This window comes from Scyliorhinus canicula, chromosome 22 (assembly GCF_902713615.1).
Source record: "Scyliorhinus canicula chromosome 22, sScyCan1.1, whole genome shotgun sequence".
NCBI classification, from domain to species: domain Eukaryota; kingdom Metazoa; phylum Chordata; class Chondrichthyes; order Carcharhiniformes; family Scyliorhinidae; genus Scyliorhinus; species Scyliorhinus canicula.
Window position 1 is genome coordinate 11172066 of NC_052167.1, and position 576716 is coordinate 11748781.

Genomic DNA, 576716 nt, shown 5'->3' on the forward strand with positions numbered 1-576716 from the left:
TTGGATTGTCACCTTGCCGGGGTGGAGAGGCTTGAACGTTCCATTGATCCCCAGAGCAATGCCGTCGAGAGTCTTAAACTCCTGACAGGGTCACCCATGATGGTGCGGTCGGAGGTGGAACTAGGCAAACCATGATCTAAAACAAGTCTTCAGCAGCGGATCAGGGGGATAATCCACATATGGTATCAACGGCTGCGATGACGGATGAAGGCTGTAGCAGTCAGGAGATCCCCAGTCATCGAGGTTCCCTTGCCATTGGAACTGGTCCTACCCTCTGTCAAGGATCTTGGGTCTGCTGATGAGCAACGGCAAACCCACATTAAAATATGTCCCCCACCCACCAGGTATCTACCCAGGGGAAACCAGCACGCCCTCCCAAAACCAACTCCGCTGGGCCGGCAATGTGATCAGTCAGAGCACCGACTGCCAAAGCAAATCTTTGCCCAGCTCAAGGAAGGTCTCCAAACAAGAGGAAGACATCAAAGACACCTTGATGGTTTACCACAAGAAATGCACCATAGATGCCAATACCTAGACTAGAACAGTACAGCACAGAACAGGCCCTTCGGCCCTCGATGTTGTGCCGAGCAATGATCACCCTACTCAAACCCACATATCCACCCTATACCCGTAACCCAACAACCCCCCCCCCCCCTTAACCTTATTTTTTAGGACACTACGGGCAATTTATCCTGGCCAATCCACCTAACCCGCACATCTTTGGACTGTGGGAGGAAACCGGAGCACCCGGAGGAAACCCGCGCACACACGGGGAGGACGTGCAGACTCCGCACAGACAGTGACCCAGCTGGGAATCGAACCTGGGACCCTGGAGCTGTGAAGCATTTATGCTAACCACCATGCTACCGTGCTGCCCAGCTGGGAGCCTCCCACCTGGGAGACCCTTGCTCAGAAGAGACCTACTCGGAGGAACCTCCTGATAGAGGAGGACACCTGATGGCGAGAGTGGCCCGAAAAATGAGCCTGTGAAAGGAATCCCAGCGATCTACAGTCCAAGGACCGATCCCACCTCCCGGAAACACCTGCCAAGTGTGCAGTTGAAGATGTGGTTCTAGGATCGGGCTCATCAGCCATGTGAGGAGCCACAGAATCCATGACCAGTAACAGTTTCAAAGGTGGACAATCAGATTTGTTTGCGAGTGATCATTAAAGAAGAAGAAGAGTGGTAGTTTGGCTTTTAATTTTTTCTGCAGGTTTCCCACACGCAGTGCAATTTGTCCACGCAAGGCTACTGTACACATAAACCAGCAGAGGGAGTCTAGAAGGAGAATGAAGGAATCCATGTTTAATATCACACACAGTTCAGATTTAGAATGCTTTTTCCTCCCCAGAATTTCACAATTGCTGGAAAGGCACAAAATCCTCTCTCGCATCTTTTCACCTGCTGGGTTTCCAAGACATTTCCGCTGAGCAATTGCACGTTTCATTTTCCACCCACGGAATCCCGGATGTGCTCGGAACAGATAACGGGGCCTCTTTCAAGAGTGAAGAGTTGGCCGCCTTCATGAAAGGTAATGGGGTTCAGCGTGTCCGCACTGCCCCATACCATCTGGCATCAAATGGTTTGGCAGAAAGGGCAGTTGCAGACCGTTAAATGGGGGCTAAAGAAGCAACTTTGGGCTCAATGGACACCAGGCTGGCATGTTTTTTTATTCTTGTAGGACCACAGTGCATGCAGTAACTGGGGTGGCCTCTGCTGAGATGCGAATGCGTTGCAGGCTTTGTACCCGACTCAGTTTTATTCTGCCAGACATCGATGCAAAGGTGCGCTCTAACCAGGAGTTGCAAGGACCTGGCCCAATTTGATGTTGACGTCGCCCTCTCCAATGCTTTGCACCTGTCGAGCGATGTTCATTCGTAACTTCAACGACGGTGCTCGCTGGCCCTCTGGTATTTTTGTCCGTCAAACGGGACCAGTCACTTACTAAGTTTGGTTCTGTAGGCAACTAATGAGGTGGCTTTTGGATCATATTTTCTCATGAACGTGGTCCCTTGTGAGGTTCCTTGGGAGAAATCTGTCCTGGATCCTAGGACTCTATTACCAAACCAGCCCGCTGAGACGCCTCTGGTCTATGTCGACGTCCACATGCCCAAAGATGTACCTTTGGATTCGGAAACTGAGACGCAGATATCTGAGTTCTCCGATGCCGATTTGACACTTCAGCTGCCTCCTGCCAATCACCCACCGCGGCATTCCTGCCACAGACGGCGTTCCCCTGCGAGGTATACACCGACCGAACCGGCGCATCAGGTGCACGACAATTTACCGGAAGCGACGAGTCCAACGTCCTTCACCTGCTCCTACTCATCGGCCGTTGAGGGGGTCTTCAGACTTTGGAGGGACGAAGGGAATATCCCACATGGGATTTACGGGGTGGGAATGATTATCTTAATGTGGTGCTCACGAAGTTAAGAACTCCCCCCCTGAGGGACATTGTATAAAATGTCAGCCAGCAAGGCACCAAGCAGAAAGAGGAATCTACCGGGATGTGCATAATCTGTTATTGTAAATAAATCTAATTCTTTCTTTTACTCGGTGTGGACTCCCCGTGTCCTTATTAAACACGTGACCACTACCATCTAGAAGGACAAGGGCAGCAGATGCCTGGGAATCCCTCCGAGTCACTCGACACCCTGACTCCGAAATATATCGGCCGTTCCTTCACTTTTGCTGGGGCGAAATCCAGCAACTCCCTCCCTAACAGCACGGTGGGTGCGCCTACACCTCAGGGACTGCAGCGGTTCAAGAAGGCAGCCCATCGTCACCTTCTCAAGGGCAATTAGGGATGGTCAACAGATGCAGGCCAACCCAGCGAAGGCCACGTCCCGTAAAAACGGATTTTATAAAAACCTTGTGCTCGGGAAGCAAGTGCTGAATCTGGGCTCCCTCTCAGAGAATTCTAATGGCCATTCCCGAGTTATCCGGGAATCCGCAGTTTATGAAGTGCCCAAATTCCTACTTCGTGACGGAATTCCACTGGAGCGACTTCAAAGCAAAAAGGCTACAGAAACAAAATGGCTGTTCTCCCCTGACTGACTTACACCATTGACCCACGGCAGAGGATAGACAAAATGAAAGCAGGTTTAGCAGGGTTGGGAGACACAACAATCAGTACAGACTGTCACTTAGGCCAAAGGGAGAGGAGAAAGTTAAAAAAACAAAGTCGTGAAAAAAGTAGGAATAAATCAACAGCTAAGTGTTGAATTCCAGCACCCACTGCAGTCAGCTTTTGGACTTCAGTGTAGGTTATTTGATTTTAACTTCAACTTGATCTGAATGAGCAGAAGCTGGTCATGCAGACAATAAATTGAATTTCTGGCTCGTTTTCCCACTGACTGGACAGCTTCAACTGTTAACTCCCTTTGAAAGTAAAGTCGTGATAGTCCCAGTCGGCCATAGTCTGCTTTCCCCCTTTGAGGGGGGTGAGTTGACTGGTGGTGATTTAGCCTGAGGGTCACCACACCTCAGGCGAGGGGCAAGTTTGAGAGGACGGGGCCTTCCTGGATAACCTCAGCCGGTACGGGAATTGAACCCGCGCTGTGGGCCTTGCTCCGCATCACAAATCAGCTGTCCGGCCAACTGAACTCGACCTATTACTTAATCACCAACCACTAGTTTTTGGGAATTCTGGTCGCTATTCTCGTCGAATCTGACAGCCCCACAGAGCTGCCATTGGGTACTTGGTGCTATGCAACACTGCGGAGTGTATCTTGCCCCTGTTATTGAGAAAGGAAGGACGTGCATTTAACCAGAACCTTTTTACCACCTGATACCTTTGCCGCCAGGAGACAGTGTCTGGGTGCCATGGCTGTGCCAGGGCACAGGCCTGCCTACACCCAATCACCCAGGGAGCTCCATGGCCTCTGAGGCCCCCGGTGTGGCCATCATGCCTGGTCTTTGTTTATGCAGTATAATTTGGATAAACGTGAGGTTATCCAGTTTGGTAGCAGAAACGGGAAAGCAGGTTATTATCTGAATGACCATAAGTTAAGAGAGAGGAATGTGCAACGAGACCGGGGTATCCTCGTACACCAGTCGCTGAAGGTAAGCATGCAGGTACAGCAGGGGGTGAAGGTAAGCATGCAGGTACAGCAGTCGCTAAAGGTAAGCATACAGGTACAGCAGGGGGTGAAGGTAAGCATGCAGGTACAGCAAGAGGTGAAGGTAAGCATGCAGGTACAGGAGTCGCTGAAGGTAAGCATGCAGGTACAGCAGGAGGTGAAGGTAAGCATGCAGGTACAGCAGTCACTGAAGGTAAGCATGCAGGTACTGCAGTCGCTGAAGGTAAGCATGCAGGTACAGCAGGCGGTGAAGGTAAGCATGCAGGTACAGCAAGAGGTGAAGGTAAGCATGCAGGTACAGCAGGAGGTGAAGGTAAGCATGCAGGTACAGCAGGAGGTGAAGGTAAGCATGCAGGTACAGCAGGAGGTGAAGGTAAGCATGCAGGTACAGCAGGAGGTGAAGGTAAGCATGCAGGTACAGCAGGAGGTGAAGGTAAGCATGCAGGTACAGCAGTCACTGAAGGTAAGCATGCAGGTACAGCAGGAGGTGAAGGTAAGCATGCAGGTACAGCAGGAGGTGAAGGTAAGCACGCAGGTACAGCAGGAGGTGAAGGTAAGCACGCAGGTACAGCAGGAGGTGAAGGTAAGCATGCAGGTACAGCAGGAGGTGAAGGTAAGCATGCAGGTACAGCAGGAGGTGAAGGTAAGCATGCAGGTACAGCAGGAGGTGAAGGTAAGCATGCAGGTACAGCAGTCACTGAAGGTAAGCATGCAGGTACAGCAGGAGGTGAAGGTAAGCATGCAGGTACAGCAGGAGGTGAAGGTAAGCATGCAGGTACAGCAGGAGGTGAAGGTAAGCATGCAGGTACAGCAGGAGGTGAAGGTAAGCATGCAGGTACAGCAGGAGGTGAAGGTAAGCATGCAGGTACAGCAGGAGGCAAAGGTAAATATGCAGGTACAGCAGTCGCTGAAGGTAAGCATGCAGGTACAGCAGGAGGTGAAGGTAAGCATGCAGGTACAGCAGGAGGTGAAGGTAAATATGCAGGTACAGCAGTCGCTGAAGGTATGCAGCAGGTACAGCAGGAGGTGAAGGTAAGCATGCAGGTACAGCAGGAGGTGAAGGTAAGCATGCAGGTACAGCAGGGGGTGAAGGTAAGCATGCAGGTACAGCAGGGGGTGAAGGTAAGCATGCAGGTACAGCAGGGGGTGAAGGTAAGCATGCAGGTACAGCAGGAGGTGAAGGTAAGCATGCAGGTACAGCAGGAGGTGAAGGTAAGCATGCAGGTACAGCAGGAGGTGAAGGTAAGCATGCAGGTACAGCAGGAGGTGAAGGTAAGCATGCAGGTACAGCAGTCGCTAAAGGTAAGCATGCAGGTACAGCAGGGGGTGAAGGTAAGCATGCAGGTACAGCAGGAGGTGAAGGTAAGCATGCAGGTACAGCAGGAGGTGAAGGTAAGCATGCAGGTACAGCAGGAGGTGAAGGTAAGCATGCAGGTACAGCAGTCACTGAAGGTAAGCATGCAGGTACAGCAGGAGGTGAAGGTAAGCACGCAGGTACAGCAGGAGGTGAAGGTAAGCATGCAGGTACAGCAGTCGCTGAAGGTAAGCATGCAGGTGCAGCAGTCGCTGAAGGTAAGCATGCAGGTACAGCAGTCGCTGAAGGTAAGCATGCAGGTACTGCAGGAGGTTAAGGTAAGCATACAGGTACAGCAGTCGCTGAAGGTAAGCATGCAGGTGCAGCAGTCGCTGAAGGTAAGCATGCAGGTACAGCAGTCGCTGAAGGTAAGCATGCAGGTGCAGCAGTCGCTGAAGGTAAGCATGCAGGTACAGCAGGAGGTGAAGGTAAGCATGCAGGTACTGCAGGAGGTTAAGGTAAGCATACAGGTACAGCAGGAGGTGAAGGTAAGCATGCAGGTACAGCAGGAGGTGAAGGTAAGCATGCAGGGGCAGCAAGAGGTGAAGGTAAGCATGCAGGTACAGGAGTCGCTGAAGGTAAGCATGCAGGTACAGCAGGAGGTGAAGGTAAGCATGCAGGTACAGCAGTCACTGAAGGTAAGCATGCAGGTACAGAGTCACTGAAGGTAAGCATGCAGGTACAGCAGGAGGTGAAGGTAAGCATGCAGGTACAGCAGTCACTGAAGGTAAGCATGCAGGTACAGCAGTCGCTGAAGGTAAGCATGCAGGTACAGCAGGAGGTGAAGGTAAGCATGCAGGTACAGCAGGAGGTGAAGGTAAGCATGCAGGTACAGCAGGAGGTGAAGGTAAGCATGCAGGTACAGCAGGAGGTGAAGGTAAGCATGCAGGTACAGCAGGAGGTGAAGGTAAGCATGCAGGTACAGCAGGAGGTGAAGGTAAGCATGCAGGTACAGCAGGAGGTGAAGGTAAGCACGCAGGTACAGCAGGAGGTGAAGGTAAGCATGCAGGTACAGCAGGAGGTGAAGGTAAGCATGCAGGTACAGCAGTCACTGAAGGTAAGCATGCAGGTACAGCAGGAGGTGAAGGTAAGCATGCAGGTACAGCAGGAGGTGAAGGTAAGCATGCAGGTACAGCAGGAGGTGAAGGTAAGCATGCAGGTACAGCAGGAGGTGAAGGTAAGCATGCAGGTACAGCAGGAGGTGAAGGTAAGCATGCAGGTACAGCAGGAGGTGAAGGTAAGCATGCAGGTACAGCAGGAGGTGAAGGTAAGCATGCAGGTACAGCAGGAGGTGAAGGTAAGCATGCAGGTACAGCAGGGGGTGAAGGTAAGCATGCAGGTACAGCAGGAGGTGAAGGTAAGCATGCAGGTACAGCAGTCGCTGAAGGTAAGCATGCAGGTACAGCAGGAGGTGAAGGTAAGCATGCAGGTACAGCAGGAGGTGAAGGTAAGCATGGAGGTACAGCAGGAGGTGAGGGTAAGCATGCAGGTACAGCAGGAGGTGAAGGTAAGCATGCAGGTACAGCAGGTGAAGATGGCAATTGGCATATTTGCCTTCATAGCGAGAGGATTCGAGTAAAGAGCAGAGATGTCTTTTTTTTATAAATTTAGAATACCCAATTCATTTATTCCAATTAAGGGGCAATTTAGCGTGGCCAATCCACCTGCCCTGCACATCTTTGGGCTGTGGGGGCGAAACCCACACAGACACGGGGAGAATGTGCAAACTCCACATGAACAGTGACCCAGGGCCGGGATCAAACCTGTGACCTCTGTGCCGTGAGGCAGTAGTGCTACTGTGCTACTGTGCTGCCCGGGGATCAAAGATGTTTTGCTGCAATTATACTAGGCCCTGGTGAGGTCACACCTAGAATATTGTGCGTAGTTTTGGGGCCCAATCTAACCAAATGGGAAAGAGTCCCATAGTGGGCGCATTTAGCCGTGTATTTCTCTGATCCCCTGGGAGACCCCCACGAGCGTCGTTGCATCTGGTCCCCGTGTGTGGAGACCAGCACTGGACAGCGCTTGCCAGAGGTCTCCAAGGTAAAGGGACCCCAACGCCTTGGTTATTTCAGGGAACTGAAATGAAAATGAAAAATGAAAATCGTTATTGTCACAAGTAGGCTTCAAATGAAGTTACTGTGAAGAGCCCCTAGTCGCCACATTCCGGCGCCTGTTCGGGGTGGCTGTTAGTCGAATCGAACCGTGCTGCTGGCCTGCTTGGTCTGCTTTCAAAGCCAGCGATTTAGCCCTGTGCTAAGCAGCCCCATGCATATAAGAGTGGGACTAGCTGTCGGGGATCAGGTCTGGGGTTGCCCTGCACGGGTGCGGTGAGGGGCAGGGAGCCTGAATGTCCCCTTAAAGGTGAGTTGGGGCTTGGGGGGGGGGGGGGGGGGGGGGGGGGTTGGGTGTTGTGTCGGTGGGGTAGGGGGGGTTCCTGATCTCCTCCTGCACTGAGGGGTTCCGGCAAGCAGAGCTCCTCAATGCAGGAAATGGGGCCTCAGCGGTACGTTCCCCCCTCAGGCCCCGAATAGAACCAGAGTCCCAGTAAACGGGTCACTGTTCCCACGCGGTTCGATCACGCCCAGAAGCATTTCCGTTAGGCCGTGCCCCAAGTGTGGGATTTTTCAGAGATTCCCCAAAATCCAAAAGTGCGGGCTAATCCAGATCAGGATCTTCTCCAGACACCGACGGGAATCACCCCGCGAAACCCGCCCAAATTGACACTTCTTTGGGAGGAGTGGCTACAGTTACCCTCAGTCTTCTTGTGAGGGTAAGAGGAAATAACTCAAGGTTCCCATTCCTTATTTTTTTAATTTAGAGTACCCGAAGGGCAGCACGGTAGCATTGTGGATAGCGCAATTGCTTCACAGCTCCAGGGTCCCAGGTTCGATTCCGGCTTGGGTCACTGTCTGTGCGGAGTCTGCACATCCTCCCCGTGTGTGCGTGGGTTTCCTCCGGGTACTCCGGTTTCCTCCCACAGTCCAAAGATGTACAGGTTAGGTGGATTGGCCATGCTAAATTGCCCTTAGTGTCCAAAATTGCCCTTAGTGTTGGGTGGGGTTACTGGGTTATGGGGATAGGGTGGAGGTGTTGACCTTGGGTAGGGTGCTCTTTCGAAGAGCCGGTGCAGACTCGATGGGCTGAATGGCCTCCTTCTGCACTGTACATTCTATGAAAAGTTCATTTTCTCCAATTAAGGGGCAATGTAGCCGTGGCCAATCCACCAAGCCTGCACACCTTTGGGATGTGGGGGCAAAACCCACACAAACACGGGGAGAATGTGCAAACTCCACACGGACAGTGACCCAGAGCCGGGATCGAACCTGGGACCTCAGCGCCGTGAGGCTGCTGTGCTAACCACTAGGCCACCGTGCTGTCCCAAGATTCCCATTCCTGACTGTCTACAAGTCACCCATTCAGAGCACCACACGGAATGAAATACTTACAGCACGGAGGGAGATCCCTACCCCCCTCGAGCCTATCCGTGCTAAATCTCTGAAAACACAGGCCACTGCCGTGTCTTTTTCCCATACCATTCCCATTTTACACTTCAATTGGTTCATCTCTTCTCTCTTAAGTCACATTGTAATCTGCTTTCAACCCAGTTTCGAATCGGGCATTCCACGTCTTAATAACTGGGCAGAAAATAACATTGCTCAGAACCTCCCCCCTTGCTTCGTTTTCTGACCCTTATTTTCTACATTTGTTCTTGGGACGAGTCTGTGACAGGCAAAGCCAGTATTTAGTGCCCATTCTTCATTGCCCCTGATGGCGAGGAGTCAGCCTCTTGGGCATCGGCCTGTCCCTGTGGTGTAGGTGCATCGACAGTGCAGTGGTGTGATACACCGAGGTGCCCTGTCGCTTCATTTCACAGGGCAGTTAATGCTCAACCGCGTTGCTGTGGATCTGGAGCCTCGTGTAGGTCAGGCTGGGTCAGGGCACCTTCCCCGCCCCCGAAAGGCATTAATGAATCAGATGGGCTTTTAACAATAATCATAACAATAATTCATTATTAATGAAGCAAGCAATTTTATTGCAGCTTTATTAATTGATTGAATTTAAATTCCCTCCAGCTCCTGTGAGATTTGAACTTTTGTCTCCAAAGCATTAGTCTCGGCCTCTGGAATATGTGTCTAGCAATATTCCCGTGCTGCGTTACCCCTCCTTTACATTTCCCATGCTACCCCTCCTTTACATTTCCCATGCTGCGTTACCCCTCCTTTACATTTCCCATGCTGCGTTACCCCTCCTTTACATTTCCCATGCTGCGTTACCCCTCCTTTACATTTCCCATGCTGCGTTACCCCTCCTTTACATTTCCCATGCTGCGTTACCCCTCCTTTACATTTCCCATGCTGCGTTACCCCTCCTTTACATTTATGCCTTCTAGTTATCGACCAGAGGATTTAGTATAATTTATTAAATTCTCTCCTCATTTCTGGTAGGCCGGCACGGTGGCACAGTGGTTAGCACTACTGCCTCACAACGCCAGGGACCCGGGTTGCATTCCGCCCTTCGGTGGTTGTCTGTGTGGGGTTTGCACGTTCTCCTCGTGTCTGCGTGGGTTTCCTCCGGGTGCTCCGGTTACCTCCCCCAGACCAAAGATATGCAGGTTAGGTGGATTGGCCGTGCTAAATTGCCCGTGGTACTAAATTGCCCCTTAATGCCCAATACTTGATGCCTATACTTCCTCAGGAAACTAAGGAAATTCAGCATGTCCACATTTACTCTTACCAATTTTTACAAAATCACCTTAGAAAGCATCCTATCCGGCTGTATCACAGCCTGTTATGGCAACTGCTCGGCCCAAGACCGTAAGAAACTTCAGAGAGTTGTGAACACCGCCCAGTCCATCACACAAACTTGCCTCCTGTCTATTGCCTCTGGATGCAATCCAACAGCCATACTGCGGTTGAAAAGCAGCTCGCTACAGCTGATAGAAGCCGGGAGACCCCGCTCCTAAGGTCTACCTGGTGCGCAACGCCTCGCAAGATCGCGCGTGACCTCGCAAGATGTTGCGATGTGAATCCCACCCACTGTGGGCGGAATCACTTTTTTTTCTCGCAAATCTGCATATTAAAGCGAGGCAGCTAGTCTCACTTTACTGTGCAGATCCTGAGTTACCCGAGGTATGGGGGATCAATCTTGTTCACTTTGGAGACCTCGGGCATGCTGTTCAGTGCTAGTTGCCACAAACAGGGACCAGGCGGAACGGCATTCGTGGGGTCTCCCAGGGGATCGGAGGCCCCCAGCTTCATGCCTTTTGGGCAGGATGGTACACTGCCACCTGACAAGTTGGCACTGCCAAGCTGGCATTTGGTGGTGGTCAGGCCAGAGGTGCCCTACCTAGGTGAGGGCAGAGACCCTCCCATAGTGTGTTGGGTTTGGTGAGGGTTAGGGGTTGAATCAGGGATGTCAGTGAGTGGAGTCCTTCAATGCACGAACCGGGGCTCTGTGTGGCTTCGACCGTGCACCCCCTACTTAGGCTCTTATCTAACACGGGCACCGTTTTATAGCGTTGTGTTCCTCAATGCTGCGAGCACTGGAAATACACGGCTAAACGCACTCGCTGTGGAACTTTGTTCTCTTTTAGTTGAATTGTGCCCTCTGTGTACACTTCCCGCTGCCTGTGTCGATGTATTTACATTCTGGATTTATCCTATGCCCTCTGTTTTTCATGTGCGGAATGATCTGTCTGGACTACGCAGAACAATACTTTTCACTGTACCTCGGTACACATGACAATAAATCTAAAGCAAATCAAATCAAAGGTTAGGTGGGGTTACAGGGATAGGGCGGGGGAGTGGACCAAGGTAGGGTGCTCTTTCAGAGGGTCGGTGCAGACCCGATGGGCCAAATGGCCTCCTTCTGTACTGTCGGGATTCTACGGACAGCTCCAGTAGTTTCCCTGCTGAACTTCAATGTTTCGAGAAAGGAGCCCCCAGTGTTTCTTTCACCATCGCCTGCCCTCACACTTGTGCGGAGCTGAGGAGAAGCTGGGGTTGTGAATTCCCTCCATCTTACCACCCTTCTTATAATCACTGTTGAAGCTCACACGTAACATGGAGCCCACTGGGAGGAGACAGTAAATGTTGGTTAGTGCCTGCACACATGTACCCCAGCATGAGTCAGAGGAGGAGGCGAGTGTACTGAATTGAAGAAATACTGGAGAGGGAGTTCGACTGGTTACAAAATTAGACATGGCAGCTTACAACTTCCCTTATTAAACATTCATCAGTGAAATTTTGAAGTTACTCCTTTCCTCTTTGATACATTGAACCATCCCCGAGTAAGACAACATTTCAGCTTTGCAATGCTCAACGTGACGGGGTAACATCAAAGAGGGTTGAGAGCTCTGTGCAGTTATAGCAGCTGATGTGTTCATCGTGTAGCTTCGTCACATGGGAGCTGAGAGAAACACTTGAGCTCGGTCTCGATCATGTAACCGTTCCCAGGGGGCTCCAACGCCCACAGAAGCTAGGCTGTCAGCTGCAAGATGTGTTCTTCCTTTCACCCACCCCTTTGCTGTTTACACCACCAGCACAAGTTGGAACATTCTGTGAGCCAGGCTCGCTGTGGGCTCGCGGGAGCATGAGTTCCGAGACCGCTAACTTCGTAAAGCGCTGTGATAACGCCATTATCCTGGACAACTGATAAAGGTAGCTGGCAAGATCATTCATAGAGGGTAGGAACATCAGATCAAATAGCCCAGGTTAGCAGCTTTCACAACCTGTTTACACACTTGTCCAAATCAGGAAGTTATCAATGAGAATGTCAGGGCAGAATACTCAGGTAGGGAGGGAAGGCAAAGAATTTTCATCTCAAAATATTATTTATGTCGAAGTATGGCACAGCAGTTGCAGGTTGCTTATTAGTATTTTTTGCTTCACAAGGAGCGAGCAAAGTTTAACAGCTACTCGAAGATAAGTTGTGTTCCCGCTCTTTTACCATTTAATACAGTGTTTTTCAAACATTATTTTTCCCCGGGACCCACTTTTGCCAACTGGCCGACCTTCGGGACCCACGTCGACCGACCTTGGCGCCACGCGCCACGTTTGCTTACCTTTAATGCGAAAGGTGAGCCTGCTTGGTCCTCATGATCTCACTCCAATCAGGTTCACAGGAGGAGAGGGCAATGCTCGTATCAGGTTCAGAGTTCAGCCAGTTCCTTTGTGCTGTCTTCATCGCCGTGAGAACAGAAAATCCAACCTCGTACGTGTAGGTCGTCGTGAAGGGCGATAGCAACAAAATGCTTGCTTTACTCAGCACTGGAAACTCCTGGGAGATGTTACCCCAGAATTCTGACAGCCTCATGGGATTTTGGAGTGTTTTTAATGTGCTACCACAAGTCAGCCAGAGAAGTTTGTCTTTTCATTTGGAGTCAGCTGTAAGTTAATAACTGAGTCTTGGGTCTCAACCTCAAAAGGAACTTTTCACCCATTACTTCTCTTTCAAAATCTGAAACTTGTCCTCTCATTTGCCAGTGCTTCCCTGCATATAACACACATGGGCTTTGCATCCTTATTTGCATTAGCACAATTGACAAAACCATATCTCAAGGAATCATCTTTATGCTGCTTTGTTCCTGAGTTAAGTTTTTTCTTTGTAGACTGTTAACCAGAGACCCTGGAGCTCTACAGAGCTAACACTAGCACAGCTCTGTCCTGCCCTGGACTCTCCTGTGCAGCTCTCTCCAGCAGTATCTGTTATGAGATCCTGTCCAGTAGGTACACTGCCTATTTTATCTCAGACCGTCACCCTCTTGTAACCAAATTATTCATCTTCACCTTCCTCCTACCTTGCTTGCCAGGAGCTAGAAAATGGAAAAAGCTCTCTTCTGTGATTTGGCACCGAAAGCATGTGGATAGCTTGATGTCAAGTGAACGCATGACCTGCTCACTGCTGCCACTTCTGGCCGGATGACTGCCCACAGCCTAATTTATTTTCATTTAAAAGATGGCAGAGGCCACCATTCCCAATTTAAAAGCCCACAGCAACTATTGGGTGCTTCTCCCACGATTGGGACCACCGTGGGAAAGGTGGGACTGATCATTCTGATACCCGCCCGCGACCCACACCACACTTTGGAAAACCCTGACTTAATACATTTGCTTGCCCATTGAAGATAAGGCGTATGAGCGCGGGATTTCCCAGCACTTCCTGCCAGAGGAAACATTCCTGCCTGCGCTGCCGAAGGTGACCCCCCTCCCCCCTGCGGCAAGTTCTGCCTTTGGAAAATACGCCACGTAGCAGTGGGGGTGGGGTCCAAACATCAGCACCTCTGACAGTGCGGCACTCCCTCAGTACTGACCCTCTGACAGTGCGGCACTCCCTCAGTACTGACCCTCTGACAGTGCAGCACTCTCTCAGTACTGACCCTCTGACAGTGCGGCACTCCCTCAGTACTGACCCTCTGACAGTGCAGCACTCTCTCAGTACTGACCCTCTGACAGTGCGGTGCTCCCTCAGTACTGACCCTCTGACAGTGCGGTGCTCCCTCAGTACTGACCCTCTGACAGTGCGGCACTCCCTCAGTACTGACCCTCTGACAGTGCAGCACTCTCTCAGTACTGACCCTCTGACAGTGCAGCACTCCCTCAGTACTGACCCTCTGACAGTGCGGCACTCCCTCAGTACTGACCCTCTGACAGTGCGGCACTCCCTCAGTACTGACCCTCTGACAGTGCAGCACTCTCTCAGTACTGACCCTCTGACAGTGCAGCGCTCCCTCAGTACTGACCCTCTGACAGTGCAGCACTCCCTCAGTACTGACCCTCTGACAGTGCAGCACTCCCTCAGTACTGACCCTCTGACAGTGCAGCATTCCCTCAGCACTGACCCTCTGACAGTGCAGCACTCCCTCTGTACTGACCCTCTGACAGTGCAGCACTCCCTCAGTACTGACCCTCTGACAGTGCGGCACTCCCTCAGTACTGACCCTCTGACAGTGCGGCACTCCCTCAGTACTGACCCTCTGACAGTGCAGCACTCTCTCAGTACTGACCCTCTGACAGTGCAGCACTCTCTCAGTACTGACCCGCTGACAGCGCTGCACTCCCTCAGTACTGACCCTCTGACAGTGCAGCACTCTCTCAGTACTGACCCTCTGACAGTGCAGCACTCCCTCAGTAAAGACCCTCTGACAGTGCAGCGCTCCCTCAGTACTGACCCTCTGACAGCGCTGCACTCCCTCAGTACTGACCCTCTGACAGTGCGGCACTCCCTCAGTACTGACCCTCTGACAGTGCAGCACTCCCTCAGTACTGACCCTCTGACAGTGCGGCACTCCCTCTATACTGACCCTCTGACAGTGCGGCACTCCCTCAGCACTGACCCTCTGACAATGCAGCACTCTCTCAGTACTGACCCTCTGACAGTGCAGCACTCCCTCAGTACTGATCCTCTGACAGTGCAGCACTCCCTCAGTACTGACCCTCTGACAGTGCGGCACTCCCTCAGTACTGACCCTCTGACAGTGCGGCACTCCCTCAGTACTGACCCTCTGACGGTGCGGCGCTCCCTCAGTACTGACCCCCTGACAGTGCAGCACTCCCTCAGTACTGACCCTCTGACAGTGCGGCACTCTCTCAGTACTGACCCTCTGACAGTGCAGCACTCCCTCAGTACTGACCCTCTGACAGTGCAGCACTCCCTCAGTACTGACCCTCTGACAGTGCAGCACTCCCTCAGTACTGACCCTCTGACAGTGCGGCGCTCTCTCAGTACTGACCCTCTGACAGTGCAGCACTCTCTCAGTACTGACCCTCTGACAGTGCAGCACTCTCTCAGTACTGACCCTCTGACAGTGCAGCACTCCCTCAGTACTGACCCTCTGTCAGTGCAGCGCTCCCTCAGTACTGACCCTCTGACAGTGCAGCACTCCCTCAGTACTGACCCTCTGACAGTGCGGCACTCCCTCAGTACTGACCCTCTGACAGTGCGGCACTCCCTCAGTACTGACCCTCTGACAGTGCAGCACTCCCTCAGTACTGACCCTCTGACAGTGCGGCACTCCCTCAGTACTGACCCTCTGACAGTGCAGCACTCCCTCAGTACTGACCCTCTGACAGTGCGGCACTCCCTCAGTACTGACCCTCTGACAGTGCAGCACTCCCTCAGTACTGACCCTCTGACAGTGCAGCACTCCCTCAGTACTGACCCCCTGACAGTGCGGCACTCCCTCAGTACTGACCCTCTGACAGTGCAGCACTCCCTCAGTACTGACCCTCTGACAGTGCAGCACTCCCTCAGTACTGACCCTCTGACAGTGCAGCACTCTCTCAGTACTGACCCTCTGACAGTGCGGCATTCCCTCAGTACTGACCCTCTGACAGTGCAGCACTCCCTCAGTACTGACCCTCTGACAGTGCGGCACTCTCTCAGTACTGACCCTCTGTCAGTGCGGCACTCCCTCAGTACTGACCCTCTGACAGTGCAGCACTCCCTCAGTACTGACCCTTTGACAGTGCAGCACTCCCTCAGTACTGACCCTCTGTCAGTGCAGCACTCCCTCAGTACTGACCCTCTGACAGTGCAGCACTCCCTCAGTACTGACCCTTTGACAGTGCAGCACTCCCTCAGTACTGACCCTCTGACAGTGCGGCATTCCCTCAGTACTGACCCTCTGACAGTGCAGCACTCCCTCAGTACTGACCCTCTGACAGTGCGGCATTCCCTCAGTACTGACCCTCTGACAGTGCAGCACTCCCTCAGTACTGACCCTCTGACAGTGCAGCACCCTCTCAGTACTGACCCTCTGACAGTGCGGCACTCCCTCAGTACTGACCCTCTGACAGTGCGGCACTCCCTCAGTACTGACCCTCTGACAGTGCAGCTCTCCCTCAGTACTGACCCTCTGACAGTGCGGCACTCCCTCAGTACTGACCCTCTGACAGTGCAGCACTCTCTCAGTACTGACCCTCTGACAGTGCAGCACTCTCTCAGTACTGACCCTCTGACAGTGCAGCACTCTCTCAGTACTGACCCTCTGACAGTGCAGCACTCCCTCAGTACTGACCCTCTGACAGTGCGGCGCTCCCTCAGTACTGACCCTCTGACAGTGCAGCGCTGTCTCAGTACTGACCCTCTGACAGTGCAGCACTCTCTCAGTACTGACCCTCTGACAGGGCGGCACTCCCTGAGTACTGACCCTCTGACAGTGCAGCACTCCCTCAGTACTGACTCTCTGACAGTGCAGCACTCCCTCAGTACTGACCCTCTGACAGTGCAGCACTCCCTCAGTACTGACCCTCTGACAGTGCAGCACTCTCTCAGTACTGACCCTCTGACAGTGCAGCACTCCCTCAGTACTGACCCTCTGACAGTGCAGCACTCCCTCAGTACTGACCCTCTGACAGTGCGGCACTCCCTCAGTACTGACCCTCTGACAGTGCAGCACTCTCTCAGTACTGACCCTCTGACAGTGCGGCACTCTCTCAGTACTGACCCTCTGTCAGTGCAGCACTCCCTCAGTACTGACCTCTGGCAGTGCAGCACTCCCTCAGTACTGACCCTCTGACAGTGCAGCACTCCCTCAGTACTGACCCTCTGACAGTGCAGCACTCCCTCAGTACTGACCCTCTGACAGTGCAGCACTCCCTCAGTACTGACCCTCTGACAGTGCAGCACTCTCTCAGTACTGCACTGAAGGATTAGTCTGGGCTTCTGGGTTCGCTCCTTGACATCCAATGCCATTGCCATCGCTGAATTACCCCACAATCAACACCTTGGGGGTTACCATTGATCAGAAACTGAAATGGACTGGCCATATTAATACTGTAGCTACTAGAGCAGGTCAAAGGCTGGGAATCCTACAGCGAGTAACTCACCTCCTGACCCCCCAAAACCTGTCCACCATCTACAAGGCACAAATCAGGAGTGTAATGGAATACTCACTTGCCTGGGTGAGGGCAGCTCCAACAACACTCAAGAGGCTCAACACCATCCAGGACAAAGCAGCCACTTGATTGTTCCCCCTTCCACAGACATTCAAACCCTCCACCACCGATGAACAGTAGCAGCCGTGTGTACCATCTACAGGATGCACCGCAGTAACTCACCAAGGCTCCTTAGACAGCACGTTCCAAACCCACGACCACTGCCATCTAGAAGGACAAGAGCAGCAGATACCTGGGAACCCCACCACCTGGTGGTTCCCCTCCAGGTCACTCACCACCCTGACTTGGAAATATATCAGCCGTTCCTTCACCGTCACCGGGGATCATCCTGGAACTCCCTCCCTAACAGCACAGTGGATGTACCTAGACCTGAAGGACTACAGAGGTTCAAGAAGGCAACTCCGCACCACCTTCTTAAGGGCAACTAAGGATGGGCTTATAAATGCTGGCCTAACCAGCAATGCCCACATCCTGTAAATTAATTTTTTTAATGTTTTGGAGCTTGAACCCACAATTATTCTGAGTCAGGCTCTTGCATTGAAGCATAGCAGACACCATCCCTTCAACATCCTTTGGTGTTGGAGGTTGGGAACAGAACACTGTTCACGGTGAGTGCTGCGTAGATTCAAGTAATTGTGCGCAACAGGCCAGTGGATTGGACTGTCCCTCTCCTGGTGGGTGAGGCTCTTCTCTCGGGGAATTGCAAGATTTGCGCAGTCTTGATTGTTGGAAAGATCCACTCGGGCTCACAGAATGAGAACCAATTGCAGCCAGAACATTGCTGCCTCCCATCACACCTTTATGGATTGTCAGTCCGTGTCGTGGCTTTGTCTTGCCATGGGAATCCATTGAACATAATGCTTCCAGGAACAATAAATCATAGAATAATACAGCGCAGAAGGAGGCCATTCAGTCCATGGGGCCTGTGTTGCCTCTTTCGAAGAGTAATCCAGCTAATCCCATCCCCTACAATCTCTCCACCCTCGGGTATTTATCGAATTCCCTTTTGACGATGGAACCTTTTTCCACCACCTCACCTTAGCCAGCTGTTCATTCAAACCTTGACCACTCATTGTGTAAATCATGTCACATCTGATTGATTTTCCAGTCACCTTCAACCTGTGAGCCTGCGGCTAGCGACCGTTCAGACAATTCATTGACATTTTGAAACAGGCTCGTGATTCAGCAAGATAACCGATCCTCCATGACGGTGTTAACTTGAGGTTAAACTTGGGGGGGGGAACGGGATCATTTCGAAAGTCCAGGTGTCTACAGAGGCATACCATTCCGCACCCCCCACAATCTTGGGGAATGACAGAAGAGGAGACTCTCAAGGCTACCGGAGCATTCCCACCCCTGCATTCCGATAGAGTGGCTTCAAATTGGGATGCAAACAGGGAAGAGTGCGAGAAGAAGCAGCAGTGGTTTTTTAAAAATCAAATGGCAACTGCTTAAGGAATAAATCACTTTCCTCTGTTACCGATTAGCTTTGCCAGTAAACGTTATCTTTGAGTCCTGGGTAAGGCCCAGTATTGGAAGTAAGCTTTATTATTGTCACAAGTAGGCTTACATTAACACTGCAATGAAGTTACTGTGAAAAGCCCCTAGTCGTCACACTCCGGCGCCTGTTCGGGGTACACAGAGGGAGAATTCAGAATGTCCAATTCACGTAACCTGCACGTCTTTCGGGACTTGTGGGAGGAAACCGGAGCATCCGGAGGAAACCCGCGCAGACACGGGAAGAACATGCAGACTCCGCATAGACAGTGACCCAAGTTGGGAATCGAACCTGGGACCCTGGGGCGCTGTGGAGCAACTGTGCTAATCACTGTGCTACCGTGCTGCCCTCAGCTTTCAGGTGGTGTAGGTGCTGCTGGGAACGCCCTTAACCACGTCCCAAAAGCAACATGGGGAGAAGGTAACTCCCCTGTGTGCCCCCCTATCTGAAATGTGGGCTGGTTTTTACATGGAGCAGAACCTCAAATTGGTATTCGACGAACTCCAGTCGTGTCATTTTGGGACCGTTGGTTTTTAGGCATGCCCGCTCCCTCTAGCACATTGGAAAGATACTGGACTGACAATCCCAGTCAACATTGGGAGTTATGTCCTTCAAGTAAGGCATCAAACCAAGACCCATCTACTTGCTCATGTGTGCGATGTAAGGAAATACTCCATTGATGTGTGTAGCATTGTGGATAGCACAATTGTTTCACAGCTCCAGGGTCCCAGGTTCGATTCCCGGCTTGGGTCACTGTCTGTGCGGAGTCTGCACATTCTCCCCGTGTGTGCATGGATTTCCTCCGGGTGCTCCGGTTTCCTCCCACAGTCCAAAGATGTGCAGGTTAGGTGGATTGGCCATGATAAAATTGCCCTTAGTGTCCACAATTGCCTTTAGTGTTGGGTGGGGTTGCTGGGTTATGGGATAGGGTGGAGGTGTGGACCTTGGGTAGGGTGCTCTTTCCAAGAGCTGGTGCAGACTCGAAGGGCCGAATGGCCTCTTTCTGCACTGTAAATTTTATGATTCTATGTGTTCTGGCCAATGGTTTTCCATCCACCAATACCACCAAAGAGATTAACTGGTCTTTCCAGCATTGCTGTTTATGGGATCTTGCTGTGTAATCTTTAGGTGTTGCATTGAATCAGGGAGCAGTGCAAGAAAGCAGCAGGGGACCATTCAGCTCATTCATTCTGTGCTGGCTGTTTCTAAGAACAATCCAGTTAATCCCACTTGCTCCACTTTTTCTCCTCGTCCGCCCAATATTTTCTCATGTTTTTAATCCAATTCCCTTTTCCAATATTAGAGCAGTCATTTCAAAATATTTAGATATGAAGTGCTTTGAGATGTTTGAGAGGTGTGATATAACAACACATAATTAAAAGCCTTTCTTTTAATTGAGATAGTTTACGTAGAAACTTAACGTGTGAAAGCAAGCACGTGTACATCCGTAACACACACAGTCACACACGCACAACACCGACACATACATGCATACACACACACAAACACCGACACACACACAGACACACATACACGCACACACACTCTCACACACACATACATACCCACACTCAGTCACACACACAAACACCGACACACAGACACACACAGATTCTCTTACACACACACACACACACACATTATATACACACACACAGACTCTTGCACAGATACACACACAGACAAACGCACAGTCACATAGATACAACACCGACACAGATACACACACACACCCTCACACAAACAGTCACACACAGTCACACAGACACAAACACTGACACACACATGCACAGACACAGTTACACAGAGTCTCACACACACGCATTCACACACACATACTCACACGCATTCACATACACATTCATACATGTATAAACACATACAAACACACATTCTCAAACACACATATATACTCACGGCCACAGTCACACACTCACAAACACCGACTCACACACACAGATACATATACACAGACTCTCACACACAGGCACAGACTCACACACATATTTGGGTGGCGGGTGGCTCAGTGGTTAGCATTGCTGCCGAGGGCGCTGAGGACAAGGGTCGATCCCGGACTGGGGTCCCTGTCCGTGTGGAGTTTGTACATTCTCCCCTGCGTCGGTTTCACCCCCAAACCCAAAGATGTATAGGATAGGTGGATTGGCCACTCTAAATTGCTCCTTAATTGGAAAAAAAACAATTGGGTACTCGAAATGAAATATTTTTTTTTTAAAGGCTCACACAGACACGTAGACACACAGATTCACAAACATACAGTCACATGCTCAGATACACGCAGACCAACACATTCCCACACATACTCATAGACTCACATACCCAGACTCTGAACATATGCAGACACAAACCCAATGCTGCACAGGCACACACAGGCACAGACTAACTCACACAGATTAACACCCAGGCAAACAGATACAGACACTCACACACAAAGACACATACACACACGCTCTGAGCCCCACACACACACCGCCCTCCCCTGAGTTGAGTTTGCTGATGGGTGGGGCGGGGGGGCATTTAATCAGGTGGGAAGGTGGCTGGTGGGGACCCCGCAGCCCTCCTGCCTCTACCCTGATTAAGTCTGCGGTGGGAGAACCCAATGGACAGCCTTCGTACCCCTGGCCAATTGAGGCCTTGAGTGGGCTATTGAGGCTCACTTAAACGTCTCGGCCTGCTGCTATAGGTATTCACCCAATGACAGGAAGCCCAGGAAGAAAATCCTGTCAGAGTGGTGGGGGTGAGGGGCTGATTCAAACCCCAGGGTCCTTGATCCCAGGGAAGGCCTGATACTGCCTAATTCAACAGGCCCATTCAATCCCAAATGGAGCTGATGCAAGGTTCTCAACGGCCTTCAACAGGCTGGAGACACTTCCACCATCTCCATTAGACACACACACACAATCACACTTTCATTATCTGGTGCAATTTGAAGTTGACAGGAACACAACCAAAACCCAGTTTCACTGTCTCCCTTTCACCTCTGGCGCGTTCTCTGTCTGAACAGCCTCGAGCCTGTGGGATACTTTGTTCTCTTCCCTGCGATGGGTTGGGACATGTGTTCATTCCAGTTTCCCCCAAAACACTCCCACTTCTCTGAAAATTGCACTGCATCAATAAATCAACAGGGACTGATTTCTCGCAGATCTTAGGACGTAATCTATCTGAAGAACACGGCATAAAATCGACACGTAAGATAATAGGTAGGCGTTGAAGAAGTCTCCAGAGCGGGCTGTCAGAGCGGGTGACAGATGAACATCTTTCCTGAGACCCCGATGGTCCCATGTCAGAGGCATTGCTGTAAAATCAAGAGAATTTCAGGCTGGAACAGAAAATAATTTCTAAGCAGATAAGCAGGTTACCCCAAATCTTTCGAAACTCTCCAATCTCAGATGCGCTTAGACTTTACCCCAACTCTCACTGGTCATCTCGGGTCACTGACTATACCACACGAACACACAATTTCTATTTAGTAAAATGGAAAGGCAATAGCTTTGATTTTGTGGTATTTGTACAAATCGTTGCGTTTCCAGGCCTTTTCGAGTTCCTACCCAAATCTCAAAGTTCCTGCAAACCATCCCTCTAACTAAACCTTCTTCTGTAAGTGTTGTGACATGGTGGCCAACAATCATATATCATGCTGCATGTACACCAAGGAAACCGACCATTTAACCCAACAGGTCAAAATTGATGTAGTGCCCTACACTAACGCCCTCCCATACTCTTCCTTGTCTAACCCCCCATCTTCTACTTCTTTCTAGAAAACAAAAATACTGTGGATGTTCTGTAGATCGTACAGACTCGAAACGTTAACTCTGCTCTCTCCACAGGCTCTTCCAGACCTGCCGCATTTCTCCAACACTTCCTGTTTTTATTTCTATTCCTTCCTCCTTGACAATGTTTATTGAGGTTCCCTTTGCAGTGCACCTACTCGCCTGTGGCAGTGAGTTCCACATTCTAATCACTCTCTGGGGATTGAAGCTGCTCTTCCATTTCCCGCTTGGTTTCCTCCTCCTCCTCCTCCACTCCTCCTCATGACTCGCGTAGGGATTATCATTCCGGAGGTGGCATCGACCTTCTGGGACCTTTCCTAAACCAGTGTTGTTGACTCACAAGATTGGATGGTGGAGTGTAGGCAAACCCATTCTGCCACCACAAGGGCATTTCCTGTTAAGTTCACCGCGGATATTCAATAAGACACAAGGCCTACACTTGTCCCTCTTTTGTCCCACGGGTGCTGTGTTTTTTGGGGGAGGGGTTTGCTGCGTGTGGGACGCATTACAGAGGCCCACCACCCAGCCACAGGCAGCTTACAGCACATGTTAGCTGTCACCTGCAGTAGATGGTGAGGATGTAGAGCTCACTACCACAGGGAATGATTGAAGCAAACCGTCTCGATGCACTTAAGTGGAAGCTAAACAAGCAAATGATGGAGAAAGAGAAGAGAGGGTTATGATCATAGAGTCATAGAATCATAGAATCCCTACAGTGCAGAAGGAGGCCATTCAGCCCATCGAGTCTGCATTGACCCTCTGAAAGAGCCCCACCCTATCCCATAACCCAGTAACCCGACCTAAACTTTTGGATTCTTAGGGGCAATTTGGTGCGGCCAATCCACCTAACCTGCACATCTTTGGACTGTGGGAGGAAACCGGAGCACCCGGTGGAAACCCACGCAGACACGGGGAGAAAGTGCAAACTCCACACAGACAGTCACCCAAGGCCAGAATTGAACCGGGGTCTCTGGCGCTGTGAGGCAGCAGTGCTAACCACTGTGCCACCATGCCGCCCCCAATAGAATCTCTACAGTGCAGACGGAGGCCATTCGGCCCAACAACTCTGCACCGATCCACTGTGCCCTATACCCGTGATCCCGTAACCTAACCTGCACATCCCTGGACACTAAGGGACAATATTAGCATGGCCAATCCACCTAACCCGCACATCTTTGGACTGTGGGAGGAAACCGGAGCACCCGGAGGAAACCCACGCACACAAGGGGAGAAGGTGCAAACTGCACTCAGCCACCCAAGGCCGGAATGGAACCTGGGTCCCTGGCACTAAGAGGCAGCAGTGCTAAACACGGTGCCGCCCCTGATAAATGGTAAATTTAGATGAGGAAAAACAGCGGGATGTGTGAGTGGAGCATAAATAATAGCATAGACTGGTTGGGCTGAATGGCTGGTTGCTGTACTGCCCATCCTGTGTAATCCTGCACTAGCCTAGAAAGTACAGCATTCAGCAAAGGGTTAACCAGCAGACCCTTGTTGTACCTCTGCCTTGTTGGAGAATGAAATGCGTGCATCAAAGGCTAATTGCCGGAATCTATTGATTCAAGTGTCTTTTTAAAGAATCTATTAACATTCTTTACAAATATTTATCAAATTACATACAGTATCCATTTACCACATTAATCAACTTCACGATCAACAGCATCTTCTGTGTTCCTTTCCCACTAAAGGTTACAGATGAGAGAATTTCATTAAAGAACTCATCTGCTTATCTGCTGTATTGTAATTACAGCAAATCAAGTAAGCTGAAGAAAAGAAATAAATTGCCAGCCTTGCCAGGATTTTAAAAAAAACCCACTGATGAACACTAACAATTGCAAGGCTGCTTTATTGTTTCAAGCGCTTGTTAACAATTTCATTAGACTGTCGGGAGAGTCTGAATATAAGACGCAGCTTTGTGGGGCATGAGCAGAGGGGGACAAGGGGGAGGCGGAAGGGATTGTGCATGTTTTTATTCAGGTTGCACATCACAAGTCAAACAGCAATGCAACCTCAGCAGAAACACTGTCCCTCACAGAAGCCAGGGCAGCACCGGGGTGGGGGTGGGTGGGAACAGAGGCGGGCGGAAGAGTCTGGTTTGGTCACTCGAGAGTTCAGTTCTCAGCTTGGTCACATCGCGGCCAAGCCGCTTGGAAAGCCGGGACAGGCGAGGGTTCGAATCCCACTATTGCAGATCGTAATGTTGTGTGGCGCAGGAGGAGCAGAGCAAACAAGTACCAGACGCCGGAATGTGGCGACGAGGGGCTTTTCGCAGTAATTTCATTTGAAGCCTACTTGTGACAAACGATTTTCATTTCAAGTATCCTTTTGGCCGTCAACACTGCCCCATCTACTTGATCTGATCTCTATGTGACTCCAGTCCCGAGTTATGTGGCCAACTCTTAACACTCCTGGCAAGTTACCTGGTTGCCAGGGCAACTAGGCATGAACAAGAACTGAGGCCTTGCCTGCAACACCGTATCTTAAGGATTAAAAACAAAATGAAAGTTCATGCCCGTCACTCACAGTAGTTGATTTCAGTCAGCTCCAAGTTGAAATGCTCGGGCGAACATTATCTTGTCTCCTGGAGCCGAGGAGAAGCTATCGAGGGTGGATTCTCTGCCACCTTTGATCTGACCCTTGTCACTTTTATATTGGCCAGATCGAGGGGGTGGGGTTGGTTTGGTGGGGGGCCTGAAGCACTGGTGCCCATTGCTGCTGGACGCCCTTCTGTGGGCCATGGAGTGCCCATGAAGAAGGACACCCCCACTGCAGCCTGTCTGGAGGCTGCCGGGTTCCACTGGGCTGTCTTCCCACACAGCAGCAGGTCCCCCCCAAAGTGGGCAAAATGCTTGCTGATTGAGTAATCAGCCACCCAGGTGGTTCAGTTGGCCTCCCGGCCGACGTCTGATCTTCCAGCCACTGGCAATAAGGCCTGGTGGAGGTGAGGTGTTGTCCTGATGATGTCCTCCATCGTTCTGCCAGCCCTCCTGGCCCTGCCCCAGTGGGCCCAGTAAATCCAGCCCATTCACTCTGTTTCTCTCTCCCTGGTGGTAACAGACCTGCTGGGTTCCTCCAGCACTCCCTGTCTTTATTGCAGATTGCCAACATTCGCAGTAATTGTTCAATGCCCCAATTCAGTGTGACGGTTAGTCAGGAAATCTGTCCAGCCAGTTATACATCCCTGTTGTTTTAAAAAGTCTTTGCTTTGTGGATAACATTAGATATTGTGCTCGCCCCGTGATTGTTACAATTACGGGACCACTATTAAACACTGAGAACAGAAAGGATGTATTGTTTTATAAAATCAGAGTACCCAATTATTTTTTTTTGCCAATTAAGGGGCAATTTAGCGTGGCCGATCCACCTGCCCTGCACCTCTTTGGGTTGTGGGGACGAAACCCAGGCAGACACGGGGAGAATGTGCAAACTCCACACGGACAGTGACCGAGGGCCGGGATTCGAACCCAGGTCCTCAGCGCTGTGAGGTAGCAATGCTAACCACTGTGCCACCGAGCCACCCTCGGATGCATTGTTTTTAAGTCCTTGCCACAGGTAAAACTTCGAGCTCAGGTTTCAGTTATTATCCGAAAGGGTAGAAAAGTAACTCGGACATGGATTCTGCATGCGTTTGACTGATAAAGGTGGACACAATTCAGATAGATAAACGTTCTGTACATACGTACCTATATCAATAGCAGGTACAATCCTGTATGTTCAAATGTATTGCACACAAAGTATATCTACAGAAACTGCTGTGATTTTATGCATACTTTCTTTAACACAAATTAATAATTGCTCAAAATGCAAAAAAATCTCGAGTGGCCCGAATTCCAATTTGCAGTCCAGCACAGAACCCAAGTATGTCCCATGCTGAATTTGGCTGTTTCTATACCACAGCTGTTTATTCAATGGAGATTGGATTAAGCATGACGTTAAGCCATCATTTTGGTAAATACCTGAGGGCAGCACGGTGGCGCAGTGGATAGCATTGCTGCCTCATGGTGCCGAGGTCCCAGGTTCGATCCCGGCTCTGGGTCACTGTCCGTGTGGAGTTTGCACATTCTCCCCGTGTCTGCGTGGGTTTCACCCCCACAACCCAAAGATGTGCAGGGTAGGCGGATTGGCCACGCTAAATTGCCCCTTAATTGGAAAAAATGATATGGACTCTCTAAATTTATAAAAAAAACAATATTTTGGTAAACACCGGACCCAGTTGTTGGGTTGTTTACGTGACTTGACACTGCTATCCCAATAGGCACAGGACTCATATCTTTAACTGTTTGCTTGCGTGTTGGGACAAATGTTTCAGAGCAGATATGCTTTTTAAAATTGGTAAAAAAATAAATTCAGAGTACCCAATTCATTTTTTGGCCAATTTAGCGTGGCTAATCCACCTACCCTGCACATCATTGGGTTGTGGGGGTGAGACCCACGCAGACACGGGGCAAATGTGCAAACTCCACACAGACAGTGACCTGGGGCCGGGATCGAACCCGGCTCCTCAGCGCCATGAGGCAGCAGTGCTAACCGCTGAGCCACCGTACCGCCCCGAGCAGATATGCTTGAGCATGACTATAACTAATTTAGCTTCATTTGCTCTCACACTTTCAACAAGAGTTCTTTGTCTGTGAGTTTCTGCATGACACTGCTCTGAAATCTTATTGTCTCATAACTGGAACATCTACCACATCAGAGGGCTGTGGTTGCTCGGCCATTGAGCATATTTACGATTGAGATCGAGAGATCTTTTGAGCACCATGGGAATTATGCAGTATTGGGTTGGGGGAGGGAAGTGGAGTTGGGGTTCTGGCCAGCCATGATTGCACTGAATGTCAGAGCAGGTTCAATGGTCCGATTGATCTATTCCTCCGCCTGTTCCTTATGCTCAAAAAGAAAACAATTAAGAAACTGTTGTCATGTGTGCAACCTGCTCCTCTTTTCCCCCAGTGTTGTTTAGGAACATGCCCACAGGTAAACTCACTTTGCAATTGATACAAAGAGCAGTCATCAGGGGTAAGTTACCTCTATTCAAAAGAAAAAATAATTTGAGACCCCCCTCCCCCCCCCCCGCTCAAAAATAAATGCCCCTTAACATTTTTAAGAGTATTTCCTTTCATTCCGAAATCTCTCAGGACAGAGAATTCCGAACAATTTGAGATACCCGTGAGTATTTGGTGCATGTTGCAGCTTGCAAATCGGTTCTGCAGCAGAACATCATTAGCTCTGTTTGCAATCAAGAGGAAGTTCAGAAGGAAAGATTTGGGCAATTCGCAATTGATAACGACACCAGTTAATCAGGATTAACCCTTACTCTGATGGCCAAACAGTATTTTTAAAAGGTGCGAACAAGTCTTTCATGGGGAGAAGCTTTATAGTTAAAAGCCACAAGAAATTTCCTTCATAGCGTACTGAGTAAATACATGTTGTCGTACTCAGCCAGTCAGATCAAAATGGTGCCAGGTTTGATTCTGGGTCCGTGCGCAGGTAACCCATTGTCAGGTGAGGCAGTTACTCCAACTGACCTCAACTTTGGCCTAGAAAGGGCAGCAGGGGAAACAAATCTGCCTTAGCTGGAGACAGCAAATCAGTTTGGTTTTTTGGAAAACCATCATGGTGACAGGCGTTGAACTATGAAGGTGACACAAATAAAGCAGGTAATCATCATTCATTATATCATGATCGACAGTCATTAAAATAAAGATAAAGCTTAAAATAATAAGGATGCGCAATTTTGAATATTTCAGTATACAAGTAATTACAATACGTTGCTAAATGTAGATCTCCTTATGTCACTGAATTAAAATGCAAGGCCTTCTGTGGTGATTAAGAAGGCAAGTCCACAATAAAACGTCTCAAGGACAATTAGGGATGGGCAATAAACGCTGGCCTAGCCAGCATTGCCTACATCCTGTCAACTAATAAAAAGAACATTTTGCATTTTGTATTAAAGTCCAAGGGCGGGATTCTCCGACCCACAGTCGGCTGCCGAATTCTCCGGCACCGGGGATTTGGCGGGGGCGGGAATCGCGCCGGTCGGCAGCCACTGGCAGCGGACCCCCCCCCCCGGCAATTCTCCGGCCCGCGATGTGCCGAGAGGCTGCCCGTTTTAGGCCGGTCCTGCCGGGTATGGTACAACAGGTACGTCCGGAAGGAACTGGCTCCGTGGGCGGCCTCCGGGGTCCTCGGGGGGGGACGCGGGGGGATCTGGCTCCAGCTGGTGCCCTCATGGTGGCCTGGCCCGCAATCGGAGCCCACTGATCCGTGGGCGGGTCTGTGCCGTGGAGCACTCTGTTTCTCCGCGCCAGCCGGTGTAACGACCCACGATGGCCGGCGTGGAGATGAACTCCCCCCCCACCCCGTGCATGCGCTGGGATGGCGTCAGCGCATGCTGGCGCTCCCGTGCATGCGTCATCTCGCGCAGGCCTTTCAGTGCGTCGTAAACCACTCCGGCGCCGGCCTAGCCCCTGAAGGTGTGGAGGACGGCCCGATGCCAGAGTGGTTCACGCCACTCCATCGCGCCTGAGTTGCCCGCCCTGCCGGTTTCCGAAGCATCCCGCCCCAAATATCATATGCTGTCAGATTGAGTTCATTCAATTCTCCGTCATTTACATACTACTTATGAGTTTTATAATGTAGCAGATTGGGCTGTTGTGTAGTCCATTCGTTCTATAGGCAGAGTTTAACTGAATGGGAACAAAGTACCATAACGAGTGCGTTTACCGTGTGTTCCCGGTGTTCATAGCGCTGAGAAACACAACGCGATAAACTATCACTCGCGTTAGAGAATGGGGGCCTCAGTGGGGAACGCGTACCCGAGGCTGCACACAGCCCCGTTTACTGCACTGATCTGCTCCATGTCCCAGAACTCCACAGTGTAGCGAGAGAAAATGGCATCCCGATCTCTGGAGCCCTCCAGGTGATCCCCGACCACCCCCAAGGCCTGCTGCACTCTTGGAGTGAAGGCCCCCCCATTCCCCCCTTCCCCCCCACGCCTCCTCCCTCGCAACACCCGCGCAGGACACCACTGGCCTGATCTCCACTCAGAATGGAACCCTGGCTCGATAGACCGTAACTTCTCATTTTTGTTTCGGGACCTGGATGAGCAGAGTCTCGGGACTACCAGTCAACTTTTTTTTTTTGGAAATTTAGCGTAACCAATTCACTTTTTCCAAATAAGGGGCAATTTAGCGTGGCCAATCCACCGAGCCTGCACACCTTTTATGTTGTGGGGGTGAGACCCACGCAGACACGGGAAGAACGTGCAAACTCCACATGGACAGTGACCCAGAGCCGGGATCGAACCTGGGACCTTGGCGCCGTGAGGCAGCAGGGCTAACCCACTGCGCCACCGTGCTGCCCTTACCAGTCAACTTTTAACAAAAAAAAACCATTTATTACACATGAAAAGAGTGACTACAATGCAATACTCCTTTGACTCGCCTACATCTTCACTGATGTAGACAGAAATTTAAGGATGACGCAAATTACAAAATATACCTTTTACTATAAAGTTCTCAGTAAATATGCAGTCCATGCAAATCAAATGTCTAACTGTGGTCACACACTCTGCAGCCAAGTGGCAGACTCTACCCAATACAACTTCCGTGGATTTCTCATCAAATCCTCCCAGATGTTTATCACACTGAGTGGCGGCTGGTCCCACCGGAACTCCGACTTCCACATCAATCTTTCCAAACTCCACTCTCAAAAAAAACCGCGCCTTAGAATCTTCTCCCCAAACAACTCTTTATCTCAGATACCTTCATCAAGGATCCACTTCCAGGGTTTTGATCTGTCCTTTCAATATTCCTCTGCCTTGGATTGCCACACAATCTCTCAGGTCGCTAGCCTTGCCAACAGACTTGCTGCTTCACCGGCTGTGTTAAGGCAATACTAAACTTTTGATTTACCTCAGGTGTCTAGCTTCTCCTCTTAAATCAGGCTATTGAAGCTGTCTCTTTAATTCAGAGCACTTTCTCTGCTTTCTACTTTAACTTCAGCCTTGTTCAACTGTAACTGTCTTCCTGAGACATGCTTCTTTGTCCCAACTCCCTGGTTTCTGGACTTTCCTTTGATCTTATGGGATGTCTGCTCCTAGCAGCTCCGTCTTCATATCCAGATTCCTCCAGGTCCAGCTTAAACCCAAACACAAAAGTTCCATTTGTCCAAGAGTGCTCCCTGGTTGCTAAGCAACAGCCTAGTCTCTCTTTAAACCTTGTTTGTTTTCAACCCGCAAACTCCCATCACCATGCAGGCATGTAAACCAAACTGAAGCCTTTGACCCTTTCAAATACAGAACCACAATATTGACATTTACTTAAAGCTCTGCTTTATTTCAAATACCCACAAATACAAATCTAGTTTATTTAAAACTGCCTTTGTTTCCTGACAATATATTTGAAAGAACGATTTACCAGCCGCGCCCTGCCGGAATCGGGGTGGGACATGGCTGATAGATCTCGGGAGGCCTCTCCTGGGATTCCCGTCGGTTGACACGCCTCATGAGATCTACCCAGATCTCGCGAGATATCAGAACTCCTTCCTTTACCGCAAACCGCTGTGAACTTGTAATGGACTAATATTGACGGGTGCTGTTAGTTTGCCAGCCCGCCTCGTATGTCCCGTTTTCATTTACGCGGGGAAAATGACCTCTATAAAACTCGGTTCTCGATGGAAACATCCTCTTCTTTGTTCCGTCGCCTACAGCAACTAATCTCGTCATTAGTGCATCGATTGCCGCTAACCCGTGCTTAGCTTTGTGCCAATTGCTGCAACCATTCCAATCCTGTTTCCCATATATGTAAACAGGAAATGTCACAATTACCCACCTTGTCAGAAGGCCTCTGCCCATTGAACTGATTGGGAGTTCCATATGCTGTTTATTGAGCTTAGCAGAGCAAATAAGGCAGCATGAAGCTTGGGAAAAATAAGAATATAAAGTTCAGACGCAGGATGACTATCTTGCTTCACTCCATGTCTGTGTATTTACACTGTTTGCCTACCGTATGTCCTATGTTTTTCATGTATGGAATGATCTGCCTCGACTGCATGCAGAACAATACTTTTTACCGTGCCTCGGTACATGTGACAATAAAGCAAGTCCAAATCTATGGACGGGACCTATCGGTCATGTTGTGCCTAAAAAGCAGCGCAGCGTGGGCAGTAGATGCCAGAGATCCCAATTGCGGGGTCTACCCGGCTCGCTACACCATGTGAGGTCTAACGCAATCTTGCAAGACGTCACAATGTGGATCCCGCCCACTGTGGGCGAGATAACCTTCTGGCAAAACTGCACATTGGAGTGAGGCAGCTAGTCTCACTCTAATGTGCCTTCCCGACATCTACCCAAGGCTTGGGATCTAACTCCCTCGCCTCATAGTGCTCGGGCGAGTGTCATTCAGTGCTGCTCCCCACAAATCAGGTGCCGATGGAACAGCACTCGTGGGAGTTTCCCAGGTGCATGCCCTCTGGGTAGGGTGGTAGCCTGGCACTGCTAATGGCACCCTGGCACTGTTGGCACAAACTGTGCACTGTCAGCCTAGCATCCTGGCACTGCCAAGCTGGTATTTTCCGTGTGGCAGGGATCGGGATGGTGTGTATCCTGCGCGGTGGGGATACGGAGGTGCAGGGAGGAGACGAGGACTCCCTCATACGTGAGCTGCAGCCTGGGGGGTTTTGGGCGTCATGTCGGGGGCTCGGAAGGTTGGGACATCATTTAAAAATGGCATCCGGATCTCTTCCTGCACTGAGGAATTCTGGCGAGTGGATGCAAGAAACATTGAAGTGCAGCCTCAGCCATGAATTCCCAGATTTTACCTGGATGGATGTTAGACGATGGGGTGTTTCTCTGTGCTCCAAGTGATGGGAAACACCTGGCTAATCGTGTGCTACGGGACTCTCTCCCCATTCAGGGTAGACCGCGCCTGATGAGTCTTTACGACTCGATAGCATTGTTAAAGCGACGAAAGGTTTTACTATTCACCCTCGAGATATGGGCATTCGTCTGGGAAACTTTAGCTGCAAACACTTTTTAAAAATGAGATTTGTACTGAGCAAAGAATGATGTCAAAGTCAGTTTTTGAAGTCTAATTTTTTAATTTAACCAACAGCTGTCGCGGAGAACCGTGAGCCCTCTTCAACTGCTCTCAGAAGTTAATTGTGACTGTTCAATTATCTGTTTTTGGAAAGCCTGGCTGAATTAAGACTGGATGAAACTTGGTTTAATTAACACAGGGGATTAGTGCTGGATAATTGGGAGGAAAGCACACACAGAGAGCAAATAACTGTAAAATACCCAGTGGACAAGAGCAACATCAGGGAGCAAGACTCCATGGTGACATTCAAAAAAAAAATAGATGTCCCAGGACTGAGTGAACCTTGGTTTAAATCTTTGCCTGCAAGTGGTTGCCAATGCAAATAAGCATTTCTTCCACTTTCCTCCCCTCTCATAAAGTCGGTGACTTGTGCTGGATCACATTTCTATAATGATTGGCAGTCCTCCAATTCAATGTCCAAACAACTATCGTTCACATGTTTTCACCTTGGAAATGCTTACGTGCTATTCGGCCATGCTGCGGGGGCATCCAAAGTTCTTGCATATACCGAGATCTCGGCATGTCCAGGGTTACGAGGGTTTATGTATCCACTGTCAATACAGAGGCTAATTCTTGCACCTTTACTGCCACACTGGCTGAGGTGGGGTAATACTCCCCAACTGGAAGCGAACCTACCACCTCTTTTGCCTCATACAGCCTTGTGGAACATTTGCCCATCATTTCCTCACCATCGCTTGTAAATTACATCTGAAAAGATTCATCAATCCCTTTCTCCATTTAATCGATCATTTCTTTTATTTTTAAGCGAAGGTGGGAGTCTGGGGAAATGAAATTATTTTCAACTTTCAGTATTTAGATCCCTCCTGGGTGAAGGCTCCACGCACTGAGAGGAAAGCGAGACTTCCTCTGCTGTAATACTTCCGCATGGCTTAACCCGACCTCAAAAACAAGCGCAACCGTGCAACAAGGGCAACTTTTCCGTGTTCTCCACTGGTCAATCTTGTGGCCTTTGTGACCATTTTGGTTGTGACAAAATTGTACCATTTTGGTTGTACCATAAGTGAGGAATGTTAAAAAAATTGACCTCAGTAATGTTGGCTTGGCTAAATTGGTTACGCCTACTTCAGCAATGCCACATCATCCTGGACTCAACGTTTTCATGCGCATGTATAGGTGTGTGATCATTGCAGCCCACATCATATACATGCTTGTGAACTTGTAGCGTTACGGACGTTGAATTTAAAAGATGGTCATGTTTCAAAATGTCTCCTTTAGCTTAAGGTGAAGCAATGGGCTGGATTCTCTGCCCGCCGCGCCACACTGACAGGATTCTCCGTTACACCATACGGTCAATGGGGTTTCCCATTGTGGGGCAGCCCCACGCCGTCGGGAAACGCCTGGGCGCCGGCAAAACGGAAAATCCCGCCGGCGCAAAATCCGGCCCAATGTTCGGGATAGGTGATGGTGGCCATACTAAGCCTTTCCTGGAGACAGGCCCATGTGCTCTGGTTACCATGGAGGTAGAAACCCAAACCAAAAGCTGATGAAAGTCCAGTGACACTTTTTGCACCTTGACTCTAAAAATGGGACAGCTGAGTTTTGGAGGCAGAGACACAGGGAGAGGAAGAGTGAGAGAGAGTGGAACAACCTAGCTTCTGCTGTGAATAGCAGGGTGAACTGTTTTTCTGTTAACAACTGAACAGAATGCCAGGAAAAGCTGGTTTTTCTGTTGAAAGATAGGAAGACAGAACAGATGAGACTTTTGGAGATTTAAGGAACAACAAGTTTCCAAGATGGGCCTTGCAGGTGAAAGTCAGTGCGAGAATACTCAGGCTGAATGGAACTATTTCTGAAGGACGCTGGAAGATTCCACCTTGTGTGGCAGGGGGAGGTGATCTTGCTTTGAAGCTGCAAAGTAACTTGGGATTTAATCTTGTGTTGCTGCACTTCTGTCAGAATTGTGATGCATAACAAAGAAAGTTGTCAGATGTATCTTGATCAAATTAATTAGTTAATGAAAAAGTAATTTTTTTTTGCAGTTTGGGATATTGGTTGCCTTTTAAGTAAAGCTTGACTTGTATCAATTTCTGTTTGTTTGTTGTAGTATAAGTCTGAAAACATGAAATCTTGTCCTTCAGTTATTTCTGGCAGTCACTGGGAAACCCATCTCTTTTAAAATGTTATTAGTCTCACTGGGAATTGCAACAGTACTTTGGGATAAAGTTGGCACAGCTCCTGGAGAGACTACAATCTGCTTAGGAACATTACGCATAACTACTGCCCATTGGTTGTCAATTTGAAAGGTTGAGTTGTGCATTGTTAACCGTTATAATGCTAAATTAGGACATGCTAAGTGCACGACATCCGTTGAACTTTGGGTGGCGTGTTGGCGCAGTGGTTAGCACTGCTGCCTCGCAGCGCCGGGGACCCGGATTCAAATCCGGCCTCGGGTGACTGTGTGGAGTTTGAACTTCCTTCCGTGTTTACATGGGTTTCCTCTGGGTGCTGTGCTTTCATCCCACAGTCCAAAGATGTGCAGGAGAATGGGGATGAGAAAAATATCAGCCATGGTTGAATGGCGGAGCAGACTCGATGGGCCGAGTAGCCTAATTCTGCTCCTATGTCTTATGGTTTTATGGTCTTATGGGTCCATGGAGAATCTGAATGGGTAGCAGTCAGGGCCACAGGGAGAATGTACAAGTCTCTACACCTGGGGTTGGCACAGAAAAATAATAAGCACGCTTAAAAAGCAAAATCTCAGAATTTTCAAACTGTGACACTGAGACAGTGTCCGGGGATTATAAACAGCTCAGGTAAGCCAACTTCCAGTCTATTGGCACAATTAGCTGAGTTGACACAACTGGCACGGCCACATTGTCGTGTCACGATAATCGTTCCAATTACTATACCACACTGCAAAGTGATCTAAAACATAATCTGAACATTTAAATGGAGCTTGGAATTTTGATGGCCAAAATTTAGCTTTGCAAGTACAGAAAAGATTTCTCAATGGTCTAGCTTGACTTCAAGAAGACTTATCCCGGTGCTCTGGCCAGATTCTCTCTTCAATTAATCAACCAAAAACTCATTCAGTAGCATACTTACCCCTATGTCAGACATTGAGTATTCAATGCTCACTCCAAGACTTGAGAGCATTTCAGTGTATTACTGGATGTGGGTGGCATGCTACCTCACAGAGCCAGGGTCCCGGATTCGATTCTGACCTTGGGTGACTGTCTGTGCGGAGTCTGCACGTTCTCCCCGTGTTTGCATGGGTTTCCTCCGGGTGCTCCGGTTTCCTCCCACAGTCCAAAGATGTGCAGGTTAGGTGGATTAGCCATACTAAAATTGCCCCTTAGTGCCAAAAGAGGTGGAGGTTAGATGGGGTTACGGGATAGGCCAGTGGATTGGGCCTACGTAGGGTTCTCTTTCGGAGGGCCGGTGCAGACCCAATGGGCCAAATGGCCTCCTTCTCCACTGTTGGGATTCTACGATTGATCATCTACGTCTACGCCATCTTCCGCCACCACCCCCATAATCACTTGATGTCACTAGTATCCAGGATCTATCGATTTCTGCCTTGAACATGCTCAATGATTGAGCTTCCATAGATCTTCGACAGCGCCAGGGACCCGGGTTCGATTCCGACTTCAGGTGACTGTCTGTGGAGTTTGCCCATTCTCCCCGTGGCTGCGTGGGTTTCCTCTGGGTGCTCCGGTTTCCTCCCACAGTCCAAAGACCTTCCACAGAGGCTGGTTTAGCACAGTGGGCTAAACAGCTGGCTTGTAAGGCAGAACAAGGCCAGCAGTGCGGGTTCAATTCCATTTCCAGCCTCCCCGAACAGATGCCAGAATGTGGTGACTGGGGGCTTTTCACAGTAATTTCATTGAAGCCTACTTGTGGCAATAAGTGATTATTATTATTATCTCTGAGATAGAGAATTCCAAAAATTCCCCATCCAAGTCTTAAAAGACCATCATATTTATTAAAGAACAGCATGGCCATTCTTCCATATTATTCTGTATTTAAAAAATGAATAATTCTATCACAACCTGCATTTTTCTAGTGTCGTTTTCTTTGGGCAGCTACGTAGATGGGCTTAGCATCCAGAACTGTAGAATTATAGAAGTCAAACCAGCCTCATGATTGACTCGGAGTGATCGGTGTTCATATGAAAGAATCCATACCCAGCAACATCCTCCCCCCCCCCCCCGTTTACCTTCTGCACTGCAGTCATAAAGAACCCAGTGGATCCGGGGTGGTATGATGGTGCAGTGGTTAGCACTGCTACCTCACGGCGCCGAGGACCCGGGTTCGGCCCCGGTCCTGGGTCACTGTCCGTGCAGAGTTTGCACATTCTCCCCCTGTCTGCGTGGGTCTCATCCCCTGCAACCCAAAAAAGATGTGTGCAGGGTGGGGGAATTGGCCAATGGACTCAAAAAGGATTCCGGCTTGGGCCGCTGTCTGTGCGGAGTCTGTGCGTCCTCCCTGTGTGTGCCTGGGTTTCCTCCGGGTGCTCCGGTTTCCTCCCACAGTCCAAAGATGTGCAGGTTAGGTGGATTGGCCGCGCTAAATTGCCCCTGAGTGTCCAAAATTGCCCTTAGTGTTGGGTGGGGTTACTGGGCTATGGGGATAGGGTGGAGGTGTTGACCTTGGGTAGTGCGCTCTTTCCAAGAGCTGGTGCAGACTCGATGGGCCGAATGGCCTCCTTCTGCCCTGTAAATTCTATGACAAGGCAGCAACTTTTTATAAACGCTGGACAAGCCCAGCAGGTCTGACAGCATCTGTGGAGAGAGAAGGGAGCTAACGTTTTGAGTCTGGATGGCTCATTTTGTCAATGCAATTTGTTATTTACTGACAATAGCTCGTAAATATTTTGGTATCCAAAATACATGTTACCTGCTTTAAGCTATCCCAGTGTAAACCGATTATATGTGGGGAATAAGGGTCGCTTAAAACTGGCACATTATCTTTCCAGAACGTACGGTGACTGGGATCCATTCCACAAAGATTATGTTGCTATTTCTGAAATCTCCAGAGTAAAAAAACGTCTTTATTTTGGCACCCTGTCTTGAGTCACCAAGTGATTACTGTGCAGTTAATTAAATATGAGCAGCTCACACGCATGTTCCTTTTATTGATGTCACGCATTTAATTAAATATTGGTAGAAAATATTTGCAGATTACCTCCGAACTTTTTCACGAAAAAAAATAATGACCCGTTAGCATTGCTCGCTGGCAAGCCTACCCTCTTGCTGTGCGAGTGGGAGCTAGTTCAGTTCCTTCAGGCTCACCACAATCCATGACCTCTTCCACTTGCTGGATATATACACAGTGGCTCGTGCATTAACAGCTTATAAAATCCCCCCAAAAGGTCATCTCCACAGCAACCCGCAGGTCTTGAACAACCCTGACTGTACAACGTGGTTTTTTTTTGTTTGTTGCTGTTTTGTTTTGAAAGTGAAGGAATAATGCATTTTTTTTTGGGGGGGGGGGGGGGGGGGGGAACTGATATACCATTCATTATTTGATTCTTGAAACACCCCTAGAGACAGAGACAAGGATACACATCAGCACAAAGAGGAGTGTGGAGACAGAACGTGCTCTGAATACAGCAGCAGCCCCCCCCCCCCCCCCTCTCCTTTTATCTCAAGCTCCAATTGATGGAGTAGTCCCCCCCCCCCCCCCCCCCCCCACACCTGTACTGGCTAATGTCGATCTCTGGGATAAATTGCAACAACAAAATAAAGCCACCCGCTCCGCCACGGTGAAGGATGGATGTGTGGAGATGCTGGGCCGGTTAAGGCTACGTTTGAATGACAAACACATTTATTAAGGGGCGGGGCGGGGGGGGGGGGGGGGGCGGTGTTTTGCAGACCCCCACACAGCAGCCATCTGCAAGTCAAAAAAAGGGCTTCAAAAACACAGAGACTTGCCGCAGTCTCTGCTCCTGGCAAGGCAGTCAATACAGTGCTCCCCTTCCAGTACAAAAGACACATTAGTGCAGCCTAATTCCGAGCATGTCTCCCCCCCCCCCCCCTCCAGCCACCAGCACCCCCTCCTCTGGGAAATGTGCACACACCAGTTTCCAGGCTGCATTCTGTTCACACACAGGCAAAGGGGTGGAGAGGGGGGGGGGGGGGGGGGCGAGGACTGAATGTGTCCCACACACACCAGCTGAACTCTGCAATCCAATAAATCACACCTTTAAAGCATCCAGCAGAGGTAATGGCAAATATTTATTTATTTTTCTGCACCTGACAATAGTGCAGCACAGTGCAGAGAATTGCATTGGCATTTGACACACACAAATCCCTCAGCTGCACCTTAAATAATTAGCCAATATCAAACGTTGAAAACAAGGCCATTTGGAGCGCCTGGTGGCACGTTCCTCTCATTTGTCAGCAGACTAATACGTCTAATACGGGTAAAGCAGATTGGGTTTATTTACTGACATAATTAACTGGGAGCAAAACTATCTCGGGTCGTGGCCACCAAAATGTTTTTGTCAACTGCTGGGCGGTATCAGGGAATGAGATTCAACAGTCACTTTCGAAAAAGGAACTGGGTGAATACTCGGAAGGGGAGGGGGACTAATTTGCAGGGGTTATCAGGAAATGGAAGGGGGGTAGGTTTGATCGGAGAGCTCCTTCAAAGAGCCAAGCAGTGGCCCGGATGGGCCTCCTTCTGTAATGTCGGTAAGTACTGAGCTGGGGGTTACACAGCCAGTGCCCGTCAGGGGAGGGAGAGGAAAGATTGCAGCTGGGATTGTCCAAAGGTTCTTTATAGACATTGTGTGAACTCGTGAGTGTCTCCTGGTCCTCTGCCAAAGGACTTTGGAGGTGCAAGGAGAATCTCTCAACGCTGAGAGTGGAAAGTGAGTCACAACACAGATATGGATGAGGAAAGTCTTTTGGCTCAATTTAGCTCACAAATTCAGAAGGACCCCGCAGTTCTCACATCCACCCTCCTCCCACAGGTACACAAGCAGATAACTCTTTATCCTGATTTTGACATTTGCTAATTTTGCACCTGGTCTCGCCATGTTCCCAGGTTCATATTTTCCAATTAAGGGGCAATTTAGCGTGGCCAATCCACCTACCCTGCACATCTTTGGGTTGTGGGGGCGAAACCCACGCAGACACGTGGAGAATGTGCAAACTCCACACAGACAGTGACCCAGAGCCGGGATCGAACCTGGGACCTCGGCGCCGTGAGGCAGCAGGGCTAACCCACTGCTCCATCGTGCTGCCCCTGGTTCAACTACTTTTAAGCACCATTGATGGCATCTTTATGGAGGTCCTGTGGTGCAGTGGGTAGTGACCCTGCCTCTGAGCCTGTATCTCCGGGTTCCAGTCCCACCACATGACCTGTTGGCCGAGAAAGGTACGTTCCTCGTACGGTCAAACAGATTGAGCATCGACCTGCAAAATCGTTCCCAACACGCCAATGGCTGGTGGTAAGAGCGGGAGAGACTCCTAACAAAGATTATTATAGTCGGCCATGTTTGATGCAGAGTGACGCCCCCTCAGGCTATAAGCCGCTAGTGACCAGTTTGAGGGAAAACGTCGCTGTGAAAACAGATTAAAGCCTGCCACTAGGTGCCGGAAGTGAAACAACGGCAGCACCTTTATGGTGATAAATCTTCATCACCCCCCTTTTTAAGGCTGTGACGCCCCACCTTCCCCAATCTTCATACAGGGCCCTTCTATCTGCTGTTTCAAATATAACGTCCTCATACTTCAAAGACCAGGACTGGGGCGTGGTCAAACTAACCACGGTTTCAGCAAGACTCTCTGGGTTATACTCTACTTGCTTTATTGACTGTCGCTGACTCCAGTTTGGACATGTTGGCCAAGAAATGCAGGTGCATCCATTTCTGAACATAGAGCGGGGTGGGGGGGGGGGGAGGAGGGGGGGGGCGAGGTGGGTGCAAGGCGTAATCTCTATACTGAATGGTGCGGGTCCGCAGGACCTCTGACGTTGAGCTTGTGGAGGATAGCACGCGGCTTGCTGGTGAAGCGTGATTGAAGATTGAGGATCTTTGCTATTTCGCAGGCCCACAGGAAGGGGTGGAGGAGGGGGAGGGGGAGCTTGGCAGGAAAGGATTGATAACGGTGGAGGGGGAGGGGGAAACTAGCTTGTAAACTGAGACCAGCCCTGCTAACTACACCTGAGATCGGTAGTCGTGCCAAGTGTATGCCAATGGCACGTCCGGCTTAGACCAACATCCAAGGTAATCTGCAGCTAATCTGCAAAAGGACAAATTAAATTGAAGATAGATTAAGTGCCATAGCCTGAAGTGACCACAATTGTGGCACAAGTAAAATTGATACTTTAGAGCCGTGTAACACCGCCACATTGCCACCTTCCTCGTAAACCCTCAAAACGCCAGGAGCAGACAGCATCATGTATAGTGCCCAGATGCCAGAAGCACAGACTTCAGAATGAGAAGTGACACACGGTGCAGCCAGCCTTCCGTTGCAGCTTAACGTCGCAGGAATTAGCGGTTAGCACTGCTGCCTCACGGCGCCGAGGACCCGGGTCGGATCCCAGCCCCGAGTCACTGTCCGTGTGGGGTTTGCACATTCTCCCCGCGTCTGTGTGGGTCTCACCCCCCCCCCCCCCCCCCCACACAAGCCAAAGATGCGCAGGGCAGGTGGATTGGCTGCGCGAAATTGCCCCCTTAACTGGAATTTCTTTTTAACAGCTTCGAAAGAATTGCATTTTTGCAGAATGCCGGTTTTAGCCAGCGAGTCAGCCTCGGGAGTTCCAACCGACACAATAATGGTATTCAGTCTCCAACTTTTAAATTAGTGTCAACTAGTTGTGAGCCCTGAGACTGTGAAATGCTTCACAGTGCGGGGGGTAATTTCCTGTTAGAAATTCTATGTAGCGAGGGAAAGGTGTCTTCATCAAATGCAAGATATACTATTTTAGACCATCTGCTGTTCATTCACCTGGATTATGGAAATAAACCATCTGTGGAGATCTGAGTCTTGCTCTGATCAGGGAGTATATTCAGTGGCGTGTCACAACTGCGGAGTCTGTGGACTCTGTCGCAATTCCTGGGCCCCAAAACTCTTTATCCAGATCCAGGGCAGGAAAAGGCACACATTATATTCATAGGATGCACACAGGCCTCTGGTGGGAGCAGCTCGTGAAGCTGAAACTGAGAAGGCCCTTAATTGCGTCGAGTGGCAGTACTTCAAATGTAATGACTAGCACTGAAATGCGGTCAAAGTCGCTTTGTAGATACAGAGATACCAATTAAGTAAAATGTTATGGATAGGACTGATGCGTTTAGGGAGGGCGAGGTAGACATATTGGGGCAAAGCGGTTCGCAGCGAGCGAGTTAGATAAGATCATAAGGCATAGGAACAGAAGTAGGCCATTTGGCCCATCGAGTGTGCTCCACCATTCAATGAGATCACGACTGCTCTGATGTGATGACCCTCAGCTTTACTTTCCCACCTTATCCCCATAACCCTCAATTCCCTTGATGGTTAAAAATCTGTCTGTCTCAGCCTTGAATATACTTAACGACGTCAGCCTCTCTGGCTCTCTGAGGTAAAGAATTCCACTACCCTCCTCATCTCTGTCTTAAATGGGCGAGTTCTTACTTTGAGATGATACCCTTTGGTCCACTAGATGAAACAGCCTCTCAGCATCCACCCTGTCGAACCCCCTGAGAATCCTGCATGTCTTCATAAGGTCGCCTCCCATCCTTCTAAACTCCAATGAGTCCAGGCCCAACCTACTCAACCTTGCCTCATAAGAAAATCCCTCCCTACCCAGGATCAACCCCGTGAACCTTCTCTGGACTGCCCCCAATGGTAGTATATCTTTATATCTTTCCTTAGAAGGTGAAGGCTGAATGTAGCAGCTGGGTAGAATGGCCAATGTCGACCACAGCCTGGCACGCTCACTTCATGTAGGATCCTTAAGGGGGAGGGGTTGTCACAGTACTAAATTTCCATATTTCACTTTGAGATGGATGTAAACCCGGATCCCGTGGGTAAAAGTCCAACACCTGCCTTGCCCAATCACCCAGCTGTCCCACGGGACGTCTCGAATCCCCATTCAATCAGAAGCAATAATTGGATTGGGAGCTACGGCATTGCATCTACTTGTGTTTGTTAAAGGCAAAATCCCTCAGACACAGAAAACAACGTGGATCTAAAAAGGTACAGGGGGCGTTGTTGAACTGAAACTCATTTCGCCATTTAGATAAACATCATAATCAGATAAACCGCAAAGTGACTCCTGCACAAGCACCACATATTCTTCCTGTCTATATACTTACAGTATTGATCCCTTCCATTCTTTCAATGAAACTGAAAATTCAATGTCCATGTAGAGAGCTATTGATCCCTCCCAGGCTCACACCACGCCTCACAATTCAATCCATATTTTGTTAAAACACAGACACCCAAACAAAAAGAGAAAGCAAAAAAGTACGGTTGCCCGTTAACCATGAAAGATTGCAAATTAAATTGGGAACTGCGCAGAAATCATTGTCCAACCTCTCGTGTGTCAAAACGAGAAAGATCCCGGATGCCAAACAGGGACAAAATATCGCTGAGCCTTTGGTAATACTCAACAGCTTCAACAAATGATTTAATATTTAGTGGAATTTGTAACAGATGGGTCAACATTTTAGCCCCCCCCCCCCCCCCCCCCCCCCCCAGGCCCTCAGGGTACCGACCGGGAGGAGGGAGCATTGCTGGACGAACGGGAGCCTCTCTACAGGGAGGCGACGATAGTCACCAGCTCCGGATCATGCACATCTCCCCCCCCCCCCACCACCACCCCCGCGGCCGAGGCATAGCACGTGCAGGTGATGGGTGTGAACGTGCAGTCAGCAGACAGACAGGAGTCAGACTATGGCATAGATTGGAGAGAATCAGAGCTCCGCTCACAGCGGGTTATCATCACCCCCCCCCCCCCCCCCCCCCCACCCTGCCCCCCCCAGCCTTGCTTATTGACCCATTGACAGAGCCGATAAGCCCATAGTCATAGTACACAAACCCTGGGATGGTGGAACAGGGCAACTGAGGAGGTGGGTGGGCGGATCACGTGGAGGGGGGTCGATGGGAAGGGAGGGAGATGACAGATGAAGCCACATGCTATGAGAAGCGGGCGAGGGCGAGGGCCTCTTTGGTCCTCTGGCATGCCAGACCCTCACTGCCACCTGTCATCCTAGGGTGTCCCTCAAAGACACCAGGGGATCTCCGATTGACCCAGGATGTATCTGTCATACACACTCCCTGGGAAGCGTGCAAGCATGTGCACGATCCGGGGGTGGTGGTAGCAGACAACCTGAATGTTCAGGGATGGAAGCCCTTCCTGTTAATGAAGGGTGTTCCCGGACCGCCCGGTGTGAGCAAGGCATGTCATCTACTACCCCCGGACCTGGGGCATCCCAGCGATTGCGGAGAATCCTGCTGCCTGGGCAACTTGGTGGGCCTGGTCCAGCTCAAAGTTTATATAGTCAGCTGCCCGGGCAAACAGGACATCTGCGACTTGGACCAGGAACAGGGCCCCCCTTTCCTCCTCCCCTTCCCCGATCCGCCGAGCTACCTGCTGGTCCCGGGGGTCTCTCCAGTGCTGGGGTCCAGCTCCTGGGTGTTTGATTGTTGGCTGCTGCCTCTGTGGTGTTGATGCCTTCAGTGTTCAGGCTGAGTGTCCAGGCCTCACAGTCTGATCGGGATGCCAGGCAGTAACCCTCGTCTGCAACATGGCACATCTACCCACGGGAATCCACATGGGAGTGGTGGAGTGCTCACATAACTAATATTACCAATTCCCTACTAGTGATAGCCTTCAGCTGTGCAGCCAGAGGGCAGAGGGCAGAGGGCAGAGGCCACCATGGTCAGAGGGAGTTAGTGACCTGCACCACATTAGCACAGATATGGCTCTACCCTGGGGTTGTTGGGTGGGACAGACAGGCAGCAGCTGAAGTTGCCCCCGGTATGGGTATACGCAATCTGGGGTGGCATGTTGGACCCGCGGGCACTCAGCTTATCACACACCCCCCCCCCCCAGCCCAGGGGCGAGCCCCCACCGATGGCGGCACGCCCGCCCCCACCATTTGATAGGTTGTTCTTCCCGTTAATGCGATGGAGATTGGCCTTAATTGGTGATAATTGGTTAAATCAATCGGTGCCCGGCCCGCTTCCGATTTTGGACTCTCCCACGATCTAACCGACTCGTTCGCTTTCGCGCCCGGCGCAACACAGCCGTTAGGTCGCGCCCACGATTTCAGACACGCAATCTGATAATGCAGAACCTGGTGTGCCTGTGGCAGCTTCAGGCCAGGAGGTGGGAAGGTAAATCTGGGTGTGCACATGTCGATGGTGACCTCGCGTCTGTGGATATCACAAGCTAAAGAGTTCAGCTGAGTTTTACATGCCGTAAGATCATGACTTACGCTGTAACATTTGCCTCACAGCTTTGCAACACATTCTGAACCAGCTGTTCTTTGTACATTTTTGACAGGGGGAGTCAAATGTGAATAGCAGATTCTTGGATTACACATGGTTGCAGCTGTAGCATTGATGCCATCTATTGAGCCTTAGCACCGACTATACCCATTCTGGGTTTGTAAAACATCCGGCCCATGCCAATTGCTCCTGCTTTACCAATGGACCCAATATGCCTGCCTTAATTCCCCACCCCACTACTTCTCCAATAGCTAGGAAAGGCTTCTGGGGCGAATACAGCTGGCCTACATTCACCTGAGGAAGGAGCAGCGCTCCGAAAGCTAGTGATTCCATACAAACCTGTTGGACTTTAACCTGGTGCTGTAAAACTTCTTACTGTGCCCACCCCAGTCCAACGCCGGCATCTCCACATCAAAGAAAAACAAAGAACAGCCCAGGAAGAGACCCTTCATCCCGCCAAGCCTGCGTTGATCCAGATTCCTTATTTAGACCGAGTACTGATTGCCCGAATGATCTATATCCCTCCATTCCCAGCCCCTATCGTGCCTGTCTCCGCCACCTCCACTGGCAATGCCTTCCAGTCACCCACCATCCCTGCATATCTTCCCTAAACGTTTCCCCCTCACCTTCAACCTGTGCCCCCTTGTAATTAAGTCTTCCACTCTGGGGAAAAAGCAGCTGACTATTCACCCTGTCGATATCTCTTGGAATTTTGTAGACCTCAGTCAGGTCCCCCATCTGGTAGATGGAGCGTGCGCATCTGGAGCAGGCGAGTACAACAGCTGATTGACAATAAGCAGTCAGGATGTCCTTGGTATTTATTCTGTTTACAAACTGGGTCAAGTGTAACAAAGAGAGTTCGGCATATCTCTCCCAAGCCCAGGCATCTCGTGTCAGTCAGTTTATGAACAAGCCGAGGCTGGTTTAGCTCACTCAGCTAAATCGCTGGCTTTTAAAACAGGCCAGCAGCACGGTTCGATTCCCGTACCAGCCTCCCCGGACAGGCGCCAGAATGTGGCGACTAGGGGCTTTTCACAGTAACTTCATTGAAGCCTACTTGTGACAATAAGCGATTTTCATTTCATTTCATTTCAAGTAGCCGAGAAACAAAAACAAGATACTGGATAAACTCAGCAGGCCCGGCAGTATCTGTCGAGAGGGAAACAGAGTTGATGTTTCAAATCCATGTGACTCTTCCTCTGAGCGGAAGAAGCTGGAGAAATGTAATGAATTATTATTTAAAATTAAAATAAATTTAGAGCACCTAATTATTTTTTTTTCCAATTCAGGGGCAATTTAGCGTGGCCAATCCTCCTACCCTGCACATGTTTGGTTGTGGGGGTGAGACCCACCCAGACACGGGGAGAATGTGCAAACTCCACACGGACAGTGACCCGGGGCCGGGGTTGAACCCAGGTCCTCAGCACTGTAGGCAGCAGTGCTAACCACTGCGCCACCGTGCTGCCCAAAACGTGGTGAATTATATCGTTGGAGGAGGAGGTGGGGCAGAATAGAAAGTCAGAAGTAGGTCGGAGCTAAGGGGAGGTTGACAAAGATATCATGGACAGAGGGCAATTGGGGTGTTAATGTTGGCAGTCGGACCAATAGTGCTATAAAGGTAAGATAGCCATCTTCCCCTTGTTTTCTAGTTTTTCCTTCATCGAGCATTGACCTTTGTTCTCCTCTTATCACACTCTGCCTTTATGCCACTATTATCACTTCTTCATTCCTTAACGCCACCATTAACACCCCCTTTGTCTTCAGTCCTTAACGCCAACATTAACACCCCCTTTGTCTTCAGTCCTTAACGCCACCATTAACACCCCCTTTGTCTTCATTCCTTAACGCCACCATTAACACCCCCTTTGTCTTCAGTCCTTAACGCCAGCATTAACACCCCCTTTGCCTTCAGTCCTTAACGCCACCATTAACACCCCCTTTGTCTTCAGTCCTTAACGCCACCATTAACACCCCCTTTGTCTTCAGTCCTTAACGCCAGCATTAACACCTCCTTTGTCTTCAGTCCTTAACGCCAACATTAACACCCCCTTTGTCTTCAGTCCTTAACGCCAACATTAACACCTCCTTTGCCTTCAGTCCTTAACGCCAACATTAACACCCCCTATGTCTTCAGTCCTTAGCGCCACCATTAACACCCCCTTTGTCTTCAGTCCTTAACGCCAACATTAACACCTCCTTTGTCTTCAGTCCTTAACACCAACATTAACACCCCCTTTGCCTTCAGTCCTTAACGCCACCATTAACACCCCCTTTGCCTTCAGTCCTTAACGCCAACATTAACACCCCCTTTGTCTTCAGTCCTTAACGCCAACATTAACACCCCCTTTGTCTTCAGTCCTTAACGCCAACATTAACACCTCCTTTGTCTTCAGTCCTTAACGCCACCATTAACACCCCCTTTGTCTTCAGTCCTTAACGCCACCATTAACACCCCTTTGTCTTCAGTCCTTAACGCCACCATTAACACCCCCTTTGTCTTCAGTCCTTAACGCCGCCATTAACACCCCCTTTGTCTTCAGTCCTTAACGCCGCCATTAACACCCCCTTTGTCTTCAGTCCTTAACGCCACCATTAACACCCCCTTTGTCTTCAGTCCTTAACGCCAACATTAACACCCCCTTTGTCTTCAGTCCTTAACGCCAACATTAACACCCCCTTTGTCTTCAGTCCTTAACGCCAACATTAACACCTCCTTTGTCTTCAGTCCTTAACGCAACATTAACACCCCCTTTGTCTTCAGTCCTTAACGCCAACATTAACACCCCCTTTGTCTTATGTCCATGGCATCTTTTTCCATCGCTTCTTAGCTCCTATCCCTGCCCTCCTATTCTGCCCCACCCCCCTCTCCAACTCTATCATTCATTGCATTTATATCCCTCTGCGGTTCTGCACAAGAGTCTTTTGGACTCCAAACGTTTGCCTCTCCACAGATGCTTGCAGACCCGCTGAGCATACCCAGCACTTTTTGTTTCATTTCAGATTTTCAGCACCCGCAATGTTTTGCTTTCGTTTCTGCATTTTATCCATTTAATGATAAAACGAGCCTTACCAGGGGCACTGTACCGCGATCAGTGTCAACTTCAAAGCGATGGTCACGTTGACGTAGCTGAGCAGTGGCTCCTCGTTCAGCTGGCCCACTGATCGCACAAGGGAGCGTGCGAAGGAGCATCGACAGGTTTGGGAAACATGCCTGCTCCAATTCTCTTTCTTGTGTCACGGAGACGGATGTGTGGTTTTATTAATACAGAGGCAAACAGCAAGCAACATGAATATCTGACATGACTGTTGCACAAACGCAGTTTAATGGGAAAAGTGTCAAACGTTTGAAGACAATACTGTCCTTCCTCGTAGCAGCTGCTATTGATCTTCAGCTTTGTGCTGTGGAGGATTTGGTAATGTGAAGCAAACTGCAAGACGCCTGGTACTTAAACAAAATAAAATACTTGTTGGGAGATTATTCAGACACAATCACTTAGCCAGTCGTTTACCCTACTGCCGACTGCTTACCTGATCTTTTCCTCAGTGAAGGCAACATATTTGTTACATTGTACAGGAAAAGATATTGATTATTCTATAATATCCCCAATGGTTTAAGTGAGAGTCGACCCAACTGGACCTCGTGTGAGGTTTTGGAGGTGGGTGGCGTGTAGTAAAGCATGGTCAAAGCTGCAGACGGGTCGGGAGGACTGAAGAGGGACAGTCATGGTCGCATACAATGTCATTGGTGACTTCTGTAAGAGTCGATTCAGTACTGAAATCTGATTGGAGGGATTCAAACACGGGGCCAGATAAACTACTTAGCGATGTTGTCCAGGTTAGGTGGATTGGCCATGCTAAAAAACAAAAAATGCCCCTTAGCGTCCACAGATGTGCAGATTAGATGGGGTTACGGAGATAGGGAGGGGGAGTGGACCTAGACAGGGTGCTCTTTCAGAGGGTCGGTGCAGACTCGATGGGCCGAATGGCCTCCCTCTGCACTGCAGGGATTCTATGGTTCTGATTTTTTGATTAAATCGCGGGAATAAGTCTGGAACCCACAACGGTCTGACTCCGAGGCAAGAGCGTTGCCGCTGAGCCATGGTTTACACCGAAGTGTGCGACACCAAAATTGGCGCCATTTTGCAAATCCCCCCCCTCCCCCAAAGTTTACAAAATGTCAAGTCGGCAAAACGTCAGGAATTTCTTCAAGAAAACCATGGGGGGTGGGGGGGGGGGGGGTGGATTTTCCGCACACTCCCCCTCACCTCCCATGGCGCGTTCCTCAGCAGCAGATGGTGACCTGTCGTTGGCCGGCGCCGTGATCTTCTGGACCTGTCGCTGTCAATGGGATTTGCCATTGAATCCACCCCGTGCCGCCGGGAAGCCCGGGGTGGGGGTTGGCCGTCGGCGGGGCTGGAAGACACCGTTGGCACGAACGGGCGGAAAATCCTCCTCAGTAGGTCTTCAAGCTGAAAGTAAGTGACATTTGAAAGATTAAATGTAGCCCAATGGATCACCTGCTAATTGGGCGAGCGCTGGAGTTATGCTGTGAGTGGAAATGCAAAAGGAAACAAGGCAGCTGAGAAATAAAATCCGCCCTGCAAAAAACAAATAATGGGATAGATGGCAAACTGTATGCTGTCACGGTACAAAACATTTTGGTCAATTATTTCCTGTTCCCTGACAATATGATGTCAACAAAGTTTGTTGAGAGCCGCTGTGCCTCATGAATGATTGGCTCAAATTCAAAAGGCAGGATTAATTTGGCCCTCTTGAAGGCGCAAAAAAACACAAGAAATCATTCCCACATTCCCTGTTCAGTCTTGTTGTTCATCAGCTGATCGCGGCCTGATTCAGGCACTCCTATGAATCATTTTGTTTCATATCATATTCTGTATGGGTGACACCCAACTGAGATTATAAAGAAGCTCACATGCCAATCCCCTGGAAAGACACATTCAATGAATTCTGCAATACTGCACACAAAACACAGTCAACATTACAATGGAGAAATCCATCTCTCACTCGGTTTCTTCTTCAAAGGAAGGCTTGCGTCTGTAAAGCTCCCTTCATTACTTCAAAACGGTGTCACAAAGCATTTCGCAACTGACAAAGTTATCTTTTTTTGAAGTGTAGTCACTGTTGTACAACTGCCATTTATCTCACACCGCTAATGTGATGGGATGTCCAAGACGGTATGGATGCACAGTGGCTAGCACCGCTGCCTCACAGCGCCAGGCAACATGCCTCAATGACTACCGCCCGGTGGCCCTGACGTCAGTTGTAATGAAGTTCTTTGAGAGGCTGATCATGAAGCGCATCACCTCCATACTCCCGGAACGCCTTGACCCACTTCAATTCGCACACCGTCGCAACCGGTCCACATCAGACGCCATTTCCCTGGCCCTACACTCATCCCTACAGCATCTTGAAAACAAGGACTCCTACATCAGACTCCTATTTATTGACTACAGCTCCGCCTTCAACACCATAATCCCAGCCAAGCTCATATCAAAGCTCCAAAACCTAGGACTTGGCTCCCCACTCTGCAACTGGATCCTTGACTTTCTGACCAACAGACCACAATCAGTAAGAATGAACACCAGCACCTCCTCCACAATAGTCCTCAATACCGGTGCCCCACAAGGCTGCATACTTAGCCCCCTACTCTACTCCCTGTACACACACGACTGTGTGGCAAAACTTGGTTCCAACTCCATCTACAAGTTTGCTGACGATACGACCATAGTGGGCCGGATCTCGAATAACGACGAGTCAGAATACAGGAGGGAGATAGATAACCTAGTGGAGTGGTGTAACGACAACAATCTCTCCCTCAATGCCAGCAAAACTAAAGAGCTGGTCATCGACTTCAGGAAGCAAAGTACTGTACACACCCCTGTCAGCATCAACGGGGCCGAGGTGGAGATGGTTAGCAGTTTCAAATTCCATGGGGTGCACATCACCAAAAATCTGTCCTGGTCCACTCACGTCGACGCTATCACCAAGAAAGCACAACAGCGCCTATACTTCCTCAGGAAACTAAGGAAATTCAGCATGTCCACATTAACCCTTGCCAACTTTTACAGATGCACTATAGAAAGAATCCTATCGGGCTGCATCACAGCCTGGTTTGGCAACTGCTCGGCCCAGGACCGCAAGGAACTTCAGAGAGTCGTGAATACCGCCCAGTCCATCACACGAACCTGCCTCCCATCCATGGACTCCATCTACACCTCCCGCTGCCTGGGGAAAGCGGGCAGCATAATCAAGGATCCCTCCCACCCGGCTTACTCACTCTTCCAACTTCTTCCATCGGGCAGGAGATACAGAAGTCTGAGAACACGGACGAACAGACTCAAAAACAGCTTCCCCACTGTCACCAGACTCCTAAATGACCCTCTTATTGACTGACCTCATTAACACTACACCCTGTATGCTTCATCCGATGCCAATGCTTATGTAGTTACATTGTATATCTTGTGTTGCCCTATTATGTATTCTCATGTATTTTCTTGTATTTTCTTGAATTTTGTTTAATTCCCTTTTCTCCCATGTACTGAATGATCTGTTGAGCTGCTTGCAGAAAAATACTTTATTTTTACTGTACCTCGGTACACGTGACAATAAACAAATCCAATCCAATCCAATCCAGGGACCCGGGTTCGATTCCAGCATCGGATGACCGTCTGTGTGGAGCCTGTACTTTCTCCCTGTGTCTGCGTGGGCTTCCTCCGGGTGCTCCACTTTCCTCCCACAGTCTAACGATTTGCGGGTCAGGTGGATTGGCCACGCTAAATTGTCCCTTAATGTCTAAAGATGTGAAGGTTAGGTGGGGTTATGAGAGGACCAAGGCACGGTGCTCTTTCAGAGGGTTGGTGCAGACTCGATGGGCTGAATGGCCTCCTTCTACACTGGAGGAATTCTATAGTTTTTTTATAGTTTTCAGGAACTTCACAGAAGTGTTAAGAAATGGAATTTCACACAGAACCAGGGAAGGATGTAGTAGGACATAAAGCGTGGCCACAGGGGTAGGTTTTAAGGAGCATTTTATGGAGCAAACATCAATCGAGTGATGTTGGAAGGAATTCTGTGAACTTAGGGTCTTGGCAACTGAAGTCGTAGCTACCCATGCTGGAGTCACTGAAGTGGAGATGCCGGCGTTGAACTGGGGTGAGCACAGTAAGAAGTCTTACAACACCAGGTTAAAGTCCAACAGGTTTGTTCCGAATCACTAACTTTCGGAGCACTGCTCCTTCCTCAGGTGAATCTGAGGAAGATTCACCTGAGGAAGGAGCAGTGCTCCGAAAGCTGGTGTTTGAAACAAACCTGTTGCACTTTAACCTGGTGTTGTAAGACTTCTTATGGAGCGATTGAAATCGGAAAGGCTCCAGTGCCCTGAATTAGAGGTCCGCAAATACCTTGAAGAGTTGTGGGGTTGGTGGACATTACTGAGATAGGCAGGGGCGAGGCCATGGAGGACAATTGAAAACAAGGACGAGGATTTTAAGGTCAAGACGTTGCTTGAGCAGGAGTCAATGTAGGTCAGTGAACACAGGGGTGAGAGGGGACAGCACTCTCCGACAAGCGGTGAATGAATAGTGATGTAAAACAGTGGCAGGGTCAGACAGAGTCAGCATGGATTACGAAGGGGAAATCATGCTTGACAAATCTATTGGAATTCTTCAAGGATGTACCTGGTCGAGTTGACAAGGAGGAGCCAGTGGATGTGGTTTGGTTTGGACTTTCAGAAGGCTTTCGACAAAAGTCCCACATAAAGAGATTAGTGTGTAAAATTAAAGTGCATGGGATAGGGATTGTGTATTGATTGAGGTGGCTGGAAAACTGGTTGGCAGACAGGAAACAAAGTGGTGGAATAAACGGCTATTTTTCCAGATAGCAGGCGTTGGCTAGTGGGGTGGCACAGGGATAGTCGCTGGGACCCCAGCTATCCCCGGAATGGATGGCAGGACTGACGTATAAGGAGATCGAGTCGGTGAGGGTTGTATTCGCTGGAGTTCAGAAGAATGAGGGGGGGGGGGGGGGGGGATCTCATTGAAACCTATAAAATTCTATTTTTAAAATAAATTTAGAGTGCCCAGTTATTTTTTTCCCCAATCAAGGGGCAATTTCGCGAAGCCTGCACATCTTTTTGGGTTGCGGGGGATGAGACCCGAGCAGACAAGGGGAGAATGTGCCAACTCCACACCGCACTCCACACCAGGGCTGCGATCGAACCCGGGTCCCTGGCGCCGTGAGGCAGCAGTGCTAACCACCGCACCACCTGAAACCTACAACATGAATGAAAATGAAAAAATGAAAATCGCTTATTGTCACGAGTAGGCTTCAATGAAGTTACTGTGAAAAGCCCCTAGTCGCCACATTCCGGCGCCTGTCCGGGGAGGCTGGTACGGGAATCGAACCGTGCTGCTGGCCTGCTTGGTCTGCTTTAAAAGCCAGCGATTTAGCTCAGTGAGCTAAACCAACCCCTGGGGCCCCTGGCCCCTGGGACATTCTAACAGGGCTAGACAGGACGGATGCAAGAAGGATCCCAATGGTGGGAGTGTCCAGAACTAGGGGTCACAGTCGTAGGATATGGGGTAGAACATTTAGGACAGAGATGGAGAGAAATTTCTTCACCCAAAGAGTGTGGGTCTGTGGAATCCGTTACTGCAGAAAGTAGTTGAGGCCAAAACACATGTTTTCAAGAAGCAGGTAGATATGGCACTTAGGGTGAAGGGGGTCAAAGGATATGGGGGGGAAGACGGTATCAGGCTATTGAGTTGGATGATCAGCCCTGATCATAAAGAATGGTGGAGCAGGCTCGAAGGGCCGAATGGCCTCCTCCTGCTCCTATTTTCTTAGTTTCTGTTTTTCTATGAATGGTGAGGACAGAAAGAGCTTTGTTTCCTTGTCGGAAGATCCGGAGATTTGAAACACTCCAAAAAGAACAGAAACACATCTGAAGAGTGAATGTGTTCGTGTTAAAAAGGGACTCGCAATGGAGGATCCTGGCCGAGGTGCCATGGTTGTGATGGGAATGCGGAGTTCCCTGTTGGGGGCGGGATGGCGGGAAAGCACTCCAAATCTTCCAGCGCCAACTCTATTAATTATGCATCCGGGTGTTTCACCCCAAATTCAGTGGCGGCACAAGCCCGGACGGCGTATTGTCTGCCATCTTATCCAGACGCCATGTTGGAAAGGTGCTCAACAGCATTATTGACCCACTATTGGAGAAAGAAGGTGGACAACCTGAAAATGAAGATGGATCTTCAGGAACACTCTGGAGCCGAAAGATGGACCTCCTGAGAACGAAGATGGGTCACACATGAGTCTGGAATGTGAACTCCCTCCAGGACACCTAATCTGCGCGGTCCCCCAATCCACCGCTGTGATGTTCCAGGGCCCAGGGTTATGAGCGACTTTCACCCTGAGCTCCGCAGGCAGCTCCAGGCACTGTTACATGAGTCTCGACATCTGCGGGCCACATTGTTCCAAACGTGTTGCATGCCGGCATCCAGGAGAATCTGGTATGTGCGGGGGCGGGGCAGGTTGAGGCCTTCGTCTCCGCATCCCTTTAACGGGTTACAAATGAGGTTCGCACCGACCTTTGGCCGATTTTCCGGCCTGCCTCGGCAGGCACCAGCGGACCATCTCACTGTCACTCAACGTCACGTGAAACCGATTTCTGGGCCCTTCTCCATAATCTCTCCCCCCCCCCCCCCCGACCCTCGACCCTCGACCCCCGACCCCCTGCCATCAAAGCCGCTGGGGACTTGGGATAATTCCCGCTCACTGTGTCTAATTGCCTGACTACATTGTTGCCCTGGCCACAGATGAATAGTTTCTTTTTTCTTAAAATAAATTTAGAGTATCCAATTCTCTTTTTTCCCAAATAGGGGGCAATTTAACGTGGATAATCCGCCTAACTAACACATCTTTGGGTTGTGGGTGTGAGACGCACACACACACACACACACACAGGGAGAATGTGCAAACTGTACACGGACAGTGACCCGGGGCCGGGATCGACCCCGGGTCCTCAGCGTCGCAGGCTAACCACTGTGCCATCGTGCCACCCCGCAGAGGAATATTTTCAACTGAATTCTGGGACAATAGTCTCTGTTTATGATTATCCTGTTAAATTAACCACTAATGACCTACAGAACACAGCAGAATATGAAAATGTGAGATCTTGGTGGAACACTTGAGGCAGGCATTGATGACTTTGCCACTGAGATACAAATAAGAGAGGCACTTGACAGTTTAAATACAGGTTACTTTTCTCGCAGTGTCATGTTCTGACATAGGGTGCTAAGAGAAAACGCACCGATGTCCCAGATCTGCCATCAAATTAGTATCAATATTGTGCAATATTGCAGCACTTGTGTTATCTCAGTAAGTGCCGCAGTCTGCATTATTCCATTGCAAAGGGACAACACACCTTGGCTGTGCGGAAGGTGAGAATGAGCAGCTGATGAATACTGACGTGCAGGATTGGAATAAACACAATGAGGTGTGACTAGCATGCAAGATGATTTGCTTTCCACAGGAGGTTGAGCGAAAGGGAGAGAAAGGGGGGGGGGAGAAAAAGATATGATGGAACGATGAAAAGATTAGCAAGGAAGCATCCACTTGTAAATTTTCCCTTACGCCCCAGACCATCCATTGATACGTCAGCATCCTACTTGCGCAAGGAATTCAAAGCATAATGTAATAACCCTAGGTTAGAAAAATGATCATCGACAATCTTCAATTTCAAAGCTCATTTGATTAGTTTCAAAATGTGCAAAATTCGCTATACCCCACAGGATTTTTGAATTGAAAACGTTGCTAAATATTTTACCAAGAATGAGTTGCGTACTCCATGGTTGCATGTTCGATTTTTGGATTGAGGGAGACACAGAAAATACAGCACTGATCGTTGGCATACTCACTTCTAACTCCAAGGTAAAAACAGTCCAGTTTAATCTTATTTTCCCTCACTCAGCAATTAATCTTTTACAATTAAGGGGCAATTTAGCGTGGCCAATCCACCGATCCTGCACATCTTTGGGGTGTGGGGGACCAAACCCACGCAAACACGGGGAGAATGTGCAAACTCCACACGGGCAGTGACCCCGGGCCGGGATCGAACCTGGGTCCTCGGCGCCGTGAGGCCGCAGTGCGAACCACTGCACCGCCGTGCTGCCCCATATTTTAATAATTAATGGAGAAAATGAGACAAAACAATTTCACACATTTCTCTTGAAAAAAACAACAATAGCATAATTTAAAGGACACTGTGAAAGGGCAAAGAAATTATGTCAGAGTAGGTGGAGCCAGTTGGAGACACAGGCCACCACTAGTGGGATGGTCCAAGCTTTGTAAAATTAGAATTTCCATTGTCATTTTGTTCCAAAATCTGTAACGACTGATAATGTTTCAAAAGAAATTTTAACTTCCAGTTATTTGCTGATAAAGATTTCACGTTTTAAAACTTTGACTGCAACAAATATCTAAAAGCACTATTGACAAAACACTGTTTTCTTTTTGTGGGTAACTTATACTTTGAACAACAGAAAGAACATTCCCCTTTTATACTTATCACCTGTCACATTTTTCACAGAATTACAGTCCGGATAGGAAACAGTACACAGTTGATTCCCATATCTAATTGGTTCCCGAATCCCAATTTCACTGAATACTAACTTTGAGTGACCGTCTCCAACTGCTTTCCTCAATTTTTGGAGAGTTCCTTAAATCAACCACCAACAGTAAAGCTTGTTCCAATTTCTTCCCTCGGTGATTTCAGGACAAATCTCCTTGGCTGTGGGATGCATCTCTTCAACTAGACACCTTCTGAACCGGCTGCGGTAGCGTGCAAAGGCAAGCAACCTCTTCTCTCAGCTGGATACACAGAGCACTGCTGTCTGTGACATTCATTGATCCGTAGAGAAGCCTGTCACCTGATCTCAAAAATAGCTTTCCTGCCCTCTTTGCCATTGCAATAGCAGCGTGAAACACATTGCCCTTACATCTAGACAAGAAATGGTATCTTGTAAGTAAATGGTCAGTTTACAGTGCAACTGTTTACAATCCAATAACCACAACACCTTTCTTGGACTTTGGGAGACTCGGTGGGATTCTCCTACACTCCCCCCCCCCCCCCCCCCGCCCCCCCCCCCCTCCCCGGCCGGGTCGGAGAATCCTTGGTGGGGCGGCGTGAATCTGGACCTGCTGCTCCGATGCCGGCTGCTGAATTCTGCGGAGCCGAGTTTAAGGTGGGGGCGGGGATCACGCCATGCCGGTCGGGGGCCGTTGGCAGCGGCCCCCCCCGGCAATTCTCCGGGCCCTGATAGGCCGAGCGCCCGTCGTTTCCTGGCCAGTCCCGCCGGAGTGAAATGGACATGGCCCATCACGGCGGGACCTGGCTTGTAGGCCGGCTAGATGAGTGGGTCCAATGTGCTTGGGAATGAACATTATCAAGTGTTCTGCTGGATGAACAATAAAAACTATTTGAAAACCTGAAGGAAAATGGCAGCACTCATTCTTCCTCACGATATGTTTTCTGAAAGTGTATCTGAGCCAAATACACTCTATCCTCATTCCTAAAAACGTCCTCGACCATCACATTCAATTAGTTTGATCACTATCAGGTACCATGGTAAGTATGGACCTTACCATGAGCATTGCTGAAGAAGCAGATACAGCAGTGCCTTGGGCCATTGTACTATGCCAGATGCGCTATGTCGATGCCAGTTGTTTCCCCCCCCACCCCCCCCCACCCCACCCCCGCCCCCCGCCCAGGTTATACCAATGTTTATTTTCCGCAAGAGACTGGAAGACCTGCAGTGGGGGCCATCGTCAAGGTTCAGCGCAACGCCTGAAGAATGCTTGCTGAAGAACGCGAAGGTTAATAGCCGATTCTCTGAGCACTTCATTCCACGGAATGTGTCACTTCCACCGGCTCTGTGATTTGTGTCCCACATCTAAAGCATTTTCTGTTGACCTTGCGGGGTCAAACATAAGCTGTGGAGTTCGATGGTAAATGCTGCCGCACTGAAAATGCCTAATATCCTGTGCAGCTAAGTCATTGACAGCGACAAAAGGAGGATGTCAGGCTGTTTAAGGAGCAGGCTGTGTTTAATGGAAGTCTCCCCTGTCCTCTGCCACCATTCATTATAAAGGAAAGGGATACTGCACAATCTTGGGCTGGTGTCAGATATTCATTTATAGTCCAGATTGGCACTGTTAATGGCTGTTTACTTTATTGTAGACCTGTCATGCTCCCAATAAATTGTATCCCGGTAGGAGGTGGGTGTGCGAGCTTCTTTTCTGTTATCACTCCCCCTGCCCTTGTCACTTCAACTCTCAACATGTTTCTGTCAATACAAGGCTCATGCATGGGGAAGGATGGGTGAAAACCTCACTAATGTAGCCTCTGTTGAACTATTCGATTTGATCTCACAGTAAACTAAGGCTGCGCCTAAGGTTATCAATTTTTTCCTTGCCGCAGCCTCGTAGATCAATTAATCAATAGGCAGATAAATCATTACAGCACTATCCTGTTCATATATATTTCAAAACACACTGCCCCTGTTGCCTGATTGCTTGTATTTCTCAAAGATTAGTTTTGAATCTTTACAGCAGATTTATGTTGCTGACTGTATCCCTTACAGCTTCATAACGGCCGAGATCAATGTATTCAATCTCACTGAGATTACCTGCACACCAATGCTTTGTTTGGAGAGAATATAAAGAGATATTCAGTCAGACAGATTCAACGCTTCAAATTTCCCAATGGTGGTTCCAGTACCAGCCTCACCGAACAGGTGCCGGAATGTGGCGACTAGCGGCTTTTCACAGTAACTTCATTGAAGCCTACTCGTGACAATAAACGATTATTACTATGTCATGGTTTCGAAATGTGACAACGCTATGTTGGGCAACGTATTTAGTGAATGCAGTTACCGACGAAATAATTTGGGCATTTGCAACATTTTTAAATGGTGGTCATTGCTCTTTGCTCAAGCTTTCAAAAACTGACATGTTTAAAAAAGAAAGAACTGAACGTGTGGCTCTGAAGAAGGAATCTGCCTTTCGTAGGCAGGGAAAATAAGACTGCACATTTATCTCCGCCGCCGGAAAGGTGTGACGACGCAGCAGAATGTTTAACCCGTTTTCAGTATTTATTTTTTTGGAAGGAGTCAGAGTTCAAAGTTAAAACTCACAAGGGGGAGACATCCTTCTCTTTGCCCTGTGACAAACTATCTGATGTTCCGCATAAGTGGGCGTTTTACTCCTTCCAGAGGAACGCTGTCATCGACAGCAACAAGGAAACATGCCTTCTGTTTAAACTGAAGCACGTTCTGGATTACAGGCCCACCTATGGTAGAGTACCCAATTATTATTTTTTTCCCAATTAAGGGGCAATTTAGTGTGGCCAATCCACTGTAGCCATCTCAGATGGCCACCTGCAAAGGATCATGGGAATTATGGCCAACCCAGGACTCAGACATACTCAGAGCTTGTGTGTGTATTTGCAACCCAGATAGCTAGACACGACCGAAACCCCCGCTCGTTTGCATTCTAATGGTCCATTTCCCCAGAACAAAAGAACTGTACTCAGGTAACCGATACAGATGCAGACTAACCGGCGCCACTCCCTTTGCCAAAAAAGCCCAAACAGCCACGGTCAATGACCGCTCAGGACACGCCCAGCCATCAAGGCACCTGCCCCTTTATTGGCCAAAATCGAAGGCAGTGATCGAAGCCTGTCAAATTATTGGGTCCAAAGTTAAGGACTGCCACAAAGAGCGTGAAATCCCAAAGGGATACAAAGAGACACGGCCATGTGTTCGGTCTCTCTTGGCCCCGGCCTACGCCTAAAACCAAGTGTAGCATTACGACCAGAAGACAAGTTCAAGACCAACGATCGCTACCAGACGGATGAGCCCAACAGAAACGAAGCCACTTCTTCTACCCAGCCACGCAAGATCTGAACAAAGGCTTTGTTCATCTGCAAAGAGCCGGTTGCCCTAAAGTTAAGTGTAGGTTATTGTAGTTGTTAGGTGCAGTTTAACTTGTAGTGTTTAATGTTGCATGTCGAAGTAATCCTAGTGTATAAATAAACTATCTTTGAACTTGAACTGACTAACTGGTTGTTTGGTCTTTGATCAATATCCGGTAAAGCCTTGTGGTGGTATCATTTGATACCTGGCGGGGCAGCACGGTGGCGCAGTGGTTAGCATTGCTGCCTATGGCGCTGAGGACCTGGGTTCGAATCCCGGCTCTGGGTCACTGTCCGTGAGGAGTTTGCACATTCTCCCCGTGTCTGCGTGGGTTTCACCCCCACAACCCAAAGATGTGCAGGATCGGTGGATTGGCCATGCTAAATTGCCCCTTAATTGGAAAAAATAATTGGGTACTCTAAATTTATAAAAAAAAAATTAAAAAAATTTGATACCTGGCGACTCTGAAAAGCAATGTTATCATTAATAACTGCCATATCTAGTTAATTTGGCAACATTATTGGTGACGCTGGTGGTATTCCACTCATTAAAAAGAGCAACACTACCTAACCTGCACATCTTTGGGTTGTGGGGGTGAAACCCAAGCAGACAAGGAGAGAATGTGCAAACTCCTCACGGACAGTGACCCAGGGTCGGGATTCGAACCCGGGTCCTCAGCGCCGTAGTCCCAGTGCTAACCAGTGCGCCACGTGCCGCCCTGGGCCCACTTATGGTAGCGTAAACATTGCATTGTGCCGGTCTGCAGACTTCGGCGGAGGCTGGGCTGCGACCTCGATTACAAGGCAAAGATTCCGTGGGCGACACGTTAGCACAGTGGTTAGCACTGTTGCTTAACAACGCCAGGGTCCCAGGTACGATTCTCGGCCTTGGGTCAATGTCTGTGCGGAGTCTGCACGTTCTCACCGTGTCTGCGTGGGTTTCCTCCGGGTGCTCCAGTTTCCTCCCCCAATTCCCGAAAGACGTGTTGTTAGGTGAATTGGACATTCTGAATTCTCCCTCCGTGTACCCGTGTGCCCGAATGTGGCGACTCGGGGCTTTTCACAGTAACTTCATTGCAGTGTTAATGTGAGCCTACTTGTGATAATAAAGATTATTATTATTGAGATTCAACATTAGGGTCAACAAAGAGAAACAAAAAAGTAAAGAGTATTTGCAGTGATCAAAAACCGTGAATGAATTCCTTTCATAAGATGTCCAAAGATGTGCGGGTTAGGTGGATTGGCCATGCTAAATTGCCCGTAGTGTCCTAAAAAAGTAAGGTTAAGGGCGGGGGGGGGGGGGTTGTTGGGTTACGGGTATGGGGTGGATACGTGGGTTTGAGTAGGGTGATCATTGCTCGGCACATCATCGAGGGCCGAAGGGCCTGTTCTGTGCTGCACTGTTCGATATGTTCTATAAATTCATGGAGAGGTACATAATATGACTTATTACATATATATTCATAGACAGTCCACAGCATTATGCAGGGTGAGTTCAAGATTTTACTGGTTAAACAGGTTGTCCGGAGTGATAAACTGAATTAATTTCGGACAAATAAATGTGTGACGTGCTGAGGGACAGTGACATTTTTTCAATGGCTGTTGGAAAATGGAGGAATGGTGTTTGGAAATTGTCCGCTTCATCATTCCTTTTACACAGAAAATAGAAGCAGGAGGAGGCCATTCGGCCCTTTGAGACTGCTCTGCCATATAGTGCGATAATGGCTGATCATCAAGTTCAATACCCTGATCCCACCTTCCCCCCATATCCCTTGATCCCTTTAGCATCAAGAGATATATCCAATTCCTTTAAATTACACAATGTTTTGGCCTCAACTACTTTCTGTGGTGGTGAATTCCACAGATTCACCACTCTCTCCGGGTGAAGACATTTCTCCTCACCTCAGTCCTAAAAGGTTTACCCCTTACCCTCAAACTATGACCTCCTGCTTCTGGACTCCCTCCCCATCGGGAACGTTCCTTCTGAATCTACCCAGTCTAATCCCGTTCAGTGGTGATGAGTTGTGCTTCATTTCATTTTGGTTTTACTAGAAATCAAAGTTTCCCTTGATTAGTAAGGGGTCAGGGGTTAGGGAGAGAAGGCAGGAGAATGGGGATGAGAAACATAGCAGCCATGATTGAATGGCGGAGCAGACTCAATGGGCCGAATGGCCTAATTCTGCTCCTATGTCTTATGGCCTGTAACTGGTGAGCAATCCGCTCTCTTAGTGCTGAATAGGAAGCATATGATTAAATTCTGGGCAAGTTTGAGTTTGATAAGTTTTTGGTTGTTTGAAGAAAGGCATAAAGAAAGATCTTGAATTTGTATAGCAACTTTCAGCTTCTCTGTCCATCCGAAATCACATGACAGCCAGATAAGTATTGTTGACTTGTGGTCAGTGTTGTGATGTAGGAAAGGGGACCTCGAAGGTTGTGCGTTATTTGGTTCAGTTTGATCGGGCAGCCAAGATCAGAGGCAAGGATGCAGAACGTTTGTCAACAGCCATACTTGATAGTTACAGTCTTACCACCTTATCGTGCCTCAGTTCTCTGCCCAAAGGCGGACCCTCTGCAATTATTCACTGAACCATGGCAACGTGCCATGATTTGTTTTTGAACGAAGGGTTAGGGTGCCGGAACAGTCCCTGAGTCCGCCTCGGCCAGAACGGGAGATCGAATCCCGTGATGTTGGCATTAATCTGAACAACACACTAGGTGCCTGGCCAACTGAACTAACCAGCCCTGCCTTGAGGAGATTGTCAACTTTTTTTAAAAATCCTCCAAGTGGAAATTGATTCCATTACATTAATTTCGCAAGACATCCACGGGAATTAGAAAACAAAGATATATCAACGAGAACAATCTCCTCGTTCATTTTTAAGGTCACTGTGGGTCCAAAAATAAACCATTTCCATTCCTTTAAGAGCTTTGAAAATGCTTCTTAACTATTTTGGCACTTTCTGGCATTCTGACCAGCACATTAATGTCTGTTCGCTATGCAACCAACTCTACCCAGATATGAAGTCTCTTTGCAACAGGAGGAGGTCAGGGTGCTCTAAAGCTGCATTTATGTTCCTCTCTGACCTTCAGAAAAAGCAGTTTCATTTTACCCCTGACTCCAAGAAGTTGTATTGTAAGCATCAGTCAGGACCTAGCCTCATTTAGATTGGTGAAGGCGGCATGTTCCCTTTGGTGCTTTGCCCTATGCTATACCTGCAGCGTTAAAGCCCACCTCGTCGAACATAGAGGGCATCAGTCATTCATGAGGTTGCTCCTGTCCTGTTTAAGTAGGATTGGCCACCCTGCTGGATTAGCCTGTAGTCCACAGGAATAGGATCGGATTTATACTGTTGTCGCTTATACTGGCTGTGAGGGCGGGGGGGATGGAGCAGTGGGGCTGGCTAGAGAGCCAGCGATAGGTGGAGGTTGACAAAGATGCTGTGGACAGAAAGACAAAGGGAAACGCAAATGGTGGTGATTAAGGATAAGAAGGGTGCTGATCGGGAACGCATTAAGAGATCAGAATGTATCGGGCAGCATGGTGGCCTAGTGGTTAGCACATCCGCCTCACGGCGCTGAGTTCCCAGGTTCGATCCCGGCTCTGGGTCACTGTCCGTGTGGAGTTTGCACATTCTCCCTGTGTCTGTGTGGGTTTCGCCCCCACAACCCAAAAATGTGCAGAGTAGGTGGATTGGCCATACTAAATTGCCCCTTAATTGGAAAAAATAATTGGGTAATCTAAATTTTTTTAAAAAAGAGATCAGAATGTATCAATGGCAGAACCAGCCCCGCTGTGCCATGCCCCTCCCACACTGTTATGGGTGGCACGGTAGCACAGTGGTTAGCACTGTTGCATCACGACGCCAGGGACCCTGATTCGATTCCCGGCCTGGGTCGATATCTGTGCGGCGTCTGCACGTTTTCCCTGTGTCTGCGTGGGTTTCCTCCGGGTGCTCCGGTTTCCTCCCACAAGTCCCGAAAGAAGTGTTGTTAGGTGAATTGGACATTCTGAATTCTCTCTCCGTGTACCCGAACAGGCGCCGGAATGTGGCGACTAGGGGCTTTTCACAGTAACTTCATTGTGGTGTTAATGTAAGCCTACTTGTGACAAGAAAGATTATTATTATTAGAAGTGGCAGCAGTGAGCAGGTCATGCTCCCTGTACGTAAACTTAAAAACAAAAGTCTGGATGCTAAAATGCAAACTATTTTGCTCTGCCTGTTTACTTAGGCCTGAGTAAACAGACAGAGTTTAATCCTGTGTGTAGTATAGGATTAATGCTGCCGGACTGATTTCACAACCTAGCATTTTCACAGTGGGACACCTGTCACTTCACAGTTTGATTGACAGCTCCAAGTTGCAGAAATGTATTTGATGTGAAGGTGTAACTAAAATTGCTTGTTGTTGTTAGGGATCAGGTTGTTGAAGGAATTTAGATGTGGTGAATGGGGTTTTAGCAATTAAATAGTGAATCCATCAACAGACACTTTGAACTTTATTTTATTTCCTTTCCGCAAAGGTCCTGAGATCTGCCCATGGTGGATACTGGGTGAGTTGGCATGAGGGGCAACGGGTGGCGCATGGGGGATATGCAGTGGCACAAGTTGGCTTATAGGCTATAAAGGGCCATGGGGAGGGGGGGGGCTGAGTGGAGAGGCATTGGGTGGCATGAATGGAATGAGGGGCCATCGTCGGGGGGGATGTGTGGTGATAGGAGGTGGCATGTGTTGGCATGCCGGGAGCATAGGGAGTGTGTGGGAGGTGAGTGGGTGTGAGCGGGCGAGGGGCGATATTTGCTTCATTGTCTTTGGTTTGCAGCTGGGACAAAACTTTGGATCAGTGGGGTAGGCCTTTCACCCGGCCCGTCTTCGCACAGCACCCCTCTCCCGTCTCCACACCGGGCCCATCTCCACACCCGGCCCATCTCCACACCGGGCCCATCTCCACACACGGCCCATCTCCACACCGGGCCCATCTCCACACCGGGCCCATCTCCACACCGGGCCCATCTCCACACCCGGCACGTCTCCACACCCGGCCCATCTCCACACCGGGCCCATCTCCACACCCGGCCCATCTCCACACCGGGCCCATCTCCACACCGGGCCCATCTCCACACCCGGCCCATCTCCACACCGGGCCCGTCTCCACACCCGGCCCGTCTCCACACCCAGCCCGTCTCCACACCCGGCCCATCTCCACACCCGGCCCGTCTCCACACCCGGCCCGTCTCCCATCTCCACACCCGGCCCATCTCCACACCGGGCCCGTCTCCACACCCGGCCCGTCTCCACACCCAGCCCGTCTCCACACCCGGTCCATCTCCACACCCGGCCCGTCTCCACACCCGGCCCGTCTCCCATCTCCACACCCGGCCCATCTCCACACCGGGCCCGTCCCCACACCCGGCCCATCTCCACACCCGGCCCATCTCCACACCGGGCCCGTCCCCACACCCGGCCCATCTCCACACCCGGCCCATCTCCACACCGGGCCCGTCCCCACACCCGGCCCGTCTCCACACCCAGCCCGTCTCCCATCTCCACACCCGGCCCATCTCCACACCCGGCCCATCTCCACACCCGGCCCATCTCCACACCCGGCCCATCTCCACACCCGGCCCATCTCCACACCCGGCCCATGTCCACACCCGGCCCGTCTCCCATCTCCACACCCAGCCCATCTCCACACCCGGCCCATCTCCACACCCGGCCCATCTCCACACCCGGCCCATGTCCACACCGGCCCGTCTCCACACCCGGCCCATCTCCACACCCGGCCCATCTCCACACCCGGCCCATCTCCACACCCGGCCCGTCTCCACACCCGGCCCATCTCCACACCCGGCCCGTCTCCCATCTCCACACCCGGCCCATCTCCACACCCGGCCCATGTCCACACCCGGCCCGTCTCCCATCTCCACACCCGGCCCATCTCCACACCGGGCCCATCTCCACACACGGCCCATCTCCACACCCGGCCCATCTCCACACCCGGCCCATCTCCACACCCGGCCCGTCTCCCATCTCCACACCCGGCCCATCTCCACACCCGGCCCATCTCCACACCCGGCCCATGTCCACACCGGCCCGTCTCCACACCCGGCCCGTCTCCCATCTCCACACCCGGCCCATCTCCACACCGGGCCCATCTCCACACCCGGCCCGTCTCCACACCCGGCCCGTCTCCCATCTCCACACCGGGCCCATGTCCACACCCGGCCCATGTCCACACCTGCCCGTCTCCACACCCGGCCCGTCTCCACACCGGGCCCGTCTCCACACCCGGCCCGTCTCCACACTCAGCCCGTCTCCACACCCGGCCCATCTCCGCACCCGGCCCATCTCCACACCCGACCCATCTCCACACCCGGCCCATGTCCACACCTGCCCGTCTCCACACCCGGCCCGTCTCCACTCCCCGCCCATCTCCACACCCGGCAGCCATTCTGCTGCCCTGGAGCTGTTCCCGGGGCAGTGGGAATGACCCCTGTTAATTCCCTCCCCCTCCACACAAGGATAATATGACCACCCAGGGCATTTTCTCCTGAGTCGCGTTTATGGAGTTGGGAATTTCCCGACTCGGGAATGGAAATTCAGGCCAAAGGCTTACTTTCCAACTAACTGTTGGTGTACTGTCAGGCTATTAAACTGTACAGACAGGGTAGAGAGACAGAGAGAGAGACAGGGAGAGAAAGAGAGACACAGCGAGACAGAGAGAGAGAGAGACAGAGAGAGAGAGAGACAGAAAGAGAGACACGGAGAGACAGAGGCAGAGAGAGACAGAGAGAGACAGAGAGAGAGACAGAGACAGAGAGAGACACAGAGAGAGACACAGAGAGAGAGAGAGAGAGAGAGAGAGAGAGAGATAAAGAGAGGGAGAGACAGAGAAAGAGAGACACAGAGAGACGGAGAGAGAGAGACGGAGAGAGAGACAGAGAGAGAGAGACAGAGAGACAGAGAGAGAGAGATGAGAGAGGGAGAGACAGAGAGAGAGAGACACAGGGACAGGGACAGAGAGAGACGGGGAGAGAGAGACAGAGAGAGAGAGAGAGAGACCGAGAGATGAGAGAGAGGCAGACAGAGATTCAGTGAGTGAGAGAGATAGAGACAGAGACAGCGAGAAAGAGACAGAGAGATAGAGAGACAGAGAGACAGAGACAGAGAAAGAGAGGCAGATAGAGGGGTAGTGAGTGAGAAGGACAGACAGAGACAGAGAGAGGAAGAGAGAAACAAGTTCGGCAGGTTGAGGGGTTTCGGGCTGGAGGACTTGTCTAAAAGTTAGAGCCACACCTGCTGGAAGTGAAATTTAAAAAAACACTTCAATATATAAAAGAAGTCTGAAACTCTCTTCCACTGGCAATTGATGCAAATCAATTGTTAATTTTAAACCAGTGGTTGATAAATTATTGCTAACCAAAGGTATTGAGGGATAGGGGCAAAGATAGGAGATGGAGTTTGATCGCAGATCAATCATGATCTCTTTGAAAGGCAGAACAAGCTCGAGGGGAAATGGCCAACTCCTGTTCCTCTGTTCCCAGGATGACCATGCCAGGTAACCAATGATGGGTCATGTGACAAAACCTCCAACAACCCCTATAACTGGAGTTGGCAACCCTGTGAATAAGATACCTCACCATAAATGTCCTTTTTCTTATAGCGAGTGTCTTGTTCCATCAGTGACAATGTATTTAATTTAACCGCCAACAAATAAGGATTATTATGATTATTATTATCGTGAGTAGAAATAATTTAAACCTCTTCCAACCACCTCTTCTTTGCCTCCAAGCCCCTGTGCAGGACTTGAGGCTGACACACTGGGGCAGGATTGAGAAAATACAGTTTTGTTGGAGGTGCCATCTTCAGGGTGACACGTGAAACTGAGATGATAATAATGATAATCTTTATTATTGTAACAAGTAGGCTTGCACCGCAACAAAGTTACTGTGAAAAGCCCCTAGTCGCCACACCTTGGCGCCTGTTCGGGTACACATGAGAATTCAGAATGTCCAAATCAACTAACAGCACGTCTTTCGGGATTTGAGGGAGGAAACCGGAGCACCCGGAGGAAGCTCACGCAGACACGGGGAGAATGTGCAGACTACGCACAGATAGTGATCCAAGCCGGGAATCAAAACCAGGTCCCTGGTGCTGTGAAGCAACAGTGCTAACCACTGTTTCCTGCCTGTTCCGATTGATGCTAAAATCCTATGGCATTGGTATTCCCCCAGCATCCTGGCCAACATCAATCCCACAATTAACACCACTTAAAGCAAATTAACTAATCAGTTATTTCATTGCTGTTTGTGGCACTTTGCTGTGTACAAATTAACTGTTATATTAGCTGACATAACAACAATGGCAACTCTTTGGAAGTAATCATTCATTGGCCATAAAGTGCTTTGCAATGTCTCGAGATAGAAATAAAGACTTGCATTTATGTGGAGCCTTTCACAGCCACAGGACATTCCAATACACCTTACAACCAATGAAGTGCTTTTGCAATGCAGGAAACGCATCAACCAATTTGCGCACAGCAAGCTCCCACAGATAGCAGTGTGACAATTGTTATATTACCACTACTGGTAATATATTATATTCTTTGCCTTTTCCTCGATATCCTCCTGGATAGCCAGATATGTAGTGTTGACAAAGAATATACAAATAAGAATATTGAATCAAAACTAATTTATTTAACACTAAACTAAATGGAGTTCGCACACTCTACAGAGTTACAGATAATAAACTAGTGATACTGAATGTGTAGTACAGTATTCAATATTCTATCAAACTAATAAACTCCACTATGACTAGATCACGCGCTATATTTCTCTATTCAACTTTCACTCTGATATCTTCATGTTCTCCTCAGCTTCACCCAGAATTCCTGGAGATGCTGCCTTATATATAGTGAATTAGTGACGCCCTCTAGTGTTTGATTTACACATAGATTCCATGTATAATATCTATCATTACAACAATGACTGGACAATCTGCTTTTGTGATGTTGATTGAAGGATAAATGTTGGCTGGGATGCCAGCGTAGAGCTCCTGTGCGCTTCTTCGATACAGTGCCATGGGAACTTCTACATCCAGCCAAGAGAGCAGTCGGGGGCCCCAGTTTAATATTCCATTGGAAAACTGGCACCTCTGGCAGTGCAGCACTCTTCCGGCGCTGCGCCTCATTGTCGGCCTTGATTTATGTGCTCAGGTCCTGGGTTTGGGACTTGAAGCCACAACCTTGCTGCTCAGAGTCGAAACTATTGCCAACTGAGTCCCAGCTGGCAACTGAGATTTGTGAAAAGTCCAATGCAAATTATTTATTTGCCTCTTCTATTTACAACAGCAATACACTTGCGTTTTCTCATTGCGTATTGTTATTCAGCATAGCCCTCAATTAATTGACTATGCCCTAGTGGGGACACTTGATGCAGGATAATTGTGATATTACTGTGATGTGGTTTTCCGGGAGCTTGTTGCTGCAGACTGGAGGCTTGTAAATTCCACCGTGGTGCCCAAATTGTTTTAAACGTATTTGTAACATCAGCTGAATATGATCAAAAGTTCAAGGCATGCAAAAGTGTTATATGTTTGACAGAAAAGAAGTATTAATCAGTAGGGGGTGGTGACAGCTCTGGCTTGATTGCTGGAAGTTGCATTGACTGTCAATGGGAAACGGTTGTTTTAAATGCAACACTTTTATTGTTCAGGCTCTACCTCAGGGAGAAGAGAGTGCTAATTATTAATTACATAGGTGGTTGGGTTATGATGTGTTAACTACCTATGAGTAGCGATTATTTTTATCATCACCGTAGGTAGTTGTCACTTAACTGGTGGGTATCATGTAGCATATTCCAGGAACCACCCACAGAGTGCTCCTGCTTTAGTGGATGCACAGAGGGACTGTAACAAATAAAAGGGCAATTTTCGATCTAACTCTTGAGCAGTAACACAAAAGACGATGTAATAAAGCAGGCATGGTGGGTGTACTCAGTTTTAATTCTATACCATGATAGGGCAAGCCTGAGGCAGTAATGCTTGCTGAGGTTGTGAATGTCTTTCATATTCATGAATGAAAAAAACACAGCAATGCCATTAGAGGTGCGATGTTATTATAAATATACATCGGTTGATGCAAGCAACAGTCTTTGGAGATTGGTAAGTTATTACAATAAGGATCCTGTTCCGTATTTTCCCTTGGCGAAGAAGTGAGTGTGAGCAACATAGCAAGGAATCTTAGTTATTCCCCATGTCTGAGCTTCAAGTAACTTCAAAGTGTTTTGAATGTTCTGCAGTATTTGAATGCTGGTTAAATCCGTTTCCTTAAGACACACCAGCCACTTTTAATTCAATCTCAGATCTGCAACGGGGTCACGTTGTGTGCCTGTTGATGACATGGACATGGGCACTGATAACGCATTGAAGACGAGTCGGATTTTTTACGTCACGCAAGGGACAGTCTTGCCTCTGTTTTTTCCCTCTGGTGGTTTAGTGCGTACCCATGGTTCAATCAACTTTCCCAGCAGTTTCGAGACAAATAGGGTGTGGTGGCTGGGAGGGGAGGTGGGCGGGGGAGGTCTGGGGATAGGGGGGGGGGGGGGTACACAGCCTCAGGACACCCCCCTCACTTCACCCAACTTGTCTCTTTCAGGGTCCTCGAACACTCCTCATCCCACCTATTATTAGCAAGCCCCCCACCCCCCCCCCCGCGCCGAGCCCAACAACCGGCACGGGCAACCTGGGCACAGGGTACCTGGCTGGCAGTGCGGCCCATTCACCCTGGCAGTGCCAGGCTGGCCGTGCCCAGGTGCCAGAGGGAATGCCAAGAGCAATGCCAGTTCCAGCCCACCCGGGGGTCACAACAGCTCAACGAGACACCCCCGAGAGGTATCGTCCGACTTTGTGAACCGATATCAATCGACACCCGTTGAGGGTGAGACCAGTGAATCCCAGGCCCGGGTGAATTGGGCGATTGCATATTTAAAGGAGCCTAATGTATCATTGAAATATGTGAGCCTGGATCCCACCCGGCGAGATTGAGATTGCGATGCAGATCCCATTGAATGGCGGAGAATACTCGATGGGCTGAATGGCCTACTTCTGCTCCTATACCTTATGATCCTTTTTCTCCAGCAGTTTACTCGGACAATTCGGCTTGATTCATCTAGGGCTTAGGAAGATAGTGTCAATATCTTGAGTTGGGGAGATATTGAGGGAGGTGAGGGGGGGGGGGGGGGTAAATGGGACTGGGACTGAAGTGCCGAGAGGGTGGATGAAGCGAGCTTAGAGTTGCCAACCCTTCCTGAATGGAGGGCAGTCCACTGAAATCGGCATCAATCTCCCGGTGTTTATTGGAAGCAATCTGGGCAATTTTAAAACGTGATTTTAGACAAATAAATTATAATTCATACACAGGAACTCAACATTCATAGTAAAACGGTGATCTGATTGGAGACTTGGCAGTGTGATGATGCAAACCATCAACTGGCACAGAGCATGTGTACTGCGCTCCTGAACGTCATTGCCGGTTCTGTTCTGCTGACTCAAGGTGAGGAGGTAAGCGGAAGCAGCACTGGGCTGTTGGCTAGAAAGATTACAAAGCTAAGCTTAAAGAGCTTTGTTCCCACTGAGACTCAAGGTAAAAGGGGCTTTGATTTTCATAGAATTCCTACACTGCAGAAGGAGGCCCATCGAGTCCTGCACTGGCCTCTGAAAGAGCACCCTACCTAGGCCTACTCGCCCGCCCTAGAGCCACTCACCCGCCCTAGACCCACTCGCCCGCCCTCGACTCATAATCCCACTTAATGTCTTTCGGGCACTAAGGGGCAATTCAGTCTGGCCAGACCACCTAGCTTGTACATCTTTGGACTTTGGGAGGAAACGGGAGCACCCGGAGGAAACACACGCAGACACGGGGAGAACGTGCAAACTCCACACAGTCACCCTAGGCCGGAATTGAACCCGGGTCCCTGGCGCTGTGAGGCAGCAGTGTGAGCCACTGTGCTGCCGTGCCAAGCTGATTTTTTTTCTCGTGAGAATATGCAGGAAATTTTAGCTGGTATAAAACTGGATTTTCATTGGATTTGCTAGAGGTCTCGTTATGTTTTCCTTTCTCATACTCCCTTAGAATCCACTAGAACCACGCCAGTGGCTTTCTGTGATGCCATCTGCGCCGATATCGCCTGGAAATTTGCCAGCCAGAACTGTAAATACCAAACGAGTTTAATGAGCCAAATTATCTTTTTTTTAAATCTTGATTTTCGCCCATTCACGAAGGTGATGTTCGTTGTCCCACAGCAACACAGGGTCAGCAACACTCCATAAGCTGGCAGAGGACAAGATTTCTATCATCACTGGGTACTCAGGAAAGGTGCCCGTGTTCCCTGTGGATCTGAGGGATGGCCCACTGTGTTTGCATAAGGGATGTCGGAAAAATCAAATATCCTTCAGGACCTTTGTGAACATGCAAATTTCAGGGTCTGAAATTGGTCCTCATGAAGATCTCTTGTGATTTACGGAAATGAACTGGGCTCTTTGAGGTCCTGCACAATTAATCCGATCGTTCTCTCGGTCAGTATGCAATTTGGCATTTAGCTGACTAAGCCTCAAGAGCTGGACTCCCCTCCCTGAACCCCTAATTCTCCTCCTTCATGATGCCCCCTAAAATCTTTTTCTCTAACCAAGCAGCTGCCCCGATCACTCTTGATGTGGATCAGTGTAAAACATTGTCCGCTAACACAACTGTGGAACAACTGGGGAGTTTTATTATGTTAATGACTCTAATATAAGCGCAAGTCTTTGACTTGGCATAATATGTGGTCAGCGCTGTAGCACGGTGGTTAGCACAATTGCTTCACAGCTACAGGGTCCCAGGTTCGATTCCCGGTTTGGGTCACCGTCTGTGTGGAATCTGCACGTTCTCCCCGTGTCTGCATGAGTTTCCTCAGGGTGCTCCGGTCTCCTCCCACAGTCCAAAGATGTGCAGGTTAGGTGGATTGGCCATGATAAATTGCCCATAGTGTCCTAAAAAGATTAGGTGAGGTTACTGGGTTACAGGGATAGGGTGGAGGTGTGGGCTTCAATAGGGTGCTCTTTCCAAGGGCAGGTGCAGACTCGATGGGCCGAATGGCTTCCTTACGCGCTGTAAATTCTAGGATTCTATGAAGTCGAGTTTTCAGAATGAGCTGAATTCTAATCTGCACCAGAACAAGATGGGGGTGGGGATTGAGTCTCACACTAGATTCACAGTACTGCCCCCTGAGGCAATGGTGTCAAGGCATCTTTCCTGGTGCATGTCATAATATATACCAATATATCATGGTGCAGACACACGCAGGGACCAATCAACATGTACAAACACTGCAGCCAATCACCAGTTAGAATACACACACTATAAAGGCAGAGGGCACCACGGTTCCCGCTCATTCTGGGTGCTGCCTCTGAGTGTAACAGGAACTTATTCAGCCCAGCACGGACTCACACCACGTGCTGAGAGAATCAACTGGTTCGGACAAGGCTCTACTAGTTCAAGTTAGCATCATTTAGACCCACAGTCATCGTGTGTTAGTTAGTTAGAAGTAGTTAATAAAATTGAGTTGAACCTTCATCTGTGTTGGAAGTGTCTGTTCATCTCTCAAGCCTACACAAGCCAACACAACAGTGCAGTGATCCAGAGACTCAGGGGAATGCTTTGGGGTCCATCTTTAAAGGTGGCGCTGGGCTTTGCCGGCCCTATCAGGCCCCGCCCGAGTGACAGCCTGAGGCCACTCATCCCCTTTCTCTCAGATAATCCAAACTAAAAACTCGGCTGTGCAGCTGGGGAGCTACAGGCCGGTTTTCAGCCAGAGCCTGACATTCCAAAGAAATATGGTAAAAATCCGGAATAACATGTGCTTGAGGAGGACAGAGAAGAGAGGATAAGAGAAATTGGTACCTGTAAAAGGTTCTTCCGGAAAGCAGTGAGGAAGGTCCTAACGATTAGGAACCATCATTTTACAATGAGCTCTGTGTGTTCAAAAAAATGTTAACAGCCCCTTTTAATGGATGCAATTAGTTCAAGATTTTTGTTTCATCAGATTGGTTTAATTACTTTGCAATTAAAATTGCCTACAGTGGAAGAATAGAATGAGCAGTTTGGAAGCAGATTTCCCAGGACAGTTCTCGTTAAGTTAGACTGCCCGGCTTACAGTACGAAGGCTGGTTCAGCTTTTCAGGATACATTCTGATCAAGCCAGTGATAACCTCAACCAACTTTAATCCTGAATGCTTCGCAGCAGGGTTTCCACCTAAGCTTTCTCTAATGCTTCCCACTCCAAACTTTAGCAAGCCCATTTTCCTAATTGTCTTAATTTTCTTACTGTTCAGAGCTTTTGACAGGGAGCGGCCACACCTTACTTCAGCTGAACGCTTTATTTGTGCTGTACGGAATATCCATTGCTGCATTTTGTTGGTTCTTAGATGTGGTTCTCTACCTGGGAATCTGTTTCAAATGTTGATCACCCTGCATGTGGTCAAGAACTTTGATATTCGTCTTCAATTACCCTCTGCTGTTTGAACCAGTTTACCCTTTAACAATGACAACACAGCGGTTAGCACTGCTACCTAACGGCGTCAGGGATCCGGGTTCAACTCCAGCCTCAGGTGTCTGTCTGTGTGGAGTTGCACGTTCTCTCCGTGTGTGCGTGGGTTTCCTCCGGGTGCTCCGGTTTCCTCCCACAAGTCCAAAGATGTGCAGGTTAGGTTTATTGGCCATGCTAAATTGCCCCTTAGTGTCTAAAGGTGTGCAGGTTAGGTGGATTGGGGTGGGATTATGATATTTAATAATATAGAATCCCTACAGTGCAGAAGGAGGCCATTTGGCCCATCTGCATGAACCCTCTGAAAGAGCACCTTTCCCAGGCCCATTACCCATCACCCCACCTAACTTGCACACCTTGGGACTGTGGGAGGAAATTGGAGCACCCGGAGGAATCCCAATACCCCTGGATAGTGATACGGAGAGTAAAGGCTCTCAACCCTGAGCAGGTTGTTTTTGTTTAAGGAGTGTCTGAGACCTCCGTCTACTCTTACTGTTTGCCTTCTCAAGTGTTCATGAGCTGTGTATGAGCAAATGCTCTTCTTGGAGAAATGAAATCGACACACGCCTGTAAGCCTCATTCACCTGAGGAAGGAGCAGTGCTCCGAAAGCTAGTGTTTGAAACAAACCTGTTGGACTTTAACCTGGTGTTGTAAGACTTCTTACTGTGCTCACCCCAGTCCAACGCTGGCATCTCCACAGCATGTAAGGGGAAAGGGGAACCTGATGATACTGTTGGATGGCAAACACAAACCAAGGCTCTTTCTCTCCACAGCACCTCCAAAACCTTTGGTCCTCTCCCCACCCACCCTCACCTCCAATGTCAAGTGCAAATAACCTGATGCATCTCGCTGTCTCCGAGTTTCAGTCTCCTACAGCACCTCCCAAACTGGCAACCTCAACCACCGAGAAGGACAATGTCAGTAGATGCATGGGAACACCACCAACTGCAAGATTCCCTCCAACTCACAGACCAGACTTGCGACTACATCCTCGTTCCGTCATTTGTCACTGGGCCAGAATCCTGGAATTTCTTCCCTCACAGCACTCCAGACGGTTCAAGAGAGCAGATCATCACCAGCTTCTTGCGGACGATTTGGGATGGGTAACAAACGCCGGCCTCGCCAGCGATGCCCCTATCCCAGGAATGAATTTTTAAAAACTTCCTCCAACCCCATGGCTTAAATGAAGTTCAAGGTCGAGGGCACCAGGTGAATGGGAACATCACCGCCTCATAAGTCCCTTCAAAGTCACACATTGTCCTGGCTTGGAAATATATCGCCGCTCCCTCACTGTCACAAGTCAAAAATGAGAACTCCCTCCCTAACATCAGTGTGGGAGTACCTACACCACACGGACTGCAGTAGTTCAAGGGTGTCCCACCGATGGACCTTTTTTATTGCTTCCCTGCCCCTCTGTTCAACCCACATTATTTCAGCTACTTCATTCTTTCCTTCACCTTTCTGCTTTCTTCCTCCTTTGAAAGCATCCTCTGAACCCACCCGTCAATCCAAAATATAGATCACCCCTTCCTGGTCTCGCTGTCTCTGGGGTAACATTCCTTTGTGAAAGAATAGAGCTGGAAATACAATGCGTTAAGAGAATTCAGACATAAATAGGGAGTTATCAGATTAAAAAGAGCGATTGTCCCGTGAAGTAAGGATTAAAAATTAAAAGCAGAGGCCATTTGTTGGCCAAAGGTTTCAAAGTTTACAACGATTTCTGGGCATAACTGTGTGCTCAAAGACAACGACATCCTCTGGCATATTCTCCAACACAAGGCCATTCTGAAAAAAACTCTTTACATCACCTCAACAAGGTGTTGATAAAATAATAATAATAATAACCTTTTATTGTCGCGAGTATGAAGTTACTGTGAAAAGCCCCCAGTTGCTACATTCCGGTGCCTGTTCGGGTAAGCTGGCACGGGAATTGAACCCACGCTCTTGGCCTTGTTCTGCATCACAAACCAGCTGTCTAGCCCACTGAGCTAAATCAGCCCTGCGTAGTATCATACTACAATCTAACAATGGACAACCTTAAGGAATGACCCTAAATAAAAGGCTCACATCACCAGGTTAAAGTCTAACATGTTTATTTGAAATCACAAGCTTTCGGAGCACTGCTCCTTCATCACGTGAAGTGGAGGCAGGTTCACAATCATAGCATATATAGGAGAGACACAATGGCAAGATCATTACAGATTGGAATGTAAAGAATGGTTAGAATGTGAGTCTTTACAGGTAAACAAGTCTTTACAGGAACACACAGTGTGAGTGGAGCGTTTGATAATCACATGTAATCGAGGTATGGATTGTCTCAAGACAGGACAGTTAGTAGGATTCTGCAATCCCGGACGGTATGGTGGGGATTACATGAAGCTGAGATCCCGGGATCACGCTGCTTGTTCCTGTTTACTTGTTTACTTGTAAAGACTTCTGCATCCTAACTTAAACACCCGGGTGGGATTTTCCCAGCCCTGGGCCGGGCCAGAGAATCCTCATGACCGGGCCACACTGCCCCAATGCCAACAGGCGATTCGTCGCAGAGCGGAGAATGGGCACCATTGGCACCAGCGTGGTTGGCGCGGCGCCGGTCGGTGCCGCTCTATGCGGCCGACCCGCCGATTCTCCGGCCCGGATGGGCCAAGCGGCCGTAAGAAAAAACCGAGTCCCGCTGGCGCCGTTCTAACCTGCTCTGAGCCGGTGGGACCTCGGTGTTGAAGGGTCGGGTGGCGGCCTGTGGGGGGGGGGGGGGGGGGGGGAGGGGAGGGGTGGTCCGACCCCGGGGGGAGGAGGGGGCTTCTGATGTGGCCTGGCCCGCGATCGGCGCCCACCAATCGGTGGGCCGGCCTCTCTGGCTGGGGGCCTCCTTTCCTACGCTCCGGCCCCTGTAGTCCTGCGCCATGTTGCATCGGAGCCGGCGTGTTGACGGAGGCCACTGCGCATGCGCGCATTCGCGCCGGGATCGGCAGCTGGAGCGGCGCGAACTGCTCCAGTGCTGTGCTGACCTACTGTAGGGGCCAGAATTAGTCCTGCCAATGGCCTGTTCACGCCGTCGTAAAACACGATAGCGTTTATGACGGCGTGGACACTCTGCCGCGGGATTAGAGAATCCCGCCCCCCCACCTCTGTACACTCTTCAGTGGAGCGGTACATTGTTGGGGAATATACGCAGACTCTTATAATATTGTTATAATCTGGCTAAAACCTGTTAGGCTTGTTGGACAGTGGTAATATTCCCTGGTGGTTCCTTTCCTTCAGGGAGAGTTAGATCGGTTCTTCAGACCCATTGAAGTGTCTATGACACCCGTCTTTCTCAACCTTCAGTGAGACTAATCATCCGAGATGTACATCTGATCTGGAATGGTCCCACAAAAGGAGGTAGGATTATAATCCACTTCATCTTTTCTTGTCTATTAATACCTGTGCACAGCTTTGGGAGTTTCTTTGAATGCACATTCTTGTTGTTCACTTGGCAATTGATTGACACCAATGATTATCAGGGCCCTCACACCAACCATCTCAGTTCTCACAGGATTTGTAGCCCGTTGGGTTAGAGGTGTAGCACTTGTGGAGCTGCACACAAATATAAATCAGAACCTGCAGGAGAGGGTGGTGAAAGCCTTCTCTTCACTTGGGGAATAGGCAGAGGACATGAAAGCTGGTTAGCTCTCTCAGAATGTTCACCTGAGAGCGATGGGCTGAATGGCCTCCTTCAGAGATGGAAATGCTTTGTTAATAGAAATGCGGCACGGTGGTGCAGCGGTTAGCACTGCTGCCTCATGGCGCCGAGGACCCGGGTTCGATCCCGGTCCTGGGTCACCGTCCGTGTGGAGTTTGCACGTTCTCCCCGTGTCTGCGTGGGTCTCACCCCCACAACCCAAAGATGTGCAGGGTAGATGGATTGGCCACGCTAAATTGCATGTTAATTAGAAAAAAATAATTGGGTACTCTAAATTTATTTTTTTAAATGGTCACCATAACAATGACCAATGCAATTGAATTAAGGGCAGGATTTTTTATTAGGGATCAGGATCCCATTGTCAGGAATAATTCTGGATCCTGACCTCGTAATAGTCAGCCGACATAGTTTTTAAAAAATAAATTTAGAGTACCCAATTATTTTATTTCCCAATTAAGGGGCAATTTAGCACGGCCAACCCACCTACCCTGCACATCTTTGGGCTGTGGGAGTGAAACCCACGCAGACACGGGGAGAATGTGCAAACTCCGCACGGACAGTGACCCAGGGCCGGGATTCGAACCCAGGTCCTCAGCGCCATAGGCAGCAATGCTAACCACTGTGCCACCGTGCTGCACCCGCCGACATAGTTTTGGCAGGACTGGTCAACTGGTGACCGAGGTGGTGGTGGAGGGGTGTGTGAATGAGTATCATTGCCAGACAATTAAACATGGCAGATCGGCTCTTGATGTTGTAGGGCCAATAAGGAGGGATTTCAGCATCAAAGAATTGCATCCTGACATTGCGGGTAAGGGAGAGGATGCCTCCATCTTGAGACCCCCCTCTCCGCAACCTTTTACAAAAAGTGAAGAAAATAGATGGCCACAGCTGCCAACATTGTGGGGGGTGGGGGAGGGGGGGGTGGGGGGGAGGGGGGGGGGGGGGTGCAACCAGCTCTGGCTACAGAAGCATAAATTACCCTCGAGGCCACCTCCAGGCATCAACTATAACATCCTCAATTGATTTTTATAAGTTAGCCACCACACGTAGGCCGGATGGCCATCCAGCTCCTGATCGGGACTCCTGAGACAGGGGTTTAAGCCCCTTCCCACTCGGCGACCTCCTACCAATGGGAAATTAAACAGCTGAGCACGTCCGCCGATGGGAGTCACAAGGTGGCAGGGCTGTGAAATCCTGGCCCAGGAAATGAGCCGTGGGTTGGGATGGTGGTGTGGGGCCTTCATGCTGGCTGGCGTCAAGAAATTTGACACATGCCCACCTCCTTTCCTGCTGTTGCCTTCTCTCCTTTTACTCTGTCCTTTCTCGGGCTCTGTTCCAATTATGGCAATCAGTGAATCTGCCCTTCTTTCTATGTTGTCTATGTCCTAATGCTTCGAGTCGCCAGTTATCAAACGATACCACCACAAGTTTCAACCGGTTATCGATCAAAGAGCCAAACACCAGTTAGTTAGTTCAAGGTCAAGGATACTTTATTTACACACAATTAGTTATGCGACATAAACACTAGTTAACTACACCTATCGACTAAGACAACCTGTACTTAACTTCGAGCACCTGGCTTAGGTCAGAGAAACAGTGGCTGCTGTTCGATTCTGGATCTATCGAGTCCGAAGGAGTAACTGCTGCTCAGCTGGGCTCATCCGTCTGGTAGCGAGCGTTGAACTTGGACTTGCTTCTGGTGTTGCTGCAATTGGAGATGGCCGTGACCGGGGTACAAGATCCAAGAGAGGGCGAATATGTGGCGAACTCTTCTTCTTATAATTTGGGGTTTTCGGACTCTTTTGGGGGTCCTTCGGTTTGGGCTTTACTAATTGGGTGATCCCTGATCACTCCGTTCGATTCCTAACCAGGAAGTGGGCGGGGATCTGGATGGCTACGGTCACTGACCCCGTTGTTTGCGTTTCCCTTGAGCAGGGAGTGGTGCCGAAATGTCTGGGACTGTATCGGTTTTTCGAGTACCAGTCCTTTGTTTTGGTGAAATGCTAATCGGCCCCATTAAAATGCTAATTGGTTGGAGTTTCGATACCGTCTGGACTTCTTGCTTGCAAATATACATTTCAGGCTCTGAGCCTGCCCAAGTCTTGGCTTGTCCATTTTACCCACTCGGCTTTGCGAGTTTCCCTGTACCTTATTGGACGTGACCATCCCAGACGGCTACACTGCCCCCCCCCCCCCCCCCCCCCATTGGCACCAAAGTCCTGCCCTAAGTTCTGCAATGCTTCCATCTCTGATTGTTCTCATGAACAAACATTCATTGCAAAAGAGAAACATGCACCCATTTTCAAAAATTAATTTGCTCCCAGTTGCTTACAGCAGTGCTCAGGAGATTAGTCTTTTAGTATACGATTGGAGATTCTAGGACAATCCTAGAGATTTGGCACTTTGAGGAATACAGTTACCGTGAAACGAATTAGGTTTTACCTCCCATTTCCGATGGGAGGTATTGAAGGTTCTTCACCATTTCCATATCTACAGCAGAGTAAAGGTAACTGGAAATCAGCCCCTGGATAATGAGCACAGATAATGAATAAATATGTGAACGAGCTGGGAGATGTCAGCTAATAAACTGAATGAAAATGCTCTCAATCCCAGACAAAAAAGTGCCAGATAAAAATAAATCCCGCAGAGACAGAAACTCACCAATCCCGAAAACACCAACTGACCCAGAGGACACCAGGATATAACTCGGAGCAGATTTTAAAGGCAAGGAATCAATTAACTGATCCAGTTGAGCACAGGTAGGAGCCGATCTGATCAATTATTTAAATAACAATCCAATTAAATTGAATTGAATAATTAATAACTCTGGCTACAGGACAAAGCAGATCAGTGAGAGACATTGCAGTTGGAAAGTAAATACTCCTAAGTGGAAATAGCTCAATTTTAGTAGGTATTTAGCGTTCTGTACATAGAAGCGGGGCAGGATTTGTTATAATGGTTCATGGAGCAAAACTTCTGACAGTAGAAACAGGCATTCACAGCTCTCACAGCAGCATGAATCATTCATTGGCTCCATACCATTGTTCCACTGCTCAATGCAAAGGGAAGCCATTCTCCCTCGCAGCATCTCTCTGCTACTGTGGTGAAGGGTAACACCAATAAAATGCTAACAAAATCATGGTTATTGGCTCTTTAGTGATAAGCATACTTACACCGCATATTTAACCTGGCATTAAGATAGATGTAACAAAGGCCATCACTCTCGCTCTGATTTTATTCCCCCCTTAAGTGTGTCAGCTTGCGGCTCAGTTGGTGGCCCACTCACGTCAGATTGGCAAGCCTTTTGGTTTCAGGTCTCGCCCCAGCGGCACAACGATCCAGTGAGATACTGGGGGAGTGCGGCACCACTGGAGGTGCCGTCTTTCAGGAAAAGATATCAAACTGAGGCCCCACCTTCCTGGTCAGGTGGATGCAAAAGAACACGGCACTTGAGGAGCAGGGGGGTTTATCCCTAGCATCCTGGCTAACATTTATCCCTCAATTTATCCCTGAAAAAGACATGACAGATGTTGAGATCAGGGATAGGTGTGTGAACTCTCTTGAGAACATCAATATATCAAAGGAGGAAGTGTCAAGTATCCTAAGTTGCTTTAAGGGTAGACAAGTCCTCGGGGCTGGCTGGGATCTATCCCAGGTTACTGCGAGAGGCAAGGGGAGAAATAGCTGGGGCCGTCACAGATATCTTCACATCCTCTTTGACCACAGGCGAGGTTCCAGAGGACTGCAGAATAGCCAACATCATTCCCTTGTTTAAGGAAGGAAGCAGGGACAACTCAGCAAATTGTAGGCCGGTGAGCCTGACATCAGTGGTGAGGAATCTTTTGGAAAATATACTGAGGGACAGGAAATATGCACATTTGGAGGAAAATGGACTCGTTAGTGACTGGCACCATGGTTTTGTAAAGGGAAGGTCATGTCTCACCAACTTGATTGAGTTTTTTGAAGAGGTAACAAAGAAAATTGATGAGGGAAGGGTTGTGGATGTAGTTTATATGGACTTTAGTAAAGTGTTTGACAAGATCCCACATGGCAGACTGGTACAAAAACTAAAATCACATGGGATTCGGGGTGGGCTGGCTAGATGGATACAGAACTGGCTTTGTTATAGAAGACAGAGAGTAGTGGTGGAAGGGTGTTTTTCTGAATGGAGATCTGTAGCTAGTGGTGTTCCGCGGGGATCAGTGCTGGGACCTGTGCTGTTTGTAGTTTATATAAATGATCTGGAGGAAAATGTGGGTGGTCTGATTAGTAAGTTTGCGGAGTTGCAGATAGTGACGAGGATTGTCAGAGGATACAACAGGATATAGATACTTTGTCAACTTGGGTATAGAAATGGCAGATGGAGTTTAATCTGGACACATGCAAGGTGATGCATTTTGGAGGACCAAATCTGGGTATTGATGTGTTGGGCAGGCTGGGTCTATGTCGACTGCGTTTGATGCAGTGTAGCGAGAGACAGACTTCCACCACTTGATGAGATGCAACACGATTATATTTAACATCTAAACTATTATACATGTTCAACTGTGGGTTGACACTATGCTGACTTGACTGGAGACCTGATACTAGCCTAACCAGACTTACTAGCTACCACATGGTGTTTGCACTTGCTAGCTCGTGGACTCTGACTGTCTCAGAGGCTGGGTCCCGAGAGAGCGAGAAACCTAGTGCCCTCTGGCTTTATAGTGGCCATGTCCTGTCTGGTGATTGGCTGCTGTGTTCTGTGTGCTTACTGGTCATCCTGTGTGTCAATCACTGCCTGTCTGCACTCCATTGTATACATAGGTATATATTATGACAGGTATGAATTATAATGTAAATGGCAGAACCCTTAGGAACATTAACATACAGAGGGATGTGGATGTGCAGGTCCACAGTTCCCTAAAAGTGGCAACATAGGTGGCCAAGGTGATTAAGAAGGCTTATACCATGCTTGCCTTCAACAACCGGGGCATTGAGTACAAGAGTTGGGCAATTATGTTGCAGCTATATAAAATAATTGGCCGCATTTGGAGTACTGCGTGCAGTTCTGGTCACCACATTATCAGAAGGATGTGGAAGCTTTGGAGAGATTGCAAAGAAGGTTCACCAGGACAATGCCTTGTTTCGAGGGTGTTGGCTATGGGGAGCGGTTGAATAAACTTGGATTGTTTTCACTGGAAAGCCGGAGGCTGAGGGGAGACCTGATAGAGGTCTACAAAATTATGAGAGGCACAGATAGGATGGATAGTCAGAGGCTTTTTCCAAGGGTGGAAGTGTCAATTACAACTGGACACAGGTTCAAGGTGAGAGGGGAATGTTTAAGGGAGATGTGCGGGGTAGGTTTTACGCACAGAGAGTGGTGGATGCCTGGAACGTGCTGCCAGAGGATGTGGTGGAAGCAGCACATTAGCAACATTTAAGAGGCATCTGGATGGATACATGAATAGGGAAGAAATAGAGGGATATGGACCGAGTAAGGAGAGAAGGTTTTTTTTAGTTAGGGCATCATGATTAGCACAGGCTTGGAGGGCCGAAGGGCCTGTTCCTGTGCTGTACTTATCTTTGTTCTTCTTTGTTCTCAATCAACATAACAAAAACAGATAATCTGGTCATTATTGATGCACAATCAATGGACATGAAACGTAGGTGAAGTCCGAAACAAAAGGCTTTAATTAGCAAGAAGTGAGCCCGGCAGCAGACGTACAGGAAATGGCCTGGCTGCAGGGGAACACGGTTCTTATACCCTGCCTCGTGGGCGGAGCTACCTTACTCTTAGCCAATAGGAATATGGAGAGCACGATACTTGGGCCAATGGGCAGCGAGCCCTCTGCACCAATGGCAGCTCACACTCCCACTCGCTCCAGACAACTAAAAACTAGCAGACCTCCCGTGGCATTGCTGGTGCCGAGACACAAGATGGGCTGAAGTGTGAGAGCTAAAGTGTGACAGGAAGTAAGTGTAGTGTTTACAGGAAGTGCACCATGTAGTACAGATTCTGTGCCTGTAATTTTTCAATCGTTACCGTTGAAGCTTTTCTTATCTGACTCCAGCTTCTGTTTTGCCATGTGGCTAAAGGTGGGATAGACAGAGTCAGTGGATGGGAGGTAGGTTCGCGTGATGGACCAGGCTGGGTTCACCACTCTCTAATTCTACTGCAGAGTACTCAAATGCTGCAGACTTCCACTCCGCCAATGAACGCTAGCCATGCGCATAAAATTGCCACGTCCATGCTCTTATTTGTGTTTTTTTTAAATTTAAGTACCCAATTATTTTTCTTCCAATTAAGGGGTAATTTAGCGTGGCCAATCCCCCTAATCCTGCACATCTTTGGGTTGTGGGGGTGAAACCCACGCAGACACGGGGAGAATGTGCAAACGCCACACGGACAGTGACCCAGGGCCGGGATTCGAACCCGGGTCCTCAGTGCCGCAGTCCCAGTGCTAACCACTGCGCCACATGCCGCCCCCTCCAGGCTCTTATTTGAGGCTCTTATTCCAGGCTGCAGTTGAGGCATGGAGCATAGCGCGATGGTAACCCCCGTGGTGAAGTAAAGGCACCCCTTGCATTTCTCCTTAGTGAATTTCAAGCAGTAATAGTGGTTAACACAAAGTGCTCCCTGAGTACCTGCTATAGGTATGGTCTCCAGTGCAGTTCACCCTCTTCTCCCAGCTGCTCACACTCTCTCCTGCTTTCTTCGTTGCTCCCACATGGACCACATTCCTGTAGGTGGATCCAGCAGCTGGGCACTGCAGAGAAAGTATTTTGATGTCAAAGTCACCCCAGCAGAACAATAACCTGCAGCAGAATACGCACATCAGTTGTAGCATGCAAGCCTCACACCAATCTAGTTTGGACAAGTACCACATTCATTCATAATTACTGGGCCAGAATCCTGGAACTCCTGACCAAAAAGCACTGCGCTGGACCTTCACCAGCAACCGTTCAAGGTGAGCTCTCACCACCACCTTCTCAAGGGCTGTGTTACAAAACATGCTTTTTAGAAAATGAACTCGTGTTTTAGTGAGTTGAAAACCACTGAGTGAAGCGTAAAGAGAGAGAGTAAGTCAACATTTCTGAAACTTCAAACCACAGATTCCAGATGGCTGAATATTTGCATCACTGCACATGACAAATTCCAAAACCATTAAGAGGAACAGAGGAGCCAACCAATATGGGCAGCACAGTGGCACAGTGAGGCATTGCTGCCTATGGCGCTGAGGTCCCAGGTTCGAACCCCGGCCCTGGGTCACCTGCCGTGAGGAGTTTGCACATTCTCCCCGTGTCTGAGTGGGTTTCACCCCCACAACCCAAAGATGTGCAGGATAGGTGGATTGGCCACGCTAAATTGCCCCTTAATTGGAAAAAATAATTGGATACTCTAAATTTAAAAAAAAAAGAGGAGCCAACCGCTCTAGAAAATCCTAGCAGAGACAATTACCTTGAAGGAAAGTGGATGGTGCCATCTCCTAACCCATTGACAGAATCCTCAGACAATTATCTGGGTGGTGACTACTCATTAGATGTTATTAGCTCAGACAATGAATTCATCCAGCCATAATTTAACTGCTTCAAAACCATTCAGCTGGAATGGACTCGCTGTGACCATATTCGGGAATATGGGCAGTTGATGAGAGAGAGAGAGAAAGAGATCATGTGGCAAGCGAGTCAACTCACTTTTTTGTCTTAAGAGACTGTGTTCTCCAAACCCGAGACAGAAAGCCGAAGTGGGAAGTCCCAAGCGTGGGCCTCCTTCGCTCCCCACTTAACTTTTAAGGTCGGACCCTGCATGTTGTTCGACTATTCACGGGGTGCAGGCAGCGATTTTTAAAGAACCCTACCCAGCAACTGCAGCCTCCAGAAGAACAGACAAATGGTTTGTCTTGATCAATAAATCACCCTATTGCTGAAATTATATGGAGCACCGAGTCAGCCTGGAACTATCCAAGTCATCAATCTACAGGACTCGGATACCTTGAAAGTTTATCGGACACAATGGACGCATCCTTTTAAAAGATCTGCTGTGGTCAACGAGGAGTGGGAAAAGAGGGGATTCAATCTACCACACACACCCTGTCCCCCACTCACCTAAACCAACAGCAGTGACTGTCGTTACTACGCACAATAAATGCTGACCTGGCCAATGATGCCCACACCCAGTGAATGACTAGGTAATAAAAATGCCAAGAAAGACCAGGAGTGAACCAGAAGCCGAAAGGGATTAAACCAGAAACAAAACTTTATAACGTGGATGAGTCCTTTACAAACTAACAGCGAAGGTTTCCTGCGTCTTGTTACCCCCACGAGTTACTTAGTGCATTTTACCCAACTGCGAGTCAGGCACTGGGGCAGATCAATTTGGCAGCAATGTCCTACAAACATGGGACTTTTTTATTTAAAAAGGATAACTGGTTTTTAAATGATTTCTGTGCGCCCTCTGCACATCCATGACAAATGTGGCTGGTGGCACACTCAAAGTGCGCGATGGGCAGTGCCCACCGTATCGCACTCTTAGTTGTCCATTATCTATCTTTAAAACAATGGAATGGGTCTTCTGGGAACCCTAACGCACTCTTAGAGGAAGAAAAAAGACCATCTGGTCGATTTTCATCCTGCCCACACCCTAATAATTGGTTTAATTGGTGTTTTAGTCAATGCGGACTAATTAATTAAAGTTGGGAGTGTGGGAAATGGAGATGTGCAGTCATTACCGCAAGTATTACATTACTGTCAGTTTAGCACAGTGCGCAGTAAAATCACCATTCACTGCGTCACCCGGGGAAAAGTAATAAGATCTAAATAAGTGTTGGCTGGCGCAATACTCCCGAGAGAATATAATCCAGTTTTCTTTATCCTCAGTAACATTGCCCCACTCTGAAAGCAGGAACTCTGTGAGATCCGAATAAGAAACAGTGGAGATCAATCATTGCTAAAGTATTTCCAACCCAGTCAGGTGCATTGCATGTAGTCGGGAAACGTTTACCCCCATGCTCGTGGAAGGTACAAGGTTTATTCAAGCAGGCACGATGTGCAGCTCTATCGCTGTCTGATTGGCAGCTTAATTGACTCTGATTGGAAGAAATATGCAGTACAACAAAGTGTGATGTCTTCAAAAGGACCTGTAATTGTCGACCACTGTCTCGTCTTTTCAAGCTGCAGATTCCTGAGGGTCTGGTTTCAAAATCACCGATCATCCATTTACTTTTATTAGCTCTTGGGATATGAGCGACACTGGTAAGGCCAGCATTTATTGCCCATTCTGGTAGATGGTGCGAGCAGTCTTCTTGAGCCATTGCAGTCCACGTGGTGTAGGTACACCCACAATGCTTTCTCCTGCCATGTTTTGATAAACAGAATGGCTTGCTCGGCCATTTCAGAAAACAGTTAACATTTAATCACATTGCTATGGGCCTTGTAGTGTTTTGATTGTCCAGCTGCTCTGAGTTTGATTATGATAGTCTGGCAACCAATCTATGCTCACTGTGCTAGACTGGTTAAGCCTAGGTGTGGAGAGGGCACCACGGTGTTGCAGTGGTTAGCACTGCTGCTTCACGGCACCGAGGTCCCAGGTTCGATCCCGGCTCTGGGTCACTGTCTGTGTGGAGTTTGCACATTCTCCCCGTGTTTGCGTGGGTTTCAGCCCCGCAACACAAAGATGTGCAGGGTAAGTGGATTGGACAGCTCCGTAGCATTGTGAATAGCACAATTGCTTCACAGCTCTAGGGTCCCAGGTTTGATTACCAGCTTGGGTCACTATCTGTGCGGAGTCTGCGCATCCTCCCCGTGTGTGCGTGGGTTTCCTCCGTGTGCTCCGGTTTCCTCCCACAGTCCAAAGATGTGCAGGTTAGGTGGATTGGCCATGATAAATTGCCCTTAGTGTCCAAAATTTCCCTTAGTGTTGGGTGGGGTTACTGGGTTATGGGGATAGGCTGAAGGTGTTAACCTTGGGTAGGGTGCTCTTTCCAAGAGCCGGTGCAGACTCGATGGGCCAAATGGCCTCCTTCTGCACTGTAGATTCTATGATCAACATTATCATTGCCCCTTGATTGGAAAAAATTAATTGGGCACTCTAAATTTCTTTTTTAAAAAGCCGAGGTGTGAAGTCAGAGCAAAGTAAACAGACAGCACAGAAAGGCATGGAAACTGAGCTGTCAGAATGAGCGCGGGTATTTTGTGATTGCAAAGATTTTTAAAAACACGGTAAATAAAACCTGTTGCACACTTCGAAGCTCGTGTCTTTGTTGTATTACTCTGAGATATGTAAAATATATAACAAACTGGCAAAATACAATTTGGCTGAAGTAACCTGTAGGTCAGACCAGGTAAGGATAGCACATTGCCCCCCCCCCCTCCACCGACCCCCCACCCAAAAAAGGTGACAATAAAAGGTTATTATTATTATTGAGAGAGGTGATTTTTTCCGATGGGAGAGTGCTGGACCAATCGGGGGTGATGTTGAGAAGCACTTCTTCACACCCAGACCAATTGGACATCTGGAAGGCTCTCTCTCAGATATCCTTTGAGGCCGGGACAAATTAAAAATTCAAAACTGAGACTGGCAGATTTTTATTGGGCAAGGGTATTTAAAAAAAATAAATTTAGAGTACGTGTGGTGAATGTATAACATAAATTCACACTGTATATCACTGTGTCCCTGTGGGCTCCATCTGTGAGCCGTTGCACGGCTCTGCCCACAGGGGGAGATGAGGAGCATGTACAGGGCTCCGCCCTTGGCTCCGCCCATGGCTCCACCCACAACCGGAAGTGTAAAGTTCAGCGGTCTTGCGAGCCTGCCTTCAGTTCAGCTAGTCGCAGGCAGGCTCAGTTGTAAGTCGATTAAAGCCACAGTTTACTTCAACCCATGTCTCTGAGTGAATTGATGGTCACATCAGTACCCAATTCATTTTTTTCAATTAAGGGGCAATTTAGCGTGGCCAATCCACCTAGCCTGCACATCCTTTAGGTTGTGGAGGCAAAACCCACGCAGACACGGGGAGAATGTGCAAACTCCACACGGACAGTGACCCAGAATTGATCCTGGGACCTCGGCGCCGTGAGGCAGCAGGGCTAACCCTCTGTGTCACCGTGCTGCCCAGGCAAGGGTACTACGAAATATGGAAGCAAGGCGGGTAAATGCAGTTACAGTAACCAAATCAGCGTGATCCAAATTTTTTTTATTCATTCATTGAATGTGGGCATCCCTGGCTGAGCCTTTATTTATTGCCCATCATTCCATTTATTTAAGATTAGGGTGGGTCTGGAGTAGGGTGGGTCTGGAGTAGGCCAGGCCGGGTAAGGACGGCAGATTTCATTCCCTGAAGGACATTAGAGAACCAGATGGGTTTTTTTTAATGACAATCAACAATGGTCATTATTGGACTTTTAATTCCAGATTGTTAAAAAATTTAATTCAAATTTAATTGTCTGCCCTGATTTGAACGCTGGTCCCCTGGATTGCTAGTCGAACAACTACACCACTGCCTCCCCTTGAATGGTAGTACAGGATTGAGAAGTGGCCTACTCCTGTTCCTGTCTCACAATGTTCTTAATTTCCGTTCCATTTTGCAGAGTTGATGTTCTGCTATCAAGTTCAATTTCTGTTTAGTAGGTACTCAGATAATGGAACTAAGATACACGCCTGAAGTACAAGGAGACTGAATAGTTACAACACATTTTCATCATATCAGCTCATGTCAATTCATGCTCTAACATGTTTTACACTGGAGTACAGGAGTTTGAACACAAAAGCAATTGATTGTGCCTGAGGCTTTGACCAGCTATCTCTCCTCTCTGTTACTTTAAAATGTAGAGACAATTCATTTATTAGCACAAGGAAGTGTGTCTCCCAGGGAAGGTATTACAAGTCAATGGAGCTGTTTCGTTAGTCTGCGTAATGGCTGAAGATGATGAGGAGACAGAATGATTGTTTAGCCCATCACTGTGACTCACTTATTAACTGTCCTGATGCAGCGATGTTGGTAATGTGGGAGAGAGGCGTTGATGTGCGTCACCCTACGATCAGTATGTAGCCTTCTCAGTCAGGTCGTTCTGGGTTCAAGCCCCACTCCAGTAGCATGCACGCATAATCTCGGCCGATAGTTATGGACCAGTCCTAATGGACTGCTGCATTGTCAGACGGTCAGCACTGAGGTAGTGTTTACACCGCTAAATCCAACTCGCAGTGTTTACACAGCCAAATTCAGCTCCCAATATTGATGTCGCCCTGGTGACAGCAGAGTGCAGCGAACAGTCAACGTGCCTCAAGCAGGTAAGATGTTGCAGTGGGAGGGGGCAGCTTCCTGCTCTCGCTGCATTGCCCCATTAGAGATTTGGGCAACAATAGCTTCTGCGAGGGCAGCACGGTGGCGCAGTGGGTTAGCCCTGCTGCCTCACGGCGCTGAGGTCCCAGGTTCAATCCCGGCTCTGGGTCACTGTCCGTGTGGAGTTTGCACGTTCTCCCCGTGTTTGCGTGGGTTTCGCCCCCCCACAACCTAAAAATGTGCAGGCTAGTTGGATTGGCCATGCTAAATTGCCCCTTAATTGGAAAAAATGAATTGGGTACTCTAAATTTATTTTTTAAAAGCAATAGCTTCTGCTGTCACCAGCCGTAATTGTGTCTGTGGAGTCCCTTCAGTGTATTGATTCTGGAGCCGAGCGCTGGGAAATGGCGGCATTGAAAAGGGGGAGAGCAGACGAGCTTTATGAGGAGCATCGGTCTTCTTCTGCACTGTGACATTGGTGTGATACCCTAAACCTGGTCAGAGGGTGTTAAATGGACTTTATATGTAAAGCCTGCAACTGTGCAATGAAGAAAGAACGAGGCAAGTATAGGTTTGCTCAAACTTTAGCTGGTAAAGAACAGTCCTGCTTCAAGCACTCAGGGACGAGGAAAGGAACATTGGTTGATATATCTGTACCTGAGAAGAGCATCAGACAGACAGAGGCATAGAATTTACAGCACAGAAACAGGACATTTGGCCCACCGTGTTTATGACTGGATGAGCAGAAATTCCGTCCAAATGGGAAGACCAGAGTATTTGCTTCTGATTAAGCGATGACTCCATTTTGAAATTCTCATCCTTGCTTTCAAATCCCTTTACCGTCTGGTCCCTTCTTATTTCTCAAATCTCCTCCAGCCCCATCACCCTCCCAGATACCTGTTGGATTGGATTGGGTTGGTTTATTGTCACATATACTGAGGTACAGTGCAAAGTATTTTTCTGCGAGCAGCTCAAACAGATCATTTAGTACATGAAAAGAAAATACATAATAGGGCAACACAAGGTACACAATGTAATTACATAGAAACAGGCATCGGGTGAAGCTTAGAGGAATGTAGTATTAATCAGGTCAGACCATAAGAAGGTCGTTAAGGCGTCTGGTAACAGCGGGGAAGAAACTGTTTTTGAAACTGTTCGTGCGTGTTCTCAGATTTTGTATCTCCTGCCCAATGGAAGAAGTTGGAAGAATGAGTAAGCCGGGTGGGAGGGATCTTTGATTATGCTGCCCACTTTCCCCAGGCAGCAGGACGTGTAGATGGAGTCAATGGATGGGAAGCGGGTTTGTGTGATGGACTGGGCAGTGTTCACGACTCTCTGAAGTTTCTTGCGGTCCTGGGCCGAGCAGTTGCCATACCAGGCTGTGATGCAGCCCGATAGGATGCTTTCTATGGTGCGCCTGTAAAAGTTGGTAAGGGTTAATGTGGAAGTATAGGCGCTGTTGTACTTTCTTGGTGGTAGCGTCGACGTGGGAGGACCAGGACAGATTTTTGGTGTTGTGCACACCTAGGAATTTGAAGGTGTCAACCATCTTCACCTCGGCCCCGTTGATGCTGAGAGGGGTGTGTACAGGGGTAGTGCCTCACTAATTGGGGTGTCGTCAGCATCTCCAATTTTAATTGCCCCAACATTGGCGATCATGCCCTCAGCTTCTTGGGCCGCCTGCTCTGGAATTCCCTCTCTGAATCTCCCGTCACCCGTGTTAAGATCTCCATGTGTAGTTCAGTCTAAAATGTGACTTGATAATGCCTCCTGTGATGGACCTTGGGACACCCTGCCATCTGCCTTGGGACATTTCATGATGTTAAAGCAATGTACACATACACGTTGTTGAATTCACCACCATGTCAGCATAACCTTCCATTCCTTTCTATCTCATAGAACAGAGAACATACAGTGCAGAAGGAGGCCATTCGGCCCATCGACCCACTTAAGCCCTCACTTCCACCCTATCCCCGTAACCCAACAACCCCTCCTAACCTTTTTGGTCACTAAGGGCAATTTATCACGGCCAATCCATCTAACCTGCACGTCTTTGGACTGTGGGAGGAAAGCGGAGCACTCGGAGGAAACCCACGCAGACACAGGGAGAACATGCAGACTCCGCGGGGAATCGAACCTGGGACCCTGGCGCTGTGAAGCCACAGTGCTATCCACTTGTGCTACCCTGCTGACCAATCTCATGTACTTATTTGTTAGGTGCAGTATGGAAAAGCATTTCTGGAAGCTCAAGGTCTCACAATGTGCTCCACAGCAATGAGGTATTTGGAAAGTACTGATGAAAGGTTGTCTGTCGTGTCAATACATTAACGAAATTCGTTAAGCCCGCGATGCCGGAGTTCACGGCCGCGGCATACTAGCCCCGACCGGGGACCAGAATCGGTTCCCAGTCGGGGAGGGGGAGGCTGGTGTCAAACCTGCCCGGTTTTGACGCCGGCCTTACGATTTCTCCCTGTCTGGGAGAATCACGCCCCAAATTTCACCACCTGCATGGTGGGATTTGAACCCGCCCACCAGATCTTGTCCTGATTCTCTGCATTCCAATCCAGTGACTCCACTACATCACCGCCTCCTCTATTATTCATTGAATCATAGAATTTACAGTGCAGAAGGAGGCTATTCTGCCCATCGAGTCTGCTTCAGCCCCGACAAAGAGCACCCTACTGAAGCCCACGTATCTACCCTATCCCCATAACCCAGTTCCCACTTCGCATTTTTTGGACACTAAGGGCAATTTATCACGGCCAATCCACCTAACCCGCACATCTTTGGACTGTGGGAGGAAACCAGAGCACCCGCAGGAAACCCATTCAGGCACGGGAGAACGTGCAGACGCCGCACAGACAGTGAAGCAGTCGGGAATCGAACCTGGGACCCTGGAGCTGTGAAGCAACTGTTCTAACCACTGTGCTACCGTGCCTTGATTCAATTTGGATATGATGGAATTTTAACCACTAATCATGGAAATGACTGTCAACGAATGGGTCTGACAGTGAAAATCTGCCGTCAAGTATAACCTAGGCCTGAAAAGGCCGCCTGAGCACAGAGCTCCCGCTTTGAGTGAAAGATCGGGCCACAGTAAAGATTGTGTTCGAAAGAGAGGATGAAGGGAAGAAGTAAGTGAAGAACGCTAATTGCCTGCCAAATCTTTTCTGGACATAGTCCTGTAGAATGTTTTGCTGTAAATAGCCGGCGGGGGGGGGGGGGTCAGCAAATCACCCAGCCCCCACTGTGGCCGTTGGTAATAGGAGGCCTCAAACATGCCGGTAGACACCACATCCTTCAACTCTAAGAAATTACAGCCACAAACATAGCCGCAGAAGAGGAGCAGATCGTCAGGCCTGGGGACTCCCTCAACTGCCCACTCCCTGGATCTATTATGAGCTAATTTTTCCAGGCCCAGGAGCAGGCCTCCAAAGATGTCCACCCCTATCCCCGCCCACAGCAAGTGAGCCCTGGAAATACTCTTTTACTTCAACCAAAGTGGCTCCTGCACATGTGGGAGCACAATTGAATCCCAATGAATAGTCATCAACAGAGCACAATTAAGCACTTAATTACTGTACAACTAACATTGTGAGAATCAGTTAATAGCCACCGTGTCTGTAGTTATGACCAGATTGGAATAAACATGGCTTAACACTGTTGCTCAGCACAGAGATCGTGGACGTTACACTTCAAGTTAAGTAGAACCATGAACCGCAACACGTGATGAATACTAACAGTATATCACAAATATTAACTTTACAGGAGGCATCACTTATTACCCGTAATAAACAATTCTCATGAAGTGAAAATCAATAATAATGTCCTCACTGGCTGAATAAAGTCACCATGCGGAAACATTTTGCAACTTTGTAATTTTGTGCTTGAAAGGCATAAGTGAGGAATTATGAGCTTAAATTCCCCATGTGATAAATAGTTTTCACCGCCCTAAATCTGACAGTTTTAAAATACATCACTCCCTATTTGCCTAAACCTCCGGGAAGGACACATTCGGCCCTTATCTCTGAAAGTAATTCAGCTGAAGGTGTGATTACGGCTGAAAAGCTGTTTCTGGATTTAAAAAAAAAAGAACAATGGTTTAAAAGCCATTTAAAAAGAAATGCATTTTCGTTCAAAGCGTACGTGACGATGCAAATCCCAATTTATGCCCAGGCATGCGACTGGACAGCGCAAAATGTGGTTTATTTCAAGAATGCAGTGCTTCGGCAGATCTTCACCTCGCTGAAAGAAAGCAGTTGCTTGGGAGATTGCAACAAGACAGTAATTCAATTGAATGGTTTATAGATGTCAGCTGTACCCCAAGAGTAAATGACTGCCTGTGACACAGCTATCTGTTATTCTTTATAATACAGTCTATGAAGGTTTGATTTTCTCCAAAGCTCATTTCTGACTTATGAGCAAATCCAGATGATAGCATAGAACAGCAGCCAGGTGGAAACGTCGGGCAAAATACATTGAACAGAATCCTGTCCCTTCAGCACCCTCCTTTGCAACGTGAATGAGGCGTGGGGGCTAGACGCGTCTTGCCGACATTATCATCCCCATGATTGCATCAAGTTCCTCCCGTGCTCTGTGTTAATAGGCTGTTCCACCAGCTGAAAATGTATAGGACTTGACCTTTTTTTAAAAGTGGCGACGAGGGGAATTGATAACACATGAGTTAGCCCTTCGTTATTACACATCTTGAATATATTGTGCCGGATCTATCGCGAGCAGCCCTGAATCTGTCTTGCTCATGAACATTTCTCAGATTTGAACTGAAAGGAGACGCAATTCAATAAAATCTTGTTGTTCATGTGGCAGACTGTTTGGAGATAAGAACGCAGGAGTGACTCATTCAAGCCTTTGAGCCAATTCCACCGTTCATTTTGATCACGGCTTAATCTGTACCTTGGCTCCATCTAGCCATCTGTAGCCATCTGGGATGGCCACTTACAATAAGGAACATGGACGGTCGCAAAGCATCATGGGAAAAATGCCCAATGCCAGGTTCAGGCAGGCTCAGAGCCTGAATGTATATTTATGAGCGAAGAATCCAGACGGTATCGAAACCCCCAACCGATTAGCATTTTGATGGCCCATCTCCGTCAGACAAAGGACTGATATTTGAGCCACCGATACAATCCCAGACATTTCGGCACCACTCCCTGTACTCAGGAAGCGTAAACAACAGGGTCAATGACCACTTAGGACACGCCCAGCCATCAAAGCACCCGCCCCTTTATTGGTTCAAATCAAATACAGTGATCAAGAATTACCCAATGAGTGGGGTCCAAACTTAAGGACCGCCCAAAAGAGCGCAAAAATCCCCAAGGATAAAGAGAGAGACCACCATGTGTTAGGCCTCTCTTGGACTTGGCACTCCGGCAACGTCTACTTCCAAGTGCAGCGCCACCAGAAGCAAGCTCAAGTTCAACGCCCGCTACCAGATGGATGAGCCCAGCTGAGCAGCAGTTACATCTCCAGGCCCGATAGATCCAGACTCAAACAGCGGCTACTGTTCCTCTGACCTAAGCCGGGTGCCTGAAGTTAAGTACAGGTTGTCATAGTTGATAGGTGTAGTTTAACTAGTAGTGTTTATGTTGCATGATTAATTGTGTGTGTAAATAAAGTATCCTTGAACTAACTAACTTTGTTTGATCGATATCTGGTTGAACCTTGCGGTGGTATCAGTTGATACCTGGTGACTCTGAGCAACATAATACTGTATTAATATCCAAAGAAAGAAGGGCGACCTCATTGATTGCCATATTTACAGTAGGTAAAAAAGGCAACACATCTTAGTTCCCTAACCCATACGCCCCTTGCCTAGCAAAGGCTCATTGTGGAAATTAGCAATTGATGCCCCCCCCATTAGCCTGAATAATATTTAACAGGGGAGAGCTCCAGACTTGGGCCATCCTTTGAGTGATGACATCTTCTCAGACATCACCCCTGAATGAACTTTCTCTAACTTTATGCCCCCATTAGGTATAACAAAGAGTTGTTGGCCTATTGTTTAATAATGTTGTGAGACATTTGAAACTGAATTTAAAGGTACTGCATTATATTTCTGTGTATTGACATCCACAAGTTTCATATACCGGGAATGGCATTGCTTCATAACACATGCTTCTCTTCCGTGGGGTTGGATCTGATATGTTTTCGGATCAATGAGGTTCAGGTACAAACGCTAAACAGGCTTTGGTAAAGTGAAAATATACCGTTCAATATACCACTCCAACAAAAAAGCAACTGCATTTTACACGTATGTCCTCTATACGAAACAAAGAACTTAAGGGGAAAATAGTTTTGCTTAAAATATATTTGAATTTGATTGTTGCCAAGATTGGGGTGGAACGGTGACACAGTGGTTAGAGCCGCTGCCTCACTGTGCCAGGGAATCGGGTTTAATTCCGGCTCGAGTGACTGTCTGTGTGGAGTTGGTCCTTTCTCCTCGTGTAGGTGTGGGTTTCCTCCGGGTGCTCCCATTTCCTCCCACGGTCCAAAGGTGTGCAGGTTAGGTAGACTGGTCAGGCAAAATTGCCCTTTAGTGTCCAAAAGGATCGGTGGGGTTACTAGGTTACGGGGATAGGGTCGGGCCGTGGGCCGAGGTAGGGTACCCTTTCCAAGGGTCGGTGCAGACTCGATGGGTCGAATAGCCTCCTTCTGCTTCAAAAGGCAAAGGAGCTGAGGAGACAGCAGTGGTCAATGCTGAGCAACATCAACATGATTTATGACTCCTGGGTTAAGTTTCCAACTCCAAGGGGCAGCACGGTGGCACAGTGGTTAGCATTGCTGCCTACGGCGCTGAGGACCCGGGTTCGAATCCCGGCCCTGGGTCACTGTCTGTATGGAGTTTGCACATTCTCCCCGTGTCTGCGAGGGTTTCACCCCCGCAACCCAAAAAGATGTGCCGGTTAGGTGGATTGGCCATGCTAAATTGCCCCTTAATTGGATAAAATAATTGGGTACTCTTAATTTATTTTAAAAAAAAGAAGTTTCCAACTCCATATTCTCACCATCGCAAACATTTCTTTTTTAATAAATCTCTTTGTGAAGTCAATCGTGCCTGTATACTATTCTGAGCCTCACAGTGCTGACACATTGCTATACCAGTATCAGAATGGATAATATTGAAAACCATACCATTGTGTCAATGGAATAGTGGAGGGTGGAGGTGCGTGGGTGCGTGGACGGGACGGGGGGGGGGGGGGGGGGGGTTTATGGTTGCAACTTCCCCTCAGTCCACAATGAGTTAACCCAATGCCGGGGAGGACACTTGCTAATCATACCCCACATGCCTGGTGTATCTGGAATGTTTGAAGATTGCTGAAGCCAAGTGCAGTCTCAGACAACCTGTTCCCACACAATGCAGACAGATTGATGTCTGCTGCGGAAATGGTGGAATGTGAAAGATCTCTGCCTCTTGCCATTAAAGGGACACCGTCACAGGGATGTTAAAGTCGAGGAGGTGCACCATGATGCAGACAGCACCCTGTGCAAAGTCTACTACAGATTTGCCGCCAGAGAACGCACCAAACTCACTCTGCGGCACCGATGTACCTGTTGCTTCAATTCAGATTTCAATTCATGCCCCTTGATGGGACTGCAAGCTGCACTCTGATCTAGATTATGTTTATGGGAGCATATTACTGTGGAATCCTTTTAATCTGCTGCTTAGCAAAAGCATTAACCTATTTATTGTAAATAGCTTAAGGCCAAGTATTAATGGTGGGCATAAGTGTGACGGACTCTTCAATGAAGTTTTCTCCCCAAAGTTGCCGTGAGTGTGTGTGTGTGTGTGTGTATGTGCGTGCACCTGTGTATGCATGTGTGTACATGTGTATGTGTGCGTACATATGTGCTGGTGCGTGTGTGTGCATGTATCTGCGTGTGTAATTTCTTACCCATGTGTGGAGAGCCATGTATGGCTGTTGTATATATTATTGTATTTACTCACTGTTACTGTTGTTGTGTTGATGTTGTTGGCTCCGCCCCTCTGAGAAGGTATATAACCATCGATCCGGAAGAGCCTCCCAGTGCGGGAGAAGCTACTGGTGGGAACATTCCAGCTGATTAAAACCACAGTTCTTGTCAGCTACCGTTTCGACTGGATTGATTGGTATCACCATGCAGTGAGAAATTCATTTTAAAATAACCCAGCAGAAAAACCATTTTACTTTAAAAAGAAAAAGGTTTGTTTATTCCCCTCTACCTCTCTGGATGTTGCACAAGAAACGTGTAACAGGGGGTGATTCTCTGGCCACATAGCGTCCAGGGCAAAGCCTGCTATGTGGAGAGAGGGGGGAGTCCATTAATCACCCATGGATCAAAAATGATAACGGCAAAATAAAAGAAAGAGGAAATAAAGGAACAAAGAGGAAGGACCCTGATAGATAATTGGGCACCATAACAAACGAAAGATCTGCAGTTACATAATGCCTTTCCAACCTCGGAAAGTCCCAAATGCGATGAATGTAGGAATTTCAGATATATTCAGTGCCGTATGGGTTGGAAGCCTGGGTTAGTGTATGTTTGACTAGGCGGCACGGTGGCGCAGTGGTTAGCACTGCTGCCTCATGGCGCCGAGGATCCGGGTTCAATCCCGGCCCCGATTCACTGTCCGTGTGGAGTTTGCACATTCTCCCCGTGTCTGCTTGTGTCTCACCCCCACAACTCAAAGATGTGCAGGGTAGGTGGATTGGCCACACTAAATTGCCCCTTAATTGGAAAAAAAAAATTAGGTACTTTAAATTAAAACAAATACTGTGGGCGAGATTCTCCGCAAATGCGGAGAATCGTAAAGGCTGCCGTGGGACAGGCCGTGACCCACGGCAGCCTTCACGCCCACTTCTGGGGCCGATTCTCCCCCCGGGCGGGGCTAGGAGCACGGCCCCGTGCGTCACGGCCTTGACAACGGTCGTCAAGGCCACACATCAAGCATCACGCCGGCTGATGCGGCCGATGACGTCGGCTGCGCACGCGCACTGTTGAACAACGCCAACCCGCGCATGCGCAGTTGGCGTCTTTTCCCTCAGCCGCCCCGCAAGACGTGGCGGCTTTATCTTGCGGGGCGACGGAGGGAAAAGAGTGCGTCCATTACGGACGCACGGCCCGCGATCGGTGGGCACTGATCGCGGGCCTATGCCCCCCTTGGCACGGCCGTGGTACTGCCGTGCCAATCGGGCCCCCAGATGCCCCAAATGGGCATCTGGCGCCCGTTTCACGACGGCAGCGAGCAGGTGTGTTTGCTGCCATGTTGAAACGGGCGTGAAGGCCCGGCTGCTCGGCCCATCGGTCTCGGAGAATCACCGCTCGCCATAAAATAGGGCGAGCGGCAATTCGTGGCGTGGGTCAGGCGTTGGGGGGGGGGGAGAATGGCGGGAGGGTGTGAAAAATGGCGGGTGGCCCTCCCGCTATTCTCCCACCTGGCGTGGGAGGCAGAGAATCGCGCCCTGTGTGTTTGACTGCTGCAGTAGTGTTTTTAAAAACTCTGGTTTAAAAGGCAACAATGCTTTTGGCAGCCAGACTTGCATATGAAGCATCATAAAAGTTTGGGCTGATCGATTTTTGTTTGGATTAAGACGGTTCCCTGTGGAGTAGTTAGTTAGAGACAGCGGCGCGTTTTAGCTTGGTAAGATGCTGTAACTAATGGGATCAGCTGGATTACCAGGCGTTTGGCAGAAAGGCAGGCAATTTGGCTTTAGATTGGGATGTGAGCAGAAATCAAGCATCTGCTCTCAATACAGTTTAAAGACATGTCTGCAGACAGATCAGCAGTTTCTTTCCAAGCGGTTCAGAGTTGGTTATTGAAAGTCAAACCTTGAAGACAGTTTCTGAAGACTTTAGCCAGAGATCCTGCATTGTTTTGGCAGAATTCAAGTCTATCTCTTAAAATAGTCTAAAAAAAATCTGTAAAGCCTGGGTCTGCTAATTGTATTTAAAAGTGGATTGAGAGCTGAGATGGTTTTGTTGTTTGAGTGGGAATAAAGATAGCAGTTAAGGGTTATTGTGTCACTATGTTAATTAGCATTGTTTAAGGGGTAATTGTAAGCTATTTTCCTGTGTGATGTTAAAGATATTTTAATACTGTGTTAGTAAGGAAGTTTGTTGTAATCTACCATATCCCTATTTTGTGTGAAATCCATGTTAGCACAGTTTACTCGCAGCTCCAGGCTTCCAGGTTCAATTCCCGGCTTGGGTCACTGTCTGTGCAGAGTCTGCACATTCTCCCGGTGTCTGCATGGGTTTCCTCCGGGTGCTCCGGTTTCCTCCCACAGCCCAAAGATGTACAGGTTAGGGTGACTGGCTATGCTAAATTGCCCTTAGTGTCCAAAAAGGTTAAGTTGGGTTGCTGGGTTACAGGGATTAGGGTAGCGGCGTGGGCATAAGCGGGGTGCTTTTTCCTAAGTGCCAGTGCAGACTCGATGGGCCAAATGGCCTCCTTCTGCACTGTACATTTTCTGATTCTACTCGTGACAATAAAGATTATTATTATTATTCAGATTATTATTAAATCCTTCCGGGAGCGAGGTGACCTTTCTTAACAGTCTTACAAAATTAAAATAATATATGGGGGATTCTGTCCAGTATCCTAGCTACTGTTGGGGTCTGGTCCGGGATTGTAACAAAGCACTTTGTAGCCAATTAAGTATTTATGTTGTATCAGCCTTTTTGTAACGTAGGAACAGCAGAAGCCAATTTGTGAACAGTAAGCTCCCATAAACAACGTGTGGTAATGTGCAGTCCCCACATGAACTTGCGTAAATGTCAACCCCATGATTCCTGACCTAACAAAACATCATTTTTCATAGACCCCGTGTAAAGGGTCAACAGATATCAACATGTTTCAGAACCAACATATTATCCTTGAGGTGTTAATAATTGGATTTCATCGTAAAGGTAGAATGGAAATGAGTTCCGGTAAAAAGATGAATAAATGTTAGGTCATTAATGGGGATGAAATGTATAGAATTTCCAATGTTATCAAATTATTGAATGTTAGGGAATTAATATGAATTATTTCAATTGGTTTTTACTTTATTGCACCAAGGGAGTTATTTTTGCATCTCACTGACGTCCAAATCAAACACGCAAGACACCCCTGGACAACATTGTCCGTGTAAACATTGGCCCCATAACCTGTGGCCCAAAATAATTGGTCTCAGAAATCTGACTTCTACACGGGTATATACAGTAATCTGTTTTTCAGTGATGTTGATCTTGAGGGATATTGGTCCAAGGGCACTAGAGGGATATTCCCTGCTCTCCTATAAGATAGTGTCATGGGATCATTTATATCCAGATGAGAGGGCAGGTGGCGGGCTGGCCTGGTTTGATGTCTAATCTGAAAGACTGCACCTCCAGCAGCGCAGCACTCCTTCAGTACTGCACCGGGAGCCTGGAGCATTACCTCTGGAGAGGGACCATTTGTCATCAAGATGGAAGGGGGGGGGGTGATATATGGGAAAGATGCATATTGGACAACAAACAGAATCAGTGTAATCCCTGTTGCTCGATCACCAAAAATCAAAATCACTGCCAATAGATGAATGGTTAAATGATTCGGTGCAAATGAATTGAAAGCTGCATGGACAGACACTGAGGATCAGTTACCAAGATTGGAGTTATTTGCTCATCTGGAGGGTGATGGAACCATCAATTCACCAGACACGTGTTTCCGATGTGAATCTAGGCTTTAATCGACTTACTTCAGAGCCAGCCTGTTACCTGTCGACGAACTCGTAGTGACCCAGGCTGACTCTGGACACGGATACTTATACAGCTGCACTAGGGGGAGGAGTCATGGGCGGAACCAAGGGTGGAGCCCAGTACAAGTTCCTAAGTGCTCCCAGCGCTACTCCCCCTAGTGGTAGGATGGCACTACTGCGCTTACAATAACAGTGTGAATTAGTATATATTACATTCATATATTACATTCACCACAGAGGGTTAATCCATGGTTGGGGTGAGTGGCCTATTTTCATTTTTGTGTTATTCTATGTATTAACCAAATCCATTCAGCAGTCACTGCCATTTTGGTTGGGACAATCTCAAGGGTGGGCCAGACATCTCCCTATGCCAGGGGGATCTTTCCATGTAATATGCCAATCAGGTCCCTACGATGTTTATAAGACCTTGCTGCAATTTTGAATGCTCCTCTTGGCCCCACAGAGGTTCTCCGATCCCCTGCTAGTCCACCCACATTCTGTCCCCCACGATCGCTTACCCCCTATCCATGTAGGCCTCCCCCTTCCAACTCAGCTTTCACATTTCCTGCCTCTCCCGCCCACTTCAGCTGGTTAGCCGGCTGAATGCTCGCAGGCAAACCCTTACGGAGTCTCAGCCATTGAAAGGACTCGGGGTTTTCACTGAGGACATTGGAGAGGGTGGCATAATCACACGGCCTACCACTGGGGCCAGAGTGGCGATCAGCCCCCGTAAGTCGCCTTTCCGAATGAAGGCCTATTTCCCTACTGGGTCACCTGCTCCTGTTAAGGGACTTAGTGAATCATAATCACACTGTGAAGTCACTGACAATTTTGGAAAAAGGCAGTATTTGTGATAATGCTATCAACAAAATGATGACAACACACCATCAGTCGTTGCTGTTTCAGCATAATGGTCAATTTTAAACGCCAATGAAACATTCACTTCTCGCCACACAAAAATCACACAGCAAAGATTTACCCTATTACAGGGATCCGGTTTATAGTGACAAAGTTTTGAAAGTAATTTTCACTGCTGATTCCATCTCACTGTGCTGTATTATCCCAGCAAGCATCTCACTGTGCTGTATTATCCCAGCAAGCATCTCACTGTGCTGTATTATCCCAGCAAGCATCTCACTGTGCTGTATTATCCCAGCAAGCAATGTCCACCAGTTACTTACAGCAGAGATCAGCTTGGAAAAATATCTGATACTTGTTTGTTGGGAGGCAGTCTAAGCTGCAATGATTGAACAGCGAGCTGGGTGTTGAAATGGACAACGTTACATTAATCAGCACTAAGCTTCGGAGAGTTTATTTTCTCTCATATAAATTGAAGTTATCTGATGATTTCAAGACATGAATCCATCAACCTTTATTCAGCCAAGTTGCAAAAAATCTTACTGACCAGACATATTGTGTGTAAGGTGCAGATGGTTACCTCATACCTTTCAGTTACAGTACATGATGCCATTGATCTTCTGAATTTATACCTCATCAATAACACATTTGTACTTTAATAGAGCTGGTTTGTTTTGCACAACAAACAACAGGGTTCAATTCTACATGGATTATGATCACACTGTGCTGAGGCTCCACCACTCCAACCAGATCGATGAGTGTGATGTGGTTGCAGGCAACAGCTCCGAACTGCGCACCTCCCCGGTTGGGCAGATCACTCTCCCGCCTGTCGGGGGTAGTGGGGGGGGGCACTGCTCATGAACCCTGCCTCAACTTGTGCAGAGCTCTGCTTCTGACTGGTAAATCAGTGGGAGCATTGGCATTCTCCAATCATGTGGAAGTCCCCAGGACCCTCGGCTGCTGTCCGCTTTTGACAGAGAGTGGACTGGTGGTGATTTAACCTGAGGCTCACCACACCTCACCACACAGGGTGGCAAGGCAGCACAGTGGTTTGCACTGTGTCTTCACAGCGATTGAGGGGGAGGGACTTTGCCAGCGATTGAGATAAGGGGTCCTTTCCAGCGATTGAGAAAGAGGGGCCTTGCCAGTGATTGGGGGAGGCGCCTTGCCAGTAATTGGGGAGGGGCCTTGTCAGTGATTGGGGGAGGGGCCTTTCCAGCAATTAGGGGAGGGGCCTTGCCAGCAATTGGGGGGAGGGGCCTTGCCAGCAATTGGGGGAGGGGCCTTGCCAGTAATTGGGGGAGGGGCCTTGCCAGTAATTGGGGGAGGGGCCTTGCCAGCAATTGGGGGAGGGGTCTTGCCAGCAATTGGGAGAGGGGCCTTGCCAACAATTGGGGGAGGGGGCTTGTCAGTGATTGAGGGGGAGGGGCCTTGCCAGTGATTGTGGGGGGGGGGGGGGCGGGGGGTGGGCCTTGCCAATAATTGTGGGAGGGGCCTTGCCAGCAATTGAGGGAGGGAGGCATTGCCAGCGATTGGGGGGGGGGGGCCTTGCCAGTGATTGGGGAGGGCGGGCTGCAGTGTTATTCTGAGAGGTGCTGTACCTGTCAGTGTTTACATCCCTCCCCTCTCCAGGCCAGTGCAAATGCTGCCACTCTGAGGGCCGGCGAATAGCAGGTGATTCACATTGCCAGGGCCAGCAGGTGATTGGTATTGCCAGGGCCAGCAGGTGATTGGTATTGCCAGGGCCAGCAGGTGATTGGCATTGCCAGGGCCAGCAGGTGATTCACATTGCCAGGGCCAGCAGGTGATTGGCATTGCCAGGGCCAGCAGGTGATTCACATTGCCAGGGCCAGCAGGTGATTGGCATTGCCAGGGCTAGCAGGTGATTCACATTGCCAGGGCCAGCAGGTGATTGGCATTGCCAAGGCCAGCAGGTGATTCACATTGCCAGGGCCAGCAGGTGATTGGCATTGCCAGGGCCAGCAGGTGATTCCCATTGCCAGGGCCAGCAGGTGATTCCCATTGCCAGGGCCAGCAGGTGATTCACATTGCCAGGGCCAGCAGGTGATTCCCATTGCCAGGGCCAGCAGGTGATTGGCATTGCCAGGGCCAGCAGGTGATTGGCATTGCCAGGGCCAGCAGGTGATTGGCATTGCCAGGGCCAGCAGGTGATTGGCATTGCCAGGGCCAGCAGGTGATTCACATTGCCAGGGCCAGCAGGTGATTCACATTGCCAGGGCCAGCAGGTGATTGGCATTGCCAGGGCCAGCAGGTGATTGGCATTGCCAGGGCCAGCAGGTGATTCACATTGCCAGGGCCAGCAGGTGATTGGCATTGCCAGGGCCAGCAGGTGATTGACATTGCCAGGGCCAGCAGGTGATTGGCATTGCCAGGGCCAGCAGGTGATTCACATTGCCAGGGCCAGCAGGTGATTGGCATTGCCAGGGCCAGCAGGTGATTGGCATTGCCAGGGCCAGCAGGTGATTCACATTGCCAGGGCCAGCAGGTGATTCCCATTGCCAGGGCCAGCAGGTGATTGGCATTGCCAGGGCCAGCAGGTGATTGGCATTGCCAGGGCCAGCAGGTGATTGGCATTGCCAGGGCCAGTAGGTGATTGGCATTGCCAGGGCCAGCAGGTGATTGGCATTGCCAGGGCCAGCAGGTGATTGGCATTGCCAGGGCCAGCAGGTGATTGGCATTGCCAGGGCCAGCAGGTGATTCACATTGCCAGGGCCAGCAGGTGATTCACATTGCCAGGGCCAGCAGGTGATTGGCATTGCCAGGGCCAGCAAGTGATTCACATTGCCAGGGCCAGCAGGTGATTCACATTGCCAGGGCCAGCAGGTGATTGGCATTGCCAGGGCCAGCAGGTGATTCACATTGCCAGGGCCAGCAGGTGATTCACATTGCCAGGGCCAGCAGGTGATTGGCATTGCCAGGGCCAGCAAGTGATTCACATTGCCAGGGCCAGCAGGTGATTCACATTGCCAGGGCCAGCAGGTGATTCACATTGCCAGGGCCAGCAGGTGATTCACATTGCCAGGGCCAGCAGGTGATTGGCATTGCCAGGGCCAGCAGGTGATTGGCATTGCCAGGGCCAGCAGGTGATTGGCATTGCCAGGGCCAGCAGGTGATTGGCATTGCCAGGGCCAGCAGGTGATTGGCATTGCCAGGGCCAGCAGGTGATTGGCATTGCCAGGGCCAGCAGGTGATTCACATTGCCAGGGCCAGCAGGTGATTCCCATTGCCAGGGCCAGCAGGTGATTGGCATTGCCAGGGCCAGCAGGTGATTCACATTGCCAGGGCCAGCAGGTGATTGGCATTGCCAGGGCCAGCAGGTGATTCCCATTGCCAGGGCCAGCAGGTGATTGGCATTGCCAGGGCCAGCAGGTGATTCACATTGCCAGGGCCAGCAGGTGATTGGCATTGCCAGGGCCAGCAGGTGATTCACATTGCCAGGGCCAGCAGGTGATTGGCATTGCCAGGGCCAGCAGGTGATTGGCATTGCCAGGGCCAGCAGGTGATTCACATTGCCAGGGCCAGCAGGTGATTGGCATTGCCAGGGCCAGCAGGTGATTCACATTGCCAGGGCCAGCAGGTGATTCCCATTGCCAGGGCCAGCAGGTGATTGGCATTGCCAGGGCCAGCAGGTGATTCACATTGCCAGGGCCAGCAGGTGATTCACATTGCCAGGGCCAGCAGGTGATTGGCATTGCCAGGGCCAGCAGGTGATTCCCATTGCCAGGGCCAGCAGGTGATTGGCATTGCCAGGGCCAGCAGGTGATTCCCATTGCCAGGGCCAGCAGGTGATTCACATTGCCAGGGCCAGCAGGTGATTCCCATTGCCAGGGCCAGCAGGTGATTCCCATTGCCAGGGCCAGCAGGTGATTCACATTGCCAGGGCCAGCAGGTGATTGGCATTGCCAGGGCCAGCAGGTGATTGGCATTGCCAGGGCCAGCAGGTGATTGGCATTGCCAGGGCCAGCAGGTGATTGGCATTGCCAGGGCCAGCAGGTGATTGGCATTGCCAGGGCCAGCAGGTGATTGGCATTGCCAGGGCCAGCAGGTGATTGGCATTGCCAGGGCCAGCAGGTGATTGGCATTGCCAGGGCCAGCAGGTGATTCACATTGCCAGGGCCAGCAGGTGATTGGCATTGCCAGGGCCAGCAGGTGATTGGCATTGCCAGGGCCAGCAGGTGATTCACATTGCCAGGGCCAGCAGGTGATTGGCATTGCCAAGGCCAGCAGGAACTGCACCAATTCCCCCATTGACGGCAGCACATTGGGGTCTGTTCAGAGAATCACAGCCATCAATTCATTTTTGAGTCATCATGTAATAATTGCTGTGAATAATCAAACTTTTAGAATTTTATAGTGTCAGAGAGTTATACAGCGCATAAAGAGGCCCTTCGGCCCATCGTGTCTGCACCTATCTATTCTAATCCTGTTTTCCAGCACTTGCTCCGTATCCTTGTCCGCTCTGGAGTTTCAAGCGCTCATCTAAATGCTTCGTAAACGTGAGAGTTCCCGCCTGTCCCACCCTTTCAGGCAGCGAGTTCCACATTCCCACCACCCTCTGGGTCAAAAGGATTTTCCTCAAACCCCCTTGAAATCTCCTGCCCTTGTCCTTAATGGAGAACCAATTACTGTGCTCTCCCTTCTATCTCACCACCCTTTACAATTCAGCTCCCAGCAATCTGCAGGTGGCGGATGGAGAAAAATCGTATGATTTGTTGCACAAATTAGGAAAACGTTACAGAAAAGGCACTATTGGCGCTGGATACCGGCTTTATTCGACGGAGGTTAGTCAAGTGTGTGTGCAGCGAATAGCATTCAGATCAAATTGAAATGTACGATACTTAGAAATGAAGTGCAGTTCTGTTTTCAGCTGTCGCTGAAAGCTGAGAAATTGCCGCTGGCTGAAGCTCAATGCTATCAACAGCAAGTGTTGGTATGATGGTGTGATGGCTGCAAATGCCTGGATGAATACCCCAGAAATTGGGAGTTCAAATCCTTCCTTTGCTGTTGAAGGATTTGCACTCTGTTTTAAAAATTTGGATCACGAATTAATCACCTTGTTGTGCCTCCTCTTCAATCGCTGGCACCAAATAGTCCACCCCACAGACCCCCCACAGACCCCTTCCCCATTCAGGGCCCTCCCCTCTCAGTGCCTCCCTTCAGGCCCCTATCCTTGGCAGTGCCAAACTGGCACCATGGACACTGAGGGGAACAAGGGAGTGAGCAGCCTCCCTACACTTACCTCTGGGATGGTGGGGGTCAGTGGTTGGGAGGCTTGGGTTGGGCTGGAGGAGCTCATGTCAGGTTCCCGGGATGTGGGTCATGTGGCAGATCTTCCCTCTGAAACTTTAAAAAGTATTAAACTCTCTTTCAGCATGTCAAGTTCAAAGGTCTGTCCGATGAAGGTCCTCCCTCATAGAAGGTCTGCTCTCTGTAGCCTTCCAACCCTCTGCTGTCTCTCTCAGCATGTCAGAATCAAGGATCTGTCATATGAAGTGTTGAAAAACTTTGAAGTGCTTTTTTCACATTTAATTTCATTCACCTTTAACTGGGCATGCGAAGGCACCTAAAAGCTTTGAACTGCATTGTTTACATTCAATTTCACAATCCAATTCCTTTTACAAGCCTTGTGATTGACAAGTACAAGCTATTTCAAAGGACGGTATGCTTATGTTTGTTTTTATAGCTCTTAATGGCCCATTCACTTTGAAGTGCTTCCTCTTTTGAGCAGGTGTTGTTTCGAACTGCAAAAGAGGCTGTTCCTTTATGAAGGGCTTCCTAAAAATACAGGTGCGGGGGAAGCCCTCTGACATGATATTGACATCCTGCGAGAGACATCAAAGGGTTTCAAGGCGACAGATGGAAGACTTTCACCTCCATCTGACAGATATTTGAACTTTACGTGCTGGAAGACACATTAAAAGTTTCCAACACGTCAGAAAGAAGACTTTTCACTACAACTTGGCATGCTGAAAGAGTTTGATGATTTTCAAAGCTATAGAGGGAGGACCTGCCACAAGACCCCCATCCCGGGAAAGACCCCCCTTACCTGAGCTAGGAGAATCACCCCTGATGTCTGTTTCTCACGTATGGTATAATAGAAAATTGGCAACACTTGTGGGTTACCTTCCAAGACAACTTTGAATGCAACATTTTGGCAGTTGATGGCATGATGCCCAACATCTCAAACTGGTTTAGTTCAGTGTAGTTACTTACACCATCCGTGCCAATCCCAAATAGTTTTATTTCGCTCAGAAAAGTTTTAAAAAATTAATTTCTAGGGGGTATGGTTTGCTAGCTGGGCCAGCGTTTGTTGTCCATCACTAATTGCCCTTGCTAGACCACTTCAGAGGGCATTTGAGTATCAACCGCATTGCTGTGAATCTGGAGTCACATGTAGGCCAGACCAGTTAAGGATGGCAGATTTCCTTACTTCGAGCACAGTTTAGTGAACCAGATGTTTTTTTTTAAATGATCGACGAGGGTTTCATGGTCATCATTAGACTTTTACTTCCAGGTTTTAAAAAAATTCAAATGCCATAGTAGGATTGGAGCCTGGGTTCCCAGGTATCTGGATTACGAGTTCAGTGATGGTACCACAATGTCACAGCCTCTCCTAAAGAGATTTCCCACTGTGATGTGAAGCATTTTTAGAAAGAACCTGAATTTATTCTCTTTTTTTTTCCTGGAGCTATAATTGGGTAAACTATGCCTGAGATTTTATTCTTACTCAGATTAAAGCGGGAACACCATAGGCTGGATTTAATGGAGGTGACGGGCGCCTCGCCCCACTGGCTGGAGAGCTGTCTAGTGCCCCACATCACCTCTCTACGGGAGGCCCGTTGGACCATGTGCCACTCAGGCACTTAGCTTGGCAGCGGTGGGCCTTTCACCAGGATGAAGGACCCTATTGGTGGAAGTCCTGGTCTTCGAGAGTTGCTGGCCAATTAGCTGTCACTGGCGTTTGCCCGTCGTGCTCCCTGCATGGTGACTGCCCCTCCCTCTGCTGGGCGAATACCAGCGATGGTGGGATGAGAGCCTTGGGTGGGCATTAATTATTAACTTACCTGGCGGCGGGTGGGACAGCCATCCATGAACTCCGTGTCACAGGATTTTAAGGGTGGAGGTATAAAGGCGGCAGTGACCTCATCTGACTTGACTAAAATGACCCCCCCCCCCCCCGCGGCCCCCACCACAACAGAGGAGGAAACTCTGCCTAATATGTGATGATCGAAGGGAAATATGTGGGGATGGGAATTGCTTCCAACTCACACAGGCAGAGTGCAGGCCCATTTAAATCTCCTGAATCTCGAAGCAAAGAGCGACCCCAATGGGAATTCGAATTACAGGCTATTCAGTTCCGGCAGGAACACTTAGGGCCTGATTCTCCGTTTCAGCGGCTAAGTGCCGGCTCGAATGGACAATTCGCGGGCGTTTTATGACGAACAAATCAGTCCCGACCTCTTGCTGAATACGGGACCGGTGAGCCGATAGGAGCTGCGCCGGGTGAAATTCCTGGTCCCTATGCCAAAATCGGCCAGAGAATGGCCGTGTGCCTGGCATCGCAGGAGGGCCTGCCAATCATACGTCAACGGCGTTGCAACGGCGCGGGTTGTGATGATGCCATTTCAGAGGGGGCGGAGCAGGGCTGACCAGCGTCAAATCGGCGCCAGCCCCGATTGGGGCGTCGGAGTCGATTCTCTGCCCGGTCGCTGATTATGATTTCAGCGTCGGGCAACGGAGAAACCCGCCCTTACCCTCCCAAATGGAGAATTCAGTCAATGATTGGGCGGTATTCCATAATAGTCGACGTAGGATCTGCTCTTCGTACCATATAAATAATCTGGAAAGAAAAACTGAGAAAATAACGTCAACATTTTCTCATCAAAATGTGGGTGTGAAAATGGTGAAATAATTTCATACCCACAAAAATAGGTCATAACGCCAAGGCTGAAAAATGCAAAGTGATACATTTTGGAAGAAAAAGTAGAGAAAGAGAAGACACCTAAGATGATAAAACGTTAAATCCAGTAGAGGTGCAGAGTGACCTTGGTGTGCAAATATACAAGCTGATAAGGCAATTGAAAGAAAATAAATTGAATTTTTGTTTGCATCTCGAGACATAGAATACAGAGAACTTGTTGTACTGTTCTTTGTTATTGCCACAAAGGGAAAGAATCAGAGGTGACACACATTGAGTTTGTATAATATAGAGCAAGGGGTTTATCCACAAGATGCTGCCCAACAGGAACCAATGGCGAACTCCACCAAAACATTCCAATGATATTATTGCGTAACACATGATATTACACCAGCCAATGGGGTTACTCTGATACATAGCGCACCTCCCTCTTTATTTCTTTAGTGCCCCCGGCATTTTTACTCAATCAAACATTTTAACACATTATGCCATAACTTGCGGTTACATATCTTCGTCAGTAAGACAGTCTCTTGGGTGGACGTCTGTCTCATTTTGGCAGAACACGACGTTCAGGAACTTGGCTGTTAGGGGTTCTGGGAGTGTCGTCCTGTACACTGGTCGGTGTTACATCTGTTGAAACCAACTCAGGAACTGCCTCTGGTTGTGTGGATGATTCTGTCAAAACACATTCTGTAATTTTGGCAATTGTAGTCCTCAAGTCTGCATGTCACTCTCCATACTCTGTGTGGTGAAAACATCTGGTACAGATTCAGTACTCTTCCTACATACTACATACAGACAATAATTGGTTAGCTTGCCATACAGTGTTGAATCAGACCCATTTTGGCTAATAGAATTGAATAAATTTTACGCCTGAGATGTACTTTCTCGCAAGAACACGCTCCCCATGGTCAAAGTCTCTGCTTTTGGAATGTTTTTCCCCTTCCAGCCACTTGCATCTGATATTGTTGCCTGACTATCTCTGAATCTGAAGGCGGAGTCAAAAGGTCAAACTGTGTGCGTAGTTTCCCATTGAACATTAGTAAAGCCGGTGTGTTGTAGAATGCGCAGTGTTTCAGTGTGTCATTAGAAAGCTATTGTCACGTTAAGGTAGAGAGCCTTTATCCCACAAAACCTTCGCTGAGAGATTGAGCAATTGTATGAAAGGTTCAGCCAGGCCATTGGTAGCTGGATGGTGGGGGCAGAATTGATATGGTGGATGCCACACCCCTTCAGATAGCACTCGAATTCGGCTGGTGTGAACTATGTAACATTATCGCCCACGAGTTGTTCAGGTCGTCCCAATCTTGCAAATTCCTCGTCAAGTCTTCCCATCATCTGTTCCGTAGTTGTCGATTTCATGATTGTAAAATCCAGCCACTTCGTATGTGCATCAACCATGACCAAAAACATGTCCTTCGAATGGTCTCATATAATCAATATGGATTCTTAGGGGCAGCACGGTGGCCTAGTGGTTAGCACAACCGCCTCACGGGGGAATGATTACCCTAATACTCCATTTTGTATTGTCAGCTCCAGATATTCAATGACATAATCATGTGCTGACAAAATTAATGCCCAACATTATAATCGACATAGCAGTGAGTGAGGGGATTCCCTTATGCAGTCCAAATATTGTTGTTAAGGGATGATGGCCGGCCAATAGAGCAAATGATGTCCAAATAAATAGTAGTGGAACCTTCAAATACCAAACATAATGCTGAGAGCTTCTTTCTCAAGTTGATCATAATTGGATTCAGCGCTGGTCAATGTCTTGGAAGCAAATGCTATTGGTCGCTCTTCGCCTGAAGACATTACAAGCGAGACAACTGGTCCAACCCCATAGGGTAATGCACCTCAAGCCAACTGCAGCTTCAGTTGAGAATGAAATGAAAATCGCATATTGTCACAAGTAGGCTTCATATGAAGTTACTGTGAAAAGTCCCTAGTCGCCACATTCCGGCGCCTGTTCAGGGAGGCTGGTATGGGAATTGAACCATGTTGCTGGCCTGTCTTGGTCTGCTTTCAAAGCCAGCTATTTAGTCCTGTGCTAAACCAGCCCCTGTTTATAACCAGTTTTGGGTTATAATGTGAAATGTTTTCCCTTTCTCCTGTGCATGATGGTGAAAGCAGAATCAGCTGTTAATACTGGACAGGGAGAGAAATGTTCTTGCAAGACAGTCATTAACTCGTCATATAACGTGTCTCCAAGTTTAGCTGGGTGTACAAAATTCTGTAGTAACATGAATCTTCTCCTCCCAGCTGAGCTGAGAAAGGTTTGCAGTTTACAGGTCTGCTGGTGTCTGATTGACTTCAAGGAACCACTGGGACCTTTCCTCGTAAGAGTTCCATGTCTCCTCCTTCTCCTCATCAAATGCGTCACTGTCATCTTTTCTTCCTGCCGTTTTTGGTTCACGTTTCTACGGTCCGTTTCAGTGCCTCGTGCGCGCCCTCCACAGCTCCACACACTACAACTGAAAACTTTGATCCTCCATTTGAAGTAAGCCCCCAGTAACTCGCACTTGTCCGATAGCCTTTTTTCATTTTGAAAACCCATTAACATGCATCAGCGGCTGTCGCGATCGACCCGATGATTCTCCAGCGCCCTACTACAAACTGTACAGTGTCCCACCCTCTACTTGAGAGTTATTTTACTTGCCACAATGATGATGTAACCTCGGAAGTCAACGATATTTCTCCCGACTTCACTCCCGATGGTGCATGGGCCCGGATCGCCGTCGATAATTCCTCCTTCTGGCTCACAAGCTCAAAGTTGTTTTTGTCCCGTTTTAATTTTACAGCCCAATCACCGATTCCTCTTTTGTTATGTTCTTTGTTTTGGCCGCAAAGAGAAAGAATGAGAGGTGGCACATGTTGAGTTGGTATAACATGGTGCAAGCGATTTGTGTACAAGTTGCTACTCAAACAGCGTACAATGGTGAACTCCACAAAAAACTGCGAAAGACTCCGATGACCTCATTGTGTAACATGTGGCGTTACACCAGCCAATGGTATTAGCCTGATACGCTACAATATGACCTACACGAGTATGAGGCTGCAGTTGGAGTATTGTGCAAAGCTTTCACCAATCAAAAGTTATCAAACATTTATAAAAGCAACTGGATAGCACAGCTGCCTCACGGCGCTGAGGTCCCAGGTTCGAATCCCGGCTCTGGGTCACTGTCCGTGTGGAGTTTGCACATTCTCCCCGTGTCTGCGTGGGTTTCGCCCCCACAACCCAAAAAATGTGCAGAGTAGGTGGATTGGCCACGCTAAATTGCCCCTTAATTGGAAAAAATAATTGGGTAATCTAAATTTAAAATAAATAAATAAATAAAAGCAACTGGAATAGTGTGGCCTAAGTCACGAACAGGATTGATAAAGGGGAGTCAGAAATCGTTTGATAAAGTCCCCCACAGGAGGGGGTTGTCAAGTTTGAAGCGCATGCATTAAGGGCAATATCCAGGCATGGATTAAGGATTAATTAACACACAGAATACAGAGAGTAGGAATAGTCGGCTCACTCGAGTAGCGGCAGGCTCTGACTAGTGGGGCATCGCAAGAAACAGTACTTGGGCCCCACCTGTTCGCAACATAGATCAATGATTTGGAGGTGGGTACCAAATGTCGTATTCCCATTTCTGTGGGTGGCACAAAGCTGGACAGGAATGGGAGTTGTGAGAAAGATGCAAAGTGGCATCAACGGGATTTGGACAGAATTAAGGAGTGGGTAGGAGCGTGGCAGATGGAATTTAATGTGGAAAAATGTGAGGTATTCCACTTTGGTACATGGAACAGATGGACAGAGCATTTCTTAAATGATAAGAGATTAGCAAGTGGAGAAGTGCAGAGGGACCTGGGTGTCCTTGTCAATAAGTCACTGAAGGCCAGGCTGCAGGTGCAGCAAACTATTAGGAAGGCTAACGGTACGTTAGGGTTGCAAATCTTTGGAAACCTCTGTCCCAGAGGGCTGAGGAAGATTTACAAAATTGTTGAAATCTTTTTTATTTTAAAACACATCACAACTCATTAGCATCCTTTGCCAAGACTCGAGGGCCAGGAATTGAAAAGTAAATAACAAAAATAAAAGGAAAACAAATGTGAAGTTTGAAGCCACAACTGATTGAGCCTTGCTGTGTTCTTGTGCAAGCATCATAATATCCTGATTCTAGAGGCAAATGTTTCTTCAATTCCTTACATTTCTCTTTTTATAAATTTAGGGTACCCAATTCATTTTTTCTAATTCAGGGACAATTTAGCGTGGCCACTCCACCTACCCTGCACATCATTTGGGTTGTGGGGGCGAAACCCACGCAGACACGGGGAGAATGTGCAAATTCCGCACGGACAGTGACCCAGAGCCGGGATCGAACCTGGGACCTTGGTGCCATGAGGCAGCAATGCTAACCACTGCGCCACCGTAGGGTTCCTTACTTTTTTAACGTGGGTGTATATATATATATATATACATATATATATATATGTGTCAAAATTTTCCAAAGATAGATTTCTCCTCTGGCAGGTGCACGGTGTACGAGTGGTTGCCATGTTTCCTTATAAATGACTGCACTTCCAAAAGAAATTCAAAACAATAGGAAGCACTTTGGGATGCCGGAGATAAGAAAAGGAGCCACCCCCAAATGCACACTCTGTCGCTGTCTGTTCAGACGAACACAGAAGCTCTGTTTTCTGTCACGTCCTGGGATGAATGCCGCTTCGCTCCCTGAATGTCAAACTTGGGTAGAATCACCTGAGGGTTGCTGCTTCCAAACAACAACAACAACTTGCATTTCTAAAGCGCCTTTAAGGTCGGCAAGTTTCCCAAGGCTCTACACAGGAAACAGCTCTGAAACAAAGCTTGACAGCCCGAGATACGATTATTTATGAATGAAATGCACGCTGACAGCATCAAAGAGGAGTGGCCATGTTGACTCATTTCCATTAGGCCTGTTTTTTGGCTTGGGTTAGATGGAACCCTCGCTTCATTCATCCCTGTTATGCACTTTTGCAAATGCCTCCTTGTAACGTCATCCTCCCCGTGCCACCGTGGTACTGATGGACTGTGGGAAACACAAGATAACCTTTGCAAACACAATGGTTTATCTTTGGGTCATAAAACACATCAGTGGCGCCATTAGCAATGATATATTTTTCATTGTAAGCCCTGGATTCCTGCCAGGGAGAAGAAATGTCAGGGATGCATATTGTGATGAATGTGGGAATTTCACCTAAATTGTGTTACAGCTATTCAGTGCAGTAAGGGTTGAAAGCCTGGGTTAGGATTTGGCAAGTTTAAAAAAAAATCCTAGTTTGAAAGACAACCAAGGTTTTGGGAGCTGGAGTGCAATTAACCGATGGTTAAAAAGCTTGGGTTAATGGCGTTTTGTTTGGATTAAGGGGATTCCCCGTGGAGTTAATTAGATTTCAGCTTGGTAAGGTGATGTCATCACTGGGTGGAGCTAAGGTATCAGGCAGTTTGCGGGTAAAGCAGGCCGGTGGAGTTTGAGGTGAAACAGTGAACAGAAATGAAAATCGCTTCTTGTCACAAGTTGGCTTCAAATGCAGTTACTGTGAAAAGCCCCTAGTCATCACATTCCAGTGCCTGTTCGGAAATTGAACCACGCTGCTGGCCTGCCTTGGTCTGCTTTAAAAGCCAGCTCTTTAGCCCCAGAAGTCAATCAGTTTGTTCTCTGCAGTTCAGGTAAAGATATGTCTGCAGGCAATCTTTCAAAGCAGCTCAGACTTGTCTGATCAGAAGGTGAGCAGAAGCAGCTTCTGAAGAAATAAAGCCAGAGTTTCTGCATGGTTCTGAGAGGAGTCAGAGCTTTTCTTTAAAGTAGGGGCACAATGTCTGTCTTAAAGAACATCTCTATACTGCACATATTCCTATGTGCAGTACTTTGTTTTATATATTTAGAGTACCCGATTACTTTTTTTCAATTAAGGGGCAATTTAGTGTGGCCAATCCACCTAGCCTGCACATCTTTGGGTTGTGGGCGCGAAACCCACGCAAACACGGGGAGAATGTGCAAACTCCACACGGGCAGTGACCCAGAGCCAGGATCGAACCTGGGACCTCGGCGCCGTGAGGCTGCAGGGCTAACCCACTGCGCCACCGTGCTGCCCAGTATGTGCAGTACTTAGAGGGTTTAAGAGGGTTGAGAGCTGCGATAGATTTGTTGTTTGAGTGGGAATAAAGATAGCAGTTAAGGATATTGTATTCACTGTATTGAGCAGCGTGATTTAAGGGGTAATTGTAAGCTATTTTCTCATGTGTTGTTAAAGATATTTCAATACTGTGTTCGCAATAAAGTTTGTTTAATACACCATATCCCTATTTTGTGTGAAATTACTCCGAGAGCGAGGTATCCTTTCCGAATAGTCTTACAAAATTAAACTAAACTATTGGGCCTTCTGTCCAGTATCCTATCCACTGTTGGTGTCTGGTCTGGGATTCTAATAAAATCAAAAGGAAAATCAGTGTCGAGAGTGTGTGTTACTTGTTATTCACACTCCAGTTAGGGGTTCATACTCTAAACAATTCACAAATAAAGACATTTGATCGAATATACAATTAGTCATCATGCATTCTTCACTGCATGGAGCAACGAGGCATACTCCTGCGGCGAGGGTCGATGGGGAAGCATTAAATGGAAATACACATTTTATTTTGCACAAGGTTGTCAAATTCCTTCACCACGAACACTTGCCCTGACACACGTGTAGCTTTGCGTTGTGAAGGAACGCAATGGCGTTCTATTTATTGCCTCCAGGGAGGGGGATATGTTGTTACTTCATCCTCCAGCAGCGTTGCCTTAGGATAGCCTAATCGCGATGGGTTTATGATCGGCAGCAAGTCCTCCATAACTTACAACAGAGTTCTGCTTCTTCCTCAGAAATAAAATCAATATCTATTATTATTTTATTTTGTCTGAGCTGGGACGGGTATTTTTCTTGTGAGCGAATTGTTCAATTTCTTTTTCCATTTAAAACAGGGTGGAGGTCCCACTTCAGTACAAAATGAAAACAAACGAGCCATGTTCCAGTAGATCTGAGCACTTTATCTTGCGTCCTTCACGGAATTCAGTGACAACCTGGTAACATTTCAAAGGAGCACACCTACCACTACAGAATGTGAGATCAATGATCCATGCATTGCAATATCCATGGCATGTTTATCGAGGTATGGGAAGCTTGATTTGGAGCCGATTATTTGCAAACCAATTCCAGCCTTCAATAAATAATTTCACTATTTCAAATGCATTACCTTCCGCTCTGCCGGTGCTCTTCGCTCAATCTTTACAGTGCCGAGAATCCTCAAAAATGCATTTGAGTGCTACAGCAGAAATACATCACCAGCAGTGTGGAGGGTTTAGTAATAGGTTATTACACAGCGCGTGGCTCTGGGATCACCGAGTCAAGGACACAGTTAAGTGACAGAGCTCAGCAGTGTGCCCAAAGCACAAAAAACAGGTATTGTGTTTAAAAGCACAGGTGCAAACGGAACTCAGCACCAAGCTTTTTTCTCGTTGAACCGTACATTTCATTATTAAATTATAGCAGTTAGGGCTTCAACTCTAGAATGCCATACAGATGTAATAGATTCACTGTCAGCCATGGTAATGCATTTCCCTCCAAATCACCTGGAAAGTGGAATGTATTACTTCAGCTCCCTTCAGTCCGTTCTGGCTGGGAAGATGTCACTTTGATAAACCTAAGGCTTGCCGCACTGCAGAACCTAACACAGCCTCTCTGCCCTGCAACAGAAGATCATTAGGAACTATATTTATCTTGCGACCTACAGAAAGGAACAATGGGCAACTGGTTCCCTGAATACCCAAGAGGTCCTAGGGGCCATCGCTAGCCTGACATTCAGCTATAGATATCAACAAGCTGCCAGATTTCATTCGCAATCCATGTCGAGGTAGTAGTCCTAAGCAAGGGAGCTCAAAGAGTCTGCATTTGGTACCTTGCACCTACGGCTAGGGCAGGAGGGTAACATAAATCCTAACAAGGGGCGGCACGGTGGCACAGTGGTTAGCACTGCTGCCCCACAGCGCCAGGAACCTGGGTTGCTTCCAACCTTGGGTGACTGTGCGGATATCTGCACTTTCTCCCGGTGACTACGTGGGTTTCCTCCGGGTGCTCCGGTTTCCTCCCACAGTCCAAAGATGTGCAGGTTAGGTGGATTGGCCATGCTAAATTGCTCTTTAGTGTCCAAACGTAATGTGGAGTTATAGGGTTACAGGGATAGGGCGGGGGGATTGGGCCTAGGTCGGGTGTGAACCCAATGGGCTGAATGGCCTCCTTCTGCACTGTAGGGATTCTACGTTTCCAAGGTTTTCTCTCTGTGTTAGCTGCCAGGGGCCCATGCGGCAAAGTAGATCTGTCATTATTGGGTGTGGGGTTAAGCAGTTAAACTCAGCATGCTGGCTGTCAGAGTGTACCAACATATTGCCAAGGTTAGTAGACATTGTGCTGGCACCCATGGAACTTCAAAACCAAGTAGCACTGACCTCAGGATAGGACGCAAGGTGCAAGGGAAATAATTAACCCTCATTTTAAAGTTATCATTTGGGTCAACCACAAGAATGACAGGGTGTGCTGTGTTTCCACAAGGCAAGCTAAACCAGTCACTGGAACACAACATAGAATGCTGTAAATAAAACAGCTTAATAACTAGAAGCGACCCACCCAACCTTTGCTAACAAGCGCTTGCCCTGTCAACAAACGAGAGAAAATGACTTGGCAAAGCCCTCCAAGGCATCCATCACATTTCAAGGACCAGAAGTTTTCACATTTTAGGAAATCAATTCAGCAAGAGGAAAAGAAACGAAGAATGATATCCTTGAGCCATTTAAGCCCACTTCACAGGCATCTAAGAACTTTAACAGTAAGAGACCCCAACAATTGCAAAGCTTTCGAGGTTGATGGAGCAGCCCACAGGATCTCCAAGGTACAAGAAAGATTAAAGTAGCACGTATTGGAGGAAGTGTAGGGAAGCTGGGCCGTTAGAATAAAATTAATATCTGCAAGGGAAACTGGTCAAGCTTTTCAACATCAAAGGGGAAACCTGTCTGATAAGTCTTCAGATAGGACATGTTCTGTAACATTGTAATGTAGCATTCACTGAACAAAACACATTCTGATGCAACGTAGGCTATCAGGGCAGACAAATAATACACTGTTGTATTAAAAACAATTTTCCACATCTAAAAATGCCACAGAAGAACCTTAAGCAAACAGCAGCTTTTAAAAAAAATTACAAATGTTTTTTCCCCAATTTGAGGGGCAATTTTGTGTGTCCAGTCCACCTGCCGTGCAGATCTTTGAGCTGGGGAGAGGGGGGTGTGGTGAAACCCACGCAGACACGGGGAGAACGTGCAAACTCCACACAGTCAGTGAGCCGGGGGCCGGGATCGAACCCGGGACCTCGGCGCCGTGAGGCAGCAGTGCTAACCACTGCGCCATCATGCCGCCCCAACGGTCGAGTTAATCGTTGCGATCAAGTGAGGATCGGTAGCATGGCTCCTCTCTTTTCTCGCTCTTTGACTGCAGCATGTTTTCAAACAGGTTGCGCTTGCCGATTCAGTGAGCGTTTAACTGTTTGAATGCTGTGGCTGGAAACGTCACAAGCAAACAGGTTCTCTTGAAAAGAAAAGTGAACAGTATTTCTTGTAATTAACCAGGTCCAAGTACGCGCACATAACTTCGAAGTTCATATGCACACGTAACAAGACGTTACAGGATGGGAAGATAGATTACATGACATTGTAAGTCCCAGCTATGATGAAAGTGATATGGTCCTTGTCAGTTGAGGAATTGGGTGGATCCAGGCTGAGCTCAGTTGGCCTTCCCGTTTTGGAGTCTACGTGATTTAAAGATTTCTGTGGATGATTTATCTGTTCTCCTGGAGATAACCGCTGCCGAGAATCATGGGAGGGTTATAAGATCTCCAGACCACCCGAACCTTTGAATTGAAGAATTTGAAGCGGGGAGATGGGGTAGTGATAAGGTGATAATGGCCATGTAAATGTGTAAGGGTAATAACAATGCAAGAGATAAGGTAAACTTTAATCACCAAAAATGCATTAAATGAAGTTGGGGAGGTGCAGTATCAGGCATGGAACGTATAATATTAATGTGGGACTCAGTACAGTACCGCCCACACAGTTATGCAAGAGAGCACATGACCCACACGCAAGGCCAGTTTAGCATTGGACAGAGCTGGGTATGTCAGCAAGCATGGAGACAGCTCCGCGCTTATACCCTTTGCTGCATATTCGTAAATAGTTCTAAAGAGTCAACAGTTCACCTACGTATGGCCATGAAGACCTTGTCAGACCTACCAAACTGTAACCAGCACACGGCAACAGTCGGCTCCACTTAATGGTCTGGATTCTCCGATTCTGCCGCAGGATCCGTCTGGTCAGAAAGTCGGCACGCCCCCCCCCACACCGATGCTCCGCCCGGTGGGGGACTAGCAGCCGCGTCATGTTAAGCCCACAGCTTTACCTGCGGATACGGCCGTAGAATGGCCAGGTCCGTGGCCACGCACACGCACGGTGGCAGCCTGCGGCAGCCGCGTCATACAACTTGGCATCGGCCGGGCATGGACCCGGCCCTGCCAAAAGCTGCCCCCCTGTGACTGTAACCCCCCCCTCGCCACCCCAGGACCACCCCCCACCCCCACCAGTTTCCCCAGCCTGCACCGAAGCCCCCCCCCCCCCCCCCCACCAGCGGAATGGCTCCCACCCCCCCGACTGTGGTGACGCTGGACACAGTCTGCAGCCACCATGCGAAGTCCCCGAAAAGTGAGAGGACACGCGCACCACGCCGTCGCGGGCTCGGCTCTTTGGGGGCAGAGCATCGAGGGAGGGCCTCAGGTGAAGTCCTGAGGCTGTCCCGACGGCGTGGGGAGCATCGGAGAAACGGCGCTGCTCCCGATTCCGCCGTAAAAATGGATTTTGCCGTCGCCGATCGGTGAATCCCACCCAAAGTCTCTGGAATTTGTCCTGCACAGTGAAGCAAATTTCCAGCCACCTTAGAAGCAGGGGTTTCACCTCACCCGCACATCTTTGGACTGTGGGAGGAAACCGGAGCGCCCGGAGGAAACCCACGCACACACGGGGAGAAAGTGCAGACTCCGCACAGTCAGTGACCCAGCCGGGAATCGAACCTGGGGCCCTGGAGCTGTGAAGCATTCATGCTAACCACCATGCTACCCTGCTGCTGTAATGTGGTTAAAACTGTTAAAAATCTGATTAGTGGTTTCCAGCCAGTAAATTTATAAAGTAATTTTTCATGAAGCACGGCTTTGTAAAATAACACAGAATCTGAAGTGCTGTGTAATATAGCCTATACAGCTACACCACAACATAACTTTAGGTTAAAAAGAATCTTCTGCCGATTTCAGAAACAGTAACAGAGATGTGGAGGAAAAGATTGCAATGCAGATTTTGGATAGGTGCGGTAGTCACCTGGTAGTTGTCATGGGTGACTTTAACTTTCCAAATATAAGGGCAGCACGGTGGCACAGTGGTTAGCATTGCTTCCTACGGCGCTGAGGACCCGTGTTCGAATCCCGGCCCTGGGTCACTGTCTGTGTGGAGTTTGCACATTCTCCCCGTGTCTGCGTGGGTTTCACCCCCACAACCCAAAATAGGTGGATTGGCCACGTTAAATTGCCCCGCAATTGGAAAAAATAATTGGGTACTCTAAATTTTAAAAAAAAACTTTCCAAATATTGATTGGAACCTCTGTAATTCGAATAGTTTGGATGGGCTTTCTTTTATCCAGTGTGTGCAGGAGGGTTTCCTCACACAATATGTGGATAGACCGACAAGAGGGGGGGCCACATTGGATTTGGTACTGGGTAATAAACCAGGCCAAGTGTGAGATTTGGTTGTAGGAGAGCACTTTGGAGATAGTGACCACAATTTGGTGACTTTCACTATCGAGATGGATAGGAATATACGGCAGGGCAGGGTTTATAACTGGGGGAAGGGTAATTACCATGAGATTAGGCAAGAATTCAGGAGCATAAGATGGAAACAGGAACTGTCAGGGATAGGCACAATTGAGATGTGGAGCTTGTTCAAGGAGCAAATACTGCGTGTCCTTGATTTGTATGTCCCTGTCAGGCAGGGAGGAAATGGTCGAGTGAGGGAATCATGGTTTACAAATGGCTTGTCAAGAGGAAGAAGGGGGCTTATGTAAGGGTGAGGAAACACGATTCAGTTAGAGCACTTGAGGGATACAAGGTAGCTAGGAAGGAGCTCAAGAAAGGGCTTAGGAGAGCTAGGAGGGGGCATGAGAAGTCCTTGGCGGGTAGGATCAAGGAAAACCCCAAGGCTTTTTATACTTCTGTGAGGAATAAAAGAATGACCAAGGTGAAGTTAGGGCCGATCAAGGACAGTAATGGGAACGTGTGCATGGAGTCTGAAGATATAGGGGAGGCCCTAAATGAATACTTTTCTTCAGTGTTCACAAAGGAGAGGGGCCATGTTGTTGAGGAGGATAGTGTGATACAGGCTGGTAGGCTGGAGGAGGTAGATATTCGGAAGGAAGATGTGTTAGAACTTTTGAGAAGCCTGAGGATAGATAAGTCCCCTGGGCCTGATGGGATATAACCTAGGATTCTTTGGGAGGCAAGGGATGAGATTGCAGAGCCTTTAGCTTTGATCTTTATGTCCTCACTGTCTACAGGAGTAGTGCCAGATGACTGGAGAGAGGTGAATGTTGTCCTCTTGTTCAAGAAAGGGAATAGGTATAACCCTGGGAATTATAGGCCGGTTAGTCTCACTTCAGTCATAGGTAAATTATTGGAAAGGGTCCTGAGGAATAGGATTTATGATCATTTGGAAAGATACAGCTTAATCCAGGATAGTCAGCACGGATTTGTGAGGGGTAAGTCTTGCCTCACAAGTTTGATTGTATTCTTTGAGGAGGTAACTAAGTACAGAGGTGAAGGTAGAGCAGTTGATGTTGTATACATGGATTTTAGTAAGGCATTTGATAAGGTGCCCCATGGCCGGCTCATGCAGAAAGTAAGGAGGCATGGCCTAGAGGGAAATTTGGCTGATTGGATCAGTAGCTGGCTATCACATAAAAGACAGAAGGTGGTGGGAGATGTAAATTTTCATCCTGGAGCCCAGTCACCAGCAGGGATCAGTACCACAGGGATCAGTGCTGGGTCCTCTACTATTTGTGATTTTTATCAATGGCTTGGATGATGGAGCTGAAGGTTGGTTTAGTAAATTTGCTCATGACACCAATATTGGTGGAGTAGTTGATAATGTGGAGGGCTGTTGTAGGCTGCAAAGAGACATTGATAGGATGCAGAACTGGGCTGAAAAGTGGCAGATGGAATTTAACCCTGATAAGTGTGAGGTGATTCAGTTTGGTAGGACAAATTTGAATGCGGATTACAGGGTTAACGGCAGGGTTCTGAAGAATGTGGAGGAACAGAGAGATCTCGGAGTTCATGTCCATAGATCTCTGAAAGTTGCCACCCAAGTGGCTAGAGCCGTGAAGAAGGCCTATAGTGTGCTAGCGTTTATTAACAGGGGCCTTGAGTTTAAGAGCCGTGAGGTTATGCTGCAACTGTACATGACCCTGGTTAGACCACATTTTGAGTATTGTGTGCAGTTCTGGTCACCTCATGATAGGAAGGATGTGGAAGCATTGGAAAGGATGCAAAGGAGATTTACCAGGATGCTGCCTGGATTGGAGGGTAGGGTTTATGAGGAAAGGTTGAGGGAGCTAGGGCTTTTCTAATTGGAGCGAAGAAGGATGAGAGGTGACTTAATTGAGGTGTATAAGATGATAAGGGGGATAGATAGAGTGGACATTCTGCGACTTTTTCCTCGGGTGGATGTAGCTGTTACAAGGGGACATAACTATAAAGTTCATGGTGGAAGATATAGGAGGGATGTCAGAGGTAGGTTCTTTACTCAGAGAGTGGTTGGGGCGTGGAATGCACTCCCAGCTATGGTAGCGGAGTCGGACACTTTAGGAACTTTCAAGCAGTTATTGGATAGGCATACGGAGTGCACTAGAATGATTGGGAGTAGATTGATTTGATCTTAGTTTCAGACTAGTTCGGCACAACATCGTGGGCCGAAGGGCCTGTACTGTGCTGTAAAGTTCTATGTTCTGCTGTTTTCCCATTACACACTCCAACCCTTTTTGAAATGAACCCAGTTCCTGACCTCAACCTATATTAAACTGCCCCATGTGTTGATCACCATTGCCAATTTGGGAATACACTAGCCTGTCTCCCCAATTTATTACTGTCACTGTTCAATTACTCTCTCAGTTTGCATATCAATGTCTCACAAATCTCAGTTGCTATTTCTTGAAGTGCGTTGGGTTTGGCTTATGCTCCCTGGCGATTTATTGATTTTGAATCGCAAGCTACTGCCTTATTCATGTCAAATAATAGGAACAGAGCCTGAACTTGATGTTGGTCAATGCATTGTCATATCCTCTCTGTTCAAAACAAATTCAGAAGGTATCTGTGTCGAATGTCTTCACTTTTCTTTGCATTGCATACATTCCAACATAGGAAGAGCTGAAGAGTTGATCAGCAGCTTCAGAAACACCGTCTCAGCTTGAGGTTACATCCAGTTCTGCTGCGCTTGACATCAGGGAGGGTGTGAAGGCAGGAGAGAGGACGCAGAAAGGATTCACGAGAATGGTTCCAGGGCTGAAGAGTTCCAGCAACATGGACAGATTGGAGAGGTCGGGATCGTTTGCCTTTACGAAGAGAAGGTTGAGAGGAGACTTGAGAGAGCTATTCAAAGCTATGACAGGTTTGGGCAGAGTATGTAGACGTGGCTACACAATGGGTCATATGAGATAAGCGTGGGCAGGGCACAAGCATGGAACAGCTGGTCAGCTAGTAAATAAAGTGCTGTTTGTGTTAAGAACCCGGCTGATGTTACCTGCGAGAGTGTCTTAAAACCCCGAAGGATAACTTGGAACACTGGTTGCTAGAGCTGAATATTTGTTTGGAATTATATGAGGAACCATGGACAGCCCAGTGAGGAACCAGTTCAGTCCTTGTGTAAACAATTACAAAGAATATTTAAAAAAAACACACGACAAAAGACTAACCTACACCATGACACTTCAATACATTAATAATTAAACACACCGTGCTATCTTAACAAACATAGAACATAGAACATACAGTGCAGAAGGAGGCCATTTAGCCCATTGAGTCTGCCTCGACCCACTTAAGCCCTCACTTGCACCCTATCCCCGTAACCCAATAACACCTCCTAAGCTTTATGGTCACTAAGGGCGATTTATCATGGCCAATCCACCTAACCTGCACGTCTTTGGACTGTGGGAGGAAACCGGAGCACCCGGAGGAAACCCACGCACACACGGGGAGAAAGTGCAGACTCCGCACAGAGAGTGACCCAGCGGGGAATCGAACCTGGGACTCTGGCGCTGTGAAGCAACGGTGCTATCCACTTGTGCTACCGTGCTGCCCCCCTCTTACTCCCAACATATATCCATGATCCCTGGACTCATTTGAGGCACTCTTTTTCCCAAGCATCACCAATGTTAATAACTCTATAGGTCAAATCCAGTTATTAGTTACCACACAATACCGCTTCGGTGATCACATCTGGGAAAACGTCCCTTCCTAGCTCAGAGAAGACACATATCTGCTTCTTTTAGAGGAGAATATTTATAATCTGCAGTGGCTCTGAATGTGAGATTGGACAGGCGCCCATGGCTCAGATCGTAGCTGGAGCTGGACTGTCTGGCTGCTGGATGGAGAATTAGCATGCTTCCCCAATGATGGTGATAGCTGCTTTACTGATCACTCTCTTTGATATTGCCCTCTTCTGGATTCTGACACCTTGCTCAAATTCCTTGTCCTTAGATGTTATCATTTGTATAACCCCACTGATCTGTTGTAAACAATGTTTCTAATATGGCCATTTGTACCTCAATGTCTCAAGGCATCCTCTAATCCTGTTACTTTGCTGTTATTTAATTTTCATCTGAAATTCATTAATCTCATTAACTTTCCACTTTCCTGACATCTGTCACAAGTCCTTGTTGCCAGTGTTTGGGAACCTTGCACGTCTACAGAGTACATAGGGAGAAAATGTTCCTACCTGTGGAAGGGTTGAGAAGAGGGCACAGACTTAAGGTGGCCAAAAGACGAAATGGCAAGATGAGCATTATGGGCCAGGGTTTAGAGAACCCCAAAGTGTAGCATGGAATTCACCTGACCCACAACTTTGAATAGATTGTGGTATGGGGAGCACACGGCTCACTCTACAGGTGTGGTACAGCAGAAATGGAAAACTATTTTTTAAAGCAAAACAATGTTTATTCTATGAACTCAAGTTAAACTTTTTGAAACATACAGTGAACATCTTAGCAACCATCAATTCAAATACAACCCCCAAAGAATACAACACTAAGTAATGCTTACGCTGTCCTTTTAATATCCAGAAGACTTACAAAAGAAACACGTTTTACCAGAAGCACATCAGGTTAAAGTCACTACTGAAAACATTTATAATTCTGAATTCACCAAATGATCAAGAGACAGTATTTTCATGGCAGAGATCAACAGTGCACCTGCTCTGTCTGGCTTCAGCTCCCACACTGAAAACAAAACTAAATCACACCCTGCAGCAAACAGCCTAAAACGAAAGTAAAAGGCTGACAGACAGCCCAGCTCCACCCACTCTCTGACGTCACTGCAGATATTTATATACACACCCATTTACAAACAAGCATTTCTTAAAGGTACTCTCACATGACATTGTTCTTCGAGTTATAGTATAACAGGGTACGATTTAATTTTTAAAAAACAGAGTCTGTTCTGGGCAGGATTAGCAAGGTTGTTCCCGGCGCTGCAACCCCACCAGCACCCAACTCATCTATAAGGGGGTCCTCATGGCCCCCTGCACCCCACCTCACATGGGCAGGGCAGCCCCCAAACCCAATCCTTGGTGTGGGAAAATGCCAGCCTGGCAGTGCCCAGGTTGCACTGTCAGGGTGTTAGGCTGGTAGTGCCAAGATGCCCAGGTTACACCACGACCACCAGGGTACCACCCTACCCAGAGAATGACCAACCAGGCCCCCGATCGTCTGGGAGACCCCCCATAAGTGTGGTTCCGCCTGATCCCTGTTTGTGGGGACCGGTGCTATACGGCGCCCAACTGGGGTCTCCTCGGCAATACCTTGGCAGGTGGCCCTTTGATCTGCCGTTAACATAGATAAATGAGTTTCTAAACTCACATAACTATGCGAGTCTGGGTCCTGCCCATTGAGGCCTCTCCCAGGATCTACATCCTACATATCCCATCCTGATTCCGGCAGGAAACCATCGTTAAACCGGGTGCATAGAGTTTTTACAGCACGGACAGAGGCCCTTTGGCCCATCGCGTCTGCGCGGGCCATCAAGTACCTATCTACTAATCCCATTTCCCAGCACTTGGCCCTCTAAATCTCCTGTCCCTTACTGTAAATCTATGCCCCCTGGTTATTGGCCCCTTTGCTATGGGGAAACATTCCCTCCTCCACCCTGTCTACGCCCCTCATAGTTTTATTCACCTCAACCAGGTCGCCCCTCTCAGCCTTCTCTGCTCCAGGGAAAACAACCCTTGCCTATCCGGCCTCTCTTAATAGCTGAAACACTCCAGCCCAGGCAACTTCCTGACCAATCTCCTCTGCATCCTCTCTAGTGCAATCACTTTGTACAGAAAATTAGAATTGTTTTCATACACCCTTGCAGAGTCACGGCTCAGACAAAACATGCTGAATGGAATCCATCTGGTGCTGTGACCATTATGTATTTCATCTTCCTCAGATGAGGCCTCTTAATTTCCTCAACCTGCTCCCTGCGGTAGTGAGTTTAGTTCTTACACTCTGTGGGTGTAGTGATAGCATGGTTGTGTTGTAATCCACTGACTGACCACTAGGAGTCTCATTAGACTCTAGGAGTATATAAGTGAATGTTAGAGTCAGGTGACTCAGACTGACTAGGGAGCTGGGAGAGAGAGATTGCTTATGCATGTTCATACTAATGTTCATCTGTTGTTTTGTATATATTTGACCCACAGTTAATGTTAATAAAACATTTATAGCTTTAGCTACAAGGGTTCTTGTAATATAAATCAGGCCATCCGACAAGAACATTACAGTGGGCTAAGACGTTTCTCCTGAATCCCTGATTGGACTGAATGGAAACAATTCCATGCATGTGACTACTGGTTCTAGGCCCCCTCAAAATTAATACCGATCAGACAATATAAAATGTAGATCTATCGCACTGATCACAGTAGCCCTCACCAGGATTGAATGAGCAGGAGTGCTCCATATGGCTTCTAATGAACTGGACTGAGAGTTTTCATGGATCTATTCACTGTAATCCTGAGTGATCAGCATGATGCTACCTCTGTCTCGTTAACACCTGCTCCCTCCTTGCTCTCTTGCTCCTTTTGTAAGGATTTTACATTGATCAGACTGAACCACATCTGCCACCCATTTGCTTGAGGTTATGTCCTTCTGAATGTGGTTGGACTTCCTCTCATGATTGTCACCCACTTTGGTGGCGTCCACAACCTGCGAGGTTTTGCTTATGATACCCATGTCCAAGCCATGCATCACAGTCAGAAATAAGGAGGTGGAAAAGGCGACTTCAGAATACCTGGTCTGTAACATCTTCAACTTGTTAACTTTCCATTCGTGTATTCCGTTTAACACTTTAAAGCAGGTTCTTGATGTTCCACAGCCGGGATCTCCTTCTCCCCTACCTGAATCCACTGGGGGTGAGGCGATTTGCATGCTTTTGATAGCTGCACAGAGTAACACATGTTTTCCCAGTCATTATGTACAGTTTTCTGTTTGGTCGTTGCATAATACGCTACGTGGAAAACCAAACTCCTTTTCTTTTCTATTCTGTAACCGTTACTTGAAACATCAATAAAAATGTTTTAAAAACATATTCCCAGTCAGAATGGAGATGATTGGATAACTCCCCCCTCAAGGGCAGCACGGTGGCGCAGTGGGTTAGCACTGCCGCCTCACGGCGCCGAGGTCCCAGGTTCGATACCGGCTCTGGGTCACTGTCCGTGTGGAGTTTGCACATTCTCCCCGTGTTTGCATGGGTTTCGCCCCCACAACCCAAAGATGTGCAGGGTGGGTGGATTGGCTACGCTAAATTGCCCCTTAATTGGAAAAATGAATTGAAATGAAAATGAAAATCGCTTATTGTCACGAGTAGGCTTCAATGAAGTTACTGTGAAAAGCCCCTAGTCACCACATTCCGGCGCCTGTCTGGGGAGGCTGGTACGGGAATTGAACCGTGCTGCTGGCCTGCTTGGTCTGCTTTAAAAGCCAGCGATTTAGCCCAGTGAGCTAAATCAGCCCCTTGGGTACTCTAAATTTAAAAAAAAAACTCCCCCCTCAATAATGGTCTGAGGTTGCACTGCTGTAAGTGACGGGGATTGATTTTTTTTTAACCGATAACTTGCATTATCTATCTATCCTCCACTCACTGCATTTTGCTGGCGTCATAATTAATTTGTTTTGTCTAACTGTCCTCCACTTACTGCATTTTTCTGGAGGAATCACACTGCTTTATCAGGAAACATTGTAGGATCGTCAGGTATGAGCTCGGTTTCCTGTAACTCTCATGAGACTCTTTTTAAATAGACTCTGTAGACTGTTTGCTATTGAGAGCTGTTTAAATAGACCCTGCTTCCTGAGTTAATGGAACTGATTGTAAAATAGATTATTTGTTGCGAGTCATCTTGTAATCCAGCAACATTACCAGCATGCTACTGTTCCCCGTGTGTTAACTCCGATCTTCTCAAGAATTGTACAAGAACACAGAAAAAAGACCAAGGTTTATCTAATGCACCTTCGACCATCCTGGTATTCTTATGCTACAACAATAGTTGAGTTATGTTTGTGGTACAAATGTGAGGCTTTATAAGATTGTTATTTTTTGGGACTGTGTCTTTAATTTCGGGTAAACTGAAGAGAGTCAAGTGACCTGTTCTGAATTCTCCCAACAGCAAGTCTGCATGGTTTAGTTATTAAAGATTAATGGGGGGGGGGGGGGGGGGGGGGTTCCAATGTTGTTTTACTGGGAAGAAGGTGCTAGGTACACCGCAACAAATAATATATTTTACTCAGGAAACAGGGTCTATTTAAACAGCTCTCAATAGCAAACAGTCTACAGAGTCTATTTAAAGAGTCTCATGAGATGTAATCAATGACCAAAACATCTGTGCTGACAGTCAATAAACTGTTTGTCTTCAAAGTTAGAGTCATACTCAGTAAAAAAGAAGATGCTTGCAGTTGTTGAAGGTCAACAATCCCAGCCCAGGACACTGATGCAGGAATTCCTCAGGGTAATGTCCTCGGCCCAACCATCATCAGCTGCTTCATCAATTACCTTCCCTTAATCATAAGGTCATAAGTGGGGATGTTTGCGATGACTGCACAATGTTCAGCACTATTCGCAACTCCTCAGATAATGAAGTAGTCCCTGTCCAAATGCAATAAGACTTGAACAATACCCAGGTTTGGGCTCACAAGCGGAAAGTTACATTTGCGCCACTCAAGTATCAGACCATCTCCAACAAGAATCATTTCCCCATGACATTCAATGACATAACCATCTAAATCCCCCACTATCAACATCCTGGGCTTTACCACTGACCACAAATGGAACTGGACCAGCCATATCATTATTGTGGCTGAGGGGCAGCATGGTGGCACAGTGGTTAGCACTGCTGCCTACGGCGCTGAGGATCCGGGTTCGAATCCCGGCCCTGGGTCACTGTCCGTGTGGAGTTTGCACATTCTCCCCGTGTCTGCGTGGGTTTCGCCCCCACAACCCAAAGATGTGCAGGGTAGGTAGATTGGCCACTCTAAATTGCCCCTTAATTGGAAAAAATAATTGGGTATTCTAAATTTTTTTTTTTTTTAAATTATTGTGGCTGCAAGAGCAGGTCAAAGGCTGGGAATCATGTGGTTAGAAACTCATCCCAGACTCTCCGAAGCTTGTCCACCATCTACAAGTGACAAGTCAGGAGTGTGATGGAATATAATACACTTGCCTGGATGAGCGCAGCTCCAACAACACACAAGAAGCTCCACACCATCTAGGACAAAGCAGCCCCGCTTGATTGGCACCCCATCCGCTATTCAACATCCATTCTCTCCATCACTGATACACAATGGCAGCAACGTGTACCACCTACAAGATGCACTGCAGGAACACACTAAGGATCCTTTAACAGCCCCTTCCAAATCAATGACCTCTACCATCTAGAAGAACAAGGGCAGCAGACACATGGGAGCACCACAACCTGCAAGCTCCCCTCCAAGTCACGCACCGTCCTGACTTAAAAACACATCGCCATTCCTTCACAGTCGCTGGGCCAAAATCTCCCAACTCCCTAACAGCACTGTGGGTGTACCTACACCACGCACACGTCAATGGTTTAAGCAGCCGGCTTTCCACCACTTTCTCAAGAGCATTTGGGGATTGGTAATAAATGCTGGCCTGGTCGGCGACACCCTCATCCCATGAACTATACATATGTTTGTAAATCTCAGGAATATTAGGTTGCGTAAACAGTTGTACTTTAAACTGGCTAGTTAATTTCAAGTTAGAATGGATTTGGGAGTCTAAAAGGTAGCTGATTAGCATTTTGACCGGGATGAAAGGCCCATTTGCTTTGCGTTGCCATGGAGATTGGCTTTGAGAGACGAAAGTTCCATCGGATCGGGTTACAGGTTTCCCTAAAAGCATTAATGAATCTCACAGACTGGGTCAGTTTGCAAGAATCTGAAAGAGAGAGAGAGAGAGAGAGAGACAGGGAGTAGTTATAAAGGCAGTAATTATCTATGGTTCGCCACACAGGAATGTACACAGGAATGTAGTTGGGAGCTTGTGCTCAGATTGAAGAGACAGTGGGCGAATCGTCGCCTCCCGGAGGGGTTCATGGTGGATGTCGGGCGGGGGGAGGGGGGGGGAGGGGGGGCAGACCATACAGGCAGGAGCTAAAGGAATCAGTTTCCCAATGGCGGCAAATGATGGCGGAAACATTTGGTCCCAACTGCCATGATGTGATAATGGCGCGCTGCCGTTCCCACTAGAGGTTATCAGGAAGCTGTTACTCATCTCATACCCAGGATTCAAATAAACCCCGACTGGAATCCCCCCCCCCCCCCCCCCCCCCCCGCCTCCAGCCCCCACCCCCCGCCGCCACTGTCACTGTCCACTCGACCGTCCTTCCTGCCAATCCGGAATATTTCAGATCAACAGGGCGTGCACAATTCAGGACTTAACTGGATGAAATTCTGGAGCCTCTAGCACAGCCCCCGACAGGTAATGGTGCACCACAAGGGCCTTTGTTGGGGGGGGGGGGGGGGGGGGGGGGGGAGAGGTGGGTGGGAAGAAGAGTGTCATAATATACACACAAGTATATGATCGTGCACAGACAGACATTGATTGACACACAGAATGGCCAATGAACACACAGATCACAGCAGCCAATCACCAGACAGGACACGGCCACGATAAAGCCAGAGGGCACTAGTTTTCCCGCTCTCTCGGGATGCAGCCTCTGAGACAGTCAGAGCCCGTGAGCAGCAACTGGAACATCCACCATGTGGTTGTCAGATAGTCTGGTCAGGTTAGCCTCAGGTCTCCAGTCAACTCAGCTTAGTGTCAACCCACAGTTAAAGTATGTATAATAGTTAAGAGTTCAACAAAATCGAGTTGCATTTCTTCAAGTGTTGGAAGCCTGTCTCTCTCACTGCTACAGTAAACGCAGTCCTCGCAGACCCAGCTTACCCAACACATCAAAGAGGAGAGGGACAAAGAGGTGGGGTGGGTTCGGATGCCAAAAATGGCGTGGGAGGGGGGGAAGATGGAAGTCTTGGTTGGGACTTTCATTTGACATACAGGGTGGCAGTCAGCAACGGAAGGTAACCACTTTACAGACAAACATTTTCTTTCCAGGGAGTGCAACTCAAGACAGAGGATAGAGGTCTACAAGATTATGAGTGGCGTGGACAGAGTGGATTGTCAGACGGTAGGCGAGTCAAGTACGACATAGGTTTAAAGTGTGCGGAGAAAGGTTTAGAACTGATGTGCGACGCAAGTTTTTTCACACAGAGGGTGGTAACTATATGGAACGTGCTGCTGGGGAGGTGGTGGAAGGGGGTACAACAGCGGCATTTAAGGGGCATCTAGACAAATTTATGAATAGGGTGGGAATGGAAGGATACGGTCTCCATAAGTGCACACGGTTTTAGTTTAGGCAGGTACCATGGTCGGCGCAGGCTTGGAGGGCCGAAGGGCCTGTTCCGGTGCTGTATTGTTCTTTGTTCTTTGTTTGATCAGGTTCATCGTCTTCGGAGGAACGAAAGATGGTTACTTACCTATAGCGTCATGGTCTGATGTCATCCATGGCCCTTCTCAAAGCACAGGTCGAAAGAAAAGTTTGATTATGATTTATTTTACAAAACTTGCTCCTCGTCAAACATCAAAGGATCTCATACCAGCTCATAGATTTTGCATCTTATCTCTGCGACTGTCCGTTTTGTTTCTTCTGATCACTTACTTCAGATATATATTTTTAACAGGGCATTTAGTTTCACACCTACGTTACATTCTCTCCGCATCCTGGTCAAGATGCGTGGTAATTTTGGACAAGCTGTGTTTATTGCCAAGAAAGCGAGTGCTGCATTAAAGTCCATTCTTCCAGACAAGTACCAAAAGTGAAATATTTTGTCGCAAGCCGTTTTGTGTTAAAATCTGCTCTTTTGGAATCTGTTACCCCTCCTTGATGCGCTTGTTAGCTTTGAATCTCAGTGACGTTACAATCACCTAATTCTTCCCTATGTAGCACCCTGAGGTTATTACCAAGGATTGGATACAAAATAGTGTTACCACAGGTCCCAATTGATGTTCCCCAACAGTTGTTGATCCGAGCGAGTCCAGAATGGTGTCCAATCGTAAGTAACCACGAATAAAATCAGGAACGTCTGTTGAGTTGCAAGGAGTAGGTGATGAAGTGTTGCGGCCATTAAAAGTCGATCCCAGTACAGTTGACCTCCGCAGGTCAATGGTTGACTCTTGAATTCGGATGTTCTATGGTTTGATAGAGGTGTTTCTTTATTCCAATCCATTTTTGCTGGCTGGTTGATTTGCACAGTTAGAGAGATTTGGTTGGCTGTACCTGTACCAGTAGCCTCTGTACCCTGGTATTTTAACCTCCTCGATTTGTTTTGTCTGCCCAGTGAAATTCCGACTCTGGTTTATGATTTTGCTGTGCTCGACGATTGGAGGGCACCATTATTTCACCATCTCCATTTACCTTTTTTAAACATTGACTTGTGAGTGCATTCTGCCCCTGTCGGGAAGTCAACCCCTCTCCTTAGTATTGCAGCAGCAAATTCAGGCTCCGAATTTCAAGGTAATGTGCGTTAATATTAAAAAGAAAGACAAGATGCTCTCAACATTGTGTGGAATTTGTGTCGCTAGAGTCAGCGACAAATCTTAGGGTGTGTTCCAATACGATCCCACATCCCTGTTACCCCCACAAAGGGGTGTCTGGGTTGGCCGCAGCCTATTTGAGGTTCTTCCAACAATTCCATTGGTGCTTGACTGAGACATATCAAATGGAAGTGGAATGCTGGCTAACGATCGCAAGCGTAAGGAGTGCCATTCTCCAGAACAAAAAGAGCATTGTGTGGTAGCACTTGCCTGGAATGTCACTCGAGAAAGCTGTGTTACAAAGGGCATCAATATCCAGCATTTATTGTGCAGCAATACCATTCTGCTGCTGTTCACATTTGTCATTCCTACCCCCAGTCAAGTCTGCAGGCACATCAACCCGTTGGTTAAGTCTCTGTTTGACCTCCAGGAATAAAGACAAACTCGTCACTGGTGTGGAACTAAGAGGGCAGATCAGTCTCTAGCCAGCTACAAAGGAATCCTTGAACTTACTCTGAACCTCAGGCAGGCACATCTTACAGCAAACAAACTGGACGCAATTGCTCCTTGAGTTGTTTAAAAGCCTCGCTGGGATGAAAGAAATACCGAATCTCTTTAGCTTCTGGACTTCATTAACTGCAAGACCTGTCATTTCCTGACTCTGCTGCATGTCAGCGTGTAAAGCTGACATGGATTTAATCCATTTTCCTGGCATTCATTTACAAATCCATCGCCTGGATCACATTCTCCATTTTAACAAGGCTCGCACTCAGGTCCAGAGCTTTGGGAAAGGTCTCCTGAAGGCACAGGCTATCGGTGATCTTCTCTGTATCAGCTAAAAAGAAAAGTCAAATGTAGTGCTCAAGCTCTTAATGTACAAGTGCAGGTTTGCTTGTGAGGTAAGAACATGTTTATCCCCTTTTCAAATAGTGCACGGTGAAGTCTCCACCAGTGCGCCCTGCAGATCATGCCTTTTCACCGCTGGATCAAAGTTACCTAGTCTCATGTGTGACCAGGTTAATGTGTGGGTTCAGTCGGCAGTTAGGAAGGCAAATGCAATGTTAGCCTTCATGTCGAGAGAGCTAGAATACAAGAGCAGGAATGTACTTCTGAGGCTGCATAAGGCTCTGGTCAGACCCCATTTTGAGAATTGTGAGCGGTTGTGGGTCCCGTATCTAAGGAAGGATGTGCTGGCCTTGGAAAGGGTCCAGAGGATGTTCTCAAGAACGATGCCTGGAATGAAGAGCTTGTCGTATGAGGAACAGTTGAGGACTCTGGGTCTGTACTCATTGGAGTTTTGAAGGATGAGGGAGGATTTTATTGAAACTTACAGGATACTGCGTGGCCTGGATAGAGTGGACGTGGAGAGGATGTTTCCACTTGTAGGAAAAACTAGAACCAGAGGACACCATCTCAGACTAAAGGGACGATCTTTAAATCAGAGATGAGGAGGAATTTCTTCAGCCTAAGTGTGGTGAATCTCTGGAACTCTTTGCCGCAGAAGGCTGTGGAGGCCAAATCACTGAGCGTCTTTAAGACAGAGATAGATAGGTTCTTGATCAATGAGGGGATCAGGGGTTATGGGGAGAAAGCAGATGAATGGGGATGAGAAAAAACATCAGCCATGATTGAATGGCGGAGCAGACTCGATGGGCCGAGTGGCCTAATTCTGCTCCTATGTCTTATGGTCTTTTTACCATAACTTTCAATGTTCGCACTCTTACCAACGACTCCTACTGAGGTAGTTATGGAGGATGGGTGAGAATAGGGTCAGGATTGTTGAATAGACTGCCTGTGTTTATCATCAGGCCCCCTGGAGGTGGTGCAGGGCAGCTGGGGAACATGAAACTCTCATCTTTGTGGAAGAGAGAACTTATTGAAATTAAAAAAACGATGGAACTATAAGAAATATCTTGGGCTGTTGCTGTGCAAGGTATCATTCCTGGATTACCACTATCATTGGCTATCTGCAAAATAAGGGGTGTTCAATCTAGAACCACATGCGTCATGCACATGCGAGGGGCAGCACGGTAGCATTGTGGATAGCACAATCGCTTCACAGCTCCAGGGTCCCAGGTTTGATTCCGGCTTGGGTCACTGTCTGTGTGGAGTCTGCACATCCTCCCCGTGTGTGCGTGGGTTTCCTCCGGGTGCTCCGGTTTCCTCCCACAGTCCAAAGATGTGCGAGTTAGGTGGATTGGCCATGATAAATTGCCCTTAGTATCCAAAATTGTCCTTAGTGTTGGGTGGGGTTACTGGGTAATGGGGATAGGGTGGAGATGTTGACCTTGGATAGGGGGTAGGGTGCTCTTTCCAAGAGCTGGTGCAGACTCGATGGGCCGAATGGCCTCCTTCTGCACTGTAAATTCTATGTAAAAAAAAAAAAAAATTCTATCTCATATCTATTTGAATTTACATCCATTTATGCCCCTTTATGAACCTGAAAGATTGGAAAGAATTGTTCTTAGTCGCATCATCTCATTTGGTGGGTTGATCCTATCACAGGACACCCAAGATCTGCCTTTATTTGTAGCTCAAGTAAATGTAAATTAAAAGGAACACTGAGTTGAAGTTTTTTTTTGAGGTTCTTCATTATGTGCACCCGTGGGTTCCAAGACAATATCGGAAATGCCGAAAGGGGAAGACCATTTGGATGTCCCACCTCTACCTTGGTGCCAATTGGATGATACAACGATAACAGAGCTGATAACTGATCAAAATCGTTCACTACAGACACAGGTGTGGAATGAGAAAAATGCATCAGCGGTGAAACATAGAATATAGAACAGACAGTGCAGAAGGAGGCAATTTGGCCCATCGAGTCTGCACCTACCCACTTAAGCCCTCATTTCCACCCTATCCCCGTAACCCAACAACCCCACCTAACCTTTTTGGTCACTAAGGGCAATTTATCATGGCCAATCCACCAAATCTGCACGTCTTTGGACTGTGGGAGGAAACTGGAGCACCCGGGGTAAACCCACGCAGACACGGGGAGAACGTGCAAACTCCGCACAGTCAGTGACCCAGCGGGGAATCGAACCTGAGACCCTGGTGCTGTGAAGCCACAGTGCTATCAACTTGGGCTATCGTGCTGCTTTAAACATTTGGGGAACAAGGGGTTCAACATCACTTCTTTCCTTAAAGCATGCTATCTCATACCTAACACAACTCCATCAATAAGCTTGGGCATATACAGCTCTACAGCAATAGTTACAGGAATTGGTCAGTTTTCTTGTTTTAGAGTTGAGGTTTTAATTTATTGTTCAAAGCATATGGTGACAGTAGTGCTGGCTATACCGAAGGTGCACAGAAACACCTAGGGTGAGATTCGGGTGAGCCAACGCCAAAATGGAGAAAGGTGATTGGACAGTCCGCAGTCACCACGCAAGGTTGACGATTATTCAGAGCACGCATGTCCCACGCCATTGGGAAGTCAGCCCATTGGGCACGGAGCATCGGGGGAGGGACTTCAGGTGACGTCCTGAGGCCGTCCCAACGGCGTGCGGCGCGCTCAGCGATGATGCGGAATTGGAGGGGGCGGAGCATCTGAAAACAGGCGCCACCCCCGATTTTGGCGTCAAAAGGGATTCTCCACCCGATCGGCGAATATGGGATGGGCCGAGCGGCCGTCGCAAAATGCCCGAGTCCTGCCGGCGCCGTTCTAACCTGCTCTCCGCCGGCAGGACCTCGGCGTGGAAGGGCCCGGGGGCGGCCTGTAGGGGGGGGATGGGGGATCGACCCCAGGGGGGGGGGGGGGGGGGGGGCCTCCGTTGTGGCCTGGCCTGCGATCGGGGCCCACCGATCAGCGGGCCGGCCTCTCGGGCTGGGGGCCTCCTTTCTTCCGCGCCGGCCCCGTTACCCGTACGCCCATGCTGCGTCGGCGCCGGCGCGGAGCAGGCAGCCACTGCGCATGCGAGGACCCCGCGGCGCCCAGTTGACGCTGGCATCGGCAGCTGGAGGGGCGTGAACCGCTCCAGTGCCGTGCTGGCCCCCTGTAGGGGCCAGATTGCTGATCCTGAGGCCAAGGCTGATGCTGTTGAGAAACGGGACGCCGTTTCCGGCGGCAACAACACTTAGCCTCAGGACCCGAGAATCCCACCCCCTATTTCGGCGTCAGCAAGCGAAGAATCCCGCCCTTATTCTGAGAAAAGGAGAAACCAATGGTGTTGCTTAAATTTATAATGCCTAAAAATCTTTCATTATGAACTTGATATAAATTATAGTTGTTTGATTCTCACTGCACTGGGTAAAGCAAATTAATGCAGGCCCATGTGAACCTCCATCCTGTTCAGACCTGGCAATTAAACCATCGTCCGTTCTTAATCTTGTCCTGGTCGGAATTTACCGACGTCGTGATTTTCCGACATCGTGATTCTCCGTTACTGCCGGCAGTGCACCCCCGCCCATGGCGAAGGTTCAATGGAAAATCCCATTGACAAGCGGTGGGAAGAGGGAATCCCGCCGCCAGGGAATGGCTCGCCTCCTAGTAACACAAGTCTGGGGAACCGGACAATCTCGCCCCTCAATTCAAAAAAAAAAGTACAACCAACTTCCCTCGCTGCGTAACTTGTGGGGAAACCTCCCAGCTGGTGGGCGGGATTCTCCGAAGCTGCGCCGGCTGGGAGAATCGGCTTCCCCGCCATTTTTCCGCGCGACGCTGGTCCAATGCTAGCGCGCGATTCTCCGAGGTGCAGAGAGACGGCGCCGGAGCGTTTGGCGCGGCGCCGGTCGCTGCCCGCTGACCGTGGCCGGGCCGCTGATTCTCCGGCCCAGATGGGCCGAGTGGCCGTGTGTAAATGGCCTAGTCCCACTGGCGCCGTCCATACCTGGTCGCTGCCGGCAGGTACTCGTCGCGAAGGCTTGGGGGCGGCCTGTGGCGGGGCTCCGTTTCCGGGGGGGGGGCCTCCGTTTCCGGGGGGGGGCCTCCGATGGGGTCTGGCCCGCGATCGGGGCTGGGCCGGCCTCTCCCCCCCCACCCCCGGGCCTACTTCCTTGCGCGACCGGCCCCAGGACCCCAGCGCCATGTTGGTGCGGGGCCGGAGCGCTCCGTGAGGTTACTGTGCATGTCATCGTTGGCGCCGCCACAGCGGAGCATGCGCGGATCCCGCGGCACCCAGTTCGCACCGGGATCTGCGGCTGGACTGTCGCAAACCACTCCAGCGCCGTGCTGGCCCCCTGTAGGGCCCAGAATTCGACGTGGGATTGGCCTGTTCACGCCGCCGTAAAACGCAATAAAGTTTGCGACGGAGTGGACACTCTGCCTCCATTTCGGAGAATCCCGCCCAGTTGTACAAAGCTCTGGTCCGGCCGCATTTGGAGTACTGCGTGCAGTTCTGGTCGCCGCATTATAGGAAGGATGTGGAAGCATTGGAAAGGGTGCAGAGGAGATTTACCAGGATGTTGCCTGGTATGGAGGGAAGATCTTATGAGGAAAGGCTGAGGGACTTGAGGCTGTTTTCGTTAGAGAGAAGAAGGTTAAGAGGTGACTTAATTGAGGCATACAAGATGATCAGAGGATTAGATAGGGTGGACAGTGAGAGCCTTTTTCCTCGGATGGTGATGTCCAGCACGAGGGGACATAGCTTTAAATTGAGGCGATATTGATCTAGGACAGATGTCAGAGGTAGGTTCTTTACTCAGAGAGTAGTAAGGGCGTGGAATGCCCTGCCTGCAACAGTAGTGGACTCGCCAACACTAAACGCATTCAAATGGTCTTTGGATAGGCATATGGACGATAAGGGAATAGTGTAGATGGGCTTCAGAGGGGTTTCACAGGATGGCACAACATCGAGGGCCGAAGGGCCTGTTCTGCGCTGTAATGTTCTATGTTCTATAATGTTTAAAACAGCCAGGTAGCACAGTAACAGGACTTTAAAGGAAGAGTGATGTGGCAGAAAGGTGTTTGGCCAACCTCATCCTGTTTGTTAATTAATACACAAGGCGCGGCACAAATCTTGTCAAAACAAATCAACAGGACACTCCAACACAAATGTCACATCGTAATGAGCCAGTGTCAGTCGCCAACTCCCCATTTCCCCAAAGCAAAATACCAGCTTTATGCAAAAGATGCCTCTTGCCTCTCCGGAAGGGTGTGCCCTTTTGAAGATCTCTGTTTGTTCGGACTTTGTTCTTTGTGCCCAGGGGAAAGGCAATGTGGTCTGAATCTCGGAAGCAGCCTGTTTCTTTTCATTCCTATCCACCACCATCTTTGATGTTCCCAATTAGCCACATGTAAACATAGAGCTGCTTCCTGTTGACAGAGGGGCTCGAACGGCTCGGGACTGCGTCTCATTAAAGCTCTCCCCATTGCTCCTCACTTTAGGCATTTCTTTGCCCTGAAACCGAAAATAAAACCTGCCCCCCCCCCCCCCCCCCCCACCCCGCCATGATAAAAGAAGAAATGGTTAAAGCAGCATTTGTTCACAAAACCCTCTGCTTTCCAGTATTGTGTGCACTTTCATTCATTGACAATCTATCCGAGGCTGAAGGTGCATTCCTTTATGCATCGTCTATCATTAATGTACTTAACCCCTTTTCTTAACAAAAACAGTTCAATGTCCATTTCCCCCACAATTCTTCTTGATGCCGCTTTTAAAAACAAAAGCCTTATCGATTGGATGCGTGCATCAAGGACTGCTGCTCCAGAGAGCAGTCAGGTTGAAATAATCAGCAAAAAACAAACCTCCGTGTTGAAAAAAATTACATAAATTCATATTTATTATACTTGGTAAACACGAGAGATTCAACTGCGCAATTGTCATCACTCAGAGTCTGTGGGGTTGTGTTTTGTTTTCGAAAGGCAATTGGAGTGAAAAATCTTTCGTGAAGGGCCCATGTTTATCCAGATTCAGGGCCGAAGGAAATCAAAGAGGCTGCGGCCTCCGGAACTTAGGCCGCAGGCTTTTCATGACAACGCATTCAGGAGTTTCAGTATTCCTTCCATGCTGGCCAGGGGGGTTGAAGATGTAGAGGAGCAGGTCATCTGCATAGAGTGAGACTCTGCGCTCTGTCTCCCCCTTTGGATACCTCTCAGCCCCTTCGCTGCTCTAAGGGTGATCGCCAGTGGCTCGATCGCCAGGGAAAACAGCAGCGGGGGCAACAGGCAACCCTGCCTTGTACCACTGTGCAGTCGGAAGTATCCAGAGCTGCTAGTGTTTGTCCATACTAGCCATGGAAGGACTGTAACAATAGTTCCTCCCAGCTGGTGAACCACCAGGAGCGAAGTATGCTTTGCTCACAGTCTTACAACATTAAATAAAATTTGGGGTTTCTGTCCAGTATCCGAGCCACTGTTGGGGTCTGGTCCGGGATGGTAATAAGAGGCTGGAATCCTGCAGCGAGAAACTCACCTCCTGACCCCCTCAATGCCTTCCCATCACCTACAAGGCACAAGTCAGGAGTGTGATGGAATAATCCCCACTTTCCTGGATGAGTGCAGCTCCAACAACACTCAAGAAGCTCAACACCATCCAGGAATAAGCAGCCCACTTGATTGGCACCCCTTCCAGAAGCATTCACTCCCTCCACCACCTATGCACAGTGGCAGCCGTGTGTACCATCTGTAAGACGCACAGTAGTAACTCGCCAAGACTCCTTCGGTAGTACCTTCCAAAACTCCCGACCACTACCATCTAGAAGGACAAGGACAGCAGATACCTGGGAACACCGTCACCTGGAGCATCCCCTCCAAGGTAGCACAATGGTTGGTACTGTTGCTTCACAGCACCTGGATCCAGGGTTTGATTCCCGGCTTGGGCTTGTGCGGAGTCTGCATGTTCTCCCTCTGTCTGCGTGGGTTTCCTCCGGGTGCTCCGGTTTCCTCCCACAAGTCCCGAAAGACGTGCTTGTTGGGTGAATTGGATATTTTGAATTCTCCCTCTGTGTACCCGAACAGGTGCCGGAGTGTGGCGACTAGGGGATTTTCACAGTAACTTCATTGCAGTGTTGATGTCAGCCTACTTGTGACAATAACAAAGATTATTATGATTATTGTTATTAAGTCTCTCACCACCCTGGCTTGGAAATATATTGCCGCTCCTTCACTGTCACTGGGGCAAAATCCTGGAACTTCCTCCCTAACAGCACTGTGGGTGTACCTACACCTCAGGGACTGCAGCGGTTCAAGAAGGCAGCTCATCACCACCTTCTGAAGAGAAATTAGGGATGGGCAACAAATGCTGGACTAGCCAGCGACACACACCTTCCTTGAATGAATTTTTAAAAAGTTAAGATGCTATATAAATGCAAGTTATTGCTGTTCAATTCACTGCTCCAATTATGATTCCAAATGAAGAACAGAGCGATGTGGTGTGCACCGATTGATGGATACCTGGGCATGTTTACAAGGCTGTCAATTTATAAACATCACAGATCACGAGTGCAGCAGTCAATAAGAGACAACTGATTGAATTTATTTACACTCGATCGTGAGTTGAGTTCACTTTTGGTCAGCTTCGACGCGGACTACCACTGTGCTTTGTAATTCTGATGTGTGCGAAGATTAATGATGATCATCATCATGACTACATCAGGAGATTCTGTATCCAACGCATCTGTCACTGGTTTGAATTGGACACGATCGATAATTTGAGTTTCTTAGAAGGATAACTGGCCTGAAGACAATCAATAATTTATAACAAGAGCTTAATAAACATTGCATCACTTCTCATAAACACCATACATTTGTGACAGCAAATAGTTGGAAAGCATAGGAACATATTTGTCCCTCCGCCCACGATGCGAAAACAGTCGCGGCGATCATATCACCTTTTTGGTTGTGGGAGCTTTCTGTGCAAAATGTTGTGTTTGGTGCATTACAACATTTAATTGCATGCCCTCCAGTAATGGACTCAAGTGCCGGCCTGGATTGCACACTTTAAACCTGGAATGAATCCCAAACTCACAATCGGTGCTGTATTGCCAAAGCTTTCCCGACAAACAGTCACAACAATTTATACTACAGGAGAAGAGGGCGCTGATTGGTTGGCAAGTTGGCTCTGATTGCCCGACGTGTTTCCATGGAGAAAGCTACAGGGAGCGAGGCTCCCCCATGCAACCCGGGTAATTCAAAAATGTTGCGAGGCTTGAGCATGTTCCTCTTGTTTGCCGAGAATGAGTCCTATGTATGAATTTCTGTAATTTCCAGCAAGCGTAAGTGAGGTGTGTTATGAGCTGAAGTGATTGTCTTAAATTGGTTGTTTGCGTAGCAATCAGCGCACTCGGGGTTGTTCCACAGGTGCTGACTAATCTCGGAATCACATGCAGATGGCTTGTTTTGCATTTTGCAAGTGTTGTTCAGTACGGTCAGTACTCTACCTATTATGAAGAATGGGAGGACCACGCCGCTGGATTCAGTCAGCCAATCGCTGGAACGTAGGGCTTACGTATGATGCGAACAACCGACCCAGCCTGGCACTGCATTACTGTGAATGTAAAATGAATTTGTCCTGCAAAGTGCCCTCTGGTTGGGCCGCCTCTTCAAACCTGGGAGGCGATATCGCGAAACCACGGCCACCCACATTCGGTCTTGCTTCCTCACTCTATTGGACAGCGTCATTGCAAAACAAAAATACGAAGTAAAAATAATGGTGACTTTTTTTGTGTTGGGACCAAACTACAGGGTTGATTTTAATGTCAGCAGGCCAGGAATGGCCCCCATGCTAGATCACAGTTGTTGCCATTGATGCAGCCGGTGCCATTTCAAAAGGGGTGGTATCCAAACAGCCAATTTCATTCATATAATAGGTCTCGTTTCCTCTGGAAATCAGTGTCTGAGGAAGTTAGTCGGACGCCAAACACTCCTGGTTGGATACCAAAATCTATTCTCTAATATCCACTAATACAGAGACACCGGTATATTCACATTGCAAAATTTAATTACAATCCCAGTCACAGCTCCAAAATAAACAATAAAGTATTTGTGCTCAGCTTAAAGGGGCAAGGTTGATGTGAACGAGAAATTCCCGCTGGCCTTACTTTTCACAAAGAGTGTTAATAAGGATTCTTATCCTTGTTTCCTTTCATTTTTAACAATCCTTATTCGATAAACTTTGCCATGAATGAGGCAGTGGCCATCCAAATAAGGAGGAACTAATTATTATCTTCTATTAGGAGGTTCCCAAGTGGATGTAAGGAACTAAAGATCCATTATCATCCCGAACACTAATGCCAGCTGTAGGATATGTCACTGGGTAATTGTTAGACGACCATTATCAATCAGATGTCTTTGCCTTATCCGACCCATGCAGAGTATTTATGTCTTGTTTATAGCAATGATAATATGGAGCCTTATTGCATTCGTACATGATCCTTACAATCAGAAGAAGTCAAAGACATGCGAGATTCACAAACAGCTGAGAAAAATAAACATTACTCCTCTAAAAAAAATGTACATAGATCAGATGTAGAGAATAATATGTGGCCCAAGATTAAACATTCATTCCATATGCCTCTGAAGCACAGTGGCAGCAGTGTGTACCATCTACAAGATGCAACCCCAGAAACTCGTCAAGCCTTCTTTGGCTGCGCCTGCCAAACCCGCGACCTCTACCACCTAGAAGGTCAAGGGATGCAGAAGGGTTGGAACGTCACCACGCGCAGGTTGTACTCCATGTCTCACACCATCCTGACCATGGAAATATATCCTTGTTTCTTCACTGCCGCTGGACCAAAATCCTGGAACTCCCTCGCTAGCAGCACTGTGGGTGCACCTTCACCACATAGGCTGTAGGGGGCTCACTACCACCTTCTCGAGGGCAATTAGGGATGGATGACAAATGATGGCTTTGCCAGGAACACCCACATCTTACCAATCAATCAAAAAAATTATCATTTGAAGGAATAATAAGCTCTTACCAAGGGGTGGTGAAGTATACAATAGCACACACACTTCCACCCTCGCCGTAGGGTCAGGGAACACGTCTGAGACCTTGGAATGGATGACCACCACCTCAACCTATGCAACCACCGAGGAGATGGGAGGTACTCAAAACAATCTCAGCTTAAATTGTATTTCTTTTCTTTCAACCCTGAGGCCACATTAACTGGCAGAAAGAATACATTTTCCCAATTGTTATTTCCTCTTTGCTGAAAGCGGAGAGACCTATTGGAATATTCCAGCAGCCGCCCTTCCCTAAGTGTCTCCTCCTCAGTTATCATCCCCGGTGATGACCTCAAGCAGGGATGTCAGTCACTCTGGGGCCCAGACGGGGGATGGGTTAGATACTAATCACTGCTCTGTCCTCGCCCACCTACTCTACAGCAGGACTCACCAGCTAATCACCCAGTTATTCTCCCTCTCACGGTGAAATTTAATGTCCAGTGTAGTCTCCACTTTGGCTCAAAGCCACTCACTCACCCATAGATCTTCTGTATTGGTCGGTTCCTCATCACATGGCTCATTTGCATGTCAAGCCCGCAGGGATCTGGAAACTAATGGCCACACCTCCTCCTGTCTTTGCAACCTTATCCAACCCTACAACCTCCCGAAACCTCTGCACTCCTCCAATTCTGGCCTCTTGTGCATTCCTATTTTAATCAAGCCATCATTCGCGGCTGTGTCTGACATAGAAGCATACATGGAAGCAGGAGGAGGCCATTTGGCCCTTCGAGCATGCTCTGCCGTTCATTATGATCAAGGCTGATCAATACCCTGATCCCGCCTCCCCCTCCCTCCCAATCCCTTAATCCCTTTATCCCCAAGATCCAAATCTAATTCCTTCTGGAAATCACACAACATTTTGGCCTCAACTACTCTCCATGGCAGTGAATTCCGCAGATTCACCGCTCTCTCTGGATAAAGACATTTCTCCTCACCTCAGTCCTAAAAGGTACTTGTCCCTTATCCTCAAGCTCTGGCCCCTATCTTTGGCAGCCTGGTGCCTTAGCTCTGGAATTCCCTCTCTAAACATCTCCACCTCTCTGTTCTCCTCCAACATCCTCCTTAATACCTACTAAGCTTTTACCACCTGTCCCAATATCTCCTCATGTGGCTCTGTGTTAAATTTTGTTTCATGGCAAAATGCTCCCATGAAGCACCTTGGGATGTTTCGCTATGCTCACGGTGCTAGAACTATGTAAGTTGTTCTTACTAATCTAATTTATTTTCTATTCCATCGCATCCAAATTTCGGTTGGGGCTCTCTGTGCCATCTACATCTGAAACACAAAACTTCAATTTGCAGATTGATCTCTTTCCAATTTCCATCGGTTGCAGCCTGTAACTCCACAGGCAGGTCTCTAACTAAAGTTCTCGTCTTACTAAAAACCGAGGTGGTTGAACGGGTGCAATGTTCTTTGCTGGTCTTCACAGCGGATCCCCCGCCCCCCCCCCCCCAAACCCCCCTTCCCTTCCCACTTTCCCAACCCCACCACCATTCCTAATTTCTCCTGAAATATTCAACATCGGTCTGTTCTGCTGGGCAAAGTGTGAGACTTCTCACTAATGTGAATTCGAACCAACACAGCCCTTAAGCAGGGGCAACTCGAAGCAAGACGCGCTAACTCCGACTTTTATGGGCAGCACGGTGGCCTAGTGGTTAGCACAACCGTCTCACGGCGCTGAGGTCCCAGGTTCGATCCCGGCTCTGGGTCACTGTCCGTGTGGAGGTTGCACATTCTCCCCGTGTCTGCGTGGGTTTCACCCCCACAACCCAAAAAATGTGCAGAGTAGGTGGATTGGCCGCGCTAAATTGCCCCTTAATTGGAAAAAATAATTGGGTAATCTAAATTTATAAAATAAAAAAAAAACTCCGACTTTTATTTGGCGTGAAGCAGTTTTCAGTGCTGTCAACGGAACCCTTTCTTCAAAGCACTCCTGCAAATTGGGCCCTGATGTGGTGGCTACGGCATTAATATGTCATGGAACCGAGGTTCATGGTTTTTAATAATAATAATGATAATCGCTTATTGTCACGTGTAGGCTTCAATGAAGTTACTGTGAAAAGCTCCTAGTCGCCACATTCCGGCGCCTGTTCGGGGAGGCCAGTACGGGAATCGAACCGTGCTGCTGGTATTGTTCTGCATTACAAGCCAGCTGTTTAGCCCACTGTGCTAAACTTTGACTCAGGCTGAGAAAATATGGCGCTATAAATAATTGTTCAAATGACAGCCTTTTCATTCGGCCTTTTGTCGAAGATCAATCATCGGGTGAGCCCGGGATCTGGAGCAAGGCCTGTTCTCGTCACCTTGAACCTCACATGCTTCTTTTGCGGAGGACATGAATCGGATTCGATTTGAATTGGGTTTTGGAGCCAGCAAGGAGATGGATGAAAGGCTTGCCCCATCCACTCTGCACATTGGCTTTGTAACTGTGAGAAAGGAATATCATTTTATTTTCTATTTCATTAAATGCCAGTGAGAGCGAGGGGCCTTCTTTACCTATATGAAAAGTGGAAACACACACTTGATCCCTTGCACCAGTGAAGAATTCTCTTTATATTTTCAACATACAGGTCATGACAAAAGATTCCAAGCCAGTTTTGCTGGAAGAGTAACAAGTTCAGACGCTATTGCTTCTCCTCTCGCACCTACTGGCGCACAAGGTAGACTTTCATTTGTTTCCACAGCTGTTTATCTGCTGGAACAGATCACCAGAGGTTGATAGCTCGAGGTACACTCCTCTGCATCAAGCGTGATTGACCAAGTTCTTTCCCACTCTGACCCCCCCCCCCCCCCCCCCCCCCCCCCCCCCAAAGCCATTGGCAAGCTTGGAAGGATTTGCAAGTTGACGCTCGACCTGTTTGAATGCACCTTCCTTGGCCGTCAGGTCCTGGGGTGGGACTTGAAACCAGAGCTCCTGGCGCAGAGACAGAGAGGCTAACCACCTCGCCACAAGACCTCTAAGTTGTACGACACTTTAAAATGAAATCATTAGAATACAACAACAGAAGTTTTTTTTCTTGATTTTCATTCAAACGAGCAAACAATTTGAATGGAGAAATATTGCACCAGGTGAGTTGGGCAATAGAGCAATTTCAAAACTTTTATCCCTGTTCTTTAATTTTCTCTCCCCTTCTCTGTAACTTCCCTTGGCCCCTATAACCCTGCACTCCTTTCATTCTGGCCTCTCGTGGCTGGTGGCTGTCCCTTTAAGCTGGGGAATTCCCTCCTGAAACCTTTCCATCTCTCTCCCTCCTTTGAAGTGCTCTACATCTTCGATCGAGCTTTTGGTCATCTGCCCGTATATCTCTGGACCTGGTTTGATGTTAAAATTTGGTTTGATAAAACTCCTGTAAAGTGCTGTTTGACATTTTGCTACATTGAAGCTGCTATAGAAATACACGTTGTCGCTGTCAGCGAGGAACACGGCTCAGCACTCAGACCTTTCAGACGAGGGCAAAAGAACTCAACGCGAGCAACCAGGTGATTGTGCCGCTGAAACGTGAAAATTATTGAAAGCTTACTTTTTGGAGCCAAGGGGAGCTGGTCGACTGAACTGTGTCAACCTGTATTGCCGAGTTGACAGGAATTAAATGCAGTGAGGCACCAGTTTCCTCCAGTGACCTTCATTGTCTCCTTGATTAACATTTTGCTCAATTAGTTTTCTGAATTTTACATTGTTGTCGCGGTTGACCATTTTATTCTCGAGCTATTTACAATGGCGAGCGTGCAGCCTGGTTGTGGAAAGAGTCCAGAAGAAGCCACCATGGGCACAGCAGCCATGCAGAGGGGTGACTTGGAGGTGTACATCGTTCTGAGTTGGTAGTAAACACTTAACGTTCAACCACCCAGCCTCCAGACCTCTCAAGTAGAACACCAAACAATCCTTACCACGATCTACATGTGCAACGGGCAAGAGAATAGGACCAAATGGATGACCAGGTCATTGTCGTATTTGTTTCAATACTTTCAACAGTTTTGAAACCAGGCCAAACAGGGAAGAAATACTTCATGAAAATGGACACAGGATCAGAAGGAGCAACAGTTTGAGAATAAAAATAATGCTAATGTGTTTTGGCTGGTGGTGTGATGAGAGGGAATACAGGGATATATAAGATGGCTTTGATGTTAGCGTAGAAGCAGCAGCCGTGCCCTCTGGCCTGTTGAAGAGTGGGTCTCTAACATTTCTGGTTGAAGTGTCCCTTTTAAAACATTTTTAGAGTATGCAATTATTTTTTTCCAATTAAGGAGCCAAATTGCCAAAACACCTAATCTGCACATCTTTGGGTTGTGGGGGTGAAACCCACGCAGACATGGTGAGAATGTGCAGAAGGATCCCTTTTCAAATAGATTCATAGAATTTACAGTGCAGAAGGAAGCCATTCGGCCCATCCAGTCTGCACTGGCCCAAGCTTGGAAAGAGCACCCTACCCAAGCCATACCTCCACCCTATTCCCATAACCCAGCAACCCCACCTAACCTTTTTGTACACTAAGGGACAATTTAGCGTGGCCAATCCACCTAACCAGCACATCTTTGGACTGTGGGAGGAAACCGGAGCACCCGGAGGAAACCCACACAGACACGGGGAGGACGTGCAGACTCCGCACAGACAGTGACCCGGCGGGGAATCGAACCCGGGACCCTGGAGCTGTGAAGTATCTGTGCTAACCACTGTGCTACCGTGTCGCCCAAACGCAGACTTCCCCATCTAAAGTATACCACATAATACGTGCAATCTGAAAGTGCTGGATGTAAGGGCTGTTTTAAGACTATTTTAAAGATAACTTGTCATTCAGAATCTGGTGTAATATTTATACAATATTAATCAAATTTAAATTTAGGTTATAATTTGGTATAATAGTCCGATTGATAATATATAAGATGAATGCCATCAGGGCCAGTTAATGCATAATTGTGTGTGTTTTGGAGGCGTTGCCACCTGACCAGACTCAAAGAACCCAAGGCCCGTTTGACAAATTTGTGATAGTCTTATTGGAGGGTCATTTATCATCTTTTTTTGTCACTTTCCCATTTACATCAAAAGCCCATTTCATTTGCATTCAGGTTCAATTCCCCAAGCCATTTGGTTGGATATAAAAGGTCGAAGGATTTGTGACCCGCAGGAAACTATCTGCGGAGACGCACTTGACGGATGTGGCCTCAACACATCAGTCAGTTTGACTGGTACAGCCGGGGAGCTGCGGGATAAGCAAGTCAGAGGCACTGGCACGTTTCGACGGCACAGAGCTGCAGCCTTAACACAAGCCTTCCGACCCGTGTACACTCAGTGATTTGGAGATGCTGAGGCTCTGTCCCCATCCCTTATTACCAGCAGCTACACAAAGCAAAAAGAAATAGTGAGCATGATTCAACCAGGCCACTGCTTGACGAGTCTGTGTGTCTGCTCTACTCATTTTGGCACTGTTGTTAGTGATGATACTAATGAATAGGGCCTTTCAGGGTATGTCTTTATCGTGTACCCTAGTCAATGCTTTATGCCTATTCTACTTTTCCATAAGTGATTTGATACAACTGAGTGGCTGGCTGGGCCATTTTAGAAAAGGGTCTATTGTAGACCAAACCATGTAGGTAAGGACGGTTTCCTTTCCTAAAGGACTTTAGAGAACCTGATGGGTTTTTACATGAATCTAGTCATTGTGTGGTCACTATTACAAAGAAAATTACTGCACAGGAACAGGCCCTTCGGCCCTCCCAGCCTGCGCCGATCCAGATCCTTTATCTAAACCTGTCTCCTATTTTCCAAGGTCTACTTCCCTCTGTTGCCGCCCGTTCATATATCTGTCTAGATGCCTCAAAGAACAATACGGACAATAGCTTTTTATCTTGGATTCATTTAATTAAGCAAATTTAAATTGCTCCAGTTACTGTGGTAGGGTTTGGGTCAGGAATTTCAGGATGGCGAGATTTCACTTCCCGCTATTTGAAAAGTCGGCAGAGAACATATCCCCACCATTACTCCTATTTTGGGGTGAAAACAGATAATAATTTTAACTAAATCAGATAAACTGAGGAACAAATTAAAGGGGCATGCTTCAACAAAAAACAAATCAAATTGTGATTGAGAGGGTCAATATTGCACCCCAGTGCCCGCGGTGCCCTCATCCCCGCCATTACTGCCCGCCCCACAGCCATTGGACGCTCCAATGCACAGTAATTGGCTGGAGACAGGACTTCTGCCCCTCATTCAGGAGGAAATCCCGCCTCAGAGACCTGACAGCCAATCAGGTTGGCCAGCAGTCCTCAGGTCCCTGCAGTGGCAGTCGCTGCAGTGGACAGGACTGGGACTGCAAGCAGTCCTCGGAGCCTAAGTCCTGGGAGTCCAGGACCAGATAACTGCGGGAGGGCCGAAGGGTGGGGAATGGGAGGTGAGGCCCAGGGGACTGGGCAGTGTTGGGTGGGGGTGCTGATAGAAAGACTGGATTGGGGGGAGGAGAGTCCACAGAGAAGTTAGATATTTGAGGGGTGCCCGATGTTAAAAGTGGCTGCTGAAGGATGTGCGCCCTCCCCAGCACTCCATTTCCTGCCAGGGACCTGAAAATGGTTCATTTTCAGCCTTTTCCTTGCTCCCGAACTCCTCATGCCAGCCTGAAAACTGATGGGGGTTGAGTAATGGCTCTAAAGTGGTCAATAATTGGTCACCTAAGGGCCTTAATTGATGCATGAGCGAACGGGTGGCCGAGGCTTTTCCCGTCCAAATGTAAAATTGTGGAGAGGTCAGCGCAGGCTGGAGCCCGGTGGGAGGGCTACCCGAGAAATTTTGCACTTGCACCCCGCCTACAAACCCAGGAATATAAACTTCTGCCCTTGAACTGATGTCTCCAAAGTGGAATTACCAACATTACCAGTCCAGCAACGCTGCCAGTACGCTACTGTCCTCAGTATTGAGGAAAGGCTTTGATTCACTTCCTTCACACCAACACCTCCAAGCATCCGCCAGCAGAGAGAAAACCCAAATGGATTTGTCTGGCCACATTGTTGTCACATTTTATAACACGACAGTTGCTGCTGCACAGAACTTGGTGAGAGGCACCGACTGTGCAGAGAATTACTGGGGCCAGGCTGACGCAGATACTGATCGGATCGGGGTGGAAGGAGATCTCAGCCAGGATGTCCCAAGGTTTGCTGTCCAATTGTTCCACTATCACATTCGGCCAATGCAGAAAGTGCCTTGGCTAACCTGGCTGTATTGATGGAACGATGGCACAAGCAAACCTTTCGGAAGTAAAGCAGGCCAAACCCACGCAGACGCGGGAAGAATGTGCAAACTCCACACGGAGAGAGACCCAGGGCCGGGATTGAACCCGAGACCTCAGCGCCATAGTCTCAGTGCTAACCATTGCACCATGTGCCGCCCCCAACTACTTAATTTTAAGATTAAAAATCGGCTGAACAATCTTCCGGAAACGTCAGATGTTCCCACCAGCTTGACGTAACGCCGGAGGAATCACTACCGGTCTCCAAACACGGAGACCAGGCCCAGTGACCACACCGGGGGCTCGGAGGCCAGTGTAGCCCCTGGCTGGTCAGGGACATGGCAGGGCAATGCCCTGGCACTTCTCCCTGGCAGTACCAACCTGGCAGTGCCGATCTCCAAAGACCAGGGGCGGGATTCTCCGACTCTCCGCCGTGTCGGAGAAACCCCGGTGAGGGGCAGCGTGAATCCCGCCACGCCACACCGACGCCGGCAGCCGAATGCTCCAGCGCCGGTTTTCGGGCGGGGGCGGGGTTCACGCCGCGCCAGTTGGGGGCCGTTGGCAGCGCCCCCCCCCCCCCCCCCAGCAATTTTCCAGGCCCCGATGGCCGAGCGGCCGCCCGCTTTCGGCAAGCCCGCCGGTGTGAGATGGACATGGTTCATCACAGCGGGACCTGGCTGGTAGGCCATCTACCGGAGTCCTCGGGGGGGCCCGGGAGGATCCAGTCCTGGAGGGGGGGGGGGGGGGGGGGGGGCGGTTGGCGCGGTTCCAACCCCTCCGGCGCAGGCCTAGCCCCCGGAAGTGCGGAGGATTCGTGCCGTTCTTGGCGCCAGCGTTGGGCCACCCCGCCGATTGCGGGAGAATCCCGCCCCAGAGATTGGGGGGAGTGGGGTGGCCGATTCCCCAAAGACCCGATGCCGGCGTTGATGGGGGAGGGGATGTCTTTAAGCAGGATTTGAGATCGGGGCGGCCTTTAAATATGCAGCCCTCAATCCCGGCTGGCCAGCGTCTTTACCGCCCCTCACAATAACGGCGCAAAATACACTGCCCCTTCGAAAACATACGCTGCAGGAAAGGATGTCCCGAAGCGTGGTACATTGGCGAGACCATGCAGACGCTGCGACAACGGATGAACGGACATCGTGCGACAATCGTGGATTAGCCATGATAAATTGCCCTGAGTATTCAGGGTAACAGGGATAGAGTGGGTGAATGGGCCTAGATTAGTTGCTCTTTCAAATGGTCGGAGCAGAGAGTAGATGGGCCGCACGGTTGGAATTTTATGAAAATGTGAGATACTTGCAAAAGAACTGCCTGACAGGAATAAGGACAAGGTCACCTTGCAAGATCCCACCTCGCGGATCACCTCAGCCGCCAAGCACACAATTCCCAAGTACCAACTCATTGCAAGCAGGGGTAATAAAACATACAGCCTGGCCACCGACATCAAGGAAAGCCTCATCAAACATACAGTGACCTAAAGTCAGACAAGCCCTACTCCATCTCCATCCCAGTAGGTAAACTGATCATCACAAATAATCTACAGGCCACCAAATGACTCCAACAGCCAACTTCAAATGTGTGGACACATCAACAACAACACTGTGGGAGAACAACTGCGTACGGTGCAAAACATCTTCGCACTCCATTCTGCCTGGTTGGATTACTCACTTTGCTTCAAGACCCACAACAGAAATGGCACCCTACTTATGTCCTCCAACAAGTGCTGCCCATCTTTGCCCACACCCAATACTGTCCAAGCCACACTCGCATCAGCTCAAATTACCATTCACAAACGCAAAACCAAGCTGGCATCTTGCCTGGTGAAGGCATTTCCTATTCATACCTTTAAAAGTAAATCATTCTCTGAAATGTCTTTTATTCACGAACCAGGTGGCTAAGATGGCTGCCAGGGGTCAGGTGACTTTTGTAATTCCTCCCCAGACCATGTCTGCGTGTGCCTCTAAAACAATCTCAATGTAAATGGACTTCTTGGTTGCAAAGGAACGGTCTTATCAGTTCAACGAACCTAACCAACGATGGTTATCGGAGCTGTGACGATTGAATAGCAAATAAGGATCTCCAATGAGCTAATTATAGCTGGTATGTTGATGGGTCATCATTCATTCCTTGTCCACCAATCCTTGAAGGCGACAGGACAGGTGATTAGGGCAGTTAAGGAGGTCGTTATCAGACGTGGCATAGTTTATAAGAGCAGGGAGGTTATGTTGGAGCTGCACAAAACTTTGCTGAGGCCACAGCTGGAGCACTGTGCGTAGTTCTGGTCACCTCACTATAGGAAAGATGTGACTGCACTGGAGGGGGTGCAGAGGAGAGAGGCTGGATAGGCTCAGGTTGTTTTCTTTGGAGCAGAGAAGGCTGAGAGGGGACTTGATTGAGGAGAATAAGATTATGACGGGCATGGACAGGGTGGCTAGGAAGCAGCTGTTATCCTCAGTTGAAGAGTCAATAACGAGGGGGCATAATTTTTAGGTGAGGGGTAGGAGGTTTAGAGAGGATTTGAGGAAAAATATTTTCACCCAGATGCTGGTGGGAGTCTGTGACTCTATTGGTTATCAATCACCCTGGCTCCAAATGATTTGGTGGAAAATCAAAGTTCGTCACGTGAATGAAACTATCTTCAGATAACAAATATATTATTCCAACAACCAGTGAGAAACAATAGTCGACACAAGAACAGCAGCTGCCGAGGACATCAGAAGCAGCGGCCTCAGGCAGTACGATCCGTGTCTTTATAAACCCTGGAGACTGTTACATTTAGAGTATCCAATTCTTGTTTTTCCCAATTAAGTGGCAATTTAGCGTGGCCAATCCACCTAACCTGCACATCTTTGGACTGTGGGAGGAAACCGGAGCACCCGGAGGAAGCCCACGCAGACACGGGGAGAACGTGCAGACTCCGCACAGGCAGTCACCCGAGGCCGGAATTGAACCGGGGGCCCTGGAATTGTGAGGCAGCAGTGCTAACCACTGTGCCATAGGAAATTATGCTGCGGGAGCTGGCAGCTAATAGCATTGCAGATATTGCGACCACAAAACCTGCGGGAAACTGGTCTTCTCGGTCAGAGTGAAGTAAGGTCATAGGTTTTGTTTTGAAAAGAGATAATCTTAGCCTGGATTTGCAACTGCAGTGCTGTCTTTTTCTCTATAGAATTGAAGATTGAGGCAGTGCTTGGCGATTACTGGATCTTCCCGCCTTGTAAAACCAACCTGGTCAGTGGGAGCTATAATCCTCTACAAAATTGACATAAGATTTCCAACGTGTGTTAGCCGCAGAGCCGGGCGGTGATACGCACTGCAGAGATTTCCAGAATCAGCAGCCCCTCAGAAACACAGGATAAACTTGGAGTTTTGTTCCATGTTGTACTCCATTTATTCAAAGGTTTTGATGTGCTTCTACAGGACCGTTCTGGTTGAAGCAGATCAAAGGAGTTCAAGGCAGTGAACTGGAATGCTTATTGATCGCTGTTGCTGACCTTATTCGTTGTATTCAATGGGTGCCGAGTGCACCCAAGGGCATGTCTTTGTGCTCGAATCCAGTCATGCCTCATCGTTTTAGCATCTCTTTTTTTCTCGAGTGCTGTAATCGGAAGTCTGGGATGAGACGTTACACCTGCAGTTATTCACTGAAGAATTTCCTTGTAAAAGAAAAATGACTATCTGTCAACATTGTTCAAGCACTGTCACTCTGCAACGGTCGGAGAAACATAGATCAATCAGTCCCTGTCCTTCACTGCCCAGGGGGCGAATCCAGCTCTCTTTGTACGGGAAGGTGAGGGTGTGGGGGTTGGGGGGGGGGGGGGGGGGGGGGGTGGGGGGATTTGTGGAGTGAGGGAGGGCGATCTCTCTCGCTGCTAAGAAGGTAGAGGTACCTTTTCAAACTATGTTTGTGTTCGTTCCCTGATAACTAGGTAGAGGTGGGGACGCTGGTGCAGTGGGAACGTCGCTGGTCTAGTAATTTGGAGGCCGGGTCTATTGCTCCGGGGTCGATGGGTTCAAATCTCACCACGGGGCTGGCGGAGCTTACATTCGATTGGCTAAAAAAAAAAAAAATCTGTCATTGAAAGTTAAGACTCCATAAATGGCAGCCTTGGACAGGAACGGAAATATCGTCGATTGCCATTAAAAAAAACCCACCCGGTTCATTCATGTTTGGGGAAGGAAATCTGCCGTCCTCACCCGGTCTGACCTACACGTGACTCCAAGCCCACAGCAATGTGGCTGTAGACGTGACTCCAAACCCACAGCAATGTGGCTGTACACGTGACTCCAAGCCCACAGCAATGTGGCTGTAGACGTGACTCCAAGCCCACAGCAATGTGGCTGTACACGTGACTCCAAACCCACAGCAATGTGGCTGTACACGTGACTCCAAGCCCACAGCAGTGTGGCTGTACACGTGACTCCAAGCCCACAGCAATGTGGCTGTCCACGTGACTCCAAGCCCACAGCAGTGTGGCTGTAGACGTGACTCCAAGCCCACAGCAATGTGGCTGTACACGTGACTCCAAGCCCACAGCAATGTGGCTGTACACGTGACTCCAAGCCCACAGCAATGTGGCTGTACATGTGACTCCAAGCCCACAGCAATGTGGCTGTACACGTGACTCCAAGCCCACAGCAATGTGGCTGTAGACGTGACTCCAAGCCCACAGCAATGTGGCTGTAGACGTGACTCCAAGCCCACAGCAATGTGGCTGTACACGTGACTCCAAGCCCACAGCAATGTGGCTGTACACGTGACTCCAAGCCCACAGCAATGTGGCTGTACACGTGACTCCAAGCCCACAGCAATGTGGCTGTACACGTGACTCCAAGCCCACAGCAATGTGGCTGTACACGTGACTCCAAGCCCACAGCAATGTGGTTGACTCTTAAATGTTTTCTCGCGATGAGCAACAAATGTTGGTCTTTCCATTTATGCCATCACCCACCTGCCCCCCCCCCCCCCCACCCCCCTCCCCCAGCCTCCAATCCCAGGAGAAAATCAAAAAAAGGTACCGCAGGTTAAAGAGGAGATAAATAAGGAGGATAGGTTGATCTGGACTATAAGCAGAGTAAAGGTGGGCCCAGCACAGGTTTGGTCAAAGCGCTGACCCCCTCCAGCATACACTTGCGCCAGACTGAGTAGGCTGTTGTACAGTCCGCCGTTACAGGTTATGATTCAGTGGGGTGAAGGACGGCTGGTTGTTCCCCACACTAACTGGGAAGGAAACTTGCTGAGGTAAATCATTCCCAAATAGTTTAGAACCTGGCATTTATGCAACCCCGTATCACCTCAGCTATGACTCCAAGCTCTTACATGGAGTGAATGACTATGAAAAGTTGTGACTGTTAGAGGTGGACGATTTTCCCATTCTCAATGCAGGTCCTGTCACCATTCCACATCCACCGGGCTGACGTCATTGACGTGCTGTCTGCAACACCAACAATCTGTATTTATATAGCAGCTAAAAACACCACAATGAGACATATAAGGCAATATTAGGACAGATGACCAAGCCTTGGTCAAGGAGATAGGTTTTGAGGAACATTCATAAGATATAGGAGCAGAATCAGGCCATTCGGCCCATTAGTCTGCTTTGCCATTCTATCATGGCTGATATGTTCCTCATCTGTTACCTGCAAGTTACAGACCAAGAGCTGGATTGCAAAATCAGCCAGAGCATCTCCTCGCTAGAACATATGACCTCACCTCCCGAGCCTAAACACGCTCAATGTGATCATGAATGATCCCATCCTGGCCTCAACTCCACCCTCCTGCCCATTCTATATAACCCTTCAAACCATTACCAATTAAAAATCTGCATAACTCCTCCTTAAATTTACTCACTGTCTGGGTATCCACTGCACTATGGGGTAGAGAATTCCACAGACCCTTTGGGAGAAGTAGTTTTAAATTTTCCACCTCGTATTCTAAGATTATGACCTCTCATTTTAGAATGCCCCGCAAGAGGAAGCATCTGCCCCACGTCTACTTTATCCACACCTTTTATCATCTTGTATACCTTAATTTGATCTCCACCCATTCTTCTAAACTCTTGAGAGTATAGGCCTAAACTGTTCAATCTCTCCTCATACGACAAACCCCTCAACCTAGTGAACCTCCTCTGAACTGCCTCAGAACTGTGTTCAGCTTTGGGCAACACGGTTTAGGAAGGATATATTGGCCTTGGAGAGAGTGCTGCCAGAATGATACCTCGTCTCCAATGGTTAAAACTTAAGAAGGGATTATGCAACCTGCAGTTGCTTTTCATGGAATTTGGATAGTTAAAGGGTAAAGTGCTCAAACCTTTGAAGAGTTTAAGGGGAACAGTTTGGGTAGGTAACGAGAAACAATTTCTGCTGTTTGGGGGGGGGGGGGGGGGGGGGGGTGGTGGTCTACGATGAGGGGGCATTGTGTATACATTGGAGCCGAACCTCTTGGGAATGAAAATGAGGACACACGTTCACATAAAGGGTGGCAAAAGTTTGGAACTCTCTTCCGCAAAGGACAATTTATGCTCAATAAATTGTTGATTCTAAATTCAAGTTGCTAAGTTTTATTCGCCAAAGGTTAAAAAGGTGATGGGACGAAGGTGAGCATATGGAGTTAGGCCACGTGATCCCACCGAATGGTGAAACAGCTTTAAGGGGCTAAATGATCTTCTGGGGTTTCGGTGTGAGAGATAATGAGAAATGGAGGCACTCCCAGACACACATTTTTAAGAGTGCAAACTAATTGATTTTCCAAGATCAAATCACCGTCTTCTAATGATGTGCATCAGCCCTCCTGCATCAATTTGAGGCAACTGCCCTTAATTGGAAGAAGCAAATCCACACACATTTAGAACTTTGAAACCTAACCTAGCAAAGCACATACCGGGCTTCTTCAAGAAATGGCACCTACACAGCTGGAATGTCCGAAATGCACTTAGTTTGAAATTAGAAAGAGGGATTGTGATCCAGGCAAATGCCACAAAGCTGGGTGGGAGGATGAGCTGTGAGGAGGATACAGAGGCCCTTCAATGTGATTTGGACAGGTTGAGTGAGTGGGCAAATGAATGGCTGATGCAGTATAATTTGGATGAATGCGATGCTATCCACTTTGGTAGCAACAACGAGAATGGCCATAAATTAGGCGAGGTGAATGTGCAAAGAGACCTGGGTGTCCTCACCCAGCACCGCTGAAGGTAAGCATGCAGGTGCAGCAGCCGGTAAAGAAGGGAAATGGTTTGTTGGCCTTCATTGCGAAAGGATTCCAGTATAGAAGCAGGGATGTCTTGCTGCAGTTACGAAGGGCCTTGGTGAGGCCACACCTGCAGTATTGTGTACAGTTTTGGTCTCCTTATCTGAGGAAGGATGTTCCTGTATTAGAGGGAGTCTAACAAAGATTTACCAGACTGATTCCTGGCACGGCGGGACTGACGTATGAGGAGAGATTGAATCGGTTAGGATTGTATTCGCTGGAGTTCAGAAGAATGAGAGGGGGATCTCGTAGAAACGTATACATTTCTAACAGAACTAGACAGGGTAGATGCAAGAAGGATGTTCCTGATGGTGTCCAGAACCAGTGGTCACAGTCTGAGGATGCGAGGGAAAATATTTAGGACTGAGATGAGGAGAAATCTTTTCATCCAGAGAGTGGTCGACTTGTGGAATTCGTTACCATAGAACGTAGTTGAGGCCAAAACTAAAAGCAATTAGATATAGCACTTGGGGCAAAGGGCATCAAAGGATATGGGGGGAGGGGGGAATCAGCCATGATCATAATGAATGGCGGAGCAGTCTCTAAGGGCCGAATGGCCCCCTTGCTCCTATTTTCTATGTTTCCATGTTTCAGAGTCTACTGGTGACGTGCTCTCTCTAAAACAAAATGGGGAGATGCGTCTTAAGTTTGCAAGGGAATTAATAATGCAAAACAGCACAGTTTAATCTTACAAAATCATTGTGACATATCACGACAAGTGTGGAAATGTGTATAAATGAAAGCTGCACTGCTCATTTTGCATAATACATGATCTGTTTTTAAAAGGTCACCAATAACCAGCCTGGACTATATTCCTGTAAGTGTTACTGGCAGGGGTCAATGCTGATTGGTCTTCAGGGAGCATGCTGGACATCTTCAGCGTTCCAATCATTGTACTGTTGATCTGGGCTGTACCCACAATGTAAATGTTACATTTCAGAAGTGTCCATTGACGGGAAACTGTAAGAAATGTCAGGGACAAAACAATAAGATCTTTTGATTCATCAAAGCTCAGCTCATAACACCCCCATGTTAGAACACGATCATATTATGACCATACCCAACATTTTTATCTCAATTATCTTGTTTAGCAGAATATTCTAAACATTTAACCTGACTTGAGTTATGTTCCTCCTCTTACTTATCTGAAGTTCCTCCATACTGACTTTGGAGCCCTAGATTTACTTTGGGTGTGATTATATTGGCCTAGTCGCTCCCATCTCACTGGATTTCTGAACCCTGGATAGTCAGGGGCAGGGTGGGTATCCTGTCACTTCCCTGGCACATGGGAACCATGGCTCTGCCAGGCTGGTGGGGGGCACTGCCAGGTTGCCTGGCTGGTGGTGCCCAGCTGCCAGATTGGCGGTACCAGGGGCCGGGCCTGGGAGGGGTGGGGGGGGGGGGGGGGGCTTGCCCAGGGGTGGTTAGCACTGCTGCCTCACCGCGGCAGGGAACCTGGTTCAATTCTGGCCTTGATTGACTATGTGCAGTTTGTACGTTCTCCCCGTGTCTGTGTAGGTTTTCTCCCGGTCCTCCCGTTTCCTCCCACAGTCCAAAGATGCACAGGTTAGGTGGATTGGTCATGCTACATTGCCTCCTGGTGTCCAAAGGTCAGATGGGGTTACAGGGTTAAGGGGATGGGAGGGGGGGGGGAGTGGGCCAAATTACTTCCTCTGTACTGTAGCGATTCTGAGATGCTATGAAACTCTGTTACATAGAACATACAGTACAGCACAGAACAGGCCCTTCGGCCCTCGATGTTGTGTCGAGCAATGATCACCCTACTTAAACCCACGTAACCCGTATACCCGTAACCCAACAATCCCCCCATTAACCTTACACTACGGGCAATTTAGCATGGCCAATCCACCTCACTTAGTTGTGTAACTGTCTTAATTTATTTGCCCCATTCTACTTTCCCCCAATCTTAGACTTGCCTGCAAAGTTGACAATTTACGATTGGTTTTGCTTTCCAGACCTTGGATGTGGATTAGAAGCATCAGCCATTCGAGTAAGGAGCTTCTCCTGCTCAACTTGACACTGTAATCCAAATTGATTGGGTAGGATTCACAGAGACGTCGGTCTCTTATTTTCCAACTAGCTTCTCTACCGGCTACCTTCTACTATGAATATGTACGTCAAAAGACTTCAAGTTATTTGTAAGATTGGTCAGATTGGAACATTGAAAACGAGAATACATCATTGAGCCCCTCAAGCCTCTTGCACCCAATCAGTGGCAGATCCCACTCCATATGCCCAACTTTGCCCAATAATCCCATAATTCCTTTCGTTAGAGAGACACCTATCAGCTCGTAAGTTCCAAAATTAACAACTGGTCTCCCACCAATGGCTGTAATCCCGAGGAAGAGAGTGCCAAACTTTGATGGTTCTTTGTGTTTCATAATTTAACTCTTGAAAGGTTTTGTTCTAATGAAACTCAGTCAGGCTAACTTCCCGTTTGGTTGTCTTCCTTATTTCACACATTATCCTGATTGCTTTCTGACCTCCACGGGGCGGCTTCCTGCTGGAGATCAAAAACAAAATACTCATACACTATTGCACCCATATCTCAAATTTAACAAATACGGAAGTTGATCACTAAAATACCGCTCGCCCTCCCCGTCATGTGAGAGTACCTTTAAAAAAATGGGTGTTTATTACTGCAGTGATGCCAGAGAGTGGATGGAGCTGGGCTGTCTGTCAGCTTTTTACTTTTGTATTAGGCTGTTTGCTGTAGGGTGTGTTTCAGTTTCGTTTTCAGAGCTGGATAGCTGCAGTCACAGCCAGAAGGTGTATGAATCTCTCTCTGTAATCTAAAGAATGTAAATCAATCCTTTGGTGATTAAAACTAATAACTGCTCGCAGTAGTGACTTCTGGATATTAAAAAGACACCTTACAGATTACTCAGTGTAGGGCAGCATGGTGGCCTAGTGGTTAGCACAACCGCCTCACGGCGCTGAGGTCCCAGGTTCGATCCCGGCTCTGTGTCACTGTCCGTGTGGAGTTTGCACATTCTCCCCGTGTCTGCGTGGGTTTCGCCCCCACAACCCAAAAATGTGCAGAGTAGGTGGATTGGCCACGCTAAATTGCCCCTTAATTGGAAAAAATAATTGGGTAATCTAAATTTAAAAAAAAAGGATTACTCAGTGTTGTATTCTTTGGGGATTGTATTTGAATTAATGGTTGCTAAGATGTTCACTGTTTATTTTAAATAGGTTAACTTGAATCCATAGAATAAACATTGTTTTGCTTTAAAAAAATACTTTTCCATTTCTGCTGTACCACACCTGTAGAGTGGGCCGTGTGCTCCCCATACCACAATCTATTAAAAGTTGTGGGTCAGGTGAACTCCATGATACACTTTGAGGTTCTCCAAACCCTGGCCCATAACATACCCCACTCTCCCTCCCACTTACATTTGGTGACAATTTGTTTAAAGCTATTGATATAATCAAAGGAAAAGGTCACTAAGCCCGGTAGCGGGCTTCTTTTGGGGTAGCCAAATAAACTAAATCAATAAATTGAGGGATAAGTTGAAAGGGTTACTGCATCAAAGTAAATAAGAATCTCAAAAGGAGCCTGCAAACATCAAAACAAAATGTAATTAAAGGTTGCCACAATACCCTGGGCGACTGCACGGTCAATTCCAGCTCCACTTGAGCCGGAGTCACAGCACAGGTGGAATTAGATTTTATTTAAAATACCCAAGGTCCTTGGCTGAGCCAATAAATTGCAGTAACCAGGTTTGTAACTTTAATACAAGTAACATTTTATCATGTACAGTGTTATAATTACATGGCAGGAAATGTAACTGACTATCTACTACCCCTTTCTCAACCTTCCCTTCCTAACTCATCCCATTCCACATACACACACACACATGAGCGCACACGAGAACGTGTGGCAGAAAGGGAAACAAAATATTAATAAAAGTAAAAGGATCCTTGATGCACTGGGATGACTTCCAGTCAATGTCTTTCTGAAGTTCAGGCTTCAGTTTTGATACTTCTTCCTTCTATGCTGGAGATGGTTTTCTCTGGCCAGGTTGTACCTTCTCTGCAGACTCAGCATCATTTCAGGTTCACAGCAGAGCAGTTCTTTCACTGCAGCAAGCAGGAGAGAGAGAGAGAGAAGGGAGAGGAGAAGGAGAGTAGAGGGAGAGGAGAGGAAGAGAACAGTGGAAGATAGCGAGATATAGGTGGGAGAGAGGGAGAGACACACAAGTTTCCTAATGTCGTTACCCAGATGCCCTTCCCAGAAGGTTGGTATATTAGAGTCAGCCTCACGTTTAATGCCCCTAAAGGTCACTTGCCCTGATAACAAACACTTGAATGGCTACTCGGGTGAGTATGCTGCAAGTCGCTCACCCCTCAGTTACTGTACTGACCGTCAACACTAATCTTCAGGAGCCAGAGATTTAAAAAAATTTTAGAGTATCCAATTCTTTTTTCCAATTAAGGGACAATGTAGCGTGGCCAATCCACCTACCCTACACATCTTTGTATTGTGGGGAAGAATGTGCAAACTCCACGCGGACAATGACCCAGGGCTGGGATCGAACCCGGGTCTGCGGCGCCATGAGGCAGCAGTGCTAACCGCTGCGCCGCTGTGCCGCCCTGGAGCTGAAGAGTTAAGAGAAAAAAGTCAAGAGGCGAAATGGAGGAGACAAAAAAAACAATCACATAGAATCATAGAAGAGTGAGAGCACAGAAGGAGACCATTCAGCCCATCAAGTCTGTGCCAGCTCTGTCAAAGAGCACTCCAGTTAACCCCGCTCCCTCAGCACATTCCGTGCATCACTGTGATTTCTTTTTCCGGCTCAGGTATTTATCCACTTCCTTTTTGTATCTGCATCCAGCACGATGCCTTTGAATTGTTTGTTTGCTGGGATGATAGAAGGTGGTTCAGTGATCCTGATTGGTGGGCAGGCAAATGGAGGACTGTGGACCTGGGTGTGTGGGGGAGGGGGTAGGATGGCGGGGGGAACGATGTTAAATTAGGGAATCATGAATACTTCTGTCAAACCAATAAAAACCAAGAGCTCGAATGTTGGCCTGATTCGTAGTTTTAATGATTGAGCATTAATTGTCAAAAACCCTTTTATGTGCCGTCACCAAAAGAAAATGGCAAATATTTCATATTTTGAGAAGGATCGAGACGAGGCTTAAGCACAAACAACAGGGCTGGTTTCAGCTCACGGGACCGAGTACTCGATCAGTTAGTGCACTCTACAATCTCTCATAGCCTCTCTTCCTCTCCCCAGATTGGGATTTGTGGTGATATACCTATGGACTATATCATAGATGGATGGTGTGCAACCTCCAACCAGCAGGTGGCAGTGCGGACACACCATACGGTCTCTAGACCACGGTCACGTGGTCTGCGACTTGGATATAAAGGGAGACGCATCCGCCAATCTACAGAAGACGATTGAGACGGTAATAAGACGCATATGCGAATGGTCGGTGCTCGGTGCAAGTTCCAGAGGAGTAGTTAGTAGACTCCATGATACCGTGCTCTGGATCAGATTGCTATCTTACCACACGAGACTCAATAAAAGATTCTGGTTTGGACAAGTCAAAGTGTTTGGTGAGTTCCTTTGTTATGTACAAAGGACCAAACACAAGAGGATTGTATTTGTCCATCTCCATACCTGTGGGGCTCAGCGATGATGACGCCGGTGAAGGAAAGCGTAGAAACCGTGCTAATTATTGGTGGCTACTGGATTGTTTTTCCACAGATGTAAGTGTTAGAATTCCACAGAGCACCGGAATAAGCTAGAGGCAATCGTGAATGTTCCCCGTCCATCTCAATGCGACTGGAAGACATCAATCACCCAAGGGAGCCGACATCTCCGTCTAATGAATATTTTTTAGTGCAGTAGCTCAGACTTTCATCAGAACATTTGACCTGCGGAAGGAAATTACTTTTCTTAAGCCACCCAAATTCTGCTTTCATCTGTCCTCAGCATAAAGCAGATGCCACCAGATTTAGTCAGGACATCAATGCTTCCTTGATAATGGTATTCAAAGACCTGAGTGCAGGTTCTATGGTTCATTAAAGCAAAAAAGCCTTGCATTTAAGGAGCATATTTTATACCCACCGGATACCCCAAAGCACTTTACAGCCAATGATGTACTTTCAAAGTGTAGTCACTGTTGTTATGTAGGAAATGAAGCAGATAATTTGCATTCAGCAAGCTCCCAGCGATGAGACAATGATCACCTGTTTTGGTGACGTTGAGTGAGTGTAAATACTGGCTGGGACATTGGGGAAAATATCTCTGCTGTTCCTCTCTGCAGGGGGATTTTCCTGCCCGTTAACTTTGTTCCTCCCTTGGGGAGGAGGGGGGGGAAGGCGGGTGGGGGGGTTTCTGCCCGTTAACTTAACACAGATGCTGCCAGACCCGCTGAGCATTATCCAGCACTTTCTGATTCCATCCTCGCTAACTCAAGTTATTATTTTCCACGAAAGAAAGTGAATCGGCCAATGACTTGAATTAAAATGCAAATTGGACAAGTTAGCAATATCGCGCCAAGTACATTTGAAGTGTGAGATCACTTAGATCAAACAGCGCTGAATTAGCTGTACGATACTGCCGGGCTGGAGGAATGGTTCCCACATGCTTGTGTGGGGGAAGCCCCTGTAAATGTTAACACACTTCTGGGAGCAGGCGTTTTAACTTGCTAAGGAATGCACTGTTAGAAACTGGATAGACAGGTGGTGGAAGATGGAACGGGAAACTGAGCGAAACACTCTCAAGCTTTTATTTACGGAGACAGACACTATGTAACATGCACCACTGATAAAACTGCAAAACCTTCCCCATGATCCTATGTATATGGACACAGGTGAGCTAATGCCCACGATCTGAAAAAAATTAACCCCCGCTGCGGTACGACTGACATATCATACAAAAACATTTTCCATTAGTGTACAGTGACAGAAATAACGTGCTATCAAGGTGAACAATCGCAGGAAAATTCTGTGTGGAATCCACAGTATAAAGTTCTTAAAACACAGTTCTGTCCCCACAAATACCAGGATGTCAAGTGTCCAAAGGCACCTGTAGGAAAATCCATGAATGAGATGGACAAATTGCAATATATTCTGTCATGTGAGAGTACCTTTAAGAAATAGGTGTTTATTGAATAGTGGATGTACCTTTCAGAAATGAGTGTTTATCAATGATGTCAGAGTGTGGGTGGAGCTGGGCTGCCTGTCAGCTTTTAGTCTCACTTTGAGAAAAGCTTTGGTATGTCTGTGTTTTTTGGTTTTGTTTTAGTGTTGGGAGCGGCAGCCAGCCAAAGAATGTGTAATATTGTTCTCTCTGCCATGTAAAGACTATCTCTTGATCATTTGGTGAATTCAGAGTAACAACGGTTCTCAATAGTGAATTTAAACCTGATGTGCTTCTGTTAAAAGTTTTTTTTAATGTATTATGGATTTTAAAAGGAAAGTTTAAGGATTAGAGCATAGAGCATAGAACAGTACAGCACAGAACAGGCCCTTCGGCCCTCGATGTTGTGCCGAGCAATGATCACCCTACTTAAACCCACATACCCGTAACCCAACAATCCCCCCATTAACCTTACACTACGGGCAACTTAGCATGGCCAATCCACCTAACCCGCACATCTTTGGACTGTGGGAGGAAACCGGAGCACCCGGAGGAAACCCACGCACACACAGGGAGGACGTGCAGACTCCACACAGACAGTGACCCAGCCGGGAATCGAACCTGGGACCCTGGAGCTGTGAAGCATTGATGCTAACCACCATGCTACCGTGAGGCCCAAAGTGTGTTACTTAGTGTTGTATTCTTTGGGGGTTGTATTTGAATTGATGGTTGCTGAGATGTTCACTGTTTGTTTTAAAAAGGTTAACTTGAGTTCTTAGAATAAACATTGTTTTGCTTTACAAATTACTTTTCTATTTCTGCTGTACCACACCTGTAGAGTGGACCGTGTGCTCCCCATACCACAATCTATTAAAAGTTGTGGGTCAGGTGAACTCCATGATACACTTTGGGGTTCTCTAAACCCTGGCCCATAACACTTCCTATTGTCTGTTTTCCCAAATACAATTATGTTAATCTGTGTGCTTTGACTAGAGGGATGAAATACTGAAGGAAGAGGGGAAGACATATTTTGCATATTTCCACAGTCTTCTGACCATTTTCTTCCCTATTTTACAAGTTTTACATCTTCAGCATTTTCCTCTTTTTACCCATACTCTCTGCTTTTGTATTGACACTTTTCATAAAACGTTCAATTCTCAAGTCGTTCTAAAACTGCTTAAAGTGTTTTCACAGTTAATTATTTCACTCGCAATTTCTCCTTTTCCTTAATCAAAATGTCCCCCCCGCCACATCCAATTTTCTGATCGACATGGAATAATCGTCAAGGCTCTGGAGAATGAGCAGGGAAATAGGGCTATTCGGTTAGGTCGTTCAAAAGGCCGGCACAGAAATGATGGGCCGTATGGCCTCTATGGCGCGTGAGGGGCTGGTTTAGCATTGGGCTAACTAGCTGGCTTTTAAAGCAGACCAAGGCAGGCCAGCAGCACCGTTCAATTCCCGTACCAGCCTCCCTGAACAGGTGCCGGAATGTGGTGACTAGGGGCTTTTCACAGTAACTTCATTTGAAGCCAACTTGTGACAATAAGCAATTTTCATTTCATTTTCATTCTTCAATAAACAGAGAGTCACAAATACAGAAGGAAAGCTTAACCTGGTCATATTTCTTCCTGCCAATCCTAGCCTACCTGCATGACCGCCCTCCACATGCACATTGGCCGTGTCTCATTTGTTCTACCCTACTACCTAAACAGGCTCCTTCCGCCTGTCTTCGTTCGATCAACAGCTTTCAAGGTTGACCTTGCACGACCTGAGAATTGGGGACAAGTTTCAGCATCCGCAAATGCACAGGCCTGAGTTGTGCGCCCGTTGGGCGCGTGCATTTGACGGGTGCAAAACCCGCTCCCGACCGCGATCGGCCCCACAATGCGACTTCACGCTGGCTGGCCAAAGGGCAGATGGTGAGATGCACACTGGGAAAGGCTGAGCTCTGCCCGGCAGAGCGGGAAGAGGGGCAGACTCCGAGAAAAGGGAGGGGGCGGGCTGCTGCTTCGAGGGGGCTCCCTCAGGGGGACAGCTGCTGCGGAGCTGCCTCGGGGAGCTGCAGATCTGTGAAAAGGTAAATAGATCCTGAAGTAAACAAGCTGCAAACGGTGCCCAAGTCGGCACATTCGAGCACAAATCTCAGTCCCCAGGAACCTTTTCAAATTTTACTTAGACCCGGGACATTTAATCGAGAGCGCAGCTAAGACCTAAAGGCCACCTGGCCAAACGTCCAGTCCACCAACCATAAAGGCAGAGTTTCAATTGGCCCCTTAATGGGCCTGCTCAATTATCGGTGCACGCGCCTCCGACTCTTGCACAATGACATCGGGGCATGTGCCCAACACCCTCTCACTTGATTTCATGTGCTTCCAGGGGCGCCTGCCCACCCGGACACCATAATATTCTGGCCAAGAAACAGTGGAACAATCTTTTTTTAAAAAAAAATTTAGAGTACCCAATTAATTTTTTCCAATGAAGGGACAATTTAGCGTGGCCAATCCACCTACCCTGCACATCCTTGGGTTGTGGGGGCGAAACTAATGTAAACACGGGGCAAACTCCACACAGACAGTGACCCAGAGCCGGGATCGAACCTGGGACCTCGGCATCGTGAGGCAGCAGTGCTAACCCACTGCCCCACCGTGCTGCCCATCAGTGGAACAATCTATGAAGAATCTCCCTCATGCATCGTGCTGGCAACACATTAATTTATTATTTGCTATTTATTTTAAGCACAGTAAATTAAGTTTGTGTTAAACGTTCCGCTGCTGATGACTGTTTCGGCTTTCTAACTTTTACACACACTTCTGCCGTAGATACCATAAGGATGAGAAATGTTTTAAGATGCTTCATGCATTGATATAGCGATACTTTGACAGGGAATAGTTGGAGGCAAAGTATCACACGCATCACTTGGCTTTAATGCTTAACTTCGACAACAAAACACTGTTGGTTTATTCCTCCCCAAAAATCCATTAATCACGAAAGAAGAGCATGGATTCAGTGGACCAAATCTTCTCCTTCTGTGCTATAAATACTTTCAAATTGACCAGCGCCAATTTAATTGTCTTCGGCACTTACAAGTAAAATGTGTCTGGCCCGTTCTGCCCTGCATAGTACGTTTGTTAAAATCTGATTAAATGAATTTGTGTTGCACATAATCTAAATGCAGCGGGTAAGATTTTAAGGATGGCAAGCGATCGGTGTCACCATCCTGAGAGTTGGCGCCTAACCCGTAGCCACCGACTCTCAAACTCCCACTGGCAGTGGATAGGACTTCCCTCCATCATTGGAGGGACAAATTGATTTATTAGTGATGGGCAGAATGGTTTCTTGAAGGGGAGGTCGTGCCTCACTAAATTGACCGAGTTTTTCGAGGAGGTGACAAAGATGATAGATGAGGGAAAGACAGTAGATGTTGCATACATGGACTTCAGTAAAGCCTTTGACAAGGTACCTCATGGTAGACTGGTACAAAAGGTGAAGTCACATGGAATCAGAGGAGAGCTGGCAAGTTGGATACAGAACTGGCTTGGCACAGAAGACAGAGGGTAGCAGTATGTGGTAGTCACCACTGATTGTATAATAGCTGTTATTAGAGGTAATACGGTAAGGCTCCTGTACTACAGGTACGGGGGTAGATCCCTGCCTGCTGGCTCTGCCCAGGATGTGGAGTATAAATGTGTGTGCATATCAAGCTGCTCCATTCCTGTCAAACTGCAGGTTTTATTTCACCCTCTCTGGTAATCCAGCCACTGAGCTGGGCAAACAAGGATTACTCCAGGGTGCGGCTGAAGGTTGACCAGCTCTCATAATACATTCACAAAACTTCAATAGCTGGAGCTGTCAGTGGGACAGGATTTCATCCCACAAGTTTCCAGCTCCGTTGCCCTGCAGGACAATGTTGCCCTGGCTGGAGAAGCATTGGGAAGCTTGCAATTCTGTGTTTTGTGCCGGGGAGATATGCAGAGATGATACAGTTTTATCCGTTCACGGGATGTAGGCGTTACTGGCTAGACCAGCGTTTGTTGCCCATTCCTAATTGCCCTTGAAAAGGTGGCGTGGTGAGCTGCCACCTTGAACTGCTGCAGTCCAAGTGGTGTAGGTACACCCACTGTGCTGTTAGGGAGGGTGTTCCCAGGATTTTGACCCAGCGACAATGAAGGAACGGTGATACATTCCCATGTCAGGATGGTGAGGGGCTTGGAGAGAACATTGCAGATGGCGACGCTCCCATGCATCTGCTGCCCTTGTCCTTCTAGATGGTAGTGGTCATGGGTTTGGAAGGTGCTGCCTAAGGTGCCTTGGTGAGTTTCTGTGGTGCATCTTGCAGATGGTACACTGTTCGTTGGGAAGGAAGTGATGGAGGGAGTGAATGTTTGTGGATGGGATGCCAAACAGGCAGGACTAAACACTGGTAGTTGGGCAGCACCGACGTTTAGGACATTATTGTCACTTCCTCGGGTTGGCAACTGCAGAGATAAAAATTCCACTTTGACTGGGCGTCTAACCAGGCAACGATATATATGAAGACTTACTCTTTCAGTCAACTTAAGTTACAAAGGCACATTTGGATGGAGGAGGCCATTTGGTCCATGCAGCTCTTCCTCGTAGTCATCACCAAACTTGGGGGCGGGATTCTCCACTCCCGCCACAGAGTGACCACGCCATTGTAAATGCCATCCCAGGAGTAATTCTGGCCCCTACAGGTAGCCAGCAAGGTGCTGGAGCGGTTCACGCCGCTCCAGCTGCCGATCCCGGCACGAACAGTGCGCCGCGGGATCCGTGCATGCACAGTGGCACCGGCGCCAACGAGGACCTGCGCAGTGGCACTGGCGGCAACGCGTGCATGCGCAATGGTCTCCTTCAACGCGCCGGCCCCGACGCAACATGGCGCAGGACTACAGGGGCCGGCACGTAGGAAAGGAGGGCCCCAGCCACAGAGACCGGCCCGCCGATCAGTGTGCCCCAATCGCAGGCCAGGCCACATCGGAGCCCCCCCCCCCCCCCCCCCCCCCCCCCCCCCGGGTCGGACCCCCTCCACCCCCACAGGCCGCCACCCGACCCATCCATGCCAAGGTCCCGCCGGCCCAGAGCAGGTTAGAACGGCGACGGCGGGACTCGGCTCTCTTCTTACGGCCGGAGAATCGGCGGGCCGGCCGCGTAGAGCGGCCCACGACTGGCGCCGTGCCAACCACGCTGGCGCCAATGGCGCCGATTCTCCGCTCTGCAGAGAATCGCGTGCCGGCGTCGGGGCCGCCGTGGCCCGTTCGCGGGGATTCTCCGGCCCGGCCCAGGGATGGGAGAATCCCGCTCTGGGTGTCAACTTGCAAGATAAAATAAGAAACCCTTCAATGTCTACCGAGCTTGTAATTGTCTTCATTAGAACTGTACACTGTAAAACATAAGTAACATTTTACGTCAAGCATCAATCCCCAAACAGGCCCCGAATTGTGGCGACTAGGGGCTTTTCACAGTAACTTCATTTAAAGCCTACTCGTGACAATAAGCGATTTTCATTTTCATTTCATTTCCATCATTAAATCCCCAAAACATTTGGATATATAACACAGGATGGGAGGGCAGTGAAATTTTTTATTCTGATTCATGGGCAGAACATAACACTCTCATGAAAATAAAAATCATGCGTCATCATCCTCCATTGAAAACCAGGGTTGAGTTCAGTATTTATAAAGTTCACATTTGCTTCAGACATCAGAATTACTTGCACCTTCCAATAGGATTACACACCAGCTATATTCTGTAATCAGAGGTGTTAATGAATACTTCCCTGGCACACTCTGTAATTTCCTTACACCTTCTTCGCAAGCACAGCTAGCAGCATGCCAAGAGAACTGGCAATTCAGCAAAGGGTTTTCCAGATAAGGTTTCGCTCGTTACCCTGGAGTGTTCTTCCCTTCCTCTTTCCGTCTGCTGCCTCGCTCCGAGTGTTCGTTCTTCCACATGTTAAGCCATAAACGGTGCGATTCATCAGTCCTTCCATCTGTGGAGGTTGGACCCAATTCTGTTCTCGTCCAAGTTCCACGCAGGGCGCTCTCTCCACCGCAGACCACTGACAGCAGTCAGGCGGGCGAGGCGCCAACCTTTAACCTGCTCCAAATCCAGGGACATCGAGGGTGTTTCGGTGTCTGTTTACACATCCAGTTGAGATCAGCAAAGTTCAGTGGAGAGGATCACACGAGGGGACATTCCAAGACAGAAGTAACAACACTTGATTAATTGGCTGTCGCTTGCCTGTGGTACTTCCTGTCGACAGGGAAGAAAGAATGTTTGTTCTTTCTCCGAGTAAACACCATTTTCTATTTGTGTTTCAGGTTGCCTTTTGTTTTATCACCAGCGTCATTTTTATAATTTTTATCTCCAGCGTCAAATATACACTGGGCCTAAAGTTTGAATTTGAGTCAAAACCCTGCACGCACGGTACAGACGTGGCGAGTGTCAGTTCGAATCAGAGGTTAATATAAATTTCATCACTCCTCATGTCGATAAACATTTAGATAAAACACAGATCAAAGAACAAGATGCTGAAAACGCTGCAAATGTGCCTCTGCCACTGCAGAGGGTTTAACCAAACTGTCATCATTGCAATTGACAGAGATGAATTTGCTGCTGCTATTTTTTGTCACAGAGGCTGATTTCCCCTGAAGAACTAGATGTTGCGGTTAATATTGAAGGCAGCAACAAAGCCAAAACACATTCCAGATGGTCCCTTGCTTTAATTTTAGACTCCGCAATTAGATTGGGCCCAGCTTCTCAGGCGTGCGCCATCTCCTTCAAGATGAAACGGAGAATGAAAGGGGCCAGATTTGTCAGCGACGGTGGGGCCAGAGATGACCTGGCAAGCAGAAATCAGCCATCAATCCAAGGGCGACGTTGAGCACGACACTTGGTATCTCTCCTCCTGGTACGTTTCAGGTTGTCATGGAGATTTGGGGGAGGACGCGGGACCTCCCCGGAAGCACCCAAATCATTTGCTATTGACCTCAGTTGGGCTACGAGGGAGTCGTGTGCAGACGGTTTATTTTTCCAAGGGGGGACGAGGGAATTCACGGTGAGCCATCTCGAACCATCACATGGTTCCTTAGAGATTGACAAAATAAGAGGAGCAGATGAAGGCCCCCAGTTTAAACATCCTTTGGCATGGATGGCTTGTTGTCACAAGGAGGGAAGCATGTGCCTTCAACAACGACTAGGAGCCAATGTCGTGTCAAACCTCAGCATGAAGATTGAAGCTCTTTTTTTCTTATTAGTCCTCCAGCAAAGACAGACAGCACTTTGGACCACCAAAATAGGCGAAGAATACTGAGAAGTTGCTGAATTACTGTACTCCTAGATTCTACACACCAATATAGAGTTCCTACAGTGCAGAAGGGGGCCATTCAGCCCATTGGCGCAGACCCTTTGAAAGAACATCCTACCTTGGCCCACTCCCCTGCCTTATCCCTGTAATCCCGCCGATTGATCATGACCTCCCCCACAACATGCGGTTCCTACTGGCTCGCCAACATAAGTCCAATGACAGAATTACTGGGCCCAGTATCAGCCTCTCCACTGTACAAGGGAGACTAACTGGTTAATCTCAAATAATGTAGAATCTGGAATTCCTAATTTGACAGTCAACAATGAATATCATAGAATTAAGGCCAAGTATATGTAAAGACATGGAGGCTGTAGTCCTTCCAAATACTGGCGTTTGGATGCAAGAGTGAACCTCCTTTCCGTTAACGACATGAACAACTGTACACACCATTTGTTAACGATCCAGGCACAGAACCTAAATTGATGAAAGTCCACATCGGCTATTAGGGTCTGGAAGTCAGAGTGACCAATCAATAGAAGAACTATCTTCCAAGTTACAAAATCTATCCAAACTGCTGCCATCAGCTCTCATCGCATGCTGTTGGGGTGAGATGAGGTATGGTCCGTGGTGGGGGGGGATTGTGTTGAGCATAAACACTGACACAGGGCGGGATCTTCCTGCCCTCTCTTCAGCGTCTTTTCTGGCGGTGGAGGTAGCTCACAGTAGGCTGTGGGCAGGATTTTCCGGTACCACCGGTGTTTTGTGGGGTTCGCCCGCCCCGCCGCGGTGGGGTGGGACTGCAAGATCCGGGCTGGCGGGAAGGGCCAGGAATCCCGACCCACAGACCAACTGGGCAGGGTTTCCCATTCCTGCACGGTACATCCTGTGCCATGTGAAATTCCACTGGAGAAGCCACATTAAAATATTGGGGATGATAGGAGGAAAGAGGTACAGGGTTTAGTGTGGCTGAACCTCTCCTCACTGATTCCCCGTGGGTCCCATTGGGGATCTTACATTGATGGATCAAATCCAGTTCAGGCACGATGCAGTTTGGGCCAGAAGAGAGACCATAGGTGATTGACAGAAGCAACACAAGGAATAGGTCTTAGTCACAAATAACAAACCTCCTGTTTTGTAAGTTCCCCTCATGAATCTGAATCTTCCCAGCACTCGTCACCTCTTGCTCGTAATTACACATGAATTATGGCAACTTTTCTGTTGCCTGACACAATCTTTCGAGAATGAAGAGAACTGGGTGATTTAAGTGGAGAAGATGTTAAAATGTGAAACTAGGAGCTACAACTTAAATCCATAAAAGAAATTGCTTCCAAAATCCTAGTTCCGCCCCGTATGTGCAGCAGCAGAGCTCCATGGTGCCGGGGTAAGCTAAGTTTAAAATAATTTACGGCAGCAAGTTTTAATACCGTTTAAGAGCACTTTTACCATCGAGGGAAAGAATTGGAATGTAAATGCACGGAGAAAGGATCTGACCTGAGAATACATTCCCGTAAAGCCTATCCGACTCATTAGCCATGTCTCCAGTCGTTAGTTAGAAGCTCAAATGAGACAGTGAAACCAAAGTCCCCTCTGTCATTTCGGGTGGAGGTTCCTATGTCACTGTTTCAAAGAAAGAGCAGTGGAAGTCTCCCGTGGAGACCTGGCCCACTATTTATCCCTCAATAAACAGATTACCTGGTTGTGATCACGTTACTGTTAGTGGGGACTTGCTGTGCAAGTACTTCCTATATTGCTACAGAGACTGTGTTGCAAGTATTTCTTTGCCTGTGAAGCGATTTGGATGGTCCCGAGAGGCTATACAAATACAATATTTAACATGGCAACAAGTGAAGCACACCTCGGCAGTGGAACAGTTTCATTTTGTAAGTAAACCAGTAAACGCCAATACATGATTTATCCCAGGCGTAAACTGTGGCTATGCAGGTGTAAAGAGTGTGGGATCCCTGCATGTGCAGGGACCGCAGGGTTTGTAGGCTCTTCTCTGTCACAGATAGGAAAATATCCAAAACCAGTAATTAATTTGATTGATTTATTGCCACGTGTACCGAGGTACAGTGACAACTATTGTTTTGCGGACAGTCCAGGCAGATCAATCCATACATGACAAACCATAGAACGTACATAAATACACAATGTAAATACATAAACATAGACATTAGGTGCAGCTTTCGGAGCGTAGTGCTACCATCGTAGAGACGATGTGTGGCGAGATCAGTTCAGTCCATAAGAGGGCCAATTGGGAGTCTGGTAACAGCATAGAACATAGAACAGTACAGCACAGAACAGGCCCTTCGGCCCTCAATGTTGTGCCGAGCCATGATCACCCTACTCACACCCACGTATCCACCCTATACCCGTAACCCAACAACCCCTCCCAACCTTACTTTTTTTTTATTAGGACACTACCGGCAATTTAGTATGGCCAATCCACCTAACCCGCACATCTTTGGACTGTGGGAGGAAACCGGAGCACCCGGAGGAAACCCACGCACACAGGGGGAGGACGTGCAGACTCCACACAGACAGTGACCCAGCCGGGAATCGAACCTGGGACCCTGGAGCTGTGAAGCATTTATGCTAACCACCATGCTACCCTGCTGCCCCAGGGAAGAAGTCAGGGAAGAAGTTGTTTTTAATCTATTGGTGCGTGCTCTCAAACTTTTGTATCTTCTGCCCGATGGAAGAGGTTGGAAGAGAGAATAGCCCGTGTGGCAGGGGTCTTTGATTATGCTGCCCGCTTTCCCCAGGCAGTGGGAGGTGTAGACAGAGTCAATGGATGGGAGGCAGGTTCGCGTGATGGACTGGGCGGTGTTAACGACTCGCTGAACTTTCATACGGTCTTGGGCCGAGCAGCTGCCATACCAGGCTATGATGCAGCCCGATAGGATGCTTTCTATGGTGCATCTTTAAAAATTGGTAAGAGTCAATGTGGACATGCCGAATTTTCTTAGTTTCCTGAGGAAGTATAGGCACTGTTGTGCTTTCTTGGTCTTAGCGTCGGTGTGGGTTGACCAGGACAGATTGTTGATGGTGTTTACACTTAGGAGCTTGAAGCTGTCGACCATTTCACCTCAGCACCATTGATACAGACAGGAGTGTGTACCATACTTCACTTCTTGAAGTCAATGACCAGTTCCTTCGCTTTGCTGATGTTGAGGGAGAGATTGTTGTCATTATACCACTGAGTTCTCTATCTCCCTCCTATACTCTGACTTGTCGTTGTTTGAGATCCGACCCATTACAGTCGTGACATCAGCAAATGTGTAGATGGCGTTGGAGCCGAATTTAGCCACAATTGTATATAGGGAGTAGAATAAGGGGCTAAGTACACCGCCTTGCGGGGCCCCGGTATTGAGGACTATGGTGGAGGAGGTGTTGTTGCTTATCCTTACTAATTATGGTCTATGGGTCAGGAAGTCGAGGATCCAGTTGCAGAGGGAGGAGCCAAGTCCGAGGTTTTGGAGTTTGGATATGAGCTTGGCTGGGATTATGGTGTTGAAGGCAGAGCTGTAGTCAACGAATAGGAGTCTGATGTAAGTGTCTTTGTTGTCGAGATTCCCCAGGGATGAGTGTAGTACCAGGGAGATGGCATCTGCTATGGACCAGTTGTGGTGGTATGCGATTTACAGTGGACCAAGGCAATCTGGAAAGATGAAGGTGATGTGTCTCTTGACTAACCTCTCGAAGCACTTCGTAATGATGGATAACAGGGCCACTGGATGGTAGTCGTTGAGGCACCTTGTCATTTAAATTGCTTAAATCGTTGATGAAATTGTACTGGGTATGAACAGATAGCACTGGAATTTCCATAACCTGTCCCATAACTTGTTTGAGGCTCCAGCTAAACATCTCCTCTGATATTAGCGGCAAATTTTAAATCATCTAAATATTAAAGTATTGACATCACTCTGTCAGCCAATGAGTTGTAGGCTGGGCAGGACGTAGCAGGATCTACACCAGTTTCTTTTACAGCACATTGAGTCTATTTTAATAGTCTCTACGAACTACAGCAACTAGAACTCATCAGCAAAACTAAAGCAACATCTCCCTTCACAAAGCAGTGCTCGTCCTCCAGCAACGTGCAGTGCGTGGCGGTTAGTTGCTGAATATGAATTAGGTGCACAAATCGTACCCAGTTACTTGCAACAGTTCCAGGTTTGAGAGGCAGGGAAATTACCCAACAATCTCCCATTCCGGCTGGGAATGGTGATGTCATTGTTTGTAGCCAATATAAAATGGAATGCTGGATGTCGCCTTCCACGAGCGAAGTCTGACTTTGGCTGTCTCACCAGCCAATCTGGCAAACTGGATGAAAACCAGACTTTGCCCTGCGATCTGCATTCTTAATGTAACGGAGCAAAAGTAATCAGGCTGCGGGAACCCGAGCAATTGTCAAAATGAAAAGCATTAACAGTGGAAAATGGGACTCTCGCCCCCAACGCGGAACAGAAGATCCCACTGCATTACCCCGGCCTGAGAAGGGCGCCCTGTACCTGCACCGTGTCATGTTAAGCACACTGAGATAACACGGGCTGCAACTGGATGCAGCTTTAACTGAAAGATACTCCAGGCCTTGAAGTTAGTTCAATCTGATTTATTGAACCTGTCATACAGTTAGCACAGTTCCCTGTAGTTCGACTCTCTGCTAACCTAAGTGTGATTACTCTGTCTGACTGAACCGGACTAGCTCTTCGCCTCGTGCTGGAGGTGTTATGTGATATATACACCCTGACTCACTCTGTAGATGTCCCCAGTGGAAAGAGGCGGAGTGTGAGTACCTCGTGCCTTTTATAGTGAGATACCACCCCCAAGTGTTCTGCCTGCTGATTGCTTATGTCCTGTTCTCTGTATTCATTAGCTGTCTGGCTGTATCTCATTATGTGCATGTCTGCATATCATGACACACCGGGGCCTCCTTTTCCGCATGGTCCATCTCAGTCACCTGCTCACTGGCAGAGGGATGCCGAATACAGAATCGTTTTGTCCTGCGAGCTGTAAACACGCAGTTGCATTTTCTGTGCCGCTATCTCTCTTTAAGCCAGGACAGGAGAACGCGATCAAGTGTGGATTTGGATTAAGGACTTTAGGTGAAAGGGCCATTTGTGTACTCAGAGCCTGCCTGTATTCAGAGAGTTTTTTTTTCTTTTAAATTTAGAGTACCTAATTCTTTCTTTGTTCCCCAATTAAGGGGCAATTTAACCTGGCCAATCCACCTATCCCCTGCATATCTTTGGGTGAGACCCACACAGATACGGGGAGAATGTGCAAACTCCATACGGATAGTGACCTGGGGCCAGGATTGAACCCTGGTGTTCGGCGCCGTGAGGCAGCAGTGCTAACCACTGCACCACCGTGCCACCCACTCACTTCAGAGAGTTGACACGTATCAGTCAAAAGATGGCATCTGACCAAGCGGCACGAAAATACGACTTTCAATAAAAAGAACAAATAACGCAGCCTTCATTTTGAGATAAGCTCTGTGCACAGTTTACACAGCAGATCACGCATTTGTCCGTTGTTCTCATTACAGCTGTTTTTTTTTTGTTTTTTTTTAATTTAGATTACCCAATTATTTTTTCTATTAAGGGGCAATTTAGCGTGGCCAATCCACCTACTCTGCACATTTTTGGGTTGTGGGGGCGAAACCCACGCAGACACGGGGAGAACGTGCAAACTCCACACGGGCAGTGACCCAGAGCCGGGATCAAACCTGGGACCTCAGCGCCGTGAGGCGGTTGTGCTAACCACTAGGCCACCGTGCTGCCCTTCATTACAGCTGTTTATTGCTACCTGCAAACATTGTCCTTAAAATGTAAGAGAAACACGGAATCTTTTCTGGAATGGGCAGTCAGAACCTGTTTGTACAGCAATCCCGAGTTACGGATCTTGCAACCAGTTCATGGTCAAACGTTCCGTTTGAATCCAGAAACAACAATAAACTTCATTGTCGGAATTGAATGGTTAAATGGTGCTCATGTAATTCACACCACCAAAATCAACAGGATAATGTCTTATACACTGCAGACATGAACAACTGCATTAAACCTTCAGGTTATAATTGAAACTGAATAAGGGCAAGTTTAAAGGAGGTCAATTAGATACAGTGTTAATCAATCTTACACCGGCAAAACTGCAGATCAGGCTATGCCATGATGTCGACCAGAACATCTTAAAAAGATGATGAATAATGTATTTTGCAGGCATTTTCAATCAGGGTCTGTAAATCATGTGGGGCTTGCTATAGCAAAGGGATTCTAGATTTGTTTCAAAACAGTTTGGCAATAAGGGAAGGTGCATGGTGTGGTCTAAAGCTAAAGAGAGAGAGTGGGACATGTGTGTGTCTGTACATACGCCTGTGTGTATCAGATGGCATGGTAGCACAATGGTTAGCACTGCTGCATCACAACGCCAGGGACCTAAGTTCAATTCTGGCCTTGTGTAGAGTTTCCTCCGGGTGCTCCGGTTTCCTCCCACAGTCCTAAAATGTGCAAGTTAGGTGGATTGGCCATGATAAATTGCCCTTAGTGTCCAAAGATATGCAGGTTAGGTAGGGTTCGGGGGATCGGGTGGGGTAGTGGCCTGGGTGCGGTGCTCTCTCAGAGAGTCGGTGCAGACTTGATGGGTTGAATGGCCTCCTTCTGCACTGCAGGGATACCATGGATTCTGTGTGCCCTTTTACATTCCCACAGACGTGACTATGTCAACTTAACCAATTCCATTGAATCTGTGGACAAACATCTCAAGTCAGTTCTTTCTCGTATTAGGCTTGTGTTACATGGAACAAAACAATAGAGAGAGAGGCTATTTGGCCCATTGTTTCTGTGGCGGCTCTTTCTAGAGATTTCCATTTAGTTCCCCCCCCCCCCGTTCAATCACAACATTCCAGAAAAATGTGTTTTCATTGTGGATTTATCAATCCTCTTTGGCATGTCATTATAAATCTACTTTCAAACTCCTTTCTGATGCACCATATCCTTACACACCTGGGTGAATGTTTCAGTTAGTAAAATATATTGCATGATAAGTATCATGATAGTTCACATTTTTCTACATCTACAGGACATGAGAACATGCTCCCACGGTGCCCAATTACAGTACGGAGCTTCTGGAGAGGCAAACTATTTCCTTGGGTCTGGTGTGTAGAAACACCGTAAGCACGTTCAATAAGGACGAGCTAATGATCTTGCTACATTTAGTAATCAGAGCACTTCACCCCCCCCCCCCCCCCCACGGAGGTGAAGGGGGTGAAGGTGAGGGACCTCGGTACACCTGCACATTAACATATTTGCACCAGTAGATGCGAACCATCCTGAGGAGGTGGGGCAGGGGGGAAAAGGCAATGACGAGGGGAGGGCTTCACCAATTGGCCAAGCGATTGTTATTTCCTGACAGCAATCGAACGAACCAATCTGGGAATATAAAAATACAAACATTAAACGCGTTTGTTACTAATCCACTCCTCCACTATCCTAGTGAAAACGCCCATCTATTTAAATGAACACTTTGAAATTATGCTGAAATAGGGGATCTTCCAATGGAAGCCCTCAGCCAATAACCTAAAATGTAACTTCACGGTCCCGTATAGAGAGTGGTGCGCCAATACGTTGTAGTTAAATATATCTATTTTGTTTACCGTATATACTTGTGTAAAAGTCGACGTTCCAAGAAAAAAACTTTTAGCCAAAAAGTAGGTGGTCGACTTATACACGAGTGATATTTTCAAGAGGTTGTAATTCACCCTCCCCCATCAGGTCGCTAGCTAATTGTTTCTAATAATAATCTTTATTAGTGTCACAAGTAGGCTCACATTAACACTGCAATGAAGTTACTGTGAAAATCCCCTAGTCGCCGCATTCCGGTGCCTGTTTGGGTACACGGAGAGAGAATTCAGAATGTCCAATTCACCTAACAAGCACGTCTTGCGGGACGTGTGGGATGAAACCGGAGCACCCGGAGGAAACCCACGCAGACACGAGGAGAACGTGCAGACTCCGCACAGACGGTGACCCAAGCTGGGAGTCGAACCCAGGACCCTGGCGCAGTGAAGCAACAGTGGTAACCACTGTGCTGCTATACCGTGTTTACAGGCTGAGTGAAGAGGCGTCTGGTCTGAGATTGCTCTCAGCAACGCTGCCCCTCCAAAACTAGTGCAAAAGGAGGCGAGAAGTATTTGAATTATTCTGTGTAGACACAAGGAGCTGAACAACTGTCTTCGGATGAGTAGGTTCGCATCAGGGAAAGTTTTACTTCAACGGCAGTCGTAAGTTGCGCGAGTTTGGATTTTGTTTGGCCAAAAGTCAGAGCTGTTACTCGACTGTATATGGTAGTTATGTTAGTCGCTTTCCTTCAGGAGACGAGCTACTTCTATTCAGTTTTAAAATTGCAAGGAAGCTTAAATCATGAATGCACAATAAGCTAAATCCTGGAGGTAAATGATGTTTAGAGTCTGACAATATTAAAATCCGTTGCCTTCAGATACAGCAGAATAAAGGCAAGGAGAGAATTATTCCATTATCGCCTTTTCATCGTGCCTCAGCACAATTTGATCATCAGCATATTAGTAAATCCTTTGGGTTAAAGAGTTATCTGGAATTGGAAGTAAAATGTCAACATATTTTGCTGACTGTTTGTGAATCTTCGAAGTTTGAAATCCATCAACGTGCACAGTCAGCAGTGCTGTGGACGCTGCCTGGCAACGGTTACTATGGGAGAGCTCCGACGGGATTGATGTTTCTGGCCTTGGATCTCTTCCCTCTGTCCACCGTGCAGTGGTTAGCACTGCTGCCTCACGGGGCCGAGGACCCGCCCCTGGGTCACCGCCCGTGTGGAGTTCGCACATTCTCCCCGTGTCTGCGGGGGTCTCACCCCCACAACCCAACAATTGGCCACGCTAAATTGCCCCTCGATTGAAAGAAAAAGAATTAGGTAGTTTAAATTTATATTTATAAAATATCTTATGATGTAACCTCACTCAGTGCATCACATTTTAAAAAGACCCCAATACCAAACAGTTAAATATGTCTGAAACTAAAAGAGGGAAGGTGGCAAAAGCTCAGCAGATCTGGCAGCATCTGCAGGGATAGAGAACAGACGTTTCAAATCCATTTGATTCTCCATCGGAACATTGAGTTAAATATATCCATTTTGCTGAGACAATGGGCGGATTCTCCGACCCCTGCCGGGTTACAGAATCAGCACGGCGCCGCGTAAACCGTGCCACGCTGCCCCGACGCCGGAGAATCGCCGCCATCTGCGGCGCAGAGCCAGGGTATGCACCAACTCTCCAGCCCAGTCCGGCACAGGCCGGCGTGCCGATTCTCCGGGGGCCATCATCAAAAATCCAAGTTCTGCCGGCGCCATTCTAACATCCTCTAAGCCGGCGGGACCTTGGCATTGAAGGGTCCGGGGGACGGCCTGTGGGGGGGGGTCAGTGTGGGTCCGACCCCGGGTGGGGGGGGGCCTCCGTAGTAGCCTGGCCCACGATTGGGGCCCACCGATCGGAGGGCCGGCCTCTCTGCCCCCCCCCCCCCGGCCTCCTTTTTTCCGCGCTGGCTCCTGTAGCCCTGCGCCATTTGCCGTCGGGTTCGGCACGGGGAAGTTCGGCGCTGGCCCAACTGCGCATGCGCGGACCCCGCGGCGCCGGGTTGAAGCCGGGATCGGCAGCTGGAGCGGCGTAGGTCTGAGCCCCCTGTGGGCTCAGAATGGTGTCCCGGAACGGGTGCCGACGCCGGAGTAAAACACTCCCGTTTTTACTCCGGCGTCGGCACTTAGCTGCCCGATGGGAGAATCCCGCCCCTCATTTCTGTTCTAAATGGCTGTGCTATGATGACGCCCATTAACAGCGGTGATGCTGCAGCGCCTCCACTGGGGAGGATGTTGAAACTGCAGCTTGACATGTTGACATGGGCGGTTCCCATTTTAAATGTGGACACAGGGATTTATATTTGGCAATGGTTACTGAGGCAAAGGTACGTGCAGGTGCGAGATTTTTTAACATTTCAGACTGGACTTTAAACCAAGTCCTTGTCTCTCCTCTCAGGTAGAAAAGGCCCCATGGCATTGTACAGGAAAATAGAGAATGGAGGGTTCACCCCATGCTCTGACCAATATTCATCCCTCAACCACCATCATGAAAACGAATGATCTGTTCACTTATTTTGTGGCTGTCTGTGCGGGTTTTGTGGTTGTGGACATTTGCTGCACTTCCGGTGACTTCAAAGTACTTCAAAGTCAAATAGATTCTGGTCCCAATGCTTGAATTCTGCGTAATCAGATGAGAAGATGCAACTAAACTGAAGGCTCAATTCAATGTCAGTTAATGACATTTAACAGGCAGGATCTACCGGCATTGTCGTGCATTTGCATATTGAAGTGAGTAGTTAGTCTTACTTGAACATGTCCATGCTGGAGTTACCCAAGGTGCGGGATTGAACAGCCTTGCCTGGGAGATCCTGCTGTGGACCCTGGTACTCCTGGTGCCATCCGAGCACCTTGGCATTGCCGGCCTGGCACCCTGGCAGGGCCACCATGACAGTGCCACTCTGGCCACTGCCAGCATGCCAGGCTGACAGTGTCAAAGTATATGTGTGCTAGGTTGCCCATGCCGGGGATCGGACCTGGGGGTGGCCTGCCCATTAAGAGGTGGGGTGCGGGGCGGGCGGGTGGGGGAGGGGGGATCTCAAGGACCCCCTAATTGGTAAGTTGGGGCATTGGGGGGAGGGGGCTCTTGAGGCTGCAGTGGGGGGGGGGGGGGGGGTCGTTAGATTGGGCCGTCATCTTCCTCCACAGACAAGCTGAGCTCGTCAGAGCAGGAAATTAGTCTAAGCGCGGCGGCCTTGATGGGGCGTTCGTCATCGAGCCTTGGAAAAGAAGCAGAGCCCCGTCTAACAGCGGGGACGTTCTGCAAGTGCCAGGAAACACCCCGCTACACGCGGCCAAAACGGGAACCTTTGTTCCCATGAAGTCGCGCTCAACAACGTTCCTGCAAGCTTCGCACAAGCAGACCAGTCCAATCACTTTCCAGAAAACTTTCACTGAAGAATGTGCAAAAAGGCACTGGTGCTCGAAGTGTTTTTGTTTTCACAAAATAGACCCGGATAACACAAAACACAGCAGCATCTTGTGTGCGAAAATCCTGTGTTAAAACAAAACTCTTGACACTCCTCGAAATAAAAGGGTTTGTTAAACACCTCATGCATATTAAATCATTCAAGGACATGCAAAATTGAATTATGCTAATTTATCACCTTAACCACCTTAATGAACCACTTGACCTTAGTCAATGAGTGTAACATGCAGCAAACAGGCTGTATAATGTGGAGACTCGCATCCTCCCCCTGAAGCTTCTGGAATAAACTGAGAAAGAACAGTACAGGAACTGATGGAATGGATAAGCCACATGATGTTTGGACAAGATAGAATGCGGGATCAATAAAATATCAATACATTGCCCAATAAAATACCCCCCAAACCGACCACTATAGCAGACGGTAGCAAAAGGTAACCCAACCATCCCTGTCATAAACGTTTGAATCAACTTTACTTAGACGGGCAGTACAGTTCGTGGGTCACAGCTGGAGAGCTGTAAAGGCACAAAAAAGGTTGTGATGTTGCCCTCAGAAGGGTGAGTTGGCTATTGCAGAAAAGGGAATGCTACCACGCTGCGGCACGTCGGTCGAGTCCACAGCGGCTGCTCAGGTCCCAGTTAAATCGATTCACCTCACACAGAGGTTGAGGTGAGTTGAAGCTAGATCACTGGATGAGGGAGAAAGGAACAGAGGAAGTGTCGGAGGGGATAAAGTAGGGTGGGAGGAACCTCACGCCGGGCGTAAACACTGGCGTGACGCTGTTGGGCCCAAATGACAGACTTCACCGTTCAAGCACTTTGAACTCCATACTAGCGGGCAGGATTCTCCCGTGTGGGGTGGCCATCAATGGGGATTCCCATGGACCGCGGCGTGGACACAGAATCCCGCCGCCAGCGAACGGCGAGCCACCTGCCGCCACCGAGAAACACGAAGCCCGGAGGCCAGAGAATCCCACACAACATTTCCCGTCTGCGTGACTCCTCTTTGGAATTTCTTCGGAACAGAAGACTCATTTTGGACCCAAACCATGAACTCTGTTTCTCTCTCCACCGATGCTGCCAGGCCTGCTGAGTATTTCCAGCACCTTGTTTTTTATTCCCAATAACTCGATGACGGGGCCAGATATATTCAAAGATTTGGCGAAAGGTCAAATCGTCACAAAGTGTGAGAGGGTTTATGACACAGTTTCTGCTTAAAAAGTGCATTTGTTCAATGGTCAGGTCAACTCCAAAATAAGTAATAAGCTGGACATTATGTGCTCCTTTCAACCACCATGTAAAACCTCTAGTGATAAGTCAAAAGAGGCTATCTTATTACTCAGCGAGTAGTAGGGGCGTGGAATGCCCTGCCTGCAACAGTAGTGGACTCGCCAACACTAAACGCATTCAAATAAATGGTCATTGGATAGACATATGGACGATAAGGGAATAGTGTAGATGGCCTTTAGAGGGGTTTCACAGGTCGGCAGAACATTGAGGGCCGAAGGGCCTGCACTGCGCTGTAATGTTCTATGTTCTACGTTCTATGTTCCGGAAACAATCAGTTTGATATAAATGACTTCAAACTCCCCCACATCTGAACGACACGGCATGTACTGGATGAGTGAGCGATGTGATTTCATGGGCCTTGTATAAAACAAGGGAGCTTGAAGCAAAGGCTAATACTGTTACGTGGCCATTTTTGGGCAAGCAGGGTCACTGGCCATGGCATGAGATTAGGTTGAAGGTCCCTCCTGAACCCTTGGCACACCGACGATTCTAGTGCCCATCTGGCCAATGTGAACCGACGTACAGTCCTGAAGGAGTGCAGTTTGTCACCCTCCTGCGTGGGCGTCGAGGAAAGGAGAATCATGTTGGATGAATTGTAATTAATATGGATGCAGCGCGGCATTCAGAGAGTGCTTTGAGCAATTAATGGGAGCTTGGAGCTCCAGTAATTTAATTCTCCACAGACTGGAAATTAGCTGATCAGCCAAGTTTACTTGATCACACAGCAGGGAAATACCTCCACTGGCTTCAGATAAAGTCAGCAGCCATCCCAAAATGGCTGCAATTGCTTCTATATTCTGGACAGTGCACCTCAGCAAAGCATCTGCAGAGGGCCACATTTTGTGCATGTGTGTGTGAGTGAGAGGAGCGAGGAAAGAATCCGTCGCAAGTTACTCAGCAAAGTCTGCCACTAACAATTCATCTTTAAACACATAACAATGGTGAGAAACATAAATTCAATTCAGTCAGCAGCACGGTGGCGCAGTGGTTAGCCCTGCTGCCTCACGGCGCCGAGGACCCGGGTTCGATCCCGGCCCTGGGTCACTGTCTGAGTGGAGTTTGCACATTCTCCCCCTGTCCGCGTGGGTCTCACCCCCACAACCCAAAGATGTGCAGGGTAGGTGGATTGGCCACGCTAAATTGCCCCTTAATCGGAATCGTTAAAAAATAAATGCAATTCAGTCAACACTTTAAATTCATTTATTCTGCCTTTATTTATTTTTCTTTGTAGGAAAATCGTACATTCACATGCATGAGGAAAACTGATTGTGTAAACTGGCTGTACTATAGCCACACTCCTTGGCAGTTGTGGTGCTGCAGCGCCTCCACTGGGTGGGAGGTACAATTACAGCATGCCAAGTTGACATGGGCAGTCCCCATTGTAAAATGGGGACGTAAAAATTTTTTTTGTTGGGAAAGTTAACAAGTAGTGCAGGTAGGTATAGGATTTTTAACACTTTGGATGGAACAAATGGAAGCCTTTTCTGTTCTCAGGAGATATAAATGACTCAAAGGTGTTGTCATGGCAATATTTCAGCTTCAACTGACATCAGTAAAAAAGACAGGCCTGTATTTCTGCAGTTAATGGTGAAGCAGTAGTGCTCACCCCTGACCTCAAGGACAACCCACAAAGATCTAGCGATCCATGGTTCAGACTTCCCCTGTCCCAGTGACACCAAGTCAAGAGAATCTCCTGGCCTGCTGCAGCAGTGATGGCAGCAAGCCAGTGTCAGCAGCCAATCATATTGAGCCACTCTCCCAGACAGCAAAGCAGGGAGTTAGGAAATACTGAAAATTCTTTGTTCTCATTTTAGTTTTCAGACAGGTAAACAAACGTTTATAATTGAATTCACTGGATTTCTTTTTAACCACAATGGAGATATTTGACATTCCGCAAATATAAATTTAGCTTTTGCAGGGTGATGTGTGGAGATGGTTATGACTTTAATACAATGTTTCAGCTGCCCATTTTTGCCCAAAACCCAAATTTGCTGTCAGGTTCACAGGAGTACAGGCAGAGCGCGCTAACCATTTCACGTATACCGCCACCACAAGGCCTGGGTCATTATCCACTCATCTTTCAATGCTGCATGTGGGAGCATGCCGTGTGCAGTTTGATTGTTGTGTTTCCTACATTCCCTCAGTGATTACACTTCAAAAGAAATTCCTTGGCCGTAAAGCGCTTTGGGCTGTCTCGGAGTTGTGAGAGGTGCCACAGTGCATAAATTGACGTTTTTCTTTTTCTTTACAGGTAATGTACCAGTAACTTTCCCTTGTTTAGTCAGTACTTGCTATCACCTTGGAAACAAAACCAAACAGTATTTGCCTTTAAAAGCAGAAGTGAGGAGGCTGCACAACACATCAAAGACCTTGCTGGCACGCTACATTGCCTGGACCATTTTGGAATTCTAACACTTCCAACACAAAGTTTTTTGACTTTCACAGCTGTGAGTCCTTAACTGCTTGGTGACCATAGGCACACTTAGAACATAGAACATAGAACAGTACAGCACAGAACAGGCCCTTCGGCCCTCGATGTTGTGCCGAGCAATGATCACCCGTAACCCAACAATCCCCCCATTAACCTTACACTACGGGCAATTTAGCATGGCCAATCCACCTAACCCGCACATCTTTGGACTGTGGGAGGAAACCGGAGCACCCGGAGGAAACCCACGCACACACAGGGAGGACGTGCAGACTCCACACAGACAGTGACCCAGCCGGGAATCGAACCTGGGACCCTGGAGCTGTGAAGCATTGATGCTAACCACCATGCTACTGTGAGGCCCTTCTGGGACCAAACTCATTGTAACACAATCCTAATTTAGTTGCATCATGGAAAATGGGCAGCTGAAACATGTTTCCGTGCCTTTCTGTATTTTCTCATTTTCTCCCGTTCAAAACATAATATTGGCCCATAACCCTCGTCGTAACAATCACCGGCGGTGCCCAGTGTGGGGTCTGATCAGGCTGGTGGGGTGAGGGGCAGGGGTTTCCCCAGGTGTACAGGTACGTGTATGCATGTGTGTGTGTGTGTGTGGGGTGGGGGGGTGTCCCATGTGAGGCTAGCTCTGACCGGTTAAATAGTTACTCTGGAGTTTGAAGTGATTTTTTTTTTTCCCCTTCTAACTCGTTCAGGGTAATTGTGAAAGCAAAGCTGACAGAACCATCCGAAGTTAGCAATTTAAATCTCTGCTGTCAGATGGTTCCGAGCGCAGGACAATTGTCCAGGGAAAGTTAGCCCTTACTTCCCAGAGGGATTCCCCAGTGCGTCCTTGGGGAACCCCAACAAATGCAACACTGGGGAGCCAGGAAGTTAGCCCATAATTTAATAAATTGAGAAAAATCTAGTGGAGGCTCGGAGAATTACAGCTTTCAAATGGAGACGTCTTAGATTTTTGTTAAGTAAGGATATCAGGAGCAAAGGTCAAGAAAATAGATATATATATATATATTATGAGGGGTATTAATAAAGTAGATGTTTCCCCTTGGTGAAGGGATCAATGACCAGGAGGCCTAGATTTAAGGTAAGGGCAGGATGTGAGCAAAAACGTTTTTACCCAGAGGGTGGTGGGAGTCTGGAACTCGTTGCCTATAACTCTGCTGGAGGCAGAGACCCTCATAACATTTAAGAAGTATTTAGATGTCACTTGCAATGCCAAGGCATACAAGGCTATAGGCCAAGTGCTTGAAAATGGGATTCATTTAAATTTTTCTAATTAAGGGGCAATTTAGCGAGGCCAATCCACCTACCCTGCACATCTTTGGGTTGTGGGGGTAAGACCCATGCAGACAATGTGAAAACTCCACACAGTCAGTGACTCAGAGCTGGGATCGACCCGGGTCCCCAGCGCCACGAGGCAGCATTGCTAACCAATGCGCCCCCGTGCTGTCCTAGGGATTAGTAGTTAGGTGATTGTTTTGACCAGTGCAGATGCGATGGGCCGAAGGCATCTATCTATTTATCTAATATCTATCTATCTATCTATCTATCTATCTATCTATCTATCTATCTATCTATCTATCTATCTATCTATCTATCTCAGGGGGAGGCTAAGCCTAGTAGATGGATGTGATGAGGTGGAGTTGCAAAGGTCTGTAGAGATTGATAGAGAGGAACACCTATGGAATTCCTCAATTTTCAGACATTGGGAAGAAAGAAGTCCAAGGAGGAGCAATGGTGTTTGGTTTTAATGGACTGAAGATGAGTAAAGGAGGAAGAGTTTGGTGGACAACTGGAAAGGAGAGAGGAAACTGAAATCAAGGGAAAATCCCGCAGAGAAGAAGGTGAGAGGATTTACAAGGATGAATACAGGAAGATGCAAACACACACAAAGCATCGTCAGGGGAACAGACAAAAATAAAAGCATTGTTACAGGTGTAAGATAGAAGGAGGAGTTATCTGAACAATCAATGGACAGGTGACCACCACAAAAGTAGCTGGAACAGAGAAGGAGCATAAAACAGTAAATACTTTACACGTTAAATTCTATCGAGTCACAAGAGAAGATATTCCCAAAGTAACAGTAACCCAACGTCGAATTAATGATAGATAAAAGGAGATGGAAATCACGGACAGCTAAATGGGTCAATTATCTAAAGATTGCTGAGAGAGACAAGGGAGAGAGTTGTGATGCATTGACATCCCCGACATTGCAATTGATTAACATAAAACCATTAGGTTTAAAAGATTCAAATGTGATGGCCATTCTCAAAAAAGAAGATAAACCAGCTGGAGCCAACAGTAGAACAACTGATCATAGTACATCGGTGTGAAAGTAATAAAGGGATGAATAGGAAGATTACTTTTACAATGCCAACTTGGTAAACAATGAGTAGTTTGGATGATTAGTTGGAGTAGAATGATCCTGCCTGATCTAGTTTCTTGAGTAAGTGGCAATCTAATGCGAATGATTTTTGTCTCCTCGGCCCTCGGCATTGTACAAAACCTGGGTAAACCTCAGCGAGGAAACTTGGGTTGGGGGGCACGGCAAGCTCAAAATGAAGCTGCCCCGATTTTCCTTCCGTTTAAATATGAAGCAGGGACGAGAGAGATGCCTGTCATTATCGTACGCAATCTTCGCCGAGCAAACTTCCTTCACTGCTCAGGATTGATCTATGGGTGGGGGGGGGGGTGGGGGGGTGGGGGGGGGGGGGGGGGGGGGGGGCTGGGTGGTCGGGCTCAGGCTTGGCACCTCCGATGGACACACTGGGGACCGTAGAACTGCCATCCTGGCACCCTGCCAGTGCCACGTGTGCTTCACACGGGACTCTGTTTCATTTCCGTTAAGTCGCGTCCAATGCCTATAATCCAGGAAATCAATAGCAAATTAAGTTGCATAAAATCAGTAAGTGGTTGGAAGAATGGCTAATGCAACTTAATACATACAGCAAATACAAATAATTGAATCCAAATAACTAAGGATGAAGTTCAGTCCAATGACGTGCAGGTTAGGTGGATTGGCCATGCTTATTTACCCCGTAGTGTTCAAGGATGTGCAGGTTCGGTGGGGTTACAGGGAGAGTAAAGAAACATAGAATGGCCAGCCTGGAACTGACACAACTGGATAACGTAATGGGGAGAGTGTAAGGCCATTCTGGATGTATAAATGAAGGTGAGCGGTAGGGCTTTCTTTGTCCATATTTACATTCTGATGTTTTGTGAATGTTGCCATTGTCACCCATTGGAACCATGGTGCACAGTGAGCCAATTGTGTGAGGGTGTTTAATAATGACTGGTGACTGTCAGTATCTCTGGCTAATCTCAGTTACCTTGCTGTTCCAAACCTCGATCAGTAGTGCAGGGCACATGACTTTCTAGCTCAGCATGTAGCTTGCCAAGTTCCCGATCTTACCCTGACCACCTCCAATTTCATCCTCATTGACATTCTGAGTTCCATATTACTGAAACTGCAGTTTATACAGTGCTCTGTTCCCTCATTCCACCCAGAATCAAATCCAAGGCTTTCCTTACATCTAACCTATGATTTATAATCATAGAATAGAATCACTACAGTGCAAAAAGAGGCCATTCAGCCCATCGTGTCTGCACGGACCCTCTGAAAGAGAAAACTACCTAAGCCCAATTCCTGCCCCTATCCCTGTAAGCTCATAACGCTACCTAACCTTTTTTGGACACAAAGGGGCAATTTAGCGTGGCCAATGCACCTAACCTACACATCTTTGGACTGTGGGAGGAAACCGGAGCACCCGGAGGAAACCCACGCAGACACGGGGAGTACGTGCCGACTCCACACAGACAGTGACCCAAGGCTAGAATTGAACCCGAGTCCCAGGCGCTGTGAGGCAGCAGTGCTAACCACTGCACCACCATGCCGCCCTTTTACAATTCCTTTTCTTTTACAATTTCTTCCAAAGTCTTTGTAGAATGCTGTGGACATGACCAGTCAGTCTACAGTCTTGACCCATCCTCACCCAAAGAATCTCTCCGCTCCCCTAACCCTGAATGACTTCCTATTCCCCCATCAGTCGGAGAACCTTCAGCATTCATGGCCCTGCTGTATACAAAACTCTTCCGCAATTCCTCTGTATCGCATCAGTGGATAGCACTGTTGCTTCACAGAGCCAGGGTCCCAGGTTCGATTCCCGGCTTGGGTCACTATCTGTGCGGAGTCTACACTTTCTCCCTGTGTCTGCGTGGGTTTCCTCCGGGTGCTCCGGTTTCCTCCCACAAGTCCCGAAAGACGTGCTTTCTAGGTGAATTGGGCATTCTGAATTCTCCCTCTGTGTACCCGAACAGGCGCCGGAGTGTGGCGACGAGGGGATTTTCACAGTAACTTCATTGCAGTGTAAATATAAGCCTACTTGTGACAATAATAAAGATTATTATTATTATCATCCCTTCCTGCTTTCCAAATCATCCCGTAAAGCCCATCCCACGCACCGCCCATTATTTCCACTAACTCTTCCCTCAATTCCTGCCCAATGTCCAAATTTCCTCCACTCTTGCGAAATGCACTGGAAAACTTTCCAATGTTTAAAAGTGCTCAAAATGTTGTTGCTGGAGTCTTGTGGTGTGGACACTGCATCACAGTGCACGGTGGTTGGATTAGAATGAACATCACGAGGAATGGCATATTTCACATTTGATCATTGAAATCAGTCGGTACGGATTGCTACACATCACCAGAGGAACTTGCAGTAGCAAGTTGCAAGAGGAATCCATTACAGCTTCACACTTGAATTGTATATCTACTCACTGTTTTGGATATTTGATTGGCAGTGATGGATGACTCTCTGAGTCCCTTCCAAGCTCCCTGTTTATCTAAGGACTATGTCCCTGTTTATGAGCATTTGGCTCAGTAATTGTTTTGACATCTCTGAAGATTTCCCCAGCACGGAAATTGGAATTTCTCCTCGAGTTCACATTGCAGCTCTGTCTGTACAAAAGGACATGATCAGCAAAGTGTTCCACCTCAAGTTAGTTCTTTGAACTTACAGCTCGGCAGCACCCTGTCCATCTAAATAGCAACATCTGCGTTATGGTTTTATTGACTATTCAAATGCCCTCCACTACAATACATAGTACATGAACAAATGGATGCTCCCAAGATTGTGTGGCAAGGGGCCCCAGAGTGAAAATACTCTGTCTTGCAAATGACAGGAGGAACCAGTGGGCAAACAATAAGAGAGAAACCGACAGAGAATAATCAAATGAAGCTATGAATTGGGAGGCTGCTCGATAAATGGTTTACCTTGGGTACCATGGGTGAATCAATGCCTTAATCCACTCAGGTCATTCACCATTATTTAGCTTTATTTAATCCCAGTTAATCTCCCAAGGCATTGCATACACGGAGTCAATTATTATTTTAACCGGGGCAGAAAGTGGCTCAAAATGGGGTTGGCAACATCTCCACCTTGTTACCACCAACAGAGAGGTTGGCAAATGTTATAACACATTAAGCGCCGCCTATCCAAGGTGATAAGCCCCTCTTCAATATGCAAACTGAGATTCTGAGACCCCGAATTGCCAGTGTGATGTGGAAGTGGTCAGAGTACAGGACACAGGGGCCGGGGGCAAAGAGGCCTAGTCAAGGTCAGCCTGGAATTATTTTTTGTGGGACCCTGTGACCTATTGGAAACTCTCTGGGGAAGTAACAAAGATGGAAGAAAGTTTATTTTTCAGGATAAAATGCAATGAAGGAAATTATTATTTTTTTTTTTTAAATAATTTTTATTGAAGAGATTTTTTACATGAAAGTATTTACCCCCCCCTAACCATAGACTATTACACAATATTCCCTCTTAACAGATATCCCCCCCCGCCCGACCCCCCGTGCGCGCTGTCCCTCCCCCCCCTCCCCCCCCCCCAAAAAAACAAACAAAGCAACAATTAACATCAAACATGAACTGCGAACAAATTTTACAATGAAGGAAATTATTGACGAACAAATTACTTGGACAGATTCTGTACTTTATAATATTGCCTTTCCATTGATGTCTCAGATCCATAGATCTTTCAGGTCTCTTTATTTGAGTTAATGCTGTGGTAAATTCACCTCTAAACCTGCTGCATCTTAATTCTAAATGTATTGTTTAGCACATCCTCCTTCTTGGATCCTTGAAAGCCAAGACTTTTTCCACATTTGTCACCACAACTTGTATTTATATAATCCCACAGAGAAACAGTCCAAGCCGTTTGGTAGGAACATTAGCAAATGACGTTTGATCCCAGAACTCAGAAGGAGATATTGGGTGAGTAGGAGGGCTATTGAAGAGTTTTTCAGAGGGGGAAGGATAGGGAGAGAGGCAGAGTGCTTTCGGAAGGCAAGCCCAGACGGTGGGGCCCTGGCAGCTCAAAGCGCAGCCACTCATGGTGGAGCAGTTAAAGTAGGGAACGTGAAAGAAGCCAGGTTGGAGGTGCACACACATCGCCAAGTGTCACAGTGCTGGAGGTGACGTCAGAGATAGGATTAGATAGGGTCATGGGAGGGGCTTGAAAACAAATCAAGGGGGGGGGGGGGGGGGCCGAGTGCCGATGTGGGTCAACAGGCACATGGTTGAACAGGACTTCGCAAAAAGCTCAGACCTGCAACAGTTTTGGATGGTCCCAAATTTACGCAGGGTGTGAAGTAGGAGGCCAGGCAGGGGAGCGTTTGGAAGAGTCAAAGTTTAAAGGTGACAAAGGCATGGATGTGCTTTCTAAACGTGTAGTTTGAAGCTCACCCTTCTGTAAAATATGGTACCAAGGTTGCCAGTGGTCTGGTTCAGACACTTGCCAGGGTGAGGATCACAGTTGGCAGCTCGGGGATAGGGTTTGTGGTGAGGCCTGGAGCCAAAAGCTTCACTCTTCCCAATCTTTAGCTGGGACAAATTCCTGCTCATCCAGTCCTGGATTCCAAGCAGGCAATCTGAGGTATTGATGAAGGAGAGTTGGGTGTCTTCAGAGTACCTGTGGGACCTAACGCTGTGCTAATGGATGATGTCACTGAGGGAATAGTGAGGAATAGGAAAGAGTCAAAGTTAGATCCTTGGGGAATTCCATAGGTAATGGTAGGAGAACGAGAAATTAAATCAATACGGGTTATTCTCAGGCTATGGCTGGATAGACAACAATGAAAGCAAGTGGGGACAGTCCCATCCAGCTGTTAGTTACAATTTGTCCTCGGACGTGTCAAGGCCAGTTTTTTTTTGCCCATCCCCTATAGGGTAGAGGTGTGGGCTTAGATAGGGTACTCTTTCCAAGGGCCGGTGCAGACCCGATGGGCCGAATGGCCTCCTTCTGCCCTGTAAATTCAATGAATCGATGAATTGCTCTCAAGAAGGTGGTGCTGAGCTACCTATTGAATCACTGCAGTCTGTGTGGTGTAGGTACACCCACAGCTGGATGAAGTTAGTACACCCACAGCTGGATGAAGTTAGGAAGCTTTTGGAGGAGAAGGATGGCGTGCTCAACTGTGCCATAAGTTGCAGACAGGCCAAGCGAAGAAGCATGGGTGGCCTACCACAGTCACCGTTTCATCAAAATGCCATTTAAAGGCTGGGAACCTGATTGGAGGGGTTCAAACGTGGAATTCCAGGAAAGTACGCCATGGATTTGGGAGGTGAGAGAACATTCAACGACTTCAGAGAGGAACAGGACAGGATTCTAACCCAGTGGAATTCAATAAGCTAAAGCTGCTTCATGATCTACAGTATTGAAAGCGAAATACTGAATACCATTGTTTAATGACGGACAAGGCTTTGAAGCAGATCTGTCAGATGTGCTGAGACCTGTGACTGAGTCAAGCTTCTTGATGCTGTTGACCATGCAAAGGCTGCACAATGAGAACATTGTGGGGCTAGAGGAACATTAAATAAATTCCTTCTCCTATCACCCACAGGTTAAACGTGACACCTTGGCTTACCTGGTCTGCTAATGAGTAATTAATTGATCCTAACCTGCACTGTGGGCATTGGCCGTTCAGACTAAAAAACTCAAAATGAACGGCACCACTGACCAGCTGGTCGCTGGCGATATTCTGGGCAGCTCGGAATCTGGGGCAGTTTGCAAATAAAGCGCCACATTGCCACTTCAGTCTAGTTGCCCAGGCAATACAGTGGAAAATCCACAGAAGAAAAAAGCAACCTTCTGATTTCCAACTGTGAGCAATGATTGGATTTGTGGAAAAGTATCAACATTCCAGTTTGCAGCTCTTCTTTCAGGAAACCGAACAGTTCACAAGGTGCAAGACGTGTTTTAACGAGTCCCTGTATTGTGATGACTTTTCGTTTTCGGTTGGTATCTTCAAGGGTAAGCACTCTCAGAAACACGTTCCCAACAGATCACCATTTAAGGCTGTTTATTGTATAAAAATCCTTGGCTTGATAATTGCATTATTGATTGGGAAAGCACATTAAAACGTGCATTTTGCTTAAACGGAACATGTTTGCGCACATTTGCAAAAACCATAGCTCCAATTCGCACTTGGCTTAATTCATGCGGCAACTCAGCGGGCTGCAAGAGAAATATAATTGGGTGGAAAATGCTTGCCAGTGTCTGTACAGAGCTCCACAGCATGGAATTGTCTCAAGGTGATTAAAATTTTTTGCAGGAGGGCATTTTAACAATGGGATAGGAGCTGGCTACAAAGAAAGTATAAGGTCACTATCGTGTCACGGTACCTGCCGCTAGTTATAAATCAAATGTGCTGAATTGCATCTCACAGGAACATTGATGTGTATCGACAGCATCATAAGTTATCTGCACACATTCATGGGTGTTTAAATTCTTACATTTCGACATGTATTGATATTCTCCTTATTCAGCACTAGATAGAACACATTCTCTAGTCTACTCGAATGTACTTGGTGCTGCAGACCACTGTGACAATACGGATATTGTATGGTAAATGAAGGTTAACAATTTTATGTAAATGCATCTAACCACCAGATGGTGATCAAGAGCAGTCACGTAGATCATGTGATTCTGGGAGTAGGTGATTAGGCGGGAAAGAGTGTAGTTGTGTGTTCAGGAGATCTGTAGATAGAATTATACTTTAGTTTATTTAGCAACTCTTGTATCTTAGACCTTCGAATCCAGTTGTAAGTTGTGTTAATAAATTAGCGTTGTTAATCAACATAGCTTGATGTTTTTCTTTGAACACTGCACATCAAAGCCATCCTTATCCAGAAAGCAAAGAACATCACACCCCCCCCCCCCAAAACAAGTATGAATATTAATAAATTATAAGAGTAACCAGTCTTTCTCCCAAAACGGAATTTGTCCCAGTTGAGCACAGGACTGACCTGTACCCTGGCCCTACACACATCCCTAGAACATCTCAACAACAAGGACTCCTACATCAGACTCCTATTTATTGACGACAGCTCCACTTTCAACACCATAATCCCAGCCAAGATCATATTAAAGCTCCAAAACCTAGCACTTGGCTCCCCACTCTGCAACTGGATCCTCGATTTTCTGACCAACAGACCACAATCAGTAAGAAGGAACAACAACACCTCCTCCACAATAGTCCTCAATACCGGGGCCCTGCAAGGCTGCGTACTTAGCCCTCTACTCTACTCCCTGTACACACACGACTGCGTGGCAAAATTTTGTTTCAACCCCATCTACAAGTTTGCTGACAATATGATCATAGTGGGCCGGATCTCGAATAACGACGAGTCAAAATACAGGAGGGGGATAGAGAACCTAGTGGAGTGGTGTAGCGACAACAATCTCTCCCTCAGTACCAGCAAAACTAAAGAGCTGGTCATTGACTTCAGGAAGCAAAGTACTGTACACACCCCTCTCAGCATCAACGGGTCCGAGGTGATGGTTAGCAGTTTCAAATTCCTAGGGGTGCACATCTCCAAAAATCTGTCCTGGTCCACCCACGTTGACGCTACCACCAAGAAAGCAAAACTGCGCCTATACTTCCTCAGGAAACTAAGGAAATTTGGCCTGTCCACATTAACTTTTACCAACTTTTACAGATGCACCATAGAAAGCATCTTATCTGGCAGCATCACAGCCTGGTATGGCAACTGCTCGGCGCAGGACCACAAGAAACTTCAGAGAATCGTGAACACAGCCCAGTCCATCGCACAAACCTGCCTCCCATCCATTGACTCCATCTACACCTCCTGCTGCCTGGGGAAAGCAGGCAGCATAATCAAAGATCCCTCCCACCCGGCTTACTCACTCTTCCAACTTCTTCCATCGGGCAGGAGATACAGAAGTCTGAGAACATGCATGAACAGACTCAAAAACAGATTCTTCCCCGCTGTTACCAGACTCCTAAATGACCCTCTTATGGACTGATCCCATTAACACTACACCCTGTATGCTTCAGCCGATGCCGGTGCTTATGTAGTTACATTGTATATCTTGTGTTGCCCTACTATGTATTTTCTTTTATTCCCTTTTCTCCCCATGTACTTAATGATCTGTTGAGCTGCTCGCAGAAAAATACTTTCCACTGTCCCTCGGTACACGTGACAATAAACAAATCCAATCCAATCCAATTAACAATGAAGGCAATGAGCAGGTAACGGGAATGAGCAGGAAGGAAGCACCACCCAGGGTTCCTGTTCCTGACTTCTGGCCCAAGGCCTCTGACAGAAACTGTACTCATTTGAATGTTGTGGGAGGGCAGGCTTGGATGCAGGCATGATATCATCCACGGTCAGGATTTGGGAACACGCATAATTCCATAGGCCATGACCATGTGAGAGAGGAACAGTAGTCAACAGGAACATAGGAATTAGGAGCTGAAGTCAGCAATACAGCCCTTCGAGCCTGTTCCATCATTCAATCAGATCATGCCTGCTCTCTTGTTGGTCTCAAATCCACCTCCCCACCAGTTCCCCAGATCCCTTTAACCCGTTTTTTTATTATCAATGCCTTTAGCAGAAGCATGGCCAGAGGTAATTAGAGTTTAAAAGGAAATGGTGGTTTGTATTCCTCTGACTCCACCTGGAGACCCCTCAGCTTCACAAAAACCAGAACCAGGTCAATTGAGCAATGAGGACAGCTCGACAATTCCGGAATCCAGGTTTTTCCAGACATGTATGAGGAGGTCTAAACGTGATGGATTTTTATGGATAGTCAGGGTACCCCTTTGGATTGGGTTCTGGGACACCTTTAAGGCAGGTAAGGAACTCGTTGGGAGAGTAAAAAGTGAACATGATTGTGCACTTTTTACACACAAAATGATCAAGCTGTAAAAGATGTGTCCAACTGTCCAGGAACAGCCTAGTTTTCCAAGAACTGCCCAGCTGTCAAATCTGTTAAAGCTGTCAAGGAACTGTCAATGCTGTCAAGGAACAGACCTTGGATACTAAGTAAGTTGGCATGGAGGGTGTAAGGACAAAGGTGGTGGGACATGGAATGGCACCAAGTTGGCATGGAGACAATGGGGTGTGGTTAGATGAGAACTAAGTTGGCATAGGGGTGTAAGGTATCATGGGTTGGCATGGATGATGCATAAGGAGTGTGTGGGGGTGGAGGGGTTAAAACCAAGTAAAAACCTTCTCGGGGCAATTAGGGATGGGCAACAAATGCTGTCCCAGCTAGCGACACCCATATCCTGTAAAAATTAATTCAAAAATATCTGACTGTTTCGGCCCCCGGCTCCTCCCATGAATGCATCATCTTATTAAACTGAACACCATGGACGCGAGCGAACCAAAAAAAACCAGGTGGGATTAGCGGGGACATTTCCAGTGCTTGTAGTGGCATGAACAACGACGCAATCTAATGGCACTCTTTTTTTTCAGATCTCAACGGGGAACGTCCTGCCAGGCCACATTTCCTCCGCTCGACAGAGCAGGAAGAGATTGGGACGCCATTTTTAAGTGGCACCCTGATCTCTTGACCCCCCCCCCCCCCCCCGACACGACCCCTGAACCTGCCAATGCCCAAATGCACCTGATGATTGTCCTCAAGCCCCCACACTCCACCTCATATGGGCAGGACAGCTTTGGGTCTGATCCCTGGTGTGGGAAAATGCCACCTGAGCACCTTGGCAGTGCCAGGCTGGCACCCAGGTGGCACTGTCAGGGTGCCCAGGTGGCACTGCCAGGATGCCCAGGTGGCACTGCCAGGGTGGCAGTACCAAGATTCCCAGATGGCATCAGTAGTGCCAGGGTGCCACCCGGGCCAGATACCAACAGCCCAGGGGCCTCTGATCACCTGGGGAAATCCCCCCACACCCAAGTTCCGTTCCGCTAGATCCCAGTTTGTGGGGGACCTGTGCTAAATGCCCCTGTTGGGGTCTCCTCGGTGAGGCAGGTCGATCCCGGGCACTGATTCGATCTGGTGTCGGCCGAGTTAAGTGAACTTTTGAGCTCACGTAACGATGCAAGTCTGGGTCCCGCCCATGGTGAGCGGGATCCAGATCATGACATTTCGCGAGATCTCGTTAGATCTTGTGAGGTGTAATGACCGTTGGGAATCCCTCTACCGGCTGTGTCCCGTCACGATTCCGGCAGGATGCGGCCGCTAAATCGCACCCTGCGACTCGAATCAACTACTCTGCAGGAAACCCACCTAATCAAAATAAACATCAATAATCCCAAACTTTTATGATGCTTTGATTGCACCTCTTGTAGCCACAAAGCCTGGCTTGTCTTGCAAAGCAGGATATTTAAAAACACAAGCGTGGGCTGCCGGCGGGACCAGACAACCCCCACCCCCCCCCCCCCCCATGACCGGCCAGGGAATTCCAGCCCTGATGTGTTGTTGTGCCTACTTGACATGCTGAGAACAAGTTGCCAATCAGTGGTGTGGCTTCGGTCACATCGATCAGTTTCCCGTGATGCTATTGTTCCCTATCGCCTTGTATGAAATGGGACAGTATAAGCAGCCGTGTCAGAAAGAGGGGATTTTATTCACGCCCACGTTGACAGCAACCTCTGCCCACCAAACAATTTTCACCTCGAATCTGCCATGGAACCAGAAATAATTTGGTTTTGGCCTGGAAACCCTTTGTATGATGTGGGGTAGCAGCTGAGATTTCAGCATGATCTGTCGGGTTACTAAAATGGATGTGTGACTTAGGGAGATGCATGGTTCACACATGGACTGGCGATCAATGGTTATAACAATGAGACGCTGATATCCCACAGGGATATCAGAAAACGGGGGCCTTATCTGAGCACTATAAACTGACAAGACGGGGGGAGTGGGTACCAGCGGAGGCGCAATGGCTGAATAGCTTCCTCCTGTGCTATAATATCTTACAATTCATTGACAAGCTGGAGAACCGATTTCTCTTACTGTGCCTCAGCTAACATACATTAAAACCAGGCCTCAATAGCCCTCTCAGAGGGATTTATGAGATTCCACAACATAGACTTTGATGATGGCACTAATGAATCCCCTGTGGAATTGCTCTTCATTGGAAGAAATCTTTCATCAGTACTTGGTGTAACAGACTTATGATGGTCATTGTGCCGCCTCAGAACGAGCAGGAATACCAGGCACTCTCAGGCTGATTATATTCAAAGATGATCCCCTTTGGAGCAAATAACAAAAACAGTCTTTACTCTTAGAACATTAGCCTTTGACTCGCTGGAGCGCGAGTGCCTTATCACCTTGAGGTTTAAAATGTTTACCATCAATCACAGAGTTTTACAAAATCATTTATCTATTTGCTGGAGGTGTAATTCTCTATCATATTAAAAAAAAACGCTCACAATCTGCATCACGCCACCTCTGGACGTTCGGCGTCTTCACTGTTTATTCAAGTCTTTCGCAGCTGCATTCTGGTGTGCAGCTGTGGTCATTAATAAAAGCAGAGCGGGACAAGAAGTGCGGTAAAAAGATGAAATATGCAGAGGATCGACTGCAGACAGGGCAATGTTAGCATGTTCTCCAGAGCCGAACGCCATGTTAGAATGCGAGAGGCATGCAATCATACATGAGGAGAGGTCAATTCATTATTCCACAGCACCGCTCTATAAGCCTATACGTAACTCAAACAGAATTGTGGGTTATTTTGATGAAATTAAAGTACCAGACCTTGGCTCAGGCATCAATCACACATTTATGATATTGTTCTTATGGCAAAATCGGTTCCACCTTACTACACTTCGACTTCAGACACGGTTTCCGGGACCTAATTATATCACACGTCCGAGGACTACCTGTATTCAAAGCTGAGAGAAATACAGTTTTGGCTCTAAGGACATCAAGAATAAAAAGGTAGTATAAAAAGGTAGAAGAGGAAAGTGTTGTGTTTTTTTGATGATATAAAAGTGTCAATCACTCAATGTAATGTAACGTAAACACATTATGGGTTCATGTATTAAGACGAGGCACATAAGAATATATATACATGGATATAAAGCTTGAAGACTCAGAGCTGTGTCCGTGGTGTTCTGCCCACTGGCCAAAGTGAAACTAAACTGGTTCACATGACTTCGGGTGATGATGTGCTGCTATCCCATAAAGACACATTATAACAGAAGGCGATATTGAGATCGATCAGACGTGGTGTTATGAAGTGATAGAGTAGCTTGAAGTAAAAAAAGGCAATATTACAATAATCATGGGGGACTTCAATATGCAGGTGGACTTGGAAAATCAGGTTGGTAGTGGATCCCAAGAAATGGAATTTGTGGAATGTCTAAGAGATGTTTGTTTTGGAGCAGCTTGTGACAGAGCGTACGAGGGAATGGGCAATTCCGGATTTGGTGATGTGTAATGAAGCAGGCTTGATTAGGGAACTTAAGATGAAGGAACCCTGAGGGAGCAGTGACCACAATATGATAGAATTTACCCTACAGTTTGAGAGGGAGAAGCTGCAATCAGATTTAACAGTATTACAATTAAATAAGGGTAAGTACAAAGACATGAGGGAGGAGCTGGCCAGAGTTGATTGGAAAAGGAGCCTAGCAGGGAAGACAGTGGAACAGCAATGGCAGGATTTTTTGGGGGTTATTAGGGAGGCACAACAGAAATTCATCCCAAGGAGGAAACATGCTAAGGGGAGGACAAGGCATCCATGGCTGACGAGGGATGTCAAGGACAGCATAAAGGCTAAAGAAAAAGCATTCAAAGTGGCGAGGATTAGTGGGAAACCAGAGGATTGGGAAGCCTTTAAAAGCGAGCAGAGGACAACTAAAAAAGCAAGAAGGGGGGAGAAGATGAAGTATGAGTGCAAGCCAGCTAATAATATAAAGGAAGATAGGAAGAGATTTTTTCAATATATAAAAGGTAAGAGAGAGGCAAAAATAGACATTGGACCACTAGAAAACGTGGCTGGAGAAGTAATAATAGGAAACAAAGAAATGGTAGACGAACTGAATAGTTACTTTGCATCAGTCATCACAGTGGAAGACACCAGTGGGATGCCAGAGCTCCAGGAGAACCAGGGGACAGAGGTGAGTGCAGTGAACATTACTAAGGAGAAGGTTCTGGGGATACTGAAAGGTCTGAAGGTGGATAAGTCACCTGGACCGGATGGACTACACCCCAGGGTCCTAAAAGAGATAGCTGAGGAAATTGTGGAGGCATTAGTGATGATCTTTCAGGATCACTGGAGGCAGGAAGGGTCCCAGAGGACTGGAAGGTGACTAATGTAACACCTCTGTTTAAGAAGGGAGCAAGGCAGAAGACGAGAAATTATAGGTCGGTTAGCCTGACTTCGGTCATTGGTAAGATTTTAGAGTCTGTTATTAAAGATGAGATCACAAAGCACTTGGAAGAGCATGGTAAAATAGGACTGAGTCAGTACGGCTTTGTCAAAGGGAGTTTGTGTCTGACAAATCTTTTAGAGTTCTTTGAGGAGGTAACAAGGAAGTTAGACAAAGGAGAACCAGTAGAAGTGATTTATTTAGATTTCCAGAAGGCCTTTGACAAGGTGCCGCATAGGAGACTGTTAAATAAGTTAAGGGCTCATGGTGTTCAGCGTAAGATCCTGGCATGGATAGAGGATTGGCTGACAGTCAGAAGGCAGAGAGCAGGGATAAAGGGGTCTTTTTCAGGATGGCAGCCGGTGACTAGTGGTGTGCCTCAGGGGTCTGTGCTGGGACCACAACTTTTTACAATATACATTAACGATCTGGAAGAAGGTACTGAAGGCACTGTTGCTAAGTTTGCAGATGATACAAAGATCTGTAGAGGGACAGGTAGTATTGAGGAAGCAAGGGGGCTGCAGAAGGACTTGGACAAGCTAGGAGAGTGGGCAATGAAGTGGCAAATGAAATACAATGTGGAAAAGTGCGAGGTTATGCACTTTGGAAGAAGGAATTTAGCCATAGACTATATTCCAAATTTGGAAATGCTTCGGAAAGCAGGAGCACAAAGGGACTTGGGAGTCCTTGTTCATGATTATCTTAAGGTGAATGTGCAGGTTCCGTTGGCAGTTAAAAATGCAAATGCAATGTTAGCCTTCACGTCAAGAGGGCTAGAATTCAAGACCAGGGATGTACTTCTGAGACTGTAAAAGGCTCTGGTCAGACCCCATTTGGAGTATTGTGAGTTGGGCCCTGTATCTAAGGAAGGATGTGTTGGCCTTGGAAAGGGTCCAGAGGAGGTTCACAAGAATGATCCCTGGAATGAAGAACTTGTCGTATGAGGAACATTTGAGGACTCTGGGTCTGTACGTGTTGGAGTTTAGAAGGATGAGAGGGGATCTTATTGAAACTTGAAGATGCTACGAAGCCTGGATAGAGTGGACGTGGAGAGGATGTTTCCACTTGTCGGAAAAACTAGAACCAGAGGACACAATCTCAGACTAAAGGGACAATCCTTTAAAACAGAGATGAGGAGGAATTTTTTCAGCCAGAGGGTGGTGAATCTGTGGAACTCTTTGCCGCAGAAGGCTATAGAGGCCAATTCATTGAGTGTCTTTAAGACAGAGATAGATAGGTTCTTGATCAATAAGGGAATCAGGGGTTATGGGGAGAAGGCAGGAGAACGGGGATGAGAAAATATCAGCCATGATTGAATGGCAGAGCAGACTCGATGGGCCAAGTGGCCTAATTCTGCTCCTATGTCTTATGGTCTTATGAAGGGCTGAGTGGCCTACTCATAATGGAGCCCTCCGGTTAGATCGGAAACCAATTGGCGCCTGGCGTGGATTCCAATTTCGGCCCCTCCCGTCATCTAACCGGCTTGCATGGATCCTCGTTGGGTGCAACCTGGCCGTTAGATCACGCCCAGAGTGTATTTGTGTGTGTGTGTGTGTATGAGACAGAGAGTGAGATCTTCTGGCTGTCAGATAATCAGGCCCTGCCGATGACGCACCCCCGCCATGGCCTGGGGTGGATTCAATGGGAGACATGTGGATGTGCGTGAGTGAGGCAGAGTGTGAGTGTGTGAGTGAGGTTTGCTCTGAAGAGAGATTGAGAATGTGTGCCCGAATGTGCGTGTGTTAAATTCAATATGGTGCTCTCTGTTTCTCTCTGACAGCTTTTATGGATTTTAATAATATATTATGAAAACTGATTTGCTTGGGTAAGCCTGTCTAATTGAAACTCATCCTCCTTTAACTCGAGGAATTATCCAGGGACCTGCCGCTGATTTATGAGTTTCAACTTTTCAATCCGATTGAGTTCGCCCTGGTACGTCCACCTCCCACTCCGAGGACAGGCCGGCGCTTCTACGCCAGTCAGAAAACAGTTTGAGCGGCGAGTATCGACAGCTCTCAGGGAATCAAATGTGTCATTGTGCAGACTTGAACCTTTCCTCATACTGCGGTCAATTATTGAAAGAAATACCACCCCAGGCACTGAGATGGAGGGAAATTCAGCCTAATCTTTAGGATCAGGGAATCGAGTTAACTGGAAAGGATGAGGGAACTGGGATTTCTGGTCTAGAAAGCGGACAAAAGGATAGGGAAAGCTCTGGGCGGTGAAGTTGCAAACCCTTGATTCAATCAAGCTTCGACCCAATGACATCGGGAGTTGGTTGTGCATTTTCGTACCATATGGCCCACGCAGACACGGAGAGAATGAGGGCGAACATGCACAGGCAGTGACCCAAGCCGGGAATCGAACCTGGGACCCTGGAGCTGTGAAGCAACAGTGCGAACCACTGTGCTGCCCTAAAATGGAAAACACTCGCCCAACGTGGGGCGATGAAATGAAGGTTCAGTTTGGTAATGGTTTTTAAATTGCGCACCAATATTTTTAGGTAAGATTTATTTCTAGTGTAAGCACACGAAAAGGTACATTTGTTTATTTTTGTCACAGTGGGGGAGCCACGACATTTCATCCCAACATTTGAGATTATCCTGTGCGACGTTTTCAAGAACGTCTCGACCTCACGTGCTGTTTACCAGTCCTGGAGGCAGAGTGCGCTCCATTATGTCGGAACAGCCTTAACACCAGTCCACAGCTGCCGCAGAAACGGACAATGAGACCAGTGCTTGTGGATGTTTGGTTCTCTCGAAGCACAGACCTTATGCAGCTGGCTGCAAGCCATAAGTCAGACTGCCAGGACTGCTGACAAGACCCATTTTCTTTTCTGGCATCTTCTAGAAAATAAAAACAAGAGTTGTTTTTTTTTTTGTTGCTCAGAGTCCCCACAGCTTCACATTTGGCTGGCAACCGGCTGCAGGGATTTGCATTGGGAGTGTTGTGGTACAAGTGCGACATAAACGTGCCTTTGGTTAACCTGTGCAGGAATATATACCCCATAATGTTGCAGCATTATGAGGTGAGGACAGCTGTATGAAAATTATCAGGCCATTATTCAGCGGGGGCAATGATTGGCCAGTTTCCGCACCGCACAGCTGGATAGGAGATGGACTCTTAAATAAATTAGCCATTAAAATAGCAGATGAAAGAATTTCCTATCAGCAGGAGAGTGTGTCAATTCACCAATTATCAAATGCATTGTTCACACATCAAACAGCAGTTACTAGAACAATAGAGGCGTCAGGGTGCAAGTGGTTATTCTCTAAAGGATAAGAACCTCAGCAAAGGAAAGCTTGGGGGGCGGGGGGGGGATAAAAGAGGTGGGACACCTATACTGTACCACCACTCCTGTCAATCCTAGGCTTATCCAATAGGTTTACTGTTGTTATGGGCCAGGGTTTAGAGAACCCCAAAGTGTATCATGGAGTTCACCTGACCCACAACTTTTAATAGACTGTGGTTATGGGGAGCACACGGCCCACTCTACAGATGTGGTACAGCAGAAATAGAAAAGTAATTTTTAAAGAAAAACAATGTTTATTCTACAAACCCAAGTTACACTTTTTGAAACAGTGAACATCTTAGCAACCATCAATTCAAATACAACCCCCAAAGAATACGACACTAAGTAATCCTTTCAGCTTTTCTTTCAACATCCCTGCGACTTAAAAACACCTTTTAACCGAAGTACATCAGGTTTACATTCACTACTGAGAACATTTATAATTCTGAATTCACCAAATGATCAAGAGATAGTCTTTTGATGGCAGAGAGAACAGCAGTACACCTGCTTGGTCTGGCTTCAGCTCCAACACTGAAAACAAAACTAAAACACACCCTGCCGCTTGCTCAAAAACAAAAATAAAAAGCTGACAGACAGCCCAGCTCCACCCACTCTCTGCCATCACTGCAGTAGTAAATACCCATTTCTTAAAGGTACTCTCACTACAGATATTTATAAACATACCGCTTTATAAACTCCAATTTCTTAAAGGTACTCTCACATGACACTGTATAAATTGGAATGACTAAATCATTCAGATGATTCCCAGTGTTAATATTCCCAAACTTACAGGCTTTATTACCCACAGCAAGTTAAACTAGTCAGATGATTCAGATTTTGTTGCTAGTTCTAACACTGGACTGGTCTATATATTTAATCCAGACATGATCCAATTCTCTCTTTATGCAACCTTCTGCTTGGAGATAGTTCATACTATCACCGACTAAGTGTCGCTTGAGGACTAATTATTTCCCATTCGGAGTAATGGACGTGACCTTGGTTCTGTCTTTCTGAAAAGAAATGGGCTGATTGCAGAAGCGGCAGGAACCAACATGATATGACCTCGACTTGGAGGCTGGAGAAAGAAATAACTGGCCTCAATAGGACATCAATAGTGGGGCAAAACTGAATGATCTTCCAACAGAAACCACAGACTTCTAAAGATTAACATTACTTCCATAAACCTGCGAGCCCGTTGGTGAGTTGGTAAATATTAAAAGAACTATTTGTTCTTCCAAGGGAGCTATCACACACACGGCTGTGATCACATACCATTTCCCTAGAAGCTGGATGCTTAAATCAGACACAGTCATTCTCTCTAGTTGGTAAATCGACTGCACCCATAACATGGGCATTAAGAAGGGCCATTTGGCTGTTGCAGGGTCATGAGTTATCCTTAAACTGATTTAGGCAATGAATATATACTGGATCGATTTACTAATAGTCTGGTTGCTCACCATAGTCTTATGGGAACCAGTGGTCTAGAGAGTGGACATCGTTACATACACTGGCACAAATAACATGCACTTGAAATAAGCCTGACAATCCTTACCAAATCAAGCAGAATTCACTTATTAAATCTAATCCCTGTAATTCACGCCAATCCATTAATCATCTGAACTTCCTAATGATATTGTCACAATAAGGAGGGGTGAATAAGGAGGGCAGCACGGTACCGTAGTGGTTAGCACAATTGCTTCACAGCTCCAGGATCCCAGGTTCAATTCCTGGCTTGAGTCACTGTCTGTGCGGAGTCTGCACGTTCTCCCCGTGTGTGCGTGGGTTTCCTCCGGGTGCTCCGGTTTCCTCCCACAGTCCAAAGATGTGCGGGTTAGGTGGATTGGCCACGCTACATTGCCCTTAGTCCAAAATTGCCCTTAGTGTTGGGTGGGGTTACGGGGTTATGGGGATAGGGTGGAGGTGTTGACCTTGGGTAGGATGCTCTTTCCAAGAGCCGGTGCAGACTCGATGGGCCGAATGGCCTCCTTCTGCACTGTAAATTCTATGAGATGTGCAATGGCTCTTATCGAATCAAGGGAGCATCTCAACTTATTATCAGGACTAAGGGTTGAAAAAGGACTGCTCTGAAACGGTTTCTATCTTGCGATACTAAATTGCATGATGTGGTTATTCACACCGAATCGGAGGTTGCCAGGGCGAGTGGTGCTTTGTGCTTTGTGAGTTAACCTCAGCTAAAATAAGTGAGGCCGCATAAAATGAGATTCGGTGTCCTTCGACAAAGGAAGGAATCATCATCCAAGGTCGCTGCTCCCGATTGTTGTCCAGTGACCTCGGCTGGCGTCCAAATCTGGGAATAAGGGTCCCATTAGGTGGTGCAAGTATTGACCATCATGCTCAGCCAGCAATGACTGACCGAAGGGACTTTCGTGGACACAATTTTCTTCTGGCAGCAAAAATCGCATGAGAATCAGCATCGACTCCCGAAGCTCCTCGAAACTCCATTACATATATTGTTATGGGAGAGGCGTTTTCAAAACCCCAAAATGTATCATGGAGTTCAACCAACCTCTCCCTTTAATGTATTGTTGCTTTTGAAGCACACGGCTTGTTCCCTAGGTGTGGTATTACAATTATGGACATGTGTGTTTTTAAACACAAAACAATGTTTATTCCATGAACTCAACTTAATATTTTAAAATAAACATTGGATCACTTAACAACCCTTACTTCAAAGATAACCCCGAAAATAATACAACACTAAATAATCCCTCAAAATGTTCATTCAAACCTCCAAAAGACTTCACCTATAAAAACAGAATCACGTCAGGTTAAAGGCATTACTATTATGAGTTAAATGATTCAGAGATTGTCTTTCACGGCAGAGATCACAGCAGATCCAGCTCACTGCAAATACAGACACACCTAAGCTCTTTTTCTCAAAACTGGCTTTCTCCTTTCAAACAGCTCACAGCAAACCAGCCAGGCACTTTTCAGCTACTCTCTCAAACTGAAACTAAAAGCAGAAGTGAGCTCAGCTCCCCCCACCCTCTGACATCACTTCAGTAATATGAGCTGCTCCATTTCTTAAAGATACATTGCTTAAACATCCATTTCTTAAAGGTACTCTCGCATGACAATATCAACGGAATAGCTCAGCCCCAGGATAAACCAAAATCTTTCACATTGTCAAGGGGTAGCTCAAGTTTAACCCCATGGTAGCGTCTCTTTAACTGACTTTATCATTTTCTCAAAACAAAAACACAATTCATGATCGATTTCCTGAGATGGATCACCACTTCAAACAAAACTTTAACCCAAATAGAGAGAGATTACTGGATGGTCAACTTGATATTTGCTAACAAGCAAAACACTTTTAGAAAAAAAAGTGGTACGTACGGAAGGTCCAGTATGTATCTCTTTCCACTAGAAGTGAAAATAAACCTTGGCAATAAAGGTGAGACATTTAAAATCATGTGCACAGGTAACGCAAAGCATATTGTAATTAACTGTGCAAATGCACCATATCGTTATTCACTCTATGACTACCACCACGGAACCATCAAGAAGGAAATACATTTCATTTCATTTAAATTATACCATTAAACTGTGCTAAAGGTCATTGCATAATGATTCTTGTAATGACTTTCGCTAAAGGATAACAGAGCAGCTTCTGAGGCGCATGCAAATAAGTCAAGACTTTGCCGTGAGATCATCAGTCTGCTTTGTAAATGTTATACCTGACTATTGCCCCTTTGCTCCTTTCCTGGCCTGGAGGCAGAGCTTTATACTGGGGTGCATCACCAGCACCAAGATGAGTATATTACATAGCGTCTACAACATAGCAAAATGTCCCAAGGCACTCCACGGAAGCATTATCAAACCGGTTTGCCATTAAGCCATATCAGGAGGTACTAGGCCAAAAGCCTGGAAAGGGAAGTCGGTTTTAATTAGTCGTAAAGGAAGAGACTGAGGTACAGAGGTGGAGCGGTTTAGGGGAAAGTTCCCAGAGCTCTACAGGCAATTGAAAGCAGAGCTGTCAATGGTGGAGCACTCAACAGCGGGAATGCTTAAGAGATCAGATTTGGAGGAGTTTCAGGAAGGCTGTAGTAGGAGGATAGAAGTTTGGGGAAGGGGGTAGGACCATGGAGAGATTTGAAAATTAAAGATAAAAGATCTGAAAATTGAGGCACTGTCAGACCAGGAGCCAATTTGCTCAGCCAACGCAGGGGTGATGGATGAACGGGTGGAGGTTAGGGTACAGGCGGCGGAATTGTGGATTAGTTCATGAAGAAGGTTGCCAGGAGTGTGCTGGAGCATCCATCTCCAGAGATCACCAAGACATGGATGAGGGTTTCAGCAATTGCTGGGTTGAGACAGGGGCAGATGTTACAGTGGTGAAAATTGGCAGTTATGCTCAAGGTGCAGGTACGTGATTCCATACTATCTGACATTTAGGCTTTCAATAGTATCACACTCATTTGATTGCAGTCATTAATGTGAACCCCAATCAATGCTTCTCCTACCCAGATCAGAGGTACCAGGACCAATAGATACATCTTCTGAGGTCAGGGATTCATTTGTCCTGGCTAATAATTATCCCTCAATCAGCATCATGATCAGCGTGTTGCTGTTTGTGCACGTTAGGTGTACACATTAGGCGTACATGGCATGTGTACATGGTAGGTGTACACGGGAGGTGTACATGTTACATGTACCCAAATTGGCTGCTACTTTACAACACTGATTGCATCTCAAATGTACTTAAGTGGCTCAAAGGCCCTCTGGAATGTTCTGTTGTGAATGGTGCCACAGAAGATACAAATACAATTACCGTTTTTAACTGTTTGTCTTTTTTAATGCCAGTTTGGTGTGTCCCAGTGAAGTGACTTGGCCATGGATTTGGGCCTGTGTTTGGTAAGCCCCCTTCTGGGGAGCAAATCTGACACATGTCTCGGGCACAGGACTGACTGTCTGCCATCTCCGTTGCTGAAGATCTCCTTTTCTTCAATTTTAAGGGAATGTTATGTCGATTCTAAATCCCCATCTGCTCGTTGTATGTCAAAAATGCACTCATGTTCTTTACATACATTATTAGCAAGGTGTTAATGACAGGAAATATGCCTTTTGACATTTACTGTTGCAATGCCTGATTTGAATATTTCCAATATTATTAAGGGTGGGAGTCTTTGGCTGATGGTGTTAAAATGTGCAATAGCAAAATCGACAGCCAGTTTTACAACTGTCCCAATTTTTACTTCCAATGGAATAAACATTGAGACAGCTGTAAACTGGGCCACCAATTTGTTGTCACTCTCTTGACACTAGCACACAATCACCAATGTCCATTGGTCATGGTCTTTGGTGGAATATTCTAGAAGTGCTGCTGAGGCACAGGGAGCTGACGGGACATTTCCCCACCTGATCATCCACCTTTCCCAGTGGGAGCGCTGCCGGGAATCCTGGGCGGTGGCCGAGGAAAACTTGTGTCGCTGGCCATGTTTTCAGCTGTTCTATCTCCAGCTGGGAACGCTGTTCAAAAACCTCTTTCCCGTTGAAAAGCAGGCCTGGCTACTCCAGGGACCAACTTGAGGACCAAGGGCCAATGTCAGCTCCTCCTCCGCAAATGGAGACTCACGGTAATAGAACATAGAACATAGAACAGTACAGCACAGAACAGGCCCTTCGGCCCCCGATGTTGTGCCGAGCAATGATCACCCCCACTCAAGCCTAACGTATCCACCCTATACCCGTAACCCAACAACCCCCCCTTAACCTTACTTTTTAGGACACTACGGGCAATTTATCATGGCCAATCCACCTAACCCGCACATCTTTGGACTGTGGGAGGAAACCGGAGCACCCGGAGGAAACCCACGCACACACGGGGAGGACGTGCAGAATCCTCACAGACAGTGACCCAGCCGGGAATCGAACCTGGGACCCTGGAGCTGTGAAGCATTTATGCTAACCACCATGCTACCGTGCTGCCCCCCTAATGACATGGAAACCTGAGCAAAAGAAATATCTTCATATCTTGGAAGCACCAACTCATTGTACTACACATACAATTAATTACGGACAATTATGTAGAGAAATAAGTAAAGGATTTACTGTTTGCTGGGTGGCATGTTTGCGCAGTGGTTAGCATTGCTGCCTCATGGAGCTGAGGACCCGGGGCCTGTCCGTGTGGAGTTTGCGCATTCTCCCCGTGTCTGCGCGGGTCTCACCCCCACAACCCAAAGATGTGCAGGGTAGGTGAATTGGCCACGCTAAATTGCTCCTTAATTGGAAAAAAATAATTGGGTACTCTAAATTAAAAATAACAGTTATGATAATTAGACAATGATGTGAACGATGATTTAAGCATGACATCAGGGTCAGATGACAAAGAAGCTCTGTGGGAAGAAGATAGAACAGTCTGTGTCCAGAGAACACTGCACTAACGACGAGGTGGTGGATTCAATTAGTTGTAAGAAAAGCTAAATGCTGACAACCTCATAGAGTGAGAGAAACCTCATCAAGCCAAAAGACCAAACAGGCAAAAGACAACTAGCACAAAACGTGCTCACAACTCAGAACAAAACGCTGCAGCTAGTTTTGCACCAGCAACTTAAAACTGCGACGAGGGAAGTGGCCGATGAATCAGTTTTTGACATTTTATTAGTCGGTTTTTCTGTCGATTTTCGAGCGGAATGTTGGTGGGGGCACCGGTGGAACTCCCTGCGCTGCCCTGGGATCCCGAACATGTTGCTGAACCATTCGGATGTGGCTCACTGGGAAGCGGGCAATCTGGGGACTGAGTTCAACACCTCCTCCTCTGAAGGAATGGCATTTTGGCAATGCCTTTCCTGTGCTGGAAAATCTAGCTCAGTTTATTTACTCAAGTCCTGGGATGGGGGGGGGGGGGTGGTTTTGACTCCACAGCCTGGGGACAGGAATTCCATTAATTGAACCAGGCTGCTGCTTCAACTCCTCTGATGAAGGAAGTTCGGGGATTGGTAAATATCTTCTCACAGGTGGGCAGGAGCAACAATCTAAGCTGGTTCCACAAACTGCAACGCCAATGAATATATAAACAGAATATTGGATGTGCTGCGTTAGGGACTACGCCTCAAAATGAATAATAATTTTATTCAGATTTTGTTCACTAACTTATTTGCATTAAATTCACTTTGTCAATACATTAGATATTCAATCTACCACTACAATAGCCGGGTGAAACACACCATTCTACAAGTTCAGGCACCTTACTCCCGCTTCATTCCTGTATATTGTTCTGAGGCAATAATTTGCTTGACTTTTATATCAACTCTCAACATTGAAACACTGCAGCACCTACAGTTAATGGCAATGGCTGAACATGGCAGAAGAGAACATTCCTTTACCGCAGACATCTCAGGAATCATTTGATTCCCCGTGCATTTTAATCAATACTAATATGGTTCTGTTACAGCGCATCCACAAGCTAATTTATTAATCACAATATTTTCATTTCGCAAATTAATAAATGGTTTATTAAAATTGCAATTGGCCTGTCTGCATGGCGGCATTCAGCGATAACAGCAGAATGGTTATTTTGGTCTTAACCCTGCTTAGGCGTAATTACCATTTTGTGTAGTTAATTAATCACAGATTCTTGCACAATTGCCAAGTTGGAAATTCTGAATGAAATCAAATATGGTGACTTCCACAGCTCCGTTGGTAAACGGACTTCACACTGAGGCAACCCAGCCCAGACTGACCTAGACGGTCTCGAGGTTTGTTCCTTAGCTTCGTTTACCAAGTAGAGGGGCAATGGGGGGACGCCTGGCCTGGTTGTTGGGGATGTTACTGGACAAGCCAAGTCATTTCCACTGGACAGGGGCACGTCAGTTTGAGGACAGGATTGTGTTCAGAACTGCTTCACGCTGTGTTACCATAAACTTGCTGCCTCTCACCATCTGACATTACATGGGTGAGGGCCCTTTCCTGACGTACAAGATGCCAGCAGCAAGCAAACAGGAAGCATTGAATTGGGGGGGAGGGGGGAAACAATTGTAATACATGAATGTTACAATCAGGAATCAGGTCAATTGGCCTAACCGCTTTAGCATTAATCCTCCACCTGAGGAAATTGTTTGACTAACATTTACCCACACTGACCCTATATTCAGTTGAATATTGTTCATCATCCACCCATCCACTCGAACCTTGAATGTTGATGTAGTTTCTCCCTCAACAGTAATCTTGGAAATGAGATCCTCTCCTCCCAACTCTGGACTCCTGCCTCCCGTTCAAAATGTCTTCCATTTAATCTGGTCATAAGAGCTTAAGAAATATGAAATTAAATGAAATGAAATGAAAATCGCTTATTGTCACAAGTAGGCTTCAAACGAAGTTACTGTGAAAAGCCTCTAGTCACCACATTCCAGCGCCTGTACGGGGAGGCTGGTACGGGAATTGAACCGTGCTGCTGGCCTGCCTTGATCTTCTTTAAAAGCCAGCTCTAGCCCTGTGCTAAACCAGCCCCTGCTGGTTTAGGAGCAGGAGTAGGCCCATTTGGCCCTTTTTGAGCCTGTTCCACCATTTAATAAGATAATGGCCTCAACTCCACCTTCCCACGCTTTCTGCAATTTGCCTCAATTCCCTTCGAATCCAAAGATCTATCTGCCTCTGACTCGAATGTACTCAATGACTGAGTACCCCCGGAGTGAACTGGGGTAGAAAATTCCAAAGCTCCGCAACCACCTCTCGGTGCTAATGGCCAAGCCCTTATTCTGAGACTACAAGCCTAGGTTCTAGATTCTCCAGCCAGGGGAAACATCCTCTCAGTACCTGCCCTGTCAAACCCATGGGGAATTGCATTTGTTCCAAGGAGATCACTGCTGATTCTTAATAAACACTGGGGATTATCGACCCAGGCTGCCCAATCAGTGGTCTTAATCCCTCAGCGACTGGATATGAGCATTTTCTAGCTAACCTAGTCATAGCCTTGCATGAGGTTTAATGTTCCCATTATCTCACCTCAGATACCACTGCTAAACAAAGTGACTCTGATCCAATTGTTGCTTACCTATCAAGCATGTGTGCAGTTTACTGAAAAGATACATTTTTCAAAGGAGTCTTCATATTTTCACCCATTCATTTGAGGCTACTACCTATTTAAATTTACCATCCCTTCACCTAATTCCTATGATGATCCCAGACCAGACACCAACAGTTGCTCGGCTACCAGACAGAAACCCCAATATTTTATTTAATTTGTAAGACTGTGAGGAAAGGACACTTCACTTCAGGAGTGATTCCACACACAATTAGGGATATGGTATATTAAAACAAACGTTATTACTAACATGTTATTACTAACTTTAACATCATAAAGAAAATAGCTTTCAATTACCGTTAACAATGCTTAAAAATGACAATGAAACACTAATTCCTAACTGCTATCTTTTATCTCCACTCGAGCAAAATCCATCTCGGGTCAAAATCCACTTTTAAATACAGTTAGCAGATCCAAGAATACTTGCTGTAAAGTGATGTCTTGGATAAACTGCTTTGGGAGAGAGAGATCCTTCAGGAAACTAGTTTGCAGATTCTTGCCTGTGTCAAACCACTGTTTAACCTGCCAGCCTTTTCAGAAATGGCTGTTCTGTTCACAGCCCAATCTTTTTAACTGAACTGCTTGGATAGAAACTGCTGGTCTGTTCACAGCCCAATCTTTAACTGAACTTAAACTCAACATCTGACTGCTTCAGCCCCTGGCTCCTCCCATTAACTACATCATCTTACTAAGGCTAAACACTGGCTACTCCCCACAGAACCGTTCCTCTATAAACAAAATTACATTATCCCTTACTTTTACAATGCTTTAATTATCCCTTGTAACTAAAGTCTGTCTTTTAAACCAGGACTTTAAAAAAAAGATTGCCGCAGCAGATATGCTAACGCAGCCTTTAAACCCTTACTGCACAAAAAAACATATAATACAATCTATCTAAAATTCCTCCATTCATCGCATTCTCTAAATCAGGTATAATGAAGGTTTTATGTAGGTTGATCATTATTTCTTGGCTTCTATATTCTATATCTCTTGGTTAAACACTAATATTCCATTAATTTATTTTACCCGATAACCAGACAGTCTCTAGTTAATGTCCTGTGAACCTATAGCCCCCAAACCATTATATAGACACAGGCCCACTTCTATCGAGGGTATGTGAAGTCCAGGTAATTGTTTTAATTATAATGCATCACCTCACACTCACTGACGTTGAGTACCCCCATCTTATGGATAGCACTTTGTAGGTTCCTTGGCCTTCGAGAGAATTAATACCATCTATTTGGGTATTTCTTTCAGATTTCAACACTGCCCCCTGTAGGCTTGTCTATAAATCACTGACATGCACAATGAACACAAGTGGCCTCCCAATTGAACCCGGTAGGATGTTACTTCCTAATTCCAACCATTTCGAAAAATTGCCTTTAACGCATTATTTCTGTTTTCTTCATTTTCACTCCAGTTTGTCACATGTCTGCTAATTCCACACTCCATCACCTTCTTTCGAAACCTCCTGTGTGATACCTTATCAAAGGCTTTCCTAACGTCCGTGTGCACAACATGCTGGTTTAGCACAGGGCTAAATCGCTGGCTTTGAGAGCAAACCAAGGCAGGCCAGCAGCGCGGGTTCAATTCCCGTACCAGCCTCCCCGAACAGGCGCCGGAATGTGGTGACTAGGGGCTTTTCACAGTAACTTCATTTGAAGCCTATTTGTGACAATAAGCGATTTTCATTTCATTTCATTCATGAATTGGACCTGACTGCAATAAGTTGACTAGTAATTCTGTGGGATTTTTTTTTTCTTCTTGATGTGCTGATAACATTACAAGGCACGTTTGAAGTGAGGTTTAACACCTCCCGGCTACAGTACGAACAAGTAGACACAAATCAGATAAACACCCAGGTATCAAAGTGATCCCGCTGACTCTGATGCAATGATCTTGAAGCAACACTGCGCAGTTTACTTAAAGATACAGTAAAAGGTAACAAGTGTAAACTGTACTTACTCTAGTTATTTCCAGTGGCACATTGGAAGCTTTTTTCTATCAGTTTATTTTAAATGTAACCTAGTCAGTGGATAAAAGTACAAAGTGACTGAAACACAAGATAAAGCTGAAGTCCACAGTGTAGGGCCACCCCGTGGCAATGTCTCAGTAATTCTCTTACTTTACTTCCAGGCAACCTTACCAAAGGTGCCATTTTTGTTCATTTACAAGCCACGAAGCCAAGGAGAATTGACTGATAATTAATTGATGGGGGGCAGGGGGGCAATAAGGGCGAGGATCCTTACCCTGCACTGGAGTGTCTCCTTTGGCTCAGTTGGTAACATTCTAGCCCCTGAATCAGAAGGTTGTAGCTTTACGGTCCCACTCCAGGACTCGAGCACAAGATTCAAGGCCGATGCTCCAGTCACTCACTAGTACCGAGTGAGTGCGACACGGCAGAAGGCGCTGCCCTCCATATGAGACATCAAACCAAGGCTCCATCTGCACTTGGATGTGAAAGATCCGTCTCAGGCCATCTCGCAGTGCAGGGATCCACTGACGCCATTTTGAAGAGGAGCATGGGAGTTCTGCCCAATGTCCTGGCCAATAATTATCCCTCATTCAGCATCATGAAAGCAGATAATCCGGTCAGTACCATCACATTGTGGATTGTGGGAGATTGCAGTGAGCAAATTGGTGACAGATTTTCCTACGTTAGTGGTTGCAAAGGCACATCATTGGCTGTAAAAGCAATGGGATGCCTGTGGTCATGAAAGGAGCTACCACAAGTGCAAGGCTGGGATATAAAGCTTGATGGAGAGCCTCTTTAGTCGTAGTAACAAAGGCAGAAGAATCTCGAACCTGGAAGTCCAACCCCCAAACACGGACCTACAGCGGCAGGAACAGGTCCTGGCTGGGGTTTGCCCATGGTAACTGAACTTTGCCCTGTGGCAACTTAGCCAGGATGGACTCGAACGGTCTCAGAGTTTGTTTCTTATCCTGGTTGGCGAAGTTGACCTTTCCCAGAGGGGCAGTGGGGGAACGATTGGCCAGGTTGTGGGGCAGGTTAGTGGATAAATCAAGTCACCTCTGCTGGAAGAGACAGCTGCCCTTAGAAGTCAGAAGCTTGTGATTTTGGTGGGAGAGACGGCAGGAGTTTGAGTTACAGAGATTAGACTTGGTAAGAGGAGGTCTCAACTTTGTCGCTTTGTTTGAATAGCCACGGTACCTTTCTCGAGATGATAAGTGCCCTGGAGGAAGTCGGATGCCCTTTGGGATTTCTAAAATTCAACATGAACGTGGGTAAAAAGTGCATAAACTGATTGGAACTGTCCAAAAAAAACTTTCAAAAAGTGTCAAACTAAACTGTGAAAGGAAGCTGTCAAGGTATTTAAAGCTCCTGCCTTTAACTCTTTGAAAAATATGTGTTGAGTGTCCAAAAAAAAGATTGCTTTCTATTTCCCTCTCTCTGTTGCCATTACTGTAATAGTATTTTTGTTAAGGGATGTGGGTGTCGCAGGCTAGGTCACCATTTGCTGACCACCCCTAATTGCCTTTGAGGAGGTAGTGGTGAACTGCCTTCTTGAATCGCTAGTCCATGTGTTGTAGGTGCACCCACTGTGCTATTAGGAAGGGTGTTCTAGGATTTTGATCCAGCGACAGTGAAGGAACGGAGATATGTTTCCAAGTCAGGGGGATGAGTGACGTGGAGGGGAACCTCCAGATGGTGGTGTTCTACATATCTGCTGCCCTTGTCCTTCTTTATGGTCTTGCTTATGGGTTTGGAAGGTGCTGCCTAAGGACCCCCTTGGTAAGTTCCTGCAGAGCATCTTGTAGATGGTACACATTGTTGCTAATGTGCGTTGGTGGTAGAGAGTGAATGTTTGTGGTGGGGTTGCCAATCAAGCGGGCTGCTTTGTCCTGGATGGTGCCGAGCTTCTCAAGTGCTATTGGAGCTGCGCTCATCCAGGCAAGTGGGGAGTATTCCACCACACTCCTGACTTGTGCCTTGTAGATGGTGGATAGGCTTTGGAGAGTCAGGTGGTGAGTTACCCTCTGCTGGATTCCTAGCCTCTGACCTTCTGCCACAGTATTTATATGGCTAGTCCAGTTCAGTTTTTGGTCAATGGTAACCCCAGGATGTTGACGACGGGGGATTCAGTTATAATAATGCCATTGAATGTCAAGGGGTGATGATTAAATGTGCTCTTGTAGGAGATAGCCATTGCCTGGCACTTGTGTGGAACATATGTAACTTGCCACTTGTCAGCCCAAGCCTGGATATTGTCCAGGTCTTGTGCATTTGCATGCGGACTGCTTCAGTGCCTGATAAATGGTGCTGAGCATTGTGAAATCATCAGTAAACACCCCCACATTTGACTTTATGTTGGCAGGAACATCATTGATGAAGCAGCTGAAGATGGTTCGGCCTAGGACATGATCCTGAGGAGCTCCGGCAGTGGCCTCTCACGACTACAAGCATCTTCCTTTGGGCTGGGTATGACTCCAACCAGTAGAGAGTTTTCCCCCTGATTCCCATTGACTCCAAGTTTAGCTAGGTCTCATCGATGCCGTTCTCGATCAAATACTGCATTGATGTCAGGGGCAGTCACTCATGTGACTGATTTCACAATGTCCCCTATCACAGCAAGGTGTCAGCGACTTCACAGTCTTATTGACAGCTCCAAGTAGTTATGGATTCTTTGAAGTGGGACTATGAATTCCAATACATAGTTTTAAAAGGAATGGCGCAACAGAATTCAATATTTGTTGTTGGAGGGGATAGTGCAGTTGAAGGAATGTAAATGTAGTACATGTTTTTTTATGAATGAGAGTATTTATTAAAATAAAGTCTATGAAAGTTACTTGGAACTTTATTTAATGTTAGCAGTGGTCCTGAGGTCTGCCCATGGTGGATACTGGGTGAGCTGGCATGGTAGGTTTAAAAGCAAAGGGTGGTGATTGAACATGGGTTGGCATTAAGTTTGCATGTGGCAATAAATGGCCTTGTAAGGCGGGCAGAGGGGCATAGGTTGGTATGAAGGGTACAAAGGCATGCATTGACATGGGTGAGATGTGGGGGATAGAGGGTTGTTTTTTGCTAGTCTTTTCTTTTTAACAGCATTGAACTCGGCTGGTGCAATAAGGTGGGCCTTCTCCCAGCCCATTTGCGCACCTAGCAAACCTCACACCCATTCAGGGTCGCCTGGCCCGACACACAAGGAACCCTGCCACCTACGAGTGGAAAGCAACCTTCTGGGCCACTTTCTCCTGGGCCAGTCTTGCAGAGGCGGGAAATGTCCCGACTCTGTGCTCCTGGCCCTAACACCCACGCTCGGCAACTACCAATGGAAGTGACAAGACCGTAAGCAGAAGTGGGGAGCTTTGCTAATTTTCCCGTCGGAGCTCATGGACCGAGCATCAAACCATTTACCGCACACGTCTGCTTATACCCCTCAAACTAAGAATTTAACCTTGACGTTCTTGGACCTGTTGAGCTCAGTATTTCACAAGGACATATCTCTACCACAAAGCTACTGAGTAAGCGTAATTCAAATGTTATTATTAAGTTTCTGTAACATGGTGCGGGGTGGTCAGCAGACGGAAAGATTGTAAACGGCTTCAGGAGGGCACAAGCAGAGTTGTTAATGTCCCAGACAAGCGATAGGTGCATTTACATAGATTTACATAGAATTTACAGTGTAGGAGGAAGCCATTCAGCCCATTGAGTCTGCACCAGCTCTTGGAAAGAGCACCCCACTTAAACCCACACCTCCACCCTATCCCCGTAACCCAGTAACCCCACCTAACCATTTTGGACATTAAGGGGAATTTAGATTGGCCGATTTACCCAACCTGCACATCTTTGGACAGTGGGAGGAAACCGGAGCACCCGGAGGAAATCCACGCAGACACGGGGGGGGGGGGGGGGGGGGGGGGGGGACGTGCAGACTCCGCACAGGCAGTGACTCAAGCCGGGAATCGAACCTGGGACCCTGGTGCTGTGAAGCAACAGTGCTAACCACTGTGTTACTGTGCCGCCCAAAGTATTTAGTATGGAGAAGGTTGGGAGCAGGCATTTGGGAAAACAGGAATGAAAGATGCAGTCAGTGGGAAGAAATGGAAGAAAGGGGATGAAGAGAGAAGCCAGGGATTCCGAAGGCCAACAAAAGAGAATTGGGACATTGCACACAGGAAATGAAAAAGTGATACATTTGTTCAAGACAATGGTTATTCCACAAAATATCATCCACATTTATGGACATATATTTATTGGATATATTTGAAAATACATTATCATAGAAGCAGCTGACATTCACCAGAGAATGGGGACTGACAAGATGCTGGAACTATTTGCACTGGTGCAGAAGATGATAAGATAATAAGAGTTTTGTTTTAAATTCTGACGTGCTTTGTAGGGAAATGCTATCTCCCTCTAGGCAGGGAGGCAATGTCAATAGGTCACCACGAAGGAGGTTAGAATGAATCTCTCTCACACAGAGGAGCATGGGATTATCTGTCAGGGAGGAAAATGTGGATAATCATTTGAAGCAGAGGGCTAGATTTTTTAAAAATTCCTTTTGCAAAGGCCCCATGGATTCCTTCGTGCTGTAGGTTTTGTGCAGTTCCTCGCTCACAATTTTCAATGGGTGGCCAAGGGATAAATCAGAGCCACATTCCAGAGGTTGCCCATTCGACACGTGACTTTGCTTCCACAAAGCTCTCCAATAAAGTTGAAATTTGATAGTTTGTTTACAGGGTTTTTGGAGATGTCTTCCTTTAGCAAGAGAAACATAAGCTGTCTTCGAGCCGGGTGCCAAATTAATCAGGATGATTTGCCGAGTTGGATTTCATTTTCGCTCAGATATCTGAATTTGGCAAGCAGCGTGCTGTACTAAAGTACATAACAAGTCAGCTCTTGTTTTTCCAAAGTCCCTCAGAAAGTCATGTTGCCAGTGGGACTCATAATTGTGAATTGGTTGTACTATCTGCTAAGTTTATGGTCGGGTTTTACCGCTCCTGCTTGCGCCGAGAGCAAAAACTATCGCAGGAAGGCCTTCGACGGGTTTCCCAGTGACGTAAACATAGGGCGCGATTGCCCCCTCCCCCGGTCACTGGCGGGTCGCTTTTCCCACTGCTTAACATCGGAAATGTCATTATCTTACATTAGCACAGTGGTTAGCACTGTTGCTTCATAGGGTCAGCGTCCTAGGATAGGTGGATTGGCGGCAGAAAATTGCCCCTTGGTTGGGGGAAAAAATGAGAATAGAGCACTAAAAAAAAGACTAAAAAAAAAAGAAATATTCACATTCTAGACATCCATGTTTATGTCTGCAGCGAAGAGCCTTGTCCACTGGTAGGTGTCTGTCTAGAAATCTCAGGTGCATTGCTTGTCATTTTTAATCCAATCCTCAGTTCAAAATGTTAAAACGATTGCATTAAGAGTCAGGATTGGAGGTGAAGAGATCAGAAATGTTAAAACAGGTCCGCCCGTGTGGAAGCAGGGGAGCTTTGACCAATGTAAAATTATACAGCTTTAAAGGTGTGACACTGCAAAGAAGGAATTACATAAGCACTTTGCAATGATACAAATCTACAGCTCAGCAAATGAAAGGGACCATTTTTAGAACAGTACAGCACAGAACAGGCCCTTCGGCCCTCGATGTTGTGCCGAGCCATGATCACCCTACTCAAACTCACGTATCCACCTAACCCAACAACTCCCCCTTAACCTTACTTTTATTTTAGGACACTACGGGCAATTTAGCATGGCCAATCCACCTAACCCGCACACCTTTGGACTGTGGGAGGAAACCGGAGCACCCGGAGGAAACCCACGCACACACGGGGAGGACGTGCAGACTCCGCACAGACAGTGACCCAAGCCGGAATCGAACCTGGGACCCTGGAGCTGTGAAGCATTTATACTAACCACTATGCTACCATGCTGTTTTACCATGTTTGTTTTACATAATTACTATACAGCACTGTTGATTCGCAGCGCCAGGGTCCCAGGTTCGATTCCCGGCTTGGGTCACTGTCTATACGGAGTCTGCAGGTTCTCCCCGTGTCTCCGTGGGTTTCCTCCGGGTGCTCCGGTTTCCTCCCACACATCCCGAAAGACGTGCTGTTAATTAATTTAGACATTCTGAATTCTCCCTCTGTGTACCCGAACAGGCGGCAGAATATGGCGACAAAGGGAATTTTAATAGTAACCTCATCGCAATGTGAGCCTACTTGTGACAATAAAGGTCATTGTTATTATATGCCTGAATTATACCCGCAGGGCAAATAAAGTGTGCACAGACCTTAAGGATGCTGCAGGTGAGATCCCGGACTGGTGGAGCCCTGCAACACAATCCACAAGGACCTCACACATTGGCATCGTCTGCTGTGCCCTACACGACCTGGCGCTGCAATGGGAGGGGCGAGCTGCCCGAAGAGGAGGTGGAGGAGTGGCCGACTCCTCCAATGAGGAGGAAGGACGTCAAAGGGGATGAGGTGGAGGAGTTCCTGAGGGTGAGGATGTCAGCCGTGAGGCCAAGAGGCTGTCCAGACAAGCTCGGGACACACAATCATTACTTCAAGATTCATGGAGAGCGATGAGGATATCCAATGAGGACAGCCTATTAATCTTCACGAAGCATCCATGAGCATTGCCCCAATGTCTGGCTGATCGCAGCGCACGGACCCTCTGTGATAATGCTGCTGTCATGGAGACACAGACGTTGTCCATAGTCCCTACATTCCAGATGGATGATGCCGATTTATGGTGGGGACATAGTACACAGAACATACAGTGCAGGAGGCGGCCATTCGGCCCATCGAGTCTGCACCGACCCACCTAAGCCCTCACTTCCACCCTATCCCCATAACCCAATAACCAGTAGATGCTCACTGAGCTTATGTGAATATCTGACACCTGATTGGGCGATGGCAGCTCGCTTGCTTTCAATGACCAGGGTCATATCATGTGACACAGCGGGGAACGTGTATCCTCTCCCGTTCCTACGGCATTTTTTGTGAGCTGAACCCTTGAGGGCCGCAGTGTCACCGGAGACGAAAGCTGATGGGATGGTGGGTGGGGTGGGGGGGGGGGGGGGGGGGGGGGGGGGGGTGAGAGTCCACCTCAAAAAGGTGCAGAAAGCACACGGTGGGAATGACGGGACTGTGAGATATTGTCCCCAAACATTCAGGCAGACAATTCAATCCCCAACGAGATACAGGCATGACGGATGAGTTCAGTCACTGTGAAGAAATGGCACCAATGTGCTGGGAAGGTTGAACAAAGCTCAGGGTGGAAGTCCTGGACTTAACACCCTGCATTTATCTTGCACAGGAATCAATTGTTCACTTCAGACTGACAGACCCACAGCTCACCCTTACAAGGAGCCATAAAAAGGGTGAAATTAGTGATATTTTATTTACATAGGTGAACGTTATGTCGACGTAGTTAAAATCCGTGTCCAGGCTGTGCGACTATAACTTAGCTTTCCTTCTCTTTCCGTTACGTCTTAGTGCATTCTCGGTTTACGGCAGACATCCCTTCCTGATTTTCCCTGCCTTGCTTGGAGTTCCAGCGACTGAGGTATGATGGAATCCAGAGGCCTGTCAACTGGCTCTGACTCAGCGTTCCGGCCTCCAGCAATCCTCCGAGCGCTCCTGCCAGCTGTGGATCACACACTGCGATGTGCTCACCAGATTGTGATCCCGAAGCAGCTGTAGAACGAGGCCCCCCCCACCGAGATGCGTGTGTCTGTGCGCGTGCAGGGTGTGGGTGGGCACGGTGGCAGTGCTGCTACTTTGGGGGTCTCTAGATTCATGGTTCACGTTGCTGTCGGGGCTGGAGTGGAGGACCTGGCCCGTGGACCCCCTCGGCTGCTTGTCACATGTGCCTGTGAAAGAAAAGAGATGTCATTAGTGCCGGGCAAGGGCCTGAGATGCAGGTAGTCTGATGCCGCAGTGCTGAATCCTCATTTGGTTGAGCGCTTCCGACCTCACCATCAACACAGGAACGGCCCACATCCTCGCCAGCTAGCTGAAGGTCTGGGAGCACCTTCAGCTCTGGCACCTCCTCCACCTGTTTGCAATCCTTTTGTCTTATGTGCCAGCCTGCCCTGCATGAAGAGAGTGTTGGCAGGACGGCTACCAGGGCAGACGATGAGGATGCCTGACATGTGTAGGTGGTGATTGGATCGAGGGAGGCGTTGAGGATGTGACCCACATGGGAGATGAAGGTGTGTGTGGGAGAGTTAGTGATGGTGTACCTTGAGCTGGCATTGAGTGAGATAATAATAATCGCTTATTGTCACACGTTGGCTTCAATGAAGTTACTGTGAAAGCCCCCAGTCGCCTGTTCAGGGAGGCTGGTGCGGAAATTAAACCCGCATCGCTGGCATTCTGCATTACAAGCCAGCTATTTAGCCCATTGTGCTAAACCTTGGAGATTCATGTAGATGTGCAATGGGTCTGTGAGTTGTGGATAATGAAAAGAGTGACTTACCCTGGCAGAACGGAGAAGATCATTCATCCTTTTGCAGCACTTGATAGCTGGCCTCTTCCTCAGTGCGTTGACACTGACCACTGCTGCCAGTGCCTCCCATGTTGTATTCGTCCTCGGCTGCAGCTCTTCACCCAGAGGGTGGTTACAATACATTGCAGGGGGCCTCCACTGTGTGCAGCAGGAGTCCGAGGGAGGTGTCGGTAAACTTGGGGACAGATTGTTTCTTGGATCTGGCATGATTCCCCAGTGGACTCATAAGTGTGCTTGGTGTGTGTAGGGGCGGCCTTTAAATATGGCCGGTGTATTGAAGCGCTGAGGTGATGGCGGGGTCTGTGAATCGGAGGCTGCCCGCCAGCACTGCAGCGTGGAACCTGTAAATTATTTTCAACACGTGCCGCACTATATGGCGGTAAAGCTGCCATTGTCGCCAGCGGGCTAATTGCCCTTTCACCGCCCGAAATCGGACTTTGCCGACTTGTGTGACCATTCCGCCCTATATGGTATAACGATTATCGTTGATGTCATGAGGAATGGTGCACATCAGCAACATTCTCATCATTCCCACCATTGACCACAGGAAAGGTTCTTGAGGCAGAAACATCCATAGACCTATCCCCACTCCACAATAACTAATTACTGAGTAAAAAACTGAATGGGGAGAAACAGGTTACCGATCATCCATACCTGGCCCGCTGAGTCATCAGGGTTTACGTTAACCAAGGCATCAATTCGACTCCACCTCTGCACACCTCCTAATGGACATGGAAATCCAATCTGAAGTCAGCTGAGCAGATGCAAATGAGGGTGTGGTGAATGTAACTTAGTAATTCACACTGTATTTACCAATACCATTGTAAGCGCAGTAGCGTTATCGAACCACTAGGGGGAGTAGCTCTGGGAATGCTCAGGAGTTTGTACAGGGCTCCACCCTTGGCTCCGCCCATGACTCCTCCCCCTGGACTACTGTATAAATACCCTTGTCCAAAGCCAGCCTGCAGTTCATCGAGAGTTCAACGGGTAACAGGCTGGCTCTGTAGTAAGTAGATTAAAACCGTTGTTCATATCTTAAAGCACATGTCTAGTGAATTGATGGTTCCATCAGAGGGTCTAACAAAAAGACTGGCACCTCTTGCATCGGATAATCGGTAAGAATTCTGGAGCAAACAATGCTTTATCTGCCCCCTGATGATTGTACATGAGCTGAATTAACATTGCTGTCCATTCTCTGGAGACCAAAACTGGGATTTTCCGAACCAGTGCAATTGTCGAGGTGCAGGTGACATAATGGGATTGCATGTCCGGGTCTCTCACGTGTGCTTCCAGTGGCTGGAAGTAGAAGGTCATACCTAATCCAATAAGAAGGTTAGCGGGTAACTGCAAAGGGTTAACAGTCTTACAATTCTGAAGGACAGATGATCAATAAAGGTCCAGCTCCCCATCACTTGAGCGCTGAATGCAACCATGGGAGCCTAAATTTACAACACACTTTAGCGTAGCAATTACCGTCGGATAAATCACTTCTACTTTCTAACTTTTTCGAATGGAGGCAGGTGTACAAGAATGAGAAACATATTTTCGTTCTTGCCGCATACAAATGTTATACATATTGACTAGGCAGGTGGCTTGAAGACATGAAATTACCTTGAATAGAGCAATAAATAGATAGCAATCTCTGTAATTATACTGTTCACTGTTACAGGAACACCAAGTGCCAGGAGCATTGCTATAAATAACTCATTACATGTACAACGATGTACATTAATACGTTGCCTTGAGTGCGCAATGATGTACCTCAATAACTATTTGCTTGCTGATAGGTTTCTATCACCATACTTGGAGTGATAGTATCTTCCATAATAAATACTTTTACACAATTGAACGTTTCTAATGACTATGATACTCCATCTCTCCAGTCAATGCCATGATATTTTCCTTTGAGAAATGGCAGTAAAATAGGACTTAGGTTTGACACGCTGAAGCAAATCTGATCAAATGGCCTAATTTTTAGTTAACGCTTTGCTTCTCCTTGACTAAACTATTGTGCTCAGCAATCACTCAAACAGATTTGTAGCTTCCAGCAAACAGGAAGAGTCACGGCCGGCGCTGAATCAGGGCCCCCCCTTTACTGTTTGTAAAACACACATTTCAAATAGTGAATGAGTACAGCTGGTTCCGTTTAACGCTGGTGTCTAACACTGAGCAAGAAGATCCGGTTAACATTGGAAGTGCAGCAGCAGGAGTTAAGAAACATTGCGCCAAGTTGAAGCTGGCAGGACGGAGGTCAACATGTGGCCAAGGTGAAGCGGTGAACAGAGCTGGCAACAAGAAAAACCTGGAGGAAAGAGTATCTCCACATTCAAATGTTGAGATGCAAAGGAACAGACGTCCCTGAATGAAGGGGGTGGGGGAGGGGGGAGAGTTGCTCTGGGAGGAAGCGGAAGAGTTTCGAAAAATAAATCCAGTGAGTCTTCGATCGCATCGAGTCAAGGGACGTTTTCATAGAGACAACGAAAATAGGAGCAGGATGGGCCACTGAACCCTCCGAGTCTGCTCCGCCATTCAATGCAAGCAAGACGGTTAGAAATGTTCACATTCAGGTGGCGCGGTGGCGCAGTGGTTAGCACTGCTGCCTCCCGGCCCCGGGTCACTATCCGTGTGGAGTTTGCACATTCTCCCCGTGTCTGCGTGGGTCTCACCCCACAACCCAAAGATGTGCAGGGTAGGTGGACTGGCCACGCTAAATTGGCCCTTGGTTGGGGAAAAAATAAGAATTGAGCACTAAAAAAAAGAAATATTCACATTCTAGACATCCATGTTTATGCCTTGTCCACTGGTAGGTGTCTGTCTAGAATTCTCAGGTGCATTGTTTGTCATTTTTCATCCAATCTTCAGTTGAAAATGTTAAAATGATTGCCTTAAGAGTCAGGATTGGAGGGGAAGAGATCAGAAATGTTAAAACAGGTCCGCCCGTGTGGAAGCAGGGGAGCTTTGACCAATGTAAAATTATACAGCTTTAAAGGTGCGACACTGCAAAGAAAGAATTACATAAGCAATTTGCAATGATACAAATCTATAGCTCAGCAAATGGAAGGGACCATTTGTTTTTACATAATTACTGTACAGCATTGTTGCTTCGCAGCGCCAGGGTCCCAGGTTCGATTCCCGGCTTGGGTCACTATCTGTGCGGAGTCTGCACGTTCTTCCTGTGTCTGCGTGGGTTTCCTCCGGGTGCTCCGGTTTCCACCCACAAGTCCCGAAAGACGTGCTTGTTAGGTGAATTGGACATTCTGAATTCTCCCTCTGTGTACCCGAACAGGCGCCGGAATGTGGCGACTTGGGGCTTTTCACAGTAACTTCATTGTAGTGTTAATGTAAGCCAACTTGTTATTGGACACAGAGTTTACAATGCAGAAGGAGGCTATTCGGCCCATTGAGTCCGCACCGACACTTGGAAAGAACATCCCACACCTCCACCCTATCCCTGTAACCTAGTAACTCCAGCTAAGCATTTTTGACCTCTCAGGGCAATCTAGCGTGGCTAATCCACCTAACCTGCACATCTCTGGACTGTAGGGGGAAACCGGAGCACCCGGAGGAAACCCACGCAGACACGGGGAGAACATGCAGACGCCGCACAGACAGTGACCCAAGCGGGAATCGAACCTGAGACCCTGGAGCTGTGAATCAACCGGGCTAACCACTGTGCTACCGTGCTGCATTTTGGAAATGGTTGCAATTAGGATGTTCTTGCCCCAAATTAGTTCAATACACTTAATATCAATGATAAGCAGTCACTGTCAACACAGGGCAGGTTGCGTGAATGCAGTCTCAACATGAATAACACCACACATCTGAAATTGACCAACCCCTGTTGCCCCACAATACGTGCTGAAGGGGCAGGAAAGAGGTGGCGAGTTTGTTTTAGAGGGTAAAGGAAGTGAATACTCATTCACGAGACTGAATTCCCCTTAGTGCTTGCACATGGTGCCAATTTAATGCGAGTTAAATGATCACGGGTGTTTAAAAACAAATGAAACAGTACCTGCCCAAGATTCTTGGAGGAAGATATTTTATGAAAATGTTCAGCCACACCAAAGTCAGCCCCCAATCACTAAATAAGGTGATTTGATTTCATGTGTAGAATTCCAGACTGCCAATCATAATTCTCATCCACTTTTACCATTAGAAACAGCAAACAGCACAATTCTGCTCCACCGACACATCGCTTCTCTGGCCATTTATATATTTGGAGTGCCTCGTAATTATCGTTAGACCTTTGTCCAATGACAATCAGATGGCAGCAGGATATCCATTTGTGGAACTCCGGTTTATGTTTTTTCAGTTTTCCTCATCCTTTTTTTGCTTCTTGTTGTGTTGCTCTCTCCGTAGAATCTATATAATCTCTACAGTGCAGAAGGAGGCCTTTCGGCCCATCGAGTCTGCACTGACCCTCCAAAAGAACACCCCGCCTCGGCCCAACCGATCTCTGTAATCCCAGCTAACCAGCAGATCTGTGGATACTAACGGGCAGTTTATCGTGGCCAATCCACCTAACACCACAGGTGGAATTCTCCGTTCCCAAGGCGACGTTCTGGCGCCAATGGAGAATCCGTGTGTGATTCCCGACGGGAAAATTGGCGCAAACCCCTCACCAATTTTAGTACCGGCAAGGGGCTAGCACCGGCGCCGGGTGGAACACCCACAGTTTGCGGGGAAAATGGGCGGAGAATCACTGGGTCCGGGTCTGCGTATGTGCGGGGCTGCCGGGCTGCACCGGAAAGCATGGCACCGACCGTGCTGGAACGCTAACCCGCCCACCCCCTGGCCAACCCCCCACCACTTCCCCCAGTCCTCGCAGCAGCTCCTCGGTCAGCGTCACGGATCCCGGACGAGCGTGGTGCCGCTGGACCCTGTACGCAACCGACACGCCAAGCACCTGACCACTGGGATCACACGTGGCCCATGCCGTCGGGAATTCAGCCCGTTGGGGTGGGCTGGTTGATGATACTCCAATGCCTTTGCGACTGCACGCGGCGCACGTCCCGATGTCACTGATTTGGAGGAGGCGGAGCATCGCAAACCAACACCAAACTGGCGCCTGCCCTGAATCCGGCGTTGGAATTCTTCTCCATTCTCGGCCATTCTACTCCTGATCGCCAATCCCGATTTCGCCGTCAGGCTACGGAGAACCCCTCCCCTCATCTTTGGACCATGGGAGGAAACCGGAGCACCCGGAGGAAACCCATGCAGACACGGGAAGAACGTTCAAACTTCACACAGACAGTGACCCGAGGCCCGGAATCGAACCCGGGTCCTTGGCAACGTGAGGCAGTAGCGCACTCTTGTCCCCTTCCCACCAAGCCCTGTACTTCTCAGACGAGAAGGTGGGCCATTGCACCAGTTTGTGCTGCAACCCGGCCCGAGTGAGTGTGTGAAAAAGAAGCCTGTAAAGATATCCGGTCTTTTAAAAAATAAAATTCCCCTCTGATCTGGAAATAATTACCTTGGCAATGTCATAAATGTGAATTAATCCATCATGTGACAGGTACAGAAATGTTAACTTGATTGTTGCCCTCATGTTCTGATTAATATAGAAACTCATTCAGCAAAAGTAATAATATTTTGTTGCAAATCTGAAGATGAAATACTGCTTCAAAAGGTGACGGTTCAATGTTTACGCTCTGAAGTTTCAGCATGACCCGAATTTTAGTCCCTCAGGTAAATTAAATTTAAACATTACTTCAGGTGCTGTCTTATTTAGACTCTGCTCGATTGAATTTGGGCAGCAGTAAATCTACTTAACTAGTGCCGTTGGGATAATATGACGCGGTAAAGATTTAACCACGTTAAAGGGTTATCAAGATGAGTTACAGTGCAGACCAATGATATAGTTTAGATGCACTAGGATTTTAAATTAGATACAGGAGAGGCTGACAGTTTTATTGAGGGGCCTACAATACTGTAAAGTTGGACCTCACCACCACATCATTAAAATAAATCACTCTCAGCTCCACACTGTATTCACACCCAAGCTGCCATCCTGCCTCGAGACTAGATTTTAACTCCTAGTGGGAGATTTTAACTCCTGGGCCTCCTTTGCATGGTGGCCATCAGAGCTGACTGGCGGGAGCAGGAGTTTGGGAGGTCAACCAGGATCTAATTGAATGGCAAGAGAAGACTCAAGGGGCTGAATGGCCTACTCCTGTTGCTATGTTCCTAAGAGGCCGTTGCCAGGGAGGCACGGTTGCTGCCAGTCAGGAATATGGTGGGTGGCAGGGAAGGAGCCCCCATCATTTTTGGGGGAAAATGAAGGAAGACAGGGCTGGAACAAGCCCAGGATTAACTTGGGGAACATTCCCACACCCGGTTAAAAAAATAATTGTTGGGCCCCAAATCTAACCTCATCTACATTTTTAAAATATTCGTTCATGGGATGTGGGCGCGCTGGCAGGGCCAGCATTTGTTGCCCATCCCTGAGGGCATTTAAGAATCAACCACATTGCTGTGGGTCTAGAGTCACATTAGGCGTAACCAGGTAAGGACGACAGATTTCCTTCCCTGAAGGACATTAGTGAACCAGATGGGTTTTTACGACAATCGACAATGGTCACCTTTAATTCCAGTTTTTTTATCGAATTCAAATTTCACCATCTGCCGTGGCGGGATTTGAACCCAGATTCCCAGATCATTACCCTGGATCTCTGGATTACTAGACCAGCGAGAAAACCACTACACCACTAACCCCCAAAAGTTGGATCTGCCTGCCTTCCTGTATGGATCCTTGTGTCCCTAAGACGACCAGTTCCAATTACAGAAGGTCGCAGGATTAAAGACATCGCCCTCCATTATAACTCCTCGTTCAGCTGGTTTGTGCCAAGTGGGCAAGGTTAAAATGGGGCCTTCAATGTTACCATTCCTTTCATAACAACGTGTGCCAACCAATTGTCTTCACCCTTTGCCCCTTGTGTTAGAAGCCCCAATTCCTCCCATTGTGTCCAATGGTCTAATCTCGCTGCCTGTTATGTCAATCCCCACCGGGCACCTTTGCACAGGCTTTATGGGTGTGTGGGCACATTGCTGTCACTTGGGAAGCAGCTGCTTTAATGGGGTATTGACAACTCTGGTGAATCGCCGAGTTCCCCCTCTGCATCTTTTGTTCAGTGGCATGAATAAAATTTCCTTCATTTCTGCCTGTCTGTATGTGGCTTCACGGGCTGGTTCTTATTAACTCGGTAGAATTCTAACAGATGTTCACAGTGACTGACTCTTATGGAGATGTAGCTGTTGGCACTGAGATTATCTGAACAGATTGCTATGATGTTACTTTTTCAAAAAAAAAAGATATACCATTTTTTTGTTTGACATACAGATGCTCCTTTGTTTGCGGTTTCCAGAAGGAAGAATTGTCATTCCCTCACCGTGCGCACGTTATCAATGAGAGAATCCATTCCTGTCAGCTCTTTTTAAGTCGCGGCTGAGTGCACAGAATTTGAAGAGAGCAGACAGCATGTGGGGAACAGAGACTGACAATGACGTTGTTCCTTAAACCTACAATCGTCCAGCTGAGCTCTTTCCTCTGCACAAGGCGGAGGGGGTGTGACCTGCGGAGGTCTTTGAAATCACAACAGCGTTTCAGAGGGTAGACAGCGAGAAAACATTTCCACTTACGAGGGAGGCCAGTCCGAGGGGCAACGGATGCAAGAGAGTCACTGATATATTCAGGAGGGAATTCAGGAGCAACATCTGTACCCAGAGAGTGGTGAGAATGTGGCACTTGCTACCGCAGGGAGTAACGGAGGTGAACAGCAGTTACAGTGATAAAACAGTTAGGGGGAAAGGAATAGAAGGATATGCTGATGGGAAAGGGGGAGTGCCGTGTATGGCATATAGGCCACTTGGGCTGAAAAGCCTGCTTTTTTTTTGTGCTCTAAATACTCTGGGACATTGTCCGTTTCCTAATTCATCTGGACATTTCCGTTTCAAGTGTATAGATATATCCCCGCTCCTTCAGATACCGTGCCTGAAGGGAGCATTGGCCACCATGGATTTCCACTGGATTGGCCGGGATTAGGCTCGGCAAAGTACAGCAGTGGTTTGCCGTTACCTTCCGAGGAACGGCTGACCAGGAAACTCCCCCACTCTTACCGCCTGCCCTTGGAAGGAGTCACAGACTGACAATCAGCCTGTTTGGCCACATTGTGAACACACCACGCTATTTAACTCCCATTCGGATAGATACAGGGCCGCAGCAGGGAACTCCTCAGTGCAGAAGGAGAAAGGGACGCCATTTTAAAATGGCGTCCCGATCACGCAACCCACTGATGCACCCACCAAACACCGTGCCCCACAAGCCTAACTCATATATAAGGGTCAAGACACCCCCCCCACAACTCCCCACACATGCATAGGGTACCCCGGGCGTGATCCGCAGCATGGGAAGAATTCCAACCTAGCACTCTGCCAGTGTCCTTGCCAGGCAGCAGTGCTGCCTGGACATATTGGCACTGCCAGACTGGCACCCATGTTGCACTGCCTGGGTGCCAGGTTGACACACAACCCAGAGGGCAAGTACCTGGGGGCCGCCGATCCTTCATGAGTGCCGTTCCATCTAGCCCCCGTTTGTGCCCCAGCACAGAACGGCGCTTGCCCAAAATCTCCAAGGCGAGAGGGCTTTAGATCCCACACCTTGGGTAGATCCTGGAAGAGGGATCTCATGGCATCTACATGCCTTGCCATGCCGCACTGCCTTTCTGTTTGCTTTCTCATTGTGTCTGCATCTATCCATTGATCACCTTAACCCTCCAGCTCTCCTTCTGGCCTCTGTCTTAAACATCCTTCCTGTTGATAGCTTCCAGGTTAAGGGTCGCCAGGTCACATGAACCAGCGTTTCTTACTATCCAAAAAAATTACAATTTATTCCTTCAAAATTGAAGCAAACTTTTAAAAGTCCCTTTCAAACAGTTAAAACAGATTCTGCGCGCATTTTTGAAGAAATTACAAGTTGTCCTTTCTTCACTGCTTCCAGGTCAAAGGTCATTGCAATAACCTAAACCAGCACTACCCAAATGCTTTCCTGGTAAGACCCTATATTAATGTCCCGGATGGTTCATAACCCCAGAATGAAAATCTGGGCGAGGTTGTGAGAGTATCTGAGTGGGGCGGGGGGGGGGGGTGAAGAGTGTGGTCTTCAGTTGCAAAGCGGGGTGAGGCTGACCGCGATAGGAACTGTTTAAACTGCAGGACTTTTAAAATAAGGAGCACGTGTCTTTTCTCAGACTTTTTTCTCAGCATTAAGTAGCCTCAAAGTCTGTCTATTAACACCGCTCACGTTAGAGAAAGGCGCAAGGCGGCCTCACATCGGTAGCGCTCAATCCAAACTCCACGGCAACCATCAATGCCTCAGAGCTCATGACTCAAAAAGTTTGCCTCACGGCCCCTCTGGTATGGGGTCACGATCAACCCACTTCCGTTCCCAAAGTTTCATTTGACCCCAGCACCTGTAGTCTTTTGCGGGAGAGAGTTTCAGATCTCCACTGCGCTTTCTGTGAAGAAATTCTTCTTCAGTTCGTCCCCGAATGGTCAGACTCCTATTGTTAGATTGAGGGGGGAAGGGAAGGGTGCAGGTCAGTACAACCTACAACCTACCTATGAATTGCTGCCATGTCCACACCCGAAACGGAAACAATGAGAAAGGGGAACGTACCATTAGTGCAAAACTGCATCTCGCTCTGATGCAAAGTTCAGAGTTCAGCTGAAGAGGCCTGCAGAGTGTGGATCATGTCTGGCTGCTAGGTTTTTAAAAAAATGAACAGTGACTTTACTATAGGACTGTCAGCATGGGTCCACAATGATTTTAGCCTCAAGACTTCTAGGAACTCTCCTTGTTACCATGCTTGCCGTCTCGACTGGCTGCAATATATTTCCTATTGTCTGTAATCAGGTATATCCCATGCTTACTCACAAGGGCAAACCCACAGGCCTCACACAAACACACTGGAATGGCAAGAAGTCTAATTCAGGGCAGTAATTAATTGGCAATGCGACTAAACTCCAAGCAATAGCTGTCAGGGCAATTACAGTGACTCTCATCGGAGTGACACCCCATAGAATCAAACTTGAAGCAATGTGTTTGTGTTGATTTTCAACAGCAACAATAATAATAATAATCCACATATATATAGGCCCTTCAAAGTCATGAAATGCTCGACACACCCAGGTGTGCCCTCAGACAAAGAGCGACACAGAACCACAGGGTGGGCCAGAGCTCCCAGGTCCCGAAGGGGAGGGCACCCAGTATCTTGAGATACCCGCCCGCCTCACCCCCAGCCCCCACATCCCAGCCCCAGCCTGGCCCTTCATTCCCGCCCAAGATGGAGATTCATTACTTTTTCAGTTTGGCACCCTGCTCCGACTAGCCAGTTAATTGGCCATTTAATTGCCTTCATGGGTGCAAGGGTGGGCTTCCCGTCTGGGGCCCTATCCACCTGACCTGCAATTTTACAGCCTTTCCCCCACTCTCCGGGCAGGATTCGGGATTCTCTCAGTCTGGGGGCGGGCCAGAGAATCCCCGCGACTGGTGCGAATCGCGCCACGCCACCCCGACGCCGGGACGCCATTCTCCTTGGAGCGGAGAATCGGCGCCATTGGCGCGGCGTGGTCGCTCTACGTGCCCCCCCCCCCCCCCACTGATTCTCGACCCGGGATGGGCTGAGTGGCCGCGACAAAAAAACCCGAGTTCCGCCGCCGCCGCCGTTTTAATCTGCTCTCAGCTGGCGGGACCTCAGCGTGGAAGGGTCCGTGGGGGGGGGGGGGGGGGGGGGGGGGGGGGGAATCGACCCCGGGGGGGGCCTCCGTTGTGGCCTGGCTCGCGATCGGGGCCCACTGATCGGCGAGCTGGCCTCTCGGACTGGGGGCCTCCTTTCTTCCGCGCCAGCCCCTTTAGCCCTACGCCATGCTGCGTCAGGGCTGGCGTGGAGAAGGGAGCCACCGCGCATGCGCACATTGGCGCCGGTCCCACTGCGCGTACGCGGACCCCGCGGCGCCCAGTTGACGCCGGGATCAGCAGCTGGTGCGGCGTGAACCGCTCCAGTGCCGTGCTGGCCCCCCCGTAGGGGCCAGAATTGCTGATCCTGAGGCTGTGTTGACGGCGACGGCATTTCCGACGGCGTCAACACTTAGCCTCAGGATCAGAGAATCCTGCCCCCTGTCTCAGAACCACGTCGGGGAGAAGGGGGTGGGGAGGGTAATTTTCTGAGAAATATATGGCAATAAAATGCCACTCGCGTTAAACACCCCCCCCCCCCCAAGAACCCAACACCCATGCAGGGCACCCCCAGCCTGATCGCCAGATGGGGACCCTCCCATAGTGCGTTCAGGCTAGGGGTGCGGGGATAGGGGATCGCCTTGGGGGCCTCGGAGATCAAAATGGGTGGAGAGAAGAGAGAGAGAGAGAGAGATTGAAAGGGCAACTATAGAGGAGGCAGGGATGGATGGAGAAGAAGCAGAGTTTGTGGTTGTGGATTAGGATCTGGTGTAGGGGACAGGAAACAACCATTATTACAATAGCTGGTCCCTTTGAAGGATGGAGCTTGTAAGGTACAAAGCCAGGCAGTTTTACATTTTATGCCTCCCCGTGAATACTAGACACTAAGTTAACATGGCCTTTACTGAGCAAAGGGGGTGTGTGAGCAGCTGAAATGTTGTCTCCTTCTACTTTCCAGTTGTGTTCTTGGCCGCCTCCCAGCTCTGTAGTGGGTTTGGTGGCTGCAGCCCCAGTTCCGTGTGCTGGGCTGCGTTTGGTCATGGCAGCTGTTTCTGACTGTTGATGAGTGTAGATCCTCTTCTTTGGTGGTCTTGTGGTGAGTTTGTGTGTGTGTGTGTGTGTTGTGGGCGCGCATCCGGTTCCCTGCTCCTTATCTGCTGCGTTTGCTCAGTTGCCAGGTGGTCTGGTCTCGGTGCCATGGAGTTCTTAGAAAGCTGGCGTTCCTGTGCGCGCGGGCACTGGGTACCCCAGAAGCCCTCCTCACCAACACACGTGGGAGTCGGAACTGGGTTCAAAACATCTGTTCCTGAGTTCATCACGGTTGATATAAATCACATAGAAGTGCCCCTCCTCACTGCTCCCTTCCCTTTACAAATGCCACCAGCGGTGCTTCAGAATTAGCCACCCTCACAATCCTCGCGTCACACATGTGTTCACATTGCCTGTTCCTCATTCTCATGGTGCGAGAGATTTACTTTGTATTTTCTGTATTTTTGCAGTGATCCCTGCTTTGGTTTGGGCCTGTGCATAACTTCCCTGTTCAATCATAGCTCTCTGTGGCTGAACTAGCAGCACAAGTCATCTGGATTAATTTAGTCTCATTACCCCGGCAGGAAAGTATTAGTCAGGCAAATCTGCTTCTGTTATGAGATAGCTTCAATTTCGGAGAGCTCACTGGCTTTACTTTATGCCTGTTCATTTGACTTGCTAACTGCATTTATGCACATTCTGTTGGCAGATTGATCACCATCGACCACAATTGTCCTTTTGGGAGAGAGCTGCTAAGCCTGGTCACCCGTTTTTGATTTACGTCATCGATTTTTTTTTTTGTTGCAAAAACTATTTCAGGGGTACAGTTGGCAGACATGCCTTCCCTGACGTGTTCTACCCCCCCCCCCCCCCCCCAACCCCCCCACCCCCCTACACACCATCAATCCAAAGAGGTTTTCAATCCTTTCTTTTTCAACTCAATAAAGGAAATGAGTCAGCTACAATAATCGATAAAATGAATCAGCTCAAGCTTCTAGGTCCCCCCCCCCCCCCCCCCCCCCAAGACTGTGTGTCTGGGGTCGCGAGAGTTTAGGGGCCTCGAGTTCTGAGTCAGCAATGGCTGCGGTGGAGCCTGGACTGAGTGACAACAGGCGTGAGGCCTTTCTTCAAAAAAAAACATCCTCGCATGTTTTCCTACCGGTGAGAGTTACTGACAGACAGATCTTTGACGCTTCATTAAAAAGTAAGTCCTACAGTTTAAACACTTCCTAACATGCTCAACCTCACCCACCACAACTCCTCATCCGCCTCACAACAACACCTCACAGCAACCACAGCCATGCTGAAAAAAGTCTTGTACCCCCGCCCCCCTCCCCAACCCCCGTCCCAGATTTTCGCTCTGGGGTCGCACGAAAGGCTGGGGCCTTTAATTGTCGTCATGCCGGTGAACGGTTTGGGAAGCTCTACAACAAGCACCACTCTAGATAGCTTCCCATGTGTTTGAAAGGGGATTGGCATTATTTTCTACTCTGTTCAAACTAAAGTTTGCAATAACCCTCACGAGACCCAGGGGGACGGCCAGATTAATCTCTCCGTGGGGTTGATGGAATATGAGCCCCCCTGTTGAGGGCTGGTTTAGTTCAGTGGATTGGACAGCTGGTTTGTGATGCTGAACAAGGCCAGCAGCCTTGTTCCTGTACGATTCCCGTACCAGCCTCCCCGAACAGGCGCCGGAGTGTGACGATGCTTTTCATTGCAGTGTTAATCATAGAATTTACAGTGCAGAAGGAGGCCATTCGGCCCATCGAGTCTGCACCGGCTCTTGGAAAGAGCTCCCTACCCAAGGTCAACACCTCCACCCTATCCCCATAACCCAACCCAACACTAAGCGCAATTTTGGACACTAAGGGCAATTTATCATGGCCAATCAACCTAACCTGCACATCTTTGGACTGTGGGAGGAAACCGGAGCACCCGAAGGAAACCCACGCACACACGGGGAGGATGTGCAGACTCCGCACAGACAGTGACCCAAGCCGGAATCGAACCTGGGACCCTGGAGCTGTGAAGCAATTGCGCTATTCACAATGCTACCATGCTGCCCTTAATGTAAGCCTACTTGTGACAATAAAAGGTTATTTAATGGGAGGAGGCCCATTGGCTGGGGCTGATGGAATCATCTCTCAAAAGCCGGCCCGGATTGGGACCGGCATGATCAATAGGCGCGGTTGGGACCTTTGCGCTGTATGTTGCGGTGCAGCCTTTTCTTGAAGCTGAAAATAAACCGCCATTTTGATTCAGCTTCTCGGGCCTCCTGAGCTTTTAGAAAGCACAACTACTTTTCACCCTATCCACCACGATTTGTCAATTGGATGTCATTTGGCCCATTAAAAGGCATTAAAGGAGCATCAATGTTTTTGGAAGTCACCATTTTGGGTTCAGAGGCAGCATTAGCAGATCTGTCACGGAGCGTCACTTCAGGTAAGGCCTAAGGTCTTTCCAAGGCCTCAAAGTGGCTCACACAATCTCTCTGGCAGTAAGAGTTGCCCTTTGGACCTGTTAACGCTGGGATTTCCAGGGCAAACTAGGAACCCCCCCCCCGGCATTCTCCCCTCACCCACGGCACAGAATGGCAGAGACCTGCCCTTGGAAAACCCGTGTGCAATTCTGCCCCGTTTTCCAGTCCTCAATGGGGCAATAAGCCTCAAAGAACAATATTTCTCTGAACGCTTGTCAGCCATTTGAGTCTCATGGGCTACACAAGACTGTTTAAAATGGCGAGTCTCTTGAACTGGCCATAAACTTTGGTAAAACGAATGTAATATCTGCCTGCAGACCCCTAAAGGACAGTGCGGAGTGAAGATGACAGGTGATTATTTTTCTGATGCAGTAAATATTTTATTATAACCAGAGGAGCTACAGAAACCGAAGTGTGCCTCTGAAATAGAAAGAAAAATGGGCAGAACAATTAAATATATTTTGAACTTCAATCCACGCTGCGCCGCCACTGAATTTATAATCTGTTACCCGGCTCCTTACGTTTTGCTGTAGTTACTTCTGTCATTGACCATCTTTCTTCCCACTTAATCGCTGCCCCAAGGCTGTGCAGGACTCAACCATCTGGGGAATATTGTGAAGTACGACCATTTGCTAAACTGGGGAGAAGGTGGCTGAGTGGTAATGTCACTGGGCTCATCACCCAGAGGCCCAGGCTAATGTGCTGAGGGACACAGGTTCAAATCCCACCACGGCAGCTGGTGGAATTTAAATTCAATTCATGAATCTGGAATTGGAAACCAGTCCCAGTAATGGCGGCCACGGCAACTCTCTGTTGATTGCTTTTTTTTTAAATGCATCTGGTTCACGAATGTCATTTCGGGTGGAAATCAGCCGTCCTTACCTGACCCAGCCTACATGTAATTCCAGACCCACAGCAGTGATGTTGCCATCTGAATGTGACCCCCCCTACCGTGACAGTATTTTTAAAAATTGAGACGAAGTTGACCTTGGCTTTCAGAACACTTTTAAGAAAATGGAGCTGAGGTCTTGGTGTTCAACCTGAGGTCAGAGTTCAGCGTGGCTGGTCTTTTCTGCCCAGATAAGACTTCAGCCAACCCAGAGCATCCAAATGCTGCCACCCCTTCCTCATGATCTGCTGCCACGGCTGCTGCCTGAGATGCTCCCATCAGGAGATCTGCAGTCAAGGGTATCTCACACTCCTCTGTCTTGCTCCGTCCTCACACATCCACTGTAGCCCGTCCACGACCGATCTGTGACGTCCGTCATCCAACTACATCCAGGTTGACCCCTCTTTCTGCTGCCTCCACTTTGCCCTCTGTGGCTTTTCAACTCTGACCCAATGGCCAATATCCTGACATTTTCTGTTCTTGGTGTCGCCTTTTGAGTTTTAATTTGCAATTTCAAGCACCCCTTCATTTGTCTTACGTTCTGCACGTGGAATATTTTACCACACGCCTCAGCATTCTCATTTCGAAGGCCCACAATTCCCTCCACAGACCTTTGGCCGGGATCTTGGACCAGAAATTCCTGCCCCAAGTCAGCGGGCCTTCGGCTGGTCCGTCAGGTTTTCTGTCCCCTGGCTGGAAAACCCTGGCTTTTATTCAGTGTCCAGGAGCAGGATTGTCCGCACAACCCCGCTGCATGTTTCACGAGGCCGTCCGCCCCATTGGCTGATCTTCCGGTCCCGCCATTGTAAACGGGGTTTCCCTTTGAGGGCGCCCCTCGCTGCTGAGAATCGCATGGTGGGAGGGGGGGGGGGGAGCACTGTAGGCGGGGACGGAGGTCCCGCTAACATGATCGGCCAAATTCCAGCCCAGGTTTCTGAGGCCTACAGGAAGGTGGACAGAACGTAGCGTATTAGGAGTTGTGTCCTTGCGACAAGCTTGAGGTTCCCTGATGTTAACAAGTCCTTCATCATATTAGATTATGCTTCCAGGGGCTGGTTTAGCTCACTGGGCTAAATCGCTGGCTTTTAAAGCAGACCAAGCAGGCCAGCAGCACGGTTCGATCCCCGGACAGGCGCCGGAATGTGGCGACTAGGGGCTTTTCACGGTAACTTCATTGAAGCCTACTCGTGACAATAAGCGATTTTCATTTTCTTTTAACTTCAGGCAAGGGTGAGAATCCTTTCAACAAACACATTGCAGAGCCTGGAGTCTCTCTGGCTTCAAAGAGCTGGCCTTGTAAACGGAGCAGTGGTGTAAAGCTCACAACCCCACACTCTGTCACCCAGTGCTCACGTGAATCCCAACTGAACACTTCATCGCATTCTTACAAATGTTTACAATCAATACTTGGTTAATAGGGGGGGAGCAAAATGGGCAGGCGGACCCGTCTGTTTAAACTATCAGCCAAAGTGGAGGACAAGGACATTTATACATGAAGGCATGAAGATTAAACTAATTTATATTCCATCTTCTTCGCCAAACGGCCTTGCAGCAGTTTGTGCTGATGAAACGTTTGAGCTTTTTTCCCTCAGATGGGGAACCATAAAAGAATTACTGGAACCTGAGATACAAATTAACAGCAATTTGAATATTCTAATGGGTAATGCCTGTATTTACACAGACAAATTGTGGGCTCGCTTAATCAACACCTTGAATACAGTGACACAAATAAAGGGCCTGATTTATTTACAACCATAAACCACACTAGGGGCAGGATTTGACAGCTCCGTCTCAACGGGGGTAGGGCTGGTAAATGCACGGACTTTTCAAAAGTCCATTGACTTTGGCGGATCATGGCGGTGGCCGTTCGGGGAACCGGTCCGCGAAATAGTCCTCCCCCTTTAGCCGGCTCGCACACCCCGGATCACCCCCCCCCCGCCCCCACAGTGCCCCCAGACCCTGATAATGTCCCCCCCCTGCCCGCGGATCAGCCCTCCCCCGACTGTGACGGTGCTGGACTGAGTCTGCAGCCACCACGCTGAGTTCCCGACAGAGACCACAGGCCACCGACGCCGTCAGGGACTTGGCCGGTCGGGGGCGGAGCATCTGGGGGCGGAGCATCTGGGGGCGGAGCATCTGGGGGCGGGCCTCAGGCAATGTCCTGAGGCCGTCGACACTCCAAAGCGGAGGGGGTGGAGCATCGCGAAAGCGGCGCCACGCCTGATTTAGTCGGGAACTGTGATTCTTCAGCCGATAGACGAAAGCGATTTTGTTTGTTTCTTTTGTTTGTTTACTGACTTACACGTTACCGGGTATCCTTCCCCTGCCTCTGCCCCCCCACTTTGATTCTGCACCATCATCCCTTTCATTAGTTAATCTCTCCTTCCCTCTCTCCTCTTCCAAACCTTCCCTCAGGATCTTTCCTCCCATCCTCCGAGCCCTCTCCCACTCCGTTCCCTGCATCTGTACCTGTTTAAAGCCTGTTGGATCTCTTAAATTTTCTTGGCCATTGAGCTGAAATGTCAGCTTTGTTTTGCTCTCTTCACAGATGCTGCCAGACACGCTGAGAATTTCCAGCACTGGACGAGGTGAATAACTAACTTTCCGTTTGTGGAAGATAACTTCAAAAGAGGTGCATCAGGATTGGGAGATCTATGAATTCTGAATTCTCCCTCTGTACCCGAACAGGTGCCGGAATGTGGCGACTAGGGGCTTTTCACAGTAACTTCATTGCAGTGTTAATGTAAGCGTACTTGTGACAATAAAGGTGATACAATGAGGGTCACAGTTGTGCTGAGTATTGCTCAGGCAAAAACAAAAGAGTTAAGTCAGCTTCTCCCGTCAGGGGACCTACAAAGTGAGGCGCTTACAGCTTGGTGTTTTCCTGAAGCATGTTGGTGGCTGGAAACTCTTTTTTTGTGTGAAACCACTGTGACTTTTTGAATGTGACGGTGAGTCGCAGCTGCAAAACAGCACCATGATATCACCTTGTCTCAGTCTTGGCTACAGAGGAGTGAGCAGAACCATTGCCCTAATTCTGGGTGCTGAAGTAAACCTTCACTTGGCTCCCAGTCGAATAACTTGCAGACTTTGGCAACCTTCCGTGAATATCTGATTTCAAATAGAAGCTTGAGCTCATTAAGGTGTGTTCCACAAAGTGAGAAACTCAGGGCGGTATTCTCCGCTAAGGCCAAAAATTGCGGAGGCCGTCGTGAACTCGGCCGTGGTTCACGACAGCCTCGGGGCCCGCTCCCCGCACCTAATTCACCCCCACCCGGGGGGCTAGGAGCGGGCCCCCGTCGTTCCCGGCCGCGACCTCGGCCGCCAGAAATGACACACGAACGGCGCTTTTCATGATGTCATCCGCGCATGCGCGGGTTGCCGGTTCCAATCCGCGCATGCACGGATGACATCATCGCGCAGACGGCACAAACCCGCGCATGCGCGGTGCCGTCTTTCTCCACCGCCGCCCGGCAAGACGTGGTGGCTTGATCTTGCCGGGCGGCGGAGGGGAAAGAGTGCGTCCGTTTTGGACGCTGGCCCGATGATCAGTGGGCACCGATCGCGGGCCTGTCCCCTCCCGAGCACAGTCGTGGTGCTCCCGTCCAAATCGGGCCCCTGGATGCCCCAAACGGGCATCTGGCGCCCGTTTCACGAATGCAGCGACCAGGTGTGGTTGCTGCCGTGGTGAAATGGGCATGAAGGGCCGGCCGCTCGGCCCATCGGGCTCGGAGAATCGCCGTTCGCCATGAAAAACGGCGAGCGGCGGGCGATGTTTCCGAGAGGGTGGGGGGGGAGAATCGCGGGGGGGCCGGGGGGGCGTAAAAAATGTCGGGAGGCCCTCCCGCGATTCTCCCTGGCCGCGTGGGGAGTGGAGAATTCCGCCCTAAGTGTGAAGTAAGATATTTGCTGCATTGCGAGTTAATTGCGTAGCCATTCCATTTCATATCTTTAGGCATCCAGCTGATCATTGCTTCTGCTCATTTTACATTTCTTAATAAACTTGTTTCATAATTTATCGCCTGAAAAATTATGGTCTTTAAATGTTTTTGTCCCCGAGACGAGTTGGAATTACCAATCATCGTGAGGCTATCAGTAAGAGATTTATTACTCACCTCAGACATGCTATCGCTCAGGTCGCTGTATGTAAAGCTCAGGTCATTGTTTTTAAAAAAATATTTTATTAGGGTATTTGCAAGTTTTTATAATAATAACAATAACAGCGACATAAACGTGGCACAATAAACATTTCCACTCCCATCCCAAACTTCACACACCCCAACCACAAAACAACAGACCAGCCCCCCCTCCCCCTTTGGAATTCCGCTTCTGCTGACATTTTAATTTTCCCCGAGAAAGTCGACGAACGGCTGCCACCTCCGGGAGAACCCTAACATTGACCCTCTTAAGGCGAACTTTATTTTCTTGAGACTGAGAAACCCAGCCATGTCACGAACCCAGGTCTCTACACCCGGGGGCTTCGAGTTTTTTTAAAAACAATGACCTGAGCTTTACATACAACGACCTGAGCGATAGCATGTCTGAGGTGAGTAATAAATCTCTTACTGATAGCCTCACGATGATTGGTAATTCCAACTCGTCTCGGGGACAAAAACATTTAAAGACCATAATTTTTCAGGCGATAAATTACGAAACAAGTTTATTAAGAAATGTACATTAATAAGATCAGTCTCCGGGCTACCAGGGAGGCAAAGGCCAAGACGTCGGCCTCTTTCGCCCCCTGAACTCCCGGCTCTTCCGACACGTCAAAGATCGCTACCTCTGGACTCAGCACCACCCGTGTATTTAGTACCGTGGATATTGCCTTAGCGACACCCTGCCAAAACCCCTCTAAACTTCGGCATGCCCAAAACACGTGGACATGATTTGCTGGGCTTCCCGTGCACCTCGCACACCTATCCTCTACTTTCTAATCATGGCTATATTAGCCACCCATAGTAATTGCAAAAGTTCGGCAGCCCCGACTGCGTTCCAGCAACACTTTCTTCACTCGCGGGGTTTTACCCGCCCACACAAAGCCCAAAATAATCTTATTCACCCGCTTGAAAAAGGCCTTAGGGATGAAGATGGGGAGGCACTGAAAGACAAACAGAAATCTGGGGAGGACCGTCATTTTCACGGTTTGTACCCTCCATGCCAGTGATAGCGGGAGCATGTCCCATCTCTTAAAGTCCCCTTCTATTTGTTCTACCAACCGGGATAGGTTTAACTTGTGTAGTACCTCCCATTTCCGAGCCACCTGGATTCCCAGATATCGAAAGTTCCTTCCTACCATTCTAGACGGCAGCTCTTCCAGTCTCATCTCCTGCCCTCTTGCCTGGATCGCGAACATCTCGCTTTACCCCATGTTCAATTGAAACCCCGAAAAATTACCAAATTCCCCGAGGATCCGCAAAACTTCCCCCACCTCCTCCAACGGGTCTGAAATATACAGGAGCAGGTCATCTGCGTAAAGCGAGATCCGGTGCTCCACCCTCCCCCAAACCAGACCTTATCAGTTCCTAGAGGCTCTTACTGCCATGGCCAATGCCTCTATGGCCAGAGCAAACAGTAGAGGGGAGAGGGGCCACCCTTGCCTTGTCCCTCGGTGTAGTTTAAAGTACCCCGACCTCAGTCGGTTTGTACGTACACTCGCTACTGGTGCCCGACAGAGCAACCACACCCAGTCAATGAAGACCTGACCAAACCCACACATTCCTAGCACCACCCGATCAAAAGCCTTCTCCGCATCCATCGCTACCACCACCACCATCTCCCCTCTTTCTGAGGGCATTATAATAACATTTAAAAGCCTTTGAACATTGGCCGTGAGTTGCCTGATCTTTACAAATCCCATCTGGTCTTCCCCTAGCACCCCCAGGACACAATTCTCTATCCTTGTGGCCAGTATTATAGCCAGCAGTTTGCCATCCACATTCAGTAGCGAAATTGGCCAGTATGACCCGCATTGCTCCGGGTCCTTCTCCCGTTTCAGGATCAATGAAATCGAGGCCTGCAACATTGTTGGGGGGAGGACTCCCTTCTCTCTTGCTTCATTAAATTTCCTCACCAGCAGTGGGCTCAATATCTCTGAAAACGTCTAATAGAATTCCACCAGGTAGCCGTCTGGCCCTGGGAACTTGCCCGACTGCATGCCCTCCAGCCCCTCAACAATTTCAATTGGGCCTCCCAGCCCTTCCACCAGATCCTCATCCACCCTCGGGAACCTCAACTGGCCCAAAAACTGCCTCATCCCCTCCACCCCAGCTGGGGGTTCCGACTCATAGAATTTGCTGTAAAAGTCCTTAAACACCTCATTCACTCCTACTGGGTCCAGGACCTTAATCCCATCGCCACTCTTCACTCTCCCTATCTCCCTGGCCGCCTCCCTATTTCTGAGCTGGTGTGCTAACATTCTCTAGCCTTTTTCCCCCTTGCCCTCCTCAGCTGTTCCACCACTTTCCCTGTAGTTAACAGCCCAAACTCTGCCTGTAAGCTCCGCCGCTCCCTCAGTCACCCCATGTCAGAGGCCTCCGAGTATCTCCTGTCCACCTGGAGTATCTCCTCCACTAATCTATCCCTCTCAGCCCGTTCCGCCTTTTCTCTGAGGGCCAGTATTGAGATTAATTCCCCTCTGACCACTGCCTTCAAAGCTTCTCAAACCGTCGCTGCAGAGACCTCCTCTGTATCATTTGTTTCCAGGTAGTTCTGGATGGACTTGTTCACCCGCCCACAGATTGCTTCGTCTGCTGACAACCCCACATCCAGCCTCCATAGGGGGCGTTGTCCTCTCTCCACACTACCCGTAGATCCACCCAATGTGGGGCATGATCTGACACTGCAATTGCCGAGTACTCAGTATTCACCACCTTTGGTATTAGCTCCCTGCTCAGAACAAAAAAGTCGATGCGAGAGTATACCTTGTGGACATGGGAGAAAAAGAAAACTCCTTCGCCCTTGGCTGTGCAAACCTCCATGGGTCTACTCCCCCCATCTGCTCCATAAACCCCTTCAATTCCTTTGCCGTGGCTGGCACCCTCCCTGTCTTGGATTTTGACCGGTCCAATTCCGGATCAATGACTGTATTAAAATCTCCCCCCATGATCAGGTAACGTGATTCTAAGTCTGGAATCTCATAAATTCCACATCGCCCCAATTAGGAGCATATACGTTCACGAGTACCCCCCACACCCCCTCCTGCTTCCCACTCACCATTATGTGTCTAATCCCCGTGTCTGACACGATTCTCCCTGCCTCGAATGCCACTCGTTTATTGTAAGAAGTCTTACAACACCAGGTTAAAGTCCAACAGGTTTGTTTCAAACACGAGCTTTCGGAGCACGGCTCCTTCTTCAGGTGAATAGGTAATTCACCTGAAGAAGGAGCCGTGCTCCGAAAGCTCGTGTTTGAAACAAACCTGTTGGACTTTAACCTGGTGTTGTAAGACTTCTTACTGTGCTCACCCCAGTCCAACGCCGGCATCTCCACATCATGACTCGTTTATTGATCAGGATTGCTACCCCCCTGGTCATTGAGTCCACTGTGCCACCGTGCTGCCCCAACATTATTGGCAAGCAGTCCCATTATCTGAGACCAGAGCCTCGGGCATCCCGATTTTCATGAATTTGAATTAATTTAAATGTACTTAAATGGCTTTACGCCATAGCGTCTGCCCACGCTGGATCACCCCCCCCCCCCCCCCCCCCCCCCACCCCCACCCCAGCCCCCCGGCAGCATCACACTACAGGAGCGAAAACCAGTCATGATGACCACACCAGGGGAGTGGAGGTGATTATAGCCCATGGGTGGTGAGGGACATAGCCGGGCAGTACCAGGTCGGCAATTCCAGGGGCTGGCCATCTGGGGTGCACCATTACTGGGTTCCATTTATGTCCATGGAGGGGGGGGGGGGGGCGATGGTTGTGGGGGAGGGGGTGTTGTGCGTGTTGTGAACGCATTATGGTGTGGGGGGGGGGCAGGCGGAGGCTGTGGAGAGGACTGGGGATGGTTCCAGGGAGGGGGGGGGGGCGATGCCAGTGAGGGGGTATGCCCCGATGCTGGTGGAGGGTTGGGTCACCCTCACACTTGTGTGATAATGGGAGGGGACGTGCCCTGCTTTTTGTGTGGTGTGGGGGGTGATTGTTCTTCCACGTGTGGGGGGTTTGGGGCTGGCACCCTTGCCCGCCAGGTGGTCCTGATCTGCATGGCAGAGTCCGATCTCTGTAGGGGTCGGTGGGGGGGGGGGGGGGGGGGGGGGGGGCAGATGGTCTTTGACATTGAACTTTAAAAATGGCACCACGATCTCAGAATCCTGGCTTTGTCGGCGTGTTTAAGCCCCACACCCCCAGCCGGCTCTGTGATCCTCGCCTGCACTTTGAAGTTACACAGAGCGCCGTTTATTCATGTGAGAGAATGTGTCTGTGAAGCCAGCAAGTTTCACAATTCACGCCTGGTACAGAACTCTGCAATTGTGGGAAATCTCCGCCCAAGATTTTAAAAAATGACTATGGTAGCATTTATAAAGTAACTGACAAACCCAAAAGAAACCCAATCTAGACCTCAAACCCAAACGTGAAGCACGATGGCGGCAGTGAGCTTGGCAGTTTGGGAATATCTGGGGCGTACTCTGGAATGAGGAAGGGTTTGGTGGGCTATCCAAACCATTGCAATGTTGTCTCTTCATCTAATGAGGAATGTAATTGCCCTGAAGGGAATGCTTGGGGCCCATGAGGAGTTCAGAAGAATGTTTCCCCTGGCTGGGAATCTGGAACACGGGGGTCACAGTGTGAGAATCGAAGGCCGGCCGTTAAGGACTGGGATGACGGGAAACATCTTCACTCTTGTGAGTCTCTGGGACTGTTGGGATTGAGGGCCCGTGGATGCTCACTCATTGTGAATATTCAAGAAGTGATCGATACAGTTTTGTGTACTAAAGGGGATTAATGGATATTGGGACCCTGTGAGAAGGTGGGGTTGAGATAGAAAGTTGGTCGTGACCTTGCTGAACGGCGTTGTTGGCTCCAGTGGCCAAATGGCAGAGTCCAACTTCTGTTTCTCAGGGAGGGATTTTCTGTGCAACTCTCCGAGGGTTTCATGGAGACAGCCCACCATTAACTCCTGGCGGGATCGTCTAGTCCCGTCGTTAACGCCATTTCCCGTTCTACGTACCCGTCGCCTCCGGGAAACCCATGACGGGGGTGCGTCAATGGCGGGAATGGAAGATCGCGCTGGTGTGAAAATCCATCTATAAGAAGGATTAAGAAGAACAACTTGAATTTATTTTGCACTTTTAAAATAAATAACATCCTGAGGCCCCTCCCGTATAGAAATATGGAAAATTAATGCTGTGCTGGCACGAGCAGGTTTGAGAGCGTTAGGGAGATGATTAGGGCGAGGACGGAATTAAACAAAAGAAATATAGCTGAGAGTGAGTGAGGAGAGTGGAATAGCCTTTCTGTTCTTCACACTTTTCTTCGCTCTAATCTTCGTCAGTAAAATGCACCATTTGCATTGATTTGATACTGTTAAGGCAACGTAAATTCTTGAACTTCACAGGCTTCCTTCAGCGCAGGAAGAGAAAGAACAGGTGAAGGAGGACAGCAGGTGGGATTCTCGACGAAGGGTGAGTCTCGCCGTCAATTGTAAAAAGCGATTCTGCTCACTCGGCAAGCTGTATGTGCAGTGGCTTTCATTAGATTGAGAAAGGGAAGGTCATTAACCCGCATTCTGCAGCCAAAAACCAGGCAGGGTGGATATTTCTGTGGTTGACTTGGAAAACACAGCATTCACAAAGCATTAAAGCGGCCAACAAAATTCTGTCCAATAACTCAAACTCGAAGCAAGCTCTGTCGAGCATCAGGGGCAGAATTAGACATCCAATCGACAGTACTCGTGTTTTCCTGGTGATCAATGTAATAGAAAATCAGGAGTGCAAGAAATGATTACACCTATCTCCGTGACGATTCGCTGGTGGGTATTTCTATCGACTGAGACTTTGTGGGGGAAACCTAACCGCTTCGAAACGTTTAGTTTTCCCTCACCGTAGGGTTACTAATGCTCATCACTTAGGAATGGTCAACATGCGCTGTAATCAGCCCAGTGATCTTTGCTTCACCACAGACCTTGCCAGACGATTTCGAAGAATCAAATGTCTGGAGGACATTTTTGTTTTATTACAGCATTGCGGCTTAACGTTTTACAGCAAAGGTACAGACGTTTATGGAGCAGCTATGTGTCATGACTCTGCCAAAATAAAGCAATCTTCCTCACAATGCAGTACTTGAAGAGGGAGGTCCATGATTACAGGCTACATTTACGGCAACAGAACTTTCAAGAGAAGGTATCGTCTGGAATTACCCAACATTTCTTATTTCAAATGGCGTCTGTCGCAAAAATCACTTTAATCCAAAGTTCTAGTTGTAGTGTGTCGTGGGCCAGTGCTGTTAGCTGCAAAACCAATGCTTTTTTTTCTAATCTTTGTTATTGTCACAAGTAGGCATAAATGCAATGAAGTTACTGTGAAAACACCTCGCCACCACATTCCGGTGCCTGTTCGGGTACGCTGAGGGAGAATTCAGAATGTCCAATTCACCTAACAAGCACATCTTTCGGGAGGAAACCGGAGCGCCTGGAGGAAACCCACGCAAACATGGGGAGAACGCGCAGACTGCGCGCAGACAGTGACCCAAGCCGGGAATCGAACCCAGGACCTGGAGCCATGAAGCAACAGTGCTATCCACTGTGCCACTGTACTTGGTGGGTGATACCCGATTTATACCCACTGCCTAGAGGGCATCACTCTTTCACAGCCGGTCTTCCATGTTTTTGAGAGTAGTGAGATTGTGCACTCATTTTTTTAAATTTAGAGTACCCAATTATTTTTTTCCAATTAAGGGGCAATTTAGCCTGGTCAATATACCTACTCTGCACATCTTTGGGTTGTGGGGGTGAGACCCACGCAGACACGGGGAGAATGCGCAAACTCCACACAGACTGTGACCTGGAGCGAACCCGGATCCTCAGCCCGTGAGGCAGCAGTGCTAACCACTGCGCCACGAGACCGTGCCGTCTCGAAGCACAAAAAAAGATATCTTCACCTCAGTAAGTGCTGTGGGCTCTCATCAGCTGCTCGAGTTGTCCTCTGCCTTATATCAAACCAGGCAGCATAAGGTGTTCTCCCTGTGACCAGCATGTAACCGTGGAGGTAACCAATGACCTTTACATTGCTCCGACAGGCATTTAACTCCAATTAAAGGAATTTACATTTTACTAAACCATCTCCCTTTTTGTAGTTTCTGAAATGATTGTTGACAAGATGATTTTAAGACACTTCCTAAAACCTACCTCTTTCAGTAAGTGCCTGTCGTAACATCTCATTGTGCAGTTCAATGTCTAATCTTGTTTGATGATGCTTCTGTGAAGTTTTTTTTTTTCTTTTTTTTTTAAATTTAGATTAGCCAATTATTTTTTCCAATTAAGGGGCAATTTAGCGTGGCCAATCCACCTACTCTGCACATTTTTGGGTTGTGGGGGCGAAACCCACGCAGACACGGGGAGAACGTGCAAACTCCACACGGACAGTGACCCAGAGCCGGGATCGAACCTGGGACCTCAGCGCCGTGAGGCGGTTGTGCTAACCACTAGGCCACCGTGCTGCCTGTGCTTCTGTGAAGTTAAGGGTGCTACATTAATGCAAGTCACCGTTGTTGGCGTGAGGAATTCCCCCAACATTTTCTCAATATAAATTTAGAGTACCCAATTATATTTTTCCAATTAAGGGGCAGTTTAGTGTGGTCAATCCACCCACCCTGCACATCTTTGAGTTGTGGGGGTGAAACTCACGCAGACACCTTGGGAATGTGCAAACTCCACACGGACAGTGACCCGGAGCCGGGATCGAACCCGGGTCCTGGGCGCCGTGAAGCATCAGTGCTAACCACTGTGCCACCGTGCTGCCCTGAATTCCCCCAACATAAATAGATCGCTTGTAAATAACTGAGTAACCCATCCACCCTCCTGTATTACTTCTGAGATAAGAGTTTTCCTTTCTGGTAACTTACCGGTATTTGACGAGCTGCATCACGTTTCATCGACCTTTTGAAAAATAAGAGAATCCCCTCGGTTGAATGTGCATCGAGGAAGTGTGAAAGTTACGGTTTCTCAGCCGATGCTCCGGACCACATTCCCCAACAGGCATTCTCACACTTACAAATGACAATCTGTTAACTGCACATCTCACAGGGGCAATTTAATTCTCTGTTATTTACTGACTGCCACAGTTCAATCAGAGTTGATTATCCTCCGTGTCAGCTGATGCTACTTGCTGATCAGTCCAGGTTATATACTGGCCCTGGCGAGCCTGCCGGCAATCTCAGGAGCTGCTCTGTATTTATAATCAACTGAACCACTTGCTCACTCGACTGCCCTCCCATGTCTTGGTCACTCGTTCAGCTGGCTCGCTTGGCTACACGGTGCTCAACCCAGACTGGGACCGCACCAGCATGGCCTCTCTGCTTATCACAGAATTTACAGTGCAGAAGGAGGCCATTCGGCCCATCGGGTCTGCACTGGCCCTTGGAAAGAGCACCCTACTTAAGCCCACACCTCCACCCTATCCCCGGAACCCAGTAACCCCACCTAACCTTTTTGGCACTAAGGACAATTTAGCACGGCCAATCCACCAAACCTGCACATTTTTGGAGTGTGAGAGGAAACCGGAGCACCCGGAGGAAACCCATGCAAACACGGGGAGAACGTGCAGATTAAGATCTGTATAAAGTCGGCCAGGTTTTGAACTGACAGAGAGGACCCGGCTGCGATCTAATGCATATTGTAAATATAATTGCTTTGCAATAAACTCAGTTTCCTTTTTTTAAATCTCGGTTCGGATTGTTTGTGGTCTTCAAAAATAGACAACATGGGCGTAAACACCTTAGTTTAATTTTCACACTACCGCATACGTGAGTTATCAAATGGAACAAGGAGCTGTTTGTGGTTAGAGTGCCAAAGGGTACTGTATAAATTTAACAATTAGCTATGAGGAGAGGCTGGATAAACTTGGTTTGTTCTCACTGGAACGACAGAGGTTGAGGGGCGAGCTGATAGAAGTCCACAAGGTTATGAGGGGCATGGACAGAGTAGATAGTCAGAAGCTTTTTCCCAGGGTGGAAGAGTCAATTACTAGGGGATATATGTTTGAGGTGCGAGGGGCAAGGTTTACAGGAGATGCGCGAGGGAGGATTTTTACACAGAGGGTAGTGGGTGCCTGGTACTCACTACGGAAGGAGGAGGTTGTGGAAGCAGGGACGATAGTGACATTTAAGGGCCGTCTTATAAATACATGAATAGATTGGGAATAGAGAGATACGGACCCTGGAAGTGCGGGTTTTAGGATAGATGTGCAGCATGGTCAGCGCAGGCTTGGAGGGCCGAAGGGCCTGATCCTGTGCTGTACTTTTCTTCGTTTTTTGCTCTAATGCCAGTGTCTCTGCCAATACTATGCACAGTGTCAGTAAAGCATAATGATAGATTCACATTATAATTACCTGCCATGACGCAGGACGATTAGAAAGCATCACTGTTGACTAACATCATTCTCATCCAAAGCAGGCAGATGTAAAATGTTCCCCATTTAAATCACCTCTTTCTCCATAACTGAAATTCTCCCTTGGAACTTTGGTGAACTGTTGGTTCACTCCAGAGGCAGAGTTTATTTAAATTGAATTTTGTTTCCAATTAAGGGGCAATTTAGCCAATCCACCTACCCTGCACGTCCTTGGGTTGTGGGGGTGAGGCACACACAGACACAGGGAAAATGTGCAAATTCAACACGGACAGTGACCCGGGGCCGGGATCGAACCCAGATCCTCGGCGCCCTGAGGCAGCAGGCAGAGATAATCACCAATACACAGCATTGAATCAGGTGGTGGTATTGTGCATTGGTTTAATTGCATTGCCAGCAAAGTTGAATCCTTTGTGCAACTATACGAGACCATCCTAGTAAACCTCTTCTGAACCCTCCCCAAAGCCTCCACATCCTTCGGGTAGTGTGGCGACTATAATTGAACACTATAGTCCAAGAATGGCCTAACTAAGGTTCTATACAGCTGCAGCATGACTTGCATTGGAGGCATTGCGATATGTCAATGGATAATCCAGCGGTCGAAACTAATGCTCGGGAGGGGAGGATTTTTACACAGAGGGTAGTGGGTGCCTGGTACTCACTGCGGGAGGAGGTTGTGGAAGCAGGGACGATAGTGACATTTAAGGGCCGGTCGAATTTAATTAATAAATCTGGAATTGAAAATTCAGTAAAACCCTTTAGTGAAGGAAATCTGCCGTCCTTGCTTGGCCTGGCCTACATGTGACTCCACAACCCCAGGAATGTGGATGACTCTGAACTGCCCTCTGAAATTGCCCAGCAAGCTGCTGAGAAAGAAGATCAATTAGGGATGGGTAACAAATGCTGACCTTACACTCGCATCACAGGAAACAACAAAGCAACATCTTCTAGGGTGGCACGGTGGCACAGTGGTTAGCACTGCTGCCTCACAGCTTCGGGGACCCGGGTTAAATTCCGGCCTTGGGTCACTGTCTGTGTGGAGTTTGCATGTTCTTCCCGTGTCTGCCTGGGTTTCCTCCCACAGTCCAAAGATGTGTGGCCATGATAAATTGCTCCTTAGTGTCCAGGGATATGCAATTTGGGTTACAGGGATAGGACGAGGTGGATGGGGGTGTGGACATGCGTAGAGTGCTCTTTCTTAGGGGTCGGTACAGGCACAATGGACCGAATGGCGCTGTAGGGATTCTAACTAATAGCAATCAATCCATCAAGATTGAGAGCATCTTAGAAATGGACCTTTGGTATCTAAATGTCATGTCCTGAAAAGGCAACGAATCATATGAGGCCATGAGGAGGTAAGGTTAATGAGGGCTGTCTACAGATTCCTGGCAATTGGTTCCCATAACAAAACAACTTGCACAGAATTATATATTCATGTGGACCTGCATGGTAAGAAATATACTGAATGTATCAATAATAATACTGTTATGGGAGCGGCGTTTTCAAAATGTATCACGGAGTTCAACCAAACTCTCCCTTTAACTGGCGGGTGACAGCAGAACTAGGGGACATAGCCTCAAAATAAGGGGAAGTAGATTTAGGACTGAGTTTAGGAGGAACTTCTTCACCCAAAGGGTTGTGAATCTATGGAATTCCTTGCCCAGTGAAGCAGCTGAGGCTCCTTCATTACATGTTTTTAAGGTAAAGATAGATAGTTTTTTGAAGAATAAAGGGATTAAGGGTTATGGTGTTCGGGCCGGAAAGTGGAGCTGAGTCCACAAAAGATCAGCCATGATCTAATTGAATGGCGGGGCAGGCTCGAGGGACCAGATGGGCTACTCCTGCTCCTAGTTCTTATGTTCTTATGTTTAATGTATTGTTGCTTTTGAAGCACACGGCTTGGTCTCCAGGTGTGGTATTACAATTACGGACACAGGGGTTTTTAAACACAAAACAATGTTTATTCCATGAATTCAACATAACCTTTTAAAATAAACATTGGATCCCTTAACACCCCTTATGTCAAAGATAACCCCGAAAATAATACAACATTAAATAATCCCTCAAAATGTTCCTTCAAACCTCCAAAAGACTTAACACCTTTAAACAGAAACACATCAGGTTAAAGACATTACTATTCTGAGTTTAAATCACCCAAATGATTCCGAGATAGTCTTTCCTGGCAGAGATCACAGCAGATCCAGCTCACTGCAAACACAGACACACCCAAGCTCTTTTCCTCAAAACTAAAACTAAAACTCCCAAAAAGCAGAAGTGATCTTAGCTCAGCTACCCCCCACCCTCTGACACCACTTCAGTAATATGAGCTGCTCCATTTCTTAAAGGTACATTGCTTAAACATTCATTTCTTAAAGGTACTCTCACATGACAATACAGCTGGAAAATCTTGGTAATATCTTACTGCACATCATCAGAGGTCACATACCTTATAATAATCTTTATTATTGTGACAAGTAGGATTACATTAACACTGCAATGAAGTTACTGTGAAAAGCCCCTAGTCACCACATTCCGGCGCCTGTTTGGGTACACAGAGGGAGAATTCAGAAGGTCCAATTCACCTAACAGCACATCTTTCGGGACTTGTGGGAGGAATCTGGAGCACCTAGAGGAAATCCACGCAGACACGGGGAGAACGTGCAGACTCCGCACGGACAGTGACTCAAGCGGGAATCGAACCTGGGACCCTGGAGTTGTAAAGCAACTGTGCTAACCACTGTGCTGCCCTTGATGCTAAATCATCTTTGTTACCCTTTCAGCTAACTTGTTCCATATCAGTCATACAATGGGGGTATATAATAGTCAACCAACATAGGAAAAATATGCCTTGGTATTGTAGGATAGCTCATGGCTCAATCCCACAGATGCAAAAATGCTCCTGTATGATCGATTCTTATTAATGTAGTGCTGCACTACACAGAGAAGATGTGTGGTGAGATCAGTTCAATCCATCAGAGGGTCATGCAGTAGCCTGGTAACTGCGGGGAAGAAGCTGTTTTTGAATCTGTTGGTGCGTTTTCACAGACTTTTGTATCTCCTGCCCGATGGCAGAGGTTGGAAGAGAGAATAACCTGGGTGGGAGGGGTATTTGATTCTGCTGCCTGCTTTCCCCAGGCAGCGGGACAGAATCAATGGATGGGAGGCGGGTTCGTGTGATGGACTGGGCTGTGTTCACGACTATCTGTCGCTTTTTACGGACTTAGGCCGAGCAGTTGCCATACCAGGCTGTGATGCAGCCAGATAGGATGCTCTCTATGGTGCAGCTGTAAAAAATAGCAAGGGTCAATGTGGACATGCCGAGTTTTCTTAATTTCCTGAGGAAGTATAGGTGCTGTTGTGCTTTCTTGGTCGTAGCGTCAACATGGGTGGACCAGGACAGATTGTTGGTGATTTGCACACCGGGGAACTTGAAGCTGGCGACTATCTCCACCTCAGCACCGTTGATGCAGACGAGGGTGTGTACCATACTTTGCTTCCTGAAGTCAATGACCAGCTCCTTCGTTTACTGATGTTGAGGGAGAGATTGTTGTTGTTACACCACTCCACTAGGTTCTCTACGTCCCTCCTGTACTCTGACTCATCGTTGTTCGAGATCCAACCCACTACGGTCATGTCATTAGCTCACTTGTGGGTGGAGTTGGCGCCGATTTTAATGATGTTTTCCGTTCTTTACTTCCTGGCTTGCAGTCTGCATATCTCAATGAGAAATTTTCAATCTGATTGGTCAAAGAGCCTCCCCTGTTGTTTTTCTTGCTCGTACACCCTCTGTGGAGGGGTCAAAATCCTGGAACTCCCTCCCTAACAGCACAGTGGGTGTACCTACCCCACATGGACTGCGGCGGTTCAAGAAGGCAGCTCATCGCCAACTTCTCGAGGGTAAGTAGCGATGGGCAATAAATGCGGGTCTAGCCAGCAACGCCCACATCCTGCGGAAGAGTAATTTTTTTAGAAAGGGGACACCAGGCAAATGCAAATTGACAAGCGCACAACAGACGGTTGTGCAACAGGATGTGGTGAATGGCCTTCTTTAGCACTGAGAGGAAAATCCAAGCCACCATTTTGTTTAAAATCGGGTTGGTAGCAGGACCAAAATTACATGGAGGGATCAGCTGCTGATTGTCTGCGTGCCCCAAGTTTTAGGCAGATTTTGAGTTGGGTGACCAGAGCCAAGAGGGGAGAGTTGATCATCTCTGAGAACAAGACCCCAATGTTATCCTCATCCCCGTGTGTTCACCTGCAGCCAGAATCTCAACCTACCCAGGAACAGGCTCTCTCCGAGCTTTTGCTATTGCTTTGCTGATTCGCCCTATCCTCCTCCATCTACCTTCATCTAGCTGACTGGCAACGTTCCCAGGAAGTGCACATGAATAGGATGGGAATAGAGGGATACGGACCCCGGAAGTGCAGAAGGTTTTAGTTTAGATGGGCAGCATGGTCAGCACGGGCTTGGAGGGCCGAAGGGCCTGTTCCTGTGCTGTACTTTTCTTTGTTCTTTGCGCGCTTCCGGGGGAATATCAGTAACCGTTGGCAACGCTACCACCGAGGGACGTTTCGGAAACCGGGCCTGCAGAAACAAACCCCACCTGCTTTCCGCAGATTAATGGTGTTCCCATGAAACGGGTCACTCCACTGAGACCTGGAACTCGATGGTAAATGCAGCCGTGGTGATATGATTTGCATAGCTGTCTGCCATTGGTGCAGAACACCGGCTTACCATTGGCCCTGGTCGGTCATGTGCCTCCCGACCGATTGGTTGAGACCAGTCATGTGACTGCTCTCCGATTGGTCGAGAGGCTGAGTTAACCACGCCTCCTTACCGAAGTATAAATAGTCGAAGCGCCCGGAGGTCGTCCATTGTATTGTAGACAACCGCAGGGCTAAGTTCTAGCTTATTAAAGCCTAACTTTTGTACAGCAACTTGTCTCTCGTGCAGTTGATGGCTCATCAAGCATCTTCCTTGTGGCCTTTTTTTTTTAAGGCCTTTTCGTTTTGCAAAGTGTTATGCAAGTTGGATCAGTTCGCTGCTGCCTCCCTCGCTTTGGTTTCAGCCTTGCGCATAGTTATCCTGTTTAATCATAGCTTTCAATGGCTGAGTGCGCAGAACAAGTCATCTGGATTGATTTAGCCTTGTTACCTTTGAAGGAAAGTATTAGTCAGGCAGATCTGCTTCTGTTATGAGCTTTGTTTCCCCCCCCCCCGCCCAAGAACTCGGCAGCTCTCTCTGAAAAAATGTTGTTTGTTTGATTTGCTTAAGAAATGAAGGCCTACCTTGTCACTAAAACGATGGGAATCAATTGGAAAATGTCTATGCCGGTGCAAGTGTCTGCGTCGGAACACAGCTCTCAAACAGCAAACAGAAAGTCATGACCTGTTTGTTAATAAGGAGTCGATAAAAGAGTTTGTGCTGTTCAAACAGAGAGCTAATTAGCAGAGGAACCAATTGTTTCAAACATTTTTCTGTCCATTGTTAAATTATATTAGAACATTTACATTCAGTCATAAAAGGTGGATAAACCATCTTTGACATTTATTTTGAGGAAAAATAATTGGTTGCTGGAGAGGGAGATGGAATTTATCCTTTGAATATTTACTCTTTTTTTCCATTGACCCTCAAATATTTGAGTTAATACTTCCACCCAACGATCTGCACCAGGAACTAGAGACCGTCTGCCACGCGTTCAATCAAAAACCTGACTTGAATCAACCCTTACATGCCTGTTTGTTTGATTACATATCCTCCAGGAATGTCTCTGTTTTCCTATTACCATTTATTCTCTCAGCCTTTTCAGCAACGAGGCAGTGTGTTGTTGCTTAACGATTTACAGCTTTTTTCCGTGCACCATCTCCGTTTCCTTTATAGGGAACACTGAATGGATGGAAAACCAGCTTACCCTTGTGTAGGTTTTAATCGGTCATGCCTGATTTTAAACATTCTGTCGTTAGTGGACCTGCCTTCAGCTGCTGAGGCATTAAACTCTGGAATTTGCTCGTTAAATCTCTCGGCCCCTCTCCCCTTCTTTAACTCGCTCCTTTATGGCCAAGCATTTTGGGCAACTGTGTTGCTGTTTCCTTCAGTGGTCCGGTGTCACATCATGCTTTGCACGACTCTCAGGAAGGCCTGTGGGATCTTTCGTTACACCTGTAAAGCAGGCTCGATGGGCCAAATGGCCTAATTCTGCTCCGATATCTTATTAGTAATAATCTTTGTTGTCACAAGTAGGATTACATTAACACTGCAATGAAGTTACTGTGAAAAGCCCCTAGTCGCCACACTCCGGCTCCTGTTCGGGTGCACAGAGGGGGAATTCAGAATGCCCAATTCACCTAACAGCACGTCTTTCGGGACTTGTGGAAGGAAACGGAGCACCCGGAGGAAACCCACGCAGACACGGGGAGAACGTGCAGACACCGCACAGAGTGACCCAAGCCGGGAATCGAACCTAGGACCCTGGGGCTGTGAAGCAACAGTTGTGACAATAATAAAGATTATTATTATTCATTTTGCACCTTGACGTTCTCGCTCAATATGTGAAATAGGAATAGGTGGTGTCTATCGGGCATCTCAAACCTGCTCCCCCATTTAAGAAAATCAGAGCTAACCCTTGACCAACACATTTTAGGAAGGATGTGGAAGCTTTGGAAAAAGTGCAAAGAAGATTTACCAGGATGTTGCCTGGAATGGAGAGTAGGTCTTACGAGGAAAGTTTTTTAAAAATAAATTTAGTGTACCCAATTAATCTTTTTCCAATTGAGGGGCAGTTTGGTGTGTTCGGTCCGCCTGCCTTGCACATCTTTGGGTTGTGGGGGCGGGGCCCGCGCAGGCACGGGTAGGCTGTGCGGGCTCCGCGCAGGCGTTGGCCCAGAGTCGGGATCGAGCCTGGGACCTCGGCGCCGTGAGGCAGCAAGGCTAACCCACTGCGCCACCGTGCTGCCCTCTTATGAAGAAAGGTTGAGGGTGCTAGGCCTTTTCTCATTAGAACGGAGAAGGATGAGGGGCGACTTGATAGAGGTTTATGAGATGATCAGGGGAATAGATAGAGTCGACAGTCAGAGACTTTTTCCCCGGGTGGAACAAACCATTACAAGGGGACATAAATTTAAGGTGAATGGTGGAAGATATAGAGGGGATGTTAGAGGTAGGTTCTTTACCCAGAGACTAGTGGGGGCATGGAATGCACGGCCAGTGGAAGTAGTTGAGTCGGAACCATTAGGGACCTTCAAGCGGCTATTGGATAGGTACACGGATTACGGTAGAATGATGGGGTATAGATTAATTTGTTCTTAATCTAGGACAAAAGTTCGGCACAACATCGTGGGCCGAAGGGCCTGTTCTGTGCTGTATTTCTATATCCATATTCCACTGTGCTCCAATGCCGCAACGATGCTATATAAGGACAAGCCATTGTTTGACATTACTGTTCTCTGTTTAACTGGCTGCTTTTCAGAAGATCCTCAATGTCGGAAGCTGAAACGTTCATCCCATTTGAAATGTGCAGGTGTCAAGAAGGGCAGAGGGAGCATGCCTGGACATCCCATCGAGGCCAACGTTATTATATGAGACACTGCTCGGAATTTGCATCCCAGTCTTCCACTGAAATGGCATCCAAGCCTGAAAATCCCTCCCAACTTCCACAGGAGAAACCCCCATGGTCATGTTGGACCTACTTTCCCGAGTGCTCCTGACAGTTATCCCAAAAGCATCCCTTTTGAAACATGGCGGGAATCACTGCAGCTATGGAGCCTGAAAACAAAACAGTCTTTCATTCTCGACATTTCACTTGGCCAGTGTGAAATATCAAGCAAATGAGTCAGAAATGATCCACGTACAGAAGCAGGTTTGAACAGGTTGCAGCAAATCATAGGAAACAAATACAGGAACATAACGCGTGGCATTAGAATGAATTTGATTTGTGAACAACATCCAGATAAAAATAAAATATGTCTTTTTTTCAAGCAGTTATTTTGCACATGCGGCGTGCTAAAAGTTAAATTTAAGCATTGGACCAATTGGAGCAGGAACATGAGTGGGCCATTCTGCCCCTCAAGCATGTGCAGCCATTCAATCATACCATGGCAAAACCATATCTTAACTCCATCTACCTGTGCTCTTAATTTAACCCTTTCTGGAGAATCTGCATCACACTCCTCCTGAGGTGTGGCACCCAGAACTGAGCTTATTGTTCCAGACGCAGTCTCGGGTGGGAAGGATAGTAAATATTGGCTCCTGGATTCCGATTCTGATAGGGGTGGGGGTTTGATCTGCTCTTCTTCCCCTGTCTTAGCCAGGTAAAAGATGTTTCGCTTATTGACGTCAGGAGGCGGAATGTTCCGGACGTTGGGATTCTGTGTTCCCACCGGAGTGGGGTGGCATCAATGGGAAATCCCATTGACCAGCGACGGGAGGACTGAGGTCCACAGGCAGAGAACGGCGCAGCGCCTGAGAAACATGCAGCCTGGTGATCGGAGAATCCAGACCCAGATCTACAATCTTACTCACAAATTCTCCTTAGCCTCTTGGGAACGTGAGGAGGTACTTGTGCAAAAAACTGTGTTAACCTCAATAATACTGTTACTCACAGCCCCGGTACATTTCGAAATGGAGGCACTTCACTAAAATCCTATGCCCCAGGGAAATTGGATAGAGCTTACTTGAATCGCTCGAACTAAACCTCACTGAGAAAATTATTTGTTACATTAAACCCTCTCTTCTTTGTTTGATCCCTGCAATGTTTTGTCAGCCAATCGTTCTCTCTTCAATTCAGAAACCCTATCAGCTTACACAATCCATCCTTTCCTGTTCCACCTTTGTTCATACTCAGGACATTATGTTCCTCTGTGTAACCCACTCCCTGTGACCGTGATTCCACTCCTCGGTTCTGACCGCCTTCACCGTACTCGTCCACATTCCCATCAGGAAGTCTCGTCCACTCAAAGGGGTAACAGTAGGGAACATCAAGGCCTGGAGCTTTGCGATGGCGGAGAACCTCCCCGTTGTTGCGAAAATCACGGACGAGTTTGAAATTTGGAAGTCCCGCCCCCAAACACGGCTTCGACCACTTTTGCAGGGGGTGGGAATTGGCGAGGATCGGGATTCGGGCATGGGTGTTTCACAGTGATATCTGCCCTATAAATCAGCAGTCACCTCAGTCATGTGGCATTTTGGTGCCTGAAACCCGGTGTGTGCATATTAGACCTGGTCCGAGCATCTCTGACCTTTGTGGATTCATCTTGTTTTGCCTTGGTGTTTGGGAGAGATGAGGCCTAGTCAGTACTGACACATCAGCCAATGAACAAAGAGAACAAAGAAAATTACAGCACGGGATCTGGCCCTTCGGCCCTCCCAGCCTTCGCCGATCCAGATCCTTTATCTAAACCTGTTGCCTATTTTCCAAGGATCTACTTCCCTCTGTTCCCCGCCTGTTCATATATCTGTCCAGATGCATCTTAAATGATGCTATCATGCCCGCCTCTACCACCTCCGCTGGCAAAGCGTTCCAGGCATCCACCACCCTCTGCGTAAAAAACTTTCCACGCACATCTCCCTTAAACTTAAACTCCCTTAAACTTTCCCACATCTCCCTTAAACTTTCCCACATCTCTCTTAAACCTTCCCACATCTCCCTTAAACTTTCCCACATCTCCCTTAAACTGTCATGTTCTATAGACTGGCTGAAGTCAATGATGAACATCTAGTTTAAATAATTTATTATGAAACAACTGTGTGATAAGATAATTAATATAAATAAAACAATAAACTACTAGCACTAATTAACTATTGTAGAGCTACTGCAAAATACGTCCATCCTCCAGTGCGACCTACTCCCAATGCCCCAACTACGGAGTCACATGGTAGGTTTACACTGCCACCTAGTGGTCAGAGGTCATGCATAACATTATGCACAAACTTGCTTTATGCATATCATCACAACAACTTCTTCCCTTCGTAGATCCTGCGAGGACTCAGGAGAAGTGCTTTCATAGCATTACAGACCTTGATTGTCCATCTCACAAAGGCTAATCCTTTCTATCTACCCTCAGTCAATGAGAACATCCAATGGGTTCCATCTCGAGTTGTGAGCTGTGCCTTTGCAGGTGTCTTCCGGAAAGCTAAGCAGCCATTCAGGAGTGATGGAACCATCAATTCACCAGACACGTGCTTTCCGATATGAACAGTGGTTTTAATCTACTTACTTCAGAGCCAGCCTGTTACCCGTTGAACTCTCGATGAACTCCGGCTGTCTCTGGACACGGTTATTTATACAGCAGTCTAGGGGGAGGAGTCGTGGGCGGAGCCAAGGGTGGAGCCCTGTACAAACTCCTGAGCATTCCAAGAGCTACTCCCCCTAGTGGTCGGATAACGCCACTGCGCTTACAAAGATACAGTGTGAATTACCAAGTTACATTCACCACAAGGAGCAAAGGAAGGAGATGGCTTCATCAGCATGAACGCACACCTCGGCCATCACACGCTCGCTCCACTCTAGCAGACATTTCTATTGTCACAGGATGGAACCTATTTCCATCGTTCAATGTCCTGTCTGGCGAGAGTGGGAACTAAGAAAGGGATAATGTTCAGCCTAAAACGTGGGGACAAAAACACGCAATTTATCGTGTCCAATGCACGCCTTTGGACTGTGGGAGGAAACCGGAGCACCCAGAGGAAACCCACACAGACAAAGGGAGAACGTGCAACCTCCAAACAGACAGTCACCTGAGGCCGGAATTGAACCCAGGTCCCTGGCGCTGTGAGGCAGCACTGCCAACCACTGTGCCACCGTGACGCCCAAGTGACTGAGTAAGAAGGCTTCTCTATTATAGATCACTCATAGTCATTGCCTACCTGTGGCCGATGGAATCTGGCTGGACCCTCACGGGTTTGCTAGGGCCCAACTTATCTTCCATACTGAAATTATTCCATTCCTCTCCAGTGAACTCTGTTTCTCCTGGGTGGAAAGTGTCATTAACCTGTTGGTCTCTCTCGCACCCTCCTCCTCGCCTCTGGTCTTGGCTCCCTCCCTTTTGTTGTGGGTGATCTAGTCCTGAAGCAAGACAATTGGATTGACTGTGGTCACTATGGATGGACAAGCAGTTCAGGAGCAGGCAGGCTTGTGTGCAGTTAAGGGGTTACGGCACTGTTGGTGCAAGAACATATATAAGATGGTGGGTTTGAAGTGGCTGACAGACATTTAGTGCTGATGTCCCAGCTGCTGGGGGTCTGGACTGTAATCATTAAACGACATGGTGCCCTTACGAGAGGGTGAGCTTGGAGTGAGTGGATGTTTCACTTACCCTGGCAGATCATTCATCCTTTTCCCGCACTCCAGGCTTGTCCTGTTTTGCTTAACCTGGGTGCTGACCTACCTGGTGACCTCTTCCCAGGCCGGCATGGTCAGACTAAAGGGACGATCCTTTAAAACAGAGATGAGGAGGAATTTCTTCAGCCAGAGGGTGGTGAATCTGTGGAACTCTTTGCTGCGGAAGGCTGTGGAGGCCAAATCACTGAGCGTCTTTAAGACAGAGATAGATAGGTTCTTGATTAATAAGGTGACCAGGGGTTCTGGGGAGAAGGCAGGAGACTGGGGATGAGAAAAATATCAGCCATGATTGAATGGCGGCGCAGACTCGATGGGCCGAGTGGCTCCTATGTGTTATGGTCTTATGGACCTCTGGCTCCCATCCCAAAGAAAGAGGACCCCCTGCCTTTCCCGGATAGCGAAGAATTCCCAGAGAGGCTTTGGCTGAATCATGGAGTGGAGAGTTTCATTCTTTTGGGTGCCATTGACAACCAGAATGAAACAACACACCTGGTCTGCATCGATTGAACATCTGTGCAGGTGACGTTCAAATATGGCGGCAGGGCCTAGGATCCCATGAGGTACAGGCAGGGTGGACGAATCCTTGCCTGTCCCACCACGATATTCAACAAGCTCGTCACTGGTGCACAATTAACGAGTTGAATAGCGAAAGATCGAGCAGATTCATCCAACCTGCCACCCAACGGGAATCAGGCCTACCTCCCTGCCTACCCGCCACCCCAGTTGGCGTCCTCCATTTCAAGAGGAAACTCGATGCATCTGGCTTTGCTGTATCGAGTACTGAAAGCAAAATATGAAAAAAAAATTAGTCTCAATCCTTCTTAAAAAGGTCCTTCAGTCTTCACCTCATGATGACAGGGTAAATGCGCTATCTAGCACAGCATTGAATCAAATAATAATGAAAGATTACTCGTGGGAGGATGCTGGATTGATTGATCTCAATCAGTGTAATAGCGAGATGTCAAAACTAAAATCACTATCATTAATCAAAGAATTTTGGCAATAATAAGAGCTGGAGAGCGTTTTTGCAGCTGATTTGGCCAGAAACCATGAAGGGGTCAGGTTTGAACTCGAAGCTGAGGTCACGTTTGAATGAACAAATTAATTAATTAATGCTTCATTGGCATTCGAAAGCTGAAGAGTGCCCACTTTCTAATGGGTGGCACGTTGGCACCGTGGTTAGCACTGCTGCCTCACAGCGCCAGGGACCCTGGTTCAATTCCAGCCTCAGGTGACTGTGCGGAGTCTGCACGTTCTCCCCGTGTCTGCGTGGGTTTCCTCCGGGTGCTCCAGTTTCCTCCCACAGTTCCAAAGATGTGCAGGTTAGGTGGATTGGCCTCAATCGATGCGCAGGGATAGGGAGGGGGGGTGGGTGTGGTCGTAGGTAGCGTGCTCTTTCAGAGGGTCAGAGCAGACCCGATGGGCCGAATGGTCCCCATCTGCACTGTAGGGATTCTAAGCTGCAATACCTCAAACCAAAACATACTGGAGTAAAAGAATAGAAAGGTAAAAAGTCAAAGGAGAGAAAGGGAACACATTTTCTTCCTTATGGTGCTGTCGAGGTACAAGTTGGGAATGAGATGATTGGAGCAAAAGTCGATTATGAATGACGGCATTGTTATAACCTGCCTGCTTTCCATTGGCTGGGGACTAATGACAATCCCACAATCCTGTGGGAGTATGAGCTTCCCCAATGAGGGGGGCGGAGAAATCATTAGAAAACTCCCTGCATAAATAGAGCTGGCCAGTTTGGAACCAGGGAGAGAGGAGTTTGGCAGCAAGAGAAGTTGTTGCTGCTGTTGTGTGTATATATATATATATATATATATATATATTATATATTTATTTATTTATTTATATTTGTAAATAAATGTTATTTCTTTGTATCCTGAAAACTCGTGCTGGATTCTTCACCCTCACAAAAGGCATCTTCAGGTGAAGTACAGGATTTGTCACTGTCTCGCTAACCCTAGGGGTCTGAACAAATGAAGAAACTTACTTTTGTTTCCAATTATCGCTGTAACTCGGGATTGTGTGAAGACAGTACAGATGTTAATCTGCATTATTCATTGATTGACAAACTGTTTTACTCACATGAAAGGTTTCACTTTGACAGCACATAATGAAACTGAACCCACCTTGTAGATGCTAAAGTAAATGCCAGGTTTATGCAGATCCCCCCCTTTCCCTGTGCGTTCCAGGCACAAATCTACCTTGCTCGAATCAGCAATGGAGATAACTAGTGCGCCGAGCATCGCCTGTCAATGTTGCTCAATGCGAGACGGTTTATTCACGAGGAAATGGAAATGTAGAACCTGGCCATTCAGCCCCTCCAAAGCCCTGATTGATTTGCGTCTCAACTTGATTTACCCTAACTGCTCCAAAGATGCTGAATACCCAATGAAATTTCTTTTTCCAATTAAGGGGCAATTTAGCGTGGCCAATCCACCTAACCTGCACACCTTTGGGTTGTGGGGGTGAAACCCACGCAGACACGGGGAGAATGTGCAATCTCCCCGCGGACAGTGACCCAGAGCCGGGATCGAACCTGGGACCTCGGCGCCGGAGGCAGCAGTGCTAACCACTGCGCCACCGTGCTGCCTGAAGATGCTGAATACCTAACAAAAAAAATCTGTCAATCCTAGTTGTGAAATGTATCCCGGGTCTCAGCGGGGAGGGAGTTACAGATGTTCAGATTTTCGCTACCTTTTGAGCAAAGAGGTGCTTCCTAAAATCACCCTTGTAATTTCCTCCGGGTGCTCCAGTTTCCTCCCACAAGTCCCGAAAAACATGCTGTTCGGTGAATTGGACATTCTGAATTCTCCCTCGGTGTACCCGAACAGGCGCCGGAATGTGGCGACGAGGGGCTTTTTGCAGTAACTTCATTGCAGTGTTAATGTGAGCCTACTTGTGACACTCATAAAGATGTGTTCAAAATTCAGCAATGCACAACCTTTTTCAACCTTCCAATCTCTGTTATTCTAGATTATTTGAGGTGATGGCTTATTAATTCTTTTTTGAACTTGTCCAAAAGATTTGAGTGATTAATATACATGTATTCCTGTATCTCACCATTGTTCCCAGCCTCTCCCCATTTACGAAATGCTTTGATCTATCATTTCTAGGTTTAAAGTGCACCTCCCCATGTTGCACTCAATCTGCCACCGTTTTGGCAACATAATTAACCACTGTTCCTTTGCCATTGTCTGCTGCCACCTATGGCACTTACTGGCTACTTACTGTCTTACCTAACCTGGACATAGAGTTTTCTACTCCTCCATCTCAATCGTTTATAAATATAATGAAATGCTGAGGCCCCAGTACAAATTCCTGGAGATACCACGAGTCACATCCTGCCAGCTGGAATATTACCCTACTCGATCTCCAAACCATGTCAAAAGGATACCTTGAATTCCATGCACTCCCATGTTTTTCATAACACATCCCTCAGTGTGATTTACCCACCATTTATTTTTATAAATTTAGAGTACCCAATTCATTTTTTCCAATTAGAGGGCAATTTAGCGTGCCCAATCCACCTACCCTGCACATCTTTGGGTTGTGAGGGCGAAACCCACGCCAACACGGGGAGAATGTGCCAACTCCACACAGACAGTGACCCAGAGCCGGGATCGAACCTGGGACCTCGGCGCCGTGAGAACCCACCATTTTAATTGGGTTGAATGTCAAAATAAGAGTATTACCTGCTTACAATGCATTTTAACTTTAAGAATCCACCTGAAATCCATCCTTTAACAGGAGAAACGGTTAAAATTAATTTCTCTATTGAACTTCGACAATGCGATTGAACTCCACTTACCATCCCAACTTCCTTCTTGCAGTATTTGTAAGTAAACTTTTTGTTTTGGTTCTTTTCTATGATCAGCTATCACAAGGAGTGGTAACTGCAGGGAATGAGTAAATGTGGGGCGTTCAGGAAAGAGAGAGAGAGGGCAGTATATCTACTCTAGCCACAAGTGGAAGCAGAAGCAGCCCAAATTTGGAGAACTGAGGGATAAATTGCAGCAATTCCACAACATCGAGTGAACATGCCCGTGTGATATCACAGGTAAGTGTTTGGTCAGCGAGTATTTCTCTCCCTATTCGGGCTTACTTTGAAATTGAAGGCTAAGACTAGTGTAGTCAGGGATAGTATTGATAGGGGAATGGACACTGTTCTCTGCGGCCAGGATCCAAAGTCCAGAAGGCTGTGCTGCCTGCCCAGTGCCAGGGTTCACAACATCTGCCCCAGGCTGGGGAGGAACTTGCAATGTGAGGGGAGGATTCCAATGCAATGGTCCATGTAGGCACCAACGCCATAGGTAGAATGAGAAAGAGGTTGTGCACAGAGAGTTTGAGGAGTTAGGCACTAAATCAAACAACTGAACCTCCAAGGTGATATTCTCTGAATTATTGCCCGAGCCACATGCCATTTGGCATAGGGTACGCACAATTACAGGGATGGGTACTTGGCTCAAAGATTGTGTGGGAGAAGTGAATTTCAGTTCATGGGGCATTGGCGTCAGTACTGGGGAAGGTGGGGCTGTACCATTGAGTCGGCCTTCATCTGAACCCAGCTGAGACCACGGTTCTTGCGAACCACAAAAGTAGGAAAGTAGAGAGGGCTTTGAACTCGATAGATGGGGGCGATTCTGTCGAGGGGGGATGCAGGCTTACATAGCAAAAGCATATATCAGCATTGCAAGGCAGCTATTTAGGTAATGATACCCAGAATGTGACAGGAAGGGGCTGAGTGCACAAACATTGAAAAAAAAAGCAATAAAAACAAAAAGGTAACAGGGAAAAATTAATGGTTCTTTACTTCAATGCACATAGCATACGTCACAAAATAAATGAATTAACGGCACAAACTGAGGTTAATGGGAATGATCATATAGCATTACAGGGACATGGTTACAGGGAGATCAAAATTGGGGACCAGATATTCAGGAGTATGTAACTTTCCATTAGGACAGACAGGAAGAGAAGGGTGGTGGGGTAGCTTTCTTAATACAAGATGGACTAAGTATAATAGCAAGAAATGCTCTTGGGTCGGAAGATGTAGAGTAATAATAACCTTTATTATTGTCACAAGTAGGCTTATATTAACATCGCAATGATGTTACTGTGAAAATCCCCTGGTCCCCACAACCCGGCGCCTGTTCGGATACACAGAAGGAGCATTCAGAATGTCCAATTCACCAACAAGTACGTCTTTCGGGACTTTCGGGAGAAAACTGGAGCACCCGGAGGAGAACCATGCAACCACACGGAGAAAATATTTCATGACTCACAACAAAAATATCCCAGTGAGGAAGAAGGATTCTAGGAAGGGTATAAATAAACCAGAGTTAACCAAGAGAGAGAAGGATGGTATTAAAGCGAAAGAGAAAACATAGAATGTGGCAAAGATTAGTGGTGAGAAAGTTTTAAAATCCAACAAAAGATGACCAAAAAAATAAAGGGGGAGAAGATAAACTAGGAAGGTAAAGTAGCAATTAATATAAAAATGGACAGCAAGAGTTCCTTTAAATATATAAAAAGAAAGATGAACGTGAACATTGCCCCCTTGGAGAGTGAGACTGGCGAAATAATAATGGGGAACCAGGAAATGGCAGAGGGGTTAACCAATACTTTGTACCAGTCTTCATGCAAATAACATTCCACAAATAAACAATGAAGCACAAAAGGGGGAGGAAATAAACACAATAACAATCTTGGGAAAAGTACTCGGGAAACTAATGAGGTGAACGGCCGATAAGTCCCCTGGACCTGATGGTTTGCATCCCAGGATATTAAAGGATGTAACTACAGACATAATGGATGCACTGGTAGTAAACTTCCAAGAATCCTTGGAAAACTGGCAATGTAACACCTTTCTTCGAAAAAGGAGGGAGACAATAAACAAAGAGCCAATTAGCTCAATTTCTGTGATTGGGAAAATATTGGAGCTCATTATAAAGGCTGTCATAGCAGAGCCCTTGGAAATGCATAATATAATCAAGCAGAGTCAGCTTCATGAAGGGGAAATCATGCTTGACAAATTTATTAGAAGTCTTTGAGGTGGTTACGAGCAGGATAGATGAAGGGAAACCAGTAGATGTAATATATTTGGATTTACAAGAAGAGTTTGACAAGGTACGACACAAAAGGCTAATGAAGAAAATAAGGGCCCATGGTGCTAGGGGTAGTATATTAACATGGATAGATGATTGGCTAACAGATAGAAGACAGAGAGTTGGGATAAGAGGAGCATTTTCAGGGTGGCAACCTGCAACTCGTGAAGTTCCGCAGGGATCAGCGCTCGAGCCACAATTATTTACAATATATGTTAATGACTTGGATGAGGGAGGTGAATGCACCACTGCCAATTTTTTTGGATGACACAAAATTAGGTGGGAAGACAAGGGGTGAGGATGACCCCTAGGGAGGGATGTGGGCAGGTTAGGCGGCTGGGCAAAAAACCTGGCAGGTGGAACATAATGTTGGAAAATGTGAAGTTCTGCACTTTGGTGGGAAGAATAAAGAAGCTGAATATTGATTAAATGGAGAAAGACTGCAGAAAGCTACAAGCACAGAGGGATTTGGGCTTCCTGTGCATCAATCACAAAATGCTAGCATGCAAGTTCATCAGGTAATTAGGAAGGTAAATGGAATGTTGTCATTATTTCAAAGGGAATGGTGTATAAAAAAGGGAAGTCTTGTTAAAACTATACAAGACACTAGTTAGATTACACCTGGAATACTGTGAACAGTTTGGACCCCATATCTAAGGAAAGATATACCGGCATTGGAGGCAGTCTAGAAAAGGTTCACTAGGTTGATTCCAGGTATGGAGGGGTTTTCTTATGAGGGAAGGTTGAGTAGGTTGGACCTGGACTCATTGGAGTTTAGAAGGATGGGAGGCGACCTTATCGAGACATATCGGACTCTCAGGGGGTTTGACAGGGTCGATGCTGAGATGCTTCTTGTGGGAGAGTCGAGGACCAGAGGGCAGAATCTCAGGGTGAGGGGGTCACCCATTTAAGACAGAGATGAGGGTGAATTTCTTTTCTCAGAGGATAGTGAATCTGTGGAATTCTTTACCGCAGAGAGGCTGTAGAGGCCGGGTCGTTAAGTATGTTCAAGGCTGAGATGGACAGATTTTTAATCAGTGAGGGAATCAAGGGTTATGGGGCTAAGGCGGGAAAGTAGAGTTGAGGATTATATCAGATCAGCCATGGTTTCATTGAATGACGGAGCAGACGCGATGGGCTGAGTGGCCTACATTTGCTCCTATGTCTTAAGGATGGAGAATCCTCGGCATTTATTTTGTTAACGTTTCCCCGTACTACATGAATCCTTGGATGAAGGCACCGGCGGGTAAGCAAGATGCTCCGACAGTCAGGTCAACAAAGGTAAAGATGTTGCTTCACACCAGTGTATGGGATGGTCCTGCTAACCCTCCGCCTTACAGTCTGTCATTTTCCACAGGGAAGCACACGGGACTTGGCTGGTGCTTCAGGCAAGAATGCACCCGGGGACGGGAACTCAATGGCTTAGGATCCTGTGCCTGTGAATTCATTATCGCGTGAGTGAAGCTTTGATGAGTATTATTGACTATTCTTGACGCCGGCTCTGATGGGCTGGGCTGGTGCTAATTCCTTTAGTAATTTCCGTTCGCAGCCAACCAAAGGCCAGGGAATCCCCAATCTACAGCACATCAATTCAGTAAATAGCGAAACAGCTCAGCATTATCTCCAGTTGGCACGTAAGTCAATGTTTGCATGCAAGTCTCATGAATACTCCAGGCAACCCGTTATTTTCACAGTAAGATCATATGAGGGCGGTTCATGGGGGAAGAGTTGAAAGTATTCCGATGGCTCACAAATCCGATTTGTCATGTAGCACTTACTGTGATTTGAAAGTAAATTAGATGGCAAGTCAATCTTAAAGGACAAAAGGAACATTCATTGCATCTCCTGTGTTGCAGGGCACACCATCACATTGCCTCAAGTTCAAGTTAACATAGACATTGAATAGTACAGCACAGAACAGGCCCTTCGGCCCTCGATGTTGTGCCGAGCAATGATCACCCTACTCAAACCCACGTATCCACCCTATACCCGTAACCCAACAACCCACCCCCCCTTAACCTTACTTTTTTTTTAGGACACTACGGGCAATTTAGCATGGCCAATCCACCTAACCCGCACATCTTTGGACTGTGGGAGGAAACCGGAGCACCCGGAGGAAACCCACGCAGACACGGGGAGGACGTGCAGACTCCGCACAGACAGTGACCCAGCCGGGAACCGAACCTGGGACCCTGGAGCTGTGAAGCATTTATGCTAACCACCATGCTACCGTGCTGCCCGAACACCAAGTTGTTCTGCTGAATCCAACAGAGCCGGAGCAGTCGTCACAAAAGGCGAGGGATTTTCAGGGCATGAGGAAATCGCCTGAATGAAGATTCAGATTCGAGTGGGTGATTTAGAGTGTTTCATTTTGAAAAGCGAAGGAGGAAAAGAGGGAAAAGTGAAGAGAAACGCAGGACAGAGCATGCTGTGCGCACCGGAGTGGGAATTGAATTCCAAGAATGTTCAGAATGCAGCCTGAGCCGATGCTCCTTAATTAATCAAATTCAATTAAATTTAGTTTCCTGAACAAGGCACCTTGAGTGAATACAGTGTGTTATTTGCAATATCTCACCCTGTAAAATAATAAGGCTGCATTTTCTGAAGGTTTGATTGGAGATTTATTTTGCGGAGACTATTTGTCCAGGCTTTGACATCTGCTTGTGGTTAACCAAACCAGCAATTCTTAATGTATGCCTTCTTGCCCACTTGAATTATGGATGTTGGAATAGGAAGAACGTCTTGATTTCAGCTGGCGTTTTATGAACACATTTAATGTGCTCTGAAGGATTCACTTTCGTTCACAGTGTTTCAAGGAAGAAAGAAATGAAATGAAAAATGAAAATCGCTTATTGTCACAAGTAGGCTTCAAATGAAGTTAGTGTGAAAAGCCCCTAGTCGCCACATTCCAGCGCCTGTTTGGGAAAGCTGGTACGGGAATTGAACCGTACTGCTGGCCTGCCTGGGTCTGCTTTCAAAGCCAGCGATTTAGCCCTGTGCTAAACCAGCCCCTGAGGAGCCATAGGTCAGCCAGGGTTCAGTTTCCAGCACTCTCCTTTTGGAGCTGGAGGTGGTGGGTTCAAGTAACATTCCAGAGACTTGGCCACGAGAATCCCGGGTGATGCTCCCAATGAAAGACTGAGGGAGCGCCGCACTGTCCGAGGCGCAGTCCCCTGTATGAGGCATTAAACCAGGGCCCTATCTACCCACTCAGCTGGACATAAAGAATCCCGAAGCTCTATTTCAAAACGGAGCAGGGGTGTTATCACAACATTCCTGGCCAGTTTTCATCCCTCCACCAATTCACAAAATTGTTCTTGTCTTTATCACAGTGCTGTTTTGTGGGACCTTGCTGTGTATCTTGTGGCTGTCAGGTTTCCCGTGACTGCACTTCAAACACATCCATTGGCTATAAAGTGCTTTAGGATGTCCTGAGGTCACGAAGGCACTATGGGCGCTATCCAATGGGCGCGGCGTAGCGTGGCCAATAAAACCGGGAGACCCCGCTCGCAACGCCTCGCAAGGTCCAACGTGATCTTGCGGAACGTTGCAATGTAAATCACTTTTTGGCAAATCTGCACACTTAAGTGAGACAGCTAGTCTCACTCTGATGTGCAGATTCCTGAGGTAACCGGGGCTTTGGGATTCATCTCTTTCACCTTGGAGACCTTGGGTGAAAGCTGTTCAGCACTCGCCCCCACGGAATGGCATTCGTGGGGGTCTGCCAGGGGATCGGAGCCCCCCAGCTACATACCCTTTGGGCAGGGTTGCACCCTGGCACTGCTGGTGTCACCTGGGCACCCTATTACTGCCATCCTGGCACATTGTACGTGCCAAGCTGGCATTTTGTTTGCGATTGTGTGATTGGGCTGGGGATGCCCTGTGTGGGTGTTCGGGGGGTGGGGGGTGGGATGGGGGGAGGACCCTCCCTCCCATAGTGCGTTCAGGCTGGGTGGAGGTCAGGGATCACTTTGAGGGCCTCGCAGATCAGGGGAGGACAACATTAAAAAATGGCGTCCTGATCTCTGGCTACGAATGGGGAGTTCTGGCGAGTTCTGGAATTCCCGATGTACAAACCAGGGCTATGTGAGGCCTCAGCCGCGCATTACCCATTGAGCCTCTTTATACAACGCTAGTCATGTTGAATAGCCATGTGTTTCTCGGCACTGTCAGCGACGGGAAACATGCGGCTAAACGCGCTCGCTGGGGGATTTGGCTGAATTTTCTGGAAGTCTGGGAATAGCATTTTATAGATGGACCTCATGGGATGCTGTTTTCCCAAAAGCGTGCCAAGAAAGAAAAGAAAGCTATTGTTTCACAACCACCAAATACCTCAGAGAGCTTTGGAGTCAATAAGTACTTCATTGAGAAAAGAAAAAGGGAGGGAGAAATGGGATGGATTATGTACTGTTCTCCTCAGCTCTGAAGAAGAAGCTGTTTTCTCTCCCAACAACACGGTGGGACAGCAGTTAGCACTGCTGCCTGATAGCATCAGTGACCCGGGTTCGATTCCAGCCTCGGGTGACTGTGTAGAGATTGCACGCTCTCCCCCCCGTGTGTGCGTGGGTCTCCTCCGGGTGCTCCGGTTTCCTCCCACAGTCCAAAGATGTGCACGTTAGGTGGATTGGCCATGCTAAATCGCCCCTCAGTGTGCAAAGATGTGTAGGTTAAGTGGGGTTATGGGGATAGTGTGGAGGGAGTGGGCCTGGGTAGGATGCTCTTTCAGAGGGTGGGAGGAGACTCAATGGACCAAATGGCCTCATTTCTGCGCTGTAGGAATTCTATGATTCTAGCTGCTGCCAGACCTGCTGAGATTTTCCAGAAACCTCTGTCTTTGCTGAAGTACTTTTTGAAACGTAGTCACGGTTGTAATATAGGAAACCTTGTAGACAGCCTGTACACAACAAACTCCCACAATGACCAGAAAATCTGCTTTTTTTGCGATGCTGACTGAGGGAAGAATGTTGGCTAGGATAGTAGAGATAGCCCCGTCTCTCCCCCCCCCCACCCCCTTTCTCTTCTTTGAAATAGTACCATCTTTTACGTAACCCCGAGAAGGAAGATGGGGCAGTGTCACATCCTAATCTCGGCACCTCTGACAATGAAGCACCGTCATGTGAGAGTATCGTTAAGAAATGAGTGTTTAAGAAATGTACCTTTACGAAATGAATGCTTATTAGTGATGTCAGAGTATGGGTGGAGCTGGGCTGTCTGTCAGCTTTTTACTTTTGTTTTAGGCTGTTTGCTGCAGGGTGTGTTTTAGTTTCGTTTTCAGTGTTGGAGCTGAAGCCAGACCAAGCAGGTGTACTGCTGTTCTCTCTGCCATCAAAAGACTCTTTCTTGATCATTTGGTCAATTCAGAATTATAAATGTTCTCATTACATTCACTACTTGTGAATGTAAACCTAATGTGCTTCTGTTTAAAGTTTTTTTTTTAAAAGTCGCCTGGATGTTAAAAGGACAGCTGAAAGGATTATTTGGTGTTGTAGTCTTTGGGGGTTGTATTTGAATTAATGGTTGCTAAGATATTCACCGTGTATTTTAAAAAGGTTAACTTGAGTTCATAGAATAAACATTATTTTGCTTTAAAAAATACTTTTCCATTTCTGCTGTACACCGGCAGAGTGGGCCGTGTGCTCCCCATACCACAATCTATTAAAAGTTGTGGGTCAGGTGAACTCCATGATACACTTTGGGGTTCTCTAAACCCTGGCCCACAACAGCGCTCAGTTGAGCAAAATGGCGACCGAGCCTGTATCTGTCTTCGACAAGGCTAAACTTTGAATTCACCCTTTGTCTTGTCCACCTCTTTGTGAAGTTGCCAAACCGCTATCATTCAGCTGGCCTATACCAGCCAGTCTATCCATAATGCGATAATTTACCATCGTGTTCAGCTGTGAATACAATGGCTGAGTTATGATCAACATTTTAAAAAAAAACGATATCCAGATAAATTAGTTTCCATTCAAGTTGTGTCCCTGCTGTCATCTTTATTCCGCCAGTCAAATTGGCCTGACCTAATCAGGCTCTAAGAGCTCAAACAGCCTTCTTTGCCCCACTCAACCACCTCTGCAATGCACTGCCTGGATGTGCCTGGTACACAGAATATATTCTCTATGCTGCATTAACACCAGGCCATTTGTCATTGTTCACATAACGATCCAGAGTACCCAATGGAGCCAGTTTCATCGGTAAGCCCAGTTTGACACGGCTTTGTGCGCTGTGCCCTTGCACAGGATTTAAGTACACATGCATTATCCCTCGAAGGTTTATTCTGTGCCAGTTCAAAACATGAAGTACAAACGTTTTGCAAGTAAATATTTTGGAAGAACACAGCAAAGGCAATGGCAATTATTGTGAGGTGCATCAATGAACTATTTCAAAAAAAATAAGATGTGTGGTTCTGTTTTTCATTTCAGCAGCAGCCTATGAGAAGGATTATCAGGTCTGGGGGAAACTAAATGGCGTTTGACTGAACGACAGATTTAGATGCTGGACTCATCTCTTTGTTGTTTCTGAGGAGGGTTGGATAGGGGCTCTTGGCCTTCTACAAGCATTGGGAAAGCCTCTAGTTTTGTGCCTGAAGAAAGGTGGCATTGGAGGGAGAGGATTACATTTACAGAGCGCCGGAGAATCTGTTATAGTGATGTTGGTTCAGGGATAAATGCAGGCAGGACATTTGGAGAGTTGGCAGCACAGTGGTTAGCACTGTGGCTTCACAGCGCCAGGGTCCCAGGTTTGATTTCCCCCGATGGGTCACTATCTGTGCGGAGTCTGCACGGTCTCCCCCGTGTCTGCGTGGGTTTCCTCCGGGTGCTCCGGTTTCCTCCCTCAGTCCAAAGACGTGCAGGTTAGGTGGATTGGCCATGATAAATTGGCACTTAGTGTCCAAAAAGATTAGGTGGGGTTATCGAATGATGGGGATAGGGTGGAGGTGTGAGTTTAAGTAGGGTGCAGACTCGATGGGCCGAATGGCACCCTTCTGCGCTGTAAATTGTATGGATCTATAATTGCCCAGCTTTCCTTAAAAACCTGGGGCTGAGTTCTCCGCTGGAGCGATTCTCCTTTGCGCCGGAAGTGCCCCCACGCCCAGGGATTTCCCGATGGCATGGGGCAGCCCACAATGGGACACCCCATTGGCCGGCTGGCAGGACGGAGAATACCGCCCCCATTTCTCGAACCACGCGATCATTCTATCCACCCGAGAGAGCAAACAATTTATTGTTCCATTCCAAAATTGGCATTTCTAGCAGCGCAGCACTCCCTCAGTCACGCACTGTGGACCCAGAACCCACGGCCTTCTGACTCAGAGACAGGAGCGCTGCCCACACAGCCACAGCTGGCATTTATTGGGGCCTGTGCCAGGTTGGGGTTGGTGAAAAGATTGAATGGCAGGAACAGCAGAGGGAGCTGAATAAATGACCACTACTTTGTGGATAAAGAAATCCATGAGCCTTCAGGATGGTATCATGACTTGGAGGGCCGAAGGGTCTGTTCCTGTGCTGTACTGTTCTTTGTTTTGCGCTTGTTGTTACAAATGGGGTTAAGAACACAGTTGATGGTGGAGAAAATAATCTGGGGATTAAGTTTGTTCTCCAGGATAATCCTAGAGTCGTGGACATTGTTGACAGAAACCAGCAGTGTCTGGTAGAGCTTGATGCTGAGTCTGCACCGACCCTCTGAAAGAGCACCCTACCTAGAGCCAATCCTCTGCCCTATCCCCGTAACCCCACGTTGTTGTACACTAAGTGGCAATTTATCATGGCCGAATCCACCTAACCTGCACATCTTTGGACCGCGGGAGGAAACTGCAGACATGGGGAGAGCGTGCAGACTCCACAGTCATCTGAGGCCGGAATTGAACCTGGGTCCCTGGCGCTATGAAGCAGCAGCGCTAACCACTGTGCCACCGTGCCGTCCCTATGTGGGCCATTTAGGAATGGAAATACATTTTCAACTTTCAGTGCAATGCACAGGCCACCTCTTGTTAAAACCTGCCCAAATCTCATCGCATTGAAACCAATGGCTGGGCAATCAGGTTTGCCATGTTACCCTCCAGGTGAAGATGTAATCTTCCCCCCAGATATCTGCACTGTCGTTGTTCCTGTTCCGTCAGGCTGGTGAGGCAAAACAGGAACTAAGACGGACAGACCTTGAGCTTGAGCAAGGAGAGGACATAATAATAATCCTTATTAGTGTCACAAGTAGGCTTACATTAACATGGCAATGGATTTACTGTGAAAAGCCCCTAGTCACCACACTCTGGCGCCTGTTCGGGTACACAGAGAGAGAATTCAGATTGTCCAATTCACTTAACAGTATGTCATTTGGGACTTGGGGGAGGAAACCAGAGCATCTGGAGGAAACCCACGCAGACACGGAGAGAACGTGCCGACTCCGCACAGACAGTGACCCAAGGCTGGAATAGAACCTAGAACCCTGGTGCTGTGAAGCAACAGTGCTGACCACTGTGCTCTGTGCCACTTGGATATAGCTGGCCAATGACTCCGTCACTTCCAAAAGGGACCCAGCCTCAGATGTGACAGCACAATGGCATTTATTTGCTGAACCTCGATTGTTACAAACTGGTGACATACAGAGTGCCATTTCAATGCCAATTACAGGCGGTTTTGCACTGTGAGCTCCTGCCTGTTGGGAGCTGGGTTAAGGCCGCTCAAGGATGGCCCTCAGGACACTGATCAGCTCCGCAGCGGGAAGAAAGTCGCAGCTGAACCTTCTGAGCTGAACCTGACCACCGTGCCACTCAAATCACTGCGAGATGTGAACATTTAATTTTGTTCTCAAGCAGTCAAAGCCTTACAGCCTAGTATAACTAGACTCCTATGTGTGACTGTGATGTAGCCATTAATTGGATGTAACACCCACCACAGGATGAGAGATTCCAATACAGTACAAAATTGAGCAAATATTGGGCATTTACATTTCAGAAACAAACCCTCCAGGATGTGACTGATAAAACCGGTGTTACTGTTTTATTCTCGTTCTCCTTCCCCGCCAACCTCCCCCCCCCCCCCCCCCCCCCCCCTCCCGCCCCCACTTGTGATTTGCTTTCGTAAACAATGGTTCAGGGTATGTTTTAGTCACCCAGTCATTCTTCACTATCAGTGGTCTTCAAACCACTTAACTTACAAGAAAAATATTGCATTATTAAGAGCAGTTTTCAGAGTAAGGTGACAGCACAAGTGATCATCAATGTCACTGGAAGAAGTAATTGTAATGCAAAAAAAAAAGATCACAGCTGCCTCTCAGGATCTTGCCTGAGGCATGTTCGTCAGCATTCCCAAATGAGGGAGACTGTGTGTGTGTGTGTGTGGGGGGGGGGGGGGGGGGGGGGGAGAACCGCAGGAAAGGGAAATGTAAAACCAACAGCTCTTCTGCAAAAGGTTTCCACGGCATTGAAAATCTGCTAATTGCGACGATAAACATGTGAACTAAATTTAGCTTGGGACCTGCGAAAAAAAAAAGGAAAGTGCCTCACGCAAGACAAGGCTGCACATTTATCAACTGCAATCGCCGTTTGGTGAATGCTTTAGGCATTCCCTGGCCTTTTTCAGCTTGCTCCCGTCTCACTGTCCCTCATTATAGGACCCATTTACGACAGGCCCACTCTACCCCTGGAGTGTAGCTCCTCTTGGGTAGCCATGAGGAGGGAGCTCATTAGATTTTCATCTGATTCACTGAACTCTGGCATGTTCCAGCAGTCTGACAAACATTGCTCTGCCACCTGGAGTGGGCTCTGCGGCTTCATTTGCTGAACACATGCTCCTCTGAAATCTTGCAAGGCTGATGTGATTGGAATGCGTCCAAGACAATACAAACAGTGAATATTTAGCAAGCTTGCTTGGAGGTTTGAAGAGGAGAATAGAGTTCTTTCTCTGTCCTTCAAACCCTCCCCCCTCACTTCCTCCTTCCCGCCCTTAATGTTACCTCCCCAGCATGGTAGCATGGTGGTTAGCATAAATGCTTCACAGCTCCAGGGTCCCAGGTTCGATTCCCGGCTGGGTCACTGTCTGTGCGGAGTCTGCACGTCCTCCCCGTGTGTGCGTGGGTTTCCTCCGGGTGCTCCGGTTTCCTCCCTCAGTCCAAAGATGTGCGGGTTAGGTGGATTGGCCAGGCTAAATTGCCCGTAGTGTCCTAAAAAGTAAGGTTAAGGGGGGGGGGGGGGGTTGTTGGGTTACGGGTATAGGGTGGATACGTGGGTTTGAGTAGGGTGATCATGGCTCGGCACAACATCGAGGGCCGAAGGCCCTGTTCTGTGCTGTACTGTTCTATGTTCTATAAAGGTAATGATTTTATCTGGGCTATGGACCCACAGATGTCAGAAACCCTGATTCACGTGTTCATGTGAAAATCATGACCATGAACTCTGATATCTTGGAGGTCAACACGCATGCACCAGATTGCAGCTTCGTCCAATGTCCATACGTTGTAACCTTCCCAATAAGAGCCACTAAATGGCGACCAGGAGCGGGCATGATGGCTGACTCTGATGTGTTCGGCAGGTTGGTTCGACGTTGGCTGCAACTGGATGCAGTGAAGCTAGAAACAGACGTCTGATGCAGGAGATGATCCAACACTGTTTTATTTAACTAGTGGACTGCTGTACATGTTCAGCTGTGGGTTGACACTCTACTAATCTAACTGATGACCTCTTACTGGCTTGACCAGACTTACTAGCTACCGCATGGTGATAGTGCTCACCACCTTGTGCACTCTGACTGTCTCAGTATCTGGGTCCTGAGAGAGAGTCTTAATGCCCTGTGGGCTTTATAGTGGTGGTGTCCTGTCTGGTGATTGGTTGTTCTGTGTTGAGTGTTCATTGGTCATCCTGTGTGTCAATCACTGCCTGTCTGCTTCTCATTATATACCTGAGTGGATATGACAGACTCCTCTCTCCTTTCTAGCCTATTGCATTGAGATCAATTGTGTATCCCGACTGATGTTGCAGCTTGAGATCAACCAAACCCACACACAGGTCAAGGATTGAACCTATTTCCTCCTGGCATCAGTGTGAAGTTTTGTCATTGTTTTAACGTGAGTAACACAACAGTCGATTTGTACACAGCAAGCTCCCACACACACAGCAATGAGCTAATAACGAGATAACCTGTTGTTAATGGTGTTAGAATCAATTAAATCCCTCCAGTTGCAAAAGGAGGCCATTCGGCCCATCTAGTCTGCACCAACTCTCTGAGAGAGCACCCTACCTAGGCCCACTCCCCCACCCTATCCCCATAACCCCACCTAACCTACACATCTCTGAACACTGAGGGACAATTTATCATGGCCAATCCACCTAACCTGCACGTCTTTGGACTGTGGGAGGAAACCGGAGCACCCGGAGGAAACCTGCCCTGACACAGGGAGAACGTGCAAACTCCACACAGCCACCCAATGCTGGATTGCTGGTGCTGTGAGGCAGCAGCGCTAACCACTGTGCCACCGTGCCGCCCATTGAATCCCATGTTCATTCAACGATAAATGTTGACTGGAAATTCCCTTGCTTACCTTCAAAACAGTATGCCCAGACCGTTGAATCAGGGCAGTTTCCAAAGCAGAAGAAAGCCAGGTTTACCCACTGTGTAGCCCTGATTTTAATTAACTGTTTAAAAAGAGAGACACGTTGCTGATGTTTTTCATCTTGCAACCATCAGGACAAATGTAAGAATGCCAAATTTCAAACAATCACAACAATTTATACCAGAGGAGAAAAGAGTGCTGATTGATTGGCAGGTCGAATCTGATTGGCCGTAGCATTTCCATAGCGAAAGCAATGGGCAACTATAGGCTCCCCAAGCTCCCGGGTAATTTTTAAAAAAGGTGCAAGGCTTGGACGGATTCCTTTTGTTTGCATAGAGCGTGTCCCTGTGAATGATGTATGTCACTTCTAGCAAGTGTACATGAGCCACGCTACCAACCTGAGTGATTATCTGCAATTGGTAGTTAGTGGAGCTATTAGAGCAATCACAGCTGTTCTGCAATATTCAAGTTCTGTACCGCCAAGCGGTTGTTTCATCCATCACTCCACATGTGTCAGACTCTCCAACATCTCTTATTTCCTAAGTGTTTAAATTTTCCTTTAATATTTGCTCATTTACACCCAAGGCCTCCTGCGTCATAAAATTCTGCTCCCAACTGGGACATGGTAATTCGCTGGTCATAGCTGTACTCCAAGGGCAGCACGGTGGCCTAGTGGTTAGCACAACCGCCTCATGGCGCCGAGGTCCCAGGTTCGATCCCGGCTCTGGGTCACTGTCCGTGTGGAGTTTGCACATTCTCCCCGTGTCTGCGTGGGTTTTGCCCCCACAACCCAAAAACGTGCAAGCTAGGTGGATTGGCCACGCTAAATTGCCCCTTAATTGGAAAAATGATTGGGTACACTAAATTTTTTTAAAAATAATAAATTTTTAAAAAAAATAAAAACAAATAGCTGTACTCCACCGGGTACTTCCCAGACCTGTCAAAACATTTCTTTTGGCTCAAGAATCTACCGACTCCATCCTCTTTCATTTTGGAATATGAACCACTTTGAATATGAGGTGGGTTCTCCATGTGCCTTGGATCAAAAATTCATAAACCCCTTTATTAAGACAAAAACAGTTCTTTCCGATCGTAGCAGAATGAAAATGTTAAAAATGGAGGATCTCTGACAGGGACTCTCTGATTCCACAGGCAGCAGGGTCCAGGACCAGGGGACAAAGATTTGAGATAATGAACAAAAAGGTCAGGGATAGATTGTGGGTTAAAGTTTCCACTGCCGCCGAAGTCAGTGGCCTTTTGGATACCTCGCTGCATTTTCCAGCCCGGCCCACTCTGTGACAGGCCATAAGATTCAGCCATATGCAAGTGTCATTCACTCAATGCATTTGGCGGGAGAGATAATCCTGTGGTTTTTAGGGAACTCCTATAGTTTTCAATTTAAAACCAGAAGTCTTGCCCCTACCGCCAACACTTTGGCTGGCACAATGGCACCGACATTCACTCTGCACTCGACATGGCGGAGAGGCTTCTGCGCTCTGACAGTCCCTTGAGCGATGCCATTGGGAGTTCCTTTCTCCTGGTCAGGTCACCCATGGTGGCAAGATCAGGGTCCAAAGATTCTTCAATGGCGAAACAGATGAAGGAAGACTCGTTGGCTGAAGGGAGTGGCAGAGAGGTCCCAGTCATTGCGGTTTAACACGTCACCGGAATCTGTTCATCAGGCTGTGATGGTTACACTGACAGTTACAGTGCACAATGTTCCCCCATGTTAAACCGCGTCCACGGCCAGATTCTGCGGTGGTGGAGAGGGTGGACCTCAGTTTGCCAATGAAGAGTTCACGGCATGATTTGGATTTGGCCTTACTACTAGTTCAGCAGAATACCCCCAAGCCATTTGTGAAGTTGAGAATGTTTATCTGGCTCTAAATATGGTCGCCTTCCTTAATCCTAATTATGTTTACACTTAGAGTCGCCAGGTATCTTTCGATTCCGCCACAGGGTTCAAACCCGAATACTGATCAAAGAACCAATGCACCAGTTAGTTAGTTCAAAGTCAATACTATTTATTTACACACAATAATCTCTACTCATGCCATAAACTAAACTATCTCTCACGCTAACGCCTATACTTAACTTCGGGTGCCCACTCAGTCAGAGGAACAATGGCCGCTGTTCGGGCCTGAGGCTGTTGGGTGCGAAGGTGTAACAGGAGAACAGCTAAGGTCATCCGTCTGATGGCGAGTGTTGACCTGGGACTTACTGCTTCTGGTGCAGCTGGTGGACGGGTCTCTCCGCTTCGAGAGCTGAGGCCAAGAGAGCGATTCTCTCTCGGGGGCTTCTTCTTATACCCAAAGGGGCTTCGTGCGCTTTTGGGCGGGCCTTGAACTTGGCCCCAATTAATTCGACCGCATCTTGATCATCGGTATCGATCTCGACCAATAAAGGGGTGGGTGCCCTGATGGCTGGGCGTGTCTTTGGTGGCCGTTGGCCTTGCTTTGTTTGTGTCTTGCTGGCGCTGGGATGTCTGCAATAGTATCGGTTACTTGAATGTCATTCCTTTGTTCCCGGAGATGGGCCATCAGTATGCTAATTGACCTACAGTTTCAGTCTCGTCTGGGAGTTGCCTTCTCAATACGCATCCAGGCTCTGTGCCTGCCGGCTTTCTTAGCATTGTCCATGTTTCCCTATAGTCTTTGCAAACATCCATTTTGTATTCTGGAAGTGGCCATCCCAGATGGCTACAAGAAGGTAGAGAGACAGCATCGCTGAAGAACGATGGCATCCAACCTGTACTTCGGAGTTCAACTTCACTCCAAAATGGCTGATCAGCGGGTGAACTCCTCATGGGAAGATGTCTGGGGACTCCATGTGTTGTGCACACATGTCACAAATACATGCTGGTGGCTTGGACAACATGATGGAGAAAATGGATGAGTATTGCTCCAGGCAGATGTGGAACTCTGACAATCATGACAAAGTGCACAATCCATCCGACCTCCGACCTGGAGAGCCAGGTTGGATCCAAGACCTAACTCATTGTGGACAAAATGGCCAAACAGACACCACAGCCATGGTCCTACCCCATTCAAACTGATAATGGTACGCTGAGGCTCAAAGGTTGCGACACAGCCTCAACCACCTACACAGTCAAAGCAGTCATTTACCAAATCGAGCGGAGCAGAGATAATGGGGGCAGTATTCATCCCACGCTCACCATGAGAGAAAATGGTGACGGAGGAAGAGAATCCAGAGAGATGTGGGAAAAGTGGTTCTCTCCTGAGAGGTCATGTTTTCCGACTTTCCCCACCCTTTGGAAATCAACCGGGAGAGGTCATGAAAGTTGCCAGGCAGAAGGCTTTGGAAATTGACAGAGTGGTTATGAAAGTTACCACCGAGGCAGGCGTTGGTCGTATTGAATGGTGGAGCAGGTTTACTGGACCATGTGATCTACTTCTGAGCCCACTTATTGTGTTCTTGTGTTCAGCACAACCCTTCAATTGCTTCACGATGATATGAATGCAATTGTCCCAGACCTAGAACTCCAACCTTGGGTCCAGTACAAAACATGTACATATGCTCTGGGCATGTCCGAGGCGGAGGGGATTTTGGCAGGGATTTTCAGATGTCATGTTGGGCAGCACGGTAGCACAGTGGGTAACACAATTGCTTCAGCTCCAGGGTCCCCGGTTCGATTCCCTGCTTGGGTCACTGTCTGTGCAGAGTCTGCACGTTCTCCCCGTGTATGCGTGGGTTTCCTCCGGGTGCTCCGGTTTCCTCCCACAGTCCAAAGATGTGCAGGTTAGGTGGATTAGCCATGCTAAATTGCCCTTAGTGTCCAAAATTGCCCTTAGTGTTGAATGGGGTTACTGGGTTATGGGGAATGGGTGGAGGTGTGGGCTTGGGCAGGGTGCTCTTTCCAAGAGCCGGTGCAGACTCGATGGGCCGAATGGCCTCCTTCTGCACTGTAAATTCTACGAAATCTATGTCAGAGGTCCTGGAAGGGAGGGTGACTCCGTGTCCAGCGATGACAATATTTGGAATGCCGGGAGCCCAGGGTGAGGAGAGAGAGGCCGATGTTTTGGCCTTTGACTCCCTGGTGGTCCGGAGACGGATTTTGCTGGGATGGAGGGACTCGGAGCCTCCAAGGTCGGGGGTTTGGGGTCAGTGACATGGCAGGGTTTCTGAAGCTGCAGAAAATTAAGCTCGCCTTAAGGGGTTTGTCACAGGGGTTCGCTTGGAGGTGGCATCCGTTCATCGACTTCTTCAAGGGAAATTGACCGTTTAGCCGGGGGGGTGGGGGGGAGGCATGGAAGGGATGGGAATCTAATGTATGGGTAGTTAAGGTTTAGGGATTGGGAGAGTTGAGTGTGTTGTTGCAGGGGTTCTTGCGTGTGTTGGATCTCTCTGTTTAAAATGTTAAATATGTTAAAATTATAAATGCCTCAATAAAATATTTTCTAACAAAAAACTGTCTTGCTTGAGAGATCTGAAACAGGTGCCTTCAAAATCCAGAGAGAAGCCAAGCAAGGCCCCCATCCTATTCACAATCTACCTGGCTGTTCACCTCAAAGATCAACTGTCCTCTAGTGTCAGAATTAATCACCGTCGAATGGAGAACTCTTTACTCTCAGCCGCCTCTGTGTCAATAACTAAACTGTCCGCCACAATATAAAATACGGACAAATACGGAATGCTTTCTCAGTGGTTCCACAGAAAGCAGGGGCATCATGGGAAATCCTGGCATCAGTGGCCCCCAGGAAAATGCTCTCTCCGTCTTTTGGGATGAGAGCAGGGATGTCACCAAGGCCAGAGCTCACGCAGCAACCCACAACTGGTCAAAATAAAATCCACCTCCCATATACGCTGATGGAGAGATTCCTGAATGTGTCGAGCACTCCCCGAACCTCGACAACCATCTTTCCCAAAAGGCCACGATTGACGAGGAGATGCAACCCTGGATCTATGCCAACTCAGCCTTCTGCAAACTACGGCAGTCACTTCACAACCAAGTGCTTCACGAGTCAACAAAAGCCGGAGTGGACAGAGCAGTTGTTGTCATCACGCTCCTGTACTTTTGAGCTGGAATTGTTGCTCCAATCACCAGCTGCGCTGCTGGCGTTGCTGCTGCTAGCAGTGCGCTACGCTGGTGCGGAGGCGTGGGTCGGGGAACCTCCAACACGCCTGCACCCCCCCCCCCTCCCGCAACACCCCCGACCCAGCCAATGCCACAGGGCCGGGACAATTCAGCCCAGACTTGCGGGGGGTGAGGCGGGGCGGGGGGGGGGGGGGGGGGGGGGGGGGGGATTCAGTCAATTGGTTTTCATCCATTTAAATGTGGGGGCAAACGGAACTCATTTTTCTCTTTCTTTCTCTTCCCCAGCCGCCAGTCAATGAAGCTGCTCCACCGCTCGAGCCTCGGCTACCTCGACGCTCACGAGGGGGGCTGCCTGGTGCCTTAACTGTGGGGAAATTGAATCTGTCAGCTTACTGAAAACCTCTGCTGTACATTCACCCCGGAGAATTGCACCTCATTGTGTTTGAAGCATGTGCATCTCTCTGATACCGTCTCTAATTACACTCTAATCCGACTGCTCCATTTCTTTAGCTGTCGTTCTGCCATTCAATTGCCATTTTCCTCCACTCTTTTGCACTCACTTTAGACTGAAAAATATCGCAGAAATAAAAGTAGAAGGAAATCTTCTAACCCTTAAACCGCAGCCAGATAACGCACTCGGACAGCTTAAAGCTTCCAGTCAGAGAAAGGTTCGAAATTCATTCGATTTAAAAAAAATGTAATTGGGCAATTTTGTGGTGCTACACTCTGACCCTTCACCTTGTGGTGCTACACTCTGACCTTTCACCTCTAGCATGTGACCTGCAGGAATTGAAATTTCTCTGCTGGCTCTCAGGAAACTACTTGAAATGACCTTGGCCAATATATTTTTCTATTTTCTTTTCCAATTAAGGGGTAATTTAGCGTGGCCAATCTACCTACCCTGCCCTGCACATCTTTGGGTTGTGGGGGTCGGACCCACACAGACATGGGGAGAATGCGCAAACTCCACGCGGACAGTGACCCGGGGCCGGGATCGAACCTGGGACCTCGGCGGCGTGAGGCAGCAGTGCTAACCACTGCGCCGCCGTGCCGCCCTGACTTTGGCCAATCTTAACACAATTCCTGGTGAGTCAGGGTCAGCACAGAACGAGGCGGAATTTGGCCAAGTTCACAGGTCAATCCTTCCAAAGGAATCTGCAAGTGTAAAATCGCCAGGCACAACTAGGTTTGAATTCCAGTCCCTAACCCACGGAGCCACAAAGTCCAAGAAACGCCTCATAAACCCGCTCAGAACAGAAACAAAATGAGTTTGTCATCTTAAAACAAAATTAGGGTTCAGCTGCTGAGAATACCAGGACCCATTTGTGAATATCTTTATGAACTGACTTCCGTGGCTGGATTGGGAAAGGGATTCCTTGCTGCCTGAGATAGTAAGTGTCTGTGGTAGGAAACAAGCAACATTAGATTCCACCCCCCACCCTCCCCACACCCTCGGAGCGTATATTCCAGCACTGGAGGAGGCTCATCCTTGCCTGCCAGAGGAACAAAGGAACAGGAATAGGCCATTCAGCCCCTCGAGCCTGTCCCAGCATTCAGTGAGATCATTGCTGATCTGTGGCCTATCTCCATACAACCTGCCTTTGGTCCATATGCCTTAATATCTTTGCCGATCCAGAATCTATCCATGGCGAAGTCTGGGGGGAGGGGGCGGGGGGTATGGATGACTCGTCTGACCTGCCACTGAGGAACCCGTTGTAAAGAGATGTTTTCCTGAGTGGTAGCGGAATATCCTACTGGCGGGAAGGGTCAGAAAAAGTCGCCCAGACCAATTCAAATTGTGCGACCGACTTAAAAACAAGAGTCAGTCCAAAGGTGTGCAGGACAGGGTGGGTCGGCTAAATTGCCCCTTAGCGTCGAAAAGTTAGGTGGGGCTATGAGGATAGGGGGCGGGGGCTTGGGACTGGGTGCGGTGCTCTTTCGGAGGGTTGGTGCAGACTCAATGGGCCGAATGGCCCCCTTCTGCACGGTAGGGATTCAATGAAAATTCTGTTCTATGAAAGATGTGCCGGGGTGCCATGAGGTAATGGCCCCTTAGTTCACAGACGCCCGTCGTAACAGGAAGGGCATCTGACACCCTACACGTGAGTCCAGCTGTTTACTGTGCGGTAGATGCTTCCTCGTCGAGAAAAGCAAGTGAGTTCAGCAACACGAAAAATAAAATTCATTCATCTGACAAAATGGAGGGCGCGGCACGGTGGCACAGCGGTTAGCACTGCCGCCTCACGGCGCCGAGGTTCCCGGATTTGATCCTGGCTCCAGGTCACTGTCCGCGTGGAGTTCGCACATTCTCCCCTGTGTCTGCCTGGGTCTCGCCCCCACAAACCAAAAAGATGTGCAGGGGAGGCGGATTGGCCACGCTAAAATTCCCCTTAATTGGAAAAAAATAATTGGGTACTCTAAATTAATGAAAGAAAATGACAAAGAAATCTTACAAAATGGCGCTCTTCATTCCGAGCCTGAACTGAGAAAGCACGCAGTCAGAATAATTCCCCTCCTTTTACCTCTCGGGCTTGAATCCAGGCAGTAGATTGACAATTCTCCGCAATTCTCCCTCCCATGAGAAGTAGTTTGCACTGCCTCAATGCAAAGCGCCTTTGCATAAAAACATAGAGCACTAATTAGCGCCAATTTAGTGATCGCGCTCAGCAGGACCATAAGGATAGTTTTTGCAAGAGATGGAAGAGGCAGACAGTTGCCATCATATCAGTGCCCCCACTGTTCTCCACAGTACGTTCCATGTTTAGAACTATGTTAAATATCAGATACATAATGAGTATAAATTTAAAAAGTATGTTTAATTATACATGAAGTGACAAGCTAGGCATCATCTTTTATTATTGTGTCACAAGGAGGTCATTATAACTCTGTTCAACTGCTGCTTCTTTGGTGCAGACGTATTAATGTTGCACAACAGATAAGGCTTCAAGCCTGTGCGTGACCTTTCGCACTTCGTTCCCGGGGGCTGTGCATCTTTGAAATTATGCGCTGCATTAAATAAATCTGCGCAGCACCTTCTGCAAACATCTGACCCAACTTAAAAGCTCGGTTAAGGCAGAGGCTCCGAATTAATACTGAACATGTTCACAGGGCACAGTTAGACTTCTCTTGGAGAGGCAACAACAACAAAAAAAACAACTGCCTGGACAGAGTGAAGCGACGTAAACATCTGGGATGGGATTCTCCGGCCGTCGGCATTCCCTGTTACCCTGCAGGCCGCGTACCCTCCGCCCGTGGGTTTCCCGGAGGCGTGGGGTGGCTTTAATGGGAAAACCCATTAACAAGCGGCAGAAAGAGAAAATCCCGCCACCAGCGAATGTGCGCCCCCCCGAGAAACAGGCGACCAGGGGACCGATCCAACAATCATTTGCGTCGAGGGTTACGTCATTGCAGTTGTACGAGTGGTGCGCTGGACTCAAGTACAGCTGTGGAAAGAAAAACTAAGAAAATGTAATGGCCGGGACCCATTCTTCCATCATCCGAGTAACCTTTGAGCATGTGAAACAAAGTTATCCGACCCCATTTAGGGGCAGAACACCAGCACAAGTGATTAGCACTGTGGCTTCACAGCGCCAGGGTCCCAGGTTCGATTCCCGGCTTGGGTCACTGTCTGTGCGAAGTCTGCACGTTCTCCCCGTGTCTGCGTGGGTTTCCTCCGGGTGCTCCGGTTTCCTCCCACAGTCCAAAGACGTGCAGGTTAGGTGGATTGGCCGTGCTAAATTGCCCTTAGTGACCAAAAAGGTTAGGAGGGGTTATTGGGTTGGGGGATAGGGTGGAAGTGAGGGCTTAAGTGGGTCGGTGCAGACTCGATGGGCCGAATGGCCTCCTTCTGCACTGTATGTTCTATGTTCTAATTCCACACCTTTCACTATCCAAATGTGGTTACATGTTCAATTGAAGGATACACGATTCTCAGGTCAATTTAAGAAATATCCTAACAGATTCCGTGACTGCGCCATCTCTGAAGGAGTTCTTGCAGTCAAGACTGAATCGGAGATGCACAAATGTGACAAGCTGCCATCGCGGACAAGATATTTTAACCGTCAATTAATTTCTCGACACAATGCCAACTTCGGATTGGCACCCAGATGCATATTTATTTTCAAAAAGTCCAAAGGAAAGAGCGCAATGAGCCAGAACCTTGCAAGTGGATTCTAGGTTAAGGCAAAGCACTTTATTTCTGCTACCTGAATGCAATCAATACCTGTGATTCCATTGCATGGCTGGATGGCTTTGCTCCCAGTAAACAATAACGTACAAAATGCAAATTGCTCCCATGTTCAGATTCACTCATCAACAATTCTGCAGCCCTCCAGTGAATTCCCATCAAAGGTATTTTGTTGCAGTTCATTTGTCAAGGTGTGCAACTCACTGAGACAGTTGGCCTGCCTTTGGAGCAAGCTTGCCTTGAAGCAATCCTTCTCTGCCCCTCGCGGCCGCCCTGTCCCCTCACCTCGCTCTTGTTGAACCTTCAGTTGTCTAGTTCCCACTCTTTGGAGTTTCTTCCTTAAGCCCTTCTGCTTTTTCACATCCCCTACCCGCCTCTTCAGATTTACCTACAAATCTGTTTCATTGACCAGGCCCGATGTCACCCCCCCCCACCCCCACCCGCCCCCCCCCCCCCCCCCCCACACCACCCCCGCACACACAGACACCCCCCCCCCCTCCCCACTTCTATTCTTTAGTTCTGTCTTTCCAAGTGTCTTTCTGAAGCACCATGGAGTGTTTCTCTGTTAGAGTACCACATCAGCCCTTTTGTTCATCTCCACCCTTGTGTGCCAAATAACATCCCAGCATATCTCGTTTTGGCCAGGTCAAATTTTGTTTTCAAAACAGTTTACTCCCGGTGAAAGATAGTACAAAACTGACCGACCAACGATGTTTCCCAAGGAATGGATTGATGGGCAGCACGGTGGCCTAGTGGTTAGCACAACCGCCTCACGGCGCTGAGGTCCCAGGTTCGATCCCGGCTCTGGGTCACTGTCCGTGTGGAGTTTGCACATTCTCCCCGTGTCTGCGTGGGTTTCGCCCCCACAACCCAAAAATGTGCAGAGTAGGTGGATTGGACACGCTAAATTGCCCCTTAATTGGAAAAAATAATTGGGTAATCTAGATTTATAAAAAAAAAGGAATGGATTGATGAGAATTTACAGCTTTGATGCAAATCTAAACTGCTGCACTTCACAGAGACGTGATTCATTTACAAAGAAAAAAACCTTAACTAATCTCCCCTTGACTTTTCTTCACCCTCCAATTTTCCTTGCTCTATCCTTGAAGACTGCGGTCCATTGCTGGACCGCAATGGACTGCAATTCCACTGCACCTCCAACCGAGCAGGTGTCGTTTTTGAGTGAGCTCAGGCGAGGGACGTTTGCAAAATAATCCAATTGCGGAGGGGATTGTGACCAATCCCGATCCCGGCTTGAAAATGGACACAGCGCAAAGGGGCAACCACCGGATGGTCATCAGGAATATGACGCTGACCCAGTGATGCCAAAACCAGTTACAGTCTGGAGAAATCTGCATGAAAACACAAGTAGCAGACGGCATGGGACACCTACTCATTCAGGCCACAAAGGAATCTCATTATATTCTGTTGGAATCAAAATATGAGTTATGCGGCGGCATGGCAACGGTATGTTAGCAATACTGCGATGCTTGGAGTCTAATTGTAAAAGGACAGATGTGCCAACAATAGGGAACAAGTAAATCAAAATTATTTTTGATGCAGAGCTACTGCAATTAAAAAGAATCGTAGTAAATTATCCAGGCAGGATTTGCGTATCAGGGGTGATATTGTTCTCTCCTGAAAAAAGGACAATTGTCCGTACTTCTTCAACGCTTTAACCCATTGGTGAAGAGCCGGGGCTGAATCGTTTTGAGATTTGCAACGCGAGTTGAAGGAACATAGAACATAGAACATAGAACAGTACAGCACAGAACAGGCCCTTCGGCCCTCGATGTTGTGCCGAGCAATGATCACCCTACTCAAACCCACGGATCCACCCTATACCCGTAACCCAACAACTCCCCCTTAACCTTACTTTTTAGGACACCGGGCAATTTAGCATGGCCAATCCACCTAACCCGCACATCTTTGGACTGTGGGAGGAAACCGGAGCACCCGGAGGAAACCCACGCCGACACGGGGAGGACGTGCAGACTCCACACAGACAGTGACCCAGCCGGGTACCGAACCTGGGACCCTGGAGCTGTGAAGCATTGATGCTAACCACTATGCTACCGTGCTGCCCACAATGAGCTACAAAATAGTGAATCATGATGCGTTTGCAGTAAAGATCCTTTAACAACCCTCCGCAAATCAAACAGGAAGAGATCCCCCTGAACACAGACCAAATGCCTAGCTCCAGTGGGCTAGATTCTTTGGCCGTGCCCGCCCGCAAGATCGGCAAGGACGGGACGCGGGACGCGTAATGGTCCATTGACCTGGGGCGGGAATTTCAGCTCAGCGGGTGGGCAAGGCCGGTGGATCCCGCTCAGGGTGTGCATTCCCTGTTTTTTTTTACATTTAGATTACCCAATTATTTTTTTCTCCAATCAAGGGGCAATTTAGCGTGGCCAAACCACCTAACCCGCACACCTTTGGGTTGTGGGGGTGAAACCCACACAGACACGGGGAGAATGTGCAAACTCCACACGGACAGTGGCCCAGAGCCGGGACTCGAACCCGGGTCCTCAGCGCCGCAGCCCCAGTGCTAACCACTGCGCCACATGCCGCCCCTGCAATCCCTGTTCACCAGGGGCCAGTGCCAAAGTGAAAATGCTCCTTGTGTGCGGCAGGTCCCAGAGACACATGTGTTAGCAGCACTGTCACAGAATCACAGAGAACAGCCGCACAGAATAGCAATTCGCTCCTTGGTCACGGCAATGGGAGATGTCCTGGAGTTTGCACTCTGAAGGAAGACTGGTTGCTTGTCGTTGAGCACAAGGAACCACCATTGAAATGGAGGCATCAGTGGTGGGTTTTGCACACAGTAACTGTATTCTTAACATCCCTCCACCACTTTTATGAGCATTTTGACAACTAGATTCAAACAGGCCGTGTCGTACGGTCAACATCGTATGGAAAGCGACTGTGGTCTGAGGTACCCATGGTTCTTACTCAGTCAGGTCTCTCTGAGTCACGGTGGGGGGGAGGCCCATGTGCACGGTGGCAAAGCCGAGCCCGACTGATAATCAGATGCTGATACTCAGGCTATAACCCGTCCTGCCGGAGCACACAGCGAAAGTGGGCGCTGACCCTAACAATAACGAACCAGCTGCCAGACTCCTGCCACTGCTCCGTATTCATCAGGTTGACTTTCAGTGACAAATAACAGCTCCCTGGACCCCGTGTTAACAGGGAACGCGTGGTTCCAGGGACTGCAGCAATCTAAACAAGTTCAGGGACCGCAGAGCTTCAAGAAGGTGGCCTACCATCATCTTCTCAAGGGCCATTCGGGATGGGCAAGAAATGCGGTTGCCTGCTGCCCAGGTACCATGAAAAAAATTCCAAATAAACAGAATGTGGAGGCAGGAGCCGTGGATCCAACTCAACCCGCAGTAACAGCAGAAACATGTGGAGCAGCAATAATGCACCGTGGACTATCAAGGCTGAGCCAAGAAGGACTTGCAAAGGCGAGACACACTGATTTTATATGTGGCGCCAAGTTGGCAGACAGCTGGCACGGATTTTGTAGTATGGCCTTAGCTCTCAGCTATCAGTGCCTGCTGACACGTTACCTTTGGGGTGCTTCCGGTAGCAATTCTTTTTTTTAAAATTTAGATTACCCAATTATTTTTTCCAATTAAGGGGCAATTTAGTGTGGCCAATCCACCTACTCTGCACATTTTTGGGTTGTGGGGGCGAAACCCACGCAGACACGGGGAGAATGTGCAAATTCCACACGGACAGTGACCCAGAGCCGGGATCGAACCTGGGACCTCAGCGCCGTGAGGTGGTTGTGCTAACCACTAGGCCACCGTGCTGCCCTCCAGGTAGCAATTCTACCCCTGGCCGTGCTCGGGTCAGCCAAGCTCCTGGCACTGTGTACCCACCCCCGTCACAAAAGTTACATCATTGATAGATGTCCACGCAGCCAACTGGTGAGTTGTATTGAAGGTAAGAAGTTCCTGATATCTGCAGCCTGATGCAACGTCAGCACTCGAAGGTGTTGCCTTCAGAAGACACGCTGTGAGTTACACAGTAACCATTCAACTGTACACCCGAACTATCATGAAATAGCTTTGCTTCTGAGAGGGACATTTGGGGGTCACATAATTGAACCATGCACTGGGAGCAGAGAATGTCCCTTGCAAGTGGAGGTTGATCAAATGCAGCAGGAGCTGTAACAATAGTGACCGTTCGTTGCAAAAGACGGGGTTCACCCGGGTAAAGCTGACTATGCAGCGCAGTTTAGGCGAAGGGTAACCATAGAGAGCACAGTGCCAGCCAATCCATGTCTATGGAACTAGGGCTTCTTACAGCAACTGTGATGTGGGGAGAGATGTAACTCTTACACTTGCTGCAGAATGACATGGAAAGGAATCCTCAACATTGCTGACCGAGCATCTAAGAAAAATGGAGGCCAGTCTCTCACTGGTTCCAGTCTGGACATTGTGGAGGAGGGCCTTTGTTTGAAGGGCTGGGTGGAGATTAGAGAGACAGAGAGAGAATCGACTTGGAATAGGCAAAGGGAGAAAGTATGTAAGCAGCCATTGAAGTCACGAAAAAAGCCACAGAGCGAAGGCTTTGGAAAAGGGGTCTGAACAAATGTCCCTCTCAGAAGAAAAATTGCTTCCTTAATGCAAGTGTTGCCTTTGCCTGTATGTGTAAGTGAAACAAGAGCTGTATTTTCATGAGAAGTGTTGTTTGATGGGAATTAGTGTTAGGGTTGAGAAACTACATGTAATCTGTTTGTGGTACAGTTGACATTTTACGGGTTTAAATATTATTTTCTTTACTTACGTTTTGATAAATTTTGGTTAGGAAAAGTCCGAGCCCTGTTTCTTATATTATTACTCCCGGAACAAATCCGGGAACAAAACCTGGGCAGCAGGGTAGCATGGTGGTTAGCATAAATGCTTCACAGCTCCAGGGTCCCAGGTTCGATTCCCGGCTGGGTCACTGTCTGTGTGGAGTCTGCACATCCTCCCCCTGTGTGCGTGGGTTTCATCCGGGTGCTCCGGTTTCCTCCCACAGTCCAAAGATGTGCGGGTTAGGTGGATTGGCCATGCTAAATTGCCCGTAGTGTCCTAATAAAAGTAAGGTTAAGGGGGGGAGTTGTTGGGTTACGGGTATAGGGTGGATACGTGGGTTTGAGTAGGGTGATCATGGCTCGGCACAACATTGAGGGCCGAAGGGCCTGTTCTGTGCTGTACTGTTCTATGTTCTATAAATCGATTTTTCTGTCTCGCCTTTAAAACTTTGTGAGGTTGCACGTCTGGTTCAATCTCTTGCCTGGAAAGAGAGAAAGAACAGTATCCCAATGCACGTCGTGGAGGAGCAAGGAGAAACCGGACGGCAAGCCTAAGGAGGAGATATTCGGAGGAGTGACCAAAAATATGGGAGAGGGCCAGAAATTCTAGCCCCCAAGTCGACGGAATTTTGGCCGCTCTCCAGATGTTGTGGTCCCGCCCGTGACAGTCCGCGCCAGGGGTGGCAGCAGAGAAACACGACCTTGGTCCAAACAGGTAGGTTTATAAGGAGGATCTCAATGGGAGAGATGAAGGTGGGCAGGACATTCCAAGACGTAGGTCAAAAACAGCTGGAGCGATATCTAGGACAGAAAAGGAAACTGCACCAGAGGCCAGAGTCAGCCTTCAGGAACGAGGGAACCTTCGGTTGTTGGGTTTACTGATAAAGGATACCCAGCCTGTACACTATAACAGCAACTACATTTCCAAAGTGCTTCATGGACTTTAGCTCTTTGGGGCACTTGGTGGCCAAGAAAGGCGCTATACAAATGCACATCTTTCTTTCACAATTAATATATCAGTTACTTACCTACTGAGGCATAATATGGGTTTCTGCAAGGAGGTATGTCTCATTAAAAGGCTTCACCTGGGGATGTATGACAAACGTATTTAGAATTGAACGTGCTGCATTGCCCTATTCTGAAGTAACGATGTTTTAACAGTTTGTTCCCACGCTGAGGTGGTGAGATGGCATCGAAGGGTTGACGGATGCCCTCTTCCAGGGTTTTTCAAACTGCGAGCTGTGACCCACAGGTGGATCACGGGCGGGTGTCGGGACGGTCGTGCAACGATCAGTGGCGGAGATCCCGATGGCGAGAGAAGCGCCCAATGGCCACGGCCGGCATTTAATTTGAGAACGTCAGCTGTGACGGACTTTTCAGTGGAATGATACAGTCTTCTGGCCAGAAGGGGCAGCAGAGAGCAGATCAAGCGCCTGGCACATGGATTGACGCCACGTGCCCTGTACGTCGATGCTTTTGCTGCAAAATCACAGAGGAGAGATTCCTCCATTTTTTAGCTGTGAGCCGGCAAGACAACTGGACTGTGAAGAACTGAAGATGGATCATTTTAAATAAAGAAAAAACTGTAATTGGGAACACAGCAGTATAAAGATGATTTCTTGAGGTATGGCTTTGTTAATTGTGCCAATGCAAATCAGGATGCAAAGCCCCATATGTGTTACATGCAGGAAAGTACTGGCAAATGCGAATTTAAAACTTTCAAAACTTCAAAGACATTTGAAGACTAACCATGGCGGGTTCGAGGATAAACCTCTTGATTTTTTTTCAAAGGCGCAGTGAGAACTTAAATCATCGTCTGAAGTCCTGAACAGAAATGGAACATTGAATGATGAAGCAAGTGAGATCGTGAGGTCCAAGCAGGCTCACCTGTCGCATTAAAGGTAAATGAAAATAGTGTGACTGAAAGTTGGCCGTGGGACCCGAAGGTCAGCCGCCGTGGGTCGTGAAGGGCGGCCATCATGGGGCACGAAGGTCAGCCAGCATGACTCCATAGAACCATAGAATCCTGACAGTGCTGAAGGAGGCCATTCAGCCCATCAGTTCTGCACCACCTTCTGAAATAGCACCCTGCTTAGGCCCACTCCCCCACCATATCCCCATAATCCCACCTAACATCCTTGGACACTGAACTGGGGGGGGGGGGGGGGGGTGGTTCATTGATGATACCTCTTAAAACTGAATAGTTAGCATGCCATTAGAGTAGTTTTACATAAGTTACTTTATTAAGGGTTGAGATGAATTATAGGACTGAGTAATCATTATTAACCATTAAACAGGTATTTTTAGGACATAGCAGTAATAAGTAATCAAATGGGATTTAGGATAGCTAACTTGACCAAAAGGACATTACTTCTCATATCTTTTCTTTGTGAAACAAATGCAGGATGCGGGTTTTGCTGTCCTGCTTATCACAGACAATGAATACACAGCAAATTACGAGTAAGCATAGCTGTCAGGGTGAGGATCAATCATGTGCTGCTTGGAATTCTATTGGGTGAAGTTTAAACATTGCTTGCAATTCTATTGGATAAGTTTAAACGTAGCAGCTTCAGGGATTGGATCACGTCCAACTGGGGTCGGCTATTGATTTTTGAATGTTATATAATTACTGTGTTCTGGTCTCTGTTCAGCACAACAGATCTTGGCAGATATCCAGGTCTGTTCTCTGTGTGCACGTAACAAGCTTGATTAAATAGCCATCTTGTCCAGGTTGTCAATGTGTTTTATTCCTCTCTGTACTGGGTTGAGCCACAGGGAATAACCCCATGTGGAAGCTGACTCAATACACAGGCCTTGAAACCGCTCCTACAGACACTAAGTGACCAATCCACTTAACCTGTACATCTTTGCACATGGGAGGAAACCGGAGCACCCGGAGGAAACCCACGCAGATACGGGAGAGCGTACAAACTCCGGACAGACAGTCACCGAAAGTGGGAATTGAACCCAAGGCAGCAATGCTAACCACTGTGCCAGTTGGTAAACATGTGTCGCGGGGGGGAAAAAGTTTGAAAACACTGTCCTATTCCACCCATCAAAATTAGAGGTAAAGGATTTTGAAAGGACTCACATGTAATAAACCTAAAAGCAGGCCAAAGAAAGTGAGGAGAAATAATTTGCATTAGCATTGTTCCCTTGTCGCGTCTATTGGGACGTTCATACATGACTATTCACTATTGTATCACTATGTATTTAATCTCAGTTTGTAGCTGTTGCCTGACATCACGCAGACTTAGCCAGCAATTACTGGGATGTTAGACCTGCTTTATGTGCATTACAATGTGTGGTGCAGAGTGACATATCATTACCAAATATATAACTATCTCAAAATCAAAAGCCAGCTTGTTACTGTGCAGCTAAAATTAAAAATAAACAAAAGGCCATATTGTTGGTTGCAGATAAGCACGGGTAGCTTAAACTAAGGATGAACCTGCACACTTGACCTGACTTGTCAAACAGTGTGTGACTCACTCGCTATTGTAGCCCCCATGCGAACACTCAAACTGTTAGACAAACTCTTCCCTTCAAATGGCTTCCAGTGAGCAAGGACACCCATCTGATTCATAAAGCATAGCTGGTCAATTTATTCCATACACAAAGATGCAATTCGCTTTCTAGTTCCATCTTCCGAAGACCTGTTGAAAACCATAATTCCTTAGGTATTTTGCCCACACATCACAGATAAGATCCCATGGTGTTTCTGTTCCTGAACCAGTCTATCCATGCAAACAATCATAGTTATTTATTTCAAAGATACATTTCTCGAACTGGTTTTCCACACTTCTCCAATCCTCTGAAGAGTAGTTTGATTTACAGTTATCTTTCTGTACCATAGTTTGTAGATTCCGCGACTTATGTCTGTATATGGCAGCTGCTAAAGAGATACCTTAATTACTCATGACTTTAGAACATACAACATGGAATCTGTACAGTACAGAAGGAGGCCATTCAGCCCATCGAGTCCGCACCAACCCTCTGTAGGGGTTCATTGTGTCACCATGGCAACCTGATGTATTTAGACATGGGCTGGTTGTCTACTTTGTATCTTCAAATTCCCCCCCCCCCCCCCCATGTCGGAGAGGGGCACAGCCTCATATGTCCCTTGTGGTTCAGTGACAGCACTCTCACCAACAGGTCGTAGGTTAAAAGCCCCACCCCAGGGGGCGGGGGTCCACCATCGACGGGACCGGAAAATCCCACCAGCGAGAAGGGCCGTCAAATTCAACCCCCGGGCTCCTGTACATGACGCAGCACCAAGGGAGCGCTGAACCATCTGTCCTTCCATTGAGACAACACATCAAAGATCAGGTGGACAAAAATGATCCCTTCTATCTGGCCTATTGCCGCCTGTCCTCCTGGCCAACATTCATCCCTCAACCAGCATCGTTTAAGCAGCTGATCTGGTCGTTTGCTGTCTGTGTGAGCTTGCTGTGTACAAAGTGGCTGCCGTGTTTCTCCGCATTTGCAACAGTGACTTCCGCCGATAATCTCTTGGTTTTAAGCACGTCTGTATTTTCCCAAGGATCTGGAAGACCCAAACGAGAATCCAACTCCTTGACATTCAGGAGCCATGGACTTTGGAATAAGTCAAGGCGCGAAACAAGAGAGAAATGGATTTTTTAAAAAAATAGCAATTGGTTTTTGGAGCGTAAATCTAACCAGCTTGTCGGCTAGCGCACAGGACAATAAAAGGGTTTGCTCGGATTTTTACAGTGACGTTCTGCAATATGAGAATAATACGCAGTCTGCCCCAGAAACAGCTCGTTAATAAATCCAGGCTTACATCATTACAGAGGGCACATAAGCCCACTATCTAGTCAGCGTGTAACAAAAGCAAACACAAAAACAGCCAGTGATAAGGTAGCGCAGGCTACAATATAAGGAAGTAATTCTATTATTTATTTTTGAAACAAGCTGGGAGTGAGTGCTTATAGGATATTAAATTACCTCAAAATGCTGCGAGGTATTCCGATTAGTGTTGAATGCTGTTTAGCCCATTGACCAAAGGGCTGTCAGTTGACAGAGCGCAACACAATGTTTAGCTGCTGATTGAAGATCAGCGGCCCACGTGTTGACGATGCTCCCAGTGCATCCATTTCCCACAATTGGATCTACAGCAAGCAGGCATTGAAGGTGGTTGCACTACTGCCAAGCTAGTTTGTGGAACATCTGTGTCTCTTTCACAGTACTTTTCACTGAGCCATGGGCTCGTTGGCACTCGTACCTTCAAGTCGTGGAATCATAGATTCCCTACAGCGCACGAGGTGGCCATTCGGCCCATCAAGTCCACACCCACCCTCTGAGGAGGACAAGAGCAAGTCAGTGTGTAACAAAAACAAACACTGTATGTAAATTATCATACACTTTATTTGCGCCCTTATTTGCGAGATGAACAACAGACAAACGTAGGTTCACGATTCAACCCAGATTTATTCACAAACACAATAAAACAGTCATTCTCACAAATCACCCCAAATACTATCTGCCCAAGATTCTCACACTACCCATGCGGACGAACTGGATCGAGCTGGGGGTCCAATCCTCTGAGACTCAGTCGTCTCAGGGCCCTCGCCTGCGAAGGTGGGTCTGGCTTGCCTCTTCTGTCCGTTCTCCGTGGCCCACCCACGAGCCCTCTCGCTGGGGAGGATCCCTGGGTGTCTCCTTCTCATCACCCTCTTTCTCCGGCCCTCAGCCAATCAGGTCACTGGGTCGCAACACCCAATGGAGTTGGCGATTGGAACTCTGCAGGACACCAGGTACACCCCCCCCCCCTCCTCCCCCACCCCCAGGGATCATCCCCAGGTGCATTGTCCGCATGCAGCCTTATCCCATATAACGTAACAGTGGGAAATCTAGGAGCCAGAATGCCTGGCTTAATCTAGGCAGCTCACAATAATCGATTCATTTGATTATCTCCTGATGCCTGTTTACAGGGCAGGCCCAGACTTGGCCCAGGCAGTCTGTCTCTGAACAGTATATTCAAACTTGCCTGTTTAAATTCCCATCAGGCCATCTGTGGCTCTGGCTGTGGTTTTAATTTAAAGTGTCCAATTCTGTATCAGGCCTAAGATTCAGGCCATTCTGCCACACTACCTCGGCACAACTGCCCCGCAAGTCCATAACCCCACCTAAACTTTGGACACTAAGGGACAATTTAGCGCAGACAATCTACCTAATGTTCACACCTTTGGACTGTGGGAGGAAACCGGAGCACCTGGACAAAACGCACAATGCCATGGGGGAGAATGTGCAAACTCCACACAGACGGTCACCCAAGGACGGAATCGAAGTCGGGTGGCTGGCGCTGTGAGGCAGCAGCGCTAACCACTGTGTCACCATGCGAGATCATGATTGCGTGGTCATGATCACATTGCTGTTTGTGGGAGTTCACTGGTCTCACATTGGCTGCAGGTTTCCTACAGTGACTGCATTTCACATGGACTTCGTCAGCCATCGAGCACTTTGGGAGGAGCAGAGATTGTGAAAGGCGTCATGAAGGCCGGAATTCTCCGGCCGCTGGGATTCCCCGTTCCCTGCCGGCAGTGCAGCCCCGCCCACGGGTTTCCCGGCGGCGTGGGGTGTCCTCAATGGGAAATCCCATTCACAAGCCTCACGGTAGCATGGTGGTTAGCATCAATGCTTCACAGCTCCAGGGTCCCAGGTTCGATTCCCGGCTGGGTCACTGTCTGTGTGGAGTCTGCACGTCCTCCCCGTGTGTGCGTGGGTTTCCTCCGGGTTCTCCGGTTTCCTCCCACAGTCCAAAGATGTGCGGGGTTAGGTGGATTGGCCGTGATAAATTGCCCGTAGTGTAAGGTTAATGGGGGGATTGTTGGGTTACGGGTATACGGGTTACGTGGGTTTAAGTAGGGTGATCATTGCTCGGCACAACATCGAGGGCCGAAGGGCCAGTTCTGTGCTGTACTGTTCTATGTTCTATGTTCTAAGCAGTGGAAAGAGAGAATCCCGCCTCCAGCGAACGACACGCGGCCGAGAAACACGTGGCGGAGGGAGCCGGAGAACTCAGCCCATAAACGCAAGGTTTTCCGAGCGATGATTAACTGGGCGCAAAATCACCATCGAGAAGCTAAAGGAACGGTTCCTGTCACCAAAACAAGTAGTCAGGAGGGTGAAAATCACATCTGGGTCCCTGGTGTTTATATTTTTATGGAGATGCGTTGCTTTTGGGGCGGGGGCGGACGGGAGTTTCTTCTGAACTGAGTGGAAGCTTTGCAGCTGCCAATTTAACTATCCAGCCAGTTAAGCCGGGTTAAAATCAGCCCTCGGGTCCTTGAAAGGCCTTTGTATAGAAACATACCGTTGAACAACACAGAAGGAGACCATTCGGCCCACTTCTCCCATCCCATTCCCACAATGTTGTCAATTTTTCTATTTCAGCATTTTGTATTATATGTATTTGGCACAGTAAGGGTTAAAAACCTGGGTTTAGTGTGTGTACGACTGCTGCAGTCACGTTTTTTAAAGATTCCTGGTTCACAAGACAAGGGATAATTAAAGAATCGTACAAGTTGGGCAAATAGAATTTAGTTCATATGAAGGCGGTTCCCTGTGGGATAGGTAACTGGAGACATTGGGCGGGATTCTCCGCCCCGCCACCACATTTCTGACCCGCCGGCGGGATTCTCCGTTATGCCGGCCGGTCAATGGGGCTTCCCATTGTGGGGCAGCCCCAAGCCTTCGTGAAACCTCTGGGTTCCGGCAAAATGGAGAATCCCGCCGACGGAGAATCACTGTGTTTAGCTTTGGAAAGGTGGTGGAGTTAGTAGGAGGAGCCAGAGGCTGAAGCAGTCAGGCATTGAGTTCAGTTTGGATCTGTCTGTTAACAGGCTAGCAGCTCCTGGAGAAACAGTCAGTCAAAGGTTTAACTGAAGACAGACCAGCCGCTTCTCTCAAAGCAGTTTAGTTAAAAAGATTGTGCCTGTGAACAGAAGAGCAATTTCTGAAAAGGCTGGCAGGTTAAACAATAGTCTGACACGGACAAGAATGTTTCCTGAAGGATTTCTCTTTTCACAACAGCTTGTCCAAGATATCCCTTAGTGTCCAAGAATGTGTAGGTTAGGTGGGGTTACAGGGAAAGGGAGGGGGTGTGAGCTTAGGTAGGGTGCTCTTTCAGAGGGTCAGCGCAGACTCGATGGACCAAACGGCCTCCTTTTCCACTGAAGGGATTCTATGTTTCTATGAGTTCCTGGAGTTGTCATGTAACCCGATCAGCCGATGGGGTGATTGCGAGCAATCCCTCGGGGCGTTTTCAAGTGAGTTTAGTCTTGGAACACGGTAGCTTTTATCTCCCTCTCTACATAGAGTTTCTTAATTTAGTAAACTTTCCTTTGTTAATCTACCTGGCGGTCGCCCTTCTGTTAAGGTATTACATTGGCAATGAGGGTCAACCGGTTGCTGTCACAGAACCAAGGATAGCAGAGCTTGTGGGGAAATCTGTCATTCAACAATCTGTGAGAGACAGAATGTCCCTTTTTGGCAAACCAGAACCATTCAACCCAAGAATGGAGCAATGGGCGGACATATGTCGAATGCCTCTGTTATTGTAGCATGGTGGTTAGCATAAATGCTTCACAGCTCCAGGGTCCCAGGTTCGATTCCCGGCTGGGTCACTGTCTGTGTGGAGTCTGCACGTCCTCCCCCTGTGTGCGTGGGTTTCCTCCGGGTGCTCCGGTTTCCTCCCACAGTCCAAAGATGTGCGGGTTAGGTGGATTGGCCATGCTAAATTGCCCGTAGTGTCCTAATAAAAGTAAGGTTAAAGGGGGGGGGGGGTTGTTGGGTTACATGTATAGGGTGGATACGTGGGTTTGAGTAGGGTGATCATGGCTCGGCACAACATTGAGGGCCGAAGGGCCTGTTCTGTGCTGTACTGTTCTATGTTCTATGTTCTATATGCTTCAATGCTAGTCAAATCGGGGGTAGGGGAGGAAAAGAAAAGGGTAATCTGACTAGCGGCCTCCGGGGCTCCCACTTACAACCTGATTAGAATACACCCTAATCTTGTTATAGATACTGCTTCCATCACTGATTGAGCGCAGTTAGAAGTCTTACAATACCAGGTTCAAGTCCAACAGCTTTATTTGGAATCACTATCTTTTGGAGGGTCATTGCTTCATCCTTCATCCTGCTTTGCTATGAGACAACAGTGCTAACCACGTTACTTTCATCCACTCACCTGATGAAGGAGCGACACTCCGAAAGCTAGTGATTCGAAACAAAGCTGTTGGACGTTAACCTGGCGTTGTAAGACTTCTTACTGTGCCCACCCCAGTCCAACGGCAGCATCTCCACATCACTGACCCAAACAGGGCATTCTATGTCCGAAGAATGTGAAATTGGAGTACAAGAAATAGGAACGTTTGCTGCAATTGGTTTTGCTGAGGCCAGATCTGGAGTATTGTGTAGATATACCTGTAGGAGGTGGTACAGCAAGGGTTCACTCGTTCCGTTCCTGGTTGAGAGGGTTGTCCTATGAGGACAGGGTGTATAAATTGGACCTGCATTCTCTGGAGTTTAGATTAATAAAAATGTTTTTTTTTTGGGGGGGGGGGGGGGGGGTTTGCATTGAAACACACAAGATTTTCTGAAGGGGCTGGACAGAGTGGACTCTGACATTGTTTCCCCTGGCTGAGGAATCAAGAACATCATTTGGGACTGAGGTGAGAAGCAATTGCTTCACTCAAAAGTTTGTGAATTTTTGGAATGCTCCAGCCCAGAGGGGGTTGCGGAAGCTCCATCGTCGAATATTTTCAAGGCGGGACAGACAGATTTTTAGTCACTCGTGGAATCAAGGAGTATGGGGAGCGAGCAGGAAAATGGTGTTTAGTTGGAAGGTCAGCCAAGTCCAGAGGATATGGCAAAGCAGCTCAAACAGGCCCGATGGCCCACTCCTCCTCCTGTTTCATATGTTCAATCACTTGTATCAACAGACTGTAAGTGGTCATTCTTCCTGCGACTGTTTGTTACTGAGCACCTGATTAGTGTCTTGACACTAGAGCTATTTACAACATCGCTCCCCACACTCATGCCCCTGTCTCCTTTATCCCTGTGAAGGCGAGCAGGAATTCCAGAGGGAATATTGCACGCTGCCTACCTTCAGCTCTGATCTGAAAGGAAGCCAGACGCTGAGAGCTATAGAATTACAGGAATCATTATGGTGGAAGTCCTTCAACTCGCTCGATGTTCCAAGTGAAGCTCGTTGGCTCCTGCTGATCCACCTCAGAGGTTCCAGAGCCCTCATCGGCTCCGTAGCGTCCATGAGGCAGCCGAAACCAAATGCCAATTTTTTGTAACTCCTCAGCAATTCAATGAAAGCAGACTTTGAAGAGAGCTTGAATCCTGTCAGGTTGCAACATCGTGGCTTCCAGGGAAACGCATGTCGATAAGCAACCCAAGATGATGCTTAAAGGCTTCTTCGAGGGGAACAGTACATGCTTCATTTGGTCCAGTCGCAAATAGGCATCCTCCTGACCGACAGCCCAGTAGGTGTCTTAAACTAGATATTAATTATTCATCACCTCTCTTAACTGCCAAGCAGAACGCCTGGTTAAATCAGAAATGACCAGGAGGGAAACAGCTCAAACATCTTGCTGACCACACACATGCTGCACAAGTTATTTCTGAACGCCTGCAGAATTCTGAAGAACATTTTGCAGCCAAGCATGGCCAGCAACTATTGCAAAATTGAAAATGTTTTGCTTGTTAGGTTCCTTAATATATAATATATCTCGAGCACCAGAAATCGCAAGTCCAAACCACCACAGTTCTATCATCGATAGCAAAATACTAATCTCCGGCGACAAAAAAAACAGTAGATGTATTTTAAACTCTACTCTATATGGACGTTTAATGATTCTATTGTAATTCTTATCATGCCGTTATCATACACGGCAGCAGGGTCGCACACTGGTTAGCACATCGGCAGGCTTCGATTCCAGCCTTGGGTGACCGTCTATGTGGAGTTTGCACCTTCTCCCCGTGCCTGCGTGGGTTTCCTCCGGTTGCTCCGGTTTCCTCCCACAGCCCAAAGATGTGTGGGTTAGGTGGAGTGGTCGCGCTAAATTGCCTCTTAGTGTCCAAAAGGGTGAGGTGGGGTTACTGGGTTACGGGGCTAGGGTGGAGGCGTGGGACATTAGGAGGCAAAGTTACACCAGGGAGATCCGAAAGCTGAGCGAAGCAGCTCATAAGGAATTGAGCAGACAGGGGAATTGTCCTTTCACTCTGAATGGTCCAATCTGTTGCAAAATTGTCGCTCTTCCTCAAGAATGCATTGTTACTGGACTATTCTGATTCACCGTGAAGTTCTTCACAATGTCGAGTGATTTGGGGCATTCCTTTTGCGTGCTGGAACACCCAATCCCTCACTCAGAGAATCTACATTCATCTCTTGGATTCAATCTTTCCGTTTCCGAGCAATCTGCTCGCACCCAGCACTGTGGTGAGTATAATAGCTATTTCGCCTTTCAGCATCTGGCACAAAACTGTGTTTGGGAGGTAAATATGCTGGAGTGGGAGCCAATTTATCATCATACACAACTTAACAGCCGTATTTACATATAATCAAACAGAATTTCCCCCCAGTCAACTGGTCACATAATTATGATCCATTTTGAATCGATCATGATCCATTTTGAATCGATCATGATCCATTTTGAATCGATCATGATCCATTTTGAATCAGTATTGCTCCAACACTCACTCCTAAACCAACCCACAAGCAATAGTTGTGTTTTTGATTTCTACTCTGCTACAATCAAGATTCCCGAAAACATCCATCCGAATCTTTTGCTTTTGCCAATGACGGCAAGACTCCTGGTGTCACGTGCAGGTTGTTTACACCTCAGGGCTCAACATATGGAGTTCCACAAGTTCCTAAGATATAGGAGCAGAATTAGGCCTTCGACCCATCGGGTCTGCTCCGCCATTCTATCATGGCTGATATGTTCCTCATCTGCTACCTACAGTGTTACAGACCATCGGCTGGATTGTGAAATCAGCCAGAGCACCTCCTCCCTAGAACACATGACCTCGGATCAGGAGTAGGCAATTTAGACAACTGAGCCTAAACGCCCTCAATGTGATCATGGCTGATCCCATCCTGGCCTCAACTCCACCCTCCTGCCCGTTCTCCATAACCCTTCAACCCATTACCAATTAAAAATCTGTCCAACCCTTCCTTAAATTTGCTCACTGTCCGGGTATCCATCGCACTCTGGGCTAGAGAATTCCACAGATTCACAACCCTTTGGGAGAAGTAGTTTCTTCTCAACTCTGTTCTAAATTTGCTACCTCTTGTTCTAAGATTATGACCCCTCGTTTTAGAATGCCCCACAAGAGAAAGCATCTGCTCCACGTCTATTTTATCCATGCCTTTTATCATCTTGTATAGCTCAATTTGATCTCCTCTCATTCTAAACTAGAGAGTATCGACCTAAACTGTGAACCTCCTCTGAACTGCCTCCAATGCCACTACATCATTCCTCAAATGAGGGGACCAAAACTGTGCAGAACGAAGGGCACACAGGGCATATATTTCTTGAACTCCATTCAACGAGAACTCATTCAGTCAGCCAGCACCCGCTGGTTTAGCTCACTTAGCTAAATCGCTGGCTTTTAAAGCAGACAAAGCAGGCCAGCAGCACGGTTTGATTCCCGTACCAGCCTCCCCGGACAGGCGCCGGAATGTGGCGACTAGGGGCTTTTCACAGTAACTTCATTGAAGCCTACTCGTGACAATAAGCGATTTTCATTTTCATTTTTCATTTCATTTCAACAAGCCCGACGTGAAGGAGCACAATTCTAGCTGTCTGAGGAAATGAAGCTGGGCAAGTGGGTGAAGTGGCATTAGGGGGCCAGTTTGGAGATAGAGACCATGATACAGCGAGGTTCAGCATCATTAAGGAGAAGGGTATCGGCAGAACAGCGGTGAAAGTTCTAAACTGGGGGAAGACCAATTTCACCTTGAAGGTTGACTGGATGCCTCTACCTGGTGGGAAAACAGTGTTAAATCGGTGGGAGGCATTCAAAAGTGTGATTCTACGGGAGCAAGGTTGAAACATCTCCAAAATGAAAAGGGTGGAACTGCCAAATCTGCAGCCCCTTGGTTATCCAGAAATATACAGGGTAAGACAAAGCAGAAAAAGAAAGTTTGTGACAGTCACAAAATACTGTAGAAAGCCGAGAGGAGTATAGAAAGTGCAGAGGGGAATTTAAAAAAAGGACATTAGGAAATCAAGGAGAGGATACAAAAAAAACATTGGTCGGTATAATCAAATAAAACCCAAAGATGTTTTGCCACCACATAAGCACGGCACGGTAGCACATTGGTTAGCACTGTTGCCTCACAGCACCAGCGCCAGGGTCTCAGGTTCGATTCCCGGCTTGGGTCACTGTCTGTGCGGAGCCTGCACGCTCTCCCCGTGTCTGCGTGGGTTTCCCCCGGGCGCTCCTGGTTAAACTGAAACAATGAACAAGGCCATTTGGCCCAGGACGTGCTTGACAGTATTTACTCTCCATGTTAAAAAGAACTCTTATCACATTTACCCATCCTGGTGTTAAACCTCCGACAGCCAGTTGCTAAAGAATCAAAAGTCAATCTTTCCTCAGTTTTAGTCGCAAAGTGAAGGTTACAAATGTACAGCTCTGTGGTAATATGACTAGGGGTATTACGGTACCTGGGAGTGTGAGCTGCCATTGGTGCAGAGGGTTCGCTGCCCATTGGCCCAAGTATCGTGCTCTCCATATTCCTATTGGCTAAGAGGAAGGTAGCTCCGCCTAAGAGGCAGGGTATAAGAACCCGTGTCCCCCTGCAGCCAGGCCATTTTCTGTACGTCTGCTGCCGGGCTCACTTCTTGCTGGTTAAAGCCTTTCATTTCGGACTTCACCTACGTTTTGTGTCCATTGATTGTGCATCAAGCTGTTAAATCAACAGCCCACCAGCAGTGGCAACAAGTGTCGCTATTTCATTTCTGGTTTCATAATATACTTTTAATAATTTTTATAGACTACATTTTTTGGTGTTAAATCCCGCCCCTCAGTGAGGGAGTGTGTATTTCTTTGGGAGTGCCAATCCCCCAATCTCACAAGTGTCCCATGACCTGCTTAACCCCAGGTAATAACAGTAGGTGCTGTCACTCCCACTCTCACACCCACCCAATACCTTTCCCCCCTCCACTCCACTTTTCGAAACAAAGACAAGTGTTTACTTGTTGGCTAATTTAAATATTAATACCGAACTCCTCTTTCAGATCTGAGGATAGTCGACAGGTTCGAACGACAGACAATAGACCCCATTGCTGTCGAAGTGTCCTGAATATTTTCACACACACAAACACTGCGCAGTTTTATTTTTGAAGTTTTGATCTAGGGTGCAGCGCGGCGATATCTATTCTTGTGATTTCCAGATATCCGCTGTGCATTGATTGTTACAATATTCTGTATATTTAGGCAGTAACATGGCTTCCATAGAGAACATCATGAAGCTGACGCTGATGACCTGACTAACCCCAGTCACCTAAATTTCTCTTTACAAGTGCCTAAGTAATTATCTAATGAGTGCCCCTACATGTACAGATCCCTTTTACATACACAATTAACATCGGTTTGCCTGACCCCTCAATCCCTTTGCTCTCCTCCATCCATCTGATCAAATTTTGAATGTTGATATAGTTTTAACACAAGCATAAATCCCGGAGGTGAACTCACAAATTAGTGTGTAAAGAAGTTTCTCCCGCCCTCTAATTTTGAATCTCTAACCTGTGACCTCTATCATCTAGAAGGACAAGGGCAGCAGGTGCATGGGAGCACCCCTACCTGCAAGTTCCCCTCCAAGGCAGCACGGTAGCATTGTGGATAGCACAATCGCTTCACAGCTCCAGGGTCCCAGGTTCGATTCCGGCTTGGGTCACTGTCTGTGCGGAGTCTGCACATCCTCCCCGTGTGTGCGTGGGTTTCCTCCGGGTGCTCTGGTTTCCTCCCACAGTCCAAAGATGTGCCGGTTAGGTGGATTGGCCATGCTAAATTGCCCTTAGTGTTGGGTGGGGTGACTGGGTTATGGGGATAGGGTGGAGGTGTTGACCTTGGGTAGGGTGCTCTTTCCAAGAGCCGGTGCAGACTCGATGGGCTGAATGGCCTCCTTCTGCACTGTAAATTCTATGTATCTATGTAAGTCATACACTGTCCCGACTTGGAAATATATCAGCGGTTCCTTCACTGCCGCTGGGTCAAAATCCTGGAACTCCCTCCCTAGCAGCGCAGTGGATGTACCTACACCTCCGGGACTGCAGCGGTTCAAAAAGGCGGCTCACCACCACCATCTCAAGGGCAATCGGAGATGGGCAATAAACGCTGGGCTAACTAGTGACGGCCACATCCCATAAAATAATGTTTATTATAAAGTCTCTCATTCTACAGTTCCCAACCACTGGAAAGAATCTGTTTCACCCACCCGAAGTATTCTATTTCTGGACCATTTTGTGCAACTAGCAGTGACGAGCAGGGAAAATGGCATTGAGTAAATCACCTTTCAATCCAATCCCGAGCAAACACCTTCATTTTATTTCCCACGTGCCTCACTCCACAGTATTTCATTCAGCTTTTCAGATTTCTCCAGATAGTTTTTAAAATAAAACAACGTTATTGTACCATGATGCAAACTGGTCGTCTTTCAAATAAGGGCAGGTAGTGTTCTTCCCAATGGCTGAGTCTTTGCCTAACCCCCAATCAAAATGGTGATTACAAATTTGTTGTTTTTGGAGCTTGCTGCTTTCTTTTCAACATCCGACGAGCGACCACACTTTACTGGTTCGAAGGCCCTTTAGAACATCCAGCGTCAGGAAATGAGATGTGGGTTCTTGGTGGCTATTGGTTCAAGTGAGTTCGTCCAACGGTTCAACAAGCGAAATGCAAATTGAGGGATTACTTGACCGATAAGTGACCAATTACTTCAAGAACCAATAAGTGCTTGTCAGTTCCAAACAGTCTGGTGGAAGTTCTTGGGAACGGTAGTCAGTATGTCCGGATGGGTTCTGCCACACCTCGTTATTTCATATCCATTAAAGCATCGTTTTCAGGAACGACTGGTGATTGCTAATTATTGCTCAAGCTGTGTTAATCCTGTAGCTCTGAAAGGAGGTGGATTGGAGGATGCCATATGCCAGGTGCTAAATGTGATTTAAGGAAGAGTGTGCAGGATTAACCTTTCAGGTTCTGACTGCAGGGCCAGGTGATGGGGTGAAAATGGGTAAAAGGCAAATTCAGGATTAAAATCAGGATGCATTTCTCCATGGACGGAGTAATTAATACCTGGGAAAGGTCCTAATAAATCCTGATGTGGAGATGCCGGCGTTGGACTGGGGTGAGCACAGTAAGAAGTCTTACAACACCAGGTTAAAGTCCAACCTGTTGGACTTTAACCTGGTGTTGTAAGACTTCTTACTGTACTAATAAATCCTGATGTAGTTCCGTGTAGTTTCGAGAGGTCATCCAAAGAACGATTTTCTGTAGGGATGCCGGAGGTGACGTACTTTTCAATAGAAGGATAAGTTATCTAGGTCAGATGCTCTCCATTGCCTATAGCTTCCTTATTCTTGTGACCAAAATGATCAATATACCAACCAATGTATCAGTAAACATTACCATGAACACAAGTATGAGCTCTGGGGCATAGAGATGGATAGTCGCCCCTGCTCCAAACGTCCAGACTGAGCAAGGCCATATCACTAGTGACTGTGACTTGTGAAATGTATAGTTGGCTCAGGAGATGGTTGAGCACCAAACAGTGAAAATTCCCTTTTCCACAACCTCATGCTTAACTGTTACATTCTGCTACACAGCTCGGTGACGTTATTATCCAGGATGGTCACCATTACGATTTGTTCACTAACAGGATGTGGGCGTTGCTGGCTAGGCCAGCAATTTTCTTACCCATCCCTAAGTGCCCTAGAGAAGGTAGCGGTCTTCTTGAGCCACAGCAGTCCACGTTGGTGTGGGGATGTTAGGGAGGAAGTTCCGGGATTTTGACCCAGCGACAGTGAAGGAGTGGCAATGTGTATTTCCAAATCAGGCTGGTGGTGTGTGGCTTGGCGGGGGATTTGCAAATGGTGGTGTCCCCATGCGTCTACTGCCCTCATCCTTCAAGGCGGTAGACGTCATGTGTTTGGAAGGTGATGTCGAAGGAGCCTTGATGAGTTGCTGCCGTGCATCTTGTAGATGGTGCACACCGGCTGCCTCTGTGGACCAGTGGTGAAAGTTGAAGGTGGTAGACGGGGAGCCAATCGGACACTGTGACAGTTCAAGTTTGGGGCAGCACGGTAGCACGGTGGTTAGCATAAATGCTTCACAGGTCCAGGGTCCCAGGTTCGATTCCCGGCTGGGTCACTGTCTGTGTGGAGTCTGCACGTCCTCCCCGTGTGTGCGTGGGTTTCCTCCGAGTGCTCCGGTTTCCTCCCACAGTCCAAAGATGTGCGGGTTAGGTGGATTGGCCACGCTAAATTGCCCGTAGTGTCCTAATAGTAAGGTTAAGGGGGGGGAGTTGTTGGGTTACGGGTATAGGGTGGATACATGGGTTTGAGTAGGGTGATCATTGCTCGGCACAACATCGAGGGCCGAAGGGCCTGTTCTGTGCTGTGCTGTTCTATGTTCTAAGTCACGTCCCTGCTGCATTGACTAGGAGACCCTTCCACATCACTTGGCTTACCCCGAAACACTACACCCTGCACAGGGTGCACCTCCAGCTCGACAGCAGGAACAGTTTGAACCCATGGCAAAAATGTCTTGACAGGACTTAGCCGACAAAAGCAAATCTAGACTCACCACACAAGCAGATTATACAAGAGAGTTAAACAACATTATACAAGAGAGTTGCACAGACTTTGTAGTCAAGTCAGGAAGTTGACCTATAAAACTCAGTCACAGATTCATAAAATAAACAAAATATTCAAGCTCTCCTGCAGCAACCTTTGAATACCCCGGGCTAAATGTAATCACAATTTCTTGTGGGAAAAGTGGCACAGAGGATGCCAACTCATGTGCCAGAGTCCCATATTTACCATTTTCTCTTCCAGTTATGGGCGTAGGTGATACCAAGGCATGAAAATGACAGCCATTGACAAGAATTCCTCAACCACACACACACACTAATGGTGGGGATCTGATATAAACTGTCGCCTCTACACCCTCAGAATATAATGCAGAAATGTCATAGTCCCATATTTCTGTCTGGGGCACATTCAGAATGGGATCTCACAAATGGAAATCGCAACGCTGATATTAAAAAAAGGCTCCATTTATGATTCAATCTTACTCCCATGATATTTCTCCTCATAGGAACATACAGGAAATAGCAGTGGGAATGGGCCATTCAGCCCCTCCAGCCTGTACTGGCAATCAATTAGATCATGGTTAATCTACCTCAATGCCATTTTCCCACATTACCCCCATTCCTTTACCATCTTGGAATCTGTCAGTTTCAATATACTCAACGACTGGGTCTCCACAACCCTCTGGGGTAGTGAATTCCAATGTTTCGCCACCCTCTGTGTGATGGAATTATTCCGCATCTCAGTCTTCCATGGCCTGCCCGTTATTCTGAGACTGTGTCCCCTATTCTAGACGCCCCCAGCCAGGGGGAATTGTGTATGTTTCCGTGAGACGGAAGCATTCCGTGAGCATGGTGGTTAGCATAAATGCTTCACAGCTCCAGGGTCCCAGGTTCGATTCCCGGCTGGGTCACTGTCTGTGTGGAGTCTGCACGTCCTCCCCGTGTGTGCGTGGGTTTCCTCCGGGTGCTCCGGTTTCCTCCCACAGTCCAAAGATGTGCGGGTTAGGTGGATTGGCCATACTAAATTGCCCGTAGTGTCCTAAAAAGTAAGGTTAAGGGGGGGTTGTTGGGTTACGGGTATAGGGTGGATATGTGGGTTTGAGTAGGGTGATCATTGCTCGGCACAACATCGAGGGGCGAAGGGCCTGTTCTGTGCTGTACTGTTCTATGTTCTATGTTCTATGTTCTATGTTCTATGTTCTATGAGACCACCTCTCATTCTTCTTCACGTATTGCCTCCTGGGCAAGCTCCCATTACGAAATTGAATTGAACCAAATTGTGACTTTATACACTAAGTAACCAGCAACAGACTGCTCCAGGAGAACAAGGAACCTTCCCTCTCTCAAACCATCCCATTTTCTGCAGAGAGGTGGGAGACACGATTAAGATTTCCTATAGTTACACTTTAATGAAAGGGCCAGTGAACTAATTGGTTTTTTTTATGGACATCTTTCTAGTGCGGGGTTCACTCGGAGAGTCCGGGTTGCTGTGGCAACCTGCACATTTACATGCATGTTGTGGACTGGAGCTACGGATAGCGATGGGAGACACTCCAATGTCTTTCCATCATTCCATGGCTGACCAGGATTCTCTCCCACTCTTATCACCTGCTATTGGGGTGCGTTGGAAGGACGTACAGGTTAATACTGGATGGAACCATCAATTCAGCGAACACGTGTAGTTGGATCTGAACAGAGGCTTTAATACACTTACAATAGAGCCAGTCTATTCGTCGTTGAACTTCAGGTGAACTGGCAGGCTGGCTCTAAGGCACTGATCTTTATACATCGGTCCCAGGGGGAGGAGTCCTGGGCGGAGCCAAGGGAGGAGCCCAGTACAAACTATCGAGTACTCCCAGAGCGACTCCCCCTGGTGGTCAGATAGTGCAACTGCACTTACAATGGGTAGACAACGAACATATATACATGGAGTGATATTGGCAACTATATATAGTGTGAATCACATTCACCACAATACTCACTTTCTGGTGCATTATGGATGCCATCAGGGGCTGGGGTGGGATTTCTGGCTCCCAAGCAGGGACACTGCCCACTGCATCACAGCACCTCCTTCAGCGTTTTTCTGGAATTGGGCCATAATCACCAAACCTGTTGAGTTCAGTTTCACAGCTTACTAGGATGAGATGCTAATTCAGTATAGTCACTGCAATACTCTCCAGCGAACCCTGCTGTTGCCAATAAGAACGTAACAATCCCCCGGTATTTCATGTGGTTATACTGTGAGGGAAAATGTGAATTGGCAACACGGTAAGATCCCAGAAGCAGCAAAAAGGTAAGTGATCAGTTAGTCTGTTTCTGGCCAGTGTTAGTTGAGACGGGACCCAGACCAGAATACCTGGAAAAACTCCTGGTCTTCTTCCAACAAAACATTGACATCAAACTGAACAGAGAGGCCAGGACCTCAGTGCCACCTCCTATCTGAAGTGACGCCATTGACAACGCTGCACTCCGTGAGATTCCTGAAGACATAGACGCACCCTTGTGCGGCACTTGGGTAATGATGGGGGAGGGGGGTTGGTGGTGGGAGGGTGCGCGAGGAAGAGAGACAGATATATATATGTGATAACCCTCATGAGGCCCACGGGGATACCCTAATCGAGAGAGCCGGAGAGTACGAGCTCCCTGCTAATGAGCGCAGGGCCTCCCAGCTGGGCTCACCCGGAATGAGACCGACACTGTGGTAGTCCCATAGCGGCCGTTTCTTTCATCTTAAATAAATTCCGGTTAATTTGCCATCTCGGGCCTCCTTGGTAAAATACATTCTAATCTTGGCACTGAACCACAAGTGAGAATAGGGAAGGCGGCACACTGCATCACACCCGTTTGCCCCTTCTCTCCATTTAGCTCATTGTTCAAACACATCTCAAAACTCAGTTTAGCCCCGTTAACAATCCCAAACTTCCTTTTCCTTTCGGGCAGCAGGGTGGCACAGTGGTCAGCACTGCTGCCTCACAGCACCAGGGACCCCGGTTCGATTCCGAACTCGGGCGACTGTCTGTGTGGAGTTTGCACTTTCTCGCCATGTCTGTGTGAGTTTCCTCCAGGTGCTCCGGTTTCCTCCCACGATCCAAAGATGTGCAGGTTAGGTGTATCGGCCATGCTAAGTTGGCCTTAGCTGGGGTTACAGGGATAGTGTGGGGTTTGGGCCTAAATAGGGTGCTGTTTCAGAGGGCTGACACAGACTCGATGGGCTGAATGGCCTCCATCTGCACTATAGGGATTCCATGATCCCTCCTTTAGATATTGGACTCTGATGTTAAAGTATCTCAGTCATTTTACATCACAGCAAATACAAACGTTCCGTTTCGCGAACATTTACAAAGTGCTTGGTGCTAATACGTCTCTCCTGTGCATCGCTTGTTAAAGTCGTGTCAGTACATTGCTCCCTGACTGAAGATCAGATTTACATGTTAGCTTCCTCTCTCATCAGAGCACACTGGGGAATTAACTTGGGAACTCCTGCAAGATGAAACGGGGGAGGGGAGGATCGATAAGTGAGTCAAGGTCTTTAAAAAGAAGGAAAGGGAATAACCTTTCACCATCTCCGGCTGTCCCAAAACATTTTACAGCTCACTGAAAAGACGTTTGAAGTGTAGTGGCTGAGTTGTAATGTCGGGAATATTACACCATCAGGGAAATACACCAACGTCTTGTAAGATATGGTATTCATGAAGAAATCTCCGGTGTGCATTATCATCATAGCAACAACGCTGTGTGTGCAGCAGAATTTCGAGGTTACATACAACACTTGTGTTGAAAGCAGATGGAACAACATTGTGTTCCAGTAGATTTTGCAAACCAGAGTTAGTCACTGGCCTCACAGATTGAACAAAGTGAGAAAGCTTTGCTCTCCTTTACGCCTCTTCCAGGACCTCCACCCACATGAGCTCTCCAAAGTAATCACGTTGTGTTCTTCAAAAAGACTAAACACTTGGAAGCTTTTGCTGAGCCATGAGTCATTTAGCTCCCCGGACAATGGCTCCTGTTCATCAGGCTCAACAGCATAAAAACCAGTAACTGCTGGAACTAGGGAGTGGTGCTCTTTTCAAGTTAGGGATAGAATCCGTCTCTCCCAGTGAATTGACCGCGTGAAAGCACAGTTGGGTGCGTCAATGGATTATTTATTGGCGGTTAGTTGGGTGCCTTCACACACACATTATCCAAACTGGAAAATGTTGACCTGAAATTATGCTCTGTGGGCAGAATTCTCCGATTTCTTTCCTGAGTGTTGGTTTTGGTGAGAAATCCAGGGGGAATCCTCGGCGAGAAAACGCGGCATAAATTCAACCTCTTTAAGGAATCGGGCAGACCTCCATTACCAAAGTGGCCAACCCCGCCAGGGAGGCCATGACCACGATGGTGAGTGTAAGCTCACTCCACAAGATGTCAGGGCTGCAGTGCCGGGAGAAGATGAATGGCCTTCTTTGTGCGACGAGGGTAAGTCTCCCTTCAACACAATCCGCACACCTCCGCGGTCACTCCCACCCACCTCGCGGGGTCGCAGCACTTGCCAGGCGCACTCTTCAGGACCCTAACCTCGTTTGAGGAATGTGCCTTTCAGATTGCCGGCGAGGGGCAGGACCACTCTGTGCAGAGGGCGTGGTGGGGGCGAAAGACACAACTGAGAACCCTCAACACAGCCAACCATGGCGCAAGCCTCACTAGTGACCTTCCTCCTATCAGTGTCCCACACTAATGCCATCTCCCTTCCATTACAGTCAATCAGTAGACCAGCCCGGACCATCCTTACAGTTCCTGGACACCACAAACCCGAGCAGCTCCAAGGCAGACATTGAAGAGGCGTCACACCTGTCAACCGCATCCTCCACCAGCGCAGATCCTCACAGCTCGGTGGGATTCAGTAATAGGCAGACTTCTGAGTAACTCACTGCTGAGCACCTCACAGCTGATGCCCCACAGCAGGGGGAGGCAGGGACGTCCCAGGGATCCGGCACTCGGAGGGATACCTCAGCTCAGGGCTTTGCTGAGCCCCTGGCCAATGACGTGGCCCTGGGTACAGTTGTCCTAGAGCTACTGGAACTGCAAAGGCAGAGTCGCGAGCATCAAGAAGGGATGACAGCATCCCTTCTCAGGCTGCAAGGCCAACTGGAGGAGTCCCATCGCCCTCTATCCGAGCTGGTGGTTCCATCACTCCGATGCAACAAAGCCAACACTGCGAAGGCGGCAACTGCAGTGGAGGCCTTGGTGCAGGACGTGCATTCCATGGCGGGGATGTCATGAGCTGAGGGCCTGGTGCAGGCATTGGGTGGAATCCACGAGTGAAAGTGCCACAGGATGTGGGGTGAGCTCTTGGAGCTGGAGTGAGACCCACGCAGACACGGGGAGAATGTGCAAACTCCACACAGACTGTGACCTGGGGCCTTGGGTACTGTAAAAAAATTTTCAAAGATGAGCATCGCTCTGACCCTCACTGCAAATCATTATCATTCTCCTGCAGCGTCCAGTCAGTTGTTTCTGCGCCTTGCCCAAGAAGGAAGACCTACCGCAATCCCCATAGTGAGAAGCTGTGAGACTCCATGTTGGGAGAGGTCTTGAAGCCCTCGTTCTGGTCGTCCCCAAACGGGAGGCAATGAGGACATCCCGAGCCCTGTGCCCCATGTGGGCCCTGACCATCGCCCGAGTTCCTTCCTCCACCTCCTCCCCGGGTTCCCCCTCACCACCCTCCTCGACATCCTCCTCGTCTGAAGAGTTGTGCCACTCCTCCATCTCCTCCTATTCCAGCTGGTCTCCCCGCTGCGTTGCCAGGGTGGGCAGAGTGCAGCAGAACACTGTGATGCCTGACCCCCTCTGGGGGCTGCACTGGACGCCTCCCCCCCGCCCTGTCCAGGCACCGGAACCTCACCTTCAGCAGTCCAATCGGCTGCTCGACCAGCGCTCACATTGATTCATGAGTCTCGCTGTAGCGAGTGCCAGCGGGTGTGTCTGACCTCCACACTGGTATCCGCCGCATTCTGAGAGGCTACCCCCTGTCCCTGAGGAGCCATCCCTCAAGCTGCTGCTGTCCCTCAAAAACAGCTGGGATGTGTGCCCAAGTTGTAGCTGTCATGGATGCTCCCTAGGAAATGGGCACCCACCTGCATTATCCGCGTGGAATGGTCACACACTACCTGAATAGTGAGGGAGTGGAATCCTTTGCGTTTCCCAAATGGTGCCCCGTGTCGCCATGGGAAACGCAGAACCACATGGGTGCAGGCGATGACACCCTGTATCTGCTGCAGTCCAGCGTTGCAGACGGAGTCCATGGTCCTGGCATTCTGGCTCGCATCGATATACAGACCGGCTCTCGGAAAGACCACATCTGTGACCTGCATCATGCACTTTGTGTGCGGCAATCCCCACGGGCTGTGGATTAACACAGCCTCCCGCCTTGATCAGCCTGACTTTATCCCCTGATGGCCTGGCCTCCAAAGCCAATGGCTTTTCCCTTCCAGAAACTCATGTCCTGAGGATGCACTTTGCAGCCAGAGGGCTGGGGGTCAATTTGACTGCGCCCCATCCCACCCTCCCCACCCCCCACTGTGTGAGCGTCGTCTGCCCTCATATAGCTACTCAACATCCCCAGATAGGGGGACCCGAGAAGCGAAACCATGCACACCATCCGCCAAACCCATTGAGACCTGAAGGATCAAATCGGTGAATTGTGGCTAAAGGCTGTGTAATGTGAGAGTACCTTTAAGAAATGAGTGTTTATAAATGGGTATGTATATAAATATCTGTAGTGAGAGTACCTTTAGGAAATAGGTGTTTACCACTGCAGTGATGTCAGAGAGTGGGTGGAGCTGGGCTGTCTGTCAGCTGTTTACTTTCATTTTAGGCTGTTTGCTGCAGGGTGTGTTTTAGTTTCGTTTTCAGAGCTGGATAGCTGCAGTCACAGCCAGAAGGTGTATGAATCTCTCTCTGTAATCTAAAGACTGTAAATCGATCCTGGTGACTTTAACCTGATGTGCTTCTGGTAAAAGGTGTTTTAAGTCTTATGGATGTTAAAAGGAAAGCTTAAAGGATTACTTACATAGAACATAGAACAGTACAGCACAGAACAGGCCCTTCGGCCCTCGATGTTGTGCCGAGCAATGATCACCCTACTTAAACCCACGTAACCCATATACCCGTAACCCAACAATCCCCCCATTAACCTTACACTACGGGCAATTTAGCATGGCCAATCCACCTAACCCGCACATCTTTGGACTGTGGGAGGAAACCGGAGCACCCGGAGGAAACCCACGCACACACGGGGAGGACGTGCAGACTCCACACAGACAGTGACCCAGCCGGGAATCGAACCTGGGACCCTGAAGCTGTGAAGCATTGATGCTAACCACCATGCTACCGTGAGGCCCTAATACTTGGTGTATACTAAATACTTGGTGTTGTATTCTTTGGGGCTGTATTTGAATTAATGGTTGCTAAGATGTTCACTGTATGTTTCAAAAAGGTCAACTTGAATTCATAGAATAAACATTATTTTGCTTTAAAAAATACTTTTCCATTTCTGCTGTACCACACCTGTAGAGTGGGCCGTGTGCTCCCCATACCACAATCTATTAAAAGTTGTGGTTCAGGTGAAGTCCATGATACACTCTGGGGTTCTCTAAACCCTGGCCCATAACAGCTACAAGCAGCAACTCAGAACTCCCCACCCCCGAACCATAAAAACATAATCCGCAAAGCAGCAGAGCAAATTACTATAATAATTGTTAGTGCTACAAAAGCAATGGGACTTGCATATCATGGAGCACCACAGTGACCTGAAATGATCTGACCATTAGGATTTCCTAACAGAAGGAATACTCATGGATGAGGCCAGTTAAAACCAAAGGAAGCAATTACTTTGAGTAGCACATTATAAATAAGTGGAAAGTCACAGAGGTTATGTGTTCGTAAGCCTCGCAAATTGCACCGTTGGGATCTAACTTACAAAAGTTACAAAGTAAATCAAACACTCCGGCCGGGATTCTCCATCCAATGACGCTGGAATCGGGAAACAGGATTGGGCGGAGAATCGTGGCCGGCGCCAGACGCCTGACGGAATCTCTTGCCTCCCGTTCTCCACAATTCCCCGGTGGAGGAATTACCGATGGCGAGGCTCGCTTCCTCGTTTAAAAATCGGGGAACAGGCACCGTGGCTGCAGCGGAAGCGAGGAGGTAGGTCAGGTTCCCAGAGGCATGACCGCGGGCTGCCAGTCTTGCTGGCAGGGCTGGCAACGGGGGAGGTGGGCGGAGGCCATCTTCCAAGGCCTGACGGAGTAACAGGGAGTATCAGCGGATGATCAGGGGGTGGGCCATGGAGTCGAGGTGACCCCCCTCGGGGCCGGGGTGTCCAGGGTTGTACAGGCACTGGCCGCCATTGCCTGACCTGCCGTCATGCTGCGCACCCCACAGGGCAAGGATGAGGCCTTGGTGAAGGTATCAGCCAGGGAATCCCGATATCAGGCTGCCATCTGGAGCGAGTGGCTCGATAACAAAGTCCCGCGGCGTCCCCCCCACACCCCCCGCTCCTCAGCACTACACAGTAGCCCCCCACCTCCAGATTGCCTGGTTGTCCTCCCTACCCAAGTGCAGGGGTGCCCACAACCTTCCCTGGACCCCTGTAACATTTCACCCTAAGTGGTGAAACCCCAATGTTTGTAAACATTGACCACATCAAAGCGACTTAAGCGCAGTGAAATCACACATGTGAGTGATTGGAATGTACTTTGTGCTTGGTGGGGGCTCTTAGTGTCCCCCTATGGGGGTAACTCCCTGTTACAGGGGTTCCTGAGGGTCCCTCTAATACAGGTATCCCTGGGGTGGGACCCCCTATTACAGGTGTCCCTGGGGTGGGACCCCCTATTACAGGGGTCCCTGGGGTGGGACCCCCTATTACAGGTGTCCCTGGGGTGGGACCCCCTATTACAGGGGTCCCTGGGGTGGGACCCCCTATTACAGGGGTCCCTGGGGTGGGACCCCCTATCACAGGGGTCCCTGGGGTGGGACCCCCTATTACAGGTGTCCCTGGGGTGGGACCCCCTATTACAGGGGTCCCTGGGGTGGGACCCCCTATTACAGGGGTCACTGGGGTGGGACCCCCTATTACAGGTGTCACTGGGGTGGGACCCCCTATTACAGGGGTCCCTGGGGTGGGACCCCCTATTACAGGGGTCCCTGGGGTGGGACCCCCTATTACAGGGGTCCCTGGGGTGGGACCCCCTATTACAGGGGTCCCTGGGGTGGGACCCCTATTACAGGTGTCACTGGGGTGGGACCCCCTATTACAGGGGTCCCTGGGGTGGGACCCCCTATTACAGGGGTCCCTGGGGTGGGACCCCCTATTACAGGTGTCCCTGGGGTGGGACCCCCTATCACAGGTGTCACTGGGGTGGGACCCCCTATTATAGGGGTCCCTGGGGTGGGACCCCTATTACAGGGGTCCCTGGGGTGGGACCCCCTATTACAGGTGTCCCTGGGGTGGGACCCCCTATTACAGGTGTCCCTGGGGTGGGACCCCCTATTACAGGTGTCCCTGGGGTGGGACCCCCTATTACAGGGGTCCCTGAGGGGGTCTTCCTATTACAGGGGTGGGGGGGGGAGAGGATTTATTCCTTTACAGAATGTAAACGTCACTGGTTAGGTCAGCATTTATTGCCCATCCCTAGTTGCCCTTCAGAAGGTGGTGGTGAGCTGCCTTCTTGAACCGCTGCAGCCCCTGAGGTGTAGGTCCACCCACTGTGCTGTTAGTGAGGGAATTCCAGGATGTTGCCCCAGCGACAGTAAAGGAACGCCAGTATATTTTCAAGTCAGGGCGGTGAGTGACTTGGAGGGGAACCACCAGGTGGTGGGGTCCACAGGTATCTGCTGCTCTTGTCCTTCTAGATGGTTGTGGTCATGGGTTTGGAAGGTGCTGTCTAAGGAACCTTGGTGAGATAGATAGATAGGTTGGGAGGCAGGTAGGTAGATAGATAGGTAGGTAGATAGGTAGGTAGATAGAATTTACAGTGCAGAAGGAGGTCATTCGGCCCATCGAGTCTGCACCAGCCCTTGGAAAGTGCATCCTACTCAGGCCCTATCCCCGTAACCCAGTAACCCCACCCAACCTTTTTTGGGCACTAAGGGCAATTTAGCATGGCCAATCCACCAAACCCGCACGTCTTTGGACTGTGGGAGGAAACCGGAGCACCCGGAGGAAACCCACGCAGACACGGGGAGAACATGCAGACTCCGCACAGACAGTGACCCAGCGGGGAATCGAACCTGGGGCCCTGGAGCTATGAAGCAACTGTGCTAACTACTGTGCCACATGCCGCCTTTGCTGCAGTGCATCTTGTAGATGGTACACAAGGCTGTCACTGTTAGATGGTGGTGGTGAAGGAAGTGAATGTTTGTGGACGGAGGAGCAATCAAGTGGGCTGCTTTGTCCTGGATGGTGTTGAGCTTCTTGAGTGTTGTTGGAGCTGCACTCATCCAGGCAAGTGGAGAGTATTCCATCACACTCCTGACTTGTTCCTTATAGATAGTGGACAGGCTTTGGGGGGGATCAGGAGGTGAGTTACCTGCGTAGAATTCCTAGCCTTTGACCTGCCCTGGTAGCCACAGTATTAATATGGCTTGTTCAGTTCAATTTCTGATCAATGGTAACCCCCATAAAAATCATGGAATCATAGAATTTACAGTGCAGAAGGTGGCCATTCAGCCCATCAAATGGATTTCGGAAAGACGACCCTACTTAAGCTCACACCTCCACCCTATCCTCGTAACCCACCTAACCTTTTTGGAAAGGGCAATTTAGCATGGCCAATCCACCTGGTTTAGCTGGTGCTGGTTTAGCACAGAGCTAAATCGCTGGCTTTGAAAGCAGACCAAGGCAGGCCAACAGCACGGTTCAATTCCCGTTCCAGCCTAAGTATCAGCCTTGACTTTTATTCTTAAGCAAGGATGTGGGACTTAAACTCTGAAATTTGCAATTCAGAAGTGAGTGCGGAACCAGCTAAGCCACCAGTCCTGGGACACTTGACCACAGCAGAGATGTTGCAATGTCGGGATTCTTACACATCTGTCTAATGTTCTATTGAGTAGTGATACGTCTTTACTGAATGTTCTAACATGCCACCATTCAGCTTTTTAATTACAAAGGCAATTACAACCTAAGTGGAAAGCAAGACAAATTATCAAGAACACTTAATGGACTAGTCTATCAGAAAAGTTCACACATACAGCAGTCAAACGCTATGGCGCTTCAAATGTCATCCACAGTAACATCACATCTACAACTCCTTGGAAACCAACCTACTTAAAACATAGGAGTCCACTTGTATTTTCATAATCTTCAGACACAAGACTAGTTTCTTAGTCAAATATTCATGTCATGATGAAGGTTGACACGTTTCAAATTGGTTCTTATAGCTTAAGTAGCATCATTTTCACTGACAAATCAGTCTTTATCATAGTTCACATTGCTACTGACATAGTCACATATGACAGTCATATGTTAACTGCTGACGTTCGAACAAACGGCATGCTGTCAGAAGATTGAAAAATTCCGTGAGACTATTTCAAAGTGGAGTAGGAAAGTTACCTCCAACTATTTTGATTGAACCATATAAACTAAATTAAATAAACTTAGGGACAAGGGATGACCCCCTCGGTCACCCGCTGCCTGGACCTGTTTATGGCAAGTTTGGCCATGCTTGGGAGCAGGTTCACGAGGAGGTCGTCATCCCTCCCCGCCCCTCTCTACACCAGGTGCCCCTAGACCAGGGGCGTGGGGCTGAAGTGCACACAAAACTGCAATAAATTATTTTTCAACAAACTGGAAAGGGGTTGCAATCTAACACAATACGCATGGTCCATGGACTCCGCAATACCGCTAAAAAGGCCGGCATCTTGGGAGTCCGTGAACCGCAGCAGTCCACGGTTGCATGGGGCTGCTGCATGCAACACCCTCCGCCCCATCTCCTCTCTGTCGGGGGGGGAGAACTCCTCCGCAGAGAACCCCCCAGTGGGGACCTCCACCGCCGGACGGCAACAAGGCGTGTCCGGGAGACGGGCGAGGGCAAGGAAGTGAAGGGGGTGCAGCAGTAGCCTATACAGAAAAGCCCTCTGTGCAGTGCTGTAAAGTACTTTAGCTTATCCTGAGGTGGTGAGATGCACGTTCATTCTTTGGAAAACAATGTCCCGATGCAGCAATGTCTTAATCTTCATTTCGAAAATATCTGGTGTAATATAAAGGGTTAACAGAGGGGATATGCTGATATATGACACAGATGATGATGTATCGTTGAGACCAGTCAATCATGTTTTCGACTCGGGTTGGGGCCTACCATGCTCAGGAACAACGTCCCTAATCTGTAACCTGTTTAGGCGTAGCACGAATAAATAAATGTGCAGCAAGTACCAGAGTCTGACCACAGTCTGTCCGGTGTTTAAAGCCCGAGTTAAGAAAGACCCTCTCAGAGCAGATTACAGCCTCCACTCAGGTATCGGAACCACAGTATTTACTGATTAATTTGGGGAAATACACGTTTGGGATGTGATGAGCCATCAATTGCACGAGAGACGAGTTGCTATACAAAAGTTAGGCTTTAATAAGCTAGAACTTAGCCCTGCGGTTGTCTACAGTAAAATGGACGACCGCCTGGCGTTCCGACTATTTATACCTCGGTAGGGAGGCGTGGTTAACTCAGCCTCTCGACCAGTCGGAGAGCTGTCACATGACTGGTCTCAACCAATCGGTCGAGAGGCACATGACCGACCAGGGCCAATGGTAAGCCGGTGTTCTGCACCAATGGCAGACAGCTATGCAAATCATATCACCACAGGATGGAATTCTTTGCCTCACCAGTGTGTGAATCATGACGGGAGTGAGAAACTAAATTCGACTTGGATGAAAATGTCAGCTGAGGCAGCACGGTGGCGCAGTGGGTTAGCCCTGCTGCCTCATGGCACCGAGGTCCCAAGTTTGATCCCGGCTCTGGGTCACTGTCCGTGTGGAGTTCTCCCCGTGTTTGCGTGGGTTTCGCCCCCACAACCCAAAGATGTGCAGGGTAGGTGGATTTGCCATGCTAAATTGCCCCTTAATTGGAAAAAATGAATTGGGTACTCTAAATTTTAAAAAAATTAAGAAAACGTCAGTTCCCCACCAGCTGAAAATTATTTTGGAACTTTGTTCTTCCAACTCGCCCTCTCGTTATGGAACCTCGAGGAGCGGGAACAGTTTCTCCCTGTTTTCAGTGTCCAACCCCTTCACGATTTTGAACAACTCCACTAAATCACCTCTTCATTTTCTCCTCTCCAAGGATTTTCAGCGATTTACAAATGAAGCAAATGTAAGTAAAGAAATGTTTGCACGGCGAGCAGTTAGGGTCAGGAACGCACGGCCTGGAGGTGTGGCGGAGGCAGGTCCGATCGGGGCGTTTACCAGGGAGTCAAATGATTACTTCAGCAGAAGCAATGTGCAGGGATATGGGGAATAGGGGGGGGGGGGGGGGGGGGGGGGGGGTGAATGCCACCGAGAAATAATACTGAAACAGATGGCCAGTGCGCACACGATGGGCCAAAATGCCTCCTTCTGTGTGGTAACAAATCTGTGATGTATAATGATGGGACCAAGGGCAACAGGGCAGGAGGATTGGAAATTAGGGGGCGATGAGTATGGAGGATAATGGGAGGAACTTGGTGGGTTACAGGGGGAGGTTGGAAGCTAGTCATATGAAAGCGATAAGTTCCATTTTCCCGCTCACTAATGAACGACGCAGATGGAAAAACAGGCCTGAAAAAGTGCGATTTGCGAGGGGTCTCAGTGCTCGTGGGAGGGGTCCTGCGCAAGTATTTTGGTCTGATTGCGGGGCCTTCCTGTAGGCTTCCTGTTCAAACCATGGAGAATATGGCTCAGCTGAGTACTGCACTCAAGGGTCCGATGCACAATGAATGAGCTTGTCCCGTTAGTGGGATGCAAATCATCTTCACACACCGATTCTCGATCTCCCATGGCAGGCATCAGTGAGCATGATTTGGTGCAAGTATTTAGAAGCGGGGTCCCGGCGCCATGGCCTGTGATGAGAGGCAAGGAGGTAAGAAAATATTTTACATTAAATCGGACTTGCTGGGGGCTCCAGTTCTGGGACTAGTGGGAACCGACTTGGTGGCAAGAGTGGGGACTCAGGCCCCCCCACCCTCGGGATCGGGATCCCCCCCCTCGGGATCAGGATCCCCGCCCTCAGGATCGGGATCCCCCCCCCTCGGGATCGGGATGCCCTGGCAGAACCTCCCATTGCCGCTCTAAAAGCATTGCAGCCTCATCCCTGAGGTGGAGCTTGCAGGCGCCTAACTGTTAAGGCTGTTGACTGCTGCCGGTCTCCAGGAAATGCTCTGATGTCTCCCGATCATGTCTCCTGAGGCCCATCCAGCCACCCATCTGAAGACCCTCAAGTCTCAGCAGTGTAATGGCCATGGCCATGAATAATCACCGGACTCCGTGTTGGCCTGGGTGCCAAGTATTGTCAGCCCCATCTCCTGTGCCTGAAGGCAGATGGACTCCTCCAGCTGTTCTGGCAGGTGCTGAAATGTCACTGACAGCCCCCCCCCCACCCTCCCCCTAATGTAACTTCTGGCTCTGAATCTGCAACAGTGATGGGATCATCTTTTCCAGAGGCACAGTGATGACCATCAATTCAGTCGAGACAGTTTGTACCAAAGAACAGTGGCTTTAATCAACTCGATGTGTGCCAACCTGTAGCTTCTCCCGCACTGAGAGCCTGTCTCAGATCGGCAGGTTATATACCTCCTCAGAGGGGCGGAGCCACAGGCGGAGCCAACAGCAGCATCAACACAACAATTCAACAGCAACAGTAACACCAACAACAGTAAGTATATACAATAGTGGGTGTTGGTGACAATAGTAATAATAGAACAACAGTGAGTATATACAATACAATATACACCACACACAGCACCTGTTTTGATGGCAGCTGTTCCCTGGGATGGGACAGCCCTCCGACTGTCCTCTCCCTCGGGAGTCCCTGCCTCCACCTGATGTGCTGCAGCGTGTGTGTGTGTGTGTGTGGTGCTCACCGGAGGGTGATCCAGGATCCTGATCAGTCACAGATCACCGAGGTGGTCGTTTCTGCGATGGCGGAGGGTGCAAGTGAAAGCAGCATTGCGGAGTTGGTCCTTCCCGGAATTGTGCTCCAATTTATCTTTGAGGACACATGAAGGACAGAGTGAGATGCTGGCATGCCAGATTTATTGGGGGGGTGGGGGTGGGTTTCAAGCTGGCGGCATTTGTGGGCAAGGCACCTGGGCAAAGAGGATAGGACATGTATTGGGGGGTCCTGAAGGGTACATTCTGAGGGATATGCTGGCAGATGGGGTGTCACTGGCATATAGGGGATCGGGGGCAGAAGTGATGGGTCAAGGACGGGAGTGATGCCAGGAGTGTAGAGGTGGTTTCTCACCCGAGCTGCGTGAAGGAGGTCATTCATCCTTTGCTGCATTGAATGCCAGCTCTCACTGCCCCTGCCACCTCCCCCCCCCCCCCCTCCCCCGCTTTGTTCATCATATCTGGCTGCTGGGGGTCCTGCCTCTCCTCCATGGCATCTCGCGCCCTGTTGATGTGGGCATGGGGAAATCTGGGCGTGTTTTTTTTTAGCTGCCATCTTGTTGGTTGCAATGAGGGTTGTGTGGAGCAGTGAAGGCTTTCTGATCCAGCGAATCAGATGGCTGGGGATTCGGGACTCGCGCAGGATGTACGTGGGCACTGTGCTGGCCCATCCGCACACTATGAACTGCTCCTTGCCGGCGCTCCTAGAACTTATCACGATTCTCCGCAGACGGGAGAACTTTAGTATCCGGAACGGTGAATCCACCCTTAATGTTGAAGTCAGGACCCTGGGTAATGTGAGAGATTGGTATGTGGTCTCCACCTAACCTGCACATCTTTGGGTGGTGGGAGGAAACCGGAGCACCCGGAGGAAACCCACGCAGGCACGGGGAGAACGTGCAAACTCCACGGAGACAGTCGCACAAGGTTGGATTTGACCCTGGGACCCTGGTGCTGTGAGGCAGCAGTTCTGGCCATCGCGCCACCGTGTCGCCCCTAACCACCATGCCGCTTTGCCGCAATTGTTCAAGTACAAAATGGCCACCATCTCCTGTCGGCAACCCGTGATGGGCAATAACTGTGTTGCCGGAACGACAAAGGTGCGAATAATGAGACTGAAGAATTGCAACGAATGCACAGGCAGTTACAAGTGTTGTTTGTTTTAAATCGATGGGACAGCTTGGAGTGGCTCGCACGTGCATTTTGGGGGCTTCTCCCACTGAGAGCGCGGAGGCTGAACATTGGGAACAAAAGAGGGTTGTTTGTAGAACAGAAAGAAGGAACAGCAGCGCGCCCGTCTCCAGCAGCGTTCCAGCACAATATGGCGACCGGCTGGCTGCTCGCATGTCAACCCCAAGGGTCGGCTTTCAGTCAGGACCTCGCCGACGAATGTGGCCCAGGCTGAAACCCTGTGAAATTGATGGCGTGTCTGCGGTGTGTCACGGGGAAGCAGGGGGTAATCGGCTACATCGAGAGTACAGCACCTCACTGAAGCGGATGGATGAGGCTTGTTTTAAATTCAGAATAACAATGTGTGCCAGAGGATGTTTCAGCAACAATCTGAGGAGATCTCTGCAAACGCTTGGCAGCAATTCTGCGGGGAACATCAAAACGATGCTGAAGCACTGGACCATAATCTCACTTGGGGCTTTTACATTGTGTGAATGTCTAGCAGAGAGAGGGAGTAGGGAGCAAGCCTCTGGATAAAATTGTCGCTGAAATATTTAAAAAGAAATCTGGGTTGATTTAAGCGCCACGGGGAAAGGGGGACTGCAAGAGGTTTGGATTATTTTAAGAGCAGCGAATCTCAATCAATGATTAAGATGCACAATAGAGATGGGGCTGGAGTCTGCCGTCTGACTCAGCTCGGGCGTGACGCGCACCATGTAAAGGCCCATTAACCTCGGGCGTGAATGCCCAGTCGCCGGGCAGACGCGGCCGGAGAATCCCGCCCAGAGGGCACGATTCACCCAAAAGATTTCAGAGTGGGGTTTCGGGTGTGTTTGCCGGGTGTTTCCTGACGGTTTCAGAATGCCACCGCTACTCAAAGGCAGTTTTTTGAGCCCCGGGGATGTTTCTCGCCGTCGCGGCGACACTTTGAGAGGTTTCCTGCACCCGGGAGCTGAGCTCGTTAGCAAGACCGGCTCCTCACAGATCGGGGCACCATTGGGAATGGCCACCTCGATCTCCACACCCCCCCTTTCAGGCCACCTCTGCCTTCAGGACCCCCCCCCCCCCCACCTCTTCACCCCCTAACAATTCTTTGGCCCCCCCCTCAGACCTCCCTCCCAACCCAGCACCCCACTCCCCCTTTCATGGGCATGGCTCCTTCGGGCCCCAACCCATGGCAGTGCCAAACCTGCACCCACGCACGTTAGCACTACCAGGTTGGCACTGCCAAGGTGTCTGGGTGCCAGGGGGAGTGCTGGGGTACTATCCTGCCCATTCCCTGACCACCCGGGGGCTGTAATGGCCTGTGGCATCCCGAGGTGTGGAAACCAGTGCTAAACGGCGCCCAGTTGAGGCCTTGCCGGGCACCAGGTCAATATGATGCCCAGATATTTAAATGAGGCTAATGGCTCATTAAAGTATCCTTATCTGGATCGCACCCACTAAAGAAATCTGGCAAGATGTTGCATCAGTTCCCACCACCTATCTGTGCCATCCCCCCTCACCCAACCCCAGCAACGTGCTCATACCCACTGTACCGCAATCCTATATCTATTCCTTACCAGTAGATGCAAAGTGCCTGCTTTGTTTTTAATGGGATACATAATGCAAACCACCATCGGCGGAATTCTCCATTCCCGAGGCTAAGTGTCGGCGCTGGGGCAAGAATGGCAAATTTCAAACAAGTGCAGCATTCATACTTTTAAAAAATTCATTCTGGCTAGGCCAGAATTTATTGCCCATCCCTAATTAATAATAATAATTTATTGTCACAAGTAGGCTTCAATGAAGTTACTGTGAAAAGCCCCTAGTCGCCACATTCTGGCGCCTGTTCGGGGAGGCCGGTACGGGAATTGAACCTGCGCTGCTGGAGTTGTTCTGCATTACAAGGCAGCTGTTTAGCCCACTGTGCTAAACCAGCTCTGCCCTTGAGAAAGTGGTGGTGAGCTGTCTTCTTCAACACCTGCAGTCCATGGGGTGTAGGTACACCCACTGTGCTGTTAGGGAGGGAGTTCCAGGATTTTGACCCAGGGATAGTGAAGGATACGGCGATATATTTCCAAATCAGGATGGTCAGTGACTCAGAGAGAAGGTGTTCCCGTATCTCTGCTACCCTTGTCCTTCAGGATGGTGGTGGCCATGCATTTGGAAAATGCTGCCAAAGGAGCCTTGGTGAGTTGCTTCAGTGCATCTTGTAGAAGTGGCGCCAACAAAGTGGGTTGCTTTGTCCTGGATGGTGTTGAACTTCTTGAGTGTTGTTAGAGCTGCACTCATCCAGGCAAGTGGGGAGTATTCCATTGCAAATTTTAAAGCATTGAAACCATCCAAGAAATTATAAATCTGTTACATGGGAGAGTGGAAATCGTAACCCAGAGAGTATTGTGAGCAGTTTTGGGCCCCATATTTAAGGAAGGATGTACTGGCCTTGGAGAGGGTCAAGAGGAGGTTCACAAGAATGATCCCTGGAATGAACAGCTTGTCGTATGAGGAACGGTTGAGAACTCTGGATCTGGACTTGTTGGTTTAGAAGGATGAGAGGGAATCTTATTGAAACGTACTATATACGGTGAGGCCTGGATAGAATGGACGTGGAGAGGATGTTTCCACTAGTAGAAAAACTAGAACCAGAGGGCACAATCTCAGACTAAAGGGACGATCCTTTAAAACAGAGATGAGGGGGAATTTCTTCAGCCAGAGGGTGGTGAATCTGTGGAACCCTTTGCTGCAGAAGGCTGTGGAGGCCAAATCACTGAGCGTCTTTAAGACAGAGATAGATAGGTTGTTGATTGATAAGGGGATCAGGGGTTATGGGGAGAAGGCAGGAGAATGGGGATGAGAAAAATAGCAGCCATGATTGAATGGCGGAGCAAGCTCGATGGGCTGAATGGTCTAATTCTGCTCCAATGTCTTATGATCTTATGGATTGGGCAGCATTTGTTCCCTTTCTTTACCATTCTGAAAGAAGGATTGGGGTCAATGCAGCAGGGAAGTCAGACAAAGCCCTTATTGCCTCTTGATTTCCACTTCCACTGACCGCCCTGACAGGAAGGCTGCCAACTGTTTCTTTGCCACCCACTGTGTGCCAATGCTGGTGGGAGAGGCTGGACCCTCCCCCAATTTCCCTCATTGCCACTGTCGTCCCCATTGACCACCCAGGAGGTAACAGCAGGAAGTCCCTCAGGTCACTGGACGGAGGGAGTGGGCATACTGGCGATGCCACCTGCAAATTCCCCTCCGTGGTCACACACCATCCTGACTTGGAAATTTATCTTTCACTGCTGCTGGGTCAAAATGCTGGATCGCCACCCACACCAATGGACTGCAATGGTTCAAGAAGGCGACTCACCATCACCTCAGGGGCAATTAGGGTCGGGGGGGGGGGCAATAAATGCTGGGCCAGCCAGCGCCACCCCCATCCCTTGAATGAATGAAAAAAAACAAGCCCATCTTGACTCGCTAATATTCCTTGACCCAGAAAACCGGTCAGATTCTGCGGCGGAGAATATAGGGGAGGAACCCTCCACTTTTTTCAAAGGTGTCCTTGGAATAGGCAGGGTAGGTGCTAACACATTTTATAAATTAAGTTTGCTTTGCACCCCCTCCTCCCCCAAACCTACCCCGCCCCAGATATCCAGCTTAAAAATGTTGCGTTCTTAACGAACTTTCCAGTTATTGCAACACAGAGATTTCTCCGCTGAACACGTTATTGATTGCAATGACTGAGCCTAAACACTATTTTCCAAAGTTTGCCACCTCTGTGTTACAAGCTACACTCATTTGTAAAGGTCAAGTGGCCTATTAACAGTTAAGAGCTTCAAATTTACATAATTTCAATTAACCTTCCACCAGCAATGAATTATCACACGGTTAGACGGGAAAATGACACTTTCACAGCTGGCTGAGGAACACCGGGGGAGTCGCTGAAAGAAAAACGGGAAGTGTTGGAAAGACTTGGCAGGTCAGGCAGCATCTGTGAGGGGAGAAACCTGAGTTTTCTTTTATAAATTTAGAGTACCCAATTCAGTTTTTCCAATTAAGGGGCAATTTAGAGTGTTCAATCTACCTATCCTGCACATCTTTGGGTTGTGGGGGTGAAACCCACGCAGACACTGGGAGAATGTGCAAACTCCACACGGACAGTGACCCAGGGCCGGGATTCGAACCCGGGTCCTGAGCGCCGTAGGCAGCAATGCTAACCACTGTGCCACCGTGCTGCCCTGAGAAACCTGAGTTAGCGTTTCGAGTCGAACGCGACTCTTCCTCAGAAACAGGAGCTGCTGCACGTCTCCTGCACTTTCATTGATGGCCAAGCCTACGGCGGATGGAGGAATAATAAAACTAGCGCAGGTTTCGCTTTCCGTTCGTTTTATCGGCTGGACTGACAGGAGTGGGGGGGGTCATGAAGATGTCCACATTTGCCCAGCCATCGTCACAGTTTCAGTTGAGCTGTCCCGAGGAGAGGGAGCAACAACATGTGAGGTTGACCCTCCTGTGCAGTATTGCGGGAATGCTGCACTGTCAGAGCTGCTGCAATACCTGCCGTGCGGGAGAAGGGAAAATCCCGGCCTCAGTTATTACTATTTAAATCCATTGAGGCACTGCGGATCCCACAGAGGAGAAAAAAAAAACGACACATTTTTCTCAATATCAGGTTAGGTTACAGGAATGGGGTGGTGTGGGCCTGGGTTGGTAGGAAGGGTTGGTGCAGACTCCCAAGGCAGAATAGCCTTCCTCTGCACTGCAGAGGTTCTATGATTAAATGCACACCTTGAGTAATTTCATTCCCTTTCTATTTGGGTGATTTGTCCCCATTTTTACTCTCAAGATATTGAGAGTATTCAGAAAATTAATCCTGGCCAAATTGGATCCTTTGGTAAAAAGGCCTGACCATTCCTTCATTATAAAAGGCACTGGCATGGTGGTATAGTGGTTAACACTGATGCTTCACAGCTCCACATCCCGAAGAGGCAATTTAGTATGACCAATCCACCTAACCCACACATCTTTCGACTGTGGTTCGCACTGCTGCCTCACAGCTCCAGGGACCCGGGTTCAATTCCAACCTCGGGTGACTGTCTGTGCGGAGTCTGCACGTTCTCCCCGTGTCTGCGTGGGTTTCCTCCGGGTGCTCCGGTTTCCTCCCACAGTCCAAAGATGTGCAGGTTAGGTGGATTGGCCATGCTAAATTGCCTCTCAGCATCCAGGGATGTGCAGGTTAGGTTACAGGAATGGGGTGGTGTGGGCCTGGGTTGGTAGGAAGGGTTGGTGCAGACTCCCAAGGCCGAATAGCCTTCCTCTGCACTGCAGAGGTTCTATGATTAAATGCACGCCTTGAGTAATTTCATTCCCTTTCTATTTGGGTGATTTGTCCCCATTTTTACTCTCAAGATATTGAGTGACAGGTTTAGTTGCCATTCATCATTCTTCATGGCTTGGAAACCAAACAGAAGCAACCGTGTTGGAAATAATCTTTTACACTTAGTTATTGTCCCTCAGGTTCGGCTTCTCATGCGTGTAACATGTCTATTTTACACATGATTAATTTTTACCATCTGAGGATGCTGCTTAATATTTACAACCTGCTAAACGTATTTCTTACCTTTTTCCTCGCAAAATTGCAAGTCTCGTACCTTCGTTTGCCTGCTGTTTGGACAACTGATGATATTCTGATGGAAATGTAACGTGTTGATGGACATGTGAGTGACCAGAAATCTGCCCCAAGGCCAACAGCTGGAAACCGGAAGCGGTTTTCACTAAATCTGCCCTTTGGCCAACCAATTAACACTTCGTAAATTTGTGATAAATGCGGGTCTTTTCATCGAGTCCATACAATCCTACAGTACAGAAGGGGGCCATTTGGCCTTTTGGGTCTGCATCGATCCTCTGAAAGAGCACCCTACACAGACCCACTTCGCCCTCCCTATCCCCGTAACCCTACCTAACCTGCACATCTTTGGGCACCAAGGGGCAATTTAGCGCAGCCAATTCACCGTAACCTGCACCTTTTGGACTGTGGGAGGAAACCGGAGCACCCGGAGGAAACCCACGCAGACACGGGGAGGACGTGCAGACGCCACACACACACACACACGCAGTCACCCGAGGCTGGAATTGAACCCGAGACCCTGACGCTGTGAAGCAACAGTGCTAACCACCGTGCCGTTGTAAAAGAAAAGCTGCCCATTGTGACTGACGGTAAACATTCACAGTGACCGTGTGGTCATTCCACCTGCGCTACAGTTTATTATGGGTCTTTGGAGGGGCAAATGCAACCCTCAGATTTGCCTCGTGGAAGATCAGTCTATTGAATGGTAGAGCATGCTCAAAGGGTGTTGTGAGCGACTCGTACTCTTATTTCTTAAGTCCTTGTGCGCTCCCCTCTGCTGTTGAACTGTGGTACGGTATGAGGGTCAATCAATAATCAGCTTTCACACATTCGGGGGGAAATCCTCTCCTGACCATTGCAGTTTTGCAATGGACAAATACACACTCGCCACAACTCCCCCACCCCCACCTCACCCCAAACAGAAGCATTTAGGGCGAGGCAAATTCCAAGCGTGATGTCTTACATGACAAAGATGCACCTCCGTCTCCGTTTTCCTCCATCATCAATCTCTTTCCTCTCCATCGGAACTCATATTTCTGTAGTCCTCTATTTCAATAATCTTCCTTGGCAGCTTGGGCCAGTTCCATAAATCTAACTCAGACAGCTGCCAGCTTTCAGGAATGTTTTTTTTTTTGTAAACTGGGAGGGCAAGTGAATTTTACAAGCAAAATGATTGCAGCAAATTGAAAAATGAATCCAAGAGATAATGTCGGAAATTGGAAGCTTAACAGGAACACAGACAGATCTCACTCCCCCATGTTTTGATATGCGAGGCTGTCTTGTCTTCAAATGCAAGGCTCTCTATATGTTTAATATTCATGCAAATCCCTTTTTAAAGTGGTTTGTCTTCCTTGGAAAAAGCAATGATTGCCAGAGCGGAGATGCTGTTTCTTTAAATTGCTTCAAGTTTTCTTTGTGATCAATCCATGTGTGCGTGAATCACTGGTCAACCAGAAGAACTGTCTGCTTTGTCAGTACAGAACACTCTCATTTTGTAATGATCCAGTGGTCAAATGCTAGTCCTACATCCAAACCGTGCCTTTGGTACTGATGTAAGGATGGGGTACTCTTTCTGGGAACTGGCACTTCGAGGTAAATGGACGTCACTGCTCTTTGTGGGGGGCAGGGCAAGGTGCGGGGTGAGTGGTCGAAGGTGTATTGACCCATAGAATCCCTATCATGCAGGAGACTGTTCAGCGCATCAAGTCAGCACCGACCCTCTGAAAGAGCACCCTACTTAGGCCCATTCCCCCACCCTATCACCGTAACCCCACCTAACCTGCACGTCTTTAGTCACTAAGGGCAATTTAGCACGGCTAATCCACCGACCCTGCCGTTCTTTGGACTGTGGGAGGGAACCGGAGCACCTGGAGGAAACCCACGCAGACACGGGGAGCAAGTGCAAACTCCTCACAGGCAGTCACCCGAGGCCGGAATTGAACTCAGGACCCTGGCACTGTGAGGCAGCAGTGCTAGCCCCTGTGCTGCCAGGAAGAGCTATGGCCAATTGCTTGCTCATGTGCGATTGGAATGGTTTTCTTGCCCTCTCCATTCAAAATGTGCAATGACAGCAGAAGATCTCTTTTGGAAGGTTCCCCTGCCGTAGCATGTCTGACCCCCCCTGTGAAGTCAGAATCCAGAAGCAGTCCCGAAGCCTGAAATCTTTCAGAGGGTGGGAGATGTCACCCAGAATAGTTGTTCAGCCTAAAACCCTGGCATTTTCCCCAGATGACTAACCAATGTCACAACAACGCCAGTGCAGAATTTGTCTTTGTTTTTAATAGTCCTGCCAATACGTCTGTGCACTCATTCTTTGTCCTGCTTTGTGAGTGTCAACGGTGAGGCCAGTGTTTATTGCCCATCCTTAATTACCCTTTGAGAAGTTTGAGGTGGGCTGCCTTCTTGAACCGCTGCAGTCCATGCTGTGCAAACATATCCACAGTGCTTGAGGGAGGGTCCAGGTTTTAGACCCAGTCACCCTCACCTTCAGTTTGCTTCATAACTGGCCATTCACAGCATGTTTGGAAATCCTGTTCCTGACCCATTGTCCTTTCCCTCTCCATGTACAGAAGGGAGATAGAGAACTTAGTGGCATGGTGCAATGACAATAATCTCTCCCCCAATGTCAGAAAGACTATTGAGCTGATCATTGACTTTAGGAAGCAAAGTATCAAACACACCCCTGTCTGTATCAATGGTGCCGAGGTGGAGATGGTTGACTGCTTCAAATTCCTAAGGTGTGCACATCACCAACAATCTGTTGCTCCGGGTGCTCCTGTTTCCTCCCACAGTCCTATACTTCCTCAGGAACCTAAGGAAATTCGACATGTCCACATTGACTCTTACCAATTTTTACAGATGCACCACAGAAAGCATCCTATCCGGCTGCATCACAGCCTGGCATGGCAACTGCTCAGCCCAAGACCGGAAGAAACTACAGAGAGTTGTGAACACAGCCCAGTCCATCAGACGAACCCATCTCCCATACATTGCCTCTGTCTACCCCTCCCACTGCATTGGAAAAGCGGGCAGCATGATCAAAGGCCCTTCCCACCCAGGTTATTCCCTCTTCCAAACTCTTCCGTCGGGCTGAAGATATAAATGTCTGAGAACACGCACCAACAGATTCACAAATGCTTCTCCCCCACTGTTACCAGACTCGGGCAGCACGGTAGCACAGTGGCTAGCACTGTGGCTTCACAGCGCTGGGTCCCAGGTTCGATTCTCCGCAGGGTCGCTGTCTGTGCGGAGTCTGCACGTTCTCCCGTGTCTGCATGGGTTTCCTCCGGGTGCTCCGGTTTCCTCCCACAGTCCGAAGACGTGCAGGTTAGGTGGATTGGCCATGATAAATTGCCCTTAGTGACCAAAACGGTTGGGAGGGGTTATTGGGTTACGGGGATAGGGTGGAAGTGGGTCGGTGCAGACTCGGTGGGCCAGGTAGCCTCCTTCTGCACTGTCTGTTCTATGTTCCTGAATGACCCTCTTACGGACTGAACTGATCTCTCCACACATCTTCTCTATGATGTAGCACTGCATTCCGTATGCTTCACCTGATGTCTGTGTCTATGTCTTTCCATTGTGCGTTTATCATATGTCCTATGATTTTTCATGTATGGAATTATCTGTCTGGACTGTATGCAGAACAATACTTTTCACGTGAAAATAAATCTGGCTTTGACAAAGGGTCACCTGGACTCGAAACGTTCGCTCTTTTTCTCTCCTTACAGATGCTGCCAGACCTGCTGAGATTTTCTCTTTTGGTAAGAATAAATCTAAATCTAAATCAAAATGGAAAGGTTTGCAACAGTAAAATCATGCCACCTATAATTAACAACAGCCTACTGAGAGGTATCTGAGGGATGCAAGGGATTATAGCTTTTGCAGGAGCACCTCCCCTACGTCAAGCATGACTTACCAGGAATCCCACCCCATCTCACTACCTGCCATGGGCACATTGGAAGGATTTACAGGCCAATCAGCAACGTGCGTGCCGACTGCTGTGGTCAACATCGTTATGCATTGAGCCACAAGACCACCTCAAGCTACTAATGCAGCCAATCGAGAAGTCAACTGAATTTGTCTTCATACGATGAAGTGAATTTTAAAATGTCATCTGAGCCAGCCTTGCCAGGAAATGAACTGGAAACGGACAGAAACAACTGGGGCTAAAAAGCCGAGCATTAGAAATCCGAAAGAAGTTTGGAAAATGATACAAATGGAGAACAGATTGGTCAGCATCTTGGCACGCCAGCACACGAAGCTCCCTTTCCTCAGTAAAGCTGCTGCAAGTAATTCATACAGGCAGTTAGTTATTCAACGTGTCAGATCCAGGCAGGCTGCAGTATTATCTGACTGTGGGAAGCGCAAGGGTAACTGAGCTGGAGATGTAATGCCTATTGATTCAAGCCGAGTCGGAGAATTGGCCCCGAAATTGATGGGGCAGTAACGGGGAGTTCATGCGGGGTGCCTGCCATTATTTATGGATAAAGATCCCCCGCAAATTTATGAGCATTCTGACTCGCCACCAGATTGCTGGATGATTTCCTTTGCTTCCCTGTTAGCCTTGCCAAATCCAAACACATTACCGCCTTGCCCCGAGCCTCTTCATCGTGCCGCAGGAGGATCTACGTTGCTAACACAAATTAATCTCAGTGCAGCCATTCGGGGTAATTTATGTTGCGAGGACTCCATTCACGGCGTGAGTTATGGTGCTGACCTGCTCCGCAAGGTCCAGTAATGGGACATGTGAAGCTCTCACTCCAGCAGATAGCCGATGATGCCAAGAGGCTTTTAAAAAAAGAAAAGGATTTGATTGAAAATAGGCTCTTCCTTTCCCCGACGATCACTTTCCTGTCTCTCCCCTAACCCGCTCACTTTCCTTCCCTCTATTTCACTTTCTCTATCTAGTTTGACACTAATTTCCTTCTCTGCCGCGGGCTCCGCTTATTTCTCAGTTTTCTTTCGATCGGCTGTTGAACCCGATGTTCAGGAATTCCCAGATCCCAGGCCCGGATAATAGGAACTGTAGGGCGAGATAAAATATCCAATGCACGTCGCTCACTACGGGGTGCCAGCAACTTTGGGCCACTCTGCTGGTTTCTCACAGAGCCACCTTGTTCATTTGAGCTGCTGAGTTTTGAGGATTTTGAGAGGGGCTGGACAGGGTAGACAGGGGGAAAAAGGATCGAGAACGACAGGGCGTGGATTTAAAGTGATTTGCAAAAGAAGCAAAAGCGACGTGAGAAATCTTTTCTCCACACAGCGAGTGGTGGGGGTCTGGAATACGCTGCCTGGAAGTGTGGTGGAGGCAAGTTCAATCGAGTCATTCAAGAGGGCGTTGATGGTTACTTGAATAGAAACAAGGTGCAGGGGGACGAGGAAAAGGCGTCAAGTCACGATGCTCATTTTGGGGTGCCAGTAGGAGGCGCAATGGGCCAAATGGCTTCCTCCTGCACTGTAGCAAATCTGGGCTCCTTTTAGAATTGCGTCAATCTCACACCACAGAAACAGCCTGTTCAACTCAACTGGTTGATGCTGGTGTTCATCTTCCAGAGAAGCCTCTCTCGATCCTAGCGCCATATCCTTCTGTCCCTGTCTCCCTCATGTAGCTTATGTAGCTTCCCCCTAAACACACAATGACCGTTGCTGTCGGAGGAGTGACATTGGCACCCAAGAGTTGATCTTTCCCGCTCATCTACACTCCCTAACCCTTGATTTCCCTCAGATTGAGAGTTGCGGGATCCAGGCCATCAGAGAATGGACTTGAACCCACAGTCTTCTGACTTAGCGGCACGAGGGTAACTCAATGAGCAACCGCTGAATTACCTTGGGGGTGAAACGGAGACCCCAACATTTCAGTATTCAGAGTGCAATAGCTACAAGAGTAAGATTATTTGATTGATTGAGCATTGTCAGAAGAAACAGGTTATTTACCTACCCTCAGATTGGTGATGTGGGGAAACACAAGGGTATAAAAGGCAATGGGAGTGATTCAGGCACCCTGCCTTGCCCATGAGATAGGGGATGAGGGGAGGGGGTTTAAGAGGACAAATAAAGGGTGGAGGGTTGAAGGGGGATCCTGAAAGTGGGGGGGGGGGGGGTTGGAGTCCTGAAAAGGAGGGGGGGTTGCAGAGATGAAGCCCGCAGTTCAGAATGATGCCCCGATCTGCGAGGAGCCAGTCCTGCTGTCGAGCTCTGCTCCGCAGTACAGGAAATCTCTCCGAGGGTGCAATCCAGCAAGCTCACTGCGCCTGGTGCCAATCCGGGTGTAATGGGTGAATCGCACGCTAACCTTCAAATCGGGCTCCATGCCGGGCGCGAAAACCTCGCTCAAGTCACCCGACTCGCTCCGCCCAGCACCCCCTGAAGCTCACCCTCGCTGGCCGAGATCCGCATCTGTATATTTAAATTAGCATAATTACTCATTTAAATACCCGGAGGCCAGATTCATCCGGCACCCGGGACTCGGGCTTGGGAGACAGTGAGTGGCGTTTAGCACAAGCGTGGACAAGATGGCGCCCGATCTGCGAGGAACCATTCCTGCTGGCGAGCTGAAACTGACCAGCCGGAAATCCCGGTCAGTGTGGCCTCGGCACGAAGGGACTCCCCGACGCCCAAAGAATCGGCAAAGTGCCATTGGATAGCGGGATGTTTCTGTGCATTGCAGCTGCCGAGAATCACCCCACTAAACCCGCCATTCAGCGGACTTTAATTGCAGTCCGCTGAATCGCGCTCCGAGTGTGGCCTCGATGGGGAGAAACACCCCCGTGGCCCAAATAAAACCGACAAATGCGATTGAATAGCGATGGCAATCCTGACGGCTGCCAAACGCGTCCGAAGCCGGACATAGAAAGGTATATATTTGATTAATTCTGTGTCGATCATCCCGGCCCTGGATCACTGTCTGTGAGGAGTTTGCACATTCTCCCCGTGTCTGCGTGGGTTTCACCCCCACAGCCCAAAAGATGTGCAGGCTAGGTGGATTGGCCACGCTAAATTGCCCCTTAATTGGAAAAAATAATTGGGTACTCTAAATTAAAAAAAAAAAAATTTTTTTAAATTCTGTGTCGATCCAGGTCTGTGACATCAGGGCTAGTAAATAGAGGATTTCCTTAATCCTTTCTGATACTTTGCACAGCTTAGATATTTTGCAAATGTTCTATTGTATGACTTTTGCCCCAACCCCATAAGAATACTTTCACTTTCCCCAGATCCAGCCAGGCAGCCTCTCTGAATATGACTGACAATACCCCCAATTAATTAATCATGAAATAGTGTCGAGTGAAGTAGATGTTGGTAATCTAGAAATATGTTTGATCTGCATTCGCTCCCAAGTTGATGCTTCACAGTGTTGTGCACACAATCGACAGTTACAGGACTTATGGCTTTGGCGTTTGAATCTGAAGTGGTTCCTGGTTAGCAATGTTTTAATGATGAAAATAAATTGTGTTATAATTATCACACCAGCCCCAGTGTAACATAAACGTACAACAGTATTTGAGCAACTATTTGATGCACCCATTCCTTGAGTTTCTAAAGTTTCAAACTTAAATTGTCCCAATTTCCAAGTGAGTGACTGACTGACAATAAAGACCCAAAGGTCCAAGGACATGTAAACTCCAGCTTGTAAAGCACATGAACAAAGAAAAGTACAGCACAGGAACAGGCCCTTCGGCCCTCCAAGCCTGCGCCAACCAAGCTGCCTGTCTAAACTAAAATCTTCTACACTTCCGGGATCTGTATCCCTCTATTCCCATCCGATTTGTCAAGACACCCCTTATTTTCATTTATTTCATTTTCAGCCTGGGGCTGTTTAGCACAGGGCTAAATCGCTGGCTTTGAAAGCAGACCAAGGCAGGCCAGCAGCACGGTTCAATTCCCATACCAGCCTCCTTGGACAGGCGCCGGAATGTGGCGACTAGGGGCTTTTCACAGTAACTTCATTTGAAGCCTACTTGTGACAATAAGTGATTTTCATTTAGTTTCATTTATTTAGCGACCAGTCCTTTATGGCCTCCAATTTAACACAAAGAAACATTTAGTCACACGTTGACCATTTGTTTACAGAAGGACAACCCCAAAACTCACACACAACCTGAAGGAAATGACTTGGATGACGGGATGGATGGGATGGTTGCCAAATTTGCTGATGGCAAAGATAGGTAGGGAAGTAAATTGTGAAGAGGACATAAGAAGACTACAAGGGGACATAGAATAAGTGAGTGGGAAAAGATCAGACCAATGGAGTTTGTTGTGGGAAAATGCTAAATTGTCTATTTTGGCAGGAAGAGTATAAAGGAAGAACATTATCTAAATGGTGAAAGATTGTAGACTTCTGAGGTGCAGAGGGATCTGGATGTCCTAGTGTATGGATCATGAAATGCGACTATGTAAGTACAGCAAGTAATTAGGAAAGCTAATAGAATGTTATCATTGACTGGGAGGGAAATTGATTAGATATATAGATATATAGAATTTACAGTGCAGAAGGAGGCCATTCGGCCCATCAAGTCTGCACTGGCTCTTGGAAAGAGCATCCTACCCAAGGTCAACACCTCCACCCTATCCCCATAACCCAGTAACCCCACCCAACACTAAGGGCAATTTTGGACACTAAGGGCAATTTATCATGGCCAATCCACCTAACCTGCACATCTTTGGACTGTGGGAGGAAACCGGAGCACCCGGAGGAAACCCACGTAGACACGGGGAGGATGTGCAGACTCCGCACAGACAGTGACCCAAGCTGGAATCGAACCTGGGACCCTGGAGCTGTGAAGCGATTGTGCTATCCACAATGCTACAATGCTACCGTTGTGCTTCAGTTATACAGAGCAATGGTCAGACCACATCTGGAGTACTGGGTACAGTATTGGTCACCTTATTTCAGGAAGGATGTAAATGCATTGGAAGCAGTTGAGCAGGCTTACCAGACCAATCCCGGGAATGGGCGGGATGTCTCATGAGGAAATGTTGGACAGTCTAGGCTTGTATTCGTTGGAGTGTAGAAGAGTAAGAGGCAACTTGATTGAAACATATAAGATCCTGAGGGGTATTGACAGGGTGGATGTGGAGAGGATGTAGTAGAATCTAGAACTAGGGGTCACTGTTTAAAACGGAGGGCAATGAATCTTTGGACCTCTCTTCCTGAAAAGGCAGCGAAAGCAGAGTCTTTGAATATTTTTAAGGCAGAGGTGGATAGATTCTTGATGAGCAAGGGGGTGATAGGTTACCAGGGATAGGCAGGATGCAGATTTGAGGTTACTATCAGATCTTATTAAATGGCAGAGCAGGCTCAAGGGGCCGAATGGCCTTCTGCTTCTTGTTTGTATGTCCATCCTCGTTTGGATCTCGAGGTACCAGAAACCTTCGAGTGTCACACTCAAGAGGCCCTGACAAGCTATTCTACCAGAATAGTCATCACCAACAAATGCACTCTTTCCAACGTGCACGCACTCATATTCATATTCAGGAGTAGGGGTGTGGCAGTGATCAGGGACAGCTCTCGCTTGTCTCATATTTTGTTCCTAAGTCTGGGGGGGACATTGAGATGAATGGAATGGCCTTGACTGAACACTGCCTGGCATCACCTATGCCAGAACTGAACAAAGGTTTGATTGTCTTTGTCACACATTTAAGCCGAATGATGCTGACTTGTGATCCCACACCCGCTGTGTACCTAAACCTAAAGAAACCTAACTTCAGCCAGAATAAACATGACACTCGCACATATGAACAGCCCAGAACTGTCCATCTATTGTAAATAGGATACAGGTTTCTAATATTTTGTCCCTTCCACTCACACCCCTACAGATATATTTATCTTCTTAAGTGGCAACCACAGCGCTGAAATGCGCAGTACTAATTGGATTCCAGTGTCAAAGCTGTGATTGCATTGGATGAATATTGTGGCCTGGACTTCAATGTGCAGGCTGTAGAAATCCTGATGTCAGCACAACTTTGATCAATGCACTCAATTCTTTGGCAAGCTACAAAAAGCGTTTTCGGAACCCTAACCGCCCTGCCAAAATTTAGCCTGTGATTAAAGCCCGTCACATGATTACAAAAAGAAAGCCAGAGTCAGACAGACCCCTCCACGTCTTAAGCAGCAGGGAATCAGGGTGAATATTAGCCCCCCCCCCCCACCCCCCCCAGCCTCCCACGCCTCCTCATGATTCCTGTTACATTCAGCAAGGTCGCAGTTAGTCCTTGACCTGTTCAGCTGCTAATGTGGCTGCATCAGTAATATTCACTGAACACTAGGACGTGAGCCAGTCCTGAGAGGAGACATTGAGTCGAATGAGAGGTTCTCCAGGTGTCACACCCTCAGACGTCAGCCATTTTGGACTGAGGTGAAGAGAGAGACGTGAGGATTGTGAATCGCTGAGGGTGCTCCAGCCCAGGGAGTGGTGGTGATACTCAGTTGTTAAGTACATTCTGGACTGAGGTTGGCAGATGTCTGAAAGCAAAGAGAATCGGGAGTTACGGGGTTAGGAGGACGGCGAAGGATGAGTTGATGCCAAAAATGAAAATCCTGGTGGGTGGACAGGCTAATCCCGGGAAGAATGTTCCTGATGTTGGGGACGTCCAGAACTAGGGGGGGTCACAGCGTAAGAATAAGTGGTAAGCCATTCAGGACTGAGATGAGGAAGAACTTCTCCCCTCAGAGAGTTGTGAACTTGTGGAATTCTGCACCACAGAAAGCTTTTGGGGCCGGTTCGTTGGAGATATCCAAGAGGGAGCTGGATGTGGCCCTTGCGGCTAAAGGGATCAAGAGGTTTGGAGACACAGCAGGAGTGGGATACTGAATTTGCATGATCAGCCATGATCACATTGAATGGTGGTGCAGGCTCGATGGGCCGAATGGCCTACTCCTGCATCTATTTTCTATGTATCTATGTTTCTATGAACCATGTTCGTACTGAATGACAGAGCAGGTTCGAGGGGTCGAATGGCTTACCCCTGCTCCTATTCTAAAAGGAAGTTTCCTTCCCAGAACCTTTCAAACTGTTCTCATTTGTTTTCACCATTCAGATTTATTTGTTAAGTTGTGATTTGACAGGGGTGGAATATATTTGTGTAGGGAAGGTGCCTGTACACAGTTTGCCAATCTTTCTGTATTCGGGTTCCGAGGTGCTGACATTTACAGGGCAGAAGGAGGCCATTCGGCCCATCGAGTCTGCAATGGCCCATGGAAAGAGCACTCTACTTAAGCCCACACCTCCGCCCTATCCACGTACCCCAGTAACGCCACCTCACATTTTTGGACATGAAGGGCAATTTATCACGGCCAAACCACCTGACCTGCACATCTTTGGACTGTGGGAGGAAACCGGAGCACCCCAAGGGAACGTGCAGACACGGGGAGACCGTGCAGACTCTGCACAGACAGTGACCCAAGCTGGGAATCGAACCTAGGACCCTGGAGCTGTGAAGCAACTGTACTACCGTGCTGCCCAATGAACCAGATGATTGTATTTTGTGATGTTGATGGAGGGATAAATATTGGCCGAGACACCAGAGATAAATCCCCTGCTCTTCCTCAAAATAGTGGCCAAATAACAAATCCACCCAAGCAAGCAGAAGGGGCCTTGGTTTAACATTCAATCTAAATGGTGCCAGCCCCCACCCTCCCTCCCCCTCCCCTGACAGTGGGGAACTCCCTTAGGACAGCACTGGCTGTTAAGCACGAAGGGGCTCGGGGGCCTCCGGTGCAGGGTGGTGCCCTGGCACTGCTGGTGTCAACTGGGTACCTTGGCAATGCCAACTTAGCAGCCCGGCAGCCCACCTGGGTGCCAGCCTGGCACTGCCAAGGTGCCCGGATGGCACTGCTAGCTGGCAGGGGCACTGCTAAGGTGCCAGGTTGGAGGTGCCAAGTTGACATTTTGCATGTGTGCGATTGGGTGGGATTAGCCTGCCAAGTTGTGTTCGGGCTGGGGGAGGTCGGGGATTTTTTTTTTGTGGGCCTCGGAGATCAGGACGCCATTTTCGATCTCTCGCTACAGCGGGGAGTTCTCCGCCGTGCATTCCTTGTTTAGGCCCCTTATTGAATGTGAGCAGCGTTGAATAGCCATGTGTTTCTCGGCATTGCGAGTGGCGGGCAACACGCGGCTAAATGCGCTCACGAAGGGACTTTGTTCCCTTTTGGGAGGATCGCGCCTTCTGTCTCCTAGTTCTTGTCTCCCCACAAGAGGAAACATCCTCCTGGTATCCACCCTAACCCGGGCCAGGAATCGGCGGGGCGGCCCGAATCGGCACCAAAGAGCGGAGTGAACCCCTCCAACGTCGGGCCGCCCGGAAGTTGCGGAATCCTCCTTGGCGCTGTGCCAACCAGCACCGAAGGCCCTTCACCAGCCAGCGTGAGTTGGCGCATGTGCAGGACCGCTGGTGTGTTTCCTGCGCATGCGCAGAACAGCTGGTGTGTTTCCTGCGCATGCGCAGAACAGCTGGTGTGTTTCCTGCACATTGGCAGAACCGGTGGTGTGTTTCCTTCTCATGCGCAGAACCGCTGGTGTGTTTCCTGTGCATGCGCAGAACGGCTGGTGTGTTTCCTGCACATTGGCAGAACCGGTGGTGTGTTTCCTTCTCATGCGCAGAACGGCTGGTGTGTTTCCTGTGCATGTGCAGAACCGCTGGTGTGTTTCCTGCTCATGTGCAGAATGGCTGGTGTGTTTCATGCGCATGCGCAGAATGGCTGGTGTGTTTCCTGCGCATGCGCAGAACGGCTGGTGTGTTTCCCGCGCATGCGTAGGGGGGTTTCTTCTCTGCGCCGGCCATGGTGGAGCTTTACACAGGCTGGCGCAGAGGGAAAGTGTGCCCCCATGGCACAGGCCTGCCCGCAGATTGGTGGGTCCCAATCGCGGGCCAGGCCACTGTGGGGGGCCCCCCCAGGGCCGGATCCCCCCGCGACACCCCCGGGGGCTCTGCTAACCACCCTCCAAGCCAGGTCCCGCTGGTATGGACCTTGTCTATTTCACGCCGGCGGGACTGGCCGAAAACGGGCGGCTGCTCGGCCCATTATGGCCCAGAGAATTGCCGGAGGGGCTGCTGCCAACGGCCCCCTAGACACGCGATCCCCGCCCTCACCCGAAAACCGGCACCGGAGAATTCGGCAGCCGGCGTCGGAGCAGCGGGGCGGGATTCACGCTGCCCCCCCCCGGCGATTCTCCAACCCGGGGGGAGGGGGGGGATGCTCGGAGAATCCCGCTACAGATCCCTCAGGATCTTATATGTTTTAATAAGATCACATCTCATTCTTCTCAACTCCAATGGGCAAAGGTGCAAACTGTTTAATCTCTCTGCATAAGATAAGCCCACCATCCCGGGATGGGTCAAGTCAACCCTCTCTGAACTGCATCTGACACAATTATATCCTTTTGTCAAACAAGACCAAAACTATACGCACTATTCCAGATGTGGTATCACCAAGGCCCTGTACAGCTGCAGTAAACATCACTGCTTTTATATTCCATTCCCCTTGCAATAAATGCCAATATTCTATTTGCCTTCCTAGTCACTTGCTGAATAGAAACACTCAAAAAAATCAACCAGAGTTACTTTAAAAACACCCCCTTATTAACCTTTGTCATGAAGGAGGACAAGATAAGAAATATCATGGGAACATCGTCGTCTCCAAGTTAAAACCATTTGTTGGGAGTCTATCCTGGTTAACTGTGATTTTGAGGGTAAATAGAATTTTTATAATCTCCAGACACATTTGATATTGATCAATGTTCTGCTCAGAGTCCCTGATTGATTATTCACAATAACAATCAGCTGATTTACCGCTATCTTTTCTTTGAAACCATTGTTCTTTTAAAACGTCCATAGAGGTGGTCATTGAGGTCAACTCTTGGGCTCGTCTCATTGTGATCCCCACCGCCCTGTGCCCAGGTTTCCTTCACTGATTGCTGAGGTGGCAATTGGCCCCCTGCCCACCGCTTGGCATGACCTTTTAAATTGCCCATGGCACGCTGATTCGTAATTTGGTGAAGGAAACTTCACTTCAACCTTTGAGGGAGTCTGCCAGAGCTTGGCCACGCTAAGAATAGTTTGATTCTGCAGGTTTGTGTACAATCTCAACCCGCGCAGCGAATGTTCAACGTCATTTCACTTTGAACCTTCAAAGCGTGTGGAGAATTTCCCCCCACCCTGTCAGTCTGGGCTCAAATATTCCAACACAATTTCGCCAACTTTGTTCGTTATTTTTTTTCGATTGGCAGCTTATTAGTGAGCCTATCACGAACATTAACTTGAAGCAGTTTACCCTTAACACCTTCAGCAACCTTGCACCTATTTGAGCTGATGGGACATGCCACCCAAACGCTAAACTGTTTGAAGTATCAAAAATAGAGATTGAACTTTGGGGACGCACCTCCCCCTCCCCTCCCCAAAAACCATCCATGAGGAGTCAAATTCGGAAAGGTCGCCTCTGAAACCTGGGACTTCTGCCACCTGGTGGGCCGAGGGCAGCAGTCCATTCACAATGGGGTGCATGCTATAATTGTACGAGTTGTCACTAACTGGGCAAAGGTTCGGGCATTGTTCTGAAGTTTCCACCATTGTGTGGGGGAGGAAAAGTGAGACTGTCTTGCTGGGTTAGGTGAATAAACCTAAAGGAGAGACTGGTTCCAGGTCCCTCCTTTACTCAAGGGAAGGAAGGGTGGCACGGTTGTGCAGTGGTTAGCACTACTGCCTACGGCATTGAGGATCCGGGTTCGATCCCAGCCCCGGGTCACTGTCCGTGTGGCGTTTTCACATTCTCCCCGTGTCTGCGTGGGTCTCACCCCCACAACCCAAAGCTGTGCAGGGTAGGTGGATTGGCCACGCTAAGTTGCCCCTTAATTGGAAAAACATAATTGGGTGCTCTAAATTTATATTTAAGAAAATACTCAAGCGAAGAAGCGGCGAGTTATAACGGCAGGTCCATGGGAACAGCGCCCTTTCAAGCCACACAACGTTCTGACTAGGAACAATATCGTCGTCCCTTCACCGTGGCTGGGTCCAAACCCTGGAACGTCCTGCCTAATTGCACCGTGGGCGTGCCTACATCCACGATTTCACGTCAAGAAATCACCTCAGCATTGGCTCCTCAGGGGCAGTTAGGGATGGGCAATAAATGCAGACATTGCCAGCCAGGCTCATGCTCCATGGCCCGAATGACTTGGTGCATGCACGTCTCAAAGCGAAAAGAGTATTTGAGCGAACCCAGCATGGGTAAGACAGCATCCCAGAAGCCACCAGCAGCCAGAGCAGTATCTCCCACAGGAATAGTGAACCCTGAACTGCTATTTACATGTGTTCATTGTACAATCAGTCTGTGCTGTGTTAACGGCAGCTTTGGAGCTGAAGCAAATTCTGCTCCAGGAACAAAGGCGGAAGAATGGATAGAGAATAGTGTTAATTATTATTTTATGAAAACATCTGCTCTTCACCCCCCTCCCACCCTGACCACCCTCCTCCCAAAGCCACAGGTTCTGTCACCCCCGGGGAGGGGGGTGGGGAGAATCACTGGAAGGTATTTTCTTTTCTTCAAATTCTTCCCTATCAAATCTTCAGGTTGTTTGATAAGCTCGCCATTTCCCCCTGACAGGGAGGTCGATTAAATCACATTTATATTGTAAACGTATGCATTGCTTTTTTCCCGAGGCAGGGGGGATGAAGTGATACACAGGTCTCTGGGGAAATGAAGCCAATCTAATTTCATATTACACATTTTCAGTGTTCTGAAAAAAAAATGAATGGCTGTGCAGAGAAAGACGAGGATTTTACTCCAAGGTACATGTTGGGCTTCAGATTTCCTTCGCGAGGTCCCCTCACACATTTGCTGCTGCCACTTAACCAATTTCTTGCAGGGGCATGGGAAGAGAGGGGGGGGGGGAAACAAAAAAAAACACACACACATAAAAAACATATATTTTATCAACTTCTTTTCCCAAGCAGCTTTCTGAACGTCAGCTATTAATCTGGGGGAGGAAATAAAATCAATAACTGTAATATGTCCCTGCTTGAAATAAAACCAGAATCATTCTCCTGGTAGATTATGAGTGATAATGGCCAGTCGAGTGTGTGGCCGCAGTGTCTCTGTGGTTTGGATAGGGTTACTTAATAGGGAGGCGAAAAAAAAACAAAGCTATTTTTGGGACATGTTACATTCAATATCATTATTGGCGGTAAACGCAAACAAAATATTGTGGACAATCCGTTGTGGCACAGGATATATCTGGGTGGGAATAGTGGTTTAAGAAGTGGCCCCTTTGTCGACTATATTGCAGTGTGAAAGAAGCGGCCTCAAAGGGCATTGTTCTGTTCCTGGGTGGCTGACTGGTATGTCAGTCGAATTGGTAAAACAGGCTCACTTGAACAAAGGAATGCACATCTCCACAGACAGCAGAGTGGACGAGAAGGCAAAGGGGTCGCTGTACTAAACCTGGTTCCAAATCATTAAAAAAAAACTCAAGTACAGTTTTAACAATGGCCCTTCAGAAAGAAGGGGCATTTGACTTCAGGAAAATGCATTCAGAAACCCAGAGGAAGCTGAACTGATCACACCTCAATCCTCCTCCAGGAAGCAGCGACTCTGGAAATGACCCATGCAGTCCTATCAACCAACAGTTAAACCAACAATAGATACCATTTGTATTAATGCTGTGCAATGATGAGTGTTAGCAAGAGCACCGTGCAGCGCAATAGAAAATAATATCTACCCTTAGATACTATGCTGTATTGGTTTTCTGACAGTGCACAGATGTTCATGGTTTAACAGTTAGTGATTCATCCATTTCTTGTGAAGGGTACATGCATTTTTAAAGTTGATGCAATCCTTTCCCGTTATGAATTCCATTAGACCGTCAGTAGCAATGTTGCAAAAGTCATTTATATTATGGTGTTAACTTCAGTAATTTTGCTCGGAGCCCCAGTGGAACTGTTTAGCCCCTTTTCCATTTTACCTGCGGAGTGAAAAGAAAGGTTTAGAAATTGTTTGGGCTGCGCAGTATTAAAGGGATTGCAGGCGCGGGCACATCAAAGCTGGGGGGGCGGGGGGAACTTGTGGTAAAATAGAAGCAAAGTGAGCTTGGAATAAAAGCAATGTATCAAAGTGACAGGATTTTCAATCTCCCCATGGTGAGATCTGTCTTCATCTATTGAAAGTCCCCAAGAAAAGAACTCAAGCAGAGGAGGAACAGAAATTAAACTTCATTTTCTATCCTGTGTGTCCTTAAACACCTCACAAGCATTACCTCTGAGGCGCACGCACTATTGGCGCGCACAATCCGACATACATTGAATGGTACAAATAGACTCATTTGGTTTTTTTTGATGGTGCTGATTTAAGGGAGGAACGCTGTCCAAAATAAAAATTTCCAACATTCTTTTTTTTAGGAATCATCTCCTTCCACCAGATGGAGCATTGATCGAACATCAAATTCTGAAACGACTTGCCAGATGACAAGTGGCCAAGGAGCTACTACCCAGACTAGACCAAGGGGTCATCATGGTCATGGGATGAGGGATCAGCCATTTGGGACAGGACCTGAGGAGAAATACATTCAGAGTGTTGCCAATCCTTGGAATCCTGCAACAGATTCTCAGTTGTTAAGCATATTCAAGGGAGAGATTGATAGAGTTTTGGGCACTAAAGGATTCGAGGAATCTGGGGACAGGGCCAGAAAGTAGTCGAGGGAGAAGATTAACCATCAGGTTAGAAGGGGTTGACTTTTTAAAAATTTGGTCTTGGGGACATGGGTGCCACAGGCTGGGCCAGCATTTGTTGGCTTGAACTGAGTGGCTTGCGAGGCCACTTCCGTGGGGGGCGGTTAAAGGTCAGCTGCATGGGTCTGGGGTCAAATTTAGGTGAAACCAGGTAAGGACAGCAGATTTCCATCCTGAAGAACATTAGTGAACCAGATGGGTTTTTATGACAATGGTTTTACAGTCATTGTTAGACTTTTCTGGATTTCTTTGTTAAATTGAATTCAAATTTCACCATCTGCCATGGCAGGATTCGAACTCAGGACCCCAAGGTAGCATTACCCTGGGTCTCTGGATTACTGGTCCACTGACAATACCACTACGCCACTGCCGCTTACACCTGCTGCTATTTTCTGAAATAAATACATTGAAAAAGATCAATGTTGAAGTTCAGATTCATTTAGATTGTGAGGTCTTCATCGCCACTGTTTTCAACTCTCCATGAACTATGTGTTAATTGTATTTCAATTGTGGTTAACTATATGCAGGTGGATGGCATTAACTGGGGTTTCACTTGAGCACATACGATGAGACACTGTGATATGGTTGAGTTAAATAACGCTTTTAACGTTTTGTTCTGTAAATAAATGCAAGACCGAGTCAAGATCTGTTCCAGTATCATCCTTCACCGATTCATTTTCCAGGGGAGAACACTATGCGTGGGATTTTCCGTTCCTGAAATTCCTGTGTCAACAAACCTTCTACTGGTCAGTTAAACTTTCCCGTCCCGTAGGCAACACTGAACAATACAAGTATATAAGCATTGATGCTAAGATTTGTGGGTGAGAGCAGCCCAGGAGTTAGCTAGAGACAGTCGGAAGTCTTATTAGTGTGAGTAAGAGCAGATCATAGTCTATGCCAGTATTAGGATGAGTTCTAGATGAGTGCAGTTTATATGTTAAGAATCAACTGCGTATTATTTAGAAGTTTGTGTTGAATCGAAATTAGTAATGTTAATAAATTTATAGCTTTGTTTAAGTTTAAGCTATTTTGAGGGCTTTGTGAACATTACGTCAACTATCCTGAATTAAGCAACATAAAGAACACCACAAGGCCCATTGTGTTCATTTTTGCCGAATAGGGGGATCTTGCATATCTGTCAAGAAAACTATTAACCAGGTGCCGACCTGGCTTCGGCACTTACAAGCAATGGAGAGGGTTAAAATATTGGGAAATAGTCAGACTTGGACATTCACTTCACTCGTTGGAACAATCCTCCAACAATGCCGAGGCAATAGTCACAGGTTTAAACAGCTGATGAGATAGGTCACTGAACCACTCGCTAACTTGTCATCTTGGCTGATGAAAGTTCTTGGCAATTTGTTGGGGCTCATAGCATAAACACAACTGCCCCGTGGCAAAAACATTTGCTTCTCTCTGTCTCATCTCTCGTCTCAAGGTGGAGATGGTTGACAGCTTCAAATTCCTAGGTGTACACATCACCATCGATCAGTCCTGGTCCACCCACGTCGATGCTACAGTCAGAAAAGCACAACAGCGCCTTTATTTCCTCAGGAAACTAAGGAAATTCGGCATATCCAAATTGCCTCTTACCAATGTTTACAGATGCACCATAGAAAACATCCTATCCGGCTGCATCACAGCCTGGTATGGCAACTGCTCAGCCCAAGACCGTAAGAGACTTCAGAGTCGTGAACACAGCCCAGTTCATCACACGACCCCGCCTCCCGTCCATTGACTCTGTCTACACCTCCCGCTGCCTTGGGAAAATAGGCAGCATAATCAAAGACTCCTCCCACCCAGGTTATTCGCTCTTCCGAACTCTTCCATCGGGCAAGAGATACACAAGTCTGAGAACACTAACAGATTCAAAAACAGCTTCTTCCCCGCTGTTACCAGTCTCCTGAATGACCCTCTTATGGACTGAACTGATCTCTCTACACATTTTCTCTATGATGCAGCACCACACTCCGTATGCTTCACCCGATGTCTATGTCTATGTATTTACATTGTGTATTTATCGTATGTCCTATGTTTCGCATGTGTGGAACGATCTGCCTGGACTGTACGCAGAACAATACTTTTCACTGTACCTTGGTGCACGAGACAATAAACTAAATCTAGTCTAATCAAGGTGAACACAGGGGATTGGTGACAATACCAAGGTTCAGAATTGTTTAGATTCTCTTCCTCGCCTCCTGTCACATTCCCAGATCAGAGTCAACAGGAATCTTGTATTCCCTTTAGATTTTCAGAGTAATAGACCCCAGTTTATTTTTTTCTCCATTCCAAGGTGAGCATTGACACGTACAATAACTGTTTGTCACACGAGTGATCAATTACCCCCCACCGGCCCTTGTGTGATCTTCAATTTCTCACACTCTTCCTAATGCACAAGAAATCATTTTTGCACAACATTCAAATGAAGCGCAAGTGACTAAGATAACCTCCCCTCCAAGTCTCCCACCTTCACACAACCTTAATCCCCCCCCCCCCGCAAATAAACAACATGCTTCATTGTTTCCCACTGCCCAGCAAATACATTAAAGTAATGTGTGGTTGGCTTATGGCATCAACAAACATTTGCAGCCAGGACTAAATTAGACTGCTTGCTGCACAACCAGGGCACGATTTCCATTTTCCACACCGGGTAGTCTGTGGCCTCCGACCATGCCTTGCCAATTATTTCTGAATTATGGTCACTTGCACTGTGGACTCAAGCCCACTGGGAAATGGATCAAAGTTGCCCCAAGGCGTCTCTCGTCTGGAATTTGTCAGGGTTGACAGGGAGGAGAAAGGGGGTGGGTGGGGTGGGGGGGGATCCTACAGCTCATCAATCACAGGAGACACAACAACAAAGCATGATGTGAATTGGATACTTTCTCGGTTCCAGTTTCAGCCACATCCCATCACTTTTAGTGGAATTATTCGCTATGTGAATTGTACGCATGTCTTATTTTTGCCCCTTGATTACTGAGTAAATGCTTTGCCCTTTACTGACCCAAATGTCAGCCCGTGAAAAACATCGAGGAACCAGGAAACGTTCCTCACACTCGACAAATAGTTTAGTTTTCCTCGAACATGGGAAGTAAGGATCAGTTTTATTTTCAGTGTTCCCGCCCAACATTCTCCATTTACACTGGCATACAATTCCAAAACTGACATGTGACCCCCCCAGGTAGCGATTGTTGGAAACATATTTATTCCCAAAAGGCATCAGGGTCTAAGCTTGAGGCTTTGCGGTCAATGGGAGGTGTTACTGTCCCCGGGATGATTATAGAGAGGGGGGGACCCCTCCCCCGGCCACCCCAATCAGAAACCATATCCGCATATAGTCCACATGCTCAACACCAACTCCCGCACCCATAAAGCACTACAGGGGGTCTAACAAGGGTCATGCCTGAGATGTTCGTATCACTTTTTAGGCATCAATCCATTTCAGCTCACTCGTACCATTGCTTCCGAATGAACTCCCGCCATTTTATATTCCACCTAGCTGCCAAACAGAAAACTGAACTTCGTATAGTAGCATTGCTGGCTTTTCCTCACACACGAATCCTATGTTCCTCTTCCTGTCTCTGCTGATTTCTCTTTGTATCCGTATCTGAACGCTGATGAACTTCACCCTCCAGCTCTCCTGCTTGTAGCTCTCCTTTGCGTTTGGCCCCCGTTTAAACTTCCTTCCAGATATTGCTTTCAGAACAATGGTCATCAGGTCACATGGACAAGTGTTTCCTATTAACTTGCAAAATCCGTTTCCTCCTGCTCCTGTTCAGTTTACCATGAATAGACAGCGCAGTTTAAAATAAGGGATCTCCCATTTATGATAGCAATGCGGAACAACGTCTCTCAGAAGGTTGTTAGTTTACCGAAAGCCCTTCCCCAGAGCCCAGTGGAGTTTGGGTTCAGTGAATATATTTAAGACTGAGTTGGACAGATTTTCAATATACAGGAGAGTCAAGAGTTAATGGTGGGGGGGGGGGGGGGGGGGAGGCAAGAAAGTGGGGTGAAGGCCACAATCAACTTCTGGGGTCTATAAGGCCTGTTGGGGTCTGTACCCGAACCATCATTGTATTTACTCAGCAGTTCACCAAGGGAGCTCGGTTCACATCTTACTGATGCTAAAGACTTAAAGATAACTAATAATCTTTATTATTGACACAAGTAGGCTTACATTAACACTGCAATGACGGTAATGTGAAAATCCCCTGTAGTGATCTGTATATCTGATGGTATATGAAGGGTTAACAACTGCATCACAGTGTTAGACAACCACTAGATGGCAGTACTAGATTCAGGTACATAAACTGATTGAGGAGAACCAGGAGTGACTAGATAACAGAGTGTTAGAGAAATGTAGCTTAATTGGCACACGCAGTTAAACAAACTTCTTCTGATTTATTTTATCATCAGTATAGTTCTGTCGAGTAAACAAAGATTGGTAGTTTCATTGAAATCTCACCATCAGATTATTCTGGGAGTAAAGCAAAGGGTAACAGCGATGACATAATATAACATCCCCTAGTCGCCTCACTCTAGGGCCTGTTCGGGTACACCGAGGGAGAAGTCAGAATGTCAAATTCACCTAACAGCACGTCTTTCGGGACTTGTGGGAGGAAACCGGAGCACCCGGAGGAAACCCACGCAGACATGAGGGGAAGTGCAGAGTAAACACTGACAGTGACCCAAGCCGGGAATTGAACCCGGGACCCTGGCACTGTGAAGCAACAACGCTAACCACTGTGCTACCATGTGACAGTGGTTAGCACAGTTGCTTCACAGCTCCGGGGTCCCAGGTTCAATTCTCAAGTTGGGTTACTGACTGTGCGGAGTCTGCACGTTCTCCCCGTGTCTGCGTGGGTTTCCTCCGGGTGCTCCAGTTTCCTCCCACAGTCCAAAGATGTGCAGGTTAGGTGGATTGGCCACGCTAAATTGCTTTTAGTGTCCAAAATGTTTAGGTGGGGTTACTGTGTTCCGGGGATAGGGTGCAGGCGTGGGCTTAGGTACGGTGCTCTTTCCAAGAGCCGGTGCGGACTCGATGGGCCGAATGGCCTCCTTCTGCACTGTAAATTCTATGATTCTATGTTGCCCATACGAGTTAAAAACAAACTGATAACCTACATTGCTGGCAAAAACACAACTAAACAAAGAGGACGGACATGAACCTTCGCCCTCCTACGTCACACAGGCAGAATGTAATGTAGAATTTTAAAAATCGACAGCGAAAAGCCATTGATGTCTTGTAATTAACCTCACGGCTACCACTGACCTCCAGTTACCATCAAAGTGACTCAGCGTCACTAGGAACTGCGGATTTTTGATCAGCCGGAAAGATGATAAATTGTTTAAAACACAGGGATTCTATTGAGAGGGTGGGACGGAGCTAGCTGATTGACTTTTCAGGAAAGGGAAAAATAATGATTCCCTCCACTTACTCACGAGTCTTGCTGGCCAGAGACAGATGTCCAAGTTTATATTAAAATGAATCCAATTGCAATCTGTTCATACGAAATACTCCCCTTGGATTGTCAGTGCAGTGTCTAATGCGCCACAGTGCCTTCGGTCTTTGGCAATCTCAGATGCCAGATGCCACCCACTTAGCTGCCAAGGCAATCTTTGGACCTCAATACTTGTCAATACAGTTTGTGGCACTTAGTAGACGCTCAGTAGACACTGGAACATTTGTTTAAAAGGAAACATTTACTCAAACCCCAGCTCATTTCCCGCATATTCAAATCAAAAAATCTGTCAGTTCAGTGAAACCAACTGGGTTTTATCGCCTCAGCACCAGTTTTGCTATTAGTCAACCAAGAGATTAGTGATGGAAGTGCAAATCACTTAGAATTCATTTACATGTCGTTAACTAAATATCCTGGCTCTTTGCAGAACAGCAACATTTTATTAACAAATGAAACATATTTGTTTGTGTTTCAGGCTGACAGACCTACTGCCAAGGATATAGTTAGACACACTCATCCAACACCTACTGAATCATAGTTCCTTTAAAGATTAGACTCTCAATGGAACAGTATGGTGAAAAGGATTATTGATACATCATTGATGGAACATAGTTAATCAGGGTGAAATCATTCAGATGAAAACATCCCAAAATACTACATGGCTAAAGGGTATTCGTGTCTCTGGGTTTTACGAATAGGTGCATTTCAGAGGAAGGATCAGTAGGCTATAGGTTTATGGAACATTGGCTGGGCTGTGGCTGGGGTTAATTCTGGGCACCACTATTGCGAAGGATGTCACGGTCTCAGAGAGTTTGTAGAGGAGATTACTGGAGGGATGTGGTAGTATGACTAGAGGTACTATGGTACTTGGGAATGTGAGCTACCATTGGTGGAGAAAGCTTGCTGCTCATTGGCCCAAGTGTTTGCCTTTTCATTGGTCAAGACGTAAGGTAGCTCCGCCCAATGAGGCGGGGTATAAGAACCCGTGTTTCCCAGCAGCCATCCTTCTTTCTGTACTCGAGCTGCTGGGGGAACATCTTGTAGATTAAAGCCTTCAATTCGGACTACTCCTTCGTTTCAGTAGTTATTGATCGCGCATCAAGGGACACCAGAGATGAAAGTTGAGTTGCAGAGAGAAATTGTGGTTATTCTATTTGGAGCAGAGAAGATTAAGGGCAGATTCAATTGAGGTGATCTTTCGATAAGATGCACAGTAAGAAGTCTGACAACACCAGGTTAAAGTCCAACGGGTTTATTTGGATTCACGAGCTTTCGGAGCGCAGATCCTTCGTCAGGTGAGTGAAGAGGTAGGTTACACAAACACAGCATATATACACAAAGCCAATGATGCAAGATGATACCATGAATGCGAGTCTTTGCAGATAATTGGCAGCGAGATTTCTTTGTCAGCACTTCCAAAGTCCACAATACTTCATCACCTAGAAGTCAAGGGCGGCAGGTGCTTGGGAACAAGATCACCTCAAAGTTTCTCTCCAACTCATTCACCATCCTGACTTGGAACCATTCCGTAATTGTCCCTGTCTCAGAATCCAGTAACTCCCAACCTTAACAGCACCTTGGGTATACCTTACCCACGGGATAGCTCAGATCCAAGAATGTGGTTCAGCATCTTATCTTGGGAAATTTGGGATGGACAATAGATGCAGGCCTTGCTAATGATGCCGACCTGCCAAGAATGAATGTAGTATAAATGTGAATGTTAGAATCCCTACAGTGCCGAAGGAGGCCATTCAGCCCATTGAGTCTGTGCTGACCCACTAAAAGATAATCCTCCCTAGGTCCAATTCCCCACCCTATCCCCATAATCCCGCTAAGGGGCCATTTAGCATGGCACGTCTTCAGACTGAGGGAGGAAACCGGAGGACCCGGACGAAACCCACGCAGACACGGGAAGAACATGCAAACTCCACACAGACAGTCACCCAAGGCCGGAATTGAACCCGGATCCCTGGCACGGTGAGGTGGCAGTGCTAACCACTGTGCCACCGCCGTGATGGAAGTAGGAGAATGAAAGCTGGGAAGAAACACGTCAGCCATAATGTGGTGGGGAGAGAGAATCTAAGTCTGTCATCACTTTTTCCTGGCATTCAATCGAGTGAGCATCAGCGTCATACCTGTTCCAAAGATCAATCGTGTTTATACTAAAATCTGCTCAGAATTCACAGTCACGATTTGTAATTTTTGGGCTATATAACATAGACCAGCTGCTGACAGATGTGTTGTAGTTTTTGTTGCCAAGCACTTTTAGTATCTAAGGTAACACTGCCTACATTAAGATGATTAATACACATTGAAGCTTCTGATTCTACAGTCACATTTCTGCAGTTGGAGTATTCTCATTTCTCCACATGCAGTAAAAGTCCCAGGTGATCATAGGCTGCCTTCCCCTTTGAGGGGACAGAGCTGACTGGTGGTGATTTAACCTGAGCGTCATCACACTTCAAGCGAGGGTCAAGGTTGAGAAGGCGGGGCCTTCATGAACAACCTCAGCCGGTACGGGAATCAAACCCACGCTGCTGGCCTCGCGCTGCATCACGAGCCAGCTGTCTAGCCCACTGAGCTAAATCTGCCCCTATCACTCCACTGGTACCCTGGATGCAATCATCAATGGGTCACATGGACATAGCAGAAAGTACACCAACAAGAGATCCCACCTTCAGTTATTGAGACTCCCACGGGACAGGAGGCAACACAAGGTCCAAAATAAATTCAAGATTTTATCTTTGAAAGTTTGTAAACTCCATTTGTAAGAAAGCCTATTTCTTGTAATATTAGAACGTTTGCATTAATAATTCAGCTTGGAGATTGACTTTAATAGTTACAGAACCGGTTATTAACTATTGGGATCACTGCACACACTTTTCAATGGAGATCTGTTCAGAAGAATAATTGGATTAAAAAAAGGTTTCTCACCCTTGTCGATTGCTCTTATTAAGAGACTTTCACTGTGTAATTTTTACCAGCGTCTGATTTTTTTTTTGGTTTCCATTAACCTTGCCTCAAAGCTAGATCATGCACACATAATAGAACCAGTGAGGTTGAGTGCTGAATGAGGCCTTTCAGCCCATCAAGTCTGTGCTTTTTTTGCGAGAGCGGTAAATTCAGTTTTGGACCAGTTACACCCGAACTATACCGCAACAAACCATTTTCCCATCCGCATCAAGTTCCAGCTATCAGAATAAAGGGGTGTCAAATTGTGCGTTGTTTTACTGTGATGCTGATGTAGCACTTTGCCCAGTTGAGAAACATCCTGGCACACTATCAATGCCCACCTCTGCCCGACTAACATGATAGACAGAGCTGTCTTGCAGCTGATAAAACGAAAAAGAAACAGAATTATCTTCACAATCAGTCCTAACACTATTTAATTGGAGTAATGAAACCCAACCCAACTGGGTTGAAGCTGGTAGAACATAGCAAAACCTTTTAAGGATATAACATATCATGGAATCCCTACAGTGCAGAAGGAGACCATTCGGCCCATCGTATCGGCACCGACCCTCTGAAAGAGCACCCTACCTAAGCGCCCCCCCCCCCCCCCCCCCCCATCCCCATAACCTAGTAGTCCCACCTAACCTTTGGGCACTCAGGGGCAATTTAGCCTGGCCAATCCACCTAACCTGCACATCTTTGGAGTGTGGGAGAAAACCGGAGCACCCGGAGGAAACCCACGCACATAAGGGGAGAAAGTACAAACTCCACACAGACAGTCGCCCAAGCCACGCTAACCACTGTGCCACTGTGCTGCCGTTGTTTCCAGTTATTGTGAAGTCCCAAAATGAATTGAATTTGAAAGAGTATTGAACCTGGTACATCAGAATTATCGGGGTCCCAGCGGCGATGAATGAAGTTCTGGCTGAGTGTCAAATTACCCGTCCTTGCTGGCAGCGGTAGTGGGCGAATTCGGAACAGAGACTCCTGGCCTGCCGTTGGCCAGCAGACGGTAGGTAGACACAGAAAGCATTTCAGGAACACTGGGAAAGAGGCAAAGGGGAGGGAGGCTCTGAAAACAATCACAACCATGAGAGAAAAAGAACTAAGAAAACCAGTGGGACTTAAGGCTGACAAGTCACCTGGAGCTGATGTCCTGAAACCTAGGATCTTAAAAGATGTGCCTGAAGCGATGGCAGATGCAATGGTTGTAATCGTCCAAAATTCCCCAGATTATGGAAAGATCCGACAGCGTTGGAAAAACCATAAATATAACACCACTTTTCAAAAAAAGGAGGGAGACAGAATGCAGGAAACAATAATTCTATCATCTCTCATTGAGAAACTGCTGGAACCTATTTTGAAAGAAATTGTAGCAAGACATTTAGAAAAGCAAAATACTGGTTAGTCCTCATCTGGAGTGCTGCGTCCATGTGCCATGCTTGAGGATAGTTTTTTTTATATAAATTTAGAATACCCAATTATTTTTTCCAATTAAGGGGCAATTTAGCCTGGCCAATTCACCTAACCTGCACATCTTTGGGTTGTGGGGGCGAAACCCACGCAGACACGGGGAGAATGTGCAAACTCCACACAGACAGTGACCCAGAGCCGGGATCCGAACCCGGGTCCTCAGCGCCGTAGGCAGCAATGCTAACCACTGTGCCACCGTGCTGCCCTGCTTGAGGATAAATTATCGGAAAACGTACAGAGAAGATTCACAAGAATGATCCCACGGATAAACAACTGTAGCTCTGAGAATAGTATGGAGAGGTTAGATCTGTTTTTCTTGGAGAAAAGAAGGCTGAGAGGAGTTTTGATTCATGATCCTGAGAGGTATGGACAGGGAAGAGTGAGAAACTCTTTCCACTCAAGAGAGCATCAAGAACTAGCGGACACAGAGTCAAATATAACGGGCAAAAGGAGTTGAAGTGCTACGTCAAAGTGCTAGGGACCCGGGTTCAATTCCGACCTTGGGTGACTGTGTGGAGTTTGTATTCCAAAGATGTGAAGGTTAGGTGGATTGACCTAAGATTAGACAGGGGTTACTGGGTTACAGGGATAGGGCTGGGGATTGGGCCTAGTCAAGGTAGCACGGTTGGGTGGCACAGTAGCATAGTGGTTAGCACAGTTGCTTCACAGCTCCAGGGTCCTAGGTTCGATTCTCGGCTGGGTCACTATCTGCGTGGTTACTGGGTTACGGGGATAGGGTAGATATGTGGGCTTGAGTAGGGTGCTCTTTGTAAGGGCCGGTGCAAACTCGATGGGCCGAATTGCCTCCTTCTACACTGTAAATTCTATGATCTAAGGTGCACTTTACGAGGGTCGGTGCAGACTCGATTGGCCAAATGGCCCCCTTCTGCACTGTAGCGATTCTATGATTCAATGAAGTTGGCGGTTGGAGTCTGGAATAAACTTCCTGAGAGTGGAGGCAGATTTGATCAATGTATTTAAAAGGGAATTGGATTGCTATCTGAAAAGAAAGAATGTGCAAGGTTACGGGGATAAGGCAGGGGAGTGGGACTAGGTAGAATGCTCTTTCAGAGAACCAGTCCACACTTGATGGGCCGAATGGTCTTTTTTCTGCACTTTAAAGATTCTGTGATTTTGTGATGATCAGGCAGAGTCAACATGGTTTTGGGAAAGGTAAATCATGTTTGACAAATTTATTGGAGGATGTCACAAACAGGATGGATAAAGGGGAACCTGTAGATGTAGTGTATTTGGATATGCAAAAGACATTTGACTGAAAAGATTGAAATCACAATGTAATTGATTAATTTATGGCCACATATTATGACTATAGTTAAGGCCATTATATTGTGAGAATGTACCTAAGACACAAGCATATTACGTCAAATCGGACAGTACTGAACTAGCGAGTTTGATCTATGTGGGGACACAAGGGTGAAGGGGTGAGAAAATACCAAATGTCAGTTACTAGTGGTGTACCGCAAGGATCTGTTTTGGGGCCACTGCTGTTTGTCATTTTTATAAATGACCTGGAAGAGGCTGTAGAAAGATGGGTTAGTAAATTTGCAGATGACACGAAGGTCGGTGGAGTTGTGGATAGTGCTGAAGGATGTTATAGGATACAGAGGGACATAGATAAGCTGCAGAGCTGGGCTGAGAGGTGGCAGATGGAGTTTAATGCGGAAAAGTGTGAGGTGGTTCACTTTGGAAGGAGTAACAGGAATGCAGAGTACTGGGCTAATGGCAAGATTCTTGGTAGTGTAGATGAACAGAGAGATCTCGGCATCCAGGTACATAAATCCCTGAAAGTTGCCACCCAGGTTAATAGGGCTGTTAAGAAGGCATATGGTGTGCTAGCCTTTATAAGCAGGGGGATTGAGTTTCGGAACCACAAGGTCATGCTGCAGCTGTACATAACTCTGGTGCGGCCGCATCTGGAGTACTGCGTGCAGTTCTGGTCACCACATTATAGGAAGGATGTGGAAGCTTTGGAAAGGGTTCAGAGGAGATTTACTAGGATGTTGCCTGGTATGGAGGGAAGGTCTTACGAGGAAAGGCTCAGGGAATTGAGGCTGTTTTCGTTAGAGAGGAGAAGGCTGAGAGGTGACTTAATAGAGACATATAAGATAGTCAGAGGGTTAGATAGGGTGGACAGTGAGAGTCTCTTTCCTCGGATGGTGATGACCAACACAAGGGGACATAGCTTTAAATTGAGGGGTGATAGATATAGGACAGATATCAGAGGCAGTTTCTTTACTCAGAGAGTAGTAGGGGTATGGAACGCCCTGCCTGCAAAAGTAGTAGACTCGCCAACTTTAAGGGCATTTAAGTGGTCACTGGATAGACATATGGATGAAAATGGAATAGTGTAGGTCAGATAGGCTTCAAATGGTTTCACAGGTCGGCGCAACATCGAGGGCCGAAGGGCCCGTACTGCGCTGTAGTGTTCTATGTTCTATGTTCTATGTCAATACACCTGTGAAGCAAGCACTTCAAAAGAAATGCATTTTTAGGGCATGGAACATGGAGTCAGCTAACATTCCAAGGGTGCCAATACCTGTGCTCCTCAAGACACTCAACAGGACGAATCTCATTAAGGAAACTTCGAGAATCTCTTCTGATTTCATGGGGTCTTCATTGTGTTCAAGGGAGCAAGAGGCCTCGGAAACTGTGTGAAGATGTACCTGCGTGATGCACATCAAACATGTGTGGGGAGGTCTTGTAACAGTCAAAAAGAGCATTTTGAAACAGTCCATGAGGGGTGACATTGTCTATGACCACTCACAAAGTTGACCGTGCAAGGAACAACTGATCCTTAATTGCCACGGTTTTTGAATTCATGTACAGAGGGGGATGAGGAAGGTGTACCTTTACTTTGTCCCTTGCTGAACAACAGGACGTAGACCAACAAGTGATGCTTTTCCTCTCGGATATTTGATCAGTGCTCCAGATGTGGACAGTGACTAGGGTGTTGTGAGCATTGTTCAGGGAATGTGTAACCTTTAGTCTCCTGGTTGAGTTAAAGACAGAAGGTTTGGGTAAAAAGAGATCAGTAGCTTCTATGCGGGTCAAAGGAAAGAGATAGAGAGAGTGAAGGGCAAGGCTGGGGATTGTGTGGAAGAACCGACATTGAGGGTATCATCCAGATAATAGCACTGTAAACCATTGATTTCATAACTTAAAGAAAGCCAGGGAGTTGGCAGTAAAAGGTTAGTTGTCCTGTAATTTCAAAGGTAAAACCAACTCGATTGGGGTGGAGTCAGCTTCTACGGGGTTTTTATAAGATGAGGAGACTGCGAGACCTGGATAGAGTGGACTTGGAGAGGATGTTTCCTCTTGTAAGAAAAACTAGAAGCAGAGGACACAATCTCAGACTAAAGGGACAAACAATCCTTTAAAACAGAGATGAGGAGGAATTTCTTCAGCCAGAGGGTGGGTGAATCTGTGGAACACTTTGCCGCAGAAGGCTGTGGAGGCCAAATCACTGGGTGTCTTTAAGACAGAGATAGATAGATTCTTGATTAATAAGGGGATCAGGGGTTATGGGGAGAAGGCAGGAGAATGGGGATGAGGAAATGATCAGCCATGATTGAATGGTGGAGCAGATTCGATGAGCCGTGGCCTAATTCTGCTCCTCTGTCTTATGGAATTGAAAGAGGTCTGTTTATCCCCAGGCCCGACTCCTGACTCTGCCTCCCCAGGCCCGACTCATCCCCTCCTCCTCCCAAGCAGGCATGGCACCCCAACACTCCCGACCCCACCCCCACCCCCACCCCCCACTGGCGCAAATAAACACCCACATTGCCAAAGCCTGACCCCACCCTACCCAATCTTACCTACTTACCTGATACACATGCCTTCTCGCTGTCTTGTCAAAGTGGCTGGGCCTTTAAACTTCCCTGGTATACCACAGTTGGTGGCATTAAAAAAAAGGGAGCCTCTTGTGAGGAAATCCTGAATTGGGGGGAGGGGGGAGGGGCAGAGTGTAAACAAGAGATCTCCTATTTAAAACAGAGATTAAGAGGAAATTTATTCCCTGAGGGTTTTTAATCTTTGGAATTTTCTTCCATGGAGACGAGAGGAGGCTGAGTCATTGAAGACATCTGAGGCTGAGTTAGATCTTTGATCATCAAATGAGTCAAGGGTTATGGGGGAAAGTGGAGTTCACGCCACGATCAAATCAACCATAGTCTTGTTGCTGAATAGCGGGGCAGGCCTGATAGGCCACGTCCACTCCTACTTCCGTTTCTCATGATCCTATAAGCCACTCCCAGGCTTGGGTTTGAACAAGGAGATGCGCCATAGTTTGGCCATCTCGTGCAGAGTAACCATAAGGAAGAAAGACCAGTGTATAATTTGGGAAAACTGATATTACGATAGCGGGATTTGCAATTGCCAGACTGGCACTAAGATGGAGTTTGATAGGGGACAGTGACAAGCGCTTTACCATAGGTCTGACTGCACTGCCTCCGTCATGGTGATGTCATCTTTGGGACCAAACACGAGAGTCTTTCACCTTCAAGACTTGTTTTTTGAAAAGAAAGGACAATCCATCTCACGTGAAAGTTCAGCATTCAAGCAGATTGAAGGCAGCCAATCTGATTGCCGGCAACTAAATGGCAATTTAAGCACATCAGCAGCAGAAGCAATTGGTCTGCTGCCAAGCAGTGATTTTTGATAGCTGGACAGATCCAGGGGAAAAACCGTCTCGTTTTTAAAGAGTGATTGAAAAGTAATAACAATTCCCATCTGCGCTACACTAAGGCATTAAAGGCAGCCAGCTGGCTGATGTATGGGATTCTGGTGTTGAGATAGAGGGTGTGATTCACCCAAAACATTTCCAAGTGTCATTTTGGGCGTGTTTGGTAGGGTGTTTCCTGCTGGTTTTTTGGGTGTGATCCACACACGGTGTTCGCCCACATTGTTTTTATGCACTGGGCAGTTTCTGGCCAATCCAGCCCACAGGAGTCAGACCAGCTCCTCAGACATGGGGGCACCATTTTGAAAGGGTGCCCCAATCTCAAAGTGAACTTGAGGGTCTCGCACACCCCGGACAATGCCACCCACTGCAGACATGGAAATTCCCCCCCCCTCCAAGTGAGGACAACCTCGCTGAGTGCTCCACCCTTTTCAGGCCACCCCCCCTTCACTCCCAGGCAGTGCCTCTGACATCACGGCAGTGCCAACCAGGGTGCCCAGGTGCCAGGGTACCTCCCTGCCCTGTCCCCAAGCACCCGGGGGTGCCCTGATGGCCCCTGGGGTACCCCAGAGTGGACAATCACACGGATTCCACTTGTGGAGGCTGGTACTAATCGGTGTCTGGGTGGAGCCGGTGACTCTTGGGCGTCTGGAGAATGCGGCCTCACGTAAGCCTAATGGATCATTTAAATATGATTGTCTGGATCACGGCTAACGAGGGCATGAGTCGCAACAAAGTCCGATATGGGCCTCTCCTCAATGCACCCAGCGCGCCCAGATCGTAGCCGGGCACAATGAGGTGGTAGAATCACGCCCAGAGCATCAGCCAGGAGGATGCTGAATGGCAGAGTGGATTCGATGGGCCGAATAGCCTACCCCTGCTCCTATTTTCCATGTTCATCAGGTTACTGAACTTCATCTCCATTTACCCAATTCCCACCTCATACATTTCAAAGGCTGCCACCGTCCCTGTATACCCCATTTGTCCCCTGATGTTTAAATATTTTGGAAAAACATGCTAAAAAGAATACAGGCCCATTCCTCGTTGATTGTTCTTATTAATGACAGGACATGTTCTAATTTTCCTTGGCACAGAGCTGTGTGAGTTTAGGTGGCAAGCACATAGCCGCCAACCCGCACCAGGAAGTTCTGTTCTTGAGAGCCAACGTAGGCTCGATGGGCCGAATGGTCTCCTTTCTGAGCTATAGCTATTCTCTGATCTGACAGGACCAGGTGCAATGGTTTCAGGGCATCTGAAGCTTCCTAATCCAACCTAAGCGGTGAAAAGAAAAACTCACTTCCAGAGAAACTTCCCCCCTTTTTTTTTGCAGCTCCAATTTACAACCCAATGTGGGTTTGTTTTGCCTTCGAATCCATGATCGTTCAGTAATGAGTGACCCAACATCAGTCTGTTGCACCATCGATATTGTATATTTACTGTCAGTCCGTCCTTGGAATTTGAATCAAGTTCCTTCTCAGATTCTTTTTTTTGTTAATACCTGGATACTTTTTCCTTGATTCGGTTTGCCATTTGTTTTATTCAGCTCTTGCGTTCTCCAATGTTTGCCTGAAGCTTGTTTCTTTTTACAACAAGCATCATGCAACGTGGCCCTTTCTGCCACAATTTCTGCACTTGATGCCTTTGCACCAACATTCTGCCGCTGGGTGTCCGGGCTTTGCACAGCTAAGGCAAGTGCGAGTTTGTGTTGGCATTTGAGTTTCAGCTGCCATCTTGTGAATTCTTGAGCTTGAACTCAAACTGCTGAGCGTCTTTGGCTGCTTATTCCATCAATGCAGCAAATTGCAAAGCTTTCTTTAAGGTCAGGTTGCTTTCGGTTAACAGCTGCTTTTGAATAGCTTCGGTCCTTAAACCACAGACTAATCTATCTCTGATAGTATCATTTAACACAGCTCTGAATTCGCAGTGTCCAGTCAGGAAAATTACAAACTGTGTAATCGATTCGCTTTCTTCTAGGTTGTGCTTATGAAAGATAAACTTTTCCGCGATGACTGATGATTTTGATGAGTAGTGGCCCTGCAGAATTCCCACAATTTCTTCGTATGTGTTTGTGTCTGGCTTTTCCCGTTATACCAGACTCCTAAACAGGTTATATGTCCTGCCCCTCCCCCCCCTCATGCTCAGGAATATTGGGACTTGTGTATCTGTTGCCACCTTGTTAGCTTGAACAAAATAGACAAAGCATTTTGTATACGAGCTCCATTGCTCTGTATTCTCATCAAATGGTACCACGGCGCCCAAAAACCCAGCCATTTTTCTCTCTGGAAGGAGCCACCTGTGCACAATGTGCCACAAAATGTGTTTTCTACCATGCCTCCTTTCTCCCCAAAACAAGGTGCAACCCAAACTCAACCTGTTTCACTTTGTGTTTTCCAACACCCCCAACTGAAAACCTGTTGTTGCACGGTACTTGCTACTTGCAAATACACTGGTAGGATAGGCGTACCAATGTGAGTGTCCTCCGCCAGGCCAATATCCTCAGTATTGAGGCACTGGTCACGCTCGGCCAGCTGCGATGGGCGGGGCACATTGCCTGACACAAGACTCCTAAAATAGGTGCTCTACTCCGAGCTCTGCAATGGCAAGTGACCATGAGGAGGTCAGTGGAAACGCTACAGGGACACTCTAGAAACCTCCCGAAATAAATTCAACATCCCCATCAACACGTGGGAATCGCTCGCCTTAGAATGCACAAACCGGAGATGAAGCATCCTCAAAGGCACCAAACATCTCGAGCATCGGAGGGTGGAGCACGCGGAGGCCAAGCGTAAACTGCGGAAAGAGAGCGTAGAATCCAGATCGGCCCACCCATCCACCTCATCCAACCTGCCGAACCTGTGGCAGAGTCTGCGGATCCAGTGTCAGGCTGTCCACAGAACCCACCTCCCTGGAGTGGAAGCAAAGTCACCCTCCATCCTGAGGGACTGTCCAATATGATGAAGACTTGCTACTCGCGGCTATCGTTTCGAGCAGAGCCCATGGCGGGCTTCTCTCCAAGGTCGTTTCCGTCGGATATTTTGTTGATTTTCTTCCAGTTCTTCCAGCGGCTGAACCGTTGTTCGGCTCCCCGATCATCAGCTTTCATGTAGCGGCGATTTCCGTGAGACATTGATCCTCCGTGTGCCTACGAACGCGGTTCGCCCACCTCGTCGCCAGTTTTAATAGATTCAAGGTTGAGTTTGCAGGCCTTTGGAGGTTCAACACAAAATGTAGAGCTTTATTTAGAAGATGTCAGCATTACAGACTGTGATGTTTGCCCAAACGGCCGATGATATCGTCTCCAATGACGTCAAGCAATCATTCCCTCAAAGTGCCCCTGTTCACCTCTGGTGAAACACTAAAAACACCATGAATACACAATGTTAAACGTCCACTATTCTACATTTAAAAACTGCTCAAATTGCTCTGATTTTGACCTCCTCAACTCGGAAGCCAAGTTCGATATGATGAGTGGGAGTTGTTGCATTTAAGTTGTGTACATCATCATAAGTATTCACTTAAGAGCCACGCTCCAGCAGATACAAGCAACCGCGGACCCCTAAGATAGGAAAAACAAGAATATACAAAACAGGATTTACTTTTAATTGCACTTCAAAGAACACTTGGATCTTTTCATCTTGTCGCACATGAAATATTTAGTCAGCTGCTTCGGAGCACTGACTGAGAAGAAAAGTCAGCACACACGCACACACACACAAAGCATGTCAGTGCAAAAACAGCAGATGAATAATCTCAATGTGTTACTTTTCAACTATGAACTTTGGACTATAGCGTGTCGCTCTGCTGCCATATGAAAGGAAAGTTTTATTGAATCTAATTAAGCTGGTAGCCTCTGCTCCAGTTTGACTACAAACAAACAAGACCCACTCTGCTCACGGGATCAGTCATAAGGGGTCATGTCGTCAACGCAAGTGGAACGTCATCTGCTGCTGGGCAAGTACAACGATCATTTGACACCAATTGTCACTTAACTCCACCAAGGTCCAGCGGGGTTGCTGTGACAGATAAAAAGAAAAGATCAACTCAGACTCAACACACCACAAATGAAGAGGCCCATTTCAATCGAAGGTGGGAAAGTGGTAGGGAAAGGCGATAAAAACAAGGGAAAATTATTGGAAAACTCAGCAGGCTTGGCAACAGAGAGAAACCCAGCTATCGCTTCAAGTCCATTACAGGTAGAGTGCTATTTTGGAGGGTCGGTGCAGACTCGATGGGCCGAATGGCCTCCTTAGCACTGCAGGGACTCTATGGATTCCTTGGATTCTAAGTGCCCGACTGGAAGACGAGGTTCTGGTTCGAGTACAAGTGAAATGCTGCTTCACCTGTTGGAGTGTTGGGGGCCTTGAATGGTGAGGAGGGCAGAGGTAAAGGGGCAGGTGTTACCTCTCCTGTGATTACATCGAAACATTCATAGAAAATAGAAGCCGGATGAGGCCATTCAGCCCTTCGTGTCTGCTCCACCATTCATTATGACCATGGCTGATCATCAAGTTCAACACCCTGATCCTGCCTCCCCCCCCCCCCCCCATTTCCCTTGATCCCTTTAACTCCAAGATCTATATCCAATTCCTTCTTGAAATTATACAACATGTTGGCCTCAACTACATTCTGGGGTAGTGAAATCCACAGATGCACCAGTCTCTGGGTGAAGAAATTTCTCCTCACCTCAAAGGTTCACTCCTTATCCTCAAACTGTGACCCCCGAGTTCTGAACTCCCCCACCATCGGGAACATTCTTTCTGAATCTACCCTGTCTAATGCTGTTGGGATTTTATACGTTTCTATGCGATCCCTTCGCATTCTTCTCGACTCCTCACATGACAGCGCACATGACAGCGTGTGATTACATGGGAAGGTGCCATGGGAAGGAATGAGGTGTTGTGCGTGATAGAGGGGTGGACCAGGGCGTCATGGAGGGATCAGTCCCTTTGGAATGCTGGCAGGGAAGGGAGATAAGAGAAAGATGTATTTGATGGTGGAGATGTATTTGATGGTGCATTTGAAGATGATCATGCTGGAGTTGGCAGATATGGTGGAAGATAATCTCGCGAAGGTGGAAGCTGTTGGGATGGAAAGTGAGGACAAGGGTACCTTATCAAGGCCCTGGGGGGAGGGGAAGAGGATGAGAGCAGAAATATGTGAGCAGGGGTTGGACACGGTTATGGACCCTGTCAACCATTGTGGGACGCGAGGGTTGGGGTGCTTGATATCCTCATTTGACACAAAAAGAAGACATGTCCAGTGCCATTGTGGAAGGTAGATCATCAGAAAAGATACAATGAAAATGAAGAAACAGGAAGCAAAGTGTGAGGAAATGTAGTCGAGGTAGCTGTGGGAGTCAGTGGGCTTGTCATAGAATTGCAGAATGTACAGTGCAGAAGGAGGCCATTCAGACCATCGAGTCTGCACCGGCTATTGAAAATAGCACCCTACCTAAGCCCACACCTCCACCCTACCCCGTCTTGTAGTAAGCGTCTGAAGCCACACCTGGTACCATGTGTTGTTCCTTGTGTCTTAATAAAGCTCGTAGTCTCAAAGTAGGAGAAGATACTTTATTGTGAATTTGTTCTGTCTTCAAAGCTCAACTTACGGTTACCTCAAATGCTGCCTGCCTGTCCTGTGTCCTGCTCCCAGTTCTCCCTTCCGTGAAGTGTGTCCTCACTTCCTGTCCCTGTGTATTTATAGCTCTCCCGTGCTCCCTCTAGTGCTTGCTCAGTTGTATTGCATCTACACTGATACACAATCACCACACCCACCTAAACTTTTTGGACACTAAGGGCACTTCTGCATGGCCAATCCAGCTAACCTGCACATTTTTGGACTTCGGGAGGAAACCGGAGCACCCAGAGGAAACGCACACAGACACGAGGAGAACGTGCAGACTCCGCACAGGCAGTGCCCCAAGCTGGGAATCAAACCTGGGACCCTGGAGCTGTGAAGCAGTGCTACCGTGTAATGAATATTAATCAACAGTCTATCACCAGAAGTGGAGACAGAGAAACTAAGAAAAGGAAGGGAAGTGTCGGAGATGGACGATGTGAAAGTGAGAGAAGGGGGGAAATTGGACGCATAATTGATCAATTTGTCCAGGTCTGAACAAGGATAGGGGGCGCCAGTCAGTAATGTGCTGGAAAAGGGCTCGTGGGAGGGGGCCTAGGTGGGGCTGGAACAAGGAATGTTCTACATACCCCACAGAAAAACTGGGACCCGTGTGGGTACAAATAGCTCCATCTTTCAATTGGAGCAAGTGAGACAAGTTAAAAGAGAAATTGCTGAATGAGAACTCCATCAGGTTGCACCACCGTGTGGCGGGAAATGGATTTGCATCCTCCATTCACTGACCAGTTCTTCAAATGCCAAGGCAGTGAGGGGGGGGGGCAAGCAGATTCCGAGTGCTCATGACGGGAGAAACAGGCCAGTCACTTCAAACACTCTCATCTACCTCTTAGTGGATGGCACTGATGGGCACATGGGGAGACTCCCGGGTGCAGAGTTCCACAATCTACACTCCACGAGGGAGCCGCAGACGGAGAGAGTGTGGGAGTCAGGCCGGCACAACATTACGGTGTTAATTCTCTGGCCCATGCTACCATTAGGTGAGGCTGCCCACCAGGGGATGCAGGATCACACCTCATCAGTTCAGCTGTCGCTCAGGAACGCTCGACGAAGAAATGGCAAATTCTTCATGTTAGGTCCACAGGAGGTTCCTCGGGTGAAACTGTGGGCTAACAAATGACACCTGAAAGTCTGCTCCTTTTCAGCGCCATTACTCCATGCCTTATGCAAGTTACATTTGCCACCTTTCACCTTCATTCCATAAGCTAGCAGTTTTTATTTTGTTTTTTCTTCATTCCTGGGATGTGGGTGGTCGCTGGCAATTTTACCCACCTTCAATTCCCCTTCACTGAATGGCTTGCTGGGTCACGTCAGAGGACGGCTAAGATCCAACCACGTTGCTGTGGGTCTGGAGTCAAAGGTAGGCCAGACCAGGTATGGATGGCAGATTTCCTTCCCTAAAGGACATCAATGAAGTGGACCAGATTCTATGACAAACTGGTAGCTTTGAGGGCAGGCGGCATTACTGAAACAAGTTTTTGTATTTCAGCTTTATTCATTAATTGAATTTGAATTCCCTGCCTGCTGTGGCAGAATTTGAATATATATATATATATTATCCTACTGCTTCTTTAAGGACCAGAAATTATTTGAAATTACCAAGGGTAACAAAAGATTAGCTTAATGAAAAATAGTTTGCGATTTTACCTAACCTCTCAACCTCAGGCAAAGACCCGTAAAAAGCAATTGACGTTGGACGTCAGAATTTCATATTAGAATTCCCGCAATTAGGTTTCTAACGCTACCCACTGCACTGGAATGGTCCCATCAAAGTCACACTTGACATCTTTTGTGCCTGTGGCCTGGTGCACTATCTCTCCTTAGTCCTCTACCTCTATCCATTGCCCTAAATTTGGCGCAGCCGTGGACTGCCTGGCGGCATCTTCATGTGTCGAAGGCGTAATATAAATGTCCCTTGCTGTTCTTGCCGGAGATGCAAAATTATGACAGAATGAGCCCGTAAATTGTGGACGGCCGGTGCTGATGCACCCGAGCTTTACAACTACAGATAAGCAACATAACCTCATGCTCAACACCAACACAATGCAGTTCCCTGGGTCCCTAGCTAGCAGAGGAAACCAAATTAGTTTTAACAGCCATCCTCCCAGCTCCCTCTGGACATGAGTCCTGCGGAGAATGAGTAGACTGGTAGCTCGGGCTGGAGGCGTGATGCTAACGTGCAAGGCAATAAGAAAAACAAAAATGAATTCAGCAAACCCAGCGCTGTGGTAAACATGAGCCACTCAAGCAGTCTTGAGAGTTGAGAATTATTTGAACATCAAGGGCAACAAAAGGCTAGCCGAGCAAAAAATAGTTTTAGGCAGTCGAGTGCTCAGAGTTTACAGAGCGGTAACAGGCCATTCGGCCCAACTGCTCTATTCTGGTGCTTATGCTCCACGTGCCTTACATTATCTAAATGCCTTTCTGACTCGTGTACTTACCTAGATTCCCTTTAAATATATCAAATACCCCCTGTGGTAGCAAGTCCTACCTTTTAACACCATTCCCTTGAGGTAAAGGTGTCTCTCCACAATTCCTTTTTCTTGACTACTCTTTATTTATGACGTCTAGTTTTGGACTTAACATAGATACTAAGAAGATATGGGTATCAAACCCCATCCTAATTTATTGGGTTAATGCACTTTGGGAGGGCTAACAAGGCAAAAGATTAAACTAAGAAACCTGGACGGAATCTGGAAACCATTGAAGATCAGAAGGACCTTGTAGTGAATATCCACAGATCCTTCAAGGCGACAGGGCAGGTAGATAAGAAGGCATATGGGATCATAGAATCCCTACAGTGGAAGGAGGCCATTCAGCCCATCCAGTCTGCACCCACCCTTTGAAAGAGCAGTCTACCTGGGCCCACACCCCCACCCTATCCCAATAATCCCTTAAGCTAACCTACACATCTTTGGACAGTAAGGGGCACTTTTGCGTGGCCAATCCACCTAACCTGCACACCTTTGGACTGTAGGAGGAAACCAGAGGAAACCCAGACAGACACGGGGAGAATGCACAAGCTCCACACAGTCACCCAAGACTGAAACCGAGCCCCTGGTGCTGTGAGGCAGCAGTGCCAACCACCATATCTGCCTTTATAGCCCACACATAGAACCCAAGAGCATGGAGGTCATGCTGGAACTGTATAAAATGCTGGTTAGGACACAACTGGGATACTGCTTGAGCCCTTGGTCACCACGTTATAGGAAGGATGTGGTTGCACTGGAGTGGGTGCAGAGGAGATTCACCAGGATGCTGCCTGGGCTGGAGGATCAGACCTATGAGGAAAGATTGGATAGGCTTGGAGCAGCAAAGGTTGAGAGGGGACCTGATAGAGGTTGACAAGACTATGAGGGGCGTAGGGAGGGTGGTTAGGAAGGCACTTTTCCATTTGTAGAGAGGTCAATAACTAAGGGGCATAGGTTTAAGATAAGAGGTGGAAGGCTGGGGGGGGAGGGAGTTACATTTTGCACCCTGGGGTGGGGGGGGGGGGGTTACATTTTTGCACCCCGGGGGGTGGGGGGGGGGGAGGGGAGTTACATTTTGCACCCAGGGGGAGACTCTGGAACTGACTGTCTGGAAGATGGTTGAGTCAGAAACTCTCGTTCCATTTAAGAAGTATTTAGATACTCACTTGCGCTGCCGTAACCTCCGTGGCCCTGGGCCAAACACTGGATAATGAGATTCATGTAGTCAGATCTTTATTGACTAGCATGGACCCAATGGGCCGAATGGCCTCCACCTGTGCTGTAGACATCCATGGAGCTATGAATCTACTCTCTTTTCTAGAGCCACAGCCTGTTCAGCCTTTCCTGTCAGTTAGAACATCTCAGTGCGAGCATCACTCTCGTAAATCAATGTTGTACCTTCTCGAGCGCCTCTATATCCTTTTAGAGACCAGGACTATGTATAGTACAGTCACCGATGCTCCAACCAGCATGTTTCCTGTTACTTCTGACTGACTCGCCAGAAATCTGCCATGTCACTCCCTATCTCGGGATGCATAGCGAATTGACTATAGTCTCTGCCAAGTCTAAACGGAATTACAAAGAGAACAAAGAACAAAGAAAAGTATGGCATAGGAAAAGGCCCTTCAGCTCTCCAAGCCTGTGCTGACCATGCTGGCCGTCTAAATTAAAATCTTCTGCACTTCCTGGACCCATATCCCTCTATTGCCATCCTATTCATGTATTTGTCAAGATGCCCCTTAAATGTCACTATCGTCCCTGCTTCCACCACCTCCTCCGGCAGCGAGTTCCAGGCACCCACTACCCTCTGTGTAAAAAAACTTGCCTCGTACATCTCCTCTAAACCTTGCCCCTCGCACCTTAAACCTATGCCCCCCTAGTAATTGACCCCTCTACCCTGGGAAAAAGCCTGCTTAGTGAAGCAGAGTGAGCAGTAACACATATCAAACAAGAATAAAAGAGAAGGTATTGAACGCATTTACTTTACTCCAAGTGCGTTCAATGGTGCCTTGGTTGATGTTGTCCCACTTTAATGTCGGTCAGTTCACGGAACTCGTGTGGAGTCGTTTAGCATTTCAAGATTTGTTTTCATGTTGCTTCCTGTAGGTTTGCTACTTTCCTGAGCAACTTTATCGGACTCCACTTTGGATCTAATCCTGTCCTTAATTTCTTTTGTAAGCCACGGCCGGGCCGCTTTTCTTGTTTTTTTTTTGTCCCAGAAAGGATGTATAATTGTTGCAATGCATGCTTGCGTTGCCTAAATATTAACCATTGCCTATCCACCACCATCCCTTTGAATGAATGAACCAATTTGTCTTAGCCAACTCATACCTTCGTAGAATCCTTTGTTTACTTAGGACCCTAGTTTCTTCAATTTCCCATAAGGATCTCATAGGAGTCCATATGACCATTACTGTCGAAGGGTCACACGGACTCGAAATGTGAACTCTGCTTCTCTCTCCACAGATGCTGCCAGATCTGCTGCGTCGATCCAGCTTTTTCCGTTTTTATTTGGAATGTTGCTGATTGTTTTAGAATGTCGTGGATCGCGACCTTTCATAGCCGTCGAAACGTAAGCAGAGTTTTCAGAGCAGGTTGTTGGATGTGGATTGGCCTGAGGCCTCCGTGAGGTGGAAGCCGCTGAATAAAAAGGATTTTTTTTCCTTCAGTTAGTTGCGGAGCATCAACCAGACAGGGAAAAGCCTCATGGAAGAGCGTGCGTCAGTGTAATAAAGGTGATATAACGCAGGGTGGTGAGGCGTGCACGCTACTGAATGCCTTCTCCACTCGTTTACATCGATAGCTAAATCAAAATCAGAGAGTTGGGTCAACTACAATGTGGAGCAAGAATCAAACATGTGCTGTGTGTCCACTGGGTCGCATGCTTAAAAATACAGAATCTGAATTCCTGACAGCACTTGTCATATTACAACAAATCTCTGTTGAAATATTTAAACGCATTTTTATTTAGGCTTTGATCGCTCCTCATGCTAAAGACAAAACTGCAATGTGTGAGCATGTCCCTGGGTTATAAGGGTGTTCCTTTCCTTTGCAAGTCCATTATTTCTGTGCCACTGTCAAGTAATAAAAGAGACGATTTTCATGTCATATGAGGCTTGGGCTGGTGTTGTTTTTGGAAGTGTGAGCTTTGTCGTCTCCTGCAAGCTGAACATTAAACTGTCAGAAAGAAACAATTCAGAATTTCAAGCATAACCATGAGTGATCCTGGCTGATAACCTGCTCTAGAGCAGTTCAGATGCTGCCCAGGTTATTATGGACGCCCAATTTTTCCTCTCTTCCTTCTACCATCGGAGGTTTTTCCTCCTGACCTTTCACGCTTCATTCATTGTTCAGTCTCAGGCAGAATTCTTCAAATTCTTTCACTGGACGTGGGCCGTCTCAGGCTCGGCCAGCATTTATTGCCCACCTCTTATTGCCCCCGAGAAGTTGGTGGTGAGCTACCATCTTGAACCACATGCAGTCCACACGTCGTAGGTACACCCCCAGTGCTGTTAGCGAGGGAATTCCAGGATTTTGACCCAGCGACAGTGAAGGAACGGCCGACATATTTCCAAGCCAGGGTGGTGAGTGACTTGGAGGCGAATTTGCAACTGGTGGTGTCCCCACGTGTCTGCTGCACTAGGTGACCGAGATGGCAGGTTTGGTAGGAACCGTCGAAGGACGCCTGTTGAGTTAGGTGGCACACACTTGATGCCAGTCAGGTGGGCTGCTTTATCCTGGATGGTGCCGAGCTTCCGGAGCTTCACTCATCCAGACAAGTGGGGAATATTCCATCACACTCCCGACTCGTGCCTTGCAGTTGGTGGACAGGCTTTGGGAGAGTCGGGAGGCGGGTTTGACAGAATTCCTGGCCTCTGACCTGCTCTGGTAGCCACAGTATTTCTGTGGCTGGTCCAGTTCAGTTTCTGATGAATGGTAACTCCCAGGGCTATCAGTAATGGTCAGATGTAGGAGATTAGTCACTGCTATATGGAATCCTGAAGCAGACCTGAAGGCCCCCTGGTGTCCAAAAAGGTGAGGTGGGGTTACTGGGTTACGGGGATAGGGTGGAGGCGTGGGCTTAAGTAGGGTGCTCTTTCCAAGAGCCGATGCAGACTCGATGGGCCGAATGGTCTCCTTCCGCACTGTAAATTCTATGATTCTACCCCCACTTCCCCCAGCTGATGCTACTGGGCGTTACACGTATCCAGCATTCCCTACATTGTTTCGAGCTAAATGGAGTTTAGCAAAAGGAGTTCCTTCAGTTCTTCTCCCCCATTTTTATTTATAGGTGGGGGTAATATCGATGGGAGTGAGAGAATGGCCCTCCAGCTGATCCTGTGAGGTTCCTGCACAGCGACATGGGTTGAAAGTATCCCACAGATGATCGCTGAGTCCCTCCTTACTAACGGATGTCTCCATTTGCTTTTGATACTGTGGCAAAAATATCACAAGATGTTTTGCGGTCTTTAACTACTAAACACAAGTACTGAAAAATCTTGGGGCAGAAAAGAAACAGTATAGGAACTGCATTTGTACAGCAGCTGGTGAATTTTTCTCGCTCCTCATGCGGTGGGAAATAAAAATAGCTCACCACGCTCCAGCCAATATGGTACATCTCCTTTTGTTCCCTTATCTTCCCCTTCTCGGTTACATGCCAACTATAGGAGATAAGAGTCTCATTTTTGTCACAATAGGTTTCTCCAAATAAAATATTGTTTGAACTTGACTCCAAACTGGAAGCGAAGTGATAGAGGAACGGATCAGACTATTAGAAGTTGCATCAATTGAAGAGGCTAAACCTGGCTACACTGTGTACACAAAGAAGACTGTTGTAGAGTATAGACCAATACAGTATCAAATTACTGCTAGTTACACGTAGCAATCCAGGCTGTTCAACCGATTATACAAAGACTATCAGTGCAATGTTACTCACTGGAGAACGCCCAACCTCTGACCTGCTCTTGTAGCCACAGTATTTAAATGGCTGGTCCAGTTCTGTTTCTGGCCAATGGTAATCCTCAGAATGTTGATAGAGGGATATTCAGCGTTGGCAATATCATTGAATGTGCCGGATTTCATGGTTTAAACCAAAACACCAAGGCAAAATAATATTTTTTTTTAAATTAAGGGGCAATTTAGCATAGCCAATCCACCTACCCTGCACATCTTTGGGTTGTGGGGGTGAGACCCACGCAAACACGGGGAGAATGTGCAAACTCCTCCTTCACTTGTTAAGGCCGACCTTTTCTTTCTGCAGTGAATTTGAGTTCATTGCTGATCGTGCATGGTTTTACAAAGCAAAGCAATTCTGAGAAGTCAGTGGAGAAGGGAAATCATAAACACTGCGTGCCATTGTGTTGTCATTTTCTCCTGCCGGAGACCCTGGTACTGAATAATGCTTCAGGGGCCGCGACCCCAACCTCCCAACAGCAGACAGAGAGGGTCATTGATTTCCCTTGTAACGCACGTGTCTGCAACTGGGCCTGGCAGCTGGTGCTCAGAGAGCTGTCAGAACCGCACTCACGGACAAACACACTGGTCACCAGATGTCACCTTGTGCTGGCAGCACGCAGAGCAGACAGAAAACAACATCCTGTGCCTGCCGAGCGTGTGACGTTTTGTTTCACGGACAATCGCAGGGCCACCGCAAGGTACCTGACCTGAAGCCACAAGAACGACGACACCTTCAGAATACAAACATACGTAAAAAAAATATCTGTGGCTCTTAAACTGGCATCCTCTGCTGATATTGGAATGGGATGGCTTGAAACGTGAAGGACTCTCTGCAAATGGCACGGCGAATTCTTGACGGACAGAGTGGATCAGCTTAGAACGTCCAAACTAATTCATGTCAACAGCTAGAAAGATAGAGGGCGCAATTCTCCGCACTCACGACGGTGCGGAGAAAAGCGTGGCTCGTAAAATTTTACGGCCACGCTCGTCCGACGCCCTCCCGCTATTCCCCCCCCCACACACCCGACTCCCGATACGAATCGCTGCCGCCGTTTTTTTACGGCCAGCAGCGATTCTCAGCTGTCCAATGGGCCGAGTTCCCAGTCCTTTACGGCTGTTTTTACGAACGGCAAACACACCTGGTCTGGCCGTTTGTAAAAACGGCCGTAAAGTTCCGATTTTAAAACCATGGCACAGCAGTACCACGGCCATGCCAAGGGTGCCATGGGCCCGCGATCGGTGGGCACCGATCGCGGGCAGCGGGTCCGATGCCCGCGCACTCTTTGTCCCTCCGCCGCCCCGCTGTATCACTTTGCGGGGCGGCTGAGGGGCATCCCGGCCCGCGCATGCGCGGGTTGGAGTCTTCCAATCCGCGCATGCGCAGCTGACGTCATATGATGCGTCAGCCGGCGCAAACTCTGGCAAGCGGGCTTAACGAAATTCGTTAAGCCCGCGATGCCGGAGTTTAGGCCGGCGGCATGCTAGCCCCGACCGGGGACCAGAATCAGTTCCCGGTCGGGGAGGGGGGGGCTGGCGTCAAATCCGCCCGGATTTGACGCCAGCCTTACGATTTCTCCCTGTGTGGGAGAATCGCGCCCAGAGGGTGGTCCCACCGATGTCAATGGCTTTCCAAATTGTTTGCCAGACCTGTTGCCAGGGAACCCATCGTGGGGAGTGGGGGTTCTCGGCATCGGCGGGATTCCACAGACTGGCAGGAAAGTTCAGCAGAACGACGTATTACAACATTCGGAATTCTCTCTCCGTGTACCCGAACAGGCACCGGAATGTGGCGACGAGGGGCTTTTCACAGTAACTTCATTGCAGCGTTAATGTAAGCCTACACGTGAGAATAATAAAGATTATTATATACGCCCGTTCATTCAGCACTTTTCACAATGGCACAACATCTCAAAGTGCGACAGCCAATGAAGTGCTTTTTGAAGTGTTATCACTGTTGTAACGGAGGAAGCTGATGGGGCTTTCCATTAGAATTGTCTTTTAAAGAAACAGATTGTGTTACAGCCGTTATTTCCACCTAATTGATATTCTTTCCTGTATTGGCACTGCAGAATGTTGGAGCAATCTGCATGACAACTTCTAGACCTCCCATAAATCACCCATATAAAGAGGTATTCACTGCATTTCTACCACTGACCGGGGTGTGTAGATTGACCAACCCCGTACAGCACCTACTGAAATGGTACCCAATCCCAGGTCCCAAATCCTGTGTGTTCTGAACCAGCTGATCTCAAGGAGACCAGAGTCTTTGGAGATGTCAGAATCATACCAGTGCAGATGCAGGCCATTTGGCCCATCATGTCTGTACCAGCTCGCCAACCGAGCATTATGACTATGACAACTGAGGTGAGCCAGACCCAATCATCTAGTGCCCTCTTGTATGCCTCGATTGAACCTTTGCTCGTCACACCTCCTGCCAGTGTATTCCAGACCCCAACCACTCGCTGCGTGAACAGATTTTTATCTCACATCACATTTGATGTGGGAGGGGTTAAACCAGCCATGAGGCTGCAAGGTGCATTTGTGGACAATGGAATGGGTCACAGTTATTCCGGTATCATGGTGACCACACTGCAAAGGAAGTATTTTATTGGCTGTAAAGTACTTTCGGATATCCCCGGGTCAAGGAGCTTGCAAAGGGAATGCGAGTTTTTTTTTGACTCCTTTGCCAGTTATACAATGTGTTTTCATTTGGTGTCCCAGGTTAAAATGGGGACTTCAAGGTACTGAAGCATTCTTCTCTGTGTCAAACAGCGTCCTGATTTGAACATATATTTCTGCTCTTTCATCATCATAGAATCTCGTCCCTAATACCCGGTGCGTAAGCAACCATCACTAAACCCCGTGGACCAAAGGTTAGCCGTCATCTTATTGAACGGTGGAGCAGGCTTGAGAGGGCTTCTGGCTTTTCCCAGTTCTAATTCTTACGGATAAAGTTTTTAAAATGCTAGTGTGGCCCCTTTAAGGGGGCTGCCTCACGGGTCCAGGCGACGGAGTCTGAGCCAATTGTCCCCACCCAGTAGGATCTGCTCAGGTTGCGACAGAGTTGCTCCATGCCAATATTGTGCTTGCCTTTGTCTTCCTTAATAAACCCCTTTTGGTTAAGGACACACACCTCCAGTGTGCATATCCCGAGCGGCCATATCTAGTGTCCATGAAGCTGTCCCTCATCATAATCAAACCTCTTCAGAAGGGAGTAAGTTATCAAAAATGAGACATTTACAGCAACAAAACAGGCCATTTGGCCCAAGTTGTCCATGTTGGTATTTATCTGCCTCTTGACGTGCTAATGTATCTAGCGCCTCTCTCCTCTATTTTGTGGCAGTTGCCCTCAGAGCTGAATGACACCTTTCCAATTCGGTGACACCCGCAGATGTTTGAAACTGTACTTCCGGTTCCCGAGTTTTAATTGTTTCTGTAACCAGCGAACAGCAGTGTTCCCAACACCCATCCTTGCGGAACACCACCTCCTAATTCTGTACCTGTAAGTCCTCACTGTGTGTTTACTGCCAGGCAGCTATCCAATTGGAGTAAACAGACTGAAACACACCGGCATTTCTATATGGCGAAGTGCATTGCAGGACCATTCACTTGGTAAAATATTGAGCCTTCCGGATGAGGACGACGATAAAATTAATGCTGGGTCTGTGCTGAAGTTGAAAAAACTAATCTGCCCAATTGCTTGTTCATTTTCTACTGGTTCCTACTGGAAAGTCTATATGCTGATTAGTTGAGTACAGGCACAAAGGAAGCACAATGCAGCCAACCTCCCAATGCTGCCAATCCAAGGAGTCATTCTGCAGAATGAATCAAAACCTTCGGGAGAAGAAGGGGAAATGAAAATGATGGAAGGAGGCAAATCGCTGTTGTGAGCGTTATTCCAGGGAATCCAGTACTTGCATTAATATAGCAGCTTTCGCAACTGCCAGGTGTCCCTTTACAGCCAATGAAATACTTTTTTTTTTGATGGATAGTCACTATTGGAATGTCGGAAACGTGTCAGCCAATTTGGGCAGAGCAAGCTCACACAGTGAGCGAGTATTTGGGTTTTCAGAGTATTTGAAAAATAAGCTATTTTTGTGATGCTAATTGGGGTATAAATATTAGCAGGACATTGGGGATGACTCCTTACCTCTGCTTCGGAATGATGCCAAGGGGTCTTTTACATTGAAAGTTTATGGCACGGATTGAGGTTATCACGAGTGGCTCAGAGGTCTGCACTGTTGCCTCACCGTGCCAAGGACCCGGGTTCAATTCCCGACTTTGTGTGTCTGCCTGTGTAGAGTTTGCATATTCTTCCCCTGTCCGTGTGGATTTCCTCCGGGTACTCCCACGGTCCAAAGATGTGCAGGTTAGGTAGTTTAGCCATTCTAAATTACCCCTTAGTGTTCAAATGGTTCACTGGAGGGGTATGGGGACAAGGTGGGAGCTTGGGCCTAGATACTGTGCTCTTTCAGAGGATCGGTGCTGACTTGATGGGCTGAATGGCCTCCTTCTACACTGTAGGGAATTCTACGATGATCACCCAACCATATCTGTGCCTAATCCCACTTTCTGGCTGTTGGGTTGTAGCCCCGAAGGTTGCAGCAGTAAAGTATTTTTTACTCATTGCAAAGAGAGGAGCATTCAATGGCAAAATCTAAGGGTTAAAAGGAAGAGATTAAACAGGGTTCAAAACGTTTAAAGTTTGCGCTCTGCACACAGTAACTCCTATATCTTCAGAAATGTTCACTTCAAAAATATGTGGATAACACATGGATTTCAAATTTACAATCCAGTTGCTAGGCTTGCAGTGAAATTGGTGCATCTAACCTTGTGGACCAGGGATACTGCAATCCACGGAGCACTGCCTGATCTAACCACAAACCCCGGCACATAACCCTGGTCGCAGGCGATCTGTTATGCACTCTGGGAAAACACTGGCTGCAACTGGATGCAGCTTTGACCAAAAGATTCTCCAGACCGTGACGTTAGTTCAATCTGATTTATTGAACCAGTAGCACAGTTAGCAGAGTTCTCTATGAGTTTGACTCTCTGCTAATCGAAGTGTGGTTACTCTGTCTGACTGAACCAGACTAGCTCTTACCCACGTGCTGGAGGTGTGATACCGTACATACACCCTGACTAACTCTGTAGATGTTCATCAGTGGAAAGAGGCAGAGTGTGAGTGCCTCGTGCCTTTTATAGTCAGATTCCACCCCTGAATGTCCTGCCTGCTCATTGGTCATGTCCTGTTCTCCGTGTTCATTAGCTGCCTGTCAGGAAACTTGCTGCTTTTGCGTCAGGGTAGAGTGGGGAATGCAGAAATTCTAACCGGACACGCAAAGTCACTTGGATGCGCAAACAGGTAGAAATCTTTTCGAGAGAGGGCCCGTGTCTCATGGACTGATGAAACAGCCAATGCCATTCCCAAATGTCACATAATCGGTCTGTCATCTTCCCAGGAAGTCTGATGTTCATAGAATCATTCCGTAAAGAGACCCACCGGCCTATCACGCCTGCACAGGCAAAAAAAACGACTCTAAATCTACATTAATCCCAGGCACTTGGCCCATAGCCTTAAATATTATGGTATTTCAAGTACTTTTTTTTTTTTAAATTTAGAGTACCCAATTATTTTTTCCAATTAAGGGGCAATTTAGCGTGGCCAATCCACCTACCCTGCACATCTTTTGGGTTGTGGGGGTGAAACCCACGCAGACACGGGGAGAATGTGCAAACTCCACACAGACAGTGACCCAGGGCCGGGATTTGAACCCGGGTCCTCAGCGCCGTAGGCAGCAATGCTAACCACTGTGCCACCGTGCTGCCCCATTTCAAGTACTTTTTAAAGATTGTGAGGTTTCCTGCCTCCACCACCCTCCCAGTCAGCGCATTCCGGATTCCCACCACCCTTTGGATGAAAAATCTTTCCTCTAATCCGCTCTAAACCTTCCGTCTTTCACCTTAAAATTATGCCCTCTTGTTGTTGACGCTTCAACTAAGGGGAACAGCTGCTTCCTATCCAACCTGTCTTTGCCCCTCATAATCTAATACACCTCAATCAGGTCCCCTCTCAGTCTTCTCTGCTCCAAAAAAAACAACCTGAGCCTATCCAGCTTCTCTTCATAGCTCAATTGTTCCATCCCAGGCAACATCCTGGTGAATCTCCTCTGCACCCTCTCCAGTGCAGCCACATCCCTCCGATAGTGCGGTGACCAGAACTGAACACAGTCCTCCAGCCTAACCAAAGTGCTGTGCAGCTCCAACATAACCTCCCTGATCATATAATCTATGCCACGACTGATAAAAGCGTGTCCCATCTGCCGTCTTAACTACCTGATTCACCTGTCCTGTCACCTTCAGGGATCTGTGGATAAGCACTCCAAGATCCCTCTGATCTTCCTATTCATGGAGTGCTCCCTTGTCGTATTACTCAGGCGAGGGGCCAGGGTGAGACGGCGTAGCCTTCATGAACAACCTCAGCTGACAGGGGAATTGAACCCGCGCTGCTGGCCATGCTCTGCCTCACAAACTAGCTGTCCAGCCCACTGAGCTAAACCGGCACCAAGTCATGAATATAAATTGTAAACAGTTGTGGTGCCAGCACTGACTCCTGTGGAACCCCACCAGTTACAGGTCGCTAACCTGAAAAATAACCCATTATCCTTACTCACTGTTTCCTGTCCATTAGCCAGTTTTCTATCCGTGCCAATATACTACCTCCAACACTATGGGCCCTTATTTTGTGACTTTTTTTTTTTTCTTTTTTTTTTTCATCTTTTTTAAAAATAAATTTAGATGAGCCAATTATTTTTTCTAATTAAGGGGCAATTTAGCGTGGCCAGTCCACCTACTCTGCACATTTTTGGGTTGTGGGGGCGAAACCCACGCAGACACGGGGAGAATGTGCAAACTCCACACGGACAGTGACCCAGGGCCGGGATCGAACCTGGGACCTCAGCGCCGTGAGGCGGTTGTGCTAACCACTAGGCCACCGTGCTGCCCTCTTATTTTGTGACTTAACCTTTTATGAGGTACCTTGTCGAACACATTCTAGAAGTCCAAATACAACACATCTACCGCTTTCCCTCTATCCTCTCTGGTTGAGATTTCCTCGAAAAGCAGGCTTGGTATATAAAGATGTTTGGGTCCCACAACCTGCCGTACTCTCTCCAGGCGCAGGCTTCCTGGAGAAGTAAGCACAGCCATGGTGTGACAGAGTGGGACTCAAAATGTCCAACTTTCATAGCGAGTGTGGCTGACACAGCAATGAAGCCGACACACACAGAGAACCAAAAGAATTAGTAAAACTTAATTGTGTCACATGATTGAGCTGCGAGTTTGCTACTTTGGTTTGGGGTGCTGGTTCAGCTCACTTGGTTGGACCGCTGCTTCATGGTGTAGAGCAAGGCCAGCAGCGTGGGTTCAATTCCTGGACTGGCTACGGTTATTCACAAAGACCCTGCCCTCTCAACCTTGCCTGAGGTGTGGCGATCCTCAGGTTAAATCACCACCAGTCAGCTCTGCCCCTCAAAGGGGAAAGCAGACTACCGTCATCTGGGATTATGGTGACTTTACCTTTACCGAAGTTTTATTCAGTGCTCACCCCTTTCAAGATATCCTGCCAAGAAAGGGGGTCCAATAAGATGTAGCTTATCCTCACTTGAGTTCATATCACCCTGTTGGGTAGACTTTGGATAAGTACACCCCAAGTGAATTTTGTGAGGGCTAATAGCAGGGGTGGGCAAACTACAGCCCGCGGGCCGCATGCGGGCCACCAAAGGTCTTTATGCGGCCCACCAAGATCAAGTCATTAAAAAAAAAAATTTTTTTTTAATTTTTTTTTTTAATTTTAAAGTTAATGGGGGGGGGGGCTGTTGGGTTACTGGTATAGGGTGGATACGTTGACTTGAGTAGGGTGATCATTGCTCGGTACAACATGTGTTTCATGTGAAGTTTCTACTTTAAAATATTAATTAATAAAAATTAATTGCTTTTTTTTTCTTTAAAAACCTTTTATTTTGTCTATTTTAAATATTAATTATTTTACTTAGTATACTATGCGGCCCTTTAAAATTGTGAATTTCTGAATGTGGCCCTTGCACGGAAAAGTTTGCCCACCCCTGGCTAATAGTATTCACACCATTTGGATTGGAGGCATCAACAAGGCCTCAGAGGCCTACAGTGAGAAGAAGCATAAAAATGGCGAGGGCTATTGGTGCGAGTTTCACAAAGCAGCCCTGACACCTCACGGAAAAAGAGCTCGGTGAATATGGCTGCGGCAGTTCGCACATGTCTCTGACAGGGCCGCTGATTCCAATTCTGTCTCATCCCTGTTAGCTCTGCACACAGGGATGCATAACTCCGTTCACAAGGTCATCCAGCTTTGCAAGTCTTCAATTGGGGGAACTCATCCAGGCCAGTGGGGTATATTGTGGTTCCACTTTCAGCAGCCTTCCTCTGCAGGTACCTGACGGTTAAGCGAGCTCATTTTGCCGCTGGCTTGGATGTGAGAGGATTTTTAATTGATATTTATTAAGACAGAATTCACCTCCGGTTGAACAGAACGAATCTTCCTGCTTTTCCCAAATTGCTCCTGATTTCATTCCCCCTTTTCTGACAGCATAATTTATGCTAGAAACAGACAGGGCGACCACATTTAAGAAGCCGCTTTCAAGATTCAGGCTGTGGGCATCTAAACAAGGTGGCATTTTGTAAGCAGGGATTATGGGATGGATTTTCTGCTTAACCAGACCATGCCAATAAGGGCTGCCAAGAACAAATGTAAAACTCTGGAGAATTATTGAACTCAACACAGGCCTAAAATTCTGCTCGGTATGGTTCAGTACTCCACAAAGTTATCCATATCCATAGAATCCTTACAGTGGAGGAGGAGATCATTCAGCCCTTTGATTCTGCACTGACCATCCGAAACCCCCCCCCCCCCCCCCCCCCCCCCCCCCCCCCACCCCCCGCCAAGGCCCATTCCTCCACTCTCTCTTCGAGCATTCGTCATGGTCAATCCACCGAACCGGCATGTCTTGGACTGTGGGAGGAAACCGGGGCATCCTACAAGAGAGGATCTAACCGTCACCCCTTGGCATTCACTGGCATTACCATTGCTCTTCCTCCTCGGTGGGGCTCACTCGCATCAGAAGCGAAACCTTTGCCATAGTGACCTCTGTAGCTGTTGTTGTGAAGGGAGAAGGAGGTGGGACCTGCTTCCTGGGCTAACTCCAGAAATGGGAGGTCACTGGAGATTCCACCCCTCACTAAACACTTGTTTCTGGGAAACGAGGCAATGATGCTGCCAATGGGAAGAACACATTTTGGAATGTTGGGACAGCCATTGTGGTAAACGAAGGGCTCATTCTCACGATACGATCAATTTTAACTTCAGGCAAGGGCGTGATCCAGATCCGTATATTTAAATGAGCGATTAGGCTTATTTAAATATACGTTCATGGGATTTTCCTGGGGCCTGGGACTTAATGGCCGCACCTGCGAGACCTCACCAGGGTACCGTTTAGTACTGGTTTGTACAAATGTGGACCAGTTGTCATGGCACCTGGGGCATTTCCCAGGCTATTAGAGATCCCGGGTGGCCTGGGACAGGGCAGGGTGGCACCATGGGTCTCCCTCTGGCACCTGGGCACCTTGGCACGTCCAGCACGGCACCCTGGCAGTGCCACCGCTGTGCCGCCAGGCTGGCAGTGCTAGGGTGCCTCGGTGCCAGGTTGGCACTGCCAGGGATTGAGCCCGGGAGGGCCTTAACAGGCGGAGAGGTTGAGGAATTGTTCCCGGGGGCCTCCCCGAAGGAGCCTTTCCTGCTGGACTCCGTTCAGACAGTGACCCAAGCCGGGAATCGAACCCGGGTCCCTGGCGCGGTGAAGCAACAGTGCTAACCACTGTGCTACATGCCGTCCTTAGTCACTATTAACTTTGACTTTAGCTCGTTCAACATTATCCGGTCACACATATGTTCGCCATTGCTGTTTCAAAAGCTATGATTGAGTATATTTAACAAAGCTGCCATTAATGATTCTCACAGCTCAGTCAGTTCTGATGGCAATCGCTATCATTCCTGTGTTGTTGGTTACTATCTGTGATTACTATCATCATTGTGCTGTTTTCTTTGAGAGTTGTCAAAAGTGACATTTTAGGCTAAACCTGGTGTAGTCTCGGCTGCGTAATGCAAGGTATAATCCATCGTTGTTGAAGGTGATCTTCACTTAATCCCTTTCATCCCAGAATAAGATTGTAATACAGCAAATCTTGATTTATAACGTACTGACATTAAATAAGCTTTTAGAAAGAGACTTCTTAATATCCAGCTGGTTTGTAACATGTTTTAAGGAGGATGTGTCTTCTGTCTGTAATGTGCAGTAAGAGGAAAGTTCAATTACTTTGACAAAACAGGCTTTCATATTCAGGGCCGGCTCAAGGCACCGGCAACTCGGGCAGTCGCCCGGGGCGCCATGTGCTAGGGGGCGCCAGAGACTCGGGTCCCGCGCATGCGCAGTTGGGCCGGTGCCAACCAGCGAATGCGCTGTGGCCGCCCTCCCCCAGGCCGGCCCCCCCCCCGGTCCGCCCCCCTCGGGTCCGTCCCCCTGCCCCCCCGCCCCCCCCCTCGGGTCCGCCCCCCCCGCTCCCCCTCGGGTCCGCCCCCTCGCTCCCCCCTCGGGTCCCCCCCCCGGGTCCGCCCCCCTCTCGGCCCCGCGCCCCCTTGGCCCCGCCCCCCCCCCCCCAAGGGCGCCGAAGTTCAGCTTGCCCGGGGCGCCAGCAACCCTAGGGCCGGCGCTGTTCATATTATTACTCATCTAGAACATAGAACAGTACAGCACAGAACAGGCCCTTCAGCCCTCGATGTTGTGCCGAACAATGATCACCCTACTCAAACCCACATATCCACCCTATACCCGTAACCCAACCCCCCTTAACCTTACTTTTTAGGACACTACGGGCAATTTAGCATGGCCAATCTACCTAACCCGCATATCTTTGGACTGTGGGAGGAAACCGGAGCACCCGGAGGAAACCCACGCGCACACGGGGAGGACGTGCAGACTCCGCACAGACAGTGACCCAGCCGGGAATCGAACCTGGGACCCTGGAGCTGTGAAGCATTTATGCTAACCACCATGCTACCGTGCTGCCCCTAGATTAATACTTCCCTGTCTTCTTAACCTTGCCCCTCGCTTGAGGTGTGGTGACTGATGTGTTGGCTTGTGTAGGCTTGAGAGATAAACAGACACTTCCAACACAGATGAAGGTTCAACTCAATTTTATTAACTACTTCTAACTAACAAACACACGATGACTGTGGGTCTAAATAATACGAACTTGAACTAGTAGAGCCTTGTCCGAACCAGTTGATTCTCTCAGCACGTGGTGTGAGTCTGTGCTGGGCTGAATAAGTTCCTGTTACACTCAGAGGCAGCACCCAGAATGAACGGGAACCGTGGTGCCCTCTGCCTTTATAGTGTGTGTATTCTAACTGGTGATTGGCTGCGGTGTTTGTACATGGTGATTGGTCCCTGTGTGTGTCTATCAGTGTGTGTCTGCACCATGATATATTGGTATATATTATGACAGTGACCCTCAGGTTAAATCACCACCAGTCAACTCTCCCCCTCAAAGCAGCCTATGGTCATCTGGGGCACTTCACATGTTACTCACCATCCAACACTGCATCTCCTAATCAACAGAGTAATAAAAGGAACATCATCGGAATAAACCTTTGTTGCTCCTTCTCCCAACATGTTACCAGCAAATGGCAAGAAAAATCTCCTCCTGCTGCACTGCGAAAGATTCTTTTCCCTCGGTGATCCAATAGATACCTTAAAATGATGGAAATGTTTGATGGGGTAGACATAGCAAAAAGTTACCAGTCTTTGGAGGGGGGGGGGGGGGGCAGGAGAGTTAGTGACACTAATCCTCAATCCCACGTCATGTCAAAGCCAGTTGTCTAACTTTTCACAGAGACACTGGGAGAATGAGCTAAGGAACAGCATTGCTTATGGATCATATCTGAGCCACACCCGTCACTCTGAACACTGCTCTAATTGCCTGGCTAGCCACAGATTTTAGGCTGGTTACCCGATATGGTACTGTTGCTCCTGCTTGTCTGTAAGCAACCTGGATGATAACAGATCAGCACCATTAAACACTGGTAACATATCTATCTTTTTCAACACCTCATGCTGCAGAAGACTGACTAATTCTGTCGCTCGGCAATCTGTCAGTGAGGACATGGGGATGTGCAGAACTGTGATCCACTGCTAGCTTTCATGTAAAGGGCAGAAAGCATTTGGGTCTGAGGAGGAGTGGTGTCGAAGTTCTCTTTCAAGACAAGATTATAACGAGTACAGAATGTACAAACGTTTTGGAAAAGAAATATTCCTCGGCATCAAGTGGGGTGGGGAGAGCCAGGACGAGACGTGAATGGAGTGCAATTTGCTTCAATCAATATTCAGCACGGTAGAATCATCTCATGGAGTGAATTTAAGAAGCAAAATTGTGGAGCTGTCAGTTATTGGTGGTGATCAGTTTGAGTTGGTGTTTACATCATTTGGGGCTTTCCAGAGAACCCTTCCTGCTCTGTGTAAATGAATGTCGTGTTTCCAGTTCAAGGAATGATTCAAACAAAGCATAGTACCCAGCAGTCCCCTGTCAGTGTGCGGCCTGTGTCGTTACCTTATTTCTCAAGTAAACGAGCGTGGCAAAATACCCCCTTTGCACAGGATTGCAGCTATGGATTGAATCACTTCCGCGGGCATGTGCCCCTTCAGATATTTAACCTGCATTTTTCTCTCTCCCAGCTGAGTAGGCTGTTTTGTTACCTGTATGGCAGGTAACATGTGCTACTCAATTCAGTTACAGCAAAGGCTTTCAGAAGAAGGCTCAAAGTCATCCAGAAGTTTTACATAAAGTTTATTGAGTAACACAACTTAAATAACTGCGTGAACTCTTACTTTAAGAACTGTACTAGTAGAAAGGTTACAACTTTTCTAGACACTACCACTAGCCCTGAGCTAACTCTCCGCCTTTGTTCTCACAGTCTTCTCAGCCAAAGAGTCCTTGAGGGCTGCTTGCTTCCCTTTATACCCGCCAGTGCTGCCCCCTAGTGGTCTTTCCATTTCCCATCAGCCCCTTCTGCACATACCCATGTAAAGATCGCTACATAGGCACAATGAGAAGTCATTGGGAAGGCGGCAAGAGCAGAAGGCATTCGGCCCTGCTCTCCTGGGAGAGGGACCCAGTCCCAGGAAGGCAGCTTCCCACAGCGAGAGGCAGCTGAGGCCAGAAGCTGATGTTAGGGCCGTCTATATAGCGCCCTAAAACCCGATAACTCCCAGTCCGCAGGGCTGTCCCAAGAGCTGCCTGGATGAGAATCAGAACTGGTAAAGCATAAAGGAAAGGGATGAACCCTCCACTGGCGAATTGCTGGCGTGGAACGATTAAGGAGAACCTTGGAAATTGGTGCAGTGATGCCATATAGGGCTAGAGTCACCACCACCCAAGAGGAGGCCACTTGGTCCATCATGTCCATGCTGGCCCTCTGTCGAGCATTCCACTCAGTCCCATTCCTCGGTTCTATCTTTGCAGTCCTGTCAGTCTATTTCCATCAAGTGACCAACCAATTTCCTTTTGAAAATCATTTCTGATCAACTCTTCCATCATACTCGTGGACAACCAGCTCCAGATCATTACCGCTGACCAGATAACAAAACTTCTTCCTTGCATCACACCTGCATCTTTTGCCCAAAACCTTCAATCTGTGTCCCTCCCGGCCCTTCTGCCATTAGCTAATGGGAACAGAATTTTGTATCAACCTCATCCAAACCTGCCTTGCGCATCTCAATCAAATCTCCTTTGCTCCAAGGAGAAGAAGCCCAGCTTCTTCCACCTAGACTAACGTCCCTGGAAGCATTCTGGTGCATCTCCTCTGCCCCCTCTCAAGGACCCTCACGCCTTCCCAAGGTGTGGTGACCAGAATTGGATGCAATACCCCAGTTATGGCCTCACCAGAGTTTCAGCATAACTTGCCTGCTTTAATACTCGGAATATCTCCACTTAGGAAGCCCAAGGATCCGTAAGACTTAAGAACAGAAAATGCTGGGAAAGCTCAGCAGGTCTGGCAGTGTCTGTGGAGAGAGAAACAGAACCAACGTTGCGTGTCCATATGACTCTTCTTCTGAGCTTGGGCTTGATGCAAGTGTATCCTGTTGTAAACCGAAAGATAACTGATGAGATTCGAGGGCAGGAAGTCACAGAAGGAACTACAAATTCCCACCTCCTCAGCGAGGAAGAAGACCCCATGTGATTTACTCGCTGCTCTGTCAATCTGTGCTGCCGCCTTCAAACGTCTAACTGTTCCAGCCCCCAGGTTCCTCTGTACACTTTCCTGGAATTGTGTCATTTAATCTGTATGACATCCCTTCCTGTGTGAACAGGAAGTTAATTGATGAGATTGGAGGACAGGAAGTCACAGAAGCAGCTACAAATTCCCACCTCCTCTGCATGGGAGAAGACCCCATTAACGAAAGAGGTCTTTCGAAATAACTTGGGCGTGATTTAACAGGGAAAAAAAAAAATCAGAGTCCGCTTTTGGGCGCATCTCGCGGGGTGATTCCCGGCAGCTACAGCGCTGAGAACACCCCACTATCCAACGCCACTTTGCCGGTTTATTTGGGCCTCGGTGAGGACTGCCCGCCAAGGCATCATTTCCTGCACTGATGAGCGAAGCTCGCGGATTGGGGTGGCATTTTTGAAGGCAGTGCCGATCTTTCGACACCCCTCAGTGACGCGGCTTTTGGACCCCACCCCACTGCACCCAACGTACCTCTTCCGGGGTCCCCAAGCCGCCCCCAATCCCACCTCTTAAAGGCAAGGAACCCAGGGCCCGAAGCCCATGGGACCAGGCATCCTGGCACTTTGGCAACGGCAGCCTGTCATACTGGCAATGCCCAGCTGCCAGCAGGAGTTCCAGGTTACCACCCTGCCCAAAGCCATGGCCAGGGAGACCCCCTTGGGTACCGATGCACACCATGTTTGTGTGAACCAGGACTAAATGGTGCCTGGTCGCGGTCTCGCTGGAGAGGCTGTTAGTTCATGGCCTGGGGAGAACGTGGAGTAGGCATATTTAAATGAGCCTATTGGTTGATTTAAATATTCTGATCTGGATCATGCCCAGTGAGGTTGAGTTCCACAGATCGTGACCTCTCACGAGGTTCTGTTGAATCTGAAAAGGGGTCTCAAACATCCCGAATCTCGCAAGAGGCCTCTCACGAGATTCAACGGCCTCGGCGCTTCACCAAGTCAGTAAATAATAATAATCTTTATTATTGTCACAAGTAGGCTTACATTAACACCGCAATGAAGTTACTGTGAAAATCCCCCAGTCGCCACATTCCGGCGCCTGTTCGGGTACACAGAGGGAGAATTCAGAACGTCCAATTCACCTAACAAGCACGTCTTTCGGGACTTGTGGGAGGAAACCGGAGCACCCGGAGGAAACCCACGCAGACACGGGGAGGACATGCAGACTCCGCACAGACAGTGACCCAAGCCGGGAATCGAATTCGGGTCCCTGGCGCTGGGAAACAACAGTGCTAACCACTGTGCGACTGTGCTCTACAGTTATCCAAGTCATAATGGTTATTTCAGGTTGACTGAAGCAGGGGCTCTCAAGCGGTGTTGACTGATTGCAAAAAGACTCGGACAACTTGTGAACACCATAAACCATTCCTGAATACATCCCATAACTTGGAAATCAGGCAGTACTGGAGCGATATCTGCTAAAAGCTTTGTATTTGTGTTGTTTGCCAGTTTGAGCCATTTGATTTACATCTGCTGCGTATCTATCAGTTTTTAAAACAGAGGTAACACAGCCTCAGAATAAAGAATATATCCTGCGAACGTGACAGAATGTCATTTCGAAAATCTAACCTGTTTTTACCCGTTGCTGAACAGTTGCTAGAATGGCTTCCAGTAATTGAGAACCAGTCCAGTCGCCGATGGTGGAAATATATATTTCTCCTCAGACTGATGCTCTATGTTGGAGCCTTAATCTCGCAATAGCTTGTGATTTGTAACTCCTGATTGAACCCTGTGCGCTGACTTTGAAAGCATTTACTGGGCATGTTAATCTTTTAAGGCCTAACAACTTTGTTGCCTCTGGAGAACTGGAATATTCTTGTGTGGACTTGTTGTGAAACAGTGAATTAAACACATGAACAATGTCCCATTGCAGCTGTTCAAGGGAATCACTGACGTGTTCCACATGTACCTGTGACCATCCTTAATGTTTTCCATTACAATGGGTGGGATAGGATCCTGTAACATTGTCGAAGGACAATAGTAATTGCTTTTGGTCATATGCGACCGTCACATGGACAGCTATTACTTAAATACTTATTGCAGGGTTCCCTGGAAGATTTGGCTAAGTCTTTCTTGGTGTGGGCTATTTTCTTCAAACATTTTTTTCCAGGACCCACTTTTACCAAGCGGCCAACCTCCAGAACTCCCATAAACCGCCATTCACGACCCACGCCAGCCGTCCATGGTGACCCACCATTTTGGCTTATCTTTAATGTGACAGGTGAGCCAGGCTTGGTCCTCACAATCTCACTTGCTTTGTCATTCAATGTTACATTTCCGCTATGGAATTCAGCTGATAATTCAGGTTCTTGCTGAATCCTTTGAAAAAAATCAAGAGGTTTGTCTTTGAATTCACCATGTTCAGTCTTGAAATGCTTTTGAAGTTTTGAAGGTTTTAAATTCCCATTTGCTCGTACTTCACTGCATATAACACTCGTGGGCGTTGCATCCTGATTTGCATTGGCACAATTAACAAAGCCATACCTCAAAAATTCATCTTTACACTGCTTTGTTCCCGATTTCAGATTTTTCTTTGTTGAAAACGATCCATCTTAATTTCTTCACATTCCTGCTGCCTTGCTTGCTCACAGCTAGAAAATGGAGGAATCTTTGCTCCATGGTTTTTGCGCAAAAGCAAAAAAACATACAGGGCACTTCACATGCTCTCTGGCAGCGCTTCTGGCTAGAAGGCTGCACCACTCCAGTTAAAAGCTGTTGCAACAGCATTCTGAACTTAAAAGCCGGTTGTAGCCAATTGCAGATTTTCTCGTGATCAGGAACGCCACGGTCAATTGCTCTCTGACCCTCCTGACACCAGCCTGCGACCTACTGGCAGGTCACGATAAACCCATTGGTTATACCATGGAAACCAATGGACCCCAGCTTTAATTCCTGCCCTGTGTTGAGTCAGTTGAGTCTCACAAAAGGAAGCATTGAGATTGGGTTCAGTGTTTTTGGGACAGGGAGGAGGGAGATTTTCAGCTCCCTGCTTCCAAGTCCTGAGATCGTCAATTCCCACTCTAAACCTCTCCACATTTCTCTCCTCCCGTCAAGATGCCCCTCAAAGCTTATCCCGTCAATCAAGTATTTGGTAACCATTTGGCTCAGTGTCAGTATGGGATACCGCTCCCAAGAAACATATTAGCACATCTCTATCTAAATACGAGCTGCCGTTGCTGTTTCGGAGTGTTTTCCACCCAGTAATGTAATTTTGAAGTATAGTCTCTGCTGTACTGTGGGAAGGTGAGGTGGTTGGGATACAAAATCGTTTAGGGCCCAGTAGCCTCTGAGCTGAAAGGTGAAGAGTTCAGGTGATGTGTTTGTGGTAGTCACCACTGTTGTATATATATATCGCATATTAGGTGTATTGCGGTAAGGCTCCTCTACTCCAGGTACGGGGGGTAGATCCCTTCCTTCTGGCTCCGCCCAGTAGGCGGAGTATAAATGTGTGGGCTCTCCGAGCTGCAGCCATTTCGGCAGCAGCTGCGGGAGGCTACACATCTCTGCGTAATAAAGCCTCGATTACTCGTTACTCTCATCTCGTCGTAACTGATAGTGCATCAGTGGCTAATCCTATAGTTCACATACAGGAGACTCAAATAAGAGACTTCACATAATCGACTAGCATAAACTCCCAACTGCCAGTCTGCAGAACGGGCAGGACTGATTTCCCTGGCAGCAAGCAATCTTTCAGCTGAATGAAAGCCAAACATTTTACTCAAATGTATTACCGTGAGCCCCCCCCCCCTCCTCCCCCCCCCCTCCTCCCCCCCCCCTCCCCTCCCCCTCCCCTCCCCCCCTCCCCTCCCCCCCTCCCCCCTCCCCCCCTCCTCCCTCCCCCCCTCCCTCCCCCCTCCCTCCCCCCTCCCTCCCCCCTTCCCCCCCTTCCCCCCCTCTCCCCCCCTTCCCCCCCTCCTCCCTCCCCCATCTATGCACTTCGACCATTATTTTGGTTACAGACAGCAGGGAATCAGGGGTTTTCAAGGTGCTAATACCACAGTAACGTCATTGCAGTGTTAATGTAAGCCTACTTGTGACAATAAAGATTATTATCATAATTCTTTGGGCAGCCTTCTGATATTATGGCCTGTTACAGCTGGTGCGCCTGTCAGCTGAATGCTTCAATAGGTAAATGCACCCTACGGAATGGTGTTGGGCTAAATAAGCCAAGAAGGATCAAAGTTGTGGCCAGCGCTAATTTTTTTGCCAGTTGTATTCATGACGGTACAACCACAAGCTGCTGGCCTCCATCGTACAGCTTGCCACTGGAAGGAGCCCAAACAACCAGTCTTCTCTATTCCTGATTGCTAAACATTTATCCCAGGGGACTGCACTCAGGCAGAAATCAGCTGAGGACAGAATTGGGCTTTGGTGAGATGCTTTCCAGGTTAAATAGCTTGCCGACACTGCAAGCTAACGCTGACAAAGGACAACTTAGCTGAAGTACCCTTTGGTTACGAATGAACAGTTTTATTTGATTTGATTTATTATTGTCACATGTATCAGTATACCGTGAAAAGTATTGTTTCTTGCATGCTGTACAAACAATGCATATCGTACACAGAGACTGCAGAATATAATGTTACAGTTATAGCAAGGTGTCGAGAAAAGATCAACTTAATACGAGGTAGGTCCATTCAAAAGTCTGATGGCAGTCGGGAAGAAGCTGTTCTTGAGTCGGTCGGTACGTGACCTCAAACTTTGGTATCTTTTTCCTGACGGAAGAAGGTGGAAGAGAGTATGTCCGGGGTGCGTGGGGTCCTTAATTATGCTGACTGCTTTTCTGAGGCAGCGGGAATTATAGAGAGAGTCAATGGATGGGAGGCTGGTTTGCGTGATGGACTGGGCTACATTCACGACCTTTTGTAGTTTCCTGCGGTCTTGGGCAGAGCAGGCTCCATGCCAAGCTGTGTTACATAGAACATAGAATATAGAACAGTACAGCACAGAACAGGCCCTTCGGCCCTCGATATTGTGCCGAGCAATGATCACCCTACTCAAACCCACGTAACCCGTATACCCGTAACCCAACAATCCCCCCATTAACCTTACACTACGGGCAATTTTAGCATAGCCAATCCACCTAACCCGCACATCTTTGGACTGTGGGAGGAAACCGGAGCACCCGGAGAAAACCCACGCACACACGGGGAGGACGTGCAGACTCCACACAGACAGTGACCCAGCCGGGAATCGAACCTGGGACCCTGGAGCTGTGAAGCATTGATGCTAACCACCATGCTACCGTGAGGCCCCAAGAACCAGAAAGAATGCTTTTTATGGTGCAGAGGTTGGTGAGGGTCATAGGTGACATGTCAAATTTCCTTAGTCTTCTGAGAAAGTAGAGTCGTTGGTGGGCTTTCTTAACTATAGTGTCGGGATGGGGGGACCAGGACAGGTTATTGGTGATCTGGACACCTAAAACCTTGAAGCTCTCGACCCTTTCTACTCCGTTCCCATTGATGTAGACAGGGGAATGTTCTCCACTACACTGCTCCCGCTTCAGTTTTTGCTTATGAGCCGGGAGCAGGAGCACATCCTTGTGGTCAGATTTGCCAGAGTGTGGGCGTGCCATAGAGCGGTAGGCATGTTTGATATTTGTGTAGCAGTGGTCCAGGATGTTTGGGCCTCCGGTGGAACAGGTAACGTGTTGGTGGTAACTTGATAGTACGCTCTTGAGCTTGGCCTGATTGAAGCCCCCAGCTACAATGAACAAGGCCTCGGGATGTTTCGTTTCAAGGATATGGTGAATATGGCCTTGCCTGAGGCCTCCGTATGGTCCATTCGGTGGATTGAGAAGCCCGCTGGTTGGAGGGCACAGTCCAGTGAAGCAGGAGTGAGCCATGTTTCCGTAAAACAGAGCACACAGCAGTCCCTTTTAGGTGTAAATCGTATAGAAGCAGTGTGGAGGAGTGTAGTAAGATCATTCTTGCTATCACTGGGACGAACTGTGAGGAATAATTTACTAATCTGGAGCTATTGAGCCTCGTAAAAATAATTCTCATGGGGACACATAGGATATTGAAAGTGTAGGGAATAAAACAACCTTAAAGCAATACATTCTGACAGGCCAAGGCAGCAGTGTGAGAAGACACAGATAGGGCCTGTGCAAGAAACATCAGGAGGTATTTCTTTGCAGAGGAAGCTAGTAGCTGGAATATGGAGATACCTGACCCAGCATGGTGCCCGAGAGTAGGATGATGGAAACAGCACACTGGAAGAAAAACTATCTGTTCAGGGGAGCTGGCAGGGGGGGCGGTAAAATTCACCTGAAATAGTCCTGTCATTCTGAACATTTTGCTTTGTCCAAATGTTAGGAAGTGTTTCGAGAGGAACAGCAAGTCGTTTTTATCCCTAATTCGCTGTGCCTAACTTTGTAACCGTCTCCAGTCATACAGCCCTCCAAGATACCTTCAACTCCCTTGCATGACCCTGGTTTTCACCATTCCTCTGTTGTGTCTTCAGCTTCCTGGGCCTAAGCTCCAGGTCCCCCTTCCTGATCCTCTCCTTCTCTCTACCTCTCTCTCTTCCTTGAAGACGCTCCTCCAAATTCACCTCATCAGCCAAGTTTCTGATCACCTGTCACCTTAAGTAGCTCGTTGACAATTTTTTCCCCCGATGTCCCTGTGAAGCACCTTGCTGGGGGGGGGCTCACTCCAACGGAGGTGCTATTTAAATGCAACTTGTTGCAAACAAAGGTTCAAAACACTTACGTGGCCACAATATGAATTACGTCCAACTGCTCACTGCCGCTAGGTGCAGAAGGGCCTTGTTGTAACTAATCCCCGCCTCTATCTGTACGCGTTGGTGGCTTTACCAACTGGGCTCCTCTTACTGGCTGGATCGTGATGCAGGGAGAGGCCAGAGCAGGGGTTCGATTCCCTAACCGGTTGAGGTTATCCGTGAAGGCCCGCCTTCTCAAACAAGCCCCTCGTCAGATCCTCAGGTTCAATCACCACCAGTCAGCTCTCCCCCTCAACAGAGGAAAGCAGCCTACGGTCATCTGGGACTATGGCCACTTTACTTTATTAAACACCACACTACCCCTCCCACTGTTCTTGGCACAGGTACTCAGTCCTGTCTGAAATCCCCGTGTAATATTGTCACATGCTTTCACATCATTCGGCCAGCAATCAGAGAGCAAGGCAATTAGAAGCAGCCCAATCAATAGTAAACTGAGACAGAACACAGTCAGCCAGCCTGTGCATGGGTCACAGCATGTTCAAGAGCAGAGTCCAATTTGCTCTTTAAAATGGATTTATGTTAACTTGACGACTGAACATAATTTGCACAGTTACATTTTGAGCTATTTTTCCTTCGATTTAGCAGCAATCTCCGCCTCACTGACTTTAAATTCCGTGTGTGTTGCTCATACACTGCAGGGAGAAAAGGCCTCAGCACATCAAATAATTCCTCCACTGCTTCCAAAAAAAAACCTATCATTTGATGGTGTGACATTTTGAACAGGGTATTATGTAATAAAGCTACAGTATAGTCAAAATATGTTACTAAAACTACAGGGGGTATTAAAACCATAAGAATAGCAGGAACGTTAGGGCTTATCTCTCATAACCTTTCTGAAGAGCAAAAACATAAAACTAAGCGCTCTTCTGTTGCTAATGAAATGCAAATTAATACAGACCACACATTTACACAGAATGGAATATCCACTTAATCAGTTTCTCCCTGCAGGGGGCAGCTATAAAAATGACGGGGAAATTGCATAACCAAATGTAGCCTTGTTGCACCTCACCAGGATGTACCTGGCAAACAGAACCATGCAATGACACCTGTCTGCTGGTGGAAAGGGGTCTGCGTTCATACACACTCACTCGCTGCACCCGCTAGCATAATGGCAGGGTGCTCAAAGGCATCGTTCATCGCTGCTCGCTCTTTATCTCTCTCTCCCGTGCCCTGGCTCTTTGTACCTACAGTCAATGATTTGACAAGCCGCACAGCTGGGCCTGTAAGTGAAGATGTGCAAGAAACAAGGAAGGTTTAGGAAAGGATTTTTTCCGCTCCCCCCCCCTCCTCACATGGGATCCCGACAATGAAGAAGGAGGCCATTTGGCCCATCGATTCTGCACCAACCCTCTGAAAGAGCACCCTACCGAGGCCCAATCCATAAGACATAGGAGCAGAATTAGGCCACTTGGCCTAATCCTACCCAGTATAACTGCTGCTCTGTGGGCCATGAGCGTGGTGCCCGTTCGGAGGCCCCGGTCTTCAAACACTCTCTTCCTCAGGTGACTGAACGCTGCACTGAAGGAGGTGTTGAACCAGGTCATTGATGTTTGCCTTTGTTGACAATCGGCCCCAAGGTACGGAAAGTGGTTCACATTATCCAAGGCCTCAGTGTGGATTTAGATAACCAGGGGACAGTGCAGCGTGACAGGGCCAGAATGGCAGAGGACCTTTGTCTTACTGATGTTTAGTATGAGGCCCATGCTCTGGCAGGCCTCAGTGAAGGCACTGACGATGGTCTCTGAGCTTGCACAGAGATAATCATTGTAGTTCAATGGCAGAGGATGGGATGACTTTGGATCCGATCTGCAGATGGTGGAGGTAGAAAGAGATTTCCATTTGTTTCGTAGTTTAGCTCCACTCCAGTGGGGAGCTCGCCGAGGGTGCCATGGAGCTTTGCAGCAAGGAGGATCGAGAAAAGTGTTGGTGCGATGATACGGCCTTGCTTGACCTCAGTCCGAACCGGATTTGGATTTGTGGTGGATCCGTTGGCCAGGATTACAGCTTGTAGATGCAGAGTGGTGAAGACCATCCCTTGTTCCCCTTATTGGGTGGTATCTGCATTGTGACTCTGGGAGGAGCTCTTCAGCCACAGGGAGAAGACGATTAACTTGTGCGACGACCTTCCTTGTGGCCGACAGCAGGAAAATTCCTCTGTAGTTACTGCAGTCGGACCTGTCACCTTTCCAGAAGATGGTCACGATTACGGCATCTCGGAGATATCCTAGCATGTACCCCTTCGAAATAAGGGAAATGAGGTCAGGGATTTCATCTGCTCCTGATACCTTGTTGTTCTTCAGCTGTTGGATGTCCTTTTCTACCTCATGTCGGGTTGGGGTTGTGCTGAGATGATGGTGGGTGACATGCTGTGGGATGGAGTCGCAGACGCTTGCGTTGAAGACTGTCTCTGTTGAGGAGATCTTCGAAGAGCTCCTTCCATTGGGCGCTGACCACCTCTCTGATCTTGATGAGCAGCTCTTCGTTCTTGAGCAGCAGTTTGGGGGGGACTTCGGCACTTGGGCTGGAGGTGGTCTTGAAAGCATTAAAGAAACCTCGCACATCATGTTTGTCGGCTGGCTGCTGGATCTCCTGAACTTTCTCCATCCACCACCTGTTCTTTAGGTCACGGGTTATTTTGCTGGGCCTCAGCCTTCAGCCGTCTGCAGAATGACTTTCTTGCTCTCGAGCGGAGTTGCTGTTTCAGGTTCAGAAAAGCCTTGTGCCTGCAGCCTATCAACTCCTGGCCGCTCTCACGTTTTACAGCCCCCTCTGCTCACAAAGTCTCGCTCTTTATACATTGCTGAGGAGGCACCTAGTACACACAATACAGAAAGATGTCCAACCGCAGCCTGAACTTCCTAACACAACTGAAAAGCCCTGCCACATTGAAACGTCACCCCACACTCTCAGCAGGATTTCAACCAGTCCAAAGTCACTCCCAGTTTCCAACCGGCTCACCACTCCCCATTTTTTGGAGTTGTAAGCCTGGGCCGCAATTATCCCAGAGAATGACCAAGGGTGGGATTCTCCATCTCGCTGCGGCCGCCCCCTCCGGCAGCGGAATTCTGCGTCCCGCCAGACGGTCAATGGGGTTTCCAATTATGGGCAGCCACACGCCGTCGGGAAATCCCCAGGCGAGGGGGCATTGCCAGGGTAACGGAGAATCCCGCCAGCGGATAATCCCAGCCAAGTATTATTTCGGGCGGGAAAATCAGCCCGAGTCGTGCCAGCTGTTCCGGTACAATTCCCATCGCAATCCTCCCCCCTGCATCGGAATAACACTACAGAGCCCCCCCCCCCCCCCCCAGCCAGCATCAGGCTGTCCCCCACCCCACAATCGCCAGAATAAGGTATCGCAACCCCTCCCCACAGGCATCAGGTCCCACCCCAAATCGCTGGTACCCAACCCCCCAATACAGGTGAGCCATACCCTGTTATGGGGTTGCCAAGTTCCCCTCACATCCCTGCAGTGCCAGACGTGAAGTTGCACCCTGGCGATACCAGACTGGCAGTGAAATATTGGCACTGCCAGGGTGCCAGGGCAGTGAAATGGCATGGCTCTGCGGTGCTCACAACCACCTGGGGCTACAATGGCCTTCGAGCCCTCTGGCATGGTCATCACGAGATCAGTAGTGATTGACGCCAGCTTCACCTTGCAGCGGCGGGCAGGAAACTTGCAGGAGCCGGGAGAATCTGGTTTAAAACAGATCCTGCATATTTAAAGGAGGATTGAAGAATGCTAATGGGCGTGAAGTAGATTATGTCTGCCGGAGTGGGCCGGGAGCATCGCAAACTGTTTGGCACCTGGCTCAAATCTCATTCAGACGCTCGGTATTTTACCAACAAGGCAGGATTTGCACCGGGCGCAATGCAGCCAGAAAACAGTCCCCTTTACCGTTAGTCAAAAGTAATTTCTCTCAGTCTTCTGAGAATCCTTGATTTGTTTCCATCAGCAAGGCCCACTCCGGCCACTTCACCTGATCACCCTACCAGGGTGAACCTTCCAACATCTTTCAATCTCTACAAGTCCCATCTCTATGGCCAGAGAATGAGCACACACCAGCATTCTGCCTGGTAGCTGTGGTGAATATCACTTAGTAATTCACACTGTATTTACTAATACTATTGTAAGCGCAGTAGCGTTATCCGACCACTAGGGGGAGTAGCTCTGGGAATGCTCAGGAGTTTGTACAGGGCTCCACCCTTGGCTCCGCCCACGACTCCTCCCCCTAGACTGCTGTATAAATAACCGTGTCCAGAGCCAGCCTGAGTTCATCGAGAGTTCAACGGGTAACAGGCTGGCTCTGAAGTAAGTAGATTAAAACCACTGTTCATATCTGAAAGCACGTGTCTCGTGAATTGATGGTTCCATCAGTAGCTAATAAAGAACAGCTTTTTCACTTTCATTCCACAACAGCTGCTCTTTATCTGTCACCCTCTCCGAGAAACATTCTCTCTCTCTCTCTCTCCCTCGAGCTGCACCTTTCTTTGATTCCAGGTGTGAAAGCTGGCATTTTGGTTTCAATAGGACTTGACCTGAGCCCCCGTGGTAACCAGGTCACATGGGCTTGTTGTCAGGCAAAGGGGATTGCATGTCCCTCTCCACTATTCCACTTTACCTTGAATTAAAAGAGGCTGATTAAACATAGCCGTTCTAAAAAACCTCACATTTGTAACAACACATACTCCGTACAATGTCAAAACATTGCTGAAATGGTGGGATAGATTGTCAACTTGCCACCCAGGTATAAAAAAGGTATTGCAACCATTGAAAAAGAAATTACAATTGTGCAGTTCTTATAACTGGACAACCAATATAAAGCATCAGGTTCTACGCCCAGGCAGCAAGCTGAAATTATACCTCAATATCTCATGGCTACCATGGGGGGTCCAGGTCAAATCCTGTTGAAACCGAGGACAAATTGCAGAATTATCCCATGCATGTAGCTGCATAAACACTATTTCTCTTGCACCTTATTTTGGAAAGTGCCCCCCACTGCCCTGCCCCTGCCACCAATGTTTCGGTACTTGCCCTGTTTACACAGTAATGATGTATCAGTTAGTTCCTCCATATGCGAAACCATCCAGTAAGTTCTAGTGGCTGCCTTGCGGACTCAGGAGTTGGGGCTCAAGTCCTGATAGGCCAATCCGAGGGCCAATGCGGGCCTCCTCCCGGGATAATGGCCACCCCCATCGTGCAGCAACAAGCCCCACCTCCGCACCTCACCAAACACTGCTCCCCTCCACCTCACAAGGTCTGCCTGACTGGCCCCGGAGGTGCCTATGCTGCTGCTCCAGGCCATGCGCAGTCCCAGAAGCGGCCATCACTCATTAGTGGCACTGCTGGTCCTCCAATTGGCCAGCCCTTCTCGAGGGGCCTATCGCCATCCCTTAAAGGCGTCTCGTTAGCTGCCTGATCACCATAGGATCTGGTCAGCCATCTGCAACATGTCCAGAGTGAACTTAACCCTGGCTTTGTGGCCCGTTATCGGGGTAACCACTGCCCCAACATGCTTCAGTCCTTGAGGGCCTCCGCTTGACCACCCAAATTTTATGAGCAAATCGCTTACCTTCTCATCATCATTTTCTTTTTCACACACTTTGTTAAAATAACAAATATCTGAAACCTTATTCTTAAAAGATGAGTAGAAATATAAAACTAATTATGGCTTTAAAGTGCATGTTCCCATCCTCTTCTTAAAAATTTAACCTTTTTGCTATTTTCATTTATTTCCACGACACGGTTAAAGAGAGAAAACGCCGGAAACGTTATCGCTAGCCTCGTCCGGGAACAGAACAAGGAAATGTCTGGTGGGCAGATTGTGGACCTGTTCTGAGAGAACTCTTACCCACCCGGATAATGTGATAAAGTGTTGAGTTTGCACGACAAGCAAGAGAGCTGATCATCAGCAGAAGTTATCTAGTTTGTCTGGCAGCGAATGTCGAGAAATATGTTTCTGAAGATTTCTTTTTTTTTTAAACCTGAGGGGACAGATTAATATGCTGGCCTTGTGATAGCCTGATCCCACGAGGCGCAGCAACGGTTCAGTGAGAGCCTCATTCTCACTCAGAGAGCTGCACAAAGCTTATTCGATGATGAAGGGAATAAATGGTGTTCCAGTTGACTGCTTGTTCCAATTAAGTAGGTAAGGGATGACCAGCGGCAATGATTTTAAGCTGTGCGAGGCCGGATGTAGGTTAGATGTCACGGGGTAGCCCTTCTCCCGGGGAATGTGCAGCAGGCAACTGGACACCAGTTCACAAAATTCCTTCAGCCAAGAGCTGGACTAGTTTCTGACCTGGGCGGACATCACCTCTTACAACAGGCCAGGAATTCAGGGCCAGGATGAATTACTGGATTAGTTTTGGTTGCCTTGATCGATCGGAGGGGATTTTCCCAGATTTTCTTCCCCCCAAATCGACCTAAGTTGTTTTAAATTAATTTTGCCAGGTGATCACATGGGTTTTTTTTGTGTGTGGGGGGGGTTGGATTGTAGAGATTGGAGTATGCGATGCGCCACATTCGTGTGGGACAGGTTGAGTGGGACTATCATTATTCATATGCTTTCATGATAATGGTCGTACTTTGCTTATCCTTTGTCCTTTAGAATGTTCCCAGAATTGTACTTGGTTTCAAAATGTGGCATTATCAATTTAATTTAATAACCTTTATTTTTGTCACAAGTGGGCTTATATTATCACCGCAATGAAGTTACTGTGAAAAACCCCTAGTCGCCACATTCCGGCGCCTGCTCGGGTACACGGAGGGAGAATTCGGAATGTCCTAATTACCCAACAAGCACGTATTTCGGGACTTGTGGGAGGAAACCGGAGCACCCGAAGGAAACCCACGCACACACGGGGAGAACGTGCAGACTCCGCACAGACAGTGACCCAAGCCGGGAATCGAACCAGGGACCCTGGTGCTGTGAAGCAACAGTGCTAACCACTGTGCCACCGTGCTGCCCAGTGTTAAAATAACTTGCAAGTATAACTAATTACCTGCAACCCCTTTCCCTTTCTGTCCTTTAGCTAACGGGCATTCATGCATTATGTACATCTTTCAAATATCCTGTTACAATGTGCATAACCGCACAAGCATCTCTATGTTTCTTTCGAAAGTGTGAGCTTGCCCAGGCGAGTTGGAAAATATTTGTCTATATTTATAACTGCAGGTTGCACAATTAATCAATGCATTCAAACACATAGAAAAGCATCCACAGTAAGCTTCTGGTGTGATTTTAACACTTTATTTTTAAGTTTCATTAGCATTGTAATTACATATTAATAACCTAGCAATTGCGATATTAATTCATACCAAAGCTTTTGCAATTACACAGTATTTCATCATCAGCAAACATATTATTTACGAAAGCTTTAAGTCAAAAAAATAGCAAAATCCATGTTAATTCATGTAAGCGGGATGGAATAAAATGTATTATTAGAATAAATTATGTAACAAATATGTATGGAAATTAGACCAAGCCATTTGTTTGATGCATTATACTCAAGTCGCACCATTTTAATGGATGTGATTAATTATTACTGATAATGTGTTGGAGCGTTCTAGAATTTCACATTCTCATGTGTTAATGCATTTGATTTTAAAGCTCAGCTCCATCACTTGCTTATTTCTCACAATCACAGAGCATTCCTACTTTTCGACAACGTGGGTACTGATGGGCAGGTGGCCACAACGGGTCAGTAACTCAGATAAAAGGGTTTTCTTGCTCTACCATTCCTAGTTTCCCAGTCAGGTACCTCCTCTTCAGTTGCAAGTCTGGCAGAGTGTGGTGGCAGAGTATCTGACTGGCGCTGGGAGTGAGTGGCCAATGCAGCTACCCGCTCCCCACCCTAACCGTACATCCAGGCACCCATAGAAACAGAAATCGACCGGTTCAGCCCCTCAGGTCTGTTCCGTCATTCAATTCGATCGTGGATTCTGATGAGGAAGAGGATCGTCCGACTGATGTTTTCCCCTCAGTGTCCCGGGGACGTTACAGCTCATTATTGCCATTGCAACATTATCGTCTCATTCAACACAGAGGAGTGATGAAATTTGGTGTGGAGATGCCGGCGTTGGACTGGGGTGAGCACAGTAAGAAGTCTTGCAACACCAGGTTAAAGTCCAACATGTTTGTTTCAAACACTAGCTTTCGGAGCACTGCTCCTTCCTCAGGTGAATTAAATTTGGGGCATTGCTATTCGAAGGTGAAGCATTGTCAGGCTGAGTGGTGTATTGAAAATATGGTCACCTTGAAAAAAACGATTTCTTCCCTGGACCGACAATTCTCCAGCCGTTTTCTGCGTGAACTGCATGTGGTTCACGTGGTGCTAGTTCCTCACCGGTACCTGGAATTAGTGTGGGGTTCGTGCCGATTTTCCCGTCGTGATCCACCCGTGGATTCTCCGTTGGCGCCGGCATTTAGCCGCTGGAACGGAGAATTCCTCCCCACATTCCCCAGGTAGTACCAACCCATACCAGCGCGGGTTCAATTCCTGTACCAGCCTCCTCAAACAGGCGCTGGATGTGGCGACTAGGGGCTTTTCACAGTAACTTCATTTGAAGCCTACTTGTGACAATAAGCGATTTTCATTTTCATTTCATTTCATTTTCATCTCATTTCAACACTTTAACCCCGCACTCTATGAATTAATAATAATAATAGTAGTAATTGCTTATTGTCACAAGTAGGCTTCAATGAAGTTACTGTGAAAAGGCCCGAGTCGCCACATTCCGGCGCCTGTTTGGGGAGGCTGGTACGGGAATTGAACCCGCGTTGTTGGCATTGTTCTGCATTGCAAGCCAGCTGTTTAGCCCATTGTGCTAAACCGACCCCAAACCAGCCCCTATCTCTGACCTTCCAACTGATTTTCAACCCAAGTCAAAATCATAACGAGCTCTCATTTCTGCTCATCGTGTCCTTACTTTGTACATTTTCACTCCTCTAATTAAACCTCTTAATATTGAACATATTACCAATTTATACATTATTAATAGTGAATTGGCACTTACAATATCATCAACTGTGCTAATTTGTCATTCCATTTGTTTGTTTGCACCTGCTAATGAAGATGGCATATGTCACCCTTTCCCAAATGGATTCAATAACTGAATCGATGCAAGCATTTCGGACTTTTTTGGATTGCACTTAATTCTGTTAGCTGAACAAAGGCTTCTGAGGCTTCACAAAGCTGCATTTAACGCCTATCTTCGAGGGAAATGGAAGGCAGGAGTGAGAAAATGACAAGGAGGATGATGTAGTGAGATGGTGATAATGGGAGAAACATCGAAACGAGAGACCAGAGGAAGGGGGCAGCACAATATCAGAAAAGGAGGGAAACATGGGCGGCCGGCTAAACGTTTGTTTCTACCTCTGTATTTGTATTTAAATAAGTGTGTGTATTTAAAATGGTGCATCCCCTTCCTGTCACACCTCCTTTTGCATCTCACGTTTCAATGGTTTAGCTCAGTGGGCTAGACAGCTGGCTTGCAATGCAGAACAAAGTCCAGCAACGTGGGTTCAATTCCCGTACCGGCCTCCCCGAACAGACGCCGGAATGTGGCGACTCGGGGCTTTTCACAGTAACTTCATACTTGTGACAATAAAAGATTATTATTAATATAGGGGTCGGAATTCTCCAGCCGTCGTGATCCATTTTTCCCGCCGGCAGGGTAGCCCCGCCCACGGCCACGTGGGACGGCTTCAATGGGAAATCCCATTGACCAGAGTGGCGGGAAGAGAGAATCACAGTTATACCAGGTCAAATTTGACACAGAGGAGAGATTAGGCAGAAGAGATTAGGACAGGTGATTCAAAGGTTGAATAAAGAAGTAGGTTCTCAGAAGCATCTTAAAGTAGGTTCTCAGAAGCATCTTAAAGGAGGACAGGTCGAGTGGCAGAGGTGCTTAGGGATGGAATTCCTGAACTACGGACCCAGGGCAGCTCAAAGTCGATGTGGAACAACGGAACTTGGGTTGTGCAAGAGACCAGAATCGGTGGAGCATAAATATCATGGAGCGCTGTCAGGCGCGACAATCAACGTACTGATTTGCTTAATAGCTCCACATACAAATGTAGAAACAAACGTTTACACGCTTATCCATGTTTCCCTCTTTTCCTGATACCTTGCTTCAACCTTCCTCTGGAACCATCTTTTGTTTCGATAGCTTTATGTTCCCGGGGGTCACCATCACCAACAGTCTGTCCTGGTCCACTCACGTTGATGCAACAGTCAAGAAAGCCCAAAAATGTCTCCACTTCCTACGGAAGCTAAAGAAATTCAGCATGTCTGCATCAACTCTCACAAACTTCTGCAGATGTGCCATAGAGAACATCCTATCCGGCTGCATCACAGCCTGGTATGGCAACTGCTCGACCCAAGATCGCAAGAAACTGCAGAGTGTGGTGAACTCAGCCCAATGCGTCACACAAGCTTGCCACCCCCACATTGATTCTGCCTACACCTCCCGCTGCCTCAGGAAGGCAGACAGCATTGTCAGAGACCCCTCACACCCAAGCTTTGCCCTCTTCCAGACCCTTCCATCATACAGAAGGTACAGAAGTATGAAGAATCGCACATCCAGACATAGGAACAGCTTCTTCCCCACAGCCACAAGACTCCTCAATGACTCCCCCTCAGACTGATCTGTTCCCTGTAAGAACATTATTCATGATGCCCTATGCTGCTCTTGCCCATGTATTTGCTTTGTTTGGTCCCTTGTTCCACACTGTAACCAGTTACTGTTTGTATATGTACCATTTGTCAATGATCTCTGTTGATTATTCTTTTGTCTACTATGTACGTACTGTGTACGTTCCCTCAGCCCCCCCCCCCTCTCCCCCCCCCCCCCCCACTCTCCCCCCCCCCCCCCCCCCCCCCACTCTCCCCCCGGCCAAGAGTTGGGCTACAGCTTCAGAGTGGTAGAAACCAAATCAGTCTGGATTCTGTCCCGGAGTTTGGGTCCTCTCCCTGCAGGAGATCAGCCTCCCTCAGGAATCTGAGTCCCTATTTATTTGGTTTAATTTAGCTCATTAGCTCTGTGGAAATCTTGCAGCTCCTTTTTCAAACACTCTGTAGAAGGAACACATTCTTCAGAGTGACCCATGACTCACTGTGAACAGGCAATCCTCTAGTGTGTGTGTGTTGATGCAGCAAGACATGTTTCAGAAGTCGAAGTTCAAAAGTGTCAAAAAAGTACGAAAATAGAAGGGAGAAAGTTAAACAGTTCCTATTTTTTTTAAAAGTCCAAATACACTAACTGCTCCTCAAAGGCAAGAGCCACCCAACCACATGGTTAACTCCCTGGAAAATCTGTCTTGCTGGATGTTCACAGCCTCCTCTCAAACAATAGACAGCTGCCCACAGTTGGTCAGCATAATAATAATCTTTTATTGCCACAAGTATGAGGTTACTGTGAAAAGCCCCTCGTCGCCATATTCTGGTCGGGTAAGTACGGGAATTGAACCCGCACTGCTGGCCTTGTTCTGCATCACAAACCAGCTGTCTAGCCCACTGAGCTAGAAGAACCACTCAAGGATGATGCTCCATCCTAGAACACCTTTACCATGTTAGATGTACAAAGCCTTTCAAGTCATTTATTGTAAAGTTGGGGGTATGGAATTTACACTTGTAACCACATTGAAGCTTACATTGGAACAAAAGTAGCTCAGTCAGCTTTTTGAGCATGTTCCGCCGTTCAATTTTATCACGGCAAGTTGGCCAATATTGCTTCTTGGTTATTTCTGATGGTGGGGAAATTTAAAACACGGGGGCACAGGTTCAGGATATGAGGCCGATCATTCAGGATTGAGTCGAGGATGTCATAATATCCACTCATGTATATCATGAGATGCAGACAGGCAGTGATTAACACACAGGATAACCAATGAACACACACGACACAGAACAACCAATCACCAGACAGGACACCACCACTATAAAGCCCACGGGGCATTAAGGCTCTCCCTCTCTCACAGGACACGGCCAGGGAGATAGTCACAGTGCACAGGCCAATGAACATCATCACCATGTGATAGAGAGCTAGTCTGGTCAAGCCAGTAGGAGGTTATCAGTTAGGTTAATAGAGTGTCAACCCACAGCAGATTATGTACAGCAATCAGCAGGTTCAATAAAACAGTGTTGGACCATCTCCTGTGTCGGAAGCCTGCTTCTCATTTTACTGCATCCAGTTGCAGTCGATGTTAGACCATCACAGATAACACATCAGAGGAGAGACTACTTCAATCAAATCTTTAGAATTCTCTACCCCAGAGGGCTATGGGTGCTCCATCACTGAATACATTTGAAGCTGGGATGGACAGATTTTTGGCCTCTCTGGGAATTAAGGGATTTGGGGAGTGGGCGGGAAATTGGAGTTGAAGTTCAAGATCAACCATGATCATATTGAATGGCGGAGCAGCCTCGATGGATCACGTTGTCTGCTCCCACTTCTCATATTCTTGTGTTCTAGGTGCCGTAACCCTTAATATCCTTGTCCAACAAAAATCTGCTCGTTTGAATTTGGGCATTTTCACTTGACCCGCCCAACAGCTCACCGCAACCCCCCCCTCTCCCCCCCCCCTCCCCCCCCCCCCCACCTCCCCCCACCTCCCCCCAGCCCGCCCACCATCCTTGACAATCTTTTGAGGAAAAACGTTCAGGATTTACACCAGCTTTTGTGCGAAGAAGTGAGTCAATCCCCAGATAATCAAAGCGACAAACCCCGCAGACGTTGGGAATCTGAAATTAAAAATTGAAAATGGTGGAAGCACTCAGCAGGCCAGGCTGCACCCGCAAAAGGAAAAACAGGGCTAACGACTCGGGGATGACAACCCAGTGGCAGAACGGTTCACCTCTCCACAGGCGCTGCCGAACTCGCTCTGTATTTCCAGAATTTTCTGAGATTTATTCCAGGCAGCGGCCCAAGTCTAATTTCAAAGTTGTGTCCCCTTTGCTCTGGACTCCTCCAGCTGAGGAAACACTTCCCTCTCCGTCCACCTTGCCAAGCCCTTTAATCAGCTTAACTACCTAAGTCAGATCACTCCGTAATCTTCTACACCCAAGATAATACAAGCTTAGTCAATACAAGCTGTCCGAGTGACTTAAACATTTCGCCCTGGCGCCAATCAGGGTTGACGACATTCCGGGACGCCTGTGCAACGATGAACAGATCAGACACGGAAAATATTATCCGAGCACGGATAGTGCTGCGTATTCCCATTCCTAGAACATGGAGGTTCTGTCCTACCTCAACCGCTAATGGTGTTCAGCGCCTTAAGGCTAAGCAGAATGTGGATCACTTAAATGTATCGATTAACACTGACACTATTAGCAAATTGGAACAAACCCATGATCACAAACAAACTGAATCCACTTCATTTTAAAATGGAATTCAATATTGATAGAGACACGATAGCTAGATTGCTACAATATTAAAATATTCAATTGCACGAGGATCAGGCAATTAAAGTGAAAAGTTGATGCAGTATCCAATATACAAGAATTATAGACTTAATGGAGTATCCTGTGGGACTTTCAAAATCTATAGATTTTCTATTTTTTTTTACCCTTTCTGTTCTTAAAGATGCAGCATTTGCTGGAGTACAAATACTGGAAATTTCTCAGCTTCACAGAAAACCATAGCTTTCTTAAATAGTCAGAATCCTCTGTGAATTTCATATAGGTCGCAAAGGGAACAGAATTCTACTGGAATAATAATTGTACTTAATATGATAGCATGCACGTCTGACAATGATCTCTTGTCTCTTACAGACGATAATATACGCCACACCATTCAGGTTAAAATTGACATTCAGATTTATTTGTCAATAGGATAATTATACAGAAGCAGAGAAGCAAACATTTGGTGTAAGAATATTTAAAGAATAGCAATGACAAAATCCTTCGTATCCTGTTGAGCACAGATCTCTTCTACGGTCAAATAATCTACGAAAGGAACAAATCTTGGCAAAGTTTTCCCAACGTAATGTTTTGTGTGTAGTTGAGGCAAGGGGCAACATTTTTCAGGGCCCATTCGCCAATGGTGCTCATCCCATTGCAGCTGCTAACTCTCACGGGAGGACCATAACTGGATTTGCGGGCGGCAAGATCTCAGTTTGAGGTCTTGCCCGCCGACGACACAATCAGGTTCAAGCAGAGTGAGGGCTGGGCAGAGCCCTGTCACAGTCCCCAGCACCCTGGCAGTGCCAACCCGACAGTGCTGCCAGGATGTCAGGGGGCTGTGCCAGGTCAGCTGTGCCAGGGGATAAGGCCGGGGGGGGGTGGGGGGTGGGGGGGCTAGGGGTGTATCCTCTAGGGAACTCTATTGGGTGGATTTGCAGTGTCTTGGGGGACACGGTGATGGTGGTGGGTGGGGCTGTGGAGGGGGGGCAGAGACTTAGAATAGAGGGTGCCCCAATGGTGCCAAGGATGGAAATGGAGGGTGGGGGAAACCAGGTCACCCTGATGCGTGCCTGGGAGGCACACATATGACCTGTGGCCCTAAGTTTACAGTGGGCTGTCAGCGGCGTGCACAGCTGCATGGCAATGGCCAATGGGGTACTATTCTCGTCAATCCACCTACTGCCCCCCCCCCCCCACCCCACCCCCCGCTACTCCCCCAGGCCCGGGCAGAAGCCCCCCGGCCAGCGGCATAACTGTCAGCACACTATGGCGATGTTGGACACTTTCCGTCCCCTTCTCTCTCCCTCAGCAGCCATGGCGCCTGTTACACGATTTTTAAAAGCACAAAGGAACCTCTCCGTCGGGAATTCGGCCCAGTGGAGGCGGAGAATCGCGGAGGCCCCGGAGAATACCGGCTCAGGCCCGCTAACAATACGCCAACAGCGGTCACTGAGCTCCGAGGGGGAGCGGCTGATTTTAGTTGCCACAGACCCAGTTTCCCCTGGGTTACAGCAGCTGGGCTCAAACTCAACTCCGAAGTTTCTGTTTCCAACCAGTGACAACGTTCAGTAACATACGCAAGCTCGTGTAGACAGCTTGTGCGTCACCAAAGATCTGCATGAATCTGGCTGCTTTTAAATGCCGTCCGGTCACAGAAACAAAGGAACAATGCCACCATCTGATCCCAATTTTTAAATTCACATGTACACTGTCTAACTAAAGTTGTTACGGAGCAGAATTTTCCCCTTGCAATGTGAGATGAAAGCTCCGTGCTTTATTACACACCAAGAACTCCTCCATCTGTCTGTGTTTCACACATGAGTTCAAACTGCAACTTTCAGACGGTTGGCCTGGATTCTCCGCCTCGCCTGCTGCTGGTAGAGGAGTTTCCGATGCGGCGGAGAATCCAGCGTCAGCCAAACTACAGGATCAGTGCAGGGCTGCAGTCCCTCACCGGCGACGGCATCGAGGTTCGTGCCCCACATCAGCGGGAGGATGTAAAGAGGTCAAATTGACCAGTTTGCATCCTATTAACAGCCAGGGCACCAGATTATCCAAGTCTGCACGAAAGTCCAGCCAGGGACACACATGGGCAATAATTCGTGCAGGTATTTCCCAGGGTGACCGCGGAACACCGGGCCGCACAGTCAGCCAAGGGGGTAACGCTTTTAGGGAGTTGCACCCTAAAGTCTATCGGAGGATCACCCTTCACCACCAGATAACCCCCCCCCCCACTGCAAACACCCCCCCCCCACCATGAGCAGACCCCACCAGAGACCCCCACCAGAAACACCACCGTCAAAGAAATCCCCACTAGAAAACCCCATGATAGAGACCTCCATCTCAAACCTCCCGATTAGAGAGACCCTCACCAGAACCCCCCCCACATTGCAGAAACCCCTGCCTGGAAGCCCTCCATGAGAAATCCCTGCCTGGAAACTAGAGAGCCCTCCAGACAGAGACAATAAAAAAAAACCCGCTGCTTTAAAACTCCCCTGTGCAGTACACCTGCTGGCCTTTAGCATATTCCCCACTACCGAGGTCAGGCTGACTGGCTTATACTTATCGGTTTTCTCTCTACTTCCCTTGTTAAACAGTGCAGTGTCATTAGCTATCCTCCAGTCTGTAGGAACTGTTCCGGAGTCTATAGAATCTCAGAAGATGACCATCAAAACATCCACTATTTCTACAGCCTCTTCCGGAAGTACTCTGGGATGTAGATTATCAGGCCCTGGGGATTTATCAGCCTTCAATCCCATCTATTTCCTCAACAACATTTCTCTACTAATACTGATTTACTTCAGTTCCTCCCTCTCACTAAACCCTGCTCGCCAACATTTCTGACAGGTCATTTGTGTCCTCATTTTTGAAGCCAGAACCAAAGTATATATTTAATTGGTCAGCCATTTCTTTGTTCACCATTATAAATTCCCTCCTTTCTGACACTAAGGGACCTACATTTGTCTTCACCGAGCTTTTTCTCTTCACATACCTATAGAAGTGTTTACAGGCGGCTTTTATGCTCCCCGCAAACTTACTCATGTAGTCTATTTTGCCTTCTTAATCAATCCCTTTGCTGAATTCTAGAGTGCTCCCAATCCTCAGGTCTGCTGGGGTGTTTTTCCTGGTCAATTTGTATGCTTCTTCCTTGGATCTAGTACTCTGTCTAATTTCCCTTGTAAGCCATGGTTTGGTCACCTGTCCCATTTTACTTTGCGCCAGGCGGGAAGGAAGAATTGTTGCAGTTCGCCCATGCGCTCTTTGAATGTTTGCATTTGCCTATCCACCATCATCCCTTCAAGTCGCGTTCCCCAATCCATCATGGCCAACTCGCGCCTCATACCATTGTAGTTTCCTTTATTTAGTTTCAGGAGCAGAGTCTCAGAATCAACAACATCGCTCCCCATCCTAATGAAGAATTCTATTTACATTGTGATTGCCCATCCCCAAGAAGCCTTGCGTAACAAGATTGCCAATGATTGCCTTCTCATGACACAATACCCAGTCGAGGATGATCTGTTCTCTCGTTGTAACACTTTTTGCAAACATTAGACATTACACAGCACCTTGCAGCCAAAAACAAGCTTCCTTGAGGTTGCAATGTGGAAACAGCTGCCCATATGCACAGAGCAAAATCCCACAAACCAAATGTGATAGTGACCCAATAATCTGTTCTTTGTAACGTTGAGTGAGAGAGAAATATTGGGCAGAACACCAGGGGTTACTCACCCACTATTCCTAGAAATGGGATCTCTCGTCCATTCCCACGCAGGCAGGCAGGACCTTGGTTCGATGTTTAATATGAAAAGTGGTTCCTCTGGCGGTTCAGCGCTCCCTCAGCACCGCACTGGAGTGTCTGCCTGGATTTCCATGCTCAGGCCCTGGAGTGGGAGATGAACTCCGAACTTCCCAACTGCGGGATAAGAGTGGTGCCAGCTGAGCCATGGCTGATACGCTGGTCATCCCCTGGCGCACACTTTCCAGAAGGTTTAATGATCAGGAGAAGGAATCTGGGTGAATTTCTTCTTTTCAGCCCAGAACCACCAAAGACATGTTTAGCACCCAACCGTTCATTCCAGCTGCAATCAACCGCGAGACGATATCACTTTAGAAAGTTCAATCCCGCACAGAGATCATACAGAATTCAGCCAAGTTCAGCTCTGAATTCAACTATTTATAAATCAAGTGGCGTCATGACACACATCTTTGACAAAAGCAGACAAGATAACCATTTGAATATTGTTATAACCTGCCTTTAAGGGATAACAGCACGCCACCACTGGAGGGAAAGTGTGTCATGTGATCCAGTCTCAGTTTCACTTTGGCCCACGAGCAGGACACAACGCGCACTGTTCTGCTGCTGACGTCTTCAACTTTACTATCCAAACAAAAAGGACAGGAAAGGGAGTGATGAAAAACAAAACAGGTAAGGTGAGGGATTGAATACTAAACGTGATACTGGCAATGGAAAGTATCAGTGTCAAATACCTAAACACAATAATCCATGTCGCATGTGTTGAGTTTAGAATAATGAACCCACTACATGTTTAACCAATTCCTTATGAATGATTGGTGCCTTTATGCCATTGCAAAAACATGCCAGATTTTTGCCCATGAATAAACAGCAGTCAAGGTAAACGTAATGAAAACATACATGCTTTTTTATTTGGCTTTGATTAGATGGAAATAAAGCACATTTAGAAAGCACACATTGAACCGTTTATAGAAACCAATTATTCACCAAGGTATGAGGAATGGGTGCTGCTGAATCTGATAAGTAACCATTTATTGCACGCGTGTGACACTTCCAGATGAGGTTTAGATGTTGAGTTCAACCCATTCTTAAATGCGCCAGAGTTAATAAGAGTTTGTTCCAACCTCAGGCAGGTGCTCCTCTGCGGAACTAAGTTCTGGTTCCTGTCAATGGTAACCGCTCAAATAATATGCCTCATACTTCCAAATCAAAGGCTAGTTTTGTGCAGAAGCCCCAGATACACCGAGACTCAGAATGGAACCCAAGTTAAATAGCGAGGACAGGGAGCAAGCCCACCACACCAGCAAGATACCCAGACAGCATTTATTTACTGCACTCCTTCCTTGGTGCCTTTCGATTGACATCCAGTGTGCGACCTGTGTTTGTCGACACTGTTCTTCCCTCAAGCAGGACCTGCTGCCTCTATAAACTGATAAACTGCTGAAACACATACTCGTGGAAACAGAATACTTTACTGCAGATTCTTCGCAACTTTCTCCCCCGTGAGTTTCAATTTCCCTTCCCAGAAGATCTATTGTAGCCGAAACAACAGTAATTCTGTTCTTTGTCAGGGCCTCGCTGGGTGAATACGTCACGTACTGGGAGGTCAGATTGTAATATACATGAGGAAACAGAATGAACAAGCATTACACGGAATGAACAAGACAGAGTTCAGGGCTAATTCCACGTCCCAAGGTGCCAGGTGCTCAGCGTGTTGTACTCCATGGCTCTGTGTATGATCAACATGGGAGATGCATAAGCCCCACCCCCACCCCACCCCTCGCCCACCTGTAGCCATCTAAGATGGCAACCTGCAATGGACCATGGGAATTATGGCCAACCCAGGACTCAGACAGATATACAGCCTATGTGTATCTAAAACACAGGTAACCAGACCTGATCGAAACCCCTGCTCATTTGCATTTTAATGGCCCATTTTCCCAGGACAATAGACCACCAATCAAGCAACCGGTACAGCCACAGACTGATCGACGCCACTCCCCTTACTCAGAGAGCACAACTGCGAAGGTCAATGACCGCTAAGGACCCACCCAGCTACCAAGGCACCCGCCCCTTTATTTGCCGAAATTGAAGGCAGTGATCCGAGCCCTGTCGAACTACTGGGTCCAAGGTCAAGGACCGCCCCAAAGCAGCAGGAAGTCCCAGGAGGGATAAAAGACAGCACAGCCATGTGTTCTGCCTCTTTTGGATCTGGGGGGGGGGGGGGGGGGGGGGGGGGGGTGGCTCATGCGGGGAGGGGGGCGGAAGGGAGGTCATGGACGCAGCTTCTCCAGACAGAATATTCATTTGGGCTGGTTGGAGTTGTGGGGAGTTAGAAGCCAAAAAGTGTCTAATCCCCTCACGTCGCTGGAGCAATGCTGGCTAAAGATGAGAAGAGAGATTCCCCTGGTAAGTGTTAGTCGCATAAATAACAAAAAACAGAAACATGCACTCATTTCTTTTTTAGAAAAGACAGTTTGGCCGGTGGAAATGTTTGGAAGTAGGGCAGTAAATCTCACATGAGAAATCTGTTGAGTGAAAGCGCCGACAGCATCGACTGGATCTTCTGGGATTAACAGGGGGCTTTCTCGAACAATCCATCAGCACATTGTTCAGCTGTAAAGATGAAAGAAATTCCAAGAATCCCAATCGGTATCGAATCTGATGAACAAATCTACCGCTCTAAGTGTATTTTACATACGATATAAAAAAATCAAAGGACATAATGGTAAAGATCGAACGCTTACCTATGCATGAGCTTGGTGTGTACCAAGGGCCTAGTGATGTTTGGAGCCATACAACCATACCTCCTCGTTAGTAAAGTGGTTAATATCCCTGCCTGTCACGCGGGAGACCGGGGTTCAATTCCCCAATGGGGAGTTTACAACTATTTCGGGTGGCATGGTAGCACAGTGGTTAGCACTGTTGCTTCACAGCGCCAGGGACCCGGGTTCGATTCTTGCTTGGGTCACTACCTGTGCGGAGTCTGCACGTTCTCCCCGTGTCTGCGTGGGTTTCCTCCGGGTGCTCCCGTTTAACCCCACAGATCCCGAAAAATGTGCTTGTTCGATGAATTGGACATTCTGAATTCTCCCTCATTGTACCCGAACAGGCGCAGCCGAGGTTGCACGTAGGCCTGTCTGTTACAATGGTGAGCTCCCCTCCAGGCGCCGATTGGGGACCCGTCAGGGATCTCACTGAGCTCGATGCGCAGGTGCATCCACACCGTCACAGAGACCCTACATGCCCAAGCGCCTCAGTACATCCATTTCAATGTGGACCTAGCCCACAAGGATGCCCGGGCAGCATGGTCCGCCGCCATTGCCGAGATACCCCGGGTCCAGGGGGTGATGGACAGGTGCATGTTGCCCTACGAGCACCTGCAGGTGACAGGCCGCTCTACACAAACCGAAAGGGGTTCCACTCAATGAACGTGTAGCTAGTGTGTGACCATCAGATGCACATCATGCACGTTTGCGCCCAATACCCGGGCAGTGTGCACAATGCCTTCATCCTGCCATGTTAAAACTAAAGTCCGCTTTCTGGCGTGTTTGGTGTGTGATTCCCGACGGCTGCAGCACCGAGAATCACCTCGCTAATCAACGCCACTTTGCCATTTTTCTTGGCCTTAGGGAGTTTCCCCTGACCGAGGCTGCACTGAGAGAGAGTTCCTGCTGGTGAGCTGATCTTGCCAACAGGAATAGCTGCTCGCACATTTGATTTGATTTGATTTATTGTCACACGTACCGAAGGACAGTGAAAAGTATTTTTCTGCGGCCGAGGGAACGTACACAGTACGTACATAGTAGACAAAAGAATAATCGACAGAGGACATTGACAAATGGTACATCGACAACAGTGATTGGTTACAGTGCGGAACAAGGGACCAAATAAAGCAAATACATGAGCAAGAGCAGCACAGGGCTTCGTGAATAGTGTTCTTACAGGGAACAGATCTGTCCGAAGGGGGAGTTGTTGAGGAGTCTTGTGCCTGTGGGGAAGAAGCTGTCCCTATGTGCGGGTCTTCAGACATCTGGATCTTCTGCCTGATGGAAGGGTCTGGAAGAAGGCAAAGCCTGGGCAAGTGGGGTCTCTGACAATGCTGTCTGCCTTCCTGAGGCAGCGGGAGGTGTATACAGAATCAATGGGAGGGTGGCAAGCTTGTGTGATGCATTGGCCTGAGTTCACCACACTCTGCAGTTTCTTGCGATCTTGGTCCGAGCAGTTGGCGTACCAGCCTGTGATGCAGCCGGATAGGATGCTCTCTATGGCACATCTGTAGAAGTTTGTGAGAGTCGATGCAGATTGGGGCTCCACGCTGATCGCCAGCCGTGACCCTTGTCCCCCCCCCCTCCTTTCAGGCCCCCTCCCCCACATTCTGAGCCCCCCTCACCCCTCCAACCTTGTCTAGGCCCCTGGGAAGCCCCCCCTCACCCCGCATCCAGTTGGCAAGGCCCGCCAGGTCTGACCCCTGGCAGTGCCAACCCAGCCCATTGGCACCCTTACGCTGCCAGCCTGGCAACCTGACAGTGTCCCTAGCAACCTGGCAGTGCCACATGGGCAAAGTGCCCAGGACAGTGAAAGGGTACCACCCTGCCCTGTGCCCGACCGCCTGTGGATCTCCAAAGGCCCACCTTGAGGTGCCATTCACGTTTCCTTCTGAAGTGCGATGCCCAGATTGAGACACAGTCCACCAGGGCAAAAAAAAAACCTCAAGAAAAATAAATCTTTTAATTCCAATTGGCAAATAACGCCGACTTTTGACTCAAGCTTTATCTAGCGAACTGGAAAGCAAAAAAGCTACGAAGCATAGCGATTAATTAAAATGTTCATCGGCTTGTGTTTCTCACCAGCCAAGACGTGAGATATTGTGGATATTTTCAAAGTGTTTATTCATGGGCATTTATGCAAATAGCACGGTCAATTTTACTTGTTTTTGACACTTGTAATGCTGGAACTGAATAATTTAGAAGTGGTGCTCTTTAATAATTTAGGATTTCATATATAAAATGTTCTGAAAAATCTTTTATGTCGCAACAGTCCACAAACGAGATTGCGCAAGCTTTGCCAGCTGGGCACGCGATATTATATCAAGAGTTCGTTAAAATCGCAAATCCTTCCGACATGAAGCTGCGAAAGTCATTCCGATGGGGAACTGAGAGCAAATAAAAATGTAACAAATTGCACTTATTTGAGCCTCAAAAATCAAAGGGCGGTTAGAGATTAGGGAGTATCTGCTTGGACAAACAGCTGAGTTCTAAGGAGACTCTTAAAAGAAGAGGTGGATCTATTTTGGGGTGGGGGGGGCGGAATTCCTCAGAAACCAACGGTGAGGCAAAGGAAGACACAAAGTGTCAGAGTGAGAGGAAAAATGGGGGAGTTTCGGGGAGAGATTGCTGGGCTGGAGAAGGTTCTAGAGGAAGAGAGGTCAGAGCCAAGGAGAGATTTGAATGCAAGGATGAGTTAGTCCGTGGGGTTCACAATAACACAGTAAATATTCATTAGTCATGTCCTTGCAAACCTTAAAGAGATGCCATAAACCAGGGACTGGTTTAGCACAGGGCTAAATTGCTGGCTTTGAAAGCAGACCAAGGCAGGCCAGCAACACGGTTCAACTCCCATACCAGCCTCCCCGAACAGGAGCTGGAATGTCGCGACTAGGGGCTTTTCCACAGTAACTTCATTTGAAGCCTACTTGTGACAATAAGCTATTTTCATTTATGTCATTACCCATCAGGATAACCATTACGGTACCGTACAGGCCCCAATTTATATTAGGAAGCTGGATCAGATTCCAACAATTTTTCTATTTGTAAACTGTGAGGAAAGGATACTATGCTCCAGGAGTGATTCCACTGACAAATAGGGATCTTTCATATTGAACTAACTTTATGAACACAGGGTTAACCCCATTAACATCCGAGGGAAAAAAGCTTTTCAATTAATAGTTAAGCAGTTCTAAAAAATACATAAAAGGTCTTCGAGCTGACTTTCCCATCTACTTCGTAACTTTAAATTAAGCAAAATCCACACACACAAGTCAAATGCCACATTAATACAGTTAACACTCCCTGGCTTACAGATTTGTTCATAATGTCCTTGGCAGAGAAGCTTTCTGGTTTAGCACACTGGGCTAAATCGCTGGCTTTGAAAGCAGACCAAGGCAGGCCAGCAGCACGGTTCAATTCCTGTACCAGCCTCCCCGAACAGGCGCCGGAATGTGGCGACTAGGGACTTTTCACAGTAACTTCATTTGAAGCCTACTCGTGACAATAAGCAGTTTTCATTTCATTTCATTTCAGAAGTCAGCCTGAGAAACTTACCTCCGTTCCTCAGAACCCAGAGCGGAGCTCCAAAATTAAACCAAAAACAGACACACAGCAGGGCTGGAGAACAAAACTAAAATCAAACCCAGCCCCTCCCATGAGTGACAGCACAGCCTGCCTAGCTGTTGACTCCTTAATCACAGCTTTCGCAGGCACATAGTCTGGATACCTTAACCCAAGTTCTTTTAATAACATTACTGTAACAGACACATAACACAAGATGAATCAAACATTTCCTACATCCAGCACATCAAGGGATTACGATAGATGTGAGAACTCCAGTGATAAGCCTGCCCCAATGAAATGATCTGCTTTTATATGCAAATTTTCAGAACCATTCCAAAGCATCTTACGACCAGTGCAGCACTATTTTTTTGGCGTGTAGTCAGTGTTGTTGTATACTGCAAGCTCCCGCAGTGTGATAACAAGCAGTAAATGTAGTTTCCCGATTGAGGAATACATATTGGCTGGGGATCCTGAAGATCTTTTAAATAGTGCCATGGGATCACTCACATTCAGCTGAGAAGGCTTCAATTTAATGTTACATTTGAAGGACAACACATTCAGCAGTGCAGCACTCCCTCGGCACTGCGTTGAAGTGTCGCCGTTGACTTTCGTGTCAGGTCCCGGAGCAGGACTAGAACTTGGAATCTTTCTGACTCAGAAGCAAGCACGCCATCCGCTGTACCTCTGCTGGCGACCCATCGGGGGCATTACCATAGCGCAATAGGAGATTTTATAAAGTCAGTTGTAAAACCGGAGTAACGCGCAAATTGTCTCACAAACTGGCAAGGTTAAATCCCTGGTCAGTACCGAGTTTGCAGATATCAGCTTACTGTATGGGGGCACAGTAACACATGGGTGGCACCGTAGCACAGTGATTAACACTGTTGCTTCACAGCGCCAGGGTCCCAGGTTCGATTCCCCGCTGGGTCACTGTCTGTGTGGAGTCTGCACGTTCTCCCCGGGTCTGCGTGGGTTTCCGTGGGTGCTCCGGTTTCCTCCCACAAGCCCCGAAATACGTGCTTGTTAGGTGAATTGGACATTCTGAATTCTCCCTCTATGTACCCAAACAGGCGCTGGAGTGTGGCGACGAGGGGATTTTCACAGTAACTTCATTGCAGTGTCAATGTAAGCCGACTTGTAACACTAATAAAGATTATTACTATTATTAAGGGATGCCCAAAGGGGGCTCCCGCTAAGCATTTGAAACAATGCAACGCACATCAGTAAAAATGCACCAGTGATCGCCACCTGCTGGCTTTAGAAACACAGTACAGAGGTTTCGATAAATAAGAATTGAAGTCCTTTGTCAGCGTAAGTCATTACCAGAAGCTGCAATACGTTCTGTAACAGCATTGTTACACATTGATAGTAAGTGGACCTGTTGAATAATGCACTTTGGGATTCGATACAGGTGGAAAAAGAGTTCTGCCATGCATTATGCAATAATATCTAATTCCCCATTCATTACTGACACTATATGGATGGTGCGACCTCCCAGTTATTACTGTTGAGATCAATTAAGGGAAATACGTCAAATATACTTGCCGCTGATAGAAACTTATAGTCGTTGCTGCTGAAGACGATAGATGAAGTGTTCTCGTCACACTGGTGTTTTGCATGCTTTTAAATGAATAATTGGGAAGGCTGCAAGTAACAAATACTGAGGACACAAGTGTCCATGTTAAACAAATTGACGGACACTGTCCAGAGAAAGGCACATTTACTCAGAGAATGAGCCACATGCTGCCTGTCTCATCAACATTATAAAAGTAACCTGAAGAAATCTCTTGCTTTTTCTTTATACATCGCCTTTCGTTATTGAAGGATGTTCCTCAGTGCTTTTCAGCCGATGCGACACTGTACTTTTGAAGTGTAGCCACTGTTTTAATTCAGAAAACTCTCAATAACACAGATGTGACCGTGGCTAGACGATCTGTTTCAGTGACTTGATGGTTGAGGGATGAACTTTGCCTCAGGACACTGGGCAGACCTCACCTGCTCTTTGTCAATATACTGCCATCATGTCTTCTTGCACGTGATAGAGCAAGCGAGGCCTCAGTGTAACATCTCATCCAACAGACCAACTTCCAATAGGGCAGCGCTCCACTGGAATATGAACCCACATTTTGTGCGTCGGTCTCAGTCATGGAATTTGAACACACAACTTTGTGACTCGGAGACACGAGAGCCACATTGGACACATTCAATGTCGGCTTTATGGAAAGCATCAGATCTCCACCAGACACTGTGTAATGGGAATGGGATCCAGACACTGTGTAATGGGAATGGGATCCAGGTACTGCGCAATGGGATTGGGATCCAGACACTGTATAATGGGAATGGGATCCAGGAACTGCGTAATGGGAATGGGATCCAGACACTGTGTAATGGGAATGGGATCCAGACACTGTGTAATGGGAATGGGATCCAGACACTGTGTAATGGGAATGGGATCCAGGCACTGTGTAATGGGAATGGGATCCAGACACTGTGTAATGGGATTGGGATCCAGACACTGTGTAATGGGAATGGGATCCAGACACTGTGTAATGGGAATGGGATTCAGACACTGTGTAACGGGAATGAGATCCAGGCACTGTGTAACGGGAATGAGATCCAGACACTGTGTAATGGGAATGAGATCCAGACACTGTGTAATGGGAATGAGATCCAGACACTGTGTAATGGGAATGAGATCCAGACACTGTGTAATGGGAATGGGATCCAGGCACTGTGTAATGGGAATGGGGTCCAGACACTGTGTAATGGGAATGGGATCCAGGCACTGTGTAATGGGAATGGGATTCAGCCACTGTGTAATGGGAATGGGATTCAGACACTGTGTAATGGGAATGGGATCCAGGCACTGTGTAATGGGAATGGGATCCAGATACTGTGTAATGGGAATGGGATTCAGACACTGTGTAACGGGAATGGGATCCAGACACTGTGTAATGGGAATGGGATCCAGATACTGTGTAATGGGAATGAGATCCAGGCACTGTGTAATGGGAATGGGATCCAGGCACTGTGTAATGGGAATGGGATCCAGATACTGTGTAATGGGAATGGGATTCAGACACTGTGTAACGGGAATGGGATCCAGACACTGTGTAATGGGAATGGGATTCAGACACTGTGTAATGGGAATGGGATCCAGACACTGTGTAATGGGAATGGGATCCAGGCACTGTGTAATGGGACTGGGATCCAGACACTGTGCAATGGGAATGGGATCCAGACACTGTGCAATGGGAATGGGATTCAGACACTGTGTAACGGGAATGGGATTCAGACACTGTGTAACGGGAATGAGATCCAGGCACTGTGTAACGGGAATGAGATCCAGGCACTGTGTAACGGGAATGGGATCCAGGCACTGTGTAATGGAAATGGGATCCAGGCACTGTGCAATGGGAATGGAATCCAGGCACTGTGTAATGGGAATGGGATTCAGACACTGTGTAATGGGAATGGGATCCAGGCACTGTGTAATGGGAATGGGATCCAGGCACTGTGTAATGGGAATGGGATCCAGGCACTGTGTAATGGGAATGGAATCCAGGCACTGTGTAATGGGAATGGGATCCAGGCACTGTGTAATGGGAATGGGATCCAGGCACTGTGTAATGGGAATGGGATCCAGGCACTGTGTAATGGGAATGGGATTCAGGCACTGTGTAATGGGAATGGGATTCAGGCACTGTGTAATGGGAATGGGATCCAGGCACTGTGTAATGGGAATGGGATTCAGACACTGTGTAATGGGAAAGGGATCCAGACACTGTGTAATGGGAATGGGATTCAGAGACTGTGTAATGGGAATGGGATCCAGGCACTGTGTAATGGGAATGGGATTCAGACACTGTGTAATGGGAAAGGGATCCAGACACTGTGTAATGGGAATGGGATTCAGAGACTGTGTAATGGGAATGGGATCCAGGCACTGTGTAATGGGAATGGGATTCAGACACTGTGTAATGGGAATGAGATCCAGGCACTGTGTAATGGGAATGGGATCCAGGCACTGTGTAATGGGAATGGGATCCAGTCACTGTGTAACGGGAATGGGATCCAGACACTGTGTAATGGGAATGGGATCCAGTCACTGTGTAACGGGAATGGGATCCAGACACTGTGCAATGGGAATGAGATCCAGACACTGTGTAATGGGAATGGGATCCAGGCACTGTGTAATGGGAATGGGATCCAGACACTGTGTAATGGGAATGGGATCCAGATACTGTGTAATGGGAATGAGATCCAGGCACTGTGTAATGGGAATGGGATCCAGGCACTGTGTAATGGGAATGGGATCCAGATACTGTGTAATGGGAATGGGATTCAGACACTGTGTAACGGGAATGGGATCCAGACACTGTGTAATGGGAATGGGATTCAGACACTGTGTAATGGGAATGGGATCCAGACACTGTGTAATGGGAATGGGATCCAGGCACTGTGTAATGGGACTGGGATCCAGACACTGTGCAATGGGAATGGGATCCAGACACTGTGCAATGGGAATGGGATTCAGACACTGTGTAACGGGAATGGGATTCAGACACTGTGTAACGGGAATGAGATCCAGGCACTGTGTAACGGGAATGAGATCCAGGCACTGTGTAATGGGAATGGGATCCAGGCACTGTGTAATGGAAATGGGATCCAGGCACTGTGCAATGGGAATGGAATCCAGGCACTGTGTAATGGGAATGGGATTCAGACACTGTGTAATGGGAATGGGATCCAGGCACTGTGTAATGGGAATGGGATCCAGGCACTGTGTAATGGGAATGGGATCCAGGCACTGTGTAATGGGAATGGAATCCAGGCACTGTGTAATGGGAATGGGATCCAGGCACTGTGTAATGGGAATGGGATCCAGGCACTGTGTAATGGGAATGGGATTCAGGCACTGTGTAATGGGAGTGGGATTCAGGCACTGTGTAATGGGAATGGGATCCAGGCACTGTGTAATGGGAATGGGATTCAGACACTGTGTAATGGGAAAGGGATCCAGACACTGTGTAATGGGAATGGGATTCAGAGACTGTGTAATGGGAATGGGATCCAGGCACTGTGTAATGGGAATGGGATTCAGACACTGTGTAATGGGAAAGGGATCCAGACACTGTGTAATGGGAATGGGATTCAGAGACTGTGTAATGGGAATGGGATCCAGGCACTGTGTAATGGGAATGGGATTCAGACACTGTGTAATGGGAATGAGATCCAGGCACTGTGTAATGGGAATGGGATCCAGGCACTGTGTAATGGGAATGGGATCCAGTCACTGTGTAACGGGAATGGGATCCAGACACTGTGTAATGGGAATGGGATCCAGTCACTGTGTAACGGGAATGGGATCCAGACACTGTGCAATGGGAATGAGATCCAGACACTGTGTAATGGGAATGGGATCCAGGCACTGTGTAATGGGAATGGGATCCAGACACTGTGTAATGGGAATGGGATCCAGGCACTGTGTAATGGGAATGGGATTCAGACACTGTGCAATGGGAATGAGATCCAGACACTGTGTAATGGGAATGGGATCCAGGCACTGTGTAATGGGAATGGGATCCAGGCACTGTGTAATGGGAATGGGATCCAGACACTGTGTAATGGGAATGGGATCCAGGCACTGTGTAATGGGAATGGGATCCAGGCACTGTGTAATGGGAATGGGATCCAGGACTGTGTAATGGGAATGGGATTCAGACACTGTGTAATGGGAATGGGATCCAGGCACTGTGCAATGGGAATGGGATCCAGACACTGTGTAACGGGAATGAGATCCAGACACTGTGTAATGGGAATGGGATCCAGACACTGTGCAATGGGAATGGGATCCAGGCACTGTGCAATGGGAATGGGATCCAGACACTGTGCAATGGGAATGGGATCCAGACACTGTGTAATGGGAATGGGATCCAGACACTGTGTAATGGGAATGGGATCCAGACACTGTGTAATGGGAATGGGATCCAGACACTGTATAATGGGAATGGGATCCAGGGACTGTGTAATGGGAATGAGATCCAGGGACTGTGTAATGGGAATGGGATCCAGACACTGTGTAATGGGAATGGAATCCAGACATTGTGTAATGGGACAATGATACACACACACTCATACACACACTATCACACACACACTCACACTCACACACTGAACAGACACACTGGCACACACACACAAGCACATACACTGTGACACACACACACAATCACACACACACACAGACACTGACACTCAGACACACTCAAGCACTCACACACACACGCTGACACACACACACAGATACACACACTCACACACACAAACATTCATACACACACTGACACACACACTGATACACACACACTCACACACGCACTGACACTTACACACACACTGACACACACACAGTTTTTCTGGTTGTTATATACACTCCAGACCTGCTGGAGGTTTGTGATGATGTGATTGATTAGAGGCAGACATTGGGTTGAGAGGAAAGCTGGACACTGTTCCCCAGGGTGGGAGAGAGAGATCGTTGGCGAGGAAGTCAGCCCTGCAAACATGAAGTTAATTTCTGCCAGCGAGTGACTACGCCATCAACTAGAGCCTCCATCCCTCATCCCCATCAGGAACGGCACGGAAAACAGTAGCCTCAGATAGATTAGAAAAATAATTTGAACCAAATAAATGGCTGATGGAGTTGGGGCGAACAGTACCTCATCTTTCCATTGGGCACGTTACAAACCCAGACTCGTATTCAACGCTTTCCAATCAGAACCTTGGTTCCATTTGTCAGACAGTAACTGTTGCTAATGATTCTGCTGTTGCCATGAACCTCTCTCCCACCCCAGAGCCACCCTTTGTTTCTTTATGCCCCCTAATGCCACCCCCTCTTGCTTTGCGCCATCTTTCTGATCGTCATTGATTGTCTTGTATCCAGCCTGTCACAAACCTCCCCTTTCATTCTTAAATACGGTCTTTTCGCTCTGCTGAAAACCGGTTTCTTGTGAGCTGGGGGAAATAAAATGCGAGACTGTAAGATCACCGACCTGAAACGTTAACCCTCTTCCTCTCGACATAGATGATGTCAAACCCTGCAAAGCACTATCGGCAATTTCCATTCTCACTTCAGGCTTGTAGCGTCAGTGATATTGTGGTTCTGAGATAGATCAGAGGCCCTCGAGCGCACTAGCAAGTGGAGAAATTGTAGCAATATTGTGTCAACGTTCAGGATAAGGTCAAAGGTTGAAAGGCAAAGAGTTGCCCTATTTGGTCTGTGCCGGGTTTTCCTCCTAACCTGTAGGTGCCCTGGCCTATACGGATGGTGAGAATGGTTTATCAGTGCTCACGCATTGTAACAGCAACACTTGACAAAGTGCCGTGCTGGTGGAACTAACACTCGATTGTCACGGGACAACCAGGTCGCTGAGGATTAAACTGCTTGGCGGAGCTCCTCAAATCTGATCACCGGGTGTGTGCTCATTAAGTTTAACGGCCTTCACTCACTCACCCTTCAAGCCCTGGCTTGGAAGGGAGCGATATGGTTGACATCTGTAATAACCCCCCTCACGAGGCCCCCGGGGAAACCGGGATTGAACTCCCCGTTGGGGCCCATGTTTCTTCACTAGTGAGCGGGGGGCCCACTCAGCTAGGACAAGGAACATAGAGCATGCAGTGCAGAAGTAGACCATTCGGCCCATCGAGTCTGTACCGACCCACTTAAGCCCTCACTTCCACCCTATCCACGTAACCCAATCACCCCTCCTATCCTTTTTGGACACTAAGGGCAATTTATCACAGCCACTGCATCTAACCTACACGTCTTTGGACTGTGGGAGGAAACCGGAGCATCGGGAGCAAACCCACGCACACACGGGGAGAACGTGCAGACTCCGCACAGACAGTGAAGCCACAGTGCTAGCCACTGTGCTGCCCTACTCGTACAAACTCGTACGAATCAAGCCTAAAGACCGGCCGGGTTAGGGACTGGCATGGTGGTTGTCCCAATGGGGACTGTGTTGTGTAAATAGTTTGTGGGCAGACTTTATGTGACCTTGATTAAACCTATGTTCTTCTTACTGCTGACTTCCTGGGTCTTAGTACAGGTTGAGTATCCCTTATCCAAAATTCCAAAATTCAAAAAGCTCGGAAATCCTCACTTTTTTTCGAGCGCCGAAACCTTGGGGGCGGCCTTCCCAAAGTGTTGCGTTGAATCTTGCGAGAAGTGGCGAGCTGGGTGGATCCCGGGAGCGGGGTCTCCCGGCTTTCACTGGCCACGCTGCGCTGCAGCAAGATGCTTTTTCTGCGCAACCTGGCCGGAAGATCGCGCCCACATGTTTCTAGTTAATAAATAACATGGTGTTCACCCGAGATCCACTAGCTATGCAACGTTTCACAACTCCCAGTCCTCAGTGTCGGCTGTTCTTAGCACTGTGTCCCGTCCCTGTGGCCGAACACACGTGCGTGGCTGTGTGTGTGTGTCCTTCCAATTGGCGGTACGAACGGGTTGAAGCCGGTTCCCTGTCGGGAGGGAATCCGAGTATCCTCTACTGCGTGGTTTTCCTCCGGGTGCGCCGGTTTCCTCCCACAGTCCAAAGATGTGCAGGTTAGGTGGATTGGCCATGCTAAATTGCCCTTAGTGTCCGAAATTGCCCTTGGTGTTGGGTGGGGTGACTGGGTTATGGGGATAGGCTGGAGGTGTTGACCTTGGGTAGGGTGCTCTTTCCAAGAGCCGGTGCAGACTCGATGGGCCGAATGGACTCCTTCTGCACAGTAAATTCTATGAAATTCTATCAGACACAGCGCCGACCGGTGACTCAGAGGGTCTTTGTAGCTTGGCATTCCAGAATTTGAGAAATTCCGGAATCCACGACACTCTCGGCCTCAAGCATTTCGGATAAGAGATACTCAACCTGCATATATCTTAGCGCACATGTGCCAAGCTTGCTGGAGGAGGCGGGTCTCGTGGCTGTGTGATCTTCAGGGTGTTCCGGGAGTGGGGAAAGATCCCGAGGCTACCGGATCTTGGGCGGTATTCTCCCCCACCCGGCGGGGCGGGGGTTCCCAGCGTAGCGGAGTGGCGCCAACCACTCCGGCATCGGGCCTCCCCAAAAGGTGCGGAGAATTCCGCACCTTTAGGGGCTAGGCCCGCGCCGGAGTGGCTCCCGCTCTGCCGACTGGCGCCAACGGCCTTCGGGGCCACGCCGACCAGCGTCGGGGCTGGCCAAAAGGCCTTGGCCGGTCGGCGTGAGTCCGCGCCTGCGCCGGAGCGTCAGCGGCCGCTGACGTCACCACTGGCACATGCGCAGTGGAGGGGGACTCTTCCGTCTCTGCCATGGTGGAGGCCGTGGCGGCGGCGGAAGAAAATGAGTGCCCCCACCGCACAGACCCGCCCGCCGATCGGTGGGTCCGATCGCCCGCGCTCCCCCCCACCCCCCCACAAGGACCCCGGGACCCGCTCGCGCCGCCTGCTCCCGCTGGCACAAAGGTGGTTTAAACATCATCGGCAAGAGAAGCCTGACAGCGGCAGGACTTCAGCCCATCGCGGGCCGGAGAATCACCGCGGGGGGCCCGCCGACCGGCGGGGCGTGATTCCCACCCCCGCCAATTCCCGGGTGGCGGAGAACTCCAGCCACGGCGGGGGCGGGATTTACGAAGGCCCCAGACGATTCCCCGACCCTGCGGGGGGGGTTGGAGAATTCCGCCCCTTGTCCGTGTGGGGAAATGAAATGGCTGCAACACACAAATCAACAAGAGAGGGAAGAGAATGATTCTAATTGTCCTGTGGTGGGAAGACATGGGAAATCAGAAACCACCTCCTGACACTAACACATTTCTCTTTGAATGTATTTCTAACGGCTGCTTAAAACCTGGAAACCATTTGCACAAATTGTTCGAGCGACTGAGTGTAAAACAGGATTAGAATTGACCCTTTTCCCTGCTTATTTCTCATTGCTGCGATTGTTTGATACATTTTGGCCTTCCAATGTGATGCATCCTAAACTTTGAAACTTCAATAATCTGTTTGCGACATGCACCTAATTTCTCACTTCTGCAGAAAAGGACCCCTTTTTGCATCAATATGGACACATTCCTGGACAGCGTAGATGGATGGGACTGAACATATACCTATCAAGAAAGATTGAACACTGTGGGATTGCTTTCTCTACAAAGGAGAGACTTGAGCCCTTTCGGCTTATGGAAAAGTTTGATAGGGTTGATGTTAAGGAGCCATTACAACTTGCAGGGGAGATCAGAGCTCATAAAATATTGGACAGTCCACTGGTAAAACCAGAAGGAAATCCAGGAGAGATCCTTTAGCCAGAGAGTTTTTACAATGTGGAATTCACTGCCACGAGGAATTAAAGGAAAAACAAAGCAAATGCACGAGGGTCAAGGAGGAGAACGATATGCTGATGGGGTTTGAAGAAGTAGGGTGGAGGAAGGCACGTGTGGAGCACAGGAACCAGCAAGATTCTTTTGGGCTGAATGGCCTGCTGTGGAAGCTAATGAAACAAACATTTAGAAAAATTATTTGCTTCATTAAACTACTGAACAATAGTAAAGGATGTGTATTTGTGAGGGTATGTGCATTTGTGTGCATGTGTTGAACTGTTTGTGTGTGCGCATGTTTTGGAATGTTTGTGAGGGTGTGTGTCTTCGAGTGGGTGTATGTGTTTTTATGTGTTGGAGTGTTTGTGTGGGTGTGTGTATATGTGTGGGTGTGTGTATGTGTTGGAATATTTGTGTGGGTGTGTGTATGTGTTGGAGTGTTTGTGTGGGTGTGTGTATGTGTTGGAGTGTTTGTGTGGGTGCGTGTATGTGTTGGAGTGTTTGTGTGGGTGCGTGTATGTGTTGGAGTGTTTGTGGGAGGTGCGTATTTGTGTTGGTGTGCGTATTTGTGTGGGAGTGTGTATGTGTTGGAATGTTTGTGTGGGTGCGTGTATGTGTTGGAGTGTTTGTGTGGGTGTGTGTATTTGTGAGAGTGTGTGTTTGTGTTGGAATGTTTGTGTGGGTGTGCGTATTTGTGTGTGTGTGTGTGTATGTGTTGAAATGTTTGTGTGGATGTTTGTATGGGTGTTGGAGTGTTTGTGTGGTGGGTGTATTTATGTGGGTAGGTGTATTGTGAGGGTGTGTGTATTTGTGTGTACGTACTTGTGGGGGTGTGTGTATTTGTATGTGTTGGAGTGGTATCTGTATTGGTGAATGTATTTGTGTTAGTGAGTGTACTTGTGTGGGTGGGTGTATTTGTATGTATTGGACTGTTTGTGTGGGTCTGTATATTTGTGTGCGTGTGTGTATTTATATGTGTTGGGAATGTTTGTGAGGTTGTGTGCACCTGTGTGTTGGTTCATTAATTTGTGTGTGTGTGTAAGTGTGTGTGTTATACTGGTGTCAGTCTGTGTATTTGTGTGGTTGGATGTTGTGTTGTGTGTGCGCAAGTTGGGGTGCGCATGTGCGTGAGAGTTAGTGTGGGTGTATGTGTGTTAGTCAGTGTGTGTGTGTTGATGTGTGCATGTGTATTGAGCTATGCGGTTGCATGTCGTTTTGGTGTGTGCGCATACGTTGGTGATTGTGTATATGGTGTGTGCGTGCGTGTTTGCGTGTGTCGTCCTATTAGTGTATTGGCGTTTCGTAGTGACAAGCTTTATATTACAGTTTTACGTTCAGCAAAACATTTTGAAAGTGATCACGATGCCTTTTTGACTACAAGCGAACTCACATTTGAAATGTCTTCGAATTGCAACAAAATAATTCAAGAGGAGGCCACAGTGCCTCAGCATAAAGGATATTTTAAAAGAACTTTGATATCCTCGATCCTGGAAGGCTGTACATTATTAATGAGACAATTAAATCAAAATCCAAAGAACCATTTGTGAAGAACCTGTTTCTTGATAGTGTAGCACAAATATTTTGTTTATGGACTCCCAAGTGGAGCAATAAAAGAGTCCTAATTGTTGTCCTCTTATTTTTGCAACAATTATTCCCCGCTTGTGCATGCACAAATATCCCTCCAATAGCTTATTCCAACACTAATTCTTCATGAGCACATGCAGTGTATGGCTGAGAGTTATTTGGCCAAATTATCATCTTGGAAACCTCACTTAATATTGTTCCTAGTGTCTAGTTCATGGCTCATGTGTTTTAGAATATAACTTTTAGTTTTATAATGTAATTTTGTAGTTTTAAGAATTTAAATGCAACGGCAAAAAAATTGGATAAATGCAACTATTGCAAGTTCGGTTAAAGGTTTGAGGCTATTAAGAGGTCAACAGGCAAAGAGGTAAGATCATAAAACAGCGGGTGGGCTTATTTAGCTGGGGAACGGGAGACATGGGGAGGGATTTAGCGGGCGCGCTAGCACGTGGGCGCAAATCCCGTATGGGCCGCAGATATATGGCAAGAGGCCAAAAAACACGATTTAATGTGGGAAGGTTTCAAATCACGATGCTCCTTGGCTGTCCTCGATGATGTGATCAGGTTCCTGCGCAGGAAGGGCAGGAACCTGATTTACAACATTGTGAATGCATTGTAAAGTACTTAGTGAGATTTAAATCGAATCTTCAGACCTCATTCGATCTTCTCGTTCACCAGGTGTGACGTCACGCCCGCACGGATTACTGCTGCTTTTTTAAAACAGGAAGCAGGCGCCACCTCAGAGAGGGAGGAAGGAGGTGAACCCCCCCCCCCCCCACCCTCCCCTACCCCCCACCTCCCCTTGTACCAGAGAGTCCAAGGGGACGCAGCCCAACTCAGGGGGGGCGAGGGGGGGTTTCTGGATATTATTTGAACTCAAATTCAATTTCTTTCATGTGAGACTTTAACCAAAAAAGGAAACAGGAGACGGCCCGGTGAAGTAATTTAGGAAACTTTACTTAAGTTATGAATGAATGTGTAACAAAGCCGGTCGGCGAAGTGACGGACGCTCTGCTCAGCTTCCGTTCTCTCCCCGTAACCTCGGTGTGTCTTCTGCTTCCCCGTGGAGAGCCAAGCTCCGGAAGCTTGGCTTTCAAACTGGGTGCGTTCCATGTCACTGAATTAACCTTTTCCAAGCCACAACCCACAGCATGAACAATCTGTGATTGGTCAAGGGGGCATGATCTGCTAGCTTCTAATTGGTTTCTCGAGGATGATGGCCATCCAGCGATGTCATTTCCCATAATCCCCTGACTGGTCCTCTAAGGTGTCAATTCCCTGTGGGACCATCTCTCCAATTAAAGTTTGTTCCTGTCACCTCCTGCTCAGATCAAAGGACGTTTCATGGTATCTTGCTTGCCCATTTGTTTAGGATGGGGAGGGAGTGAGTTGCCTTATCCGTATGAATGGTGCCTTGAACACATCGTCTCGAGATTTGCTTAATTCGTACAAGCTCCTCATTAAATCAAGTCCTTATCAGTGGCCATTCCAGAGGCCCCGTTCTTTACTCTGTCGGTGTTGAGGTCTGGAATGAGTCACTTAGAACAAAGAATAAAATGATAAAGCTGCTACAACTTCAATCTATGTATATCTGACATGGAAAATTACAATGCAAATGGTGCTCAGAAAGTTACACAGAATGAGTATACAATATAATTCAGGGCAATAGTCACTGTTTAAAATGTGATGTTCTAAACCAGTCTCCTTATACATTTATTTAATACATAGAGTTGACTAATAATGATCTAAAGAATTGTACCATTACAACTAATCACACTCTATCACCAAGTTTAACCCTAATACAAAGTTAAAGGTAATTGCCCCTTCTAAAAATCTATGCACTAGACTAATGTGAGGAACATCTGCTGTTATACTTCCCTCCCTTGTACCCATACGTTCCTGCTCGCCTTTCTTTCAATAACAAATGTGAGCTGCCCATTCAACCTTGAAGGCTACAAACTCCCGCAGTAATTTACAGCCGGGCCCTTTCCAGGCCTTATCTGTGATTAGCTCATCCATAGTTAGCCTGTTTCTGTATAAAATCCCAAGATGCAACGTCCTGTCAAGTGAAGCCAAGAATAGTCACATGGTGCTAAAACAAAAATTCACGACATGTTTAATCAGAATCAGATAATGGTATGTTGATTGATTATTACAGCAAACTGAAACTATTCATGTGACACTGATTTACCCACAGGGAGCGGTTCGGGGAACTCCGGGATGGGGGAGGGCGGCTGGTGTGTGTGGTCTGGGTGTCTGCTGCCTGTGTTGTATCAAACGTTCTTCACGATCTCTGTGCAGCAAGGCTTGCTGGTTCTGAGGCCGCACACAGCCAGAGCGACGGCGCTAAATACGGCCTCCGACTGTTTTTCTGACAGTCAGAGATAGATACATAGATAGAATTTACAGTGCAGAAGGAGGCCATTCGGCCATCGACTCTGTACTGGCCCTTGGAAAAAGCACCCTACTTTTGCCCACAATTCCACACCATCCCCGTGGCCCAGTGACCCCCACCTAACCATTTTGGAGATTAAGGGCAATTTACCAAGGCCAATCAAACCTAACCTGCACATCTTTGGACTTTTGGGAGGAAACTGGAGCATCTGGGGAAACCCACGCAGACACGGGTAGAACACGCAGACTCTGCACAGACCCAAGCCAGGAATCGAACCTGGGACCCTGGCACTGTGATGCAACAGTGCTAACCACTGTGCTACCGTGCGCCCCAATCTGGACTGATAGATAACTGACACGTGTGGGCACTGTGCCTAAGCAGGGAGGGGTTCTGATGAGGAGTTCGGGGAGGGGCGGTTTGAGGATGTTGCTGAGGATCTGCGAGATGGCAACATATGGATTCCAGGTGACATTCTGGGGGTGTGATGGAAGAATGGAGTGCCAAGAGGGCAGGAGCACTTAGCATTGCTATCTGTAGGAGCCATGATGTGGAGATGCCAACACTGGACTGGGGTGGGCACAGTAAGAAGCCTCACATCACCAGGTTAAAGTCCAACAGGTTTATTTGGAATCACAAGGTTTTGGAGCACTGCTGCTTCACCAGGTGAAGCGGGGGCAGGTTCACAATCACAGCATATATAGGAGAGACACAATGGCAAGATAATTACAGATTGGAATGTGAAGAACTGTTGGAATGTGAGTCTTTACAGGTAAACAAGTCTTCACAGGAACACACAGTGTGAGTGGAGTGAGTGATAATCACAGGTAATTGAGGTGTGAATTGTCTCAAGCCAGGAAAGTCAGTAGGATTCTGCAAACCCGGGCAGTATGGAGGGGGTTACATGTAATGTGGTTGAGGCTGTCCCCATGCGAGCGGAACTTGGCTCCCAGTTTCTGCTTGGCGATTCTGCGTTGTCGTGTGTTTTGAAAGCAGCCTTGGGGAATGTTTACCCGCAGATCGGAGGCTGAATGTCTTTGACTGCTGAAGTGTTCCCCGACGGGAAGGGTATACTCCTGCCTGACTCCACGCCTGAGGGCCCCTTTGTAAATCTAGGAGCTGGTTTCCTTGCTGCCATCCTCATGGCTTGAATCAGATCAAGTGCTGTGGAGCCATTTAAATGCAGTGCTCCCTTCATTGAAGTCCTCAGATGACTCCGTGTCAGGCCAATCAGATGCTTTATGCATCAGGCATGGTGCCTGAAGATTGCACTCCAGACCATCCCACCGGGGCCGATGGGAATCGATCCCAAATCCCCGCCAACAATTCTGACCATGATGTTTGCATTCCTTGCAGTAATGACAGCGCAGATAAATTTATTTTTGTTTTGAGACTTAGGCATGAATTTGTTTAAAAGCATTTAGTAAACCCTTAAACATTGTAAAACCCCATTTACACCAACAGATCAAAGAGGAATGATTGTCTCAGTCAGTTTGAGGACAGCCCGGAGCGGGTTACATCACCATGGAGATGAGTGGAGCTTGTAAAAGCTCTCTGGTTTAAATTTATCTGCATTTTTTTCACAAAGAGAGTTAGTTGCAGAGTTGACCTTGTGTGGTTTTCAGCTCACTGAGAAAAGGCTGCCAAAGTAAATACAGTTAGACAGACATGCACCATAAACAGACTAAAACACTAAGGCCTGGATGTCCGGCATGACTAAGAGGCTGTCCACCATAGCAAAAATCCCAGCAATACCTGAAATTTCAAAATCCTGCTCCTGAACCCAGCATTTCCCACCTTTGCAGAAACAGGATTGGAGTCAGGTCAGGATTCATGCATGTGTGATTCACAGAGTCAACTGGCAATTTAAATCACCAGCTACCTCCACGGTGGTGGGATTTTGGGAAGAACAGGGGATTTGGATCCAGAGTGTGTGATGCTCGATCAATGACTCCAGAAGCGAGATTGGACGACAATTGAAGGCAGCGCAGGTACAGAATGCAGCTGCTGGGGTGACACAGGCTCTTATACTCCGCCTTACTGGGCGGAACCAGCAGGCAGGCTTCCCCAATGATACAGCAGTCTCAGGTACCTCCCACACCAATGGTCTTATAGCATTGTCCAAGGTACCGTAATACCCCTAATACCGACTATCACAGTGTGCAGATCAGAACAGGTAAGAGGAGATCAAAACTTGGTGGATGCATTTGGATCGCCAGGGCCCCTCTTCAGGGGAGGTAACACACCCTTCGGGATTGTTAAAAGTGAACATGGTTATGCACGTTTTACGCATAAAATCATTGTTTTGCCAAACGATCGAATTTTAACACAAAGGTTTGTTAGAACATGGGCTGTTTGCTAGGAATGGTGGTAGATGCAGAACCCACGCAGACCCAGGGGGAAGGTGCAAATTTCACACAGACAGTCACCCAAGGCTGGAATCAAACCCGGGACGCTTGCACTGTGAGGCAGCAGTGCTAACCACTGTGCCACCCTAAAGTTGGGTGCATATTTAGCATTTTTATCAAAGAGAGGCACACTACACTTCCAATAACAGCCAAGCCCTTTTATATGTACCAGAGGAGCATCGTGAAGCAATGTTATCCTGAAGGAAGTAATCATAGCCACTTACATTGGTTACAATATTAATTTAGTCAAATCTAGCAACTAATAATCATAATTAACATCAACAAGCCTCAACTCCTAATAGATTTCAACTCTACAAGCGCATAGTAAATAATTTATTTGATCACATAAATACTCCATTTTTTATTGCTCAATTCCAACCATGAGTTAGTGCATATTTTCATAATTAAAATTATGAATTTAATCACCACTTTTTTCTAACCCCCACAGCCATTTTTGTTACTTTACACTGACCTCGTTTTGAAGACAATCAGCAACAAAAGACACAAGCTGGAGGCTTATGTACAATTTATCATGTTATCCATGGTACCACCTCAACATGGAGTGCCAAAGATCGTGCCTCCAACCTCAGCGGTAAAGGGCCTTGTCTTGGGCGAGCTGGTCCCTTCCGCAGTTCAGATCACAGCCGAAGGTTGGGGCGTAGGGAGTTACATTCATGATTGCAGACCTCCCCTTTTGCAGCAAAGTGCACTGGTAATACCCTTGCTTCTGAGTGGCAAGATTCCACGTTCAAATCCCACCCCCCTCCCCCAGGACTTGAGCTCAAATCATGGCGGGTGACCCAGCCTTTGCAGCCCCGAGGGAAGGCAGCGCTATCGGAGCGAGGTGCCATCAATCGCATGAGACACTAAACCATCTTTCTGCTTGAGCGGGCATTAAAGATCCCATGAAGAAGACCAGGGGAGTTATTCTTGTCCGAAACTCACCTCTCAATCAACATCACAAAACTCTGGCTATTGTGTGTGTGGGAGCTTGCTGTGCACAAATTGATCATCGCGTTTCCTACACTACAGCAGTGGCTTTACTTTAAAAAGTAACGGATTGGCTGTAAAGTCATTTGAGGTGTCTGGAATGGACAGTCTTTGAGGTGACATGAAATTATTTAACATCTGGCCCTTCATGCCCCCCACCGGCTGGGATTTTCCAGCCCATCCTGCCAGTACTGTTTTCCACTCTCGCTGACAGTGAACCCCCTGTGGCGGGTTGCCAGGTGGCGTGCCCGGTGAGCAGTACAGGTGGCCATTGACTTTGGCACGACCAGAACATCCTGCCAGCAGCCAATGGAGATCCAATGGTGGGCAGGGGGGGGGGGGAAATCCCGGCCATGGGCAGCAAATGCGCCCAGGGCGAAAAGAGACGGCCTTTAGGTGCTGAACAGGAAGTGTCCACCCCTACCATGTGGCACCTCTCTGGAGAAATGGCGCAGTCTTCAGTGTGACATTATGGGATGTATGATTTTGCTCCCGTCTCCCCAAACTGGCAGAACTGATACCACATGCGGTAACCTGATTGAGAGATAACCATCCAACTCAGGTAAGCGTTTCTGAATGGTGGGCTGCTCAAAGTGGCTCCTGCCTCGTCGGAGGGGATAGCTCGTCAGGTGCTGAGGGGATACCTTGGAGATGCATTGAGTTGGTTATGTGAATTATTTTTGAACCCTCTTCATGTTCACATAAAGTAAAGTCGCCATGGTCCCAGATGACCATCGGCTACTTTCCCCTTTGAGGGGGAGAGCTGACTGATGGTGATTTAACCTGAGGGCCACCACACCTCAGGCCAGGAGCAAGGTTGAGAAGGCGGGACCTTCATGAATAACCTCAGCCGGTCTGGGAATTGAACCCACGCTGTTGGCCTCGCGCTGCATCACGAACCAGCTGCCCAGCCGACTGAGCTAAACCAGCCCCCCCGTTCAAATATATCAACATTGTACATGGAAATACTGACAGCCTAAACAAACCCTTTTCAAGAAACTTAAATATCTCAGTGAGAAGTGAGCCAGAAGTTCTAATGATTGGGTGCCTGACTCACAGCCAAATGGTCATGAGTTCAAGCCCCCTCAAGGCTGTCTGTCACTCAAACTTGCTTACCTCACTTGACTAAGCCTCATTAGTCCATGTCTGAGTTGCTACATTAAAGTGTCGCAGAGATGTTCCTTCTTACACATCTTGCCTGTGGCCAACCCATCATCACGCAACTTTTATTGGTGCTATAGGGATGCTTCTGACCTTCGAAGGTTGGGGTTGCTGCACACAATGAGCAGAGAAGAAACGGTGTTTGCATTTAGGGTTGACTGTTATTTCTACTTGGCAACAGTTCACTTGTTGAAACCTGGCACAGAAAGGTATTTGTAAGTTCATGAACGGTCCTGGTACATTAAGACATGTCTTTGCTTCTGAAAGACATCTGGAACGCTTTCACAGAGAATGGGAGGTTAGTGAGTGACAGTGCCAATGGTGACAGGCTATCTGTGCCGAACCTTCTCATTGGGGACAATAGTCATCCCCATACCTTGCACAAGATAGCAAGAAAAAAAGAAAGCCCCTTCACTGACCCTGCCCCCCACCCCCCCAGAACATTTGAGCGGTTTGCAGGCCACAGGCGCTCATTTCCAATGGATGAGCTGATGCTGGGTGGGGACACGAGCAACTATCGGGGCAATTGTTTTCTATCCAGGACAATCTGGGGCGGGATTCTCCGTCCGGCTGCACTCCTTTTCTGGTGCGGGACGCCCCCGCCGGCTCCGGGATTCTCGGTCCCTTCAGTCGGCCAATGGGGTTTCCCTATTGAGGGCGCCCCCACGCCGTTGGGAAATCCGTGGGCCTGAGTGCGCTGCCGGCGAAACGGAGTATCCCGCCGCCAGAGAATCCAGCCCCTGATCTTTGAATCCACGATCCCAACATGGGCTCCTGATCAGGAGAATGAATTGCTGACACCTGTCCCATAATCTAACTGAAACTAACAACTTTGGAATCACAAAACGCAACTTCCTCTCGGTTGTGCAAAGTTATACGCCACACAAGTATAAGTCTCATTATAAAAAGACTTTTTTTGTGATGTTACCTGCTCTTGTTGCCAATCGGGTCGTTATGTCTGTGGGAAAATGTGCCTGGATAAATACATTCTGGTGCTGTAATAAATGTGCGATGCCTCAATTAAAACAGCAGGTAAAGGAATGTCAAATGAGTATGTTACACATTCCTTTGCTTATACCCTGTACAGTTCTCTCTGGACTCAGATGATCAAAGTAATCCTAGCTATAATAATGGAGCAGTAGATTTCTTTTAATTTTTCCCTTACAACTGATGGTCCTGTCAAATGATGGTTGGGTAATTGTAAAGATGGGGAACGTGCTACATCATTAAACACAGCTCTGCCACTACAGCCTGTGGTGTTGAATTGGAAACGAGTACAGATGGGTACCACATGATTCAAATTTATTGTTAAGAACAGGTCAGAGACTTGAATCCTGCGGAGAGTAACTCACCTGCCTGTGCACAAGGCATAAGTCAGCTGTGTGATGGAATACTCTCCATTTTCCTGAATGAGTGCAGCTCCAACAATATTCAAGAAGCTCGGCACCGTCCAGGATAAAGCAGCCTCGCTTGATTGCTCCCCCTTCCACAAACATTTAAACCTTCCACCACCGGCCAACAGTGCCATCTACAAGATGCACTGCAGGAACTCACCAAGCCTCCTTAGACAGCATCTTCCAAACCCTACTACTATCTAGAATTACAAGAGCAGCAGACAGATGGGAACATCATCACTTGGAAGTTCCCCACCAAGTCACTCGCCATCCTGACTTGGAAATATATCGTCGTTCCTTCTCTCCCGCGGGTCAGAATCCTGGAAATCCCTCCCCAACAGCGTGACTCTATCCACACCACATGGACTGCAGCAGTTCAGGAAGGCAGCTCACCACCACCTTCTCAAGGGCAATTAGGGATGGGCAATAAACACTGACCTAGCCATTGACTGGGTCCAATTTGCAAAAGTCCCATTTCCGCAGGGAAAATGAAAAGAGCTATTGGGGCAGCAGGGTAGCATGGTGGTTAGCATAAATGCTTCACAGCTCCAGGGTCCCAGGTTCGATTCCCGGCTGGGTCACTGTCTGTGTGGAGTCTGCACGTCCTCCCCCTGTGTGCGTGGGTTTCCTCCGGGTGCTCCGGTTTCCTCCCACTGTCCAAAGATGTGTGGGTTAGGTGGATTGGCCACGCTAAATTGCCCGTAGTGTCCTAATAAATGTAAGGTTAAGGGGGGGGTTGTTGGGTTACGGGTATAGGGTGGATATGTGGGTTTGAGTAGGGTGATCATGGCTCGGCACAACATTGAGGGCCGAAGGGCCTGTTCTGTGCTGTACTGTTCTATGTTCTATGTTCTAGCTCTCAGCTGACGTCCTTGACCCAAACCCAAGTGACAATTATTCCCTCCCTGGGTTTGTAATTCTGATGACCATTTCACTTGCGCTTTGTTAGCAATAATTTGGTGAACATTCTTTCAGTCCAATCAAAATGAAAATACCATGAATGAGCCCTCCATGTCTCAGAGTTTCCAACAACCTCGAATAATTAATAATTCTCTGATTGTGAAATATCGCTTGGAATAACGGACAGATGCCGTTCATCTATCGAGTGCTCAAAGCCTACCCTTAACAAGTGCCAAAGGCTCATAGATGCAATCTTAGAGTGCAGTCTGTGACTCTCGTGAAAACATTCTATGGCCAGTTACTCCGTTCCATGTCCAGACTTGGTCCCTTGTATCAAACATTGGTTGCACCACTTGTGACGGCCCATAGATGCTCGTAGTCAGGCATTTTAATCAATTGTCCAACAAAATTTGGCTTAAATTCACCACTGTAGGATTAAAGTGCACAAATTAGTCAGACATAATATACCATTGTGACCCACAGCATCTTTGCAACAAATTCCAGGCTTTTTGCAAAATGCCCTCCATGGAACCCAATTGTATACATAGATTGTCAAGCAATGCATGTGTACAATCATTGTACAAGGAGGTGCAGTCAGGAATAGTATAGACAGGCCATTTCCACTCGCCCAGATCAGTGGACGCCTGTATTGCGGCTGGGGTTCTCAATATAAACCAAGCTCGATGAAACCCGAACAGGTCATTGGAGAGGAAGGAAGAAAGGATTTCCATTCCAACTATAGAGAGTGGGTGTGAATCCCGGCCTCGGGCGGCTGAAGGTTAATCTTCACTGTAACCCAGTGTACCTCCTACTTGAGTTGGACTGGAAACAAACATCTTGTTGGCATTCTGGCATTTTGGTTGCTTTATGATGGTAATTAGGTTTGCGTTAATATAAAGTTACAGAGCATTTCTAGTCATAAGATTCTCTCTGAAAATAATGCCGCCATGCAATAAAATCTCACCGTGAAAGCATTGTGCAGTTGAGGCATTCTGTGGCCCTCGAGCATAAATAGAGCGTTGTAGAATGAATTGTGCAGAGTGCTGTGCGCTGGAATAATGAATGAATATTCTCTCCTTTAATTTCCTTTGATTCAACAGTCTTAAGGGTTTAAGTCAAAAGGGGCTGAACAGATTGTTAGGACTGCATTAATCTGCGAGAACAGCACGATGATTTGCTAATTCGTAGAAAAAACCTTATCAAACGAAAAGGCTTCAACGTGATTTATCTCCCATGAAAGCTGCTTCTAGCAAGAAAAGCAGCAGGAAGACAGCCCAGCACGTCAACTGCGGACCTTTGGGACACTGTTTTAATAGAGAGAGAATTGTGTGGTCATACTTAAATGAAGATTTATGAATATTGGTCGGGATTTATGTTTATTTTAGCTCACAAATTGCTACAAAGCCGGGCGCATTAAACCACTCAGTGCAAAATACTACACTTTCACCAGCTTCAAAAACAATCCATGCTTTCAAGCCACCACTTTGTGGTGTCCCATGACAACTGATTAATGACAACGTATCCAGGAACTGAAGGTTGACTAACCACAGCTGGAGAATTCAATCTCATTCTAAAATGGAAAAGCGATGAAATACATAGCAATTAATAAAATTCACTCAAATCACTGCAATATCACACAGAATTTCCAGCGGTGTTGTCAGTTACAACAAAAGGAAACAGAAAGGTGGGGGGAATGGCAGAGATTATTAAAGGCAAACCCATGCCCATTCAATGACGACCCTCAATCTACGATATTGGTCTTTATGCTATTACAGACATAAGGGGTCGGTTTTTTTCATTTTCATTTTTCATCCCAGACGGATGGTTCATGATGCGGAGCGGCGCCAACAGCGTGGGTTCAATTCCCGTACTGGCTGAGGTTATTCAAGAGACCACGCCTTCTCAGCCTTGCCTGAGATGTGGTGACCCGCAGGTTAAATCACCACCAGTCAGCTCTCTCTCAAAGGGGCGAGCAGATTTAGGGCCGTGGCTATAGTTACAATTATGAAGGGGAAATAGCTCTTCGTTTTCAAGGCATTTTTCTATCATGGGTTATGCGGCTGACACCTTGCTATCTGAACGGGGACTGGGGAGCAGTGATTGTAGCTTGCACCAGTTGATCTAACCCTGCGGAGACTTCTTAAATCAGTCTAATCTTAATAATATCAATAGGCTTCCAGTGTCAGTAATAATACTCGTTGTAAGTTTCCCTTTAGGAGAGCAATGTGCAGTTTCTCTCACTCCGTCTGCCCCAGCGAGCAGACACAGGAGTGAGTGCTACCATCAGCACCAATGACTCCCAAAAATAGCCATTCTCCAGGGGAGAAGCAGCTCTGGTCATTCATAAGAAGATAGGATTGAGGAGCAGGGATGGGCAATTTAGCTCCGCCATTCACTACGATCAAGGCCGATCTCATCTTGGCCTCAACTCCACCTTCCTGCCCATTCTATATAACCCTTCAACCTATTGCTAATTCAAAATCTGTCCTTCACCTTAAACTTACTCAAGTTGGTAAGGAATCTCTGAGCACTTCAGCAAATCGAACTGTACTCAAAATATGCACTTCGGATCAGTCTGGTTTTTGTTTCAGATGGGAGTGGGTTAGCCTCGTATTTACAGCATTTTCGGTTCTGAGTCCTCATTTTTAAGCATTGCGTTCAGACTTCGACAGTTTTATTTCCAACGTGCCCGATTGGGATTGACCACTTTTGCCAAATGTTTCCCAAATTCTGGGTAGGTCACATGTTTCGGTAATTCTTAGTTTAGCACTGGTCTTACCTTTGAGAGTCACCCTTTAGCTCGAAGCACGAGCTGAAAATAAATCAAAGCTTCAAAACATAAAGACATAGGCTTGGCTATATCCTTATTGCTCAGGGACATGTGACGTGCATCTTCACAGTGCTTTGGAACTTCTGGTTTGAGTTGGCGTTATCCCAGTGCATTGTCCCGTTCACACTGATTTTCACTTCGTTTGGGATTTTAAAATGGGCCATCTGCACCTGGAAAGGAAATCCCTGTTCTTCTTTGGTCTGACTAATTATGGGAGGGATCTCAGAAACTAGGCCATGCTGGCCACAAACCTTCATTCTTCATCCATTGGTTACAAGTGCCCATTGGTTGGATCACGCAACAATCCGCTGTCGAGTGCCCCAGCAGCCCATAACTCACCCATACCCACCATCACAGCTTCCAAAGTCAGATCGGCCTTCCTGAAAGTGAACCCTCGGAAGGCAATGGGCCCGGAATGGATCCCTGGTCGTGCACTCAGAGCCTGCGCAGAGCAGCTGGCAGAGGTGTTCACAGGCACCTTTAACCAGTCCCGACTCCACTCCGAGGTCCCCACTTGCTTCAAGAAGACCACCATCATACCGGCGCCAAAGAAGAACCAGGCAACGTGCCTCAATGACTACCGTCCGGTGGCCCTGACTTCATAGAACATAGAACAGTACAGCACAGAACAGGCCCTTCGGCCCTCAATGTTGTGCCGAGCCATGATCACCCTACTCAAACCCACGTATCCACCCTATACCCGTAACCCAACAACCCCCCCTTAACCTTACTTTTTTTTAGGACACTACGGGCAATTTAGCATGGCCAATCCACCTAACCCGCACATCTTTGGACTGTGGGAGGAAACCGGAGCACTCGGAGGAAACCCACGCACACACGGGGAGGACGTGCAGACTCCGCACAGACAGTGACCCAGCCGGGAATCGAACCTGGGACCCTGGAGCTGTGAAGCATTTATGCTAACCACCATGCTACCATGCTGCCCAGTCGTAATGAAGTGCTTCGAGAGGTTGGTCATGAAGCTCATCACCTCCATACTCCCAGAACGCCTTGATCCAATCAGTAAGAATAAACGACAACACCTCCTCCACAATAGTCCTTAATACTGGGGCCCCGCAAGGCTGCGTACTTAGCCTCCTACTGTACTCCCTATACACATGGCAGCGTGGCGAAATTTGGTTCCAACTCCATCTACACGTTTGCTGACGATACGACCATAGTGGGCCGGATCTCGAATAACGACGAGTCAGAATACAGGAGGAAGATAGAGAACCGAGTGGAGTGGTGCAGCGACAACAATCTCTCCCTCAATGCCAGCAAAACTAAAGAGCTGGTCATTGACTTCAGGAAGCAAAGTGCTGTACACACCCCTGTCAGCATCAACGCGGCTGAGGTGGAGATGGTTAGCAGTTTCAAATTCCTAGGGGTGCACATCTCCAAAAATCTGTCCTGGCCCACCCATGTTGAAAAATGAAAAAATGAAAATCGCTTATTGTCATGAGTAGGCTTCAATGAAGTTACTGTGAAAAGCCCCTAGTCGCCACATTCCGGCACCTGTTCGGGGAGGCTTGTTACAGGAATCGAACCGTGCTGCTGGCCTGCCTTGGTCTGCTTTCAAAGCCAGCGATTTAGCCCAGTGAGCTAAACAGCCCCTAATGTTGATGCTCCCACCAAGAAAGCACAACAGCGCCTATATTTCCTCAGGAAACTAAGGAAATTCAGCATGTGCACATTAACTCTTACCAACTTTTAAAGATGCACCATAGAAAGCATCTTATCTGGCTGCATCACAGCCTGGTATGGCAACTGCTCGGCCCAGGACCGCAAAAAACGTCAGAGAGTTGTGAACACAGCCCAGTCCATCACACAAACCTGCCTCCCATCCAGTGACTCCATCTACACCTCCCACTGCCTGGGGAAAGCGGTCAGCATAATCAAAGATCCCTCCCACCCGGCTTACTCACTCTTCCAACTTCTTCCATCGGGCAGGAGATACAGAAGTCTGAGAATACGCACGAACAGACTCAAAAACAGCTTCTTCCCCGCTGTTACCAGACTCCTAAACAACCCTCTTATGGACTGACCTCATTAACACTACACCCCTGTATGCTTCATCCGATGCCAATGCTTCTGTAGTTACATTGTGTACCTTGTGTTGCCCTATTATGTATTTTCTTTTATTTCCTTTTCTTGTACTTAATGATCTGTTGAGTTGCTCGCAGAAAAATACTTTTCACTGTACCTCGGTACACATGACAATAAACAAATCCAAATCAAAATCACGCAGTCTGACTTCTCAAAGATCGACATAATTCCATGTGAAATGGCCGTACAATGAGACAGTCTTTCTCAAGGGCCTCCTGAAGGACACTGGCTGACTTGCCAGCACAAGATGCCAGAAACCCAAACTCAACTTTCATGTCAAGAGTGGATCAATGTTCTCGATCATAAGATCATGAGACGTAGGAGCAAAAGTAGGCCATTCAGCCCATCGGGTCTGCTTTGCCATTCAATGAGATCATGACTGATCTGAATTGCAAATCCTCAACTCCACTTTCCCGCTTTATCCCCGTAACCCTCGATTCCCTCACTGATTAAAGATCTGTCTATCATACTTAAGAGAAGAAATTCCTCCTCATGTCTGTCTTATGGGTGATGCCTTACTCTGGATAATACTCTCTGGTCCTGGACTCTCCCACAAAGGGAAACAACCTCTCAGCATCGACCCTGTCAAACCCCCTGAGAATCTTATGTCTTAATAAGGTCGCCTCTCATTCTTCTGAACTCCAATGAGTACAGGCCCAACCTACTCAACCTCCATACCCAGGATCAACGTAGTGAACCTTCGCTGGACTGCCTCCAATGCCGGTACATCTTTCCTTCGATAAAGGGGACCAAAGCTGTTCACAGTATTCCAGGTGTGGTCCAACTAATGCCTCATATAGATTGAGCAGGGCTTCCCTATTTTTATACTGTATCATGTATTTGGAATAATTGCCAAGATTGAGTGAAGTTATTGAACCTCTGCTCACCAGCTATTCCTGTAGTCTTTCAGTCCAGTCGAACAAAGGGAACAAACCACATGACAACTTAGTGATTGACACAATACTCATTCAATGAATCAATTCCTATTCAGTTACACAAAAGGCTATTGTGGAAAGGCTGCCAGTTCTCAATATTACATAGAACGACCTAGAGCCTTCAGCACAGAAGCTGGTCATTCAACCCAAGTAGTCTGTGTTGCTGTTCACGCTCCACGTTAGCCTCCCCTCCACTTCTCGTTATCTGACCCCATCAGCATCTCTTTATATAGTGCAGTTAACAATTTGCAGGTTACCCTACAATACTGGAAATAGGCTAAAATAGTGCTGGGTTCACAGTCATTTCTGGGCTCCAGGTGAACTGCTTGTATGGATATGCCCTCTGGAGCAAGGCAGTTGTGGCCTGCAACATACACTTTGACATGACCGACTGATTACCTTCCTTATTAAACGTGGAAAGATTATCTCGAGACTTTTTAGAGGCAATCACAAATCTTAAGGCAGAACGAGGTGAACGTTTGAAGGGAACAAACATTAAGGAGCCTGGAGGAAGAGCAAGCGGATTGCAGTAAATAGCGTTTGATGTGGCGTTAGCACCTGTTCAGTACAGTGAGCCAAATGACGCCATTCTGCGCTGAAATTTCCTTAATTTTGCAAGCCTCATTAGCAGCACGAGTCAGGGATGAAGGAGTTTCTGGCTGGAGTTCACCAGTTCACGGCTCCTGGTGAAACGTAGAGGTGATAGAACAAGACGGGCAGTTCCTCATAGCCATCAGCTCGAACTTGCCTGCAAAGCTCAAATAACTGCGGGACTGCATTTCAGTCAGAGAAAGCTGGGTAAACCTCAACCAGCGGATCCAGTTGGAATGATAACGCCTCAACCACAAGCTTCTGATTCCTACTGACAAATCAATGCTGTTATCCGAGCCCCTTCCTGCTCATTGTGTTGTGGGTGTACCCCAGGGCACATCTAAGTCTTTGAATTTCAAATGGATCATCATCCAAGAGCCATCAACCGTGCTTTAGGAGATGACCCCAACTGCTGATTCATGTCACTTGTACATGTCCCACTAGTTTTAAAGTGGAATTTTAATGCTGGTGGGGTCACATTAATGGAGACCACTAATGAAACTGAAATACAAGATCAGAAGCCTCCTGATATTTGAAAGACTTGGAACATAAAAGCTACCGCTTGTGAGGGACATTCAACAGCACAGAGATTGGTGCGCAAACAAGGAATGGTAGTTGACACTGATCGGAAGATGTTGGAGACATGGGCCATGGATAAACAGTGAGCCTTCATGTGTTCAAATATTGAATTCTCTGATAATGTGAGCGCTATAGAAAAAAGTTATGAAAACCGCCAACAGCGTCGTAGCTTTTTGAACAAAGGACAACAATGGAGATGTAATTAATATATTTGCACAAAACATTTTGCAGTTAGACATTGTCTAGGGTGTCTGATCATAATTCCAGTTCCAATTCTCTTGAAATGAGAATCGCTTATTGTCACAAGTAGACTTCAAATGAAGTTACTGTGAAAAGCCCCTAGTTGCCACATTCCGGCGCCTGTTCGGGGAGGCCGGTACGGGAATTGAACCCACGCTGCTGGCCTGCCTTGGTCTGCTTTAAAAGCCAGCGATTCAGCCCAGTGTGCTTGCACTCAGGCAGACTTACATCTATTTCCATGGTTAGTAATTGCTGGAACAGGTCGCTAGTCTGCCGCCAGGGGCTTATAGCTGGTGGAGCTTCATTCAACATCAAGCGTGGCTGACCAGGACTCTCTCCCGCTCTTACCATCAGTCGTTGGCCTGTTTGGAAGGATTTGCAGGTTGACACACTCGGCCTGTTTGACCGCGTTATCAACAGACCTTCCTCGGCCATCACCTGGGGTCAGACACAAACCCGGAGCTTCTGGCTGAGAGGCAGGGTCGCAACCCACTGCCCTACAAGACCACCAACCCTATCATAAAGAGGATATAATGGTAGAGAGATTATGCAGCATAGATTCACCATGAACCTGCCAGAGATAGGAATATCAGCAGAGCTGGTGCCTAACTCCGTGGTTGCCTAACACACCAGAATTTGTGGTGTGGCACAAAACTACACTAAAACGACATCGAGCTTTAAAATGATATGAGCAACTTTCCACAAGTGCTGGAAGTTTCCACAGTTTAATCCAAAACTCTGGAATTTTCTCAAGTGCCTCTTTCCTGGCCGTGCCCATCCCCCTCCCCCCCCCCCCCCCCACCCCCATGTTGTTAACCCTCCAATGTGATAATCCCATCCTCTCTGTGCTCATGGTGGATCCACCAATCAGAGCCTTTCTTTCCCCTCGGTGCTCACTGATCCACCAATCACAGCCTCCCCTTCTCCCCCATGCTCTCTGATCTACCAATCACAGCCTCCCCTTCTCCCCCACGCTCTCTGATCTACCAATCACAGCCACCCCTTCCCCGCAGTGCTGACTGAACTACCAATCACAGCCTCCCCTTCCCGCCCATGCTCTCTGATTTACCAATCACAGCTGCCCCTTCCCCACAGTGCTGACTGAACTACCAATCACAGCCTCCCCTTCTCCCCAATGCTCACTCATCCACCAATCACGGCCTCCCCTTCCCCGCCGTGCTCGCTGATCCACCATTGACAGCTTCTTCTTTCACTGGTCCATATCCATTCCAAGTGTCCACTGATCCTCCAATCACATCCTTCCATTTCCTGTGCTCGCTCACTGATCATGCAATCACAACTTTCCCTTTCCTTGCCCCCTCCCACACCTGCTCGCTGATCCTCCAATCATAGTTCCCCTCTTTCCTGCTCTCTGCCAACCCTCATGCTGCTTACCCAAGAGTTCCAATTTTCAACCATCCTGGGTGATCCCCTGGTTAGGTGGGTGTGAAGTCTCAGGAGAGGTGGGGCAGTGTGAAATCCAGTGAGCAGCACTGAGGAAACGTGGTGCTGCAGAACAGTGCGAGGCTGCGTGAGGGCAGGCCATAGATAACAACCACCAATGAGTTTGACAGATTTAGGACCCGGGTTCGAATCCCGACCCTGGATCACTGTCCGTGTGGAGTTTGCACATTCTCCCCGTGTCTGCGTGGGTCTCACCCCCACAACCCAAAGATGTGCTGGTTAGGTGGATTGGCCACACTAAATTGCCCCTTAATTGGAAGAATGAATTGGGTACTCTAAATTTATTTTAAACAAGAAAGAAGAGTTTGACAGATTTTAGGCGTTAGAGGACAGGGAACAAGTGTTTTGCTGTATTCAGTTTTGATGGATAATGTGGGGAGAGGGGTTCACAAGGCTGAAGATTCTCCCAGAGTGCCTAATACTCTTGCACTGGCCCTGATTAGAGGAGAGATGTAAGATTTTAATGGCGAGAATTTCCATGGGGTAAGACCAGAAGACACAGGAGCAGAATTAGGCTATTTGGCCCATCACATCTGCTCCGCCATTCAATCATGGCTGATATTTTCTCATCCCCGTTCTCCTGCCTTCTCCCCATAACCCCTGATCCCCTGATTAATGAAGAACCTATCTATCTGTCTTAGAAACACTCAGTGATTTGGCCTCCTCAGCCTTCTGCGGCAAAGAGTTTCACAGATTCACCACCCTCTGGCTGAAGAAATTCCTCCTCATCTCTGTTTTAAAGGATCGTCCTTTCAGTCTGAGGCTGTGCACTCGGATTCTAGTTTTTCCTACGAGTGAAGACATCGTCAACAGGTCCACTCTATCCAGGCTTCGCAGCATCCTGTAAGTTTCAAAAAGATCCCCCCCCCTCATCCTTCTGAACTCCAACAAGTACAGACCCAGAGTCCTCAACTGTTCCTCATACGATAAGCTCTTCATTTTCAGGGACCATTCTTGAGAACCTCCTCTGGTACCTTTCCAAGGCCGGCACATCCTTCCTTAGATACGGGGCCCAAAACTGCTCCCAATACTCCAAATTGGGTCTGACCAGAGCCTTATACAGCCTCAGACGTACATTCCTGCTGGCTGTCTGCTGCCTCACTCGAAGAACTGTAGAAACCTCACTGGCGAATGGGGATCCCTCCATACTCCCGGCAATGGAGAAGGATCAGATCTCAGGAAATTCCTGTCCCCCAGGAGTGTGGAGCGGAGAAGGCCGAGAACCTCATGTAATTTCTCAGCAGGTGTCTCTAATGGGTGTTGCATTCAGGGAGAGAAAAATATCAACACCATCCATTAGACTTACTGTAAATATATAGACTGATAGGACAGAAGGTTAAAGGTAGATGATCTCGATATCCAAGTGCAATTACGTCTCCATTATCCATGCTCCTACTATACATCAGAAAGTCCATTGCTGATTGAAGTTGGAAAACGCCTCACTCGTTATTTATTTCCGAACAGATCTCTGTTGGGAAGGCCAATTGGATCTGCAAAAAATGCTCTTCGGACACAAGTCATGACACAGGGGTAGGTGTTAAAGTCAGCAGGATCTCGCCTCCAGAGATGCCCAAGCATGCTTATAAACCTTCCCAGAACAGTCCAGGTTTCTATCGGTTTGTAGGTTCCTGGTAGTGCTGTGTGGACCACCTCACGGACTCACCTCTGCAGCCCCAAGTGCCGCCATTGCCCGACTGGTGTTTTGCGACTGGAGTCACGAGCGGAGGCATGGCTTTGCCAGTGGGCAGGTGAGCTGCTCCAGTCCCGGAGACAGACATCGGGCACAAGCAACGAGCAGAGATCAGCTGCCCGTTTCTACCATCCGCCACAGTGGTCTTCCACCATTGCAGAGAGGAAACTCAAGGTTTCAACTTAACGCCATGCATCGCAGTGTAACATTTCACGTCAATTAACATTGCATATCATTGCAGCGGTATTAACATTTCTCTGCATATTTTAATAATTTGAAGGAGTTAGCTGAAGGGGGTAAGAAAACAGCAAATTGTTATTCCAAAGTAACTTCTGGTTAGTTGACAATTTGGTATGTATGTACAATATCTTGGAACAAAGCTATTTAATTTATTGGGGCATATTTACCTCTGTTCACCATTTGTTGTTGAAACAGTAAACGTGAGTGTAAAGTAGAATCACCTGGCAATGTATCGCAAGCACAAGTGAGGCAGCAGTGGGTTGTAAGAAAATAAAGAATTTGCATTTCTATAGCACCTTTGATGGTTTCAGGACATCCCAGAGCACTTTACAGCCACCTTCTGGAGCACAGTCACTGTCTTAATGCAAGAGACCCAGCAGCCAATACCGGACGCAAAAGGACCCCACAAACAACGAGGTCATCACATATCCAGATAAATCGCTTTCACTGATGTCATTTAGGACCTACATGTGACTCCAGACCCACAGCAATGTGCCCGACTCTTACCTGCCCTCTGAAATGCCTTAACAAGCTCAGTCCAAGGGGCAATTAGGGATGGGCAACACTGCTGGCATTGCCAGTGATGCCCACATCTCAAAGGTTAAAAGGGATAAATATTTTCTTTGACACTAGGAGGAGGACCCCTATTCTTCCCCTCCCTCCCCTCTTCCCTCTCTTTCTCCCCTCTTTCCAAATAGACAGAACCTTTGTGTTCATGTGGAAAAATATATTTTATTGACTGTATAAGTGAGAAAATACTTTTTATTGCAAGAAATTTATAAACGTTGAGGTAGTTTAATGTCATTGTTTTGCTGATAAAGTTAAACATTAATTTAAATGTTAACTGGTTTTGTATTTCTAAAATATGTTTGTGAATAAATGTTTTACATTTAACTTTCTAAGCTTCTACAAATGCTTTACTGAAACCCTCAAGACACGACATTTAATTATGAGATAGTTATAAATGAATAAGATGAAATAAATGAATAAGACCTACCCACCTAACCTGTGCATCTGAGGGAACCGCAGGATCCGGAGGAAACAGCGGCGGTGGCACGGTGGCACAGTGGTTAGCGCTGCTGCCTCACAGCTCCAGGGTCCCAGGTTCAATTCCGGCCTTGGGTCACTGTCTGTGTGGAGTTTGCACGTTCTCCCCGTGTCTGCGTGGGTTTCCTCCGGGTGCTCCAGTTTCCTCCCACAGTCCAAAGATGTGCAGGTTAGGCGGATTGGCCTCGGTGAAATTGTCCCTTCGTGCTCAAAGGTTAGGTAGGGTTATGGGTTTTGGGGGGGAATGGGTCATCAAGTCTGCACAAACCCTCAGAAAGAGCATCCTACCGAGACCCATTCCCCCTAAACCCATATCCTCCAAAAGCTCTGTGTCTGCATAGGTTTCCTAGAACCATAGAATTCCTATAGTGCAGAACGAGGCCACTCAGCCCATTAAGTCTGCACTGGCTCTCTAAAAGAGCATCCTACCTAGGCCCACTCCCCCGCCCAATCCCTGAAACCTAACCTGTAGATCCCTGGACACTAAAGGGCAACGTAGCATGGCCAATCCACCTAACCTGCACATCTTTTTGACTGTGGAAGGAAACCCACGCAGAACATACAAAGTCCACACAAACAGCCATACAAGGCTGGATTGAACTCGGGTCCCTGGCGCTGTGAGGCAGCAGTGCTAACCACTGTGCCACCGTGCTGCTGCTGTTTATTCCGGGTTCCCCGGTTTCCCTGCACAGTCCAAAGATGCACAGGTTAGGTGAATTGGCTTTGCTAGATTGTCCCTTCTGACCAAGGCTAGATGGGGTTATGTGGATAGGACGGGGGCATGAGCCCAGGTAAGGTGCTCTTTCAGAGTGTCGGTGCAGGCTCAATGGGCCGAATAGCTTCCTTCTGCACTGTAGAGATTTGATAAACACAAATCAAAAAAATATCAGGGGCGGGATTCTCCGACCCCCTGCCGGGTCGGAGAATCGCCGGGGTGGGGGGTTGGGGGGGGGGGGGGGGGGGGGGCGCGGAGTGAATCCCGCCCCTGCCGGCCGCCGAATTCTCCGGCACCAGAGATTCGGCAGGGGCGGCAATTGTGCCGCTCACAGCGGCCCCCCCCCCCCGGCGATTCTCCGGCCCGCGATGGGCCGAAGTCCCGCCCATTCCTTGCCAGTCCCGCCAGCGTAAATTAGACTAGGTCCCTTACCAACGGGACCTGGCGGCGTGGGCCGGCTCTGGGGTCCTGCGGGGACGCGGGTCGATCTGGCCCCGGGGTGTGCCCCCATGGTGGCCTGGCCCGCGATCGGGGCCCACCGATCCATGGGCGGGCCTGCGCCATGGGGGCACTCTTTTCCTACGTGCCGGCCGTGTCAGCCTCCGCGATGGACGACGCATAGGTGAACCCCCCCTCCCCCCACGCATGCGCGGGGATGATGTCAGCAGCCACTGACCCTCATGCGCATGCGCAGATCCGCACTGGCCAGCGGATTCCCTTCGGCCCTGGCTGACGTGGCGCCAAAGGCCTTCAACGCCAGCCAGCGGGGCACAAACCACTCTGGGGCCGGGCTAGCCCTGAAGGTGCGGAGGATTCCGCACCCTTGGTGCGGGCAGATGCCGGAGTGCTTCATGCCACCCCATTCCGTCGGAACCCCCCACCCCAGATGTTACAAGGACAGTGACAGCAAAAAGCCCAGTGGCGTTTTTAAACTCTTATGACCATAATCTAAAATAAAAGAGATGAACACTTTTAAGCATGCCACACGTGATGTCACATAATAGTGTAGTGAAGGTTTAAATAGTTTCACAGATTTAAAACAAATAACCAAACCTATGTTCACTTATAAATAATCGCCTTTAATCATAAAAAAATGAAATAATTACTTTAAAAGATCCAATACCAATACCTGTGTAAAAGGGCGAGAAAATGTTGGAAAAGCTTCTACCCTGCTTTGAAACACTTGTTGACTATGTTGCCTGTCGCGTTCAATCTGCTGTTTAAATACCCTCAATGGGCGTTCCCAAGATGGCCCCGTCATAATGGGGCGGGGCTGCACTCCTCCTGCGCCGCGCTGGAGACCTGAGGCTGCCGTACCGAGAGGAAGGTTGGGCGCAATGTCCGAGCGCGGGGAAGTGCGCAATTGTTCTTGTTAGAATCAGCGTCTTCCATCTGAAACAGGCTATGAGAAGGGTTTGCAGAATGGAATTATTTGTCGATTTGCATCGAACATATTTTAACCAATAGCACGAATGCAGATCTAGACTCAAAGTCCGACAGAGATCCAGATACATTGAATGATATGGACTGCTTATCCGGTTATTGTGCATTGATAATGCAGGCAGCCTATCTGAAACTTAGGCTTATCAATGTTTTGGTTACTCAAAGAAAAATGTATTTCCCACCTTCTATTTTCTATGGTGACATTATCATAAATGTAAAGAACTGTAAGGGTTAATGTTATGTCCAAATCAACCACTAGAGGGAGCTAGATGTAAAACTACATAAGATGCTGAGACTTGTGGGTGAGAGGTTGAGGAGAATGCTAGAGAAGACTGAAGGAACGATAGTGTGAGTGAGAGCAGATCATAGTTATTGTATTAGTGTAGAGATTAGTAGTCGATGAGTGTAGATTGTGTGTTTATTATCAACTGTTTGTTACGTAGGAGTAAGTGTTGAATCCAATTAAGTAGTGCAAATAAACCTATAGCTTTGTTCAGTATAAATGCTATTTGTGATCTTTGTGAACGCTATGCCAACCATCCTAGAATTAGCACCACAACTATTACTAAGCACGATATAAGCGAAGTCGACAACATTTCCAAAGGAATGGAAATTCATCGTCATTTTTCACCGTTTTTCGACGCAAGCACGGTAGCATGGTGGTTAGCATAAATGCTTCACAGCTCCAGGGTCCCAGGTTCGATTCCCGGCTGGGTCACTGTCTGTGCGGAGTCTGCACGTCCTCCCCGTGTCTGCGTGGGTTTCCTCCGGGTGCTCCGGTTTCCTCCCACAGTCCAAAGATGTGCGGGGTTAGGTGGATTGGCCATGCTAAATTGCCCGTAGTGTCCTAAAAAGTAAGGCTAAGGGGGGGGGTTGTTGGGTTACGGGTATAGAGGGTGGATACGTGGGTTTGAGTAGGGTGAGCATTGCTCGGCACAACATCGAGGGCCGAAGGGCCTGTTCTGTGCTGTACTGTTCTATATTCTATAAGCTCCCCAAGAAATTATGATCCACATTTTTTTTTTTTTAATATAATTTTTATTGGAATTTTTTACAGAAAATATAAAACATAACGACAAACAATGAAATGCAACAAAATAACCCATAATAACTGTGACACCCCCAGACCGTATCGGCGCATGTATCACATCCCCCCACCCCCCCAACCCTAATGAACAACAAAAGAACTTAAAAAATATTAAAATTAAATAAACAAACATAGTCATTGTCGGCCCCCCCCCTTTTCCCTCCCCTTTTCCCTCCCCGGGTTGCTGCTGCTGCTGTCCCCGTACCCTATCATTGAGCCAGAAAGTTGAGAAAAGGCTGCCACCGCCTAAAGAACCCTTGTATGATCCACATTTTAGGCTCTGTTAAAAAATGCTAATTTTCTTCATAATTTGCAACGGACTGAAAAGTATGAAAAGAAGGCAACAACATCCATTATTTTCCACAGAGAGACGCTGACTAGCCAAAGACCTGGAGGCTCTGGCAGGTCACCCACAGGGCTTAAAATGTTTACAATATACACAGATAATGGGGAGATGATTGTGTAAAAGACCAGAAACCAAATCACCATGTGGTAAATGTTTAATGCTCAAAGGGAGAGCGATAATTGAACCCAAGGGGTCAAATAGGGCTCCTCCCAATTATCCGATTGTTTCACAGAATGACAGAGAACACAGAAAAGTTTAAGTTACTTTAATCCGCATGGGCGCTTTTTCTCCATTAGTTTAATCCACTCCTCACTTCACTGTCAAAGAACAAAGAACGGGGCTGGGGCGCGTAGGGGCTGGTTTAGCACACTGGGCTAAATGGCTGGCTTTTAAAGCAGACCAAGGCAGGCCAGCAGCACGGTTCAATTTCCGTACCAGCCTCCCCGAACAGGCACCGGAATTTGGCGACTAGGGGCTTTTCACGGTAACTTCATTGAAGCCTACTCGTGACAATAAGCGATTTTCATTTCATTTCATTTCATTTTTCATTTCATTCCATTCATTTAATTTCATTTCCAAGAACAAAGAAAAGTACAGCACAGGACCAGGCCCTTCGGCCCTCCAAACCAATACTGACCATGCTGCCCGTCTAACCTAAAACCTTCTACACTTTTGGGGTCCTTATCCCTCTATTCCCATCCTATTCATGTATTTGCCAAGATGCCCCTTAAACGTCACTATCGTCCCTGCTTCCACCACCTCCTCCGGCAATGCTTTCGAGGCACTCTACCCTCAGTGTAAGAACCTTCCCTCGCACATCTCCTCTATACTTTGCCCCTCACACCTTAAACCTATGTCCCCTAGTAATTGACTCTTCCACCCTGGGAAAAAGCTTTTGACTGTCCACTCTGTCCATGCCCATCATAATTTTGTAGACTTCTATCAGGTTGCCCCTCCATCGTTCCAGTGAGAACAATCCTAGTTTATCCAACCTCTTCTCATAGCCAATGTTCTCCAAACCAGGCAACATCCTAGTAAACCTCTTCTGTACCCTCTCCATAGCCTCCACATCCTTCATAGAATCATGGAATTTACCGTGCAGAAGGAGGCCATTCAGCCCATCGGGGTCTGCACCAGCCCTTGGAAAGAGCACCCTACTTAAGCCCACACTTCCACCCTATCCCCATAACCCAGTAACCCCAGCTAACCTTTTGGACACTAAGGACAATTTAGCATGGTCAACCCATCTAACCTGCACATCTTTGGACTGGGGTAGGAAACCGGAGCACCCGGAGGAAACTCTACGTAGACACAGGGGGAACGTGCAGACTCCGCACAGACGGTCACCCAAGCCGGGAATCGAACCTGGGACCCTGGAGCTGTGAAGCAACTGTGCTAACCACTGTGCTACCCCTTCTGGTAGTGGGTGGCGATCAGAATTTAGTCCTATGGGCAGGATTCTCCGATCACATCCGCCCAGCGACTGGAGAATTCTGCCCAAGGTCAATGGACTTCTCCATTGTCCGCGGATCGCCCATGTTGTTCTTGCGACAGGCGGACGGAAGAATAAAGCTCGATATTCCAAGTGTGGCCGAACTAAGGTTCTATACAGTCGTAACACGACTTGCCAATTTTTACACTCAATGCCCCAGCCGATGAAGGCAAGCATGCCCTATGCCTTCTTGTGTTTTGTCAAACAACGACCCATCTCATTCCTTTTAAAAAGAATTCAATGTGGTCCTAATCATCCTTCTGCGTAAGGTGTTTTCTCACACTCCCCTCCATTCCCCTCCCCCTTCCTCAATAGCTTTGTTCCCCCCTTACTTGACTGTACTACTGACCAATCAAAACAAATTATTCCCACTTACCTCATCCCGCCTCCCCGTAGCTTTTCAAGGTAACATTCCTGGTGAAGCTCCATGGGATGTTTTTGCCACATTGGCGGTGCTCACAAATGCAACATGTTTGTGAGTTCCAGGTTACTGTGTGGTAAGTTTTGTAAATGAATGCGCAATTCTATTAAATAAAAAACCCTAATTGCCTCTATAATGGTCACCTCCTTCCCCCAGGCAACACTAATGAAGTTTGCCCATTGGTATTAAATCATTCCAAACTGGATTGCTGAAAAAGATTGTATTGCAAAACTAGGTATATGCTCCCCAATTAGAGTATTGCAGAGTTCAACAGTACTTCCTTTTTTGCATTTTATGTTAGTAGATATAAATCGAAGGATATGAATTATAATAATTTATAATTTATAGCCTTATTTCATATCCGAGGCTTTAATCCGTCATCTATGGGCGGTACTGTAGCACAGTGTTTAGCACTGTTGCTTCACAACAGCAGGGTCCCAGGTTCGATTCCCGGCTTGGGCCACTGTCTGTGCGGAGTCTGCACGTTCTCCCCGTGTCTGCGTGGGTTTCCTCCGGGTGCTCCAGTTTCCTCCCACAAGTGCCGAAAGACGTGCTTGTTAGGTGAATTGGGCATTCTGAATTCTCCTTCTGTGTACCCGAACAGGCGTCGGAATGTGGCGACTAGGGGCTTTTCACAGTAACGTCATTGCAGTGCTGATGTGACAGCACAAGTAAGTCTACTTGTGACACTAATAAGGATTATTATTATTAGTTGCAATCTTACTATTTTATTATTGCTCTAACCCCACTAATAAAAGTGACAGTTTGAAAAGGGAAGGTGCAGCAAGGGAACAAGCAACTTGACAGCTCCACAAATCCCCTGTATCACCTCGGAATGTTCCTCCCCTTCTCACCCAGGAGTGATCCACTCCCGCTGGGGCGTTCCTGCCCACTGTTGAGGACACGTGCAGACATCTCTTAAAGAAATGGACCAGATGTTTCAGGGTGTATTTGCATCAACTGCAGTTGTGTGTGGGGGGTGGGGGGGGCGGGGGGAAGAGCAAGTGTGGTATCCGAGAGATATAGCAGCAGCCGCACATAGAAAGAACATAGAACAGTACAGCACAGAACAGGCCCTTCGGCCCTCGATGTTGTACCGAGCCATGATCACCCTACTCAAACCCACGCTATACCCGTAACCCAACAACCCCCCCCCCCCCTAACCTTACTTTTAGGACACTACGGGCAATTTAGCATGGCCAATCCACCTAACCCGCACATCTTTGGACTGTGGGAGGAAACCGGAGCACCCGGAGGAAACCCACGCACACACGGGGAGGACGTGCAGACTCCGCACAGACAGTGACCCAGCCGGGAATCGAACCTGGGACCCTGGAGCTGTGAAGCATTTATGCTAACCACCATGCTACCGCGCTGCCCAGTTGTGACATTGGATGGAGCTTTTGAAAGGTTCATGGATTTGCCTGGGAGAAGGTACAGAGTCAGGGCCTCAGAGAATGTGCCAGTTGTAGCCTTCAAGAGGTGAATAGATTCTTGGCTGAAATGGAAGCAAGTCAGTTTGTGTTAGAATGCGCTGTTCCGCTCGTTAAAAAAAAAAATCCCCTTTGCAAGCTGCGATTTTTATTCTTCCCGTGCACAGAGTTGTAACCCTGCAGGATTTGTCAAGCCGCTGAGTCGGATGGGAGAGCCAGCTGTCAGAGGAGGAAAAACACATCCCGCCAGAGCTTTTTAATAACGCTGCACCGGGAAGCTGATGATCCCGGGAGAGGTCACTGATGGAACACCCCATTTTCTCACTCCAACAAGCAATCAACCTGCACCTCATTAAAGATTACGATCAGGCTGCCGCTGCTCCATTGCCAGTCACATCCCTCTCTCTCCCCATCCGTGGTGACTGCAATCAGATACTAACTAACATGCGAGTCACATCCACTGTCCCACTGCAGCAGTGAGCTGGAACATGCTTGTGCTTTCAAGCAAGTAACAAGGACACAAGAGTGAGAGAGAAACCATGATCTAGTCCTCTGATACAGATGCCATTTCTGAGCGAGAATCCTTTGCCGATGTTGGATATTTTTGCACGTATTCATCTGCTGCCTGTCATTGTCAGCCAACATGGCCCCTTTCATCTCGCCACTCCATGCATAATGCGGCCCTGGATGCTATAAACAGTCAGTTGTCAGCACACAAGACAGTGTTACCTTTTGATGAGCTCATTAACTTTGGTCTACTGACTGAACATAATTCTTAACCACCTCCTTCTCATATTGCAACTTTAAAAAATATATAATTAGAGCACCCAATTGTTTTTTTTTCCAAATTAAGGGACAAAATAGCGTGGCCAATCCACCTACCCTTGCACATCTTTTTGGACCCACGCAGACACGGGGAGAATGGGCGGCACGGTGGCACAGTGGTTAGCACTGTTGCTTCACAGCGCCAGGGTCCCAGGTTCGATTCACAGCTTGGGTCACTGTCTGCGTGGAGTCTGCACGTCCTCCCCGTGTCTGCGTGGGTTTCCTCCGGGTGCTCTAGTTTCCTCCCACAAGTCCCGAAAGACGGGCTGTTAGATGAATTGGACATTCTGAATTCCCCCCCCCAGCCCCTGTGTACGCGAACAGGCGCCGGAGTGTGGCGACGAGGGGATTTTCACAGTAACTTCATTGTGGTGTTAATGTACACCTACTTGTGACAATAATAAAGATTATTATTATGTGCAAACTACACATGGACAGTTACCCCGGGCCGGGATCAGACCCAGGTGCTTGGCGCTGTGAGGCACCAGTGCCAACCACTGCGCCACCGTGCCACCCTCTCGTATTGTGTACCTTGACCACTGCAAACAGCTCTTACATTCGTCAGCGAAGTGGTTGATCGATTTGATTTCATTCGGATTTGGGGCACTTGAATGAGCATCACTGTCACGCATAATAACAGCAACCCAACAATTAGAACCATTCCCATCTGCGTTCACTCGACCCATTCTGATCGACTGAATGCTGACAAGCTGAGAATTCATGTTAGTTCACTGTTCTGTTCCCTTTCGGCAAGATTACACATCGAGTCCTCCTTTCAGAGAGCAGGCACGCGGTTGCCTCGTTCCCTATCATTCCCTCTGCCTGTTTGTTGTAACAGGTTTGTGCGCATGTTTACAGACAACACCCATTTAGGAATTCATTAGTACTAACAATAAGGAAAATATCAGGGACTAATGTGGGGGGGGATGTTTCTGACTGTAACAGCTCAACTTAATACCAGAACATTAGCTTGACATTCGGTACCAGAGAACTAAAGATGGCCATAGGGTTTGGGCCAGGATCTGGGGGTGAGTAAATGATGAAAAACCATCAGAACTCAACTCTGCAACAATAACTTGCATTTATAGAACACACTAATGCTTCACAAGAGCCTTTTCAAACTAAATTTGGCATGGCAGCCACTGAGTGCTAATGTCCAAAAGTTTTTGAAGGAGGCATATTTTAAGCCAGTTTTTTTGCAAACTCTTTTTTTCCGGGACCCACTTTGACCAACTGGCCGACCTTCGCGACCCACTAACCTTTAATGTGACAGGTGAGTCTGCTTGGTCCTCACGATCTCACTTGCTTTGTTATTCAATGTTACATTTCTGCCTGTGACTTCAGCTGACGATTTACGTTCTCGCTGCATCCTTTCAAAAAAATCAAGAGGTCTGCCCCCCCCGAACACGCCATGCTTAGTCTTCAAATTAGTTTGAAGTTTTGAAGGTTTTAAACTTTCATCTGCCAGTACTTCCCTGCATATAACACACGTGAGCTTTACATCCTGATTTGCACAATTAACAAAGCCATACCTCAAAAAATCATCTCTATACTGCTTTGTTCCTGATTTCAGTTTCTTTCTTTGTTTAAAATGATCCTTCTTCAGTTCTTCACTGTCCCATTGCCTTGCTTGCTCACAGCTAGAAAATGGAGGAATCTCTCTTCTGTGATTTAGCACCAAAATCGGACGTTGAGGGCACATGACATCAGTGTATGTGCCAGACATGTGACATACTCTCTGCTGCTGTTTCTGGCCGGAAGACTACATTGTTCCATTTAAAAGCCAGTCACAGCCAGCGTTCTCAATGTAAAAGCCGATCGCAGTCATTGAGTGCTTCTCCCACGATCGGGAACTGATCGCTCAGTCCAACTCCCAGCACCCGCCCATGCCCCACCCATGGGCCGCGACCCACAGTTTGAAAGACCCAAAAATGAGAAGGAGGAACGAGAGGTTTAAGAAGGAAATTTCAGAGCTTAGCATCGCAGCAGCTGAAGGGACAACAGGTTATGGTGGGCCGATTAAGATTCGGGATGTGCAAGAGGTCAGATTTGGAGGGGTGACGATATATCGAAGAATTGTACAGCTGGAAGAGGTCACAGAGGTGGGGTGGGGAGAGCGCAGGTGCATGGGGAAAATAAGAGTGAGAAATTTAAAATCCAGGCATTGTTCTACCTTTGTAGTTGAGTAAGCACAGGGCTGATGTGTGAATGAGACTTATAAATATGTCACTCTGAATTAGGGGCAAGAATCTCAGTATTAATATGAACCATTTGATAAGCTAAACCCCATGCATATAGACACAATTGATATCAATTTGCCAACAGGCAGATACATAACCATACCTGGGGGTTTCATCTTTAAAACAATCTTCGACGGGGTTTCCACATTCAGCAGGGACCATCCAAAAAAAAATTGGCTTCTTCTGAGGAGGAATCTTTGGTATTGCAACAAAAAAGTATCAAAGTTATAGCTTACCAAATATTTGTTCATCCAATCCTGGAGTGTACCTTTTGTGTGTGGGGTCCTTCTATGGCGAGAGACATAAACAAGACTAAACAATGTGGGAAATACATCTCTATCGTGTCCTTGATCAAAGGTTTGGAATGGGAATCATTACAGCGAAGAAGGGAGAATAATACTGACCACGTTCTATAAAATATGGGATGAACTGGTGGGAATTGACAGAAGTACCTGCTGCCCTCTGGACATGACAAAAGGTGAGGTAGCCCCCAGGCATCCATGCAATAGCACAAAGACCAGTGTATCAACAATCTTTCTTCCCAAGGACATCCCCATAGGGGAACATGCTGCCAAAGGAATTAGTCACAGTCATAATCAAAGACCCCTCCCACCCGGGTTATTCTCTCTTCCAACCTCTTCCACTGGGCAGAAGATGCAAAAGTTTGAGAAGACGCATGACTAGATTCAAAAACAGCCTCTTCCCAGCTGTAACCAGGCTCCCAATTTACCCTCTTAGAGTCTGAACTGATCTTATGGACTGAACTGATCCTTCTACGCATCTTCCCTACAGTGTAACACTATACTTCACCCGCTGTCTATGTTTATGTATTTTCTTTAAGTATTCTCATAAATACATTGTATGATTTCATGTATGAAGCAATCTGCCTGGTCCGTACGCAGAACAGTACTTTTCACTGTACCTCGGTACACGTGACAATAAATCTAAATCAGAATTTCTTTTTATCAGTTTACGTTTCCAGGCCTGCATCCCAGCACGTCATGCCTGGTTTACCTAGCACCACACCCATTGATGGAACCATCAATTCACGAGACACGTGCTTTAAGATATGAACAGTGGTTTTAATCTACTTACTACAGAGCCAGCCTGTTACCCGTTGAACTCTCGATGAACTGAAGGCTGGCTCTGGACACGGTTATTTATACAGCAGTCAAGGGGGGGGGGGGAGTCGTGGGCGGATCCAAGGGTGGAGCCCTGTACAAACTCCTGAGCATTCCTAGAGCTACTCTCCCTAGTGGTCGGATAACGCTACTGCGCTTACAATGGTATTGGTAAATACAGTGTGAATTACTACGTTACATTCACCACACCCATTTAAATATTGGCGGAATACGGATATTAGTCTGTGATGCCAACGTAACGGAAGCAGGAGCAGAAGCCGTTCAGGTTTCCTGTCGAGGGTATAGCACACTGGAATCCAGAGGGTGAGTACAGAGCAATAATCTACTCAGGCCATGTCGCACACCCTGATTGCAAAGACTAAGCAGTATACAACCCACCGTCTGCACCCTGAGATTGCATTGCAGCCTTCAACATGTTCTCCCATGTCTTTACGAGACAATAACATATTTGCTTCAAACTGATATACGGTTGTTTTTTTAAAAGGAAATTTGTTCAATGAGGCAGCTATGGCATAAGCGCGGATGCCAACTGCCACGGTGTTCCCTGCCCTCGATACATGCTAACATTCACACAACAGAAATAACCATTGCGGCCCCATTACTGCGAGACTATCAGGATACAGTCACTAGTTGATTACTTTGACATTTATGTCCAGTGTGTTGGTAATACTTTGCCCTTTCATTCGCATGCCATTCAAACCACACTCACCTGGACCGACATTAAACTTCCGACTGTTTTGTCCACTGGACCAATTGAACCGGCATTGCTTTTATTAAACAAGCCATTTTAAAACCAAAATAATGGCGGGTGTTTGTGGAGGGGGTGGGGGCTCTTTTGGGAACTCAATGGTGAAAACCCATGAATGGATTTTTCTTGGCTTAAGAAAGCACTGACAGACGCATTGGGATCCATAGAATAATGTCAGCGTCTTAGGACTGGATGATTGATATTACCAACGAAAATTAAATGCTGCGGCAGGTTAGGAGGAAATTATTAATTTTTTTGCAGCCTGAACAGTTTGATTATCTTCCTTTACAAAATTTAGCTAATAACGAAGTAACTGCTGTTTTAGAAATCGTTAATTATGGCAGGGGACGCAGATAGTCCCGAGGAAACGGAATGTATGAAATAAACTTGGAGTCCATTGTGCCTGTCTGTTTGTGTCACAATTGTAGCAAGTTGCAATTGTTGACATGCCCTCTAAAGATTGGGGGACAATTTTAAATTGTCCGTAGCCTTCGCAGGCCCAAATTTGTGCTTTCGACATCTGGAAAAAGATCAGCAGCAGTAACAGTGCCAATGCAGGAATTCAGATAATGCAAGCAAATTAGATGCCAATTAATTCTGTTGCCGCTTCCTTTATTCCACTTTATTAAGATTTGTCCGCAGATTATTAAAAATCCTCCACACCTCCTTTTCACTAACCGTTCTTCTTCTTGTCGCAGTTTTCAGTGCCAGCATTGATCATGGCAAATTATCACATCAACATTTCCCAATCGATTTTGCAGCCTGAGCAGTCAACAACAACAACTTGTATTTATCTGGCACCCGTAACGCAATAAAGCACCCCGAGGTACTTCATTGGAGTGTTACGAAAACGCATTTGATATCAAGCCACAAAGGGGGATCTTAGTCAAAGAGGTAGATTTTAAGAAGTGTCTGTCTTTAAAGGAGGCGAGTGAGAGAGAGGGAGAGAGTAGAGGGCTGAAGATGCTCGGGAAGGCCTTACAGAGCTTAGGGGCTTGGCAGCAAAGGTGGCAGCCGCTGGTGATGGGTGCCGAATTGGCCAGAATTTGTTGAGCGCAGATATCTCCGAGGGTTGTGGGGCCGGAGGAGATGACAGAGATAGGGAGTGGCCATGTAAGTGTTGGAAAACAAGGATGATCATTTGTGAACTGTCAACAATGTAATTGCAGGTTTTGTCCACTATGCACCGCTGAATGCCTTTCTGAAAGTATTTTCCCCAACTCCTGTCACCATCTTGTCTACACAAAAAACTTGTGTTATGAACCAACCATAGCATTGTGGGCAATTTAATATTGTTAAACGCAAAAAGAGAAACTGCTGGACAGTCTCAGCAGGTCTGGCAGCATCTGTGGAGAGAGAAGGGAGCTAACGTTTCGAGTCTGGATGGCTCTTTGTCAAAGCGTCGGATAGTCATTTGACAAAGAGTCATCCAGTCTCGAAACGTTAGCTCCCTTCTCACTCTACAGGTGTTGTCAGACCCGCTGAGATTGTCCAGCGTTTCCTGTTTCTGTTTCAGATTCCAGCATCCGCAGCCATTTGCTTTTACCTTGATATTGTCAAATCTAAATTTTCATTCTCACTTAAGATTCCCTTTGCACTGGCGGAAAGTTAGGCTATCAAATGTTAAGAAGTAGAACATTTTCCCACACCTGTTCTGTAATCAGTCAGTATTAAGCACTCCTTGAGCTTGTAATCCACAGTATGGTGGAGAACAAGCTCCCTCGACAATGCCCTTTTGTCCTGCTGAACAAAATTACCCAATTAGCCCTATATATGAGCAGCTCTGTGCTCTGACCTTGCCCCACTAGTATTTAGATTGAAACTATCAAAATTAATTTCACTTAAGAGCCTCAAAGCCATCAGAGAGAGCAAGAACCATCCCACTAGTCTGGAGGAACTCAAACCTGGGTCACTGTTCCAGGGTCCTGTGCAACTTCTCATTAATCTCTATATTGCAATCTCTTATATAGTTGAGTACAAAATGATTTTGATGATAATTTCACGACACATAGGACTATGTCTCGTAGGTATTAAAATATGAGAATATCTGAAATGAGACAACAGGAACTAATTTTAGAATTCACGGACAGATATCTACATGATATTCACCGCCTGTCATTCCTCCCAATTCTCTTGGCAGGCGAGCTAGGAATGGCAATTTTGACCGTATCAACCGCAAGGTCTGGCGACGGGGTCTAAACCTCTGTCCAACTAAAGATGGGAAGGAAATAAAATGAGGGACAATAAGTTAAAATTATTCACCGGTGGGAATTTCTCTGGCAAAATCCAGACTTCGAATCTCTGCTCTGCAAAATTTGCAGCCGTTCTTAATCTTAGTAAATAAATTTCTCTGTTTGGGGGAGTGTTCCTGGGAGTGAATAGCGTGTGATTCGCGGGGGGTCGGAGAATCCTTCCCCAGGATTGTGACCCCACGACAGTGAAGGAACGAATCATAAAGTTCCAAGTCAGGGTGGGGAGTGCCTTGGAGGAGGATTCGCAGTTCCCCAGCCTCAAAAGCATTGAAACTCCAGAATATTCATCCAACAGTAATAACTTTGGCTCACCAGCTCAGTATGAAACAAATGTTTGTTTACAACATACTGAATGGGATTCTCCAATCCTAGGGCTAAGTGTTGACACCGTCGTAAACGCCGGAGCGTTTTACGACAGCATCATCTAGCCGCTACGGTCAGCGATCTTGCGCCGCACAGAGGGCCAGCACGGCACCGAAGAGCCTCACGATGCTCCAGCTGCCGATACGGGCGTCAGCATGGGTGCCACGGTCCACGCATGCGCGCTGCCAACCAGCTCAAGTTAGCGCATGTGCATGGATTGCCCTCTCCGCGCCAGCCTCAACGCAACATGGCGGAGACCTACAGGGGCCCGGGGGAACATAGGCCCCCACCGGGATAAGCCCACCCGCCAATCGGTAATCCCCGATTGTGGGCCAGGCCACCGTGGAGGCCCCCCACCCCTCCGGGGTCAAGTCCCCCTCTCCCGCCCACCAGGCCGCCCCCCGAAGCATGAACGCCGAGGTCTCAGGTCCCACCGGGTAGGACAACACGAGAACGATGCCGGCGGGACACGGCCTAACTCGGCAGGCACTCGGCCCATCGTGCGGATAGAATCGGCAGGCGGGGGCCACGTTAAGAGTCCCACGACCAGTGCTGCCGCGCCGGCCATGCTGGCGCCAATGTTCCCTGGCGACCGGAGAATCGTCGGACCGGCGAAGGAGCAGTGTCGCGTGATTCGCGCCCCTGTCCCCGGCGATTTTCTGACCTGCCGCGGGTTTGGACAATCCCGCCCACTCTCTTACCGAGCCTTGCAGCTTGGTGGCTACCAGTTAGTGCCCGGAATCGATCTGAGGCAAAAGTCCGCGCTTGCTAGCATGAACCCCTCCCCCCCCACCCCACCCCACCCCGATCTCCTGATTAGGTTTTTCCGGGTCATGTGACCCGACCGGCCGATCGCTCCTTCAAGGGGCCAGACAGCACATCGGACCACATTGTCCAACATTGATGAATTACATTGCTACAGACAGTTTCAGCAACTCGGAATACACATTGCTGTACCATATGTGATCATTGTTCATTCACATAACCTTTACATTTGTTTTTGAACAAATTATCTTTCGAAAGCTGATGAATACAGAATTAATTTCTTTAGTTCGTGTCTATTCTTCATATTCCTTATTTAATGCAAGATCCAGCACAGAACCAGGTCATTTGATCCAACTGATCCATTGCAATACCTACTCTTGACATAAGCCACCCTTGCCTCTGTCTTCATCTGTTCCTGTCAGCATTTCCTCCCATTATTGGGCGTTTAGAGAATGAGGTCAGATGGAGAGAATTATCTCCAATCTCCCATCTTATTTGAAGGTCACCAACTTTTTATAGTGGCTGCCTCCCCGTGGTAACCAGGGGGTATCAGAGCCTCAGGATCCCTGGCCCACAAGCAGGGAATTAAGTCCTCACCACCCCCTCCCAATAAGCCCACTGGAGGTGTTTTTCCTCACCTCCCCCCCCCCAGGATCTATTATTTTTAATTTACTCACCTGGAGGTGTCTTGAGTTCTCCAATCTGCCCCAGCAGTGCCAACCTTTTCCAGTGGTGTTGCAGATGCTTCAGAGCAGCCAGCCCTCTGATTGGGCCGCCAACATTAGGAACCATTCCCATCATCCTGAAGACGAGGGCGGGGGTGTGGCCTCACCCGCTCAGTCCCGTTTTCCGGAGGTACGGGCATGGGACACACCTTTCACCTTGATATCGGCGTCCCGAAGCCTCCAATAAATTTCAGCCCCACACAGCGTCACAGTAGCAAAAGTAATTAGCAAAGGGATAGGTAAAACTAATTGATCAGAGATCAAGGGAGAGATGGTGGTGTCGTGATAATGACACTGGATGAGTAACCCAGAAGCCCAGGCTAAATGCTCTGGGGTTCTAATTCCACCATAGCATCTGGTGGAAATTCAATTAATAAATCTGGAATTGAAAGCTAGTCTCAGTAATTTATTACAATCCTTGGCCAGACCCTGAGACGTGGGGGAAGCCTGCTTGGGGACCAACAATGTTTTGTTTAAAGTAGATGAAGACACCTGCTTTGGACTGAGGCTACCGGACTCCACAAGTTTCGAACAAACTTCATTAGACAAGTACAGAAAGATAAAACAGTTTGCAATACTGTAACATTCAGGGTAAGTATGAGGCGCATGTGAATTAACAGACAAACTGTGGTCGAACACGCCACTCGACAGAGTAAATTATAGATGCAACCAAGTCAGAGTCCATGGATTTTTCAAGAAATCAACCAGATGTTAGACCCACTGTGAGTCAACCAATCTCCATCTTTGAAGGTCCTGTTTTGGAATTCTCTCAAACATCTCTCCCACTCCAATGGCTCCAACAATAGCCCACCTTGAAAAGTTTCAATCTCACCTTCAAAGTTTCCTTCTCCGGAGTGACTCAAAACTAGCTCACGAGCACACTTTCGAACCAATGGCCATGCCAAGCAGAACACCGCTGCTCCAAAGGGGTAGTTTGCAACCATGAAACCATTATCAATTGCCATAAAAACCCATCTGGTTCACTAATGTCCTTTGGGGTGGAAATCCACTGTCCTTACCTGGTCTGGCTTGCATGTGACTCCACGTGCACAGCTATGTGGCTGACCTGCCCTCCGAAATGGCTTCGCAAGCCACTCAGTTCAAAGGGATTGGCAACAAATGCTATCCTTGCCAGCGTCACCTACGTCCCATGAAAAAAAAACCAGACATACAAATTGATACATTCAAAGAAACATTGAGCCGGCTTCAAAATGTGGAAAAGTGACGCTTTTGTGGCCTTCGTACTTATATTTGGGTAATTCAGCACCTTAAATGGACCTGCCATGGGATACAATTATTATTTTGTATCACTCATTTAGTATAACTTGAATTAGAGGGAATACTGAATATCTAGAGATTCTTCAGTGCAAGAATGAGATTCCAGAGCATCAATTATCTCTGATCTCAAGACTATTCCTAAAACTGAAGGATTCCAGGCGCTGGATAAGAAAAGCTTTCTTGATCAGTAATCAACAACTTTCAGCCATTCCAAGTTTGACTCTTTGATTTATCTCCGTACGGGTCAATTTGTTGTTAAAATTAGGATTGGGAATTATAAAGGCCAGGAAGAATTCCGAAATTCTTACATCTCAGTCAAGTCTACTCTCAATCATCAGTAAAGTGATGAATGGTGTCATCAACAGTACTATCGGGGCAGCACGGTGGCACAGTGGTTAGCATTGCTGCCTACGGCGCTGAGGACCTGGGTTCAAATCCCCGGCCCCGGGTCACTGTCCGTGTGGAGTTTGCACATTCTCCCCGTGTCGGCGTGGGTTTCACCCCCACAACCCAAAGATCTGCAGGCTAGGTGGATTGGCCATGCTAAATTACCCCTTAATCTGAAAAAATAATTGGCTACTCTAAATTTATTTTAAAAAAGAAAAAAAAATTAACAGTACTATCAAGCGGCACTTACTGAGCAATAACCTACGCACTGACGCTCAGTTTGTGTTCTGCCAGGGTCACTCAGCCTCCTGACCTCATTACAGCCTTAGTTCAAACATGGACAAAAGAGCTGAGGTGAGGTGAGAGTGACTATCCTTGACATCAAGGCAGCATTTGGCCAAGTATACCATCAAGGATCTCTAGCTACACTGCAGTCAATGAGAATCAGGGGGAAAACTCTCCGCTGGTTGGAGTCATACCCGGCACAGAGGAAGATGGTTGTGGTGGTTGGAGGTCAGTCATCTCAGTCCTGTGACATCACTGCAGAAGTTCCTCAGGGTAGTGCCCTAGGCCAAACCATCTGCTTCATCAATTACCTCCCTTCCAACATAAGGTCAGAAGTGGTGCACGGTGTTTGCACGGTGTAATAATAATAATAATTTTTATTATTGTCACAAGTAGGCTTACATTAACACTACAATGAAGTTACTGTGAAAATTCCCTAGTCGCCACATTCCGGTGCCTGTTCGGGTGCACAGAGGGAGAATTCAGAATGTCCAATTCCCCTAACAAGCACGTCTTTCGGGACTTTTGGAAAGAAACCGGAGCATTCGGAGGAAACCCACACAGACATGGGGAAAACCTGCCTCTGCACAGACAGTGATCCAAGCGGGGATCGAACCTGGCCCAGCACCATGCGCGACTCCTCAGATAATGAAGCTATCCATATCCAAATGCAGCAAGACCTGGACAATATCCAGGCTTGGGCTGACAAGTGGCAAGTTACATTCACGCCGCACAGGTGCCAGGCAATGGCCATCTCCTGCAAGAGAGGATCTAACCATCGCCCCTTGACACTCAATGGCATTACCATCGCTGACTCCCCCACAGTCAACATCCTAGGGGTTACCATTGATCAGAAACTGAACTGGACTGGCTACATTAATACTGTGGCTACCACAACAGGTCAAAGGCTAGTAATCCTACAGCAAGTAACTCACCTCCTGACCCCCCAAAGCCTATTCATCATTTACAAGGCACAAGTCAGGAGTGTAATGGAATACTCTCCACTTGCCTGGATGAGTGCAGCTCCAACAACACTCAAGAAGCTCATCACCATCCAGGGCAAAGCAACCCACTTGATTGCTCCCCCTTCCACAAATATTCAAAACCTCTACCACCGACGAATGGTGGCAGCCATGTGTACCACCTACAAGATGCACTGCAGTAACTTACCAAGGTTCCTTCGGCAATACTATCCAAACCCACAACCACTACCATCTAGAAGGACAAGAGCAGCAGATACCTGCTCCCCACCTGGAGGTTCTGTAGCGATATAAAATGGCCACCTGCAAAGGACCATGGGAATTGTGGTCAATTTGGGACACAGACAGATACACAGCCTCTGCGTATTGTGCAAAGAAACCAGACTTGGCTGAAACTTGTATCCATTAAGAGTCGATCACCATTTCCCCCAGGACAATAGAGTTTGAATCAAGGCGTTACAACAGTAGCAGACTAACCAGCGCCAGCCCCCTTATTTGGAAAGGCCTACGTGCCTGGGACAATGACAGCTGGGACCCACCCAGCTATCGAGGTATCCGCCCCCTAATTGGCTGAGATCGATGAGGGTGATTGAAAACCCTATCGATCCAGTGGACCCAGAGTAAGGACCGCCCAAAAGGGCGCAAAAGAAATGAAGGATAAAAAGCCCTGCCCACCAGAGATCAATCTCTTTTGGGGCCGTTCTGAGTGCGACCAGTTGCAGCAGAACAACCGAGTTCAAGGACCCGCGACCATTCCTGAAGGACGAGCCCAGCTGAGACAAACCCGACCACTTCCAAACCGACCACGTGGACCCGGATAAAGGCTTTATCTCGCACAGCGCCAGTCACTCGAATTTAATAAAGGAGTTTAGTACAGAGCCGCATGTGTTATTGCACAGAGATACAAGTCTTGTGTTATTAATAAACGGTGTTTTTGAGCTAACGTATTGGTTGTGTGGCCATTTTGTTGATATAAGAAACAGCTTGTGGTTCACCCCAAAGAAGAGAAGGCAACAGTTCCCCTCCAAGACACTCAACACCCTGACTTGGAAATATATCGCCGTTCTTTCACTGCCGCTGGGGCAAAATCCTGGAATACCCTCCCTAACAGCACAGTGGGTGTTCCTACACTTCAAGGACTGCAGCGGTTCAGGAAAGCAACTCACCACCACCTTCAGACGGGTAACTAGAGATGGGCAACAAATGCTGGCCTAACCAGCGAAGCCCATATCCCGTAAATGTTTTTTGAAAGAGAGCCAACATAATTTTTAAAAAATAAATAAATTTAGAGTACCCAATTTTTTTTCCAATTAAGGGGCAATTTAGAGTGTTCAATCTACCTGTCCTGCACATCTTTGGGTTGTGGGGGTGAAACCCACGCAGACACGGGGAGAATGTGCAAACTCCACACGGACAGTGACCCAGGGCCGGGATTCAAACCCGGGTCCTCAGCGCCGTAGGCAGCAATGCTAACCACTGTGCCACCGTGTTGCCCGAGCCAACATAAATTGATGGGCCAAGTGACTTCCTTCTCTGCCCATTGACAAACCTGTGCTAACGTTTGCTCCCAATTAGAATTTCCACGGTGCTAAATATGTTTACTAGTCCTACATAGATTTTGGAATGCAGTGTGCACGCATCATAGCTCACTGGGCTAAATCGCTGGCTTTTAAAGCAGGCCAGCAGCACGGTTCGATTCCCGTACCAGCCTCCCCGGACAGGCGTCTGAATGTGGCGACTAGGGGCTTTTCGCAGTAACTTCATTGAAGCCTACTCGTGACAATAAGCGATTTTCATTTCATTCCTTTTCACATTCGATCAGCTGAACTCTGTAACTGCTCAAGGTGAGACATGTTGATAGAATCTTAAGTTGCATCAAACACATATCATGTGTCATCCTAGAAGGGTCACCTTTTCCAAGGAAGAAACGATCCAAATCCGCGGCACTGCCATCTATGTCTTGAACTACAGACATAAATTTCTAATAAATTTGTGACTTGCCTTGAAAAATAATGATGAAGGCAAAACGATGCAGCTATTGTGACAGACCACCCAATCTCTCTTTCGGGGTCGGCTGGCTCAGCTGGTTTCTGACGCGGAACGAGGCCAACAGCGGCGGCTTCAATCCCCCGTGCCGGCTAAGGTTATTCATGAAGGCTCCGCCTTCTCAACCTTGCCCCTCGCCTGAGTTGCGGTGACTCTCGGGTTAAATCGCCACCGGTCAGCTCTCAAAGAGGGAGAGCGGCCTCTGGTTCTCTGTGGCTGTGGTGGAGTTTACATTTACATTTCCAATCTGCCTTTTACACCACACCCAGGGCATTGGTCCAAAATTGTTTTGAATCACACCAATTCTGCAGGAATAGCGCAAATGGAAGTCCAAGTCCAACACGCACCTCTCGTCTCCATGGTTACAATAAACTGCGTTGAAAGCCTTGATGTGAACTGAAATCTGGAAGGTAATCCAACTGCATGAATCAATCTGTTAATCAATTTGATTCTTCTCAAAGATGTACAAGGGAAAATAGCTGGAGGAGGAAATGTGATGAGATACTTTATGTCTTTTGAAAAACGGTAAGCAGGAATGAATCATATTTTTTGTGATGCATACGTTCCTTGGGTGGAATTCTCCCAAACTGCCCTCGGTGACTGGCAGATGGGTGAAGAGAATCTGGTGGGGGCCAAAAGGTCGGAAACCTGCCAGCGTAATATTACCTTGAAATTTTTCCAATGGTGGGCGGGTCATCCTCGCGGACACCATTAGCATTCATTTGAATCTCACGAATGCTCATTAAAACAGCTGCCCGCTGGCGTCCCGTTAGACCTTTCAATGCTGCGTCACGCCAATGGGAAATCACGTGGGTGCCAAACCCGACTGCGAATGATGGCGCGCACAAGGCGATGCTCAGTTGGCCAGATGCTTCGAGGAGAGGGGAGCTAAGCTTCCTGCCACAGTGCCACACTGGGCCTGATACCCTGTTCACCACTCTGCCAGGGCAGACCGGTTCCTGCCTCCATCTCCGTGCCCAGCTAGTCCTCATGGACAGCACCGTGCTGCTGGACCTTCCTGTGTCCCTGTCTCGGTTCAGTACTGGGCCTGGGGAGCACAGGGATCTCCTTCTCCCTGGTTCCACGCAGCAGTGTCTATCTGGACAGCTCTATGCTACGGGACCCAGGCAACCACCGCAACCAAGGTCTGAAGTTCGACCGCGGGATGGAGTGAGGGGTGAGGCTGGGGGCTGGCAAAGACAAGAGGGAGCAAAGTGGAAGGAGGGCTGTGCAAGGATAGGGGGGAAGGGCATGGCTCGTGATGACAGCCAGAGGGACAAGGAGATGGGTGAAGAAGATGAACAATGGGGCGGGGAGCTGGACCCCAACAAGGCTGGATGAAAAAGCTCATAAACAAGGGGGTCAAAGGGCTATGGTGCCAGGACCTTTGAACCCATCAGCTGAGGGCAGGCAGACAAATCAGCTGCTGGCCTGCCAGGGGGGGGGGGGAACTCTCCTCTGCATTATTAATGAGGTTCCAAGTACAGAATCTGGCGCGGGATCCCACCATTCTGATTGGCAGGACAGGAGCCACCGGAGCTGCCCCTCACCGCACAGTCTCAAAATGGGTGAATTCCACCCATAGTCTTCGGCTACAATAAGCACGGCTTTCTAAACCATTTCTATCTGAAACCCCTGTCACTGCCTCAAATTGTTTTGTATTCTCTATTCATATTTGGGAATGTCCTTCTTCAAAAGTGAAGAGTATTAACTGTCCTGTGCTGTTTCAGCAGCGAAAGACTAATACAGACAGGACCACAGACAGCTAGGGCCATCCAATGGGTCACTACTTCCTTCATGTGGTGCTGCCTACATCAGAGACCCATCTCTTCTTCCCCAATGGCCTGGTGGAGACCATCAAAGGTGGTGATTTGTTTTCTCTGAGCAGTAAGTCCCACATCAAAAAGTAATGTAATTACAAAACCAAATAGCAGGAACAAAATTAGGCACTGGAATATCTTCAGTGCTTGAAGAATAAATCAGGTCATTGGGGTATTAATAATAATAATCTTTATTATCGTCACAAGTAGGCTCACATTAACACTGCAATGAAGTTACTGTAAAAAGCCCCTAGTCGCCACATTCTGGCACCTGTTCGGGTACACGGAGGGAGAATTCAGAATGTCCAATTCACCTAACAAGCACGTCTTTCGGGACTTGTGGGAGGAAACCGGAGCACCCGGAGGAAAACCACGCAGACACGGGGAGAACATGCAGACTCTGCACAGACAGTGACCCAAGCCGGGAATCAAACCTGGGACCCTGACGCTGTAAAGCAATGGTGCTAACCACTGTGCTAACGTGGATAATCTCGAGTAGAGGTGCTAATACTGCTGTGCTCAGGATTCTTAGATGTGAATGGAGCTTTGTCAGTGACCACGACTAAAAAGATAAGGTTATTTATTTTTTAATCCATCCCGTACAACCGACAATGGCGACACACCCTCCCCCACGACCCTTATTGCTGTCCTTGCATCACAAGACAGACCCGTGGTCTACTCCTGGCCTGAAATACACTTCTTCAGTCAGGGGAGCCTCCAATGGAGACAGGACAATGACCACCGGCTGATCGAGATTATTTAGATAAAGCCCAAGGCTCACCACATTCCTAATTGGCCTCATTGCTATTCCAGACCCCAGTCTCCTGAGCAATAAATAGCATGAGCATCCTGAAGCTATGAATGTTGCCTTCGTACCGTGCAAAGGAATGGAGTTGCTATTGGCAAAATATTTAAAATATTGAGTGAGAAATAAATAAAATGGATTAAGTTGAACATGTGTCTTCTCATCACCACAGAAAGCCTTATCAGCAGGAGCTGATCAATGATAAAGAATCTCATTGTAAAAATCAAAGAGGGAAGCACAGAATAAGGCCATTCAGCCCATTGTACACATGCCAGCTCTGCTGGAACTCACCAGCCGAAACCCCCATTTCCCCGGAGCCCCTAGTCCTGTGGGTGCCGACATCTCAACCCCACATCCCGAATGATTCCTAAAAATTAGGTGTCTCTCTTTTTTCCGGCATTCTGCTTCGAAGTTAGGTCAGAGAGGAGGAGAGTGAGACAAATCAAGATGGCGGAGGACTGGGAGCGGGCAGTGGTTCAGGTGACAGGGATGGAGCAGATGTCATGGGAGAAGCTCTTTGCTTCTTCCAAGAGAACTATTCAGGATCACTGGTTGAAATACATTCTGTATGGCAGCCTGCTGCTTCCTTCTTAATCCAACCAACCCACCCCTCCCACCTCTCCAGTCGAGTGCTTCATTCCTCAGCTTGGCTTCCCAGATCGGGATTCCACCTCTGTCAGTTTCCACAAAGGAAATAACCTTCCAACTATCCAGTTTTTAGTACATTCCAAATAAAATGTGACTGAGTTAAGCAAACGTGAGGACATGTGTGTCTCTCCCTCGACCAATTGGGAATGGGACCAAAGAGCAGGAAAATGTCATATTAGTCGTTCATTTTATCTTTTTTTTAAATTAAAAATAAATTTAGAGTACCCAATTCTTTTTTTCCCAATTGAGGGCAATTTATTGTGGCCAATTCACCTCCCCTGCACATGTTTGGGTTGTGGGGGTGAGACCCACGCAGACAGGTGGAAAATATGCAAACTCCACACGGACAGTGACCCAGGGCCGGGATAGAATGCGGGTCCTCAGCGCCATGAGGCAGCAGTGATAACCACTGCACCACCATGCCACCCTCATGGACGTTCATGTCATGTGTCGTACACGGTGACGTGGCTGAGGGAAGGATACAGGCAGGGCACCAGGGAACGCTTTGATCTTCCCTTGATCTTCAGTATGGGTCAAACTGGTGTGCCACCTTGCTATAACTTTCTGGGATGTGGTGCGCCACCTCATAAACAATTCAAAAGCAATCAATTGCGCGAATCAAAGTGAAGTAATAAATAACGCACCTGACAAGAGCAAATTTTGAGTCTGAATTCAGGGCCTTCCTTCTGCCTGTGCAAGTTCTGACGAAGAAGTAGAAACAAAGATAAACCCCTCTTCCCTCTTCAAAATGGCAGTTGGCCTGTTGTGCGTTTCCAACTTATCATTAGGTTGCTACTGCACACAACAGAATTTCACATCAAAACATAGTATGCCGATCAGAGAATGGGATTAAAAAATAACTTTCTAAACAGCAGACAAACTCTCCACAAATGTCCAATATCTCCGGTATTCCCAGCATTGGACAGAAATTAAGAATGTGGGTGTATTCAGCATCATTTTAGCATCTTATAATGTCCCACCAGCTGTTTTTCTCCTCATCTTAAAAGCCTAACAGATAATTAATTCTGTACTAAGCTCCAGATCTTCCAGTTCCTGCTTGAAATCCACAGAGGGTGAAGAGTATTTATTAATCTGTGTCATAATCCACGTCAATTTCTTTCTTCCATCAATGTCACACATTAAGTTATGGGGGGAGATGCCAAAAACTCATTAACACCTCAGTATTAAATCATGACTTCATGTCTAATAAATGCTGAAATATCCTTCAAGATGATGCTTCAGCTCCATTAACTGGCACGTCTTGTACTCCCATGGACCTTGCTAAAACTACAAGGTTAAGTGTACAAGAAAAACATTGCGTTCTCAGTCTTTTGGAAGAGTCAGAGATGTGGAGCTAATGAAGAAATGTAGGACCATTTAAAGCAGCCACTAATCCATTGTGTTATGCTTCACACGGTTATAGAGAAGAGAGCAATTCATAAAAAGGTAATGTTTCCCCTGTACTTTATTCCTTGTATTAGCCATGTTACAGCTGTTTTTCATGTTAATAACACTATTAACTATGCAGTGTTCTGATCAGCATTTGGCTGCGCCAATAAAATGAAGCATTTAAGGTACACACACCAGGGTCAGGTTATGTTCACGTTTATGTGACCAGGGAGTGGGCATGTAGTTGTGTAAAAGTGATTTTTTTTCCCCCAAAATATTTCCAGGTATGAAAGTGAACAATTGGGTGATGGAAGGCCATTTGATCAGAGACGCTAAGACAGGCAAGTTCAATCTTTAATCTTTTTATTGTCACAAGTAGGCTAACATTGCAATGAAGTTACTGTGAAAAGCCCCTAGTCACCACATTCCGCCGCCTGTTCGGGCACACAGAGGGAGAATTCAGAATGTCCAAATTACCGAACAGCACGTCTTTCTTAGTGGGAGGAAACCGGAGCGCCCGGAGGAAACCCATGCAGACACGGGGAGAACGTGCAGACTCCACACAGACAGTGACCCAAGCCGGGAATCGAACTTGGGACCCTGGCGCTGTGAAGCCACAGTGCTAACCACTGTGCTACCGTGCTGCCCTATCTTGCTCCCATTCACCTGCTCACTGTCCAGGGTCACCGGACAGCGATTAAGCGTGAAAACTCTCACTGGGGTATTGGTGCAATAACATAGGTGCAACCCCAGCTGTGAGCAACTAACACAACACAAATCAACCTGGGATCTTCTGGAGTGCTTGGGCAATGCATAGCCAACGGCTACAACAAAGATTGCAAGTGCCTTTATACATTTACAGCTGACCGTTTAAGATGCAAGAAGATCAATGTTTGGGTGAAGATAGGGGTCAGTGGGGAGAGAACAAGGTCTGGAATTAGCTTTGGGGTAGTTTAGCAAAGGACAGGTACAGAAATTGACATTTTCCAGTAGCTTCTGAACTTTTCGACAATCTAGTAGATGTCGTGTCATCCAACACTTTCCCAACTGGAGTTCTCTACTAGCCAGTATTTCAGATACTCCCTGAATAAGAATCATCACTTTACAAACAGGAAGCAATTACAATGTTAACTGGAACCCAGACCCATATGCTATACTATTTTATAGTTTAATTTATGATTTCTATTATAAATTTAGAGTACCCGATTCATTTTTCCAATTAAGGGGCAATTTAGCGTGGCCAATCCACCTAGCCTGCACATCTTTGGGTTGTGGGGGCGAAACCCACGCAAACACGGGGAGAATGTGCAAACTCCTCATGGACAGTGACCCAGAGCCGGGATCGAACCTGGGACCTCGGTGCCCTGAGGCAGCAGTGCTAACCACTGCGCCACCGTGCTGCCCTTAATTTATGTTTTAACATATTGTTGAAGATTATTTTTATAAAAGATCATTTTATTGGCATTTTCAAAATTTATAAATAGTTATGTACATTTTTGGCCTTGTTTATTTACTGTACAATACAGAAAGGTTTGTCTTTTCCTTCCTTTAATTTCCTCTATTTACATTCTGCCACCCTCTGGCTCGATGTGTGGTACTTCCCGCCCCCCCCTCCCCCCAGCCCGCCCATCCCTGCCCCCCCCCCCCCCCCCCCCCCCCCCCGCCCACCCCCCCCCTCGTGTCCCTGTGTCCCCCCCGATCGGTTTTGGGGTGGATGTTTCCCCCCCCCCCCTTCCTCTCCCCTCCCTCCCCCCTTTCTTTTCTTCCCCCATCAACTTCGGCTGTGTTTCCCCTGTGATGGGAGGGGGGGTTTTCCGCCTCCCTCCCACGTTGTCCCTGCGGTGTCCCTCCAGCCTTTTCTCATCTTCCCTCCCTCTCCCCGGGTTGCACGTTCCTATGGTCCCCCAACCCACCTCCGTCTTTCTTTTTCTTTTTCCTCTCCCTTTTCTTTCTAACTTTCGCGCTTCCCTGTCTATTCATTGGTGCTGGTCTCGAACATGTTCTGGAACAGGCCAGCAAACTGCCCCCGTGCGTTTAGGAAGCCTTCCTCTGACCCTCGGACGGCGTACTTAACTTCTCCAGGTGGTGAGATTCCGAGAGGTCAGCGAGCCAGTCTGCAGCCGTGGGCGGTGCTGCCGATCGCCAGCCGAGCAGGATTCTCCAGCGTGCGATTAGGGAAGCACGCTTCCCCTTCCCCTAGCTGCTCTCATACTCTCATTGCTCTCATTGGCCCCCTTCCCCAGCTGCTCTCATACCCTGCAGATGACCACTTTTGGGCGTGGCTTCACCCTCACCCACACAACCTTGGACATTGCCTCGGAGAAGGCTGCCCAGAACCCAGCAAGTTTGGGACAAGCCCAGTACATGTGGGTGTGGTTGGCCAGGCCCCTCTGGCACCGCTCATATTTATCCTCCACCTCCGGGAAGAACCTGCTCATTCGGGTTCTGGTCAGGTGTGATTGTTGAAGATTATAAGCAAAAAGAATACTGTTCTTTCCTTCCTGAGTACTTCCATATGATTTCAAACGAGGAACATTGCGGTGTATCCCATGCTTGGCTAACTGGCATGGCTAATAAAGATTTTACTGCGCTTTAAAATTTTGAATAAAAATTAAAATGGCCTCAGCCAATCATGTGACCTATGGCAGTGTCAACTCCAGACAGTCCTGAGATTCAAGTAAATACCAAATTACACATGGACATTCAAAGCCATCCGGAATTCACACATAAGAACATAAGAACATAAGAACTAGGAGCAGGAGTAGGCCATCTGGCCCCTCGAGCCTGCTCCGCCATTCAATGAGATCATGGCTGATCTTTTGTGGACTCAGCTCCACTTTCCGGCCCGTACACCATAACCCTTAATCCCTTTATTCTTCAAAAAACTATCTATCTTTATCTTAAAAACATGTAATGAAGGAGCCTCAACTGCTTCACTGGGCAAGGAATTCCATAGATTCACAACCCTTTGGGTGAAGAAGTTCCTCCTAAACTCAGTCCTAAATCTACTTCCCCTTATTTTGAGGCTATGCCCCCTAGTTCTGCTGTCACCCGCCAGTGGAAACAACCTGCCCGCATCCCTTTGTTTAAGGATGGAATGTCAACAAAAAGACGACAGCATTCCAGCTGACTCGTCTTTCACCATGGTTCACCATGCACAAAAGACACACTGAAACTCAATGTGTGTCAGAGTGATGTGGAGGGGTACCAATGTCTACACATTTTTGTTTGATGGTCCCTTATCTGAACCCAAGCTGGGCAAATCGTAAGTATCAAACTGAGAACTCGCCTGATTTGGAAAAGGACTTTGGACTTGTAATGGATCACATGGGTTAGGCTGCCAAGTTATTTGCTTCCTTTCAAAAAGTAAGAGTCTGTTCTGCAGAGACAGAGACCATCAGAGAATCATTAAACCAGCTGCAATCGATGAAGCATCCAAGGTAACAAACAGAGTCAAAACAGTAAAAAGAATAGAAATGTGATCAATTATTTACTGAGGGAGGGAGGTGGAGAGGGGGAGGAGAACTTTTCTACACATGTCCCAGCTTCAAGGTAGCCAGAGAACCCAAATTCCCTGGGCCCTGTAGATCTATGCCATAGGATACTGGCCCAGTGATAGTAACAACTCTCCCAGGTTACCATTCTGATCCTCCACCAATGTTCCGCATGAATCCTAAACTGAAACAACCTGTCCTTCCTGGCTGTATCGTGGTGGCTTTTCTGGGAGGCTTGCTTAGCCTCCAGCATCCCCGACAAATTTGGAAAAATGATCCCAAGCCGAGACCTGAGCCGTCGGCCCGTTAACAAGTCAGCTGGGGTGACCCCCGTGGTGGTATGCGGGTTGTATTGTATGAAGGAAAGACGCCCGCTAAATGAAGCAGCAGTGGCCAATTAGCTTGTTTTTTCATTGCCTCTTTGAAAGTTTGCACCGCTCTTTCAGCCAGCCCGTTCGATGCTGGGTGGTTGGGGGGGGTGGGGGGGGGGGGGGGGGGGGGGGGGGTGTCCCTACGTGTTGGACCCCATTGGACTTAACAAAGTCTTCGGCTGTGAAGGCAGTACCGCTGGCTGAGACAATAACCGCGGGAAGGCTGTGAATGCCAAAGATCTGGTGCAGCTTGTCCACAGTGGCCACCGCAGTGGTCAAACAGATAAGCTTAACATCCAGCCACTTCGAGTGGGCATCTCGCACAATCAAAAACATCATACCCAAAAAGGGACGGATGGAGGGCCTCGTCCATGGGTGCCCCAGCCACTCCCACGTGCAAACTTGCTGCAGGCGGAAGGTTACATAGAACATAGAACAGTACAGCACAGAACAGGCCCTTCGGCCCTCAATGTTGTGCCGAGCCATGATCACCCTACTCAAACCCACATATCCACCCTATACCCGTAACCCAACTAATTGCACTACGGGCAATTTTGCATGGCCAATCCACCTAACCCGCACATCTTTGGACTGTGGGAGGAAACCGGAGCACCCGGAGGAAACCCACGCACACACAGGGAGGACGTGCAGACTCCACACAGACAGTGACCCAGCCGGGAATCGAACCTGGGACCCTGGAGCTGTGAAGCATTTATGCTAACCACCATGCTACCCTGCTGCCCCTGCTTGAGTTGACACTGTTTGCTTCGGTTGGCCATACTTTCCACCTCCTTGTCGATCCCTGGCAACCAGACATAACTCCCGGCCAACATCTTCACCTTGGAGTGACCAGGATTCCACAGTGCAATTCTTGGAGAAGGAGTTTATCTACAGAACAGTACAATTACTACACAGGTCTGTTCCCCTTCACTCCCAAGCTAACTCTGGCCAAACCCCAGCCACCAGGTCTACTATCATTCTGCAACCACACAGGAGAACTCCAAACTCACAAGTGATCTGGTCCCTACGTTGCATATAGACGCCTTGGAGCGTCACCGAGGTGGGATTCACATTCCGTTGCTATGGTAACGCCAGTTTCTCTTCACTTACGGTCTCGGGCCACCGTTCTGAAGAGGTGCCTCGATCCCAGGGTCCAGGCCCATCACCCCACAAAGCACAAATGTTGACCGCCCCATCTCCCCCCCACCTCACCATGGGAATCAAGGGAATAACGGTCACCCCTCGCCTAACACCACACATGTATGAGGGTGACTCGACCCCAGCCCCACCTGATCCCTCACCCTTCCCCCACAGGCCCCACCCCCTGAATATTGCCAATGGTGCATTGCCCCCTGGCACAATGGCAATGACACACTCCCCTGGTGCGTTGACTCAAGGGGAGTCAAGGGAGCTAGCTCATTGAAAATGAAATGAAAATCGCTCTATTGTCGCGAGTAGGCTTCAATGAAGTTACTGTGAAAAGCCCCTAGTCGCCACATTCCGGCGCCTGTCCGGGGAGGCTGGTACGGGAATCGAACCGTGCTGCTGGCCTGCTTGGTCTGCTTTAAAAGCCAGCGATTTAGCCTAGTGAGCTAAACCAGCCCCTAAACCACATAAGGGGCTTATGTGCCCCTCTGCCACTGCTAGGATGCAGAATCCTTGGGGTTGGGTGGGCTCGGTCTGTGGGTGGGGGTTGACCCAGGAGGGGGGGGGAGGGGGGGTCCCATGTCTGGACTGCTAGTTATGGCCCTTACAGTTCAACAATGTGAACTGCTTTCTGTGGTTAGAAGGGGAAGTTAACATTGATGTGGTCAGCAACTGGAGCAGAGTGGAAGGTCAGTGATTGGTGGGAACTAAGAGAGATTTCAACCCAAATATGTAGGTCACCAGAGGGAGGAATTGCCAATGGCACTAGAAGGTGCCATAAAAGTAAGATGTCAGAATGTATTGATGGCGGACAGTGCTCAGTGATGCACGATCAATAACTCCCAATGCGAGATTGTAGGACAAATTAAGGCTTTATTGAACTAGATGTTTCTCCCAGCAGTGCAGGTACAGAATGCAGCAGCTAGGGGAACACAGACTATTATACTCCGCCTTAGTGGGCGGAACCAGCAGGCAGGCTTCATCAATGATCTTACAGTATCAGGTAAACACCAATGATCTTACAGCATCAGGTACCTCCAACCTAGGTACCATAATACCCCTAATACCGACTACCACATTCACCCCCTGTTAAAAAAAAGAGTCCAGCAGGGGTGGTGGTCTTGCGTTATACAGCGGTGGAGATTATGGCGGTACTCGTCGCTGGTACAGTGTTTTGCTTTTTTACATGTCATACACATTATTTACAGGTATTTATTTACAGGTACATTTCATAATGAAGCTATTAGTCGATCGGGGGCCCTGGTCGTCCTCTGTGATCGTCGCAGTTTTGGCACTGATGCAGGCGCCAGCTCGGGCATCCGTGACTCCGGGAGCGTGGCTTCTTCAGCTTAATCACCCCTGGGTGGGGCCAGTGGAAGAACCGATCCCCCTGGGAAGGGGGCAGCCATGGGGTGCGCCGGTGGGAGGGTGGGTGGGGTTGGTGAGGGGGGTGTGGGTGGGGATCCAGCGGGCGCCAGGTCCCAGAGATAGACTGTATCCAGCTGGCCATCGGGGTACGCCACATAGTCTTACTGCGGGTTAGCATGAAGGAGGTGTACCCTCTCGACCAGCGGGTTGACTTGTGCACCCGCACGTGTTTGCGGAGCAGAATGGGTCCAGGTGCTGCCAGCCAGGTTGGGAGCGAGGACCTGGAGGAGGACTTCTTAGGGAAGACAAGGAGATGTTCATGAGGTGTTTCGTTGGTCGCGGTACACAGTAGTGATCGAATGGAATGGAGAGCATCAGGAAGGACCTCCTGCCAGCAGGCGACTGGGAGATTCCTGGACCGTAGGGCCAGCAGGACGGTCTTCCAGACCGTTCCGTTCTCCCTCTCTACCTCCCCGTTTCCCCGGGGGTTATAACTGGCCGTCCTGCTGGAGGCAATGCCCTTGCTGAGCAGGAATTGACGCAGTTCATTGCTCATGAAGGAGGACCCCCTATCGCTGTGGACGTAGGCGGGCAAACCGAACAGGGTAAAGATACTGTGGAGGGCTTTAATGACAGTGGCAGTGGTCATGTCGGGACAGGGGAGTACTCGTCAATCACGTTCAGGAAGTACGTGTTGCGGTCGGTGGAGGGAAGGGGCCCTTTGAAGTCCATGCTGAGGCGTTCAAAGGGGCGAGAAGCCTTCACCAGGTGCGCTTTCTCTGGCCGGTAGAAGTGCGGCTTGCGCTCCGCGCAGATTTGCCAGTTCGTGGTGACAGTCCTGACCTCCTCGATGGAGTAGGGCAGGTTGCGAGTTTTGATAAAATGGTAGAAACGAGTGACCCTTGGGTGGCAGAGGTCATCGTGGAGGGTCCGGAGTCGGTCCACTTGTGTGTTGGCACATGTGCCGCGGGATAGGGCATCAGGAGACTCGTTTAGCTTCCCGGGATGATACAAGATCTTGTAGTTGTAGGTGGAAGGCTCAATCCTCCACCGTAAGATCTTTTTCACAATTTACATAGATGATTTGGAGTTGGGGACCAAGGGCAATGTGTCCAAGTTTGCAGACGACACTAAGATGAATGGTAAAGCAAAAAGTGCAGAGGATACCGGAAGTCTGCAGAGGAATTTGGATAGGTTAAGTGAATGGGCTAGGGTCTGGCAAATGGAATACAATGTTGACAAATGTGAGGTTATCCATTTTGGTAGGAATAACAGCAAAAGGGATTATTATTTAAATGATAAAATATTAAAACATGCTGCTGTGCAGAGAGACCTGGGTGTACTAGTGCATGAGTCGCAAAAAGTTGGTTTACAGGTGCAACAGGTGATTAAGACGGCAAATGGAATTTTGTCCTTCATTGCTAGAGGGATGGAGTTTAAGACTAGGGAGGTTATGCTGCAATTGTATAAGGTGTTAGTGAGGCCACACCTGGAGTATTGTGTTCAGTTTTGGTCTCCTTACCTGAGAAAGGACGTACTGGCGCTGGAGGGTGTGCAGAGGAGATTCACTAGGTTAATCCCAGAGCTGAAAGGGCTGGATTTCGAGGCGAGATTGAGTAGACTGGGACTGTTCTGGTTGGAATTTAGAAGGATGAGGGGGGATCTTATAAAATTATGAAGGGAATAGATAGGATAGATGCGGGCATGTTGTTTCCACTGGCGGGTGAAAGCAGAACTAGGGGACATAGCCTCAAACTAAGTAGATTTAGGACTGAGTTGAGGAGGAACTTCTTCACCCAAAGGGTTATGAACCTATGGAATTCCTTGTCCAGTGAAGCAGTTGAGGCTCCTTCATTAAATGGTTTTAAGATAAAGATAGATCGTTTTTTGAAGAATAAAGGGATTAAGGGTTATGGTGTTCGGGTTGGAAAGTGGAGCTGAGTCAACAAAAGATCAGCCATGATCTCATTGAATGGCAGAGCAGGCTCGAGGGGCCAGATGGCCTACTCCTGCTCCTAGTTCTTATGTTCTTATGTTCTTATCGTTCTTTATCTTGCCCCGCTGTGCATTATTGAACATGAAAGCTACCGACCGTTGGTCAGTGAGGAGCGTGAATCTCCTGCCGGCCAGGTAATGCCTCCAATGCCGCACAGTTTGTACTATGGCTTGGGCCTCCTTTTCAACGGAGGAATGGCGGATTTCGGAGGCATGAAGGGTGCGTGAGAAGAAGGCCTCGGGCCTGCCTGCTTGGTTGAGTATGGCCGCCAGAGCTACGTCGGATGCGTCGCTCTCGACTTGGAAGGGAAGAGATTCATCGATTGCATGCATCACGGTCTTTGCGATGTCTGCCTTTTTGCGACTGAAGGCCTGGCGGGCCTCTGCCAACAGGGGGAAAACCGTGGATTGGATTAGTGGGCGGGCCTTGTCTGCATAATTGGGGACCCACTGGGCGTAATATTAAAAAACCCCAGGCAACGTTTCAGGGCCTTGGAGCAGTGTGGGAGGGGGAACTCCATGAGGGGAAAATGCGTTCGGGGTCAGGGCCGATGATTCCATCATGCCCTAAGTAGCCGAGGATGGCTAGACGATCGGTGCTGAATACGCATTTCACCTTGTTATAGGTCAGGTTAAGGAGACTGGCGGTATGGAGAAATTTGCGGAGGTTGGTGTCGTGGTCCTGCTGGTCGTGGCCGCAGATGGTGACGTTGTCGAGGTACGGAAACGTAGTCCACAAACCGTACCGGTCAACCATTCGGTCCATCTCCCGTTGGAAGACCGAGACCCCATTTGTGACACAGAAGGGAACCCTTAGGAAGTGGTAGAGCCGCCCATCTGCTTTGAATGCAGTGTACTTGAGGTCGTCCGGGGCGAATGGGGAGCTGGTGGTAGGCGGATTTGAGATCCACCGTGGAAAAGACCTTGAATTGTGCAATCTGATTGACCAAATCAGATATGCAGGGGAGAGGGTACGCGTCGAGCTGCGTATACTGTTGATGGTCTGATTATAATCGATGACCATCCTGTGCTTCTCCCTGGTCTTTACAACCACTACTTGAGCTCTCCAGGGGCTGTTGCTGGCCTCGATAATACCTTCTTACAGTAACCGCTGGACTTCCGACCTAATGAAGGTCCGGTCCTGTGCACTGTACCGTCTGCTCCTGGTGGCGACGGGTTTGAAATCAGGGGTGAGGTTTACAAAAAGGGACGGCGGGTCGACCTTGAGGGTCACAAGACTGCAGACAGCGAGGTGGGTATAGGGCCGCCAAATTTAAAGGTTAAGCTCTGGAGGTTACATTGGAAGTCCAATCCCAGGAGTGTGGCAGCGCAGAGGTGAGGGAGGACGTAGGGTCCAAAATTCTTAAACTCTCTTCCCTGGACCGTGAGGTTAGCTATGCAGTACCCCTTGATCTATACAGAGTGAGACCCGGAGGCCAGGGAGATTCTCTGGTTAACTGGGTGTATAGGGAGGGAGCAGCGCCTTACCATGTTGGGGTGTATAAAGCTCTCTGTGCTCCCGGAGTCGTTCAGGCAGGATGTCTTGTGTCCGTTGATGAGTACAGTCATCGTAGCGGTTGAAAGAGTTTGGGGCCGAAATTGGTCCAGAGTCACCGAGGCGCGTCGTGGCAGAGGCTGATGGGATTCCTCGGGCGGTGTGCGGTCATCGGAATCGGGGTCTTGAGACTCCAGCCAAGATGGCGGCACCCACGGGTCGCACATGGCCGGGGGTCGTCTCTGGGGAACAAGATGGTGGCGCCCGGGGTCCGCATGTGGCTGGCGGGATCGAAGATGGCGGCGTCCATGGCCTGCAATGACAGTAATGGCGGCGGTCCCAGTTCGCCCCCGGAGACAGCGGTGACCGCCCGGGCCTGGCACACCGCCACAAAATGCCCCTTTTTCTCACAGTCCTTGCAAGTTGCGGAGCGGGCCGGGCAGCATTGCCGGGGGTGCATGGCTTGCCCGCAAAAATAGCATCGGGGCCCCCCCAGAGTTGCCTGGCAGCCGCGCGGCACAAGCTTCTGGGGGGTTGGGGGATGCGTCAGAATCGGCTGCAGGTAGGGTCCACGCTGCCCATGGGGCTGCCGTGCGGTCGGGGATGTACGCTTGGGCGTTGCCGGAGGCTACGTCTCGGGAGTTTGCGAGGGCCCGTGCCTCCTTGAGACCTAGCGTCTCTTTTTCCAGCAGCCGCGGGCAGATCTGAGAGGGCAGCATACCTGCAATGAAGGCGTACCAGATTAAAAGTTTGGTGTGGTCGTTGGCTGAAACTTGCAGACAGTCACAGTTCCTATCTAGTACCAGCAGTGCGCGGTAGAATTCGTCTAGCGATTTCCCCAGAATTTGTCGTCTGGTAGCTCGAAGATGTAGGGCGTAAACCTGATTCACTGGGCGGATGTAGTGTCCTTTCAACAGGGTCATCGTGGCCTCAAAACCTCCGCGTCTTCGATGAGCGTGTAGGTTTCTGGGCTCACCCTTGAGTGGAGAACTTGCAGTTTCTGGTCCTCCATGGGTGTAGTTGTGGCTGTCCTGACGTATCCGCTGAAACACGCCAGCCAGTGTTTAAAGGCCGCCGCTGAGTTTGTCGCGTGGGGGCTAAGTTGCAGACACTCCGGCTGGATGCGGAGCTCAATTCTTCAAATCTAGTTCAATAAATTGATGCACAATCAATAACTCCCGAAGCAAGATTGTAGGACAATTTAAGGTTTTATTGAACTAGATGCTTCCCCAGCAGCGCAGGTACAGAATGCAGCAGCTAGGGAAACACAGACTATTATACTCCGCCTTACTGGGCGGAACCAGCAGGCAGGCTTCACCAATGATCTTACAGTATCAGGTACATCCAACACCAATGATCTTACAGCATCAGGTACCTCCAACCTAGGTACCGTAATACCCCTAATACCGACCACCACACTCAGTGAAAGCAAAACTGAAGAACAAGTGACAGATGGCCCGGTAGGGGAGAGGGATGGGTTTGTTTTTTGCACTGGGAACAAAGAAAGTGCGGGATATAAGTCAAGTTGTTTGATAGCATTTGCATAAAGTGCTTTGGGAGGTTTTGGCTGCTATATAAATGCAAATTCTTGTTGATACTTTCCACCTCTTTCCCTATTAGCACTACCACTTCCGGCATTTTCAAATGAAAATAAAATAGACGTTAAACATGCACATAAAACAACCTCCAGAAGCAAACTGGCTTCCTTGACTGCGGTGTCCTTAATCAGAAGTAATAAACGGCATTCTTCAGCTCAACTCTGCAACTGCAAAACCATTGCTTCCCAAGTCCACGTGAGCTTTAACGGTTTGACTCGATAAGTTATCACCGCCTCATTTGCTCTGGGAAAATTTCACCGCAATGGTAATACCACTTTATCCGCAGTTGACTGATTGACGTGCGGATGAAACAGAGAAAGCAGCTAATTACAGTGAGCAGCCAGTTGAAATTGCAGCATTTCTAACCCTGACTCCAAGCCGCATGTTTTACCTGGTGTTTGAGGTCAAGAGACTATGCATTCTTCATTAAAAATGACAATCGATCGGCGAGTTGATTTCTTTTCGAGCAGCCAGCACAAGAACCAATATTATTTTTTAAAGCACAATTAGAGGAATCGGTGAACTGTTGTGGATTAGATGTATGAGGGAAATCATGGGCTTCTATTGATGTGCGGAGAACGCTCCCTCCATTTTTTCTTGCTGACTAATCGGTGGAAGCTGAACAATCAGATTTTCATTAAAAGCGAGCAGCAATTTCATTCCAACAGGAGCATTATTTAATCACAAAACGCACCAAGTGACTTGGAACTGTGGTTTTAAAATGTGGCATTTAAGCACATTCACATTAAATGCAGCTGGATTCTACCAGATAAATCGAGTTCTCCATGAGCCTCCCATCGAGGAAAATACTTCTGAATCCAACTTTCATTCTTATTAATGTTGACATAGGGCTGGGGGAGGCGGGGGGGAGACCACGGTGGCCGGGATCGAATCTGGGACCTCAACGCCGTGAGGCAGTGCAGAGTAAATGAAATGAAATGAAAATGAAATGAAAACTGCTTATTGTCACGAGTAGGCTTCAATTAAGTTACTGTGAAAAGCCCCTAGTCGCCACATTCCGGCGCCTGTTCGGGGAGGCTGGTACGGGAATTGAACCGTGCTGCTGGCCTGCCCTGGTCTGCTTTCAAAGCCAACTATTTAGCCCTGTGCTAAACCAGCCCCTCAACGAAGGCTCCAGCTGCAATAGACGTGGCTAGTGAATTTAAAAAATTAAAAAGACAGAATGTCAAAGACCGGGGCAGACAAATATTTTCCAAGCGCTGTCCTCTTGAAATAACTTAGGGTTCAAAAAAACAATTGCAGGATCCTTCACGAGAGTAAATGTTGTTCTTGAAATCTGTCAGGAATTTTGACCTGAGGTTATTCATAAAAACCAAGATTCCCAAGATGTTTCATAACCTATTTTCTTCTCGAATTCTGCACTCTAAGCTATTTTTCCATCATCCCTGGAGGTCGAGAGAGAAGGGGTGGCGAGTAATTGCAGATGACACCACTGCTGGGAAAAGACTACGAGGAGAGCGAAGTTATCCATGCGTGTGGGGAAGGAAGAGACTTTCCATACGGCTTTAGAAATATCTTTGATTTCACAATATTCAGCATTAATAATCTGCGGCTTATTATTACTGGTGTTGATCAGCCTTCCCTTCGAAGGCCGCAAAGCCTTTTTGCAGCAACGAAGCAAAGTCCCGAAATGATGTCGAGTTTAATTGCTTTTAATGAGGGAAATGTGTGGATTGCAAGGCACACGTGCGTCTCTAGCTGAAGTATTTATTCCCAGCAGGGATCCGCAGGACTCAGTTCTGCGTCGCTTCCTGTTTGTGGTATTTATCAATGATTTAGACTTAAACTTCGGGGTGTGATTAAGGAGTTTGCAGCTGATCTGAAGACTGGCGATGCGGTTGATAGTGAGGAGGATAGCTGTAGGTAAGTGAAGCAAGACTTCAGTGGACTGATCAAGTGGGCAGTAAAGTGCCAAATGGAGTTCAGTCTAGAAAACTCTGAGGTATCGCATTTGGGAGTGTTACGCTCCATGGCAAAACACAGAACACAGAACAGTACAGCACAGAACAGGCCCTTCGGCCCTCGATGTTGTGCCGAGCAATGATCACCCTACTCAAACCCACATATCCACCCTATATCCGTAACCCAAACAACCCCCCCTTAACCTTACATTTTAGGACACTACGGGCAATTTAGCATGGCCAATCCACCTAACCCGCACATCTTTGGACTGTGGGAGGAAACCGGAGCACCCGGAGGAAACCCACGCACACACGGGGAGGACGTGCAGACTCCGCACAGACAGTGACCCAGCCGGGAATCGAACCTGGGACCCTGGAGCTGTGAAGCATTTATGCTAACCACCATGCTACCGTGCTGCCCCTTGATATTTTGATAAACCCCTGGATATTTTGGAGGGGGGGGGGAAACAAGGATCCTAACCCTAACCCTAACCCTGGATAGCGATCCTTTGTTTAAGCGCTTTGTTTAAAATAGATAAAGTTTGAGAATCAAGACACCGGCTTTTGGAATGAAGCCACGAGTTTCCACGGGTTTTGAACAAACAGAAACAAACTCTACTATACAAGGTCAGAAAGATAAAATTATTTACAAAACTGTCTGACATTCTGAGGGTAGATATGAGGTACAGGCCAATTAACAGCCCCCCCCCCCCCCCCCCCCCCCCCACAGGCCTTTCTCTAACTTTTCAACTCAACTTAACTGGGATCTCTGCCTGTCCCTGTCTTGGTGACACTTGTTGGCTGGCATGCTCCGTGAAGCTGATCGCCACATGAAGAGCTGTTCACTGACCCTTGAACTGTTCTGCTGACCTATCAAAACACTCTCAGAGGGTCCCACTCATGTCAATAGGGATCTAGGGGCAGAAAGATCAATGGGTTTCATCACAGATGGACAAACCACTCATGAAAATACACAATAAGGGAGCAGGTTTGGACCTTGAAGTGAATGTCCACAGCTTTCTGAAGATACAGAACAAGTAGTCAAGAAGACAACGGGATATTTGATGCTTGAAAGTATACTTATAGGCTCCAAGGCAAAACGGCAACTGCTGAAGCTATTGGAGGTACTGCCTTGTCTTTGTTGAAAAGTCCTAAAAGCAGCTTACAATCTGTAATAATGGTGATGTGGAAGCCGTCTACATATTGGTGAAATGTTTTAATGCCATAAATGATGGCCAAGCCTTCCTTTTCTATCTGTGAATATTCCCGTTCCACATCAGTTAAAATCCTTGTTACATATCCAATGGGTCTCTCAGACCCAGCTTCCATTCCATGGGATAACGCAGCCCCAACTCCACCCGGTGACGTATCACACATAAAGAATCAAAATGTACCATCAAACTTGAAAATTGAAGCTCTTGCTTAACTTGATTGAAAACTTATTTTTGTTGATTCCTCCAGTACCATTTTTGGTGCCTCTTCAACAACACATGTAACGGAGCTACCAATGTTGATAGGTGAGGTAGGAATCGTCAGTAATAGATAACCATTCCCAGGAAAGTCCAGAGCTCTGGGATGTTCTGAGGGGCTGGCACTTCTTTAATGGCTCTCACTTTGGACATGATTTAAAACGGCACTCTAACACAAGGGCACACAAAAAATCCAGACCTTGAACCCTATCTTACCAGGTGTATGGAGTTGGCAGTATAAAATGGAGTACTTCTGTGGGATATTAGGGTAATCATTCCCCCGTGTCTATGAAGTGGAATCCTGGAACAGCTGCCCGAGGGCCATCCTGGTGTCGTTAGAATGAAGGAACTGGGGAGAATGTACTTCTGGTGGCCTGGGCTGGATACCCAAATGGAGGAGTAGGTGGGGTTATGCCAACCCTGCTTTGATTTGAGAAACATGTCTCCACTACAACCTTTATATCCATGTGAATGGCCCACCAGGCCACACCTAAGAATCCATGTCGATTATATGGGACCATTCGAAGGACATGTTTTTGGTCATGGTTGACACACATTCAAAGTGGTCGGATTTTACAAGCATGAAATCGACAACTACGGAACAGATGATGGGAAGACTTGACGAGGTATTTGCAAGTTCGGGCGACCTGAACAACTCGTGGGCGATAATGTTACATAGTTCACACCAGCCGAATTCGAGTGCTATCTGAAGGGGTGTGGCATCCACCATCTCAATTCTGCCCCCACCATCCAGCTACCAATGGCCTGGCTGAACCTTTCATACAATTGCTCAATCTTTCAGCGAAGGTTTTGTGGGATAAAGGCTCTCTACCTTAACGTGACAATAGTTTTCCAATGACACACTGAAACACTGCGCATTCTACAACACACCGGCTTTACTAATGTTCAATGGGAAACTACGCACACAGTTTGACCTCCGCCTTCAAATTCAGAGATAGTCAGGCAACAACATCAGACACAAGTGGCTGGAAGGGGAAAAACATTCCAAAAGCAGAGACTTTGACCATGAGGAGCGTGTTCTTGCGAGAAAGTACATCTCAGGCATAAAATTGATTCAATTCTATTTGCCAAAATGGGTCTGATTCAACACTGTATGGCAAGCTAACCAATTATTGTCTGTATGTAGTATGTAGTATGAGTACTGAATCTGTACCAGATGTTTTCACCACAGAGAGTATGGAGAGTGACATGCAGACTTGAGGACTACAATTGCCAAAATTACAGAATGTGTTTTGACAGAATCATCCACACAACCAGAGGCAGTTCCTGAGTTGGGTTCAACAGATGTAACACCGACCAGTGTACAGGACGACACTCCCAGAACCCCTAACAGCCAAGTTCCTGAACGTCGTGTTCTGCCAAAATGAGACTGACGTCCACCCCAAGAGACTGTCTTACTGACGAAGATATGTATCCGCAACATAACAGTGTTAGTTATGGCATAATGTGTTGGATCTGTGTTAATGCGTTTAATTAAGTAAAATTGCTGGGGACTCTAACGGAGTAAAGAGAGGAGGGGGATTATGGATCAGAGTAACACCATTGGCTGGTGTAATGCCACATGTTACGTAATGATGTCATTGGAATATTTCACAGGTTTTTGTGGAGTTCATCATTGTCTCCTGTTGGAGCAGAATCTTGTAAATAAACCCCGTGCTCTATATTGTACAAACTCGACATATTCCCCTCTGATTGTTTCTCTATGCGGCTACAACAATGAACACAACACATCTTTTCAATTGACCACGTTAACATATTAGTTCTTCTGCATTTCTATTAGTGCGATCGATTCAGCAATCTTGTCCTGGCCTGTAATCGCACTTTCCTACTCTGCCTGCTTTGCTACTTTGTCTGTTTTTCTCCATCACAACTCCTTCAACTGGGTGGCTTCATTTTCCAATCGCTTCCTGCACCAACCAGTCCTCTGCTTGGACATGAGTAGCTCTTTATTCAATGCATCCTCTTTCTCCTTTACCTGTGTTTTTCTCTCAGCCTCCACCAGTTGCGGTTTGATCTGAACCAGTCCCGTCTCCATTTCCTTTATCTTGATATCTATCTGAATACCCGGAGATGAACTGACAATTTTAAATGACCCATTTTGCTAATGGAGCTCCCTGTGGCGATCGCAGTCTTCAACCTGTTTTTGAATTTGTTCCGACTCAGCTTTATTTCCCGACTGTTGTCTTCCCAATCGCTGACTCAATTGAGAGCTGATTTGCTTGCATCCAACGATGGGTTTCTGATCCTCATTTCCAGAAAGTGTAAGTTTTACCCTTAGCCCATTTGCCTCAAGTAAACGTTGCTCTGTCGGCATTCCGACCTTGATTTCCAGCTCTTTGCAAGAAATTTCCAGTCGACTGACATTTTCCACCAATAACTCTGCCACTGAACACACCAGAGTTCCTCCTCAACCAACTGCTGTTTTCTTCTTCCGTCAGAATAACTTTCTCTGGTCGAAGAGAATCGCAATCATTCTTTAGCCCGTCTCCCTGCTTCTGCAATCCATTCAGTGTGTCCGTTTCTGAGTTTCGTCCACGGTGAATCCACCATTTCATTCGAACACCGTTCAATAATGATCTCTCCCTCCCCGTGTTTTGCATGTTTTCAGAGAACTGACACATTCCTTTTGTTGTAATCGCAAAAAGCTCTTCTTCTATATTCTTCATTTCTTCCTTCTTCTTGTTAAATTCATTGGAAAATTCTCCTGAATTGGGAACACGTTCCAAAGGTTGGGTTCTCTCTTTGGGTTTGGCCATTGCTTAGTCCTCCTCAGCGCCCTCAAACACCAAACTGTTTCTACATCTCTACAAAACGCCAATTTCTCCAGCTCCATTCGTGTCTTCCACACCGCCGGCAGTTCAATTGTTCAAACGGATCTCTGTAGAATTCCCATTCTTGGCTCCATGTGTTTCAGGCTATGACAACTGTTGCTGAGTTCCACTTGTGCTTTTCATCTCAACTCTTTTTACCTTTTATACACATCTTCATACTTTAACTCCAGCTCCTTCACCGCTTGATGCTGAATGTTGCATTGTTTCTTACTGGCCCCAGTAGATTTCCTTGCGACTTCTAACTTTTAGAAAGCCTTGATATCGCTGGGCCGCTTCTCATTTAGATTAGGGTCACAAATTTTTACCTCATTTTCTATTTGCTGTAGTTCTCGGTGATGTTTATCCAACTGTTTTTTTTTCTTTCTTACTACTCATTCTGCTGTCGCCTGTCTTACTTTCTGACTGGTTACAGCTTTATCACTTGCTCGGAATTTATTGCTGAAACTCTCAAGGAACTTCTCATTACAAAACAAAACCGAGTCTTGCTTAATTTCAGGTCTTCATTTAGGCATTTAAGGGCTCTCGGGGCCCTCCTTCTGGGGCCCATCATTGTCCTCCTTCTGGAGAGTCTTTCACTACCTACTCCGAGTCTGGCATTGCCTCTTCTTTGAAAGCTTATTGCCTCCTCTGAGCTCCAACTTTGCCTCTTCTTTGCGGTCTTCAATGCCTCCTTTGCTCCTTTGACGTCTTATGATTCTGCCGTACCCCCTTTTTAGAGTTGCCCACTACCTGGGGTCTTCTCTGATGTTCCTGTCCCTTGTTATTTGTTCCTTCTTGTGGTTGTTGCATTAAATGTTGTACAGTTTTAAATACAGTACCCCTTTAAGACAGTCAACATTCGTTTTTTTAAATCTGCCAACAGTTGCCATCTCACTTGCTCTCTCTCAGTGCCTTTCTTGCGTTTTTGGAGTTTGGGCGGGAAACTACAGCTCCTCCTTTTTGGACCCTTTATAAACTGTTTAACTTGGGTTTTTTTGCTGGGGAAAGAATGGTTTCTCCAGTTTTCCCATTTTTCCTGGCTGGCTGGAAATGACGTTTTTCTCTCCTTGTTCTCGGGGGGGGAGGGGGGGGAAGGGGGAGGGGGGGAGGGGGGGGGGGAGGGGGGGAGGTAGGCTCCAAGGTCCCAGGTTCGATTCCCGGCTTGGGTGACTGATTGATTGATTTGTTTATTGTCACGTGTACCGAGGTACAGTGAAAAGTATTTTTCTGCGAGCAGCTCAACAGATCATTCAGTACATGGGAAGAAAAGGGAATTAAAGAAAATACATAATAGGGCAACACAAGGTATACAATGTAACTATATAAGCACCGGCATCGGATGAAGCATACAGGGTGTAGTGTTAATGAGGTCAGTACATAAGAGGGTCATTTAGGAGTCTGGTGACAGTGGGGAAGAAGCTGTTTTTGAGTCTGTCCGTGCGTGTTCTTCATTGCAGTGTTCATGTAAGCCCACTTGTGACAATAAAGATTATTATTAAAAGAGTATTATTTTTTAAAAAATCTTATTTATCTTCATTGTCATTTATAAATGGGATCCTGCTACCTCAATAATGTGGGTTGGGAAAGAGACGCAAATGCCCAGCCGTTAATCATTTCTTATGGTGTTGCAAGTACTGGTGTCTATTGAGATTTTTAAAAATGTCAAAGTACAAATGTGAAGCAGCAGTGATAAGAAGCCGACTGGGACTTCGAATAGGTGGTCACGGGGCTAAACCATTCATGAATTATGAGCGCTGACAACTGATTGATTTCTGTACTGTAATACCAGTTTCCTTCATTCTAAAGTTTCGGTTACTGCAACAAAGGATGGAAGTGTTATTTCCTTGTCAGATGTGTGGATGTCTGAAAGACAAGGCCAAAGATTGAGTGCGTCAATCTCCTAACCTATCCCCAGTTTAGTAAGATGGATAGCGCACACAAAATCTATCACTACAATTCAAATCACTGCTTCCTACAAAAGAAATGCCGACCCACTCCATGGACCTTGTTATTTAAGTAACGATTGCAGTCAACCCAGCTAATCCCATTCTGATTGCAGTGTGAAATGCCATTAAGTCAGAAAACCGGTGAATAACTTAAAAAGGAGGCATTGACATGCAAGGTATGGCCCGCTGTACTGGAATCCATCGTGGTAAGGGGCTGGTTTAGCATAGTGGGCTAGACAGCTGGCTTGTAATGCAGACCAAGGCCAGCAGCGTGAGCTCAATTCCCATACCGGCCTCCCAGAACAGGTGCCGGAATGTGGTGACTAGGGGATTTTCACAGTACCTTCATTGAAGCCTACTTGTGACAATAAGCTATTATTATTATAATGAGTACCTGAGAAGGTAAATGACATGGGAGTAAAAATAGGTGCATTTAAAAGCTTCAAGTGTGCAATGGAGTCAGAGACAGTTCTGAAGAAGGGTGCTCGCAACGCCAGTTGATGGATCTCTGTGTGTATTCCAGTGCTGACCTTATGATGGAGGGAATGCCATTGATGAAGCAGCTGAAGATGGTTGGAATAAATTCCTGCAGTGATGTCTTGGGGCTGAGATGATTGACCTCCAACAACCACAACCAATTTATTTTGTGCCAGGTATGAATAACGTCAATCAGTAGAGAGTTTCCCCCCCTGATATCCATTCTAGAGCTTCATGGTGCTATAATTGACCGAGTATGGTACCAAGGTGCCCAAGAAACATTGGAGCCAATGAGAATCAAAGGGAAACCCGCTGGTTGGAGCCGTTCCTGGCACGAAGAAAGATGGTTGAGGTGGTTGGAGAGCAATCATCTCAGCTCACCACCATCTCCTCAAGGGCAATTAGGGATGGGCAATAAAAACTGCTGAACAGCACCCACATCCTTTAAAGTGAGTTTTTATAAAATGCTGCCTTGATGTCAAGGGCAGTGACTTTCACCTCACCCCTTGAGTTCAGCTCTTTGGTCCATGTTTGTACTAAGGCTGTAATAAGGTAAGGAGCAGAGTGACCCTGGTCAATCCCTACCTGAGCATCAGTGAGCTGGTTATTGCTAAGCTTGATAGCACCTTGGTCACTTTGCTGATGATCGAGATTAGAATGATGGGAGAATGATGGGACAATAACGGGATGTGATTTCTCCTGCTCTTTGTGAATAGCACATACTTGGGCAATTTTCCACAGTGCTGGGTAGATTCCAATGTTGTACCTGGACTTACACAACTTGCCCAGGAGTGTGCAGCAAGATCTGGAGCACAAGTCTTCAGTGCTGTTGCCGCAATATTGCCATCTCCTCCAGCCGTTCCTTGATACCTTATGGAGTGAATCAAATTGGCTTAAAACTGACATCAGTGATGCTGGGGACCCCTGGAAGAGGCCGACTTGAATCATCCTCTCAACACTTTTGGCTGAAGATTGTTGCAAATTGTCGAATGAGTTGTTTAATTTCCCGCCATCATTCAGGACATGATACAGCACGACTGCAGAGCTTAGAGCTGATGCATTGGTTGAGGAATGGTTTAGCTCAGGCTATCACGTATTGCTTCCGTGGCCTGGCAGCAGGTAATCCTGCGTTCTAGCCTCATCAGTCAATTATAGGTATTCCTGGTGCTGCTCCTGGCGTTCCCTCATTCATTGAAACAGGGTTGGTTCCCCAGCTTGCTGGGTAATGGCAGAGTGTGGATACGCCAGGCCATGTTCCAGATTGTGTTTGAGTACAACTCTGTTGCTGCTGATAGCATCTTTGCCATGCTCAGGGCTTCTTCCAATTGGTGTTCAATATGGAGGAGTGTTGCCAATTAATAATGATGCCAATTGGCACCAGAGTCGCCATAATGTCGCTCTTTCTAATGAGTGGAATACTATCCCACCAGCGTCGCCAATAATGTTGCCAAATTAACTAGATATGGCAGTTATTAATGATAATATTGCTTTTCAGAGTCGCCAGGTATCAAATGATACCACCACAAGGCTTTACCGGATATCGAGCAAAGACCAAACAACCATTAGTCAGTTCAAGTTCAAAGATAGTTTATTTATACACTAGGATTACTTCGACGTGCAACATAAAACACTACAAGTTAAACTACACCTAACAACTACAATAACCTTTACTTAACTTCAGGGCAACCGGCTCTTTGCAGATGAACAAAGCCTTTGTTCGGATCTTGCGTGGCTGGGTAGAAGAAGTGGCTTTGTTTCTGTTGGGCTCATCCGTCTGGTAGCGATCGTTGGTCTTGAACTTGTCTTCTGGTCGTAATGCTACACTTGGCTTTAGGCGTAGGCCGGGGCCAAGAGAGACCGAACACATGGCCGTGTCTCTTTGTATCCCTTTGGGATTTCACGCTCTTTGTGGCAGTCCTTAACTTGGACCGAATAATTTGACAGGCTTCGATCACTGCCTTCGATTTTGGCCAATAAAGGGGCAGGTGCCTTGATGGCTGGGCGTGTCCTGAGCGGTCATTGACCTTGGCTGTTTGGGCTTTCTTAGCAAAGGGAGTGGCACCGGTTAGTCTGCATCTGTATCGGTTACCTGAGTACAGTCCTTTTGTTCTGGGGAAATGGACCATTAGAATGCAAACGAGCGGGGGTTTCGATCGTGTCTAGCTATCTGGGTTGCAAATACACACACAAGCTCTGAGTGTGTCTGAGTCCTGGGTTGGCCATAATGCCCATGGTCCTTTGCAGGTGGCCATCTGGGGCTGTTTAGCACAGGGCTAAATCGCTGGCTTTGAAAGCAGACCAAGCAGGCCAGCAGCGCGGTTCGATTCCCATAACAGCCTCCCCGAACAGGCGCCGGAATGTGGCGACTAGGGGCTTTTCACAGTAACTTAATTGAAGCCTACTCGTGACAATAAGCGATTTTCATTTCATTTTCATTTTCATTTCATTTCACTGAGATGGCTACAGGAGTACTGATTCATCAGCTGAGGGAGTGGGCAGACAGTAGGTGCTAACCGAGCAGGAGGTTTGCTCGACCACGTTTGATCTGGGGACCTGAGTCAATGACGAGGACTCCCAAGCCAACTCCCTCCCAACTGTATACTACTGTGCCCCCACCTCTAATGGGTCTGTCCTTCTGTGGCCACCGTAAATAACTAGGGATGGAAACCGTGGTGTCTAGAATATTGTCTCTTAAGATGGGATTCCATGAGTATGTCTACGTCAGGCTGTTATTCGACCAACCTGTGGGATAGCTCTCCCAATCCTGGCACAAGCCCGCCAATAATAATAATAATAATCTTTATTGTCACAAGTAGGCTCACATTAACAATTCAATGAAGTTACTGTGAAAATCCCCCAGTCGCCACATTCCGGCGCCTCTTCGGGTACACAGAGGGAGAATTCAGAATACCCAATTCACCTAACAGCACGTCTTTTGGGACTTGTGGGAGTAAACTGGAGCACCCGGAGGAAACCCACGCAGACACTGGGAGAACATGCAGACACCGCACAGACAGTGAATCCCAATCGAACCTGGGACCCTGGAGCTGTGAAGCAACTGTGCTACCCACTGTGCTACCATGCTGCCCACGTAGACAAGGAGGAATTTGCAGGGTCAACAGGGGTAAATAAAATGGCTAGGCCGTAAGGAGAAAGATGTTCACAGATGAAGAAGTGCTTTACGGGCAGAGCCGTCATGATCTGATTCATGCCAGCTGTTGGACTTACAAGAGGCATGAATAACTTTCGCCTTTAGAGAACTCAAAGAGCATGGAGGAGATCAAGAAGCAGGGAGTCTACTGAACTGCAAGCAGATTGGGTTGCTTCCACTCCGAGTGTGCAGACAGCAGCAAGCTGTCTGGGAGTGCAGAGAAATCATCACCTAATGATTAAACTGGATTGGATGATGATTGAAGACCCATTGATAGAAAGGAGCTCCTGTAGGAGAGAATCCTGGGAAATCTCTAAGTTAATGAAAAAGGTGTCAGAGGTAGACTCAGCATCTACATTGCAGACAAAACAACTTCGGGGGAAACCAATTAGCTCCGAAGTTCACTTTGGTGGGACACCTTATTGATGTTCATTTGTTTGAAATGCACAATTATAGGCACCTGACCAAGTAGTGTTCAAGGACGGAGTTACAGGTTTGGGAAACCAAGGGCAGTGATTGGACAAGCATGCTCAGAGTTACACCAATTATCAGCAGAAAGGCCAGAACTTTAAAGGTGATGCCTAACTTGAAAATCAACAACAACCTCTCTGACTAGACATAACCACAATCCATCATTTGTTCACAGAGGTCGGGTAGGAAGGAGTACTTGAATGAGAATGTTCCCCTTCATTTAAGTCATTTCCAACTTTGAGCAGACTCTGCTCTTTCCATAATTGAATTCCGCTGCCACGGTGATTCACATCCTTTTCAATCTTCTTCATGTTACAGAAGGTCACAAGATAGGGATGAATACAAAAGCCCCTTCAGCAAAATTGACCCCACGCTTCTGAAATACCAATCCTATTTTTCCATTGTAGCTGCTCCTGAAATAACTCCAGTGTCTAGTCTCAACAATTCCACCTACAAGATAGATCAAAGACTATGACAAAAATGTAGGCTAGAGGTATTACATTTTGTACTCCGAGCAGTTTCCTCCACATTATCCTCCTCCTCTCAATGCAGAAATAAAGCATCTTGTACCAGTTCTTCAGTTAGCTGGATATCTGTGTATGAACAAAAAGCTAAAACATAAAAGGGCAGCACGGTAGCATTGTGGATAGCACAATCGCTTCACAGCTCCAGGGTCCCAGGTTCGATTCCGGCTTGGGTCACTGTCTGTGCGGAGTCTGCACATCCTCCCCGTGTGTGCGTGGGTTTCCTCCGGGTGCTCCGGTTTCCTCCCACAGTCCAAAGATGTGCAGGTTAGGAGGATTGGCCATGATAAATTGCCCTTAGTGTCCAAAATTGCCCTTAGAGTTGGGTGGGGTTACTGGGTTATGGGGATAAGGTGGAGGTGTTGACCTTGGGTAGGGTGCTCTTTCCAAGATCCGGTGCAGACTCGATGGGCGGAATGGCCTCCTTCTGCACTGTACATTCTATGTAAATGTAAAATATCCCATCAAATCGCAGGACTTGTTTTGCTTATCCAGGCATTATCAGTTCAACATTTATTCAGCTGATATGATGCTTCATGTAAGAGGCCTGGTGCACTCGCGGTAATTATAGCGATGCTTTTCCTGACCTGGCTCTCCAGAGGTAGTTTTTACCTCATGGAAATTAGAACAAATTTATTTTTGGATTATGGAATGAAGTCTTCAAACGCCCTCCAGCAGTCTCTAGTTATTGGACGCCTTCTCTGATCACCCTGGGCCCTCAATTTATTTGGCGTCTTCATAGGTAGCTGCTGAACTCTGCTCCTAATGTTTTTTACTTTATCAATTAGAGTAATGTAATTTCCTCTGACTTAAGATATAACCAAGTGTATTAGCATTCTGCTCACACTGTCCTCACCAAGCTTGGTTTTAAGATCAGCAAGGCCCGGTATCATTGGACCCCGGTTCGATTCCTGGCTTGGGTCACTGTCTGTGCGGAGTCTGCACGTTCTCCCCGTGTGTGGGTAGGTTTCCTCCGGGTGCTCCGGTTTCCTCCCACAAGTCCCGAAAGACGTGCTGTTAGGTAATTTAAATTCTCCCTCTGTGTATCCGAACAGGTGGCGGAATGTGGCAACTAGGGGCTTTTCACAGTAACTTCTTTGCAGTGTTAATGTAAGCCTACTTGTGACAATAAAGATTATTGTTATGAAGCCATTTACAGATCGAAACCGGTAGGACCTCAGAGTTTATTAATAAATTTTAATTATCCTTCAAGTGAGTGTTTCTGCTGATGTGAATTCATTAAATCAAGCATTGCTGTTGAGGAGATGCATTTTCTTCAAATCATCCCCTTGGAATTATTTTTTTCCCTTATGGGCATATTCCACCTGCCACAAATTCTTCCCAGGAATGTTTTGTGAAGATCTCTACAAAATGCCACTTCACATCTAACTAATGTGTACATTTTGATGGCGTCCTTTTGTGATGCCACTGTTTTGTTTGGCATGATCAAAGAAATCTATTTAATCCTTTACAAGGCCATACAGTGTAACGTAATATGGGTAGAGCTTTGAAATTCTGTGGTCGTGCAGAAAGTTTGAAAGCCTGTTATGTTTCCCCTTCCATTTTTGTTTCCAATGAAGTTCGCAGAAATAAAACAAAAGGACCAGGGGCGAATGGGCTGGGGGTTCACATTACCCATTCGCACGCTGTCCCACAAAGTTTACTCCAGAGTCTCCACATCCAGAATCAATGGTCTCTGGCCCTGAGTAACATCACAGACCAGGTCATCATCAGCATTACACAGGCTGAGGAGAAAAGTCACCTGTATTGAAGTACTACACAACTGAGACATTGCGTCAAAAGGTGAGCCGATAGCTCTCCGTCAGCTCTGCTGTCGATGAAGACAAACCGTTCTGAGGACTAAGTCAGCTCAGTGGCTGAGCCTAGGGGTTACCTGACTGAGGGCATGGATGCAAGAGCCAATGACAAACAGGCCCAGGAAGATATCGTCATCCGAAGCTCAAGAGCCAGTCACTGCCCAAGCAAGGAGGAAAAACAGTGCCTTGGAGACTCATGCTGATTGGGAAGGGTGTGACCCAGGCGTCTCAACTGGTTCATGTGAAGTTTACCATCTCAGTCAATTGTCCCCCGCCTTTGCCATGAATGGCGCAAGTCCCAACTGCTTCCACCTTTAATGCCACGGTGACCTGCCAGGGCCCACGGGAGATATTCTACAGAGCCAGCAGGGTATATTCTCAGTTCCACCATTAGGGAATGAGCATGGTGTATCAGAAGCCCCTTTCGCCACATCAAGAGCAAGCTATTCACAATCTTATGTCCCTTAGATGGAAAATGATGAGAAGCTGGTGTCAGATAATGGCTTCTGCCCCATCAAACCTGACGCGCTGGATACCCGAAGAGGGACATCCAGCTCAGCATCTTTTCCGGATACTATTCCAGGAAGGAGACGGAAATCAGATAATTTCCTGCTACGTGACTCTCACCATCAATCGTGGGCAGGAAGTCAGGTTAGTCAGCGGCTCATGGTTCATTTCTTATGGTGAGCCGGATAATTGGTCAGCCTCACCACGTTCTCAACACCGAATAACTAGTCGCCGTACGGTTTAGGCTTTTGGTGTGAACGGCAAATGCGTTTTGGTTTACTAACTTTTGGCGAACTAATGCATAATTTCCAGCACAAAGATGGACAGACAGCCGGATCGAGCAAAAATGAATTCATTCTGTTCACTTGTGCAGTGGTTGACCCTCAAATCTGCCTGACCATTCTGATCTGTACCTCAACACACGTTACATGCATGTTGCTGCCAGATGTGCATCTTATGTGCACTTCTCCATGGTAATCACACATGTGCACTATGATAGAATATTCTTCTGATTAAGCAAGCAGCAATGGCAGATAATCACACTGGCAACTCGAATTGTTGATTGCAATAAGTTAATATTTATTTATATATCTATATAACGAATGACTTCAGCTAACGCAGTGTGAATGACTATTGTACTGCCAGAATGGTCTCAGGACAGGACATGGTCTGACTTGAATGGCCACAGTCAGAATTTGAGTTGGTCCCCATGCTCCTCCTGTGGAGTAATTGAGGTCACATCTTCCCCCGGCCCCTGGAGGGTTGAACGCTGTGACTTGACTCAGGTTGTGGCTGGTGATGTTTGCAGTCAGGCAGGAGGGAGCGCCAGTGAGAGGCGCGGCTGCCGTCAAGGTGTCGTCGTGTTTGTTTTGGCTCCTGGGTTTGTCTTTAGGCTGGGAATCAATGGGAGGGCTTCATTAGCTGTCAGCTGGGAAGATGTCCATTGAGGAAGATGATTTCCCTGCTGTCCAGGGGGGTTTCAATGTGTGGTTGCGCAGGAAGCCCCTCGGCTGTGAGAGTGTCAATCTCAGTTAATGACATGAAGGTTCCTTCTATGATTTGCTAAGTCTGCTGCACCATTGGGCTGAATGGCCTCCTTCTGCACTGTAGGGATTCTATGATTCTCAACGTCAGGAATACAGGAGATTTGAATTTGAATCTTTATGGTATGGGTTTAGAATTCTGGTTAACTTGCGCTGTTGCTAAATCACATGAGTTATACCAACACATCCAGCAGCAAAACGGAAAAAACAAATCCTACCCATCCTTTCCAACAGCAGAGCGCCACAATAGGCAGCTCGCAGAATGACCGCATTTTCTCCAGCATTGGGCTGAAGTTTGATGCGGTGCAACTAACCGAAAATCTAAGCTTATGTGTTTGAAATCTTGAGACATTCTTTTCTTTCCGTCAGTCCTTCACATTGCTTGGGAAGGTCTAGACGATCGAAGCAATAAGAAATCGTATTGCTGCTCAGGATTCTGGCTACTCTCTCCTCCTGCCAGAGTAAGTATTTTGAAGTTAAGCAAATGGTGAAATATCTTGTATTTATTATCTTCCTCCCCTTTGCGTCAAGCTATCTGCGGTTGAATGCCTTGTGGTAGTAACCACTGCTGTATATATTAGGGTATGTATGGTAAGGCCCTGTACTACAGGTACAGGGGTAGTCCCTGTCTGCTGGCTCCGCCCAGTAGGCGGAGTATAAATATGTGTGCTCCCTGTACAGCAGCCATTTCACCAGCTGCTGTAGGAGGCCACACATCTTAGTGTAATAAAGCCTCAGTTGTATTCAACTCTCGTCTTTGTGCAATTGATCGTGCATCACGCCTCGTGAATGCCTTTGTCATCCACAGTCCAGACGATGTCAATGTTCCCCATTGTTCTCCACTTGTGCACCAGTCGCTGAAGGTAAGCCTGCAGGTGCAGCAAGCGGTAAAGGCGGCAAATGGTGTGTTGGCCTTCATTGCCAGAGGATTCGAGTACAGGAGCAGGTATGCTTTTCTGCAATTATACAAGGCCTTGGAGAGGCCACACCTGGAGTATTGTATGCAGTTTTGGTCTCCTTATCTGAGGAAGGATGTTCTTGATCTAGAGGGAGTGCAGCAAAGGTTTACCAGACTGATTCCTGGGATGGCGGGACTAACATAGGAGGAGAGCTTGAGTTGGTTAGGATTGTATTCGCTGGAGTTCAGAAGAATGAGGGGGGGAAATCTCATAGAAACCTATAAAATTCTAACAGGACTGGACAGGGTAGATGCAGGAAGGTTGTTCCCAATGGTGGGTGTGTCCAGAATCAGGGGTCGCAATTTGAGGATACGGGGTAGACCATTTAGGACGGAGGTGAGGAGAGGTCGCTGCATCCACATCGGCCTGTAGAATTCGTTACCACAGGAAGTAGTTTAGACCAAAACATTGTGGGATTCTCCGTTACGTCGACAGAGCACTCACGCCTGGGGATTTCCCGACTGCGTGGACCTGCTCACAATGGGAAATCCCATTGGCTGGCTAGCAGGACGTAGAATCCTGCCCTGTATGGTTTCAGGAAGCAGTTAGAAAAAACACTTGGGGCAAAGAAGATCAAGGATATGGAGGGGAAAGCGGGATCAGGCTATAGAGTTGGGTGATCATTGATGATCATAATGAATGATGGAGGAGGCTCGAAGGGCCGAATGGCCTCCTCCTGCTCCTATTTTATACGTTTCTATCCTCCTTCCTTCGGCTTATCCAAAATCCTTGATGCCATTCCCTATCCTGGAGCAGGTCCTGTTAGCCTATCACCGCAGTGTTGGCTGCCCGACAGGACTCTCAACACCTCCAATTTAAAATCAGGTTTAATTTCCTATCACTGCTCCAGCATCACAATCATCCGTCCCAGGTCTTCTGACCCTTCAACCGGCCATTTTACACATCCACACCTCCCACTACCATACCCCACATTGGAATTCCCTCCCTATGCCCCTCCACCTCCCTCTGTGCCCTGAGATCACAATTTGGGTCAATCCCTTCAATGGCCGGAACTCTCCGGTCGTCGGGATTCACTTTTCCCACCGGCAGCGCACCACCCCCCCACCCCGACAGCTGGTTTCCCAGCGGTGTGGGGTGGATTCAATGGGAAATTCCGTTGATGATGCAGCTGAGGATGGGAGAATATCGCCCAATATCTCAATCTTTGTTTCACCGTGCATATCATAGATTATCATAGAATGTAGAGTGCAGAAGGAGGCCATTCGGCCCATCGAGTCTGCACCGGCTCTTGGAAAGAGCACCCCACCCAAGGTCAACACCTCCACCCTATCCCCATAACCCAGTAACCCCACCCAACACCAAGGGCAATTTTGGACACTAAGGGCAATTTATCATGGCCAATCCACCTGACCTGGACATCTTTGGACTGTGGGAGGAAACCAAAGCACCCGGAGGAAACCCACGCACACGCGGGAGGATGTGCAGACTCCGCACAGACAGTGGCCCAAGCTGGAATCGAACCTGGGACCCTGGTGCTGTGAAGCAATTGTGCTATCCACAATGCTACCGTGCTGCTCGTCATTTTTATCATATCTATCATATCTATTTCATATCATATCATATTTATCATTATCACAGTCATATTTATCTGACTGTGCCTCTGTGACCTATCTTGAGATTTTCTGCCCCTAATTGATACTGTTGCACCTTTGTCAATGCTCGGTGAACTATTTCTGCAGATTTCATTGAGGGTCGCTCGTTGCTGATCATCGCGGGCCTTTTTCCCTTGTTTGTTACCTAACAGTTCGTAGCTTACTGTCTCCAACCAAATAGGAAAAACGTCAGGAAAAGGTTTCAGGAAGACGGACAGAATGGTAAAGGAGGATGCATACCTCCGATAGTAAAGAATGGCAGAAGGACGTTAGTGAGAAAGGATCTGGCCTCAGAAGATCATGAAATAGAATAAGGATGGGTGGAAATTAGGAATAACAAGTGTTGGAATACCCTGTTGGGAGCAGTTATAGGCCCCCGAGCAGTGGCTCTACCATTTCACACAGCATTAAACAAGAAATGCTGTGTGAAACAAGAAGCTCGTAACAAAGGTAATTTTAATACCCCACACGGAATCTACGGGGTAGGAATGTGCGTCTTCCCTGTGCTCCTTGCGGAGTCTGAGCTCCCCCACTAGGGGGCGGGGTATCTCAGCCATTGTATAAAAGGGTCAGCCAATAAGGCATCGACCAGAATAGGAACCCAGGAGGGCTCTACCAGGTGGTGTACATATCGTTTGTGCAAATAAAACTTTGTTTCCTATTTTACATGGTGTGAACTCCCCGTGTCCTTATTAAAGTAGCGTAATAACTGTGGGGGACTTTAATCTTCTTATAGGCTGGGGCGATCAAATTGGCAAGAGTGTTCGAGTTATCTACCAGAAATCCCAACAGTTTCTTGGAGAAATATGTCATGGAACTAACTAGGTTACCTGCCTCTCGACCCCCCCCCCCCCCCCCCCCCCCCCACTCCCACCAATCATCCTCCACCCTCCCACCCCTAAAGTGTTGTCTTGAGGCTGAGATATAATCACAGCGCTGGAGTACTCTGTGCAGTATTGGTCGCCACTTTTAAGGAAGGATACACTCGCATCGGAGACGGTGCAGCGAGGGTTCACTGGATTGGTCCCCAGGATGAGGGGGTCGTCCTGCGATGAGAGGCCGAGTAAACTGGGTTTATGTTCTGTGGAGTTCAGATGAACGGAAGGCGATTTCATAGAAACCTTCAAGATTCTGTTGATAATACTGTAGCCGACATTGGGAGATTGTCTCGCTGGTCGGGGGAATCAAAAACACCAGGGGTGGGGCACAGTCTCAGGATGTGGGGCCGATCATTTCGGACTGCGATGAGGAGAAATTACTTCATCCAAAGGGTTGGAATTCTTTATCCCAGAGTTTTGTGAATGCTCCGTCGCTGGATACATAGACAGCTGGGATGGACACAATTTTGGTCTCCCAAGGAATTGAGGGATATGGGGCGGGGGTTGTGGTGGAAATGGGGATGAATCCCGAGATTAGCCAGGATGGTATAATGGCAGAGCAGTGCTCGATGGGCCTTGTGGCCTATTCCTGGGCCTATTTCGTACATTCTCAAATGCTAAAGGAATTAGCTGACTTAAAAATTTAGAGGAACTCTTACGTTTCAAACAATACGACAAGAAATATATCAGATCAAATTTAAAACCATACCACATTAAATGTGCATTAGAAAGATGCTACATTGGTTGGTTAGATGTAATCTTATCTTGGGGCTCGGATATGTCAGAACCATTTAGCGTACGGGTATAAAAATGAGCCTAATGCAAGGTTTTATCTTCTGCTCTCTGCGTTATATTTAGGACAAACATATTTGTTCGTTAGCTCATCTCCTCGGAGGATCTCGAGTGCACTAGTCTGTGACTAGCTCTCTCCCCCTCTGGCAATCATGCAGGCACAGTCTTTTAGCCTCGTGCAGGATTTAAACCAGCCACATCCAAGTCAGACCGCATACCGTCTATCCATCTCATAGGTGACCTCCCCTGCCTCTCTTATGCCCGCCTGTCAGTGTTGAGGCCAGGCTGTGCATTGATTAAATAATTGGTGTACCACAGCACCCCAAGTGAACAGACGGGGGCTGCATGGACTGATAGGTACATTGCCCCTGTCTGTTGCTTCTGCTATTTATTGACTATCTTCCACATGTTCAATTGGCAGAGGCATCTTAAGAGGCAGATTGAGAAGAGCTGGCTCCCCAAAGTAATGACTGAGCTAAAAGGAAAATACTTCCGTTAATCGACAGCCTTTGGCTTCCACGTGTCGCTGAAAATGGCACGTTTCGCATACTGCCATTTTCTGATTTCTCACTTGTTTCTAAATTTGTGCTCCAGCAACACTTACTCAGTGTGGTTTCTCTTCTCTCTCTCTCTCTCTCTCTCTCTCCCCCCCCCCCCCCCCCCCCCCCCCACACACACACACACACACACACACACACCTCCCCTTCTACTGCAGACTGATTATACACAGCGAAGATATCTAATTAAAGTCCGCGGACCGAAATTCCCCCAGGTGCCAGTCCCAGAATCCCCACGCATTGAGCGCAGGCTGGCTGCCAAAACATTAAATGCAGCAGCAACACTTCTGACCCAACCGAGCCCACAGTTTCATCACTGAACGTTCAACGGAAATTCATTGCTTCCGCTGGCGTAACAGCAGCAGTCAGGTGATTTGATGCAAAGATATCGTGATTCATTCTTTAAAGGACGAGCACAGCTTAAAAAAAAATCTTTCAGGCAAATGTTGGCAAATGGGAAGAGATAGGCAGCGAAAGCCAGAGGGTACAAAGTGCGAGCTGCCTCAGCCAGTTGCACAGTCCCTGAGACTTAGACTTTAGTGAACTTAACTTCATTATCATTGAGCTGTTGTGATTTAAAGTGGCATTGCCATCAGCTATTTCTGGCTTGTAGCCCATTTTTGATGTAAACAAACTGCCTGTTCTGCAGTATCTACAAGTTCACAGTGAGGTTTTTAACAGTTTTATTTTCGAAGGCCAATTATCCGAAGAACAGAATGACTTCGTTCGCATTGTAAACACTCCCAGTGTAATACGACATCGATTCTCCCAGGTATATAGATCCCCTGTCATCTCCACTGTCAGCACCGACTGCTCACCGTTCAAAGGTCATCTCCAGCTACTTCACCCTGCCAATCCTTCACCCAGAATTTTCTCCATCACTGAAGAATCTTTGTTGTCCTTGGTATTGAGGTCACTCCACTCTGCTCGATAAGGACAACCTTTATTCTGGACAACCTGATTAATCAGCCTTGAAGTCCTTTTTGAAGGCACCATTCATTCATAGAACATACAGTGCAGTACGAGAACATTCGGCCCATCGAGTCTGCACCGACAGACTTTAAACCCTCATTCCCACCCTATCCCCGTAACCCAATAACCCCTCCTAACCTTTTTGGAGGCTACGGGCAATTTAGCATGGCCAATCCACCTAACCTGCACATCTTTGGACTGTGGGAGGAAACTGGAGCACCCGGAAGAAACCCACGCAGACACGGGTAGAATGTGCAGACTCCGCACAGACAGTGACCCAAGCCGGGAATCGAACCTGGGACCCTGGCACTGTGAAGCCACAGTGCTAACCACTTGTGCTACCGTGCTGCCCCTAATGAGTGAGCTCACGTAAAACCTTAGATTCTTTCAGGTACAGACAAGGATGGGCTGCTGAGAACAGCTCATCTGAGGCCATCTTTATTCGACAAAGGAAAAATTCCAGAGGTCGAGAAAGAACAGAATCTGAACACAGATGGAAAATAAGAGAATGACGAAAAAGGGTAGCGATTTGATCTAACTTTATCTGCAGGAATACCGGTTTCACTTTCCAATGAGTGGGTTAGGCTTCATTTATCCGCAGAGATCTCGACAAAAAACAGACAAGGTAATACAGGACAAAGAGGAGAGTCTGTTAGAAATAGGAACATGGAACATCCATAACCAAACACAGGGCGAACATTACCACTTCCCTTTTGGTCGAAGTGAGCTTGATAATTTAGGGGCAGTTTATGCTGGGTTAAAGCATTGTGGAGCGATGGACTATTGTTTGAAATGGATTGAGATTGTCCAGTTATTTTACTTATTTAAGGATCTGAATGATCTGAACTAAACAAAGACAGAATCACAGCAGCCCCTCGCTGGATCCTTTCCTTCTTAAAACACAAGTGAAACTGGTGCCTGATCAAGTGTGGCATTGTTGCCTCATCTGATTTCACATTAGATCGTTCCTCCATGATAAGTGAATGGTATAAAAGATCCTTCTATGATTTTCTGAGGCTGTTACACCATTCTCAAAGTCAGAAATCTATGTAACTCTAATTTAAGTATTTGTGGTCTTAGGATTCTAGTCAATTTGTGGCGTGGTTAAATCACGTTGCACGGTGAGCGACACAAACATTCCTTAGCACGAATAAGAAACACATTCTAGCCATCCCCATTAACAGCGGAGGAGGATTTTAGCAAGGGTCGTCTAGGGAGAAGGCTGGAGCAGGTAAAATCCATATGGATGTGCATCATTAGGCCCTGACAAAGGATTCTTTTCTCTCTCTCTCTCTCTCAGTTGTTGCTTGGGTTTGAGCCCCGTGGCTTTCGTAAAGAGCACAGAGAGATGGCGGCTTCAAGACAGCAGCCGAGAAACCATCACATCAAACGTTGTCTCTCAGAGCGGTGACAAGATTGTTGGTTCTAATTCTAATCCGATAAGCGGGAAATGGGAGGGCATCTGAAGCGTGGGCTCCCTGCATGGCTGAAGACATGGGGCTGATAATAAGTGTCAGGATCCCTGTGTGCAGTCAGGAACTTAGCAACATACAGAAAGCGCACAGAAGGACTGAACAGGAAACTAACAGGGTCAAATAAAGGTAATGGGACGAGATTAGCAAGCAACATGAAAGGGAACATCAAGGGTGCAAATAGTGAAGGGTTTGGCGGCACGCTAGCACAGTGGTTAGCATTGTTGCTTCACAGTGCCAGGACCCCAGCTTCGATTCCCGGCTTGGGTCACTGTCTGTGTGGAGTCTGCACGTCCTCCCCGTGTCTGCGTGGGTTTCCTCCGGGTGCTCCGGTTTCCTCCCACAAGTCCCGAAAGACCTGCTTGTTAGGTGAATCGGACATTCTGAATTCTCCCTCTGTGTACCCGAACAGGCGCCGGAGTGTGACGACTAGGGGCCTTTCACAGTAGTTACTTGTGACAATAAAGATTATTATTATCTCTCGATCCTCTTTGAAAATAGGACTGGTGACAGAGGGCTGGAAGAGTGCCCCCTTCTTCCACAAAAAGGAGAGGGATAAACCTGATAGGTCAGTAAGATTTAAAATCAGTGGCGGGGAAACTTCAGCCATCGGAATCCTGGACAAATTTAACCGTCACCGAAAAGAACATGGGTTAATAAAAAAAAACAGCCTGTATGGGTGTGTTAAAAAAATCACGTCCAACAAATTTGTTTTGGGTTTGTTGATTAGGTATGAAAGAGGTTTGTTGAAGGTAGTGCAGCTGATGTTGCATCTATGAACTTGCAAAAGGCATTTGATAAAGTGACGCATAATAAACTTGTTGGACAAATGAAAGTCAATGGGCAAGGTTTTACTAATTAGGAACAAAGTCCCACAGTGGGCTCGTTTAGCTACGTGTTTCCTGGCGCTCGCCCCTCCCGTTCTTGGGACCTTGGCAGTGCCAACCTGGCAGTGCCCCTGCCAGCTGCCAGCTGGCAGTGCCACCTGAGCACCTTGGCTGTGCCACCTAGGCACCTTGGCAGTGCCACCTGAGCACCTTGGCAGTGCCACCTGGGCACCTTGGCAGTGCCACCTGAGCACCTTGGCAGTGCCACTTGAGCACCTTGGCAGTGACAGGCTGGCAAACAGGTGGCACTGCTAACCTAACACACTGAGTGCCATCTGGCACAAAGGGCATGCGCCTGGGGGCCTCCACTCCCCTGGGCGACCCCGATGAATGGCGTTTTCTGGCGATTCCCACCAACGGGATGGTCCCGTCCTGCCAACAGCGAGCCCCCTCCACGGATTCCCCGGTGGAGGAGGGTGCAAACAAGGAGAAGATCCCACTGACAGCCAATAGCGGACTGTCTCCTCCACCGTAAACACTCCCGGGGGGGGGGGCGTGGAAAATCCCAGCCATTGGTCTTAAAGGGGCAATGGCAGCACGGATACAAAACTGGGCAAGAGACGGAAAGCAGAGATGTGGCATGATGTGCTCCGAGGTGGGTATTAGGACCTGTACTTTTGAGATATATATTAATGACTTGGACGTGGGTATAGGGGAAATAATTTCAAAGTTTGCAGGTGGTATAAAACTGAGAGACAGGCTGTTGAAATAGATTAATGCATTTATAACACTGTATGTGATGCTGCATTTTGGCAGGAAAGTTGAGGAGAGGCAATAGAAACTAAATGGTACAATTCGAAACGGGACGGGTGCAGGAACAGAGAGAGACCTGCAGCTCCACATACATAAATCCTTCAAGGTGGCAGGACAAGTCAATAAAAGCATTCAGGACCCCTGACTTTATAAATAGTCGCATATGGACGACAAGAGAAAGAAAGTTATAGTGAACCCATTGCCCAAGGTAAGCAGGTCAATTTACCTGGACCCATGTCTTGGCACCTGCGCTCCCATTGGACAGCGTTAGGAACTGCAAGTAATCAAGAGATAGCAAAGCTTTTGTCCAGCCCAGTGAAGGTGCACTTTCTCCCCGTGTGTGCGTGGGTTTCCTCCGGGTGCTCCGGTTTCCTCCCACAATCCAAAGATGTGCAGGTTGGGTGGACTGGCCATGATAAATTGCCACTTAGTGTCTTAAAGGTTAGGTGGGGTGACTGGGTTACGGAGATAGGGTGGAGGCACCTGACCCCAGGTGGGGTGCCCCTTCAGAGGGTCGGTGCAAACACGATGGGCCGAATGGCCTCCTTCTGCAGGGATTCTGTTCCATTCTATGGAAATGTGGGAGTTTCAAGTTGCACATCCACATTTGGTGGCCTGAATTCTCCGGCCGTCGGGATTTTCTGTTTCCCCAGCAACGCCACCCGCCTCCCGTGAAATAATATTGTATTAGGGGCCTCACGGTAGCATGGTGGTTAGCATCAATGCTTCACAGCTCCAGGGTCCCAGGTTCGATTCCCGGCTGGGTCACTGTCTGTGCGGAGTCTGCACGTCCTCCCCGTGTGCGCGTGGGTTTCCTCCGGGTGCTCCGGTTTCCTCCCACAGTCCAAAGATGTGCGGGTTAGGTGGATTGGCCATGCTAAATTGCCCGTAGTGTAAGGTTAATGGGGGGATTGTTGGGTTACGGGTATACCGGTTACGTGGGTTAAGTAGGGTGATCATTGCTCGGCACAACATCGAGGGCCGAAGGGCCTGTTCTGTGCTGTACTGTTCTATGTTCTATGTATTATTGGAGGGGAGCGGATACCCACAAGCTTCGCTGCTGATCTTCGCGAGCTGAGGGAAGTTTCTGAGGGTTGTAATGAAGCACCAAATAAATACAAATCTCTTTCCCCTACTGTTTCCATGGCAACTCTCATTCATCTGGTCTCCCCCTCTTTTTCCCGCTAAGTTATTTTTTAAAGGTTAGAGCACATTGATGATTCAAATATAACCAGTTGATTCAGACCAAAAAAAAGGTTTTCACTGAGTTATAGTCCTCGCCTCACACTGTTCTTCTGATGACTCAGATATAACTCTGCAGGCTAACATTTGATCTGAATGACACACGATGTGGCTCAGAGAGCTCGCCAGATGTTGACTTCAAAAGGGGACCTGGCTTAAGGGAATATTTCAAGTTCGATATGCAGCATGTGCCAAGGAACTGCAAAGGGAAGCAGTCTATGTCCATATGCAAAAAGACTTGCACAACATTCAGGCTTGGGCTGAATAATGGCAAGTAACATTCGTGCCACACAAGTGCCAAGCAATGACCATCAGCAACAAGGATCTAACCATCTCCATTTTGCATTCATTGATATTACCTTCGCTGAATCCCCACTGGCAACACCTTGGGGGTTACCATGGACCAGAAACTGAACTGGACCAGCCATACAAATACCGAGGGCGTGATTTTGTGACCAGGTTACGCTAGAGAGAGAGAGAGAGAGCACAACAAGGCCACTGGATCCTGTGAGAGGCTGATCGCAGGGGTCCCAGCAGCCTTCACGCCTCGGGAGGCCTACCCTAGTCCCACGAGGTGTCGGAATCTGAAGCACGCCCAACAGGGGCGTGACCAAACGGCGCCCGCCTAAGTAGGGTTTACACCTACTTAGACACGCTAACCTGGGGTCTACCGGCCTCCTGGGATCTAATAGCATCCGCAGCAAGGTTGCAGCTGAGCACAATTCAGTATTGGTCCACACAAACAGGGACCAGGCGGAACAGCACTGGGAGGGTCTCCCACAACATTGCAAACCCCTCGGTGGTCAGGAATAGTGCTGGGTGGCTCCCAGGCCCCCCACCTGGAACACGGATGGCACTGTCAAGCTGGCAGGAGCACTGTCCGGTTGCCAGGGTGGCAGTGCCAAGGGTCAGGACCCAAGGGGGGGGGGGGCCATGCCCATGAAAGTAGGGTGCAAGGTGAGTTTGAAGGGTGGGAGGGTTGGATGGCAGGTAATTAGGTGCCTCTGGGAGGTTTTGGGGGGGGTGATGGGTGGGGGTCCTGGAATGGGGGGGGGGGCCTTTGTGGTGGCGTGGGGGGGCCTGAAGAGGGGAGAGCCAGCCCCAGGGACCTCATTGTGGGATGTCCTCACTTGGAGGGATGTGGGGTAGTGCCCATGAGTGGGGGGTGTGCAGGACCCACAAGCTCACTTCGAGATCGGAACACTCTTTCAAAATGGCAGCTCAACTTCTGCGTTCAGCTCCCCACTACTGAAAACATTCTAAGGGTGCGATCCAATAGCCACGCTGTACCCGAAAAGCAGCTCGTCACAGGGCAGCGTGGCTGATAAAAGCTGGGAAACCCCTCTCCTGGGATCTACCCGACTCGCAACGCCTCACAATACCCAAGGCAATCTCGCGAGACGTTGCGATGTAAATCCCATGCATTGTGGGCGGGATCACTTTTTGACAAATCTGCGAATTAGAGTCAGACAGCTAGTCTGACTGTAATGTATAAATTCCTGAGGTACCTGAGGCTTTGCGATTCATCCCTTCTCGGGAGAGCGCCATCCAGCACTGGTCTCCACAAATGGAGACCAGAAGGAGTGGCACTCATGGGGGTCTCCCAGGGTATCAGAGGCCCCCAGCTGCATACCCAATTCAGTTTTTCCAATTAAGGGCCAATTTAGCGTGGCCAATCCACATCCCTGCACATCTTTGGGTTGTGGGGGCGAAATCCACGCAAACACGGGGAGGATGTGCAAACTCCACACGGACAGTGACCCAGAGCCGGGATCGAACCTGGGACCTCAGCGCCGTGAGGCAGCAGTGCTAACCTATGGGCCACCGCGCTGCCCCAATCAGTCCATCATGTCTGCACCAGCTCTCCGAATGAACTTTATGGCTTAGTGCCATTCTCCTGCCTTTTCCCTGTCTCCTTGCACATTGTTTCTATTCTGAACACCTCGATTGAACCTGCCTCCACCACACCTCCAGGCCGTGCATTCCAGACCCCAACCACTCGCTGTGTGAAAATGGTTTTACTCACATCACATTTGCTTCTTTTGCAAATCACTTTAAATCTGTGCCCTCTCGTTCTTGTTCCTTTCACGAGCGGGAAACGGTTTTCCCCCATTTAATCTGCCCAGTCCCCTAATGATTTTGAAAATCTCTATCAAATCTCCTCTTAGCCTTCTCCTCTCCATGGAGAACAGTCCCAGCCTCTCCAATCTATCCTCATAACTGAAGTTTCTCATCCCTGGAACCACCCTTGCAAACATCTTCTTCACTCTCTCCAATCCGCTCATATCCTTCCTATAGTGTGGCGTCCGGGACTGTACACAACATTCCAGCTGGGGTCTAATGAGTGTGTTACACAAGTTCAGCGGAATCTCCTTGCTCCTGCACGCTCTGCCCCTAATAATAAATCCAAGGACACTGTCTGCGCCAATAACTGCTCTCTTCACCTGTCCTGCCATCTTCAATGACTTATGCACATATACACCCTCTGCTCCTGCGCCCAAGTTTGACTCTATTTTATATTGTCCCTCCGTGTTCCTTCTACCAAAATTAATCACTTCTCCTCATTGAACTTCATCTGCTGCCTGTCTACCCACTCCACCAGCTTGTCTATGTCCTTCTGAAGTTCTACACTGTACTGTCCTCTTCACAGTTTATAATACTTCCAAGTCTTGTATCATCCGCAAATGTTTGTAACGGTCCCCAGCACACCAAAATTCAGATCATTAAGATATACCAGGAAAAACAAAGGTCCCAATATCGACCCCTGGGGAACACCATGACAAACCTCCTTCCAGCCGGAAAATACCCATTAAGGGATACTCACCACCCTGACTTGGAAATATATCCCCGTTCCTTCACTGAAACTGAGTCAAAACCCTGGAACCCCTCCCCACTGGCACAGTGGGTGTAGCTACACCTCAGGGACTGGAGCAGTTCAAGAAGGCAGCTCACCACCGCCAAACAGAACACTACCAAGGAACTCAAAATTTCCAATTACAATTCTCCTTGGGGTTCTGTAATTGATCCAATGGAAATAGAAGGCTCCTTCCCATTTGCACCATTAGGCTGGAGGTGGGGTGAGGGGTGCAAGGGGACCAGCACCCAAGAGTCCGACATGCCACCCCCCCCCCCCCCCCCCCCCCAGATTGTGTATACCCATATTAAGGGCAACTTCAGCTTTTCCTTGTCCACCCCAACAAACACCCCCAGGACAGAGCCCCACCATCCGTGTTGGCCTCTGTCCGCACAGTTAAAGGCTATCGCTGATAGAGAATTGGCAATGTTAGTAATGGGAGCACCTCACAGCTCGCGGGTGGATTCCTGTGGGTACACGTCGCAGGTCGCAGGCGAGTGTTACTGCCCGGTATCCTGATCAGGCTGCGAGGCCTGGACACTCAGCCTGAACATTGGAGGCTTCAACACCACAGGGGCAGCAACCGACAATCGAATACCCAAGAGCTGGGCCGAAGCACTGGAGAGACTCCCGGGACCAGAGGGTGGAGATGTGGATTGGAGTAGGGGGGGTTACCCTCGCCGGGAACTGGTGCAGTTCCCACGGGGGCCTGGGGTCCGGTGCAGGGCAGGATCCCCCAGCACAATCGGCTCATTGAACGGCACCTTGAGAGATGGTAGGGAATGTTAGGGTGTAGGAAGGCCTGGGGGACACGAGGGTCCGGTTTCTCACCCTGTCCAATTCCTTCCAGATATCACAGTATGGATAATATTGTTGTTCCCACAGCAGCTGCCATCGTGGTAGCATTGGCAGTTCAGGTGGCTCGCTACCACACTCCGCAACCTTTCTGTTAGATCGCGCCCTCAGTCTCAGCGTTGGACCTCCAGCATTGACACTCTTGGCTCGGGGCTGGGTTAAGGTTCACAGGGATGGATTGGTGCCACTTGAATCCTCCAATGGCCATGGGCATCCGGCACCCTGCCTGATCCTGAACAGAACAGTTCACAGAGGCCGCAGCCCAGGCGTTGAATGAAACAAGATGGCCGACGTGTTTGTTTCTTGGTGAAGCAGTGCCTCAAATGGAACCTCACCTGACAAAACGGAATGATTTAGGCTGCTTCACTTCGCCTTCGCAGCAGTAACTCAATTGCTTGTTGAACTGCCTGCACCAAAAAGGAACAGGAAACTGTGCGTCTGTGGAAACTGGCACTCTATTGTCTGTCTGCGCTTTTCTAAAATCTATCTGAAAATGGTGTCAGTTCCAATTAAACAACTGCATCTATTGCTTCACGTCTTAACTACATTTACAGCCAAAGCATGGAAACAGTCTGTTGGGCGGGAGAACATTCCAAGGGGAGTTCACTTGTTTACATAAGCATGAAGTGAAATCATTCTACAATCAGTCCAGTGGCATGATTCCACTTCAGAGCGGTGCCAAACTGCAGAGCTACACAAACCCACGTGCAAAGCACACTTAACCCGGCAGCAGTCTGACTGCGGACAAACAGACAAGAAACGTTTGCGGGATTATATGTTTTTCCGTCCTCCGCCACCCTCCTCATCAGCCCATTACAATTTGGAAGGTTCCAGAGATGCGGCAACCGTCATTAAAATCCTGAAGGAGCATCTTTGCTGCTGCAATGCCCTGGAGTATGACAAACATGAACTGCCATCTGTTATTTTCTTCAGAAAGTGGTGGCTTCCCACTACTGAATTGCCCTACTGATGGTAGCTGCCATAGTACATACTGGCAGTCAGCCCCCATCAATGCTTCCCATCCTGTCCTGCACATAATAAACAGGGTTGCTAAGAACCCAGTAGTAGCGCTTAACATATTACAGCCCAATAAGCTTTTCATGAAATTATAGTAAATGAAAGTAAGTGTCAGATAGTCTCCTTGGGGAGAGTTTTCGCAGTGCTCCAGAAATACTTATTTTCCCGCGCCATCTGTCACGAGAACCTTCATTGGAAGCTGTTTGTCAACCCTCACCTAGCCTAGAAATGGCACAGAAAGCAAACCTGAAGATTTAACGCAAAATTTAATCTGCTCCAAATAGTTACTTACCAGCTATTAATCACCGGGTTTGTCTGGAGACCCAACGTTCTTTATACCTAATATATCATCAGCTACAGGCTGCCGATGGTGTTTATTATAATATATAGATCCTCATGCTTTTGCAGTTCTGAAAGCAGCAGAAATAGAACACTTAATTAAATATTAGTAAACTTGTGCAATCGTTTTGATTTAATGAAAATGAAAAACTAATTAAGCTTAGATACGAATGAATATACTCGAGTTTCCACAGCACTCAAAAGCCTTCGGCAATCACAGCAGCAATTTTGCATATCCCAAAATGAGTGAAGGTTAATTTGAATTTTTTAAGGAGAGTGACAATAAAATGTTGCTTGGTTCCGTACTTTAAGCCCTTCAGGCCCGACTCCCCCTCCCTCCGTACCCCCGGAGATTTCACTTCTCTTTGCTATCGCCTGTTGCAAAGTTTCATTATTGGTTTTCTGTGGGAATGCGCTCACAAACATATCCAGTTGTGAGAAGGAAGAGGCAGGTGGCTCGCTTGTCGGCGGGGGGGAGAGGGGGTGGGGGGTCGGACTCCTGCTGGGCAGACTAGCAAGCCCCGAGCTAGATTGTATGTTCGCAGAATCCTCCCTTTACTGCTCTTTAACTTCCTCAGCACTCATTAAGGAGCGATGCTGATAATTGGGCGGCACAGTGGTTAGCTCTGCTGTCTCACACCGCCAGGGACCCAGGTCCGATTCCGGCCTTGGGTGACTGTCTCCATGTGGAGTTTGAACTTTCCCTCCCCCCCCCCCCCCCTCCCCCCCCCATGTCTGCGTGGGTTTCCTCCAGGTGCTCCGGTTTCCTCCCACAGTCCAAAGATGTGCAGGTTAGGTGGGTTGGCCGTGACAAAATTGCCTATTGGTGCCCAAAGATGTGCACGTTAGACTGGGATAGGGCAGGGGATTGGGCCTAGGCAGGCTGCACTTTCTGAGGGTCAGTGCAGACTCGATGGGCCAAAAGGCCTCCTTCTGCACGGTAGGCATTCTATGATTCTATAATTAGGGGGATTTTAAGTCCTCCAGTGCTTCATTCGTTTGGCTAAAGATAAACAGGAATCAGAAGTGTGAGAGCGGGACAGAAGCTAATGGGCCTCAAGGACATGGAACCGGGGAATGCTGGCTCACATTTCTAAGTGAGCATAAATTGGGTTGGGCCAATTAAATTGGGCTAAAATCAACCTCCATTCAGATCAGATTGAACTTGAGGAACTAACGCTGTTACAATCTCTTCCTCCGCATACTGTGGCTATTGACATTTTATTCTCAGCAACAACTCGTAGTAAGGAAGGAAGCTATCGAGTCTGCACCGGCCCTCACTCTGACAGAACACCCTACCTATCCCCGTAACCCCACCCAACCTTTTGGCCAATATTAGCATGGCCAATTCACCTAACCTGCACATCTTTGCATATTGCGGCATTAATCGGAACCACCAGCAGAATGTCACTAAAATAAGCATTTTAGGCCCAAAATGGCTTGCCAATTTGTAAAATGCTACAAAATCAAACAAACTCCGCTTTACTTACGGGGCGTAGTCAAGGTAACAGAATCACCATATTATCTGATTGCACCTATTTTGGATCGTGCAGCCATCACAAAAGAGGTTATCAGAAACTTATTCGCGGCTGAGGTTATGTTGGAACCGAAGATTTCTGGATGCTTTGAGCACCAAGTGTTTTCACAAAACACCTATTTTCAGGCAATAAATCTCCTTCTTTGTTTTACTTGCTAAAATTGGCCAATTGCCCTTTTTACATTTACAGTCATTATCAAAAATTAGGATTTAATATCGAATTGCAAATGGTAGACAGTCTGACCAATAACTTGGTAAAATATAAGATAGCGTTTCAAGGTTGACACACCATACATCATACCTTTCATTCCCAGGGTGTAAATATACCCAATTTTACTTCATTTTAGCCTCTGTGTGAATGAACCATCTTTCACAACAATAACTAGCAGAAAATGCATGCTTTTCCTGGACACTAATAGTATCAGAACAGACCCATTATTTTCTGCTGTGTGTTCTTTCTCTGTTAATGTAATTCAGACTGGAAGCAGAACAATGAAATGCCAGAGTCCCTGTTATTGAGAACTGGGACTCTAATGAGATGCATTTTCATGAAGAATTAAAGCTCGAAAACACATCCTTCAGCTACAAGGGAGACTGGAGCTGCACTAAGATAGTCACTCCCACACACGCAGATAGATAACTGTTTGCCGCTGCGCCTATAAGTCAATCTATTCCCTGCTAATCGATCAAAAGGACAGTTTTCTCCAATACCTGAGGAACCCCAGCGTGTTGAGATGGATTGCTGCAACAATCTCAGGCAGAGAAATCTGAAAATCTTATGCCTTGAAATTTTGTGGATATGCATTAACTTTGTTGTATGTGTGTGTCGATTGGGAGGGGGCTGGTGGGTGGTGGCTGTGACTGATTTATAATTGATTCCAATTGAAACAAGGCCAGTAATTTTTTGTTCCTTGTGATGAGAGGGGGAAATAAATGAATGAGTTGAGAGCGCGGTGAAGTTAGACGGCTTGTGTTTATAGAGGATATATTAGCTGAGTGAAAATAGTGCGAAAAGCCCAGGGAAATGTTCTTTATGTCTCAGTCACAGTGCTTTCATTAAAGGAAACAGTTCATGTGAAGCATTTACACAGCGCACTCCATACATTTACTTTGTGACAATCCTTTGAAATGCTTAGCCAAAGAGAGGTGTTTCAGCTGAGCACATTGCAGTGTTCTGCGGCACACATCTTTCAGCCATAGTCCTATTGCTTTGCTCTTTCCTCTTAGATGAAGATGAACTCCTATTGATAGAAATTCCAAGCATGTTTATACTGATTCAGGGAAAGAATGGCGATCATAATAAACAGAGCGCCAAGGCCATTTCGCTGGGCAGAGAGCACGATGGCTGTGTGAAGCATGCAGCATGATATGATGCATGGTGTTTTCCCTCACAGCCCTGAATGTTCCTGCTTCCATGGTCCTTAAGCAACCAGCGGCAACTATCCCGCCAGATACGGGATTTTGGCCGGAAAATGAGAACTCAAAATCACGTTAAGTAAATTGCCATTGTCTCCGGAGCGATGGCCCTTATAATTGATACCCCCCTGCGCCCCCCACCCCCCACCCCCACCCCCACCCCAACAAGAAAGTTCAGGTTGTAGATTGTTAAAAAGATGCGGTGGGTCTTCAGGAGCTGGACAAAGTGCAGCCTAATATAATTTCTGGTTTTTGGTTCCTTGCTTCAGTGCTTTTGCTCTCTGAGTAAGGGCGGCATGGTGGCACAGTGGCTAGCATTGCTGCCGCGCAGCACCGAGGACCCGGGTTCGATCCCGGCCCTGGTCTACTGTCCGTGTGGAGTTTGCACATTCTCCCCTGTGTCTGCGTGGGTCTCGCCCCCACAACCCAATGATCTGCAGGGTAGGCGGATTGGCCACGCTAAGTTGCCCCTTAATTGGAATTTATTTTTTTTAAACTCGCTGATTAAGGTAAGAGGGTCGCTCTGCATCATTCACCCAGACAGGCATCTCTGCAGTCAGTAATTAGGCAGGCCTTGAACGGCAGTCGTCTTTCTGGCAAAGAAGCAAATTGATGATTGAGTGACAGCAGCCACAGATCAGAAACGAAAATGCGCCTTCTTGTTAATAATTGCCTCGTTGACTCATCTGCCGAAATCCAAACGCTTAGTTGGCTTAAGCTGCCTTATTGGAATCCAAACAGTGTCTGATTGAATAGGAGAGGGAGGCGGGCTGCAAACCCGGCGAGGTCTTGGCAGTGCACAAGTTACACTACAGAGCGAAAAAGCCTTTACCAATCTTATAGCACCTTGGGGAAATCGGGCCTGCTAATCGGTACATAGGTTTGGCCTCCCTACCTAAGAAATGATATATTTGCTTTGGAGGGAATGCAATGGTAAATTTTTGATGCGACTAAGGATTATAAATGTCAGATATGGGAGCGAGGGTTTAATAAAATCAAGGAACCAATACCTAAACACAGATTTGGAATATTGTGTGCAGCTTTGAAAGATCTACTTTTTTTTAAACTCATCATGGGATGTGGGTGTCGCTGGCTAGGCCAGCATTCGTTGACCATTCCTAATTGCCCTTGAGAAAGTGGTGAACGGCTGCGATACATGTGGTGTAGGTACACCCACTGTGCTGTTGGGGAGGGAGTTGCTAGATTTTGACTCAGTGACAGTGAAGGAACGGTCGATATATTTCCAAGTCAGGGTGGTGAGTTGCTTGGAGGGGAACCTCCAGGTGGTGGTGTTCCCATGTATCTGCTTCCCTTGTCCTTCTACATGGCAGAAATCATGGAACTGGACGGTGCTGTCTAAGGAATCCCGATGAGTTCCGGCAGTGCATCTTGTTCATGGTACACACGACTGCTACTGTGCGCTGATGATTGAAGGGTGAATGTTTGTGGCTGGGATACCAGCCCCTTCCACCTGCTGCCTCACAGAGATGTGTTGAAAGCAGCAGCTGCTCTTAATAGAAAGCCAAAATGCATCACAAGACTATTAACCCCCTTGGATCCTTTGATCTGCGAGGCTTCTATTCACTTTAAAAAAAAGTAGGTTTTAGTGGGCTGTAATTGACAGGGTAATAGCTGGATTTTCTTTTTCAAATCCCTTCATGCTTGAATACATCTCAAGTACCCTGCTATGAAGCTAACCACAATGTTTCTAAACATCTAAAAAATGTGTTTACTTCCTCTTTTTCTCAGCAGAGCACTTAACATCTTTTGATGTGGTCAATCATGGCTACATAGGCATAATTTTAATTTCAGGTTTCACGCACACTGGAATGAAGATCTCTCTCTCTCTAAGGGGTCTGTGATGCCTAGTGTTTCAAAGGTAGGGTATGGCATCTAAAACTGGCCAAATGTAATCAAAATATGCCACCTCATTGGATTCCGCATTCAGAGGATGGGCATAGCGGGAAACGAGAATGTTGCACTGCTGCCCTCGGACCGTGAGGTGAGGGAACGACACTGCTGTAAATCTGAGGCACGTTTACTCTTCAGCTATGGTGCAGCTCTCCTCTGTATCAGGTGTAAGAGTAGAAATGATTGCATTTATATAGTGCCTTTAATGTATTGAAATATCCCAAGATTTCTCATTCCTCAGTATAGCCCTCACATGCCTGGATGAACACCAAGAAAAGTGTTCCCATCTTCATAAGTTTGAATTTGCACCTTCCATTTCATTTTTAAAAATTCATTTATGGGATGTGGGCGTCGCTGGTTACGCCAGCATTTATTGCCCATCCCTAGTTGCCCTTCGGAAGGTGGTGGTGAGTTGCCTTCTTGAACCGCTGCAGTCCTTGGAGTATAGGTACACCCACTGTGCTGTTAGGGAGAGAGTTCCAGGAATTTGTCCCAGCAACAATGAAGGAACGACAATATATTTCCAAGTCAGGGCGGTGAGTGACCTGGAGGGGAACCTCCAGGTGGTGGGGTTCCCAGGTATCTGCTGCTCTTGTCCTTCAAGATGGTAGTGGCCGTGGCTTTGGAAGGTGCTGTCTCAGGAACCTTGGAGAGTCACTGCAATGCATATTGTAGATGATACACACGGCTGCCATGGTTCATGGGTGGTGGAGGGTTTGAATGTTTGTGGAAGGAGGAGCAATCAAGCAAGCTGCTTTGGCCTGGATGGTGTTGAGCTTCTCGAGTGTTGTTGGAGCTGCACTCATCCAGGCAAGTGGAGAGTATTCCATTGCACTCCTGATTTGTGTTTGTAGATGGTGGACAGGCTTTGAGGGGGGTCAGGGGGTGAGTTACTCGCCGTAGGATTCCTATCCTTTGAGCTGCCCTGGTAGCCACAGTATTAATATAGCTGGTCCAGTTCAGTTTCTGATCAATGGTAACCCCCAGGATGGTGATTGTGGGGGAGTCAGCGATGGTAATGCTGGCATGTTTGATCCTCTGTTGGAGGAGATGGTCATTGCCTGGGCACTTGTGTGGCGCTAATGTAACTTGCCACTTGTCAGCCCAAGCCTGGAGCTTGTCCAGGTCTTGCTGCATTTGGACATGGACTGCTTCATTATCTGAGGAGTCGCGAATGGTAATGTAATGACCCAATTACATTGGTTTAACTTTTTTTCCATTGAACCTTTCCACTGGGAGATCACATATGGGCTGGGATTCTCCCTTCTGGGGACTAAGCCCCACACCGAGGGGAGAACCGGCGCCAACCACTCCGGCGTCAACAGCCCCTGAAAATGCGGATATATCCGCCCATAGTATCCCAAGCTTCATTATTAGGGACAGAGAGTACAAGGGCAAGGAGGTTATGTTGGACACGACACCAGTTCAGTCTCAGCTGAAGTATTGACCACAGTGCAGGGCACCACTTTAAGAAGGATGTGAAGGCTTTGGAGAGACTGCAGAAAGGTTTCACGGGAATAGCTCCTGGGATGAGGATCTTCAGTTATGAAGATAGACTGGGGAAGATGGGGCTGTTTTCCTGGGAGAGAAGAGGCTGAGGGGAGATTTGGTGGAGGCGTTCAAAATCACGAGGTATCTGGACAGAGTAGTTAGGGAGAAATGTCCCCACTTGTAAAAGGATCGAGAATGAGACGTTCAAGGGGTTAAAGTAATTGTTTAAACAAAAGAGCAAAATCGACGTGAGGGAAAAGAATGTCACGTGGTGACTGGGGAAGGCTTGGAGTGCTCTGCCTGAGAGTGTGGTGAAGGCAGGGTCAATGGAAGCATTCAATATGAAGTTGGACAGATAGCTGGAAAGGGAAAATGTCCTGGGTTACAGGGAGAAGGCGGGAGAATGGCGCTCAGGGCGAGACATTCCCGCTGTTCACGTCGACGGCGAACCCACACCGCGGAGGCGGGGTGGGAGCGGGGGTGGGGATTCAATGGGAAATCCCACTGACAGAGAAGCACGTCGCGGGGTGGCCAGAGAATCTTGCCCCAAAAGCGAGCGGCTCACTCAGAGAGTGGTTGGAGTCAAGATAGGCCGGAGAGCTTCCTTCTCCGCGGTGATCACACCGTCAGGGAGGACGTTGCTGCGGTTCAAAGCAAGCCATCATCAGTGAAACAATTGACTGACAGCAGAGGGAGCAGTAGACATATCAAGTTAAAAGAACTTTCGCATCTTAAGCCTTCGAACACAAGCCTTTGAGAGGGGCTTGTCAGCTAACAAGTTTAAACCCCCCTGCAGTTCAAGTTGGAGAATTTTACCTTATACATTCTTAACCCCCACAGAATAAATTACATTCTGCATTCAAAGACTTGCAGCGATAGAAACATGGGGCTCCACGATATCCTTGGCAATAAACAACCCCAAATGCTTTGAGTAAATGTCTCAGGCAGCAACTGTAGGATCTGATCAGTACACAAGCGTTTTATTACCTCACACGCTGAAAGTTATTGCTCAACTGTTCTCTCTCGGTGCTATCGGCAAACAATCATACAATCCTTACAGCGCAGAAGGAGGCCATTTGGCCCATCATGTCTGCACTGACCCTCTGAAAGAGGTCCTTACCTAGGCCCAATCCCCCACCCTAACCCCACCTAGGGGAAATTTAGCATGGCCAATCCACCTAACTCGCACATCTTTGGACTGTGGGAGGAAACCGAAGCACCCAGAGGAAACCCACGCAGACACGGGGAGAAAGTGCAAAGTCCACAGAGTCACCTGGGGCCGGAATCGAACCTGGGTCCCTGGCGCTGTGAGGCAGCAGTGCTAGGCGCTGTGAGGCAGCAGTGCTGACCACTGTGCCACCATGCCGCCCAAAATTCAAACGTCACCATCTGCCACTGTGGGATTTGAACCCGAGTTCCCCAGAGCCTGAACTGGGTATTGCTGTGCCGAAACGCGATTGCTAAGCACTGGAAGAGCCGTCACTATTTGCCCTCACCGTGAAACCCATGCTGTGGCACTGAAAGTGTTGGCCTCCCTCCAAAATCTTACCCTCTCTCCTGGGTCTCTAGTCCAGTGACAATACCACAATGCCTCTACCAACCACGCTTTCTCTTTGCACCTCTTGATATCTTGTTCCAATGTACTGCAAGCAGGAAGTGTCGACCTGCGCAGTACAAAAGCGATATATATGCCGAGAAAAAAAAAAAGAGATCAAAATTGGTTCCCCAAGCCACCCTGCTTAAATAATCTGAACCTGTTTCACCAGCTCAAACTGTAGGGCAAACTGCAGATTGTACCTGGATGTTAATATCGCTGTCCTCAAGGTCTTCTAACTCTTGGGGATATGCTGTCCAGATCTGATTAAAGTTGCGACTGTGTAATCTATTTGAATCATTAGCCAGACAGAGGTTCCAGCTCAGCTTGATTTCAGTTATCTGCCTTTCGCACATGTCGGCTGGAAATTTAAATATTGACATTATTTAATCCATCATTGGCCAATTCATTTGAGAATGCCATTTGTATGCTAAATCATTTTTTTTTAGGCAAACTACTCGGATGTAATTTGCTGGCAACACAGGATTTGAAGTAAGCTGGGAAATATGTTGACAAAGTGTTACTGAACTGTAACAATTTTTTTGCTGATGTATCATATTTCCAATTGGAAGTTTTGTAATTATTGATTGCGTTATGGAGTTAAAGCTGCCTTGATTTGCCTGGAAATGCCCCAGCAACCTCGATCTTTCATCCAGGATGCTGTTAAATACTTTAGATGTTATTTCATACCATGGATTTAGCCATTTTATGTTTTGTTTTGTTTACAAGGCAGAAACATTTGCTTGAGATTTGTGCACGAAGGAGAAATGTCCAGACACAAACAGAGGGAGACGGTGAAGAGAAGGGACAGATTCGAAGCAAAATGTTCATCTTGTTATGGGCCAGGGTTTAGAGAACCCCAAAGTGTACCATGGAGTTCACCTGACCCACAGTGTTTACTAGATTGTGGTATGGGGAGTACACGGCCCACTCTACAGGTGTGGTACAGCAGAAATGGAAACGGATTTTTAAAAACAAAACAATGTTTATTCCATGAACCTTTTTAAAACATACAGTGAGCATCCATTAATTCAAATACAACCCCCAAAGAATACAACACTAAGTAATCCTTAAATTGTCCTTTTAACATCCATGAGACTGTCTGAAAAATTTAAGAGAAGCACATCAGGTTAAAGTCCCTACTGAGAGCAGTTATTAGTTTTAAATCACCAGAGGATCAATTTACAGTTTTCTAGATCACAGAGAGAGAGACTAATACCCCTTCTGGCTGTGACTGCAGCTATCCAGCTCTGAAAACAAAACTAAAACACACCCTGCAGCAAACAGCCTAAAACGAAAGTAAAAAGCTGACAGACCGCCCAGCTCCACCCACACTGACATCACTGATAAACACTCGTTTCTTAAAGGTACATTTCTTAAACACCCATTTCTTAAAGGTACTCTGACATGACAATATTTATACCCCAAATTCATGTTTTAATTAATTCAAGCAATAATTCAAGCAGGATTCTCCATTTCCCAACTCAGGGATCGGGATTCCCGATCGGGCAGAGAATGGAGCATCGAGGGAAACCGTACCACTCCACAGTGAGATGTAAAGAGGCAAATGACCTGAGACTAGAATCAGTTGTGGCCTGGACAGAGACCTGTGTAGAGGCAAGCATGGAGTTAGACATAGTTTGGTCTGTATCCTGTATACAGGTGCATCGCTACATGTTATCAATAAACACTTCATGTTCAACTATACAAGACCCTGAACCTCTTTGTCAGACCTGTGGGACATACAACATAGAACAAGCCCAGGCAGCTAGGTGTACTTGATTTACCTGAAGATATATAGTGATCATAGGGTATTATCTTCATGGTAGCCTGTTGAACCCGCCGGCAGAGTCTGGCACAGTTGAACATTCAGAGTGGGATTATCAGGTCTCTGACTCCAAAATCGTGTTCGGTGATTGGTTGGAGAATCCCCGTTTGCTTTTGTGATGCTCTTCCCCCTCCAAAGTGGCGTACTCTGGGAGTACACCGCACACCATATCGATGGCCTCAGGACGTTACCTACGGCCCACCCCTCGATGGTCCGCCCCCAACTGGCCAAGTTCCCAATGGCGTGGGTCCCTCACGCTATTTTCTGTTGAGAACTCAGTCCCGCGGCACCACAGTTGGGGGAGAGCCGATCCGCGGGAAGGGGGGACTTTGGCAGGTGCCGGGGGCACTTTGGGTGGTGGTCCGTGGGTCGCGAGCCTGGCCAAAGTGGGGGGCCACTATTTGGCAGGACGGGTCCGCACGCGGCAGGTGCCTTGTTGCATGGAGCTGGATGCTCTACGCTGCCTGTCTGCGAGACCCCCACCAAATGGCAGATCGGTGGCCGTTTCACACCAATGTTTCGGTCATAAAATGCCACTGTTCCAACGCCAGCGTCAGGACATAGCCTGAAAATCGGAGAATCCAGCCCTTTATTGATAACATGTAGCGATGTACATATATAATATACATGAGTACAGCCCAATCTATGGTCTAACTCCATGCTTGCCTCAATACAGGTCTCTGTCCAGTCCACAGCTGACTCTAGTCTCAGGTCATTGGCCTCTGGGCCAGCGTCAGTCACTGTTCTTGCTTCTGACCCACAATGGCAAATACATACTTCCGTATCAACCAGAACACAAATCATCATCAAATAACCTGGTCAAGAACACGGTAACATAAAAGTGAAAATGGCAGATATTGGAAAACAAATAATGCTGGAAAATGCACAGCAGCTCAGGCAACTTTAGTTTAGCAACTTTAAATCTGAACCCTGCTATTTTCTTGGACAATGTTTATTGGTTTGGGGGAACGGCTGCACCAGTGAAACTAAGGACGGAATTCTCCAAATTTGAGCGATTTAACTAAATGGGAAGGAAGCCCCATAGCGACGCGATTAGCCACGTGTTTCCCGGCGCTAGCAGCTATCTAACGTCATCGGGTTAGATAGAGGGGCCTCAGTGGGGAACGTAGGGCCGAGGCTGGCAGAGCCCCGTTTCCTGCACTGAGCGCTCCACTCGCCTGAACACCTCAGTGTAGCGATTGATCTCTCGAGCCTCCGACACGAGCCCCTATATTCCCCCCCCCAACACAGGCCTCAACTCACTATGAGGGGGGCCCCCCGCATCTCCCCCAATACCTGCACAGGGCACCCCCAGCCTGATCGCCACACAAAAAATGGCAGCATGGCAGTGCCTCTGCCAGTACCACCTGGGCATCTTGGCAGTGCCAGGCTGATACCCACGTGCCACCGCCAGGGTGCCCAGGAGGCACCAGCAGTGGCAGGTACCATCCTGCACAAAGGGCAAGCAATCGAGTCCGCCAATCGCCTGGGAGACCCCCACGAATGCTGTTCTGTCTGGTCCCTGTTTGTGGAGACTGGCACTGAATGGCGCTTGCCCGAGGTCTCTGAGACAACGGGAATATATCGCAAAGCCTCAGGTGCATCGGGGAACTGCACATTAGACTGAGGATAACTGTCTCGCTCTAATATGCAGATTTGCCAAAAAGTGATCCCACCCACAATGGCCACGGTTCACATCACAGCATCTCACGAGATCGCGTTAGATCTCGTCAGGCGTTGCGAGCCGGGTAGATCGGAGGAACGGGATCTCGCGACTTCTATCGGGGCATGTTGCACTGCAGCACGCTGCTTTTTGGGTGTAGGTGGCTATTTGGTCGTACCCTAAGTGTGGAGGCCAGTGGGATCTCACGCCAAATTCTGTGCTTGGGACCTTACCAGTGACGCGTATGTGAGTTCCCCACCTCACATCCTAGCCGTCTAGCAGCTGATTTGTCTGCACACCCTCAGCTGACGGGTTCACAGGCTCTGCCGCCATATTTAAACCCCAGTCCAGCACACTGATATCGCTCTCTCCAGCCCCCCTGTCTTCACCAGACTGCGCAGGATGGCAGCAAGCCAGAGGAAAAAGACTAGCAGCCTCGTGAAATCTGTTTGCGATTCAACCTCCCTCACCCATCGCCTGCAAGACGGTCACGCCTCACTTGAACCTCTGCTCACCACATCTGGAGTCTTTGTGAATCTCCATCCTGTAAACAGTGTGGTATCCCTCCAGATTTCTATGTTCCCCTCCCACTCTCACATTCGCCTGCATTTGCCATTTACACCTCCTGTGGGACCCTCTTTTGTTTCTATACTTGTCCCAGTCCCACCTCCTCTTGCTTCACATCATCTTCCCATTTGTCATTTAATCTCTTCAGCTCTCCACATGGTCACAGATCTCCCCCCTCGTTCTTTCTTTCTCTCCCTCCCACCACCCCCCGTTTCCCTGACTCTGTAACTGTCTTCTCTCAGTAGTGACAAAAGGCCACAGGCCTAAAACATGGCTCTCTCTCCCTCTCTCTCTGTCTCACCCTCTCTCTTTCCCTCCCTCTCTCTCCCACTCCTTCCCTCTCCCTCTCCTTCTCCCTCCCTCTCCCTCTGTCTCTCCCTCTGCCTCTCCCTCTCTCTCTCCCTCTGTCGCTCCCTCTGCCTATCCCTCTCCCTCTCTCTCTCTCTCTCCCCCTCTGTCTCTCCCCCTGTCTCTCCCTCTCCCTCCCTTTCCCTCCCTCTCCCTCCCTCTCCCTCCCTCTCCTTCCCTCTGCCTCTCCCTCTGCCTCTCCCTCTCTCTCCCTCTCCATCTCTCACTCTCTCTCCCCCTCTGTCTCTCCCCCGTCTCTCCCTCTCCCTCTCTCCCTCTCCCACTCCTTCCCTCTGCCTCTCTCACTCTCTCTCCCCCCCTGTCTCTCCCTCTCCCTCTCTCCCTCTCCCTTTCCCTCCCTCTCCCTCCTTCCCTCTCCCTCTCCCTCTGCCTCTCCCTCTCCCTCTCTCCCTCCCTCTCTCTGTCTCTCCCTCTCCCTCCCTCTCCCTCCCTCTCCTTCCCTCTGCCTCTCCCTCTCCCTCTCCCTCTCCCTCTCCCTCTCCCTCTCCATCTCTCACTCTCTCTCTCCCCCTCTGTCTCTCCCCCTCTCCCTCTCCCACTCCCTTTCCCTCCCTCTCCTTCCCTCTGCCTCTCCCTCTGTCTCTCCCTCTGTCTCCCTCTCTCTCTCCCTCTCTCTATCTCTCCCTCTATCTCTCCCTCCCTGCCTCTCTCTCTCCCTCTCCCTCTGTCTCTCCCTCTCTCTCCCTCTCTCCCTCTCTCTCTATCTCTCCCTCCCTGCCTCTCTTCTCTCCCTCTGTCTCTCCCCCTCCCTCTCCCTCTGTCTCTCCCTTTCTCTCTGTCCACAGACGCTACCTGACCTGCTGAATGTTTTCCAGCGTTTTCTGTTTTGATTCCCGGGTGAGATTTTGGAGGGAGGCCAACACCTTCAGGGCCACAGCATGGGTTTCACGGTGAGGGCAAATAGTGACGGCTCTTCCAGTGCTCAGCAATCGCGTTTCAGCACAGCAAGAGTGTAACAAAATCAGGCAGTTAAATACTCAGCAGGGGCTGAATGATTCCTCAACATGAAAGCAATAGTTTAGATCCAGATGTGGAAGATGCCGTTGCCAACAACAATACTCATGAAGTTCTTTCACAGGAAACCTGAGGTGAAAAGACAGAGCCACATGCAGAACCATGAGGAATGTGTTGGAGCCTGCTCAAGGTAGCTTTAGCTGGTGTTTGTGAATAACTGATATAACATGGCAGGCAGACAATCTCCTTTGTGATTCGATTGAGATGAGAAGATCCTTAGCACTTACGTTATATCCCAAATCAGGGAATGTTCTCGGGACAAAGATGTCCAGATGATACCACTTCACCTTCGACAACATGACTGTCATAATAAACGCACAAGAGGATGAGTAGGTTCTTTGGGGGTGAAGATAGGTATGTCAGGTGCTCGGGGAGTCCAGCGAACCATGCCCATATGTTCTGGGCATGCCCGGCATTGGAGGAGCTCTGGAAGGGGGTGGCGAGGACGGTGTCGAGGGTGGTGGGATCCAGGGTCAAGCCAGGATGGGGACTCGCGATCTTTGGGGTTGGGGTAGAGCCGGGAGTGCAGGAGGCGAAAGAGGCCGGTGTGCTGGCCTTTGCGTCCCTAGTAGCCCGGCGAAGGATTTTGCTACAATGGAAGGACGCGAGGCCCCCAAGCGTGGAGACCTGGATCAATGACATGGCGGGCTTCATTAAGCTTGAGAAGGTCAAATTCGCCCTGAGAGGATCGGTGCAAGGGTTCTTTAAACGGTGGCAACCTTTCCTCGACTTTCTGGCTCAACGATAAAGTACTGGGACAGTAGCAGCAGCAACCCGGGGGGGGGGGGGGGAGGGGGGAACGTTGATTATGTTGGCTTATTTTATTTAAATTTTATTTATTTAATTTTATTTTATGGTTAAGTTCTCTTGTTGGGGGGGGGGGGGGGTGGGGTGGAGTGTGATACATGTGATGTTACGGTATGGGAGGAATTGTGGGTGTTATGGGTCTGTTAGTTGCATATTACTGCTTTTTGCTATACTTGTTATATTTTTATATTTTCTGTAAAAAATTCCAATAAAAATTATTTTTTTTTAAAATAATATACGCACAAGTATATGATGGTGCATAGACAGACACTGACTGACACACTGACAGACCAATCAACACACAGAGCACAGCAGCCAATCACCAGACAGGACACGACCACTATAAAGCCAGAGGGCACTATTTTTCCCGCTCTCTCGGGATGCAGCCTCTGAGACAGCCAGAGCCCGTGATCAGCAACACCAACATCTACCATGTGGTGGCAGTATAGTCTGGTCAGGTTAGCCTCAGGTCTCCAGTCAACCTAACATAGTGTCAGCCCACAGTGCAAGTATGTTTAACAGCTCATAGTTAAATAAAATAGAGTTGTACTTCTACAAGTGTTGGTAGCCTGTCTCTCTCACTGCTCTGATAAACGCAGTCCTCACAGACCCAGCATACCTAACACATCAATGACGTGTGTGTGCTTGGGAGCACGAGGTAAGACATCGCATTTTTGTTCCGTATTCCGAGCTCCGTCCCTTGTGAAGCATCTAATAGGCCACCCTGGAGTCCTCGTAACTGGCACCACGTCATTCCCCACACACACAAACACAGACATATATACCACCCGCAACCCCCCCCCCCCCCCCCGACTTCAGCTTAGAGTCCCTACAGTGCAAGTCTGCACCAACCCTCTGAGAGCACCCTACTCAAGCTCACTCCCCTGCCCTATCCATGTAGCCCCACCTAACCATTGAACACTAAAGGGCAATTTAGCGTGGCCAGTCCACCTAACCTGCACTTCTTTTTGGACCATGGGAGTAAAAGTGGAGCACCCAGAGGAAACGCACACGGGCACGGGGAGAACGTGCAAACTCCACACAGTCAGGCTGGAATTGAACACGGGTCCCTGGCGCGGTGAGGCAGTAGTGCTAATCACCGTGCCAAGGGTTAATCAATGTCCTACCTCGATGCACCACGAGCAGCAAGCTTAATAGTAAACACCGGTCAAAATGGCAGCTCTGATTGCAAGTGGAACGGGAATCTCCAGTGCCCCGGCAGCATGTTTCCCGGATGTACGCTGTTAGCGGGACTCTCTCTTCCCGCCGCTTGTCAATGGGTTTTCCCATTGAAACCAACCCTACTCCACCGGGAAGCCAGTGAGGTGTCAGCAGAAAAAGAGGGTCCCGACAGCCAGAGAGTTCCAGCCACTGGTCAGACATTGAAGAGCGAATATTTAGGCAATTCTGTTTCATTTAAAAAGTTACGTTATGGTTCAGAGGTGGGGTTTGTGGGACCTTTCCGTAAAGAATCTTAACAGCAACTACAGATTAGGGCAGCACGGTGGCGCAGTGGTTAGCATTGCTGCCTCACGGCATCGAGGACCCGGGTTCGATCCCGGCCCGGGGTCACTGTCGGTGTGGAGTTTGCACATTCTCCCCGTGTCTGCGTGGATCTCACTCCCACAGCCCAAAGATGTGCAGGGTGGGTGAATTGGCCACTCTAAATTGAACTAAAATGAATTGGGTACTTTACATTTATTTTAAAAATCCAACAACTACAAATTGTATTTATGTAGCATCTTGAAGTAGTAAAAAGCCCCAGGGCACAGAACCAACGTGTAATCAGACAAGATTTGACAGCTAGCTATACAAAGAGAGAATAGTAACCGGAAGCTTGGATTGGGCAATGATCTTTGGACAAAATGTTTTTGAATGCTATAATAGAGTAATAACTGAGATGTCATCCACACTAATATGATCCCTTTCTCAAGTATTTGGATATACACTTGAGAGGCCATGGCCCATCGCGTGACGGAGCAAGTACTGAAAAGTGAGATTAAGTTAGATAACACTTTTTTGCCCAGTAGACATGATGGGTCAAACGGCCTCCTTGGGCACTCTAACCTTTTCTATGTTTCTTGGGCATTTCATAGCAATGAAAGTTCTGTGGTACCCAATACTAAATCTCCCACCATAAACTAAGCAAATCCTATGAGTACAAGTACATCTTTGATCCCAAAATCCCAAAGGGTTAAGTCATGCCCCAGTTCAGTGATCTCTTGGATAGAGTCAGGAAACCAACACCATCCAATATGTAACACCAGATATCTGAACTGGGAAAATCAAATAGAAGGTTAGAGAATAGAGGATTTGGAATAAAAGAAGATTTGATCACATTTCTGGGTGGCACAGTTGTTGCTTCACAGCTCCAGGGTCCCAGGTTCGATTTCCGGCTTGGGTCACTGTCTGTGCGGAGTCTGCACGTCCTCCCCGTGTCTGCGTGGGTTTCCTCCGGGTGCTCAGGTTTCCTCCCACAGTCCAAAGATGTGCAGGTTAGGTGGATTGGCCATGCTAAATTGCCCCTTAGTGTCCAAAAAGGTTAGGTGGAGTTACTGGGTTACGGGGATAGGGTGGAAGAGTGGGGTTAAGTCAGGTGCTCTTTCCAAGGGGCGGTGCAGACTCGAGGGGCTGAATGGCCTCTTGCACTGTAAGGATCCCAGATTCGATTTCCGGTTTGCATCACTGTCTGTGCGCAGTCTGCACATTCTCCCCGTGTCTGCGTGGGTTTCTTCCTACCAGTCCTGGGAGACATGATATTAGGTCATTTGGCCATTTGGAATTCTCCAATTCTCCCTCTGTGTACCTGAACAGGCGCCGGAATGTGGTGACTTGGGGATTTTCACAGTAACTTCATTGCAGTGTAAGCCTACTTGTGACCATAAAGATTATTATTATTATTAAATTCTATGATTCAAGATTCCCCATGCTGATAAAATGATAACTGCGTAGACCACAGATACCCTTGAACCAGGACAAGTTGTGACTCCCTGCTCAATCCAACATCTCTGAGTCTTTCTTTCCATGAAATGATTTGCCTAACGCAAGAACAGTTTCCTTTAGGAGTCCGATCACATTATTTTCAGCCCTTGCCTTGTGCAATGCTATGCATTGTGTATAGATTCTGTGGGGAGCTAACGCTTTCCAACGCTGAAGATCTGACCAACAGTTATTGAAAAGTTACCAACTGCAAATGTCAGAGGGCAAACAATTCGATTCTCCTTTTCCCATTTCTATCTGCTTCAGAGAAAAAGTGTTGCTGGAAATAAGGAAGAACACAAGGGACAGGAGCCGGAGTTTGGGGGAAAAAAGCAAGCTGCAATAAAGGGAATGAGAGGGTAAGAGCAATTTGGTCAAACATGGGTGGGCGGCTGCCACATACACGCAATCTGCTCAGTGTCATTTCCAAGACAAACAATCCTCTCGACAGCGTGGCTGCAAGTAGTAAGTTCCAATGTGAAGGGCTTAGAGGATGTGCAGCCAGGGAACCGTGAGCAAAGCTGTTTCGCTCCCCGCAGAATTAATTCATCTTTACAAGACGAACTTTGTGAATCATCTCTGTAATGTAAACCCAGCCTGTCACACTCACTCAGAGATGATGAATTGGAAAAGCATCAGTGAAAGCTGAATGTTTGGCAATAAAACAATAGCAAAGGATATTAATACTTTAACCATTGATACGGCCAATTTAAATAAATTCTGTGTTCAAATATTGCAGCGTGCACACCCAATTCATCTGCGTGCTGAACCTTACTGCAAAACAATGCTTAGCGGAACTAGTTCAAGCATTAACGCATGAAAAGCTGACATGGATTGAAAATCATTGCAGCTGTACTGTACACCACTCCAATGTTCCACCTGGGGGAAAGCATTGAGTGCATTGCCTGGAACACAGTCAATAACGTTCAACTCATTCATTATGTGTGGTGGGCGTCACTACCATTGGCAGCTTGACTGGAGATACAGAGTATGTTCAGGGAAAAGCAGAGACGCCACAATGATAATTTGGTCCCCAGTCAGGGCAAATCTCTATTTAAAAATTCTCCTCTTTGTTTTCAAACCCTTGCTCCTCCCTACCTCGGTAAGCACCGGCTGCCCCTACAACCTTCCGAGGTTTCCCCTGTTCTCTCAATGTTGCCTCTTGCAAATACCTGCACCCAATCACTTCATCACTTCAGCTGCCATGGACCTGAACTCTGGAATCTGTCCTTAAACCTCTCCGCATCTTGACCTCTATCAACGCCTTTACGGCACTGGGCTGCCAGCCCTTCCCACCAGCTGGGTAGTCAGGTCCTGCCAATGGTGAATGGCCTCCTTCTGTGCTCTAACTTTTCTATGGTTCCATAGTCCCCCCCCCCCCCCCCCCCCCCCCCCCCACCCCCCCATTTTAGATATCGGGGGGACTGGAAGATTCCACTGGCAGCCAATGGTGAGCCGTGTCCACTGTGACTCTGTTTGGTAACCCTCCTGTGAATTGCTCACAGATTTTTACTTTGAAGGCACCATAAATTGTTGATTACGTGAAACGCTCTATTATTTTGAAACTGCAATCAGAATCATAGAATCAGAATCATAGAATTTACAGTCCAGAAGGAGGCCATTCGGCCCATCGAGTCTGCACCGGCCCTTGGAAACAGCACCTGACTTAAGCCCACACCTCCAGCATTATTCCTCACTGGGTCCTTAATGAACCAAAAAAGTGTTTTGTTCACCTGATTTAATTACCATAGAACCAGAGAATGCCTATGGTGCCGGACAAGGCCATTCGGCCCACCTGGTCTGCATCACCCCTACCTAGGCCCACGCCCCCGCCCTTTCCCTCTAATCCCCAGAAGCCCACCAAACCTGCACTGCTTTGGGCACTAAGGGGCAATTTAGCGTGGGCAATCCACCTATCCTGCACATCTTTGGACTGTGGGAGGAAACCGGAGCAGCCGGAGGAAACCCACGCAGACACGGGGAGGACGTGCAGACTCCGCACAGTCATCCAAGGCCGGAATCGAACCCGGATCCCTGCCACTGTGAGGCAGCAGTGCTAACCACTCTGTCATCCCAATTTGACCCAGTCTTGCAGACTTCAGCCACCTTTGTTGGAGCCTGAACTCAGGTTCGGTTTCTTTCTGTTGCCGCGATGTCACACCGCAGGAGCATGCTCATGGATGATCGCAAATTGCTAAATTGCATATTTTCAAATTTCTAAGTAATTCTGACTCAGTCACTCAAACACTTCGAGTGCATGTCAAGCACCCTGCAATCACAGCGAGGAAAGGAAATAAATTAGAAGTTCAGCACTGCCAACGCTCCTGATTTTCTGAACGATACATTGATTTTTGCAACATTATTCTAACCCGTGCGAATCACTAATAAGAGAGACCGAGGAATTATTCGCTTTATATCACCATAAATTACCCATGTTAAAACAATAGTGTAAAATCAATGCTTCGTTAACAAAATCGTTAATATGAGCATCACTGTAAATTATTGCAGTAAATATCTCTCTGTAAAATCAGCTCTGTTTCGGTGATGTGTAAGAAGATAGGATCGGGGAGGGGAGGGGAGAGGGGTGAGGACAGGAGGGGAGGGGAGGGGAGAGGGGACAGGAGAAGGGAGCAGAGGGAAGAGGGGAGGGGAGGAGAGAGGGGGGGAGAGGGGAGGAGAGAGGGGAGGGGCGAGGGGAGGGGAAGGGCGAGGGGAGGGGAGAGGGGAGGAGAGAGGGGAGGGGAGGGGTGAGGGGAGGGGAGGGGCGAGGGGAGGGGAGGGGCAAGGGGAGGGGAGAGGGGTGGGGAGGGACAAGAGGAGGGGAGAGGGGAGGGGAGAGGGGAGGGGGAGGGGAGAGGGGCAAGGGAGAGGGGAGGTGAGGGGGACGGGAGAAGGGAGCGGAGGGGAGAGTGGTGGGGAGGCGAGGGGAGGGAGGAGGGGAGAGGGGAGGGGAGAGGGGACAGGAGAAGGGAGCAGAGGGAAGAGGGGAGGGGAGGCGAGGGGAGAGGGGAGGAGAGAGGGGAGGAGAGGGGAGAGGCGAGGAGAGAGGGGACGGGAGAAGGCAGCAGAGGGGAGAGGGGAGGGGAGGCAAGGGGAGAGGGGAGGAGAGGGGAGAAGGGAGAGGGGAGGAGAGAGGGGAGGGGCGAGGTGAGGGGAGGGGCAAGGGGAGGGGAGGGGGAGGGAAGGGGCAAGGGGAGAGGAGAGGGGGGGGAGAGGGGAGGGGAGGTGAGGGGAGGGTGGGGGGCAAGGGGAGGGGAGAGGGGAGGTGAGGGGAACGGGTGAAGGGAGCGGAGGGGAGAGGGGTGGGGAGGGGCAAGGGGAGAGGGGGAGGGGGAGGTGAGGGGAGGGGGAGAGGGGCAAGGGGAGAGGGGAGGTGAGGGGACGGGTGAAGGGAGCGGAGGGGAGAGGGGTGGGGAGGCGAGGGGAAGGGGAGGGGAGATGGAGAGGATGCTTTAACACCTCAAGTCTGTTCCGTGAGATCATAGCTCACCTACAACTTGACCTTATTCCTGCCTTGTGCCCACACCCTTGAATACGTTCAGGGAACAGAATGGTTCTGCTGAAAGGTGGCCCACAGATGCCACCTGACCTGCTACGTATATTCCAACATTCTCCTTTTCATATTCTAATGATCAGGCTCTGTCGTGTGGCGCTTTTACCGCAGAGTGGATCCCTGTTTGACGCTCAGAGACGTGGGCCACACAGCAACAATCAATGCAACACATCAGTTGGAACCCCCAGACCAATTGAATTTAAATTGAACAGAGCTATAAATTTATTAACACTACTTAATTGGATTCGGCACTTACTCCGATATAATTCCCAGTTGATAATAAACATATCTACACTCATCCACTACTGAGCTCTATACTGTTACACTAACTATGATCTGCTCTCACTCACACTATCTTTCCTTCAGTCTGTCCTCTAACTTTCTCCTCAACCTCTCACCCTCAAGGCTTAGTATCAATGCCTTATACTGGTGTACATCTAGCTGCCCCCTAGTGATTGATTCAAAGATTACATTAGCCCTTGCAGTTCTTTGTATTTATGATAATGTCACACATGGTTGTAATGATTTGCACTGGCCCCTCGCAACGGATTTGAGTCTGAGTTCTAGGTGCCAGTGTGACCCCAGGCTCTGGTTAACAATACAAGTATTGGAAAGTAAAGTAGCTTGTGGGCAACAGTACAATTGAAGGGATAACGGTTGTGTACGGACCCGTCTGCCACAGCACCACTGAATTCAAAATGGTAGGGTGGAAAATTACTTACAAGGGTGGAAAACAGATCAATTTGTGGTTGGAAAAGGTCTTGTCAACAATTGTAATCACATCACCAACTTCACTGTCACTGTGCGGAGTCTGCACTTTCTCCCCGTGTGTGCGTGGGTTTCCTCCGGGTGCTCCGGTTTCCTCCCACAGTCCAAAATGTGCACGTTAGGTGGATTGGCCATGATAAATTGCCCTTAAGTGTCCAAAATTGCCCTTAGTGTTGGGTGGGGTTACTGGGTTATGGGGATAGGGTGGGGGGGGTGGGCTTGGGTAGGGTGCGCTTTCCAAGAGCCGGTGCCAACTCGATGGGCCGAATGGCCTCCTTCTCCCCTGTACATTTTATGAAATTCTCTTAGTGTTCTGAGCATTCGGCTGACCAGCAAGGAAAACAAACGTCAACCTTGGTCCCAGCTACTTCCCTAAAGTGTATGAGTAAGTAATTCTATCCTCAGTAAAGGTCGACCATCCCAGAGGACGTTCCTGCATTACAAAAAACAACCTTACATTTTATGCCTGAAGCAATAAACACTGTACGTCGGGCGTGCTCACTGAGACGTAGGTCGTGAGCAGGGTAGTTGCCAATGTCGCAGTTAACACCGCTAATAACTTGTGAAAGAAAAATGTTTCAAAACAAATTTGGAAACTATAACAGCGAGCTGCAATTTGTTTCAGTAGCTCGACCTCAGTGCTGTACCTGCCCTGTTCTAGTTCCCAGTCACCCGCTTTCTCAACTATTTACCTGTCCTCAATTAGCGAATGGCACTGCCGATGCCATGCCCAGTTTCCCCGAGAGGGTAGTGGTGGTGGCGACCCTTCTCGACTTGTTGCCACCTCTGTGGCAATGCCACATGCCCCCAGGATTGTGTTAGGTAGAGAATTCTAGGATTCTGGCCCAGCGATGGTCAAGTCCATCGTTAGATCATGTTGCTGTGTGACAGGGAGAGGGACCTGGAGATGAGGGCGCTCCAAAGACCTTGGGTGCTCTTGTCCTTCTTCGGCGGTCAAAGCTGGGACACGTGGCCAAAGGAACCTCGGTGAGTTGCTGCAGCGCAACAACAACTTGCATTCGAATAGCACCATTAATGCATTAACATGTTCTGAAGTGCTTCTCAGGAGTGGCGTAAGGCTCAATTTGATATCGAGCCACATGAAAAGAAGATGACTACAAGAAAGGTCCAAGAGGAAGGTTTTAAGGGGGAGAGAAGTTAGGTAGAGAGGCATAAGGATGAAATTACAGAGCTTCGGTAACTGAAGGTAGGATCATCAATGGTGGAGCGGTTAAAATCGGGGGGGGGGGGTGCACAAGAGGCCGGAAGATCACTGCTAATATGGAGGTTTGTGAGGCTGGAGGAGATTTCAGGGATAAGGAGGAGTGAGGGATTTGAAAATTACAATGAGAAATTTACACTCGAGGCATTGCTGTTTAGGGGCTGTTTAGCACAACGCTAAATTGCTGGCTTTGAAAGCCGACCAAGCAGGCCAGCAGCACGGTTCGATTCCCATAACAGCCTCCCCAAACAGGCGGCGCAATGTGGCGACTAGGGGCTTTTCACAGTAACTTCATTTGAAGCCTACTCGTGACAATAAGCGATTTTCATTTCATTTTTCATTGCTTAAGCGGGGGCCAACGTAGGTCAGCGAGCATGGCGGGGAGGGGGGATTGAAGGAGGGGTCTTGGTACGAGTGAGGTTTTGAGTGAAAGGAGGCAGCCATCACAGCATTGGGCTTTGGCCATATTAACAGTGTGTCTGATTGCCTCAGATGTATGGGCTCCAACAGGATACTCTGAAGCTGCTGGAGGTCCCACTCTAACAGCACGGTAGCATGGTGGTTAGCACAATTGCTTCACAGCTCCAGGGCCCCAGGTTCGATTCCGGCTTGGGTCACTGTCTGTGCGGAGTCTGCACATCCTCCCCGTGTGTACGTGGGTTTCCTCCGGGTGCTCCGGTTTCCTCCCACAGTCCAAAGATGTGCGGGTTAGGTGGATTGGCCACGCTAAATTGCCCATAGTGTCCAAAATTGCCCTTAGTGTTGGGTGGGGTTACTGGGTTATGGGGATAGGGTGGAGGTGTTGACCTTGGGTAGGGTGCTCTTTCCAAGAGCCGGTGCAGACTCGATGGGCCGAATGGCCTCCTTCTGCACTGTAAATTCTATGATAATTCTATGATAGTGTACTCCCAGAATCCAGCCCACAAGCCTTGAATGGTAAACCTGGCATCGTACGCAGAGAGACATGGCGTGGGTAGATTTCCTCACGATCTAAGGAAGTCCACATCATTTAGGAGTTTGTACTCATTAAAATGGCTATGAAAGTTACCGGATGGTCCCAAAATGCCATTATGTTCATTGGCCCCATTCGGCCCACCTGGCCAGTCTAACCCCATTCGGCCCACCTGGCCAGTCTAACCCCATTCGGCCCACCTGGCCAGTCTAACCCCATTCGGCCCACCTGGCCAGTCTAACCCCATTCGGCCCACCTGGCCAGTCTAACCCCAATCGGCCCACCTGGCCAGTCTAACCCCATTCGGCCCACCTGGCCAGTCTAACCCCATTCGGCCCACCTGGCCAGTCTAACCCCATTCGGCCCACCTGGCCAGTCTAACCCCATTCGGCCCACCTGGAACAACATTCCAACACTCTGGCTGACCTTTGAAGTGTGACTTCAGCCCCGGCTGCCCATGGTACGTCAAAATCCGTTGAATGACTTAGTTAGCAATTTCCTGCCTGGTTCTCGCTGCTTCTCTCCTTAGAGGAGGTGGGTCAAGAGACCCACCCGAAACCCCTGAGCTTCCTTCTTTAAAAGGGCATGAGTAATTCAACTGCAATTTTAATTCCAGACAAGAGTAGAGAATGTTCTTTGGCTTCAGTGCCAGGTAAAAACAGTGGGAAGAAGATCCGGAATAAGGAGATCAGGGACCACACAGAAAACGTTGGAAAATCTCAGCGGGTCTGGCAGCATCTGTAGGGAGAAAAAGAGCGAACGTTTCGAGTCCTGATGACCCTTTGTCAAAGTTCTCTCCCTACAGATGCTGCCAGACCTGCTGAGATTTTCCAGCATTTTCTCTTTTGGTTTCAGATTCCAGCATCCGCAGTAATGTGCTTCTACTAGGAGGTGAGGGAACCAGTACTAATTGGACGGTCCTTTCAAAGAATGGTCACAGTGATGACGTGCCGTATAGCCAGTTCCTGTGATTTATCGTTCTGGGATTCTAACACACCATTTAAGGATACGGAGCTCCTCCAAGTAACCATGAGAAATGGTTATAGCCTCCCTGCCCCAGGATCCCTCTTCCCTCCCAAATTTTCCTTCATTTTGATTGACCTCCTTCCCAGTGAATTTTCCTCCGTGTCGGTTGGTACTCTCTCAGCACTTCCCACCTGCTGCAGGTAGAGCAACTGTCTGGCAGCACGAAGAAGATGCTGCTCCATTGGGGAAAAACAGTCGCTCGAGCAGAAGGTCCTTCACCAGCTTTGCAGGGAGACCTGAGTCGGACAATGAATCTGACCTCGTGGCTAATCCAAATAGTTTTACAATTTCATCGCAGAAGGGCCAGGACAGCAGACACATGGGAACACCGGCACCTGGAGGTTCCCCTTCAAGTCACGCAGCATCCTGACTTGGAAATATATCGCCGATCCTTCACAGTCGCCGGGTCAAAATCCTGGAACTCCCTCCCTAATAGCACTGTGGGTGTACCTACACCACATGGACTGCAGCGGTTCAAGAATGCAGCTCACCACCACCTGCTCGAGGGCAATCCGGGATGGGCAGTAAATGCTGGCCTAGCCAGCGAAGCCCACCCCATGATTGAATAAAATAAATAACTGTAGAACAATCTCTTTGCAGCCGGGCCCTGCCAATATCTGCTCACCTGCTGTTTTCTCAAGTTTTGAAACACAGCAGGTGCCATTTTGAAAAACAGTTAGCTTTCTAAATAGAGCCAATGATCTGTCTCCTTCGTCACACAACAGCTCAAGTATAATTCATACTCACTTAATCTTTGTTCTTACGTTTCTTTGTCGACTCTGCAGGTTATTAGTTTTGCTTTGATGGACAGTTTCTATTCACAGCCTGTTCCTCACTGCTCCACATTCGGTACGAGATCAGCAGATTGTCACTTTATGAATTGCTACCAGTCTTGCCGAAGGTTGGGTGACAGATCGCCGACACCCTAGAGGGTGCGTGGCATAGCACCAGCGCTGCCAATGGAAGGTCCTACACGTCACCTGGATGGTCACATATACGTGGGCACCCTCGAGGAAGCAGACGCCCTGAGCAAAGATGTGATCATGCTCCTGCAGTAGCTGGGGCTGGACGGGATACTGCATTAGGATGGCATAGACCCACCTTCTGTATTGTGCTCTCTACTCCCAACCCACGACTGGTCGAAGTTCACGGGGCGGTCAGTGGAAACGTTTGAAAGACACGCCAAGAGTCTACTTGAAGATGATCAGCTTTGACCTCCACAGCTGGGAGAAGAGTGCGCCCGACTGTCCACAGTGCTGCACTCGGCTTCACCAAGGTGTGGCTGACTTTGAAGCAAGATGGATAATTGATGGTCAAAGACACAAGAGCAAGAAGAAATCTCAAGAAGCAGCACAATGCCTCATTGGCAACGAAGTAAACACTAATTGACTAATAACTCGCATTCATTGGAGTTTAGAAGGATGACGGGGGATCTTATTGCAATGTACAGGCAGCGCCGGCCCTGGGGTTGCTGGCGCCCCGGGCAAGCTGAACTTCGGCGCCCTTGGGGGGGGGGGGGGGCCGAGAGGGGGCGGGGCCGTGAGGGGGCGGGGCCAAGAGGGGGCGGGGCAGGGCCGAGGGGGGGCCGACGGGGAGGGGGGTGCGAGGGGGAGGGGGGGCCAAGGGGGAGGGGGGGCCGAGGGGGAGGGGGGGCCGAGGGGCCGAGAGGTAGGGGGGGGCCGAGGGGGAGGGTGGGGCCGAGGGGGAGGGGGGGCCGAGGGGGAGGGGGGGGCTGAGGGGGAGGGGGGGGCCGAGAGAGGGGGCACGGGGGGGGGCCGAGAGGGGGGGGCGGACCGGGGGGGGCGAGAAGGGGGGGCGGACCCGGGGGGGACCCGCGGGGGGGGCGGACCCGAGGGGGGGCGGGGGGACGGACCCGAGGGGGGGAGCGGACCGGGGGAGGGGGGGAGCGGACCGGGGGGGGGGGGCGGCGGACCGAGGGGGGCCGCCCTGGGGGGGGGGGCGGCCACAGCGCATGCGCTGGTTGGCACCGGCCCAACTGCGCATGCGCGGGACCCGAGTCTCTGGCGCCCCCTAGCACATGGCGCCCCGGGCGACTGCCAGAGTTGCCGGTGCCTTGAGCCGGCCCTGTGTACAGGATAGTGCGAGGCCTGGATAGAGTGGACGTGGAGGGGATGTTTCCGCTTGTTGGAAAAACTAGAAGCAGAGGACACAATGTCAGACTAAAGGGACGATCCTTTAAAACAGAGATGAGGAGGGATTTCTTCAGCCAGAGGGTGGTGAATCTGTGGAACTCTTTGCCGCAGAAGGCTGTAGAGCCCAAATTACTGAGTGTCTTTAAGACAGAGATAGGTAGATTCTTGATTAATAAGGGGATCAGGGGTTATGGGGAGAAGACAGGAGAATGGGAATGAGAAAAATATCAGCCATGATTGAATGGCGGAGCAGACTCAATGGGCCGAGTGGCCTAATTCTGCTCCTATGTCTTATGGTCTTATTTCTTTCCCCCATTAATGCTCTTTCTCTCTTCATCTTTTACTTTCCCCTTCTACCTCTTTAACATTGCACTAACTTTGCCCCATCTCTTACATCCTCTCTCTCTTTCTCTCCCCCTTTCTTCTGCTCCCTCCCTCTGCTCTCGGATTCTGTGATGTGGAGATGCCGGCGTTGGACTGGGGTGAGCACAGTAAGAAGTCTTACAACACCAGGTTAAAGTCCAACAGGTTTGTTTCAAACACGAGCTTTCGGAGCACGGCTCCTTCTTCAGGTGAATGGAAAGGCTTGTTCCAGAAATGTTTATATAGACACAGTCAGAGATGCCCCGGAATGCGAGCACCTGCAGGCAATCAAATCATCAAAGATGCAGAGAGAGAGGTAACTCCAGGTTAAAGAGGTGTGAATTGTCCCAAGCCAGTTCAGTCGGTAGGCCTCTGCAAGTCCAGGCTTGTTGGTGGGGGCCGAATGTAATGCGACATGAATCCCAGATCCCGGTTGAGTCCGCATTCATGCGTGCGGAACTTAGCTATAAGTTTTTGCTCAGCAATTTTGCGTTGTCGCGTCTCCTGAAGGCCTCCTTGTAGAATGCTGACCCGGAGATCAGAGGCTGAATGTCCTTGACTGCTGAAGTGTTCCCCAACTGGAAGGGAACAGTCCTGCCTGTTGATAGTCGCACGATGCCCGTTTATTCGTTGTCGCAGTGTCTGCATGGTCTCGCCAATGTACCACGCTTCGGGACATCCTTTCCTGCAGCGTATGAGGTAGACTACATTGGTCGAGTCGCACGAGTATGCGCCGCGTACCTGGTGGGTGGTGTTTCCACGTGTAATGGTGGTGTCCATGTCGATGATCTGGCATGTCTTGCAGAGATTACCCTGGCAGGGTTTTGTGGTGTTGTGGTTGCTGTTCTGAAGGCTGGGTAATTTGCTGCAAACAATGGTTTGTTTGAGGTTGCGCGGTTGTTTGAAGGCCAGTAGTGGGGGTGTGGGGATGACCTTGGCAAGATGTCCATCCTCGCTGATGATGTGTTGGAGGCTGCGAAGAAGATGTCGTAGTTTCTCCGCCCCAGGAAAGTACTGGACGACGAAGGGTACTCTGTCAGTGGTGTCCCGTGTTTGTCTTCTGAGGAGGTCGGTGCGGTTTTTTTGCTGTGGCGCGGTGGAACTGTCGATCAATGAGTCGAGCGCCATATCCCGTTTGTACGAGGGCATCTTTCAGCATCTGTAGGTGTCTGTTGCGCTCCTCCTTGTCTGAGCAGATCCTGTGTATACGGAGGGCTTGTCCATAGGGGATGGCTTCTTTAATGTGTTTCGGGTGAAAGCTGGAGAAGTGGAGCATCGTGAGATTATCTGTGGGCTTGCGGTAAAGCGAGGTGCTGAGGTGACCGTCCTTGATGGAGACGAGTGTGTCCAAGAATGGAACTGAATTTGGAGAATAGTCCATGGTGAGTTTGATGGTGGGATGGAACTTATTGATGTCATCGTGTAGTCGTTTCAGTGATGTCTCGCCGTGGGTCCAAAGGAAAAAAATGTCATCGATGTATCTGGTGTATAGCATCGGTTGAAAGTCCTGTGTGGTGAGGAAGTCCTGTTCAAACTTGTGCATGAAGATGTTGGCATATTGAGGTGCAAATTTGGTCCCCATGGCTGTTCCGTGCGTCTGGATGAAGAATTTGTTGTCGAAGGTGAAGACGTTGTGGTCTAGAATGAAACGGATGAGTTGCAGAATTGCGTCTGGAGATTGGCAGTTGTCGGTGTTGAGGACTGAGGCTGTTGCAGCAATGCCGTCGTCAATTCTGTGGCAAGCATCTTCCTCGCACCAATAATAATAACATGTCCTGGTAACAACCTGCAACGTATGCAATGTTTGCAACATACTTGAGGTGGAATGATACTGTGAGACACTGGCGTTTGAGAGCTTACTGTGTCACATAAACGCTCACAAAAAGCAGCGGCTTGCACTTCGATGGTGCCCTTAACTTTGAGCGTTGTCCCAAAAATGCTTCACAGAGGCTTAATCAAAGCGCGCGGAAAGGAAGCAACGTCAGGATGAGCGAACCAAAGCCGAGTGAAGCCGAGGTTATAACCCTCACTCATTGATCTCCCTGTGGGGCTTGGGTATTACGAGTTCCCATGGTAACGGACAGAGGCCCATCCAGCAGGGACTCATTATCGAGCCTTTTAAATACCGTCCAGACCTGGAGCAGGACTTCCTGTCAATCCCGGGCTGGGACACTCGTGTTGTACACCATTTGATTTTGAGTTTGAATACATTTGGTTGAACCTTTATCTTTGTATTTCCCGATGACTACAGTACATTTTAAGGAAGATCTACATGGAGGAGAGAAAGGTGGGAATTTTGGGAGGGAATTACGTATAGCGGGTCCTCGGAGGCTCCAGGCAGAGTCATCGACCCTGGAATGAAGAAAAAGAGGATGATGCATAGCAGTCAGAAGAACAAAGTGGGCAGCATTCCTTCATCCCGCCAGCCCCGTTTTCTGGCGCTGCACGCCCCCGTCATCAGCGGGATTCTCCGTTCCGGCAGCCGGCCAAGAGAGTTTCCCATTGTGGCCACCCCGCGTTGTCGGGACACCCGTGGCTGTGGGTGCGCTGCCGGCGAAACAGGATCCCGCCGACGGAGAATGCCGCAGAATGTTTGTGAGGAGCTGTAGGGCTGATGGGCATGACAGAGATAAGGAAGATGGAGGCAGTGAACAAGAGAAGGAACGTTTAAGATTTGAGGTGGGGAGAAATCGATGACGGTCAGTTAGGGTAGGGGTGCTGGATGGGGGCGAGGTTGGAGAAGAAAAGCAGAGTTTTGGCCGGCCTAACGTTAACCAAACATGCTCGGATGGGAGACTGGAATAGTTGTAGCTGAAGGTGACGAAGGTATGAAGGAGGAAGTTTTCAGCAGCAGATAGACTGACGTATGGACAGAGGCAGGTGACCCTGGAGAGGCGCAAGAATGAGTTAGAAGGATGTTGCAAGAACTGTGAGGTTATACCTATCAGGAGAAGACACAAGGATGTGCCTCTTTTCTTTTGAAAAAGAAGAAGCAAATGGGTGACCTTCTTTAAGTTTATGGAAGTTTTGAGAAAGCAGAACAGGAGGAAATGTTTCCACTTGCGGGAAACAAGTATAATTGGACGCCTGTTACAATCTGTGTGGGCGTTACAGGGTAGGGATGATTAACTACCCTGTGGAGCTTGCAGAGTACAAACCCAATAAGGGATGGGGGAATCCTTAACAATACCTGGTTTTGTACAAATAGAGTCGGCCAGTAAGGCACCAACCAGAGGAGACCCAGTTGGGATCTATTGGAGCTGCAAATGATAGTTATTGTTAAATAAAGTACGTTTTTGTTTTGACCAGGATGGTGTGGTCTCTTTGTTGCCCATACAAAAAACATAATCGATATAAGATAATCACCCAGCATTCCAATAGGGAATTTTAAAGGAATTTCTTTACCCGGAGAATGGTGCAAATATAGACCTCACTGTCCGAGAGAGTGGTTGAGGTGAACAATTGAGATTAAGGGGAAGTTGGATAAGCGTGTGAGGGAGAAGGGAACAGAGGGTTTAATGCTGATGGAGTTAAGTAAGGAAGGGAGGAAACTTGAGTGGGCATATATACCAGCATAAAATAGCTGGGTACATTTCCGTGCTGTAGATTCTATGGTATGCAGGAGTAAGTAAGTAGTCTTTATGATAGAGAGAATATGGGATCAGAAGATCAATTCGGGATTGAACAAGTTGCAGCTAATAAAGCCTTTTTTATCCATTAACCTCCAATTAAATGTGCAAAACCTTTTTATAATTAATTTGCTGTAACGATCCCTCCATTTAATTCCTGGGTAAAATGTTAACGGTAAGAAGTGGTGGGAGCTGGGAGGAGATGACTGCCAAGGCTTTACTGATAACCAGACGCAAAGGAAGTTCATGACATTGACTTTGTAACAAAAGTAAATAGTCACAGTATCTATTTCATCACCTTAATGTTGCCTTGAAGTTAAGTTAAACTATCAGGACACAATCACTTAGTTTCTGCCACTGTCCAATTTTCAGTGTTGTTTTCTATCTGGTTGCCTGTAGAAATATAAAAAAGAATGATTTCCATTTATATAGCACCTTTCATGACTTCAGGGCATCCCAAAGTGTTTGACAGCCAATGAGGGCAATTTATCCTGGCCAATCCACCTAACCTGCACATCTTTGGACTGTGGGAGGAAACCGGAGCACCCGGAGGAAACCCACACACACACGGGGAGTATGTGCAGACTCCGCACAGACAGTGACCCAAGCCAGAATCGAACCTGGGACCCTGGAGCTGTGAAGCGATTGTGCTATCCACAATGCTACCGTGCTGCCCCAAATGCAGCAACTAATTTACGGACAGTAAGTTCCAAACATAGCAATGTGATAATAATCAGATATTCTGCTTTCCATAAACTTTGATTATGAATAAATATCGACTACTAGGACATCTGGGACCCCAGAAGCAGATCATAAGTGGACAGGTGAGAGCCAGGGCGGGCTGGTTAGAAGGCCCTCCTTGGTTTTCTGGGGATCTGCCTCAGTTGTTTTAGATCGTGTAAGGCCCTTAACACCTCGCCCCTCACAACACCTCACCATTGTATCCACTCCCTAAGCCCACTCATACCTCCACGCCCTCTTCATGCGACCTCATATCTCTTGCCACCTCCAGAAACACTCACCTGGGATCTACCAAGAGCAGACCACGGGAGCCATGCGCATGGAGATGACAGAAATTCAAACAATCTAATCAGTGCTCTCAATCATACACAGTAGATACTGGGAAAAAAACTCCCATTCATGAAGCCCATTCAAGGATTTTAATTCTCACATATTCCATCTATTGTTCAATTACTACATCAAAACAGCTAATCCTTTAACAGTCGCCTTAAACTGTCAATCAACGTGAAGTAAACACTCCTCTTGCTAATGTAAGTGCTTTGATATTTTAAAAATAAAATTTAGTGTACCCAATTAATTTTTTCAAATTAAGGGGTAATTTAGCGTGGCCAATCCACCTACTCTTTGGCTTGTGGGGGCGAAACCCATGCAAACACGGGGAAAATGTGCAAACTCCACCCGGACAGTGACCCAGAGCCGGGATCAAACCTGGGACCTCGGCGCCTTGAGGCTGCAGGGCTAACCCACTGTGCCACCGTGCTGCCCATGTAAGTGCTTTGATAAGTTTTGAAACTCAGCCAAGCATTCATAATGGCTTCAGCAGCAATAACAGCATGAGTGTAAGGTCAACAAAGAACTCAACTGAAACTGCAGGAACAGATGTAATGACTTCTGCGAATCTACACTAGATGGTTTGACATTCAAAGCAGTCCAACAAAGGGTGTTTTGTAACTCTAACCCACAGCTTTAGCCTGTTTTTTCATGTCTAGAGGCTGGGGATTTTAAAAAAAACTTCAGGTCATGACATTTAAATAGACCGTATTTACCCTTCAGAAGTATTTCTGTCTAATTCATATATTTGTGACTCCCACACTGGGTTAAGACCAATGGAAAAGCAAAAATAGGGTCCGTTTGAACTCAGCACTAATTTGAAATAGCCCGGCTGAGTTTGGGTTTCCTGCCTGTGTGATTCATGCTCCACTCCCTTGCCCCATCAGAGAAATGGGATCTGTCAGAAATGGCAGGTGGGACAACCACACCGGGGTCCTGCCACCCCCCCCCCCCCCCGACCCCCTGTTCTTAAAGGTCACCAGAGTCAGCTCGCCTTTGCAAAAAGCTAGCCTGAAGTCTCAGTTTAACATTATATCTGAAAGATGGCACTTGTTGACAGTGCCGCACTCCCTCGGTACTACACCAACCAGCATGTTAGCTTTGATATCTGTGCCTGGAGGGGGATTTGAACCTCAGGACATTTTGACTCAAAGATGAGAGTCTTACCAACTGAAGGCATGCATCAACTGGACAGCATTTGCAGATGCAGACTGTGACACTCGAACTTTTATCCTTCAGTTGTCTGAGGTAGGTTTGCCTTGTGAATGAGTTACATTGGAATTCGAAACATGATGGATTGCAACATGGAATGCATGAATCAAACCTTCCTTCTGACATCCCACTGCATGCAGTTTTCATGTCGTTGTGACATCATGCCATTGCCCAAACATGGTTTCCCAAAATAATTAGCGCATCACTTGTAGAATTAGGAAGAATTGTCGAAGCTGACTGATGCCAATTGTCCCACAATCAGGCTTAAATAAAAGTACGGCAGTGTTAGACCTGATTGATTGCCTTGTACAAACTGCTGTGCCCATAGATTTTTAAATTCTCACCCTTTTTGCTCAAATCAACATATAACCTCTACTCTCCGAATCTCTGAAAGCTCCTCCCGCCTTGCCATCCCCGCAACTTCCAATTCTGGAGTCTGACACGTCCCTGATTTCATCAGCGCACCACTATCGCCACTGCCTTCAACTGTCTCGCTTCCACGTTCTGGAATTTCCTCCGAAATCTCTCTGCTCGTCTGTCTCTTCCCCCTTCTTTAAGGTGTTCCTGTAAGCTTACCACTTCTGGTCACCTGCCCTCATGTCATTTTCTGTAGCTCACTGTCAAATGATGTCCAATAGCGCACCTGTGAATGGCCTTTTGATGTTTTTTTTACTACATTAGGGCTGCTTTATAAATGCAAATGAGTGTTGGTATGTAGCACAGTGGGGTAATGAATGACGGCTGCAGTACATAACGTCTGATCTGTGCAATGTTGGAATCTCAGTTGACCTGTCACTTACGGCCACTGAGTCTAATTGGGGAAATCAATGAGAAGTCAATTACTGTTGACGAGGGAAACTTGCAGATATCCAGCAGATTGGAAAATGTCCATCTCCGGAACACAAGCATTCAAAGTCGCACGCATATGACTAGATTAGAGAGTGGGGAAGGATGCATTAAGTTAGCCATGGGGTTCAATAAACATTAAAGGAGTATAGAGTTTGTGGAGGTTGGTGGCTTGGCTGACCTCTGGCTCAATTCAGTGGTACTGATGTTTCTGCTGATTTTTTAACAAAATCTCTGTCTGCGGGACTCGGTGAGTTACAATCAGCAAACAGGGCTCAAACATTTCCAAGTTGGGTGGACAGAGAGAGAGAGAGAAGGGGGGGGGGGGGTGAACCTATTCAGGTCCTTTTCTTTCAGCCTCGCAGTTGCTTGTCCTCTACTGCAGGGAAAGCAGATGCTTCAGCACACAAAGGTATAGCTTGTCACACGATCGCCCGTCTCCAACTGGCCATTGATTCAAATATGGTCGTGGTCAGAGTATTCCAACTGTAGCTTGATTAGATCATGCCTGGGGATCCCTTGATTCAGCCACTGTCTCGTTGCCCAGATGATTGGATTGAATGGTTGATCTGCACCCAGTTCAGTATCTGGGCATTGTGCTCATGGATTCAGGAATGTGATTCAGATACATTCCTCTGAGGTCATTGATTGGAATCCAGACAGCTAGACACCATCTCAATGGTACTGCAGAGTGCAGAGCACATTGATGCAAACTGTGTAGCCATCTTTAGCTGCGGGCTCAAACCACTGGAGTGTGGCTTTAAGTTTCTTTCTTTCAATAAAAAGCTCACTTATGGGTTCCAGCCAATAGATACAAAACTCTTGTTTCTTTAGAGGAAGCATGTTTTCCTGACGTTCTTTACTAGCCTGACTGGAGTGCCGACTTCGGACTGCATTAGAATGCTAAAGTGGGAGCGTTGTGACTGAGGGAAATTAAGGGTTAATTTCAATCTAAAGCCTAGTCTTTCTTTTATTCAGTAAGTTCACTTAAAAGTTCCTACCTGGTCTGAAAGCATAGACAGCACCTTCCCTCGTCCATCATGCCACGTGCCAGCTGCAACATTGCTCCTCTGCTAATGCATGCTAAACAGAAACATTTGCTTCTGAAAGCCTGCTCAAGATTCAGTTGATAAGTGGCAAGACCTGACGACTATGCTGAGCAGCAAAGTTAACTGCATCTTCATTCATTTGGGACACTCCTACAGAGTCATTCCCATACAATTGGTCCCGTACAATTGTTCCTCACACTCCTCAGTCTCGACTTCAGGCATCTGTCAAAAAGTAATGAAATCTACTTTCAGCATTCATGATACTCACAGAGACGCTGGAGGCAGTTTACTGTGCGTCTACATCAATGTTACCACAAGTCCAATTAAATTCTATAAACTGTAGCAGATATATACCAACAGAAGGTTGGGAGTGAAATATCAGCTAGGTGCAAGGATCAAGAGATTCAGGTTGCTCGACAAACCGTGAAAGTGCCTACATCATGTAGACCTCACAATTTGCTCAAATGCATTGGAAACTGACCCAATGCCTCAGCTATTTTCTATGACATAATGCATTGAGTGAACGGTTGTAAATTGGGAGAGGAGAGTGTGCAGTGGGACCTGGGTGTCCTTGTGCACCATTCGCTGAAGGTAAGCATGCAGGTGCAGCAGGCGGTAAAGAAGGCTAATGGTATGTTGGCCTTCATTGCAAGAGGTTTTGAGTATAGAAGCAGGGATGTGTTGCTACAATTGTACAGGGCCTTTGTGAGGCCACACTTGGAGTATTGTGTGCAGTTTTGGTCTCCTTCTCTGAGGAAGGATGTTCTTGCTCTTGAGGGAGTGCAGCAAAGTTTACCAGACTGATTCCAGGGATGGCGGGACTGTCATATGAGGAGAGATTGACTAGGTTGGGATTGTTCTCGCTGGAGTTCAGAAGAATGAGGGGGGATCTCATAGAGACTTATAAAATTCTAACAGGACTAGACAGGGTAGATGCAGGGAAGATGTTACCAATGATGGATGTGTCCAGAACCAGGGGTCACAGCCTGCGGATTCAAGGTAAACCATTTTGGACAGAGATAAGGAGCCATTTCTTCACACAAAGAGTGGTGAGACTGTGGAATTGATTACCACAGGAAGTAGTTGATGCTAAAACTTTGAATATATTCAAGAGGCGGCTAGATATAGCACTTGTGGAGAATGAGATCAAAGGCTATGGGGAGAAAGCAGAATTAGGCTATTGAGTTGGATGATCAGCCATGATCGCGATGAATGGCGGAGCAGGCTCGAAGGGCCAAAAGGCCTCCTCCTGCTCCTATCTTCTATGTATCTATGTTTTGTTGGGAAAGTTTAAGAAAGATGTCAGTAATCATTGCGTTCAGTGACAAAACTATCATCAAGCCTATCAGCGATGTCACTTGTGTATCAAAGGAAATTTAGATCATGAAATGTAACTTACACACCTGTTTTGAGATTTTTAAGGAATTCCAGTGGTGTCCAAGAGCACCATCTCACTCACTGTATCTCCTCACGGGGTGGGAATAACTGATTCCCAGGCCTGGATTTCAGAGAAAGGAAGGGGGGAAACTTAATTTCATCGGCCAGGCAGGGAAGGAAGAAAATCCGAATTTAGGGCAACGTGAGGTGACAGGAAGTTTCACACGAGATAAGTAAGACCCAGGAAACCAAACCACAGAGGGCGTTGAAACACCAAAGCGAGGGAGTGATGCTTTAGTTGTACAGAGTCTTGGTCAGGCCCTTCCTGGAGTTGGATTTCTGTTTTGGATACCACACCTCAGATAAGATGACTGGCTGTTCAGGAGCAAAATCAAGAAGCTCCTTTTTCACACAAAGGATAGTGGATGGCAATTTAAATATAATAGTTTCCTGGTATAACACTTTCTCGGTATACACCTTATCCAATCCATTAATATCGTAAACACTACATACTGGAGCGTGTCCAGCGGAGATTCACACGGATGATCCCTGGAATGGCGGGTCTAACATATGATGAGTGGCTGAGGATCCTGGGATTGTATTCATTGGAGTTTAGAAGGTTAAGGGGAGGTCTAATAGAAACTTACAAGATAATACATGGCTTAGAAAGGGTGGACGCAAAGAAACTGTTTCCGTTAGGCGAGGAGACGAGGACCCGTGGGCACAGCCTTAAAATTAGAGAGGGTAAATTCAGAACAGAAATGCGGAGACATTTCTTCAGCCAGAGAGTGGTGGGCCTGTGGAATTCATTGCTGCGGAGTGCAGTGGAGGCCGGGACGCTAAATGGCTTCAAGGCAGAGATAGATAAATTCTTGATGTCGCGAGGAATTAAGGGCTACGGGGAGAATGCTGGTAGGTGGAGTTGAAATGCCCATCAGCCATGATTGAATGGCGGAGTGGACTCGATGGGCCGAATGGCCTTACTTCCACTCCTGTGTCTTATGGTCTTATACAGGTCCCCCCTCGTACTGCTAATTTCAAGACAGCACCAGCCACGTTTATGCAACCTGTTTCCATAATGTAATCATCCAAGATCTGATGACATTACATCTCCTCCTTGACCACTCCTCACATCTGCCACCATCGAGAAGTACAAGGGCAGCAGGCACATGGGAACTCCACCACCTGGAGGTTCCCCTCCAAGTCACTCACCATCCTGACTTGGAAATATATCGCCGTTCCTTCACTGCCAGTGTGACAACATTTTGGAACTTCCTCCATAACAGCACAGTGGGTGTACCTACACCTCAAGGACAGCAGCAGTTCAAGAAGGCAGCTCACCACCACTTTCTGAAGGATAACTAGGGATGGGCAATAAACCCTGGCCTCGCCAGAGACAGCCACAGTCTGTAGATGAATTTTTAAAAAGCTATGATGACATCCATTATTGAGCAGTATTTGCAAGAGGAAAAGCCACTTAAATAATATGTCAAAGAATAGAGTCAATGGCACAGTTCCCCCAAATAACTCAGTGCCTGGGGAGGACAGGAGAGAGGTGGAAGATATGAAAATTCAAGGGAGGAATCCTCGAAAATCAAACCAAAGGTTTTAAAAATGCTCACACACTATAAGTCATTGAACTTGAAGTAATGTGAGAGAAATGATCAGGAGGCAGGACATGCCTTTCTATTTTATCTTAGTCAAGAATTGCCTACAAATTATAACATTGACAAGGAAATCAGTTCAACGCTGTAAAAAATCTACATTCAAATTGTCCCGAGACCTGGTCTCCTGGGGAAAGCATTTCCTGATTGAAGATGAGAGTTCAGACTCTCTATTTTGTTTGGATTTACACCGTAGAGTTTGCTATGCAGTGACAATCAATTGGGATTCCTTCCAGTGCATTGGTGAATCAAAATCAACATGAAGTATTTGAAGTGGGTGAACTACATATTTTCCAATCAGAATATTGTTTGAATGATAAATGCTGCTGCTAATTTAGAATAACCAGAACTAACATCACATACAACCCCCAAGTCACTCAAACAACAACAACTTGCATTTATATATTTGTGTGGCACCTTTTGCATTCCAGAATGTCGCAAGGCGAGGAGACAAACAGACAGTTTGGTCAATGAGATCTTGGGGGAAGACCAGAGATGGCGAGACACATGGCGGGCACTGCAGATCCTAGGGGCTGCCAGCGGCGGGGATGGCCATCAATGGGGGAGCGATCAATATCAGGGATGGCCAAGAGGACCAGTCCTGAGATCGTAGTCAATGGTGGAGGAGGTTACAGAGATAAGGAAGGGCAAGACTGAGGAGGGATTTGTAAATAGGGATGAGCATTTTAAAATTGAGCCACAGCTGGACTGGGAGTCAGTTTAGTCAGTCAGCACAGGGGCGATGGATGAGGAGGACTTGGTGCGAGTTAGGACATGGGCAGCAGAATGTTGGATGGCCTTAAGACTGACGAGCGTAGAATTTGGGTGGCTAAGTTGGGGAGCATTAGAATAGTCAAGTCTCGAGGTAACTGCAATGATTTGTATATAAGCTTAACAGTAAAGGGTTAATTGTTACATCTCAGTGTAATTCGAACACTAGTGGGCACCACCAGTTCCCAGTATAAATATCAAAATTCAGGGAATCTTGGGTAGTGTTAGCAGAGAGCTAGAGAGAGATAGATCACAACTCAAGGACTAGCTTAGATTAGAGAGAAGTACCGCATGGACTTCATTAGTTAATACTTAATCATAGATTATTGTTAACAAACTCAGTCTTACTTTATTAATAGTTATAGCTCTGTAGAGTGTGCGAACTCTATTTAATTTAATCATTATTCAATAAATTGGTTTTGCTTCAAATTAGAGATTGGTGATTTCTTTATCATCACGCCATCAGAGCGGCCTGGATTCCAAGACAAAGAGTAACGACATATTACCACAAAGTATAATATAACAGTAACAAGAGCATGAACGAGGGTTCCAGCAGCAGAGGAATGAGGCAGTGCTGAGACAGGTTACGCTACAGAGGTTGAATTAGGTGATCCGACTATCTTAGTCTTTTGGTCTTACTCTTAAAATAGTCATGGATGCTAGTTACATCGATAATAATAATCGCTTATTGTCACAAGTAGACTTCAATTAAGTTACTGTGAAAAGCCCCTAGTCGCCACATTCCAGCGCCTGTTCAGGGGGACCGGTACGGGTATTGAACCCGCGCTCCTGGCCTTGTTTTGCATGACAAGCCAGCTGTTTAGCCCACTGTGCTAAACCAGCCCCTGGTAGTTACAGGGTCTACAAATGGGTAGGGTATTTCTGCTCGGATGCAAATGATTAGAAGGAATAAAAAAGCAGTGGACACCTAAAATAAAAACTGGAAATACTCAACAGGTATGAAGAGAAAAACAGAATTAACATTTTAAGTTGGCGACCTTCCCAGTCTGGTTTTCAGTTTGTTCATCCTTTCTGCTTATATCAACTAGCTCAGTATTAAATGATGTTATACACGTCTCCCAGTTCAATGGGCTGGCATATTCCAGTTCAATTCCATTACTTTTTATTCATAATTTAAAAGTTTTATATCCTTGTCCTTGTCTTATGAACGCAATGTACCAGAATAACAAAAACTGCCTGTAAAACTCTGCACTTGCCTAGTGACTAAAGGGGAATTCAAATGATCCACTTTAATTAATGGTCCAATGTCCTTGAGATATTTCCCAACACTTAATGAGTCCTGTGGTTGAAAGATAAACAGTCACACCTATTAGTCTTGTGCCAATAGTTGTCCATTCATTAGGAGCAAGTTTTCTCTATTCCTGCACGCTAACCAATGTGTTGCAACCTTGCACTGAGCACATTAAAGATTTATGGCCATTTTCTTTATTTACCCCCCAAATTGTTTCAATCCCACTGTCACAAACAGAATGCATTGTCTTTCTCACATCCGCGATCAGTATGTTGTGTACGGGCATGTTTCCTCGCCCTGGAGTGTTAATTCCAATTAGAGTAATTCAGCAGAAAGCTGTTGTGAATTTAAAAATAAAGAAGGTTATTTATTCTCACACACTTATCCTGAATTAAATGCAACATCAGATACTCTAATTCTCAGACACATTTGTGCACACACACAGATTAGATACACGTTCCAAACACTTTTACACATTGCAGATACCTTAATAAGACCATAAGACATAGGAGCAGAATTAGGCCACTCGGCCCATCGAGTGTGCTCCGCCATTCAATCATGGGTGATATATTTCTCATTCCCATTCTCCTGCCTTTTCCCCATTACCCCTGATCCTCTTATTAATCAAGAACCTATCTATCTCTGTCTCAAAGACACTCAATGATTTGGCCTCCACAGCCTTCTGCAGCAAAGAGTTCCACAGATTCACCACCCTCTGGCTAAAGAAATTCCCCCTCATCTCTGTTTTAAAGGATCGTCCCTTTAGTCTGAGAGAGTGCTCTCGAGTTTTAGTTTTTCCCACTAGTGGAAACATCCGCTCCCCATTCATTCTATCTAGGCCTCTCAGTATCCTGAAAGTTTCAATAAGATCCCCCCCTCATCCTTCTAGACCCAGAGTTCTCAACCGCTCCTCATACGACAAGCTCTCTATTCCAGGGATCATTCTTGTGAACCTCCTCTGGACCCTTTTCAAGGCCAGCACATCCTTCCTTAGATACAGGGCCCAAAACTGCTCACAATACTCTCTGGGTTACAATCTCCACCCTCCCGTGTAGCAGGTTTATAATTTCTTGGATGGTTTCAATGCTTTAAAGTTGAGGGGATGTTCTTTTATCATAGAATTTACAGTGCAGAAGGAGGCCATTCAGCCCATCGAGTCTGCACCGGCTCCTGGAAAGAACACCCTACCCAAGGTCAACACCTCCACCCTATCCCCATAACGCAGTGTCCCCACCCAACACTAAGGGCAATTTTGGACACTAAGGGCAATTTATCATGGCCAATCCACCTAACCTGCACATCTTTGGACTGTTGTTAATCTGTTTTTAAAGTGAAGGGTTCACATCAGGGTGTGATATTTCTGGTAGTTGAATAGCTCGGAGATTTGTCCTCAGATTAATTTTGAACTGGAATGGGTTGGGAAGGCTTGGTTGGCAAGGGAGTCCTTCTCACTCGCACCTTCAAGGCATTGTTGTTAATCACCTTGGTTGCTTGATGACTCGCAGTTAGTTTGCGGTCTGGCTTTCTGACCAACTGATGACTGATGACCAACTGCAAACATATCGTCGCTGATTTGTAAAATCAGGCATATACATGGCTGCCCGAGTGAAGCTGACACGGGTTCAGGTCCTTTCCCAAATAAGCGGTGATGTTTGTGTTGACATCACATCCTGTGCTGTGGATTTATGGGCCTCTGAGGTTCACCCAGTCTAGTTTGGCTGTGAAATGACATCATGACACAATGGTACGGAGATAGGAACCATTCACTTCCATTGGCCAATGAATGAGTCTCGATCTTCCCTTTTGTTCAGTCTGAGATAGGGGGCGGGATTCTCCTGCAATCGGCGGGTGGGCTGTACCGGCGCCAAAAAGTGGCGTGAACCACTCCGGCGTCGGGCCGCCCGGAAGGTGCGGAATCCATCACACTTCCGGAGGCTAGGCCGGTGCTTGAGTGGTTGGCGCCGTGCCAACCGGTGCCGAAGGGCCTCCGCCAGACGGCGCGAGTTGGCGCATGCGCAAAAGCGCCAGCGTGTTCTGGCACATGCACAGGGGGTTTCTTCTCCGTGCCGACCATGGCGGAGCTTTACACAGGCCGGCGCGGAGGGAAAGATTGCCCCCACGGCACAGGGGCGCCCGCAGATCGGTGGGCCCCGATCGCGGACCAGGCCACCGTGGGGGCCCCTCTGGGGCCAGATCTTTCTGCGCCCCCCTGAGGACTGTGCAAGCCGCCCTCAAAGCCAAGTCCTACCAGTATGGACCTTGTCCACGCCAGTGGGACTGGTCGAAAACGGGCGACCGCTCGGCCCATCGGGTCTCGGAGAATTGCCGGGGAGGCCACTACCAACGGCCTCCGGCCAGCGGCGTGCAATCCCCGCCCCCGCCCAAAATTCAGTGCCGGAGAATTCGGCAGCCGGCGTCGGAGTGGCAGGATGGAATTCACGCCGTCCCCCGGCGATTCTCCGAGCCGGTGGGGGGGTCGGTGAATCCCGCCCTGGGAGTCACGCAGTCTGGAAATTTCATAGTCCTTTTCTGTTGGGCCTATTTTCCTTGGGGAAAAGAAGGAAGAGAGGAGGCTTGATAGAAGTATTCAAGATCCAGAGGGGTATGGACAGGGTAAATAGTGAGAAACTGTTTCCACTCAAGAGAGCATCAAGGATTAGAGGGCACAGAGTCCAAATAAAAGTGAGGTGAGAACATATTTTTCCATCGCGAGGATGATTGGAGGCAGGTTTGGTGACAGTGGAGCCTCAATGGGCCGAATGTAATGGTTCTGTGACCTTGGAACGTGCCAGTCTGCAACACTCAGCCGTCGACGGTTCTTTGTGTTGGAAGACCAGCAGGTTCTAGCCATTTTCATTGAGTCAATGGTCATCCAGCTGTAGCCAATGTTAATCTCAGTGAGTATTTCTGGCAACAGCCCGTAAGGCACAGAGTCCTGCAGGATTGATTTCCCTGGGATGAAAGTCAACAAAAATCTCGGCACATCTTTCCTGACATTCTTTGCAAAGGCACATTCCTGAAAGAAATGGGCACTATCCACAGGTCCCACTTTAATTTGATCCACAAATGTATTCCTATTGGGTTTTACAGACATTTCATTCATTTTCATCAGAGCACCACTGTAATCGTGTTTGACCTCCTCCGCTGGCTACACGACAACTCGCAGTGTGTTGCGACCGGGTGGAACCTGTAGTAATGAGGTAGCAACTTGTTTTAAGCTCATCGCCTTGTGCCATTTTTCACCTTCTTAAGCCTGATGTGAAATGTAGTTCCCAATTAGCAGGCAATCCATTTCTCAGAGAAAGGGCTTTGACCTCCATAAATATGAATGAGAAGGCTTCAGAAAAAGGTCACACGCAAAAGATTAGTGCTGATCACTTGGGTTTCACCCGTCACCTCATTCTGCCCATTCCCAGCCCTCAGATGGAGCTCTCAATGAGAAGCGGAGCAATCGGATTGGGTTTGACTGGGGAACATTGCACTCTCACTGTCTGCCCTCGTAATGTTTGTGGTAATATGCATCACTGTAAATACACAAGGGGTTAATGTAAGTACACGTAGACTAGATAGACGCTAGAGGGAGCACCAGAGACATGACACACAGACATTCAACCAATAGGTCAGTAAGATAGGACACGACCAATGGGCATTCACGATACACACAGAGGTGACACTACCACAGGGGGGCATTACACCAACCCATATAAAAGGACACAGCACACATGATCATCCTCTTTCCAGTGGAGACACTCAGTGAATACAGACACAGGGTTGATTGAACATCACACCCACCACGTGGATTGTAACAGACTGGTTCGTCAGTCTGAGTAGCTATAGCAGGATTAACAGGAGAGTCGAATCCAAGTAGGAGAATTGTTAATAGTTTAATAAACGTGTTGAAGTTATGTCCAGGTTTGAACCTTCCTTTGTCAGAGTGCACATCAAGGAAGCAGCTTATGCTACGTCAGGAGCATAACAAAACAACGCCCTCAGAGTCAATTCAATACTTCCTCATGACATTCTGAAGCATTTTTGAGCAATGGGAGGCCCCTAGCTCAAGTCTCTTGAAGGCACTCTTGATGAAGAGCGCCATGCCTTCAAGTGCTTTCAAAAAAAAATCCAATAATTATAATTTTTGGCATGAATCCCTCTAATTCGTTCAAAGTAGTTTTATGTATCAGCTCAGATTCTGCGCAATTAATTTCAGGGCATTTACTCCACAAGATACGCCTCCTTTCCCCTAGTGGCAACTTAAGTGAGCCAAGATAAATATGATCCCTAATTCTGCCATTCGGATAAAGGAATAAGGATTGTTGATGGTGTAAACGCCAGGTTATCATTATGACTGCGTTTTGGGCAGCACGGTGGCCTAGTGGTTAGCACAACTGCCTCACGGCGCTGAGGTCCCAGGTTCGATCCCGGCTCTGGGTCACTGTCCGTGTGGAGTTTGCACATTCTCCTCGTGTTTGCGTGGGTTTCGCCCCCACAACCCAAAAAAAATGTGCAGTGTAGGTGGATTGGCCACGCTAAATTGCCCCTTAATAGAAAAAATAATTAGGTAATCTAAATTTATTTTTAAAAAATGACTGCGTTTTGAGTGGGAGGGTTGTGCTGTGAATTAGCCACTAGGGGCAGATTTTCATGAGGGCAATGGGACTCGATATCTGAAAATCGCTTATTGTCACGAGTAGGCTTCAATGAAGTTACTGTGAAAAGCCCCTAGTCGCCACATACCGGCGCCTGTCCGGGGAGGTACGGGAATCGAACCGTGCTGCTGGCCTGCTTGGTCTGCTTTAAAAGCCACCGATTTAGCTGAGTGAGCTAAACCCATTCTGGAACCATATCTGCCACCAAAGCTGGTGGCACGCCTGCCGAACTGATGTGAAAGAGTCCCGAAGTAATCAAGTAATCAAGTCCCTGCTGCCGGGGCTCCAAACTCCAGTGGGAACATTTAACTCCAGAATTTACCCAACACGGCAGAAATCCCACGGCCGAGACCAGGCAGCCCAAGTGCATCAACAAGTGGCTGCAGCCAGCAAGTCACTTCCGCCTTCACTATAGAATCCCTGGAAAAAGTTTGAGTGAGGGCAGCATGGGGGTGACAGGGAGGGTGGGGGCCA